Source organism: Manis javanica, chromosome 7 (genome assembly GCF_040802235.1).
Source record: "Manis javanica isolate MJ-LG chromosome 7, MJ_LKY, whole genome shotgun sequence".
In the NCBI taxonomy this organism is placed as follows: Eukaryota; Metazoa; Chordata; class Mammalia; order Pholidota; family Manidae; genus Manis; species Manis javanica.
In genome coordinates, this window is record NC_133162.1 from 8,718,320 (window position 1) to 9,174,123 (window position 455,804).

Sequence of the window (455,804 nt, forward strand, 5' to 3'; positions counted from 1 at the left end):
ACTCATTAAAACTCCAAGACTTGGCAGCCCGGCCCCAAAGGACCTTCCCCAGGCAAATGTCTTCTTGCTGACCACCTGCTCTCGCAAACTCCAGAAGGTATAGAACCAAGCGCTTGGCCTCAGCCCTGGAGGCATGGCCTGCCAGGGAAGGAACTCCTGTGGGGGTCCCACATGGCTCTTTTTCCTAAGCAAGAACCCCTTCCTAAATTGAAATTCATGGGTAAGCCCCAAAATATCCAACAGGTCAGTGGAACCCCTCTGATTGTGGTGGTGGGGTGGGTGGGAGTGGGGTCCCCTGCTGGCTCAGCCAACTCTTCCTTCTCTCTGACACCCCATCCTCTCCCTCCCACCCACACATCTCCTCCCGCAGGGCAGCCTGCGGGCAGAGGTGGGACTTCCCCGATGGAATCCAGTCCTCCTTTACGGGACAGGGAACCGGAGGCCCAGCGAGGCTCCTGAGGTTGCCAGGGGCTCTTCCATGACCCTGAGCTGGGGTCCCAGGCAGACTCCCCAGAGCAGGCAACTGCTCTCAACATAGGCCGCCTGGCCCATGTTCCAGACGTTGGCTCTACCCAGAGACAAGTGCCCTGCTTGCCATCCTAGGAAGCTGGAGGCAGCACAGGAACCCCCATCTCTATGGGGTCTCTCATTTCTTAGCCTGGGAGCCCTGTGACCTGGGGCACATGAGGGGCTTTGGCTGAGGGTAGACCAGGAGCCTCAGTGGGAAGAGGTGGGGAGCTTCAGCATCTTCGGGCATCGCTGTTTGCTGCCAGGAACTGGGTCCCGGAAGTCTGTGGCTCCACTCCAGATGTCAGGTTGACCCCCCAAAATGATTTCACCCTGGCTGAGTAGCATGCCATAATTGTTAGCCATTGTTCCTGCTGTAACCCTTCAGGCACTGTGCATACAATGCTTACAATGCTATCGAGCTTTGCCCTCAGAAAGCCTGTCTTCCCAACTAGGCCTGAAGGGCCCCCGCCACACCCCAGCTCCACCATGACTGGCCAGCGAGGCTGAGTCCACCATTTCCTGCTGCTGCTCTGTAATCATAGTTACTGAAGCACAGCAGGCACTCAGTGGGCAGGACTATCAAAGGTGGGTATCAAGGGCAGCCCAGCCCCCAGCCCTGCTTTCCAGAATCATCCGCATGCAGCCTTGAGCTGGGGACACTGAGGTCCAGTGGGGAAAGTGACATGCAGAGCCAGACCCGTGTTCAGGGCAGCACTCACAGTGGAAACAGCCTCCCAGCAGGATGATAGAGAGCAGGTGATATAGCTCACTGTTCATCAGGATGCAATCCAATTGCAGAAACTTCCAGAAATAAGCACAGCCCTCTAATGACCCTTGAAAACCCAAGTCTGATCATGTTCTTCCCGTCTTCCTGAATAATGCCAAAAGCCATCACCATGGTTTACAAGGCCTCACACTACTGGCCCCTACAGCCTGTCCTCCATTCCCAGGCCAACCTAGTGATAGTGCAGCCTCAGGGCCTTTGCACATGCTGTTTCCTCTACATGAAAAACTTTTCTCCCAGAAATCTGCAAGTTTGCTACCTCCTTCCTTCCATTTTTTTTTTTTTTCTGATATATCATCTCCCTTCAGCCTCCTGATTCTCTCTCCCCAGAACTTCCTAGCCCCTTCTTGGCTTTCCATTCTCCACAGCATTTCTCACCATCTGGCCTCCTTATATTTTACTTCTTTATTCTTTTGCCCGTCTGCTCCTACTAAAATGCAAGCTCTTTGGTGTGGAGATTTTTGTCTGGTTTGCTCCCTGTTGTATCCCTAGGATCTAAAACAATATTTAGCATGTAGCAGGTGCTCAAGAAATATTTGCAGATGAACTGACTGAATGAGTGTGAGCAGATCTGGAAGAAGATCAGGACTCTTCACACAGAAGGAGCCCCACATTAAAGGGGGTGAGGGACGGTGGGGCCTCATGTGGGGGGCGCATCATGGAGTGTTAGCCTTTTCAAGCTCAAGTCACCCCAGGGCCATCAGGTGGGCCCCAGGAAATCCAGTTAGACTAATTACACTCACCAGACACAGTCTGTGAGCCAGGAGACCAATTCACTTATTTACAGTAGGAGTATACTTTGGCTCCAGAATCAATCTGCTTGAGAAACTAAATTATATACCAGTAATTTGGTGAGCAGAGAGGGAGAATAAGGAAACTGGGTGGCGTCCAAAGGAAACTCTTATCAAGACAATGGAGGCTGTCACTGTCTTCTTGGGAAGTCTCTGCATGAAGAGCTGTTCTGGGCACCTCTACACGCTTGTCATCGTGACTCACGTCCCAAATCCCAGGCATGTGGCCCCTGGTATGTAAGAGACATGGGACGCTCTTTAAACAAGCCATCTCCAACCCAAGCATGAGTGAGCTCAGGCCATGCCATTTCGTTTCATTACATAATTATTTGTGTTCAAGTGGCTTTAGAAGGCCATTTTTTTGCTAAGTGGGAAGCTGGAGTTGAGTTACTTTAGGAGGAGTCCTGTGGTCCAAAGGGGCTGATGATGGATCACTCTACCCAGAGGATGTCCTGAGCTGTGAGACAGTGCCTCCTCCCCAAGCCCTTCAACACCTTCAGCCAAGCCTGGGAAATGACACAGTGGGAGGGATGCACAGGAACCAGGGACACCACCAGTGTGTATACACACAATCTAGAAAGACCGAACAACTAGCCAAACCAAACATGATTAAATGCACCCCAAATCAGATCTGCCCTTGAGTCTAAGAATCAACTGCACCCATCTTGGATGGTGTTATTTTACACCATGCATGTGTTAAAAACAACTGCAGGGTTAGAGCTGATGGAAAAAGTCATGGGAATCCAGTGGAATAAGGTGCCCCCAAAAGCAATTAGATCTGAGGATGTCCCAATTGCTGCATGAGGACCTGAATTGGGGAGCACCCAGACCCCTCTGCACGGACCAGAACATGCCTTGAAGACTCACTGAGGTTCATCCAGATACTCGATGCACACCACTGTTTCTCAAAGTGTGGTTCCTGGGCGGGGCCTCCCTGCCCACCCCGTCCCAGCATCACCACCTGAGAACTTGCTGGACCTGCAAAAATCCTCAGGCTGCAGAGTGGGCCCAGCCGTCTGTATTTTAACAGGACCTCCAGGGGCCCCAAGGCTCACTCAGCAAGAGGGACGTGTGTCCTGGGCAATCCTGCAGGGAGCACTGCCTACGCCCCAGGCTCACTCCCCTGTCTTGGGGATGCAGGAAGGAAGCAGGGCCCATGGGAGAGGGGAAGGAGAGCCAGAGATGATGGTAACTGAAGTCAGGGATGGAGGCTGGGGGTCACTGTATGTCAGAGGAGTAGGGTCCAAGGAGCCAGAGGTGCTACAATGCCCAGCTCTGCTGAAGGAGCCACCTCCTGAGACGGGGACCCAGGAGAAAGGGTGGGCACTGAGCCAAGCACCATTTCCCTGGCCCTGCCCCAGCCCTCTTCCCTTCCTCCTTCTGATGTACCCCGTCCACCCCCATGGCTTCACATTCCTTTGATACTCCCCACCCAGCCCTGCTGCACAGTCAGCTCCACCTATGCAAGCGCTTAGCCTGCTCCAGCAGTCGCGTTAGCTCTAGAGGGGCTGGAAGAGAGGCCCTGACAGAAGGTCGCTCAGGGACTCACAAGCAGTCACAGTGGCTGAGACTGGGCCGCAAACACGAGGGGCCCTGCCCGCTGGGCTGTGGTATCCTCTCCCCTGGGGTGGGCTGGTTCTAGGGGTGGGGGTCTGGAAGGCAGGTGAAATAGAAGGGTCATGGGAGTGACAGAGAAGAAGGGAGTGAGGCTGGGCCTCAGGGCTGGTGACCTGGGGAGCAGAGACGCTGGAGAAATGGGTCTGGATGGTCACCATGCATGTGGAGGTGCTGAGGACAGGGAGGGAGGGGCTCTGGGCTGGGAGTGGGGTCTGGCAGCAGCACATGGGCTGAGGGTGTAGAAGCTGCTGAGGCCCAGGACGTGACCTCGGGGAAGAAGGGACAGTCTCTGGGCCAAGCAGTCTGAGAACCGAGCAGCCAGGCTGGGTCCTGCTCCTCAGCACGAGGTAGACCGGTGGTCCCCAAATGTTTGCTCTTACAGACCCATTAGTGTTCAAGTACGTTTTATGTGGGGACTGCCTCAAGGCTGCCATCTTTAACTGGGTAAATGAAGGTGTTTTAACACCAATTGTGATCACCGCCAGTTCATAAACCGATGAATGGAATGACGTAAGTGCAGATTCGAGGGCAGTCCTCCCGGAGAAGGGACCTTGTTTCCTCCTTTCGCCAGGGGCCCGCCCATCTTCATCCTGGGCAGCCCCTGTGGGTCAATGAGTCAGACTGAGACCCAGACTGACTATCCCCAGCGCTGCAGACCCTCACACTTCTCTCTGCTCCAAGACTGGAGGCTAATGCGAGGGGACCCCAGCTCTTAGCAGGAGCACAGCAGGTGCCCCTCAGACCTCTGGGCAGGGCATCAGGCCCAAGCCACCTGCTTTCCAATCTTGGAGATGCCACCCTGTCCAGCCTCCCATTCTTTCTCTGGGGATGGAGGCAGAGACTCCAAACTGTAAGCAAAGTGGGCCAAGTGGAGCAGCCCAAAGTGTTAGGCAGGAAAATAGATATGAGCGGGGTGGAAAGAGACTAAGGTCAGTAAAGCCCCCTAGAAAGGACTCAGTTAACCAGTGAAAACTAGAAAGCCAGAAAAGACTCAGAGTTAATGAGTTAATCAGTTAAAGCTCAAAAGGTCAGGAGCAACTTGGCCTTCAATGTTTGAATTTCCCCAGAAAGGAAAAGTATCTGAGCACAGCCCAGGTCTTCATTGTGTCAATTAGATCATGCCATTGTAAGATTTACTCTAGCCTGCTAGAAGGCCCACCTATAAACAACATGATAAAGACAGAAAGATCCCACCTTAAAGCCAAAATTGCATTTTAAAAAATCCAGGAAGTTAAGAAGTAAGATATTTAACATAGCATTTAGCAAACAAATAATAACTCGGCCTATCCTGGGGGGGCAGGGCAAGTGGTTTTAATTGATATGCTCCCAAACCAGGAAGCTGCTATTCTGGGAGAGGACCAGAGCAGTAAATTTCTTGTGTTACGTTAATTTTAAATATTCAAAGACCACTTAACAAGTCTGCACCCCCAGCCTTTTGCCATTCCTGAAAAATCCTTAAAAGGGGGAACCCCCCCAACCTCTCAGGGTGCTCCTCTCTCCCAGGTTGCCTGCACTTTCTAAATGCATAAACTTTTAATCTTAAACTTTCTCTCTCCAACCTCTCAGGGCGCCTCTGCTTGCTGAGGTTACCTGCTGCCCTTCTTCTCTCTTTAAGTAACTTTAAATAAAACTTTTACTCCGCCTCACTACTGTGTCTCTGCCCTTCAATTCTTTGTTGCGGTGGGGACGAGGACCCAGGAAAATACACAACACCCCCCTAACAAAAGGACATCCATCACCCAAAAGGAAAGCTTTTTACTTGTAAAGAGGGGCTATCTGTTACCCATAATGGCTGAAGAGCCTGCGTAGTCCAAAGTGACCTCAAGTGGCAGGTGTGGCCCTGGGGACCTGGAGGCCTTTGCCATGGCCCCTCTGCTCTGGAAAACAGGCCCTCACTGGGGTTAAGGCAATGGTTCAAATGCACTGCTTTACTTATCAACAGCTCCCAAGTGCATGTGGTTTTTTTCCAGAAAGGAAAAGAATCTGAGCATAGCCTTGACGGGTAGTGTTGAAGATCACAGCAAATACCAGAACTCCAAAGAAACTGGAACAAAGAAGTGTCTTAAATGCATATGGGACAATGACAAGCACGCAACACTCAGCCAAACCAAAGAAGACAAAAGTAGCACCCGTGCCACCGGAGTTTAAGAGCAGCATGGCCATAATGCACTTCTTATGTGTGACCAGTGAAGAGGGAAACCGCGACTGACGGCTCCACAAAGCTATCACTGACTCTCAAGCTATTTCCTTGAGTGAGAAATGTTTTGTTCTTATTTCCTTCTTCCTTGTTATAACACAAGATCCAGAGACCCAGTGCGTGTGCGTGTGTGTGTTTTTTGGGGGGGTGGGGGCATGCGCTCATGTGTGCACATGCGCATGGCAGTGTCCCCCAGGATGCCTGACCAGCCCTTTCATTTCGGTGGATATTATTGGATGAACACTCTTTCTACTGCCTTAAAGGGTGGTGATCTGGCTGAGAGATTAGCCCCAGGAGGTCCAGCTCAGCGAGGAGCTGGCTCAGACCAGAGAGAGAACCAGGCCGTGGGTGGAGTGGCCTTGAGCTCCATCACCTCTGGGGTCACTCCCAAGACACTGGTAGCTTGGGCTCTGCAGAGGGGCCCCCAACTGCGAGGCGTATGCCAGGCTTCAACCCTTTCCTCTTGCCGAGAGTACCAGGGCATGGGAACGGCTTTAACCTTTTCTCGTTCAACCAAAACAGGTGTTCAGAGCTCTCTTCCCATCTCTGGCACAGCAGCTCCCATTCTCAGGAAACTGGAATCACCCCTCCTCCTTCCTCCAGGAAGCCTTTTCTTTCTGCCAGCCTGGGGCCCAGCTGGGAGTCGCCCCACTCTCCGTGGGTCTTCTCTAGCTCACATGCATGTTGTGCTGGGTCCTAACTATTTTGTTCCCCACCATCCTGGATCCTCCTTGTGAAATCAGGGACCACAGTTTGAACTCCCCAGCACTGCACACCCAACAAGATCTCAAACAGCACCTGAGGCCATATTGCCAAACTATCATACTCTCTGCACCCTATACTTGATAGCAAAGTTTCATAGGCAGTCCTCAGCTGAGACTCAGTACATCGTTATCCCCACTTCACAGATGAAAACTGAGGCTCACAGAGGTCAAGCACTTACTATGCGTAAAATTATAATATTTCCAGAATATCTTGCCTGGCTGTAGTGCATTTGCATATCAATAGGCGGTCCTCAAGGGTGAAGTTCATCTCCATATCAATGGGTAATTACCTGGGCAACCTGGGGCTAATCTGAACCTGAGAGGTTAGGGGGAGGTCGGACTTACTTCGGCCAGCGCAGGAAAGAGAGAGGGCCCCAGACTGCAGTTTGTAAGCAATAAACGGTTTTAAACTTTATTTCTCACTTTGACTTGTTTTGGTTTTAGAGGTATTTTGTCCAGGGATTTCCTCTCCCTGGACTTACACTTACTCTCAAGGTCATGGTTAATAAGTGAGGAGAGTGGGCTCAAGATGCAACCCCATGACCTCCTGACTCAGATCCTATAAAGTCCCTGACGATACTAGCTGTTCTTGGGTGAGATTCCCTGATGGGATGTAATAGTTTTTCATAGTTTGTTTGTATTCTGCCTTGCTCCAAAACGATCCAATTTTCTGACAATGAAGAAAAAAGTATTTTAAAAGGCCATGTAAATGGAAAACTAGCTAGGAAAACAAAGCAAGGGTAAAATCACAACACTAAATTGAGAACTGTCATAAGGTTCTTCACTAAGAGGACCTTAGTTGTTAAAGAACAAGTGGAATGGTGGCTCTAAGCTTCCTAGCATCCAAAGCAAAGAAGGAAACAAGATCAGTATACAATTTAATCTGTCTGGTGTTCTTAGAGGTTTCTTGTTCCCAAGGCCTGAAACAAAAATATCTCCCAAATGGCCTCACGGATGTATTACTGGGGTGAAGGGAACAGTTTCTCTCAAATCATATCCCCAATCCCTGAGATGCCATGGGCGTGACGAAGAAGAGGGTGAGGGGGTTGGTTCTGATGCTGCACCCTCCTCCTCCCTGCCAGCCTCAGCTCTTCTCTTTGGGGTAGCACTTAGGGTGCTATGGTGGCCTGCGTAGCCCAGAGAAAGACAGGTGCTGCATGTCAATTCTCCAGCCAACAGGACTTTCTGCTTTGGCTTCCTTAAAACCTTCCATCCTGTCCTGTTTTCTAGCGCCCATAACTCCCAGGAGCCTTTCACTTTTCTATGCAACAGACATACGAGACTCTCAGCCACATACAAGAAGCCCCGCATCAGGACCCCTCTTCCTCATGGCTAGCAGCCCTGGGGACATGTCCAAGCCTTACCAGAGCTAACAAACCCCTGGGAGGGCAGTTTTTCTTCTAACATAGTTATTCTCTCAAGAATTCCCCTGGAGAGTTTTGTCTCTTCTCTCCTCAGAAAGAGGAGACACACTCACCAGGGAGAGAACGGCTGTGTCCCCACCACCACCCCGGTAGAATATATAGGATGGCCTTGATTCTAACACATCACGGACTGTATATAAGTTTCGCCACTGGGTTAATAACCACGTTGAGGGAGGAAGAGAGAGGAAGCGGCACATTGCAAGTGTGTCTCAATTGCAAGTCCCAGTTCCAAAAACATTAAAAATGGAACAAAAACCATGTATGTTAGAATAAAAAAGATTAGACTGATTAGAAAGGATTGCTTTCTAATATATATTTTCCCAATACAAAACAAAAATTTAGAGGTTACCTAATCAATGCCCCTTATTTTCCAAGGAGGAAATGGAGCCTCCAAAGCTTATGCATCTTGCCCAACTTCCTGCATCTGGAACCCAGTCTCCTGAACCCCTTTCAAAGTTCGTCATGGTCTGCCTGTTGCCCCCTTTCAGATAGCTAACTGTTTTATCACCTTGCAACTCCTTGATAACACACTGCCAGCCCAGTAGCATGCTGCAGAGAAAGCTACTGAATAAGTAGAGATAAAAGAGCCAGATTTTTTTCCAAGTTGGCTTCCTGGTTGAACCAGAAGTCACCCTGTCCCACATCGCCCTGTGGCCCAAAGGTGAGGAGGGCCTCCCTGGGGATGAAGAGATAAGAAGCTACTTTCTCCAGGTCCTACTGGAAGCAGATTTAATTGACCCATGAAAGCTTTCACAGATAGGAACTCACTCAATTCCCATTTTGCTTTTCAACTGAGCTACACGCAATAGCAGGCTGCTGAGGTTGCTCATGACCCATTTCAAAATCAGAGGCCACAGAGTTGTGCTGAGTGGTGTAGAAGAATCATCAGGGGTTCTGGTTTAAAATACAGATGCCTGGGCCCCACATCCCCAAGACCCTGATATACCGAGTTTGGTGTTGGGCCTGGAGACTTTTCTGCTTAAATCTCCCAGATGATTCTGATGCACACCCAGGTGCGGAAACTAAGAGAGACAGACACTGATTGTGGCCGGAGGGAAATTCACATTGGGGCAGCCGGAATAGCAGAAAGGTGGTTCGGCTGCAAGAAAGGGGGACGAAGTCGCTCACAGAGAGCTCTGTATTCAATTCAGTGGGAAATGGGGCGTCTTGGGGAGTTGCTTTTTTATAAGTATAAAAATCACTGATCATTTTAAAATTATTATTTGTATAAATAGTTTTTATTTAAAAGGTAAAAATGAAACCGCTAAGCATCCACAAGCTGTCCGTGCTGGGCCCGGTGGGTGGCATGTGCTAAGTGGTTCTGTGGAAGCCAGCATTCCATGGATTCGAGGGGTCCACCCAGATCCCTCTTTGCAGGGCAGTTTAGGGCTTCAGCTGGACCTGCAGGATGCTGGCAGGGTTTGGAGAGGGACAGTGGGGACAGATGAATTTTATAAAGACTGATGATAGAGCAAGACATGACAGTGTGTCTGTATTGGGGATGCATGGAGGCGCACCCATATTTATTGAGCACAGCCATACCCAGCACACTGTGCCAGGGGTCTGGAAAACTACTAGGAAGGAAAAAAACAAGCCCTGCCTGAAGGAACCTGCAGGTTAGCTGGAGAGAAAAGTCACTGGTGCACCAGAAAATAGCCGGTGACAACCATTTGGGCCCTTTAAGACCTATTAATAAGAACTGGCACTGAGCCACATATTACAGAACTCAGAAGACATCTGGCTTTAAGAAAAAATACTTTAGTGAAATAAAAGGCCTTTATTAACTTGGGTCTGGGAACAGATAAGAATTAGATCAATAATAGTGAAAGATTTATGAGATGATACCTGACGATGCCTAGACATTTGTAAGTTCAAATCTTCATCTACATTATGTATGGCTTTTTTATAAATACAAAATCACTGATGGTTTTGTTATTTGTATAAACACTTTTTATCTAAAAGGTAAATATGAAACCACTAAGAGTCCACCAGCTTCCTGGCTGGGTCTGGTGGGTGGTAGGGGCCAAGGGGCTCTGTGCAGCCAGCGTTCCATGGATTCGAGAGATCCACCCAGACTTTGCAGAGCAGTTAGGGCTTCAGCTGGACCTTAAGGACACTGTCAAGGACATCCTTGACACTTTTGGAAGATATATCCCCAGATCTTCTAAGTGTCTGATTACAAAGCACTTTAGAAAATTCAAATGTATTGACAGAACAGCAGCCAGAGTGAATTAAAATGAGGTATAATTTGAGTCATGAGTTGTATCATTTGTGCTTAGATTTAAAACGGTCTCATCAACAAATTGCTGCAATAAGTGATCAGAATTTAATTTCCAGGTCATTCTTAATCTTATAATGGAAGAAAATGCCCAGTTTTTTGAAAAATGACAAAATGTTGCATTTCATTTAAAAGGGCAAAATGCATCAAGATAAACTGTCTTTCACTTTACATTTGTATAAAATGTACCTTCCAAATAAATGTTTTTAAGAAGGATAATACATTTGTATCTTAATCACATGCAATGGTGATAAACTGCCTCACAATATTCAGATGGAAGAAATTCCACAGCAATTTTTTAGTTTAATCAAACCCTGCCACCAGCCTCCCTTTCACCACTGTTGATGAGAAGGCCAACACCCGTCATTCCTCAGGGGTTCTCCTGCCTCCTAGGACGGTGCTAGGGTCCCAGGCTCCCCATGAGTGGCCGCAAGTCCCCCGCCTCCATCCCCTCTCTGCCTGTGGCTGATACTGTTCATCCCGGTCCTCCCATCCACCTGCCATGGGAGCTTCGCAGAAGCAGGTCTCTTCCTATCCAGGTCAGCTGGCTTGTGCAATGGTGGGTGACCCTAGTGTCTGAGCCCCTGGACTTAGTGCCCAGGCTTTTGCTGCCCCCAGGCAGCCAGCCTCAAAACTCTGGTTCGTGATTTAAGTGACCATAGCACTCTTTTTCTGAAGAAGGTCCAGCCCAACTTTTCTTCCTAGAACAGGGGAGGATAGCCCCACTGACTAAATTTTTAAGGGACAAAGACAAAAAAATAAATTAATGTTTTGATTATACCATGGATTATGCTTATTCAGTGTATCAATTATACTAACAAATTCCTAAGGGCCAAATACGATTTTTAAATGAGTTACAAAACAATAAAATGAATGGCTTCCCATCATACATGGGGTCCCACCTATCACCAAAGGATTTGCAAGCCATGAACCAGCTTCAGAAAGGATCTTGATTATGTTTCTCTTCACACAACAGAACTGCCCTCGAAGCTTCATGAGTAACATTGGGTGAGTGAAACCCTATTTGTATGGGAAGTGGGGAAACTGGTTATTTAAAAGAATCCAACAGGATCCCCTCTTGTAGATTAAAAAATCATTTCCTAGTGATTTGAGGAGTATGTCAGGCTTTTCCCCCCCCTGCCCCATTTTGTTGAGATATAATTGACATACAGCACTGGGTGTGTCTAAGGTGTATGGTGTGATGGCTTGACTTACATACATTCTGAAATGATTACCACAGTAAGTTTAAATAACATCCATCACCTCAGAGAGATACAGAAACAGAAAGAAAGATATGTGTTTCTTCCCTTGTGATGAGAACTCTTAGCATCTACTCTCTTAACGTTCAAATACACCATACCAGTCACCAGGCTGTGCGTTACATCCCTCAGACAAATTTATCTTATAAATCCAGGAGTCTGGAGCAGCACGCCGCTCAAAGGTTTAGTTTACTTTTCTAGTTGGTTAAACTTTTCATTCCAGTTTGGCTGAGAAATGGAAATTAAGGAGGCAAATTGATCAGCCTTATAACAGTAGAGCAGGAGCCCCCAGTCTCAAACCCTTAGGAAGGCATGGCTCCTTTCCACAAGTCCCCAAGATGCCTACACCCCTTTGCTTCTCTTCCTGGAAATGGCCACACCTGCAGTTCAATCTCTCTTAAGTGGCAGGGTCCTACCCAGCATTAGCAAGGACCCCAGCAAACATCGTCGTCCAGTCCTTGTTGTCCTTCCCCCTACCTGACAAATGAGAAAGGAGAGCCTCAGAGAGGTCAGACCACACGCTCAAATTCAGAGGAGTGGATGCAAGCCCTCCTGCCTGCTGCGGGTCTCTCTGCCTTTGAAAAGGTCTCCCACAGGCCCAGTGACAGCTGCCCACCCTCCAGGCAGTTACTCAGTGGGGGGATGCGAGTGAAGGAAAGGTGAGGATGCACAAGGCCACGGTGGGGGAGGGGCATCCCACACAGCTTCTGATCTGTGCAGGTGCAGCCCACAGCTTGGTGTGTTCCAGGAGGCCAGAGCAAACTCTCTATTAATAAGTATCCACTGTGCCCCAGAAGCCGCAGTACAAAGGGCAGATTATTTCAGCGCTCTTTGTGTGGCAGTGACCGTGACAGATGTTGCTGAGGATTCGGGGGAGGCTTCCTGCTCACGCTGCCAGCACACATTGCCCAACTCCCTGGTCATCTCAGCCCAGGCACTTCGGGTGTCGGGCACCCACAGCCTGTTTTCCCCACTGCAGGGCCTCATCTTTTCCCACCTCTTCCTGGTTGTTTACCCCTTTCTTTCTGAGATGCTGTTCTGGAGACCCAGACTCGCCTTTGTCTTGCTTTCTCTCAGGGCCTCCTTCCTCCCTCTCACCAGTGGACTCCATGTCTGGACAGCCCTACCTCAGATTTCAGACTTGGTCCCGCCAAAGAGCCTTGGGCTTCTTGTCCCTGGCATGGCTGCCAGCATTAGCAAGGACCCCAGCAAACATCCTCGTCCAGTCCTTGTTGTCCTTCCCCCTATCTGACAAATGAGAAAGGAGAGCCTCAGAGAGGTCAGACCACACGCTCAAATTCAGAGGAGTGGATGCAAGCCCTCCTGCCTGCCGCGGGTCTCTCTGCCTTTGAAAAGGTCTCCCACAGGCCCAGTGACAGCTGCCCACCCTCCAGGCAGTTACTCAGTGGGGGGACGCGAGTGAAGGAAAGGTGAGGATGCACAAGGCCACGGTGGGGGAGGGGGCATCCCACACAGCTTCTGACACCCAGGCACTTCGGGTGTCGGGCACCCACAGCCTGTTTTCCCCACTGCAGGGCCTCATCTTTTCCCACCTCTTCCTGGTTGTTTACCCCTTTCTTTCTGAGATGCTGTTCTGGAGACCCAGACTCGCCTTTGTCTTGCTTTCTCTCAGGGCCTCCTTCCTCCCTCTTACCAGTGGACTCCATGTCTGGACAGCCCTACTTCAGATTTCAGACTTGGTCCCGCCAAAGAGCCTTGGGCTTCTTGTCCCTGGCATGGCTGCCAGGCCGGGCCCCGCCTGCTTCCTTGGTACCTGCCCGAATCCGTCCTGCTTCCTGCTGGTGAATGCCTGGAACAGGAACCCCCCACCAGTGTCCCCTCCGCAGCCTTCCCGCACCAGTCCCACTCTGTTTCTCTTTGCCTTGGGCCATATCATGTCACAACCAGCTGTCACCATGAGTTGACGAATTAACACTCAGAGCTTCAGGGTATGCGTTTAGGCGTCCTCTGTCGGGGCATTTGTCCAGGGCTTGGGGCTGCACTGTGTTCATCACAGAGCACATATATGATATCTGGGGATCTCTGGACGAGAAGGGACTTGTTAAGAAGCCAACTTACCCACCCTCCATCTTCAGGTTAGACTGTCTCTGTGAACCACCCCCAGATGGTGAAACCTACATGTTGTAAAAGACATTTAGAAAACAAGGCTCCACTAACACCTCACCCATTCTCCCAGAAAATACACCGCAAAAGACATGAGAATAAAACTTGTTAAAACTGCCCAAAATAAGGAAGGGAAAACACCCATCTCCCTTTGTTCCAGCACTGCAGAATCAATAATGTTCCCTCTGTCTTCCTTGGACACCTGCAGAAACAGGACCGGGCTGGACTGGCCCATTCATGTTTCTCCACCTCTTACCTGGCGGAGATGTACCCTTTGCCCTATGTAAGCATGAGTGCACACACGTGAATGCACAAACACAGCCACAGAATGAAAAGAGATTCAGGTGGAAGCCAGGTATTAATTTAAGCCTGTCATTCAGAGTTTTTAAAAATCCCTTTTGCATATTATATTTTAGACAGTGTCATCTCTCATGTTCAAGTGTCATATGAATTTTACCTTCTACCACATAACATATTTCAAGGTTCCTTTCCTTGTTCTAAATGGACCATTTCCATGGACTTCCAAGACTAACTGTCTTATCATTTAATCCTTCCTGGTTTCATAAACTTTTCTCCACTGTCACTTGAAGTGCCTTCCTTTGTCTTTCTTCAGATGGCAGCTTATCAGTGTACACAAACATCTCAATTTCTTGACCACACCCAGTCCCACTATTTCCTGGAAAGCAATGATCACAACTCTGAAAGTCCTTTTTTTAGGTCCTCATGCAAAAGTGGAAATCATTTGTCCTTTAAGCATAAAGGGGATTTTCATCCTAAATGCATTTGATCACCTAGGCCTTTTGCTTGCTCACACAGTCTCCTGAGAGTAATTCCCACTTCATCCTGTCCCCTTTCCTGAAGAGCCAAGCATCATTCAGTCATTTGCCTTTTAGAGGGGTTTTGTTTTCTTCATTTCTTCCACTGTAGATTGGAGGAAAGTGCTGACAGTGTCAGTGCCACACAGGAGCCATCACAGTGTCTGAGACTAGAGAGGACCAGCCCTCTTGTTTCTACTTGCAGTCAAAAAAATCAGGGAAGGATTCTCATTGGCCTCATGTAGGTAGATGCTCACCCCTGAGCCAATCAGCAAAGGCCAGTTGTCAGAGTGTCTAGGCACATGGCAACTCCCACTCAAATGGATGAAGCAATTTCCAGAAACAAAAAGAAAGCTGTTCTCAAAAGAATTGAACAGAAAATACTCAAGACAATAGAGACCCACAATAAGGTATTTGTAAGTCTGAATGTAAATGTAGTGAGCTATGACAACATCATTGCCTAAAAACAGAATAAATACACTGAATGGAAGTTATCAAAATGCCAATCGCTATTGCACTAATATGGTAAACTGTACTGAGTAGCTTTATCTTTTTCTAGAAAAAAATTAGAGTTAAGTATTAAGTTTAGATATTGTATTCATCAATTGAGTGAAGACAGGATAGAAAAAAGGTAAACAAAAAGAATGGTAAGCATAAAATATAAAAGATGTTTCGAATAAGTTCAATATATAAGATATCATAATAAATGTAAATAGATTATGCTGACTTTTTAAGAGAAACAGACTATTCATCTGTATTTTCTAAAAATCAAGCCATGTCCTGACTGTAGGTTTTGCCTGAAACAAGATGACATAGAAATATTAGAAAAAGACGTATAAGTACTAATCCAAAGTTTGCATGGTAATAGATTAATACTATTAATATTAAAATATGATATAACTTAGAGTAAAGATCGTTAATAGAGATAAAGAGGAATGTTACTTAATAGTGAAAGAAACATCCCAAAACTTGGTTGTATCTACCAAAATGATCTTGAAACGTATTAAGCAAAAACTGACACAACTGCAAGGAGAAATGAAGAATATCACAGCCACAGGGGCGATTTTAGCAGGCTTTTCTCAGACACTTACAGATAAGCAGGTATATATTGTTAAGAATACAGAAGAGCTGTATTTGAAAGAGAGCTATTAGTTGCCAAACCTTGATTAAAATCCAACCACAACCTGCAATTTCAGGTAACTTATAAAAAGCAGAAGTTTCCACACTGTGGTTGTCAATGTTCCTTCTCTTATCAGCCTGATAATTGTTTACCCATGAATACTATAATGAAAAATGATTGCTTCTGGGGAATGATTAAATAACCTGGAATATGAGATACATTATAAAACTTGCCAAAGGGTGACAATTTCATAAAAACAAGAGCAAAGTAGTCCCTGACTTTTTATTATTTCATGGGTTTGAAAAAATGGCATCAAGCTTAGTGAGCAAGAATATCTCCTATGGTATCTGCCCTGACACCTGCTACCTACTGACTGGTGGCCTGCGGGCCTGGGGACCACTCAGGAACTTCTCTAGGGTAGCAGTTCCCATGTAGAATTTTGGCAGGAACTTGAAGAGTAAAAGACTCAAAACAACACTAAAGATTACAACAATTTTCATTGTGTGTATAGTAGCATTCAAACTGCATGTGATATTCACTTCAAGACCCTTTACTGCCATCTCTCTGTTTGACCAGGATTATTTATGCACCCATTGCACTCTCTTATGTATTCACATCTGTCTGTCTCTGACTCTATTTCGTGCTAAGCCTCTTAACTCTTCCTTGAAATACAATCAGGGTAAACACTACCTCACTTCAAATGCCCTGCTTAGTTTAGTGAGCCTATGATCAACACTGCCATAACAAAAGCTTCTATTATAACAAAAATGTATTTCAAGTGTTTATCCGACTCTACCAGCCCTTGAGAAGAGTGCATCACAACCAACACTTAAGAACCACGGTTCTAGTGAACCGAGGGTGTCACTATCCTTACGTCCTTTACATTTTCCTTCATAACATTTTTACTTTAAGTCAGTTCATGGAAGGGAAAAATGAATAGCTAATCTGTATTGTCCATTCAAGAGAATTTATAGTGTCTGCCTTGTGTCAGGTCCTGGGCCAGGTCCTGGGATTCAAAATGAGTAAAACAAGGTCCCTGGTCTTGAAGAGTTTATGATACAATAGGGAGGCCAACGTAGGTTGGTAATAATACAGTGTGGCACCCAGGAGAGGCCCCGTGCTGGCAGGGGTGGCACAGAGCAAGAGTATCAGTCATAAAGGTGGTGCGTGGGCCGAGTCAGGAAGGGGAGGAAGGAGTAATGAGGCAGGGGTGGGCTTAACTCAACTCGCACTTGTTAAGAGCCACATGGCAAGGAAGGGCAGGGGGATAAGCATGTGCCGAGCCATGAAGGTAAGAGAAAGCACAGGCACACTGGGGGAATTGTGGGCATGAAGTTGGGGAGACAAGTGGTGACAAAGAAGCCAGCAGGAGCCAGACTGCGGGCCTTCTGTGCATCCCTGATGGAGGGGGGGTGGCGCCCTCGTAGTGGAAGGAGGCTCAGCTTTGCCTCTGCAACAATTTCTCACGGACCCAGCAGCCATCAAATATTCATCTCTTTGCTTCAGCTTCTTTGAGCTTTGGATCGATTCTTTAGCCTTTTGACTTGTTTCCAGCTGCCATCGGACCAATCTTTCAGAAGCCCTCAGTGCCGACTGTCTTGTTTGACTTTGAAGGCCCAGCACAATCTTCCTCCAATCTTTCTGTCTCCTCCCCGCCAATCTGTGACCTAAAATAGGCCTCATCCTTCTTCCTCCCTTCTCATTTGCTCACAATGGCTCTGCTCTCCTTCTGCAACCTTATTCAAACTGCAACACCCACCTCAGGCTGTCACCTTTAGTGGACCATCGGAAAATGCCCACTAATCTGGCATTTCATACATGCCGTTTGGCACTGTCCAATTTCTTACATGTTTACTTCTCATCTCCTAAGCTAAACCCTAAGCTTCTGGTGGCAGAGAATGTGCTCATGAAGACACTCTGCTTTCCAAAAAGCTGATTGGTTAACAAGGGTCAGAACCTCAGGTTTGCTCTACTGTTGCTGGAAGGGAGATCCACGGTTGTAGGGAATACTAAGGCCCTAGCACCACACTGAGACCTGTCGACTTCACGGGTGGAGTGTGGAGCACAGACAAGGACCTATGCTCTCGCTGTAGACGCAGACTATCTCATACTGGTTCCTGCCCTGCCAAGATCATCTCCCAGCCCGCCAGTCATAGCAGCAAAGCTGACATCCATAAAGTGCTGGATCACTGACCAGCGAGATACAAAGTGTATTTACCTTAGACAGTGGCAATGTAAATTTATGAGGGGACTTTCTCCTTTTGCTGTATGCATCTTGGCACTGTTGGGATCTACCGAGTGTACATGAAATAGATGTGCAACAAAAACTATTGAAGTTTTTTAATGCAAAATAACTAAGATGCATATAAAAGCAAGGCCCTTGTTTGGACGCATCTAATGACCGCTAGGAAAGAAGAGTGTATCTGTTCAGGAGCGGCCTCATCCTTTGCGGGCTGGCTTGCTTGAACTTAATGGCTGGTTAGACGAGAACATCAGCCTCTTCTGAGAACTGGCTGAAATCCAAGAACTCCACATGTACCTGGGAAACCACAGGTGCTCCTCTCAACTCGAGTGAAGAGCCATCAAGGCAGTTCTCATTAGGGTGGGTATTCTAATTTGAGCATGCAGGACTTTCCCCTGGAAAAAACAGCTGAGGAGGGCTCCCCTCCATGGAGGACCCAGATTCTGACCTTGGCCAAATGCGTGATTCAAGAAAGAAGACTGGGGTCAGCCCACTGGGCACCCAGCTTCAGAAGAGCGAAGGCCTGGTATTAAGGAGTAACTGCCTGTGCCATTTTGCAAGTGCCAAACTTCAAGTGCGGCACATTGTAATGGCTCTACAATCCCTTTATTATTAATTTCCTTTGAGCCAGGGGTTCTAAACTCTGGTCCCACGGACCTATGGGCTTGAGGGCCCAGTGAAAACCTACCATACAGGGTGTATGTGCATTTTCCCAGGGACATACGGAGTTCATGGATTCCAGCCAGTTCTCAGAAGAGGCTGATGTTCTTGTCTAACCAGCCATGTGAGCAGAGGCCCAAAGTGCAGGAAGCAGAACAGTGGACTCACGTTCTGCAGTCATCCTCAGAAGAGCACCCCGCCTGCTCTGGAAGACAGGTGACGGTGACAGCAAGATGCTTTATTCGGCTCCGTGCATTGTAGAAGTACCTTAGCTGCAGTATCTTATCTATCCTCCCATAGCTTATAAGACAAATACTAATATTAGCACACCCACTTTACAGATGAGGAACTGAGGCTTGGGAAAGTTAAGTAAGGAACCTGCTATCACCGATAATAAGTGACAGCACTTGGATTCAGTCCCAGGTCTAAGTGGTGTCAGGCTTGCCTGTCTAACCACTACCTTACATTTGCCGGTCAGAAGCACCATCTCCTATGGGAACCAAAGAGCCCTATCATTACAAAGAGCCCCTAGCTATCCCCCTTGCTGTCAAAATCAAGTCCAAAGCCTGGCACCAAAAGGAAAGGGGTCTCTGGAAAAAAAAATCTTATAAAAAAAAGGGAAACCCAGACAGGTTTCCAGGACCTCACAGTGCTAACAGCTCTGTCGCCCAGTGCATACATATTTCAAAGAACCATTGTGCATCTTAATTACAGGTAAATAGATGGACAGAAGAGTCTCTGTTGACTCTTGCCAGGTCTAGCCATTTAATTACGTCTGCTCAAGGGTGAAAACCCCAAGTTTCCCACTCCCTGTCAAGATTTCTTTGCCAAAGCCTGCAATTCAACTCAATTCGACCTTAATCTACATCACACCTACCATTTACAAGGCAATAGGCCCCAGGCAATTGTGGGAGGGAAGGTAGTCACAAAGACGAGTAAAACATTTCATGTATCTCTCCTGACAAAAAATAAATAAAAGAATGCAAGATACATTTTATGTAATTACTACAGCCCTAAAAATTAAGCACGAATCATTGTTTTATATGTTTTAAGGGGTGGGATTGAAGAATGCTAACAATGATGCATGTCACCACTGTCACCTCCACCTAATGAGGACCGTCTCTGGTGCTGGCATGTTCTAAGCAGCGTCTCAAAACCTCATAACAATTCTATGAGGTGGGTTTTATAGGCCCCTTTTAGAGATGAAATAAAGTGGAGAATACTGCCCAGTGGCACAGAGTTATTAACTAAGTAGCTGAATGAGACCTTGAACCCAATTCTGTTTGTCTCCAAGAGCCTTTCCCACTGGCTGCTGCTGGAAACCTTTGCTGTCATGTGAATACACTCTCTGGTTTATCTGTTTTACATACTTGGTCTTTACAGAAACATGTTCAAAATAGTGATTTTTAAAACGCAGTGTAATTCTAGATGGAGGCCCATGAAACACAGCACCGTGATCCAGGAAGAGCTAACATCTCGCGCTGGCCCTCCTCCTCAACATCATGTTTAAGAAGTCTGCCATTCTTCACTGTTTTCCATTCCCTTTATCCTGAGCTACTCATACCTTCAACCAGAAGCCCAGGTCCTGGGGAGCTGCTGAACAATCATTGATCGAGCTGGTTTCCTTGGTGTGAAAATGAGCGTGACAAATTGTCCCAGATACCTAGCGTCCAATGCAGGGACGTTATCCAATGTGTCCACCTTTACACCGCAGTTAATCATTTACAGTATTTCCTCACTGCTTAGACAATGCCAGCAATGCACAGTCCCAAAATAATCTGTCAGAAAGATTAGTTTTCATTGCTCCATTACATTATACAACAACCAAATTGCTGACATTTAGGTTATCAAGTACTTGGGTTGTGGGAAAACACCTTGTCCCAAGAGTGGCTTTATTATTATGGATATCTAATTCCCAAAAGTTTTCTAGGCAAAGTCCACCATCTTCTATTTTTCAAACGTCAGGCTCTTGAGAACCATATACTGTACTATCAAGTAATACACTGGCCTGATGTGACATGTTGAACAGGTGTGATAATAAATTTTCATATACTGAAATTGATGTATGTTAGAGATGTCATAAAATGTCTCCTATTGTTAATCCTTATAACTGTTAATAGAGGGCAACTATGAGATATGTCTTAGCCCATTGTTCTATACTTGAAAAATCTAAAAATCAATCACAACAGTCAGTTGCTCCAGCTTAGGTATACCAAAGACCCAAACTTCATGCTAATTAAGTTAATAAAATTACTAAGATTGTTCAGACTTTGAAAAACTTTTGTTCAATAAACAGAAAAGTCACAGTGCCCTCAAATCTTAGACAACATCACGATCAAGGGGTGTAGGAGGGATTTAGGAATCCTGGTATACACCTAGGTAATTCTGAAACAGGTGATCTTTGAGAATTGCACATTAAAAGGAGGTAGTTGGCTTATCTGGGTACCGGCAAGCCCCTCCCCTGGCAGGAAGCCCATCAGCAACGTCCTGGGGCCCACCCACACCTGGTGTAGGGAGCAGTAAGGCCAACAGTCCCCTCCTTTCTCCCCACCATTCTCTTCAAAGGGGAGATCTAAAGTATAACGATAAAGACCATTTGAACCACGGGGAAGGTGGCTGATTCCGTCAGTTAGCAGTTCAAAGGCTGGGCTAAGCAGCTATTATTCACAGAGGCAGGTATGATTAGAGCAGTTTACCCAGGCCCTCCTTGTTCCAGAACCTCCCAGCCCCAGGGCCTCTGCAGCCCTCACCTGGTTCCTCCCTCCAGCCTCCCACCAAACCTCCTTCTCCTTCATCTCTCGCTGGCTGCAGCTGCCTCCCCATCCACTTGCTCTTGGTCATTTGGAATTTCAGTTTAAAGAAATTTTATCTTCACTGCTGTTCATTTAAAAATCAGAGGACCCCTGTTTTTAGTTTCATTTATAAAAGCTTACTAAATTTGTGTTTTCTTTTGTATTATCTTTTTTGCTCTGTATGACAGAGACCCTCAGTCCCTGGCTAATTATAATTCATCTTTTTTGTGCAAGGTTTTGAGTGGAGACCTCTAAAAATATAAAGATTTTAGATGTGGCTTTCTTGTGGGCAGAGACATATTTGACTTGTGTCTGCATTGTTTTCCACAGAGGCAGTTTGCTCAAGAATACAGAAAATGTTCCAATTACAGCTACTGAATTAAGTGGTTCCAGGCTCCAGAAACTTACACTCTGGCTGAGGAGGTGAATTTAAGCACATACGGAAAAGAAACCAAACACTGACTGTATTCATTTCTTATTGCTCCTATAACAAATTCCCAAAAACCAGGCATCTTAAAACAACACAAATGCACTATCTTAGTCCTGGAGGGCAGAATGGGGTCTCACAGGCTACAACCAAGGGGCGGGCAGGGCTGCGTCCCTTCAGGAGCTCTAAGGGGGAACCCATTTCCTTACTGATAGGGAAGATTTACAAGGGCAGCAACCTAGGGGGTGGCTCCACCCTGTCTGGCCCCCACCTCCTCAACTCAAACAGCACTACAAGGACAGTAATTTACGAGGTGGTTCCCCTCCGCCTCGCCGCACCCTCCCCCCACCAACCCAAACAAAAAAAACACTCCCTTGGTTTCCGGCTCTGCCGGATCACCGGGTCCCGAGGTTCGCTCCCTAAGCTCCCCCCTTGCCTGCTCGCTTGCTGCTCAGGTAGGAATGTTACAGATACGGAAGCAGAACAATATAAATTACTCCCTTTTCCTTTGTTCAGGACTCAGACTTTGGGAGCTGACTCCCCTCCGAGCCCTCCGGTGTGAAATAAAAGCTCAACACTCCAAGACCTCCGAGTGCCACTTGGTGTTTCCATCGGTGATCCAGTCCAGGCTTTTTTTTTTTCAGTATTTTCCGTAACATTACCATTTCTGGTTTCTAGAGGCACTCACGTTCCTCAGCTCGTGGTCCCTTCCTCCAGCCTCTGCTTACACTGTCACCCCTTCTACTGGCTCCTGCCTCGCTCTAAGGACCTCTGTGATCACCTCGGGCCCATCCAGGTAGTCAGAATAATCCCCACATCTCAAGACACTTACTTTAATCACACCTGCAAAGTCCCTTTTGCCATATAAGGTAACATATTCATGAGTTTCAGAGATTAGGATGGGCTGGGTCGGGGGTTGGGGGGTAGGGATATTCAGCCTACCTCAGACAAGCCCAGATTTGGGGATCCAGGAAACAGGGTTGCGGGGGGAGCCCCTCAAGTGGGCCTGGGAGGTGCTGGCATTCCAGAAGGGAAGGCTTCCCAGCTGAGCATGAGTGATAGGGCAAGTTGGTGGGGAAGAGTAGATACATTTTGGAGAGAGGCAAATCTCAAGTCTCAGTTTCCCTACATGTAGATCGATATACTATCAATTCCATAGAGTTATGGGAGAATTAAATAAGATAATGTAAGTAAGGTGCCTGGCACTGGTGGGCATGCCGTGAGACTCGTCTGTAGGACACAGAGTGAAAGGAAAAGAGGAGACGTGAACTTCACAGCAGGTTTGCTGCTGACCTGAGAGGGACCCCTCTGTTCGGGAAAGCAGAACAAAGCAAAAAAAGGCGTCTCTTACAGGCTAAGTAGCTTTTTATGGCCAGGGATTTTGGCGGGCTTTGCGAGGGGAGGGGTCAGGGAATAGGTGGGCTTGTGGCTTGCTGGCATGTCCTCTGGAGAATGCTTGGAGCCCAAGTAAGATGAAACCTAGGTCTCTCTGAGATGGTGGGTGGGCTGATTCAAAAAGGCAGTACTCCTGTCCGGATTCTATCACAGAGGACTTTGGAAACACCGAGATGATGTCCACCTTAACTGCTCCTTACAGACTATTCCCCCAGAGGCTGAAAGGACCCAGCAAAAGAGAAGTTGCCAGTGAGCAAGGCAGCCTCCAAAGAGTCACCAAGAAAGCATCTCATGGGGCTCCCCTCCTTCCTAGAAGTCGCAAGTTCCACATCCAAGGTCAAATGCCAAATTTCGTGGCTATTTCTGTCCAGAACAGCAAGCAGTTGGGGTGTGGTCACTCCAAAGGAAATGCCCTCAGCGACAACCAGGAAGCTGTTTCCATAACAACCCAGTGCCCCTGCCCTTGGCTGCGCCATCTTGGGCTGTGCCTGGGGCTCTAGCTTATGCCCTCACCCTTCTCCTCGAGGGAAATGCTCCTCCCCAGCTTCCTCAGATGAGGTTTTCTTCTCATTGTATTGGGTTTGTGAGAAAAATAAGTCTGGCGGGGCCTGTCGGGGGTGATCCCGGGGGAGGGCTGACTCTCCCAGGCTGCCTGGCCGCTGCCCCCAAGCGTGCAAAGCTGGTGAGTGGGGGTTTGCACCGACCAGGAAGAGCACGGGCAGCTCGCGTTCTCCCTCTCTGCATGCCGGAACCCAAGCCCAGGGAGGGAATAAAAACCAGAGGAACAAAAAGTGTCAGAGGGTGTCCAGTGTCCTCTGGATGACCTGTCAGGAGGAGACACTGAACATGGAAGAGACCTGGAAAGCAGAGGTGACACTCCATGAACGGCTGAGAAACCGTCCTCGAGCCCATCACTTCACCGTCACCCAGGTCTCTGATAATTAAACACAAAAGGTATGCTCCCACCCCACCAGCGCACCAGCACAGTCCCCAGGATGCTGTAACTCATACTCAGAACCCTACGCCCACCGGGCTCTGCGGCTGGTCCCACTGTGGTCTTACCACCTCATCCATCTGCTCCTCTCCGCCGCCACTGGCCTGAAGTTTCATCAGCAAATCTTCGCCCAAGTTCGGGGGCAAAGAAGGGAGTGTCAAGTACAAACGTCTCCCTCAGCTCTTCTCACCTTCAAGACTTTCCCATGTGTTCTGAGCCTCTTTGCCCCTCTGCTCCTGGTTTTTCTGGGCCTGTTGACCTCTCTCTCGGGGCTTCCCAGGAAAACCCACCCGTTCAGCCATCTCCTCCTGTTGCTCTCGCCCTCTAGCTCAGGAGTTGCACCTGAGTTCAGCCTTCACCTTTTCAGTCCCAAAGGCCTCCCACGCCGACCGCAAAAGGCAGAGGCACCTGCTGGAGTGTGAGTTAGCTAGTGCCCAAGGATGCAGAGCAGCTGTGAACAGCTCCAGATTCAAACAGCAGTGCCCTCTCTTCCGGCCAGAGCTACACAAAGACCCACAGGCTCTTAAGTTACCAGTGTCATCTTAAAGGGCAGGAACCTGCACTTGTGAACCAGCCCGATGCCCCCTTCCAGGTGAAAGTGCCTCCTGGAAGAAGAAAGACACGTGTCTCATAGACCTTGGAGACAGAAAATCCCTGGAATCGACCCCCCGCTCTTCCTAGTTGAGCATCCTGGGACGAGCTAGTTAGCGTATCTGAGCCACACTTTGCTCATCTCTAAGACAGGGATGATAACACCCCTATTGCAGGATCTTATAAGGATTAAATTCGAGAGTTGACACACTTCTATCTTGAACAAAAGGTAGCCTTTCTTGTCATTATTATTACTGCTTGGCAAAAACTCTTTACCCATTTAAAAAAAATTTTCATCTTCTGGAAACTCTGAGATGGGTGGGCCCTGGATTCATTAGACCCATTAAAACTCACACACACAGAATTCATCGGTCCCCTGGCCAAGGTGACCCAGCTGATAAGTGACTGAGCTGGGACCAGAAGCAAGGCACACTCCTCTTTCCGGCAGAGCTGCCCTTTTGTACTGTCTAAAATCTCAGCCCTCCGAGGAGGTAGGGCAGGGGAGAGGAGTGGACTTTCTTCTCAGGTAATTTGATTTTTCCAGCAACCGGGTGTGGCTGATGTTGAAACAGGCCCAGCCATCAGCATGTTTCCCAAAGCCTTGGTCTGGGTGGTTCTCCGGGTTGGGTGAACTACGAGATCAGTTACAGGCACAGGTGTTTCCTATCTGAGCCATTTTCTTCTCTCTGGCCCAGATGAAGAGGTGGAACGGGGTCCCTAACAAAGCCCAGATTGACCCTTTTAACAGGAAGTTTCCTTTTTAGCTCCCACATTTCATTAATCCCAGTGCTGTGTCCTTCTGCCTCCCAAGGCCACAGAGGTGGCTTAGGATAAACACACGTAACCGAAGTGGACATTTGAGGACACCGAGCTAGTGGTCACAGGGAGAGGGGCCATGGGGGAGGTGTGGCTCTGGAGTGGGTCCGATGGCTGGTTTGGGCCAAAAGAGTCAGCTTGCCTCCGTGTCTGAATGAATCAAGATTCTTGTGGTTGCAAGAAACAGAAACTTAATGCGAGCTGGCTCACGCAAAAAGGCAGACGCATTAGGAGCCACCAGCATGTCTCGTGGTTCCCAGGAGCAGATGGGAGCCCAGAGTTCAGACCCCTCAGGACTCTCTCCTTCCTGCATCCCCACCCAGCCTGCGCCTTCTCGGGCTCCTTCTGCTTTCACTCCCTCTTCCCTTTTCTCTATAGATTTTCTCTGATTCTCAGGAAAACCCCAAGCTGCCAAGCAGCTCTCTAATTTGAATCCACTCCTTTAAAGAGACTCATAACCTTGGGCCTAGAAACTCCTAGTTCCAGCGGAAAAGGCCAACAAGCGGGATGGCGGTGCCTGAGGCCTGCATTCAAGCACAGCTGACCTAAGGCTGGCAGTCACCGTCTCTGCCAAAGGACGTGAGCCTACGGGCCGCGGAGCTGAGAGGGCTGGGCAGGAGGCACGTGGAGGTCTCAACCTCTTGGCAGAGCTGCCAGTGCCCTGGTCCCCTCCCTGTGCCAGGGGACAGGGCCACACTGTGCAAAAGGCTGCCTGGGTGCCCACTGTGGTTTCCATGTGAACTGGGTGCAGGGACAGTTCCAAGAAAAGTTGTGAATGGGGGGAGGGCTCTAGGCAGAGAAGCCAGTAGATGTTCCACACACGTTACTTGTACTCAAGGCAAAAGCCTTCATGAGGGCACCTCCTGCCCCTTTCTGGGGTATACTGCAGTCCCTAACATTTTAGCAGGACCCCAGCACATTCAGAGGGTGCCCAGGGTGGCAAGGGGATGGAGGACACCTTCTAGGAAGGCTGCCCTTCCTTTTAGGGTTGTGGGGTTTAGCCTAGGGAATCAAAGACAGCAGTTGGCATGGGCAGAGCTGCCACCCACAGGGCCACACGGAGCCGTGGCACCCCCACTGCTGTACCTCCCTGCAGGCAGAACTGGGGCAAAAGAGAGGAACTTACCAGGTCACAGATAGGGGACCCAATTTAAGGCTAAGCTGCCCTTAGGGAGAGGGGCTTCCCCATTTCTGGGGGGGTGTGCAGGGGTGGACAGTCCACGGTGGTAATGGGTGGATGAAATGGGGTTAGAGGACCCCTTAAACTTCCTCCAGTATCAGAGCAGAGCCCCCAGTGCTGACCTACAAGCCCTCCTTACAGGGCCAGCCTGAAAAGGTGCCATCACTGGGCACTGAGGAGGGCACTGGGGAGGGCACTAGACAGCGTGTCCAGCCACAGCATTCCCCCTGGGGCTCAGAAGACCACGCCTCCCTGTGGTAGGTTTGAGAAGGTTCTGTGGCCAATTGCCATTCAAGGTGCTATGACCTGTGCCTCGTCACGCAGGACCCATGATGTGTGAGAAAGATGTAAGGATTCCCACACACAGATCAAGACACTGAACCCCATCACCATGAAGGTCCACCATTCAGGAAGTAGAAAAATTAGCTGTGACATAGTCCTATGATGGAATACTAAAATGAAGTGAAATATAAATATGTATGAGATCTATATATGGATAGATCTCAAAAAACAAGGTTGATTGAAAAAAGAAGCTGTAACATCATATACTCTAAGATACCATTAATGAAATTCTTGAAGCCCACATAAACCAATGCACAGAGCCCATAGAGATATATATATATATATATATATATATAATATATAGATGTATGAAAAAAATGACTCCCCACATTAATAACAACTGGGGTGAGGAGGCAGGGAGAATGGGATTGGGTGAAAAGTAGTCAAAGGGAAGTTCAGATATATTTGTAGGGCATATATTTTTTGTTTATAAAAAAGCAAATATAGCAAAGTGTGAACAAGTGTTAAATTTGGTTAGATGGCAGATGGGTGTGTGGAATACTGAGACAGAGACAGGAACAAACTGAGGTGCAAGTTGATTAGATTTCCCAGCATGCCCTGAGACGCTGGCTGAGGTGCCCTCTGCGGGCTGTGCACCCCACAGTGAGTGGCTCCTGCCTGGTGCTGCTCAGCCCCTGCCTCTGCTTCACCTGGACCAGAACCATGGCGCCTGTTGGCCCCTCCTCTGTATTCACCCCACCATGCATTGCCAGAAACTCCAGCAGCCTCTGCCTCAAGACAGAGAGGGCTTGAGAGGGCCAGGAGAGGCGAATCCCTCGTTCAGCATCTCTGGAAGCAGCATGGCTCACATGAGAGCCTGAGAAAGATCTCAGGGGTGTCCTGGGGACCTGGCTCAGGGTGGGAACAGAGCAAGGCAGGGATGGCTGCAAATAACTGTTCTCAGCCTGTCTGTGTGCCACCCTGAGAAGAGAGCCCAGCACAAGATGGAAGCGGATCAGATCTCCAGGGGCAGGTCTCAGCTAGCACGCTGGTTAGTGGCAGCTGTGCCAGGCAGTAGTCTGTGGGATCCAGAATCCATGGTGGAGGGGAGCCTCAGACCAGGTGTGCCCCCAGGAACAAATACACAGTGGTTTAAACCAGATCACAGCCCAGTGCCACCGGAGAGACTCAGTCCTGCTCATCTTCAAAAATAGGAGAAATGCTTAGCAAGGAAAGAGAACTGTGACTAAAGAAGATAAATACAGCAGGAGAGCAAACAGGCCACCCAAATTACAGATCAAAGAGGTGCTCCAAGTCCTCAGGGGTCTCCCCTGCCCCTTAGCATCTAAAATAGTCCCAGAATTCAAGTGCAGAAGCCAGAGGCAGCACAGCTCCACATAGAGCAGGCGGGACACTGCAGAGAGAGCCGCAGACTCCCCTCGGTCCTCATACCTCCTTGGGCCGCCTGTTTCTGTGCACGCTGGAGTCCCCGAGTAAGATCCCTCACAGCACTTATATTTTAGGGAGAAGCGAGCAACAAACAAGCAAACAAGGTTGGTGTGTACACGTAAGGAGGGGCTGCCGCGGCCGGAGCCCAGAGGGGACAGGGAGAGGCCAGGGGCTCAGAGCCACGCTCCCAGGCCTGAACTGCTGCCCACTGCTGCCCGCAGGCTCACGGGGTGTCCTCTTGGTGGCTTTCTCCAGCCCACCTTCCCTTTCACATCCAGGTCCCAACACCGCGCTGGAGTTTCACAAGGTCAGTTCACCCCCTAGTGGACACGCGCACGCCACCATCCCAGCCTCACGCTGATTGGGACCTTTCCTTCTCTCCTAGCCCAGTAACAGTTTCAGTGTCCTGGGGATCAGATACAATATTCCATCTTCACAGATAAATAAATGGGAGGAGGGGGCCTGTGTCAGCAGGGACCAAGTGACCCCAGGTCTAGTAGCTAAGCAGGCTTGGTGGGTGGGGACACCACATGAGAGTTATGGAGGTGCACCTGGGCAGGTGGGCCCCCGGGTGTTCCAGAGGGAGGTGATGGCGGCTTTATGGAGCGGAGGCAGCTCTGGTCATCATCAAAAGCCTCCTCGATCCTGTTTGGGCTCTGAGGAATTTTGTCACAAGGACAGGCCACTGCCTCAGGATGAGGGTCTGCACCCAGGGTGGTCCACCTGGGGACGCCAGCCGGAGGCACAGCGCTCCCAGGTCTCGTTAATCAAGAACAGATGTTCCTCCATCAGAAAATGTGTTTCCATTGTCCAGAAAGGAGGGCTCAGCACCCTGGTGGGGCAGGTTTTGAGGAGCAGGGCTTGGAGCCCTGTGAGAGTCATGAGGGGCTCAGCTGCCACTCTCTGAGCAGCGGCAACTGGGTTTTTCCTTTTTATTCCCATATTAAACCTGGTCCGCCCTGCATGCATGAACCTGCTGCTGGGAGAGTCCCTTCCTTTCGGAAATTTTTCTCTAAAGCACGTGTTCCTCTTACCTTTGTCCGAAACAGCTGTCAGATCTGCAGTCTGGGAGAAGGGAGGCTGGAGTGGGGGGGACATTCAGGAGCTGCTGAATCTGAAATGTTTTTTTTCTGAGTCAGACAGGTATTTGCTTTGGCTCCAGGGCTTGATTATGAGCCTCATGTTGTTCAGAAGTTTGTTTTTTAATTTTAATTAATAGACTTTATTTTTTAGAGCAGTTTTAGGGTTCACAGCAAAACTGAGCAGAAAGTACCTTGTCCCCATACCACCCTTTCCCCCAACCCACTGGCTCCCCCATTATCCACAGCCCCCACGAGAGAGGTACATCCATTACAGCTATGAGCCTGCACTGACGCATCGTTATCGCCTGGAGTCCGTAGTTTACATTCGAGTTCCCTCTTGATGGTATAGGCTCTACGGGTTTAGACCAGCGCAGCGTGTCCACCACACAGTATCACACAGAACAGTGCCCTAAAAATCCTCCGGTTCCACCTATTCATCCCTTTCTCCTCCCTAACTCCTGGCAGCCACTGTTTTGCTTTTTTTTTTTTTACTGTCTCCGCAGTTTTGCCTTTTCCAGAAGGCCACATTGCTGGAATCATACACTGTGCAGCCTTTACAAACTGGTTCTTTCCCTTCGTAATAAGCATGTGAAGTTCTCCCTGTCTTTTCATGGCTTGACAGCTCATTTGTAGCCCTGGATTATACTCCATTGTCTGGATGCATCACAGTTTATCCACTCACCTACTGAAGGACACTTCGGCTGCTTCCAAGTATTGGCAATCATGAAGAAAGCTGCTAGAAACATCTGTGTGTAGGTTCCTGTGTGGACATAAATTTTCTTTCCAGATGCTTTGAAGTGTTTTTACCCTGTGAATTTTCAGTTTAACACACTTTTAAGTAATTTTTACTGATGAGAAAAATGTGGCCAGTGAGTGTTTATCCCTTTCTCCACCCAGTCCAGGCTAGGGACTGGGCTTGGGGCTCCAGACCCCTAAGCCTGCCAGGACAAGACTTTGCTGAACCACCTGAAGGATGCCGTGCGGCACCCCCAGTGTGAAGCAGCACACAGATTCTGGATGCAGACAGCCTGGCCTCCATCATCTGCTCTGACTTTGGTCACTGTGTGTCGTTGAACAGGGAAAGCCGCCTCTCTGAGCTCCAGCTTCCTCCTCTAAAAGGAGGGGCAGTATGGGTGACTAAGGCTCCATCAGAATTCACTGGGTTGGTGGCTATAAAGCCTTAGCACAGTGCTGGATAAAGGTCACGGAAGCAGGGGCATGACCAAGATTAAAAGTAGAAACTGCTTTGACAAGCCCCTAACTCAGCTGCCGTGTCTCAAGAGAACATTCTCTTGAAGCCTCTGTTCACTGTGACCCACCTGCCGTAACACAAGAAGCGCCTCACAGTCCTTCATATCAACTCTGCCTTTTTTCAATTTCTGACATTAAATCTCAGTGCAATTATTTTATGAGGGAAAAGACAAATCCAATAAGGCAGGAAATAGCTTAAAAAGTTGAGGATTTTTGATTGTTGGGACTTCTGAGGGTGTTTGCATCCTACCTACATGATTTACTAGTCTTGTCTTCCTTGAGGTTTCTAGGATGTGTTTGTCATGTTCGGTATCAGTGCAGGGCCTCTGACCACAAAGCACATTCTTGCCGTGGGTATAGTTTCAGACTTTGCGTTCCAGATCTAACGGCTCATTGGAGGAGAGCGCAGTGGAAAAGGCACAAAGACAGGGACACCAGCTGGAGTTTGCAGAACCCAGGCATCTGTGAATCGCAGGAGATGGGGTCCCACAGGCTCACTTACTGCCCACAGCACTTGTGACCTTTCATGGGCAATGCCCGTGAACCAGTGTATTTCCAGTCTTGCAGAGTCATCATCTCACAAGGCAGCCACTGAGCCTGTGTCTGGCCAACTTCTCTTCACTGCTTCAGAGACAAGCCAGTGGGAAATTATACCAAAGTGGAAGCATGGGTCTTCGGTTACAAATGCCACTGGGCGTCCTCAGCCAAAGTGGATAAAATAAGAGGTAGACTCCGGAGCCAGACACCTGAGTTCCAGTGCATCAGTTCTGCCTTCCTCCTTGCTGTGTGACTTCAGGCTGGTTACTTAACTGCTCTGTGTCTCAATGGCCTCATTGTAAAACAGAGATTCTAATACTATCTGCTCGTTAGGCAACTGTGAAATCATGTACGTGCAGCACATTCTTGTGGTGGCTGGTGGTGACCCTGGGGGGAGACGAGGAGGGGAAGTAGGGTCAAAGGATCAGGCAGCATATGCACAGCTCACCTGACCCAGTGAGACACTGTCCATAGGAACTGTTTCTGTAAAGAGTCTGAGGCACTTTTTCTTTTTTTAACTAAAAATACACTTGTTAGTATTTATTTCATTTGATCTTTGCTAATTCTTGGCAGGCACCACACTGAGGCAATGGTTTTTTTCAAGCGCTAAATAAAACAAATGCCTAATGACAGGAAAACCTGTGAACTCCACCCGCATTTTGATGGAAGCAGCAGAAGGCCACTGTCGCCCCGGGTAGGAGCCTGCAGGGGCAGCAGTGGGCCCAGCAGGGCCCCAGCAGGATGCGATGGTCGCAGCTCATTTGGCTCCCACAGAGCCAGGCCCAGCCTCCTGCAAAGACCAGGGCCCGCTGGGAGGTGCTTCCAAACACAGGCATTATTGAACCCAAGGACCAGCCGCAAGCTTGGCAGGCAGATTCCCGACTGTGAACTGTGGCTGAGGGTGGGGTGGGAGCTTTCTGAAATGGAACCAACAGCATGGGTTCAAGCCAGGGGATGGCTCTCTAAGGAGCATCCTGATGGTCCTCTCGGGTCCAGGAGGCAGTCACATCTCATGAGCCAATGCTAGCCACAGGTCTTCAGGACTCTGCAGTCCCCGCAGGAGAGCTGGGGGGGTGTGCCGTGTGCAGATGGCCGTGGAGCTGGCTTTGGGGGGCACTGTGGGTGGGGCCGTGGAGCGCAGGAGACCTGCACCCAGGACTGGTGGACGGGGGAAGATGGAGCTGACCCAGAGGTGAGGGGCCCTGCAGCCTGCAGCGTCAGCCACATCAGAAGAGCTGAGGGTGACCCCCACACCACTTCCCTTTAGAACGCTTTTGCACTGAGTCTTGCCCAAGGCTTCAGGCAGCCCCTACCACTGAGTGGCACTGACAGGGCACCGTACAGACCTATTTACCATCCTGACACGAAGCCACTCTGGTGCTATCAGACCTCCAACCTCACCTATAAGCACCTTCAGAGAAGGCAGCTTGCAAAGTAACCTTGAATCTGGACTGGCCCGTTCAACCAATCACATGCCTCCTTCTGAACAAGTTCGGAGAGGCTGGCACCCTTGCCAGCTGATGAAGATGCCCCTGTCCAAGGCTGGGGCTGTCTGAGGTGTTAACCAGGCAGAGACAAGCACCGTGCAAGTTCTCATAAGATTATGTGCTGCTCTTCACCACCCCCACCAGACATGAGCATTCTTCCTAATCTGCAGATGGAGAAATGGAGCCAGCAAAGAGTAGGACCCTGTACGGAGCTGCCAGCACAGTGCCCTCTTAGTGGGGCCCAGAAGGTACAGGGAGGAGACCCCTTCGCCCTAGGCCCTCTCTCCTGGCCCTGCATCTAAAGAAGCTGGAAGGTGACCAGTTAAATGATGCAAATGTGCTGGTGTCACTCAAAGTTCCACAAAAGCTGTAAGGAGAGGACTGCAGCTGGGGACCCAAGGTGGAAGAGGCCTGGGCAAGCAGAAGGGAGTCCGTGATGCAGAAGGGAGCCATAGCTGACCCACCAGCCAGAGGCATGATGGGACCGTGGAGGGGTGCGAAAGGGTCAGGAGGAACCACAAGCTGTGTAGGGCACTGAGTCCAAAGGCCCCCGTGACTGCCTTCTAGAAATGGAGATGGAGGGACTGGCACAGAGATGGAGGGACCAGGAGTCTTGGTCCTGAGGAGGCAAAAATGGGCTGGTGGCACAGGCCAGGGGCTCAGAACTCCTGGGTTTAAGTCACAGCTCCCCACCTCCCCACTTATTAGCGCTGTGACTTGAGAAAGATGCTTAATTTCAAAGCATCAATTTCTTCACCTGTCAGAGGGAATAGATATAGCATCCACCTCAGGGCTGATGTGAGAATTGAATCAGCTAATAAATGTAAAACTCTTAGCATTATCTGACATGCAGCAAGCACCCAACAAATGTTAGCTATTGTAATTCATTAAAGACTAAAACAATGGCAGGCTAGTAATGACAACAGTAGCAGCTGTATTTATCCAGTGGCATGCTGTCATCTTGGTTAACCTCCACAACTCCAGCACAAGGCTGATATTATCATTATTCCCCATTTTACTGAGGTGGAAACTGAGGCTCAAAGACATTAACATTTATGTCATTAATATAGTGCTTCCCATGTGCTGTGTATTAACTCATTTAATCTCCACAACAGTCATAGGAAGTGGGTACTATTTTTACCCCTACATTATAGATGGGGAAACAGCACAGAGTGGCTAAGTAATTTGCTCAAAGGTCACACAGCCAGGAAGAAATAGGTGGTAGATTTGAACCCATCCATTTAGCTCCAAAAGCCATGCTCTTTCAACTCAACCCTGCCTCCCAGGCTTGAAAGCTAATTCATATTGCAAAAAACTCCATTACAGCCCAAAACAAGAAGAAGAAACAACTATCCTGAGATACTGGCGTACCTCAGAAACACTGCGGTCTGGGCCCAGACCACTGTGATAAAGCAGCTGCTGCAAGAAAGCAAGTCCAATGAATTTTTGGTTCTGCAGTGCCTGTGAAAGTTATTTTTCCACCAGTCTACTTGGTGTATGATGGCATTATGTCTAAAAACAGGTACATACCTTAAGTTAAAAATACTTTACTGCTAAAAACTGCTAACCATTATCTGAGCTTTCAGTGAGTCATAGCTGCTGATTATAGATCATTGTGACAAACACAATAATGAAAAAGTTTGAAATAGTGAATTACCAAAATGTGACACAGAGACAGAAAGTGAGCAACTGCAAGTACCTAGACTCACTCAGTGCAGGGGCGCCGCAGACCTTCAGCTTGTAAAAAACACAGTATCTGCGAAGTGCAAAAAAGCACAGCGTAATAAACAAGGTCTGCCTGTAATGTACCCACAGGTGCCAAACTGCCATTCATGTGGCCTTGTATGTGACCACAAATGCAGACAAAACTCCAGCCCCACCCAGAAGTCCTGTGGACCTTCAGGATGCTGCTTAGTGTTTACGGAGGATTCAGTCTGCCTGTCTCCAGGCCGATTCCTTCCAGCAGAAACATCTGTGATTCTCGAGTGGCTGACAAGTTGAAGACAGATGGGCTCGGGCCCGGGCTGCTCCAACCTCACTGCCACCCAGCACATCCTTCCCACCTGTGGGAGCACCCCCACCCAGGGACCACCCGGATGAGCAGGCCCGCAGGCAAAACCTCTGAGGAGAACCCCTGGAGCCACACGCCATTCTCTGGGTCATCCCCTGTCATGGAGAAGGAAGGAATGCAAAACCTACCCCAGGAGTGAAAGGACTGACTGGCTCCTTCCTGACTCCCCAAGGCCACCTAAGCAGAAAACAAAGGGATGTGCCAGGGTTGGAAAGGACCACATGCCACTCAGCTACCTGGTGTCACTACTGATAAGGGCCCTGCTCAATTGGATCACTGCTACATTTAAAACTTCCACAGTCTCTTCAGTTATGAATTGGACACTAGAGATCTATTGGATGAAGGAGGATTAAGCTCTCAGTCTAGAGAACTGACCTCCATCCTGTCCAAGGTCCCCCTTTTGAGTGCTGACGATCAGAAAGCCTTTTACCCTCTGCTCTTGGTGTGAACAGCCTCCTCCCTGATATGTGCCTCCAATGGGGACTCAGTCCTATGCTAACTTCCAATCTAAAATTTTGCAACAGTTTGCTTGGGTCCAGCCTCCCCAACTCTGGGAAGCTTTCATGGAGACAGAAGTGCCTACAGCTGCTTAAGGCTGCACCTATTAAGGGATATGTCGAGGGAAGCCTTGATCTAAACCCCCCAAGACATAAGGCCTAGATTTTTCAGAGCCCAGGATGATTGGAGTCAGCTTCAGCCTGTGCTTTCTGGGGACTTGGGACAGGGTAGGTCTTGGGTCATGTCCTGGTTTCCTGAATTGTCTCCCTTTCAGAAAGAGACATGGTTTCTCAACTGAAGTTCTGGAAATGGACAGCCCGGGTCCACCCTGCTTTGCACTGACCCCTCTACACTTAGCACCACACCCAGCACACAGCAGAGGCCCAGAAAGTCTTTGCTGACTGACTGCATGACGTATGGGATCAACAGACTCTTTTCAGTTTGAAAAGCTCCAGATGCAAATGCAACTCTCCCCAAATCCTATTTTATTAAGCTGAGTGGCCAAGCACAGTTGTTAATAACACTGGTAAACTCCACAGGATGATTTTGAGATAACTGGTAGGACTTCGGGCTCAACCCTTCGTGGACGATGTGGTTTAATGAGGGGCCCATTGACATAATCATTTCAAGAGACTGTTCCCAGGAAAGGACAAGAAGCGTGCCCGAAAGCTAAGTATGAAGAAGTATTTTAATAGCTCAGACTCAAAGTCACTGTGCTCCCTGTTCTGAGGAGATTCTTAAAAGAGGCAATTTGGGCCATTTTGGAAGCCAGCGTTCGCCTGCCTGTGGTCTCCACCATCAGCCTCCTCTGGGCCCAGACTTGGAGGGAGGCATAAACACACCTGGCACCACACTGGCTCCCACGGGGCCTTCCTCTGACCTATGCTTTACATCAACTGCCTTAGTTGGACTAAGATGACAACTTGGTTAAGGGAGGAGACAAGTGTTGACTGTCTAAGCAGGAACAGTCCAAGCTGGCAAGAAAAAGCACGCGCTGCATACATAGGATACAGAAGGGCAAGCTTCCGTCTGCAGATCTACAACATTACATTTGTTTGGTCTGCACACTATCAAGAGGGATTCTGTTGGCCAGGGTGTTTCTGTTCAACAAGCAACCTGGTGGTTGAGTTTCGGGTGTCCTTTGCCACCAGCCCAGAGTCACCGTGCTTCGTCCACTGGAGAGTCTTTGAGGGAAACATGAAGGCCAGCTCATGCCTCTGCCTACGGGTCAATTTCTTCAGGAATCACCGTGATCATAATGTCCTCATTGCCCCTGCGGATAACCATGTTCAGGGTGCTTTCCTTTTTAATGACGTCACTGACGTCATTGGCAGAGACCACCGACTGTCCATTGATGCTGATTATGACATCATTTTCCTTGAGCCCACCACTGCAACACAAAGAGAAACACCATGGTAACGGTTCCGTTCCTCTGGCTAACTGCCATGAAAGGTGATCACTGTGTATTGAGAGAGGCACAATTTAGAACCTAAAAACCCAGAGCAGATTGGGCTTTCAACTAAGATGAAAACAGTTTAAACCAGCGACGGATGGCATTTATTTCCTTTTGAAATTTTTAGGCCAAATCTGCAATCGAGTCCATTGCAGAAATGCCTACAAGAAATACCTACCAGATCATGCAGAAATGTATGATCTTAGGACAGACTGACCTCAAAGGATGCAAGACAGCACCATACACTATTTACCATGTTATGATGACCTTGGACAGCTTGCTTGTAATGGATGTCACAACTCAGAGAGAAGTTCCTAAGGGAAGGGCAGACTGGGTCTCTGATGAGACATTTCCTTTTGTTATTGTTGCTATAACTTTAGCTCCCATGTGTGCATCAAATTGCTAATGGTCTAGCACAGGGGTCAGCAAACTTTTTTTGTGAAGAGCCAGATAGGAAATATTTCAGGCTTCACAAGCCATGTGGTCTCTGTTACAACAACTCAACTCTACCGTTCTGGTCCAAAAACCACTCTAGACAATAATAGGTAATCTACTGGGCATAGCTGTGCTCCAGGAAAGCTTTATTTATGTATGCTGAAATTTGAATTTCATATAATTTGGCCATAAAATGCTATTATTTCACATTTTTTTCAACCATTTAAAAATGAAAATTCTATTCTTAGTCTCTGGGTTGTGTTACAGCAGGTAGCAGGCCAGATCTGGGTCCACGGAACAGTGTGCCAGCCCTGGTCTAGCACTTCTCTCTGGACATTATGTCAATGCAGGAATCAAACCCCGACTATTGGTTAAGCTACTTCTTTTCACATTACTTTGCTGTCACCTAGGTTATTTTTCTAGAGGGGTGGACAGGTAACAGGCCTGACTGATAACAGGCATAATTAGAGAAGGCTTTGGGGTGAGATGCATCCCAAAATCCAGGATAGGACCACTGCCCAAGGTCTTACGAGACCCATAACAAGTCTGACATTGTTCTTCCATCTGGATGACCCCTCATGAAGTGAGGTCTTTGGAAGACAGGAAAGATCCTTTTGTTCATGAGTCTGGAGCTGACCCAGGTGGGGAGTCTGGACCAGTAGGATGGACCTTTTGTCAGGGATCCTCACAATCACCTAAGCCCATGTGAAAAGAGCATGCCCCCCACTCCACTGCACCCAGGAACCCCCGGGACATCAGGCAAAGGGCAAGTCCTCCTAACTCACGCTTCTGCTGGGGTGTCAGGAATCACTTCAATGATATACGCTCCTGAAAGCACATCTGGGAAGTCTCGGTGGCGGTCCTTCAGCTCTTTGGCTTTGCTGCTCAGGAGAAAATATACTTGTGTTAACCTTACATAACCGGGGACGTCCTCTGCTGAGACCCAACCAGCTTCTCCTCCTGTCCCTGATTCTAACTTTAAATTCCTCCAGGAGTTTTGATTCCCTTTAAATGGCCCGCCCACTAGAGTCAAAGATTTGTTGGCTGACAGGCAGGGAAGTGCTATGTCATTATAAGTATTAACTTTGCTTATTATTTAATAGTAGTTCTAGTAGCTTAAGGAGCCATTCCAGTAGAGCCATCGGCCTGGTTTGGAGCCCCGGCTCTGCTACTTTTTCAAATGTGACTGTGGGCAGTTGCTTACCCTCTCCGAGCCTAGTTTTGTCACCTAGAGAATAGGGGGGCAATGACGATACTCTGTGACATGGGTTCTTGTGAAGATTCTATGAGATCATCTAAGTCCAGCACCTGGCCCTGTGCCTGGTGCACAGCAAGCACAGGACTCATAGTGGCTAGTGTCACTGTGACCAGTGACCATTGCCACCAGCCACTGATCCAAGCCTTGACAGCCTTTAAGACGCTCAGTCCTCACCACACATCAAAATGCCTGCCCTGCTATCCTCATCCTGGAGAGGAGGAAACTGAGGCACTCAGAGGTCACGTCCTTCCCAAGGTCCAAGCCAGGAAGTAGCAGAGCTGGGATGAGAACCCAGGAGGCCAGACCTCAGGGCCTGTGTTCTCTCCCCACACCTCCGTCTCCCCCAGTTCCCAGGCAAATAACTGGTGTACATTTTAGTCTCGGCAAATCAGCCCATATTCTGAGTGCTAGGAAACATACCACCATTCCTAAGGTGTATCGAAACTGTAGTAATGCATTCACCATTAATTAATAGTTAATTAATTATACTAATTAAAGTGTAAATACCTGTATTGATGTGCCCTGCTCGTTGCCTACTTCACGTACAACAGCTTCAACCATGCTCTTAGTTACCAGGACTTGTGATTACCCAGACTTTTTCATCAAGCCAAACACCACTATGTTATGAGCCTGGCAGCCACATGGCACAACTTCCATGAGCTCCGGGGAAAACACGCCCACGGGTCAGGCCGGCCCACCCGGCATTCCAGGGGCCACAGCCCATGCCCTGCAGAGCCTGGAAAGGCAGGCGCCCCGGGGCTGAGGGCGGTGCTCGGGGCACTCCCCCACTGTGGGTTCCAACAGGAGAGGGGCTGAAAGGAAGGCAGGAGGGAGAGTGACTGACCCGCCCTACGGTTCAGGCCTGCCATCAAAGAGGCAGGAAGAATCTTCTAGAAGGAAGACCTGCTCAGAACACAAAAAAAATGGAGGATAAAACAAGAGGAAGCCAGGGCTAACGGCCCCTCCTCTCTCTCCTAATGTTACTTAATTTTAACCAGAAACTGAGATGTCTTAACGCAGCGTAAGGTTTCTTTTTGGGGTGGCGGTGCCAGCTTTCTGAAGTTCAGGTTTATTTAAATGTAAAACTTAGACACAGACGTCCCGCTTACCCACCTGGATGTGAGCGACATCATCCGAATGCCGATGTACTTCTTCTTGGTGATGGCTTTGCCTGGTATGACAGCAAAAGGGCAACGGAAGGTCAGGCAGTTGACAGCAGTGCCGGGGACACCAGAAGTCACGAGGTTCAAGTCCCCATTTCAATGTAAAGTCAGGGTCATAGGAGATATGCTGAAGTTGTGTTTCAAATCCTGGTTTGGACCCCTATGCGCCATGAGACCAGGAGGAAGGCCTGTCATTTTGGTTAATGGCCAAAAATCTAGGAATGGTCCTTGATTCCTCCCTGCCTCATCCTGACACCCAATGAGGTTTCTATCCCCCCAGGAATCCAGAATGTGACCCCTTTGCCCCACCCCTCCAGCAGAGCCTCCTCCCCACTCTGAGGGTCCTTTCAAAGATCGTGGACTCCCCTGTTCCCAGTGCAGCTGAAATGCAACCCAGGCCCCTCACCATGGCCTGCTGGGACCCTGACTCGCCTCCTTCCACACCCATGTGTAACTCGGCATGTTCTCTGCACTCCAGCCCCAGGGCCTGGTCCAGGGTCCTGGGCTCCCACCTGTGACCAGAGCGGAGGCCTTGAATCCACCCGCCTCTCTGCTCTCCACTCCCACACCCCTGCCTGCTGGCTCCTTCTCCTTCAGGCCTTGCCCTGGGAGACATTTCCTGGTCCTACTGCCCCCACTAGCTGCCCCTCCCCTTGACCCCTAGCCCAGCACTCTTGCTTCATGTCCTGGGAAGCACCTGCTGTTTCCTGAAATGTTATCTCTTTGTTTACTGTCATCCTTACCCACCTCAAGGAGACTATAAACATCACACCTACAAGGGATGCTGTTGAGGATGGAACCTGCCCCCAAACAGATGGGTGAATAAGCATTTGTAAAATGAATGATCTCCCTGAATCTCAATTTTCTCATCAGTAAAATGGGATTAGTAATTCCCGCCTGATAGGGTAAAGGAATTTAATAAAGTGAAATGATGCACAGAAATCACCTAGGGGGTGTGCCTGGAATATTTTAGATTAAACTGTATGAAATGTTCACCAACACAGGTCAAAAAATGGTCAAACATCTGTAACCTCCTATCAGGGGCCTACTAACATGCGTTCCGTTTCCCTCCTTGATAGGAGAGGCTTTGCTGATCTTCAGGTGTGGTGTTTTTCTCTGGCCCCAAGTCGCACAGGAGCAGCCAGGCCCCGGGCCTGAATCTCCTGGCCTCAGCAGCCTGGGCCCTGCCTTACCTTTGGCTTGTCGGTCATGGGACTCAGTTAGGAACTTTTTAATCTTATCAGATGGGATTGCAAAGGAGATTCCCGCTGTCACTTTCAAGGTATTAATGCCAATCACTTCACCGTCCTGAAAAGCAAGATGGAAATGAATGACTGAATCCATGAAGGCTTACCTAAGGATTCACACGCATCAAAAGGAAATGGAGAATGTGCATGAAAGACGTGTTTGTGCTTCATCTGAAATGAGTGGGTGGGGGAGCTGGAGGGAGGGGCTCGAGCCTAGGGGGACCATCATCGCTTGGGCTGAGTAAGGTCCTGCTCCGCAATGGAACACATGACAGGGAGCTTTAAGATGTACATGTATGCACTCCTTTCCCAGGAATGTTTCCAGAACCTCTGAGTCCGTTAGGCGGCTGTCTACACCCTCCCGCTTCTCCCATTTCCAACGATATTAAGACTCCTCTGCTGACATCTGGGAGCTTTAAGACCCGCATGCTTCATCTCTAGGGAAATGCAGTCCCATCTCAGACAGCAGCCGGAGCGGGGCTGCAGGGGGCAGTGGGAACACAGACACCCCTCGTTTCCGCTGCTTGTCCCAGACTGGCTTTAAATCACAGAGGAAGCCAGTCGACAGGGTATGCTTCCAGTCAAGATAAATTCACAGTTCAGTGAACGCCACTCAACGGGAAACGTTCCTCCCGCCATTCAGCCATTATTCTCAAAACTATTGTCGAGTGGTTTGTTCAGCCTGGCCTTAGAAGGGAAAACTGTCAAGAAAGTATAAATCACTCTTCGCCCACTTGCTGCGGCACTGGGAGTTCAGTCCCCACTCCGAGGGACTATGCAGCGGGCCCTGTTCTCCTGGGCCTTGCTAACGCTAGCCTCCATTTCATCCCCTGCACATGAGAGGTGAGCTGGTTGACCCCTGGGCTGCATGCTTGCTGACAGTCGGGTTCTCGGGCTCCCCCTCTCATGCTTTTGTATTTAAATATGGACGTCAGTTACATCTCTGTGAGCGGGGTAAGTCCTTATTCCAGCCAGGCCTTGAGGGAGGGCTTCTGGTCACCCAGAACCAAGGCTGTGGGAGGGCCAGGCCAGCTCCCTGGGCAGCCTGGAGGCTGCATTTGAAGGACATGCCTTTCTGTGACAGGTTGGAATTGCTCCTTTAGGGACTCCTGGATGGACATGAATTCCACTGCATTTACTGCTAACCTTGAAACACAGGCATGCGTCCTGGCATCCCAACCCTCAACTCCACACACCCTCCTCTGTGTAGGAAAGATGAGAAGGGTCGCTTGCAAGGGTACAGTATAAGCACAGAGTCCCCATTAAAAGAATTAGATAATGGGCTTTAGAAAGTACATGTTCTGCAAAGAAAAAAAAAAAGCATGCACATGCATTTGAGAAGAGCTTACCAGGTTTACTAACGGTCCTCCTGAGTTCCCATACTGAAATTAAGCAAAAATTTAAAAGTTATGAGTTTGTGTCACTACACAGTCCTATCAAGCTACTTCCCTGCCTTGCAGGTTCCTGATACAGGTTCTTGCCTGAGTTTTGTGTCTGTCAACTTAATATTTTGCTCAAAAATAAGAACCTTAACAATTTTCAGAAACATTTTAGATATGCTTTAAATGGAAACTTTTTCTTTTGTCCAAAGCCCAGAGGCCAACTACGAATTCCCTAAAACACCCAACCCAGCTTCCTTCTCTTGGCAGGAGGTTGGCACCCACTTGCTCCAGAGTCACAGCATCTCAGATCTATACAGCAGATCCCTCGGCTGCGGGGGCTGGAAAGCCACGCCGTGTGCTCTATTTCCATTACTTCATGCAGATCACAAGCCAGTTTGGGAATAAAACCTATCAGAGGCAGTGAGTGCACAAACCTCACTGTTCCTTATTTATTAAGCAGATGTAGGGAGGAAAAAAATACATTGCTTTATAGAAACACCAATCCTATAGGGAGACAGCTGAGTGGAAAAACGTGATTTTAAAAAGATCCATTTACGAGATTTTGTGGTGCAAGATCTGGCCTCCTTAGACACGGAGTGCTAATGCTCAGACTGTGCCCCAAAGCAGAGCCTACACCTCCTGGGGCTACAGGGCTGTGCCTGAGAGGGTGTCCCTTCTGCCACAGAGCTGCAAAATAACTCCCCTCAGGTGGTCTGGGGAGCTCCCCTGGGCTGCAGACCTTGGCAAATCTGAAGTCCCCATGGACTGCTAATGTGCTCAGGCAAGCCCTTGACCTCATCTCTTGAGGGGGTCAAAGGGAACTCCCTGGATAGCACCTGGGACACTGATTCCTCCCAAGTTCCTGAGCCTGACTTTCAGAACCTGCCCCGACCCGGGTGAGCGGCCGCCATGGCTCACGTTGATGATGGCGTCTGTCTGGATGTAGTCCATGTCTGAGTTCCGGAGCCCCAGCTCTTTGCCACCACGCTGGGTGGTGCTGACGATCCCGGTGGTGACTGTGTTTTGAAGGGAAAACGGGCTTCCGATGGCGACCACGAACTCCCCCGGCCGCAGCTCTGAGGAGCGGCCAAGCAGCAGGACAGGCAGCTTTCCCTGCAACCACAAGGTTGGCATTGCTGCAGGTGGTGAGCTGAACAGACTGGATAAAGGCACAGGGGTCATGGGCACCAGGCACTAGCAGGTCACTCCCATTCCCCAGGCCTTGAGGGAAACTGAGGTCAGGCCCAGCGTCCCTCCCTAGACCAAGGGCCCTGCTTCTCTCCCACCCGCTGTAACCAATGAGCGTGAAGCTGCACGTGTGGGAGGGTTTCTGGAGGTCATCTTGGTGTCTGTCCACATCTTGAAGCTATTAGCACAGACTTGTCTGAAAACGTGAGACTGAGACAGAGGGAGACACGTTTTGGATTTGGTGCAAGACTGCCTGGGGTGCTCTTAGAGAATAAAGCCCCCCAGAAGGATCCTGAGCCCACAGACCCTGGGGCAGAAGGGAAAGGGGGAATGTGCCCCCACTTACCATCCACCCAGGTTCTGGAGAGTCGGGAGCCCTGGGGGCCGGCACTGCACCGACTCAGCCAGATGTCTGCGCTGAGTATACGGCAGCTCTGCCGAGGGGCAGAGGTGGAGCCAAGACAACAAGGCACCCAGGGTGCCCAGATGCCAAGGCCCAAGAGGTGGGCTCCCTCCTTATCTGAAGAAGTTCCCCATCACCCACCTATGCTCCCATCACCCACCAGGGACCTAACTGACCCAACAAGCATGGTGCCCACGAAGGCCGGGCACAGCCAGGAGCCCCAAACACTCTTCCAACTAGAAAGGAATGAATTAAAGCCAGCTCGAGTCCGCAGGGCTGCAGAGGGCCGGGCTCCTGTCGGGGAAGCATGGGTCTCGCCCCTCTCTCCTCCCCCAGGCAAACTGCTGAGTTCCTTTCAGTTTTGTTCCCTTAGTCAAAAGGAGCAGCTGTGCCAAACAACGTGGAAGATGCCCAGAGAGCGAAGACCTAGCCCAGGCTTCATGCCAACCAAGTGCAGTCAAGAGTCCTCATGTGTGTCCATCTCAAAAAAGGAAGAAAGGGGGGCCAGGAGGGTGGGGCAGGTGAAAACCAGTGTTTCCTGTCAGGGATGGTACGGACCAAAGTGGATAAAGTCCATTGAACAGATAAAGAAACTGTGGCTCCAAATATCTGGTGACAAGAGTGAGAGACAGAGCAGGGATTTAAACGTGGTAACCCCAAAGCCAGACTGTCTCATCCACTGTACGGTGCCACAAAGACCCCTCCCACCCCAAATATGGGAGATGCAGCTCAGGAGATGCTGGGCCAGAACGTTCATGGAGGAGGAGGAAGAAGGAATGTTGCAAAAGGATCCAAGGCCTAAAATTGACGTTTGCACTGATGAGAAGGAAGGCCCCGTGGTTCGCAGACGCTGGCAGGCCCCTTACAGCACTGTGGGCAGGAGCACAAACCCTGGGCCGGGCTGCCTGAGTAGATCCTGGCCTAAGCTTACAGCCACTCGGGTCCTCAGTGTTTCCATCTGAAAAATGGGAAGAAAAGCCTATCTCACTGGTTAGTTGTGAGAATTAAGTGACAAGATCCAAACAGCTCTTTGAATGGCACCGAGCTCATGTTACGCATCATGTAAGTGGGACATGTAAGCAACAGATGTGTTGATTATTGTTATTAGTATTCAGGTCCATGAAAATCCAGTGGAGGAAATCCTACCAACTAACAGCCCACAAGCTCATCTGTGTCACCTGGTTCTCCATGCAGGAGAGGCCGGTGGTGCAGTCTGCCCTGACAGTGACTTTTGCCCATGGGGTCACCTGGGCCCGAGTGCAGGGTGCTGCTCTGATGGAGGCAGATCTGCAGCCCAGCACTCCCTGAGCTCACGGGCATCCAGCGGCACGCCAGCAAGCTCAGCACAGCCTGTTTACCCTGGGCCTGAGCCAGTCACCCCTGCCAGGAATGACTTCATCCAACAGACGCAGTGGGGAGGCAAGCAGGAGTCAGGGCTGGTGACATGCACTCAGCAGCTGGGGTCACTGCTGCTCCTTCAGAGCCTGGGAACAGCCTTCAGGGTTGGGCTGGAGGGGCAGGAAGGGGACAGAGCAGCAAAGGCTCCTGGGGGGTCCTCCCTGCTGCCCAAGATAACAGTTGGTTTTCACCGACTTTAAGGCAAGAGATCAAGTTCAAACACAGAAAGGTGGGCCCAGCCCACATCAGCTCAGCCACAAACGGGGAACCACATGAGAAAGTTACGTGGCAGGACTCCCAGTGGAGATCTTAATTAGCATCTCTCCACTACCATCCCTGCCCCCCCACCTCCACTCCCTGGGAGGGGGGCCGGGCCCAGGCTCCCAGGCACCAGGAGGTTCTGAAGGTAAAGGGGCCTAAAGACAACACCCTGCCGAGCTCTTCTTTCCCAAGTCTGAGCTCAGGCCCGGAGGACTAGGGAAGGAGGCAAATGCCTCAGGGTGCAGAGCTGTGAGGACAGAGCAGAGACCCTGCGAGGGGAGGCGAATACCCAGCCACACTCACTGGGGAGGCCCGGGCCTCCTGGGGCCTCCAGCATGGTGAAGCCGCCCACACCAGGGGGACCATTTGGGCTTGGTCACGTGCACACCAGGGCTACAAGCCCAGAGTCTCCCCAAGAACCAAGAACAGGTCAGAGGAGGAAATCTGGGTCCATGTGGCCAGGTAGTCAAACCTGCACCAGGGGGCAACACCAAGTATCACCTTGTTTAAGTTTCTATTCACTCAAGCATCTCAGATTGTGACGGACAATCTTAAGACAGAAATGCGTAAATGGGCACACAGCAGATGGGAGCAGTTATGACCGGAAGCCTGAAGTGATGAACCTTTCCCCTCTCAGAAGGCAAGTACTTTCATGACCACCTTGGGAGCCAGGGCAGGTTGCCCCACGTTTTATGATGTGTGGAAACTGAGGCGCAGAGATGGAGTGGCTTCTCACACCTAATGAAGAGCAGCCTGGCGAGCGAAGAGAACAGGCTTCCCAACAACTCCTAGTGTGTGTTAACCTGGAATTCTAATGTAGGCAGAAATCTTTGCAAGGCAGTGATACGGAGCAGTGAGGTGGGCCAGGCAAGATTTACTGCTCTCCGCAAATTCCAGATGCGTTTTGGGGGCTATTTGGCCCCTACTCACCACAGGTGCTGCTGGCCTCGCAAGTATCAGGCTCTTCAATCTGTTCCAAATCCAAGCAGGGCTCATCTCAGCCTCCATCCTCACCTCGGGTCTGTCTGCTCAGGGCAACTATACCTCTGCTGGCCAGCTTTCTACTCAGTAATTTAGCATCTTATTCCATAGCTGTCTAGACACAGGCTCCATAGGGGAGCTTGGGGGAGATGAAATGCAGATACGGCTGGAAGCACAAAGCCATGCTTGGGCCTTGACCTACAAATGGGAGACACCAGGTCCTGGCTTAATCCTGTGCTCTCCCCACAGGCCGTTTCCACGCCACCCACATCAAAGCCGTCTCAAGGCTCCTGGACATAGACGCTCTGTCTGAGTCTCCCTTAGAGGCAGCACCAGCCACAGGCCATCTTGGAGATGCCAGTCCCTCTCCTAGCAGCCACTTCCCACACCTCACCATCTGGTGGGAGCCTGGCAGCACGTCTATGAAGTAAAGGCACAGACATCCATCCTCCACCTGGCAGGTGGGAAGGGCAAGGGGGCGAGGAGGCAGAACCGGGCATATGGTTCCTCAAGTTCAATTCACCAACCATTCGGGATGAACATGCAGGGCGGTGCGGGCACCAAAGCAGTAGCGAGGCTGAGAGCTCGTAGCACAGAAGCAGGGCTCTGAGGCTCCGAGTCGGAGAACCCACAGCACGCTCAGCCCAAGTCCTTCTGGGATCAAGGACATTGGAAGAAGGTGAGTCCAAGGCACTGCCAGTGCTCGAGTTCACTTTCGTGCTCACAGGAAGGAGGGAAGCCAGCAGAAAGGAGGAGAGGCGAAGTGGAAACGCACACCCGCCCACAGCCTGCAAGTGACTCACTCCCTAAGGCTAAATGAATGGCATCCTCACAACAGAGTCAATGAGGGCGACTCTAGGACGGGGTGAATCCCTCTAACCCCTGGGTTGTCAGCCCACTGCCACCCAAGGTGATGGGAAACAGCCTGGGTGAGGCTGTCAGAAGTCCTGGGTGTGCACTCCAGACTTACCATATCTGTGTTAAATGGTTAAATACCAGCTGCAGGCAGGACACTCATTGTGTGGTAGACATAACGCTAAAAGTTGGAAGAGGCTGGTAATGGCATGATTAAAGAAGGCGCTTACCATTCATTTAGATTATGACAAGCAAGTAACAACCAGCTGGCTGGGTAGCTCTGTTCCCAAGAAACACCGTGGACATGAAGAGAGAGCTGCTCAACCAGCAGTCGCTCAGCTGTGGGAATGCTGGTTCCCTGGTGAGTGGACAGTGCTCACCATCTAGAAAGGACCTCCTGCTCTCCAGGCACAGCGAACGAACGCAAAGATCAATGAAGTCCTCCTGTACCCTCCAGGCTTGCAGTCTGATAGGTGGAGAGTCACACAGCAGTAAAAGAGACAAAAACCCCAATCTCCATCACCGTGGGCAGCTTAGCCATTAGGGCTAAATAGAAATCAACACCAAAATGACTTGGGTGTATCAATTAGAGAGTTATTTTCTTCAAATAACAGAAAACCCAACTCAAAATGGAGTGAATATCCATCTGTTCAAAGGCAGGGTGGTGCGAGGGTTGATGACTTCAAAGGCTCCAGGGCATCGAGAGGCTCCTTCCTGTCTAGTTCCTTTAGCCTGATCTCACGATCACACAACGGCTACCACCAGTCCAGGCCCTTCAAGACAGGGTGATGCCCAGTGGGAGTAAAAGGGTCTTTTCTCCCCCGTGTGCCGTCAGAAGAGCAAACCACCCAGAGGAGCCCAGCATCTTCCCCTTGCAGGTCATCAGCCAGCATCCAGGAACAAGGCCATCCTCAGCCACCCTCTGGTGGGGGGAACGTGGCCCCTGTGACCACCTTAGCCGCCTCAGGGTTTGCCTGAGTTAGGAATGGGGTGGGTCAAGGTGGACTGAAAACAATCCCAGGGCTCTGCCAGCTGGGAGGAGGACAGCCATGAGAGTCTACAGGAGCTTGTGGGGAAATGGCTCATTTAGAGCAGCGATCTCAACACCTACAACGGTTGCAGAGGACTCTCATAAGCCTATGCTCTTCCCTGCAGGATTTGGTTGGGAGATGGGGGCGGGCACGAGGGGAAGTCTGCCCCCAAAGAAAGCAATGGTCACAAAATTTCCAGGGTGGTCAGTGCATGGTCCAAACAGAGCCTGGCCAGTGTAGACAAACTCCCCCATCGTGTGTATGCCCTACATGCCTCCTGCTCTGTCATTCCCTTGGCCTTCACAACCAGCCCCTCTGTGGGACATGGGACAGGCACTGTCCACTCACCAGGGAACCAGCATTCCCACAGCTGGTCCAGGTGGCGGCAGGACCAGGACTACAATCCTCCAGCCTCCAATCCCGGTGTTCTTCCCCCCAATCCCCTCTGCCCACTACCCAGACACCCACTGAGCAGGACCTTTCCACCAGGCAGACAAGAGCAGAGACAACACACAGCAGGGCAATGGGGGAGGCGGAGACTAGTCAGAATAGAGTCCGGCCAGAGGGAGCACCTCTGTGCGCCCTCAGGGTGAGGGCTGGGCCGCACTGCTTCTCCCTTGACGGAGCCTGCATTAGCCTCAGGCAAGCCAGGACAGGGCAGGGAGGCAGGCCTGTGCAGCACCCTGCAGGCTCTGGGTGGACTAGGGATAACTGCTGGATTTCTCCCAGGGAAGAAAAGCTGGGTCTCTGCTAAGACCCACAGGCTGATTGCCAGCTTTGAGATTATTGTCCAGCATCAACCAAGGGTGGTGCAGAAATGAAGACTTCAACAGAATGCGCGTGCGCGCACACACACGTATGCACAAACAATGCCACCTCGGCCTCCACAGATCCTGGGAGCACGCTGTCCCAGGCAGCAGGACATCTGGGTTAGGTCTGGGTTTTATATTAACTCACTCCATGCCCTTGAGCCACTTGATTGACTTCTCTGGGTCTTGGTTTTACCACTTGTTAAATAAGAGAATTGAGCCTGGTGATGTCCAAGGTCATCCCACCTCTGACAATTTAGAGCTCTTTCCAGAAGATCTCCAAAATCCAGATCTTTGGAAATCCAGAAGTTGATTTCCAAAAAACCTATTAGTGGACAATGGTTAAGTTGGTACTATCAAAAGGCACCAAAGTCCTTAATACATCTTTCATACAACTCTCCAATGGGGTCAGATGACTCCTGCAAACTCCTACAGTCGTAAGAGAAGAGGGCATTTCTAGAATTCTCCAGATGCTGGCTTAACCAATAATCATCTAGAAAGGACCCAAAAGCAATAGCCCATCAATATTTCAGCTTCAGGCAGACTGGGTTTTGCCTAACAGATTTTGAGCACTCACTTCATTGCAACCTCATTCCCTGAAGCTTGGCGAGAAGGGCAATAAAATGAAGCAATAAAATAAAGGAAAAACTGGCAACTTTTTTTTTGAACTTTATATGGCATGTCAACTCCTTCATTCTCTTCCTTGAAAAGCAGAAAGTGCTCCTGTTACAAAAATATTTTTGTTGCTGAATCTGCAGAAGTCACTGCATCTGGCCAGCACCCTGCACACTCATCTTCAAGGAGCTGGGGCTTCCAGGCTGGTCCTGTGTGTACCATGAAGTTGGCTTCAGAGGCTCACGTTGCAACAACTGGCTGCAGCTCAAATGAGTGACTTGATGTGTCTTCTGGAAAGTTACGCTAACCTCTCATTTTCTTTAAAAAATATGCAATGGGGAAAATAGCATATCCTCCACACCCAGCAAGAAGCAGTGCTATAGAACTTGTACTTGTCCTAAGGAAGGACAAACTGGGCCCCAGAGGCATTTGTAGGGATGTCTGCATCTACAACTTGCTGGGTGACAGCGACCCAGCCTGAGTGAGGAGGTAAGCAAGCCCACGCGGGAGAGGGCCAACGGGAAAGAGGACAGATCAGAGAACCATGGGCCCAGAGGAACCTGAGATTTGGGGGAGTTGATTTACTAGGGGCAGGACCAGCTACGTAATTTGTAGGGCCCACAGCAAAATAAAAATGTAGGTCTCTTGTTCATAAAGCACATAAAAAGTGCCACTAAAGGTACTAAAATATAAAGTCTTTTCTTTCTTTCTCTCTTAATCTGTTTTGATGTTTCTTATTTACGATTTATGTTGCACTCCCTGGGGCACAAAGATATTCCGGAGGCAAATGCAGACCCAGAGAGCCTCAAGACTCAGGGCTCTGCGCACCAGCTACTGGACAGGACCCAGGCACTATGCCCAACCTGAGTTGAGGAAGTTGAGCCAGGCATCTCCCCATCCCAGGGGCCCACCACCCAACCTCAGAGGGCGGACGATCTCCATGGGCATTGAATTCCTTCTGCACTAGGTACCTGGATAGGGAGGGAGAGGCTTGGACCTGCCCGGTGGTAGGGAGAAAGCCCCGTGGCATCATTGCCTGAACTCTGCCACCACCTGCTACCCCAAGATGCCACAGGGTGTGTGCCCACAAACCCAACTTTCCCCATGCCTATGCCCCCTGGAGGAAGGAGGGTGTCAGTGATAGCTGCGGGGCCAGGAGAGTGAGGAGGCTGAGAGACCATCCTGGGGAGGTGGGAGGGCAGCAGGGGGAGGAACAGTGATGAGTCAGGCCTTCAAGCCCAGCACAAACTCCACTGTCTCATGCGACTTCACTTAGGAAATACAAATTCAAAGCTAAAATTCAGAAGGTGATCCCACAACGTTAAACCCCCAAGCACTGGGCCCTTCTGAGCATCAGGCCTGTAAGTGCCCAGGTCACATGGCCATAAAGCAGCCCTGCTGGGGGAGGAGATGGTGGGCCAAGAGTGAGATGGCCCAGGATTCTGATTAGAGAGAATGGAAGTTATCAGTGATGACAAGGTCATGGGTGTGAGCAAGGGAAGGTGGCTGCATGCAGCAGGTGTCGGGGGGCCACGACCAGGAGGCCAAGAGGCCAACGCAAGAAGGACCTACTCCATGGCACCGAGTCACCAACACACACAGAAGAATGGCATCATCAAGGTGCCACCATCTGTTTCTCCAACTGACCTATTAGTGTCGCTGTACAGGGACGGGAGAAGCTGCAGAGTGGGGCTGGGGTGGGAGGGATGAAAGAAGTGGGGGAGATGGAGAGAAAAAGACAGGAGACAGTCATGGAAAACAGGAAGGCAAAGAGCAAACAGCCTTCCTCCAGCCATGGTTTACGCCACTACCAGAGCATTAGTCTCCTTTAAGCTACACCAAGAAATGCTGACATTTCACATATTCCATTCTTGTTTAAACCACAAAATGTCAACAGTTCTACATGGAAGCCCAGCTGCCGGTGGCTGTGTACATTCTGTGGTATCAGAGGAGGAAGAACACTGTCTCCGTCAAGCGTAACTCTGGTCTTCCCCTAACATCAGCCCCTGTGGTCCTCCACGCCGACGGACTGACTGCAGCTTGGCTGACACCGCTGTAGCAGTGCTCGGCCAGCAAATATTTATGGAAATCTGTGAATGTGAAAGTGAGTAAACGAAAGAATGAATAAACCAGACCTTAAAAGCGGGTTTAGCCCAGGCCTGGTATTTCAGTCCAGGTAACTGACTGGAGGCGGCCTGGTCTTCAGCCGTCTACACGGCTGCCGTGAACAAAGGAACAGCTCGTGCCCACCAGCTCCCAACGGGAAAGGCCGCCGTCTCACTCTGTACTCAGCGCACAGCCGCCACTCGGCGCCTGTTTGACTGAACAGAAGGCACCCCGGCTCCTCACTCCCCAGGAACACTTAGAGCTTGTGCAGTCCCATGCAGAGAAGTTGCCCAGAATACATCATTCCTTTCATAAGTCGTGAAAAAAATTGTTTAAGATGGATGACTTCTTCTGTATAAAAATAATTTGAGATGTTAATGCCCCAGGGCATGTTATAATAAGTTAATCAGTATATATTCATGACATAAAATGAGGAAAAATAAAGAATATTCTAATCACAGGGTCAGTGGTTTCTATGAGCTGCCTGGTAGCCAAAGCAAAGAGGGAAATACCATGGGTTACATGTTCTTGTTACCAGATTCTGGTGCCTTAATTAACAGAAGGGACTTGTTAATTAGCACATTTATTAAACTAGTCAGTCCTCAATTCACCAGACTGTCTTATTTCTTCCCTGACATAGAAAGTCATCTGGATGGTTTCAGGAAACCAGTTTTGAGAAGCTGCGTCTATCTTGCCATGAGTGAGAGGTGACCAGTTTGTTAGGAACTCCTTATAGTTCCAGACTCTCAGGAGGTCGACTACTAAAGAAATTGGAACTTTCCAGAGTCTGACCAGCAAGGGCCCAAAGCAACAAGGCCAATGAGAAATATAGACAATACAAAGAGGAACCACGTCTCAGAATTAATGGGTTGTGTTCCGGAGGGCTCTAAGAAACTTGCTGGGAAATATGTTCGCACTTTGTCCAAAATCCAGGTCCTCCAGCCTGGGCAGAAAAGGAGGACTAAGCAGCTCTTGTCCCCAGACTCTTCTAGGTTGGCTCTACTGTCCTTGCCTCAGCTCAGCTGTCACCTCCTGAGCTTCCTTTAAGGCTTCCTCAGCCCTCAATGCCTCCCACCTCTTCTTCTGTTTGTCTTTCTTTGTACTTACAACTGCATTTATCCCAGTTTGGCTGTTTCCCAGGCTAGGTTGTAATCTCACCCATTGCTGATACATCCTCAGCACTTAACACAGTGTTTGGCCAAGACAGATGACCAATAAATATTTACAGAATCTGTGAATGAATAAGGAATAACTTATTCTTTACTGAAAGGACTTTGAGCATTAGGATTGAAATTGGATAATAATTTGCAAAACATCTTGAAATTCATGTAAACTCTCTACTGGTATTCAGAGAAATAGGCAAAACTAAGGCCTTTGTCTGTTCAGTGGGGCCCAACGGAAGCATGACCAGCAGCTAGAAGCACAGTCCCCTCCCGGAAGAAAGAGCAAGTGAGATCAGATTCCCCGTCCTTTCCCAGGGCTTCGCTTGGGTCTTAGGAGCCTCCCTGGGACAAGGTGTTAGTCATCTCACACTGGGGTTGAAAGTTCTTCTGTGAAAGGCCAGAAAGTAAATACTTTTGGCCTCAGGGGCCATAGTCTCACATCCTGACTGCTCAACTCTGCTGCTGTGGGGCAACATCAGCTACAGACTTCCGCACAAAGAAGGGGCATAAATGGCTGTGTTTCAATAAAACTTTATTTACAAAAAAAAAAAAAGCAGATGGAGGGCTGGATATGGGCTGCAGGCCATGGTTCGCCAACTCTGGACTCTAACACACTGTTACACCTCCATAAACTGTCAGGAACCATACACGGCCCCCCAGTGAAGGGAACCGGAGACATTCCCAGTGAGGTACCTACAAATTCAGTCCCAGCAACCTGGGAACTGCTTTGTCAAACCATAAATAACAGCCTTAATCCAACCCCCTGAAGGGAACGCACCAAAGTGAAGAAGGCATTACCATATTAAGAGAAAAGCCCAGCCAAAGAATTTCCTTAACAATCAAAGGAGTTCCTGAAACAGGGCCAGAGAACACAAGGGCTCCGGTTCTGATAGTTTGGGGAACTGAAATGTCTCACATTCCGAGGGGAGCTGCAGTCAGAGCCTAAGAAGCCACGTCCCCAGCAGCCTCTGGAGCAAAGCTGGCCCGGCGCAGAGAGCGCTGCTTCCACTTCTGGTTTACAGTGTCAGGGTCTACATGACCTCATGAAACGTTGATCCCTGTCCCCTGCACATGGTAAAGATCGATTCGGTAATGGAAGCCCGGTAACATCACAGGGCCTGTGCGTGGGGAGCAAGGCAAGGGCAGGCCTCTCAGTTCCGGGCGAGGAAGAAGAGAGACACAGAAGGACCCGTGCAGAGGGAGCGCCGGGAGGAATTCACGATGGAAAAACACAGACCCCAAAGCAGAGGGCCGCCGTGGCAGAGCTCCCGCACCCGGGGTTCCTGCGCGGTATGAGGGAGGGGGCCGGCCATGCAGGCTGCGTGCGATCTGGTTCACTTCCGGCCCAGCTCAGGCTCCTTAGTCAGCGCCTGCTGGCCGGCAGGTGGCCTGAGGGGAACTGGCTGCCTGCGTGAGTCACCCGGGCCCAGGACCCCCCTCATTCGGAGACCTCGGCTGATCCACCGGCTGCCAAATTCTGAGACCGGCCTGAGGACACCAGAGCCAGCCTGGCAGCCCCTGGGGCTTGGGCATGAAAGGCCCAGGCCCCTCACCCCCTGGACCCCAGTTCTCAACCTCACAGACATTGTGCGGTCAGCGCTTCCTGCCCGGCAGCCAGCTCAGCAGGAAAGGGACCCTCTGGAAACAAGGCAGCCCCTGAGGCCCAGAAGTTCACTCTGAGGCCACTTCAAACAGATCTGTAGGTGGCCTCTGGCCTGAAGGTGGCCAGGGGTGGATGTAGGCCTGGGGGTGAGGGGAGAAAACCACTTCACAAGCCTGCCAAGGCTGCTTCCAAATATTTCCCTGGTTGCTGGCAGTCAGGGGAAAGCACCCACAGGAAATCTCACCACGTCACCAGCGCTTTCAGTGACAAAGACCACAGAGCTACTGTGGTCCCCGGCCCCAATCTCCAGGCAGCCCTTGGGATCAGATGAGCGCTGGAAGCTGGGGGCACGTGGGCCGGCGGGGACCTGCTCCCCGCCTCATCTGCAAGTGGGAGGCAGCTGGCCGCGTGAGCCCAGGTGCCGTCCGGCCCGCCAGTCCACAGGGCAGAGGGCCTCGCTTCTGTCTGGGCAGAGGGCTCTGAAATTCCTACTCGGGGTACCGCTGCGCAGCACCTACTACCTGACAAGTCCGTAAGACAGGTGTGTCCCTCCACTCCAGCAGCAGAGATAAAAACTTAAATCAACAAACAAGTGAGACAACAGAAAATTGTGACAAGGAGATGAGCAGGGGAAATGAACAGTGAGACGTGGTTGTCTGTGATGTGTCCCAGAGTGACTGGGGCTGGGGAAGCTGGGATGTGGGGTGCTCCCTGGGGAGGGGGTCAGGGAAGGCTGTCTAAGGCAGAAGTTAGTCTGAGACCTGAAGGAAGGGAAGGTCAGTCATGGAGGATTGGGGAGACATACCAGGGAAGGGGAGGCCAAGACCTGCAGAACATCCCTGGCTTGTGGGACGCAACAGAGGAGGGGGTGGCTAAGCAGGGAGGAGGTGAGTTTGGGGAACAAAGGGGGTGCTGGCCGGCGAGGCCCTGGTCAGAAGGAGTTAAGATCTCTGTAAGAAAAGTGGAAAACGTGTAAAGGGTTTTAGACAGGGTAGACAGGACATGACCTGAAGTTGCGATCATCGAGGGGGGCGTGTGCTTTTATGTGAGTTTATGTCTGCATGTCTCCTAATCAAGGCAGCTGGAAAACCAGCTGTAACAAAAGGAACCTTCCCCTCGAACCTTTTTCAATACATCCCTAGTATTTCTGCCAGGTACTTTGGCCTAAAGAAACCAAATAGCTCTCGTTTCACATTTCTCCTGCTCTCTGTCTCTCTTCTCTCTCTCCTTCTCAACTGCTTGGGAAAAGACTCTTTGGACAAAATGCTGCCTTTGGATGAAAATTTAAAATATTCTGCAAACACAGTTGAGTGTCATGTTGAACACATTTGGAAGCAGTTTGTATGTGAAGCTGAACTGGTTTGCCCTCAAAGCTGCTTTCTATTAAAATGTTTGCGTGCACACTGTCCCCACTTCCTGCAGCTGGCATTCCTGTCCAGGCAAATGCTGGCCCCAGTCACAGCCCTGCCCCCTGCCCCCTGCCCCCCAGCGAAGATGGCAGATCCTAGCACAGAAGCACAGCAAGCTGCGGTTGGAGTGACGGGCTATGGGGGGACACCGTCCTCCTCCGGTTTGGTGGGAGGCAGAAGGCCAGGAGAGAGCCGGCTGCTCTGCTCCGTGAGCCTTCCTCCAAGCGTTCCCCTGGCCTCAGAACTCCACAGGGAAAGTGAGTGCACATGTCTGCTCAGCAGTGAGAAGTGAGAAAAAAATAGAATTCTTTGGTCACAAGCCCAGAAACTCTGTCAACTTCAAGTCCAGGGGGGTTTATTAGAGACACGAGAGGAGTTCCAAGAACAGACGGAAAAGTCTCAGAAAGGCCAGCAACTCAGACAGTGCTGGGGTCTCAGCAGCAGGGGCTCTGCCAGCCACAGCCACGTCGTTTTCCGTGGTTGACATCCGGCTGCAGCTCCATGGGTCGCATTTGCTTGGTCTAGTGGGTTGTGTGTCCTCCCCCAGGGGCGGTGGGAGAGTGGGGCACCATGACTGATGGTCCCACCAGGACTATCCAGTGGGGAGGAAGCAGACCCCCAAAGAAATGCCGGCTGCTGTTCCCAGAAGACGGGCAGCTGGATGACAAGTGTCGTGGTAATTTCCATTCTCAAATAGTGGCAAGAATACCACAGTGAGGAAGGCCAACAGCTGCTTCAGTGATGGGTAGCCCTTCACGTGAAATCATGGTGCTGGGGGGAAACAGTGGGCCCGGGTCATGAGCCACCAAGTCAGCCACCGGGCCCCTGGACATCCAGTGCCTGTTCATTCATTAGATTGTGTGCTGGGCGAATTTGTATTGGCTGATGTGAGAGGCTCTTTCCAAATTGAGCCTCATCACAGGCCAGTCTCTGTCTCTCTCTTAAATAATCAGCCCTCAAACTAAGGAGACAAAGGGGAAAGAGCTGGAAGAGACGGTTTCACTCTCCCTGCTTCCAACTATATCAGCAAAAAAAAAAGCAGTGTAGCCAATGGAAACAGGTCTCTTGTGTGGGTGTCTGCAATTTAACATCCTTTCATTTCCAATTCCATTTTGAAAAGCCATATTTAATTCAACCTTAAAATTTCAAGCACCCTTTTCATGAGCTAGAAACACATCTCAAGTAGCATGCTCCTGGCAGAGGACTAGCCCCCGGGCAGCAGGAGCCAGGTCTGAAATACTGCAAAGCTGGTCTGTTGAGATCTTTCATATCCCGCCTGGACATGCCAGGGATGACACCAGGATACAGTCTCCACCTTGGCTCTAAATCTGAAAAGAATATCCCCGACCTCTCTGCACATTCTGCACCCACGCATTCCAAACACAAAATGACTCAGTGGGGGCAGCTCACACAGTGTCCAGGCTGGCGCTCTGCTTGCAGCGGGCCCCCACTGCTGGCTGCCTTCCAAGGGTTCAGCGGCGCTGAAAAATCCTGCGTGTGGCCACAGGATATACTATTCTGGTCAGCCTCCTTCCGGTGAGACTACCACATCCGGGACACCTTCTAGCAGCATGTTCCTAAATGAAGGTGCACCAGCCTTCTCGGGGGCTATTTAAAGTCAAGCCGTCCCATCGCACCAAAAAGCCAATTTCCATCCCCCCCATAATGGCCATGGGCTTGGGCTCTTGGGGAACAGCAATTTGACCAGCCTAGCAGGCTACAGCTTCACCAGAGCATAGCTGTGTGGCCTTGAGCAGGTTACTTAACCTCTCTGAGCCTGTTGCCTCTTCTATAAAATAGGCATAATACAGTTATCTTGCAGATTTGGTGAAAGTTACAAATGAAAGCAGAGCTGGCCCACCACTGGAGCTTATCAAGTAGAACATACTACAGTTATACTGTGACCAATAAACACATCTGAAAGATAAGTTGTTACTAGAAGTTCCACAATAATATGCAATTGAGACCTCACTTAAGGCCAGCTACCTACACAGGATGCAGAGCCTGTTTCTGCCCCTGGGCAATAAATACCACACTGCCCCTGACTTCACAGCCTACACCCATGTAACACTATACAAACAGCTGAAATGAAAACCCTTCCTGATTGTCAGATCCTGGGCCAGCAATAAGCTGCTGACCTACCCTGAGTCTTTCTTCCATACGAAGTCAGGAAAATTACTAGGGCATGAATAAAAAACAAAAAATGCAATCTCAGTGCACATGCCACCCAGCAAACCAAACCTCTGTACCAACATACCAAGGAATTTTTGATGGTCTAAGAATTGCATTTAATTTCAAGTATGGAGAATTTGCTAAACAAATCAACAGAGCAAAAATGACTGCAAGAATACTTAAATAGACAGCCAGTCACTTTCATACATAACACGTCCCAAACTGAGCTCACTCTGTCTCAGTTTTGCAAAAAAAAGAAAAGTTCTATACTCAGATAATCATAACTTGGATTATATAACCTTTCAAGGAGTGTCAGATGCACATTAGCATAATTAAAAGCTCTGAGAAGTTCTGTAAGGAAGAAATCCATTATCTTGTCTTAATGCAAGGTTACCAAAACTTTTTGAAGTATTAAAACACATGTACTAACCCTGCAAAACCCAATTTCAGAGACCTGGTTTGTTTTCAAACCTGGTGAACACAGAAATGAACAAAAAGCTCCAACACACGTTGCCTCAGGGGCAGGAATGGAGAGGAGACTCAATTTTCACTGCTTACCTACTAATTTCTTTACAAACCTATTGCTTTCCTTTATAAAAATGTAAACTATCTGTAACACTCTCTGATCTTACAGACTACTTATTAAACAAACTTGCATGAACAGTCTCTCCTCTGCTACCCTGAGCTACACTCAGCATCTCCTAAATGCTCCCCTCCGGTCCAGACTTGACTGGTTCAGTCCGCCCTGACAATCTTATGAAATCAGAGAGCCCCATCCCTTCCGACCTCTCAGGTTTTGCCAAGTTTCATCCCGGGCAGCTGAGAACCTTCCTCTGTAGGTGGGGAACATGCTTACCTCGTGGTCAATTTTGATAAGCGCAATATCTGCCTTCTCGTCCACATCCTTGATTTTGGCTTCATAGGTGGCACCGTTCTTCAGCTCAACTTTGACCCGGTGCTTGTTAGTCACCACGTGGGCATTTGTCACAATCAGTCCATCTTCAGACACAATAAACCCAGACCCACTGGCCACTGGCACCTCCCTTTTAGAAAAAGGAAGCCTAGAACCCAAAAAGTACCCAGTTAAGCCCGAAACACCTTAAAATCAACTTTTCAAGTCATTGATTGATTGGTTCTACACCAGCAAAACACATCCAGCAACTGTTACTTTACATACTGTGTTAATTTAACCTTTAAAAAATAGAATGTTACTAATTTCTGCATGCATCAAAAAAGTCCATTTAGGAAGTATTCTTAGGGGATCTCTTCAGAGGCAGAGGCTCTTAACACATCTAGAAGGGTCAAGGATGTATATTTAACTAATCAAACGGGAAAACATCTTAAGGGAGAAACATTATCTTCCTTAGGAATATATTCAATGACACTTTGACACTTTAAAGTGTCTCAAAAATAGCCGGGATGTTTTGCTAAGGGCAGCATTTATTGGTGGAGGCTTGAGGAGCTGTAGGAAGAAAGGAAGCCTCCCTTACTTGCGAAACAATTCAATGTGAACCACGGCAGGGGCGATCTTCTCCACCACGTCGGCAATGAAGTTGTATTTATGGCGCAAACTGTTGGGATCTTCCTTTCCTGGGAACAGAAACAAAAACAAGACACTTAATGATGCTGTGCACTGCGAGAAATGCATGGCTTAGAGGAAGCCAGACGCTTGCTCAGAGGTATTGGGAAACCTGGACGGGGTGAGGGCAAGATCCTTCCTGCTCTCAAGGAAATGCCCCCTCAGATAAGGAGCAAACCCACCAAAGGTGACCTCTTCCCTCTGCTTCTTTCTTGTCAATAATTTCACCAAGGAAATGTTGAGCAAGCAAACACCTGCACCTCCTAGCAGCTATTCTAAAAAGCTGGTCCCCAAAGGGTGTCACCTTGACAATGGCATCATCCTTGCCAGCGTCCCTTCCCCACCCTCCACAACATCACAGAGAAGCAACCCTTTTCCCACAGTGCCATCATCCAGGGAGAGCTGAGTCTGGTTTTGACAAGATGCTATCAGACATTACAGATTTAAAAGATTATTATTGCAAAGCATTAAGGTGAAAGCACAGACCCTGTCTTTCCATCTGATACCACAACGTGAAGAGAGGCCACAATCCGTTCCCAAAGCAGTTTCCACCAGACCTTAACTATTTTTTCCAACCCCCTGGGATATCCCAGGTCCAAAAGCACAGGAGATACCTTAATAAACTCTTAGAAAAAAAGAGAGAGAAAAAAAAGTATATCAAACAGCCATACTTTTCTAAATAAACATATACACTACCATTAGTGAGCCCCCTTACAATGGGCACCTTTAAAGCTACTTTTAGAACCAAGCTTTCCCACATCCCCGTGTAGGGCTCTCACCCAGCAAGGCCAAAAGTTAGTTCCCACCAACTGGGTGCACAAACCCAGAGCGTGTGATTCAGAAATGAGCTACTGGGGACTCAGGTCAGTAGTGTGACCCAGAAGGGCAGTCTGAGCCTGCTGCTCTGGCCCCAAGCCTGGGCCACCTGCTGACATCCCTCAGCACGTCACTGTGCCTAAACAGGCGAGAGGGCTTCCAGGCGTCAGCAGCTGAGAACCGCACACTCCACTCCTCCTGGTCTCCGCCTCGCCCCAGAGTCCAGCTGAGCGTGGCCAAAGCAGCCTGGGGCGCAGATACTGACAGGCAGCTTTCAGAGTACCTCGCGGAGTAAGCTTTGGCCTGTCGCAACTCGAAATTTAAAGTGGAGGCTTGTGTTTTGTGTCTTCTCTATTGGATTTTCGTAGTGATTCACTTTGAACATTTTTACAAAAGCATCAATACCTGAGGGATAGGAAATAAAAGGAAAAGAAACTTTCCTTTCCCTGTGGCTCCTTCACTGTAGATGGCCTAAGGGGCGCTGGCCTGCCCTCACCTCTCATTCTGCGGCCCAACCCAAGCAGCCCGATCCGCAGTGCGGGCCTGCAGCGTAAGAGGCAACCACTGGCCTGCACAACTGTCCCTCACTAACCCAAAGGCTGGGGCGCCCCTGAGCCCACATACATGCACAGAGGTACCATGCACACACACGAGTGTGCTCACCTTCACATGCACACCACTCACACACCCTCACATGGGCCCACACCCACACTTACACACTCACACAAGCATGTGCACACACATATATCCCCTCACATGTACACACACATATTTGCTCACACATACACGTTCATGTAGACTCCATCACATATACACACACATACATGTACTCTCATGCTCACTCACACCTCCACACACACATCATACACTCACACATAAATACACTCATACATACACACCTACATTTATTCATACTCATATACACACTCACACACACATACACAGACTTACACACCTAATGTGTACACACACACCTAATTCACACACACAAACACCTAGGCGTTCCCCCGCCAGGCTGGGGTGCAGCATTCACCAGGCTCTAGGCCATGAAAGGGTCACGTGAAAAGCTATGACCCTTTCAAGCCTGTGCAGTTCCCAGAGCTGCCAAGCCAGGCTTTCCCAGTGGCACCACAGCACCTGTGCGGGTTGTTCCCTGGGTCCCTGCCACAGCTGTGTGTCCCCACCAGGAACCTCAGCTTGCAGCCATGGGGCACAGAGCCATCTCGGGGACCAGCCTGCCTCTCCCAGGCTTGCCTCCTGGAGAGTGAGAGACCACAGGTGAACAGGGGGCAGCTCCGTCCTGCTACGGGGCTCTGGGCCGCTTTACTTCAGGGTTGGCATCTGCTTGCTCGCACAGCATGATTTCCCAAGGTGCAGGCAGTCTGCACCTACGAGGCAGGACAAACCAATACAACACAGTCATGGTGGCACTGCTTTGTCGTGTTCGCTTTCAAAACCACTTCAAAAGGTACCTTGTTTTTATTTTTCCCACCTTCCTGTGGAATAGGAAAACCAGAGATTGTTCCCATATTATGTTTAGGGAAACTGAGGCTCACAGACTTTAAATGACTTCTCCATAGACACTAAGTTTTCTTAATAGTGAGTATAAATAAGAGGGAAGTCTGGGAAAATCCACAAATTTTCCTCTTAATACTGGGTGTACACATACTGCTGCCCCCCTCCAGGTTTCCAGGCAGTAGTGGGTAATCGGTCCGTCCCCCTGAGAACTCCAACAGAGATACAAACAAGGAGACAGAAACAGTCCTTCTGAGCACAGAACCTGGTGGACATCGCCCAGAGACAGCTGTACACAATGCATCTGGGCTTCCTCAGACCAGCATCCAGGAAAAGGCCAAAAGGAAGCTGAAGGCCAAAAGGCCCCCAACCTCCAGGGAGGCGTGGGGTTTCTGGGCCTTCACAAGAAGGACGATTACTAGAATCTTGCCACTAAGGATCATTAGCACGCTTCTCTTTCTGACATTCCGAATTCAGCCTGGGAGAGCTGGTCTGCAGCAAGGGTGAACACGAACATGGCTTTTCCAGCCAAAATGAGGACCAGGTGCTTTCTCACACAAACTAGAGAAAGCGGCCGTGCGTCTGTCCACCCTGGGAAAGCAACATGGGGGAGCAGGGAGGGGGCTGGCCCGAGCACTAGGAGGCCATCTCCATCCTCAGTCTGCTGGGTGGTCTCCATTTCCCCATCTGCAGAATGGGGCCAGCTGCCTCCCGAATGAGGTGTGAAGTCCACTCCGGCTCCAACCTTCCATGATCTAATCCCTGCCTCTCCCTCTCACTCCAACATGCTGAAGCAAGATAAAGAGCCTGTGGAATCTGAGACTGGCACACGGCTCTCCAAACTCTGCAGATGAGTAAACAGAAAGGAGGAGCTGTGGGAGGACAGATCATAATGAAAAGCCCAACTGAAAGGCCTTAATTGTGCAGCTCGGATGGAAAAGTAACAGTGACCTCCACTACCTTCACTTGGTGGACCCCTATTAACAGGAAAATTAAATAGAGCAGAAATAATTGAACATAAGGAACTCCAACTAATTGCTCAAAGATGGACAAGATGTCAGAACAAAGTAGACGGGTTCGACTTCTCCAGACACAATTTCAGAATGAGGAATAAAAGAGTCTCTAAGAGCGGCCTGGCTCAGTCTTGAGTCCTGCTCCATGTGAAAGGTTGTCCGTCAATCAAGAGGCGGCTGCTGTTACCTCCTGGTCTTCAGAGACCCTGGCTGGTCTCATTTGCTCTCATCTCAACTGACAGTCAACTATCTTCCTTCCAGAGAGGTGGACCCAGGTGGAGAATACCCAGAGACGGACCCAGCCTGGCTTGGCTGCACTCCACCTCCAAGCAAAGCAGACGGATGGAAGCCTGGGGCGTCCGGGCCTCTCAGCGAGGGGAGACTGGATAAGAGCACAGGTTCTGGTCTCAGATGCATCAGAGTCTGAAAGCAAAAACCCTAGGATACCCAAAATAATTCTCCAAAAGAGAAAACTGAATGACTTCTAGTATGTGATTTTATTTTAAACAGAGAAATTCTCAATAACTAGGATTTGTAGAAGGATGAGTCACAACATTTTACAGAGACAAGACTTTTCCACTCACCTAATAAATATTTATCATTACTGATTTTTAACAAAACAAATGACCCAGTAAGAGCAGCCAACGTTTCCTATACTTTTATGAGTTCTAAAACTGCCAGAATTCCATCTGAAGATAATAAATGATTCATCTTTCCTCTTTATAAACTACTTACTAGGAAAGCACGCAACTCCATAAATGTGGCTTCCTTGGAACCCACCATCCCTGAAACTTCACAGATAATACTTCTCAACTACTTTGCCAACTTCCTTATAGCAGGCAAGAGAGATACACACACACAGTGCCACGACATTTCAATAATTATTATTAAGACTAAGACACTTCCATTATTAAGTGTTTAGTGAAAAGAGCCAGGCACTAATTTAAGTTCTTGACATACCTTATCACACGGAAGAAAAACTGTTGAAATGAACATGAAAACCCCAACAAGGGACTATGAATCCACAGACAGACTTTCATCTGTGTTTCTTACAAAATTTAGCAAACAATTGGATGTGTGCTTTATGTACAACAAAATGCAGGCTTCCTTCATCTTTAAAGCCAAAAAGGTAAAGATGAGATGTGAAATAGGAAGAAGAGAGAAGCAAGTGTCTGTGGGACTAACACCATGGTTCTCAAACTCTGCCCAGGAGCACCTCAGACCACAGCAAATTCACAGGACACTCAAGTCTGGGGGGAGACACCGTGATATCTGAGATCTGCTGGACACCTTGAGAACCAGCTCCGGGTAGTTCTCAGCTTCCAAATCAGATTACACGCTGTTCGTCTTGATGATCCCACATTTTTCTTAATTCGGATTTCTGGTGGTTGCCGTGATTAAAAGCAAACACGTCCAGAAATCAATGTTGAACTGGAAATGGGGCGGCAGTGCCCAATCTGATTTCAAGATTTAAGGGGTTGCATGGCACCCAACAGATACGCATGGCCCAAAACTGATAACTGCATGATCCCCATGGCTGTCTCCACTCCTGTCTGACCACAGCTCCCTCCATACGTGGCTCTCATTCCCAGCACTGCCTCCTAGGACTCCTGAATGCTTACTCTCTACTCCTGCAATCTTCTTTCTGGGCTTCCAAAACCACTCCACTCCATCTGCCTGCACTCACACCTACTTTGCTTCAAGTCCCTATAGCTCATCAAATTCCACCCAACCCTCAATATAGGCAGTAAGATAATAACACCAACAAGAAGAATGGCAGCACTCACTTACTGAGCATCTACTATGCGTCAAGCACAATGCTGGGCACTCCATAAACATTGTGCAAGCCTAGGGGTGGAGCTTATCCCCAGCCTACAAAGAGATGGAAGAACAGAGGATCAGAGAAGGAAAGCCCCGGAGCTGGCTGGCAGCTGAGCTGCCATCTAGTTGACCCCACTTGGCGGGGCTCCCAAGCTGGAGCTCTTTGCTCTGCACCTGTGGCCTCCCCTCCAGGTCCCAGCCCTTTCACTCAGCCTCCAGACCCCTGCTGCCCACAGAGTTGTGGGAACACGCTTCCCACTTCTGGGCCCGAGACCTCAGGGGCCAAGACTCAGGATTAACAACCCAACCTTCGCTTCCAGCAAGAACAATCGTGCCTTCCAATTTCTCAACAGAGTTGAGAAGTAGAGCTAATTTGGAAAACAGAATGCAGTATATTCGAGGGAAAAGAAATGAATCCTCCTTTATTCACAGGGAACAGCATGTTCCCAAAATTCAAATCAGTTGTAAGAGCAGATTGATCAAATCACTGGCATTTTAATCCACTGTTCTACATTCAGGACCAGGGAGAGAATTCGCAGACCCCAGTGCAAAAAGAAAGTGCAGGGGTTCCTTGTTCCAAACTTATTAAGAAATCCAACATGGTGGCAGCAGAGCATTTAACCGGGTAATGGGGCCCTTCTGAGAGTGGGCTGTTGAGGCTGTACCCCCAAGAAGCCAGCCCTGCCTGCATTTCAAATTCATTTGATCTTAAACCCACAGTGCAGGTCAAGTGCTGAGAAGTGGCCAACGCTGCCCAGGAGGCGACTGAGACGCTGCCCTCATCTGGCCAAACCCCGGGGGCCCAGAGGGGTCTTGGGGGGCCAGCTGAGCACGCCACGTTCTGTGGGGTAGGCTCCTTCCTTCCTCCATCTGCGGCGCCGGGCACAGCTCACACACTGTACAAGCCCAGGCAAGTCCCCCATGCTGAAGGTTCCTCAGCTTAACAGTAAGGAGGCTCGTGGGGTGGGGGCCCCCGAGGCCCCTCCTGGCTTTCACAGAGAAAGGAAAGAAATCACTTGTGATTTTTCACCTAATTGCTTCAACTTTAAACGACACTGAAGGTTTCGGTACTCAAAAGACTACCAATCGTAGCATAGCCCAGTTCCAGCAACGGGCAGAACTCTGGGAAAAGGATGAAAAGTGAAGGAAGACATTTGGCCAAATGACTGGATTTGGCCACAGTCGCCTCGCCAAGGGGCTGTGGCAGGTGGGTCAGGCACCTCCCTCGACTTCTCTTATTTCTGTCCCCTAATGCTGCCAGATCGGCCCTGATCTCCCCTCTGTCTCACGGGCCTGTGCACAGGTGACAAAAGAAAGAAAGTTTCAAAGGGGCATAAAGGGCACTGTACAGAGGTTGGACATAAAGGTTAGTGACGGGCCGGGAGACCCCCTCCTGACCATGTGACCACCCAAAGTGATTACCCCGGCGATGCCAGCTTGGAGCTACCACGGCCTCTAGACTCACAGTCCAGACAACAGCCTGGGAAAGTCTCCCCTGGACACCAGCAGCCTCTGCACAGCCAGTGAGGTTCCCACTGTTTTAGAAACTGTACATGTGAAGCAAGCCGAGCAGACCCTGAGTGGGGTGTCAGAAAAGTTAACGGCCTTTGGGAATGAAGCCTCAGTTGCTTGAGCGTGTGATGACACACTCCTCAGCTGTCATCAGCTGCCTCCCAGCCCCAACACTCCAGGCAGGAGTCCCCCACATGGCACCTGCTCTCAATAGCCCCATCCTCCAAGGACCAGCCTGGATTCAGGGCTAGAATCCAGTGACACCCCCAGAAGGCACTGCCGTGGGCATATATGCTGGAGACTGTCCCCTTCTTCATCTTTAGATGGTCTCAGGGTCACATCTGAACATTTCTTTGTCTCCAGCATGACTAGGTTCAAAGTAACTGTAAAGAGGCTAATTGCTGGATAAGTAAATCCAGGCCAAAACCTAGAAGGGCCCCAGGAGGGACTCCACTCCAGGCATAGCATATTCATGTGCCCAGGGCCTTGCTCACCATCCTGTCCCTCTCACGGCCTGGCACTTTCACAGGGAGGCCAAGCAGAGCCTGCTGAGGCTGGGGGAAGCCAGAGCAGTCGGGCTCGATCCAAAGCTTGTCCCTCCAAGGTTCCTACTTCCCCAGAACCAACTGCCCTGGGCCAAGGCTGCCCCACACTTCCGGGAGGGTGGGGGGCACAGTAACAGAGACAAACAGCCAAGAGAATGAGCAGGCTGCAGCCAAGGCCAGCTGGGAGTGACAGAGGACTTGGAACACTGGGCTTTATGCTGACAGTGGTGCCCGCCGTGCTGCTTGCCACACCAGGACTTCTGGGGTCAGAACTGGGACTTGGGCCCCACCGCTCCATCCTAGCATGGGCACCTGAGGCCCGAGGAGAACGCCTGCCCCACTCGTGCGGGTACACAGAGGCCGGAGTGGAAGGCAGGTGGTTAACCTGACACTGCAGCCAGGAGGGGTGCCGGTCTGCATTCAGGGAGGGAAAGGCGGATGACTTTTCACAAAGAAAAGCTCTCTTTGTGAGGTGGCATGATGAATTCCAGAATACTGTGAGGGGCAGGGGGGGGGGGGGTTGGCAGGGGTGTGGAGGGTCCAGACCGGAGGAGGGGGAAGGACAGGCAGGCAGGCCGCATTTGAGGGAGTCAGCACGCAGAGAAACAGAATGCTTCCTCCTCTTCCAATGAACTTTGACTACTTTCTCCCTGAGGGTCAGGAGGAAATCAATTTAATCAGGTTCCTAACGGGTAATGAGGCATGAAGTGCAAAGGGGACGGGGCCTCCCGTTTGCAAGAGCAGTTGTCTGTGAGAGGAAAGAAAGCATGACTCAGTGAATACAGCAAAGATGCCCTGCAAAACTCATTTTTCCCGTGTTTTCAGTTTGAGTGACTGGCATTCTGTCTGTCCGCTCCATTAAATTCCAAGGAAACTTGTCAGCAACGGCTCCAACCCAGAGGCTGGCCCAGAGCTGGTCTGGGGCATGAAGGCAGCAGAAACAGAAGCGAGACTGCATATTCCAGGAAACCAGATCCTCATTCTAATTATTGTGGCTGCAAATTCCAGGGCACTGGAGACCCCCTTGCAACCAGCTTTCTCTGAATGTTGCAGAGAAAAAGCCTAGGAAAGAAAGGGGCATCACCTGGCTGTGTCCAAGGCAGCAAACGGGTCTAAGTAAACCTGAAAATCCTGTGTATCCTCAGGGGCTCAGTCCACAAATCTAAGGAAAGAGGAAGAGGAAAAGACATAGCTTTGGTGTCAAGGGGACCCCAGGGAAAGGCTTTCAAGCCTATTTACGTAAAACTGAATTCACAAGTAGCAACTGTTAATTTTGTTTAAGTTTCAAAACTGAATGATGGACTACTATCCTGTGTTTTGCATAGAAATAAAGAAATAAAAATCAGGAGAGTTACGTGTGACCCATTTCTTTCCTCATAAAGAATAAAGGAGGAAGAGAAGGCGGAGCCCGGGAGCCTGGCCTCGGTTTCCAGCCCCACTGGCACTTCCAAGCGCTGGCAGCCCCTCTCTTTCCGGCAGTCTCCCAGACGGCTCTGAGTGGGAAAAGCTCGCCAGATGCCAGACCTCAGACTGCAAATTTGTCCCCCACATCCATGGTGCCCTGAGCAAGTAACTGTTTGCAGACGCTGGGCCAAGGCTGCAGCGGATGGCTCTGGAAAAGACGGGCAGGTGAAGTGAAGGAGCAAAAGGACCCAAACAAGACTAAGACACTGCCCCCCCACCACTAGCAACAAGCCTTCAGGGCACCTGGACAGTTGGCTGCAAACCCCTAAATGTGCCGTCAATCACAAGCATAGCCCAGTGCTGCAGCTTCAACTCACTGGTAAAAGGTGCTTTCCAGACAATGTCTCTATGTTTAAAAGCGCCTTTAAAGGTGTCGCTGATAATCACTTCCCAGTCTCGGGGGCAAAAAAAAAAAAGTCCTCGCTTGCACACCACAGTAAATGCTTGCGTTTGGTATCAGTATTGTTGCATTTGACAGTCCTTTCTGACTTAATTTATGTATTAGGAAACAAGTTTCCAATCAATTCCACCACACAATTATTTTTTCAGAAGTCTCCTGAAAGCCCAGCAAGATGTGTCTATTATTATCTTCAAGGAAACGGCGGACTGCTCAGTTCACAAAAACACTCCTAACTTTCCTCTTGATAAGCATCTGGCTCCGGTCTTGACCCTCCCAGGTTTCTCCCCTGGGTACTCTCCTGCTCTGAGTGCTCCTGGTTGTTATGTCTGGGGCTCCCGAATCCTCCAGCCGCAGGCGGCAGGCAGGGAGGCGACGGTGTGGGTGATAAGGGGCCCTGAGCACCCTCCTCAGCTGTCCGCAGCACTGTGGAGAACTTGGGCCCGGGGCCCGGGGAGAAGAAGCAGGAAGGTGGAGGGAGGGATGTGACGGTGAACCAAGGCCCTCCATCCAGGAAGCGGACAAAACTTGCACACAAGTACCCTGTGCCCACTTGCTGATGGGCACTGCCCTCAAAATACCAGGGGGAGGATGAGGGGAACTTGTAAAACCATAATAATAGCCAGAAGGAATCTTTGGCTCAAGTCAGAAGTGAAAAATGGGCCCTGAGACCCCAGACAGGCCGCTCTCCCCCTTATGGCCTCAGTTACCTCACCAGCAAGATGAGGGGTAGACTAGACCATTTCCGACATCCTTTCCAGCTCCAAAAAAAGTCTTATGAGCTAATGAATCTGAAAAGTGCATTTTCTGATCTTTCCCTTTCAGCAAGCAACTCCCACCTGTATAGAATATTCCTATTTTCTACACACCGGCTTCCTGTGTCATGTGTTCATTACTTCTGACAAAACCAATCAGTGCTGCCTCAGTGGTTGAGATTTTCAGTTACTTTCAGGGCTGGATCAGGATTCCCCGTCAGGGAGAGGAGACAAATAGAAGTCCTGTATCCACACAACAGAGCATTAGTCTGTCACAAAATGGAATGAAGTCCTGATACATGTTACAACGTGGATAAGCTTTCAAAACATTACACTGAGTGAAAGAAACCAGACAGAAAGGGCCACATATTGTCTGGTTCCGTTTATATGAAATGTCCAGAACAGGGAAATCTGTAGAGACTGAAGGCAGATGAGTGGTTAATTAGGGCCGGGCAGAGAAGTGTGGGATGCACGTAATGGGGATTGATTGGGCTTCTTTTTGAAGTGACGTGATGTTCTGGAATTAGACAGTGATGACAGTTGAATAACTCTATGAATAAAGAAAAACTCTGAGCTATAAACACTTTAAAAGGTTGGATGTATGTGAATTTTATCTCAAAGAACTGCAATTTAAAAATGTCATGCTTCTTTTCAGTTTTTTAATGTGGCTCCTAGAAGACTGGATTTTATATATGTGGCTCGTGTTATATTTCTGTCTGTGTGTACAAAACATTTGGATAAACATTCTTCAAAACAAACAAAACCAGTCTGGCCCCTTCCTGTATCCTGGGCAGAGCTGGCATGCAGAGGGTCGGTGTGAAGTGCCCTGGGCTGGGCAGCCAGGGGCTCTGGTTCTCTGTCCCAGCCTGCCTGGTGACCGCGGCCTTCATGTCCCTAGCCAGGCCCTGCTCCTTGCTGAAAGCACCAGTGCTGGAACAGATGACCTGCCAGCCATCTAAGCCCTTCTAGGTCAGACGGTCTGTGACCACAACTCCGACCCCAGGTAAAACCAAATTTTAAAAGTGCTCATTCTACCCCAAACCCTGCTTATCTCCTAAAACAATCAACCTGAGAATACAAGTAACTTATAGACAAACCCGCTAATTTACCACCTGGCAGAATGGCTAGGTTGGTGCCCTCCTATCCATTTCTCCTGCAGGATTTCTTTCATGAGAATTTCTTTTTGGCTGCCCCCACTTTCAGTGACTTAAGAGGTTGATAACTCTATAGTTGATGGCAACAAATATGGGTACAGCCCTCTGGAAAACAACTTGGCTGTGTGCACCAAGGGCTGTAACAAATCCATACCCTTCCCCCGGACGTTGCACTCTTAGTATCTATCCCAGGGAATAACCCTAGATAAAGAAGTAACCATGAAAGTGCAGATGCTCCTTTCAGTGTGCTTGCAAAAACACAGTAACAACCGCGGTCCAAATGGACGCAAAGACGGGACTAGAGACCCTAATGGTGTCATGCTCAGGACAGAAGTGATGAGGCTACTGCAAGGATGGTGGCATCATGCATATTTTTCCTTCTTTTATTATTGATGTGATTAAACTATATTCATAATTTTTAAAAACAGATTATTTCATCAAAAGTAGGACTGCATTTCCCATAATGTCTAAACAGCATGTTGAAAGAAGTCAAAGAGACTTTATGCTAAGAGAGGAAAAACTTGGTATATACATCCTGAAGAAAATCTAACCACAGATTAAGCAGACATTGAAGCTTCTCAGCCCCAGTTTATCAGCGGTGTCCACCACAATATTTATACTTATTTTTTCCCCTTCAACAAGAACATTGTAATTAAGGTTCTGGAGTAATTAGTATGTGGTTATAACTCCTGAAGGCAAAATCAGTTACTACATGATTAGCTTTTGGGTCATCTTTCAACCCAGAGACCATTTTTTAGGAAAAAAAAAATTTCTTTAGCATCATTCTGTAATGGGAATCCAAATGAAAGCACCCACCATTTCTCAGTCTCATGGGGAAATCACATGGCTGGACGCTGGCCTCTCCCAAACACCCACCTGTTCCTGCAGGAAGGTGTGTCTGAGGTGGGAAGGGCTCTGCCTTGAGCCTCAGGACTGAGTCCACACTCATCCCCCAGTGAGGAGCTGGGTACTGTGAGAGTCACATTAACTTTGGATGCCTCAGTTTACCCCTATGTAAAGTGAAGGGTTAGCCCATTGGACCTGCAAGGACCTTCCACACTCAAGTTTTATGCCCTGGGATTCAATCCTCTCTACAAGCTGGTTGGTGGCTTTGGCCAGCCACCAGTGTTCCTGCAGGGAAGGAGGTCTAAGAACACCTCCACAAGATCCCAGGAAACACAAAAATGGGGAGCTAAGGTTAGAGAGGGGCTGCAGAAGAGGAAAGCAGGACGGCATTTTTTTCAGAGGATGGGGGGTTCTACAGCTGGCCAGTGATGGGTACCCCAAGGAAGCAGATCACAGAACCCCCCACAGCCACAGGGATCCGTGCACAGCGGTCCTTTCCCCATGGTCTCCAATTCTTGCCCTGCATCCTGTATCTTCTGTGCTGTGATCAGATTTCTCCTACTGGGTTTTTTTTCCAAAGAGGGCTGACCCATATTGAGCAATACTTTTCAGAGCCAAAAACGTCAAATTGGTGAAGAAGCGTTGAGTTAGCATCTAAGGAATCTCAACTCAGGCCATTTCTTAACCAGCATATAAATGTTCAATAGAAACTCAGAATGCAGACTGCAGGCTCCCCAGTGAGCAGTTTATACCCTCCACGGTGTAGGCACAAGAGAGGGTTGTGTGCTCTGTACAATAATTGGGATGGTGTTTTGAACCAAAGCTTTCTGCCCTTGGAGCTTCCAGTAAACTCCACCTTTGGCGTCCCTGAAACAATAGGTCAGTGACTGAGGACAATTCAGTGCCCTTGACTACAGGCTACCATGCCTTAGTAGGACAACAGAACATGCCCAGAGGAGACCCATGTTTTGACACCCAGGAAGAAAACCACTTTTTCCTCCCTTCTTGCTCCACTGTTCGGTGCTGGTTCTACCAAAGTCCTCCAAGAGTCTGGAATGATTGATCAGAGGTCCAGCACCTTCAGTTTACAAAGGACCCTCACAGTGTCCTTCTGAGGTCATCCAAGCAGCTGCACTACCCCCAGGTCGCAGATGAGGAAACTGAGGCTAAAGGGAGTCAGTAACTCATCCAGAAGGTCCCAGCAGGGCTAGAACCCAGGTCTCCCAACACCAGTGGGCTATAAAGGAGACACCGGTTCAGGACTTCAGAACGGTCTCAGGAGACTTCCACGTCCCTCTTTCAGGAACTGCCAGACCACACAGGCAGAAAACCAGGAATAACGGCATTGACCGGAACAGCACTATCAGCCCACAAGACCTAACTGATGTTTATAGGACGCTCTATCCAAACAGAATACTCTGCTGTCCTCACAGAACAGTCACCAAGACAGACCACATTCTAGACCAGAAAACACTCCCTAACAAATTTTAAAGAACAGAACTCCTACAAAGCATGTTCTCAGACCACGATGGAACTTAACTAGAAATCAATACCAGAAAGACAGCTGGGTAACTCCCCAGATGTGAGGGTTAAACAACATATTCCTAAATAGTGCTTGAGTCAGATAGGTCCCAAGAGTCATTTGAGAGTGAGACACACTTGCATCCAAACCCCCGCCCCGCCTCCCTACTGGGTAGCCTTGGACAGTAACACCTCACTTCTTGGAGCCGTATCTATTTCGTCAGCATAGGGACTGGGGATGATACCACCACCTCCCTGGGAGGCCTTAAGGGAAGAAAGAGGCGAACCCATAACATAGTTTGCACAGAGCCCAACTCTGAGGAAGCCACCAGTGATGGTAGTGTTTTGTCCAGGTGGTAGGTCACAATCTTGTCCAGCACTGTTTCTGGCTCTTCTGGAAAGTACTGTCCCCAGTCCCCTGGGCTAGCTCACTCTATGCTAGAGAAAAGCAGATGTGACAGCTAAACATGGGGCCTTCCCTCATCTGTACCCAAGTGGCTACCATCTGCCCAAGCAATGCCAACTAACAGATCCTCTGTGTCCATCCACCCCCAACAAGTGGTGATGGCCACCTGGAACACTGGCACCAAAGAAAGGGCTCTCCTAGTCAAGGGATGTGAGATGACTCAACCACTGGATGATCTGGCAAAGGCTCTCCCAAGACTATGTGAAAGGGACTCTACTGCAAATCTCACCAAACTGAGAAAAAAACAGCTCCTCAGACAGACAGGCCTACCATCTTCATCTCGAGATCTGATTGCACAACTAATGAGAACGATGTTTCCTAAGGCTTGCAAACATTGCACAAGGCTCTGACTCATTAAGACAGGACTTATTCAAAGTTGAAAATTATCAGAAATTCCAGCCACAACAATATATCCTCCGAGACCATTATGTGCCTAGAGAGAGGGGATTAGCTCCTGGCTGTCACATGATGCTGTGGAGGACTGTTTTCATAAAATGCACTTACTTGACAATTTGTTCTAGGTACCTAAAATAATAGGGTATCCATAGATTCCCAAACTTTTTCTTTTCCTTAAGATGTGACACATCTTTCCTTGTGAGGAATTCCCAAAGCATAGAAACCACCAATCCTTTCAAGAAGGTCTCAGGGCTTCTATACACAGCTGTCCCCTTCCCGTCACAAACTGCAGGGAGAGTGAACAAGGTGACATTTGTTAAATCCAGGCATTGCAGATACACAGCTCTTTGTTCACGAGAAATCACACACTTCTCAGATGATACAGGCAGCTACTGGGGGCTTCAAGGGCTGTCAGGCAAGGTAACATCTGAGTCCCTCTACCCAGAGAAACTTTTCTAATGTGTAAACTGGCAAATTCCAAGTCAGCCTCTGGGACACACATGCCGCATCGTATCACCTTCCTTCTCTATGCACCCTTCCCACCCACCAGCCTGACCCTCAGGGAGACAAGATCATTGCTGCCCTTCCCCCACCAGGAGGACCCCTTGTTAGATGGGTCGATGATGACACTGTTATAGCTAATGTTGACCGAGTTCTAGTAACACATCAGGCACGCTTCTAAGCACTTCATATGATTGGATGTTTCCATTCTCCAACCCTATGAAGTATGCACATATGTACTACCGTTTTCATTATTTTACTGAGGAGGAACTGAGATTTACAGAGATAAAGTCACATACAATGAATCACACATTTAGACTCCTGAAGCTGGGTGTTACGTAACCTATTACAAACTCCTTGAGATCATGGGCTACTAAGCATTACTCACATCTGTCTCCCCATATGTGGACCTTCAGAGTACATAATAGGTGTTCAAGAAATGCTCTATATGAACTTAGAAATACAATTCATCACTAATTCCAACAGCCACACTCTGTGCCCTTCCAGCAGCGATAAACAGGCCTCTCATTGCCACTCGTTTCTGTCCTGTGGCGTGTTGTACTGGCTGGTGTCCATAGGTGGCTCTAGATACACGTCACCCAGCCGCACTGAATCACACTAGCTTTTCTGCCACTTCTGGGAACCTTTTGGAAAAGCACTTGAAATTTCTCATTTCTCTGTTGATAATAGTTTTCCTTCTTTCTTAAAAAATTAACGGCAGAGAAGGTAGGGAAGGAAAGGTGAAATGGCTCAGGAAGAATTTCCCTGCAGAGAACCCAAGCAGCCCAGCCTCAGGACCCCTGGGAGACAGTGAGGGTCACCAGGTTTGGAGGAGCTCATCTCTTGGAGGTGGGCAGGTCAGCATAGCGCTCACCCAGGGACATTCAGCAGCTGGCACAAAGCTGACGTACAAGGCAACCAAGCCCAAGATGGGCCACATATATTCAAGGGTAACTTTGGCTTTAACCACCAATAATTTAAGAAAGAGAAATAACTCTTAAAGAAGTCAGCACAGACTTTAAAATAGGGAGGAGTTGAGCACAATTTTTCAGAGACTGGTTTTCTTACAAGAATCACAGACCCTTCCAGCTAGAAGGAACCTCAGAGATCATCCAGTCTAATTTCCCCTTTGCTGAGCTCTGAAAGGTCAGGGATCAGTCACCTGGTCAGATAACAGCCTAGGAAGGGTCAGAGCCAGCTGCAAGCCCCCCAGCCCCTCCACTCCAGCTGGCCTTCTAAGGAACCCTCAACCACTGCCAAGCTTGATTTCTTCTTCAAATTAGGCCTGACCAGAGCTATTTATTCACTTGAAATATAAGCTCATGGAAAGTCTGATTTCTCAATCCAAAGCACGAAATTGAGTCCAGGATCACACAGCTCCAAATGGACTCAGAATCCAGCCCCGAGGTCCTGAGGCTGTCGGGTGTCTGAGCACAGTTAGCTCATCGTCCCCCCCATTAATTGCTTACTGAATACAGTTATTTTAAGCTCTAATGCAATCTATTTACAGCTCTTCTGGATGGGATGAAGTTACTCAAATGCTTGGCTTTTGATACTGTTAACTCACTGATTTTATGAAACCTTAATATTTTAACTCTTTAGCAAGACCAGCAGAGAACAAAAGAAGACAGCCAAAGAGAGTGAGCAAAGCCTTATAAACAGTTCAAAAGACTTCAAAATCAGCGGTTCTTCACCAGGAAGCTGAGGCCAGCCTCCGTCTTTGGAGGCCTTCCCTCATCAGGTCCAGGAGAGACCAGGCAGGAGAGGTCCATGTTCATCGGGACTATGTTTGGGGGAAGGTGGGCAGTAGAAGCATACAGTAAAAGGAGAAATGGACTAGATTTCTAACGTCTGGGGAGACTTGTTCAGGCCTTTTGCCTAGCTTCTTGGACATTTTTAGCAGAGATCTGCAGCGCTGCACTTCCTGGCGAGTCATCTGCAGTGTCTGGGAATCCAGAGCGGCCTCTCTCTCCCCAAAAGCAGTTTGAAAACATTTTTACTACAACCCCTTCAGCTCTTTTACTTTTCTTCAGCAAGGGCTGCATTGATGGCAACTGGGGCCAAGCAGGTCCTCTGGCCCCAGTGCCTGGGGAGTGAAAGCTGTACCATGTGCTGTGCTGCATCGCAAGGCCATGGCCATCTGGAGCGTTGTTTATTCCAGCTGTTTGCTGCAACTTAGTTGACTTACAACCATAGTTTCTCTGTCAACAGGTCAGCATGGTGATTATGAATGGGCTCTGGACCAGATACACGGGTTCAAGTCCTGGGCAAGGAACTGCTTGGTGACTGTCTCCCAGGGGTAGCCTTGGGAAGACTGCAGCACACCCTCCCAGGACTGCTTGGAGGATCAAATGGGTTAATGCACACCTGGCACAGAATAAGCACTAACATATGTTGGCCCTTATTATACTATTATTAATTGTAATTTCTTTCTATTTTGGAGTCTCCTAACCATAAAGAGTTTTTGCTTTAAACTAATCCAAAGTGCACATGGCGGAAGGTGACAGATTTTTGTTCTCTAGAATAATTGTACACTTTCCCATCCAAACCCTGACAGCCGCACTGATTTCTGAAATAGATGATCTGCCTTCATTTCCAGAACCATGATAAGAGACACTCTCTGAAGTCTTCGTTAAACAGTTTACAAATAAAAGTGCTTTCTTTTAAACGGTGACACATTCCTCTATTCAAAGATGCACCGCGACTCCCAAGTGCTGCTCGGTCTGAAGCAATTTCCTACCTCTCTTCCCTCACTCCCTGCGCCTGACAAACCCTCCTTACGACCATGGAAACCGTGCAGCCTGCTCCTGTCAGGGGAGCTGCATCTCCACATCCTCACACGGCCCACTCCAACTTCAGGCCTCCAGCCCAAGGGCACCCTTCTCCAAAAGGTCCACCCTAGCTAAAAGAGCACTCCTGCCAGCTGTCTCAGCCAGAGCAGGCGGCCAATTCACCCCCTTTAACAATGACGTCAAGGGACCCGCTCGTGGGCTGGGCTTCCACTGAATGAAGTCTCGGCTGCCAGGCTCCTGTCCTCAGAGGTACCTCCGGGAAGAGTTGGCCTCCCAAGGGCAGAGTGTTAGATGTGGGGAGAGGGAAACGCAAAGCCCAGCTCTACATTAAGGAAAGACTGGATGGCCGTGTATCCCCAGCCCTCTTATTTCTTGATTCATTCACATTTCCATTCATCCATCAGGAGCCTCTTATAGGTGAGGCAGGCAGGCAAAGCACACACAGCGCTGAACACACTGCAGAGCTCAATAAATATCTGCAGCAGAAGGGAAGGGAGAGACCAGCACCCGCCCTCTGTCTCTCCTTTCAAGGCACACTCATCCTTCTGTGCTGTCCCTGCCTGGCTCTCCGGGGAGCCTGCTGTGGGCCTCAGGGACAACTGGAGAGGACCTATTTCTCTCCCCCCAGCGCCTACTAATGACTCTCCCCGACACCAAAGCTCACTAAGCGACTCTGCCTCTCTGGTAATAAATCAGGGGCTCAAATTGGGCCACTTAGGATCCCACGCCTCAAGACTACAAAGTAACAGCTGGCTTGATTTTGACAACGATATGCAATATGCTTTTGTAAAGCCACCCCCTCACACCCAGACTCTTGGGGCAGCCCTAACTCCCCACCCCTGTGGTCCACAAGCCACCACCACTCAGCCAGGCTCTGCCAGACTTTCTTTATGAAGCCCCAGTTCAAGAACATCTGAGTACACAGCACAGCCGGGCCTCGACTCTGGGACTCTGCGCCACCAGCCTGGGTCACTCCTGTTGCCCTCCCCAAATGTCCCCAGTCTGGCCAGTGTGTACACCACCTCCCAAACAGGTCTCAGGCCTTCCCAGGCTGTTCTCTACTCTGCCTGGGATGTACTTCCCAGAACTCTGGAAACTTCCTTTACCCTGCCTGACCTCTGTTCCTCGGCCTGGGCAGCTGAGCACTGGGCTGGCTCTGCGTAAGGCTCGCTGGGTTCAAATTCCAGCTGAGTGGCCTTGGGCACATCACTCCACATCAGTCTCTATCTGTAAAACAGGACGGTAGCAGAAGCATTCTCCTCCAGGGTCCATGAAAGCAGATGAAGTTGCCTGTGCAGCACACCTGGGACGCGGACTGGGGCACAGAGTGGGCACTCAACCCGTTTTTCCTTCATGTCCACCCTTCTGTCGCTGTTAGATCACTTCTCTCCGGCCTAACTCTCCTCCAGCCCCGCATTAGGCTCTTTTCTGAGCAGGGAAGCTGGGCTTCCTGCCCCTGGGTGGGAATACACAGCCTCCAATTTCTCCTACACCCCTCTGGCACCTTCTTCGCCGTGTGAGCCCTGTTGTGCCAGCCCTAGTTAGTGGTCCTGGACCAGAATAAAATCTAGACAGGCCCCTCCCGCTGGGCTCCCCTCTCCCCTCTCCAAGCACTTCCCCGTGAGCAGGCGGCCAAGGGCACCGCCAAGCACGGCGGCCCGGCCCTGCACGGCTGGACTGGCCACAGCTGAACCCCGGAGGTTGTTTCCCACATGCTCTCTGCCTGCAGATGAGAAGCATCGCTCTGGAAGGTCCCGCGGGCGAGACCATTTCTCCACCACTCCCCCTGCCAGAACCGGTTTCCTTGACACAGAAGATGCTTAAAGAAGGAGGAGCACGCTGCTGCTTCATCCCTACCCCGAACCCCTGCCCCTTCTGCCTCTGCAGATTTCATGACTCAATGTCCCGTTCAGATTATTCCAAAAGAGCCACTTTTATTTTTGTAGGGTTGACTCAAAACACGGGAAGCAAGGCAGGCAGCGAGGCTCCTGCAACGTCGGCGGTGCTAACCCGGCTGCCTGCCCGGACAGACCATCTGGGGAAACCAGAGCGGGTCCGGCAACTCCGGTCCTTTCAAATACAAAGCTAAATAAAGTTTCAGCGGACAGGGTCCCCAGTAAAATGAATGCTGGGTTAATTTTAAGGGAGGAGGGGGAGGCGGATGCAGAGAAGTAGAGGCAAGAGAAATGACAGACACCGATCCCAGAGGTCCCTATGGTTCCGGTTCGCTCAGCACAGGGGCCATTCCCCAGTCCCCAGAACTTCTCTCCGCTTCATGCCCACATTCCTCTCTTGTTTGTACCCGTTCCCCGGCGCTGTGCGGTTCCCCGTGGGGCACCCATCAGCTGGCCAGCGGCGGGATGTCCCGTCACTCCGGCCCCGGGCTGCGGGGACAGAGCGCTCCCAGCACCCGCCGGGCGCGGAGCCCACCCCGTGCTGGGCGCAAAGCCTAGTTCCGAGGAAGCCCTCTCCCAGCGAGTGGGTGCCCTCAACACCCCGCACCGCTGAGCTGCCCTTCGGCTCCCGCCGTGCCGCCGGGCCTGGCCAGCGCTCGGAGGGCGAGACCGGGGAGCTCCCCGGAGCCCAGCGCGCCGCGGGCCTGGGGACGCCTCCCGCTGGTACCTTGGCCGCAGGCGCCGCGCTGCAGGACGATGACCGGCGGCTGGTGCAGCCTCTCGGAGCGGCGGCTGGCGGCGCGCAGCTGGCACAGGTTGGCGTAGGTGTTGGCATCGCTGCCGCACACCGGCTCGCCGCTGGCGCACACACAGAGGCCGGCCTGCGCGCGCCGCCGCACGGTGGCCGAGGCGGGCACCCCGAAGGGCACCACGCACTGCAGCCCCTCGCCGCACGGGCCCTCCTGCAGGCCGCACGCGGCTCCCTCGGGCGCGCCGCACACCTCGCAGCAGCCGCACGCGTCGCGGACGCGGCCGCCCTCACAGGGTCCCGGCGGCGGGGCGCAGCGCGCGAGCTCGCAGCGCTCCGGACACTCGGCGGCGGCAGGCGCCGAGCGGCCGGCCCGAAGGAGCTGCGCCGAGACGGGCGCCGCGAGCAGCAGCAGCAGCAGCAGCGGGAACGAGGCGCGCGGGGGCTGCATGGCGGCTCCGACGGCGGCGGCGCGCTGGCGAGGGCCGGAGAGCAGCGCCGGGAGGAGCGCGGGAGGGACGGGGAGCCGGTGCGAGTGCGCGCGGCCGCGCGGCCCAGCCCATTGGCCTCGCGGCGGTGACGCGCCGCCCCGGGGCCTGGCCGGGCGCCCGAGAGGGGGCGGCCGGATGGCGGGCGGGCGGGCGGGGGCCGCGGGGGGGTGGCAGGACGGGGCCCGCCCTTTCGCGGGGCGCAGTTTCCCGGTCTACGCGTCCTCTTTATCCGCCTTTCGCGGGTTCAGTCATCGCCACTCGAGACCTTAAAACTAAAAAGGGACTCAGCGCCGGGGATCCTCCGGCCGCCCCGAGCCAGCGGGCCCGGAAAAGCTCCCGCAAACTGCCAAGGTGGAGACCCGCCCCGGCAGCGGGAGGGGCCGCTGCTCAGACCTTGGGCGGCGGCGGCCCCGCTGGCCCTGGTCACGAGCTCCCGGGGAGGAGGACGAGCACCTCTGGACTTGCCCCCGGTGCTCAGCACGCGCGACCGTGACCGCGGACCCTGTGCGGCCGCACACAGAAGGCGGCACCCGCAGGGCTGGCAGAGAGCCAGCGCCTGACCCACTGTTAAGTTAAAAAGCAAAAAGCAGTAACACTTAAAATGTAATCATTCACGTCTGATTCTTTTTAAAAGTTGTTACGGACGCAAGGCATGCTTGGGCAGGCACAGAATAGTTCCGGAAAGCCCCTTGGGGAGTTGGTAACGAAGGGGGAGGGGGGCGCGGGGTCTAGGGAGAGAGTGGGGCATTGTACTGTTTGAATTTTTCACTACATTCATGGTTTTCTTAAAACACTATTGTTAAACGGAAGAGCTCCCCTTGATCTCCCACCAGAATCAGGTGCACCTTTTAGGACAGATACAAATCTAGGCAGGGGCGACCTTAAGGAGCTCCCAGTGCCAGGGAGGCACCAGGCCTCAGGGCGGTGGCCTCCCACCCAATGCCCAGCAGATAGGCAAACTTGCACCCCGCCAGAGTAGAGACCTTCAAGGGCAGGTGGGCTGGCAGGCTGAGAGCGCTGACCTTGGGGTGGACTAGGCTGGCCTGGGAGGCTTGGGAGTTCTATTCTTCAGTATTTGGGTTGTTCCCTTGTGTGCCTGATACATTTCCAACAACAACAACAAAAATGTTTTTAAAAAGTAAAATCCAAATATTTATAACCACCCTCCCCTCCAAAGCACCGCTCAGATATCGGGCTCTCTTAGCTTCCAGAGTCCAGGGGGGTTCTTGGAGCCAAGAGCCAAGAAACAGGAGGTCCAAGAGCATGGAGCCTGAGGAAGATGCTGGGGGCCTGAGCCTGGGTCCCTAGACCCGAGGGCAGTATTTCCTAAAGCCAGAACCTAAAGCCTGTGAGAATGGAAGCCTTGCCCCAGAATTCACTCAGCCCTGGGCACCAGAGGGGCAGGGGGCATACCCCTGCTGGGGCCTTGGGTTCCTGGCTAGCTACCACTATAAAGGGGTGGGGTGAGGGAAATAATAGCCAAGTCCCGCAGAAATAAGGACTCTCCCTACTGCGGTGGGCAGATGAAACAAGCAGGACCTGTAGTGTGAATAAGTTGGTGAAAACTTTTTATCCAGTACTCTTACAGATGAGAAAATTGAAAGGCAGAAGGCTGTGACTCCCCGGGCCTCACCCCACAGCTAACAGAGATGGAGGCAGGCACCCTCCCGGCCATCTCTGCCTGCAAGCCCATCCTCCATCTCCACGTCGCCAGACTGCAGAGTGAACCAGCTGATTGAAACAAAACGTGACTGCAGCTTCCCCACTGCTTCAACACGCTCCTTCCCTGTCAGAGAATAAGTCCCTGAGGGGCCACTGAGCCCTCACCACCCCCTGGCCCTGGCCCCCACGCCATCCCCACGCCTCTATCACTTTGCTGCCCCAGTGCTGAGTAACTTGCATCTTCTGGAACATACCTTCCCATTTAATGCTCTTCCCTCCTCTTGAAACTCCCTTCCTCCCCTCCAGGATGGGTTAGTGTGACTCAGTGAGGCAGGCAGGAGCCATCTGAGGGGCTTGGCTTCAAAGACCTACTGCTGGTCCTTAATTCTGTGACTTTTGGCAAGTTGCTTAAGAACCTCAAGGACTTTGATTAGGAAATGGTGGTGATGGCACGTCTCCCCGTCTCCCCGGAGTGACCGACCTAAGGGTATTCATAGACTGGAGTCACTCTTGTGATGGGTCACAGCCCAGAAGTGGGGTCTGTAACGGTGGTGATCAGCAGAGCAAGACCCGGGGGCTGCCGGGCTTTTGCACCAGGGAGGGGAGATGGCACTGCACTGCCGCTGGAAGCCACGCTGGTGGTTTCATCTGGAGGAGGGAACCGAGGGAGGAATGGGAGACCAGCAGAACCCGGAAAGCAGAATTCTCAAGCCCAAGGTTTTAGAAAGGCCATGATCACATCATAATGTGTCCCAAGTGTGGGGGCTCACCCATCTGCTCTGACGATACACACCCAGAAGACACCTCAGTGGAGGGGGTCCCACCAAGTCCTTCAACTCTGCACTAAAGAAATGAAAGTCCACAGGAAGGATTACAGGGCATCCAATCGGGAGTGCAGCGTGGAGCACCCAGTCAATGAGCCGGAACCCAGCGTCGGGGATGGCCACCACTCCGTGCTCTGTCCTCACACTTCCATGCCTATGAGTAATGCTTTTGATCCGAAAGGGTTGTTCTTTCTCTGCTTTCTTTCTTTCCCCTCTGATGCCATGTATAAAGACTGTGTCTTAAAAGATGGATTACATCATGAAAACTCATTTTTCTCTCACCAGGTCTTGACACAGAATCCTAGAGAGGATTTTTCCAGAGAAAGGGGGGCAGTTCTGAAATCTCACAGCAAGTTCTCTGCCATCCTCTCTGTGGCCCAGATTTGCACGTAAACTTTAATCCTGAACAAAGTCAAGTCTATTTGTGAATAATGAACAGCGAGACACCATGGCCGACAAAGTCTTGGTTAGGACACGAGGCGTTTCAGCTGGAACACAGCAACCATGTCTGGGCTGCCCAAAAGGCGAATGGTCTTCCACTGGGGCCTCTATCTTCCCAAATGTGTGAAGGATGTAGAATGGCTAGGGATTAACCCACAGGACCTAAAACCTAAGGAGCTGTAATAATAACACTGACTCTTCCTATAGTCTTAACACTTCCCTAACTCAGTAATTTCCAGCATCTCTCAGTCCCAGCAAAATGAAGTCCAAACTTCTTAATCCAACATCCAAAATGCTCCATGCTCTCACCCAAGCTGCCCCTAAGCCCAGCTTGTTCCAGGGTGGCAGACATCCCAAATTGGCCTTACCACCCATTCCCTCCCTCTGCAGAGTAATAGAATGTTGGCTGGGGAGATGCTGCCCAGATAAAAGGTGGCTTCGGGGCTGGTTTTGGTTCCCTTCCCTTTGAGTACCAGGCACATTCCCATCACCTCCCATCGCACACCATGGGAAGGCCTCAATCTCTGACGACAGGCGCACCCTGGTCCAGCTTCTCTGAATAGTCCCACACCGGTTTCAGTTTGGTTTAGTTCAAGAGAAACTTGAGCAGCTGCCATGTGCTGGACACTCTGCTGGACACTGGAGATGGAGCATTGAATATCTGAGCCCCCGCCCCCAAGGAGCCCAAAGTCGAGAATTTTCTGCATTGATGGAAATGTTCTCTACCTGTGCTGTCCAAGATGATAGCCACTATGATGTCTGACTAGTGATAATTTGAAATGTGACCAGTGCAACTGAGGAACTGAATTTTTATTTTTGTTTCACTTTAAGAGTACACAGCCACATGCGGGCACCCCATAGCCACATGAAAGTAGTGCCTGTCACGCTGGAGAGAGAGGGGTATGAAAACACAAGCAGGCTGCAGGGAGCACACAGTTGGGAAATTCCGAACTGCCCGGTAAGGCTGTGGGCAGGCCAGGGGTCCCCGTGGGCTAGAGAAGCAGGTGGATGGGAAGGCCAGGTTGTGAAGGGCTCCAGCTGTTGTGTAAGGAATGTGGGTTTTATACAGGTGCTGATGAGACCTCCAGGAGGCTTTTAATAGGTATTTTGGAGAATTGCTTGCTGCAGTGTGGATGGTAGATTGAAAAAAATGGTTTCAGTAACAGACATTTTTAAATATAGATACATTATTACATTTAGGTTAAGGAACATTTTGAATTAAATTGAAGATGCAGTTAATGTAGCCCAGTAGGATAAGAAGTAAAGAGATTTCAGTATCATTATAACAGTTAATTCATTTCAGCAGGACCTCTTCAATGCAACACCCCTTTCAAAAACAGTGCAAATGGTAAGGATGTTTAAAATATTTTTGACAATTTCTGAAGCACTTTTGAAATGCTCTCATTTCTAACATCAAATCACAAAACATTCATGCCTGTTAAAGAAAGACAGACCCCTAAAAGCCAATCCCAGGCCTGGCTGCTATTCCATGCTTCTTTCAAACCATCAAGATCTATATTCTTTCATTAATTTAGACTAACCTGTCCTCTTTAATCAATTACTGAAGACCAATAGTCCATATTGGCATTAACTGGCTCCTTCCCACATACTTGCTTTAGAAAATTAAAAAATGCCATGTGACCAAATGTTTCCACTCTCAGTGAGCAAACATCAAACAGACACAAGTTCAAACAGGACCATGGGCAGCCACCAAAGTGTAATAAATGACTTGTCAATTCTCTGTTATTCAGGAACAGCACGAGAAAAGCTGAGCAAGGTTATGTATAGAACACGCTGCCGTTAGGCAAGATTGTTTGACTTTAAATCAAGCAAATTATGAGCCAAAATTTTAAACATGCTTGTAAAAAGAAATAAAAGAGGGGAGGCGGTTTCAATCTTTGAATTATTTCACCGTCTAGTTATATAGGCAGTAAAGTGCATGCGCATCAAAGGCCAAACTCCATTAGCATTAGAGAGTGCTGGCTGACTTGGTCGATCAAGAGGCTCTCTGAAGTGCTTGGATGTTGAAGTTTTAAACTGATTTGACCCAGAAGGCCCAGATTCTTTCTCTACAAACTTGCTTTGCTGTTTTCTTATATATACAGCCAACTGTTGTTTTTTTTAAATCCCTAAATAACGGGAACCATGAGAAATGACAAGCAGAACAGACTCACTGTCCCAGGCCCTCCGAGGCTCTGCCTTTTCCCTCTGCCTCCTCAGCTACGGTCAGCCCGGGGTGGACAGTGTGCCCTGTGCTAAGGGAGCAGGGGCGCCGTGCAGTGACACAACAGGGGTGGACAGTGCACCCTATGCTAAGGGAGCAGGGGCGCCGTGCAGTGACACAACAGGGGTGGATAGTGCGCCCTGTGCCAAGGGAGCAGGGGCGCCGTGCAGTGACACAACAGGGGTGGACAGTGCGCCCTGTGCTAAGGGAGCAGGGGGGGGCGCCGTGCAGTGACACAACAGGGGTGGGAGATGGCCTGGCTGCCTTCAAGACCAGTCTAGTCGCTCCTCGAATGATTAACCAGAGTTACCGAATGACCTAGCGATTCTCCTCTTAGGTGCAGATCTAAGAGACAAAAGCATATATCGCACAGCCACTTGCCAATCTGTTGGGCCTGTTGCCCATCTGATTCAGCTGCAGGAGAGGCTTCTTTTCCTAAGTCATTCAAGCTGCCGCAGGGACTGGGGCATCCAGAAAACTGTCCTTAATTGTTGGTGACCCCAAGAAGGGCATTATCCTCTCTGTTTACAGCCCCCCTTTGTAAGAAGAGGTGCCCGAGATCCCCGATGCCCATTGGAATCACCCGAGGAGTTTTTGGAAATGCTGATACTCAGGAATTTGGCGAAACTTGATTAAATTTTGTATGTATTGAGTCAGTGTTGATTTTCTGATTTTGATCATTTTACTGCAGTTGCATAAGAGAAAGCTGGAGTTTTGTTTTTGTTTTTTCTAAAGAAAATACACACAATTTAGAGGTAAAGGGCCTCCATGTCTACTTAGTCTCAAATATTTCTGAGATTGAGAGTAATTAAGCAAGTGTGGTTAATTTTGGAGAATCTGGGTCAAGGGTAAGTGAGAGTTTTGAACTATTTTTACAGCTTTTCTCTACACGTAAAATTATTTCAAAATGAAAAACTCTAAAAGGTAAAAAATACCCCATATCAATGGAATGAAAAACTTTTAGAAATGCCAATAGGCACATGAAAAGATGCTCAACATCATTAGTCATCAAGAAATCAAAACCACAAAGAGATAACACTTCATGCCCACTAGGAGGACTAGTATTAAAAAAGCGTGACAGCAAGTTGGCAAGATGTGGAGAAATGGGAACCCTCATGCAGGGCCAGTGGGGCTGGAGAATGGTGCAGCTGCTTTGAAAGCCGGTCTGGTTGCTCCTCAAATAATTAACCAGAGTTACCATCTGACCCAGAAATTCCACCCCTAGGCACATATCCAGTAGAAACAAAAGCACGTATCACATGGAAACTTGTACACAAATGTTCATAGCAGCATTATTCATAATAGCCAAAAGGGAGAAATAACCCAAATGTCCAGGTGATGTGCCACATCCATACAGGGGAATATTACACACCCATAAAAAAGAATGAGGCACTGACCTGCTACAACATGGATAAGCCCTGAAAACATTATCCTAAATGGAAGAAGCCAGTCACAAAAGATCGCATATATAGGATTCCATTCATGTGAAATGTCTAGAACAAGGAAATCCAGAGACAGAAAATAGATCAGTAGTTGCTTAGGGCTGTGGGGAAGAAGGAGGGAGTAGAGACATACTAGCTAAAGGGTAGGGGGTTCTTTTTGAGGTGATGAAAATGATTTAAAATTGCAGTGATAGTTGCACATACTGTGAATATACCAGAAACCACTGAACTATATCCTTAATGTGACTTGTATGGTATTTGAATTATATCTCAATAAAGCTGTTTAAAAAAACTCCTGGGGGAGTTCTTGAGCATCGCTAATGTTTTAGTCTTCAGAGCCCTCAGAACTCCAATGAGAACCACAGACAGGTCATCTCTATGTGTTGACACTATGTGACTACATGCGCAAACCACCCTGTTACTCTAAAGCAAGGGTAATGTCCTTAGACATCCAAAATCTGGTAGCACTGGGAATTGTTTAATTCACAACCCTTATTTGATCAGCCAGTCTGGGTTCAGATGGGCCACCACATTGTCCCCTCAACACTCCCAGCAGGCTGGAGTTACTGGAATGGAAGCCTGATGTGCCCATTGTGCCAGGTGCACTGCCACTGGCCTCATTTCAGCTGAGTTAGATGAAGTAATACATTTTTATCATGGTTTTCACTTACTTTCTTCCCTTAAACTTAGTTCCATTGTTGATGTGACTGACGGCTGCCAGCTGTCGGCACTCCTGGGTGGCATGGCACCACAGAGCATTATCCAGATGGTTCGTGGCCGAGGTACTTTTCCACTAGGCCAGCGGCCACAGCCCCTTCTCACCCTTCCTTACAGCCCTGCCCTCTCACGTTGTGGGGACTGTGTCCCTCTCTCCTGGTGGACTCCACTTCGGAGGTCAAGCCTAGCTCAGTGTCTGGCACCCAGTAATTAAATTAACTTCCTGTTCCTTCCTTTTAAAAAAAGAATAATCACCACTTTCAGACATCAGGCCAGAAAACCCAGTCTCTCGCATTTGCACCTGCCTTCCTAAGACAAAAACCCGCAGCTTGATAGGAGGGGAGGGAGAAAAGACCCAAACTCTCAATTCCAGGAAGACCAAGCCCAACCACTGTGACCATTCAAAGGGAATTCAGGAAATCCTCACTAATGGCCCAACTTCCCTGGTATGAGATTCCAGAGGAACCGAAATACCCACCCAGGGAGATACGTACACACTGAGCAAGAAATGCAGAATATGAAACTGTCCATGCTCTTTGCTCCTGATTATCGAAGAAAGTGAGCATCATACTCAAACCTGGGCAGAAAAAACCCTGAGGCTAATTCTGGGTGAAAGCGTGGTGGGTGATGGTTGATGTTTTCCGCTCTCTTTTTATTTTCTGAACTAACCATTAACACTGGAGGAGATGGGCCATTACAAATGAAGGAAGGAAGAGAAGGAAAGAAGGCCAAAGCCTTTTCCATCCTGGGGAGCCAGGCGGCAGGGCATGCTCTCCTTGAAGCAGGGGCTCTCCCTCTGAGGAACACCCCCAATACTGGGCCATGCTCCTACCTGTAGTCCCTCCTTGTCCCTCAGGCACTGCCAACCCCCCGTCCCACCACCGAGCTCAGCGTCTGATCCCCATCCCTTATAAACTCCATCCGTGACTGCCTTCTATGTGTCTGGCTCAGAGGTGAGCATGCACCACGTTCTTAGCACTGAATGAATACAAAAAGCTTATAGATTGTTCCAAAGCTGTATTTCCTGACATTTTAAAATGAGGAAGCTTTTCCATGCTTTTTAATCCACAAGAACATCTATACATCTTTTTAAAAAAGAACTCTGAAGTCTTTAGAAAGGTCTTTGGAAAAGTTCTGTCTTTATCTGCACTTGGGTTATTTAAGCCCTTCCTATTTTCCCAGCTTCCTTGTCCGCATCCCTAGCAGCCGGTGCTCTGTTTCCTGGCACAGTGAACTAGCCTTGGAACTCTTCAGAGGTGGAAACTCCCAGGATGCCTTTCAAGATGGTGTTTAGATATCACAACCGAACTTGATAGTAATCAGGACAGTTTGGTATCGACACATGGATTGGTATTGACACACAGAATGAACAGGAGGAACCCCAAGTCACACTCATACAACAGTCACCCAATTTAACAAAGGCATCACTGCAATTAAGTAGGGTTTTTTAGAAAAATATTGCTGGATCAATTGGCTGTTCACATGGGAGAAAAAAATGAACCTAGGTCCCATATACACATCAAACATAAAATTAATTCAAAGTGGATCACGAACCTAGGTTTGAAAAGTAAAAACAAAGAGTTCAGGAGAAAAGGTTCCCAATAGGAAAACTTATGATCCCGGAATAGGCTGAGATTTCATAAATAGGACACAAAAATTACTACTAAAAAAAAAAAGATAGATAACCATGACAATTAAAATAATGAATTGGCAAAAACGAAAAGGCACAACTCAAAAAAAATAAGACAAACAAATAGAAAAAAGAAAAGATTGCACAAAAGAAGATAAAAGAATGGACAGTGGCATCAGGAAAACACAGATTAAAACAAGACACACCCACAAGAATGGCTAAGATTAAAAACACTAGCAACCCACCCCAAGGCAGGCAGAATTTAAAGACCACCTCCAAGCTTTCTGCCCCGTGGTGTACCTGCCAAAAATATCCCCTCCCCTCAAGTGTGGGCAGGACTTGTGGATATAGTGGATAACACCTCTGGGATTAGGTTATATTATATGCCAAGGGCGGGGATATTCTGCATATGTAATTAAGGTCTCTAATCAGTTTAACTCTGAGTCAATCGAAAGGGAGAGTTCCCTTGTGGGCCTGACCCAATCAGGTGTGCCTTGCCCCTAACTTATAGAAATTCTCTTGCCGACCTTGAGGTTCTACAGCACATGGGAGTGAATGTGGCCAACAACATGCTAGTTTAGAAGAGCACCCCAAGCTTCCACAACCTCCCCATCCATCCCTCCTCCTACTTACAAATCATCTTCGCTTGATGATGGAGCAGGGGCTAGAATGTCGGCTCTCCGAGGGCAGGCACCTGCTTCACTGATCTATCGCAGTACCTTGCACAGAGCCTGACACATTGCAAGAACACAGCACATTTTAAATTAATTCACAAAGACATGGAAAGTTTGGCTGTTTGCATCTGTCTCAAGTGAAATGCAGAATTTGTGAATGAAAATTTCATGTATGTCATCATCTAAATTTAAAAGAAAATCTTTGGTTGCTACAGATATTTTGCATTGTTGCTGGTCCTCTATGGGGTAGATTGTACTGTTGAGATATTCATTGCCCTCACCCTTCCTCTGCATAGAAGGATTATATTAGGTTGAACCATATAATATTGCTGATGTCTGGTCATTTTCAACTTAATAAAATGGCAATCTCACAGGACTCAACCTCATGCTTCCCTGCCCCTTTGAGGTCAGACTTGACCATGTCATTTTCTCTGGCCAATGAAACGTGACTTTAGTTTTACGAGTGGCCACATGATTGGCAAGTATATTTTTCCCTCTGCCATGACCACCATTTTCCAGACAGAGGCTGCCCAATTCACTTGGGTCCCAGGGTGAAAATGAAGAGCAGAGCTACAGCCTGTACAGAATGGACATAGAGCATAACTGAGCAAAAGCATTTAGGGTTACAAACGTCTGTGATTTTTGTCACTGCAGCATAACCTGGCATATCCTATCATGTAATCTTTAGTCTACGTGTAGAAGAGGTAACTTGTGTATGTCTGCCTCACTTATTTCCTATACTCCAGAGTCCAGCAAAATTTCCTGCCCATAGGAAGCCTTGAAAAATGTTGGCTGAATTTAATTAAGCACAGCATTCCTCTCCTAGGGAAAAAAACTGGCTGGGCACAACCAAAGACATTTATTGGCATTTACTAATGGCTGTTCTCCCTTTAAGCCCAAGGACAGGAATCAGTCCCAAGCCAAACTCAGTTATGTCCGCAAACATCTCAGAACAATTACAGCTCCTTGAAAGTTGGAATGGAGCTGTTTCCGGAATCAGAATGAAATCCAGTTTTCACCATGTGTTTGCTGGTGTCTCTTCTCAGGGGCCCTCATGCCACTCTAAGGGGGAGGATGAGATGTCCCCTCTAGCTCTGACACCAAGCCCAGGGTGGGAGGAGGCTGGAGAAAGCCGGGACCGCCTCACGTAGGGCCTTCATAGCCCATGGGATACAGCTACTATTCTACGAACAATGGAAAACTGTCAAAGGTTTTACTCAGGGGAGTGACGATCTGGTATTTTAGATATTGTGAGAACAGATTGTAGGGAGACCAGTGGAAAAGGGGACATAATAGAAATTGTTTCAGAAATCATAAATTACCAATATTAACAAAAGAAAAAACCTTAAATAAACCAGTATCTATGGAGAAAAAGAAATATTTCTCAAAAACAAACAAATAAAAATCACCTCTGGAAAAATTCTTGAGGCCACATGGTTTTCATAGTTGAATTCCTTGAAACCTAATGAACAGACAATTCCATGTTTTTAGGCTGATTTAGAGCATGGAGAAAAGAAACGAAAAACTTCCCTACTCATTTTACAAAGCAGGCACATGCCAATACTAAAACTTACAAAACACAGCATCCCTTCTCCCTCTGCAAAAAAATTTTACGAATCAGTGTTATTTATGAGTACACACAGGAACTACTAAATATAATAGAAGCAAAAGATTCTGCCATTCTATTAAAGAATGGAGCAAGAATTGATAAATGCTATAGCTATTAAGAATTATATTAATACAGTGTATCACATCATCTTAAGAAATTCCCAAATCCCAAAAAGTATCCAATGAAATATTCATTCCAGAGAAGACATTTTTTTGATAAACTAAAAAAAAGCAAAGAACTTCTTTAATATGATAAAGACTATTTCAAGTCAACAGCCAGGATCATATATAATAATAATAAAACCACCAGAGGCATTTCTATTAATTTGTGGATTAAAGCAAGTATACCTCATATTAGAAGTTAGGGTCAATCCAATATCAACAATCAGTCCTCTGGAAAACAAAAAAAGTTTATTATAAATTTTAGTGATATGAAAGATGAGTAGCACATGATTTACAAATAATAACAAAATATACAAAACTTTGTATTATGAATTCCATATAGCCAACTGATTCTGAGAGAATGCTTTCTTAATTATAGACCAGGGTTAGGAAAAACTATGGCTTGCAGGCCAAATCCAATCCATCTCTTGTTTTTATATAACACACAAGCTAAGAATGGTTTTTGCATTTTTGAAAGGCTGAAAACATTTTTAAAAATCGTATTTCATGACACATGAAAATTACACGAAATTCAAATTTCAGTACCCACAAATAGTCATATTGGAGCATAGGCTTGCTCATTCATTTACATAATGTCTATGGCTATTTTTCCTCTGCAATGGCAGAATTAGTCACTGTGACAGAGACCTGTGCCCTACAAAGCCTAAAGCATTTACTCTCTTACCCTTTTTAGAACAAGTTGTCAACCCTTAGTCCAGGCGACCCACAACAGAATAAATCAAGCCTGACTTGTAGCATTTGCCAATTTCCAGGGTGCAAATACCCGATTGTGGCCAGGTTAAGCTACCAGTGTGACGTCACTGAATTCAGAATTGGGAGGAGTGGCACTAAGCATGGCATTATATAGAATTTCAACATACAGAAAAAATAGATGGAAATAGCCCCAAGAGCATAGACAACAGTCAAATGTAGTAAAATAACTACGAAGTGATGAATTGCGAGTTTTAATTACCTTGGTTCCTAATGCAATTTCATTATAAGTTTATATAGTCTAATTTTTAACAATGGCTATGTTTGACAACCAGCTTGCAACAATTCCCCAAAATTCAACAACCGACCGTCACGAGGCAGCCCTAGCACCCCACTGATTTGGAGGGACCAACGTTATGGCAGGGAGGTGAGCCTTGAGGCTCGTGTCCACACCAGGTTCTGCACAAACAGAGACAAGCCCCGCTCTGCGCCCACTCGGCCACCGTGGTCCCGGAGCAGCAGTGTCGGGCTGAAATGCAGGTTTACTCCCAGCCTGCTCTGTGTTCAGAGCACCCAGCCAATCTTCCCCTTCTCCATGCACACAAAACCTCCTCTTGGCAAATCTCCTTTCCCCAAAAGCTCGTGCTACCAGGACAATCCCTGGTTGGGGGAACCACCTGCCCAAAGCCACCAAACACAGCAAGACTCCGAGAGTCATCTCAGATTTATCAGGAGCCAGCACCCTGACAAAATCACAAACTTAATGTAACTCCCAAGTTTTAAAAAGGAGGATATTTTGCAACTCAAAACTAAGGACTCAGAGGCTCAAAAATAGAACAGAAAAATGTATCTGTAATACTAAAATGTAAACTACAGTTAATAATATTGTATGACACTTGCAGAGAAATACTCATATTCATATTAAAGAAAGCTGAGAAATGGACTCCAGTATAAACAGTTACTGCCTGAGTGCTACAGATTACATTTTTGTGTGCCCCTAAAAATTCATGTGCTGAAACCTAACCCCCCAGGTGATGGTATTTCTGTTGTTTTTAAGCCACCATGTCTATGGCATTCTGTTATAGCAGCCCAACTGGCTAAGACATTAATATAAGTAGTATTTCAAATCAATGGGAGGAAAGAGATTTTTAAAACCAATAGAACAGAGAAAACTGCCTGAACTCCTGTGGGATGGGTGGTAGAGTATGTTAGATCTTAATACTACTTGCCAAAATTAATTTCAGACATATTTAACTTCCAGAAGTAAAAACTTAAAATAAGTGTATCAAGCAATGTAAGAATGTATATATATATGTTATATATATATGTATATATATATATGTGTGTGTGTGTGTGTTATATGTAATATGTATATATTTGTGTGGAAAATTACTTTCTAAGCATGACAGCAAAGATAAAATCCATAAAGAAAAGAAAAAAGACACCCATAAATAAAAGACAAATGATAAACAAGTATAATATTTAAATAAAGGACAAAGATAAAATATAACTTATATAGAGAGAGTTCTTAGAAATGAAAAAGAAAAGTTCAAACAGCAATAGAAAAACAGATAAAGGAAAAAAACAGGCAATCTATAAGATGGGTAAACAGAAATGGCCAATTAACATTACAACTCAACTTCCAATAGTTTTCAAAGACAGGCAAATAAAAATCACAAGATACCATTTTTCCCCCAATCAGATTGCCAAAAATGAAAAGTATTAGTGAAACCCAGCACTGTCCAGGATGTGAAGAAATGGGCACTCTCATGCACTGTTTGTGGGAGCATAAATTAATAGATCCTTGCTAGGGATTCGTTTGACAATATCAAGATGTGATGTGACAACGTAAGATGTGAAATATGCATGCATACCTTTGAGACCAGCAACCACACAAATAAGGATGTACCACCCTCAGAGGCAAGGACGGGGCCTGCGGTATTGTCAGAAGAGTGAAAAGATGGAAACAATCAAAATGTCCAATATAGGAATGGGTAGAGAATTTTTCATAGATACATGCAGGAGAAGACCAAAGGTTTAAACCTTTAGAAGTGGTGGGCTTGACACATAAGGTATTGATATGTGAAGGTGTCCATACTATTTTGCTGCATGCAAGAAAGGCTATAAAAGACCTTGTATAACGTCATCCCAAATGTGTAAACTTGCCTGCACACAAGTGCAGCTAAGCACAAAGGCGCGTCCAGAACAAAGTCAAGCAGTGGCATGTCAGCTGATTTTTACTTTTATTGTTTTGTGTGAGGTGTGTGGGTGAGCACATGTGTGTGATATCTGGCTTGTTTACAAAGGGTACAGCACATTTTATACACACAATATAATGCTGTTTATAAAAACATGTAGTGAAAGACTTGGAAGGATTATGACTGAAATGTTAACAGAGGTCATTTCTTGGTGATGAGGTTACAAGTTATTTTCATTTCTTTCAGCTCAAGTGTATGTTCCACAGTAAGGTGTTCACTTCAAAGTTGGGGGTAAAGCAGGAAGGCTAGTCTCTTAAATGATAAAACAAAGACCCTCATCTTGAGGAACTCCTGTTCTTACAAATGGGAAAATGTAAATATAATAAAGTGCAATAATGGCCACAGTGGATATGCGGTGCTGGGAGTCTAATGTGTTCTCAAGGCACTAGCAGGGGCAGAGTCAGGGGAGGCTTCTGAGAGGATGTGACGTGCTGTACTGAGTTGTGGAAGGCAACAGTTTCCCAGATGGACAGGGAGGGAGGCAAAGGTGTTCAAGCCAGAGGGAATGCATTTCCACAGAATTATACAAATGACTTATTCTTGGCTCTAAGGATCCCTGACAATGGAAAGTCACCTAAGGAATTTTCCATTTTCTACAAAAACTCTATTAAGGACATTGGTCCCATGTTATTCAGTGTCTCTTGCAGTGTCATCCCCAGGACAAAAGCTTTTGAACATTTAATGCCAAGAAGTTTCTCTTCCTCAGAAAAGCAGACATGCTTCTTTTGATGAAACAAATGATTACAGAACTCAGTGTTTGCCTTTTCCAGTGCCAGGAGGCTCAGAGTTAAATTGTTGTTTGTGTGTAGTAAGCCCCCTTCCTAGATTCATGACAAAATTCTGTCTCTATAGAAGATATCAAAAAAGAAAACTTTTTATTCCAATCTGAGTTTGTTGGGGTAATGAATTTGTTCTCCTCGGTTCTCGTCCCCGCAGCCAAGGAACTGAAGGGCAGAGACAGAGCAGCGAAGCACAATGAAAGTTTTATTCGAATGCACTCCCAAGGAGCCGGCTAGAGTCAAAGTAGATAAAGGCAGGTTTACGTGAAAAAAGCAGAGATGAAGGGAAAACAGAGGGAGGAAGAGGTCACTCACTGGACTGCTGCTCCGCGTAGGGCACAATCCTTTGCCAACTCCTAAAGCCAGGGTCACCTGGCATCCAGTGTCCGCTTGAACCTAAACAGCATGGGAACCAAGTCCCTCCCACCCCAGGGTTTGGGGGAGCCGCAGAGCACTGGATGGAGTGAGATGATGTTCTGAGAACTTCTTAGAGGCAAAGAAAGGAGATTTTCAGGCAGGCTGCTAAGGAGCATGACTGTACAGCTGCAGTTCCATCTGGGTCACCCAGGTGACAGGAACTGGCAGGCCCAAATCGAAGCTCTCAGCAGCCCCTCCCTACTTATCTGGAGTAGGACAGAGGGAGTGACACACTTGAAGACAGGCGAGTGCCAGTGACTTCAGAAAGGAGGGGGCACATGCAGAAGCTGGGATTCTGTCTTGTAAGGAGTTTCAGGAATGGGATAAAGGTAAAGGGTCAGAGGGCATATGCTTGTCAGGCAGTCTCACGATGTCTATCTTTGATGAGAGACAATATGTCATTGTCTATAGCCAGTCTTCTAGGTAATTCTGTAGGACAAACTTTTTGTTCCTCTCCAAGACAGTGGCTACTCCCAAGCCCGGGGAACATATCAGTTGAGACTGCTGGCCCTGCCTGAGGATAAGTCTTTGGCTGATTACCAAAAAATGGTTAGGAATCTAACTCCCCAACCCTCTACTCTTAGTTGCAAGATAAGTCTATCTTGTTCCCACTATGCTATTTACATCTCAGCATTTTTCATTATAGGCAGGAGAAGTTACTCGTGATGTTTGTCCCATGTCTCAGCTCTACCTCACCGGATTAGCTAGAGCAAGTCTCAAGGTCAGCCCAGCTTCAGAGCATGAGGAACGAACTCACGCTGCAAAGGGCATGAACTCTGTGAGTCCTTTCTGGCTCTCTGGCTTTCTCTGATTAACTCCCTGAGTTCTTGGTGGGCCCCACCTTGTTTTCGTCCTGCTCATACCTGTCTTTCTACCTAACAAATTTAATCTGTCAAGAGTTAATACATGCAAGCTTTCTCCTCGGGGTCCTCATCTGAACCATGAGACACAGATGATGATTTGGTTGACTATTTTCTCAGCTCTCCTAATGGTATCTAACTAGTGCCATTTTTAGATGCACAGAAAGCACTTAACTCATTTCATGCAATGGCTGTCTGACGACAGTGGGTCCCAAACCGTAATAGCCATCAGGATCACCCAGAGGGCTTGTTAGAGGGAGGGCTAGCACCACCCTGGAGATTCTGATTCAGTAGCACTGGGAAGGGGCCCAAGAATTTGCATTTCTAGCAAGTTCTCAGGTGATGTTAATTTTGTTGGTCTTAGGACCACACTTTGAGAACCCTAGGGAATTAGAGTTTACTATCTCTCACTGCAGGCTTAGAGCCATGGGATGATTATACGTCCCCTGAAAGGGAACCATGACCCTCCAAGAGCTGCGAGCAACCGCTGAAACCCCCATTCATGCAGTCCTTTCACAGAATGGCCATTACTTCCAGGATCTGTTTGAATTTTGCTTCCTATCTTATTTATTTCTCTTTGGGGCCAATCTAATCAACAAAGAGCTAGGTTTGGGCCGTTGCCATTTTCTAATCTCTTCCAAATTTTGAAGTCATTGACTTTGCAGGGGAGAGAGAAAGCTATTTAGTCAGCCCAGGGTGTGAGCACAAAAGCTTAACCTGAATTTCAGTTCCAATGAACTGAGCTGAATGTTGGTGTGGGAGGAGTGAGGGAGTCAAGGATTTTGGGGTCATTATGGCTTGTACTGCAGGGAAGATGAGAAAGCAAGTCCAACACCCCAAGGAGAAAGTTGCATCTTAGTGATAATTGAAGGATGGGGCAGGGGTAGGGGTGGGGGGTTAAAAGGAAAAGATGATCAGGAAAGTGGCATTCAGGCAAGTTATAGCAAGACTAACGGCAGAGAGGTGGGAAAGCCAGCAAACAAAGAAGGGTTTAGTTGAAATGCAGTGCAGGATATATAAGAGGCTCCATGTGAAAAGGTAGAAATGAAAAGGCCTTGACATTTAGCTAAAAAGTTTAAACACTGTTCATAAAGAGTGCTTCTCAAATGGGTAACTCGGGCTTGCACTCCAGCAATCACACACTGATTCTTTATGGGAAATTACACATTTCACACTTGAACTTTAAATTTTAAAAGACTTATGAGATTGATTTACATGGCCTCTATACCTGTGTACTGTCACTTTATTCTGGTGTCCACATTTGTGCTTGTAATCTGCATTCCAGGTTAAAACCAGGTGATATCACAACTTGTCATATAAGGAAAGTCTTCACATTCATTCATATATATTGAGTTGAAGACAGCGAGGTTTTCCTGTATATTTTGCTCAGCTCTATGCAAATACATTGGAAGACTTAGAATGTATAATTTTCTAGGAATATAACTTATCAGAACTGATTCCAGAAAAAATAGAAAACCTAAGCACATCAATTTTCAAAGAGGAAATAAGGCAGTTGTCAGATACAGCCCCCCAAAAGAGGTCCAGAGGGTTTCATAAGGGAAGTCCACTCAGAGTAATAATTCCAATTCTTATTAAGTTGTTCCAGAACAGAAGACTTCTCAAGTTCTTTCTATGAAGCTAGTATAACACCACAAATTCTACAAAGACTAGATCCACACAAAAGAAAAATAGGCCAGTATCACTTATATTTATGTAAAAATCCCAAATAAAATAATAACAAACAGATCAAGCAGCATATTTAAAAAATAACACATTGTGACCAAATGGTATTTAGTCCAGAATGTAATGATAATTAATTATTAGGAAATAGATTAATATTCATAATCAGTTGATCTAAGGAGTAAAATATATTATTTTCATAGGTATTGAAGATATTTCATAAAATTCAACCACCGTTATTCATTTAAAACAAATAAAATATGAATTGTTGTATACTTGTTTAACCTATTAGATAAAAATATTTCTATCTCAGCCCCAAAGCCAGCATCATGCTCAATGAGAACCACTGGAGTCAGAAGCTTTTTAGTATCTGTTCGGATCTACAGTACCTGTTATCCGACGCTGAGGTTCATAACCAGAGCTCAGGGGCTCACTGCTGCCCAGGGCATTCTGTATTTCCTGAGTCCACAGTCCTAGGCAGTTTCGCACCTCCTACTTGCCCCTCCAACTTCAAATACCTCCCTCCCCATTTCATTCACAGTGGAGGACTGTTTCCAAATTTGTTAGGACCAAGGCAATCAGACTTCCAGAGACTTACTCTCTCCCATGGACCCCCCTGACCAGCAATGTGCCCGCACCCTATGCCCTCCCACCAGAGGGGCACCCGCACTCACACTCTTGCTTAAAGCCAAGCCCTCCGCTTGTGCACTGGATTCCATCCCACCACACCTGCTCAAGGACTCGGTTCCAACAATACTTCCCATCTCCTGCCCCGTCCATCCTTTTGTTATTGGGTCATCCCATCAACAAAATGCCATTATTTCTTCTCTTAAAACAAAAACAACGAAGTCTTGATTCTGCTTTTGCTATCCCAAACCATCCCATTTCTCCGTTGCCCTTGCGTCACAACTCCTCGAGTGGTCCTATTTGTCCGCAACACTCCATCAAAACTGGTCCCATTAAGATCACTAGTGGCCTCCATGTTGCAGACCCAGTGGGCATGTCCCAGCTGGCTTCTTACTTGGCCCATGAGCAGCATTGGGCACATCTGGTCACCTCCTTGACTCATTTTCTTCCCTTGGGGCAAGACACCACATACCCTTGGCAGCCTACTGACTCAGTGTCAGATCTCCCCATTCTCTCCCAGAGCTCCTGTGTCAGAGGGCCCCTGGCTCACTCCTCCATCCTCTTTTCTTCTTTCCTGATCTTTCCAATTCAGTCTCCTGGCTTTCAATAGGACCTAACAGGTCACAGACCCCCACATTCTTATCTCCAACAGAGATTTCTTTCAATTCCAAATTTGTACATCCACGTGCCTTCCTGACATTTCTATTTGGATATCTAATAGTCATCTCAAACCACCACATTCAATACTGCCATCACGATCTCGTCCCTTAAACCTGCTCTGCCTGCAGCCTCTGCCACCTCCATTCACAGCCTCTGTTCTGTCCAGACCAAAAGACTTGCCAACTCCTTAACGCCTCATATCCTCTCAGGCATCAGATCGAATCCATTAGGAAATCTTCCAAATTCAGACGGCAAAAAGGAGAGTGAGAAGGATAACATGAGTGGGAACCAAGACAAAGTCGCAAAGTAACAGACATCACTGGGACCAAAGGCCCCTATTTGGAAATCATAGCAAATAAGGGTCCACAGGGAATAGGTTAGGTTCACTTTATGAAGGTACCAGAGCCAGGTAAAGACAGGTTTTGAGGTGGTAAATTCCTAAATCATGGAGCTCCCCACACACCCATTCATTGTAACTCCCACCCATTCCCCAACCCCCAGAGCTAAAGAAAATTAGTCTTAATGGCAAAGGTACCATAGTTTAGAAGGGAAAAAGAGGCAGTGAACCTTTAAAAGAACAATTTAGATTTTATGCACCAGTTTGGACCTTTAAATTCCAAATCAACACTTACAAATTTGTAAGTTTTTACCTTAAAGTACCTTTTTCTGTTATGAGACCTATAAGGGTCCCTCCACTACAATGCTTCTCCTACCCACTCCACCATTCAACAACAATCTGTTTCTGGGTATGTAATTTTCAATACTTCATTTTATCACATATTGACATTTCTTTTGGCAAATTCCTTACAGAGATGGACCTCTGCATCATCTTAGGTGTCCTGTGTGCTGAATATCATACAATGAAGACATCAACTTAACCCAAGACTTATCAGAGGGTCAGAAATTTATCATGGAAAAACACCTCACTCTTACCATACATCAAGTCCTTACTATTTCCAGTGCAAGAATTTGGCCTCCTAAAGCTATTCTATAACACTTAATATGGCAACCTTACTATTTTATATAATACCAGGTTTTAAAATCTCTCAGGGGTGTTATGATCAGATACTTATCTATTATTGGTTCTCAAATGTTAAATTTAAATGTAAATATAACAAAATCTACCATCTGAAATATTATAGTTCTGGAAATGTTGAAAAGATTGAATGAAGTTAAATTTAATAATCTGGAGATATTATAACAAAGAATAGTTTTCAAGATTTCTACTGAGGCAGCAATACCATAACAATTAAGAGCCCAAACGTTGGTATCAGTAAGACTGGATTTTAAACAATGTGATTCTGGGCAAGTGACTAAGTTTATTTCCAACCCTGTAAAATGGGAGGTGGATGTGGCTAGGAAAGGGCAACAGTGGGGGAACTGATGATGGAACTGTACTGTATCTTGACTGTATCAGTGTCAAAATCCTGGTTGTAATATTCCGTAGTGTTGCAATATATTATTATTGAGAAAAATGGTAAAGGGTATACATGAGCTCTACATTACTTCTTACAACTACATGTATATCTACAATTATCCCCAAATAGTTTAAGAAGTCATTTGCAAATGTTGACTTATAATTTTATATTAATTTCAATGTAAGTAATTATTTTGAGACTCCAAATTACTTTATTTAAATTCAGCAATGTTATAACCAGAAGGTGGCGCTATTACCACATGAATGTGCCATACTAGGCACTATGTTGCTTTAAATGTCACAAAAACGGGATACTAGTATTTATCAATCAAAATTATAAATGTTACCCCCAATTCAGCAATATTTTAATACATGTCTTATGTGAGGCTTGAGAAAATATTTTAAAATAACATAACAAATAATTTGGGTCTGCATAACATGGAAGGTTTCAAATGGAAAATACAACCCATCTAAGTAGATTTTTCATCATGTCCTATCTGGACCGTCAAACTCTTCCAAAGACAAAGAAAGTCTTTTCAAATCTGGTATTAACCTGTTGTATCACTGCATTTTTTAATACAAACATTTCTTGCTGTAGTTTTTTTGAGCTCAAAACAGTTCTTTTGAGAAAGCACCACTTAAAAGTAAAGTCCTAAACTGCAACTAGAAAGAAGTAAAAAGGAAAGCTGAGAGAGGGTCTCTCTTTCTGTGAAGGCAATGAAGTTTAGAAGTTTCTCTTGGGGTTTTTATTTTTATTCTTTCAAGGATGTCTGGGTTTTTTATTTAAGTATGACAATACACAATTTTATATTGGTTTCAGGTATAAAACAGTGGTTCACCAGTTAACCCACATTAAATTCTTACCCCAACTAGTGCAGTTACTACCTGTCAACATAGGAAGATGCTATAGAATCACTGACATATTCTCCATGCTGTACTACCATCCCTGCGACCAACTTATGATTGAGAATTTTGCGCCCCTTTATCCCCCCATCCTCCCCACCCACTCCAACCCCTTCCCCATGGTAACCACCAGTCACTTCCCAGTGTCTATGAGTCTACTGCTGTTTTGTTCATTTTGTTTCTATATTCTACAAGTACGTTAAATCATGCGGTATTTTTTTCTCTGCCTGGCTTACTTCACTTAGCATAATACCTGCTAGGTCCATTCATGCTTCATTTTATGGCTAAATAATATTCCATTGTGTATATGTACCACATCTTTACCCATTTATCTATTGATGGACATTTTGGTTGCTTCCATATCTTAGCTATTGTAAATAACGTGGCAATAGGTGCAAGTTACTTCTCAATCCAGGGTCAGATGCATCGGTGACCTCATTATGTTGCTCTTTTATAAAGTACAAATGTTCTAATCCCTCTTCTTTGTGTACAGTATCTCATAATAAAAAAAGTGAGGTGCAGAAGTGCATAATATGCCATCATTTGGGTAAAAAGAAGATATGTCTAGAGGGGCATGCCAGGAAGGAGAAATAGTGTTTACCTACCCTGGAGAGGTGAGGGCTTCGCAAATGCTGGAGAAAGACTTCAGTGTTCTGAGGGTTTTTAAAATCTGAACCATGTGACCCTTGTGTTCTCATGCCAGTTCCCTACTGATGGACAGTTAGTTTATCCCTTTTCCTCCATTAACACAACAAACATTCTTGTCCATGTTACCTTATGCATCTGTGCTAGATTTTTCTCTAGACCAGAAAATGTTTATACTACTTACACTCAGAAAAGGAATGGCTGGCTGGGTGACAGGGTGTGAGCTCTTCCAGTATTGACAAAAAACTTGTCAACTGTCTCCACTTACTCCATAAGTCAGTTTCCACTCCCCCCGCTCTCACCAAACCAGATGCTACAATTTTTTAAATTTCTACTTAGAATTGATATTGTGCTGCTGTTTCTGGGAGCATTTACCTAATGTTAATAGGATAATCCCCTAAAATGGTGAGGTTGGCCACCCTTTCATTCACTTTCTGCATATTTGTGTATCTTCTGGCAGTTTTTCTGCTCAAATCCATTCCATTCTTCTTAGATTTCCTATTTATTTTTACTGATTTGCAGATCTCCATGTACTCTGGGTTTCTGTGATGTATGTCATAGATATTTGTCTTCCTGGTCTGTGGCTTGTGGAATGGTTTCTTTGGTCATATAAAACTCCATTTTATGTAGACCTATTTTTCAATACTTTCTTTCATGGTACTTGCTTTTGGAGCTTCTTTTTTCTTAACTGGTTAAGACTGTTGACCAGCCTGCAGGGTTCTTATGAGGAATAAAGACAAAGTGAACAGAGTATCGAATGTTCCTTAGTTTGGCAGCCACTGCAGGCAACATGCGAGGCTCCTCTGCCGGCCTAGCATCCCAGTGAGAGTCCTGCGACTCTGCCCCACCCGGCCAGGCAGCAGTGACACAGTGCTGGGGAGGGTCACGGGACTAGGGTGTGGGTAGGCACGGGCAGCAGCAGGGCGCTCCCCTTGGCTCCTGAACCAGTTCTCATTTTTGGGTTTTTAAAGAATACAACATTTCAAATAACTTACAGGGAAAGGAAATTAAGCTGCATTTAATAAAACTATCAAAACAGAAATCCTTGATTCAATTCCATTATTATTAGATGCTGGAGATACAGCAGATGTAGACTATTTGTTACTAAGAGCAGGTTTGCAAGAAACGGCCTCTACCACTTGACTGCGTTTTCTGAGTGCATGTCAACCGCCCATTCCCTCTGCACTCAGCCGTGCTCATGTCTTAACCCGTCTAACCAATAGCCAAACACTGCAAAGGCAGCCCAGATGATTCAAAGTATGCTCTGAAGCCAACATATTTAATTTTGTTTTAAAGAACACTGTTCTAATTACACAAAATATTTTTTCCAAAAAGATTCACCTTGCCTTGTGCAATTTCAAGCTATGCCTTTCAATTGTTACTAATTAGTTTGTCTTTAAATTCATAACTTCAAGTCAATAATTAATCAAGCACATTTTGTACTAGTTCTGTTTGTTAACACAAGAGTTAAACCAAACCAAGTGAGAAATAAGTTAGAATTCTGAGCAATTTATTCTCAAATCATTACAGTGTTCAACTAGTTTGACATATAAAGATAACAGACATAAAAGTAAACATTGGGAAGCACACACATACATTCCCATTCTGAAATAAGACATGTTATCTATACAGAAAAAAAAGCAGCAAATATTAAGGTATTCAAAGTAATTTTTTTGATAATTCAGATGTGACATATTTACAAGAAAAGTACAAGTTTTAAAATAATTAAATAATTTTTATAGAATTACAAAAGTATTGAGATAAATATTAGGAGACTTTGACAATCACATTTTCCTATGCTATTGAATACAAGGGTAATTCTATAAAAAGTCCCAAAATAGAGCTTGTATTTTGCCACTATGAAACATATCAAATTACCAATACCAAAATATGCTAAAATTAACATGCAATGTGGAAGCTGTACCAAAGAAAACAGCACATTAGGCTCCTAAATGTTGCAAACTGCCTACACAAGATTTCTTAGGTGTGTTCACAAAAAAGGAACATTCAAAAACGCCATTATAATGGATATATCCAGCAGAAAAAACTACTAAACTTTTCCATTCTATCATGTCCAAATGTAGCTTCAAAAAAGAAAAAAAATCTAAACATAACTTTAAAAAATAATAGCTTATGAATAAAAAACTTGAGTGATGCATTCTTTATGAATTTGGATTTTTTAGACTGATCCTATGATAATTCTAGTATACTAGATAGTAACGAACATCTGGACCCTACCACTGTAATAGGAAATCTCTTTCTCAAACAAGAAGTCATCTTAGAAAATGGAAAGGAGAAACAGTGACATGCATGAATTCAAAACAAAACAGTACTGTAAAATGGCAAAATATAAAAATAGCAGCATGTGAAAATTCAAGACTAATTTCATAAAGTGAATGTTTAAGTACTGTAAAGATGGTACTTGCTCAAACTGGTCTATTATTCAACACCTGAAACTGAGGATTTTTTTAGGGAGGTGCTTGTATTTATGATATCCCTATGATTAAATGTATACTCAAATTGTGTTTTGAAACATATATATTGCACAGGTAGAATAACAGCATTCTGGCATCTCTAACATAAAGTGTTATCTTACTTGATACACTGAACTATGCTACTGAAAATTAATTTTATCCCAATGTTTAAAACCAAGCATGTGCGGCTTTTGAACACATTAATCTCAAAAGACTCTTAAACAAGATGAAAAACACAGGCACTTGAACACAGATTATTAATGGCAAAAAGTAGAGGCTACAATCACATGACTAAGGGCAGTATGTCTTTACATATAAACTGGAGGTCTTTCACTGATCCAAATATAGAACTATTTATAAAACTTGGATGAGGAAATCAGATCTCCCAGAAATTTCATACCAAGTAATTTTCATTGAATAAAGTAAGGACACGTAAGGACTGCTCTAAGTCGTGATTAAGCTTTTTCAAACAAATGTGTAAGATACAGTTGTTTGAATTCTAATTTCCCCTTTTCTCCACCCCAGTACAACCTACAACCCCTAATTGTCTAATAATACCCTCTAAGAAAAACTTACCAGTCACTTTGAGATCCAGAGCATCAAAAATGGGATCACTTCAAAACAGCCCACACTGTAATATAAATGTTACAGCACCACGGACATAATGAGTTTAGTTATCTGAGTCTGGCAATATTTCATTCAATAATATTAACCAGTAAGAATATGTAAATATCAAATACCTAAAAGGAAATCATAGTAGCATTTTAAAAACAACCAAAATAATAAGCATTTTTAATATTTTAAGTTGTTAAACATTAAATTGTCAAATTCACTAGGAAAAAATATCACACGACATTTTTATCACCCAAATGAGAGCACACAAAGCTTTGGACAGTTGATACTGAGACACTTAGGGTTTGTCTTTTCATTTTTTTAAGAGAAATTCCATTTAGTTTGGCCACTTCCTGGATTCTTGGCTTACCAGCTTATAAAGAATACATCTAAGAGGCAGTATAGTATATGTATTAAAAACCTTTCCACCCTTTATCATCTTTGGCTAGAAGCCTCATGAAAGGAAACTGAGGGGCTGTGAGGCGGGGCGGGCTCCACGTGCTTCCATCCTACACATCGCTGACTGGAAGGCTTGCATCATCCAAGTCCACGGGGTCACAATCTTTTTCCTGAGGGCCATTTTCACTTTGAGGTTTTAACAGAGCTTGTTCAGTCACTTTGGAAGCTGGTTCTCTTGGAGAGACAGTCTGGACCTTGAAGTTCCCTGGCTTGACCTTGGCAAGAGATTCGTAAAATCCTCGCTTCTCCATGGTAAAGCTTGAGACCAAAGAGTTGCTGCGAGAGGCTGTGGAATGTGAGGAGGTGGCTGCTGCTGTGCTGGCAGGGCGGAAAGTGGGTCTGGATTCTGCAAGACAGCTGGAGTGCTCCTGTAAAGAGGAGTGGCGGTCAGATACAGGCAATCATTAACGACAAGGTTAGTAACTCAGTGTGAGACTTTATTCTCTGAAAAACAAAACAAAAAACAACACACACACAGAGCAGAAGCATGAGCCAAGCAGCATACATGTGAAGTTCTTTCCCAAAGCAATGCATTTTTAGGAGTGAATTTAAAGCAATGACAGCCAACAACCATTTCCACTAGAAACCAGTTCTGTCACCAAAGCTGAATGTGGCAGCTTTCACACTCTGAAGATTCAGTCAGCCTAGGGTGGAACACAGTATTCCAACTGCAACTGAACTGTGTTTAAAAGGCCTACTACCTTTATCAATTTATTCAAGAGTATATTCTCAATCAACATTAGGAATTATCTGACATATTTTAGAAAGATAAAAAATGAAAATACAGAATATAAAAATGAGGGCCAGAATAAGAAGAACTCAACATTTTTCAAACCTATTATTTTGTCTGGCAGTCTCACAAATTTAGTTTCTGTTTCCCTGAATTTCACTGTACCCAATAGCACAGTATTTTCACTTTTTAAAAAACTGCATTTATTTCATTTTGCATATGTCATAACATTCACATGGCTCAAGATTTTAAAGGTAACAAAGGGTACATACTTAGTTATCTATTAGAACTGTGAGGTAATTATTAGTTATGAAGATTAATTTCAATATGCTTCTAACTATATCAAATCTAAAGCTATACTTAAATATGACCATTCCAAATGCATTGCCATATAGTTCTTCATATATTGTGCTCAATTATGATACTAGTGGCTTTGAAAACAGTGCTACAAGATACCAAAAGACTACAGATTCCCATTAAATGGCTAAATTTCACCTGAGACTTAAAATGCCATGCAAACTATAGTAATGTAGGATTTATCCAATGCATATGCATGCATGAGTTTGCACATATAAGAACAAAAGATGCATTTCAAGTAGTGTAGTATAAAAAATTTCAAAATACAAAAAAATGTACAAATTGAAACTCTTGTGGCAATTCAGTAAATTAATTTTTGGAAGATAGCTTAATATGACTTTTTCAAGTAGTAAAGTCATTTTTTTCATGATTTTTCTTTTTTAAATCTACATATCCAACCTGATGACTGTAGTGAAATAGTTTGTGTTAGTGTTGACAAAGTCAGTTATGGTAACTGCAAAAGGCAGTTCGGTTAACTCAACTTTCTATGATCGGTTGTAAGTAGTGAGTGAGTCCGGGCCCCCTAGTAAGAAGGCACGGCTGCGTGAGAGCCCACATACGTGCTGCATTCACCAGTTCTTGATGTATACCTCTGTATACAAGGATTCGACAGCCTTCTGGCCTGCCGCATCTGGAACACAGTGCAAAGCTAAGATTAGAGTTAACCTATACTGGGAGGGGGAGTAAAAGAGAAAGTTCTGCTGAGAGTTACAGCTGGATAGTCCGATTTGCCCCCACCATAAAGCATAAGACACAAATGCCCTTCTCCAACTTTTCCTCTTCCCAACAGACATTGTTTTTGCAGAGAGTCTCATACTTGGTTGCTGAAAAGGTCACATAAAACACAGGCAGTTACAAAATTAGCCCCTATGAAAGTGACTTCTGAGATATTCCAAAAAGGATATAAGGAGAATAACTTAAGGAATGAAAATGATGAAATTTTATTTACTGATCTGCAGTTATTACTGCCAAGAAATTACTGAAGGACAATATTACTACCAGGAAAATAGTAGAAGTGCAGAATATCTAGCATGTATAATGCACTCAGGCTATCATGCCACATATTAACTACATTCTGTAATAGAAAAGTGCTATATTTTAAGACACTTAAAAAATGTTCCTTTCTCAGTAAAATGTGTATTTTCAGATCAGATACTAGTGGCCAAAATATTTTAAGTCAAATATTATTCCTATGATGTACTTCAACATGATAAATTAAAAATTAAAAACATTCTTCTTACTATTTCTGAGAATGTTTAGCTGTTTCAAATTTATTATCATACTACCACAAAGATAGTAATGCCAGTGAAAAGAAGCATCCTTTTAAATTAACTTACTAGAAATGAGAATGAAAACATGAAATGGAAAATACTGACTCTGAGTAGACTGAATTGTATTTAAGTTCCAGCTGCCCAGTGGTATTATGGCATTTCATATTAAGCCAAAAATCAGTGTAAGTCAGAATCAGAGGAAGAGGAATTTGAGATGGTTATTAAACAGTGTAATGTAACACCCAAAGGTGCCTTACATCATTAGGACACATATCACACTAAGAATTTGTCAAGTAATACCAAATCTAGACCTACTAACACATAAGAACTCCTAAAACAAAGCAAGGAAACATTCATTCTTTAGTTGCCCTGCTTGTGCATTTAAGACAATACAATGCACAGAAAGTTCTGTATACATAACACTACAAGGAGGCATTAAATTAGAAATGCATTATTTTTTTTGCAAGTCCAATTGGTATGAAAGTCAACATGCAAATAAATCTCAATACAGAAAGAAACCAGAGGATTAGGGGGAGAAGAAAGAAAGTAACTTGAGAGGATGGGGAGAACGAAGGGAGTATCACCCCAGAGAACAGGAAACATACAGAAGATGCTGATCGGCCAGGTCCCCTCTGTGCTACAATGGCACCAGAAACTGCTTTAATCCAGCTGTGCATCTCTTCAGGGCTATCAGCCTAATGGAAAGAAAGGACTTATTCAGTCAATTTTTCCTCAAAATCAGTTCTGTCTATAAATCCAATATATTCACTTTGGTGATTAATAGTGTCAACAACAAAGTCTTAAGGTGATAGTTTACAGAAAGTTTTAGAGACCACCTTTTTAAACTAGGTTTTGTGAGTGAGGTATCACACAGAGACGTAAGTTGAGCACTTAACATTTAAGATCAAACACATCGACAAGTGTTAAGTACTTCTGGAGAGAAAACTATATATAAGGAAAAAGTCAAAGGAAGACCTCATTTTGCTCTATCTACTGCTACATTGTCTGAATTTGTTACAAGAATATTCAGGTAATTGTGTAGTTGAAAACTATTCTGACATCATTTGGCTTTCCTTGAAATAATTTCTAGTAGTACTCTAAATCCTAAGAGAAGTTCTGGTAGTAATATTCCAAAGTAGCATATTCCTTGAAATGACCTTGTCTTTCAATGTGAATTTAAAACCTTACTATGACTTCAATCCCATTAAACAGGTCCTAAGGAGGGGTATAGAGACATTGCCCTTCACTTCTAGATTTTATCTAGAAGTTCAAAAATTTCGAACTACAAGATGAACATTTTTGAACTGATATTAACAAGGACTTTTTAAAAGGAAGGACCCAAACCAGGCAAAAGTAAAGAGTATATTTTCATTCATTGCAGATAGGAGCACAAATCTAGAAATCAATTTGGCAAAATAAGAGGTTTAAAAGGTCCACGTTCTGATGATAATTCTTGATCTTAATCTAAAGAAAGAAATTCAGGCAAATTTATGCACAAAAATGTTCACCACCACATTATTTATCACAGTAAATATATCAAAACTATGTAAATGAATGATCAGTAACAGAGCAGCAGAGAAACAGCTGAACTACAGAACATTCACACAGTATAGTATTTCTAAAAGTTTTCAGAGGATTTTTAATGATGTGGAAAAAAATGACAATATATAAAACAAATAGGATATAACACTATACTTAATATGATCCCCTACTTCTTATAAAAAGATGTCTTTAAAAAGGCTGTAAAAAAAATAAGAATGGATGCCTGAATGGGGGATTCTGTGTTTTATAAACTACCATTTTCTTCATATTTTGCTTTTTTCCATATATTCTGCAGTAAGGATATGTAACTTTCATAAAACAAACACAAATGTTCTTTTATGAATCTTCCAATCTAAAAAATTCAATGTGGTAAGTAAAAAGTGTATTTTAAACTTACAAACAGGATGCTTATCTATCATCAGTGAAAGTATGAGATCTACTATCTACATTCACTAAGGGTATTTGAGTTCTCTTTATCAAATTACCAAGAACTGATATAATCAAAATTCCAAAATATGTGCAAAAATAATCCAAATTGAAAGTTAGCACCTTAATCAAATAGCATTTCCCTTCCTCCAAATATGACTTAATTCTATTCAATAACTCACAGCAAATACCCCTATTTGCTGCACATATGACCTACCAATAATCTTATATCTAACTTCTTTTCAGCTGATGAATTAGTCATTAGATTTTTTGCTTATTCTTAAAAGCAACAAAGTATATTTATGCTTACTTCACCTCTAAATTACTGATTTCTTATTAGAAGGATCTACAATCTTCAGAGGTATCTTACCTGCACATAGAAAGTTCGAAAGGATGTTACAATTTCAAAGAGGTTGTCCCTCATCATTATGTCACTGTTAACAAAAAAAAAGTTTTTCGAATTGTACTTAAACTGCAGTTGTGTAATAGTTATTCTTTCACTTGTTTATCCAGTACCACATGTATGCCAACAAGAAAATTAATATTAGAAGTAAAATACTGATTTAATTTAAAACCAAATTATTTTTCAATTCATTTTTGTATTACCTAATTTATATAGTTGTATATAGTTTCAGCACCAACTAAATTTAAATTCAGTTTTCAACTGTGAAGAAATAAGTTTGCTCTAAGAAACTGGTACAGTTAATGCATTTTCTTATAAAGCTCAAAGCTGCAGCAACCTCAGAGTACTAAAATAAGTAATACATCAACTTGCCAAATATAATAGAAGTCATTCACATTAATTTTTTTCTATCAGCAAGCTTAAGGTCTGCTTTCTAATTTTTAGTTTTCAAATAAAACAAAAAAATTAATATTTTAGTCTGAGGGTTTTGAAAATTCTGGCATATCCCAACTATAAAGAGTTAAAATAATACTAGAGGTAACACAAAAAAATACCACCTATCAGCACAACTATCACACTGAGGCACTAATGTGCATTAATGAAGTTATGCCAGGGACCCAGTAAAAGTTGGTACTTACCTCTGCTTACATTCCTGGACTTTATGAACCTCTTTAAGTGGTATTATGCGAAGAGGTTCCTTTTCCTGGCAAAAAAACAAACAGGTACGTGACATACATTCTTAAAATCTTTTTTAGAGTTAGTTGTCCTATTTGGAGATCCATGAAAATTAAATTTCTTTATTAAAGCACATCTAAGGCATTAATCTAACTTATTGAACCATCCAGCATCAGAACAGCTCGAATACTATAACTTCATACTGTTTGAAACAAGGAAACTGGCACATAACCCATATTCACATTATTTCTGGCTTTAATGACAGTGTAGCTTATTAGCAGCTGTTAACCTTCGGACTTTTCCCTGACATACCCCTATGTACCAAGCAGTGCAGTACCTTCCCTTGGAATGTTATTTTGATATAGAAGGTGCCAGAGTAGCACATACCCAGCTTCTTTTGAGTTTAATTTGTCATTTTAAGAATACCACTTTTATATATATTATTAAAATATAATTTCATATAAAATATCATATACAGTATTAAAATACATTATTTTAATAACAGTTAACTGAACACTTACTAAATGCCAGGACAACTGCTAGGTTTTAAATGCGTTATCTCACTTAAACAACCCTACAATACATGCACTGTTTTTCACCTGAGGAAATGGAGGATTACACATGTTAAGTACCTCACCTAAGATTAGAAAAATAGATATGATATAAACATAAGAAATAACTAGTTCCTAACAGCATAATACTTATTACTGTACCTTCCATGAAATACTATATACTGTATTTCACTGACTAGGACACCATGAGATTAAAATATACCATTATTTTATGTAGCAATAAAAAATAAAGTATAGCTAAACACTTTTTTAAGAAAAAAATCACAAAATATTTCTTTAAAGGTTTATAAAATAGCCCATTTTTATTAAAATAATTTCAGATTGTAAAAGGCTTAAAAAAGCAATGTGCAGAATTTCTGTATCCAATATAACGCTTTCCAAGACGTCAGTAGCTCACACTTGCTGGATCACTGTCTGCGTGTGTATGCATTTTTTTCTGAAATAGGCAACTTGTACATATGACGCACTTTACTACTAAATACTTAGGTGTCTATTTCCTAAAACAAGAATGTTCTCCTATATAACCATGGTACAATTATGAAAACTAGAAACTTCACACTGATACAATATTGGTATCTAATCCACAGACCATATTCACGTTTCATCAATTGCCCCACCAGTGTCCCTTACAGCAAACAAAAAACTGAGTACTTGATGATCCAGGGTTTAGTCAGGGATCATACTTTGTGTCTGGTTGTCATGTCTCTTAGTCCCTTCACTGCGGAGTAGTTCCTCAGTCTTTCTCTTTCATGACCTTTAGAGTTTTACAGAGTCCAGGCCAGTTCCTTTGTAGAATGTCCCTTCATTTGGGTTTGTTTGATAATTGTGCTTATATTAAGGTTATACAATTTTGGCAGCACCGAAACGTGACAAGTTCTCAGCACCATTCTCAGGGGCACGTGACAGCGGTCGGTCCCATTACTAGCGTAACCCTGGTCTCTTGCTCACGGTCATGCTTGCTGGTAACTGTCAAGTTACTCTTCCTCCGTTGCCATTATTAAGTGCCTTGTGGGAGATATACTTAGAGCCCCTGTAATACCATTTCCCATCATAATTTTGCTCACTAGTTTTATGGGCAAACATAAAGAATTCTTGCCTGAAACCATTTTTACTACAATGGCTGCCAAACGGTGGTTTTTCTAACCCTATCAATTCATCGATATATATTAGCTGTTTTAAGGAAATACTTTTCCTCCTCCATTTATTTATTCACAACTTGTTTTAGTATCTGGGTCACAATCTATTACTATCATTATTTATTTTGGTTTTCAACCTGATTTGAGTTTGGGCATTGGAAGCCCCTTCTGTCTGGCTTCTGGGTCCTTCTGACATGTTCCTACCATTCTGTGAATACCTCCTCACTTTCTCACACAAGACATTCCAGGCTTATTTTATATTTGTTTCTCCTGTCTCAGATTTGGAATGTTGCCATTCCTCCATGGAACCTAGGTCTCCTTCCATGGAAAATAGTAGTTTGTTTCAGTGCACAGAGCTAGGGAGTATATTATATACATATAGACATGAATACATTTGTATCTGTATTTTGTCATCTATCTGTATATGTTAAAAGTGCACATCAATACATCCAATTCCAATCTAATACAAAAGTTTTCTCCTTTTTCATATTTATTACTTCTTTCTTTGACAATGAGAAACCTGGCTTCCACTATCCTAAATATATGTCCTTATTTTATCAGTAAGTGTATATGGAATCCTTCTCCCATTTCTGCCACCTCACTTTCTCCCCAACGCAGATGCCCTCTTCTTCCTACTTCCTGCTGGACTAACCCCCAAAAAGGCAGGCATCCCTGTCCTGGTTGGGCCCTGACTGCCCACACCAGGCTACTCTAGTTCCTTCTGCCCCCGCCTACACACAGAGTTAAATGTTGACTTTCAGAGACTCACTTCTTTCCACCACCTCCTCCAGCACCCCTTTAGAGGAAATTTGCAGACTGAGGGGTTCTGATTTTTAATTCTTTCAAGGTGGAATGGCTTTGAAGATACAATATTTTTGCTTAGGATATATTTTACAAAATTATTATTAACCCAAAGCATCACAACACAATAAACTGAACAGTATCCACCTCTCAAAACCAGTTTAATTGCTATATTTTAAAAATAGAAAACAGGACAAGAAATATCATGTATATATGCAACTACCACAGTGCAACACTTCTCAACCATTTCAAAGCAACATTTATGACAAAGCAACATACCAGTTCAGATTTGAAGTAGCCTATTGTGTTTTCATCCAATTGAAAGTATCTTCTCTTCCAGTTTTTCATCTAGCAGAGATGAACACAGACATAAGACTTCTGTTTCTAAGAATGTCAAATGTTAATAACCACTTAATTATTCTGATATGAACCCACAACAGAAATGTCAAGCAGTGAAAAACCTCAGAACCGTCCCTTGGTGAGGAGATACATGAAACTTTCTCTCTTCACTACTCAGGCCTTGAACTCCTAATTCAACCTTGATGGTCAGCTTTCAGCCTTTATTATATGATTTTATAATAAGATTTCGTATTTTTAATTGCTCCAAAAGTCTTTAAAAAAAAGAAATTCCCCATCCTTCCTATTCTCCCCACTCCCAAGTAAATGCTATCAAGAGTTCAAGAGCAACCACAGGAAATGTTATTAAACCACATCAAGTTTCTCCATCTGTAAAATACATAAATCCTTCTCCAGATACTTTGTACTTAGTAGTAAAAGCAATAAATATTTAATAAAGTGAACCTACTCAGTACAAATATTTTTTGTCAACGAAATGAAGTTTTTGCAAAAGCACTTAAATATCTCTAAGGGGTGTTATTTTGGACTTAAAACAACAACAAAAAGAGTGTGTGTGCCCTTAAAAGCCCTAACTAACACACAGGTAAGTCACAATCTGATGAGAATTCTGCCCTTACCTGCAGACATGCGATGGGTAAGAAGCCTCCATCCCTCCCCTTCATTCCCCTTAACCTTAAGAAGCTCAAACAATCAGGCCTAAAAGAACTTCCCCATGGCTGACCTGAGAAAGTGGTGTGAAGTCAAACAGAACTGCCAGTAGAGTTTTAAATATTTCTTTACTCATCGATTTTTTTTCTTTTATTTTAAACTTCAAAGTTTATTTCCTCATGAAACTTTATAAAGATTTAGTTCCCACACAGAAAAAAAAAATGACAAATTTTAGAAAAGTACTTTGGAACTTGAGAAATACTGGTAAACGTACTTGCTCTTCCTGCAATCCCCCGCCATGGATCTGACTCTGTGTCCTTACTGAGGACCGGGTGTTCTGCTAAGTGCTACCTTAATTTACACCTTTCGAAAAACCTCTGGATGATAGTTTTTTATATGATTTTCCTTAAAAAGAAATTGAGAGACTGAGAGGTTAAGTACCCAAGGTCAGAGGTCTTTCAACTGAGGTCAGCACAAAACCGACTGAGTGAGTCTCCCACTCCTCTGCTCCCCACTTTTCCTGCCATCTTTGTACTAGAGCTCTCTTTCTCTGACCACTCCAAAGGAGTAGAAAATAAATAGAAAAACTTTCTGGAATAAATCTAAACTGTTAGGAGAGTTCATTTAAAACTGAAGGCCAGAGGTAATAAAGCATCAGCTTACCCAGCTGCCCATAAACGGAGAAAATACTATCACTGAGTCATGAACACAGAATAACTCCTATTTCATCTCCTGACTCCTCTTGAACATGCTGGTCTCTCACTTTGATTCTTTCACAAAACAATTTGTACACTGAGAGTTTGCTAATACATAGCCATTTTTTATTATTGCATATATTTCGTCAAGCTACTCACCACTGCTCCTTGTTTCACACAATATCCAGCTTTGATAACTGCACTATCTGAAGGTGGTTTAGGAGGAAAGTAAGGAAGATGGCTTTGTGACCGTTTCAAATTGTTTCTGTCAATACTTTCACCACATTCATTTACTTCTTCTTTCTAAAATGAAGCAAAATAAAGAAATTCTTTCTTGCTCGTTTAACTTCAAAGCATATCTGTATTCCATGTTGTTATCCTAATAGAAAATCTTCAGATCTAGTCTCAGTTCAGTTAGGAACACTGATTTTGAAGCAATGAGTTTTCTAATTAATTTGAGATATTTAATCATAATTTCCACATTATTGGTTAAACCACAGATTTCTAGTTCTCTTTTCTGCCAAAGTCTTGCCATGAGTGCTTTTTTTTTTTTGGTGGAGGTAGGAAGGTAAATAGGGAGTGGGGGTTAACTTATCATTTTGAAAGACGTATATAGATCCAAAGGAAGATCTAAAAAGTAAAACAAAACATACAGGAGGGCCCTATACACCCCTTCAACTGGTCCCCCCAATAGGGAAACTAACTATAGTACAGTAACAGAACTGACAATGGAACACTGCACACCTTACTCGGATTTCACCAGTTTTACATGCACTCTCTGTATATGCATCTTTCTAAGAAACTTCATCACATGCAGATTTGTGTAGCCACCACCACAACCAATACGCAAAAGTGTTCAACAGCACAAGACTCCCTTGTGTTACCCCTTTAGAACCCTTATCACCAGTCCCTTGGCAACCACTAACTTGTTCTCCATCTTTATTATTTTGACATTAAAGAATATAATATAGATGGAATCATACAGTAGGTGACCTTCTGAGATTGGTTTTTTTCATTCAGCATAAATCTCTGGAGATTCATCTAGGTTGCTTCTTCTATCAATAGTTTGTGCCTTACTGCTGAGTAGTATTTTATGGTTTGGATTTAACCATTCATCCCTTAAAGGGCATTTGAGTTATTTCCAGTTTTTCACCTATTAGGAATAAAGCTGCTATGCACATTCATGGACAGGTTTTTGTGCAAACATAAGTCTTCATTTCTCTAAGATAAATGCATAGGAGTACAAATGCTGGGTAGTATAGTAATTACAAGTTTTTCTTTTATAAAAAAGCTGCCAAACTGTTTACCAGAGTGACTGTATTATTTCACATTTACCAGCAATGTATAAGTGATTTAATTTCTCCTCATCCCTGTGTTATCATTAATTATTTGGGTCATTCTGCTAGACAGACAGTGAAACTATTTTCCTACTGGCTAATGACAGTGAATATCCATCTACTGTTTATTTGCTATCTGTGTATCTTTTATCTTTTGGTGAGATGAATTCTGAAATCAGAATTCAGAAATCATGAATTCTGCCCTTTTTCTAACTGGACTGTTTGATTTTCTTACTGTTGAGTTGTGACAGTCCTTCATATATTCTAGATACAAGTGCTTTCTCTATATGTGGTTTGCAAATATTTTCTCTCTGTAGTTTTTCTTTCCATCCTCTTAACAGGATCTTTTTTTTTAAATTAAAGTATCATTGATATACAATCTTATGTTGGTTTCAAATACACAACACAGTGGTTCAACAATTACCCATATTATTAAATCCTCACTCCCTCTACTGTGGTCACCATCTATCAACATAGTAAGATGTTACAGAATCATTAACTGTATTCTCCATGCTGTACTACTGTCTCCATGACCAGCTTACACTGTGACTGCGAATTACTGTGCCCCTTTATCCCCTTCACCCTGCCCCTCACCCTCCCCAACCCCTCCCCTTCTGTAAACACTAGTCCCTTCTCCGTGTCTATGAGTCTATGGCTATTTTGTTCCTTCTGTTTTATTTTGTTTTTATACTCCACAAATAAGTGAAACCACATGGTATTTGTCTTTCTCTGCCCAGCTTATTTCACTGAGCATATCTTCTACATCCATTCATGTTGTTGCAAATGGGAGGATTTCTTTTCTTTTTATGGCTGAATAATATTTCATTGTGTATATGTACCACAGCTTCTTCATCCATTCATCTATTGATGGACACTTAGGTTGCTTCCATTTCTTGACTACTGTATATTGTGCTGCAATGAACATACAGGGGTGCATATGTCTTTTTGAACCTGGTATCTTGTTTTCTTTGGGTAAATTCCTAGGAGTGGAATTACTGAGTCAAGTGGTATTTCTATATTTAGTTTTTTTGTGGAACCTCCATATTGCTTTCCACGATGGTTGCACCAATTTGCATTCCCACCAATAGTGTAAGGAGGGTTCCCATTTCTCCACATCCTCGCCAGCATTTGTTGTCTTTTGGATAGTGGCCAACCTAACTGGTGTGAAGTGATATCTAGTTGTGGTTTTAATTTGCATTTCCCTGATGATTAATGATGTGGAGCATCTTTTCATGTGCCCATTGGCCACTTGTATTTCTTCTTTGGAGAAGTGCCTGTTCAGGTCCTTTGCTCATTTCTTAATTGGGTTATTTGTTTTTAGGGTGTTGAGGCCTATGAGTTCTTTATATATTCTGGATGTTAACCCCTTATCAGATGAGTCATTTTTCAATATATTCTCCCATACTGTAGGGTACCTTTTTGTTCTGCTGATGGTATTCTTTGCTGTACAGAAGCTTTTTAGTTTGATGTAGTCCCACTTATTCATTTTTTACTTCGTTTCCCTTGCCCGAGATGTGTCCAGGAAAAAGTTGCTTATGCTTATATTCATTCAAGAGATTTCTGTCTGTGTTGTTTTCTTCTCAGTTTTATGTTATCATGACTCACATTCAGGTATTTGATCCATTTCAAGTTTACTTTTGTGTATGGAGTTAGACAATTCAGTTTCATTCTCTTACATTTAGTTGTCCAGTTTTTCCCAACACCAGTTGTTGAAGAGGCTGCCTTTTCCCTATTGTATATTCACAGCTCCTTTATTACATATTAATTGACCATATACATGCATAGGTTTATATATGGGCTCTCTATTCTGTTCCACTGATCAAAAGGGTCTTTCATAGAGCAAACATTTTTAATTCTGATGAGGTCCAATTTATCAATTTTTTTCCATTTGTGGATTGTGCTTTTCATGTTGTCTAAAAACTCGTTAGAAAATTTTCTTCATTCTTTTCTAAAAGTTGTATACTTTAAATTTTTTTTTACACAGAAGTTCAGTGCTATTGAAACGCTATCTAAGTATACTCATGTTTTCATGCTCCCCAAAGCATTGGCTTCCTATTTATTTACAATATACAACACATGTGACTATCTAGAATCCCATAAACCAACCAAAGGTGTATTTTCAAGAACTTCTACATTTCAAGAGAAAAACTAAATACTCAAATAATATCTGGAGTAATTTTCAACCTATTCTACATTTAGACAGGTTGATAACACTAATTATATACTTAACTTTGTAATCCCAGTGCTAAACTGGCTGCTAACCCAATGGTTACTGAAGAAATTAAGCAAGCAAATGAGATTTGACATTTTCTTGGTAACATATCATTTAAACACTTTCACAATGAGTGAATACTACTTTTAATTTAAAAAAATATGTTGTAAAATGGTAAAGCAATAAAATTCTTTGGGATTTTTAAAATATGTACCTGCCATGGAATCTTAAAACCTACTAAATAATCTATACCAAAATTAAAATACAAGAAAATCTTAATTCTATACAAAATTAAAACAGCCACAGATATACACTACTACAATATCTTAATATAACTATATAAAAATTATGTTATCCTTTATATCAACATAAGACATAATATAGGTAAAAGCAGCTTAGTCTAACTATACCTTAATCAGAACTCTTACAAGTTAAAATTATTACTTTAAAAAGAAAGAATGACTACACATATACAAAATCTTAACTTATTTTATATCCAACTTTGGTGAAAAATGTAAGCCTCCATTAGAGCAAGGATTTTTGTCCATTAATATACCCTTTGCCTATAAGAAAGCAAGCATTCAATAATTGATTAATATAGTAAGAATTCTTTTTCTACTAATCACTCTTCTCTAACAAAATACCTGAAAAATATGATGCATAATACAATTTTAAAAGTTTATAAAGTGCCAAAGCCTCTTAAGTCCAAAAAGGCATACAGGTGTCCAACACTGGCAATACCATCATGTGAAAACTCTTGGTTTCTCAACTGCTAATAATTTCATTTGCATTACAAATTCACTCAATAGCAACACAGAAATTTAAGTTCATTTAGGTTTGAATGTCATCAAACTTTAAAGTAAATTTATATTTTTCCAAGATTCAACTTAGCATATTAGCACTTTTGGGAAAGAACTGTTGCTTATGCTTATATTCATTTGTTTGACTTACCTAGGCCTGGCTGCAGAAAACAGGTCTAAAAAATTACACATATTTGAGTCAGCAATTTTATTTCTAGGAATTTATCTTTAAAAAAAAAAACATTCTCTATGTCTCTAAAGTTTATGCTAAAAGATGTTCATCATAGCATTTATGAGACAATAGAAAACGTACATTGGTCTCTGTCCCTGGTTCCTGGCACAGGGCTCCTAAAACCCTTGCAAAATTCCTAAGTGATAGGAGCACTAGGAGCATCTCTTGTTCTAATGAGGTAACTCTGGGTGGGCTCCTGGATGGCTCCTGAAGGCAGGCTGGTCACCAGAAAGACTAAGCCATGATCTTGGAATTTTTAGTCCCAGCCTTCGTTCTCCAGAGAGAGGAGAGAGGCTGAGAACAGTTAATGGTCAATCATGCCTACATGATGAAACCTCCATAAAAATCCCAAGAGTGGGGTTTGGAGAGCTTCTGGGTTGAATGCATGCAGGTGCTGCAAGAGTGCCAGGGGAGGACATGGAAGCCCCTTCCCACACATCCTGCCCTACCTATCTCTTCCATCTAGATGTTCATCTTCTATCCTTTATCATATCCTTTTATAATTACCATTAAACAGTAAGTAAACTGTTTCCCTGAGTTCCGTAAGCCACTAGGGAAGAGGCTATGAGAACCTCTGACTTACATCCCATTGGTCAAAAGCACAGGTAATAACCTGGACTTTCAATTGGCATCTGAAGGTGCACTGGCAGGGGAAGGGGAGCAGTCTGGTGGAACTGAGCCCTTAACCTGTAGGATCCAGTTAGATAGTGTCAGAATTGAGTTAAACTGTAGGATACCAGCTGGTATGCAAAAGTGCTTGGTGTGGGATAAATACCCACACATCTGGTATGAAAACAGTGAGGGTGACAGTGGTATGACAGTAAAGGAGAATCATAGGAAGAGTTGTTTTTTCCTACTCATACTGTCTGTAAAAGAAAAAGGGAGAAGAACTCTGTCCAACAACAGAGGATTTATAAACTATGGTAAATTCATGGCAAAACTACTATACAGTCATTCAAAATGATGTGGAATAATTTTTGATGACTTAGAAAATGTTTGAGGTACAAGTGAAAAAAGTTATTTACAAAGTATCTTTATTTCTGGGGGCAAAGATACACAGAAGAAAGGCTCAGAGAAAGCATGAGAGGCATAAAGTGTTGTTTATCTGTGATTTCCAAAATTTTACAATAAACATACTTTTGAAATAAATATACAGACACACACAAATTTTTACTGACTACTGTATTAATTCAGTAAAAATGTTCTGTTTTAGTTTTCCTAACAATATATAAAATCAATATACAGTACCTCAACCATCACACAATAGAAGAACAAATTTATTACCTGAGTTGGAGTAATGATGGGTACACCACCAACGATGTCAGTTCTGTAAGACACTTGTTTCTTCCCACATTCACCTTGGCGACTCAGGTTATCAGAATGAGGGTGTGAGTCTGACTGCTTTGGTACCTAAAAGAATAGGTCAGATGAATCATTTTGCAAACAGCATATTATATGTACACACTGTATTTGCAACCCTCTTTTATCACAGATATTTCCAACTAAGTGTCCAGTTATATATAATTGACATACATAAAAATTATTTATAATGTATATGTATATGCCCTTTAAGTCCTCTTACTAATCCTTCTGTTACAGGAACACTTTATAATACAGCCATCATTAAATTACTGAGGGCTTACTTGGGCAGGTACTATTTCATATAATTTTCCATTTGATTCTCCTGCCAACCCTATGCATAGGAGCACTATCTTCTCCACAGCAGCAGTTATGAAAACAGAGGCTGGGAGGATTAGGAAATGTAGGTTTACATCCTGGCTGTACAACATTCCAGCTAAACTTGTTTAACTCTCTTTGGCATTCTACCACTATACTACACACCCTGTTTATTAGAGCACATGACATTGTATTACAGCTTGTGCTGTTATCTTTCCCTTTCCTCCGTTCCTGCCCATGAGTCTGGAAAGTCTCTGAGGACAAGGATTGTGGCAAATTCATCATTACTGGCTCCAGGACAGTCTACTACTGAAAACACAGTAAGTATTCCATAAATGTTGAAAGACTGATGCAGTAGATGAATCTAAAATCAGCAGGAAAAAGAAAAAACACTTAACATCAGTTAAAAGTCAAAATGTTCAGAATAACTTAAAACTTAGGAATTTTTAAAAGGAATTCCAATACTCATATTAGTGACAAATCACTCACAGGCTTATCAACTATATACATATATATACAGTATAAACAATGACTGTGGCAGCAGCAGAATTTCATATTAACACCTCACTAAAGCAGATCAAAGAACCAAAGGTATCACACAAGTTTAATACACATTTTAGCTTTTCTTATATGGCCTAATCAGGGCATAAGCTACTTGGCTAATCAATAATTCTGTTGATAGATGTTTCATGTAGTCTGGATTTGAATTATAAATTTTCAAAGCTTTGAATAAAATGTAATAAAAAATGATCACACTTAAAACCACAATGAGTTATCACCTCACATCAGTTGGAATGGCCAACGTCGAAAAGACAAGGAACAACAAATGCTGGCAAGGATGTGGAGAAAGGGGAACTCTCCTACATTGCTGGTGGGACTATAAATTAGTTCAACCATTGTGGAAAGCAATATGGAAGTTCCTCAAAAAACTAAAAATAGAAATACCATTTGACCCAGGAAGTCCACTCCTAGGAATTTACCCAAAGAAAACAAGATCCCAGATTCAAAAAGACAGATGCACCCCTATGTTTATCGCAGCACTATTTACAATAGCCAAGAAATGGAAGCAACCTAAGTGTCCATCAGTAGACGAATGGATAAAGATGTGGTACATGTACACAATGGAATATTATTCAGCCATAAGAGGAAAACAAATCCTACCATTTGCAACAACATAGATGAAGCTAGAGGGTATTATGCTCAGTGAAGTAAGCCAGGTGGAGAAAGACAAGTACCAAATGATTTCCCTCATCTGTGGAGTATAATAATAAAGAAAAACTGAAGGAACAGAACAACAGCAGACTCACAGACTCCAAGAAGGAAATAGCAGTTACCAAAGGGGAGAAGTAGGGGAGGGTGGATGGGGAGGGGGAAGGGGATTGAGGGGCATTATGATTGGCACACATGGTGTATGTGGGGGGGGGGGGTCATGAGGAAGACAGTGCAGCACAGAGAAGACAAGTAGTGACTCTGTCGCATCTTACTATGCTGATGGACGGTGACTGCAATGGGGTGTGAGGGGACTTGATAATACGGGTGACTGTGCTAACCACAATGTTTTTCATGTGAAACCTTCATAAGAATGTGTATCAATGATACCTTAATAAAAAAAAAATGCTCACACGCCCATTATGCTACTGAGCATTATATTAACTGTCCCTGGAGCTGCTTCCCTCAACCCGCCCGCTTTTCTCACCAGCTTCGCGAGCCCCCTGCCCTCCATATTCACACCACAATGCCAGTCCACGGGCAGATGCGCAAATGCAAGAGGAAGAGGAGTGAATCCTGAGGTGAGGGGGACGCCTCCAGAAGTCTGAGTCGTTTCTAAGAGGTTGTACATTTCCAAGTGCTTTTTAAAGACAATACGGTAATGGGTAGAATTTTACTTCACAAGATTTCCATAAATGCTTAAGTGCCAGAGTGCTACAAAGGACACACTTGGAAACAATTCGGTAAGGAAGCTCATTGTGTTTCCTATGAACAGCATCATGTATTTTGATTACTCTGAAAGAGAAAATGTGGCCAAGTTATCCCACTAAGAACAGAATATAGTATTAAGGGAATTTGAAACCAGAGAGATTCTGAGTTATCTATTCAACTATATTAGCTGAATGTGATGCTAACAGGTGACCCATATAAAAAAAGTGATTCCCCCTTTCAAGAAGTTGGATTTAGTCATATATGGGAATTTCCTAAGAAAAACCTTTAATACAACCTTAAAAATATACTGAAATTCACATTGGTTTTTCCATTTTTCTTCCAGAAATGACAGCATATTGAATTTTTGTCTATGATAAGCCCACTGCTTCCAATTTGTTCTTATAAGAAAGCAAAATGCTAAATTCAGCATTAATTTCAATATTAGAGTTCAATAATTAACTTAGAATTGCATTTTACCATAAAAATTATCTGAATTATAATCATGTCCTAAGAAAAAGAAAAATACAAGCAAAACACCCACAAATATACCAACTCTCTTAAAAATTCTTAATGAAGAGTTAGTCTAAATTCAGTCATTAAAATAAACGTATTTCCAGGACAAAAAAAAAAAAGAATCAGCCAACTATTTAATGAGAATCAGAAGTGATCTCACTAGACAGATGGTATCAAAGGCCCTGAACACCCTTGGTCTCACTGCATGCTGCCTTCTTTCCCTCTCCCAGGCTTTCTTTCCTCTCGTGACTGTTTTTTGTGAGAAATTCGTAGGTATTTTTAGTAGGCATCTGCATGTCATCCTAACAGTAAGGAACGGAAAGGCAAAAATGACTACAGAATGAAGAGATAAACAAAATGCAGAATTACAACACGGTCTGAAGACTGAAACCAAAAGGTTCCAACACGGACTCCTGAGTGTTACGAGCCTTGTGAGGGCTCCAACTATGACCTGCTGGCTGAAAACCACTAGTATAAAGTGTGAAGCCCTTGCACCTTGAGGCACATGCAGTATTTTGTCAGGATCGAAGTCCTGTGTTCAGCTTACCCTGCTTGTTCCCAGTTGCCAATTTAAAAAAAGAAAAAAAAAGGTGGAAATTATGCCACTTCAAGACACTAAATTTTAGATTAAAATCTAATACAGATTTTTAATTAAAATCCATAGTGAGAAAAGACATTTTTAAAAAATAGTAAATTTCTGCTTAGGAATACATACATATGTATCTTGGATATCCCTCAATCAGTAAAAGACCAGAGACCACCATAATTACGTTAATAGAAATGAATAGTTAGTTGGAAATATACTTTAAAATTTGATGTTCCAAACTCTAGTCACTGAGTCTCCTTTCAGGATTGATTCCTCTATTACTGTTTTTTGTTTTGTTTTGTTTTTTTAACAAGAGGAAAAAAAGTTTAAATGGCAGCCACCTTCAGGAAGGTAAGGAAAGCTACACACTACTGCTGTAGGATAACCTGGTAAGACGGCAAAGTACTATAATTAGGAAGGCCTAAGTAACCACTGTGCCCCTACGCAGTATCCTCTAGCCACCTTATGCTGAAACCATAGAACTCTCAAGACCTAATTTGGTTAATTTTTTTTAGTTTTTTAAATTGAGGTACATACAATGCACAAATCTCAGTGGCACAGGTTGACGGAATTCTGACACGTGTATACATTCGTAACCATCATCTAAATCAAGATATTAAACATTCTAATTTTTTTCCCTTTGGATTTCGATAAATATTAAGTTTATATATTGTATTGTACTCAGACCACTAAATTACAGTTGACCAAAATGTCATTGGAGTGATTCCACAGAAAGGTAAACTGCACATATACTAAAATGTAAACTTAATTTTTCAAGGTTATCTACATATAAATCATCAGCAATTTCCACAGGAAAGTATGACAAATTAGAGATAACACGTTAATCCACTCAGATGTGTAAAATGCATCTGACAAGGTTTTTTTTTTAAGAAATAATTAAATAAAATGTATGTTACTAAAGTATGTTAAATTCTTCCATTGCTACTTTATGAGTAAATATGTATCTATATAAAGTTGGTATTTAATAAGTATTATCAATTTTATATTCACTTCAATATAGTTATAATCATTTTGTTGACAAGCTAAGGATTTCTATCTTATATGTATTTATAGTTTCTAAATATGAATTATAAAAACATTACTCATAAAAGCACAAATACCAAGATTAATCTTAAAAACCATAAAGATTTCAACATGTAAAATAAATCTGCAAGACCACAAAAGCTATTTAAAAGTCCACATACTTTGAAACATCAACAAATCAGTTTCTCCAGCACTCAAATACGCTTAACAGTGTCATTTGTGTAAGACAGTTTCACACCATTAATAAATCATATGTAACAAATCAGGAATCCCCCAAATGGGAGAAAGCCTGAGACATTCACTATTTTTTCTCTAAAGCACTAAGAAAGCTGTGCTGTTTATTAGTGCAAATTGTAAAAAATGAATTAATCCAGTAAAGTTACTAGATACTGTCTTTCTAAAGAAACTTTCCAATAGGGAGTATTTATTAAAAGAGTTAAAAACAATCAGCTGAGACCTGCTAAGAATATGTACTTCTGAAGCAGTTCAAAACATTGCTTTCCTGAAAGTGCACAAACCTAAAATAACTTCTGCTTCATGTACAGATCAGATGCAGTACGTGGGTGTTTTCTGTGATGTGGTAAGAAGCTGTTCTGGAGCAAAACAAAAAATTCAACTTGACTCTGAGAACAGCTGTAGTTATATTAACTCTTTATTGTGTTGCAATATAAATATGGAATCACTCATTTTAGATGGAAGCTAACAAGTGACTAACATATGCTAACTTTCAGGGCATATGTTTTTGGTTTAGAGTCAGTAAATAACTACACTTTAATAAAAACACACTTCAATTTACACAAACCTCACACAAGAACTCCTTCCTGCCCCTTCCCATGCAGGCCTACTATGTGTTTCTACAAATATGTGAGGCAAAAAAGGTAAGGAGAGAGGGGTGGAGCCAAGATGGCGGCATGAGTAGAGCAGTGGAAATCTCCTTCCAAAACCACATATATTTATGAAAATATAATAAAGACAACTCTTCCTAGAATAGAGACCAGAGGACACAGGACAACATCCAGACGACATCCACACCTGCGAGAACCCAGCGCCTCGTGAAGGGGGTAAGATACAAGCCCCGGCCCGGTGGGACCTGAGCGCCTCTCCCACCAGCTCCCGGTGGGAGGAGAGGAGTCAGCAGAGAGGGAGAGGGATCCCAAGACTGCTGAACACACAGCCCCAGCCATCCAGACAGGAGCGCAGACACAGTGCATGCGTGGGGTCCTGGATACTAGGGAAACAGGACAGCAAGACCTGTGAGTGGGTCCCTGAGGCCGGCGCCTGGGGACAAAGAAAAGTGAGCAGCTTTTTTTTAAAATTATTTATTTAATTTTTTAAATTAAATAATTTAAACAAAAAATTCAAATTTTTTTTTAAAATTTATTTAAATTTTTTTTTTCTTTTGCGAGTGCTTTTTGAAAGTCTTAAAGGGACAGGGGCCCCAAAACAGGACAGAAGCGTCCCAGGACACTTAGTCTGGCAGCAGGGAATCTGGGGATCTCTGGGCACTCTAACCCCCTGGGAAGCAGGAAGCATGGAGGCCCCTCATGGAGATAAATAGCCTCCCTGCCACTCCCCCTCCAATGCGGCTCCACCATATCAGAGCAGCAGCCTGAGGTAAGCCACGCCCACAGCAACAGCATAGATAAACTCCATACCAGCCGGGCAGGAATCAGAAGCCCTGTCTGTGGGCATCTTCCCAGGACAAGCCACAAGGGGTCGCTGTTCTCCCAGGAGAGGAAGGCCACAAACCAACAAGACGGAAAGTTCTTCCAGCCGTCACTTGTGCCAGCTCTGCAAACTATCTCTATCACCATGAAAAGGCAAAATTACAGGCAAAGATCACAGAGACAACACCAGAGAAGAAGACAGACCTAACCAGTCTTCCTGAAAAAGAATTCAAAATAAAAATCATAAACATGCTGATGGAGATGCAGAGAAATATACAAGAGCTAAGGGATGAAGTCCGGAGGGAGATTACAGACGCCTAGAAAGAGATTACTGAAGTGAAACAAACTCTGGAAGGATTTATGAGTAGAATGGATAAGATGCAAGAGGCCATTGATGGAATAGAAACCAGAGAACAGGAACGCATAGAAGCTGACATAGAGAGAGATAAAAGGATCTCTAGGAATGAAACAATATTAAGAGAAATGTGTGACCAATCCAAAAGGAACAATATTCGTATTATAGGGGTACCAGAAGAAGAGAGAGAAAAAGGGATAGAAAGTGTCTTTGAAGAAATAATTGCTGAAAACTTCCCCAAACTGGGGGAGGAAATAATCGAACAGACCACGGAAATACACAGAACTCCCAACAGAAAGGACCCAAGGAGGACAACACCAAGACACATAATAATTAAAATGACAAAGATCAAGGACAAGGAAAGAGTTTTAAAGGCAGCTGGAGAGAAAAAAGGTCACCTATAAAGGAAAACCCATCAGGCTACCATCAGACTTCTCGACAGAAACCTTACAGGCCAGAAGAGAATGGCATGATATATTTAATGCAATGAAACAGAAGGGCCTTGAACCAAGGAAACTGAATCCAGCACGATTATCATTTAAATATGGAGGGATTAAACAATTACCAGACAAGTAAAAGTTGAGGGAATTTGCCTCCCACAAACCACCTCTACAGGGCATCTTACAGGGACTGCTCTAGATGGGAGCACTCCTAAAAAGAGCACAGAACAAAACACCCAATATATGAAGAATGGAGGAAGAGGAGTAAGAAGGGAGAGAAGAAAAGAATCTCCAGACAGTGTATATAACAGCTCAATAAGGAAGCTAAATTAGGCAGTAAGATACTAAAGAGGCTAACCTTGAACCTTTGGTAACCACGAATCTAAAGCCTGCAATGGTAATATTTACATATCTTTCAATAGTAACCCTAAGTGTAATTGGACTGAATGCACCAATCAAAAGACACAGAGTAATAGAATGGATAAAAAAGCAAGACCCATCTATATGCTGCTTACAAGAAACTCACCTCAAACCCAAAGACATACACAGACTAAAAGTCAAGGGATGGAAAAACATATTTCAGGCAAACAACAGAGAGAAGAAAGCAGGGGTTGCAGTACTAATATCAGACAAAATAGACTTCAAAACAAAGAAAGTACCAAGAGATAAAGAAGGACACTACATAATGATAAAGGGTTGAGTCCAACAAGAGGATATAACCATTCTAAATATATATGCACCCAACACAGGAGCACCAGCATATGTGAAACAAATACTAACAGAACTAAAGGAAGAAATAGAATGCAATGCATTCGTTTTAGGAGACTTCAACACGCCACTCATCCTAAAGGATAGATCCACTGGGCAGAAAATAAGTAAGGACACGGGGGCACTGAACAACACAGTAGAATAGATGGACCTAATAGACATCTATAGAACTCTGCATCCAAAAGCAACAGGATATACATTCTTCTCAAGTGCACATGGAACATTCTCAAGAATAGACCACATACTAGCCCACAAAAAGAGCCTCAGTAAATTCCAAAATATTGAAATTCTACCAACCAACTTTTCAGACCACAAAGGTATAAAACTAGAAATAAATTCTACAAAGAAAACAAAAAGGCTCACAAACACATAGAGGCTTAACAACATGCTCCTAAATAATCAATGGATCAAAGAACAAATTAAAATAGAGATAAAAACACACAATCATCTCCATAGATGCTGAAAAAGCATTTGACAAAATTCAACATCCATTCATGATAAAAACTCTCAGCAAAATGGGAATAGAGGGCAAGTACCTCAACATAATAAAGGCCATATATGATAAACCCATAGCCACCATTATACTGAACAGCGAGAAGCTGAAAGCTTTTCCTCTGAGATCGGGAACAAGACAGGGATACCCACTCGCCCCACTGTTATTTAACATAGTACTGGAGGTCCTAGCCACGGCAATCAGACAAAACAAAGAAATACAAGGAATCTAGATTGGTAAAGAAGAAGTTAAACTGTCACTATTTGCAGATGACATGATATTGTACATAAAAAACCCTCAAGACTCCACTCTAAAACTACTAGAACTGATATTGGAATACAGCAAAGTTGCAGGATACAAAATTAACACAGAAATCTGTGGCTTTCCTATACACTAACAATGGACCAATAGAAAGAGAAATCAGGAAAACAACTCCATTCACAATTGCATCAAAAAGAATAAAATACCTACGAATAAACCTAACCAAAGAAGTGAAAGACCTTTACCCTGAAAACTTCAAGTCACTCTTAAGAGAAATTAAAGGGGACACTAACAAATGGAAACTCATCCCATGCTCGTGGCTAGGAAGAATTAATATCGTCAAAATGGCCATCCTGCCCAAAGCAATATACAGATTTGATGCAATCCCTATCAAATTACCAGCAACATTCTTCAACGAACTGGAAGAAACAGTTCAAAAATTCATATGGAAACACCAAAGACCCCAAATAGCCAAAGCAATCCTGAGAAAGAAGAATAAAGTAGGGTGGACCTCACTCCCCAACTTCAAGCTCTACTACAAAGCCATAGTAATCAAGACAATTTTGTACTGGCACAAGAACAGAGCCACAGACCAGTGGAACAGATTAGAGACTCCAGACATTAACCCAAACATATATGGTCAATTAATATTTGATAAAGGAGCCATGGACATACAATGGCAAAATGACAAGTCTCTTCAACAGATGATGCTGGCAAAACTGGACAGCTAATGTAGGAGAATGAAACTGGACCATTGTCTAACCCCATACACAAAACTAAATTCAAAATGGATCAAAGACCTGAATGTAAGTCATGAAACCATAAAACTCTTAGAAAAAAACATAGGCAAAAACCTCTTAGACATAAACATGAGTGACCTCTTCTTGAAAATATCTCCCCGGGCAAGGAAAACAACAGCAAAAATGAACATGTGGGACTATATTAAGCTGAAAAGCTTCTGTACAGGAAAATACACCATCAATAGAACAAAAAGGTACCCTACAGTATGGGAGAATATATTTGTAAATGACAGATCCGAAAAAGGCTTGACATCTAAAATATATAAAGAGCTCACTCACCTCAATGAACAAAATGCAAATAATCCAATTAAAAAATGAGCAGAGGAGCTGAACAGACAGTTCTCCAAAGAAGAAATTCAGATGGGCAACAGACACATGAAAAGATGCTCCACATCGCTAGTTATCAGAGAAATGCAAATTAAAACCACAATGAGATATCACCTCACACCAGTAAGGATCACCACCATCCAAAAGACAAACAACAACAAATGTTGGCGAGGTTGTGGAGAAAGGGGAACCCTCCTACACTGCTGGTGGAAATGTAAATTAGTTCAACCATTGTGGAAAGCAATATGGAGGTTCCTCAAAATGCACAAAATAGACTTACCATTTGACCCAGGAATTCCACTTCTAGGAATTTACCCCAAGAATGCAGCACTCCAGTTTGAAGAAGACAGATACACCCCTATGTTTATCGCAGCACTATTTACAATAGCCAAGAAATGGAAGCAACCTAAGTGTTCATCAGTAGATGAATGGATAAAGAAGATGTGGTACATATACACAATGGAATACTACTCAGCCATAAGAAGAAAACAAATCCTACCATTTGCAACAACATGGATGGAGCTAGAGCGTATTATGCTCAGTGAAGTAAGGCAAACGGAGAAAGACAAATACCAAATGATTTCACTCATCTGTGGAGTATAAGAACAAAAGAAAAACTGAAGGAACAAAACAGCAGCAGAATCACAGAACCTAAGAATGGACTAACAGTTACCAAAGGGAAAGAGACTGGGGAGAACGGGAGGATGGGGAGGGATAAGGGTGGGGAAGAAGAAACGGGGTATTATGATTGGCATGTATAATGTGGGGGGTGGGGGAAAGGGGAGGGCTTTGCAACATGGAGAAGACAGGTGATGATTCTGCAGCATCTTGCTGTGCTGATGGACAGTGACTGTAGTGGGGTTTTTGGGGGGCGCTTGGGGTGGAGAGAGCCTAGTAAACATAATGTTCTTCATATAATTGTAGATTAATGATAACAAAAAAAAAAGAAAAAGAAAAGGGTGATTTCTCCCTGATAGGATAAAACTGCAAATCACCGATTAATGCATGCTTTAAATATCCTTAATTTTGATCATTTAAAGGGTGTCAGATGAACAGCTATGGAAGTACATTTTTCTGATAATATTCCTTTGTCTTAAAAAAAAAAAAGCAGTTCCTGTGTGATGATCTCCAGTAAGTTCTTCACAATGGTATAAAGGGCATATCAAAGTGTGGGCAAAGGGTTTGTTTGTGTTTATACAGAGGATCAAAGCCTAATTTGGCTACCCAGAAAACGAATTAAGATACGATATGACGAAGAACTTCCAACATCAACATTCTCTGGAAGAGTCATTCCAGAAGATGATCATCAAAAAACTTCAACAAAGATCCTGGACTTGCCAATGGAATGAAGAAGGAGATATCTAAGCTGGCCTGTGCATACAGTAAAACAACAAATTTGACTGGATCTATACTGTCGGAACTCAACCAAGAATTAGGAGAAGTGCAAGTTGCAGTGCTCCAAAATCTTGCGACTATAGACTATCTACTGTTAAAGGAACATATGGGATGTGAACAGTTCCCAGGAATGTGTTGTTTTAATTTGTCTGATTTTTCTCAAAATATTCAAATTCAGTTAGACAATATCCATCATATCACTGATAATTTTTCACAAATGCCTAGGGTGCCTAACTGGTTTTCTTGGTTTCACTGGATATGGCTGGTAATTGTAGGTCTGCTTTGGTTATGTAGCTGTATTCCTATTATGTTAATGTGTGCACGCACTTTAATTAGTAATTTAAAACCTATAGACGCTTATGTTACACTACAAGAAGATATGTCAAAGAAATAATCAATCTTCCCATGTTTTCTTCCGTCTGCTACTTCTATAGCTTCTCTTCTTCCTTCATAATTACAACCCTTAAGTAGAATTCATGCCTCATATCGAAATTACCAAGTATCATTATTCTTCCAAGTGGTAAAGATACCTCAAGACAAATGCTGGGCATAGAAGCCACAGGGCATAAATCTGCAATGAAGTAAAAAGCTAACCTTTTCAAATAATATGGCTTCTCTCTCACTTGCCAACTTTATATTTCCTTGTATGGCCCCGGAAGATGACTAGTTAGCTAGAGACGGGTAAGATTCCTCAAGGGAGGAACAACCTAAGACAGGCACAGTTGCAGGGGGGCTATCAGGTGAGAAATTGGGGATCAACAGAGGTAAGGCTTAGAACTTTCACCCCTCCTGTTTTGAGAGAAATCTTCTGCATCCGTGGATGTTTTGTTGCCCTTGTCTAGCTTGGATTAAGACATAGTCTACAGGCACACACCTGATCATCTACAATTGCTCTCTTACAGCACTAAACTATGTTTTCTACCTTTATCTTGCATCTACCTACCACTTCAGCATTTTATTAAAAATAATAATAATAATAATAATAATAATAATAATAATAATAATAATAAGGGAGAAATGTGGGATTCACATATAAATCAAGTATAAAAATCAAACGAATAATCATAATTGACCTGACTGTTTATAGTTCATGCGTGATCAAAACCGAAAGTTTCTGTGATGACTGCCCTGCACTGTTCACCATGTAAGAACTTATTCATTATGTAAGAACTTGTTCACCATGTAAAAACTTGTTCGTTATGCTTCAGAAGATTGGAGACTGTTGAGAATTAGGCTTGGGGTTGATTAATGAATTGTGCATTGAGTCCCCTATACAGAATTTTATTGTTGTTAACAACCATATGATCAATAAATATGAGAGATGGCCTCTCAAAAAAAAAAGAAGCATCTTGTTCTAAATCATTAAGTTACAGCATCCTAAACAACAATAATAACAAATAAACATTAAGATAGTAAAAACAAAAAAAGTTGTCAGTGAAGTTAGGTAGTTTTGTCTAATTGTAGGGATTCAGTTAGCAGATGAATTTGGTAACTTAGTCTTTATTGGTGATATTATAATTTTAGTTCTCTTTTTTATTTTTTTAATAAAGTGTACCAAGAAGGAGAGTACTATTTAGTAGTCACCACAAAATATTTTCCCTGGTTCATCCATTCATTCACAAAATCTCAAAAACAACTATTTGAAAACACATACACAAATTGAAATTGGAATAATGTGCATTTCAAAACTCCCTTCTAATTGCAGTTTATAAGACAAATGTGATTTCCACCTCTCAGGAATATATGAGCTATTTCTCAATTGCATTATGGCATGGAATACAGTGCAAAATATACATGCTAATTTGTGGATCTCAAGATAAGTTAAAATATTTAACTTTCAATGGATGATTATGTAATTATGCAATTTCAGTATTTTTATTCACCTAAACACAAATTTCATAACCTAACTTTAGAAATAAGATTCCAAAATTCCTAACAGATTAAATGATGGTACAGTATTACAGAGAATGAGAATTAATATGGCCAAAGTGATTGAAGTCCAAATTTGGAGAATTAGAAAAAATCAATCTAAATTTAAAAATTGTAGGAGTGTATAAGTATAATCCAAATATGTGTCTACCATTGACTTTAATAAAGGAAACTGTTATATATGCTGTTCATTAAATATCCATTCTTCTGCCATTGGGTTTTCTTTGCAGTTCTTGGTCATTATGAATATTGCTGCTATGAAAATTTTGTATATACCTTGTAGTGCATGTTTATAAAGTAAGGTATGTTTCTTCAACTTTAATAGAAAATGCCAGGAGGACATGTTATAAATTATTCTGTTTAGTCATTTTCTAGGATATTCTATGTGTTTTTGAAACTCTGTATTCTTTAGGTATCAGGGGTAGTCTTCCAATTGGGTCACATTTGCTAATATTCAATATTTCAATTGGGTCAAATTTGCTAATCAAATTGATTAATTTTTTTCTACACTTAGTGGTTTTCTTGTTTTGTTGTTCTTTCAGCTACTGAATAACCTGCATTAAAATACCTCCCAATTAAAAAAAAAAGGTAAGGAGAGGTATAATCAGGTAACCATCTGTTTACTTGCTTATCATCACCAGGAATAAACACTTCCTAGAGGGGAAGAGTTTGCTTTTGGCTTTAGGAAAAAAAGAGTAATAAGGAAAGGGCTCTTTTTTTTTTCAGGAAGCTTGAGTTAGGCTCCAGGGTCAAACCATCTGATTTGGCTCACAGCATAGTTCACGAACTATGAAACCTATAAAAGTTACTCAATCCTTCTAAGCCTCACTTTTCCAGATAATTCAGGTAAAACCTTCAGCACAAGGCCTGGCATACTGCAAATAATAAACACTTATTAATGTTCATCAGAAAGCCAAAAAGAAAAGTCCAGATTGGAAGCAGGACATCACAGCATAGAAGAGGAGGGCAAGGTGGCAAGAACTCAAGGCAAAAAAGCAGGACAGGCATAAGGCTGACAGCCTGATACATACGCCACAAGGGCAGGACCCTCCGGCGGCCACAGCTCTTCAGATCCAGTCCCTCCTCTGTATGTCATTTCTAAGCCCTTCACCACCCCTTTCTGCCCCTGTCTTCAAATCCTACCCTACCTAACACCAGTGCCATTTCCAGCTTGGAAGAAGTGGGTGCCTACTGCATTACAGGTGGGCAGCAGAAAGCCTCTTCCTCTCCCCCTGAAGGAAAAACATATTCTCAAGGTAGAACTCTACATGCACTTTCTCCTAGAAACATTATTATAAGCATGGTTACAATTAACAGTAATATGTACCATTATTAGGTAAACAATGGGTTAAAAAGGTATTTATGGGCTGATTTTAAGGGCTGTTAGACATATAAATAAGAAAATACATTCGTATTATAAACAGCTGTGTTAACACAAAGTTAACTTTGAGTATGCAACCTGTTGGTAAGCTGGGGACATTCAGCAGGCATATTTTCAAAATGTAATGATAACTTCCAGACATTAAAAAACTTTCACAAAGAAAAACACATACTTACTGTGATTTTTATAGCTTTGTTCAACACATTTACCCATTCTACTAGGTCCTGCTGATCATTAGCTTGTAGGAAATATTTCCTCATCCCTGCATTCATAACTGTTGAAAGAAAAAATAAACTACAACACACAAAATTTTGCACTTGTTACCTCTAAATTAATGTTTACAGCAGTTGAAAAACCATGCCAGGTTCAATATTGTGACTCTCTTGGATTTGACAAAATGTTAAACCATATATAACACTGCTTTTAACACTCAATAACGTAAGTAAAACTTTTTTAATGACCATGTATTTCCTTAAATATAAGTTAAATTTTAAAAAAAAGGAAAAAGAAAAGAAATACCATGACATATTTAGCCAATCTCCTAACGATAGACATATAGGGTATTTCCAATTCTTGAAATTATTATCAAATATCCCAATGAAACATCACATACATATATTTCTCTATACTTGGTCTAGCATTTCCACAGGAAAAATTTCTTAACATAGACTTATTGGATCAAAGGGAATTCACATTTAAAATTACTACAGATACTGGCAAATTGTCTTTCCAAGAGGATGAATCCATTTACATTCCTACCAAGTGTATGCAAAGAAATATTTCATCTAATACTGATAATTAGTACCTAGGTAGTTATGTACCTCTTATTTCAGCCCCAAAGCTCTGTGACATTGAGGCTGAAGACTGAGAAAATTTTCCTCAACCTCCTTGCCAGCTCAGGTCATGTTCTGCTATGGGGAGGTACTAACGGGAGATTGGAAGGTGAGTGGGAGGTGGGGAGAGGAGGCCTGCAGACTCCTGCCTTCCCCACCTCCCTCTAGCCGCAGCACACCGCTAGCTACTGCTCCAGGCTCCTCTGTCACTCTCTATGCCAGCCTTGCAGTCCCCTCAGACTCCTCACTAATTCCTGGGCAGTGGGCCCCTCCTTCAAAGTCCTTGTGTTCTGGCAATACTACCTGTTTCATCTCCCCAGGGCCCCTAGGGATGGCAGCTGCTTCCTGCAGTTTCTAACATCTGGGTCACTTCAGCATTCCCTTTGTGCTCTTTCAGCCCTCCAATATTTCGGTAATCAATTCCCTGTAACAAATCCCTGGGTTTGAAATACCTAATGTGGTATATTTTCCTCATTCAGGACCCTGACTGATACATCATTCCTTGACCTAACTGATAAATAACTATACCTTATTTAAATTTGAATTTATTTGATGATTGAGAAAATTAGTTTTATATGTTTAATGGCCATCTGTATTTGTTTTGTAGGGTTTTTAAATTTATTTTCTTTACCAATATTTCTCCTGAGTTGTTCACTTATTTTTGATTGATTTGTAAGAGTTTTTATATTAATCCTGATTTATTTCAAGTACTTTTCCCAGTCTGTCATTTGTCTTTTCACTTTGTTCATGGTATCTTTTATCAAATGGAAATACTCCATCCATTTCCCTTTGCCTTTAATAACTCTAGCTTTCTTATCACGTTTAGAATATCTCCCCAATTCAAGATTATAAAAATATATTTTTCTAGCACTTACATGTTTTCTTTATATTTAAAATCTTAGTACATTTAGAACTTTTTATGCAATTTAGTTTATATACACCCCTTTAGTGACGATCTGCTTGTATAAAGTAAAGCACACTGCGCATAGTTATTTACAAACTGCCATAGTCAAATCCTGAATTAAAATTTATTAACTGTATGTGTGTTTATTTTTAAGAAATTATTATTCTAGGAGCTAATGCATCTGAGTAACTACACTGTTGCAATTTTTGAAATACAAAAATAACTTCCAAAGTCTCCATCAAAATTTTTCAATGATATATTTGCATTCAGTTGAATATGACTAAAGGAACAGGGATATGATTTCTCCTATGCACAAGATTTTTAAATTGTAAATGAGACAGAGACACTAAGCTAGAGAGCTTCCTGGGTTGGGATGATGGTCTTACAAAGGAAGTCAAATCATATATTGTGAAATGCTATAAAACAACTAATCTGGAAACTAAGGTAATTTTTAAAACACTGTGAATCAGTTCTTTTATATCTTACTAGAGAATGGAGAAATTATAAATGCCACAAATATAAATTAAGATAAATTAGTAACTCACTAGGATACTGTATATGTCAATATGTATACAGCTTTTGTTTTTAATTTCTAACGATCAGTAAAGCAGCCTTCCATAATCTTTTCCCAGCTTAGCTTTCAAGCTGATCTTTTCCCATGATGGCTTCTTCCCCTCAGCATTGTTTTGGGCATCTGCCTAGAGCAACTGAGGAGTCTGAAAAGCCCTTAGTAATACACTAATCCTACTACAAAGCAAGTGCTTCAAACAGACATTTTTTGGATGAGTATCATTTATATAAGGACCTCCTTTAAAGGAAGGGAGGCAAACATATCTCTAAAAGACTCGGCACACCTTACAGATTGAATAAAAACTCATGTGCTTTCAAGTATTACTACATGGCAGGAAGAGGCACAGTGATAATGATCAAGAGGGAAAAAAATCAGAGCCCGGAGTCGGTCAGACCTGACTAGTGCATGCATGTACAGCGACATTATCTTATAAAAAGTATTTAATGTCTCTAAGCCCCGTTTTCCTCATCTATGAAATGGAATACCACCCATCTAGTCTTCAGATGTGGAGGTGACGTGTGTCAAGAAACTAGCACAGTGCTTGGGACACAATAGACCTTCTTCTTCTTCATCATCATCATCTGGAGATTTCTAAGTAAGGAAGCATTGTGGAAAACGTGAAGCAAATTGCTGAAAAGTGGCATATTAGCAATGTTGGGGGAGATGTGGACAGGGAAAGGAAGAAAAAAACTTCAATGTAAAAAAAAACTCTACAAACCCTGTAAGTTGCCAAGCTTTTAAAGCAATACATGTATTTATCATGTGTAAGGAATACATCCCAGAGACTTGTGTTCTTACTACCTTTTCACTTAACAGTACTTCTTTACTTCAGTTCAAATCTTTACCACTACAGTGAACATATCAAATAGATAAAACCTGAACAAAAAACATTAGCATGACAGCAAACAAAAATCATCTCTCAACCTAGAATCAACTAGTAATGGTTCAAATATGGTTACAGATTGAATGGGTGAGACATCTATTATTTTTTTTTTCAATTTTCTCTATTCCCTCCATTCTTTCTCTATCCACTCTTTCTCTATTATTCAGACATTGGGCTTTCTTAATGGAGCCTCTAATTTTCTTATTTCTCTTCTTATCTAACTTTGTTCTAGTTTTAGATTTCTTTAGCTTTTTCTTCTGAGTTTTGCATTGTCTCAATTCCTTTTCTGAGTTTTGCATTGCCTCAATTCCTTTTCCTATTTGATAATTCTCTTCAAATGTCATGCAATCCTGGGCTGCCTATTCATATTTAAAAACAAGGTCCTAAAAACTGAAGCTCTCTTGAATATATGCAGGGTTGCAGACTGGTGGACTAAGCTGCATGGCAAGTTCTTTGGCATTAATGTCCAGATGTCCACGCTTATGGTTCTCTTCTCTAGGTGTTCAGTCTTACCACCTGCACCTGGCTGCCCAGTGCTCTGGGGCTGGACACAGGAAAGGGTAGCATTCAGTACACAGACTTCCATTCAGTCCCTCTACTTTCAGTTTCATGCCTCGTCTCTCCCCTTCTCTAGGACTAGTGTCCCCAAGCACAGAGGCTCCCTGATCCTATTTCTGGAGATACTACACATGGTATTTCTTGCTGGGATGGGGGAAAGTCAGCTGTCTGACTGAGCAAGATGGAAGCTGGGACTACAGGCTGTTTGACAATCAAAGTCCCTGTTTTCAGGCCCCTCTCATTGTTGCTTCCAAGCCTGTATCCAGTACCTAAGTCTATCCAGAATTGGGGTTGGGGCAAGACACTGAAAAGGCTAGCTTTTCACTGGCCTCTTCTTCTACCCTGCTAAGTATTTACCGTTCCTCCACCCACTTCCCATCTTTATACTGTGAGTGACAGATGTCTGCTAGTTTCATCAAAAATGGTTTGAGTCTTTTGTATTCTCACTGTTTTTAGGCAATCTGAGAAGAAACAGAGGCTTTGTGTTGCCATTCTGAATCGAAGTTGTGGTTCTGTTTTAGAAGCCAGTGCCTCCCTCTCTGTAGGCAACATTTTATGAATCTTTTCTCTATTCCCTCTAGTAGTAGAGAACTAATAAACTATTAGCAGACCAATAAATTACAAATTTTAATTAGTTGTTTGATCCCACCTATTCACCTATTCCAAATACCCCAATAACGGAATGTCAAATCTATTAGTGTGTATTACTATTCCTTCAAACTGTAAGTTTGAGATTTTACATTAAAAAGACTTGTTGGGAATTATGTGCATCATTAATATAAAATATAAAGCTACATATAAAGTTCTCTGTTACCTGACTTGCCGCCAGCAGCCTTTCATTCACAAGGCTCTGAGGCATTTTCCTATTTTGTAACCAACATTATAGATTTGTAATGAACACCTAACTTTAAAAAAATGTCTTAGTGGTCCCAAATACAGCATGATGGATTCTCTGAACAGCTATATTACATCCTGCTCATAACCTATTTTCTTACTGGACATATATGAAAGCCAGTCTGTGAGATTTGAAAGGGCAGCAATTGCTTGTTATCACTCTCATAGCCCCAGTGTCAAGCACAGTGCACATAACTAGACATTCACTAAATGTCTGAACAAGTTAATCAGATATCTTCTATTACCCCTGCCCCTCAACTGTAAACTTCTCATTATCCACAAGCTGAAAAACAAATCCTTTCCATTATTTATGTATTTAATATAGAATAACACAAGGAAGAAAGTTAAAAATGACCTGAAATCTCACTGGAGGTGATCACAATAAATGCCTATATAATGATTTCAAATGGGTAGATGGAGGAGCTCGTGACAGGATGGAACATGGAAAAGAGGCTTTAAGGGAAAGGGGGAAGTTTTATTTCTTCATCTGGGAGGTGGTTTCAAGGGAATGTGTCTTAGAATAATTAATCATACTGTAGGTTTCTGTCTGTAGCTTTGGTGACTCTTCTTTTATAATATGGTATATCAGTCAAACATAAAATAACGAGCACATAAAATATGGCTACTTACCAAAACAGAACTCAGCCTTTGGCCTTAGCTTAGTTGCATCGCTGACCTAACAAGAAAGAGAGAAATGAGTCACTCACTTCTTCATATGCTACCATAACCAACCTTAAATACGGTGTAAACTTCCACATGTACGATTTCCCAATAACCGTATACATTCAGCACATAGATTTAAAATTAAATTTTGAAGGAAACTGAAAAAGAACTGCAAATTAAATATAGGGCATGGATGTCAACTGTAAAGTGTTCAGAACGAATGATACTGTGTGTCTCTGAACAAACTTGTTTTTTCTTCAAAGGAAATGTGAAGACACTGAAAGTAAACCATTAAGTTTTATGTCACACATATAAATATTTTTAAACATTATTTTCAAAGTACAATCAATGAATACAGAAACTATTACTTCTTCCCAAACTGCATTATTTCTAAGTTAGCTGTGAACTGCAAAAGAAAACAGAGGGGGACAATGGAGAGATTGTCTTTTTAGTAAGGTAAAGTTCAAAAATCCAAAATTAATGGGGTCACTTCACTACATGCAGCACATGGTTCTTTTCAGAAGGTGGAGCAACTAACTGCACCTGGCTACAACTATCCCTTGAAATAAAGTAGCTTTCTGGGAAGCCCATTCATGTCTGTTGCCATGCTGTCACCCAGTGTTAAAACTTAAAATTGTAGCATCTGTTTTGCACCTTCAAAAGAAATTCTAAGTCTGGGGTTCCTGACTGATCCCAACTACAAATTCACAGCCTGAGTCACAATGAAATTTGTTCCAGGAATAAATTCTGGAAAAAAAGTGGCATGTCTAGAGTACAAACTGTACAATTCAAACTTCAGTAAGCTATGTGACAGATGAAAGTTAACAGGACAACACAATGGAGGAGGGGAAAGCAGCTGGCCATGGTGCCTGCTTGCTTCATTAATACTTAATTTTTAAAAAGAGCTCCATTTTTGAAAAGACCAGGCAATACGCAATTGAAAAGATACAAGCAATCTCTTGTATTGAAAAGATGGGCAATCTCTCTCTCAGCTGCCTATTCTAATAAAATAGGCCTTTCCACATCACTTCACTGAAAGTCAAAAATGCTTGGCAGTATATTTACATTATAGTACATGTATACTGCAGGCAATCAAGCAAATCAGGGCTCTAAACATTAAATGTATTATGCTTCTTGACACTAAGCTCTATAGACTATAACCTGCAAGCTACCCTGAAGCATTTATTAAATGTCTTAATTTATAGGAACACCTGTGGTATACTTACATAATATTTGTCAATATTTGTAAATTTACATAATATGGCTTTAATGTCAAATGTTTCCCTTTAAACATGTAATCTTTATTGCCCAACGGTAATTTTTTTGTCAATGAGAATAAATAGCTCTACTGTGATACTGATAATATTTTACTTATAAAAATATGTCTTCAAATAGAGGCACATTTGTAAACTGATATACTGAAGACCTTTGCTAACAAATCCCGACACATGCACAACAGTATGCATATTACTGAATCATACTGTGCTGCTACTTTTCACATCTCATATCTTAAGCCATCAACAAACTTATTATCTTGTATAAAATACAAAAAACCCATAGGGCTGCTACTCAGCATCTCTATCCCAGTTTCCCAAACACTAATAAAAGAAAATAAGGGAACAAAACTACCTGACAATATCAAATTTATGTTTTTGAAAAGAAAAGAAAAATAGTATTACAAAAATTCCAGAAAAATTGACAAATAAGAAAACAGAAATTACTACAAAGTGAAATGAGGGACAGATCATTCTTTCATCATGAAGATGGCTCATAATTTCCTCAAAATAAAACAAAGAAACAAAAGGTCATAAGTAATGGAATTAAAAAGTGGAAACAGTTTTAAAAAACATAATACAGACTTAGAAAATCTCCAGATTTCCCGGAGATTGAACCTAATTGTTAACTGATTTCTCTCTTCTATTGTTCATATACCTGATCATAAAAGTTAACTTCTGCAGTTTGCCACATCCTGTTAACTCCTTATTCTTCCTAGTTCTATCAAAGAACTTCCTAAACACAGTGACCAGTTACTGTTTGCAGCATGATATGAATCTGAACATCATCACTAAATGACGTAGAAAGGAAATCGCTCCTTTTACTCACACTCCCATTCTAAGGGATTTTAAGTCATGCATGAAAGTAAGACAATACAGAAAGACTACCTTTGAAATGTAGGTAAGTTTAATGGCTCCAACACGTGATGATCCAGAAGGAAGGTTCTAGAAACAAATTAATATATAATTAATATCCAATACTATGTATTTATTTTATAATGTTCTATACATAATAAAAAAAGTTAAGAAATTAGATATTTTAATATCACATTTTACAAATCAACTTTTTCAGCCCAAGTACTTAGTAGGTCTGAAATCAAGTTTATATGTGCTAACAAAATTGAACTCTACTCTGTTCCACCATAATGCATGAAGTGGTTGTGTTCTTATATATATTTATGCTTAGAGGATTTTTGGTTTTGTTTTGTTTTTTTTAATTTTGGATAAGGAAATGAAATGATAAAATGTCTTCTAGATCTCCTAACTAATATCAAGGTGATTTTTTTCAAACACTGCTGCCCTTCCATTCAAAAGTGCTATTTTTCTTCTAAGTCCTCCATAAGTATATTATTTTAACTAACTGAATAGAGCTCTAAGCCTTTGTGTGAGGAAGAGCTATGAGAAACTATGTCATGGCTGCATGACTTAAAGGGTCATAAATTAGAGTGGCAAAGTACAGGGAAATGTAAGTAGCTGGGAGATAAAAGATATGCAAAATACCTAGTTTCTATGGACCAGTACGATTGCTGCCAAGTTCAATGAGGAAAAAACACATTTCAAAATTTGATGTCAAATTTCTTGACAATAAACAAGAAACAACAAATCAATGTGACATTTAAGATAAAAAGGGAAATAAGCTATTTGCATTCATTTTACCAAAACACTTTTTCAAATTTCTTGAAATTCATCTAATACAGCTATTCAATTATTTAATTCTCCACCATTACCGAAGTCCTCAAAAAAACACAGAAAATCCTAAACTGATCACTAGTAATAGGCTAGAATGGATTTTCAAACCAATGGTTAGTGGTAAAGAAATCAAAACAAAGGGAGAATGGCTCCCTAAGGATAGATGAGCCCAAAACTCATCTATATATGTGCTAACATATAATTTTACATTTTTTTACATACATAACATTACACACATATAATGAAAGATAATTTTCTTTCATTATCAGAGTTATTGTGATCAGTATAACTGTGTAACAGCACTGTAACATAAGCAACTAGACTGAATCATGAAATTGTCATTTTTTAGTTTATCAAAATGGTAGTATACTGGTAATTTCACATGGTTCAACCTAATATAATCTTAGCAAGACATTTTACTAGAGTTTTCATAATGAGATTTAAGTCTTAATACATTTAAAAGTGACACAAAATGGTACTGATGGCTAATACACTGGTTGACAGAATCAAGAGTATAAAAGATTCTTACCAGTTGGAATGAAGAGAGAAAATGATTAAGAACTGAATAAAAAGACAGATTTAATATTCTGGACTACACTCATAGAAAAACCAGTGCACTAATGACACCATTAGTGTAATGAAGACCTAGTTGAGCACAAACTTTAACATATACCCTCTCTACTATAGCCAAAGTGAGCTATTTTCAAATATGCCACAGGCCTTCTTGCTTTGATTTCTTTGCCTATGCAATTCTTTAAGAACTGGAATACCCACTTCTCCACCTGTGGGAGAATTTTATCTGTCCTTTTAGGTCAATTCTAAATGTTACCACTTCCATGAAGATTTAACTCCCTCTGCTAACTATGAACTCCAAGTTTATTTCCTTCAGCACATGAACATATGCTATTTTGTACTTATTTCATTTAGCTCTGTTTAAGAAGGAAGCATTGAAAAAAGGAAGAATTCTGAGGAGAACATATTATATAAGGACAGAAAAACAACCAAGGAGTCTTAAATAAAATTCAGAAGAAACCATATTAAGCCAACCAGGTCTTGGGAAGAGAGACAAATCGGAGCGAACAAAGGCAGAAGTGCGCAATAGTCTGCATAGGTGAGGAGAACAGAAACTGGAATCTAGTAACTAGTAATTCGAGGGAGTCAGAGGGACGTTACTTTCTACCTTGAGAAAAGGAGTTTGGGAGGGGATTGTGCCACAGATAAAGAGATGGATGGGGTCATAAAAGGAAGGAATTTGATTTATGTTAAAAAAAAAAAAAGGGGGAAACATGAAATTTTGGTTTCCTGTTCCTTGTCCCACTGAGTCTGGCCAAGTAAATAAAGATACAATCATGTAGTTGCATAGCCACGTTACTACCACCTACCACCCAAGAAAACTGGTTACACCCAGAGATAAGTGAATAAAACAGTATCAATAAGCTCTATAAGGACAGAAAACACTTCCTAGCAAAAAGAGTCTGACAGAAAGTCAGCACTCAAATAATCTAGATTGAATTAAATTACAAATAATCCTCCAAAATTTGAAAGGATGCATGTGGGTAAAGGACTAACTTTACAGAAAATCAGAGGGCAAAAGTAGGATTAATGGGTAGAAGATACAAGGAACTAGACTTTGACTCCCAGAATAATAATTAAAGCTGTCACAAATTAATAAGTACTTTTTAGGAATGTGCAGTTCAAACAACAGCTAAAGTGAAGATCAGGGATAGATGGGTTTCTGGCACTAAGGAGGGCACTGAATTAATACTAAGGTCCTTTACGACTCGAATTCCACACAAACGAATATAAATGCATTAGCACATCTGTATTTTGTCTAACCTATAATCAGTATAGAGTAGTAAAGAACATTAGACAAGCTGTCAGGGAATCTAGATCTGGCTCTGTGATACAGAACAGAGCCTCCTACCAGTTTCTGCTCTTCCCTCGCCTTTATGCTGCTCACCTGCACAAGAAGCCCACAAACCAGATCAGCTTAGAAGATTGCAAAGGATTCATCCCTTGCTTTGCACACACTTCCTTGCAATGTACATCTCAATGTGAATAAAGAGTTACATAGGTAGAGAAAATGTAAAACCTACTTGACAGATGATCTCTAAATCAAGGTCTCTCACAAATCTTAAAACTGGGGTTTTAAATTTTAATTTACGGCATTTCCCCCCCAGTGATTTGCAAGGCAACAATAAAATCAAAGTGCATCTCATTCATACACAGCATTACAATGGCTAACACTCAAGTCTGATACTATAAGAGACTACATATGTGAAGAGTGTCAACTGGTCCAGTTATTTACCAAAAGGTAGTAATTTCTGTCCTAGAGACAGTATCTTAAATTTTTTGTTTATTAAGGTATCATTGATATACAATCTTATGCTCAAGTTTCACATGAGCAACATTGTGGTTACTACATTCCCCCCTATTATCAAGTCCCCACCAGATACCCCATTACTATCAGACAGTATCTTAAATTTAATGATTATAAAGAATTTTCTACTAGAGATAGCATCTCTCTCCCCAGGAAAAATTTTAAAAAAGTAAATGTACACATGCACAAATTTTTATGAAATAAACTTAGTTTTATCTTCTGAAATTAAAATAAGACAGTAGGAGTTGGGGATACAGGGCAGGAAGAATACAGTCAGTAGAATTAAATCTAAGTATGTTCTGTTTAGGAAAACAAATCCTAACAGCTATATAGTTTGTTAAATAATAATGAAAACTCTATGCTTTTGAAAAAAGGTAACCCTCTGGATTTTACAAACCTGTGGATTATCCATGTACCATACAAAACTATCTTCTCTGGTATCCAGTATGAAGTATCTTCGAAGAAATTTTCCACTGTTTTCATTTTCTTCAATGTCTAGAAAACCACAAATGCGATTCTGACGATCCACATAAGGCATTTCTGAACTTGAACATTACACTGTAAAATAAAAACATTAAGTATTTCTCAGTGTACTATAAGCATAAAATATGCTGTGGTATGGTTTATTCAACAAAGAGCCAACTTTCCAACACTTGGTGGGGCTGGTTAATGTGAATATGTAACAAAGAACGGGCAAAAATCTCTTTTGAAATTAAGCCTACTATGAGTGGTTATTAAATTCAACTGTACACATTGATGGGAACAAAGGAGAGCTGTTTGCCTCAGCTGAATAATTTATTTACTTTTTCCCCTAAGCAAATCCAGGCAGGTGAGCCAAAATATTAGCTATCCTAACTTTAATTTCCTCACTTATAAATAAAGATAATCTACTTTTCAGACTGTTTTAGAATATTTTTAAATTCACAAAACAACAATAATATTGAATGTTTATTAACCACTTAATATATGCTAGGCTCTGTGCAAGGTTCTTTTCCATTTAAACCTCAAAATCACCCGAAGGGTAGGAATCATCATCCCCCTTCCACAGACAGGAGACTCAACACTGAGAAGAGGAACTGACTTAGGTAATGAATCAAAACATGAATCCAGATTCTTGGACTCTACAGCTTATATTTTAAACTCTCATCACCTTCTCTAAAAGCCTTTGAAGTGTTAAAATAAAAATTAATCAAAATAAAATTAGTTAACATCATGAGAAGAGATTTTGAAAAGTCATTCCAGGCCTCTTGATAAATGACACAAATATAACCCATGAAATAAACATGTAACAAAAAGTTTTTATCTGAACCTGATCAAGTCTCTAGATCTCCTTATGTCCCACTACTAACTTACAGGAAATAAAGAACCCAGAGTAACATATTAAACTGCACCACAGGGATTCCATCAGCAAAAGTCAGACTTTGGAAAATAACAGGGCCAACAGCCCAGTTTCTTCAGCAAATTAAATTACTACAGGAGAAAAAAAAAAAAAAAAAAGAGAGAGAGGTTGTAGATTAAAAGACTCCAGAGGCATATCATACTGATTCTAAAGTACCAAAATTTTTGTTATACTAAGTGAAGTTTAAAACCATGATGTGCATAGAAAGCAGAATTTCCAGCCATTTTTTCTCTAGAAACTATAGATTTGTGATTCCTTCCTGATACGATACAAATCTGTGATACAAATCTTCTAATAGCCAGCACCAGCATCTTTTGGCAGGTTGAATTTATTTATGTAACTAGTTCTTCATTCAAAGGCTCAAAGTAAGTTTATCACACTGTGAAAATTCAAACAGAATACACTGACATACTGCATATTTAAATTTCTATTCTGTATGCACCCAGAGAAATGGTGAAACATACCAAAAAGTTATAAACAACTATCTATCAGTTTATTTGTATGTGTGTTAGTGTAAATCTTAGTGGACGTACTAAGTGGGACTAATTTAATTTACATTAATTTAAGTGGAACTTAGTGGAGATAAACTCTTTAATGAATTTACCTATAGTTTAAATTTCTAAAATGTAATCAAAACTTGAAAAATTAATATACTATACTGAAATACACTACAGGTTAACAGCTGTCAACTTGTATAGTATTGCCATGATGATAGACATACACCAAAGGAATAGAATTGAGAGCCCAGAGATAAATCCACACACCCATGGCCTAATGATTTTCAATAAGCTGGCCAATAACATGCAGTGGGGAAAGAACAACCTCTTCAACAAATGGTGCTGAGACAACTGGATATCCACATGTGTAAAGAATGAAACTGTACCCCCACTTTGCACTATATAAAAAAAATTAACTGCAAATGGATTAACAATCAATATGTAAGAGCTAAAACTATAAGACTTTAAGGAAACATAGGGGTTAATCTTCATGATCATGGATTTAGCTGTGAATGTTTATATATGACATAAAAAGCAAGAACAATAGAAGAAAAAAGTAAATTGGACTTTAAAAATTAAAAACTTTTGTGCATCAAAGACTAAGAAAATGAAGAGAACTGACAGAATGGGATGAAGAATTTGCAAATTATATATATAATGTATAATACAGGGCCTAGTATCTAGAATATGCAAAAGAAACTTAAAACTCTACAACAAAAAACAAACAACCTGATTAAAAATGGACAAAGGACTTGAAAAGACATTTTCTCCCAAAGAAGATATACAAATGGGCAACCAGAACATCAAAAGATGCTCAATATCATTAGTTAGTCATTAGAGAAATGTAAATCAAAACCACAGTGAGATACCACTTCACACCCTCTATGTCAGCTATCGCTAAAAGAAAGGAAAATGCTTTAAGGAATGGCAAGAGAAACCGGAACCTTTCTATACTGCTGGTGGAAACGTAAAATCATACAACAGCTGTGTAAAACAGTTTGGTAGCTCTTCAAAGTTAAACATAGAATTACCATATGACTCAGCATGTCTACTCCAAGGTATATACCAAAATAATTGAAAACAGGTACTAAACACTTAAATATGAATATTCATGGCAGCACATTCACAACAGTCAAAAGATGGAAATAACCCATAGTCGTCCATCAACAGGTGAAAGGATAAACAACATCAATACATCTATACAGTGGAATATTATCCAGACATACAAAGGAAATAAGTACTGATACAATCAATACAATCAATACAATCAAAATTATAGCAGGATATTTTATAAAAATTGACAAGGTGATTCTATGATATATGTTGAAATGCACATGATCTAGAACAGCCAAATCTATTTCCCAAAGAACAGACTAGGAAGATTTAACACTACTTGATTTCAAGACTTAAAATAAAGCTACAGCAATAAAGACGGTATAGGACTGGTGAAAAAGAGAGATGTAATAAATCAATGGAACAATGCAGTACCCATAAACAGACCCTTACATACATCATCAACCAACTTTCAACTAGATGCCCAGAGCAATTCCATAAGGAAAGGATAATTTTTCCAACAACAGTGCTGGAACAATGAACTATTACTATGGAAAAAAATTAACTCAAAATGGATTACAGACCTAATGTAAGAGGTACAATAAAGCAACTAGAAAAATACAGGAAAAAGACTTGGGATTAAAGATGGTGGCATGAGAGGTAAGACAGAAACCTCCTCCTAAAACCACATATAATATGAAAATATAATTAATACAACTAATCCTGAAAAAGCAAAAGGAAAGAAGGCTGTGCCAGACTTCATACACCTGGAGAAAAGAGCAGACCTCACGGAACAAGGCAACGTACCAAAGCTGTGACCCAGCGGGACCCAAGCCATTCCCCCACCCCAGCTCTCCAGCGGAAGGAAGAGAAACAGAACAGGGAGGGAATGGAGGCCTGGGCCTGCTGAACACCTAGCTCTGGGAATCTGCTCTGGGAGCATGAATTTACGTTGCATGTTGCTCTGGTAATTAATTAGTGGGGTTCGAAAGCTAAGACAGGCGGAATACCTGGAGAGACTGAGACTCCAGCTGCTTGTGGAAAACAGGGATTCATATCCAGCTGATCTGGGTGGGCAGTCTGAGAGATTTCCTAAAAGCAAGAGGGCTGCTAAAAGAGCAAGGATTACAGAGAGCTTACTGCTCAGGAGAAAGGACAGGTAGACAAAATTGTCCCAGTGCACTCTGCCCAGCAGATTGGGAACTTAAATGATCTTCAGGCGCTCTATCCCCCTGGCTGGCTATGCAGCTCCAAGGGCCCCCACCGTGATATCCAGCCTGCTGCACCTTTCTTCCAGCTAGCCCACACCTGGCTCGCAAACCGGCAGCCACTGCCCTGGTGTCAGGCCAGCCAGAGGGAAGCCCCACCTATAGCAGCTACAAACACAAAGCATAGAGGCTTACACCCGTGCATTTGGTCCACGGGTTCTGGCAGTGGAGACAGGCATAGCAGCCAGGAAGCAGGAAACAGCTCTTTCCTCCCCCCAGGCACCAGCACCACTCCCCTGCAACCCCCAAAATCACTCTGGGTGCTGAGCAGCTACGGTGAGTAGAGCTTCTGGGCACTAGACAGTGCCATATACACATATGAAATGTCAAAGGAACCTGGTTCAAAGCAAAATCTCAACACCAGATGAGGATCGAGTGAGACTGATTTAACAAACCTTCCTGAAAGAGATTTCAAAATAAACATCATAAACATGCTCCTGGAGGTACAAAAAAATATTCAAGAACTCAGGCACGAATTTAGGACAGAGATCCAATCATTGAGGGACATAATGGAGGGTATTAAAAGCATATTAGATATGGTGGAGACGATAAATGAAATAGAAATTAGGGAAGAGGAATACAAAGAAGCTGAGGCACAGAGAGAAAAGTATCTCTAGGAATGAAGGAATATTGAGAACTGTGTGACCAATCCAAATGGAACAATATTCATATTATAGGGGTACCAGAAGAAGAAGAGAGAGAAAAAGAGATAGAAAGTGTCTTTAAGGAAGTAATTGCTGAAAACTTCACCAATCTGGGGAAGGAGATAGTCTCTCAGGCATGGAGGTGCACAGATCTCCCAACACAAGGGACCCAAGGAGGACAACACCAAGACATACAATAATTAAAATGGCAAAGATCAAGGATAAGGATGGACTATTAAAAGAAGCCAGAGAGAGAAATAAGACCACATACAAAGGAAAACCCATCAGACTATCATCAGATTTCTTAGCAGAAACCTTACAGGCCAGAAGGGAATGGCATGATATATTTAATGCAATGAAGCAGAAGGGCCTTGAACCAGGAATACCTTATCTGGCAAGATTATCATTTAAATCTGAAGGAGGGATTAAACAATTTCGAGATAAGCAAAAGCTTTTCTTTTGGGAGAGAATTTACCTCCCACAAACCATCTCTACAGTGTATTTTTGAGGGACTGCTATAGACGGAAGTGTTCCTAAGGTTAAATAGCTGTTACCAGATGTAATAAAAAGGGATAGACAAAGAATACAGAATATGATACCTAATATATAAAGAATGGAGGAGGAAGAAAAGGAGGGAAAAAAAAAGAACCTTTAGATTGTGTTTGTGATAGCATATTAAGTGAGTTAAGTTAGACTCGTAGATAGTAAGGAACTTAAACTTGAACCTTTGGTAAACACAAATCTGAAGTACACGATGGCAATAAGTACATACCTAGATAATCACCCTAAATGTAAATGGTTTGAATGCACCAATCAAAAGACACAGAGTCACTGAATATATAAAAAAACAAGATCCATCTATATGCTGCCTACAAGAGACTCACTTCAAACCCAAAGACATACACAGACTAAAAGTGAAGGGATGGAAAAAGGTATTTCATGCAACTAGTAGGGAGAAAAAAGGTGTTGCGGTACTTCTATCAGACAAAACAGACTTTAAAACAAAGTCACAAGAGACAAAGAAGGACATTACATAATGATAAAGGGGTCAATCCAACAAGAGAACATAACCATTATAAATATCTATGCACCCAACACAGGAGCACCTATATATGTGGAACAAATATTAACAGAATTAAGAGGGGAAATAAAATGCAATGCACTCATTCTAGGAGACTTCAACACACCACTCACTCCAAAGGACAGGTCAACCAGACAGAAAATAAGTAAGGAAACAGAGGCACTGAACAACACATTAGAACAGATGGACCTAACAGACATCTATGAACTCTCCACCCAAAAGCAGCAGGAACATTGCTTAAGTGCACATGGAACATTTTCAAGAATAGAGCATATACTAGGCCACAAAAAGAGCCTCAGTAAATTAAAAAAACTGAAATTGTAGCAACCATTTTCTCAGACCACAAAGGTATGAAACTAGAAATTACACAAAGAAAACAAAAAAGCCCACAAACACATGGAAGCTTAACATGCTCCTAAATAACCAATGGATCAATGACCAAATAAAAACAGAGATCAAGCAATATATGGAGACAAATGACAACAATAATTCAACACCGCAAAATATGTGGGACGCAGTGAAGGCCATGCTAAGAGGGAAGTATGTTGCAATACAGGCCTACCTCAGGAAAGAACAACAATCCCATATGAACCATCTAAACTCACAATTAATGAAACTAGAAAAATAAGAACAAATGAGGCTCAAAGTCAGAAGGAGGGACATAATAAAGATTAGAGCAGAATTAAAATTGAGAAGAATAAAACAATAGAAAGAATCAATGAAAGCAGGACCTGGTTCTTCAAGAAAATAAACAAAATAGATAACGCCCTAGCCAAACTTACAAGAAAAAAAGAGAGTCTATACACATAAAGAGAATCAAAACTGAGAAAGGAAAAATCACTATAGACACCACAGAAATACAAAGATTAGAGAATACTATGAAAAATTACATGCTAACAAACAGGACAGCCTAGAAGAAATGGACAACTTTCTAGAAAAATACAACCTTCCAAGGCTGACCCAGAAAGAAACAGAGAATCTGAACAGACCAATTACTAGCAACAAAATTGAATTGCTAATCAAAAAACTACCTAAGAACAAAACGCCTGGACCAGATGGCTTTACCACTGAATTTTATCAAACATTTAGTGAAGACCGAATACCCATTCTCCTTAAAGTTTTCCAAAAAGTAGAAGAGGAGGGAATAGTTCCAAATTCATTCTTTGAGGCCATCATCACCCTAATACCAAAACCAGGCAAAGACACCAGAAAAAAAGAAAATTACAGACCAATACCCCTGATGAACATAGATGCAAAAATCCTCAACAAATATTAGCAAACAGAATTCAAAAACACATCAAAAAGATTATCCATTATGATCAAGGAGGATTTATTCCAGGGATGCAAGGATGGCACAACATTAGAAAATCCATCAACATCATCCACAACATCAACAAAAAGGACAAAAACCACATGATCATCTCCATAGATGCCGAAAAAGCATTCAACAAAATTCAACATCCATTCATGATAAAAACTCTCAACAAAACAGGTATAGAGAGCAAGTACCTCAACATAAAAAGGCCATATATGATAAACCCACAGCCAACATCATACTTAACAGCGAGAAGCTGAAAGCCTTTCCTTTAAGATGGGAAACAAGACAAGGATGCCCACTCTCTCCACTTTTATTCAACATAGTTCTGGAGGTCCTTGCCACGGTAATCAGACAACACAAAGAAATAAAAGGCATCCAGATTGATAAAGAAGAAGTCAAACTGTCCCTGTTTGCAGATGACATGATATTGCACATAAAAAACACTAAAGAATCCACTCCAAAACTTCTAGATCTAATATCTGATTTCAGCAAAGTTGCAGGATACAAAATTAATACACAGAAATTTGTTGCATTCCTATACACTAATGATGAACTAGCAGAAAGAGAAATCAGGAAAACAATTCCATTCACAATTGCATCAAAAAGAATAAAATACCTAGGAATAAACTTAACGAAGGAAGTGAAGGACCTATACACTGAAAACTACAAGACACTCATGAGAGAAATTAAAGAAGATACCAATAAATGGGAACACATCCCATGCTCATGGATAGGAAGAATTAATATTATCAAAATGGCCATCCTGCCTTAAGCAATCTATAGATTCAATGCAATCCATATCAAAATAACCAACAGCATTCTTCAACCAACTAGAGCAAACAGTTCTAAAATTCATATGGAACTACGAAAGACCCCGAATAGCCAAAGCAATCCTGAGAAGGAAGAATAAAGCTCAGGGGATCATGTTCCCCAACTTCAAGCTCTACTGCAAAGCCACAGTACAGTAATCAAGATCATTTGGTATTATTGGCACAAGAACAGACTCACAGACCAATGGAAGAGACTATAGGGAGCCCAGACATAAAGCCAAGCATACATGGTCAATTAACATATGATAAAGGAGCCATGGACATACAATGGGGAAATGACAGCCCCTTCAACAACTGGTGTTGGCAAAACTGGACAGCTACATGCAAGAGAACAAAACTGGATTACTGTCTATCATCATACACAAAAATAAACTCAAAATGGATCAAAGACCTGAATGTAAGTCATGAAACCATAAAACTCTTAGAAGATAACATAGTCAAAAATCTCCTGAATATAAACATGAGCAACTTTTTTCTGAAAGCATCTCCTCAAGCAAGGGCTACAAAAGCAAAAATGAACACATGGGACTACATCAAACTAAAAAGCTTCTGTACAGCAAAGGACACCATCAACAAAATAAAAAGACATCCTACGGTATGGGAGAATATACTTGTAAACAACATATCTGACAAGGGGTTAACAACTAAAATATATAAGGAACTCACACATCTCAACACCCAAGAAGCAAATAACCAGATAAAGAAATGGGCAGAGGATATAAACAGACAATTCTCCAAAAAAGAAATTCAGATGGCCAACAGGCACATGAAAAGATGCTCCACATCACTAATTATCAGAGAAATGCAAATAAAAACCACAATGAGCTATATCACCTCACACCACTTAAGATGGCCAGTAACAAAAAGACTAAGAACAACAAATGCTGGCAAGGATGTGGAGAAAGGGGAACCCTCCTACACTGCTGGTAGGAATGTAAGCTAGTTTAACCATTGTGAAAAGCAATATGGAGGTTCCTCAAAAAACTAAAAATAGAAATACCATTTGACCCAGGAATTCCACTCCTAGGAATTTACCCAAAAAATATAATTTCTCAGATTCAAAAAGACATATGCACCCCTATGTTTACTGCAGTACTATTTACAATAGCTAAGATATGGAAGCAATCTAAATGTCCATTAGTAGATGAATGGATAAAGATGTGGTACATATACACAATGGAATATTATTCGCCATAAGAAAGAAACAAATCCTACAATTTGCAACAACATGGATGGAGTTGGAGGATATCATGTTCAGTGAAATAAGCCAGGCGGAGAAAGGCAAGTACCAAATGTTTTCCCTCATTTGTAGAGCATAACAACGAAGCAAAACAGCAACAGACTCACAGACTCCATGAAGGGACTAGCGGTTACCAATGGGGAGGGGTGGGGGAGGCTGGGTGGGGAGGGAGGGAGAGGGGGATTCAGGAGTATTATGACTGGCACACATGCTGTGGGGGGGATCATGGGGAAGACAGTGTAGCCCAGAGACGGCAAATAGTGACTCTGTGGATCTTACCACAGTGATGGGCAGTGATTGTAATGGGATATGGGAGGGACACAATAACATGGGTGAATGTAGTAACCACATTGTTTTTGCATGTGAAACCTTCATAAGAGTGTATATCAATAATACCTTAATAAAAAAAATACATAGAGAGAACCAAGATGGCGGCATGAGTAGAGCAGTGGAAATCTCCCAAAACCATATATATTTTTGAAAATACAACAAATATACAACTCTTCCTAAAAGAGAGACCAGAAGACACAGGACAACAGCCAGACTACATCCACACCCACGAGAACCCAGCACCTCGCGAAGGGGGTTAGATACAAGCCGTAGCCCAGTGGGACCCGAGCGCCCCTCACCCCAGCTCCTGGTGGGAGGAGAGGAGTTGGAGTGGGGAGGGAGAGGGAGCCCAGGACTGCTAATCACCCAGCCCTAGCCATCCACACCGGAGCACAGACACACAGTGCATGCGTGGGGTGCTGGAAACTAGGGAAACAGGACAGTAAGACCTGTGAGCGGGTCCCCACAGCCGGCGCACCCAGGACAAAGAAAAGCGAGTGTTTTTTGAAAGTCTTAAAGGGACAGGGACCCCACAGCTGGACGGAAGCACCCTGGGACACTTAGCCCAGCAGCTGGGAATCACTGGGAACTCTGGGCGCCTAAACCCCCGCAGCACAGCTCGGAGGCCCCTCACTGCGATAAACAGCCTCCTGCCTGTTCCCCCTCCAACGCGGCTCCGCCATATTGGAGCAGCAGCCTGAGGCAGGCCACGCCCACACCACTGCAGCGCTAAACAAACTCCACAGGGGCCAGGCAAGATCAGAAGCCCCGTCTGCACGCAGCTGCCCAGCACAAGCCGCTAGGGGCCGCTGTTCTCCCAGGAGAGGAAGGCCATAAACTGGCAAGAAGGGACTTTCTCTGACCCAACACACGTGCCAGCTCCCCACAAATATATCTATCGCCATGAAAAGGCAGAAGAAATTGATACAGACCAAGATCACAGAGGCAAACCCTGAGAAGGAGATAGACCTAACCAGTCTTCCTGAAAAAGAATTAAAAATAAAGCTCATAACCATGCTGATGGAGCTGCAGAGAAATATGCAAGAGCTAAGGGATGAAGTCCGGAGGGAGATTACAGAAATGAAACAATCTCTGGAAGGATTTATAAACAGAATGGATAAGATGCAAGAGGCCATTGATGGAATAGAAACCAGAGAACAGGAACGCATAGAAGCTGACGCAGAGAGAGATAAAAGGATCTCCAGGAATGAAACAATATTAAGAGAACTGTGTGACCAATCCAAAAGGAACAATATCCGCATTACAGGGGTACCAGAAGAAGAAGAGAGAGAAAAAGGAATAGAAAGAGTATTTGAAGAAATAATTGCTGAAAACTTCCCCAAACTGGGAGGAAATAATCGATCAGACCATGGAAGTGTACAGAACAGAAAGGACCCAAGGGGGACAACACCAAGACACATAATAATTAAAATGGCAAAGATCAAGGACAAGGACAGAGTTTTAAAGGCAGCTAGAGAGAGGAAAAAGGTCACCTACAAAGGAAAACCCATCAAGCTATCATCAGACTTCTCAACAGAAACCTTACAGGCCAGAAGAGAATGGCATGATATATTTAATGCAATGAAAGAGAAGGGCCTTGAACCAAGAATACTGTATCCAGCAAGACTATCATTTAAATATGAAGGAGAGATTAAACAATTCCCAGACAAGCAAAAGTTGAGGGAATTTGCCTCCCACAAACCACCTCTACAGGGTATTTTAGAGGGACTATTCTAGACAGGAGCACTCCTAAGACTAAACAGATGTCACCAGAGAAAATAAAATCACAGCAAAGAAAGCAGACCAACCAAATACTAACTAAAGGCAAAAAATAAAATCAACTACCCACAAAAGCAGTTAAAGGAAGCACAAAAGAGCACAGAACAAAACACCCAACATATAAAGAACGGAGGAGGAGGAATAAGAAGGGAGAAAAATAAAGAATGACCAGTGTTTAAAATAGCTCAATAAGTGACTTAAGTTAGACAAAGAAGCTAACCTTGAACCTTTGGCAACCACAAATCTGAAGCCTGCAATGGCAATAAGTACATATCTTTCAATAATCACCCTAAATGTAAATGGGCTGAATGCACCAATCAAAAGACACAGAATAACAGAATGGATAAAAAAGTAAGACCCATCTCTATGCTGCTTACAAGAGACTCAACTCAAACCCAAAGACAATAGGAACAAAGAAAGACTGAAGGAACAAAACAGCAGCAGAATCATAAAACCTAAGAATGGACTAACAGTTACCAAAGGGAAAGGGACTGGGAGAAAGGGAGGTAAGGGAGGGATAAGGGTGGGGAAAAAGAAAGGGGGCATTACGATTAGCATGTATAATGTGGGGGGGGGCATGGGGAGGGCTGTGCAACACAGAGAAGACAAGTAGTGATTCTACAGCATCTTACTACGCTGATGGACAGCACTGTAATGGGGTTTGTAGGGTGGGGTTCGGTGAAAGGGGGACCCTAGTAAACATAATATTCTTCATGTAACTGTAGATTAATGACAACAAAATAAATAAATTAATTGATTAAAAAATAAAATAAATAAATAAAAATACAGGAAAAAGCCTTCATGACCTTGGGGATAGACAAAGATTTCTGAAATTAGACACAAACAGCCTGAGCCATATAATAGTTATAACAGACTTAATCAAAATTAAAAACTCATCTTTCAGAGACACCATTAAGTAATCAAAAGACAAGCTAGAAAATGGGAGAAAGTGTGCAGTACACATTAATCTACCAAATAACTGATACCCAAGAACAGGCAAGTAATTATTATAATTCAATAATAAGACAAAAACCAAATAGGAAAATGGTCAAAATACATGAACAAGTTGACAGAAATATACAAATAGCAAATAAGCACATAAGATGCTCACCATCATTTGTCAGCAAAGTACTGCAAATGAAAACCATGAGAGACCACTACAGAGCTCCTAGAATGGCTAAGACAAAGCAAACCAAAAGCCAAAAAAGCCCTGACAATACCAAATGCTGACAAGAACGTGGAACAAGAAACTTCCTCTCATAAATCACTGGTGGGAATGCAAAGTGGTGCAGCAACTTGGGAAGACAGTCTGACAGTTTCTTATAAAGTGAAACATACCCCTACAACATGACCCAATAATCCCACTCTTAGTTATTTAGACAAGTGAACTGAAAGCGTATGTTCACACAAAAACCTGTATGCAAATGTTTATAGCAACATTATTTATAATCAGCAAAAAGGAGAAACAATCCAAATCTCCTTTGACTGATGAATGAATAAACTGTGGTACATCCAATAGGGCAGATTACTACTAAGCATTATAAAGGAACTAACTACTGATACAGACAACATGGGTAAACCTCTAATGTTGACCTAAGTGAAAAAAGCCAGACCAGAAAGGCTATAGGGACAGAGAACAGATCAGTGGGTGGAGGGAGGGGTTGACTTCAAAGGCTAATTTTTGTGCTGATGGAACTATTCTGTATGTTGATTGTGGTGAGATACATGACTATGCATTTATCAAAATTCATTGGCCCATATACCACAAAGAGTGAACTTCAAAGGGTAATTTTTGTACTGATGGAAATATTCTGCATCTTGATTGTGATGAGATATATGACTATGCATTTATCAAAACTCATTGGCCCATATACCACAAAGAGTGAATTGTATTGCATGCAATTAAAAAAAAAACTGCAGTGATAGATAACAAATCAGAATTTCTAGGGTGTGGGTTAAGGAAAAGGACTGACTTCAAAGGAACATGAGGGAAAATTATTTGCTGATGTAACTTGTATATCTAGACTGTGGTAGAGCTTATACAATTTTATGCAAATGTCAAAACTTATAGAATGGTACACTAAAAGGGGCAAAATTTACTATATGTAAATTATACATCTATAATCCTGAATTCTAAAAAACTGAATACCATACACACCAGAATGGCTAAACTAAAGAGACTTACAACACCAAATGCTCTCAAAGATGTATATCCAGGATTTATGAACTGATGAGAATGTAAAATGGTACAATCACTATGGGAAAAGTTCTGACAATAAAACCAAACCTGTATCTACCCTGTGACCCAGTCACTCCATTCCTAGGTATTTACTCAGGAGAAATGAAAACATATACACAAAGACTAACTCACAAATATTGATAGCAGTTTTATTCATAATAGCCCCAAACTAGAAACAATGCAAATGACCCTCATAAGGTGAATATTTAAGTAAAATATCATTTTCTATATGATGAAATACTATTGTACAAACTACTGATACTCATCAAAGTGTAAACTTTAAATGGACATAGACTGTATGTAACTTAAACTCCAAAAAGTTAATAAAAAAATCCAGTAGCAATGAAAAACTCACTGATATATTTGACTACAAACAACTTTTAAAAAACCTTTTACATGACAAAAACCTGATAAAGTCAAAAGCAGTAGAAAATATTTGCAACTTACATAATCACCAAGGGCTAATGTCCCTAACATTTACAGAACTTGCAAAAAATGTCAAGGGAAATACATCAAAAGTTCAATAGAAAAATGGGCAAAAGACGTGAACAGACATTCTACACAAAAAGATATAAAAATGGCTCTTAAACATATTGAGATGCTCAGCCTCACTCAAAAAAAAAATCCCAAAATAACATACAGAGATACTATAGGCATTGTCACTGACATCACAAAAACAGGCAGCCAGTCGCAGAAGAATATGACACCATCTATGAAACACTTTGAAAAGTAAGATACTTGAATCTAACCATGCCTCTAAATCCAACTACCAATTTATAGGAAATACAGAAAATAGGAAGAGCATGTTAAACTATACCGCAGGGATTCAAACAGCAAAATACATACTATAAGAAATTCCTCAGACCTAAAAACATGGTTTCTTCAAAAATAAATTCCGAGAGAGTAGGGAGAATGGAACTAGAGGAGGAATTAATAAATTAAAAGACTTAAAAAGACTTAAAATTCACAACAAATGAACCTTAAACTCTGTTTTTAAAAAAAACACTGACATACTTAAGAAAATTAGAAATCTGAATATTGCCTAATGATAGCAAGGAAATGGCATATATTTTCAGTGTGATAATATGCATGTATTGTGGTTATGAAAAAACTAATCCTTCTCTTTTTAGAGATTATTTATTAATACAGAGATAAAATAAAATATTATCTGAATAATTTGGGGGGAGGGAATAGATGAAGAAGGCATGTCCTGGGTTGACAGTTGTTGAGGCTAAATGATGGGTACTTAGTTAATATGATTCTGTCTACTTTTGTGGATGCTCACAATTCTTCATAATAGGAAAGCTCAAAAAAATCTACACTACACAATGATACCATTTCTCATGTACGAGATTGGCAAAAATTCAAAAGCTTGAACACATATTGGTGAGGCTGTAAGAAAATAGGGACTCTTACATTGCTGGTGAGAATGCAAAATGGTACAACTCTACTAAGTTAAACTGGGTGCTATGTAACAAAATCACATACACATTTACCCTACTGCCAGCAGTCCTATTTGCTATTTGTAATTGTGAAACTCCATTTTATGTACATGATAGTATTTTATGGGCATGACAGGATAATGTAAACATATTAATGCTATGATTACATTTAAAATAAAAGTAATAAAACATTTATTTGTTTGTTATTAGGGACCAAGATTCCCTGGAAGAGAAAAGATGTACAAATAAAAAAGGAAAAATTCTACACAATGGATCTGAATTAGAGATATTAGGAACTTATGACTTTGAAAATATGACAGTAACAGAAAATTACCACTTAACAATGCCAGTATCATCACTGATTTAAGCAAGGCTCTTCAATAAACACTAAAACCAATAGATATCAGGTTGTCAGGGAACAGAATATTCATAACTTCAAAATATCATCCCCCAGTTTTCTAATTACAAAGAGAAAAACGTTATCTTTGCCATGGAGACATCTTATAGCCCCCACCTTTACTAAGTGATTTAGTATCTAATGAATCTAGAAACTAGATAGTAATAAATACCACTTCTCTCTTAGTAGACCATGTATCATGATTCCATTGACACAAACTATTCCAGAATGGGCAAATCCATTAAGACAGAAAGTAGATTAATAATTGCCTAGAGATGGGCGGATGGGAGAATGAGGAGTTGCCTAGGGATGGGAGGATACAGAATTTCTTTTTAGGTTGATAAAAATATTATAAAGGTGTTTGTGGTGACAGTTGCACACCTCTGTGAATATACTAAAAATGACTGAATTGTATGCTTTATAAATGGGTAAATTACATGGTATGAATTATACTTCAATAAAGCTGCTCTTTAAAAAAGAAAGAATTACAATTGTATTTGATTCCAGAGACATCAGAAACCCTAATAAACATTTCATCTCCCAGACCTCTGAATGTTAGAATTTCCCAGGGGGTGGTCGATGTACTTCTTCTCTATATATATTCAGTCTCTTGGTGAGCTCACTACTCACATAGGTCCAAATACTGATGACTTGCAATTGCTACCTCCAGCCCCGGACACCCCAGTGAACTCCAGACTCATGAATACAACTGCCTACTCTGCAGAGCTACTTCTCTAACAGAGACCTCAAACAGCTCCAGATACCCCCTTAGAAACCTGTTCCTTTCTGTCTTCCCCATCTCAGTAAACTGCCACTCCCTTTTTCCAGCTGTTCAGGCAAAATATCTTGGAGTCAGACTTGAATGAGTCTTCTTTCTCCCTCATTCACTGTCCAATCCATCAGCGAAGTCTGTTGGCTCCATCCTCTAAATATATCCAGAATCCCACCACTTCTCCTCACTTGCATTGCTGCCACTGGTCCAAGCCACCATCACCACTCAACCGGATTGATGCCAGGACTTCCTGGCTTCTGCCCTTCACTCCGTTCTCCCCACAGCCATCAAAGTGATCCCATTAAAACAAACATTCAAGTTTTATTCAATAAACACTTGAACATATTACTACTTACAAAGCACCATTCTAAATATTTAAATATTGTTTATTTAGCCCTTACAACATTACTAGTGAAAAAATTTTACTGATGAAAAAAGGAGGATTTTTTTATAAAACATGTCCAAGGTTACATGGTTAAGAAGTAGCAGAGCCAGGCCTCTTCTTGCTCTAGAGCCCATGCTCTTCAGTAGTATGTAATGTCATTACGCTCAAAACCCTTCAACTTTGGCTGCTTATTAGAATTACGTGCAAGTTTTTGAAAATCCTCATGCCTTGGCTGGATACCCCCAGACCAATTAAAATCAGAAACTCTAGAGATGGGATCCAGGCATCAGTACATTTTCAAATATTCCCAGATAATTCCAGTGGTCAGCCAATGCAATCCCACCTCACTGAAAGTAAAAATCAAAGCCCTAGAAATACAGGCAGGCCTCACCACCCCTTTTACCTAATACCCCCCTCACCTCACTAATCTGGCCATCAGGCTCCTACTATGCCAGACAAGGTTCCCACTCAGGGCCTTTTTAACTCAATTGTCAGTGAAGGCTTCCCTTGATACACTATCTAAAACCGCAAAAGCTCCAAACTGCCCTACTACTTCCCACCTCCCTTCTCTGCTTTATGTTCTTCTCTTTAGCATTTAGAGCTAACAATATCATTTACTTACTTATCTATTTCTTGTTTCCCCACACTGGAATGTATGCTCCATACAGCAGATACTTTTTTCTATTTACTACTGTTTCTCTAATGCCTAAAACAGTGGCTGGTACATGAAGGGCACCCAGGACCTACTCGTTGAATGAAGTATTAAGGAACCCATAATTACCACAACCAATTTTAATGCTTAAGTTTCCAGAACGGAAGCTTCTTTTCCTCATCAGACAAGCATATATCATTTAGCAGACTGAACTGACTGATTTGTCTAGATGATGGAAGAAAAAAGGTTCAAACACTTTATTTCTATTTGGATTTATATTTTTAGTAAAGTTAGTACGAGGCAAAAACAGATATTATATTAAAACGTCCCCAAAATTTATCCTTCAGCTTATGTTTTAAGGTATAGTTAGATCATAGAAGCAGTCATAAAGTAACTTATGCACAGTTAATACTTCAATCAGGAACCAGGAAGAAAGCCAAAAAATTATTTTTAAAAAATTCTGGAAGTGACAGAAGAAAGAAAAATTAAATTCTGCATAGTGAGACCCCATCAGGCCCACATCTGATTTCAATGTAACCAGATGTTGAGTGGGACTAGTCTTGTTGTACCCATATTGCTGACAAACACAGAGCTGAGGATATACAGACATCAAGGAACAAACACCTGTGGAATCCAACCAGCACTGACACCTGTTAGCACACACATACCCCTCAGGGCTCTGGCACCCTGCCCATTACTTCACTCTACACAAGCAGCTGACAAAAGAGAGGGGGAAAATCACAAGCCTTCCAAGTCTTCAAGGAGAACACAGGGAAAGGAAGGGAGTATTTACCCCAAAGCAGTAGTGGGAACCCTCCAAGAGAAACATTCACCAAGATAAGCAGTGTCTACAAGGAGAAGAGACTGGCATCTCATCCTCCAGGTGATGACTTCTTATCAAATAAACTGAGTGGCTGATACTGTGCCTATTTGAGCAAGGGGACCAAAAAAAAAAAAAAACTGATGAGAAATGGCAGGGCACAGAAAGGGGGCAGACATAAGCAGCCTGCCTGCCACCATCTGGCATCACAAGAAATTGAATTTCTAGGGGTCTGCATGGAAACACAGAAGGTAGGTGGATCTGAACTGTCTCCCTGTTACCAAAAACTCTGGCTGCAAATAGAAGAGATCTCCAACCCACCTCATTCCCAACATACTCATGGGAACTAAGGGGTGGACTGACAGAACAGGAATAAGAAGGTAGAAGTGTAGGTTAAAAAAGGCTTACCCACAGCAAATTTCATGTCCAGGAACAGTATGCAGTGGGGAGTCTCCCTGTAAGACCTCACCAAAAATTCCAGTTTGGACTCTGATCAGTGGACACAATGGCTTGTCATGTTAATCAAAAGAGGGCTTTAACAGCACCAGCTAATAAATACTAGCCTTGTTACACTTTTCTTATTCCTGTCCAAGGAGACCCAAGGAGGAAAGGGAAAGAGGTACCAGGCACATACCACAATCCCTCACCACTCCAAGTGCTTCAAGCAGTAAGTGGCCTGACACTGAGGTAAGGGATGAAAAGAGCTTTAGACTGAATTAGAGATTGAAGATTTAAACTGAAACAGATTAGACTGGAAGCTTTTAGCGTGAATGATAGAAAAGCTATCATTTGCCCATGATGTCATGAGGCAAGGCAAGAGGGGAAAAAAGAGGAAGAGCCTACAAATCATAGCTGAAAGCAATGAATGGTGAAAAAATAAAGCTGTATAATGTTTGTTCTCACCAACCAACTGCTCAATAACCTGAAGACATATGGAGCAGCATTACTGCCCTTAGTAATGAAAGGGTACACCTGACATGGAAATTCCCATGGGGGATTTACTACTGTACCAGGTAAGATGCTACACTGGAAGTCCTCTGAGATCACTTTCAGTTCTAAGTGCCCATGACTATCCTTTCTTCAAGAAGACGGCAAATTGAATACAACACCCAGAGTTCCATAGTTAAAACTATAAAAGGCTAGGCTGTGTAAAAAGTAATACCACAACTTTTTGGAGAATAAAACTATCAGATGGACAAGTCTGATGAGGGTTCATTGTGAGAAAAAATATTTAAGACTTAAAAATTAAAATACATTTAAGACTATGAGTTATTTAAATGTTTAAAAAAATCCTAAATGATTCTTTTACATTCAACAGAAATTTCAATTCAAAGAAGGCTAATGTAAAAACTCCCAAAACACAGTCTTCCTGCATCAAAGCAATTCAACTACTCAAAAGGTTTACCAAAATAAACAGCAAACATATGTTTGCTTAAGTATCTTCTAGAAATTATAAACTCACATTTTCTTTATCTCATAGCGGCTACTAGGAAAAAAAAATTGCAGTTCAAATGGTTTAATGTTACTCATTATGCATAACAGAGTCCTGTTGCTGTAACAAATACTAACAGGAATCTTTACTTTTAAATAAAAAAATCCCATATTTTTATGTTTCTAAAAATAATCAAGATTATAGACAAGCATCTAAAGCCACCAAGTTTCTGCCCTAAAAAATCCTTTCTGATACCATGTCATTAAATTTTCAAATGCTGTGTACTTATAAATGGTCAAGAAATTAAAACTAATTCTAATATTTATCTACTGAAGCCATTTTATTGTATCACTACCAATCTGAAATAAGAGAATCATCTTGAAATTTAAAATCAGATTTTATTATTACCAAAAATAAAATGCTCAAGCATGTGAAAAAGTATTATTAGTATGCTACTCAGCTCACAGCTGAGGCAGTTGCCGCTATTGGACATGAAATTTTGTATCTAATAAAATCAGAGTGTAACTATTGTCACATCTGAATAACTATTACATTCTGTCATAAAACTATTAATTTTTCCCATTCTTAAATGACAGAGCTATTTAAACAAGAACAACTATTCAACATTAAACAATTATTTCAATGTCACAGTCTGAATTAAGTTATGTTAACAAATTACTTCACAGCTTTCATTCTGTGTACAAATTATCACACAAAGTAACTATGGGTTTTGCACTATGACTATAAGAATTTTCAGGCTTAAATAAATCATTTTTTTAAAGCTGCATTAAATGTTTTTAGAGAAAAAGCCCCTATAAAAATATAAAATGTTTCCATCTTTCCAAAACACTTTTCTAGAAGTATTCAATATCATCACATCCTACATTAACAACCAACACGCCAGTATTGCCTTCATTGGCTGTTTAAAGAAAATAACCCAGTGTTGTTCTTAATGTTCTTAAACACTTCTAAAAAGGTCTTTCCGGCTTATGAACTCATGGTAGTTTCCTAACAATTGTATACTTATCCTGTCTTACTGTCTCTTCTGGTCTATGACAAACTCAAATTTACACACCACCTCTGTTTCCTATTTTGCTACATTGCTTAAACTGGAAATACAAAGATACAACAAACCTGCTACTTCTCCTCTCTCCAAAGCAACAATAAAAATACAAGATAAAGTGAGATATGAAGCAGTTTCAATACATATAAATCACATCTTTTTTAAAGTCACAAAAGTTACTGACTGCTTACCACAAAGGGCAATTTCGCTTACACATACACTCTTCAAGAGAAACCTGTCAATGAGTACACTGTAGGGTTTATAGCACTAAAAAATTAACTATTAACTCAAATTCTGCAAAGTTTAAATAGCCGTGTTTAAATCTATATGTATTCTAAAATGTAATTTCCCTTGGGAATTTCTGTCCAAGATAAGGACTAATTAAACTCTATTCGGGGAATATTTTTTGTCACAAGTGTATTAACATGAAAATTTGAGTATGAAAAATAGGAATTTTAGTCGGAATCAACATTACTATTTGAAATAACAGTTTAAGTTCTCCACATTGTGAAGAAAAATGTAGTTTTACAAAATGATTTTTCAAGTTTTTCTCTGAATCACATCAAGCTTATCCAAATTTTGCTGTAAAGTATTTCAATGGCATTAAACTAACATAGAAAGTATGTAAACTGAGTGCTTGGGAGGAAATAAAGCAGATTGATCAGTAGTTCTCAGATAAAGGACAATGGTATAAACTTCATACTGAACTATTTGTTCCAGCCTTTAAACACACAGGAAATAAGATTTTCTAGCTAGAAAACTAATTCACAAAGGGCAGTGACTTCATTAAAGCAAAGAGTATCTTATTAAAACAGATAACCATCAATCGTAAAAAAGAGAACACAAGTACTTTAAGATTGGACGGTGAAATAGAAGAGGGAAATGGCACAAACTGCCTCAATACTTTTTCCTTAAACCTCTTGGATCTGCTTCCAAACAGAGCATGAAATGACATCGAGTTTCATTATTTCTGTGTCCAGCCGACGGCAGATGCTCTGCTTTGGGGCACAGCCTAAGCAGGATTCTATCAAAGGCAATAAACACTATAAAGCACAAGCCCTCTTTCATTATGACTTTCCCCTCTGATGGTCTACCCAGAAGGGTCAATAGAAAGCATCTGAAACCACAAACCACTCAGGACAGCCCCAAAGCGGTGCGGCTGGCTGCTGGCCTCAAAGCTCAAAGACCTGGGTCCTGGTCGCCATTCTGGTCCTACCTACGTGACCTCGGGCGAGTCATTTTCAACTGTTGCACCGGCCACCTGCACCATTAAGGTGCGAAGGTGTAGCACTAATACTGCATGATGCTATGATACAGGGCGGTGTCGACTTATGACTGCGGGTCCTAAAGTGAAAGCGCATCAAAATATGAGAAAACGATGCCGAGGGCGGTTGAGTCCCCGTAGGCACAGCCCTGGAGTGCAGCCACTCCGACAGGCGTCGCCCGCCGGGAATCCCCGGACAGCTGGCCGGCGCAGGGCGTCCAGGAGGAGGGCGCGACTCTACTTTTCAGCAGAGCCACCGAGTAGCTGCTCGTCGGGGACCGCCACCGCCGCTGGCCTCCCGCCCTCCACTGCCGGACGCTGGCGACCGCTGAGGTCAGGAAAACAATAAAGGAGCCGCGGGAAGAGGACGCCGCCCCCTCCCGCCGCCCCGGAGCTCGCGCGCGCAGGTGAGCCGGCGCCGCGGCCTCGCCCAGGTGCAGCTGCGCGGCGCGGGCGCGCGGGGACAGTGGCCACCGGGAGCAGCGACCCCGCGCCGCCGCCAACCGCCGCCCCGCACTCACCAGCGCCCGCCGGCCCCTCCGCGGACGCGCGGACTCCTCCCAGCTCGCCTCAGCCGCCGCGGCGCTCCCGGGGCCCAGCCCCGCACCCCGCCCCAGAGCGGCCGCGCTCCTCACACCGAACTTCCCCGCGGCTCCCGGCCCAGAGCACCCGGCCGCCGCGGCCCCGGCTCCCACAGGCACTGAGCGGCCGGAGCGGCGCCCACGACGGCACGACTGCGCACTGCGCACGCGTGCCCGCGCCGCCTCAGCCCCCACCCCCAGACGGCGGCGGAGATTCCAGAGCCGGCACGCGCAGCCCGCGGAGACTACAAGTCCCAGCAGGCGCCGCGCGAATCCCGGCGGTGTGACGGGCCGGGTATCAAGAGTCTTCCTGGTTCAGGGGCGGGGTCCTAGGCGCTCAAGAGAGGGCCGCGCGCGGAGCTCTGGACGCTGCGATGCATCCTGGGATTCGTAGTTTTGGAGGACGACCGGGTCTGGCCGGGGTGGAACTCGGGTTTCTCTGATGGCATCACCCAGAGCTTGAAGGCATAAGTATCTTTAAAAACAGGCTTCTTCCGTTTGCAGATGATGTGTTTGCAAGTTGTCCCATCATCGGTCCAGAAAACATAAATCCATAGGCTGCTGGGTGACCCTGAGAAAAACGCTTTCCAGCTGTGCACGCCATTTCTTTCTTGGCTCATCACCATTTCTCTCTCTCCACCTCCTATTTAATAAAACAAGGAGGCTAAGAGAAACCTACAGGATTAGTTGAAATTCAGGAGTGATGGAGCGTAAATATGTTTTCTCATAAATATTTAACATATTTGTTGAACACCTGCTATGTGCCAAGCCCTTGATAGGCCCTGGTCACACATCTGAGAACAAGACCGACACTGTCCTGCCTGCCCCCAAGGTGTCCACAGTCTGTAAGGGGAGCTACTAGTCCTTAAACAAGCAAGATAATTACAGATTTTAATGCAATGGAGAAACTAAGCAAGTTAAAAAGAAAACTGGTGGGGACGGGGAAATTTTAAAGAGGGTGGCTCTCTGAAGAAGCAATTGAGCTGGAAGCTAAAAAATGAGAATTATTCAGATATGCAAAGAGCTAGGAAAGAATTACATGCCATACCCTAGTAGTAAACAGTAGGCCCTCAATATTTGTTCAGTTTGTGTCCTTCCTTTCCTTCCCTTGCAAGGCTTAAGATCCCATCCTTCCCTTTCAAAATCTTCATCAATGCCTTTCAGAACATCCTTCTGATGCTGGGATTCTTGTTTGCAGAGTCAAAGAGTGAACTTAGCAAACACCCAAGGTAGGAGAGCCAGGGAAAGACTTTTACTTAGCGATACAGTGAGAGGACAGAGCTCCTGGCTCACGCCAGGAGGGGACAAGAGAGCCGTGATGGTGCATTGTCTAGGGGATTTATAGTCGGTTGAGGATTTTCAGGAATGTAGGTAAAGGGCTAGGGGTGCAGAATTGTACCACCTGCCCTGCCCCCAAGGTGGACTGGGCTGTTGTCTGTTTGCTAGGGCTGTTTATAGTTGAGATACAGTGAGGTCACGGGTTATGCTGATACACTCTTGCAGAACACTCAAACATTCCAGGCTGAGTTGCTCCTGGCCTTTTGAGCTTTAACTGATCTCACTGAAGATGTCTATATTCCTAGTCTGGTATCTTTACCCTAGAGAATTAGTGTGACCTTGACTTTGCATAATGCTTAACACAGAGTTTAAATAGAGACTTCTTTGCACATTGTTACCCTGTTCTATCTGTAATTATCTTGCTTTGCTTTTTTTTTCCAGAGGCCCTCACCCAACTCTGACTACACCCACAGTCCCTGTCTCACTTCCTATGTGAAGATGTACAAGAAACAAATCAATATCCAGTGACAGGACAAGCTGTACAGCGACAAGAAGAGAAAACACGAGGTAAATGCCAGTGCGCCTGGTCACCTAGCAGGGACCCTGACTATTTAACCCCTTCTTTATTTCCGAACTAGGTTAGACATCTGGGCACTCAGCCTGGTCTCCTGACTCGATTCTGTGTATGGGGCAGAAAATCAGATTTGGAATTTGTCTCTACTAGGATCTTAAAGGAAACTTCGATATTATGGCATCTGAATCAGAGGTGAAGTAAAAACAGCCCTAGACTTACCTTGGAGACTTACCTGTGTGACCTTAGGTAAAGGGTGACCCTTTGCCTTTCTGAACCTCAGTGACCTCAATTGCTCCCTTTACAGAATGTTTCCTGAACCCCGTAAGCTGGTGGAGATAAAAACACCTTGCAAACTGCATGGAATGTTTCCATCCTGGCTGTTTCAGTCTGCTCTTCTTCAGCATCTCCAAAATGATTGTTCTGTCATCTTTTGAGAAACCTTAGCTGTGTAGTCTTGCAGACACCTATCTTCTGGAGGCCACATTTCTTCATCTGTATAATGGTAAAGCTGGCTAGAACATTGTTCTGGTCCACATGGTGGGATTTTGTTTTTTTAATTGAATGTGTAGCTGACATTTAAAAATACAGAGAATTCACATAAAAATCCAGATATCACCTGCCTGATCTCCCTAGACATTTGCGCTCACCTTTCCTAGCTAGAAGGTCTGAAAGGGGTCACCAGTTCTGGGATCCTAGAAGTTTCTTTATGGGATATTTGGGCCATACTAAAAGTAGAAAGAAAAATCCTTTTTTACCTGAAATTCAAATTAAAATATAGCATCTTGTATTTGAAAGCCCTAGCCCAGAGATCAGACCACTGAGGCAGAACCTCTTACTCCCCCGGGACAGGACTCAGAGGGAATCTTTCTCATCATTATTAATACCATTTGGTATTACTGACTGTTTTTAAATGATTCCTTTGCTCTTTGTCTAACAAGCCCCAAAGGTTGTTTGATACTGAGAGCCACATTTACAGACAACAAGGGAAGCGAGAGAAGGGACTCAACGGCCCAAAGACACACAGCAAGCTAATCCCAGGGTTACTCTGACGTTACACTAGCACCAGAACCTGTTAGCACCCTTCTGCGTGGAAGGCTCAGGATCAGCCAGTAAATGCGGCGACCAAAATAAAACAAATCAAAGCACTCTGCTTTTCATCCAGCCCTTTTTTGGATGGAGAGGTTTATTATGTAACAGTGCTTTCCATGTTATTAAAAAAAAAAGTATGTGGAATATTCCTGTGTTGAAATTACAGTCTGGGAGCAAACCAGGAACATTCAGGACCCACAGATGGCACTGAGGAATGGTGGAATATTCCATGGATCCTTGTCATCTGAAGAGAAGGGAGAGGAGTCTAAATTCAAGAATCTGAAATTTACCTTTAAAACCTCATTGTCATCATCATCATCATGCCTGTGTGCCTAAAGCATTCTGGATTTCATTCAAAATATTTGCGGGGCTCCTTCTACATGCTTACGTGCCACCCCTTGGGTCCCCAGATAGACATGAGCCCTTTGACAACACAAAGCAAAGCAGCCCAGAGAAGTTATGCAATTGATCCAAAGTCACACAGAAAATTATTGAGCCCTTGTTGCCTCTAATATTTGACTTTCTGCCCCTTGTGAATACTTCATATATCCTTTCCCTGCTTATTTTTTCCTCTTAACAAGGATCACTTTCCTGCATGTTATATATTTTAAGTGCTTTTCTTGTTTATTTTTTGCATGTCACACTAAAGTGTAACCTTCACAGTGATAGGGGTTTTATCTGTTGTGTTCATTGCTATATCCTCAGTGCCTAGAACAGAAATATTTGGCGAATGATGATTGCCACCAGCCCCCATCATGGACTGAGTCACAATCAGAAGTCAACAGGAGGAGCAACTCCAGATAGAAATCAGAAGCAAGATTAACTGTGAGCCCAACACTCTCTGAACCAGGGTTTATTCCTGTTGTGTCCCTTCCAGAGACTGGGTAGCAGAGAGTTAAAAACAGCTCTAACCTATTTTTCAATGTAAAAATGAAACCCGCATCCAGGTAAGGGAGCCGGTGGGGTCATGTTTGTGATTGAGGAATCAGAAGCTGGCCCTCCCGGCCCTCGCACGTACCTGGCCTTAGCCACGCGATAGGAAGGATGAGTCTCAGGAATTACCAGAGTGGGGCGGGATTAAGTGACCTGCCCAGAATACAGATCAGGTGACTGGATTCTCCTGGAGCTTTTCCTGTGTCCCAGGGCTGGAGAACAATCCTTCAAGGACCATCATGCCTACTGAGATGCAAGAACAGCATTTCTGAACAGGTCAGCAACCAAACCAAATTCCAAGTTCACAAAGGGAAAAAAAAAAACTGGGATTTAAGGAAGATGGTGGCTTCCAAGACTTTTGAGAGCAGAACCAAGTATTTCCTGTTTCAGGATCATCAGCAACACGGAAGGGAACCTGACACTGAATATCACCTAATGTCATAGGAGCCCTAGGTGACCCCAGCAGGTCCTGTGATCTCTGGGGCCTGGTGAGGTTCCCACCCCAACAGACACCCTAGGTAGATCATGTTTTAATTATCCTGACTGCATGTGGCAGGTCTGTGATGCTGATAAGCCCTACGATTGCAAAGTACAGAATGCCTGTTATCATGCAAACATGTGGACTCTTGCTCCAATATGACATGAAAACTCGAATGGGAAAATTTCCCAAAGCCGAATTGCTAATCCAGGGCCACAGATGGATTGCTAATTGCCACACTGAAGTGGGGGAACATTCTATAAGATGCAGGGCTCTTTCCAAAGTTGTGAGAGAATCTGGGAATGCATTCATTTTGGGCCTAATAATCTCCTTGGCCCATGGGATTCTTCCTCAGACTCCTGTAACTCACCTCTCCAACTCTAGTCAAGCTCTTCCTTAAGCCAGAAGCCACTGGTTCTCATCCATCATATCATTTATCAGAAGAGTTCATTTACATTTAATAACCAGCACCAATGCCTCAAGTGTTTAGGAGGACTCAGCACGGCAGCCCTCCACCAGCAGGCCCTGTGGACACGACGGGCAAACAAGGAGCATTGGCTCTGGAGTCAGCGGCACTGACTAGCTGTGACTTTGGCCTTGTTACCTTATTTCTCTGAGCCTCAACGTTGCCCCATCTGTAAGATGGAAATGATAACGATTGCTACCTTACAGCTTCATCATAAGTCTTAAAATGAAATAATGCACGTAAAGCCCTGAGCAGAGTGCCTGGCACATATTAATGGACCCTCAGTGTCAGCGACTGTATTCTTTAGTTGAGCCCAGTTCCCAAACTGTCCTGGCACATTCAGAGTTCTCACCTGGACAGTCGTGGGTTCTAGAATAACTTTGACTGCTACCTCTAGAGTAACTGTGACTGGGGTGGAAGTACCATTGCAGGCTGGGATCTTGGGGGATTCGGTATGGCTGGAGAGCACAGCCATTGATACAGTGCCGAAGAAGCAGAAGGGGCCTGCCTTGGAAGAACCCAGGGTTCCAGGTAAGAGGGATGTGTGGGCTGATTTTCTGTCACCTTGGCTGGGCTAAGGGATGCCTGGATAGCTGGTAAAACATTATTTCTTTGGGTGTCTATGAGGATGTCTCTGGAAGAGGTTAATATTTGATTCAGTAGCCTAAGTAAAGACCTCCCTCCCCAGCATGGGCATCATCCAATCCATTTAGGACCTGAATAGAACAAAAACATGGTGGCAGGGTGAATTCGGTCTCTCTGCTTGAACAGAGACATCCATCTTCTCCTGCCCTCAGACACTGGCACCCCTGGTTCTGTGACCTTTGTACTTAGACTGGACTACCACCACTGCCCCTTCACCCCCACCCCAATCTCAGACCTTTGGACTCAAACTGGAATGCACCACCATCTCTCCTGGGTCTCCAGCTTGCAGACAGATCACGGCACTTCTTGGCCTCTGTAGCCGCGTGAGACAACTCCTATAACAAATCTCCTCCCATCTTATCTATATCTCTGTATCTTTCAATATGTATACATATCTTCTTTGTTTCTCTAGAGAACACTAATATAGGGAGAATCCAATTTGCTTTCCCAAGTGCACGCTACCCGCTCTCTTCCTGGTCACAAAAACAAACAAACAAAGAAAGAACCAGAAATGGACTTAGACTGGAGCGGAACCGTGATGCTTACTTGTCACTTTCAATCATCTCTGACTTCTTCAAAAACATTTCAATTTCACCTGAAAGCTGGCAGGTCTCCCACTGCCTCCAAGCCCCTCCCCCCATATGCAGACTAACAGCAGGGGCAGCTCTAAAAATAGCCTGCCTTCACCAGACCCCCTAGCACGTAAATACGTCTTTGTTCCCGCTGGCTTTTAATAACTGTACTTTACGGTGAAACAAAAGCTGTAATCAGAGCCCAACAATGGAAGCCGCAGTCAGCCCTGAACAATACTCAGAATTCCCATGGCGATTCCCCCAGCTGCAGCTGTGAGAACCAGCAGTCTCAGGCGTGAATTCCATTCACGGTTATTCACCTAGTCCCACTGCTGCTCATGGGGATCATGGCTTTCCTGTCTCCTCAGGGGGGCTTGCAAGAGGCTGAAAAGGGATGCCAGGCCTGGGCCCCTGCCAAGAGCAGGCCATGCAGGTGTGCACAAGGGGGTTGGCCCTGAGAAGCCAACACAGTGACTTGTGACAGAGCCGGGCTGCCCGGAGGCTGGAGACTGCAGCAGCCATCGCCGCACCAGCAACTTCATGCAGGACTTCCTTCAGATCAAAGAGACCTGCACACTCATTTCCTCATCCAGCTCTGCAGCCTGCGCGTTCCAGGATAAGCCCAGCAGCTGGCGAACCCTGCCAGGTTCGAAGCCTGGAACCTTGGAGAGAGGTCTTTAAGAGGGAGGCATTACCCGAAGGGGTCCCAAGCTCGGCTGCATTTGGGGATCATTGGGGGTACTTTCTAACAATTCTTAGGACAAGATCCCAGCCCCAGACCAACTGAATTAGAATCTCTGGCAATGAGAAAGTGACATTGGTATTTTTTTCTTTTCTATTTTTGTTTTGTTTTGAAGGATAACTTAAATTTGGTGTAATTGCCTAAACCGTATCCTTCCACAACCCCTATGTTGAAGGCCCATCCTCAATGTGACTATATTCAGAGATAGGGCCTTCATGGAGGTAATTAAAGTTAAATGAGGTCATAAGGGCGTGGCCCTGATGCGAAAGGATTAGTGTCCAAATAAGAAGAGACACCAGAGCGCTGGCCCCTCCTCCCCAGCCCAGTGAAGACTCAGAGGAGGCGGCCCCCTGCTAGCCACCACGAGAGCCCTCACCAGGAACTGGGGCACGTTTCCACATCTGTAAATCGGACCTCCGGGCCTCCAGAACTGTGAGAAATACATTTCTGTTTAAACAACCCAGTCTGTGGTATTTTGTTCCAGCAGTCCTGGCTGACTGATCCGCATAGTAAAGTCTAGAACTCTACAGATTCAAACCCCAATAAACAGTGTAACTACAGCTCTGATCAAGATACATTTCTACCACTCCGCAAGGCTTCCTGTGCCAGCCAGCAGTGACCTCTATTCTGCTTTCTCTCACCTAGATTAGTTTTGACTGTTCTTGAACTTCATGTAATTGTAATTACACACAATGTTATATACCCTTTGGGGTCTAACTTCCTTTGTTTAACATTGGGTTTGTGAGGTTTATCTAGGTCACTGTGCTTATTATAGTTCTTTTTTATTGCTGTGTAATATTTCATTTTAGGAAAAAAGTGCAATTTGTCTATTCTCCTGTCGATGGACATTTTGGTTGCCTCCGTTTCTGTTTCTTTTTTCATGTTGCTTCTTCTGCCCAGCATGGCTTTTCCCTCCTGCCCCAACCCACTCTCATCTCCCTCAAATAAACCCTGCCTACTTTGAAAGGCAAGTATTAAGACACCAGCCAAACCTCATCCTCTCTGAGAATCTTTCTGACCTTTCAGAAAGAAGGACCCTCTCTCCTCTGTGACCCCACTTCTCCTATTTTTAAAGTATAGGGGTGACTGTTATAGGGAACCATGATTTCAAGGACAAGAACCATGTCTTCATTACCTCTGTAGCCTCAGGCTGTAGCACAGTGCCAGGAGATGGGAGGGTCAAGAAATAATTCCCTGTTTCTGGGAGACAGTCGCCATGCCATGGAGGGTGGGTGCGCTTGGGGCCAGATCTGGCTTTGAGAAGGGAGGCCAGCAGAAAGTAGGCAGGTCCCAGGCCTAGAAAAGGCCTCGAGACCCCAAAGGAGAGCCTGACAAAGCCCAGCGGGGCATGGTGGGCATGAGCATGGTGTGCAGTCCTCCAGGCTAAGCCCTGGTGACCTGATTCCAAGCTCCCAGGCTTAGCTCCAGATGCTGAGCCCCACACAGCACTGTGGAGATGAGCCTAGGAGCCTGTGAGAATGGAGCCCTGAGGAAGGGTATCAGTGGGCCCAGCCCCAAGGGACTGGGGACTGCCACATCCTGGCATGGGCAGGAACTCCTTTGCAAACACTACCACATGGCTTCGACCCCTCATGACCACCACCCCCTTCCAGTGGGGCATTTGGACCTGCCCAGGATGCTGGTCAGAGGATTCCTGCTGCAGGATTCCTTTTCTTTGGTTTCACTCTTGTCTTTCACTTAAGTCAATCCCTGCAGTTCTCCGTACAGCAGGACAAGCCAATGGCGCTGCTCAGAAAGCCCAGACTCTAGATGAACAGCTCTTCATCGGTTCCTGTTTTTCGTCATAGTGCTGATTATCTAATCAGCATTGTTTAAAGAACCTGCTTTCCCAAAGACCTAAATGATCACATCTCAGAAATTTAAGCTTTTTGCCTTAGGGGACTACTAATGACAGACAGACCGGAGATCAAATCTGTTTGCTGGCTGGATAACTTTGAGCCACTCCCTCAAGTATTCTGAGCTTCAGGTTCCTCATTGGCCAGATGATCACCTTGCTGCTTAAAGATGGTGAGGATGGGTCTTAGCATACAGCAGGTATTCCATAAGTGGCTATCATGATGGTGTCTACTGGGCTGTGAGAGAAGGTATGCACCCCCTACCAACCCCAGCCCTGTTCCTGGGCTCATCATTTTTATTTCCTAACAACAAACAGGTTTTCTCGAGAAGCTCTCCTGGTTATCCTGAAATGCTCTCCCCCACTTCATTCTGTGCCCACATGCTGCCCGCCAGACTGTTTGTTTTGGATGCAAGAGACCAGCCAGGGAGTGGCGGGCCTGTCCATGCGGTTCCTTGTAGCAAAAGTTGCTCCCTGAGTCATTGCTGGGAGAAGCCAGCACATCCAAGCACCTACACAGGCATGTCAGAGGGAGGATGCCCTGGGGGCAAGACCGCTGGGGGACAGGGTGGGTGCGCAGGCGGAGGGACAGGAGACAGAGGGCGTGTGGCCAGGCTCAAGGGATAGGCTTTATCCTGGGGAAATGGAGAGGGGGTGTTGAAGAGTTCCAAGTAAGAGAGGGGCACCATCAGATCTGCAGGCTAGAAGAGGCCTTCTGGATTCTTTAAGGTGTCCTTCTGGAAGGGAAGGCCCCACACCTCCTGCCTTTGCCCAACACAGGTTTCATGCTCTGGTCAAACCCCAAAACAGACTGTCTGCATCTCTGCTCGTTTCCTTGTCATTCTAGGCCCGGCTTGGTTCTGTCTTCTCCAGAAGCCCCTTCCAGCAGTTGTTCATCACTCCCTTTCCAGAACCCAGGGTTCTTTCCCACATTGCCAGTGGCCAGTCAGAACTTGCTGCCCCACTTAGCTAATCCTCAGAGCACAATGCTATGGAGAGAACAAAACCTTTGCACTCAGAAAACCCAAGTTCAAGTTCAGATTCTGTCTTTAGCAACTTGTGGTCTTTGGCGTATGACTTAACTTCTCTGAGCCACATTTTGCTCATTTGCACAATACGGCAATGTGATGTGTCTCCCAGGATTGCAGTTAGTCTCGTCAAGGCAGCGCAGATGCACTCTGTAGAGTGATGTTAAGCAAAAACCGGAAAAGGCGTGGGCTGCAGAGCCCAGAAGACCTGGGTGGGACCCTGGCTCTGTCACCAGCTGGTTGACTCTCTCTGGGCTTCCTTTCCTCTTCTGTAGGTAGGGAACTTAGTACCTGCCTCTGGGGTTAAGGTGAAGAGCAAGTATGTTAAGAGATCGGCACCATGTCTGGCACACAGTAGCCTGGCAATGGATGCTAGCACCCTGCCTTCCTCACAGCCAAACGACAGTGCTCTGGACACGGGAGTGTGTATGTGGTGGAAGAGGTGGTGGGCACGGGGTCTGACTGTCTCTGTGGTGAACAAAAACTCATACAAGGAGCCCCAGGAGGTGTCCAATCCACCCTCGACCTCAGGCTCCATGACATGTTCCACAGGATTCGCAGGTGCCAGTTTTCCGAGGGATTCACTGGCATGTGCAACTCCCCTGGACTTCTGTCTTGGACTCAGGGCCTTGGTTTGGGCCCTGGGCACCACTCCCAGCTGGCATGGCCCCCTTCTCTTTCCTGGGTCCTCTTCTCCTCTCCTGAGACCATCACACTATGCTCTGTTGGATATTGGGGTGCAGGGCCTCACAAAGACCTGCAGTCAGGGTAGGACACTTGACACCCAAGAGATGAAGTTTTGGCATCTTCTAATCATCATTGTTAAAAAGTATCCTGTCCACTTCCTGGACTCAGGTCATATACAAAGAGCCCCCACTTAATATCTTGACCTCTGGCTACATTCAGATGCTTACTTTTATTCAACAAATATTCTTTGAGCGCCAGGCATTATTCTGGGTACTTGGACTATATCACCGAAAGAAAAAAGATCCCCGTTCCAGTTCTCTTAAAGTTTCTGTTCTGTTAGGATGGGTTAGGTGGAGCCCCCCTGGGGAGATGAGAGGGACAGATAATGAACAATAGACATAATGAATGAAGAAACTGTACTGTCCATTGAAGGTGAAAAAGTCAAACCAAGTTAAGGAGATTAGGGATGCCAAGGAGGGGAGGGTGTGGTCAGGGCTGGCCTCATGGAGAAGGTGACACAGTACTCACACTTGAGGGCGGTGAGCCAATGAGCCGCACAGATGATGCTCACAGGAGAAGCACCCAGACAGGGTTATTAGTGGGAAGAACATCCACGAGCCTGTGTGATGGAACATTTTAAACTTTAGGCACTAAAAGAACAGCGCCTGGACCTATGAACCTTTGAAAATGATTAAAACCAAACCAAAAAAAAAAGCATTATTAGCTCCAAAATAAGAAAATGACAATATTGGGACATTTTATTAAGTGTCCACACATAATGTAACATTTTGTCAACTTCCTTAATTGTTCAATTGAGTGTTCAGATTTCATGACATTTAAAAATAATTGACTTCTTTCATGTCACAAAAAGTTCCCAAACGGACATGATTGCTAAGAAACCATATATTAAATATTTCTTATAGGCAAATAATTCCAAAAGCAAAATTATAAAAGCCCTTTTGAAATTTATAGCAAAACAGATAAGCTTTAACACAGAATGGGCTGAGTTTTAATATGTTTGATGCGATAAGGAGTAGAACTTCTAAAAATAAGATTAGGTCCAAGATGAACTTAAAATAGTCCTGACCATCAGCATCTAATGTTGGCATCATCCCACAAGAGCAGGTTACATTTCAGGCTGGTTGGACTCAATTGCCGAGCAAAATGAGTGTGCACCTACTACATGCAGGACTGGGTTCTAGTATGTTGAGAGTCTGCCGGAGTTGACAAAGTGCTGAGTTGATTTCTTTATTTTCTTACATAAAACTTCCATTTCCTTTTGGGAATCTCGCTTTCTGATTGCCTTCCCTCGTCATCTCTGGGCTGGGTCAGTACATCTCCAATTCTGAAGATACTGAAGTAAGATGAGTTGTGAGGAGGAAAAGCATTATCGGCTGCTCTTCCCACCCAAACGATGTTCTGGAATTCACAGGATTTGCTAATTGGAAGAATACCTAGGCATTTAGCAGACAATGTGTCTGGCACTGGGCTAGGCACTATAGCCCACCATGTGCTCTTGAGCCATCCTGCCCTGAAGCTCACTGTGTATTATTGTGAATTAGAAAGCTGGTACTTTAGAACTGCAAATAGTCAAGAGGACAGGTGTGTAGGAAATCCCCTGGAGTGGACAGAAGAGCTAGCACCTGGCCTCTCACCTTCTCAGTCCACCTCACCCAGGGAGGAGCCTCCCTATTCAGAGAGCCCCCCAGTATACCTAATCCTACCTGTCTCCAGACACTGGCTCTAGAAGTGCTCCAGGGACCAGCAGGCTCAGCCTCCCCTGTGACTTGTGCAAATTCTGTGTCACCCGGACTCCCTGAGTCCCACTGCGGGGCAGGAGGGAGCCCGGCATCTGTGTTATAACCAGCTTGCACACTCAAGTTTGAGAACCATGAAGTTATTTGTGTGACTGAATTCTTGATCTAACATCACAGTTTCAATACACAGAGGTTACCTTTGACTCTGGGGAACCCTGTACAGGGACTCTTTTCCCAAAAAGTCATAAATAGCCCTTGTAACGGATCTGCAAGTGGGTGAGGGTACTTTGAAGCCAGACAGCCTCTGTTTAAATCCTAGCTCTGCCATTTCCCAGCTGCACCTCCTGGCCTGGGCATCCCGAAACCTCGAAGCCAGATCCCGACCTGCTAACAGAGGAAACACCCTATAGGGAAATGGGAATCAGCCCTTCACAGGTTTCAGCACGATACCTGCTACAAGCCACCCTAACTACCAATAACCGTTTGGTAAATGAAGGTTTACGACCACTGGGTTCTCTTATAAGGGCAGTCCTGGTGCCGGCATTCATCCCAAGCCTCAGAGCAAACACGGCTATGAAGGCCCCTTTTCAGTGAGCCAGCTTCCCTGCCAGGACAGGGCCCATACTCAGTTTCTGAACCAAACCCACCAAACCTAATTTTCCCTCAGAGGGTGAGTGGCCTCTCCTCCTCTTTCTGGGCAGTCCTGGACAGCCAAACCAGGCGAAGCCTCTGCTGTCTCCTGCTGGGGAGATGGTGGCTTTGGTGACCCTCTGTTCCCTCTGGATTCAGTCTGACTGAAAAATGACAAGGGAACATGGGGGGTAAAAGGGTTTATACCCAACTCGACTCTTACGGTAGCAGATTAAGTGCTAGAATCCCGTCCGCCTCAAGGCAAGTCCACAGGCAGCAACCTGGTCTCTACCTCCGGACCCCTCTGCACACCCCCCTGGGTGGGGCTCTTTATATAGAGTCAGTAATAGCCCATAACCCACAGGTGTACAATCCTGAGCCTGTGAGCGTTGCACGTGAACAGTGGGCGAGCAGACCAGGGTCAGGTGAGAATCCTGGCTGTCGAACTTCCCTTTTCCCTATGGGGAGAAAGACCCCTTTCCTTAAGGCAAGCCCAGCGTGAATAAACTGTCCCGGCTGCCTTTCTTTTCCCTTTGCCTGCTGAGAAGTTCTTTGACTGTAGATTCATATACTAAAGCATAAATAACACTTTCAAGATTCTCACCTTAAACAGGCAAACTGCTGTCCATTAGTCTGTCCCATGTACTCTAGCTGTGCTGTGATAGTAGTACACAGACATGTATTATCTGCCTTTAATGGGATGTGTGCAGAAATCGAGAGCTGGCATTTAGAAGCAAGCAAGCAGGTGTACCATTTTGATGTTGCTGTGACGTACAGATGCATGGCCCAAGGAGTATTTTTCAAGAGTCTATTTTTCTAGTCACTCCTTCCTCATCATATTTTATAAAAGTGTCAGTCTAAGATGGATTTGGGGGAAAGATAAAACTGGTCCTACCATAGATAAGCATTGCCTCTGAAGGCCTTTGAGAGACTCTGGGATCAAAAACATTTGGGATTTTTGAGGACTGGCTATCAACTTCCAGAAGGAGATGAACTTGCTTAAAAAAATTGTCTTGGGCTCTCCCCTACCACCACCCCTTGTAGTACTTACACATTCTGAAATTCTAGAATGACTCAGAACATCCTGGTCTGAGAAAGTTGTTCAGAGGAAAACTTACAGTGATGCTAAGACCCTTTGTGAGAAGATGTTCCTAAATACTGGGTGACCAGGAAGAACTTTCCAAAGTATCCTTAATACCTGATGTAGGAGCAAGCCTGAGAAGGGAGAGTCAGCCAGTGGCAAGGACCAAAAGATGCAACCTGTCACAGTGCTATGAAACACGCTAAGGAGGGGAAGGTAGGAAGAGAAAGACCCCCCAGGAGAAACACCCCTTGCTTCCTCCTCCTCCCACGCCCTGAAATGAGTAAACTGAAATGTGGCAGGAAAACCAGACTGGCTCTTCCAGACCTTTCCACTGACCCTCACTCAGGCCATTGCAATGGGAAATCACTTCATGAGCATCCTGTGCCTTTGCCCTGCGGCCAGCTTCTGAATGTTCCAGCCCAGTGAGCAGTGGACCTAGGTGTGCAGCATTGGTGCAGCGGGAAGAAAGTATGAGGCAGAGGCACCAGGAGGGGTTCTGGGAAGCCACCACGATGGGGTGACCTGGAGCTGACACCTGGCTGATAAGCAGAGGCCAGCTGTGTGGGGACCTGTAAGGACTGTCTAGGCAGAGGGGCAGGAAGTATGAGGGCTCAGAGCAGGGGAAGGAGTCAATGTGTTTAAGCCAGAGGAAGAAGCCTAGTGCGGTGGGCATGTGGAGCAAGAGAGAGCCTAACCTGAGGTCCAGGAGGCAAAGGTGGGACCCCCTGGATCTCATTGACTAAGGTGAGGTGTTGAGATTGCATTCATGGTATTCAGTTAGGGTGGTCAGGTAACATACTGTTAAATTTGAATTGCAGATTAGTTTGGGGACATGCTTATACTAAAAAAAATTATACATGTTTTATCTAGAATTCAAATTGAACTGGGTATCCTGTATTTTTATTTGCTGTATCTATTTCCAAGTCCTATTTGCAATGCAGTCGAGGGGTTTGAAGCCATGGAGTGAAGATCTGATCTGGTTTATGCAATGTGGGGCTGTTTGGCCTGCTGTGCGGAGTGTGGGCTGTTGCGCGACAGCAGGACAAGTAGGAGTTGAATAGATGAGGAGAGCAAAGAGGCGCTTGACCAGGCTGGTCGCTGGGGAGCACAGCCAAGCAGGTGAGTGTAGAGTCACAGTAGATGAGGCCACCAGGGCACAGGGCACTCCTGCCTTCAGCTGCAGCCCTGCAGGGCTAACAAAACTCTCGGAAATGCCTGCAGCATGAGACACCTTGTGACATCCATCATCTCGCCTGGCCACTATGTTTGGTAGCTCTCCAGGTGGACTCAGAGAGTGTGTGGCAGAGAGGAAGATGAATTCTCAGAGCATCATACATGAGTTTCAGTGACTAAGCCACATCACAAAACAAGAAGTGTGGTCACACCTGTGCAGGGAGAGGAGGGGTGGCTGTGAAACAGGTCCTTGGACCATCTTGGAAACCGCTGTCATGGAGAGAGACTTTGATGGCTGCCAGCAGGCAGGCTGTGCAGTGACCCAGCGGTGCTAAGGCCTCATCAGAGGAAGGCCCCTTCCCTCCCCACCAAAGAGCTCCTGCAAACAGAGGTCTGCAGGCTGACACCTTGCTGGCTCCCCAGGCACTCCCATCACTCTGGCTCTGGCTACATTATAGCAAATCCATTTGCCCAAGACTTTACATTTACATATCATCTTGTATGAGTTTCCTCTAGCTGCTGTAACAAATTATACAAATTACTAAGACAACACTCATTTATCCTCTGACAGTTCTGGAGGTCGGAAGTCCGTAAGCAATTTCACAGGGCTAAAGTTAAGGTGTCCACAGGGCTGGTTCCTTCTCAGGGCTCTAGGGGAGAATCTGTCCCTTGCTTCCTGGAGCTTCTAGAGACTGCTGGTATTCTCCAACTTGTGGCTATATCACTCCAATCTCTGCTTTTATAGTCTCATTGCCTTCCACTTCTCAGATCTGCTGCCTCCCTTCAAGGGACCCTGTGATTACATTAGGCTCACCTACATAATTCAGGATCATCTGCATCTCCAAATTCTTAACTCAATCATGTTTGCAATGTACCTTTTGAAATAGAAGTAACATTCACAGGCTCCGGGGATCAGGGTCTGCTCCTTTTCTGTGCATGATTTCTGTGCCCTAACAGGCCCAAGGAGGACTTGGTTCCAATTTCTTTCTTTCAAGGGTTAGGAGTTGAGTGTCTGAGCATAAAGGGAACACCTGCAGACTGTCCTAGTTCAAGGAGTGACCCACATTAGAAGAAAGAGCTAAGCAGGCCACAGCTGGGCCCTGGTCTTTAGGGCAGTTCAAGAGTTGCTCACACAGCACATGCACACATAGTTTGGTAGATGATTTTCTCAATTAACCCATGAGTTAATAAACTTTGCCATTACTTAAGAAGATGTCCCATATCCCAGGACCTTCAGCCTTAATTCAATATCCAGGAAAAGGGGAAAGAACTGGGGACTCATCTCTCTGGTACTGAGCCAAGGGAAAAAAAGACTCCAGAGCAACAGCATTTTGGATTCAATATTGAGTTGGTGTTGGAGGGGAACAGCAAGTATTGTTCACTCCCTGGGCATCTCAAGGGCACATACAGGAAGAGTAACACCTGCCTGGAATGAAACGTGCTCAGGCCGTGGTAAGACAGAAGCTGACTCATGCAGAGCTCGTTGGGCTAGCCAAGCAGTTGGCCTTGCTGTTCAGTGATGCAGAGATTAAAGAGAACTTAATCACTGTGTTCAAGACTCACCGAGCCCTCTCTGGCGGACACATGACGACTCCCTTGCTGCCAGCTGCTGTCCCAGTCCAACTGGCATGATGCCTGGCTGCCTGCTCGTTTTTACGATGCTGCACCAAAATGTTCCCTCTCCATCAGGGAGACCAGGAATACATCAGGCCCCTTTGTTTGGGTGAGAAATGGCTCAGGGGGAGGTTTTTCTGAGTGGCCAAGAAATTAGGGACTCCTATTCAGTGAAATAAAGAGTGAAGCTACCTTTACTGGACCTCACATCAGCTCTGAGAGTGGATTGACCTGCCTCTCAAGTGTGCCAGCAGGTAGCTGGTGAGAGGTGACTGGGACCTAGGGAAGCAGAAAGGCTCATTGTGACTGGCGGGAAGATAAATTGTAACATCCATTTTAGAGAGCAATTTAACAATATCAATTAAGGTTGCACATGCCTTAGGACCCATCTATCTCATATTACAATATATTTAAAATTTGGACAGTTTGGCAGCATAGGAGGGTTTAGGATGTAAACCACTGTGCAGATCGTTATACTTTTAGAAATATTTTTTTCTAATTAAGATTATACTCAGGAAATCTGGCTGCTAGAATTCTTCAACAATAACTTCTCAATGATTGCACAGTGTATAGAGGGACCATATTCTGTCTAATCCTGATGTTGGACATCTGATAGCATGTTGATGTTTTGTATTATAAACAAGGCTGCAAGGGACACTTTTGTAACTAAATCATTGTTTTTTTTCCTGCATTTTTATTGGTATAAATACCTAAACTGGATTTACTTAATCAGAAGGTATGTATTTCAGTATCTATTACTGGGTAACAAACTGCCCCAAAACTTAATGGCTTAAAACAAAAATTATTTCTTACAATTCTGAGGGTTGGCTGGAGAAATTCTTCACAGCATGATTCCCTTCTGGGGTCACTCACAGTGGAGGGTCCAATGGGCCGAAAGGTTCCAGGTGGTTTATTCACATATCTGGTTGGCAGTTGGTGCTGGCAGCCAACTGGGACCCTGGGTCCTCCTCCGCACGGCCTCTCAGCCTCCAGAGGCTAGTCTGGACTGTTGCATGGCGTGTCCCAGGGACCCAGGAGGGTAAGAGTGGAAGCGGCAAGGCCTCTTGCCTCCAGACTGCCAAACTCCCACGGTATTACTCCTGCCACATTCTATTGGCCGAAGCAGGCCTCAGGGGCAGCCCAGGCACAAGAGGGTGGAGAGACAGACCCCATATCTGACTGGGTAGAGCAGCAGGGCCAAAGGGCACAGACACAGGGAGGGGGCATTCACTGAGGCCATTATTATAATGATCTACCACAGGGGTTTACATCCTAAACCCTTTTCTACCAAATTGTTCTCAGAAAGGTGGTAACAATTTATATTGCCACCTGCCAGTGTCTTGTAGGGATATTTATTTTTCAACAAACTGGTGCACCCACTTCTGGAAGAGTTCATACAATACGTGATAGGAGAGGAGCTTTCTGCTCCTAAGCGGCCATAGTCATACCCCTGAGGACCCGGCAGCACCACTGACATTCATGCAGGGCAGTTAAGGGGCGGTCATTGCCTTTGATGGAGGTCGTGGGGGGGCAGAGGCTGAGTTCTTGTTCCTTCCCGACTGTCCTCTCATCACCACTTCATGGTCACCAGTCCTGCCTGAGCCCCCCGCTTCTCCCCAGACCACCACAAAAGCCTCTTAGATGTGCTCGTCCCCACTCTGCCTGCCCCCCACTCCCTTTGCATCATCAAGAAAGAATGACTTCTTCAAAATGCAAATTTCACTAGTTAGGCCCAGGCTTAAAATTCTTCAATACTCCTGGCTGTTCTTGAGAAAGAGACCAAAATCCCTCCCACGGCTTCTAGGTCCCTCCGTCCACCCCACCCCCCGCGGCTCCAGCCACCCTCTGCGGGCTCTGGCTGCTTGTCCTCCAGGACTTCCAACAGAGCCAGGCTGCTCTGCATGTGTGGTTGTCTGGGCTTGACTCTTTTCCCAAACCCCCAACTCCTCCTCTTTTGATGTAACAGCTTTATTGAGATACATCATGTATCATGCAGTTCACCCATGTAAGCACACAAGTCAGTGTTTGTTGGCATATTCACAGCTTTGCAATCAGCACCAGGCCATTCTAGAACATTTTCATCATCTCAGACAGGCAGTCCCTTCAGCTGTCATCCCGCATCTGCCCCCCCTCCCCCCAAGCCCTAAGCAATCACTAATCTATTTTTCTCTCTTATATTTTTCTGTTCTATAAACGGAGTCATATAACACCCAGTTGTTCTTGACTGGCGTCTTTCACCCAGTATAATGTTTTCCAGGCTCGGGCGTGCTGTATGTAGTGTGTCAGTGCTGCGAGCCTTTTCAGGGCCAAATAATATTCCACTGTATGGAAAGACCCCATTTGTTCATGCATTCAGCAGTTGGTGGACATCCCACCCTTTGGCTGTTGTGAGTAGTGCTGCTATGAGCATAGGTGGGCAAGTTCCTGTGGGGACACATGCATTACTTCCTCTTGGGTAAACACCTGGTGGACTTGGTGGGTCAGACACAGCTGTACGTTTCATCACTTGAGGACCCACCAGGCTGTTTTCCAAAGTGGCTGAACCATTTCACATTCCTCTCAGCAGCATATGGGGGTTCTGATTTCTCTGCTCAAACCCATTTAAATCCACTCCTACTTCAGCTGTCAACCTAAGCATCACTTCCCTAGGGGAAGGGCACTCCGGGGGCCTCATACCCACCCTTTTTTCCCCTCCCCGGGAGCCTAGGTCAGCTTTCTTTGCTTTCTGTCCTTAAAGAACTAGGCTGCCTCTCCTTGGGACATTTGCTAGTGTAACTCCATCAACCCCCGGTCTCTCCCCACACTGGAGGCTCCATGAGGGCAGGGCCTGTGGTGCTCACCTTTGAAACCCTAACCCTGCCTGAGCCACAGGGGCAGCCCGCTACAAATCTGTGGGATAAATGAATGACTCAGAGAATGAAAGCACAAAGGGCAAATGACTCATTCAAGTCATGCAGTGGAGTGATGGGAGCTGTGGTGCTGTATCCACCCCCCAACGTGGTAGCCACTAGCCCTGTGTGAGCATGGGCACTTGAAATGTGGCTGATGCGAGAGAGAAATCAAGTTGTTCATTGAATTTCATTTTAATCTATTTAAATTTAAATAACCATCAGTACAGGTGGAAGGAGAGGGGTAACAATGGTACCTCAATACTCAGCTGGGTTGGCTTCTCTGGCATTAGAGACTTTCTTTCCCCTAGCACAGCTTCTCCCTGTACCCACCGGGTGGCCTGCACCCGGAAGTCTAGGCAAATGTTTGGGGCGGCTGCAGCCTGAGCCTCAGGCACAGCTTCTAGGTGAAGCCACCACTCCACTGCTCCGGGCTCTGTACACTGGAAGGTTCCAGAACCAGGAAGGATGTGGTCTTTGTTCAGCTGGGTTTTCTTTGTCACCCTGCTCCTTTCACTGGCTTATGGCTATTTAAATTTAAATACATTAAGATGAAATAAAATTAAAAACCCAATTTCTCCATCACACTAGCCACATTTCAAGTGCTCAGTGGCCATACATGGCTGGTGGCTACCACACCAGACAGGTTGGATTCGGGGCATTTCCATTATTAAAGCAAATTCTGTTGGACAGCTTTGCCCCAGGGTTGCCCTCACAGCAGTTTCTCCCAACTCCCTCCCCGCCACCCCAGAATCTGCCCTCCCTCTCCCAGCTCTCAAGGCCTCATGGTCTGTGAGCCGGCCTCCCCCACATTCCTACACCAACCCTCTGTGTGCAAGTGGGCTGCAGAAGTTCTCCACCCAGCCCCTGGGGAGCCCACCCTTCTCCCAGCAGCTCGGCAGGCCTCCGCTCTTCCCCTGCTCAACCTGGCCTTACAAGGGCAAAAACGTCTCCTCCCTGGTACCACGGACACCCCAGTCTCCAGAAAGCAAAACCCTCTAACAAGAAAAAGAGTACTTCTTACTCTTTCTAGTCCATTCTTGTCCTGATGAGCACATGGGAAAATAAGAGGTCATTCTTCTCCAGGTCCTCCTCCCGCTGGTTCACAAGCTCAAACATTCACCGGTTCTTCTCCACTCGCAGCATCAGAGGACTCAGCGACTACACCTGGAAATCTACTGCAAGCACCTAGTTCAACCTTTTGCACTCTGCCTAAGGGCAAGCAGGCCCAGAGGAGGAAAACAGCTTGCCACAAGATCACAGTGTCCATCTTGACCTTCAACAAATACTAAGCAACTTCAGGCAACAAGGGAGGAGTGGGAATAAATTGTATTAAGCTCCTGCTATGCATTAGGTGCTTTACATATTGTATGGCAATTTATTTAACGCTTAGCACCAGTTGTATTGCCAACTTCCAATTAGGCTCTGGGGCTCAGAGAGGTTAAGTGACTTGTCTAAGATTATGCAGCTAGGAAGGGGCAGAGCTAGGACTCAAATCCTCATCTGTTTGACTTTAGGGCCTCAAAGAGTTGGTGTAGGCAGAGCGAAATTCTGGCCATCTCTGTTGGAGGGGAGGGTCTGGGGAGGTGAGCCAGATGTGGGGTGATGGCAGAAGCAAACGGAGAAGTGGTCATGGACACAGCACATAGCATGTTATGTTGACCAGCCCTCATGGTCATTGCCCTGGGCATTGTGACTGAGGGTTTTTTAATTCTAGTCTAAGTTCTCATTTGTAAAAAAGGCTTGCCAAGATCATCTTGAGAATTTTTGTCTCAAGACTTATACTTGAGATTTTGTGCTTATACCATGAACACGCTGGATGTTCGAATGACCGGAGCCTCACCGGGATGTACACAAGTTCACTTTGAACAGCTGGGTGAAGGGGCCTGTGCAAGCTGAGCTTTCAGGTTGCAACTTTCTACCACTAAAATGCTGGTTCCCATTTCTGAGGCTGACCTCGCCCCCTAGTGGAAAGGGGTGGATTCTCTGGCTTAAGGCAAATGGTTCACCCACAGGAGGGGGTCTCCTTCAGGTTCTGTTTCTTTTGTATTATAGGAAATTTGGTTTTAAAAATAAAGTCAGCCAGTGTGGTGAAATAGATTCACAGTTTTGTTGTTGGGTTTTATTCACTGGGTAAGGAAGATAACTGGGTGTGTGGGGTACAGTGGGGAACCTGATTGTAGAATTGGCATTTTCAGACTGGAGTTGACTTTGGATGTGATCACAGACGCCTGCGTCGGGATGTCACCGGAAGCCCATTAAAGCACAGGCTCCTGGGTGCCTCCTAGACTCAAAAGCAGCCTCTCACAGCTGCGGCCCTGGAATCTGCATTTGTACCAGCTCCTGGTTGGTTCTGGTAAAGATTCAGTCCAAGCCCCCTGGACCTGGAAATGCACCTGCTCTCAGCTGAGCTTCATCTGTGTATGGTGTCCCACCAGTCCTCCATATGCAAGGCCCATTTATGTGCCACCTCCTCAGAGAGGCCACTCCCACTATGTCCCAATGCTCTCCTTGGAGTTAAATGCTATTTCACATGCCATAGCACCCTTTGTGGCAGGTCCAGCACCTCCCAGATGCCCAGCACCCTCAAATGCCCAGAATGCCAAATGCCCAGTGCACCCCAAGTGCCCAGCACCCCCCAGAATGCCCCAGATTCTCAGCATGCCTCAAATGCCCAGAATACCCCAGATGCCCAGCATGGCCCAGATGCCCAGTGTACCCCAAATGCCTAGTGCATCCCAGATGCCCAGTACACCCCAGATGCCCAGCACATCTCAGATGCCCAGTGTACCCCAGACAGCTAGTACACCCCAGATGCCCAGCATGAACATGCCTAGCACACCCCACATACCCAGTGTACCCTATATGCCCCATGTACCCCAGATGCCCAGCACACCCAAGATGCCCAGCACATTTCTGCAGAGCATACAGTGGGTGTTCAATAAATACTTGGATTAATCCTAAAATAATTGACCTCTTCTCAGTGGGCCATGGAGGGTAATGGAAACATGCAGGCCCTGTGGCCAGGCCTAAGGCAGCACCCCCTAGCCCAGTTCTGCCCCTCAGAGGAAACTTGGACACATAAACACCTTAGTCTCTGGGGAACAGCTTCCACTTTTACCAGATGTGAAAAGTGTACCTACCTTACACCTACCCCAGAGGGGCCGGAGAAAGTCAGTGAGAGGGTGGGTGTCCAGTGCCAAAGGGGTCAGAGGTGCCTGGTGAGTACCTTCCAACCAGAAATGTCATTCCAGCTCACTGGGACCCAGTCTCCCCCACTGGACAATGAGGAGGTAGAAATGACATCAAAGGGTCCCTCTCCCCGACATCTCAAATCCTTCTGTCTCTTGCACCTTGTAGCGGTTGCTGGTTCTGGAGGCTGGGGAGGCAGCCCAATTCTTCAGATCCTATCCACCCCTTCCAGGGTTGCTTCCTCCTCCATCCCTGGCTGTGGGGTCCCTCACAGTTTACCATTCCCCTTAGGGAGACATTTTGGCATTGCTCCTGCTCCAGCCAGCTGCAGGAGACAAGTTTGCATGTTCCAGATGGCTAAGCTGGGGGCAGTTGTTTCACTGAGAAAGAAGACAATCATTCATGTTTCAGCAGCACCTCCGAACAGCTTCGTCTCTCTCGGACATGTGCAGACTTGGTTTTCAGAAGTTTTGCGTTATCTTCCCTCTCAGCCCACAGGACTGAGGTAGAACACCATGGGCTGCGCTTTCTCTCGCCAGTAACGTGGAGCCCCCATGTGTGCACGGGGGTGAGTCCATGAAGGAGCTGTGACATGCAGTGGTGTCTGAGTGTTCCCAGCCCCGAGCGGGAGGTGCAGGGCTGGTTTCTGCTCTTTCCGCAGAGGAAGAAGCAATGTCCACAGAGGGTAAGTGACAAGCGACTTTTCTGACTGAGCACGAGGAGGGGGCGAGGCAAATACATCATTACCTTCCGCCCCAAACAGTGTGCCCCTCTGTGCTCTCCTCCTGTTTAACTCTTGAGAAAAAAGATAAATCATGTTCTAAGGAAGAGTGCGCTGCATAATCCCATTTTGAATGGGGAGAAAACTTGAAGTGCACCTAAAAATAATTCCGGAAGTTTGCCTGCCAAACTTCTGAGAGATGGGAGGGAGTCCCAGTGGATTTTATTTTCTTCTTTCTATTTTCTCATTTTTCTTCTACAAGCCTGGATTGTTACATAGAAGAAACATTTTGTGCTTTGGAAAGTGAAATGCTCATGCTTATTTGAAAAAAACAACAGCTCCCTATGGAAACATGGAGGAATCTCTTACAGATGTTATTGAACAAAAGAATTCAGGCACAAAAGAGTGCACGCTGTGTGAATCTGTTTATTAAATATGCAGACTAAATGGCCTAACTAATTGTTGACAATGGTCGTCAGGTAGTGTTTACCGGTGGAGGGGTAGCGACGGGGCAGCACTTGATGCTCACAGGTGGAGCACACTGTCACTGCTGGTGCTCCCATCACAGTGCTCCTGAGGGTGCAACACGTTAGGGCTGGACCAGGGGTGCTTTGGAACCAGTGATGGCAAGTGGACTCAGGTCTGGTACTCCCCATCCTCAAAAGTACAAATGCAGGTGCTGTGGTCTGAATGTGTCTCCTCAGAATTCATGTTGAAACCTAACCCCCAAAGGTGATGGCATTAGGGGTGGAGCCTCTCGAATGGGATTAGAGTCCTTACAAAAGAGGCCCCAGAGAGCTTCCTGGTGCCCCCCACCATGTGAGGACACAGCGAGAAAACACCTGTCTACACACCAAAGAGGGCTCTCATCAGGCATCTGAATCCACCACCATCTTGTTCTTGGGCTCCAGCCTCCAGAACCATAATAAATTTGTGTTCTTTATAAACCACCCCAGTCTGAGGTATTTTGTTATAGCATCCCAAATGTACTAAGACAGTGGGCAAAAGTTCTAATGAGACCATTTGAACCAAGAAACTCAGCTGAATAGTTGAGTAGTCCCCTTCATATCATTTTATTTTCTTTTATGCAGACTGGTGACAGAAAAAAAAATCCTGTAGATTCTTCTGGAACTGTCAAGATACTGGGAAGATGAATGAGAAACTTGCATAGACTGGGATACCCACAGTTTGGACTTTTAACACCTAAAAGGTGAAACAAAGCAAAGCAAATGGAACTTTCAGGATAAACACAGTTGTCTTCTGGAAGGGGGATGAAGAAGGCCTGACAGTGTGTAAGGCAGTCATTCCCAGCTCTGCCTGCGTGTCCAAATCATGGAGGGAAGGTCTTTAAAATAAACCTTTAAAAATTGAAGTACAACTTCAATACAATAAAGTGCAAAAATGTTGAGGGTACAGCTTGATCAGTTTCACAAATAAGCTCTCCTATGTGACTGCCACCTGATCACAATCAAGAACATTCCAAACACCTCAGAAATCGCCCTCATTTTCCCTGTCAGTCAGCATCGTGCCTCCCCTACTTCCACCTCCCCCAAGGAAACTGATGCTTTGATTCCCACTGTCACAGCGATCAGCTTGGGAAGCTTTAGAAAAGACTGATGCCTGGGCCCCGTTGCAGAATATCCTGCCTCACCATCTGGGTAGAGCTCAGGCCTAGGGACTTTGCAAAGGGCCAAGCGACTCTCTGTGCAGCCAAGGCTGAGAACCTTTCATTGGTTTAAGGCCAGGTCCCATTACCTGTGGGGCAGCAAGGGACACCCCGGACATCTTTGATGTCACAGACCAGAGGCCCTCCTAGGACCACAGACAGGCTCTTGGCAATTTTTGGACTTTGGCTGTTAGGAGCCAGGCTGGGTGCTGAGCACACCTAGATGCTGGTATGGCCCTCTGAGGCAGATGGGCCAGGCCATGAATTTTGGTGGACCTGGCGGGTGATGTTCAGGCAACGGTGGAGGTGGTGGTGACAAATACATCTCTCCTCCCAGAAATGTACCTTTGACATTGATAACATGGATCTGGTGTGACCCAAATCAGGCAGCCTGGTTTGGTTTATAGTTTTCAGGATCCCCAGCTTTTCATTCTGGGAGGGTTCTCTTCAGCATTATTGGGGGAGTTGGGCTAATCCTTAGGAGAAAGCTTCCCCCAGAGATCATAAAGCCATTGATCAGTGATCCCCAGCAGGGGTGGACGAGAGAAAGAGCAAAAAGGAAATAAAAGAGAAAAGACAAGGCAAAGGCACTGACACGGCTCTTGCGGGATGGCTTGACGAACCCGAACTTCTGTGTGATCTGGCTCGTCCCGAACTCCTGCCACCTGCTGTCCACCAGGGCCTGGGCTCTGATCTCGTATGTCACCAAGCGTTCTGCTCTCAGGCTAATGGGCCCTTGCTCGCAGGCCGAGGAGGGACACTCCAAGTCCGTGTGCTTTACTCTCTGCAAGAAGAATGACCTGCCTTAGGGAGAACTGAAACTGGGGTGATCCAGAGTTAGAGAATCCGGGTTCCTGGCACACTGACCACCCCCCCTGTGTAATGTGTGCAGAGAGCAAGAAGGCATTTCCCCATGGCCCCATTTCCTGAGCACTGCTGCCGCGTCACTTGGCATTTGTGCCCTCACCATATGCAAACCACTGGCCAATGGACTGGGGTTTGGCCCACCCAGAAAAACATGCCAGTAAGTCGAGCTGTATTGAACTGGAACGGCTCCACTATTGCTTTGCCAGAGCTTAAAAACCAACATAGTATTCATATGAGCATTTGGTCTGGTGCTGTCACATAATTCATCTCTTCCATCCAGCAAAATCCATTATGTGGGCAAAAGCCTGAATCACTGAAAACTAAGAACGAAGAGACGTGGTCAAGGCAGAGATGTGATTTGCTCAAGAGCCCATAGTGAGGTGGTGGCAAAGCTGGGGCTAAAACTCAGGCTCTTCACTCATGCATTTACCCATGTGTCCATTCATGGCACAAGCACACTTCCCTACGTTCCAGGTATTGCGGTTGGCACTGACAATGAAAAGATTAGTAAGTTATGATTTCCCAAAGACCTCTAACAACCAGAGAGGTAGGTCCTACTACCTTCTCCGTCGAAAAGGTCCGGAAACTGCACCCGGGGAGGTTCATAGGCTTGCCAAGGTCATCCGGCTCACCAGACTCGGCACTCTCCCGCCCTGACTTCTCCAGCGTCCTGCCCACTGCCCCCTGCTTTGCCACTCTACGCAAGACCATTCCCTCTCCCTGCGGCCCCTCCCATTACCCCCATGGAAGAATGACCATCTGCAAAGCTGCACCCACTATGTTGCCACTGAAGATGAATGGAGCCCCAGATGCGGATTCAGAGTCCAGAATTTAACCCCAGCTTTGCCAACAAGGTCATATGAACATGAAGATACTCACTTTTGAGATTCTTGTCTGTTAAATGAGCCAACAACCTCCTAAGGTTGTTGCAAAAATCAAATGATATCACATCTATGAGAGTGTGATTAGCACCAGACTTACAACATATTCCATATTATCAACTAATGATTAACCAATTATTGTTAATTTAGTATAAATTGACTCAGAATCTCAAAGACTATTTCAGAGACGTGCCTTTCCTGTGTTCTGTCCTTCTTACCTGCATGTAAAAACTGTAAGAGGTAGTGTCATGTTTGAGTCCCTTTATTTCAAAGAAGAATCCGTATATGGCAATCATTTCTGAATAAGTTGTATACTCCTAAATTGGGAAAGATAAACAACAACGTAACAGGGGAAAAAAACCTTGAGTATTCAAAGGAAAGAGGGCAAAGCAACACAAATTCTAGCTATAACAGAAGTGGCTCATTTGCCAAGCATAGGAAAACTCCTGCCACCTGCTGTCCACACCTAGATGCTGGTATGGCCTTCTGAGGCAGATGGGCCTGGCCGTAAATTTTGGCGGAACTGGGGGGTAATGTTCAGGCAACAGTGACTTTACAGATCCTACCGGTTAGCTATTATTCACTCCATGTGCCCTTTAGTGGGGAGAAGAATGAGTTAGGTATGTTCTCAGATGGCCTGTGGTCTGCAGACCTTTGAAACAATGCATTTTGCCCTAATCCGATGGGCCTCAGAGACGCCCCATACTCCTGGTATTGCAGGTGTCCTGCCCCTGTGGTCTGCACTCTGTGCACTGAGGCAGGTCTCTGCAAGCAAGGGGTGGACCCAGCCCATCCAGGCCAGACCCAGAGCGGAGAGTCTGATGATAGATTCAGGGCCCCAACTCCCTGAAACATGAATTCTTTTGAGATCACTACTGGGGTGGCTCTAAAGAAGCTGGAGAGCCATGATTTCTTGGAGCAGCGTGCCTGTCACAGGGAACCCAAGTCAGCACAGCTGCCAATTCTGGATGCCCCCTGGTGACTGAGACCCGGATGCTTTGCCATCCAACCCTCCAAGCCTCTGCTGCTTTGATTCTGGGGCCCATCAAAACAGCTGTCCAGACTAGGTTCACCCTCCTAACCATAAACATGGGCTTCGAGTGGAATATTTCATTGAGCCGTTGGCAGCTTCCGATGTTTGTGTGGAAGAGCATGACCAGCTCATCCCAGTTTGCCCAGGCTTTTCCTGGTTTTAGAACAGAAAGTCCTGCATCCCAGGGAAACAACCTCATCCCTGGAAAACAGGGACAGTTGGTTACCCTCAAGGGGAAATTGTGAACATGCACATTAGTTAATGAATGGCTTGTCCCAGGCTCCTGTCTTGTGATTTTATTTGCTTGGGGGTGGTGAGCATGCAGAAGCGGCACTATGATTTCCTCTTCTGCCCTGACCTTGTGTGACCAGAGGTAAGAAGTGACAGTACAAATGTCCTTAAGCAAGCATGGAAGGGGATGGATGGTTCCTCCCCTTCCTTGGGCTGAGGGGTCAGTACCTTGTTAAAGAGCAGCCCAAATCTCACAGACTGGGTGGTAAGATCTTTCACATGGGCCATGTCACCCCCATTCTCCAGCTGAAAGGGAAAAGCACACAGCTTACTGGCAGCCTGATCCCCCAGAGGAACACCCCTCATCATCTTCATGTCATTCATTGAGCCCTGCAACCCCCCACTGTACTCAAAATAGAGTTCTGCTCTGGATCCTACATTCAGCCCACAATCCAGTCGGCAGTATTTACTGAAAACCTACTTTATGCCATGTACTACGCTTAATGCTTTCAGAGGATGCAAGGATGAGAATAAGGAAAATGCCCCAGTCTTACTGGGGAAACAAAATTTGTGCATAAGTAGCCCCATCACTAGGCAGAGGATGATCATGGTCGCAAAGTCAAGAGCAAGTATGATGTCACATGGCAGCTCCATGGCATTGGCAGCAGGGGGCAAAAGGAAGGAGGTGAGTGAGGGAAGGACACCAAGAAGGCGGTGGGGGCTTCCCGAGGCTGTCAGCCCCAGGCACGTCTCCCTTCCCCACTCGGTTCTGTCATGGCACAGCTGTGGCTTAGGCCTCAGAGAAGCATGGATGCATGGAGTCGTTCACTGCAGTGCGGGGGGCACAGAGCACTGTGGTTTCCCCATTACAATAGGTATTTGTTGAGCTGAACTGAATTTCAACTAGTGACTCATGAATCTTCATAACTCAAACACTGCCCTATTTCATCTCTAAAAATGCGAGATTAGAAACCCGTAAGAAGTACAACAGTTTGCATACACAATTCACAAAGGGGGGAAATGTCATATGGAAAAATATTCATATTTACTACTAATAAAGGAAATGCATATTAAACAATGAGATGCTGTTGTTTGCTTCTCAATTAACAAAAGTGATCTGAAATGAAAATACCTAACATTGTTGAGCGTGCCAGTGAGACACACTCATTTATTACTTGGGGGAAGAGTAATTTGGTCCCAAATTTGTTAATATATATCAAGAACAAAAGTGCACATTTCTTTTTGATCCAGTTGAGAATCTCTTAAAAGGAAATAATTCTAAGTATAGTAAAATAAATGATTGTGGGCAAATACTTGTGCATCATACAGTCACTTATAATAGTTAACCATTATTAGCCGCGCAGTTTTCCATGATAACAGGAAAGCAAAGCAGCATTGTTTATAGCGCTTCCTCTTGGAGGAAGAGCTTGCTGCCATTTCTATGGCGACAGGAGACACGTTCACTAAAGTGTATCCCACAGAAAAGACAATCAAATCAATGAGGTGGTGGCAGTATTGTCTTTGGTGGTGAGCCTGAGGGTATATCATTTCCTTCTTTCAATTTCTCTGCATTTTGAAGTTTTTTGATGATGAGCACTTATTACATTTGTGTCTGTCGGGACTCAGTTTGGGGGGCTGTTTGGCTAATGCTCCCTGACCCCATCTGACCCTCTAGGTTGATAATGCGTTGCTCCAGGCACCTGGGTTCCAAGCTGGCCTCCTCCCTTCACCCCTCCAGGCTTAGCTCTCCCACTTCCCCTGGTGGGGCAGCCAGATAATCCCAACCTCAAAGGCTGAGGTCTCAAAGGCAAAACACAGCTCCAGAAAAAGCCACATCATTAAAGCAACACATTTCGATAATTGTTTCCATGCTGAGCTGGCAACTCACTGCGTGGTAATGGTTGGCCATAACTCTGACCAGCCAGGACTCCGGGAAGAGGTTAATGTGCTTTAACTCCTCCAGATCTTTGCCTTGGAAGAAACACAAAGGGAACGTTTTTACAGATTTATTCATAACAGAAGCAAAAAGTCTCTTTTACAGAGAGAAAAAGGAATGAACCAGGAGCTGAGGGTTAGAGGACCTTCCCAGGGCCCTGGGATTCCCAAGCTGTGCAGAACCCAGAGGGGACGTCCTGCCCAAGAAGGGAGGTTTGAGATCTAATAATCAGTGTCTGGAATGTCTAGGAGCAACTTGGACAGAACCGCCTAGGCTCCAGCAGCCATTCCTGGGGGTTAGAGCTCCTCATTATAGCTGGGTAACTGGAAATGGCTTTGAAAAAGTTCTCCCATGTCCTTTCAGATGCAAAGATCTCCCTGGGCGGCCACCTGGATGGCCCAGAAGTTCCCTCCTCTTTCTAAGTCGCAGCTGTCTCCCCCTGAGCCCAGAGCATGAGGTTGAGGGGGCTCAAGTCTGGAGACCAGACCCAACAACCTAGAGGGGATGCAACTCTAAGAAGCAGAGTGCACAGGCAGTGGCAATAATGCAGCCCCTGGCATATACCCTTTCACCACTGATAAGCCCTCTCCAGCCATCATTGTATTTCACAGAAGCTCTGATTACCCCCATTTTACAGACAAGGAAACTGAGACCAGGCAGTTATGTGACTTTTCCCAAGTCACACAACTTACAAGTGACAACACCAGATCTCAGCTGATTCCTTTGGAAACATCGGGTGGGGCTTCCCAGGGGCGGCCAGGTCCCCAGCAGCGTTCCCTCGGCTGAACTTCCTGGCTGCAGCTTACCTTTGGTGATGCCATGCAGGTGCAGGCACAGGAAAAGCGGCATCAAGCTCTGGCCGGTGTCCCCATCCAGAAAGGAGCAATTCTTGGGGAAGCTAAGCAGAGGCACAAAGAAGAATGAAAAGGCCTTCAGAAAGCTCCTTCCTGTAATCGACTAAGGCTGGTGAAAGTAAGTCAGAGAGACTAGTGGTTCCCCAGCCGGGGTGCATGGCGCCTGGTTCTTCCTGGCCGGGGGAGGTGTAGGGAAGCAGAGGCCACTGAGACAACCTTTGTGAGGACCAATGCCAGAGATTACGAGACAAATGGCTATACTTCCTTCACCGTCCACCATGGACCTGGGCACATAGAAGGTACCCAACACATACTTGTTAAAGGGCTGATGGGAACATGTGTTACTTTACAGAGGATTGTAAGATACACCTTCTCACTGAGTCTCACAAACTTCTCCTGGAGCATACGTGGTTCCATTTTACAGATGACAAAACAAAGGCTCAGCCAGGATTGAACCCGGGACTTCCAATTCCTCCTGTACACATGCCACTCTTTGAATAAGTGGCCGATTTAGGCACATCAGAAGCACTTTCTGGCAGAATGATAAAGAAGGAACAGCCGCAGGAGTGGTAACCAGTTTTAGCAGCTGGTTTCACACTAGGTTCTATGACAGCATCAATACTAAATTCCAGTTAATTTCCACACAGGAAGGTCAGGGTTGGGTTGAGAAGACGCAGACACATAGACACATACCCACCACTCTTGTTTTGAAACAACTTGCTTCATAAAAAGGTAACTTTTCACAACTGGAGACAGGGGATAGGGGAGCAGGGGTGGGGGTGGGGGGGCTCGGGGTGGTGGTGGTAATTTTTCCAAGTCCCTTTGGAAACGCAGTCATTCCCTAAAGGCAGAATCTGTATGAGACAGCCCAGGGCACTTTTAGATTATTTTTCCATGAATCAAGAGTGATGTCCAAGTCACACCCTGTCGCAGCCAGACTGAACACATCATTGGCCCCCGGTCCTCCCTCTGCGGGAGGTGCCCGCCAACCTGCCTGGGGCCATTGGTTTCCATAGATCTGGGAATTCCTGGGACTCTCCAACGCCTCTCCCTGTCTAGGGTCCCAGGAGATAGTGTAGGGATGCTGAGGTGTTGTGGGAGGGGCGTGGGTACAAGACCAGTTGAGTTGATGCAATTCAGTGATTATTGATTAGAACCCACTGGTGCCTGTCTCTGAGGGTGCACAGATCAGGCATAAATAAAGGAAGGCTGATACTTTCAGGAGTACAGGGCTGCTGAGCCTGCAACCAGCCCTCCACTGCCCTGGGCAGGCAGAGCCATGCCAGTGCCCTGATAGCATTGCTATCTTAGCTGGACAGGTAACACTCACTTGCTTTCTCCCCTGCCTCTTAGCGCTTATCTGAGGAACAAGCTAGGGGGCATCATGGCCGATGCAGTTGTCAAGGAGGGAAGAAGGTGCAGAGCCGGCTCGGTCCCAGCCCAGCTCAGTCCCAGCCAGGCCCTGAGAAGTGAGCACCTGCTGGCGCTGCAGGGTGAGTACAGTTTCAGCCCAGGAGGGAAAGCGCAGTCTAGAGGATGGCATTTCCCCTCCAACTCAGAAGCCCCCAGGTGCCCACTGCCCAGCCCCGTGGTAAGTCTGCTGGGAGAGCAGGAGAGCGCCATGGCTCCTGATCGTCCCTGCAAGCGGCCCTCGGCCTGACAGGCCATCAGCCAGGACCTCTCTGGACAGACCTTCCCGCCCAGGTGATTCAGAAGGAGCTCTGGCAAGACAGGCCAGTGGACTGTAAGACCCCTTCGGGTCACAGGGAGGGGGCACTGATGGTGGCTGACTTTCTTTGGTGAGCTTGGACCCTGCAGTCTTACAGACCAGGTTCCAGTCCTGGGCCAGCCAGCCATCATTCATGCGGCTGGGCCACCCTGGGCTTCATCTCCTCTATCAAGTGGGGACAAAGCCACATGGGCCTCCCTGGGTAGTTGGGAGGAATAGTGGTGACAGCGCTTGGGAGGTGGCTGGCACAGGTGCTGGTACCCATGAGTACTCAACACATCATATGCCCGCCATTGTCCTCTCATTCCAGGGGAAGGCACATGGACTCAAGCTGGTCAAGAGCATGGAATTGTCCTTGGTGGCATTCATTACCACCACCACCCTCTGAACCATCCAAGCCATGGGCCACCTCAAAGGAAGACAACGGTGGCCTCAGCTGCTGATTTTCTAAAATTCTAAAGCATCCAAGTGGTGTGGTCCAGCTCCTGGAGCCAGTCCCTATAGCCCGGCCCCCGGCCCCTGGGGGGCTGACGGCTGCAGAGCCAGGATGCTTTCCAGGCCTCCCGAGAACAGCCCAGTGCTTTCCCTTCACCTGGCTCTCTCAACTGCCCAGGGGTGGCAGCATCTGCTGTTCTTTGGCCCAGTGATGAGTGCATTCACTTGACGCCATAAAAACTGGAGAAAGCTGGCTAAGTCAGGACCACTTTGCATGGCTGTGTTGGCAGAATCAAAGGCTGGCAGGACTGCCCCTGGTGCTGAGCTCCGCCTGTGCAAAGATCTCTTCGGATTTAGCACTGGCTTCACTCAAACTTCAGGCCAAGGCATGTGCCTCCTAAAGTTCACTGAGAACCCCCTGGGGCATTATCCCTAGAGGGAGGGCAGTTCATGAGTCCCTGATACTGAAAGAGGCAACCAGGTTGGCTCTGGGCCCTGCTCTCGAGGTGCGGGGGACAAATCCCCCCACAGACCTCCTGAAAGGCAGTGCCCGGGGCAAGTCTCCCTCTGACTGGAACAGATTGTTTTTAGAGCTGCTCTTCGCCAGGGCCTTCTCATTTTCTCCATCCTGTCATCTGTTGGAATCATTCGCCCTTTCTGCTGAGTGTCAGACACAGCACTTCAAATTTCAGCCTTAAAATATGCCCCTTGGATTTCTGACACCTGCTCCAACCTGGATGAACCTCAAAGACGTTATGCCAAGGGAACTAAGCCCGACACAAGAGGACAACTAGGCTATGCTCCCAAGGATGTGAGGTCCCTAGGGTAGTCAAATCAATAGAGACAGAAAGTACAATGGCGGTGGCCAGGGGCTGGGGGAGGGGTGACGGGAGGAATGGCTTCATGGGGACAGAGTTTCGGTTTGGGAAGATAAAAAGTCGTGGAGACGGATGGTGGCGATGTGTGAATGTACTTACTTACAGTGGGTGAAACGGTAAATTTCAAGTTATGCATCTTTTGCTATAACTGAAAAGACTAAGTATCAAAAATTAGTTTCTCAGAAAAATATTTAAAATAACAGTTTAAATTTTAAGATAAAGTCTGAAAAGAAAATACACACTTTGGGGCAATAACTCCTGATGAGAAGGGCACACGGCTTTTTTCAAAACCTAACTCGGTGTAGACCTAAATACCTTCTGAAACCCAAGACCCAGGAAACGGTCCCTTGGTAACACCCTTGTGGTGGCAAATGAAACCGTTCTGACTGCCGCCACCATCACCGTCACCTACCAAGCGTTGCCACCATTCAGTACCTCCTAGCAAGGGCTGCGAGGGCTTTTTCTTTGAGTCACAATGAACCCACATCAGTCCTGATAACGTGGGTACTGCTCACGTCCATGCAGAAAGGTTAGGTTCTCACTCAGTTGTCTTACAACCAGTCAGTGGCAGAAATGGGACTCCAACCCAGGGCTACCACCCTCTAACAAACACCTTATTTACTGAACACATTGTCTGTCCCTGCTTCCCCAACTGCAGACTCCCTGAGGATGGGGCTTTACGTCTGTGCTGTTAATTCTTGTGTTCTCAGAGCCTCTGACAGTGCCTGGCACACAGCCAGCTTGCAATATGCTGAGTAAATTAATCGGCTGAATGAGCTGGTCCCTGCCGACAACTCAGTTTCAGTCCTGCCATCCCACCCCTCCTCTGGTCCACAATTTATCTTCTAGGAACTCCAGCAGTCACAGCCCCAGTGCACGTGCACACACACACACGTGCGTGCACACATACGTGCGTACACAGACCAGGTTATTCTGTGCCGATTTTCCTATGCTCAAGGAGTCCTGTCTGCTGCTGCCATGCTATTTGTCACTGAAGTCCTAGCAGACATTCAGTGAGACCCAGTTCCAGGTCACATTGACTATGAAGATGGTCCCAGCTTTCGCCCAAAGGCAAACTGGGTCTAGACATCCTGTCTAATGATAGTCTTGCCTGCACTTTGCAAGGGCTTCCTGCCTCCAGACACTTTCTTTACACTCCTTCTGTTCCGTCCATGTCTCCACTTTTATTGTAGAAGAAGACATTTTGGGGCTCCTCAGTTTGGGTGGAAAGCAAAAGAGCCACAGGAGGAAAGGGAAAAGGAAGGAATAAGATGAGGATATTCCTAAGGACTGGGAATCAATAATATGTAGGGACCTTGAAAGGAAGGGAGACTCAGCTCCCAGAGAGCCAAGCTAAAGGGGAACAGGGGCAGTGCTGGGCAGAGCCAGAGGAGACAGGAGCAAGGTAAGAGACACAAAAACCAGGTGATGACAAGCCCTGTTGTCACCCATGTATCAACCTCCCTGCACAAGGCTCGGCTCCTTGAAAGAGAACAATTTAATGGCCCTCATGTCTGTGACTCTTAGTATATTTCAAAATGAATGTTCTGGTAAAGAGATCAGAGTTGTCATACCAGGGGTGCCCAGTTTCATGATGACTTGGTGGCCACATCTGCAAATGCCACTCGTTAGTCCCAAGGCACACACATGGCCTCTGCCTGCCCTGGCGCACAGCATCACAGAGCATTTCCCTCAAGACATCGGCGGGCTCAGGCGTCAGGGGTGCAGGATGTGGCTGGGTTGCTCCTCTTCAGGGCTCCCTCGAAAGGGGAAGGTAGTGTTGGCTTTGCTAAGCACATTCTGTTTTCTCTGCAGAGAAGCTGAGAGGAGGAATCCAACTTGTGTGAGGAGAGATGCAGGAAGGCTTCCCGGAGGAGTCCTTGGTCAGTGTCGCAGAGGCTGGGACAGTTTGGGACAGGGCACAGGAAGGAGGAGACTCAGCTGCAGAGGCCTGGGAAATCTACAAGTTGGGATCATGTGGAAATTGACTTCACTGGTTGCTTTCAGTGACCTCCTTCCGGTGGGACTGCACGCGCACGGCTCTAATCTACCCTTGCAGTGTCTGAGAGGGCCCAGTGAGTGATTCATAAATCAGGTAAGGACCAGAACTACCAGGTCTGTTAATGACTTGCTCTCCACCCTGAGATCTCAAAGTAAAAGTCCCTGTCAGAAGACGTGGGAGACCCCGCTCAACCCCAGCTTCATTACCAATTTGCAAAAGCAACCTGAGCAAGCAAGCCCCTGACCTTCCCTGGAGGGAGTTTACAGACCCTGAAAGGGGGAGACAGCAGACATCAAGAAGGACATACTCTAGGAGTCTACTTATAGGAACTTCAAAAGCAGCCAAGACATCTTGAAAGTCAAGGGAGCCAGGATATAGTTGACCTTTCCATGGGAGAGGTAGGCGACTGGGATGAGGCACTTGGGGGGCAGGTCAGGTTCTGTTTCTTGGTCTAGATGCTGCTTATACAGGTATGTGGGCTTTGTGGAAGTTCATCCAGTTGTTCACTTAAGTTTTGTGCATTTTTCTATATATATTTTATACTTTGATTAAAAATGTACTTTAAAAAAAGTGAAAAAATCTGTTTCCTTCTGGCTCTTCTCCAACTGATGAGTATTTACAGCTTCCCTGGACTTCTCCAACTGCTACATGGACTGAAACGATGACTTTTCCTCCACGGACAAAGGCAAACAGCTTTGCTTACGTTTTTTGTTTTTCCTATGAGGAAATGTTAAATTTAATTCTGGACAGCCTGTTTGTTTTTCTAAATTAACCATTGCCAGGAAAACAGACTGTGGGTACCGAAGAGAGAGAGAGAGAGAGAGAGAGAGAGAGAGAGAGAGAGAGAGAGAGAGAGAGAGAGAGAGAGAGAGAGAGTGTGTTGTGTGTTCCCTTCCTATATTGACACACTTAGAGAGCAATGAAAATAAGTTTGAAGATGTTCCTAAACATCTGGCTAGCTAGAGAAATTGCTCCTTCGACTTTCCATCAGTGTCCCTGGCATAGAGCTTGTGTTCAATAACTATTTTTTGAATGAATGAAAGATTGAAAAAAATCAATGAATAAAAGAAAATGGGAGAGCAAGAGAAATGTGGATAGAAGTCTTTGCAGGTACAGCCGGCGCTGGAGAGGCCGACTGTTCCAATCCCTTTACTTCTAGCTCGCCTTCCAGACACTGCTCAGACAGTGCAGAAAGGGAGCATCTCATCTCTTTTACTCCATCACTGCCTTCGCCCTACTTTCTGGATGTTGGTCTGGCCATGGCCACACCCCCAGTGGCAGCTCAGCCTCATGCCTAGCAGGTCACAGGGCCTCGTATTTAACATTTGGGCAGCTTGTCCCAGGGCTGCCCCATTATGAAAGCACAGTCCCATTTTGGAGCTCCCCAAATGTCCACTCTGACCGTTGCTCCCTAGCTGCAGGAGATACCTTATAAACCACTCTGTCATTTAAATTATTCCATCATTCAATAGTGATTACATACTCAGCATACATACTGCAACAGGTGCAACTAATAACCGGGCCAAACGTCAGCTTTTTCAGTTCTTCATTCCCAAGCCTGTGTACTTTGTCCCAGGGCGTCTGTTCCTCTGCCCCATCTTTTAATGTTCCCAGGATGTTCCTATCAGTGGTCATGGAAATTTAATTAGCTGTCACCTCTGTCCTCATTGACTGTGCAGCTCAGGCCCCCTGTTGATCCGGTTCTGGCCCAGGTGGATGGTAACTTCCTGCAGGCTCCCCCTCCACCCCTGGGAGCAACGGTACCTTCTCAGTGCCCCAGCCTTCAGGCCACCAGCCCTGCTGGGCCAGCAGCTCCAAGGCCCTGCACAGCTGCTGGCCTGCCCTGGGGACCCTCGGGATGGATGACGAGCACACGGATGAGTACCACTGCTGCCTGCTCCCATGTCCTGGGTAGACAACACTGGGCTTCCTCCTGGGCCTAGAGAAAGCCTTAAAAACCTCCCTAGCCTAGTATGACAGGCACTGCCCGTAATCAAAGCGGGAACTGGACCACAGCCCCTACCACTTCACTTGCTGCAGACGCGGTGTTCTCTGAGGTTTGCACTAGCACATGCAGACCCACTTCTCTGAAGGGAACCAAGCTACAGAGAAATGTTTGATGGGATCTCATCATTCAATAGTGATTACATGCCCAGCATGTGCCATGTAATTGAGGGGTGAGATAAGGGCTCATAAACCCTTCCTTTAAGCTGCTCAGGGTGTGCCTGGGAGGCAGGATATGTACATGCCAAGGGGTTCAGAGGCACAGGGAGGCTCGTAAGGGAGGCCCAACTGTGGGGGTACTGAGGAGGCAGCCCAAGCTGGGTGGGGTGAGCAGGAGCCCCCAGGGCTGGCCCCTAGGCCAAGGAGTCTGGGGACACAGGGGACATGCATTTAGGAGGTGGAGGCCATTGTTTGACCAAGGAGAACCTAAGAGATGCCACTGTCCTGGGGTAGAAGAGTGAGTTGGGGTGGGAGAGGAACCACCCACAATCCTGAAATGGGCTGCATGGTCCTTAAAGTTAGGAGTGGGTCTGGGGAACTGCCTGGGTTACTGTCTGAGGTCCAGACCCTCTCTTCTTTCTTCCTGGGGTGGAGGACGGGCACAAAGCTTGCTTGGGGGAAACGGGGAGGGAGGGATGGGGCAGGCCCACAGGCTATCAGGAGCCACTGCTACACTGGTGTCAGAGAACATGGGGCCCTGATAGAGGATATTGTCCTGGCTGCTTAGGTTGTGACCATGAGACCATTTGGAAACACGCAGATGGTCTCCAACATGGAGTGCTGGGCAGGATCGGGAGCTTGGAGAAATGCGTGTGAGGCGTGAGGCGTGGGGTCAAATGGAACCACTGCAGATTCCGGAGGAATGGAAAAGCTAACGGTGGTGAATTACCCATGTGGAGGAGGAGGTGGCTTTGAGACCCCAGCTCAGTAAGGCCGAGGAAACCTCACGCTAAGGGCAGGGGGACCGCACGACTCAGCCCCCTCATTTCTACTTGTTTCTCTCACATTAAAAACACAGTTCCAGTGAATCACCCACATTCTAGCTAATTTCCTATCTCTTGGTTCTAAGATGCTTCCAGTATGAGAGTTAACCTGGCGCCAAACAGCAATTTTTCCTGGTGTGCGTGACTCATAGGAAAAAGTGTCTCCTGGGCTATTAACAGATTGGGGGGCAGGGTTTAAAACATCTGGGTTCAGAGCAAATTATATAGAAATCAAGCAAAGTACATATCATTCTGGCACTGAATACTACTTTCCCAAAATAACAAGACAGGAAAAATGGGCTCTTTCGTTAGCAGGGGGCACAGATGTTCCAGAAAAGGATTAAATGCTTCAGAACAATGCAAACAAAACTCAGCTTAACCAGGTCAATGTTCTGACGAATATGTGCAAGATGTGTTTATCTCCTAAACTCACATGCACAGAAGAAGTGGAGCCTCTTGACTTCCTTGCACACACCTTATCTTGCTTGGAAGCTCCATTCCCCCCTGACGTGGGGACAGAAGCATAAACCTGACAATGAAGGCAGGGCCACCAGTTCCTTCCTGTTCAGGGCAGACCCTCTAAGGACCCCAGGGACTGTCTTTGGCTGCAAGGCCACTACACTCCGCAGCCAGTGTGGATGACATGAGTGTATTTATGAAGTTTTACTAGAAGCTAAGAGATACCAATTGGAGCCCATAAGCTACCACTTTCACCCCTAGCCCCAGCCTGCTTTCCTGCCCCCAGCTGCTACCCATAAGTGGGGCGCACTCTTGATTGAACAGACTGAACACACTCACAGGCAGAGGGGAATGCAGAAGATTCACGGTAAGTCCATGGCTAGTAACACAACCGTGGACCTAGAGGCAGCCTTAGGATCTCCTGAACACAGAGCCCGGGAGGTACTACTGAAGCAGCCGGAAGGCGCACGGGAAAGGACCCCTCTCTGCCCTTCCAGGATGGGCAGCAGAGCGTCCTGGAATTCAGCAAGTCAGGCTCCATCCCTTATCACCCGTGTGATTGCTGACAAGGTATTTCATCTCTACGTCAGCTTCCTCATCTGTAAAATGGATTAATAAAACCAGCCTGAGTATTACACAGATTAAAGGAGATTATAAATAGGAAGTGCTCTTCAGAATTGCTGCATTTTGTAAGAATAAATGGTGTCCATTATTATTCTGTAATTGCTATTTCTCACCTTAATGTTGAGCTATATAAACTTTTAGAATGTGTAAGGTTAGAGGATATTGGGAACTTGATTAATTCTAATAAATCTTTGTACATTCAAATGCTCTTTCATTTGTCCAGAAAAATTCACTTTTTTTTTCTTTTTTGCTGTCTAGAGGAATATAAATGACTATGACCTGGTCTGATTAAGGTACATTTTAAATACAAAGATTTTAAGGTCAGTGTAGGATGGTAATTTTCCTGAATAAAAGGAGGATCTTTTGTATTATGTCTTTTACTGGACACAGAACAAGTTCTCAGAAGCATATGATTAACTCATATTATAACACCTACATATTTATGCACTTTTTCAAGTAATCTAATGGTTTGAAAGTATCCCAAACCTTAGGCCCCATAAAGAAAACTGCATTCTATGCGCTCTGAGCAATGTTAGGAAAAGTAATATCACTGATGTTTTACCTCCATTATTATTAGGAACAAAAAAACCCTGTGTACGTACATTTCCTCAATCAACACTAAGTTCTGTTACCTGTTAAAAAATGCCAGGACTGTTTTGTATACTGGAACTGTCTGAATTTTCTGGTTCAGTTGCAAGTAGACCCACAAAAGTACTGTTTTCAGAAGATGAAACTCACTAAAAGTAAACAACCTGGCCAAAACAAAAATATTGAGAAGAAATTTTAGGAAGAGCAAAAAGCCATGGCATTGGTAAGAAAATGAAAAATTGAGAGTGAGCTTAGGAATTAGGAATGAAGACCACCGCCCCTCAGTCCGTACGTGGCCCCTGATGGAGATGTCAAATGACTTGCTCCGGGTCACTCAGCTGGTAAATGGCACAGCTGGAATCCGACCTCAGCAGCCTGATGCGGGGGCCGGGGCTCTCACCCACTGCGCCGCCAACACCACAAGCATTCAACGAGCTCTTGCTACAAGACACGTGCTCCCCAGATGTTTGGATGCGTTCTTTTTAATTCCTCAAAACAACCCTGCAAAGTTGGGGTATCTTCCTGACTGTTATAGATGCAGAAATTCAGACCAGCCCTATGTTTATTTAAAATTGTACTGTTTTGTTCATCATGGTTTCTCATATTAATTTTGATTTAAAAATATTGCACTAAAAAACACTTGATCCCGATGACTGAGTGTTTTGATGCCCCCTTATATTCTGCACCCGAGACAAGTGCCTCGGTGATCACATTCTAGTCTCAGATCTGATAGAAGGCTGAGTAATTTAACAAGGTCACATGATGGTGGGATCAGCCCTGACCCTGGATCCGTCAGGCCCCCCACTGGCTGTGGGACCTCCCGCAGGTCACTCAGCGGCCCTGCAGCTGCAGAACCTCATCTGTAAGATGCCCATGGCAGCTGCCCGAGGACAGTGGTGAAGGCCACACAAGGAGACACACTGTGTGCTTCCTGTTGCTTCTGTGACAAAGTGCCATAAGCCAAGTGGCTTAAAACTACACCAATTTATTATCTTTTAGTTCTGGAAGTCAAAAGAACAAAATGGATCTCACTGGGCTAGGATCAAGTGTAGGCAGGGCCGTGTTCCTTCCTGAGGTTCTCCGGGAGAATCGTTTTCTTGCCTTTTCCAGCCTCCCGAGGCCACTCACGAACCTTGGCTTGTGGCCCCTTCTTCCCTCTTTAAGCCAGCAGCAAAGTGTGTTCCAGCCTCTCTCTGGTTCGGACTCTTCGCCTCCCTCTTGCACATGGAGGATCCTTGTGATAACACTGGGCCCACTTGGATAACCCAGGATAACCTTCCCTCTCAAGTTTATCCATGCACAGCCTTCATTCCATGCAACCTTTGCCATGCAACCTAACATAGTCACAGGCTGTAGGGGTTGGGATGTTGACACCTTTGGGGGAGGCGACCACACACATACAGATCGCTTAGCACACTGCCTGGCACATGGGAACCTGCTCGGCAAACAGCACCTCTGCCTCCTAAGTGGCAGGGCTGGGACCTGGCTCCTGAACACACACTGCCTGCAGCAACATGAGCCTCTTATCAAGAAACAAGTGATGACATCAGCTCTGCAAAGTAGGGCTGTTGCCAAAGAGCATCTCTAACAGCCTCTGATGACTTGATTATCTGAGAAGTCATCTCATCATTTCTTAAACCCACCGATATTTTCTGTCTCTGCCCATGGAGATGGCACTTTGCCTTCAAAATATATTATAGCCTCTTTACCCACCACAGAACACATCAAAACATCTGGGAAACACCTGTCGTGTAGTGAGAGCTCATTAAATGCTGGTAAGTGGTCACAGTGGGTGGAACCCAAGCCAAGTGGTGACTCGAAAGGGCGAGGGAAATGTCACCCACCCACCTCTCACATTATTTCTAGACACAGTAGAACTGTCTCTTTCCTCTTATTTGTTTTTAGACTACCTGCAGATGCATGGGCTCTGACTCTGGCCAGACAGGACCAAATTTGTCACTGTCTGGGCAATAATGGTGAGGCAAGAGGGGACACTTAGTATGATGTCCCAACAAAGAACTCTGCCAGCAACTTAACCACTCTGGCCTGGGAAGCTACATGACTTCTGGTGCAGCATCCATGCCTGAGGTCCCTAGGCCCAGAAGTTTCTTTGAGACTTTAACCAAAGAAGGGCTAGCACCAACTCAGGGGGAGTAGCAGAGAGCCCCATGAATCAGGATCCTGGCTTTACTTTTATTATGAAGGGTAATCACTAAAATTAAGTCTTCTGTATTTATGTCATGTACCAGCACCCAAAAGTATTAGTTCCTGCCAGAAATAACCATGCTGAGGACATTCAAACCTATTTTCATTTATCTAAGAGCTCTGATGGCCTTAATCAAGATGGAAGGAACTCAGAGAGATCCTAAACTTCCCTTCAGCATAGGTGAGCACCTGGGCTGTTTTGTTAACTGGTGCTTACTAGCAGCCACTGGGATGATGTAACTGGTGTTTGCTCTTTAAGTGAATAACAAAAAGCTCTTAACAAGACAGTTTGTCCTCTGTTTCTTTGAGAAAGTGTATATAAATAATAAAGGTCCTCTTTTGAATACAGACCATAGAGAAAGCTGTGCTCAAGTGAATAAAAAAATATGAACAAGGATGCCCACCCATTGCACTGTTGATTGTCACAGCAAAAAAAAAAAAAAAAAAAAAAAAAGAAAAGAACAAAATAAAAGGCCATTAGTAAGGGATTGAAATAAATTGCTGTTCACTCGACAGAACCCTGTACAATTTAAAATGCTAATTAGATGCACAAGTATCAATATGCACAGAACACATTGCATGATGGTAGTGAATAAAGTCAAGGAACGTCACAATCACTGAGATAATTTATTTGAAGTTTAAGCCTTTGCAAAACAATATTACACGTCACTTATGGACACATACACGTAGTACAAGTATCATCACATGGACTGAGGTCATGCCAGTGGTTTGCTTGTCTCTCGGGCAGGAGGAAAGGAGCAGGGCCGGGGAGGGGACAGAGGTGACTTCTGCCTTCTTGGCAATGTTTTATTTCTTATGACAGCATGTGTTCATTTTGGAGGGTGGATCCAATTGTGTTTTGTAGTATCTTCCTACTTCCTGTAATTTTTTAATTATAAAAAGTACAACCATCAGTATCCTCACTGATCTTGGCCATCAAGAAGGAGAAGGCAGGCCTGTGCAGAGCACACTGGTGGGCTGGTAGTGACCACGGGCTTCCAGGCCACTCAGCCCTACGTTCCAATCCCAATTCTCATCTTGCATCAGGGGACCTGGACCAGTCCTTCCACTTTCCTGTAATCTGCCTTCCCCCGGTGAAAATGCAGCTCACAAGTCCCATCCTGCTGGGTTGCTATAGGAAATAGACCCCGTAGCCCACAGTGTTCTGTATACCACAAGTGCTCAGAGAAACATTAGCTTTAGGAACTATGTTTGCAAGGGATGCCCAGAGGCATTCCAGACACTGGGGGGACGGGATGCCATGGAAGATAGGGTGGCTTTTCTAGGGAATTCCTGAACATTCAAGACTCCCTGTATCACAGACAGGAAGCCAAGGAGAAGTGGGCGCATTCCCCTGGCCACAGGAGTTGCAGGACACCCTTTTGCGCAGACAGGAGCTCGTAACCTTCCAAGTTCTCTTTCCTATGTGTACAAGGAGCTTAACTGGCAGAAAACCAGAACTCAGAATTAAGTTTCATACTATTAGAGTTAGTAGAGTAGGTAACCTAGTGGTGACCTCTAAAAACAAAATTAATTGAAAAACGAAAGGCCCTGGCCAAGAAATGAAGACCCGAAGCCCAGGAGGTCAGGAAATCTGTGTATATTTTACCCCAGCAGGTTTACAAGGTGGAAAACAAAACCCAAAGGAAAATGAGATCAGAGGGACTTGAGAGGAAAGGTTAGTGGCCCCAAGGTCTAGCATCTGCTGGTGTTGTCCCAATGAGTCTCAGCAACCCAGACACCACAACCACAGTCCAGCAGCTGGGCCACAGCCTACGCTGAGTGGGGCCGAGGGACGGTCCATGCCTGACCTTGGGTCTGGTGTTTCCAAGCAGCTGCTCTTCCCAGGACAACCTGGTCCTTGCTGAGTTCTGATTGCTGGGAAACCCAACCTCATAATGAGGAGCTCGTGAGCCCATCCCTGCCTTTTATTATCCCTCTTATCTTAGGGACAGTAACTGTACCTAAGTTATGGGGTACACGGGGTGGCGGGGCCTGATAGGGCCAGTGCACATAGCAGGGCACACATTCAGAAGGCTCAATCAAAGCCAACTCACCAAAGCTCTGTTCTCCGTTAGGAGAGGTCTGAGGCACCGAATCCAGCAGCCAGTATGGGTGCCAGGATGAGGAACCTGAGCCTGGGCAAATTTCTAGCTGTCTCCCCAAGGCCCCTCTTCCTGCATCTCTGTTCTCCACCTCCCTCCACTTTAAAGCAGGTGGCCACTGGCCACTGACCAGGTGAGAAGAATTTGCCTCGAATAATGTGGGTGGTGTGAGCACGAGGTCTGGGAGCTGTCGCGGTCCCTCCAGGGCACATGGGCTGAAGGCATGCTGAGGCCTTCACTTCTTGCGTCAGGAGAGCCCTGGGCCATCTGTACCGAGTGCTCTTGGGAGGCATTGGGGGAGCAGGACCCTGTTTCTGCATCAGTCATGTCTCCCCAAACTTGTAAGGCTAGACTTTGGACTTGTAAATTTCTTGGCTTCTTTTCCTGCCTGGTGTGCATTTTGTAAGGCCTTCGCATCACCAGTGTTCTGGTTGTGGTCAGACATTTTTTTCCTGTTTCTTGAATAAATGCTCCGAGAGTGGGATGGCTGGGTCTTTCCCATGGAGGAACAGTGTTATGAAAAGCCTGAGGGGTGCCATGTTTATCTTTTCTTCAATGCTTGCACGACCGGAGGCAGTGCAGGGGGTGGGGGTGGGGGGTGCACAGTAGGGAAAAGCAGTGGGGTCAGGGCAGAATGTCAGTGATCCCTGATGCCCTGGGGGTGCCCAGGGCTGTGGTCCCTGAGGTCGTAGATAACATGATCTCCCTCAACACCAGAATGCTCTTCTACCAACCTCATTTCTCCATAAGCAAGTGAGGGCATTGCAAGCTTCTTAGTAAATCTGAACCAACCGTGGAATAAATCTCCCAGATGCAATTTCTGAAATCAGAATGCTTGCTGTCACATCAGCATGAGTAAACATTTCATTTCTAATGTGCCACTAACATTTTTAGTAGTATATAGTTCTCACTTCTGAAGTTCTCCCAAAGGGAATACAGTCTTGGCAACTTGGCAGTGGGTATTAAGACCCTTTTAAAAAGTCCCAAAGAGACATGACAAGTAAGTGCATTGCGTGATCCTAAACTAGATCCTGTGTCAGAGGGAAAAAAGTGATAAAGGATGGCGTTGGGTCAATGATGTTAAGGTGTTACACCAATGTTAAATTTCCTGAAGTTGGTAGCTGCATATATTAAAAAATTATTTTAATTAGGAGATAAACACTGAAGCACTTTGGGGGAAGGGAACATGATGTATGCAGTTTGCCCTCCAAGGGTTCAGAAAAACAAAGTGTGTGTGTGTGTGTGTGTGTGTGTGTGTGTGTGTATGTGTGTGTGTGTATGTGTGTGTATGTGTGTGTATGTGTGTGTGTATGTGTGTGTGTATGTGTGTATGTGTGTGTGTGTATGTGTGTGTATGTGTGTATGTGTGTGTATGTGTGTGTATGTGTATGTGTGTGTGTATGTGTGTGTATGTGTGTATGTGTGTGTGTATGTGTGTGTGTGTGTGTATGTGTGTGTGTGTGCGCACACACAGATGCAAATGATGGAGCAAATGGGGCAGAAAGGGAAACAAAACAGGGTTAAGGGTATGTCGATACTCTGTATGATTATCATTTTTATTTGCTTAAAATTAGTTTCAAATAAATTTTTTTAGAACAGAAAGCACTTTTTTGACTTAGTAATTATAATTCTAGGAACTTAATGTGGGAAAATAATCTGAGATGAAGATAAAGGTACATTGAAGGAGGTCACCAAAGTGCTATTTATATTGGTAAGACACTGGAAATAACCTAAAAGTCTAAGCATTGGGAATGTTTCCATGATTTAACTTGAAGGATGAGAAGGAGCCACCGGGCCCGGCCTAGAGGCATGATTAGAAGGGGTCAAGAGCAGACACGAGGCCCTGAGGCAGAGGTCCCTGTGGTGGTCCAGAGGAGAGACATGGAGGTTTGGCCTCCACTGGCGCCCAGAGAGAGGGACCCGTAGAGGCAGGCATGGTCTGGAAATGGGGGTGAAGGCGAAGTAGAGTCCAGAAGGACGCCCAAGGTTCTAGCTTGAGCAGCTGGGTGAGGAAAAAGAGGGCAGCCGTGCAGTAAAGGGCAAGAGACCGATAGCTGGGTTTTAGCTCTAATCAGCAGAGGTCAAACGGGCCATCAGATGTCTGAGTCCACCCCTTAGTCGTTGAGGAGTCAAGGTGGGACATACGAACTGATTTAGGATGAGAGGTTTTATTAATATTGTCAGGACTTTTAAAAACTACTTCAGCAATTACTGAATTAATGATCAGGTGGGCAATGAGACTGTGGGCACCCAGAGGGTCCCTACCCCCATGGAAGAGCATACAAGGGAGCCCCCCCCCCCCGCACAGCACCCGTGCGTTGGCCCCCACCCCGCTGTCCTGGAGGCAGGCAGTTTGGGGTAAGCAGGGGCTGCACCCTGGGCACGTCCAGCAGGGGTGTGGGTGCACCGGCTGGAGCACCTCCCTCCCCGCCAGCCCTGCTTCCCCAGGCCAACCAGCACCCCAGGAGACCAGCTCACCTGGGGGACTTCAGCACTTTGTGGAGCAGCTCCTGCGGGATTTTGCGGAAGTGGATCTGTGTCCCCACCAGAGGGACCAAGTTCATTTCCAGCCACTTCTCGCAGGCGGTGGTGAGCTCCTCCTCCTTGTACTGAGAACAAGAAAAGCCAAGTCGGTGAAGGAATCAATCCCTGGACTGTCAGCGCCCTCTTCTGGCCTGAGACGATGTTACCAGCGTGCGCCCGGGGATTCCAAAATACATCAGCTGATAATCATTTTCTGAGTGTTTGCTAAGCTTGAGGCACCGTGCTACGTTGATTTAAATCAATCCTCACCGCAACCCTATGAGCTTGGTTCGTTACTACCTGTATTTTACTAATGGAGAAGCTGAAGCTGAGGCTTCTCCATTAGTCCTGCGCTTTCCATTGGTCACACAACTAGGAAGTGTGGAGCTGAAAGGAAGCCCCAGAGATCTGACCACAGGGCTTGCTCGCTGAAATCTCTGGGCAAAATTCAGTGACTGGATCACAGATGGTTCCACGGGGTATATATAACCTGCGGGGAGTTCTCAGGCTAGTCTGGAGAAAGTGGACAAAGTCGCCTGGGCCCGGGGATCTTCACAGGGTCTCAGTACACTGCGCGTGTCCTCAGGGCCATAGTCCTTCCCAGGCTGAGTGGCTGAGAAATGCTGTCTGGAATGCAAAGACGCTGCCCATCGAGTAACGTTCCAATGACCGGCGGAGTGAAGGGGAGGTCACTGAGTTGTCTTTGACAAAACAGGCATTTAAAACATTCTTAGGCGCTATTATAAGAGCATTGTGACATGCTGACTGTGTGTGAACCGAACGTTAGTGTCAAACATGTCTGTTTCACGGTGTGAGTGTCCATCCAGACCAGGGTGGCCTCACGGAGGGAGGCTGGAATTGGCAAGAGGCCTGGTCTTCAGACCCAGCCCTGAAGCTCAGAAGCCATGTCGCTCTGGCCAGGTTGCTCCCCTTCGCCAGCCTCAGTTTCTCCTCTGATAATGAAGTGTTAGATTACATCATTTATTCTCAACACTGACACACTGACCAGGCCCAGGGGAGACAGAATTTCACCCAACCCCAATGTCCTTGAAGGTTGGCTAATGTTTTGGTGAGAAAGGTTATGCTTTTTTTCTCCCCTAATTATACGGCTTTCTTTTTAAGTGTGAATGTCCTTTTAAAAATAAAAAGATTTTTAAATTTTTTCACTTGGCAAAATTAATTATTGGTACCCTTAAGTTGGTGCCTTTAGACAGATTTTTTTTTTGGAACAGAGACTAGTGTGTGAAATCCTAGAGTGTGGGGTGCTCCTGAAGGTCCCCAGGAATGACGCACTCTGTCCAGTCTGTTCTCACCTTGCAGCCGGCCAGGTAAAAGTTCTTGATGGTGCTTGGAGTGAGTCCGCTCATCATCATGGCCACACACCTGCAGAGACAGAACCACTGTTGCCCTAGGCTGTTCTCAGAGAAGTTTTCTTTCTGTCCAGACCATTGCAGTGCTGCTAGAGGGGCCTCAAGTCCTGTTCATCTCTGATCAAAGAGCAACATTCTGAGGAAAATCTTGGCCCTTTCCCTTGAATAGGCGTCATCTACTTGGTCTGTGTACTCATTAAGGATCTATTTACTGAGCACATACAACTGGTGATGCTTTTGGGGTGCAAAGAACAAAACTGATGGGTCAGTGGGGCAATGTGCATTAAGTAAACAGACGGGTAATCTCACTATTACAGCTGTGTTAAGGGTTAAAAAGTTCAACACAAGGTGCTATGGGAACGTAGTAAGAGGGAACCTAACCTAGTGGAGGAGGATCAGAAAAGTGATGTTTAAAACCTGAAGGATAGAGAGATGGCCAGGCCAGGACCTGGGAGACCAGCATGCAGAGAGGAGGAAACAGCATGTACAAAGGCCCTGAGGCAGGAGCAGGTGCTGTACTTTGACAGAACCTCAAGGAGAGCACGGCTGCAGTGCAATGAGGGAGGGCAAGACCAAGGTGGACGTGAGCTGGGTGGACAGGGCTGGTGGTGGGGATCACTAGGTGGATGGTGGGGCAATGAAAGTTTCAGTGAGTCGGCTTTCATAGCTGATGTTAATCTCTCTTCAGCACAGTTTTCTTAAGGCATGTTCACTTCATCAGAAAGGGCACCAGAAATAGCTACTGGGCTCCTACAGAGTTCATCTTGAACTCATTATCACTCAGTGGTTTTCCTAAACTCAGTTGAGATACACTCAGCTCGTGGACAAAGGCTTACATGATATCTAGTAACTCTTGCGCATATTCTAAAATGTATTCTTAAAGCCAGATCAGCAGAGAGCGGGGGTGGGGGTGGGGGTAGGTGGGCTCATTAACACCACCAACCAACCACACCCCTGAACTTATTTTTACTGAGTTGCATTTTGGTGTGAAGCATTTATTAACATTGAGAGAGAACATTATAAAATTTATTGTTGCACTTACTCCGTGGGTATTATTGAGGACATTGATCGTTATGTCACTCAATGTCATTTGATGAAGACACCCAGGGTTTTATTACCAAGAGTAGCTATGCTCCTCCAATTTCTTTTGTTTGTTTGTTTGCTTTTATTTAATTTCACTGATCAGGTTTCCCTTTTCATATTAGCTGCTAGGGAGCTCAGAGCCAAATGTGTGGCCCACCCATAGCAGATGGTCAGGTTGTTAATGCAAGTTCAGTCTCTTTGTCCTTGTTTTTCTTTCTTACACAGTTTTGTGCCCTGTTATTTATGTATTCCTTTAAGCCACCTAAAGCCTTTACTCAAACAAGGTAAGAAATGATGAATGCATAGTCTGGTCATGACCAAGGCACTTTACCTATCCTTTGGACCCTAGACTTGTCCTTTTACCACAGTGAGACTGGTCATGCTCATTAGGAGGGGTTGTCTGGAGTCCTGTGGAAATCTGTATGGGTGAGCACCAGCCTCTGCTGTCACCTCTAGGCACATGGGCTGGTGAGATTCCTCCTCTCTCCCTTCCTGCTTCCCCTGCCTAGTTCAAATCCTCCTCTTCCCCCACCTGGGCCTCCGCACAGGTCTCCCTGCCTCCATTAGCCCCGCATCGTCACGGCATCCTTCACATAACAGCCTATGGGGGCTCAGCTAACAGCAGAGAGGGCCTTCTCTCCCCTCCCAAGCTGCAGGCTCTCTCCTCTGCTGACAGAACCAGCTGGAACCTGCTCACACAGCCTTTGATGTCTGCAGGGCCTGGGCTCACCCTAACCTCCTGCCTCGCCTTTCCCGTTTCTTCCCATGCCCCTTCCCCATTCCAGCCACATTGGGTCTTACTGGCCAAACATGTCCCAGTTTCAATGCTCCTCTGCCCAAAATCCCCTTCTCTCCCACCCTATGACAGCCAGAATCCTTCTGGGCTCAGCACAAAAACCACCTCCTCTTGTGAGTCTCCTTGATTGCTTCTCTTCTTATGCCCCTTCGCTTTGATTTACAGGGCTTCCTTCTTCCTGTACCTCTGCCTTCTCCCACCACTCCCCCCATGAAATTACAGGCTGCCAGGAAGCAGCCCTCTCAGCATAAATCCATCTCTTGAGTACCTATTATGTGTGGGCCTCTGTGGCTGGCTCTGGAAATAACTGCTATAAAGAGACAATGCTCCTCTCCTTCCCAAGCTCCTGGTCTCACTGTAAGCTGAGGTTACCAATCAGCAGAGGTGGAAACAGAGTGTGAATGGGGCACGCGGGAAGTTCAGGTCCCACTGCTCACTGGCCACCATGTTCTTTAGGTGCTGGCTTTTGCCAATGGAGATGCATAAGCAGAATTAGCTGGGCTTGGAGTTGGGGTGCAGAAATTTAATGCCCCAGAAGGCTGAAGCTTGCACGGTGCTTCTCCTTTCTCACTGTCAGGCTATTGGCGAGGCTGGACTGCAATGGTCAGGCTCCCCAGCCAGGGGCCATCCAGGCACAAGCTCACCTGTGCATGCATGAAATGACCATGATTCCAGCCGTGCCAAAGCAGATATCTGATGCAAGAGTCTGGGAACAGCATTGGGTGGAACCTCCACACACTGACTTCATCCCCTAAAGCTGGTAGCCTAGGCTATATGGGAATCAGATCTAAGTGGTCATCTGGGTGACTTTGCATTGGCTGAGAGCTCAGCCAAGATAACCTCAGAAGTGTCATCCAACACCTGGATTTGTGATGCTTTCAGAGTGAGTGACCCAGGGCATTTCTGTTCCATACACACACACACACACACACACACACACACACACACACACACACACACACACACACTGAGGCTTGTGCTGCCACATTCCTGCCAACTGCATCATCAGCCACTCAAAGGCAGGTGAGACCAGACCAGCTGTGTGCCAGGTCCACCTGGCTCTGACCTAGAATACCAACCCCACCACAGGTATCTGTAGAATCTTGAGCAAGACCCATCAGCTCAGGCAGGCCAAGGCTTGGTCATTGGTGCAATAATAGGTTGGGCTCACTGTCTCCAAAGCCCTCCTCACTCTGGCATTTAAAACAAGGCATGGGGTAGGGCGTGGCAAATGAAGAACCTGCCATCTTGGCAGCCTTTGATGTCCGCAGGGCCTGGGCTCACCCTAACCTCCTGCCTCGCCTTTCCCGTTTCTTCCCATGCCCCTTCCCCATTCCAGCCACATTGGGTCTTACTGGTCAAACAATGCTCCTCTGCCCAAAATCCCCTTCTCTCCCACCCTATGACAGCCAGAATCCTTCTGGGCTCAGCACAAAAACCACCTCCTCTTGTGAGTCTCCTTGATTGCTTCTCTTCTTATGCCCCTTCGCTTTGATTTACAGGGCTTCCTTCTTCCTGGTACCTCTGCCTTCTCCTACCACTCCCCCCACAGATAAGCCAGGGCCAGGGTTCTGAAGGCCAGAGAGGGCTTTGAACCTGGACCTGAGGTAAGGCAGCCAAGGCTGACCGACAGAAGGTGGCTGGGGGCCCGGCTCCAAGAGATAAGCTGGCTCCAGCTTTCAGGTCAGAGATACCTTCCCAGGCAACACCAAACAATAGCCGTCAGAAATGTCCTGTATAAGGAAGCTCTGACTTAGTAGTAAGTATGTGTCACAAGGCTTTGTGAGACAAATACGGGCGATACATACAATGGAAGGGACATGGGGCACCTCAGGAAACTCCTGACTTTTCCCCATCAACTGCAGGGCCAAAGCCAGATTCCGTGATGAGTCCCAGACTCTGCACAACCTGGCTCTGCCTACAGCCTCTGGTCTCCACCTCCCACAGTAGCCACCCTGCAGGTCTGGCCATGCTGACGTGCCAGAGCACCCTTCCATGACTCAGCGTGTCCTCTGCAGTCACATCCTGCATCTCTTGTTTCGTGGGGCATCTGTGTCCCTGACAAGGTTTCCCGATGCTCCAGAGTGAGGGTCTGGCCTGAGGCATTTCAGGGCCTCCCAGGAATGGGGCAGCAACTCAGAAACATCTGTGGGATTGAATCTGGCTGTGTGGACTCTACTCAAAGTGAGTTGAAACCTGCAGGGTCCTCAGGAGAGATCCTGCCCCTGCCCCTACCCTCCAGAGAGCAGCTTATGCTCTCTCTCTATCTGGATGGGAAGTTCATTCATTCTCTCAAATGACGAAACTGAGGCTTAGGGCAGAACAAGCCAGGCAGACCACCCCTGCCCTGTGTCTCCTGTGTTGAACGGCACTAGGAATTATGTATGAAATCGAAGAGCAATAAGATACCACTTCCGTGTTCAGGATGTTAGTGCATCAGACACACATTCCTGAAAAAGCCCAAGGGAAATGAATCCCATTTGGCTCACGTACCCTTTCTTAAGCATTAATGGGATAAAGGAATATATTACGGGGCAAAAAAAAAACACACAAGTCCTAAAAAATGCTCTTTCTAATCATAGGTACCAATGTTACTTGAAATTAATCATACAAACCACAGACTGTTCCATTTGGGAATCCCCGCCCTTCACTCCGCCCCAACTCTACCCATTTCCTGCGCTGGAGGCTGTTGGGCAGGAAGCCTTAGAGGACAGGGACCCTGCCTATCTGGTCCTCACTGTTCCCTGTTGTCTCGGAGAAGTCCAAGAAACTGTTTTTGAAGGACAGACGAGTGGATGAAGCTGTGATGGGCCCTAAGCAAACACCATCTGACCAAATGCCACTGAAGGGAGGGGGACAGGAGGGGCAGGACTATGGATGAGCAGTGGCAGTACCATCTCACCTGAGCAATCAGATAGGACAGTGTCAGTTAGGGGTGTAGGTTCTGGGGACCCTCGGCCTCCTGCCAGTCCTGGCTGCTCTGCTTGGGAGCTGTGCGGCCTTGGGCAAGTTACTTACTTCTCAAGTCCTCAGTTTCCTCATCTATAAAGAGAGCATAGAGATATACCACCTCCTAAGGCTGCAGGGAGGAAGGAGGTAATCCCTACAAAGAGCTGACAGCAGCATCTGACCATGGTCAAGGCTCCATCTCAAAGCTCTCACCCCCCAAAAGTCCTGTGAAGTAGGACTTGACAAGTGTCATTAGCCAACCCAAGGTGAATGCCTCCTGGTCCCCCAGCACATAAGCTACCCACGTGGGCCACCACAGTCTGAATACTCAGGATAAAGTCTATGCTCCAAAATGAGCAGTTGGATTCATGGAAAATTTTGACTTCAAAATCTTTGCATTTCTCTCACCTCGAAAAGATCTACAATGACTGTGTGTAACATTTATAAACAGAAAAATATGATTTACAAGAAAAAGCAAGGCTCTGTCTGAAATGAGTGGGAAAAAAGAGCCCTGACAGAGATGGGAAAAGTGGATTTGTCTCCAAATGGTCAGTCCATGTGTGTGCACACTAAATGGAGAGGCTTCTTTAGCCAGAGATGAACACAGTTAAGACTGATAAGCAAACATGGTTTGAGTGTGCGTGGGAAGTCATTCTGCACACGTGCAAAGGATCTCCTGGGTGTAGAAATCTCTCTCCTTTGCATTTCATTCCTGTGAGTCAAGAATCATTGGTTAAAATGAGCATGTTGCTGGGAGAAGTGGCTCAGTTGTAAGCTCATCACACATCAGTGTGAATTAGTGTCTCAGTCAGTTTGCAGGCTCAAAGCTGTGCTCTGTGCAAAGAACCCCCCAAATGTGCTAGCGCACAGAAGAGGGATGTTCCAGGAAATGGGCTGGGAGGGGCTCTTCCCATCTTGCCCAGGGCTGCCCCCCTGCCCCATGCCTCACCACGTTGCCTTACCTCTGAAACAGGCTGCTGAACTGGAGAATGTGAGCGGAAGCCAGGACCCCCAGCACGTCGTCCATGTCCATCTTCACCTCGCTCATGTAGAGGTTCTTCAGGGCCGTGGCGAAGGCTGGGAAGGCAGCATCCGAGAGAGCCGTCAGCAGGGGGCTCTGCAGCCGGGGTCCCTCACTCCCAGGCGCCCCCTCCTGGGTGCTGCATGCCCACCAGCTGGGCGGGCAGAGATGCCCTCAAGAGAAAATGCACCCGCTCTGACCTGGGCATAAACACCTCCCACCCGCCACCTCGGCTCCTCCCCAAAAGAGTTGAGGATAAAGCCAAAGAAAACCAACCTCCTGCTGAAAGCATGCTCCTGTAGGCCTGCCTAGAGTCCGTCCTTGGGGCTTCCCTCCCTACCTGGGGCCCGCAACCTGTGCAGAGGTGATTGCCCAAACATGTGTGGGATGCTGTGTGCATGCAGGCGCATTTTTTTCTCTGGAGATGACCGAGCTTACAGCAGCTTTTCCTTGGTCTGGGATTCTCAGAGGTTAAGGACTCCTGGGAAGAGCCAGGATAATTTGATAGCTTAGGAACTGAGCTCCCCTGACTAGGGAGCTGAGGGGCTCGGCCCATTCCAAGTCCTGCCTGATTCCAGGGAGCACCGCGTGCGGCCAGTATGCTGGGAGGACAACAGGCCTCCCCAGCCCTTAAGAGATGATCTCCCTACTGGCTGAATCACATGACCGCACGCTGTCGCACAGGCACAGAAGTCTGTTTCTAGAGGCCAGGATAGGGTGGGCTGGGGGGGAGGACCCTGCTGCTGGCAGCCTGCCCGCATGGAGAGTTGGGTCAAGTGCTGCCCGGGGGCAAGGGCGGGCCGCTTCCCTGGCAGTAGGGCCCTGGAAGGGCTGCTGCGCTGCCCCTGGGTGGGCCTGAGGGCCTGTTGCTTCATCCCCTCTGCATCCTCCATGCCTCTCCCCCAAGGACAGCACCTTTCTTTAGAAGCCCTCCACCTAATTCCATGCTCCCAAATTGTCCCGCCTCTTTCCCCTTCCACTCTTGGCGCTGCTCAGCTGCTTTTAACAAGGAAGCACTAAGCCCTGGGTGCCACCTGTTAGTTGTGTTCTGTGGTTTGTTTTTAAAATCTGGGAGGGCCGTGTGTGCAGTGGCATTCTCAGGAGAGGAAGACAGGCGACATTACCGACTTCAGTGACCAGGGGGTCATTGATCTTCAAGGAAATGATGATCTTCTTTACTGGGGTTCTTTCTTTGACTTTCTCAGGCGACCGAGCTAGAAGGCAACGGGATAAGCACGTGTGACAGTCACGTTGAACCGTGTAAGACAGACGCTCCCCCACCCTCCCACAACCGTGATGTGGGCACCGACCACCCTGCGTTTTGTTTCTGTTTGCTTGTTTGTTTAGTGGATACAGTTTTGAAATGATCGTTTATTTTGCATTAGCTGAAGCCTCACAAGCAGTCACACAAATAGTACGGGCAGCTCCTCCATGGCCCCTGGCCAGCTTCCCCCGATGATCCTGCACGGCCTCTGTGGCTGTCAGAACTGGGAAATTGATGCTCACACAGCATCTTAAGATGTTATCACCAACCCCCTGCCTCCCCTTCTCGCTCCGTTGCCACCCCCTTTCATCAGGCTGTGAGCGGCCGAGGGAGAGCAGGGGGCCTCTCCGCACCCCAACACCTCCCACAGACCCGGTACCAGGGGGAAGCCCAGGGACCACCTGCGGGAGGACGAGTGTGGGATGGGGGTGTCTGCCAGGAGGCTCCTGGAACTTTGCCCCACAGAGCTCCAGAGGACCCTCACCACTGAACAAAGGTTTTCCGGGGGAAGGATCACCACCAGCTCCCCTGTCTACTCGGAGTTGTTCTAAAATGTGATTTGCAGCACGCACCGCTCTCGGGTCTCCTGTGCCACCCCACACCCCAAGCACAAAATGAGCCCCCCCAGTGACCCCAGGGCCCTGCCATGAGTCTCCAGTTCACTGGGCTCCCAACCTGCCTCCTCAGGGCTTGCTCCCCAGGAAAGTCATGGGGCTCCCTCCCGCCTGCCTCAGGGCCCACCTGACCCTGAGTGTAAGGCAGCACCCCACCCCCACCTGCCCCCCAAATGACTTTCTGTTTCCTCCTAGGCTCATCCCCGTTGACACCACTGCCTGCTGTCACACCAGGTAGCTGTTGGCTCATTATCTGTCAGGCAGGCCCACTGGGTGGTTTACAGACCATGCCTTCCCCATGGACCCACCAAGCACAGGCTTGCATGCACTGGGGCTCAGGAAATACCAGCCAAATTAATGGAATGAATGGATTCCACCAGAATCCCAAGCCTAGTGAGCTCAAGGCAGGTAAAAGAAAAATGACGAGTCGGGGGCCAAAAAGTATGACACGCTTTGCAACTATGAAGACCAGGAGAAACCCTGCTTCCCCAGGCAAGCGGGCCTGCAGGGCCCCCCCTCAGCAGCCCCCAGCACCTGGCTCTGCCCGGGCTCTCATTCGGCAAGTATTTTAGAGTACCTACTGAGTGCCAGGCCTTGTTCCGGCTCTGGATATCACTCTCCTCTCCCGGATTTCTGCACAGCTCTGCTCTGCCAGTTACCCCCTCTGGGGGCAGTCAGCAAGATAGCACCCACAGGTGCTTGGCACAGCGTGGGCGCTCGGGAGCTGGGAGTTAGTGTCATGGTTTGCCATGCTGCTCCTCATGCTCTATCAGCATCTGGGGCTTGGGTCTGTCCCCTGGTCTCCCGACACTAAATTCCTAGCACAATGCCTAGCATAAATTAAGCACTCAACCTGTGTCAAAGGAAGGGAGGAATACCATTAGCTTGGCCAGAAGGGGTGGAAGAGAGAGTGCAACATTCCCTCTCTTTTACGTAAAATCTCAAAATCAGATAGGCAAGTGGTGCTTTGATCATGAGCTTGTGAGGTGTTCTGAAACCAAGGAGGGTCATTTGCCGTGAAAGAGGGATGTTCGCTTCTTGGGTTTTCTCCTGGAGAATAAACGTGTCCTGCTGAGTACAGCTGATCCTGGACGCTCAATGGGAAAAAAATCAACAGCTGGGACAGGCTCACGCAGCCAGCACAGGGTGGCTGGAGCAGAGGGGGCTGCATCTCCGCAGAGCCCACCACTCCGGGCTCGGTCACTCTCTGCTGCCAACTCCAGGCCAGCACACTGATGTTCTCAGGACCACGAAAACCTTAATTGCCGGGTGTGCGTACAAACCATCCTTGTGTGATGTGTTCTGCTTTGAAAAGCACACGAATGGCTCTGACTATTTCTGATGTACATCGTGGAGATGTGAGTCCCAGAGCCCGGTGCAGTGGGGGTGCTTGGGGGGAGTCTCTGGAAAGTTGTGACAGTCTGGACACTGCGGTTTGAGCTCTGCACCTACTGCGACATCCCCAGGCAGGCCCAGCCTCGAGCAGGGGCTGGGATCAGAGTGGCTGTCTTAGCAGGGCCCACCTTTCTTAGGGAGGCCATTCTAGACCCTCAGAGGTCATAACATTAACAGTAACTCTGTTTTCCTTTTCCAGAGTCCCTTGCTTTTCAATGTGCTCACTGCCTGGATCTCCATGGCCTCAAACTGGTTGCCTGGCGAGTGCTCTGACCTGGGCACAGGGATGGGAAGGAAGAGCTCAGCCCCACCCTTGCAGACGCTGTGACAGACGCTTGGGAAGAAGGGAGAAGACCACGAGTGGGCGTGAAGGCTGTCACCGTTCTGTGGGAATGCCGCAGGCCCCTCTCAGCTCCCAGCCCAGCTGGGAAGGGCTGACTCAGAGGCTTTGTGGCGGGGAAGATTCTGGCTGGCAGCCGGGCCCTCTCCAGGCTCAGGGTGGGGCAGCAGCTGGGGGCTCAGGCAGCCTGTCTGGCTCTGGAATAACAGAGCTTTGCTGCCACATCCTGGAAATGCAATCCCATCCTGACGGGCATGCTGGCTGGCTTCAGAGACCTTGAGTTTTCCATGGTACCTGCTTATGAGTCATCCTGAAGCCATGCCAGTCTACGTCACCTAAAGAGAAAGTCGGCAGTGTGGCTGAAGAGGAACTGGTGGGACATTGGGGATTATTAGGATACAAAAGAAGAAAAAGAGAGAAAGACTTGACCGAAATACTCTATAGAATGAGGTGGAGTTAAGGAAAGGGAAGATGATGTCCTGTTACCCATGTAAGCCTCTAACCAGCATACTGGGCCAAACAAGCCGCAGATGTCAGGCCATGCTTTCCTTCTAGAAAACCTATCAGAAGACTTAGTGCAACCCTTTTCCTCTTCCCAAAGAAGTAGGTAGAGTCTCAGTCTTAGCTGGCTAGACAAGACTGGTTATTATGAGAAAAATAACTGATATTTACTGGGTGTCAATACATGCCAGGCATTGTTCTAGAACTTCACATCTATTTCCTTCCCTACAAAAGCAATGTCATAGAACTGTTATTCCCTTTTACAGTTGAGGAGACTGAGGTTGAACCCCATGATGAGGTCACACCATGGGCCTTACTCTTAACCGCCAGAGTGACTTTGTTCCCCAAACAGATAAGTGAACGCCAAGCTGTGGTCTCTCAGACCAGGGGCCATGGGGGGCTCTGTGCTGTGTGCCAGTGAGAAAGTACCTCGCAGAATCTTCTCCAGCTCTTTCAGTGGGCTTGTGGTACCCCGTGCCAGGGCCAACAGGTAAAGGTTGGCCAAGGTCTTGGACTGGAAAAGCTGGGGCTGATGGAGTTCCCACCTGAAGCCCAGGCACTCGAGGATCACATCTGCAGAGAGAAAGCAGCGCTGAGCAAATGCCTCAATGACACCCCCACTGGAAGATGTGTTCACTTCTCCCATGCGCTCCATTCAATCCCAGTTATGAGCCGGCAAGCAGCAGGCGGCTTCACTAGGCCTTCCAGGAGGAAGTGATGAAGACCACAGGTGGGCCTCCAGGTGTTACTGGTTCCCAGCAGGACACGATGAGCAGACTTAGGACACAGAAGGAAGTAAGCATCCAAGAGAGCTGCAGACCAACAGCTGCAGGACTTCAGACGCCCAGGGGCTGCCCTCCACCCTGGGGAACTGGAAAAGGAAAAGGCTTCATGGGGCAGGGACACTGGCTGGACTCTTGAGGGGCCTCCCCTTGCCTTCCCCCCATTATAGTGTTTCTCTGTTGATAGTTCGGGCCAGGTACCTGTGGCAGCGGCCAGCCTGTGCTTTGTGGGGTGTTGAGCAGCCTCCCTAGCCTCTACGGATTAAATGTCAATAGCACCCATCCCATCCCCCCAAGTTGTGACAACTAAAAATGACTCCAGACGTTGCCACATGTCCCCTAATACCACTACCCTGTTCCCAGTTGAAAACTACTGGGCTATTGGTGCCTAATTATTGCCCTCCTGCGAGGCAACAGCAATATAGTAAAAGGTCCATCAGCAGAGAGGAGACTCCTCAGGAGCCTCACTTTCCTCAAGGGAAAGGGGTCCTCAGAAAGCCCAGCTCCCAGGTATGAAATAAAATTACAATGTGAAGAAGGATCTTTGCAAACTGTAAAGGGCTTTATGTGCGGGGTGTCACCATGGACAGTATCAATGACTAAAATGAGAGGAGACTTGGGTAGGATGGCGATAGAGGATCCGAGGATGCCAGGCCAGGGAAGGCGTGAGAGGCTGTGAGCAGGGGGATCTGCAGGCTAGACTCCTGGTAGGAAAAGGGATGGTGTTTGGAGGGATCCCCCAAAACCCTACATCTCAGAGCTGGACAGGCCCTTGAGGGCCACTAGCCCCATCTGTTTATTTCTTGGCTTTGCCATTATTTTGACCACATTACATTTGGTTGCTGTTTTCTCTCCTGCTACTAATACTGCTGTTCACAAGCTCTATCATACTGCTTGATGTTGGGATTCAGAAACTTGAGTTTGTATCTCAAATCTTGGCTCTGGTTTTGCTGGGCTAGAATCCTAACCCTTGAGGGTGATTTTAGGCAGGATAAGAATTGTGGATGAAGTGTGTCCCTTCGGTGCATGTCCACTTCCACTTTTAGGACAGTTAATGCCTGGCAGACATCATCGCTAACCCTAGAACTCCTTCTCAAGTCAAAATGTGGCCTCAGACGACTCCTCAAGGCTCCCAGTCAACCAGAGTTGACAGGTGAGAAGAAATTCATTACCCCTCCTGGGAAGGAGGCGGCGCTGACCTCAGGCAGCCACACCATGGGGTGGGACGTCACCCAAAAATCTCCATTAAGGGATTGACTGTCCAGACTCCTTGTGAGCCCAGGAAGCCTTTCTCCAGCGGGACAGACCTAGTCTGGTTCTTGATTCTAACTCAAAAAAGTCCTGTTGGACATGTGCAGATGTGATGTCCAAGTCATGACTGGCTCAAGCTAAGGGGCAGAGAACAGGTGTCCCATGCTTTAAAAAGTGTATTTATTTACATCAGCATGTCTGTCATTATTGTGACCATTAGCATATGAAAATGTGTTTGACAAGCTTGGTTTTATTCATCATTTCATCATGCATTTGACAAATATTTACGGCACCTATTTTATGTAAGACACTGTGGAGTGGGCAGAAATTTATGGACTAGTGACATGGCCTATGGTCTGGTTTCCTTCCACAGAGCCCAGAAGCTGCTCCTGAGGTCAGCGACATTTTGACTGAATCCATTGGTGACAAGAACTCACCTGCCTCCCCGCTTCGGATGGCCTTGCTCTGCAAATTCTCGGAGAAAGTTTTCTGAATGTGTGAAATGCAAAGCCTCAAGAAAAAATGCAAACAAAATATCCTAGAGTTAATACTGACATTTCTCCCCACCTACAACATATATCATTCCACTATAAGCATCCTTAATGCATTCATTAATCAATCTTATGTCTCGCCCCTTGGTAGTTTCCTCAGGTCATCATTTGTCTGATCTGATAAACTGTAAACTCTGTCTGATGGCCGGCTCAAAACATTAAGTCCAGTTTTCAGTTTGTGGCTAGGCCTTACCAAAGAGATTTTTGACTGTATGCTGCCCTCTTCAAGTAGAGAGGGTGGCTACAGGTGACTCAGCCTTAGGAAGGCTTTTGAGATGTTTATCTACCAGGAGCAGTGGATCTGATCCAAGTCAGCCTCTATTCTCCCCGGCCGCCCCCCACTGGTGGTTTGGGTCATAAGTCTGGGAAGAGCTGACCAAGGTCAGGAGTTCAGATCATGATCTCAAAATGGAGCAACAGACTTTGGAAACTATGGGGTGGAGCCCGTGAGCTCAACTACCCTCGCAAACATCACTGTGATTGGCTGAGCCTGGAGAGGCCAGACAACAGAAATGACCACGTTGCCTTCTCCTGGTGTCATAGCTACTTGCCAAGATATACCATTTATCATGCAGGCTCTGCAGATTCCAAGGGCTTGGTTCATTTTAGGTCCACTGGAAAAATTCATGGAATAAAAGGCATCTGTGAGGTGTCCTCTTCACTGGTGGGGACTAAATGGCCTGTGATGAATTGGCATGTGGGGATGCTGGGACTGTGCTATTAGGCTGGGGGCTTCATCCGTCAAGTCACGACCCACAATGGAGAAATGAGAAGGAAGGGAGAAATTCTGTGTGCTTCCTATGGACATATGGGCTTCCTGCAGCAAACCATCCAAAGGGCTTTCAGCTTGATGCTTGCATAATCCCCGTTTGATTTTCTGCCCCTTAACTTTGACTTTGGCCATGTCACTTGCCTTGGCTAATGGGAAGTCAATGGACATGATGCAGATGATGTTTGGAAAGGCACTTGTGCAGCCGGGCTTGTCCTTATGCTCTCTGCTGTCCCCAGGACAAGATCGTGCCTGGGGAGCCCACCGTCTCAGGAGGAGGATGAGAGGCCCCTGGAGCCCAGCTGAGCTGAGTGATGACTGGGTACACGGTGATCAGCCTGCCCAGAGTGCCTGCCTGCCTAGCCTGCCTCTGGACACCCAGGTTCCCAGCACCACCAAGGAGAGAGGCAGATTCATTGTGTTGCAGGCAAGGTACTTTGATTTGGGGAAGGTATACTGAGAGGCAGAGTGAAATATGGGTTGTTGGCTGGCAGGTCACAGGACTGACACACCCCAAAATGAAGTCACCAGGATCCATAACTAAAGCTGCTGCTCAGGCTATAAAGATAACAGCTCCCTTTATTGATCATCTACTATTGGCCAGAAACAGTGCTAAGCATTTTCAATGTACTGATTTAATCGTCAAGATTTATTTCTCTTCAAGGGAGATGCTATTATCACTACTTCACAGATAAGGAAACAGGCTCAGAAAGGTTAAGCCACTGGTGAAAGGTCACAGAACTAGTAAAAGAGGAGAAGGAATTCTGTGTCCGACAGACTGCTCCCAATAGCCCTAAAGCCCCACACTAACTGCCATTGTCCTCAGGTTTCTGTGCCTTTCAGGCCACCAACCTAGCTGAGCTCAGCAATTCCACAAACCAACTCCCAGAGGCCTCCACTCCTACTGCCCAGCGGCCCTCTGGATCAGTTTGCCTATATTCCCAGGCCCAGCCCCAGCCCCAGCACCTCCTTGCCCTGCCTGGCCCTGGCACTAAGGGGCACAGGGAGCTTGAACCCTGACTTCTTCAAGGCTCTAACCAAACAGAATAGAAAATAAAGTCAAGATGATTTAAGGCTATCAATATCCAGTGCCAAAAGTAGCAACTCACAGCACTCAATTTTTCCGAGCTGAGGTCACCAGAGAATTTAGACACCAAACACAGATGGATTTTCATTTATTCAAATATGTGTAGTATAGTCATGTATGGGGGTGGAGGGCTGGCCTGTGCAGGGAGGGCAGTGGCATCAGTGAAGGTCCAAAGCACAGGGAGGTGAAGTGGGGCTTCTGCAATAGGGTCCAGTTCTGTGTCCCCAGGAGAGGCAGGATAGAACCCATAACATGGAAAAGTAACGTTTAAGCCTGCTGCTTAGAATACCTTGAGAACTGTGTGTGTGTCTGTGGGGGTGGGGGTGGGGGCAAGGGGTGGTGAGCCAGCTTCTCACAAATGGGAAATGCACATTCGTGAGAGGGATCTGGGCCCTGGGCCAGGACTAGCTAAGTTTGTTTGCCAACAAATCAGTTGATAAACTTGCAACAGAATCCTGTTAGGATCTAAAGTTCCTAATGCAAAGGAAATCTAGGGGGGAAAAAAAGGCCAGTCTTTCTCTGCATTTTTATCACTACCCACAGCCATTCTCAGAAGAAGTAGTCACACGACCCTGTCTGTCCCTAAAGGATGGTCCCAAAGGCAGCCCTACTTACCAGTGTGCCACGGGACCGCCCATCTGCCCCAGCAGAGTGGCCCAGCCATGGGGCACTTCCCAGACATGCAGCTCACTGGCATGGGGAGTTCTCCCTACCTGTCCGGGTTCTTCAGAGCTTCCTCAAAGTCTACGTTCAAAGACTTGCTTGTCTGAGAAAGTGCCAGTAAGCCTCCGGGGAACTGCTGTCTGGGGAAACGCCACCGGTTCGTTGAGCCAGCTATCCTGCGTTCCAGCTGAGATCTGCGCTGCTTGGGAAACAAAGACAGGGAGAAAGTCTTATTTTAACCTCACATAAATGCCAGGTTTTCCAAATTATACAGCAGAAAGAAAGTAGAGACAACTTTAAGAACAGTTAATTTTCAAATATGGCCAGTATGTCTCTCAAGCCATCTTCTCAAGGCAAATATACTGTATTCAGTACACAGAGGATTTCAAGCTATACAGTAATTTAGGATCTAGGACGGGAGGTGCCAGAGGTGAAAGTCAGGGAGACAGACTGTTCCTTTGCAGGCAGCTCTGAAGAACCCACAAACAGGGACAGGACTGTACTTTAGGAAACTTCTCTGCAAGTACTTATCCTAACATGTGATTCAGAGAGATGCCATACTGAGCAGATCCTGGGCAGGGACTGGCTTTTATTATTATGGTAAAATTCACAAGACATGAAATTCACCATTTTATAGTGTATCACTTAGTGGCATATAGTACACTTACAATGTTGTACAACCAGCACTGCTACCTAGTTTAGATCATTTTCATCACCCAAAAGGCTACCTTGTACCCATTGTCACTCCCAATTCCCCCTCCCCCAGTTCCTGGCAACCATTAATGGGCCTTCTGCCTCTATGGATTTGCTATTCTGGATATTTTGTGTAAATGGAATCATACAGTATGTGGGCTTTTGTGTCTGGCTTATTTCACTCAGCATAATGTTTTCAAGTTCATCCATGGTGTTGCATGCAGCAGCACTTCATTCCTTTTTATGGCTGAGTAATATTCCATTGTATGGCTAGACCACATTTTGTTTATCCATTCATTAGCTGATGGGCACTTGAGTTGTGAATAATGCTGCTATGAACATGCATGTAAAAGTTCCTGTTTGAACACCTATTGTCAATTATTTTGGGTATATACCCAGGAATGGAACAGCTAGGTTATTGGGAAGGGACTTTTGCTTAAACATTTTCTTGAGGTATCAGGGCTTCAGCAATTTCCGTAAGGGAACAGTAGAGTAGCCAGCATGAATGTGAACCTCAGATGAACCTAGCCAGGAAAAGTGCACCATGACAGTCCCGTAGGAATGGGTTCAACTGATCCTAAGCCAAGCCAGGCACCAGCAGGATACTGGGGAAACCAGGAGCCATGGATTGAAAGACCTGAGTTCAAATCTTGTTATCATTATTAACTAGTTGTGACCTTGAGCAAGTCATTTAACCTTTTGAGCCTCTTGGTTCCCATGGGATTGACACGGAGAATGAGAATGATGTTGAAGGTAGTGATGATATTAACATGATAAATGGAATAAAGATTGGGAAATATGCTTTAGTATAGTGCCAGGTAATTGAAAGCTGCGGAATGTGAATCTAGAGGTAATCCTGCATGAAGTGGGAGACACAGTCAGCCCAGAAGGCACGGCTGCTCTGCCAGCAAAGTCCCCCAGGAAGGTCTGAGGTGCTCAGTGGTGCGGGACCTGTGCCCTTGTGGAAACCTCCCCATACAACTCTCAGCATGTGTACTACACACCCTCTTGCGAAACCAGTTTACTTACCAGATTCATCTTCGTGAATGATACTGGCGATCACGCACAAGGCGGTGGAAAGAGCACCTGGAAAGGCAAAAAAAAAAAAATGGTCACATTCACATTTTCAAAACATTTCCAAAAGGTCTCTTCAAAATAGGAGATTGATGTAAAGGATCTGTATTTTGCTGCAAAAGTAATAATGAGTATAGGTTATTTATTAAATCAAGAGAGTGTTTTTTCTAAAGCACAGTAGTGGACTGACAATTCTCTGTGATTGTGCTGGAAATGGGGCTCAGATAAAGCAAAACAGAGACAACCCACGATTCTTCACAGCCAAGGGATAAGAAACAAAGGAGGGCTGTAAGTAGGCTGATGATTCAATTGGCTGCTGGTGATGGTGCCTGGGCTCCTGGATGCCTCCTGCCTCCCAGCCTGGAGCCCCCGAAGATGGCCTCTTTGTCTCCACCGTGGCTGAAAAGTACCAGCCGTACTTACTGTTCTGAAGCTCCTCATCCACCACAGGTGCGTCTACAAGGGAAGCTTCTCGAATGGAGGCACCCGGGTTGCATCCATCTCTGAATTACAGGATCGCTGGGGGCTGTTCACCTTCTGAGTCTCAATCCTGAGCGTGCTTATGACATTTGGGGCTCACCCTTTTCTTCTTCTGGGCCAAGGTGCTTTGTCTGGGGAGCTTGCCTTTGGTTTCCTGGGATGTGGGCACCATGGCAACATCAGGGAAGGTTCTGAGCACTTCCTGTTCCAGGCCTCTTTCAGCACAGCTGGGGGCACACCGAGGGGGGCATCTCACAGAGAACCGAGATGCTGCACACTTCCTCGTCAGCCTCCCTCCCTAGGAGAGCGCTGGCTTTCCTGTTTCCGCCGAGCGCCAGGTTTCCTTACAGCACCTGAGATGACCCGGAAGATTTCTTAAAGGGCCTCCTCAAGAATCAACTCCCAAATCCTCAGGTTTCGTCTGTAAAATGAGAAGAGCAGACTAGAAGCTTTGGCATTTGCCTCCTAGCTTTGGCATTCTGGGGGGCTCTATTTCCAGCTCTAGTGTTCAGAAACGTTTAGGCAAAAAAAAAAAAATTGTTGAGTTTTACTTTAATAAAAGCTATGCCTGATGATTAATTTTGTTGATAGATGACTTAATCTGCTCTCTCAGGGAACTAAACTGCCTAAAAGTCAGGGACAGGGCCAAGGGTCTTCCATCTTGGGACCAGTCTTGCAGGGTCCTTAGTGACCTGGTCTGCAGAAGCTGTGTCCTCAGCTAGGTGGTGGAGAGGCTGGAGGCTGCCTCCATCCTGCCTGGGAATCTTGGACCCCCGCCCCAGGGCTCACAGAAATCCCAGCTACAGTACTGGTGGCCTGGAGCCAGAGCAGCTCCTAACACCTGGGACCAGATTCCTCAACAGCCTCTCCTGAGCCATGTAAACTATCAAGCGCAACAGGAAAGTAGCTGCCCTGCCTATTGTATCTGTGTTCTGGAAACTATAAAACACTCCAAAAATCCCCAGGTCTTTGATTCTACTTCTCCTGACACCCACATCCTGCTCTGCAGAGTAGATGGCCACTGTGGAGCGTTCTAGGGTGGCTTACACACTCCTCCATTCCCACAACCAAGCTTGGCCTTTAGGAAGTGCTCAAAAAACTTTTCTTGACTTGGATAATTAGATGTACCTGTCTCTATCCCCAATCAGCCTTTGCACATGGGTGAGCACTCCATATACGTGTGTGTGTGTGTGTATACACATGTTCGTGCATGTGTGTGTGTGTGTCTATTTCTGTGTGGGTCATGGTCCCAAGTCAGCAGATAACCGTGCACAAATGGACAGATTCACTCTCTCTGGGCCGCTCCCTCCTTTCCCCCCGAGCTTTTCCCAGCCACCTGTCCCTGGAATAGGCCCCCATATAAGGTCTCAATTAGAGAGTTTGAAACACATTGTGCTGAACTACCTCGTCCATTGGGGGCCAGCCTGGGATGCCTTCCTGGGACCGCATCTGGGGCTCAGCTGAGAGTAGGTCCCTGGGCGCTCTCTAGTAGCCACTCTGGGGAAGCGTCCCATGGTGCCACACTCCCTGGTGTCACTAAGCTGGACCCCTAGCCTTGGCTGGGGGCACCATTACCTAAGGAGTCTGAGCTCAGGGGTCCAGGGCCTTTAGCCCACACCCAAAGCCCTCTACAGGTACATCTCTCACAGAGCTCTGGGAGGTGGACTATTAACTAACATCAAAGACAACAAATATATGGAAATTGCCCCCACATTTCTCTGCAGGCCCTATCCTGGTGGTGCCCACTGTGCACTAACCAGGACCAAGAGGCCCAGACAAGCCAGAATTCCCAGGAGCAAAGGCCTTTGGTGGCTCAGACACCAAACCTCGTTGAGTGCAGCTCCCACGCCACAGTTAATGGGGAATTCCAGTGGGAGGTCCATCTTCTTCTTCAACACTCCAGGGATGAGGAGCTCTCCACCTTCCCAGAGAGTCTATTTTAGCCTGCTCCATCGAGCCACCCAGATGCAGAGGTGGTGGAGTACATGGGAAAGAACACCCAATCTTGACCCTGGTTCTGGTCCTAACCACAGACATCACCTTAACTTCCCTTGGTGGAAAGTAGACCCAGAGTGCCTGAGAACTGGTGGTTTGCAGGATCCACGCGTCAGAGCTCAAGTGCAGTTGCTAAGGATGCTCATTCCGAAAGTCAGGGCCCAGGACACTGTATGTGCGCAGGGAGCCTCCTGCAGTCCTCAGATAGGATCAGCTGGCTCCCAAGGTCGGGGGGGAGGGGCTGTCTGTGCACCCAGGTCCAGCCTGCTGCCTGGGCTGATCACGTGTGTAGACCAATCTTCTGGCTGAGGCAGTGCATGAGAAGGAAGACAGGCAGGTGGGGCTTGCACGAAGCAGAAACAAAGGGAGGGCGCTGCCCTTGAACTGAGTCCTATCTGGCCAGGGGTGGGGGGCTCTCTGTGATAAGGAAGTAGTGCTGGCCTAGGTCAGACACTGGCCACTAACTTGGGAAAGTCCTCTCCCTGGCTCTGGGCTTCTAGTTTTCCTCATCTGCAAACAAAGTTCAGACAAAATGACCCCTTAGCTGCATCCACGCTGATCCTATTATTCCCAGACTTGCAAGTCTGTGCAGCCAGGACTGGGGAGGAGGGTGGTCGGTGACAACTGCACTGGCCCGGGGCTTGCTCATTCACTCATTTAGGTGAAGTATGGGTGTCGAGTCTGTGCTCGGGGCTGGGGGGTAAAATGGGAGCAAAGTGAGGGATGAGCGCTGCCTTTGCAACTCCATATCCTCACATCAACCTGGACATTAAGTTACTTAAACATTTTCTTTAAATTATTTGATCAGTGAAATAACTATTGGTATGCTGGTCTATCTGTCTTATACCTTAAACTAACTATGTAACTATTTTTAAAAAGGCATGTGTTGAGTGGCCCTTAAAAATGCCCCTGTGAGGATCACAGCATGCAAGGCGATGGACAAGGCAGGGGTCAGCTCAGGGAGCTGCAGGGACTCGGAGGAGGTGCAACTGACTGCCTTAGCGTGCCTTCTTCTGACGCTCTGCTATCCTCTGGTCTTGCTGGCGCTGGAGGGGCCGTCCCTCCCAGGGCTGGCCGGTTCCCAGACAGCAAAGGACTTGTCTGTGAGCGAGCCTTTCATTTGCAAACCAACTAATCCAGAGCCCATATCCCCTGCACCTTCTTTACTGCGTTCTCAGACTCAGAGCCACTGTTCCCCTGCCTTAATCACCCCAGCGCCAGGGACCAGGTAACTTGAGAGAGCCCCAGTGCCCCAGAACCTCTGAAATGACTCAAACCAGCCAATCTGAAGCCTGCTTCCCCTGCCTCACCCATTCCTTCCCCCAGGAACCACAATAAGGACTCGTGCACGTCTTCCCCTCGCTCCCTCTACCTCCTGACCAACCCTGGCGCTTGCCCATGTGGCCTTGTGTGGCATGGCACCCCCCCCACATCAGTGACCACCTCCCTCTTTTTTTACCCCCCTTCCCCACCCACCCACTCTCTGTCTTCACAAGGTAATCTTACTAGCTCAATAAAGCCACCTTTAACTTGAGAGCTCCAAGGAAATGCTAGGCTGAAAAAAAAAACACATTAGCTCAAGATTTCAACTGACTTGGCAAATGAGTTCTGAGATGGTGAGAATCTCAAAGGTTATAATGCCGGCTGCCAGGGGAGCTTTGGAGGGCGGATCATGTGCTGGTGTCTCCAGCTCTTACCTCTCACTCAGCAAAGCCAAGTAATTTAAATCATTCTCTGCAGTCAGCATGGGGGCAAACATTTGCAAGCATTATGTAGCCTTACAGAAACTGAGTGTAGGAGAAAATGCAGCTGACCTCACCCCTTGGGGTCCTGGAGGCCAGGCACCAGGCACACCGGCCCTGCGGATGGGTACTGCGAGGCAGCCAAGTGTGCAGGTGGCTAGAGGCCAGCCCGGGGCAGTGCTTCCCAGACTAGGCTGGGCTAACAGGCAGACTGGTATTAGCAAGGGGCCAGATCCTGGGCCCCAAAGGGTACACAGACTGAGGGTGGGTGGGTACGTGTGGGGTTATGTTTTAGTACAACCTGAGTGGAAGACTATTTGGCAACGGGGTTCCCAAACTTTAAAAATGTGTATAACCTTGAGAAGGAGAAAAGCGGCCTGCGACCTCCAGGAGCTGGCCTGGCACCCCACCCAGGCCTTGCTCTTCTCCTGCTGAACACAAAGCATTTCACAGAGCATCAGTGCCAGACCTGCCAGACCAGCCACACCGGCGTGGGTCAAGAAAGCAAGACTACCCTGCAGTGTCTGAATAGGCAGATGAACATTGCCAACTGCAAAAGGGATTCACCAACCTTCTAGCCTGGCTAATACACATGAGCAGCTATTGCTTCTTTACCAGTTACAGCTTTACTGTAGTCTCATCTCATCTTCGCTCCTTCTAGATGAGATTTACTGAGATACGGTGCAAGCATTGTCTCTGCCCTCCCCAAACCACCTGACCCGCGTCAGGATCCCGTACGCCAGGCCTCCCTTACTGAGGCCCCACAGCTCCCCCTGGAGGGTGTCCTCCCTCACTGCAATAAACCCAACTTAGCCACTGGGATGCCTGGTGACCTCTGGCTGGAGTACAGTGACATACCAGGTTGGCCACTTTAGGAATTTAACCCAAGGAAAGGCTCACGTTCACAGGCGTATGTGCATAAGGAAACTCACTGCATAATGACAACACAGCACTGGACACGATGTGAATGTCCATCCGTGGGTCATTGGTTAAATACATTTTGGTACCATGGATCATATGTAGTCATTCAAAATGATGGCAAAGAGCTATATTTACTGATACAAAATTTTACCATAATATGATGACCACATTACAGTATGAAGTGAAAAAAAGTTACCAAATGGGATGCAAGGCTCTGCAAATGGCTGTGCCAGTGCGGTACCACCTGACTCCAATGATCTCACTTTCATAAAGCTAAATAAAGACTGCATATACTGAGAAAAATAAACACTAAAATGTGAAAAATGATAATCTCTTGGCTTGGGGATTATGGTTTCTTTTTTCTTTCTTACCTGCATTTCCAGACTTCCAGCAATGAAAATGTTTTACTCAGTATAAAAGCTTTCAGGAGCTGGGAGCTGGGCTGTTCTGAGAACATAAGTGGTCAGCATCTGTGGTGAGGGTGGAGGAGTGGGTCTGTGCTGGACAAGCAGGCATCTGGCTGTGGCTGAGCCCTGAGGGGTGGCCGAGGTGCTGGCATTGGGAGAGGAGTTCCCTGTCCCAGCTTAGGGATGCTGTCCGGTGAGGCAGACTGTGGGGACCGAGGCTGGGATTCCCTCGCAGAAGGCCAGGCAGTGTTGGTACAGGCGTGTACCTTGTACTGCCTGGCAAAACGCTGCATCCATGTGTAGCTCATGGATTATAGATGCAATTACATTAGAGATGGGACCTGCCCACCTGCCCTGTCCCCACCCCAGTAAGGCTGCCTAGCCCAATGTGAGGAGAGCAGCCCATAGCCACTGTGCCTGGGCAGGAGGGCCATTTGAGCTGACGGCCATCAGGGGCTGGGGTCTGCTTTCCAAGCTTACACCCCACACCACTTATCCTTCCTAGTGATATGTATGTGTGCCCCCCAGATACCTCCATGTCCTAACCATGGCTCCCTGACAACATGACCTTATTTGGAAACAGGGTCTTTGCAGATGTTGAGAATCTTGAGAAGTGGTCATCCTGGGTTTAGGGTAGGCCATAAATCCCATGACTGGTGCCCTTATAAGAGAAAGGAGAGGAAGATTTGGGACACAGAGGTCACGTGAAGCCAGAGACTGGAGGGATGCAGCTGCAAGCCAAGAACGCCAAGGACTAGGGCCAGGACAGCAGCTGGGAGAGGGGCACTAACATACCCTCTCAATGCCTGCAGAAGGAACCAGCACAGCTGACCCTTTGGTTTTGGGCTCTGGGCCTCCAGAACTGTGGGAGCTGCTAGGTTTGCAGTGATTTGTTACGGCAGTCCTGGGAAACTAAGACCACTCCTCACCCTCTCATTCCCCCAAACACCCACCCTTCAATCTGGTGGGTGAAATAAATCATTTTTCACCCTTCAATCTCCCTAAGAAAGTTAGGAGCAATTACGGAACCTCATGCCTGGCACACCCCTGGTTTAATCTCCAAAGTGGCCTAATTACCTGCCTCCCACCATAATCGCTTGCCGCTTCCTTGTCCTTTAGAGGGAATGGACAATCTTTCGAGGTTGATCTTCACACATGAAGAGACTGGACAGGAAGAGTGGGAGCCTGCTACCTCCTCGAGCCCATGAAGGGAAAGAGATTTCATCCCCTAAAGTCAGAGACTTTATAAAAACAAAATCTGAGCTGATTCAGTACACCACATAATCGTTTAAGTAGCAAGTCAATATTTCTCATTAGGTTCATCTTACAAACACAGTCACGAGAATGAAGGAAACGTTATTTAAACCTCTGGACAAAGAAATGAGCCCAGACAGAGCAGGTGAGAGGCCAAATCTGATATACTTTAACAAAGGCGAGAAAAGACTCAACCCTTCCCAGAAATAAGTCATAGCCACACTTATTGCCAAGATCCAAAGAAAAAAAATTTATTTACAATAGAGAATTTTATTTGAAACATGCGTTTTCTTTTTTTTTTTTTCTTTTTTAAACAAATCAGCAAATGCAGATCAAGTTTACCCTCCTTAAGGCAAGAGTCCCTGTGCAAGCTGTCCATGTTCATATTCAATCAAAAGCCGCTCACCCTGGGAACTCATGTACAAAGGGCAAGGCAAGGTCAGCGATTTGTCTTTTATTAGAGAATCAGACAATCTCCCTGATACAGGAACTCTGAGGTCAACTTGCTATGAATTATACTAGGAAAATGCAAATTCTGATAGTCTTCTTAGGACTGCAAACAATCAAATCAACCTTATTTAGAAAGGAAATACAGTAGTGCATACGAAAAAGTGAGAACAGAACCTGTCCACAGAACGGGAGGGACAGCAGTGTGCCGACGGTCATATTGCACGCAACGGTCAAGTCCAAACGTTTGGTTCAAAGTTAGCTTTTCCCCATTTTGGCAATCAGTTCATCACAAATCTTGGTGAGCTCTTCTATCTCTTTATTCTGAAAGTGAAGACAAAAAAGAGCTGGCTGAACTAAATTATTTTTTCTGCCTTTATCTTGCATCTACCTACCACTTCAGCATTTTATTAAAAAAATAATAATAATAATAATAATAAGGGAGAAATGTGGGATTCACATATAAATCAAGTATAAAAATCAAACAAATAATCATATCTGACTTGATTGTTTATAGTTCATGATGCATGATCAAAACTGAAAGTTTCTGTGATATGACTGCCCTTGCACTGTTCACCATGTAAGAACTTATTCACTATGTAAGAACTTGTTCACCATGTAAGAACTTGTTCGTTATGCTTCAGAAGATTGGAGACTGTTGAGAATTAGGCTTGGGGTTGATTAATGATTGTGCATTGAGTCCCCTATACAGAATTTTATTGTTGTTAGCAACCATTTGATCAATAAATATGAGAGATGCCTTCTCAAAAAAAAAAAAAGGAGCTGGCTGAAATCTCCTGGTTGTTTGAAATCAAGCCAATCAAAAAAACGTCCTGGGGCTTTTTAGGGACATGGGGTCCTCCAGGCCTCTTGGTCCCCCTGAAATTTTCTAAAGCAGTGAGAGAAATGACTTGGAGTCAATCTAAATAGACACCTCAGCTGTAGCTGTGTGATGTTACGGAAGCGATACAACCTCTCTGAGTCTTGGTTTCTTAATCTCTAAATTATGGCTAACATCTCTGTCTCTGAGAATTAGATGAGGTCAGGATGTAAGGCTCCCCAGCACACTGACCAGCACATAGCAGAGGCTTAACTAGGACCGATTCTCTTCCCTTTATTTGCCTCTGAAGGATGCGGACACAAAAGGATGGTCTGGGGTGTGCTCTCTGGTAGCTCTTCAGAGAAATGCCACCAAGAGGGGTTAACAATTTTACTTGCATGGGGATTGCTGGCATTATTCAGGGACGCCAAATGAGGCACGCTGCAGATACAAGGATGGCTTCAGGGATCCCTCAGGCCATCATAGCCCCAAAGGGAACCAATCACATGTTCATCTTGTACCGATGACCTGACAGCACTGTCCATCCTCCGAGAATGGGGAGCCAGTGGCATGACGCCTCCGTCTCGGCGGGTGTGGCTTCCCTCCTGGATGGGATAGGAGCCGAGCCCAATGTTGATCTGGTGCAATAGCCAATCTCGAATGGCCCTCTCCAGGGAGCTAGACCTTTCCAGTAGCCTGGGTACATGTTGCAGCCAGCTTTTCCTCAAGGTCCCCATGGAAAGGGACTCTCAACCACAAGCCTGTCCCTGAGGCTGTACTGACACCCTTCTTTGGAAGCCTCAGAGCCTCCTGAGATACGGTCCAGCCCAGAGCCACATGACCTGCACTGATGAGTTGGGCTCCTGGTGCCACTTATCCCTGTCAGTGCTTGGGAAGAATCGGGGCAATTCAGTCCCTACTGCAGCCCTGAGACCAGCCCCTCTGGGAGAGAGCACTGCCTGGACCGTTGCCTCCGTTCCAGAGTTTATGGCTCTGGGGCTCAGTGCTGAGATGCTGAGATGCCTGCTGGAAGACAGGGTTCTGCGCAGATGCAGCACTAACCACTAATCCTGCAGCTGGGGCTGCTAGTGGTGACCTTTCACCTTGCTGGAGCATTTACCAAGAGCCAGTCACCATGCTGAACACCCCCAGGCACTATGGCTTCACCCAGTTCTCAACGGAGACCCCTAATGGAAACCATTATTATCTCCACTTTTCAGTCAGGGACTGAGGCTCAGAGAGGTTAAGTATTGTGCTTATTTAGGGTAGTCATATGTGGCCAACCTGGAACGCAAATTCAGGCTGGCCTGGCTCCTGTATGTCTTTGCTATTTTACTTATTAGATATCATGTCCAGGGCTGATGGCCGAGAGGCCCTAGCAGACCCACTAGCTATCAATTCCTGGAGATTCTCCAAGCTCCATCGTGGCAGCATCAGCCCACCCCCTAGCAAAATGCCCCATTACAGAGCTCAGCCTTCACAAAGTCCCAACTGGGCAAAATGCCCAATGCCTTCATATAAGAACTGCCCAGGCAGTCATGTTTCTGAATCTCTTTAAAATAGAGACTCTCCCCATATAAGAACAAAAGAAAACTGAAGGAACAAAACAGCAGCAGAAGCACAGAACCCAAGAATGGACTAATAGTTACCAAAGGGAAAGGGACTGGGGAGGACGGGTGGGAAGGTAGGGATAAGGGCGGGAAGAAAAGAAAGGGGGCATTACGATTAGCATGTATGGTGTTGGGGGGGCACGGGGAGGGCTGTGCAACACAGAGAAGACAGGTAGTGATTCTACAGCATCTTACTATGTTGAAGGACAGTGACTGTGAACTTGGTGACAAGTAGTGATTTTACAGCATCTTACTATGTTGATGGACAGTGACTGTGAATGGGGATCTGGGGGGGACTTGGTGAAGGGGGGAGCCTAGTAAACATAATGTCCTTCATGTAATTGTAGATTAATGATACCCCCCCAAAAAAATAGAGACTCTTCCCTCTATATTACTCAGATAGAGAGAGGAACTCGTGTGATTAACGCATTCCTCGTTTAAGATGAAATTATGTTTGCAGATAGGTTTGTATCTTTTCTGTTACACCAAAACTGTGCAATCTAATTTGCTTTCTCCCGTGTCTTTTAGTTTGCCAGAAAATTTATCATCATGTTCATTTTTCAACTGGAGTAGTCTGAACAGGCCAGGTGCCCTGAAAACATCTCTCCTGACTCCTGTTTGCTTTGATCATTTTAGCTAACACGGTAACGCAACTCAAGCACCATCAAACCCTGAAGGAAAAAGGAGGGAACAACCTCCAATAAACGTCTTGCTACATTTCTCACCGAGGAGCATTTGGTACACAACAGCCTTAATTTTCAAAATGACTGAGGAACGCAGCCTTTAATTTGAAGGACTTTTCCATTTTCCATAAGTCACTGAATATGCTATGCATGGATTAGCAACATTCAAAGGAGAAAAACAAACACCCACTCAACACTAAAGCTGAGGTGATGCTCAATAAATATTGACTGAGAGCAAATGCTGGCATTTCACAGTGCTGCCTGTATTGCTTATCTCTGTGTTTACTGTGAAGGACAATGATCAGAGGGTGAAAAATAGAGGCAGATGAACATATTTGGCACAGTGCAGGCTCTTTGTTTTCTAAAAATATAATTCTGACATGAAACTGTCTGGTGGCCATTTTGTTTTTTTCATCCCAAGAGGAAAAGGTAAAGAATGAAAATGATTTGGAAACATGGATTTTCTAGTTGCTTGAATTCTGGATAACCAGGCACATACCATGGGCCCAGTGCCAAGTGGAGGCTGAGCTGCACTTAGACTTGGACCTCAGGGCATTTTGTTCAACTTCTAGAGCCATATAACTCTCAGGGCTAGAGAGAATCTTCCAGATCTTTCAATTTAGTCCTCCAACATTACAAACCTAAAACTGAGTTGAAGGGCATGGCTTGCCTAAGGTCATAATGGAAGGCAGGGCGGGGTGAGGACCCAAGTCTCCTGAGTCCAGGGCTCTTTCTCTGACATTATTTAGGGTGAAGTGATAGGCAACACCTGTCTACTGCTTGGTCCAGATCCCCCTCAGGACCACAGTCAGCCCCAGTGGAACCAGGTATAGCAGAGGGGGCCAGGCTGGGGCCATCCGGGAGCCAAGCTGTACTGCTGATGTCGCCTGCCTACAAAGGACTGCTGCGCCATGACTGCCCATCCAAGCCCAGTGCATGAGAGGTAAAGTAGCCCTCGGCCCCCGGTTATCTGATGACCATCCAGAGGAACCCTGAGTTCCAATCAATCAATCAGAATTGGATTGCATGTCTGGAAACCCCCCTTCTAGAAACGCACTTAGGGAGGGGGCCTGCCTGGCCCACACTCACTCAGATTCACACTCATACGGTGGTGCTTCAGGGCAGAAGGGGCTCCTCATTTGCATACTCAGAGAGATGGTGTGTACAGGGAACTGGGCACTAGGTGGGAAATTAGGAAACCTGGGACAAGCTGAGGGATCTCAGGAGGATGCCTCATTCACAGAAATAAGAGGGTATCTGGGGGTCCTTCTGACCCTAACACAGCCCCTTTTATGCTTCAGCTGGTTGTTTCTGCTCGGGCCTGGTAGGTACCAGTAAGTACACCAACAAAACACACCTATGCCTGGCACATGGAAGGTGCTTAATAAATATCCGAAAAATTAATGAATATTGAAAAGGCATGAAAAATGGCACTTTTCAGGTGTTTTCAGGTGTTAACCTGAGCAAATATCAATCCCAGGAAAGGCAGAAAGGAGGCCAGTCTCAGGATGTCATTAAACTGGATGTTCCAGAGGGAGGGCCAGGGTATGCTTGTGTACCATGAATTTGTTTTGGTGTGCCACTATCATGCTGGCTCTGTCCCCAGAGCTGCAGAGGGTGCGGGGGGCCCTGACCCGTTTACTGAGCCACTTGGAGGCAGCCACCTTTGGCCTGTTACCTTCTGCTCCAGCGTTCTTTCCAGAGCATCCACTCGCAGCTGCTCCTTCCTCAGGCTGGCCTGGTAGGCAGCCTGCTCCTGCTGGGCCTTGCCTCGGACCTGGGCGATCTCGGCGTTGGCCCTGCAAGAATGGTGGGGAGTGGGGAGATGCCCACGAATTACCACCCTTCCCCACAGACACCTCCCACCTTCCTCCTCCCAACCGTCTGGTTTCAGGGGCCCAGCCCAGGAGCCCATGAAAAGTCCCATCCCCAGCCCCCAATCCCATGATGCTGAGGTGCTTCGAGTGGGTGCCTTGGGAATCACAACATGCATCTTCACTCATCAAAATGCATGCGAGTACAGAGTTCACTCTTATCATAGATTGAACTGAAAAAATACACTTGGATTATCTGCCCTTCTCAAGCCCATGTGAGGGGTGCCACGGGAGGTCCCAGCCTGCCTTGGCAGGGGCTGCTGAGAGACCCTGGGGGGCTGCCCCGAGATGTTACCTGTCCAACTTCTCCTCCGCGTGCACCTTCAGGGCCTGGTACCTCTGCTCCTCCTTCTTCACTCGGGACAGGTACTCCTGGGCACATTTCTTCAGCACCTCTTCATTCTGACAGGGCACAGGACAGGTCGTGGCCACAGAAGAAATGCTGAGGAGTGTTTTGGGAACCCCGAGAATCCTCTGATGCAGGTATAACCTGGGATGGCCAAATCCAACTCCCCAGCCAGTGAGGACAGCCCTCCAGAAAACCCCGCACGACCAGCCTCCTGCTTTGCCCCAAACACAAAAAAGCATACCTTGCGGAAGCCCTCGAGGACCTCTTTCATCTTCTCGTATCTCCTGAAGAGATCGGCCAGAGATTTCTCCACAGAGTTCAGGTCGGCCAGGGCCTGCTCCTTCTCCAGGACCAGTTGCTGGACCGTTTGGTGGGAGACGGACTTCTCCCTCTGTTCATCCTCTGGCAGGAGAGAAAAGGAACAAAACCATGGAGCCGATGGAATCTGAGCCTGGTCCCAGGGGCCGGCAGAGGCCTCAGATGGAACTTGGCCTAACCAGCGGGGCATCTCAGACTTGGGACGGACGTACTCCCCCGAGCCCACCTAGACTGTCTCTGAAGGAAAAGGCCCGCAGCCCCGGCACCTTGGATGTAGGACTGCGCCGTTTTAGATGGGAGGGAAGCCAGCCACTGTTTCTTAACCTCAACAATGCAAACCCTTTAAAATCTACATTGGAGACCCCAGTGATTCTATTTGGTTGCTGACAGCAAACAAGATCCATGAGGTAAAAAAGAAAACATCACTACCGAATAATGCATGTGGCGAGATTAAAAGGTGAGAGTCCGGGCTGGGAGGAGTGGGCCTTCCTTCCTATGTCATCAAGATAGACGGTTACAGGAAAAGATTTCTTCATTCTTAAAACACCCCATGAACCCAAGGGCCACATAACCATCACCCTCAAATTCTGCTTCACACAGAAACAGACATTTCCTTTGATACAGCAAGTATCTTAACTCTGAGAAAAATAGAGCTATGTCTATCCAATTAAGTTTCTCAGTTATGTACAAAAGAATTCAACTCTGGCCCAATTCAGAGTTGCTAATCCTGGTCAGAGGGACTGTTCTATCCTTGATCCCACCTTTCTGCACCATCACAAGCTAATATTTCTACCCTGAACATCGAGAATCTTCTCATTATTTATGGGAAAGGCTTGCTCTGACCACTCTATGTGAAAGCCTGAGCTCTTTCTCTTTGCTGCTGATCCATCACTGGTCCAGTTGGGCGATGGACCACTTGTTCTTGTTTGTCCAGATCATTAGGCACAGCAGAGACTGGGAAGGGAGAAGCCCTGCTCAGAGCTCCCAGGGGAAGGAGCTCTATAGACGAGTCCTTCTGGTGGCCGCAGGTCACAGGGAGGGGGCTGCCCACTGCCCAGGGCTGGCTGCCACAGGTTGGATCTCATCCATAACAGCCGTAATAACAGCAGCCCGCCCATACTGGGTTCTTCCACACATCGGGCGCCATACTGACTGTTCTATTCACTTTATGCTCCTCAGCCAGCACTCAGCAGCCGCACTGAGCTCCCTGAAGTCCAAATGGGGTCACCTCATCCCCCACTCAGAGCCTCCGCGGCCTCCCTCGGCACTGGGAATAAAATCCAAACTCCTTCCTGGCTTGCTCTGCTCCTTGCCGCTGCTCACCTAGCTCTGGCACAATGGCCTCCACCCAGCTCCATCGCCAGTCCTGCCCAGAGCTCAGTACTGCTGGGCCCTCTGCCCTGAGGGCCTCTGCCGAGATCGCAGGCCCCAGAGCTCCCCATGGCTCCCCCTCACTCACCCTGGTCTCTGGTCCCAGCCATTCCCTGGAGGCGCAGTACCTGAGCACCTGTGGGAGCCTCCTCCCCACCCTTGCTAGTCCTTTATTCTCTCCCTGGTGGCCAGTTCTTGTCCTTACAGCCATGTGTGTGTGCACAGTATGTCTTGGGGCTGTCCGTCCTCCCAGAGCACCTGCCCCGTGAGGGCAGGGCCTTGGGTCTGTTCCAGGGTCTAGGACGTGCCTGACTCACAGGATGCCTCAACACACATCCAGGCAACGAATGAACAAGTGAAGCCTGGTAACAGAGCAAGACCCAAACCCACACCTGAAAGGCCCCCACACCCTTAAAAGCAGAGAGATGCTCTTTGGGGCCCTTTCCCTTGGCTCCCTGAGAGATCTGCATGCTTCTGTGCCTGAAGCCTGAAGCCAGGCGTATTCCTGCTGAGTGGTGTGCAGGGAAGAGTCCGAACAGCAGGGCCACATCCCGGGTTTCAGCTCGAGCCCTGACAGAAACTTGCTCAGAAGTCCTGACTCAGGCAGGTCTCAGGGCTTCCTCTCCAAACGGAAGGGGTCAACACAGGAGCCTGCATCTGAGTTAGAGGGGGTGGGGGCATTCAAACGCAGATGCCTGTATCCCACCCAGGGAGCCTGATTCAGTTCTGGGGTGGGGCCAAGAATCTGCATCTGCTGCTTTCGAGTTCCTCAGTGGCGTGAGGCTGCTAGTCCAGGAACCACGCATGGAGAACCACAGGCCCGGCAGATGCCTGAGGTTCCTCCGACCTGCCTCTCAGACCTGCTACCAGGGCAGAGGGGCGGAGCCCGGGCACTAGGATCTGACAGCCCAGATGCCAGTCCTGGCTCAGACAAATCACAGCTCTGTGATGTTGGGCGGGGTTTTGAACCTGAGTTGCTGCCTCCTCACCTGAAAGATGGGATCACGGTATTTATCTCACGGCACTTGGGGGAAGATTGAATGGGAGAATGTATATAAAGCCCTTGACACTTGACACACAGCAGGAGCCCAGCATCAGTGATGCGTTATCACCAGCACCTCCTGCATCCCCAACTGGTGTGATGCTGTACACAGTGGCTCATGAAGGGGAGCCTTTTAACAAACAGCGAGAACAGAGCTGCCAGCAACCTGCCTGCTACACCTAGGCTCCTAAAAGAAAGGGCAATTCAAAGTTTCACCAGTAACCACATATTTGCTTTTATTCTTTGAATTTTAGCAGCTTCCTCTGTCCTTAGCATGCTGTACAATGCACATTCCAGGCTGCTCTGAGGCCATGTACACTCACTTGGCTTGTAAGGGAGCCATTTATCAAACAGAGTCCATCCGATTTCCTGGATCTGAGACTTAGCCTGCCTCAGGTTTCCTTTCCTCCCCATATATAACCCTTATAAAAATAGAATTTCTCAGTTCCCAGGAGACTGAGTGGGGTGAGAATGCTTCACCAATCTTTTGGTAAATTACAAATGCAGCTAAGGTTCTTCAAATCCGGAAATCAGCCCCCAACCCAAGACACTCTGGACTCAACAACAAAACAATGCCCCTGGAGATTTTTTTGGCTTTGCTGGATAAAACATTACTAAACCACATGGGGGAATGCAAGACATACATAAAAGCAAAAGTAACAACAGAACAGCAAACAAGGGTTGCAATGGGCAGGTGTCAAATTAGGTGAAAAGCGTTTACTTACCAGGCTTGCCTGTTTGTTTTGCAAGCAAAGGGCAAGAAGCAACAGAAAATGGAAGCAGAACAGGTCATCAGGGCAGTTGTTAGGAAAGCGAAAAAAATCCATTGCAATAACCCAGAAAGCAGAAAGCGCACGAGTCTCCTTGTGTTCTGAATTCTAAATATTCAATATCTGAACTTAATAAGACATCTCTTTAGTAACATGTGACGAGCATGGACAATGATGGCAGGACCGATGTCACACTGGAGTGGCACATTGGTGAAGGTTAAACTGAAGTCCCAGAGCTAGGATGGATCCGGGCAGCATCCGTGTGCATCCAGTGGGAACTGGTTTTTAACTTTCAAACGCTGTTACGCTCACTCTGGCCCTGAACTGCCAAGTTCTCTGGGCCTTAGTTTCCCTTTCCACTGGGGATGCTGGTGAGGAAGGTGGAAATAAGAAGAAAAATGTGGAACCCAGATGAGACATGCAGGTGTGTTTCCACATAGGAGACTCACGGCCTGCCCAGAAAGAAGGCAGGGCCGGCCACAACTAGAGAGTCCCAGTGGGGCCACAGCCCCACCCTGCCTTCTGGGAGGGCACAGGGACCTCAAAGTGATGGCGGCTCCCATCCGTGCCCTGCGGTTGTGACTGATGGATGACAACCGCAGACAGGCCACCTTTCTGATGACAGCTCTGGAAAGTGGATGACACAAAGCACTGTGGGTGGGTGAGGATGGGCATCGAGGAATGGACACATGGTGGCCACATCCCTAGTGGCAGTGCTGCTTCCATCCAGGGCCGCTACGGGGGTTTTATGGAGCCATGAACCACCACAAACAGGAAAATGCTCAAAAGGGGTGAGTTCCCAGCTCGAAGAGGGACCCTCAGGCCAAACATACCAGGTCTCCTGGGGGAGTGCAGGGGGTGAGTATGTGTGGCCAGAATCCCTGGAGTCAGGGGTCCACACACTCCTCAGATTGTCTAGACTTGAAAATTCTGTTCTAATGATGCTCACCTGCAAATATGCTAAGAGGAATGTCTGAGAGATGTTAAATAACCTTCCTCTCACCAGCAGGACAGGCCACTTATGGAACCAGACAGATTGCCACTTTCAGTTTACAGGAGGGACGGCCTGCTTATGTGACTGCCAGCTGAGCAAAGATGGCTCTGGGCAGCTCATGACCTTTTACCTCCAATTCACCAATGGCCTAACCTTCATCACCAAGAGCAAAAATAAAAATGTATGACTCTGAGACACAGAAGGGTGTTTCCAGATGAACCACGGTAGGTCTGAGCGATGTCTTCACATCCCTAGACTCCAGGAGGTAGAAAGACTGTGTCCAGCTTGCCGAACACTGTATATTGGAAGCCATAAATCCTTTGCCCTGACCACTTTTACCAGCAGCTTCAATTCTAAGAGTTTTTGTTTTTTATCTCATCCATATGGATTCATAAATTCTCATACCAGTTTAATAAAGAGGTTTCACTTGATAGAAAACATACACCATGAGGCTGATTCTTAGAAACACCCAGACAGGCTCTCCCTAAGCTCTGGAAGAAATGACCTTTATGATAACAAGCCCAAATTAAAGCTCCTCTGAAACAAAAGCACTCAAGTGTTGGCCTCTTTGCCATCCCCAAGGCTGCTCTCACATTTATCTTGGGACAAACTAGAAGTGAAGTGTGGCTCAAATCCAGATGTTTGAGAGGAAAGCAGTCATCTACTAACACTCCGTCAAGCCTGGACACAGAAACTCGGTCTGCAGTGAGCAAGCTGGGGTTTTTACTCTGTGTGTCCTTAGGAGTAGGTGAGTTTAAAAAAATTGTTATCATGGACCTAAGCCCATAAATAAACAGATAGGTCACCAAAAAATCTGCTTCCCTCCTCCCCTGCAATCACTGAGTTATAATGCCATTTTTGAATCATTACAAATGGTACATGATACTGTATTGATCATTACTGCAAAAAATTTGGGTGTGGAGCTTCTGGAAGATCTTTTTTCATTATTCAAAACAAAACAAAAGACCCAGGTGTGTAGAACTTGTAACTTGAGGCTGAAGCAATCTTGCAGTTCTGGCTGCTGGGGCTGCTGTGGTCAGATGGATTCTGAGGCAGTGTCCAACTTCCACAAGAAGGAGTGCTGTGACTAGTTAACAGGGTCACAGGAGGTGATGGGTGGGCAGCTGGACTGACTGCATGCCCCCCCCATGCGGACGTGCTGTGCTCTTACCCTAGACCCCTGTGTAAAGGCGACTGAGTGGGGCATTTTGACACTGGAGTCTAAACTAAATTAGGGTTTAGGAATTTGAACTTAGTCTCTCTCATAAGCAGGAAACCCCACAAATGTCCCAGGAACCAACCTACATCTTTCTGCATGAAGCAGGAAGCCCTGGCCGAGTCAAATAGTGGCCACTGGTGTGACTGCCACAGCTTCCCACGGGCAGGAATAATGCTAAGGGATGTTTCCAGGAGTCCTCAGACTCACCGCCCAGGGGAAAAGCCACACTCTGGGATGCTCTGGTCCCTCCCTGGAGGACTTCATGTTCTAAGAGGCGCCTAAGAGGCTCAAACCCTGAGTCTCTTATCTTCAAAGGCCTCCCCAGAGTTCAGAAACCTCAGGGCAGGCATGCACCCCTGTTTGTCAGAACACCCACCTATCATCTGAGCGATGGTCTTCTCATACTCAGCCACTATTTTCCTGCAAGAGAAGTGAAAACAGGTTGGAGCCATGACAACAGAGCATTTTTTAATTTCACACGGGCCTGTGTGCTGGCCACTGACAGCGAGACCAAAGTACAAGAGGGGCAGTCTTACTTGTCAAAACTGGCTCACATTTCCAAGATGTCCTCCTATTTCAACCTTCTCCTTGCACACCCAAATAGGTCCATTTTCCTAGTATGCAACTCTGAGCACACCACTACCCTCCGTGCAGATGTATCCACACTATCCATGAAGAAAAAAATAAGGCCAAACGTTCACCTGGACAATCAGAGTCTTCCACAACCTGGGCCTGATGGCGCTCACCAGTCTTACCTCCTCATACACCAGCTTGCCAAACACTGCATATTGGAAGCCATAAATCCTTCACCCTCACCACTTTAACCAGCAGTTTCAATTCCAAGAGTTTTGTTGTTGATCTCATCCATGTGGATTCATGAAGTCTTATACCAGTTTAATAAAGAGGTTTCCTTTACTAACAGCAGTTATACAGTGGGAACACAGCGGTTCAATGAGAACAAAGGATTTTTTGTTTGCTCTGGGCTTTCCTACATCCATGATCTTGACCATGTTAGAGAGGGGTCACTTCCCCTCTCTATCCACCTCCAGAATCTATTTGTTTCTCAAAGTGTAATTCAAATGCTCTCTCTTCTAGGAACGCTCCCTAATTTCTCCTTAGAAATCCTAAACATTTGATCTGAATCTTCATCCAAAACACCTCATACTATATCTAGCATCACAGTACATGAGTGGAAGCTCCTTTAAGGCCAAGGAACCACTTTGGGAGACGACCTAAATGTTCGTCCGTTGACAATGGGGATGAATTATGTAAGAACCATATAAGAACTATTAAACGGCTGTTAAACAATACAGTCAAGATAGGTAAAAATCTGCACAACAGTCCAAGATAGGCTAAGTTAAAAAAGAGTAGAGGACAATGTACATTTCCAGTCTCTGCTTTTAAAGAAAAAAAGGAATCTATATAGAAAAACATTCACACATATGTGGTCAGAAAGGGTGCCTAGTAATAACCTGAGGGGTCAGAACCAGAAGATGAGTGGGAAGGAGATTTTTCGTTGTCCACATATTTATTTGATTGTATTACTTACCTCATGCACATGATATTTTCATCACAGTCACATACTAAAACTAATTCTAGGCAACACGAGCCTTGTGTCATAAAGAAAGGATAACTTCAATAGCAGACGGTGTTTGTGGGCCACACTAGCTCTAGCTATCATCAGACCACAGGGCAGAGCCCCCGGGCCCCAGGATGCCCAGTGTCACAACTGACCTCATTTCCATCACTTCCCGCCTGCTTTCTTCATATTTATCCTTCCACTCCGAGACCTCCCTCTCCTTGGTTATGATCTAGTATGACAGAGAGGAAGAGAAAGGTTAGCTCCAAATGAGTGAATCCAGATCTGAGCAGTTCACAGACCAAGACAAGGTGACACTGAATAAATGCAGAATTAAAACTTCCTATACCAAATAGTAAATGTATCCAGAGACTTTTCCCAGGCAGGAGACATAAGTAAGCCAGATATCGGACCTTCACAATGCCTGCTGGGGAGCAATTACAAGCTGTATGCTTCTTGTTATAAATCAAACAAGGTTGTAAAGGCTCATTAAACAATGGGGTCTAGGACATTCAAAATGTGTGGTTTGCCACCCGTCTTTGTCTGCAGCATCATCAGAGGAGAAAGCCTACATCCAAAGATGCTGGCTTTGTGGATGGAGTGTGTATAAATATGTTGATTTACATGGGACAGAAACCAGAGCTTTTCCCAAGGTGACTAGAGCTGGCCTTCTCTGAGGCACACATACTGCACAGTACCTCTGCTCTGGCCATCTGCAGTGTGGCGTCCAAGTTGGGCTGCTGGAACAGAAGGCCTGTGGGTGTCTCCACCTCGGCAGTCCCGATGCGGGAGTACAAGGCTGTTTTGGAAATGGAGACATCTGTTGGGTGAGCAGCTTCTCTCTGTGGAATGGTTTTTAATTAAAAAAAAAAAAAAGTTATCCATCATATAACAAAGAAGTTCGCACTCACTGTCTCATGAATGAGTCAGTTGTATGATTTTGGGACAAAGAACATCAAAAGTATGAGAAAATGCTAAGACTAATGAATGGGGAAATGCTGGATCTGATCTATGGCAATCTATCATTTTGCACCTGTACAGGCAGACAAAGGCGCTAATGGCAAAGGCCTCCCCAACTCCCAGCCCTCGGAGTCGAGTGTGTCTGCTGCCTGCTTATCACTGCCATTTATCAGACGTGAGGCATTTAGACACCGCGCCTAAGGACCAAGGTCATTTCCAACAGGCTCCTCTAACAAAATAAAAGCCTGATGGTAAAATGATGTTGCATTCTAGTCTCCATTTGACTAGTTTTGAAAAACCACAGATTTGATCATTTTTGTAAGACTGTCCACATTTCAATTTGGGGAGCATTTGTTTAGCTCTATTTAAAAGGTTATGATTCACACAAAGCTTAAGGCCAACGGCAGTGGTCAACCAATGTCACCTTCAACAAGCTAGTTTCCAGATGCCGAGAAGTCTGTTACATCAGTGGGAAAAGTGAAATCAGATCAATGACAATATTTACATTTGCTGATAAGACCCTCAACAAATGGTACGATCCCAAGCTCCCCCCACCCAGACAGTGGTGTGACTGTAGAGGACAGTCACTAGCCTCTTGGGAGGGAGGAGAGGCCCATGGTTTCTCTTCCTCCTTTGCACAAAGTGCTCATCAATTTCCAACACACTTGAAATGCGGTGTTAGCAGCATCGTCAACCAGCGTGGCAGGGTGGTCAGTCTAGTTCTACTGCAAAATACGGTAAGAAAAATCATGCTCTCAGTCCTATTCATTCACCTCCTGGCACCACAGTGGTTGCCAGGCAAGCCTCCCCCTCATTGCTAGAGTCCTCTCTGATGAGAGGTAATGGGGTCTAACCGTCAGGGTGTGACTGCTTCCTCCTTGGGAAATTTATGAGAGGAGAGAGAATGGTGAACCCAACACCAGAGGGTAGTAGAAAGAGAGATTTGGGGAAAAGAACCAGGACTCATTTTGTCAAGGGAAGCAGATAAGATTGAAGAACCAAGTCACTGGGGAGGGTGCCCCTGGAGTTTGTGCGAGCAGAATTTCTCTCTTCAATCATAGGATCCTATTATAGCAACAAAGAAAATGGACTTTGCGACAGCTGGGAAAACAGGTGGAAGTTTAATGGATAGGACTGGAGATTACCAAGTAAGGGCACGTTAGTTGTCCACATGCACAGTGACCCAAACAGTTTTGGGTGTCCCAGAAGTGAGCATCTGTTGCTTGGGCTTCTGCCTTGGAGCTGGGACCCAAATGACTACTGCTGGTTAGAGAGGAGAGTGCACGGGCCCTGCCCAACCAGACCCCAGACACATGCTCACACGTCAGGTGGGCTGCCAAGATCTTTTCAGCCTCGGGTCCTAAAGCCTTCGCTACAGGACATTTTGAGACAGGGACCATGGGTGTAGTCAGAGCAGGGTGAGGGCCTCCGGAAAAAGCAAGGCAAGATAATTATAGTCAGAGCAATGTAACTACATGCAAGGAAACCCCTTACCCAAACTCTGTGTTAAACATTAAGCTCTAAGTCATTCTTCAGTGAGATCAGTTAATATTCCCCAGATAAAGGAAAGTATCCCATGTTTTTCTTATGCTAATCATTTGTGATCATGTATAACATTCACTTTAGCATGCTAAAAGGCCCGGGCCTATGTGCTGTCTTTCCTCGTTCAGACCTGATAAGGTGATCCGCAATCTGGGCAATTAATAATGGCAGGCAAGCCCTGCCATAAACAACATAGTAAAAGGCAGGAAGGATTTCATCTGAAAGATAAAATTGCATTTTAAAAACCCAGGAAGTTAAGAAGTAAAATTCTTAACTTACTCTTTAGCAAACAGATAATAGCTAAGCCCACCTTGGGGGCTGGGCAGGCAGTCTTGTTTGATATGCTCCCAGACCAAGAGCCTCTGGTATCTCAGAGAGAAATCAGAGCAGTAAATTTCTTGTGTTAAGTTGATTTTAAATATTCAGGAACCACTCAACAAGTCCACACCCCTAAACCCTTTATCACGTTCCTGAAAATCCTCAACTGCCTATAATCCCCTAGACAATACACCATTATGGGCTCTCTTATCCCCTGCTGCCATGAGCCAGGAGCTCTATCCTCTCACTTTATCTCTAAATAAAAGCCTTTCCCTGACTCTCCTACCTTAAGTGTTTGCTAAGTTCATTCCTCGACTCCGCAACCAAGAACCGCGGCATCATTTTGACCAGACACAAGCTGACAGCCCTCAGGAGCAGCAGGTGACCTCTCAAAGTGTCACCAGACAAAGCGGCAGAGCCTCTTTCACATATGGGTCAATCTCTGCTTTATGAAATATTTCCAAGGTTCTATGTGTCTGATGGGTAACTTCTCAGGAAGTAAATGGAAAATCACACCTAGACATCAAGATCCAATTATGGAGAAAGTTCATAAACACAAAATTTTGAACAGGATTTAAAAAAAAACTGTTCCTATCACTTTTTAAGTAAAACAATGTGTTCTCTGGAAAAATAACAATAAAATTTCAAAACAGAAAGAACATCAGACACCATCTAACTCATCCTGGTCATTTTGAAGATGAAAAACACTGAGGTTCTGAGAGATTCGACCAAAGTTAACTTCTCAGAATGAAATTCAATTCTGACCCAAAATAAACCAGCTCTCTGAAGAGCAAGAGAAAATGAATTAAAACTAACTTTATCATACTGGGCGGAAACTAAATCTGACCACTGCAGGAATTAATGACCTCAAAGCTGCCTAATTCCTTTGTAATACAAGCACTGACAAATAAATAAAACAATGAGCCTTCTAATCCATGCAAATGGTTACTGCTATACATGGCCATTCACCATCACCTCTCACCCTGGCCACCTGCTGTTTTCAATAAAGGAACAGATGACTTCAGAATCCATTTGAATTAGGCATCTGCAATGTTCCTGAAAGTCAAGGTACCCAGCCTGGTTTTCCCTTACAACCAAGAATTGTTTCCATCAGAAAATAATAGGTTTGTCTCTCGCTGATATTTTAAGATGAGATTTAAGCTTTGTTTCTCTCACATAATCCCCCACTTGCAACTTTAGAGGAGCCCAAACGCCAGAAGAATCACCAATTAAAACATGAAATGGCCACAACTCAAAGAGCAGGGGCCTCTGGGACCAACTTTCAGCCCTCAACCCACCACTCCCTCAAATTGTCATTGCTATGTGGACCCCTCCCACACCGTCACCCCATCAGACCTGCAGCCTCAGGCCGGGGGTCCTTCTGGCCTTCCAGCCAGGGGCTGGGGGTCTTTGCATGCACCCAGGCTCACAGTCCTTCTTGTGGCCAATTCCCGTTGCCAGGCCTCAAGGTAACCATTGCATCTGGGACAACTGCAGGATTCCAGGTCCAGGGGCTGGGCTGGGACAACAGTCCGTGAGGAGTGCATGGGGACCAGGAGTTGAGCTCAGGTGGGGAGGCCTTGGTACACTGGGCCACTGTAAGGCTGGGTGCTTGGGGGTGTCTGGGCCACATGGTGCCAGGCCAGGCAGAAGAGTGGCCTCACGAGAGGGCTGCCCCTCCCAAATATGACAATGGGCAGTCTTAAGCTCAGGATGGCACTGCCACCATGCCCGCTCCTTCCCGCAGAGTCAAAATATGGCCCTCAGTCCTTCTCAACAGAGGCTGCAGGCAATGACCACAGACTCCCCAAAATGGCAAATAAGCTGAACCCATGTGCCAGCCCTTTGTCGCTGCTCTTCGGACTGTTGTGGCCTTCATGCATCACGGTGCTGAATGGCGGGGGTGGTGGGTAGTCTCTGGATACAGAGTGAGAGAAAGAGCCTATGTCATCAGGCCACCTGCCAACAGTACAAGTTGCCCCAGACCTAACCTGCTGCTGCTGACTTAAAATCCAGGCATCGGCCTTTGTCCGCCAGGACTCCAAGGGAACCTGACACTGAGGACTCTCCCCTGCCCAGTGGCACCTGCTTCTCGGACTTCCAGCCCTCCTGAAGCTTGTCATATGTATGACCCTTGTTCCTGTTACCCAGACACATCCTTCATTCTTTATCCTGGGGCTCCCCTCCTCCAGAAAGACCAACTGCTATATACACAAATTGCATTAATCTGTGTGCCTTGCAGCCCTTGGAAAGCCATAAAGATGGAATATTTAGGTTCTCTTTACCCTGCTTTGGTGTTAAATATTCAGGGGTACTGCACCATGCAGTGAGCAACCCAGGTCAGATCTGCCCCCACAAGAATACAATCCAATTCAGTTCAGCCAGAAGTGTGTGGACGGAAATCACCAAGAAGCTACAGCCTGACACCCCAGCCCGTACGGAGTTTTTCTCACTTTTAACATTTTCTGATTCATGGGACAGAGTAAAACCCATCTGGGGCCCCTCAAAGGTTGGCTCAGCTGGATCTGAGCTAAAGAGAACTGTTCAGTCGAAGCTGCTCAAAGAAGCAACCAGAAGCCGCCCCACCTCATATCTCATGTTGCTTTTCATTCCTTCCATATGATTTGTTTTCATTCCGAGTGATTTCATTTTTTGAGTTGGCAAGTTTAAGCCCTATGCTGCCAAAAAGACGGGACTTCGTCACCTGCAGCTGAAAGACATGGGCAGATAAAAGAGCAATTTGGATACCCCACTGCTGTTTCCTCTTTCTATGTATCACCAGTTTGCAACACAGTGAGGGGCCATCAAGCATCTGTATGAACAAGAAACCCACAGGATCCTACCTGGGTGAAGGTAAATGGCTCACCCTTGGGCTGGTTAGCTACAGAAAGAGCATGTATTTTCCATGGGCCAAGGTCACTAGAGAACAGCCTTCTTACAAAGGCAGTACAGGTCACTACGGCAGAAGAAAAAGCTCCCTACACTCAAAGACGGTTCTACCCGTGCGGATAATTTCTTTCAGCCCTCCTGAAATAAGTGAAGGAGGTAGTTGGAGCTGTGTCTCCAACCCACACTAAGTAGACTAATATGACAATATTTCCTAAATCAAAATAGGGACACATGGTCTGAGAACAGGCTGTAACTGGCAGGAAGTCAACTGCTGGCCAGTATTTGCTGACCACCATCCCTGAATGCCCTCTCACAAGAAGGAGTAGGGCTACCAGGCACTCTGGGACACTTTATACTCAATCTCAACTATTTATAAGAACATGCTCAGTTCTGCCTCAAACTTCTAAACAGGAAGATACCAGATTTATAGTGGCCACACTTCAGGCAATTCATTCTGTCCTTCTACTACAAAAGGATATCAAGAAAGAAATCTAACTGGGAACAATCCTCACTGCTTAATGCTTTCTAAAAATCTCATTTTTATGGAAGTTAAACCAGGTGTGTGGGGCGGCAACAGAACAAGGACATGGGCGACCTGTATTTACCTTCTAGTCCCTGCCCTGGGTCCCAGCGTTCCCAGACTGGACACCCACAGCGTGACCACCTTCATTCATTGAGAGATGTCTCTGGGAAGGAGCCCCCACCTCGGTTCCAGGGAAACCACCTGTGGGGGTCACTGGGGGCAGGAGTAGAGGACAAACCCCTGGTGCTCTACCGAGGATGAGAGGGGAGAAACACTGGCCTCTCTGCCAAGTGAGCTGTCACTCAAGATGCACAGGTAAGGGGCCCCCACTTGGAGATTTGAGTTCTAGTTCCACCAAGCCAGAGAGTCACTGTCAGGCCTCAGGCTGGTTCCACGGCTCCCCATTTGTAAAATGGGACCTGGACCTGCCTACTGTGGAGAGATGCTGTGAGCACTGATCAGGTAAGAGACGCAAAAGTTAGCTACCACGGCAGCTTCCGTTTATTGCACATGTGCCGCACGCCAAGAACAGTGCCGCTCTGCACACATCACCTGCAGTCCTCACAGCAACGTGCAGCCTTGCTGCGATAAGCCTCAGCTCACAGATGGAAAAGCTGAGTCTCAGAGAGGTTCACCAGCTTGTTCAAGGCCACAGAGCACCCTGGGGTCCAAGCCCTGGTCTGCCCTACCAGGTCTACTGCACTGCCCAACTTGCAGTGGGGTGTAGGGGCTGGAATGAGGTGACTTCTCAGAGACCACAGGTCACTCATCAGCCCCAAAGGGTGGGCTGTACCCTACAGGGCCACATGCCATTTTGCCCATCATCAGCAACCCACCCAAATTGTTAAGGAGAATCACCCCAAACACAGAAACAAGGCAAAAAGAGCTCTGCATGCCCCGCAGGCATCATGCTCTAGTCTAGAGCAGGGGTTGGCAAACCACGCGGTGCAGACCAAAAGGCCCCTGGCCCTTTCCTGTAAAAAGAATTTTACTGGAACACTGCCACGTCCGTTCACATCCACACTGTCTGTGGTTTCGAGCTATGGTTGAGTAACTGTTACAGAGACTGGAAGGCCCACAAAACCTAAAATACTTGCTACCTGCCCTTTACAGAAAAGGGTTGCTTTTCTGTAATCCTTTTGACCTTGGCAACAGGGTCATCTGATGTCTCATCAAGGTCTTGGTTTCATTTACTATTTACTATTGACTAGGGTTCAGTCTTAGTACCATTAGTTACTTGTAGAAAATAGAAAAGCTGCAAATTACTTTTGTTCAGCAGAAAACAAATGATTTCTTAAAAAAAAGAGAAAAACTCCTGAAAGGTTATGATTTGTCCCATTGAATCTATTTTATCTTGTGTTAACCAGTGTTATATCTAACTCTGCAATCTCCTTCTCCCCTTCTTAGCCCGTTGACTACCCAGTGCTTTCTCCCATCTTTCTCCATTCAACCAGCTTCACCATATTGCCGGTTCCCTCATTATTGAGTTAGAGATCTTGGGCACGTGCTTAGTGTGTATTTATGCAAGAGTTATGCTTGTAGCTTTTTGGAAAACCACACTTGGTCCAACACGAACACTGGCAATGACGGCCTGGCTAACTAACGGTTAGCGAAGCAGCTTTTGGAACACACGGCATTCTTGAGAGGCAGTGTGTGTAGGCAGCAAACGGATACCTTGGTGTCCTGGCGGATACGGGAAGCCAGGGCAATCTGCCTGGCCAGCTTCAAGGCTTCTATCCTCATGATGGCAAATTCTAACTCCTCCTGCCGGACGGGTGGGGTATGAGCAAACCTCAGGGGAAATGCAGCATGACAGGACGTAAACGTTCTCCAAATCCAAGAAATGAATGTGCCACATGAATGTGTCGTCACAGGGTCTCAGAAAAAAACACGCACTCTGGCTTTCTTTCACAATGAACACCTCAGCAGATCATGAAATCAGTATTTAATTTCCTTTTTTTTTTAATAGTCCTTTGGGATGTCTGTCAGGAAGTATTATACAGCTGAATATGAAATGATTTTTAAAATACGATCAAAATTTTGATTGCACTGTTTCCTTTGATTTCTTTCCTTTTGTTTGCTTAAGGGTAAAGTTGGCCACCAATTCCCATGAATGGATGGCATCTCTCATACAACTGTTAACAATCTCTCTAGGTTTGCTCTGAATATCCAGGTCTAGAGGATGTCAAATTAAGTTGTCAAATGTAAAGCACAGAGTAGATTATCGTTTTGGTTCCAGATGCAAGACTGAGTCCAGATGTTATCTCAATGGGAGTCTGACATAGCCTTGTCTATATAAACGGCTTGGCTCGACAGTGATCTAATACTGATTCTGTGAATAAATCACAGAAACTGCTTTTGGAGCTATGAAAACTTCTGAAAAATGACTGTGTGGACCAAATTTCCAACTTGCAATACAAATGGTTTATTCCATATGTAGTCACACAATTCATATCACTGTGGTGTCTTGGATCCAGAACACCACAATAAATCAGCCTCTGAGGGAAAGACAGTTCATCTGGGACATTCCCAGCAATGCCTCGTTAAATCTGCTTCATTGCATTTGGGATTCGGAGGTTCATTTTCTACTGAGGTTTTGACAAACTCCCAAAAGGTCACACATGGGTTACAAACCTGAAGTTTCTGAGCAAATACTGGGGGGTTCTTTTCTGCTAAGTCGGGTTCCAGATAGTCAAGCGCACCACACAGAGAGGCTGGATGAGCTAGCCTGCTGAGGAGGGTGTCAGCAGAGGCAAAGGAGCCCTCAGGAGCTGTCTGAAGGCCGGCAGAGGAGGGCACAGAGGAAAAATAGAGAGCAGAGTGACAGTGATTCCACGCAAGGACCACACATTTGTTTGCACGACGTTTCTACCTTAAGACTAAAGAAAGTATCAATTAGGTGCCAATACTTTCCTGCCATCTGAACTAATGATGACAGAGAGCATCTTGGGATTGACAGGCCCAACCCCCACCCCAAAATCACAGCCTTAGGTGCCCTCCCTACCCCCACCCCACCTTCACCCCCTAGCCAATCAGTGGGAGGAAACTCACCATCAGTCTATTTAGTGTTGACCCTTGAACAATGTGGGTGTTAGGGGTGCAGACACCCTGCATAGTTAAAAATCCAAGTACAACCTGTGACTCCGTAATAACTAGTAATAGCATACTATTGATCAGAAGCCTTAAGTACCGATTCACACACACACATTTTTCATATTATTGATCAAAAGCCTTAAGTTAGTTAACACATATTCTGTATATTATATGTATTGCTTACATTTCTCTTGCTGTAAATGGCGCCATGTATTCCTTTTGTGTGCATAAATTTTGATAGTTTTAATTTTTTAAACATTTATGTATATTTTTTAGGAGTAAATGACAAAACAGACTAGTATCTATATTTCACACATTCATGACATACCTTTTTCTTAGTTTTTTCAATATTTCTAGGCTATGTGGTTTGTCTGAGAGTTTGTTCAAAGTGTCACAAATATCCAAAAATTTCCTAATATACTTTTTTGAAGAAAGTCTGCATATAAGTGGACCCATGCAGTTCAAGCTTGTGTTGTTCAAGGGTCAATCATGCTCAAAAATCTCGGTGGGTGAGAGACAAGCTGGCTGATGGGTTTTGCAAACATTAACCTAATTCATCGAGAAAATACATCCAAGTATAAATACCGAAAGAAGTAAGGTTTTGGTAAACATCACTTTCTAAAAAATGGAAAAATGATTTCCAATGAAAAATTGTCTCCTGACAGATGAGAAAGACTTCAAAATCAGAAGCCAACTTTGCAGAAGTGGAATCATGCCCGAGTCCTTCTGTAATATCTGAGAGGTGAAGTCACTCACAGTTAGACTTACTTTTTGCTCACTATTATTTCTCCAGTATCCAACTGCCAGACACTGAGTAGATACTCAGTAAATACTGGATGCATGAGATAAATGAATGGTCTACTAACAAGCACCGAACAACAAAAGTAACACACTAAGTCAACAGCCTCAAACACTCTTGGGGATTAGATTGCTAGGACGTAAAAGAAAACATAAAAGTCACTAGGATGAACCATTTTAGATGTTCAGGGGCTCCTGTGGGTGAGGCATTCAGCCCAGGTCTGTTTGGTCTGCAAGGCCCCACAGGGGTTGGGAGGGGAAAGGTGTAAGTCAGTCCCTGGTCTGTAAAGAGGTGGGCTTTCCCATCAGCAAGGCCTGGGAAAGCCAACTGTTCGTCAAAAGGAGAATGTCCTGCGCTCCGGCCATTCTCTGCTGCCTGCCACAGAGGATGGAGAAGAAGCTGGAGACTGACAGCAGCTTCACAGCAACAGTCCAGCCCCAAGGGACTAAGTGTGGGAAATAAACAACCCCGAAGCAAATAAAGCACTTGGGTGAGAAGTGCAGAACCACGGCTGGTGAGCACGGTGAGCCTCTCTCTCACCACTGTGACATGGGGCAGCCGAGGCTGGCCTCTGCGGTGCGGGGGAGAGCTGCTCTGAGGGCCCCGCCCTCCAGGTGATGGGACCCAGCTGGCCCAGGCCTCACCCCCAGTGATCACGGGCCCCCCTGACCCACTTACAATCTCAATGGCATCTGAGGCGGTGCCCAAGGCCATGGCCTCCAGCTCTTTCTGGGAGGATTTCTCTGGCACCTGCAAGTGTGGTTCCTGGTTGGGGGCCAGCCCTCGTGAGACTGGATGCTGGATCTTTGCCCCAGTGTTCACAAGGGCTTCCGTCTCCTCGAAACTTGACCTGAGGAAGGAAAGTGCATCTTTAGTCAAGTCACTGGAAATCCCCCTGACATCAGCCAGGATGTCCTGACTCCGTCAATACCCCAAGGGGTCCTGGCCTTCCAGGGCTGCATTCCCAGGGGCAGAACAGGGCAGATCTCAGGTGGCCATGGGAACTGTAGGTTGGGCCACCTCGGGGATGGGCCAGTCCAGCCACCCCCAGGGCCTGCTGACAAGGGAGGTTCACAAGCACACATGCCGCTGGCAGAGGGCATGAGCCCTGGAGTTAAGCAGACGGCCAGCCCCTTGGCTGTGCACCCTTGGAAGTGAGGGGAAGTGACCGGGTCCCGCATCTCAGTGTCCTTTAATGTGAGATGGAGACAGACAGCTCTCTGTGAAGTTCAGAAGTGAGAAGCTGTGAAGTGACAGGCTGCTGCATATAGAGCACTTAACACAGGGCCTATCACACAGAATAGCACCACCATCATCCTTACCACCCTGGGCAAATTCTGGAGTGAGTTTAGGATGTCAAAGCAGAGGTCGATCCTACTCAGTGAAAGGGGCAGGCAGGCAGGGACAGGGAGGTCTGAATCTCAGAGCCATGCCACCCCATTATCCAAACCAGCGCCACACAGCTCTGAACGTGACCCTAACCAAAGCTAGTATTCACATCTGCATTACCAATAGGTCTACCGGGCACTGCATGTATGCCGGGCCTTGTGACAAGTGCTTCACTCACAAGGCCTCAGTTTAATCTTCCCCATGGTTTTGGAGGACAGGTAGCCCCTCTCCCTAGCACAGCTGGCACATGCCTGAAGACTGAAAGCCCTCATTTAACCTCCGTAAAATTCCATGATTAGTCTCACTCTACACAAAGGAGACTGCAGTGCAGGACGGTCATGCAACTTGCACCAGGTCACACAACCGGCAAGATCAGGGGTGGGACTCAGTCTCTGCTCTTGCAGTCCCACAGACAAATCACAAAATGAAGTTGTGTGTGTGCTGGAGGGCGATCACAAGGGGCTCACACACTCAGCCGGTAAAGGATTTCACCTTGGTCCAAAGGGCCGCCAGTATGCTTAGGTCCGTGTGGACATTCAGAGAAATCGGGACACAGGCTGCCTGAATAGATGCACATGAACGAAGCTGGCATAGCAGGGCCAGGTGCTCAGGCGGGGGACCTCATCGCAGAGTTCATACCCTGAACACGGCGTGGGGGACTCCGACATCCGGACGGGGGGAGACTGGCCCGGGCTCTCCTGAGAAGTGTCAAACATAAGGTACAAGGCCTGCTTCTTCGGGGTGTCATCGTCCTGCTGCAGGAATCAAAGTCAAACATCAGCTTGGTTACAGTTGGCCAGAACACGCTACAGAGATGAAAAGCAGAGCATGCCTCATTAGGAACAAATAACTCATCAAGGAGTCTTCATTTTTCTCAAGCCATCCAGGAGGGGTGCAGAAAGCTGCTGCTTACTGGGAGAGAGGGGGAGGGGATGGGAGGGAGCAGTCAGGTGGAGAGAGAAAGCATGACTGTGTGCCACTTGGATCGTTTTTGATGGGGGAAGAAACATAACCACATTGGTGTGCTGTACGCTGTTCAGCCCATCAGCACCTACTCGCCACCTTCTCTGGATGGGCAGCCATGCCAGCTGATACAGACAAACAAGAGGGGTGAGCAAGACCCCAGTGTGGGCACTGCCCACAGTAGCCCAGGGGAGATGGGCGTGCTGACCCAGAGCAATGAGAGCCTGTCATCAAGGTTTGCTCAGTTACAGCAAACTGCAGCTTAATAGCAGCAACTCCAGCATCTGTGGCTAATGCAAAGGAACATAAAGATAAAAGCAATGTGTCCAGGCCATTTGGTGTCACAGCAAGTCCTCTGGGGCACCTCCATTGCCAGAGAATGCAAGAGGTCATGCTCGGAAGCACGTGCCCCAGGGCTGCAGATATTAAGCCAGAGGAGGCAGATGTCTGTCATAACCACTTAAAATGTAAAAGGCTGGGGGAGACTTAGTGCCTTATAGATTATCTTCTGTGACACATGCAACCAGTAAACAGATAATAGTACACACCTTAAAGGCAACCAGACCACTCCCTCCATCTGTTTTTATCTGACTAGTTCTTTCTCAGCCTAGGGAAGTCATTCTGCAGGAAGCTAACCGCATCCCATCATTTTCCCCTTGAAAAGCCACCAGAAGTGGACTGAATATGAACCTCCACCCCAGCCCCTGTTCACTCTTACACACATGATGCTGTGGGCACAGAGGACCCCCAGTTTAGGGTCTGAGCTCCCAGGACATTATGGTCACAGGAGGAGGAGGCCAGTGTTTTCATGACAAAGGACAGGACCAAAGAACAAGTCCCCTGCTGGCCCGAGGCAGAAGAACTTACAGGTAAAGAGGAGCCGATTTTCTCCATATATTCAATTTCATAGGAGTTTCTGTAACCCAAGTCTGCCAAAGAAACAAAAGGAAAGGTTAGTGTCGGGGGTCAGGGGGAGTTTGGGCCAGGCAGGGTGAGGCCTGCAACGAGACGCTAAGCTTTCAGAGAATGTCTGCTGACTAGAGGCTTCAGATACAGCTGCAAGGGGGGCTCAGCTCAGCTCTCCGCAGACAACTGATAAACCTATTGCTGCATGAGGGTTTCTGCCATTAGGGAGTCTCAGAGAGTTCCAAGGGGATTAAATGTTATAAGTAAGCAAAGGTCTGCCTGGGAAAAGATCTGAGCATTTTGCACTCAAGTTTTCAGATCAGGTAGTGTATGACATTCTGGAATTAGACCTGCAGTTGTCCTCCTCTGAGAATTTAGCTGCAGCCATGCTGAATTCTTGCTTCTTACACTGAAGCAAGAACAGATACGGTCCCTTCAGTGTTCCTTGTAAAAGCAGTTTTTCAAGTCACGTAGAAAGTTTCCCAAAACTCTTTCAATGCCTACAGGGCTGGTCCAAATCAGATTTTCAGGCGCAGAGCCTGCTGAAGTCCTTTTCAGTGGAGAAATGACCTATTTCAAATTTACTGGAGACTTCAGGCTACAAAGAAAATGCCAGAGGTTTCTACCAGAGAGCGGAAACCCACAGGCTGCCTCAGGCTCTCGGCCCACCAGTTGACCGCTCTGTCCAGCAAATGGAATCTCAGCACCTGACTACATGCCTCAAACTGTGCTGGCCACAATGGACATGGTGCGACTATCCTCACAGAAGTCACAGTCAGCAGCCACCAAATGGCTCTTTTCTCCCTAAAAAGAAAACCAAGAGGTGACACGTGACCTGCTCAGAACACCGCTGTGCAAGAGCATCAGTCAAAATCCATAAAGCCTAAGGTCTTAAGTTTTTTTTACAGAAAAATAAAAATAACAGCAGTTCTGGTTTAACGTACCTTGATTTCTACATTTTGTTAAAAGCATCACTTAAAAAAAGATTCCTTAAAGTGAGCTCTAAAGTGAGATATGTCCTGGAAGACTTTCTCAAAACCTGCAAGGGTGTGTGGGTGTGTGGGTAAAGCACTTGAACACATGCACAACTTTCAGGAGCCCCTAAATCTCCCTGGTGAAACAAAAACACATTCTTTGAGTAGGTCTGGCCTGCTTGGCTGGCTCACAGGAATGAGGACGCTTTTGTGGATTAATGGCCATAAAGAAGTCATGTGTCCTCAAAGCCCACACACCCCGACTGTGCGTCTCTTGGGGAAAGGCAGAGATTGGAGCACAGAGCAAAGCCCGCTGGTTTGGTGTCTGCAGCTGCAATGCGAACCTGGACCCAGTCAGCCCCAACTTTAGACATAGAAGTTTCACTTTTATGAAGACTTACTATCCTCCTCACCTTGAAAAGGAGAAGCAGGTGGGGACAGTGAAGGACAAGGTGATTTCTAGGGCCTCTACCTGACCTATCACTTTCCAGGCACAGGACCCCAGGACTATCATTTTATTGGCCTACTAAAGCCTGTGAAAGTTGAGAAGGTAATAGTGAATCAGCTGCTTCCTCCTCTAAGGTCTCACTATTATTGCCAAGGCATTTATAACCCTCAATTATTTAACAGAAACCTCCAGCACAGAGTGCCCACAATGCTCCAAACAAGCTAAGGGCCACCACAGAGATTCTGCAGCAACTGGTGGCCCTGGGTCAGCGTCTTGCTCCAGTTATCAGCTCGCCTCATGAATTATCCTACTTAGAATCCTAGCTCTGTCCTGGCAGCTGATCTGGGTGACTTTTAGGTCACAGAGCTCACTTATCTGCCTCCTTTCCTAGTGCCGAGGGGGCTTCCCTTCTTCCTGTCCAGGGTCCCCTCCTCCCTCAGAGGCAGCAGATCACAGCACAATACTGGGGGCTTCTCTGTCCCCCTGCTCTACCCAGGAGCTTCAATCCCAGGTGGGTTGGGGATGCCTGGAGGTGTTCTTTCAGAGTGAGACCTGAAACTTCCAACCATAGCCATTTGCATTCACATTTATAATTTACAAAAGGTCCTGGACAGGATTGTCAAGGAAAACAAATGCATCTTCTTGTCGTAAGGGTGGTCTCCAATATTTTGAGGAAACTTCTCATGCACCTGCTTTAAATTCTGTGCCTCAAGAGGTGGGCATGGAGGGGGGAGCCAGGAACTTTTAACACACGCCACGCACAGCTGGCAGGCCAGGAGGCTAACACCAGTTACACCAATGAAACATCTTCGCATCTAAGACAAGAGGCCACTGTCTGAGCATGTGCTGCTTCAGGCTGAAGAGGCCGAAGTTATTTCTAACGGGTCCTGTAGTAGCCAAGGCTGCTCTTGGTAATTATTTCACCCCAGGGCAATGCCCAGTGAGGGAGCCCAACTGCTGTTTTCATGTGACTCTCATGCCAGAGCTTGGCTGGGGGACTGGAAAAAGCCCTGGGCAGAAGCAGGAAGGATGTCGTTGAGTCCAGATCGCCGTTCCCAGGATCAAGGAAGCCAACCTGCAGGCTTCTCCATGCCTATTAACTTATCTATAAAATGGAGTTCAAAATGCCTGCGCTTTGCAGAACAAAATGAAGCGACGTAGGATAAAAGCCCAAACATGGGCTATATAAATATAAGGGATTGTGACCAGGTAGGTGTATTATTGCTCACTGCTAATATTTCTGGAATTTTTAACAAAAGTGATGAGAGGCGATAAGAGCCTTTTGGAAGGGGACAAGGATGTGCTTCCAACTTCTAAATGTCTGTAGTGTGATAGTAGTGGTGCCCACCACTGAAGAATGGGTAGGCTCCTGAGAAGGATGCCTCCCCCTCTGTTAGAGGCAGAAGGGAGGGGCTGCGTCTCTGTGTTAAGGGAAGCAAAGGACCTGGGTGGTCATCAACAGGCCATCCAGGCTTGTGAACTGGACACAACTGCTCTCAGGGTTTCTTGGACCCGAGCTCCAAGAGGTCTTGGATGCTGGGTGGCCCAAAGGCTTCTAACTTTGTCATCCCTATGGGCCACACAGAGTAGTTTTCTCCCACAGCACCGTGTTTCTAAAGATTGCTCTAGAAAAGGGCCCTTGCTAAGCTAGCATTCAAACAAAAACATTTGTCATCGCCAACCTGAATTTTCAATCACTGGGAGATGATCAGTATCACCACAGTGGCTGATGTAATTATAGCCCAAACACACGATTTTATTAGCTGGACATATTTCTAAAGTACTCCATTCAGGTTTCTTGAAATACTAAGACAACCCGAAGCTCTGCAGACCCAGGTGGAGAAGCACAGGTCAGTTCAACACCCTCATTCTACAGATGACCAAAGGAAGCCTGAACGACGCTCACACAGTGTGTCAGGAAAACACCGGCCTCTTTCTTAAGAGTCAGGCAGACTTGGGTCTACACGGATTAGCCCTGGACACTCAGCAAGTCTTAAGAGCTCAAAGCTTTGCTTCCTCACTCTTGAGTGGGGAAGAGCAGAAACCCACTATGAAGAGCTGGCAGGATGAAATGAAATCATGTACGTAAGACTCAGCACAGCTCAGACTGTGTTGCTCCAGCAATGATGGCTCCTGCCTAGCTTTGTGACTTAGGGGATTCGCATTGCAGGGAATGTGTGTTCAAATGTAATTGTTATTTCTAACTCAGTGCTTCATTTTCCTGTGATTTGTGACTTCAGGGTAAGAAAGTTTCAGTCATGGCTATAGCCCTGGTCAGAGGCTCTCTGACGGCCGCATCAACAGCCCCAGGCATGTGTCTGGTGTGGCTGAACTTGGCCTCAGGGGGTTAACAGGGAGGCTGACCCGGGAAGAGGGCTCTGCAGCCAGTTGCTGGAAGGAACCAGCCTATCTTGGCGTGGTGAACACGGGGTCAGCATCTCCTCAGCTGAACTGTCCTATATCCACATGGATGGTGGACTTCTGACTGCCCCCACCAGCTGTGATTATGGTTGGGACCTCCCAAATCTTTACAACTGTTTTGTAAGGGGGAAGTTTTAACAGTTTTGTTCCAAACATACAGTCTTACCAATTTGTTGAATTTCTGCAGGGTATTTATCAAATATGTTACTGAGCTAGTGAGTTGCCTGTTTCAGTTTAATGTTCAAGATGTTGTCACTGAATGAGGCATCCATTAACTTAAAAGATAGTATTAGGATCTTTGTATTTTCTATTAAAAAATGCGCACAGTCCCAAATCATCGGCCTTTTGATTCTTCTCTACAATGCCAAGGTGAAGCTGGTTTCTAAATACTTCTCTAACATTTAGAAGTATCTTACCAAGCCTCAAGAGATGTGACCCAGCAGAAACCACAGCTGCTATCAAAATGGCCAAGGTCACTGTTTATACTGCAGCCTTTGGGATGTCACATCCCACACCCAACCCCATCTTCCTCACACAGGCCACGTCTATGCAAAGATCAGACTGTGCTGACATGAAGCTGTTTACCTACCTGGCCTCGTACTTCCTTTCTCACAAACCTGTCTTCAGCCCCTGCTATGTGAAGGGGTGTGAGGACAGGTGGCTCACATGCTCTCACTTCAGGGGACACAATCCAGCAGGAAAGCAAGAGATGCCTACAAATCATCATTATAGTTAGGGGACCTCAGAGGGGCCCAGGCCAAGCGTGAGGGCAGGCAGTATGGGGGAGATGTCCAGGGAAAGGCTGGAAACGGGCTGGACAAGTGTGGGGGACAGGACGGGGGGCATTTCAGCCTGCAGCAGCCACTGCAGAGGCAGCTGGGGGGGTATCCCTGGGAGAGTGGTGCCACCCTGTGGGGGCACACGGCCAGCTGTATGTGCAGAGGTGAAGGCGCGTGTATAGAAAAAAAGGACTGAAGGAAGGTGGAGGCCAGGTCCCAGGGCCCTGGGGTCAGACTGGAGTGAGATGGCTATTATGCCTCCCAAACCTCAAGCCAGAGGCCCAACTGGAGGACAGCTCACCAAAATGCTCCATTCTGCAAAAATACACCGCTATCAAGTCCAGGTATAGACTTGGGTCATCTTTTCATCTTCAAACTGCAGAGAGGCAGTGTAGTGGGAAGACAGGCATCCAAAGTCCAGACATAAAATCCCATGAAATGGATCTCACTGGGACCATTCAGAGACCTCACGGGCACAAAGAAAGCCACCCAGAGGCCTGGTCATGGAAGAGCCTCCAGGGGAAGCAATCTGCACTGTGAGGAAAAATTACTGACCTCAGTTTCACCACTGCCCCACCCAGAGGAGGGCTGGAGGTCATTTATTGGAGATAATGGCTTCTTATTAGCAGCAAAGAAATGGAGATGAGGTTTTCATGTACAACTGTCCTCAGATTGACTTCTACTCCATTTTTTTAAATTGTTAGAAATCAGGATCTTGAAAAGGAAACTTAGAACCATCCCAACAGTGCAGAGTGCCTGATACGCAGTTCCCAAGCCCCACACAGTGGCCGGGGGAGACTTCTGGGAATGCAGAGGCCTTCCATCTGGAAAGGGATCGGTCCCTCCTATGACAGGCTCTAGCTGCTCCCATCAGCTTTCCTAACAAGGAAGGAGGTACGGGAGCCGACACTCAGATACAGGGAAACCAGTGTTAGCGGGGCGAGCGATTTTAAAGAATCTTGATTCACCCAGTCGCGCTGTGTTGACTTAAGGTATATGAACGTGTCAAGCCAAAGGATCAGGCAGAACACTGAATGTGGTAAGCAACATGCCAGGGGGTCTATCTTCTCCTTGGCAAGTCTGGGTGAACCTCCAGTTTCAAGTCTGAATAGGAGCACAGAGATGCCAGGAAGACTGACCTTATAGTGGGCATTGACTTGAATGATGCTCCTCAGGGCTGGGTGTGTTTTCCAAAGTCACCGAGGGATGTAAGCCATACAAGCCGAGAATGAGCAAAGCTCACGTGAGCTCAGCAAGGGAACCAGAGGTGCTATGCTGGCTCTTAGCAGGCACATTAGGGTCCCGCTACAGCTGGCTGCAAGCCTCAGGCTGTTTTAAAAAGCGGCCTTAGCTCCAAGTGCACTAGAGATGGTAGCTGATGGCAACAGTTACCTGGCTTAGAAGTTTCTTTCCTGGCCTTTTGCTCCCTAGGGGCAGTAGTCTCCGAGGCAGGGTGGGGGTCCGGCTGGCTGAGTTGCTTACCCTCCGTGGGTGAATTGAATTTGGTCTCGTTCACAAAGGTGGACAGGTCCGAGGGCTGCGGGTAGTCCTGCTTGTCGGCCTCCAAATCCACCGTCATGCACGTCCACTTCTGGCTGGTGACTGCCAGCTTCTCCTCGTCGGTTGCGTGGACCACCGTGGAGATCACAGGTGGCGTTTCTGGTGTGACCGCCGGAGTGGGGTCCTGTGAGCAAAACGTAGTGATGTGCGTCTCCCACCGTCTCGGCCTCACAAACCTCATCCTCCCACGAGTCTGTGCCCACCAGCCAGAATGGGTGCCCATCAAATCCTCTTCATGTCCTCAGACTCTACTCAGAATGGTCTCACAGTAACACATTCTTTCCTCTATGAATTCCCTTTTCTGATAGCTTGTTTCAAAGAGTAAGCATGGGTTTAAAAAAAAATCAAGATTTTGTGTCCTGGTCATTTGTCACATTTCTGCTCATTCACTTTAGAAAAATATGGGCACTTTTATTCCTGTAACTATTGTGCTATGCCCACTGGTGCTCCAGGGCCTGCACATCACCATCAACATAGCCTAACACTCCCCACGTCCGTCACTGGAGGTAGAGAGACGAGGTCTTATCTGCATTACCACACAGAGCGTGCAGTTGGGCAGGGCAGGAGGGGAGCCCAGAAATGTTAGAGCCGAGCTGGGGCCAGGACCCAAGACCCTCTTTTGGGGCTGGACATCCCTCTCCCTGCAGCCCCTGCCCTGGGCAGAGCTGGCTTGCTGAGTGGGGCTCGGCGGGCTCAGTTGGGGTTGTGGGAGGTCTGCTTGTGTTATGACCCTGAGTGGCCTGGCAGACGTGCGTGAGGATAACCTTCCTTGGCGTGCACATACTTGGGAGAGAAACTCGTACAAGAGAGACAGGGACCTGCATGAAAAAAGAGCCAAGCCCCAGCTGTGGGGGATGGATTTCCTCCTCTCCACTGATTTTGGTCACATAAACCAATGCTCTTCACATATATTCAGTTCTCACTGGGTCTTCATCTATCTCAGCAGACTTCCTCAACTTGATATTCACACAAGTTCTCAACGGGCTAACTGGCCAGAATGAACTGGCACAAATGCTACAGAATCCAACTAACATTTTTCCGGAACCTCTTCCTACTCTTGGGACATGCTCTGATCTTCTCCAAAGGGGAGGGACCGAAAGCAATCCTGCCAACACCCAGGGACCCTCCCCGGAGAAGGCAAGCAGAGGGTGCTGGAAACATGCCCAAGAGGAGCAGAAAAGAAAGCTCGGTTGGTTAGTGGGGAACAAAAATACCAGCCTTAGCTTCCTGGGTGAGAGACAAAAGCATAAATATCAAGGGAACATCATACCTGAGAAGGTGGATCAGAGAGAGGAGACCGTTTTGGCGACTTTTTCACCCTAAATGTGTCACTGGAAACAAAACGGAAAATGTAAACACAAAAGACAGCGGTACAGAACATTCCAGAGTAGACTGAAGCCACACCTCTGCTGAGCGTCTGGCCCAGACCACCCCCACCTCCCTGTCTACACAGCTCCAACACCAGCTAAAAGATGCTCACACCAAGAGGCCCTTCTGACTTAACAACTATAACTGTTTCCCCATAGGGAAAGACTCATCAAGCTGGAGATCTTTCAAGAGATGCCATTTTGGAGAGCTGACCTAGAAAATGAAGCTAAATTTAGCCAGGTGTTCTTATTTAAAAAGCAAATTTTGGCAAGTAGATAAATGTATCCAGATTCATCCAGGAATATCTGGACCCACTAAGATGGGGGAGGGGATCTAGGTGCAAGACACTATTAACAGGATCCCATTTGCAGACGGTCAAGCCGACAGCATGTAACAGCTCATGGAGCTGTGAAGAAATGGGAAGGAAAGTTCTGGGTCTTCAGGGAGAACTGACAGAATCCATCCTTGTCCCAGAACTCTGAGTTCAATGGATCCAGCACCTCCAAACAGGTAGGTGGGGTTCTGACTAACGACAGGGCCAGGGGTGAGATGTGGTTCAAATTACAGTGGAATACACAGAACATAAAACATACCGTCTTAACCACTTCTAAGTGTGTGGATCAGCGGTGTAAAATGCACTCACATTGTAGCACAACCCATCTCCAGAACACCTTTCAGGGATGAGATGATTTTTTAAATGTCTTTTCCTAACTATGGTTTTCTCCCTTTCTTTCTCCTTCATATAAGTAATTGGGGGTAGGAGGATAGCACGTGAGGCAAAGGAAACAGCAGGTCAGACTCCCAAACAGGTCAGTTCTGGCCAGTCCACTGGGTGACTAGGGGGTCATTTCCACACTCAGAATGGAGGTTTTTCCATTCTGTTGACGACGAGGCCCTCCTCCCGGCTCCCCCATCTCAGGCCCCTCTGTGGTATGGTCCTGGCCCCAGCAAAGCAAGGGCTCTGGGGGGTTCCCCTCACCTGAGATCCCACTACCCTGCCGTGCTCTAAACAGTAGCCAGATGGACAGAGAATTTGGTACTCAAGTTCCTTCCCTGTGTTCTCTCAACTAAAACACTCCAACAATGGCATCCAGTCATGAAAAAAAATACTGTATGTGTGGTTATTTACAGCATTTATGGCATTTGCCATATGAATACTGAAATCACAGCTTGAAGCATATATTCATTCATGCATATAAATATATAACTGTGCATCTTACAGTTGCTAAATGGCTCTAAAATACTAAACAAATACTTTAGGCAGCAGAGAGCCTGGGAGACTCAACCCTGCCCTGGGGCTGCTGGATGCGTATGACCAGGCTAGCTTCCCGTGTTAAGGATGGGGAGGCAAAGAAGGTTCCTCTCCTTGGGCCCCGGAAGCTGCCCATTAAGATCCCTCCTGGCCAGGAAGGCAAAGTACAGGTAGAGAGATGGTGCTCTGTTCCACTGACGCCCAGCAGGGTGGCCCACAGATGGCATGCTGATGCCCAGCCTGGTCCTGGGTGACAGGATGCAGGCCCAGAGCAGCCTGGCGATGGCTCCCACGTCTGTGTGCTCCACTCTGAGCTGACCCTGCATCTCAGGGGGCTCTGGCAGGTCGCAATTTGAAACAGCCCAAACATGTCTGCCCCCACGTTAGCGAGAACAAGGGACGGCAGTGGCTGCCTGTAGTTAGACTGGATGGTTATTTTAACATGAAGCCACAGTACTTTGAAAGCAATCGCCCACTAGTCCAATTTAAAATGAAAGAATGAAAATGGAAGTTAAAAAAGAAATGTATGAGTTTCAGATGAAGACATCCAATATGCAAGGGGAGAAAAAGTTCCATTCCCGAGAAGCAGGCAGATGTTGGAATAATCACGTTTTCACAGCCAAGCAGTTTCACTTATGCTTATCACTATGAAACAGAGAAATAACCTGACTATTGGGGAGCCCTGTGCCCCCATCATTCCCAGACCCACCACAGAAATACAGAAGCAGCAGCCAAGGAAAGGCAATCAAAAGAGCTTGGGAGCAAAAAACAAAAGGCAGCAAAAAGCACATTGAGAGTTAAGAGGTAAATTGCATTAAATTTACTTACAACAGAGAACAGACAGACATCACATCTTCAACCATCCTAAGACAAGAAGACAGAGAAAAAGAGAGACAGACAGAAGGAACTGACAAAAAGATAAATCTGCAGATAACTGGTTATTCATGGGTTAGGATACAACGGCCAAGCGCTGCAGCTCCTGCTCGGGAGCGTGGGCAATGCCCAGCAATGCCCAGCTTTGCAGACGGGCCAGCAGACATGGGCCTCTTGGTCCCAACGATCCAATACAGCGCTGGTGCCAAAGAGCTTTGCCAGCCCACGTGGGACTCGAAGCCATCTGCACTAGAGGTGAGACTGAGATGCACTGGCTTCCCCAACCCCTGTGGGCCCCAATGACAGGACAGAATAGAGCCAAGCGATCTGTAGGGAAGGGGGTGCGGGGGCAGTGGTGGCTACAAGCTAGTTTTCATTCCAAAAAAAGGAGAGAACATGGCTTCATGGTCTGGGCCTTTCAGACTTTTCCTATCTGAGGCTTAAAATAAAGCTTCTGACACAAGTTTGAAGGAGTCTCTAGAAAGGACCTGGATGGGTAACTGACCTAAGAGAAGTTAACATTTTGGGCTGGAATTGCCTCCCACCCTCCACCAGACAGTGGCAGGGTGGTCCAAGGCTAAAGCCTGCTTAGAGGACCTCTTCTCAGAAAGCCCTGGGTTCTTCTCCAATGTTCAGTGCTCAGAGGGAGGTAAATGCATGCCAGGCAGACTCATTGGGGCCAGTGGCCATGGTCTGTTCTGAGTTGCCGCCAGGAGACTGGTCTCCGTGGCCTTGTGAAATTACCGACGATACTTCCCGAGAGCAAGGAGAGAGGCCCAAGCTCAAACCATACACTACCTACGCTTGGATGGGAGTGCTGACAGCAGACCTGCAGCCATCCAGGTGACAGCTGGTCTTGCAATAAACTCCAGAAGCATGAATGTGGAGTACTAAGGACAATCCACTTGTCAAGCGTGTGTGGACAGCAGACCTGATTATTAATGACCTTCTGGGGAATTGCGGGGATTGCCTTTCCCTTTCAGGTTCCATTGATCTCTTCTGGACCTATAGGGGCTTTGAACTCTTGTCTGCAAAAGATGACTAGAGAAAGGGATGGAGACAAAGGTCTTTCTTATGGGCTGGTTAGAGTACAAAGAAAGGCCTGGGCCCGGTCCTTCACTCAGGCCTCCTGGAACCACCTGTGTATACCTCCTGAGCTGATGTCTCATGAATAAGCAGAAACAAATACTGCAAACATTTTAACAATAGTTTAAAGGGCAGACCTCCTAGCTTCTAGCCACTCTGAAAAGCAATTCACATGCTATTCAGGGAAAAGGCTAAGTCTCCAAAAGGGAAGTTGGCCATGTCTCTACTGAACTGTTCCCTTTCTGTGGAATGTCCCACACTCCTCTGAAAGTGAATGTCAGGTCTTCAGTTATAAGCGAAGCTTCAGACCACCAACCTATAAAGGCAAAAGGTCAAGGAATCTAGACCCAAAGGGACATGTGGATGGGAAATGCCACTGTTGTGGGCGTGGAGGGGAAGGAGAATGGGTAAGCAGCTGTGAACACGGCCTATGGCCAATGTGCGAGGGGTCAGGGCAGCCCATGTGTATCCAGGCACGTGACTGAGGATCACAGCCACACGCAGCCCGCCTCCGATCTTACCACCTGCACCCCTGAACTTACGTCTTTAGGGGCGTCTTCTTCTTCTTGGCAGGCTTGTTTAGCCCATCCCCGTCTACTCCATTGGCTTCGATGGCACTGGCTGGGATCTCAAAGGAGGCTGGGGATTTAGAAGGTGAGCTGGGGGTCTTAGAGGACGTCTTAAAGGGGTCAATGGACTCATCACAGGTGTCGGGGCCAAAGGTGTATGATTGTTGGGGCAGTTTGGGAGACTCCTGCATTTTTGAGGTGGAAGAAAAAGGGTTAAAATTGGGGTCATCCCACTTGTCTATATCAAAGGTGTAGGTACCTTTTGCAATAGGGATGTCATTGGGTTCAGCAGGGGATCTGGTAGGCGAGGCAGGGCTGTTGTCAAGTTTCTCGGGTGTTTTTTTCATCTTTGGCCTCCTTAGGGGCATTTTGGCAACCGGCTTTTTGCCTATCTTTTTAGTAGGAGGGGGGTTTTCCTGCTGGGTGTCCCAACTCCCCTTGTCCTCGGAGTAGTCAAACTCTAGCCTCACTGAGAGCCCTTTGGCTGGGGAGTCCTCTTGTCCCCCACTTTCCAATGGGGTCACCTCCACTGCCTCCGGGGCCGTGGCAAGAGGCAATGCTTTCCTGCCACTGGGGGGTGAGTTCTGTACTCTGCCACCTCCAGAAGCTGGGGGAACAGCCGCTTCTGCACTCTCTGAGTCCGGGGCACAGGCAGCCTTGGGCACTGCAGTCGGTTCTAGGGGCGCCTCTTCTGATAAGGCTGGTCCAGAACCTTCCGTCTTGGTGGATTCTGTTTTTGTCTCGGCCACTTGATTCTCCTCGCTGGGGACAGGGCTCTCTCCAGCCGGCTCTGGTTGTGTCTCTTTTACTGGGGGGGTTTCGCTGGGTTTCTTGGTGGTCTGTTTCTTTTTTAAGGAAGGTGGCCTGGGTTTTTTAGTTCGCTTAAGGGTACTGGCAGCGCTGCCTGAGCCCGAGCTGTATGCATCTGGGGCTGGGACCCCGGCCTCAGTGCCACCGGTGCAAGAGGCACCATCAAAGTCACCGGCTTGCAGGCTGAGAGATCGGGATAACGTGGACTTGGAGGTGGGGACAGAATCCGTGGACTTCCTCCGTGCGTTCACTTTGCAGTCCTGACTCTTAGAGTCTGAGGAGCGAGGCTCTGAGGCCTGAAAATCATCGACCAGCTCGATGTTGTCAAAGTCTAAGTTGTAAGTCCCACTGCTGGCTATAGGCTTGTCTTCATCGAAGACGGCAGAGGAGGAGTGTGGGGGAGGATGGAAAGGACTTCCTTCCACTGAGCTGCTACGCGGGCCATCAGGGACACAGACACTTTCAGAGGCACATCCTGAGGAAATGGAGACAAAGCAGTCACTGAAGGACACAGGACCCTTTGCAGCTTTTCGCATTTCATGCCAGACTATTTCTCTCTAAGTGCAGCGCCCCCAGCCAATCCAGCCCACCTGCTGGGCACACTGCTCAGATCCAAATCCCGCTCTCACCCAGTATTAGCTCCAGACCCTGACAGGCTCACCCCCATGGGAGAGACAAGGAATAGCTCAAATCATTCCGTCATTCAAAAAATGCTTACGAAGAGCCTAATCAGGACCACGTACCACGCTGGGCACTGGGGTTTCAACAATGGACAAAACAGACAAAACCCTCCTGGAAGTTACATCTTCAGGGACAGTCAAGAAACAAAAAAAAAAAAAATGTGCACACTGCCAGATGATTGTAAGTGCTGTGGAGTAAAATAAAGCCAGGGTAGGACAGTGCAATTTTTAAATAAGGTAGTTGGGTAAAGCCCTCCAAGGAAAAAAGACATTTAAGGAAAGATCAGAAACAAAATGAACCAGAAGTGTATCTGGGCAGAAGCATCCTAGCCAAAGGAAATAAGAAGTGCAAAGGCCCTGGGGTAGAGGCATGCCTAGTATGTTACAGAGACATCAGGAACCAGTGTGGCTAAAGCAAGGGAAAGGGGCAGGAAAAAAAGACAGAGCAATAATAACTCACATAGAGCATAGTAAGTCTTCAATATCTATTAGCTGCTCTCATAATCTAGCCTGTTCTTGACTACTCAGGGCTGCTGTGAGGAATAACAGGGAACCTTTATGCACAGCTGGCCCTGTCTGCCACCTGTCACTACTCCAGGCATCCCCTGTCCTGTTTCTGGCCTTCCCTCTCACCTATTCTCTCTCCTCTCTTTGCTGCTTCCTCCCAGATTCTCCACCCATTCAGCCACTGCTGGCCATCAAGACTGCTCTGTATTTTAAAAATATGCTGTGATGCTCCAAATGTTGACCAAAAGATGCTCCACCACCTTGTGACCCCACTGCTCTGTGGGAACCCAGCCAGCCTGGCCTTGGATGCGCTATGCTGGGCTCCGCCTGCACCACGTGGGGTCTTTCATGCATTTCTGGGTTCATAGCTGTCCTGGGGAGTCAGAATGCCAGAAAATGAAAAACATGTCACTAGACAAAGGAGGGCAAATGTTGCAAAGTGGTCTGCAGACGAAGGCATTAAAGAGTTGGCACATACATGACTTGGGATGGCATTCTCCAGGCATGTCACTGACCGGGGTTATGCCCCCCAGCACCCACCCCACCGCTGGCTGGTATAGCTTTCAGATAAAATACAGGGTGTTCAGTTAAATTTGATTTTCAGATAAACGAGTAAGTTGTTTAGTATAAATATGTCCAATGTCTCAATTATTGTTTATCTGAGATTCACAATTAACTGAGCCCCCAATATTTTTATTTGCTAAACCTAGCAACCCTCTCTCTCATCCCAACAAACAAATGAGGTCTGGGAAATGCTCAGTTAAACCTAAACTGGCTTCTCTGAGCAATTCATGCTCACTACTGCAAACTTCCCAGTGGTAAGTATTTTCACGAAATGCTTACCGAACTTTGCTCACAAGCAAATCTCTCTCTTGCAGCACTTGGCAGAAAACCCCAGGAGATGAAGTGCTGTCCAGCAGATGCCAGCACAAGGGAACAGCAAGCCTCTTGAGTTCAGGGACTGGTCTGATTCATCTTTGCTTTCCCCGAACTAGTCACACTCTCTTGCAGGCTCAATAAACACCTCTGGAATTGAAAGTACCTTCTGGAAGCACATCTAATAGCCAGTCATGGTTTGAAACCTTCCCTTCCCCTCTGCATCCGATGCCACCCCAGGGCCTACTTGGAGCAGATATCCTGTGTTCTGCCTGAAGGTTTCAGCCCCAGGCAAGTTTACTATGAATTCAGTGAGACCAAGAAATGACAACAGAATGTTCTTGGGGTAAAAGGGTGTACACCCGGCTTTATTCTCACAGAGTAGATCCAGCACTAGAATCACATCTGCACCCAGCAGTCTGCAGGCCCATAACCCGCCTCTGTCTCTGTCTCTGCCTCACCCAGAGCACTGGGCAGAGATCTTACAGGTATGGAAGCATTAGCCTGGCAGGAGGCCAATTACATCAACAAGTAGTTTAGGGTCAGGTGAGGTTCCTGGCTATAGGAACTTCCATTTTCCCCACATGTGGAAGATGGAGCACATGCTTAAAGCCTCTCAGCTCTTTCTGCCTCAAAACACTTCAGTCCCAAAAACACTTTTGCTTCCTTCCCATCTCAAAAGACGTCCCTCTCCTTCTTTCTAAAATCAACTCCCTCCCTACTTCCTCCAGGGCCTGGCACGTCAAGCGCCCCGTCCTCCAATCAACAGTCACCTCACCTCCTGCCCTGGACACAAGGTACAGAGGACACAGAAGGCCCAGAGGCCCAGGGGCCCAGGTGTTTTCAAGTGGGCCTTGCAGGAAGGAGAAGAGCCTTGGCTCAGCCTTGTTCCCAAAGCAAGGAAGCCTTCCCTCTCCCAGGCCACTACCAAGGAAGGAAGCCCACACAAGGCCCTTCCGATGTCAGTTCCCCCGAATCATGCCACATGCAGCAGATTCTCGGCTTAACCATCTGCTCATTGTTTTCCCCAAAGCTCCCTGCCTACTTAACTTGGCTTTCCTCTTTAGAACTGACATTCCCTAATTAAATCATCATGGACCAGGAAACCTAGTCTTGCTACAGGGTTTCTTAGCTGTGGCACTGTGGCCATTTCAGGATGGTCAGTTGTCATGGGGGGAGAGGGTATCTTGTTCATTGTAAGATGTTTATCAGCATTCTTGGCCTCTACCCACTACATGAGACTAGCATCCCCTATCCCAGTGGTGACAACCAAAAGTGTTTCTAGAAATTGCCAACTGTCCCCCTGGGGGGCACAACAGTCCCTGGTTGAGAACTGACTCCTGTCTTACCATGTGGTGACCAGAGCAGACTGTTCCACAGGGCCCATTATGGGGCTGGGAGGGCCCTTCCATGCACTTTTCTGAGGAGGCCTGAGTAAGGTAGCTTTCTTAGACTAGAGAAAAAGGTCACTGCCACATGCAGGCCCTGATTTTCCAAAGCAAGTGTGGTCCAACTGGGTTATCAGTCCCTCCCTCTGGATTAAATGTCTACACACCACACCTGCATGAAGACCATTCATTCATTCATTCCACAAATTCTCTGGGCACCTCATCTCTGTCAGCTACTGTAGGGTATGCTATGGACACAAAGATAAGGAAGGACAAGACCCCAGATGGATCCACCCAGGCGAGCTTGTCCTCGCCTCGTGCTCCGCAGCAGTGGAGACGAGAGGAAGGGTGGCCCTGGCTCCAGGCTTCGCGGTCAATTTGACAACAGAATCAGCTTGCGTGGTTCACCACAAGCAAAGGCTCACTAGCGCCCCCCAAGCTGTACCAGTCAGCTCAGACCCCCTAACAGAGTACCGTGGATAGGGGGGAGAGGGGGGATTAACCACCACACACGCATCCTCTCGCAGGTGGGCAGGTGTGGCTTCTCCTGAGCCCTTTCTCTTGACGGTCTTCTGTCCGTCCACGCAGGGCCTTTTCTCTGTGTGAGCGCATCCCTGGTGGCTCCTTCTTTTCTTAGAGGGACACTGGTCCGACTGGATCAGGGCTCCACCTTGTGACCCCATAAGCCTTCATCACCTCCTTAAAGGTCCGAACTCTAAATACAGTCACACTGGAGTCAGGGCTTCAACATATGAATTTGAAAGAGCAACCAGTGCTAGGCAATCAAATCCCCAAGCTAAGGTTAAAAACAAATGAGGTTGGAAACATCTCTTGGCCTTGCTGGACCATTTCTAACCAGAGTCCTTACCGCCAGCTGTGCTGGTGCCCCTCCCCTCCTCTGCCCTCCCCACCCTGGGCAGGGATCCAGGGGCCCAGGGGCCCAAAGGGGTCAACACATGGCACCCAGCACTCCCAGACTCACCTTAAACCAGTGTATCAGGGTAAATGGACTTACACTCAGGGAGCCCAGCTTTTACATCTAAGTACATAAATAATGATCTACTGCAATTAATAATGTTTATTCTGGGTCTCCATTTAAAGTAGGCTAACTAGATACAAATGGAGCATTACTTGGTCTTTACGTGGCATTTTGCTGGCAGCTGTAGACAACTCAGAGCAAGTCCATGATGAATTCAACATTTCCCAAACCTGTCTATCATAAACCACACCTGAGATGCCCGTTAAAACCCCCCAAATCCCACTCCTCCCTAGAGAAGCCATCTGGCACAGCTGGGGTAGCGGTTTGGAGCCCATTTTCACAGGAAGCCCATGCCCAGGAAAGTCTGGGGGCTGGGCTGGTTCACCTCACCTGCTTCCTATCAGGACCTATCCTAATTCTAAAAACCTCCAGGGACAACAGTTGTATTTGGCCACAGAAATGGTCTGAGGAGAGCTTGGATTGGTCTGGACTGGTCTTTGCAGTTCCCTCTGCCTATGAGTGCAGCAGCTCAGAGGTGTGAGGCGTCAGGGCAGGTGAAACAACAGGCGGAGGCAGTGCTGCCCACCCTCTGATGTGGTCGCTAAACCCCAAATGGACCAGCAAGAGAGGCAGGAGGCCCATGCGAAGCCGACTTCTTTCTGAGACCCCTTCAGATCTCAGGGGTCCCGAGGACCCCTTCCTATGGGTCTGTGTCCACTGCTTCCCAATGTCTCAGATCTCACACATCTGCGCTCTCAAACCTCCATCCAATTCCCAAAGTCTAAAGAAGAAATAGAGCTGCTCAAGGCATTATGGGTAATGACAATTACTGACCAGACAGAGATGGAGAAATTCTCCATGCCAGGTTGTTTCTACCAGCCTACCTTGTGAGCAAAGTGGGCCTATTAAGGATGTGGAGAGCCTAAGAGGGACTTAGTGGGTGGGGGCAAGAAGTGACATCGCCCCATGGGCACCCAGCAGCACAGCTGGGTGATAGCCCCACTGTGGGCTGGCGTGCAGAGCTGTGTCTTGTGCATCCCTGGGCTGGGTCCTGGCTCTGCCTTGAGCTACCAAATGTCACTTCTTTCTTCCTTTGCTGACTTCTGCTCCCCCACCCCCCAGGCCCCTTGCCAGTGGCAGCCTTCCCTGTGGAGACCCCACCTGCTGTCCTGCCCAGTTCTCCCCCAGCAGGGCTGCCTACCAATGGCCATGCCACCCCTGCCAGGCCCCAGCATAAGCATCAGACTGAGCTGCTTCTCACTCGGAGGTGGCAGGGAAAGGGACCACAGGGGTAACCACTAAACATGCTGTGACCAGGGCCACTCGCCATCCTTTCCGCCTCTGCGCTCCTGTACTTCCCTTCTACCCTTCCTCAAGTGTGACAGTGAGCATGAAGCTGGCAGTTTTGGAAAAGAGCTTTCTCTGTAAGCTAAAGCAGGCGGCACAAAGACAGATTACAAGGGTAACATCACATGCCCGGTTCTGATTCAAGAGAAGCCAGTGCCAAGGAGCCCAAGAGCCACATAGAAGTGGCTGAAACCTTGGCTGTGCCCCCTGACCATCTTGGTGACCATGGCTAAAGTTCCTTCGCCTTGCTGTGCCTCCCCATCTCTAGCAACACCTCCTGGGTTGCTGCAGAAATTAGAGGCCAGGCCTCTAATAGTGCCCATTGCAAAGAAAACACTCCTGAGTGTTATCTATCGTTCCATCTTATTACCAGAAGGGGCTTCCAGTACACATGCATCCAGAGACCCAGGGCCCTGCTGGGGTCTCGGTGTGCCCACCAAGGTGCCTGGGGCAACTCCAGGCACGTTATTCAACTCCTCTGATCCTTGCTGTAAATTGGGTATTCTTATGAAAACCTGTAAGCACCTAGCCCAGGGCACAGCAGTAACAGAAAATGATAGCTGTGGGTCCCCAACTCCTGCACATGTCACAGTGACACCGCTTCCCATACCCTCCCCTAGACTGGGAAGGGCCCTAACCTGGCTGAGCTCCTGGACACCCTGCTCAAGACCAGGAGGCTCCCTGTCTCTCTGTGGGGGGCCCCCTGCACAGCAACCTCAGAGGGGAGTAAGGCAAGTGACTGTATGCAGGCAGGGTCCCCTGTGGGGGCTGGTCAAGACGGAAGCCCCGGGTGCCCTTTGCTCCCTTCTGAGTCAATCCAAAGGCAGTGACCCACAAGCTGCCATTTGACACACAACCGGTGCCTCGGCAGAGGCCACCCTTCCCACAGGGCAGAGAGGAAAGGTCTAGGGCACAAAGGCTACCTCCAAGGCCCCAACACGGGCCTTCCTGGGAACGGACAGTCTCCTGGCAGGATGAGTGAAGAGGCTCTGCTCCGGGGGGGGACAATGTCCCCACAGGGAAGGCAGCGGTCAGCCGAACCCACCTCCAGTCTCACAGGCAGGCTTCCCTTGTTGGCTGACTGCCTGCCGCCTGGCAACTGCTTTGCCTGTCCTCCGCCTTGGGGTGCTTAAACACACCCCAAGCTCATGTGCCCTGCACAGACAGCAGTCTGCTTTCCAGACGGAAGAGTCAGGAGGCCCAGGTTCTGATCCCAGAGCACCTCACTTGCTAGGACCCTAGCCTGAGGCCTTGCATTTCCCTGGGGAAGCAGGTGATGCCCTCCAGCACGCAGGGATGCTGTGACCAGGGGGGTAGTTCCCGCACCTGAGCTGGAGATGAAACACATGAGGAACCTAGCATGGGCCCGGCACACTTAAAAGGCAGCTATTATTTAGTTATATGACATTTAATCATGCCCTTGGTGGCTGGTTTTGAGTTCTAATAAGACAGACAATGTACAGCAGCCAAGTATTCTGATCACAAGACCATGGAAGGTCAGAGCAAGGACCTCAGAGGACTCACAGGTTACCCTCTTCATTTTGCAAGAGAATTGGGCTCAGATAAGCTACATCCTGGCCTGGCCCAGATGAAGGGCAGAGACAAGGTGCACACCCAGTGCCTCCCACCCTCCTGTCCAAGCGAGTGCGGACATGCTGGTGGAGCCCCAGATGATTGGCTGTTTTGTAAAATGTAGGTTTCCAGGAGGAAAAGTCGTGTCTTAATGCACAGCAAAAATCTCATCTACTATTTTATGTGATTCTTGTGGCACCTTTAGCAACATGCTGGGCACTCTGCAAAGGAAAACCAGGCCACAGGTGTTCCCCTTTGGCCTTCTCTTTCCTGTGGTTCCCAGAAGGACACTGAGTTCTCCAGCCACTCCGAAAGCAAGCATAGCCACCTTCACACCCCTTTGTACTGCCCCACGCTGCATGCAGGATGGACAGCAGACGTTTCTAACAAGTGAGCAAATCAAATGGATCTTTGTACACCCCAAGCCAGGGGGCTTTAGGCCGACACAGCCCCAACCACAAGTGTCCTTATTTCCAATCCATATTCATTCCACATTCATTTAGCCTCACTGTAGTTTTCCAAGGAGGAGAAGCATAAAGTCCGAGGTCAGTGACTACAACCAGTGTGATCAGAAGTTCCATGGGGCTGGGCCTCATGACCATGAACAGCTCTAGCCCCTCCTGAGCCCCTTCTTCATCCTCCATATGCTCATTCTTTCAGAAACTGCCGTCTAAGAAAGAGGTAGGTGTTGTTCATGTGTTTGATTTTAAGAAGGGAAATTGTTCTTTGCTCTGAAAAGGAAGTCAGGCAGAAGGAACAAGGACAGACCAAAGAAATGAACCAAAGTGGCAAACCATCCCCAGAACTGGTCAGGATACGTGACTGGGAAGCCCGGAGGACGCACAGATGCTCCCAGCAACGGCCTTCCCTCGCTCACTCCTGGGTGCCTGGGGATGGCGTGTACACTGGATTATGCTCTCACTTTTCTTCTAAATTCTTTTCTGAAGTATCCCACACATTTACAGTCATGAACTCATTATACCCACAAAAAAAGACAGCTCTTGATCACTTCTGACCTAGGGATCACAATCTGTTTGTCATTCACTTCCCATTAAACCTAAGGATGATTTTCCTGCAGTATTATAGGAAATTCATTTTATTATATGAAAGAAAAACTGGTTTGCAAAAGACTTTCTAAGAAATGTAAGTAGTCCTCTGACTTCTTCTCCACATTCAGTTTCAACAATTAACTGCTCAGAGCCCAGCACCTAGACTGGCTGTGCAGAATCCGATACTGCTAGTGGGTAAGACACAGAGGAATCTGGAAACTGCACTTGGCAGGCAACAGCAAAGACCTCTGCTCTCCCTAAACAGGGTCCTACCCCTCTTCCTCCACCATCAGGGAGTGTATTTGCTTAGGGAAATAGCACCAGGAATGTCTACCCTTTCTAAAACAATGGTCTGCTTAAACCCAGGGCAGGTAGAAAGAATTCCATGCATTCCTGTGTAAATCGAACAGCAAGGTTAAAATGCTATTTTAGTTTACAGGTCACCTGACTTCTGGCCAGGGCGAGCATGAGTGGAGGTCTGGCTCTCGGCCTGCTCCTCTCCTCCCATCCAGGCTCCATCCCTCAGCTGGGGTGGCCGTGAGCACAGGTGTATGGACACCTCAAATGTAGGTCCCAGCCCGATCCTTGATTCCTCCTCAGCAGAGGGGTACAAACATGGGCAGTCAGCCCCGGGAAGATGGGCTGGAAAAAGGGGACCACATGGGCCCAGGAAGTGGCCTGGAGGGTGTCTAGAAGGCATGTGGCCCTGCAGACTCTTCACCTAGCAAGGATTGTGGCCTGAGGAAGGCTGGAATGGAGCCTCTGAAGTGCAGGGCCCAGAGCAGGCTGTCCAGGTCTAAGGACAGTCCCACCTGGCCCCGAGTGGCCTATTGGGCCATTTCTGGGACTACCTGGCCTCCCGAGCAGCCCAAGGGCCATTCCTGGCGGTTCCTGTCTCCCTCTAGGTCTCATGTTAAACTCTGATGCTAGAGGTGTGGTCCCATCCCTGCTGGTGTTAACTGGAGGATGCAGAGAACACCAGCCAGGTGGGCAGCCGGGGTGGGAAACAAATCTGTCCCATTTCCTCCTACTGTCAGTCATCACGTCTGAAAGGTACAGACAGATCTGGGTTTGAAGTCACACTAAGGGAAAAAGGATGTGCGAAAATGATCAGAAATCAGGTTACTGTGGTTAATGAGGAACAATCAACCATCCACGCATGGATTCGGCTATTACTCACTCTTGCTCATTTCCTGTATCTTCATTCCCAAGCCCATGGGGCTATGTCCTTAATAAAGACACAGGTTCATGTGTGCCTTCCAGAACCAGTGTTCTTAAGGGAACAAGGGGACAAATATTACAATCCAAGAGAAACTTCCAAGACACATTTGCGCCACTCAAACTCAATTCCGGAAGCCAAGTGCTGAGCGGGTTCCCCCCAGGCCTCCTCTGCACTTTGCAAAGCCGACCGAAGAAACTGCTGTCATGTGCTCACCCTGAGTTTTCACTCATGAAATGCAGCCCAGCACAGAGAAGCCTGAGCAGCTGGGGACCCAGCTCCAGGGTCAGCCCCTGGGACACCCTCCTCCAGCTGTGAGTCCCCTAGGGGCCCAGCCCAGGGCTGCTCCCGGGGAGTACCTGACCCTTGGTTACCTGGTTCTTCCAGGGGAGGCTGTGTGCTGATCTCAGGCTCTGGAATGACTTCGGGGGGTGGTGGTGGGGGAGCCGGTGGAGCTTTGACAGGGGTCGTTGACTCCGGGGTCTCAAATGCTTCTTCAGAATCAGAACTCCTGATGGAGAGAGAGGTGGAGGAATACAAGGTCAGGCAGGGGCCAGGGCCGCTGAGGAGTGCGAGCCCTTCCGACCACTTCCCCACCCCCAAAACCCAAGGGACCCACGGAGTCAGGCTCGCTGCCCAGTTAAACTGTCGGAGGACAGACGCAATGAAAGTCATTTCCCAGCATGCTTCCCAAAGTGAATCTCATTATCACCAGCTTTTTGCTCAAATGACATAGTCTTTGAACTCAGCTCTACTCGAAATACATATTTCTGGCCTTAGAGGTAAATACAAACACGGTGGAATCTTTTGATCGATTTAGGCATGTGTTGTTTGGCATCAATTCCGTCAAACTGACACGGAGGCATTCCCGGGAACACTTCTTGTTGCCACGGTTCTAACACACCCACAAGATCCGTACTCTGTGCAACTAAATTTCACTTGGTCTCTCCCCATCCCACCCAATCGTTCTCTCCCATTGCTCTTCCCTCCCTACCCTCTCAGCCCTTCTCATAACTAACTTGCTATTACAGATTTATTTGCTTTCTAATTGTGTTAATACCTTTCTCTCCTACTGAGCTGAAAAAACCGTAGGGCAGCGGGCTTTACATCACAGCCTCCCCGAGCCTAAGCTAGGAGGTACTGAATAAACATCTGTTGAATGAATGAATGAATGAATGAAGGCCAGCAAGCCAGCCAGCTGGAGGATGTGCCAGACCAAGACATAAAACACAGCCTGCTGACCCAAACCTGTGACAATGGCCCTGGCTGGTCTGCTCTCAACGAAGATTCTTCATCCAGGTTTGGACCAAAATTCCACCCACAGGATGCCCACCAGTAACAGGTAAGGCCACTCACCAAACTAAAGCAGACAGCCCCTCTCCATTACCCTTTCACTGGGAATTCGGTTTGAAGCCGGGAAGAATGCGGCCTCCCCAAACCACCGAGCAAGGCACGGATCCTCAGGTGGGACGGCAGCTTTCCACCTGCTCAAGATGCCCAGCGGCCCACATTCCAGGCACAGCCTCATTCTGAGGATGCCAGAGGATGCCACAAGCCACAGCAGCAGCATCAGGGCTGATTCCCACCTCAGGGTATTGTAAACAGACCAAAATGCCATCCACTCACTGCAACAAGGAAGGTTGCCACCAAAGGGAAGATACTGTAGCTTGCACAAGCTGCCCAGCTGGCACATCTGGGTAAAGATGTGTAATCAGAGGGTGACGTGTCAGGTGAGTGTGGAGCGTGAAACGCTCATGCTGCTGAGCTCCACAAGGGTCAAAGGACCAGTGACCTCAGTAGAGGTCAAATCTTCTAAAAACCATCTGCCAACCAACAGAGAGAACCAGGGACCAAAGCAATCCCTCTACAGGGATCTAGAACAGGAAAAACGAGCCATCTGGTGAGTTCTCCTTCAGAAAAATCTGCACTGATATTTTTACAATTTGGAGTGACTCACATAATCAGAGCCACAGACCCTCTCCATCCTCACCCCTCCAACAACCCTGGCTCCCCACCTGGCCCCAAGGCCCTCCAGGGACTCAAAGAGATGAACAGAAATATCTGCACTGCTTTTGATGGCATCCAACGAGCTGAAGCCTGCACGCTATCAAATTCCGGGAGGAAAGACCTAATTCATGCAGACATGACAAAGGCCATACTAACTTTTTATAAACACATATTAATACTAAAGAGCTTAGTTTCGGTTGAGGGGAAGAACGAAACATCTAACTTCGAAAACAACAGATCTAGGTCCCTGAATATTGCAGAATTTGTTTACCAGTATGAAAAACACAGCCAGGTTACACAACTGAGCATCGAAAGAGGAACAAGAGTTTGGATCAGCCTGGTGGGATGCGTGGAGCCAACTTGCCTCTTTCCAGAGCTTTCTTGAAGGACCAGCACACTGGAGTCCCCGCTGCTGGTCACCGCTGTCCACATCCACTGGGCCCATTCCACCACGGGCCACATCCGCCAGGAGGCAAAAGCCATCCCTGCTGAAGAACAGCCGCTGTGCCCCAATTTCCACCCGCAACCCCCTTGCTGGTATCTCTGTGATCGAAATCTCTTCAAGATGTCATGAAAAAGTGAGCTGCACTCCCAGCCACGAAGGCTGCTGGCTTTACCAGTGTCTAGAGGGAGAGACTGTCAATTCCTCTCATGGCGTCTGCATCCTGGGCCCTGGAGATATGTGGCTTTGGAGCACAAAGGGCCCCTCTCTTTCCCAACAGCACAAGCAAGCAACAGGGAGGGCCGTCTGCTCTTGGACTGGAGCTGCTGAATTTCAATGAGGTGCCCCTCCTGCAGCTGCAGGGCCTGCACACCTGCTCAGAAGGGACACCATTCACCACCGCCCTGTGTAGGAGGCACGCCAAGCCCCTTTGTGACTCCCAGCCTGTTTACTATGAACTCTTTCTGCATCAAAGCACCAGGGGCTACCCTGGACCACTAGAAGGCATCCACTTCCGGTGCTGCCTGCACTGTTTTCTTATTTCTGCTGCCTCTCCCAGGAGCGGGGAGCAAGTTAATTAGAGGAGGCGGGCGGCAGCTTTTTAAAATAGCTCTTTTCTCCCCATTCAGTTTCCCAGGGGGCTCAAAAACATTTCCAAGAGCAGGGATTTCTGCAGTTCACCCACAAAGAGCCTGTATATAAAAATACAGCAGCACTTCAGAGTCCCAAGGCATAAAAGCCGTTCCCACAGGTCGTTTGAGTTCTTTTTCTACTACAAAAAAATTAGGTACAAGAAATTATTCTGTGAAGGGTCCACACACTTTTAAAAATGAAAGAATTAGTTTAATTTGCCACAAAGATGTATCAGAAAGAAAAATGTACCATTACATTACAGCCTGTAAAAGTCTCTAAATTACAGTTAAGTACATTTGCCACAATATGCATTATGTAATGTTGGTCATATAAGTAACTATGCAAATACAATAAGATATCTTTCCATAGTATAAAGAGATAGCTCTTAATGGCCAGGCAGGAAACAGTGAGTTCAGTTCCCAGCATTAAAATAGCTATCACAGATTGAACTTGCTATGGGTCAGGCACTGGGGCTAAGCCTTTCGCACACTTCTCTTTACCTTCAAAACTATCTGCCTACTGGAGAGCAGGCTCATCTTACAGATAACACAACTGTGGCTTAGAGAAGAAAATTACGTTGCCCAAGACCATCTAGTTAGTAAGCAATGGAAGCTGGGACTCAGATCTAGAACGGTCTCCCTCTAAAATTTGTGTCCTTTGCACTACATCAGTGGCTTCCAAACATTTTTAACATCAGAACTATTTTTTTTTCCAAATGAATCTTACATGAAATTCCTGTGCAGAGAGAAAAGTAGTATATCACTTATTTGATAAGCTCAATTTATAACTTACTCTTATTATCAAGTTAATCACTGAGAACAAGTAAGCTATTTTGATGAACTTAAAGATCTGACACTAGGAGTCAGGGATCCAACTGCAGCCTTATACCTACTGACTTCTTTCCTGGCTGCACACCACCAGGAAAAAGCCTGATACATACCAATGAGTAACTGCAAATAGCACCTGTTTTCCAAGAGCTGTCCTGTGACCACGGGACATCCTCTAATAAGTCAGACAGGGCGAGAGAGTTATCTGACCACACGACACCAAGTTCACCTATCAGCACAAGACAGCGCTGGCAGTATTCATGATCAACAGCGTGCTCTAGCAAACAGAAGGAAAGATGGAAACATGTAACCCCAAGTGCAGGAAGACTGCTCACCCCCATAACCCAAACCTCCTGAGCTCTCTGGCGGGGTGTCAGTAAAGTTTCAAACTTTTTTTCAAATATGTCCTCAGAATCTGGAGAACCTCTATAGAGCGCTGCTGTCTCATCAAGATAGTCTGAAAACCTCTGCTCCACCCAGTGAAGAATTTAGTCCCTCTGTAGACGATACACTGTGTTGGAACAGAGCACTTTATGCAAACCGTCCCCAAAGCAACACAGCTGGTGAAATGTAGAACCCGAGGCCTGTCAACCTATGTTTCCGCTTTACTTTAAATATTTTCATGTTTTACTTCTATCAACTAAGAAGAAAATAGTGTAAGATCAGCTCCCATACACAAATACATTAATATTACAATTGGTATAGTATAGTTTTATATAATAAAGTGAGTGAATACACACACACATACATACATATATACACAAATGTGTGTGAATGTGTGCATATGTATAAATAAAACATGTATATCTTTTAATAAAGAGTTACTATAAATGTAGTTTTCCAGCTTATTGTGAAATGGTTACATTTTGCTCAAGTTTTCCTGGAGATAATTCAAGGACTTGGGAGAATAAACACCAGAGACCACAGAACCTTCCACGTTTGAAGCTGGAAGAAAACTTGGGGATCATTTCCTATTCCAACATTCACATCACATCTTTTCGACAGCCAGGGAATGAGGCTAGGATTGCAAAAATGACTTCCTGAGACCACTGGCCCATTCTGGTCCAGCCACAACTGGACCTTCCGCAGAACCAGGTCTGCTGTCCTTAAACTAAACACTGCCTCCAAATAAGGGCCTTCATTCTAAATACAACCCCCTCCCACCCTGGAAATCTAAAGTTACCTCTACTTAAATATTACCTCATTATCAAGAAACAGCTCCTTCTTAAGCAGTGCTAAAGGGGACATGATATTTCATGTGCCCATCTACTGCGAGAGCAACTGCTCAGAATTGCAGTTAAAGGGACAGAGGGATGGAGGCTTCTGGACACACCCACCATGAGTGAGGACGAGGACAGAGGACACAGCGCAGGCCCTCCAGAGGTGGGGGCTGCCCAGGTCATTAGCCCGCCCTCTGAGCTGTTCTGGAGGGCCCACCTGAGCAAGAAGTGTGGGGGCTCCCGCTGTGAGGGAGGCTGGGGAAGTGGAGGCCCCAGGCCCACTTCAGGGAGGTCTGCTCGCATCCTCCCTCCAGCCAACAGATCGTCTGTCCTCCCTGAAGAGAGAGGGAGGCCTTCCTCTCTGAGGAAACACAGCTGAGCTCTCAGCGGGAGGATCGGCCTCCCTCATTTGCTTGTACACCTCTGCTAAGAGTCAGATGGATGTGTGAGAGGGTAGACTGGAAAATTCTATCTACTCACCAACATTCCGCTTTGGACAGCTTTCGGGAAAAGCTGTCCCTCCTCAACGTACGTATGCAGGCAAGCAGACACACACACACACACACACACACACACCACACACACACACCCAATTTCTTCCCTCTTACCTAAACAACCTGTCCCTCCTCAACACACACACACACACACACACACACACACACACACACACACACACACACACACTTTCTTCCCTCTTACCTAAACAACCTGACCAGACTGACAATTCTTTCCAGTTGACTGAAAAACCCTTAAAGAGTCTCTCACTTAAAAAATCTGTCCATCCTGCATTCAGAAAAGGGGTCTGCTCTGCAATGGTATCCCTAGTATTTAGGTACAAGGAGAACGTGATTTCAACACAACCAAAGCCTAAGACCCTTCTCGGACTGCCAGGCGACCAGAGAGCCCATGGTCAGCTGCTGCCTTCCATGAACATAAAGCCAGCTCCAGCAAGCCAGGTTGCTAGAACTTTCCAGGCTGATACTCTAGGGAAAATCAAAGCAGATGATGGCACCCTTATCCCAAGATTCCCAGCACGAGCGTCTGCTGGGTTTACGAGGTGGGTGTCACTTTCAGATTCCAGTAGCTACCACCTGGTGACGCTGAGGTATCAGCAGGGCTCAAAGCGGGCACTGGCCGTCAACGTCCTGGCTGCTTCCAGGTCAGGCTGCATCCCACTGAAGGAGCCGTGTGGCCTGGGGGAGAGAGTGCACACCGACCGACCGAGGAGTCCCACAGACCTGGTCACAGCCGGGAGCACACTGAATATAATTGTAAGAAAAAGGAACCAGTAACAAAAGCAAAAACTCAATTTACTGAAAAACTGGAGGCTGAGGATGGAGACTTGAAGAGACAGGGAGGGGCGTCCCGCTGGCCCACCTTGGGCTGTACACCTCTTAGCTGGAGGAGGGAAGGGAACCCTCATAAATAAGCAACCCACCCAGATCCAATGGGACAGAGGCAGAATTCTCCCAAAAAGCAATCGGAAGGTAGAACAAATGGTAGGTGGTCTGCAGCAACAAAGGTCCCCAACAGGCCTCCTCCAGCTGTGCCACTTGCTGTGCCTGTGTGACCGTGAGCAAGTCACTTGCCTCCAGGCCCCTGGACCACTTGTCCAGTAAGTGGGGTAATACTGTAAGGACAGCACCTCCCCCCTCGTTACTGCAGCTCTGTTTCTGCCCTTGGCCTCCCAGCACTGGAAATTTGGGGAAATGAGATTTGTTAGCAAGCTTAAGTCTTCTGTTTTATTTGATGAAAGCTACTGAATTGGGCATAAACAAGAAACGGGAGGCTACACACAAGGTGGGAGGGCTGTCCCGCCGGCTGCCCACGGCCAGCAGTGTGTCCTGGAGAAGGTGGGCACTTTCAGAGTCACACTGAGCTCAACTTCACCCTTCCCTAAAGGGGCACCTGAACCACAAACTCCAGGGTTGGGGGGATGCTTCCAGAATGGAGGTGGCTCAGTGTGGCACCCTGTATGTGTGGGGTTTGCACATGCGCACCCATCAAAACTCCCGCCACACACTTGGTTTTGAAATATACCTATGTGCAGTGCCACCAGGCACTGAGCAAAAGAGACTCTCCAGTGGCCAAGGCCTTTCTGCAGGCAGGGCAGAATCAAGGCCAGCTCGGCAGCCCAGACTCAGCACTCCACCAATCTGTAACCGGCTCCTGGAGAAGGGCCAGCCTGCGGGCCCGGTCTCAGGAGGCGGAGTGGGGAGGAAGAAAGAAGGCCCCCCTGCCCTTTTATTTCCTTACCTCAGGCACCGATATCCCCCAAATCTCATCTTTATAGCAGAACTCCCTCTTTGAGTAACTTAAGTTGGAATCCTTACACTGAGATTCTTAAAAATCTAACTGGAAATAAGATATTTTATGGATGCCAGCAAAAAAATACAAAACGTGGAATTGAGAAAGACATGAGGAGGAGCTTCTGAAAAGTTGCCATTAAGAGGCCGTCTCCTGTCGCCAGGGCGCATTCCAGAACACCCTACTGCACAGAGGCATCCCACGCGCAGACACAGCCAGCACCCAGGAAAAACAAAAGCGTCTCTGTTCAAGAGTGCTGAAGATACTGTGTGTGCCTCAGTGAAAAACTTTCTGGTGTTGTCCAAAAACATACTCATCCTAACTCAAAACACGCTCTGGACTGAATGTGTGTGTGTGTCCCCAAATTTCATGTTGAAGCCGAATTCCCACTGTGATGCATTTAGTGGGGCTTTTGGGAGGTGATCAGGACAGGAGGGTAGAGCCCTCATAAACAGGACTAGTGCCCTTTTGAGACCCAGAGAGCTCCCTGGCCCCTTCCATCATGTAAGGACACAGCAGGAAGACAGCGAACAGAGAATGTGGCTCTCACCAGACACCAATCGGTTGGCACCGTGATTTTGGACCTCCCAGACCTCAGGACTGTGATAAATAAATGTTTGTTGTTTAAGCCGCCCAGTCTGTGGTATTGTGTTATAGCAGCGCAAACGGACTAAGACAGTTTGGTATTTGGTTTCTGAAACGGGAACAATTAGAACAGTATCACAGACAGGCACACGGACAGCATCTATCAGGACTACATGACAGATGAGACTGGGAAACCATCAAAGAGGACGCAAGAAGTCAATGAGAGCAGTCATGTGGTCAGTGGCTAGGGCTTCGCCTAGTCCCCAGCAAGTGACGGACCCCCTCAGCATCACCCACTGTAATGAGGGCAGGGTGGGTCTGCATGTACATCAGGAGAGCTCCGAGTTACATAATACACAGAAGAACAGCAAATTAAGGAATGTGTATATAGTATGAGCTTATTTTGGATACAATAATTATATGCAAACATAAACAATTACATAAACCCATGTGCATATTTACATACTCACATCCACCTACTTAGAGGCAGAAATATATGCACATTTAGGGAACACATATGTGTTGTTTTATAGTCAGAAAGATATTTAAACATGGGCACTTGGGCACGCGTCCCCAGCATTGCCTTGATACATAGGAAGATGCAGGCTTGAACAGGGCGCAGTCTAGCTACACTGCTGGGACCCCAGGGGCCTCCCCAGATCTACTCAGCATGTTCTCCCCAGTCTCATTCAGGCCCAGGACACAAGGAATGGAACACAGCTGGGATCTGATTCACTGGACTACATCCAAGACAACACAGTTGAAGGGAAGGAGACAAGGAGTTTGGAAAAGGAGAGGTTGCTGGAGCATGACCTTTCTCCCTCCACACTGTCCAGGGCAGGCATGACCCTGGTAACCAGGCTCCACCCCGCAGGGGCACGGGGGCATCACACTCCAGGTACACCCAGCACCAATAAGAAGCACCCATTATGCATCCTCAGCTCACCCTCCACACACAGCAAGCATCATTCTGATTTCAAGGTGGTCTCCTTGGCAGGTACCTGGGTACCAGGATGGGGTGCACAGCCACTCGCCTCAGCCAACATTTACAGTATGCTCCTCAGAGCTTCCTCATTCCCCCCTCTCCTCAGAGCCTCACATGAGTGGGGGGCGCATGGACAGCTTTCCATGACGGTTTGAGCAGGACCCGTTCCCATGACATGCGGAGCACTGGGCAGCTGAGTCAGATCAGTGAGCTCCCCACTCTCAAGAAGACTGTGTCCTCCTGGGTCCTGAGATGAGAACCCAGAGCCCAGGGGCTCAGCAACCACGGGCTCTGAGCACAAGTCTTCTGCGGAATTCCTTGTTTGCACATCAGTCTCTGGTATGTGGGGGAGCTGTCAGCTTCCAGAGCGTCCTCTGCCCCAGGATGATGGATCAAAGGGAGTTTCCACAGCTGGATCCATGCCTACCAGCCAGCCTGGGTCCCCTGATTCCTCTCCCTCACTCCCCCTTTCTCCTGGCCACACTTTCTCCCACTCCCTCCCTCAACCAAGAGCCCAGCCCTGCCATCTGGGCAACATGCATCCAGACTACAACAGTGTTATGTTCTTGGACCTCCAGGGAGTGACCAGGGGAGGCTGTGGGCTTGGGTCACAAGCGGGGTTGGGTCAGCCCCTGAATTCTGTTACCCTCACCGATTCAAATCATGAGCAAAAGGCGTTATCATCACAGGGCCAAGGGAGACTCACGTGCTGACTCATCACAGAGCAGCCGCTTTCAAACAGGCCCTGAGGTTTCCGCTCAGCAGAGAGACCTGGTGGCTCTGGCCTTAGGATCTGGGTTCCCAAGGTCTTTAGGTCAGAAGTGCCCCTACCTAAGTGTCTGTCTCTTGCATGTCTCTGCCTCTGAGTCTCTGAATCTGTCCCTGAGTCTCTGCCTCAGTGTTTGCCTCCCTCTGCCCTCCTCCCCGGGGTGTGTGTGTGTGTGTGTGCACGTGTGTCTCCTTGCTTCTGTTTCTTACCTCCCCTCCCCCACCCCATCTCTAGTCAAAATGAGGAAAAGCACATTTGGAGGCTGTCCTGCTAATCTGAATCCTGCACTTCCCATCAATAATTAAAGCTCATGTGTTTTGACGTTGTAATTCATCCCTCGGTAATTTGCCCTCAAAGAGGCCCTTCACAGCCTTGCGCATCTCATTAACGGCAGTGGAGAAAAGATTTGAGGGCTGTCACTGCATCTGACATCAAGATGCTTACACTCCTCACTCGGTAACGTTTCAGTGTAAACAGTGAGTCACGCCCAGAAGTCATTGTTTTTAACACAGACACACACACCTTGTATGTAGATTTTAACCTAAACCCAGAAAACGTGAGCCCCTCGTGAGCCCCTCGTGAGACCCAAGCCGCTGGGATTGCTCGGCACAGCATCATGCCCTCCTGCTGAAATGTGCACTTGGAGAGAGGCCTTCCTAGACCCAGAAGCTTTGCCAACTGAGAGAACATGCTTCCAGACTGGGTCTAGTTATTATTACAGCTCACTTACCTAAAAATTGATCATTCTCGGGGCCCTGCCCAGAGCTGATACTCAGCCAGTACCTCCCTAATCAGAGAAGCAACCACCCCAGAGAAGCTCTTTCCCAGCTCCGCTCAATGAATGGCAACATGCGGTCCGCTGTCTGGCTCAATCATCGCTTTGCACATAGAAATAACCTCCACAAACCTGGACTTGGAATGGGGGGTGCTAGAATACTTCAGTAAAAAGTCTGACATTTAGAAAGTTTTAAAAGCTCATTTTCTACCAACGTCTGCAAACAGTGCTTTGTACAATAAAGGACTCAAATCTTTTGTCCCCTTCCCTGCAACCTTTTTACATAATGAGAAGGAAAAGGGCCTGTAAACAGCATGCCACCTACAGAGCAGAAGCATCGCTCAACGCCTTGAAATGTGCTTTTCTCGGAGGGCACCACCAGCTTCCGTGTATCTTCTCCCCATCCTCTCATACATGATGCAGCGAGACCAACTCAGTCCTTGAACCCACTTGTTAAAAATTCTGAACTGATAAAGTCAGAATTAAAACCCTTTATTCGTATATAACCTATGAATTTTATGATTCTGATCCTTTTACAGAAAAAAACCGCACAATATTCACCAAAGAGAAAAATAAGCACGGACAGATCTGGCTCCAAAAGGCATGCCCTGCCATGTGTGAGGTGACAACCTCAGGCAGGTTCCTTGACATTCCTGGGCCCCGGTCCTCGTCTATGCAGCAGGCAGTAGCAGGGAGTAGGTGGTAGTGCCACCAGCCACATGAGGGTGCTTTGAGATCTGAGTTTATACCTGTAAAGTGCCCTGCACAACAGTAGGCATTTATTTACTCAGTCCTTAAAGGGTTAAAATTCTACAACCAAGATTATTGTACCATTCACCTTGACATAATCAGAGAAGCATAAAGCATAGTCAAGTCAAACTTTCTTTAAAGCCCCTGTAGTCAGGGGACAGCTGTGCCCATGATTCATGAGTTTACAGAGAGATGAGAAAAGTATATGGTTTTTCTGCACTGCTCCCCCCCATCCCCCCCACACAGACATGTGCTGCTAAAACGGCTGTGGGCGAGGAATTGTAAAATCAAGCAATAAATTTCACTCGAATATTTACTGAATTCACAGCCACTCCCAGAGCAAGTGTAAAATAGAAGTGCTGACATGGTTGGTTCTGGGCTCTGGGATGCACTTGCAGCTTTCCTTGCATTCATTCTCAGGGACAGACGTGAAGCCAGAGAGCTGGTTGTCACAGAGGCGGGGAAAACAAGGTTCTAGGCAGAGTAGCACAAGATGAAGGGCCCTGGTGGGGGAAGGAGCTTGCCAGGTGCGAAGGATGGACGGGCTTATGTACGGGCCCTCCAGGAAAGAAAGGTGGGCAAGGAGGACAGAGTCTGCCCTGGCGAGCTGGAAAGCCAGTAGAGGGTTTTACACCGGGAAGGATTCGCTCTAGCGTATGTTTGTAGAAGGTCATTCTGATGCTCTGAGAACACAGCAGGGGCAGCAGGCAGGTGCTGCTGTTGGGTGGGGAGGGAGAAGATCACATCAACACAGGGATATGAGACTCCAGAAGAAAGATGGGCCTGGAGGAGACTGGTAGCAGCTGAGAAGGTGAGAATCAGCCAGACTGGAGACATACGTGAGAGGCAAAGGACACAATGTCCAGGAAAGAGCCGAGTTCCCAGGTGGGCTTTCAAAAAGTTTTGGCTAAAATAAGCATTTACTTTTACTTGCCCTATAATTGATAAAAGAAAGCAGATAGGTTTTCCTGACTCTAAGAGACTGAATTGTCTGTTACACGGGTTCATTTAGTAACAAAAATATCAGAGACATAACTGGTTGTTCACATATGACAAAGCAGATAAGTAACCTCAGATTTCAATTACATATAACAAAGTGCCAAAGAACAGACACAGCTTCCTACGTCAAACAGCCAAACTGTCTCAAGGTTAAGGGTTTTGTGACAATAACCCGAGTTAAAACCGGCTCTCAGAGCTGACCTTCTTGCCAATTTACTACTCAGTTTTATGATAGGAGGGACAGAATCAGGTATAAATCTGACAATAGTTACCTGGCTCCTTCCATTCGTTATGCCTTCAAACCCTCTGACTTACAAACAAGCTCCAGCTTTCTCTCTTATTTTTAGGACAAGATGTGAAAGGCCAGCTTTGTGCTTTGTTTGCTCAAATCTCTTGCATCAAAGGCTCAAAGTTTTCCACTATCTACAGGTTCCTACTATTTAAGCTGTGCTTCCGGTTTCAGCTGGAAACTAAATGTATGTTGAATTAAATAATTAGGGCTTATCTCTTATTTGTCACAAGATGCACTGATGGATGAAACGTCAGAAGTAAGTAAAGGGAAGAATTAACGATTTCGCCTGAGCTCTGGCTCACCCCACCAAGTGAAGGGTGGTATTGGTGAGCACGTGTGCTCCAGCATGAATGGAGAATCTGATAAATTTTACCCAAAATTAGGATGGAAAATCTCTGATGCTTGACATTTCCACATCACATTACCTTCAAAAGCCAGGACCAGAGGGGTTTCATTTGCTTGACTCAGGTGATAATGATCAACAGGCCCACTGAGAGAATTACCCAGCTCAAGATCAGACTCATGAATGAAAATCCATCAACCAAATCATGATTCCACAGCCTCTGTACTTAAGTAAAGAGAAATCTGACAACAGAGACATAAGTGCTGGAAATGAATGCAAAAAATACTCAATACAGAAAAATAATCAGACACTTCTTAAGCATCATTTTAAGAAGGAGGCCCCACAAATGCTCAATGTCCCCTTAGGCACCATTTCCACCACAGGTCTTGGAAGCAATGCCTCAGAATGAGACAGGAGGAGAGGGTGTGCATCAGATGCCAGAGATGAGCTGCCCATCCTACCATGTGTATCAAATTCTCTTCGCCTTAGCCCCTTCAGGTTGCAAGCAACAGAAAATGCAGCTGTTGCTTGGCATGTGGACCCTGGTAACATGGGCCTGGGGCCTCTTAAAGACTTCAAATGCTGCTCCTTCACTTGCTCTGAGAATTCAAACCACCCTACTTCTCCTGCTACTCCAGCAGGACCCTGGCAGTTTGAAGAGGGCCACGCCTGACTTTTGACACCTGGACACCTCCAGCTCCACACTGTCCCCAATTCCTTCCTCCTGCAGAACAGGGCTATGTGCAAGTGACACATTGCCACTAGCCTGGACCTCAACTCCTCCAGTTACACTGTCCTCCCTAAGTAGAAAATTTTTCTGCTCGGCTGTCCACTCCCTGAGCCGTCACTGTAATTTTTAAAAGGCGCTGTGCACAGGCTCCTCATTGCTCCTTGAACCGCCTCCCCCAAATGCAGCTGCTTTTCTCTCTGTTCCAGCCACCCTCCACTGCTCCTTCCAACATGAGAATGCTTTATTTGAAATTCTTAAGTTCCTACTGTCTTCCTTGTGTACTAACTTGCTGGGATGATGCACATACACATTCTGGCTTTCTAGGGTCTGACGAGCCCTCTCCACACCTCTAATCTGCAAGCCTGTCAATGAGGCCATACATTTTTTCAAGCCTATTTTTGTCTACACGTACAATGGGATATGAAGTAAAATGATGTTGTATATTCCCCTTAAGAGGAGCTGTGGGTATTGAGCATAACTCCTTGGCCCCTGGAGAACAGCCCAGCTTATTCTAACAACTCTGCTGATGGGCAGCCTCTTATTCGCTAGACCATTAACCAAATGGAGGTGTATGAGCCCAAGTTCTTTATTAGGAACTGACTTGATGGGAGGACCTCAGGAGGAACTTGAGGAAAACCCAAACAATCCTAAAAGACAAAGGCAGGCTCTTAATTCTAAGAATAAAGAACCATATATTAAGAGCAAGGCTGCCCAGTTTCTTAGGTTGCAAATCTGGAAACTCAGAAAAATCAACTTGTGTGGCACAGAGCAAGATAAAGGAACAAAGGTGAGTTAATCAAAAAACTACCTAAGAACAAAATCCCTGGTCCAGATGGCTTCACGGCTGAATTTTATCAAACATTTAGTGAAGAACTAATACCCATCCTCCTTAAACTTTTCCAAAGAGTAGAAGAGGGAATACTTCCAAACTCATTCTACGAGGCCAGCATCACTCTAATACCAAAACCAGGCAAAGACACCACAAAAAAAGAAAATTACAGACCAATATCCCTGATAAACATAGATGCAAAAATACTCAACAAAATATTAGCTAACCAAATTCAAAAATACATCAAAAAGATCATCCATCATGATCAAGTTGATTTATTCCAGGGATGCAAGGATGGTACAGCATTTGAAAATCCATCAACATCATCCACCACATCAACAAAAAGAAGGACAAAAACCACAGGATCATTTCCATAGATTCTGAAAAAGCATTTGACAAAATTCAACATCCATTTATGATAAAAACTCTCAACAAAATGGGTATAGAGGGCAAGTACCTCAACATAACAAAGGCCATATATGACAAACCCACAGCCAACATCATACTTAATAGTGAGAAGCTGAAAGCTTTACCTTTAAGATTGGTAACAAGACAAGGGTGCCCACTCTCCCCACTTCTATTCAACATAGTACTGGAGGTCCTAGCCATGGCAATCAGACAACACAAAGAAATAAAAGGCATCCAGATTGGCAAGGAAGAAGTTAAACTGTCCCTGTTTGCAGATGACATGATATTGTACATTAAAAACCCTGAAGAATCCACTCCAAAACTACTAGATCTAATATCTGAATTCAGCAAAGTTACAGAATACAAAATTAATACACAGAAATCTATTGCATTCCTATACACTAACAATGAACTAGCAGAGAGAGAAATCAGGAAAACAATTCTATTCACAGTTGCATCAAGAAGAATAAAACACCTAGGAATAAACCTAATCAAGGAAGTGAAAGACCTATACCCTGAAAACTACAAGACACTCTTAAGAGAAATTAAAGAAGATAACAATAAATGGAAACTCATCCCATGCTCATGGATAGGAAGAATTAATATTGTCAAAATGGCCATCCTGCCTAAAGCAATCTACAGATTCAATGCAATTCCTATCAAAATACCAACAGCATTCTTCAACGAACTAGAGAAAATCGTTCTAAAATTAATATGGAACCACAAAAGACCTCAAATAGCCAAAGCAATTCTGAGAAGGAAGAAAAAAGCTGGGAGCATTATGCTCCCCAACTTCAAGCTTTACTACAAAGCCACAGTAATCAAGACAATTTGGTACTGGCACAAGAACAGACCCATAGACCAATGGAACAGACTAGAGAGCCCTGATATAAACCCAACCATATATGGTCAATTAATATACAATTAAGGAGCCATGGACATACAATGGGGAAATGACAGCCTCTTCAACAGCTGGTGTTGGCAAAACTGGACAGCTACATGCAAGAGAATGAAACTGGATTATTGTCTAACTCCACACACAAAAGTAAACTCAAAATGGATTAAAGACCCGAATGTAAGTCATGAAACCATAAAACTCTTAGAAGACAACACAGGCAAAAATCTCTGAATATAAACCTGAGAAACTTTTTCCTGAATACATCTCCTCAGACAAGGGAAACAAAAGCAAAAATGAACTCATGGGACTACATCAAACTAAAAAGTTTCTGCACGGCAAAGGACACCATCACCAGAACAAAAAGGCATCTTATAGCATGGGAGAATATATTTGCAAATGACATGTCCGACAGGGATTAACATCCAAAATATATAAAGAACTTACATGCCTCAACACCCAAAAAGCAAATAACCTGATTAACAAATGGGCAGAGGATATGAAGAGACAGTTCTCCAAAGAAGAAATTCAGATGGCCAACAGACACATGAAAAGATGCTCCACATCACTGATCATCAGGGAAATGCAAATTAAAACCACAATGAGATATCACCTCACACCAGTAAGGATGACGAGCATCGAAAAGACTAAGAACAACAAATGCTGGCGAGGATGCAGAGAAAGGGGAACCCTCCTACACTGCTGGTGGGAATGTAAACTAGTTCAACCATTGTGGAAAGCAGAATGGAGGTTCCTCAAGAAACTAAACATAGAAATACCATTTGACCTGGGAATCCCACTCCTTGGAATTTACCCAAAGAATACAACTTGTCAGATTCAAAAAGACATATGTTCCCCTATGTTTATCGCAGCACTTTTTACAATAGCCAAGATATGGAAGCAACCTAAGCATCCGTGAGTAGATGAATGGATAAAGATGTGGTACATATACACAATGGAATACTATTCGGCCATAAGAAAGAAACAAATCCTACCATTTGCAACAACATGGATGAAGCTGGAAGACATTATGCTCAGTGAAATAAGCCAGGCAGAGAAAGACAAGTGCCAAATGATTTCCCTCATTTGTGGAGTATAACAATGAAGTAAAACTGAAGGAACAAAATAGCAGCAGACTCACAGACTCCAAGAAGGGACTAGTGGTTACCAAAGGGGAGGGGTGTGGGAGGGCGGGTGGGGAGGGACGGAGAAGGGGATTGAGGGGTATTATGTTTAGTGCACATGGTGTGGAGGATCATGGGGAGAACAGTGCAGCACAGAGAAGGCACATAGTGGATCTGTGGCATCTTACTACACTGATGAACAGTGATTACACTCGGGTGTGGGTGGGGACTTGATGATATGGGTAAATGTAGTAACCACATTATTTTTTCATGTGAAGTCTTCATAAGATTGTATATCAATCGTACCTCAATAAAAAAATGTGTTAAAAAAAAGAAAAGTGGGCTGTTTTCTTGCTTTTTCACTTGAACACAAACCTAAATCTGATCACATCACTTCCCTCTTAACTATCAAAGGCTGCCCACTGCTTTCCAAACTCCTTAGCATTACTTGTGAGGTCTTCCAAGATCTGGACCCTGCCCTTTCCCTCTGGTCCTGCCTCCCACCTCAGTACACTGTGTGCCCAGCCAGCAAGCCACACCTGACACCCTGCCCTCCACCAGCCCTTCATGCCCCTTCTGGCCCCTCTGCACTTGGTCTTGCTGCTCCCTCCATCTTGTCTGCATTCCTGAGCCCCATATACCTGCCTAGAAAGGCTTGGCAGAAGCGTCACCTCCACCATGCAGCCCTCCTGTCCTGCTCTCTCCATTGCTTCATCCCCACTGAATGCTGAGGTCTCCATCCCAGTGCCTACAACACCCCTGTGCAGGTTTTGGCTATATGGCTTTGGCCTCCCCCATTGCAGTGTGAGCTCCCTTTCAGGCATCACCTTGGCCTGGAAGGGGCACAGGGCCCAGCCCCCAATTCTTCACATGCAGCCATCATACTGCCAGTTGGCTTCTTCTATTTTATAGCTTGACTGGTCCAATTTCATCTAATATTTTTTGCCAGTAAAATGTTACATCTGGGCACAAGGGCAATACTTCCCAGAGCCAGTACGATGTGGGCAATTTATACCATCTCCAGGAAAGCCTGCACCCCATCACCCTACACCTTTGGTTCCCTTCCACACACCATGCCAGGAACGTGAGCCCTGAGTTTTAGAAGGGTGGTCACATTTGGAGGTGGGAGAAAAACAGTATCCAGGAAATTGCTAATATAATACTATTTTGAGCATAGACTGGGAAATGTACTATGTGATCCCCGAAGAGTGAGAATGAACAACCCCAAGTACATTGTTAAAGCCCATCGGAGCAGGCTGGTTTCTGAGGTTTAGCACCTTCTTTTCCATTTCACAGGCAGCAAAGAGTTTTCTTGTTATAAACAGTTTGGGCAAGTGATACTAATGCATCTTTTTGCACAATGCTATCAGTATTTCAGGGTTTTCTTCACCAGACTTCACTAGGAATTACACTATGTTAAAAAACAAACACCAAGCACAGTACTGCAGGGACATTTTATGTATTATTTCTTCTCCAGGGTCCCCAAACTTAAGCACGCATTCTCTTTATCTGCAAAGTTTGTCTGCAACAGAGAGAGGAATGAGGTATTAACCCCATTTTGCAAATGTCACAACTGAGACTCTGAAAGCTGGTGGTACTGAACACACCATGAGCAGGCAATGCCAGGTGCCCAGGACCCTAGGACAGGTTGGCACTGAGACAGGGCCATGGTCCACTAGTTTTTTTAGAGAATATTTGTCAAACTTCACACAGTTCCTAACAGTGGAGAGGGGCTGGTAATGCTGACCTGCGCATGCCCTCCCCTCTTTACCTTGGGAGCAGCTGTGTTCCCTTCAGTCAATGCCACCCGCCTCTGGCCCACGTAAAATATGCAGGTCACAGATAGGGACCCAGAGTCACCCCAGTCAGAAGGACAGAGTCTTCATGGAAGAGTTCCAGCAAGGAGAAAAAATGCTCCTCTGATCCACTGTGCCCAGCTGTAGGGCCAGGGAAATGGGGAGAGAGAAATGCAGGGGGGTGAAGAGCTTGGCCACCAGTGTGCCCCCAGCCCACTGTCCTGTGTATGGGAGCAGGTGGCTGCTGACCACAGGGCCCCACTCAATCTTGAGGTAGCCTTGGAGTGTGAGGGTAGCCCCAGAACTCTGCAGTCGGGCTGGATGCTAAGAACTACGCCCCAGAGAGGGGCTGGCTGGGCCGTGCTCTAGAAGAAACACCGCGCTGTGCTCCTGGAGCCCCGCTGTCCCTCATCCTCACAGACGGCATCTGAGGCACCACCTTGCACCAGAGTGTGTCTTTGCCCTCTGACCTGGCACTCCTCCCCATGGCCCCAGACCCCACCTCAGTCCAGCATCCAGAACCATCAGCAGCCAGGGTCCTGGGAAAATACTGCCAAAAGCTTCCAGCCGCATGTGACTGCAATCCTCCTGCCCTAGCCCTTTCCCTGTGCACTGAGTCACGTATCTCAAGCCTTGCCCTGGTACCCAAAGATACCCACTGTAGGGGCCAGAACACCCGAGAGTCATCCCAGGGGCAGGCTTGCCTCCCATGACACCCCAGTTAGGGCAGGAAACAAGCTGAGCTGGTGAAAACCAGTCCATAGACCAACCGAGGACAGGGCCCAGGCCAAAGCCCATGATAGGCCTCAGGAGGTGAGGAGAGGCAGCCCCAGGAATAAGTCACCTGTTGTAGAAGAAAGAAGTTGATTCTAAAGACCACAAACTCTTAGGCTTCAAGTTTAGGGTTTTCTTTTTCCAGTTTTTTTTTCCTTGCAGGTGTGTGGGGGTGGGGGTGGGGTGGGGGTCATTTTTCCAAAGCCATCCTGGTAATTACTCCTGGAAGAATCCTGTCAGTCACAGGAGACATATTCCCTCTTGTCTTTAAGTCAGTCTGCTTTCTCACTTGCAGTCCAAGATGCCCGGCTAAGGCCATGGAGCCCTTCTGGGGACGGAACATTCTGGGTGCAGCTCTCCCCAGGGATGCCCCTTCAGACCCTGGGCTCTGGTTTCAAGATTTCCCCTGCTTAGTGCATATGCACACTGCCAGTCACCGGTTCAGGAGTCAAGCCCAGGGCTCCCTGCACTCAGGCCGGCACGTTATAAGCACCAGCCTGACCCTCAGCCACCCCAGCTGCCCCCAGTATGCCCTCTGCACCACACTTCCGCTTTTCCTTCTTGGACGCGGATGCTGTGAGAGATGACCCTCGCCAGCAGCCCTGCCTGCCCCCAGCAATGTGCCTTAGGGCCATTTTTCTCTCTCCCCACCCCCAGCATTAAAGGAAATGAATGCAATCACAGGATCCTCTTCTGAACGAGGCTGGGCCAGGAAATTGTACGCATGACCTATATGTGTGCAGATGTTTTCCCTAAAGGAAAACCAGCCCCTCCTGCCTTCTTCTTGGAGGGAAAATATTTTCTTCCAGACCGTGTCTCTTTAAAGCAGAACAATGAACAGTTAGCATCTTCCACCAGGGCCCTGATGAAGAGCAGAGCCCTCACACTCCTTTGATGGATTGCTCCTGAAGTTCAGAGACCCAGATACGATCTCATTAACGATGGTGCCCGCACGGGAGAGCTGCAGACATCTCACGTGCTCCTCGGGCAGGTGGCTGCGCACAGGTGGGTGCTTCTCACTGTGACACTCTCCCCAGCTGGATTTTCTCCCCCAGCATGGACAAAGAGAGGCCCTGAGTGCTGAATGGATGTCAAACTTCAGCCTAGACAAATGAAATGTCTTCAGCCACTTCCCACGCAGGGTGAACAGAATACACAGCCCCCTTCCTTGGACTCTGATCTCTAGAACATCCCTGAGGAGTTGGGAAGGAATCAGAAAGGAAAAAGACACTTTAGGGCAAAGACACAAGCTAAGACTCAAGGGAGGGCTGGACCAAGGGCCCATTGTCCCTCATTTTTATCCCCAAACTATCCACTTCATTTCCTTGGGTGACAGTGAATCTGCAAACTAAGCTATTTCCCTGTCCTAGGAGGACACCTCTGATTCAAGCTTACCAAGTGACATAGTTCATCTAAAAATGTATTTTTTAGCAAATTGGGAGTTAAAAGGGGAAAGATAAAAAAGACTACCTGACTCCCTTTGAATAATGACTAGCAGGAAGGCCTGAGAGGTATTTTAAAAGGGTGTGCTTGCGGGATTTAAAACAACTTAATGTTAAGATAAAGCCCTCTGTAATTTCTAAGCTCCTGATGTCTCCAGCTCTAAAATTCCCAGGCTCCGGAACTCCACAAACACCTTGGAGTCAGTGAAGTTGGGATGCTGATGATAAACTGGGCCAAGCAGCTGGCCGGAGCTGTCAGCCCCATAAGGACAGAGCTCCTATGAGCCCATTCAGCAGGGCTCTAGAAAATCGTAGGCAGAGGCCGCCCCAGCCCTGCTTCCACCCCACAGTCCCAGCCCTCACTGCTCTGCCCAGAGCTGCCAGAACTGCAGCTGCTGCTGCTTCCATTTAAGGAGAAAGCAGAGAATCACTCTTCTAATTAGGGAGGGTTGGCAGGTATAAGACCCGCAGGAAGTCCACTGTCCCAACAGGTAATCTGTTGCGCAGCCATGGATGCATTGTGCAGAAGGCGCACTTTCCCAGTCTCAGGAGCTGCTCTCCTTTGCAAGGGCAAGCGTGCAGGAACAGAGGTGATTTACTCCTCACGGTCCCACCCCAGCCTCTCTCAAGCCTCTGCTGTGCTTGCCGTGGCCGCTCATCTTCCCAGCAAGGAGCAGCTTCCTCAGGCGAAGGCGATGAAGGCTGGAAATGACACCTGCCAAGGGACAGACGGAGGACACTGCAGAGGGGAGCGGGGCACAGAGGTTGGTGAGAAAGCAGATATCTAAGAGGAAACCATCCAGGAGGGGAGAGGAGAGGGGAGAAGGGTTAGTGGGACTGGGACATGGGGGGAGGGAGAGGCTCCAGCTGTCACCCAAGTGGCCTGCTCATCGATCAGCTGCAGCCTGCCACACATTCTTTCTTGGGAAGCTCCCTGCAAGAACATTCAGGAATCATCGTGATTCCTTCTGCGTGTCACCAACAGGCTCTTGTAATGCCACAGGGTGGCAACAGGCAGAGCATTGAGCTGGCTGTCTTTGGGGCAGCAGGTCAGGCCCACAGCACCTTAACGCCCAAGGCCCAGCCAAGCCCCTCCTAGCTCCTCGAAGTCCCACCTGCAGAGCCCCTCTGCACAGCAGCAGATATGCCTAGGATTCTTTTTGATAGTAGGACATTTCATTCATTTGTTTATGCATTCATTCATTTAACAAATGACTTACTGAGTACCTACTATGTGCCACACACTGGGCTAGTTACTGGAGACACAAGCATAAACAAGTAGAATGTAAGCAAATTCTGATGAGAACAGTTAAGAGAGACAAGTCACAGAACAATGGCAGGAAAACCTGCCGACTTGATGCTGGAAGAGCAGCCAGTCATGCCTGCATGGCTCAGAATGCATTCGGGACGTGCGGAGCCTCTGAAGCAGGGTCATGCTACGTGGTCAAGGAACTGACTGGGTGACCAGTGTGGTGGGATAACAGAGGGCAAGGGGGAGCAGACTTGCAGGCCTGTGGGCCCTGGCAGTGGGGTGGGGTTTTTAACTAAAAGCGATGGGAAGCGGACACAGGGAAGGACCATGATCTGGACTGTTCTAGGCATCTGGAAGGGAAGGGAAGAGAAGACATGACTACCAGGTTTCTGGGTGGATGAGGTGCTGGGTGCTGAGCTGGGGAACTGATGAGGAAGGCCGTTTGTTCCATTTTGGGCGGGACGGAGCTAAACGGGGGCAATCTCGGGACATAATAGTGTTGAAGTCCATGAGCATGGATGAGATGTCCTAGAGAGACAGGACAGAGAAAGTAAGGTGGTGGCCCAGGCCGGGGGCTTGAGGACCCTGGTGCTGAGGAGCGGTCACGAGGCCGTGAGGCCAGGGGACGTGGGTCCTGTACCAACCAGCTGTGTGGCCAGTGGTCAACAAGCTACACCCCACCACCTGTTTTTGTAAATCAAGATTTTACTGTAACTTTGGCTTATGAATTGTCTATGGCTGCTTTCATACTCTGACATCAGAGATGAGTTGTTTCGACAAAGAGCAGACAGGGTATAAAGTCTAATTTATTTAGACTATCTGGCCATTTACAAAAAAGGTTTGCAGACCCCTTGATTTAAGTTCACCCAGAGGCCTTGGTTTCCTTATCTATAAAATGGGGATCGAAGTGCCTGTCTTGTAGGATTCACAGATGTGAATCTATAATGGCAGGCGCCTGGCACCCACAAATACCTGCTGAATCTGAGTCTCCTCGGCAAGGCTGAGGAAGCCCTCTCCACACTCGGCTTTGACACTGCAGTGCCCAGCTCTGTTTCCACATCTGGCCCGCTCTCCAGAAACAACTGCTAAAGTAAATTTGTAAATATAAATAGAACCAGTGTCATCTGAGCTACTGCTTCCAATGCACGATGGATGTGTATGAGCAATTCAAAGTGAGTTCTTTGTGGCCAACCTGTCTCCCCCAGACTCTTGTCCAACCTGAAACAAAAGCATTAGTCCATAAACAATTGGTTTTCATGGAACAATTCTTTACAGTGCCTACATCCTCATCATTAATCTTAAGGGGAAAGGATGGAATTGCTCAACATCCTTTGCTTACCCCAGAATGCTGCCTGGTTCAGGCAATCCATCTGGAAAGAACAGCCAATCATATTTCAGGCTTAAGTGGTTTCTAGGCAACCAAAAATATAGCCACAGAAACAAGTCGTAGACAGTGGAAAGAAACATGGGGATGGAGGCAAAAGGGACTATGGGAAGACAAAGGCTCCGAACCACTGACCCAGATGTAATGCTCACCCAGTCAATCAACATCCTCACCCTATCACCAGTGGGCCCCCATTCCGGAAAGGGATGGCATGACCCCTTGGACAGCTGGTGGATCCTGGAGGGCTTGCAGACTGTTCTTGCCTTCAGTTTACCTTAGAGAAAGCCTGCAAGTAAGTCCCACAGAGAAGGCAGTGAAGGGACAGGATCCTTCTGGACATGGGCCCATGGCCACAGGTTGTACTGGAGGTATCTAGGAATGACAGCCGAGGTAAAAGCACTTGCTGTGGATACAGTATGTGTGTCCCCCAAAATCCGTTATGTTGAACCTCTAATCCTGGGTAATGGTTTTAGGAGGTGGGGACTGTGGAAGGTAATTGGTTCATGAGGGTGGAACCCCTGTGACAAAATTAGTGCCCTTTTGAGAACAGACATGGAAGCTTTCTCAGCCCCACCCTGTCTTTCTCTTTCTCTGCCATGCGAGGACCAATTCTGCACTTTCTCATCTGTGACCACAGATGCGTGGAGATGACGGCTGTCTGCAAATCAGGAAGCGGGTCCTTGCCAGACAACGACTTCCAGCCCCCAATGAGAAAGAAATGCCTGTTATTTAAGCCGCCCTGGCTACGGTATTTGTTAGAGCAGCCTGAGCTACAACAGCACCCAAGAGGTTCCCTTGGGACCCAGGCAACTCCCACTCTACAGAGAACTTAGCAGTGTATTCAATTTTAGGGGGAACAAAATTCTACTTATTTGTCCAACGGTAATATCCAAGTGAAATCTGCTTCTAAGAACTGAGAAACTGTCCGCAGGCCACGTAAGAATGCTGTCATTGGCTAAATGACTTAGCCAAGGGTCACTTCAAGAGACAAGGCTTTGAAAGAAGAGATCCAGTGAGGCCTGAACAGCAGCAATTCCTGCTGGGAGCTCCACGGCCCTCGTGGGCCTTCTGAGATACTAAAGCACTGGAGATTTTCAGGCAGTGTCCCTGTGTTTGCCGCGGTCTGCAGCTTTTGTCCCCTCAGTCTTTACAGACGTGGCACCTGGCCTCTGAGGAACCCTCTAAGGCAGGTGGAGCTAAATCAGAGTCACTGGACACTCTTGTCAGCTCCCAGGCTGAAAAAGGGGGCCAGGAGCCATGAGGATGGAGGGACCCGAATCTCCCCTCGTCAAAGATGCATGAAGAGCTCCAACTCTGCTGCTGGAGCCACTCAACCCAGGGAAGCAGGAAGCGGGAAGCGGGAAGCGGGAAGCGGTGCCTGAGATTCCTCTCTGGTCCTGGACACTCCCTCAGCTACCATTCTGATCCCACCTGCTCCTCAAATCCCAGCTCAAACGCATCAACTTTCCCCCAGATGGGCTCCCAGTCCAGTTTTCTCCTCTTGGCACATGTCACACCCTTCTCTTAGTCATCTGAGCATAAAACCTCCACTTGGGACCTGCCACCGTCTAACCTTCCCTCTCCCACCTCATCACCTGGGCCTGTTGCTTCAGACTCACCTCTCGGCATCCACCCTGACTCTTCTATTTTGATCCTCACAGGTGTAGAAGAATGGATTTTCCTACTTGTGATTTGCTTTTCAGAGCCCAAGACATAAGCCGAGCCACAGTCCAGGCAGGTTGAACTTGTCAACAGAACAACCACTTTCCCTCTCTGATGATGACGCTTACCCGTGCCCCCTGCTGCCTCCTGGTGGCCAAGGCATGGGGATTTGGAGGAAGCCGAGGGAGCCCTGGGAACAGGCGTCTCCAAATACACAAACGACATACAAATACTTCATGTTGCTTCACTCAGCAAAGGCTGAGCCACAAGGGGCTCCACGGAAGGAAGGCATGAACAGCAGGTCTAATCGATGGACACAGACCACATTTACTCAAGTACTTCCTATCCCTTTCCTGTATTTCCCATCCATCCATGCTGAGAGATAAGTGCTTTCTGCAGCAGAATTCTCCTCTCCCTGCTGTGGCTTTTCTACTTGGAGACAACAGCTACAGTCAACAATCAGAACTTCTTTCCCAGACTGGAAAGCAGTAGCTAGAGAGTGGCCAGAGGTTCCTCATGGACCAAGATGGGGACCTAACTAGCTCAGGGCCTCTCAAAACTTTTTTGCCTCCAAATCACCTGGCATCTTTGCAAATCACTGGTTAAAATGGAGATTCTAATTTAGCCAGTTTGGGATAGGACCTGAGATCCTGCATTTCTAACAAGTCCCTGGGGGAAGCTGATGCAGCAGTTCACGACCACCCTGGGAGCTGCAATGTAAGGGTCAACACTTGACCCTCCATCCCTCTGTCTCCCCATCCCATGTGCCTCCCTCCTCCTCCAGGCTTTATGCTTCCAACTCCCCAAAAGGGGGGATGCAGGGCTTCTGACCTCTCCTCCTCACCCTGCTGCAGTCCTGTACAGAATGAAGTGACCAGACAGGGCTACGAGTTGCCCAAAGGCATCCCAAACCTGAAATCAGAAGGAAAGTCCTAGAACTAAACCAAATTCTTGCAGGCCCTTCCACATCATCTGATCTTCCTCTGCCTTTCGGTTTCTCTCTTACACAAGGGCCCTTATTAAGCTGCTCTTTCACAGGGAACCACCAGAGGAAAAAGAGAAACATTAGCTCTAGATTCCAGTTGTCATGAGTGTGCCTCATGGCAGGTGTGCATCCTGAGTTCGTCTCCATCCCTACAACGCTGAGCATCGTCTTACAGTGGAAGGCTCGTCCCTCCCATGGACCATGTGCCACGTTGTCTTGTGCATTATTCATGGCATGCATTTGTAAGTGCACAGAAATATGTACTAGCATGAAAGGCTTGAGCCTGTGCAGAAAAGAGATGCTCCTTTAATACACCTTTTAGTATATGTGCTGCTGAAACAAGCAGTTTCATACGTTTTTTAAAACCTCTAGACTGGACATGAGCCAATCTGTAGTAGATAAACAAGCCCATTATTCAGACAGCAGAGGTGAGATTTTAGAGAATAGTTGCTGGGAGGTCAACAGCCCCAAACATTTCCTTGCTCCATTTTTTTAAAACAAAATGTTAGGGGATGAAAGGTGGGATTTTGAGTGAGTAAATACACTGTCTTAAAGATCTATATTTAGAGTATTTCAAAAGTAGCAGTTTCAGGGAGAGAAGCCTCAGGCAGGTGCATATGGATCAACTCAACCATGCGATATTTGATAAGCTTCCATCACAAAGCGGCCAATCAGCCTGGAGTTTTATTTAAACACCACTATCCCCACAGGGCAGGACCTTAGGGAGCCTTATCCAAAAAGGCAGTTTCTACCTAACAGATCTCCCAAACTCAGCCCTCAGCCAACAGATACTAGTCATTTATTAACTGGGAAAGAGAGTAGGGATGTTGGGCACTGGCAAGTGGAATTTCCAAAGGCTGAAAAGCATATTTTCCCAAACCTACTTCCACTTTATCTTCTAAATCTCTTACGCTCTCAGATAGGACTGAGGCCTAACAACTAGCTAGTTAGTGCTGACCACTGATTCACTGATTTACAGTTTAGAGACTTCTAACTGATAGGTTGAATTTGTTCTTTTCTTTCTTGGCTGGAGTCCCTCATGGGATCACATATTTCCATGCATCTAACAATACTGCACATGGACGAAAAACAGGGCAGGCATAGTACAAGGCTCACGGCACTAAAAAAATCCTCCGACATGACACACCTCCATTGTTAAGATGCTGCTTTCTCTAAGCTACACGATGAAGACAAATGATCAGTGCACACCTGCTCCTAAGGACGGTTCGCTGCTAAAGAGCCAGAGCCTGTAAAACCATGAGGCTCAGCCTAGCATTACATCACCACGCTGAGCCAGCTCCTCATTGAAGCCCAGGCACGGGGACGAGTGAGGAAGCCCCACACTGCATGCCGTCCCCACTACAACACAGACCAATCCCTGCTATCTTTTAATCTACACACAGACCACTCTACGGCCCACATCCCCAGGTCCCAGGAAGATACTCTTCTCTGAAACACACACTCTGTGGGAAAGGAGAGCAAGTAAGGCTGGGATGTGGAGGGCCACTTCAGATATCAGCATGACTTCCGGCAGCCAGATCTAGTCAGTAAGTCCCATTCTCCAGATATGTCTGGTCAGATATGGAGATGACCATATAGAAATGGCAATTCTAATAAGCATCTATCCAGGATAAAGGCCATTTCTGAGCAAGTTAGTTCTGTGGTTTGGAGAAAAAATCGAATTCCTGAATCGATGCAGTCAAATTCTACCAATGACAAATCTGTTAGGCTGATTTTACTAATAATAGCAGGTGGCCTTGTCCTCCACAGTGTTCACCAGAGAGGGAGTACAGGGATGCTTAAGCGAACCGGACTTCATGTCTGTCTGCCAGTGGTGTTCCATGCCATCTGCCTAGCCTTTGAGCGGCTGCCCCTAAGCTGGTCTGTCTCCATAGGTACCAAGCTGCCACTGTCAAGGAAAAGGTTTTTCCCAAGAGGCCCCTGTTGATGCCCGGCTGTTGCCTTGCAGGAAATACCACTGTGCCGGGGTGGGGGTGGGGGTGCGTGGGTTGGTGCAGAGTTATGATGATGGCACAAGAAGCCCTTTACCATGCACTGGGCTGAACAACCAAAACCAAATTCCACTGGGTCACTCCTGCCCCCGGGGCAGTATCCTGCGTTGCCAGATGCTCATTCCGGAGGGGAGCACAAAATGCTACAAAGAACAGCCACCAAAGCCACACAAGGCTGCCGAGAACCCCAGGCCAGCCCCAGCTGCAGGCTGCACAGGCATCAGGAGGGGCGACACTAACAAAGCCCGGGCAGCCTCTCCTCCTGCGCGGGGCTCCGGATGGCCAGGCGGAGCACTTACATTGCCTCAGAAGCCTCCTGGTTCGGGTCGCTGGCTGGGACTGGCTGCAGGGACTGCGACCCTCCCATCCTCGCTGCGCCCTGGCGAGCAGGCTAGCTGCGAGCAGGGCCAGCGTCCTGGCGCGATTCCTCCAGCCGGGAGCCCGGGGCGGGCCGGCCGGCGGCCGGGGCTACTGCACTGCAGATGGAAGCGACTGCTGGCATCCGTGGCGGCGGCGGCGGCGGGGAGCGGCGGCTGGGGGCCCAGGCCGGGGCCCGAGGAGCGAGCGCCGCGAAGTGTGCGCGCGAGTGTGGCCGGCGCGCGCCCAAGTGTGTGCGCGGGTGAGGCCGGCGCGCGGCTCTGCCGAGGGCGCGTGAGTGTGTGAGCGCCGGTGTGGTCCGAGCGGATCTGCTCTTAAGCCCCCCGGCAGCCGGCTCCAGTGTGTGACACGGTGATGTCATCACCGAGCAGCCCCGACGCCCGCATCTTCACAAAGCTCCATCGCTGGCTCCGGAAGCGCGGCCGGGGGAGGGAGGGCGAAGACCCTCCCTCTGCACCCCCGCCGCCTCCCCCAGCCTCCGCCAGCCTCGCCCCGGCCGCCCGCATTGTGTGGCTTCGAAATGCAAATGCACTGCGGGCGGGCGAGTGCGGGGCCCAGGCAGGGAGGGGCGTGGTGGTCTCGGCCAGGCTGGCCACAGGGAGAGTGGGGTGTTCTCACTCCGGCGGGCTCATCCCTCCAGGAGGAAGGAAATGGACTCTCCCAGCCCAGGATCAGGGGGCCGGCTGGAGGACCAGGTAAACAGGCCACAGTGGGAAAGGGGCACGCGGTGTGTTGTACGGTGTCCTACTGCCCGCTTCTGCCTCCTTCAGGCGGGGGGAGCCAGCTGAGGCCTGGACCCTGGAGATGCCAGGGACTGCCTGCCCCACTCCTCTCCTGAATGAGCCACACAGGGCCTCCAAGGACACCTTTGCTCACAAATTGGTGGAGGTGGGGTGGGGCACGTTGGGGAGAAAAGTACAGGGCGCCATAGGGTCTGCACCCCACCTCTCAGCCACCAGATGCATTCTCCACAGAGAAGCCCTGTGCACAGGCTTACCCTAAACAAACAGGCCAGGCAAGCTGAGAGGCCCCTGCAAGGCCCCTCCTATACAAGGGTCTCCAGGGAGAAGGCAGCCAGCTTGACATGCAATCAAACGGCCCATATCTGTGATTGTAAACAGGCTGGGCCTGCAGAAATGTGATCACCACGCCCCCACCCCTACTCCCTTGCTGGCCAGGTCGCCCCACCTGGCTTCTGGCTGGCTCAGAAACCACCAAGGCCTAGGCTCTGGGTCTTCCCACCAGACGCTACCAGAGAAGGATGTCATCTCCTTATAGGTTCCGGAGGTTTGGGTCACACCTGGGAACCTGACCATATTTTCCATGCTTTACATTCAGTGCAACTGAATTCAGAGTTCCAAACACAGCTCACGACTGAATTACAGTGGGACCTCAGAGGGGTAAGTTGAAAACTTCCACATTTTCTCAGCATGTCTTTTCCCCACAGTGCTATAAGCCTAAAATGCATCTAAATTATGGCCAAAAGAGAAATAAAATGAAAACAAAACTCCTCAAAACATTTAAAAATTTCCTCCACTATGCTGAGAATTTTCTAAAGCTGTGGCCAGGGATGTTTGCACGGGTACCTTTGAGGTTGCAGCTCATGCTATCAAGATAGTTCTAGAGCTTTACGGTGAGCTGACTTTCCTCTGCTCTTAATGAAGATGAGTGTCAAACAAAAAGCTGGAAAATCAAATTATTTCCTGGAACACAACATGAAGTTTCCAGGGAGCACTGAGGTTCACCTTTACATTTCTATGAAAATAGCCAACAGTTGCCTCAGTGTCCCAGGGAGGCTAACTGGGGGTGGCTGGATGAAGTTGCTCTGGAAAGCACCTTGCAGGAGGCCATCACTGACTGTCAGCACTGGGGGTCAGCCAGTGGCAAGGATCCTGCAACTTGTTCACCTTGTCATTCTCAGCACCCCAAGGGATTGTTTGTTAGAAAACAGACCTCTCAGGCCCCACACGCGGTTGGAGGTCCTGAGAACCTTACCATGTGAAGCTGAAAATTTCCTAAGGACTAACCTAGACTTAATATTTAGGGGTAAGTCACCTCTTCTTCCCTGGGCACCAAGGTTATGGCTTTTCAGCCAAACTTGGCACTAGGAAAATACATGGGGAAACTATGAAGACCCACAGTTAGAACTCACCTGCTTTTTTTTTTCATGACAGGTGAAGGAGCCACCCAAGTGTCCTGACCCTTAGCAGGTTGGGGTTTGCCGCTAATGAAGTGGGGGCAGCCCATTAAGCAAAGTGTCCCTGCATCATAACTTTTTGGTTATTGGGACTCTAATAAAGGCACTTCCCTTTAATACCTCCTTAAGTCCTTCACGGCACTAGGGGGAAAACTTTTCTTATAAATAAGGAAAGAAAACTGGCACCACTTGAGCACCAACCAAGAACAAGGGGCACAACAAATCCACTCTGGGCACCCTTGAAGTTCAGGCCACTGACATCCATGCATTACTAGTTTGTGTAGTTTACTCACAGAAGAACGTCTCAGACCCTCATGGAAGACCTTCTGATGCTTTACACATAAATTAAAACAAACCTGGTTGTCTAGTAATTCAGCTTACAGAAATGTAAAAAAAAAAAAAAAAAAAGGAAAGGGATAGTGCTTAGAAAGGAAAAGGGCTGCACTGTGGACTTTAGGTGTGTGTCCCCCAAGTCCATGTTTGGTGGCCCAAAAACCCAGTGCCATGGTATTTGGAGTTGGGGCCTGTGGGAGGTGACTAGGCTTAGCTTAAGTCACAAGGGTCCTCATGGGACTAATGCCCTTATAAAAAAAGACCATAATCTGTGTGTGTGTGTGTGTGTGTCTGTCTCTCTGTGTGTCCCCCTCTTTGACTCTCTCTGCCACGTGAGGACACAGCAAGAGTGCAGCCATCTGACACCAGGAGAAGGGCTCTCACTAAGAACCTGACCATGCTCCCACCCTGATCGCAGATGTCCAGCCTCCAGAAATACAACAAATACATGTTTTTGTTTAACCACCCAGTCCATGGTATTTTGGTTATAGCAGCCCAAGCTGACCAAGACTCCTGGACAGGATGAAGAAGAACAAGTAACAAAAAGAAAAAAAAATAGAAAAACTATTATAGTCAAACCAAGGAAACTCAAAAACAACAGCACTCCAGAGCCATTTAACTCAGTGTGCATGCTCCTGAGACCCTCCCTGGATTACAGTTACCCACAAGGTCTGCTGCAAACAGATGCCACCCCCTACACCCTGCCTGTTGACTGCCTCCCCATCCTCCTCCCTCCCCACACCCCAGCCCAAGCCATTCTGCAAAGATCAAATCACGAGTTTATACACTAAGAAAACACAGAATCCATCTATTATTAAATTGCAAGCAAAATTATTAAAGTGCAAGCAGGTAGCATTACAGTCACTGATTCCCCAGTGTATTCAAACCTGTGCTGAGCACCCACTGGGGCCAGGTTATTAACTGGAGCTGAGGCTAGGACGCAGCCCTACCATCCCCTCTGCTTATCCCCAACCTTTGTTCAGGGAGGCGCTGCCTTCACAGGGCCTGCTGCTCCTCCCTTCCCTCACCTCCTTGTCATTCCCAGCCCAAACTCCTGCCCCCAGCCTGGCCTCACGTGGGGCGCAAGGGCTGAGCCTTAGTTCTCTGGAGCAAAGCAGTGATGCCCAACACTTGTAAGCATGGCCCCGGTGAGACCCTGTCCTCTGAGGGGCCTCTCGGCCACAGCACACACATTCTAGGACCCTGAGGGTAATCTAAGCCTACTTAGTTCTGCTCCAGTGCCAACCCTCCTACTGATGGCCCCAAGGCACCCCAGCAACCTGGATAAATTGAGGAATGCACCCTTCATTTCTGAAACAGCAGTTCCACATGTATTAATGCACTGACATGTGCCTGGGCTACAGATGTTGAAGAGGATGAGTCTGTTCACAAGTTCCCTACTGACACGAACCAGAAAGATGAGCAAAACTGCCAACCCCCTAATTGAGAGATAAACCGTGTGGCACAGACTCTGACATCCCAGTGTCCAAGGGACTGAGCCGCAGTCAAGAGGGGAGAATAATCTGAAGCACCTCCGACTCCCCAAGAAAACAATTCTGAGCAGCTCCACCTCTGCCTCCGGCCTTGGGGGAGCCACACAGGACCGGTGGACCTGGCGCTGCTAATCAGCCCAAGCACACACGCTAAAGGAAAGTAGGTCAGATCACAGAAAATTCCATCTGGAGAGCACTAGGAATGTAAATACAGATGGAGAATGGGCCCGGGCAGGGTCCTGTTTCTTCAAGTCGCTGGCCTTCACCACTAGTCACTACACCACGGTGGGGGCTTGGGGAGGCTGCACAAACCATGGGACCTTGCTTTAGGGAGCCAATCCTTAGATAGGCTCCTGGCTCTGATGCTTGTAACTCATTCCTCCATCCGAGGCCCCCAAAGTTTAGCCCCACGCCCACAATGCTGTGCCAAGCACTTCGTTCATGGCCTTTCCTAAGGTTCTAAGAGCTGGGAGCTGTTTAATTTCAGCCCTCTTGTGTGGCCGGAGTTCAGCAACCACATGTAAATATGAACCTGAGACCCACAAACCCAACCAGCGAGCAGGACCAGGCTGCTGGCCAAGAGTGGCACATTGCTGGCCCAACTTTTATAGATCTGGGATCCTCTTTCCTGGGCTTTTGAAGACACAGCTTTTGTGTCACTCAGGCTTGCTCTAAGAGTTGTCTGCTGCCTTTGAGAAAAAGTCCCAATTCTATATCCTGTCACTCACTCGAACCTGTACTCAGCAGGGCCAGGGTCCTCGCTGTGACCTTGCGGTGACCTTGCTGCGAGGAGGTGCCCCTCAGTTTCCCTGGCTCGGCTTCTTCTTCCTGGGTATCAAGTCCCAGCTCCCAGCTAGATCCTAGGAGGTTCAGTCCGCCCAGCCCACAGACCTTCCCATGCTCTCACTGCTGGCAGATTTAAGCCTGGGTGCTTTTTTTTTTTCTTTATTTTAACTACTCATTTAAAACTTTATTCTTTCATTAGCAACCTTGGTAGGGAAAGTCATAGCAGAACTCAGAGGCAAAGGCGGAGACCCGATAGAAGCTGGTTTTGTGAGGCCGGAGCAGAGTTAAACCAGGCCAGAGCCACTCCTGCTCTGGCCACAAGCTACTCTGTACACCTGGTCCCGGGTATGCTGGTTGCAAACGAACCCTGGAGGCTTTTTGCCTCTTGGGGTCTCTTTGCCTGTATCTGGTGTCCCTGCTCTCTGGCCATGCTGTATGCTCTAGGCACAGCCAGAGGTCCATAAACACGGGCATGAAACCTCAGAGGGCATGGGGAAAGGTCCTCGCAAAGTCTCCAATCTTATGATTATCCAGAAAAGGTATAAGATCATCAGGTGTCTCCATTTCTTGGGCCACAGACATTCTGTTAGTTGTCTGCACTCCAACATTGAACCTCACATGCTCACCCTTGGGAGCCTGTGGTTTTCTTACGCTGAAGCACGAGCCTAAGAACTTTTCCAGAAAGTTCTCTTCCTCTCCCCTTAAAAACAGCTGACCTACTATATGTCTTCCTCATCACCTTCACCGTATTTACACATGAGATCTTTCAAAGCTCCTTTCAAGCAAGGTCAGCTCCAAACGCAACTCTTTGTGGGGAAAAAAATCCTTTCAATTCTATTATAATTAGAAGATGAAGGCTGAGGATTTTACTGTTAGCCCTGAAAGGCAACCCAAAATGGGCTAGAAAAGAAATTCAATAGAGATGAGACTCACTTTCATTTTGAAATTCAGGATATAATTTTAATCTTTGTTTCCTACAGGAAGGAAGGAAGGAAGGAAGGAAGGCTGACCTTGAAAACACCAGGGTTAGGCAGAAGTTAAGTTAGTTTTGAGATGTCTCATCACATATGAAAAAGAAATCAGTAACATAAACACCACATCCACAACCCTAAATAAGATCCTCAGAATCCTTCTTTACCAAATTAGTTCAGTTATTTTGAGATGGTAGGAGACACTCTTGAGACAACTTTTTAGAAAATATAGCCTACCTAGTTTCAAAAAGGATTTAAGCTTGCAATTCAAGAGAGCAAAAAATAAATCTGGGTAGAAAAGGTGGGTAAAAACCAGAAGGGTGAGGTTTGCCTGGTACTTACCCAAGCCCTGGTTGGAATAAGCAGCAAATTTGGCTCAAAGTTTCTCAACAGCCAAAGCAAAAGGGAAAGCAATCGTGTTCAGTTACACAATTCATATTTTTATCCTGCCACCAATACAACATTCAATTTCATATGGCCACTTTAGCAAGCATATCAGCTACTCAGCTCCCCCAGCAATCGATACAATCAGAAAACAATGAAGTTCCCAGAGGATATATTTCTAGTTGTCCCTCTGCAGGAAGGTCTCCTCCACCACCCATGTTTCCACAGTAACAAGGTTACACAAGGGGACACACAGATCAGGGTTAGGAAGACATTCATCACCAAAGCAGCCACCTATGGTCTCAGTCTTCAAATGCTCATCCTAACTTCAAAGCCCTTGCCAGTGAGTGGATCTCTCTCTGACTGTCAGGGAAAATACACAAAGCCACCGACTGCAAAGGAAACTGCGAAACCAGCAGAAGATGCAGGACACCATAAAGTCAATGAAATTGGTTCCGGGGAGTTACTCAAAAGCCACCCCAAAGCCGCTAAGAAAAAGAAAACGGAGGAAGAGAAACTTCCAAGGAGGAGGAAGAAGGTGGCTTCAAAGAGGACGTCAAGATCAAGGAACTGAGAGAAGCCCTTCAGAAAACTCTCTGAGCCTTGCGTATTTCCGGAAAAGTGACTCTGCCTGAGCTACAAGAGTCAAACGTGAAGTGAAGAACAGGCAATCCCGAATATTTGGCAGAAAAATATGGCCAGAATTCTTGGTTCATTATTGTTAGGAAAGAGTATAAAGTCTAAATGTGATTTATTCCCACTAGGATGTTTAAACATTTTAACAGTAAGGTATTATTAACAAAGGGCCACGTGGTGGAAGCTGCTCAGGCTGAGAGTGGGGGTGGGGGAATTAATAAGGGCCTGGCTATACCTGTTTGAGTTTTAAACCTACCAATAAGAATAAGACATGTAAAAGAAAGATATAACGGGCTTAGGCGACGTTCAGGGAAGACTGTGAACCCTGTAGTGCTCAGCCAACGAGGAACCAGGGGAGGGACGCGCGGATTAGGAGATAAATTATTGGCGCCAGACTTCCCAGGTGTGCCTGCCCACCAGACACCCGATCTTGCAAGACCGTCATTAAAGCCTCGCTCCGCTGTTCTCTTTGTCTCCATGTCCACTTATTGAATTTAGACCAGTGAGTGTGTTTCGCACAGTTTGGGGGCTCGTCTGGGATCCTCTTGCCTGTGTGAGGTGAGGGCCCAAGAGGCGTGGGAAGATGCACCCTGCCTGGCTTTGCGCGGCCCGCTGTGTCTGGGCATCTCACCTTTGCACGGAATCCAAGGGCAGACCCGAGACTATTGTGCAGAGACAGCGTGACCGACGCAGGGGAGAAAATGCAGGCACGGCGGCAACCAGGCAACCTCATGCATGAGCCAAGGTGGGAAAACTGGGCTGTAAGTACTGCTTTGGTGGTTGGGCATTTTTCAGAGGTCGAGTGTGTGTGGCTGAGACATGTAATCTCGGGGTGTGTGCAAGAAACTTCCATTATGGGGGGTTGAGTACACAGAGATCTCAGACACAGGGACCTCTTGAAGGATGCAAAATACAAATTCTAGGTCTAGGAAAGCAGAGAAAGGGAACCACATGAGCTCCCTTGGAATTCCCCCCAGATAGCCTGCTGGGGTGAAGGTTACGGTACTGGGGGGACGCCTCCTGTACCGAGTTAAAGACAAACAGAAGATGATCAAATTTTGCTGTTTTGTCTGGATTAAAATTAGATCAGATGAAAACTGGCTTTGCCAGGTTTGAGTTATTTTTTGATAGTAATAAAGCCTCCAGTTCACCTGAGGAATCTGTTGATTACCAAGGGCGCTTCCCCTATTTCCCCTCAACACCAGAGAAGGGAAAGCTAGGGAGGAACTACAAGAGACCTCCCAGGACAAGCCTGCTGTTGGGGGAGCGTTGTGTGTTTTCCTCAGTCCCTTTCCCCGCCGTAGCCCAGCCGCCGTGGGGAGTTGAGAGGCGGGGACACTGCGGTGAGGCAGGGTAAGAGTTTTGAGTTAGTCTTGGAGAGAGAAAGTGAGGCTGCCTCAGGAGGGAGGGGCACCCTGGGAGGTTGGAGAGAGAAGTTTTAAGTTAAAAGGTTGTGCACTTTGAGGGTGCTAGCGGCCTCGGAGAGAGGAGCACCCCAGGGGTTGGGGGTTCCCTTTTTAAGGATTCTTTAAGAGTGTAGCCGGCACCTGGAGGTGTAGACTGGTTAGATGGTCTCAAGTATCTTTGATGACACATATTTATCAGTCCTCTAGGTAATTCTGCAAAATTAGCTTAACACAAGAAATTTACTACTTTTAGTCCCCTCCCAGGATGGCAGCTTCCTGGTTTGGGAGCATATCAGGACTGGCTGCCCTTCTTCCAAGGGGGGCAGAATTATTGTCTGTTTGCCAATGAGTAAGTTGAGGGAGGGTCTTGCTTCTTGACCTCCTGGGTATTAAAATGCAATCTTTGGAGTAGAATCCTTCCTCCGTTTGCAATGTTGTTTACAGCTGCACCTGCATGCTGAATTGATTGCCTGGGTTGCAGACTATTTGAGTTCAGAAAGAAAAAAAATAGCATATAGGTAAAGTTAAGAAAAAGTAGAGGCTGGGCCTGTATGATTAACATAATAAAGATAGGCTATGCTGAGGTACACTCTCCTTTATCTGAGGAATATTCAAACATTTCAGGCCAAGTTGCTCCTGTCTTTTGAGCTTTAATTAATTATCTCTGGGTCTTTTTAGTAGACTTTCCTGGCCTTTTTCTCTTTCCACCCCACTCATATCTCATATCAACAGGCGTTCAGAGGTGGAAAGAAGTATGGCTTTAGTGCATTTGCTCAGGGGTAGAGAGATGTTCATCTCCATATCAATGGGTGATTACCTGGGCAACGGAGGGCTTACCGGTACCTGAGAGGTGAGGGGGAGGGTCGGTTTTTGGCAGATGCTGGAGCCTGAAAGAGAAATGGCCCCAGACTGCAGCTTGTGAGTAGTAAATAGATTTTAAACTTTATTTCTCCCTTTGACTGATTTCAGTTTTTAGAGGTATTTTGCCCCAGAATTCCCTCTCCCTGGATTCAACAATGTAAGAAGGACTTAGAGTTTCCCTTGCCTTCTGTGGAGTCCACCAGGAATCCCAAGACATTTCCACTGAGAGAGGTCCCACTAGGACAAGAGGAAACTTGTTAATGCTCCCCTCACAGGTACTGAGGGGAGAAGTTGTAAGCATTGCTAGAAGATCCCCTTGGCCTAGTGGACCCACTAGATCAATTCCTGGGACCTAATATATATACTTAGGTTGAACTGACGTCCATCATGAATATCCTATTCCCTGGTGGTGAGGGGGGGCTGTGATCAGGGGAGCTGCTGTGTCCATTTGGGAACAAAAACAGCCACTGGGCCAGGGTGTCCAGTCAGTGGAACAAAAGTTCCCAAGTGTAGATCCTGGATGGGATAATAATAATCTAGGAGATAGAATTAAAAAATGCAGGATCTTTGAGGGCTAATTATAAAGGGAATTAGAGAATCGGCCCCAAGATCTCAAAATGTTTCTAAACTGAAGTCCAATGAGAAAAAGAAGAAACCCCAACTGCATTTTCATAGAGACTCAGGGACCAGATGAGAAAGTATTCAGGACTTGACCCAGAAGCTCAGGTAGGACAGGATCTTTTAAAAGTCAATTTTGTAACCAAAAATTGGCCAGATATATCTAAGAAATTACAGAATTTAGATAGATGGAATGAAAAACCTAGAGAAGAATTACTGAGAGAATCTCAAAAAGTGTTAGAAGAGAAGCTAGAAGCTTGTATTTCAAATTGTTAGAGGGGGAGCCAGACCCTCTCCAATGGACCCAGTGGAACTGCAAATTCTAGAAGAATTGAAAGCAATCTTTAGTCACTACCCCAGTCCTGGCACTCCCATCATTAGAGAAGCCGTTTCACTAGTTTGTTACTGTTGAACAAGGTTCTCTGTAAAGTTTTGACCCAAGCCTGGGGAGGAAAGAAACAACCAGTGGCCTTTATGTCTAAACTACTGGACCCTGTCTCTTGAAGATGGACTGAATGCATTCAGGCCATCACAGCCATGGCCTTACTGGTAGAAGAGAGCAGGAAATTAACTCAGAAGAACCCTCATGGTCAGTACTCCTCACCAGGTTTGGGTCATGCTTACTTAATCAGTGGGCTGGGCACTGGCTAATAGATTCTCAAATTTTAAAATATAAAGCAAGTTTACTTGAAAAAGACAGAATATGTGCTGGCCATGTCTTTTAACTTATCTTCTTTCAAGCTGAAAGGACCCAGACTTCCCCAGTTGAGTTCTTTGCTCACTGCTTCCAGCCTGGAGACCTGGTGTTAGTAAAATCCTGGAAAGAAGATGGACTCCAGCCCAGCTGGGAAGGCCCCGCCCAAGTGCTCCTGACCGCGGAGACGGCAGTGAGGACGGCTGGAAAGGGTTGGACTCACTACACCAAAGAAACTGACTGGGGGATCTGGGGACAAAACAATTGGCAAGTGTCCCGGGTGGCTAACCAACCCTTAAGGCTGAAACTAAAAAGAACCTAAAAATGTTAACTTTTATCCTTCTAACAGTATTTCACAGGCAAGTTGCAGAAAGTCCTCAAATGGGAAGGAACTCCTGGTTATCCTGTCAAACTGGTAATATTACTAAAACATCAAGCCCCAAACCATTAGGTTTGATGCTTGTCAAGTTCTCTCTTGTGGTGACCTAAATGACCAAAGACAGCTTTCTAGAGATAATAAGTATCTCTGTCCTGAATGGACAAATCGTAATAGAATAAAAAAAGGCAAGTAGGCCCCATGTCTAAGGTGGAGCAGTGTTTGGTGGACTACCCAGTTTCAAAAGTGGACAGCCCCTCATGCAGTAGAAAAATCTTTAAAAACAAAGCTCCACTTAGCTAAATGAATTCCTCCTGACAATTGCCAGGATAGACAGTGTAAACCCCTTTTATTTACTATACATAAACCTCAAGATGGACTCAGTGCAGATGTCATTGGAGTAGATCCTGTGGGAAGGTTTAGTCTTAATTTAGTCAAAGGCAAGACTTCACCTATAGCGGCCATCCCCAATCCTGAGAGAAATATTGAGCCAGAGCTTCCCAAAAATGACCCTAAACTAGCTACTGTTAACAGAGATAAAATATTTAAAACAGACTCTTGAAATAGAGACAGGTTATAGAGACACCAATGCCTGGGTAGAGTGGGTTAAATTTTCAGTACTCGCTTTGAATAAAAGCGATTGTTACGCATGTGCTGCTGGACAGCCACAGGCGCAGGTGGTCCCGTTTCCCCCTCTGCTGGGACACTGACCCCACTGGGATGAACTGCATGTTGGCCCTGTACCAGGACAAGGACGCTTGGGGAAATGAGACTTGCAAGGGCTTGTCTTTACTCTTTCGTGCCCTAAAGAAGTCAGACCCAAGGGCAATCCCCTCTTTTTCTATAAGGGAGATGAATCACTCCTCGTGCCTCTCTAGGTAAGGGGAAGGTTTCAGAACTCCTGTGGGGAACTACTGACTTGTACCCATGTCCTAAATGCCTCTAAAGAGGGCAACTTCTCAAAATTACGCATCGCCCGAGAGGATGTTTGGTGGTACTGTAGAAAGGGGAACCTGCGCTACTCGTTGCCACCCACTTAGACTGGGACTTGTGCTTTAGTCCAATTGGCCATTCCATTGACCCTGGCATTTCTCTCCACACCCAATGAAAAAATGTTCATAGAAGTCAAATGTATACATCGACTCAATAAGAGTCTTTGATAAATTTAAAGCTATAAATCAAATAGCTGCAAGATTTGAGTCGGCACTGTATTGGTGGTCCACCATCAACAAATATGTAGATTAGATCATTAACTATACCAGAGATGCTCTTCAAAGAGTAGCTAGTCAACTAGTTGCTACCAGCAGGATGGCCTGAGAAAACAGAATAGCATATGTTAGCAGAAAAAAGAGTCTGTGTTATGTTAGGAGGAAAATATTGTACTTTTATCCCAAACAATACTGCCCTTGATGGCACTATTACTAAAGCCCTACAGGGACTCACCACTTTAGCTAATGAATTACCTGAAAACTCTGGCATCAGTGACCCTTTTGCAGACTGGTTGGAAAGATAGTTAAAAAAAATAGAAAAGTATAGTTGCCTCTGTTTTAACATCCCTTGTTACAGTTGGGAGAGTTTTAACTGCTGTAGATGCTGTGTCATCCCTTGTGTGAGAAGCTTGACTCAAAAGCTTACAGAAGCAGCCATAAACAAGATTCGAAAAATTTGAGAAAAGACCAAGCGTAAATTAAAATACATTACTGGGAATAAAATCAGGAATTCTTAAATAAAAATAGGGGGAACTGTTAGGAAAGAGTATAAAACCTAAATGATTTATTCCCACTAGGATGTTTAAACATTTTAACAGTAAGGTATTAACAAAGGGCTGCTCAGGCTGAGTGGGGGTGGGGGAATTGATAAGGGCCTGGCTATACCTGTTTGAGTTTTTTTAAACCTACCAATAAGAATAAGACATGTAAAAGAAAGATATAACGGGCTTAGGCAACGTTCGGGGAAGACTGATACCTGTAGTACTCAGCCAACGAGGAACCAGGGGAGGGACGCGTGCATTAGGAGATAAATTATTGGCGCCAAACTCCCCAGGTGTGCCTGCCCACCAGACACCCAATCTTGCAAGACCGTCATTAAAGCCTCGCTCGGCTGTTCTATTTGTCTCCATGTCCATTTATTGAATTTAGACCAGTGTGTTTCTCACATTATGAACATTAGCATATGGTTATTAAAGTCTGCATCTTGTTAAATATAAAATAAATCATTTTCATAATTTTTCATTTCTTTTTTCAAGGGAAAGTCCCAATTACATATTCCCCACTACTACCGTAAAATTTTGATTCATTAAATGAATCCATTTTAAGTGGCCTTTCTCAGTAAACAATTTTTTCTTTAGCTAATCCAGACCCTCTTCCTGTAACTATTTTCATAAACTAGGTTTAAGATCATACACAAAAAACAAGCAGGGTTGCCCAAGGTAGCCATTTGTTCAGATAAAACTCCAGCTTCTGAAGCTGACGCTCGTACTTAGAAATAAAGTCTAATTTCATTCAAATCTGGGGAGAGATAACCAATTGACTTGCCTGGCCAGGTAATTGCTTCTGTCTGGGATAAAACATAACCAGTCATCCACCTTCCTTTTCAGGGAGTTATTTTCAAGAACAGAAAATTCCATAAGCACTATAAAAATGCTTCAGTCCTTGTTAAAGAGCTTAAATACTGTATTTGGTTTGAATGTTGATGCGTTAATCCACTGAGTTCCTCTAGAGCTTAAGCTTACTGGTTTTAGAGGCCACTTTGTACCAGGAAGAAGAGGCCTTTTAAGGAAAACATTCAGGTGTAAACAGAGATGGGGGATCTCCCAGCTGCCAAAATCAGCAGCAGAGCTGGCTTCTGAAGCCAGATGGGAGAAACAGGTTGAGAACTTCAGGTTCGACCCAAACGTAATGGGAGAGGCCGTTCGGGGTGGAAATGCTTCCAAGATGAAAATGCAAACAAGCACATTTGGAAGTTCTAAAGCTCTTGATCCTTCCCTCATTGTAAACTGAGAGTGGGCACCCGCACCTGGAGCAGCAGCCATTCAAGTGGGCAAGCCGAGTGTCAGCTGGCCTGGCCTGACTGGCAGGGACAAAGAGCCCGATGTGGGACTGTCCTACTTGTGAGCAGAGCAGTGGAAATCAGGCACTGAGGACCGTAAATGCTGACTCAGGCTCTGTGACAGAGCAGAAATCCAGAACCGTTGGGCCAGAAATAGCATCCACGAACATCTACTGATAGGTAATTAGCATAATGTCTGAGGGCAGAATAAGGGCATGTGCATGCCTGTAGGCGTGTGTGTGTGCACATGTGTGTTACCATGCCCTAACTGTAACATTTCCCCCTCTTCATAACCATCCCAGAGGTCTGTCTGTGAAATACCCCTGCATCCTGCCTGTCAATGGATGCAATGAGCTTTTAACTGTCTAAGGACAAGGGATTATTTTCCCTAAATACTCAGATTTTTAGGAACTAATTTGTCCATGTGAAGACAATCACAGCAAACTGACCCAATTTCTGCCTCATCCCACTGACCTAAAGGAAATATGTGAGAGGCATTACTAGCTTTCCTAAGAGTTTTCAGAGGCGGCTTACTTACAAATTTGACAGAGAGTAAGTGCATGGTATATATTTATATTTTTTTGCACCCCTCAAGTTTTTAATCCAGAAAGGGGTAAAAGATTCCTGCTTTACATGAGCATTTCCGAGGTGCGGAGACTGCCCAGCCTGGGAGCAGGCCTCTGCCCCCTCAGCACGCTACGGCAGGAGGTTACAGTCTCTTTCTCGGGGGGGCCTGCTCTGACTCCTTCCATCTAGGGTAGGCGCCCCCAACCTTCAGGCACTGCCAGCATCGGGTTTCTCCTTACAAATCAGGTGTAGGCGAGGTCAGCTCCTGGGGGTGCTGAGGCCATGCCTGCACGGAATGCCTGAAGCTCTGCCCAGTGCTGGGCACATGGAGGCCCTCACATCCCCCATAGGGATGGGCATATGGATGACCAGGCCTGCACTTGGAGACACAGAGAGAGGCACAAACCAAAATTCTTTCCACCTGAGGCCAGAGTTTAAGGAGAACTGGTGACATAATCCCCAGGGCTAGGACTTCCCACAGCATCACAGGCAAAGCCTAGAGCCACACTCTTCAGCACCCCTCAGCCCAACACCCTCCCCAGGAGCAGGTCAGGGTTTCTGTGTGATTTGAGGGTAGGTCATGTGCCCAAGAGTGAGGTTTGAATCAAACTCCCTTCCTCAGATACATAAGTAAAAAAGATTCATGGATAACTGGGCAAAGTTTTCACTTACCTGAATCCATAAATGGACTCTGAGAAGTTACTTAATCCCTCTTCCTCAGATTTCTTATCTGTACGATGGAAATAATAATTGTACCTCCCCACCAACATGGACATTGCAGGTTTAACTGAGAGGACATAAGACCAGTTCCGAGAACGGCAGAGCCAGGTATACAGCAAGCGCTGAACACATATCAGCTGCAGCTGCTTCTGGGGCTGTTGCGTGGAAAAGCAAGAAATGCCCTTGTCCTGGGGAGGACTGGGCTCCTGCTTTACTGACTGTCAGCATCTCTGAGACACCAATCTGGGAATTCCTGGTTCAAGAGTTAGAAACTGGCAGGCTTCCTGGAGGCGTCTGCTGAAATGACCCAACCCAGTAAGCTCCCACCATGGTTTTGTTCTAGAAGCTTGTGACCTTGGGTGAGGCCCTGACCTCCCTGGGCCTCAGTTTTCCCATTCATTAAATGATGACAATAAAACCAGGGAGGGTGAGTAATGGGAGGGGGGCCCCATTATCTAAACCTAAGAAAGGCTGCCAGTCCCTGTGGTTTGGCTGGCCACCAGGCAACCATGTCAATGAGGTGTGTTTTTAAACAGAATCAGGCACAGGGGCACTGAGGTGGGACACAAGGCGGGCAAGTTGTCTCCACAGAGTGGGCTGTCCTTTGGCTCTTAGCCAGGAGAAAACACCAGGGGCTCCATGCTCGGTGGGACCACGTGGGGAATTACACCCCTTCCAGCGTGAGCTGCGGCCTTGCAGCACGGGAGGAAGTGCTGGTGCTAAGCCCAGGGTCCTGGGAGGCCCTGCCCAGAACCAGTCCAGCCCAGGGATAGTTGACACTGCACAGCCCGGGCAGAAGACTGCAGCCCACATCTGTGGGGGGTCTCACTACCTCCCCAACACCAGCCTCAACCTGCACAGAGCTGAAGACCAACAAACTTTCATGAATGAATGAGTGAATGAATGAATTCAGCCTAAAAGACACTCAGAAGCTCTCCACCCCCACAGCCCCTACACTAGTTTGGGCCCCTATCCCTTCCCTCCTGGCCTATGGTAATAACCTCCAGTGGTCTGGACCTCCAGCCTCTCCTCGCCATGCACCCTCCCCTCGGCCACCAGAGATACTCCCCCAGACTGAATTTGGTCCTGACTCTTCCCTGCTTCAAAAGGGCAGACGGTTTTCCTTTCACTTTGTGGGTCCCAGCACACTCCCTGGTCTGGCAGCAGGTCCCTCCAAATCGGACGACCCCCTGCCATTCTTGCCACTGACCTCACGGCTCTGCCCCCAACCGCCTGTGTCTTCCCAGCAGTCCCCCAACCTCCCCAACCCTCCCCCAAGTACCTCCGCCTCCTTCACCCTCAGCAAACACCTACTCGTGCTGGAAAACCCAGGGGGCACACTGGCTTCTCCAGGCAGTCAGATGCTCCTTTCTCCAGGGCCTTCTGTTCTCTGCTCTGCAGGAGAGCTCACATGCTACATATGCTGTCTGTCCACAGAACAGCCACCTCTGTCCGTCTTCTTTCCCCCAGTACTCCCAGTACCGCTGGATGTTAGGGGAGACCCAGTGTTAACTGGCTACCTCATAGGTGTCAGGCACCGAGCTATATGCTTCATATACCTCACTTACTTCTCACAACTACTCCGAGATGTGGGCACTTCATTTTAAAGATGGGTTAAACTAAGGTTCAGAGTAGCCAGGGCACTTGTCCAAGGCCACACAGATGATGGGCTCGGGCAAGTCTCTCCAACTGTATGCTCCTTCCCCGGCTCCACATCAAACCTGGCACATGGCACCAAACCCACCCAAGACAAGCATGCTAAGCAGATGGGGGGATGGATGGAAACAAAACAGAAGACCATACCGCATGGTCCCTTAGAGCGGTTGTCACTTCTTGCTGCTGACAGCATCAGGCCTGTGACTACACCTCATGAGTCACGTAGAAAATGACTTACCAACCAAGGCAGCAGCTTCCCTGAGCTGGGGATGTTCTGGGGAGAAGCCCCTCTCCCACCCTACCTCCCTGAGGCCCTGGTGCTGTCCTGGCTTGGTTTGGGGGTTTCGCCACTTCCTCCTGGGGCTCTGTGACCAGTCCTGCTCTTGACAACCCCGCTTTGCACCTCAAGTTGAGTCAGGGGCTCAAAGGCATTTCATGGTTTGAAAGAAAAGCAGCCTCCTTAAGTGCAAAAATTTAAAATCGTTAAGTGGCCAGCAAGCAACACAGGGCCAGGGCACACGGGGACTCGAGGGCAGGCCCCCCCAAGGCCCGCAGCACCCTCACCTCCCCACCCCCACTGGGAGCAGTACTGCATGCTTCCAACCACACCCCCCCTGGCTCCTCAGAGCCCCGCTGCACCATCTGCTCGGCATGGAACCCCTCGTCAGGTCAGATTCCCTTCCAGGCTGCCCCAGTGGTCCTGGGGCTCCGGCCCAGGTGGGGTCACAAGGCCGGAGTCTGGCTGCTTCTCCCAGCTGGGCTCCAATGAGTTGGGCCAGGGGAGCCCTGCCTGCTCCCAGAAGAGGGAGTAAGAACTGCAGGTGGGGCATCATGGGTGCTGCCCCCTCCACCCTGGCTGCACCCATACTAAGGAGGCCACCTTCCCTACTGGACTCCGCGGAGAGGAAGGACCGGCTCTCTGCTTGTGCTCCCCCTGCTGAAGCCAGCAAGGTGGAGCTTCCAGCAAACACCAGCAGGCTCCGCAACTGCCCAAACATGGCTTCCATCTGTGAGACTGACCAAGAGCCAGGGGGCCCAGGTTGGATGGCCTCTGCTGGTCCCGCCTGGATGGTGACACTCTGCAACATGTCCACACCCAGTCAGCCCTGCGGAGTAGGCCTTGGGAAGACAGGAGGATGCAATGAAATGTGGCTTCTGTAAATAAGGGACAAGGCCGAGTAGACCCCAGATTAGACACTCTGTGTAGTGTCCCATCACCAGACAGTGTCAGCATCAGCAACCCCACTATCTTGAACACAGAGGAAGGTCTCAACACCACCTACAAAATCAATCCCTGAGCCGAGTGGAAATGAGTCCCTTTTCAAGGGCTGCAACTTGTCTGACCTGGGGGGAAGAGGGCACCACCCTAGGTGCAGTCAGGGAGAAAGCCTGCGCTTGTCTCCTGTCTTCTGCTCCCAGGTCCAGGAGAAGTGCTGATGGGAGCAATTTGGGGCCACCTATGGTGGGCAGGGGTGGGAGAGACCCCAGTGAGCCAGGACTGCCTGCCCCCACCCGAGGTTACAGTTCAGGGGTGCAGTCCCCTGGGCCATCTGCATCAGCATGGAACCAGCTTCCTCCCTGCAAGTAGCTTGGCTGCCTCCCCGGCACCTTCCTTCTGGTCTATCCTAGCAGCCCTTGGCCAGGTTTCCAAGTTACCAGTTCCACAGGGACAGCTGTCCCCAGCAAGCAGAGTGAGAGGTCAGCTCTGAACAGGGACGATGCTTGCTCAGGTTCACGCATGGACACACAAGGATCTTTGTCACAAGTCTCCCGAGGGTCCAAAAACCTATGGTCAGCTGTGGCTGCCTTGGCATGAGTGAGGGCTTTTGACTTGCATTCCTGGAAATTCTTTATCATCAGATTCCCTGTCTTCCGCTTCCTAGAGCTTAGTAAACTGCTACATAATGCTCTCCAAACAGCTCCAGTAGGTCCGGGTGTCTGCTGACCACAGAGGCCACAGAAGGGCGGTGCTCAAGGAGAAGCGAAGGCCTGTCAGAAGCCTGGCCACCACATGGACAGTGTGCCTTCCGGGACGAGCTCTTTGCTTCCAGCAGGGTTGGGAAGCAGCGAAATGAAGCTCTCTCTTTTCCCCATGGCCCCTCTCAAAGTCACATCTGTTCTCCCCAAGGCCTGTGACCTAATGATTACCAAGGGGCAAGGGGGAGGGGAGAGGGTGTGAAAACTCCCACAGTAAAGCCATTTGCACAGGAAATGTGGGATTGTGTCGTCATTTCCACAGCTGCCATTAGGAGCAGGAGGAGACGGCAGGAAGCCACCAGCCTGCTTGCAAGAACACAACATCTGTCCATGTTAATAAGATGCGCCCGGGGCTTTCTTTGTCAAGACATCAGCTCTCATTGCCCCCTCTGCTCCCCTCCTAGCCCCAAGTGGGGAAGACAAAGCCACAGACATCCCGGGGACTGCAGGCGCCACTGCATGGCAAACACACAGCTCCAGAGAGAAGCCTGGATGGAAAAGGCAACTCCAAGTCAGAAGACCAACAGGGGGCCTCAGACTCCAGCCCAGGCACAGGAATAACAATTTCCATTTCAGTGAAATGAAATTTCCATGTGCGCATTTTTGAAATTTGCTTTGAAAACCTCCAGGGATCCGCTGGAGAGGGAAAAAGTCAAGATTCATAGGGATCCCAGGACCCAGGCCATGGCCCTGTGGCTAAAAACAGCCAGGGAGAGAGTGGAGTTAGCAAAGCCTGCAGGCATTGTGGAGGATGGAACTACAGCTGTCCCTGATCCCCGCCAGGCCTGCAGGGCATGGGAGCCCTGGTCAGGCCTGAAATCACTACAGCCCTGCCAGGCAGAGAGGGGGATCCTTTAAAATGCAAATGTGGTCATATCTCTGCAGCCTCAGGGCTTCTGGACCCTCCTAAAATAAAACCCTAGGGGCAATGGCCCAAAGGCCTAGGCTGAAACAATTGGAGTGACAAAATAAAAGTAGTATGGTATTATAATCCAAAGGATCAAATAGATATCCATGAGTGCACGTTGATGTAAATAAATGACTGAATTAATAAATGGGGTCTGGGGGACCAAGGAAGAGGGAATTCTGCCAGCAGATGCCTTCAGCATCAGTGCTTCCCAGGGGCTCCAGCCTGCTGGCCTGCCCTGCCGATTTTGGGCTTGCTGGTCTCCACATTCACAAGAGCCAATTCCTTAAAACAAATTCCTCTCTGAATGTATATATACATCCTAGTGGTTCCGATTGCCCAGAGAACCCTGGTAATACACTTGCTCACACAGGGGACCTTCCCAGCCATATGATGGCTTACTTGCAAGGGGGAAACCAGATGGGCCACAGCCCAAATGATCACACGGGGCACCCCCGGTCCAAATCGTCAGAGCCTTGTCGGCACCACTCCAAATGCATCTCACTGAGATTGCCAGGCGCTCCTCTCCAGGGGCAGTGGTTGTGGAGGGAGAGTTTTGTACAATACCTGCTTACATCCTCGGTCAGACTCTGGAAGGAGGGAGCGGAAGCTTCTACTCCATCACCATCTGGGGCAAAAGGCAAAGACGCATGTTCTGAGGCTGGGAGAACAAGATCCACATGGGCCGCAGCTGGGGAGATGCTGAGGACACAGAGAAGAATTATTCCCAGTGGAACTCAGCTCATCAACGGCCCATTCATCAGGCCCCCTTACCCCACCCACCCACCCCACATATGGAATGGGCTATTTAAAGACCCAGCTTCCCTCAACTCCACACCCAACTCCCTGGGGCTGCCACTTAGACACAGTGGAGGCCCCCCCCTCCAGGCAGCAGCCCCCAGGCCAGGCTGTGAATTTCTTCTGAGTCAGGCAGAACCTGGGGGTTTCTTTGATGAGACAGCTTGGGTGTTTCCGACACTCTGTGAGTTGTCTTGGTTGATTTTTGTTTGCGGGAGGGGACTTTTGTGCGATTACTTCTAATAATTTTTTATAGGCAATAACACTCTGTGAGCTGAGAATTACAATACAGCTTTGCAAACTTCCCAGGATATATCCACCAAAATCCAAGGCTGAGAAAAGTCAACATGAAAAGATTGACGGGAAATCAAGGACCCTGCCCCCGGGATCAGTCTGGCCTCTGTGCCCTGGTGAAGGGTTTGTAAAGCACAGCCATGTCCCTCCTTCGATGGGTGAGTGCCCCCTGCTGGACAGACAGGGAAATGCCCAGAGTGCAGGGAGACCCCTGGGGTACAGAAGGTAGTTAGGAAGGACAGCCACGTGCAAATACACCCTCAGAAGCCTTTAAAAGGTACACGGATTGGAGCTCAAAACACGTTTTGATTTTTGATTTTCCCCTCTGGCAACAAGGAAGATGGCAATGCTGTCCCCAGACTAAAGCTTGGGAACAGCTTGGGTTGGCCCTCCCAGCCTCTCCAGCTGTCCATAGCGCGTCTACAGGGAAGCTGGCAGGGGTGAAGGTGGCCAAGCTACCATTTACGTGACTCAGCACCAAGAGCCTGAAACCCTACCTGAGAACCTGGGGAGCCAGGGCTTGGGTTTTCAGAGCCCTCTGGTGGAGGGTTCCCTCCTTCCTTCTGGGAGTCAACACTTGCAGGAAGCCCCCAGACTGCAGAAATGCAGGACATCTGGGCTTCTGTGTCCGTATGTTCTGCTGGTTTCCATCTCCCCCAACTCCAGCTGCAAAGTTGGCTTCCTGAGTGGAGGACAGCTGCCATGGCACCCCACCCACTGAAAGAGTCCTCAGTCTCACGCCAGGTCCGTGTGGAAGCGAAGCAGGTGTTGCCAGGCAGCCTCTGCCGCAACCCCACCTGCACTGCCCTCACCTGCCCGCATCCCTCAGTCCCACCTGTGCTGCTCCCGGGCTTGCAGCCTCCCCACTCGCTGGGCCAGCCACTCCTCAGCTCCACGTCTTGGCTTGGGTATCACTGACCAACAGCTACAAAACAGCAGGAGCTCACCCCCACTGGGTGCTCAGTCCTGTCTGGTCCAGTGCACCCTGTCTGGGTGCCAGTCCGCGTGCTCAGCCCTGGCTGTCTGGTCCTGTGCTAAATGCCTGACATATACGGCCGCAGGCAACCCTCAGAACAATCCTTTGAGGCAAATGCCATCATCCCAACTTTAGAGAGAAGGAAACTAAGGCTCAGAAAGGTGAGGCCACTCAGCCGAAGTCACAGAGCGAGTAGATGGTGGAGCCGGGACATGAACCCAGGGGCCAAATCCTTAACACCTCCATGTTTGCTTTCTAATGGACTCCCTAGTATCCACCTGGACACCTACACTCCTTGGTGACACGGATCACTGAGGACTTGAAGACCACTGGGGGGACCAAACCCTGAATTCTATGAGGACAGGAGCCACATCCGTCATGTTCACCCCAGCACTGAGCCAGGCCACCCACAATGAGCACTCAGTACAGGCAGAGGGGGAACCAGGGTGTCCGACCCGCTGGGACCAGGCCGGGCGCTGCAGGCGCAGGCAGAGCAGGAACCTGGGTTGTCATCTTCCCCTTGGCAACAGGAGAAAAACAGAGACCAGAGAGTAATGCTCGGGGTAAGCGCGGAGAGGGGCCAATCCGCAGGTGAACAAAAATGACAGTAAGTGTTTGGACTGAAACTGGCAAAAGCTAAAAGTGGGTCTAACAGATGAAGTGACGCTTCCGCTGTTCAAACTGTTATTTATACCAACTTGGACAGTGGCTGAAATAATATATTTTGTAAAGGAATGGCTTAAAATGAATCATGCAAACTATCGGGGATTTTTAAGCTCCTTAAGAGAGCCATGTTCATACCTTGGAGCCCACCTTTACCCATACTCGTATGTAGTGAATAGGCCACTTACAAACTCAAACTACCAGTCTAAAATTTGGCTTTCTACCGGCCCTGCACCTTCCTCTGCACACCCCATGAAGATTTTACTTAGGAATGCAAACAGGACAGGTGATAAAAGTGTGTGCTTCTGTTACTTTAAGAGTTCTCTATCAAAGTGCAAGAAAGATTTCTGTCCCTTCCAGGAGAAAGTGAGGGGGGACAGTGCCTTGGATCTGTGGCCTCAGAACAAGGCCACCTCCAAAGGGTGAAGCCCAGTGGCAATCACCCACTGCTGAGGGTGTCCCCTGCTGCACGCATTTCCCCACAGAAAACACCCTGGGGCTGCCCTCAGCTCAGTAGCTCTTGCAACCTGTGGTGCCAGCCCCCTGCACCCCTCCTTCTGTTGGCCCCACTGCCGGCCCCACCCTCCTGGCCACGCCTGCTCCATTAGCCAAGGCCCCAAACAGATGACTCTATGGCTCTTTTAAAGATGGAGCCTTCCCTCCCTCCTGGCCTCCAGCCTGCTGCTGGCCCACCCCCGGTAGCCGGGAGGTCAGGCTAAAACAGGGAAACGCTTGGTGACTCACGATCGCAGCTCTGTCAAACGGGCACCCGCAGATACCTCCTGGCCCCGGGGTCCCCAGCTGAACTCCCTCTCTTCCTTCCTAGACCTCCTCTTCCCCCGATTTTCACAGCTTGGTTGGTGGCACCTCCGGATGGCCAGTCCTGGCACAGCAGTTGAGGCTGTCCTTTGACTGTTCGGGTTCTCTCACCTCCATGGCCCATCATCTCCCCTTCCTGATGAAGTCATCTCCCTCCTCCTTCTGGCATCTGTCCTCTGTGTCCTGGCCACCTCTCTGAGCAGGGCTCTGCACATCCACTCTGCCTGCCCCCTTCTGTACCCTCACACCCATCCCTCTCAGACATCAGAATGACCCAACTTGCATCCTGATAGGTCACCTTCTTGCTTAAAACCTCTGGAATACAGGTGACACTCCCTGGCCTTGCTCACCGGGCTCTTACACCCCAACTTTGTCCCCTCCCTCCTCTCCCTGCTCCTAACCCCCCAGGCTGGTCCCTGATGCTCGGCAGTTTCTTGCCTCGGTGTCTTTGCTCAAGCAGACCCTGTCCCTGAATGCCCACCTGCCTCTCTCAGACCCCCTCCTAGGTGCCATCCAGACAAGGAAGCCCCCAAACCAGATGGGGTAACCATGCCCCTGGACCACCAGGCTGGGCTGGACCCCAACCACTGAGTATCCCATTTTCTGCTAAGGTGTCCTTTCCTCCTAGAGTCCCAACCACTGCGGTCTCTGGCAGGCACAGAACAAGGGCACCACACATGGCAGCTCCCTCCCTCCTGCCCCTGGCCTCCAAACATTCAGGCCCCTGTCAGTGGACAGCTGTCCTGTCTTCTTGGAACCCCAGAGTCCAAATGTCTGAGGCAGTATCACAACCCAATCTGCGGGCAAATTGGACTGAGATGGATGCGGAGTGAAAAGGCAGAGCCCTGTGCTCCGAAAGGATCAGGAACTCCAAGAGGCCACAGCAGGACACAGGCCGAGACACAGGGCCCTGCTGAGCGGGGCCCTGGGCAGCTGCCTGGGCCGCACACCCGTGCAGCCAGCCCTAGTTCCTGTCCCCAAGGAGGAACTTCCATAGGGTCCCTCTAACTCCCCCACAGCTTCCAGAGGGTGAGGCTGCTACAGCAGAGGTAAGAAGCAGGTAAGGACAGTTCAACCCACCACCAGCTGTGACCTTATTAAAGATACTACTCTCAGGGAGTCACCGTGGCCCTGCCCAGCACCACTCCCAGCCCTCACTGGGAACTCCCGGACAGCTGCCCAGCCTGCGGAGATGGGTCCACACACCTGCACTCTCCTTGGACTTCACCCTCCTGTCCTTGATCTCCTCCCCTGGAGAATGGCCAGGGTAGAGCATAGGATTTCCTTTCTAGTTGTAAAAGTCCTAGATCCCTTTTCCCATTTAAGGAGTTAATCAATGTTTTCCAAGCTTGATTTGGAATAACAAAGAAGCTGAATTTAAATTCACAGTGTTCATATATTTGCAGGATGAGGAAATGTTAATTTAAGCTTTTTTTTTTAAAAGAGTTAACAGAAAGAGGGCACATAATCCACCATGCTTTCAGCAGACAGACGTGACTTACTAATCAAAGCTTTCTTTCCTGGACAAGATCTCAGAATCCTTCTCAACACAGATCCCAGGGAGCCACTAAGTAATGGGTCAGAGAGTGCCATTCCTGATTTGGTACTTCACCAAGGTCCTCAGAAACAATGACTGGTCCCAGAAATGACTTGGCTACAGTCTCCACCCGCAGTGGACCTGAGAAACACAGAGACTGTGGCTTCCAGGCTGGCATTCAGGCCATTAGCCCTACAAGTCCAGCAGTAGTGGGATGCTGGCAACAACTGTTGACTTCTGATTCCCCTGTTCAGGGCTTTTGAGTCCTTCTTGGCAGATTCCCTCACTGAATGGAGAGATCAGCTGGAGTTGCCAAATGAAGCCCTGGACAAGGACAAACACCAGAGTGACCCTGGCTGTCACGGGAAGGTGATAACGACCCCAAGGTACAAGCCAAACATATCACATCCTGTCAGGCCCGATGGGCAACAGCAGCTTATCTCCCATTTCATATCACCATCTGGAAGGTATTAGCACAACAGGCCTCTTGATTTTTTCTCCTCCAATCCCTGAGTGCACACGATCGTGTAATGGGGCAAGAGCTAAGGACAAAGACTCAGCTCAGACTGAAAGTCAGATGCAAACTAGAGGAAGGAAAGTGCTTTGAAATTGTTGGGTTGGAGACCTAAGCTTGGTCGAGCTGAGCACGATCAATCCCACAGACGCCTGCGATCTGATAAAGTGAGTCTTAAAGACGCAGCCCCTAGGAGCAGCCGAGCCCACATCCAAAGGTGCCCAGGGACGCTTGAGAATGGGCTGGAAACGCCGGGGCAGGCACATGGAGCTATTTCTAGCCTCCAGCGAGATAAACCAGCCTGTGAACCCCAGCCCACATAAGACTGTGAAAAGCCCTTAAACAGAGCTGACCTTACATGTGCAGCCGTGGGCTGCCTGGCACAGTTACCCCGGACCCCATTTGTCAGTTCTTTCCCTTCACAGAGTGAGTCTGTGCTCAAGTCAGGGAAATTACTTTAAAGCTTGGCCCAAGTAAAACTTAATCAGAAAGGAAAATATTAACTACAGGAGAAGTCCTAAATACCATCCCAGCACTGTATGAGAGGCTTTGATCTGGGTCAGATCATCTGGGTCATTAATTCCCACCACCATTACCAGCAGCTCCTGGGGTCTTTTCCCAGGTGCAAGACTCCTCCTGTGCCCCATTGGGCCCTGGTTATGGAGAAGCCCAAGGACAAAAGAAAACTGATCACAGATACCCAAAATTTAACTATTTATTCAGAAAGTCATTATCTACCTACACAGATGAAGCTGCTTAAGAACCATGAAAAACCAAACCAAGAACAAAATCATGTGTGTTTGAACCACGTGAAATTCTCAATATTTGAAACTTGCCAATGTGGCAACTCATGTGCTGCAACCTCACAGTAGCCAGCTGGATACTGGAAACTCCAACGTCCTGTACAAATACATGCAAAGAAACTCTGTTATTTAGCAAAGATTGGTGGGTAAACCCTTTTCTAAATTAAAAAAATAATAATACCTCCACTTAAGCCTTCAGTTTTTAATAAGGTGCTCGCCTAAAGAGTCAGCTAAACTTTGAGATACTTAAATCCTCTCATGCACAACAGGGAGACAAAAAACCTGTGCAAACAGATGAAATCAAAATAAACCACACGATTTGGGAGCAAGAGGAAAATCAAGGGTTGCAAGTCAGTACAAATTTCCTGCAATTTCAACGTTGGAAAATTCTGTAAGTCCATTCCTGAATTGGGAAACTCTAGGGGGCTATGAGGCTGAGCAGGAGCGGCCCCTGTCCCTGGCCCTTTCATCGAAGGGCAGAGATCAGAAACCAGCCCCCAGCTGCTGGGGCAGGTATCTCTGATCCCGAGAGGCTGACTAGCCAGGCAGGTGAGGGGAAGAGCATCCCGACAAGATTGCCTCTCCCAGCAGCTCTCCCAGCTAAGCAGTACCCCCTGGGAGCTTGTTAGAAATGCCAAGTGTCAGGTCCCTCCCCAAACCTCCAGAATTGGAAACTCGGGGGTGCAGCAGCTCCCCAAATCTCCAGAGTCAGAAACTCAAGAGGTGGGCCAGCAATCTGTGCTGTGACCAGGCTATTTTGAAGCACACGGAATTTTGCCCCCCGCGGACATGAGTCTGGTGAGCAGTGTTCCAGCTGTGCCCACGGGGGTCCTCCAGCTCCGCAGAGACCCCTCTGCCTGTACTCCTGACTGTAGGAAAAACACAGGAGGTTCCCGGACGTACAGTGCCCTGTTTCACTGTTTAATAAATGGTGGTATAGCTGGAAGGTTTCATTTGAAAAACAATTCTATTTTTAAAAAAATACTGAAAATATTGAACAGATGGGAGTACAAGTGGTCTAGGGCATTCTAGTTATTTGCAGAATGTTCTTGAAGTTCTGGGCCCAGCTTCCTGTGCCACCCAGAGATGCTGAAAGCACTTTGGGAGCTCAACCACATCAAGCAGGTTCACAGGCTCTTCCCTGAGAGGGAGCAGGTTTGATATCCTCCAGTGACTTTAATAAAAGAAAGGGCCGTGTCAGAATCTCTCATTGTATTTGTGAACTGCCTCTGAGATGGGGTGCCTTCTCTTTTTTCCTATTCCAGAAGACTTCTTGGGAGGGAAGGCTATGGCACCAAAGAATTATCAAGTAACAGGGAAGGAGGGAGAAAGGCCTGCTCTGGTTTTCTCTCAGCTGGCTTAAAGCAAGCTCACCAGCCCCACTGAGAAACAAACAAACAAAAAAAACCACATTTTTAATATTTTAATTTTAATTTCATTCTGTAACTTAGACTACTAAGCCTGCTCCTGCAAGGAGGCAAACCTCTCAAGAGGACTGTGGCAACCTTCCCCTCTGCCCAGCCCACCTCCCCGCCCTGCACCTCACCCTGTGCCTCTCCCGTTCCCACTCTAAACAGGATGCAGAGGGGGTCCCTGGGTGGTGCCTGGGTCTGAAGGCTTGTTCTCATGTTGGAATCCTGAGCCCCAAGGTGATGGTATGAGGAGGCGGGGCCTTGGGAGGTGATGAGGTCATGAGTGTGGAGCCCCATGATGGCATTAGTGCCTTTATAAAAGGGACTGCAGAGCCCCCTCGCCCTTCCTCCATGTGAGAAACCCCCAGGAAGTCTGCAACCTGGAAGAGGCCCTCACCCGCCCACGCTGGCACCCCGAGCTTGGACTTGCAGCCTCCAGAAATGTGAACAACAGATAAACCCCCTGCACACCCAGCAAGTCCTTCTTAGTCCCCGCAGCAGATCGGCAAGGTGAAGTACCGCTGAATCTTGTTATTCACAGTAGTTGTCTTCTACAAAGTCACTGCAGGCACTGACTGAGTCAATTCTGAACCTCTGCTCCTAGGGGACATGCAGGGATCCTGCAAGCGTCTGGTCATAACATTTTTGTCAACTGATCAACACATAGCCTTGTTTTATGTGTAACTGTGCAAACACTTCTCACTTAATATGCATTAGTGACTTCATTACCATCAGCTTGATGGCCAAAAGCACCACAGCTCACGCCTGAACGAAGCTTATCTGACGTATTTTCTATATCAGGCACATTCAACCTTCTTGCCCTTAGAACACCAGCCTGGGCTTCAGCACTACATGTGGAGGCCATCTTGAACAGCGAGATCATCAACAAAGTGAGAAAATTACAAAAACGTGGCACCAACTGCACTGTGCAAGGACGCCGGTTCCAGAATGAGAACCCCAGCTGGGGCACAGGGCACAGCCTTGCTCCAGCCCAGCTGGGGACGTGCACATCGGGCGATGCCAACTTTCTGCTGCTCTGCACATGTCCACAAATAACCGTGAAAAAGCCACAAGCACTGATCTCAGGGTTACAGTTACATCTTAGCAGGCAAATTCACAAACGGGATCTGCAAATAATGAGTATTTTGTGGAGGCAGTTATGGCCAAAGCCAGACCAATCCTTGCTCCAACCAAACAGGCCTCTTTTCCACCAATTTCCAGCAAAAACAAGACAACACAGCTCTGAACAAATGTTCAATAACCCTGGCAAGGCATGAAAATCACTCACTGGCACACAGATCTACCTGAACCTTTCTACTGGGAAACGAAGCCAGAAAGCTGGCCAACTTCTCAGCACTGATAGAATCAGAATTTAGCCACTGGTTGCTTCCTTCATCCTGTGATGGCTCTTAGTCACGGTCATACGTGATCCATTTCTCTACTGTGCACTGTCTTCCTGGGACTTGAGAGAGGCCAGTGGCATAGGTGGGACCCCATGGCGGGTGGAAGGAGGAAATTTTGCTCTCCCAGCAGCCAGTGGAGAAGGTCAGAACACAGGCCTGACAGTCCACCTGGACCTGCTTCAAAGCCCAGCTCTGCCACTTCCTACTACGTGTCCTTAAATGTTAATGTACCTGAGCCTCGATTTGCTCATCTGCAAAACGGAAGTCATAACAGAACCTCCCACCTCCCAGGGGTGTTTGGAGGATGTGGAGACACCCCAGTGATGCTTAGCATGGTGCCTGGAGCACAGGAAGTGCCTTCTGTGGGTGCCTTAGAGCAGAATGGCTACAGTCAGGCATGGGGTGAGTCATTTAAAATACAGTCTCTGGGAAGACAAGTAGGGACTTTATAGCATTTAGTATGCTGATGGACAGTGACTGCAGTGGGGTTGGGCGGGGGGACTTGATAATATGGGTGAATCTAGTAACCACAATGCTGCTCATGTGAAACCTTCATAAGATTGTATATCAATGATGTCTTAATAAAAATAAATAAATGAATGAATGAATGAATGAATGAATGAATAAATAAATAAATACATACATACATACATACATACATTACAGTTTCTGGGCTGGGAGGGGACTTTAGAGGCACTTTAAGATATAAATAGTACACGCTCTCTTCTGGAGGACTTCTACTTTAAATGGGGGTCCCTGGAGACCGCAAGGGAACAAGTCTCTAAAATGGCCTTTGTTGGGGGTCTTCCTGGTGTCCCCTCAGGTCACTCTTAGGCCCTAAGAGGCCCCAGCCCTGTGCAGGAAAGGCATTCAGAACTGTGTAGGGATGGGGGTGGTGGGGAGGGGGCAGCCTCAGGGATGGGCCCTGGGGTCCCAGCACCAGGACCAGCCCCCACCATACCTCCGGGCTGTCAGATCCGTGGACACCTGGCTGATGACATCACCGTGGTGGGAAGAGGCAGCTAAGGGTGGGTTTTCCAGGTCTCCAAGGACAGCTGGCTGGATGACACCATCTGCTATAGATGAACTAGGGAGAGAGGAAAAATGAAGGCTCAGACATGTTCCTCAAAGTTTAAACATGTGGTAAGAGCACATTTTACCTGGACCCTGATATGGCCTCAGTTTGCATAAATGAAGGTTGGAGCTGCTCCAGGTGTGTCCCAGAGGCGGCCCAGGCCCAGGAGGCGTGTGGCACCGCCGGCGAAGAGAGCACAGGAACCTGGCCTACATGTTTGGAAACCTTAAGAGCAACGTGATGGAGTAATTTTGTCTGTTAAATCTAGTAATAAAAGTCAGGGTGCTGCCCGACATCCTGTAATGCACAGGGCAGCCCCGTAACAAAGAATCATCTGTCCCTAGATGTCAATAGTGCTCAGGTTGAGAAATCCCGGCCATGAGTTTTGTTTCCTTTCCTAGTAATTCACTTAACTGTATTTTCAAGAGCATTTATCTACAGTGAGTTAGAAATTTAAAAAACAACAGTGCCCTTCTTCCTTTGAGAAGGTCAGTGCCAGGCAACCTCCAAGAGCGGTGTGGCTTTGAAAGCTGGAAGGGACACAGGTCTCCACGCTGTCGCTGGTCACACACATCAGCTCACTCAGCTGGGGAACCCCTTTCATGATTGGGTGCATCTTATTAGTTCCTCAGGGAGGCCTATGAGTTTTTCTTTCAGATGAACTCGGCTGTAGCTATAAGTAACAGGACAATATACTATTAAAAAGTAACAGCAGATACTGACTGAATACCAGCATCATGTTGTGAACAAGAAAGAGGTGGTCTTTCCTTCCTGGAGTTTACAGTCTTAGGCAAGAGTCAGACATTTTTTTAAATGCTCATTTATTTGGAAACAATAGTAACGGCTAGAAGGAAAGGTATAGACAGCTACGGCAGCATCAACTTAGAGGTCCCAGGCCAGCGTGGGGGAATCAGGAAAAATTTCCATGTGGAGTGGTGAGCTGAGGCCAGCCGGACGGCTCAGTAACAGTGAATGTTTACTGAGACACACTATGTGCTAGGAACTGCTATTCTAAGTGCTCACATATATCACCATATTTGATCCTCATAATGATAACCCTGTGAAGTGGGTGCTCTCATCATCCCATTTTGCAGATGTGAAAACTAAGGCACGAGGACGTTGAGTCACTTGTCCGGGTTTCACAGCTGGTAAAGGGCAGAACCAGGATACAAAGCCAAACCTGACTGCAGGCGCCACGTTCTTCACCAGGGTGTATCCAAAGGGGGGAACAGTAAAAGAGAGAGTGTCCCCAGGACAGGACCCACATATCTGCAAGCCCCAAATCAGGAAGGAGTTTAGTATGCTGGAAGAATACAAAATGGTCACTGTAGCCGGAGTGTAGATAAGGAAGACCAGGAAGGAGGGAGGTGGACAGGAGCCAGGTCCCAAGGCCGGGGTGAGGGACTCGGACTTGACCCTCAGCTGAATGATCAGCCCAAAGCTTCTATCAAATGCTCAGCCACAAAGTGCTGCCCTTGGCATTAAGGCGAATGAGAGGCTGGAAGGCTCACTGTGAACTTCCTGGAATGAGGTTCTAAATAAGATTCAGCCTAGCACATGCCTGTGCCTGCATCTTCCTATTTATTGCCACGGATCGTCTATGCTGCCTTCTTCCTCCTTCCCACCTACCATTCCAAACCCCCGGAACATGACCCTGGGGCCCAATGGCCACACCCAGGGAGTCAGAGAGGCGTGCAAGGCCAAGTGAAGGACGGTGCCAGCGTGTGGAGGCACAGTGACGGGGACTCTGGGTCGCTGTACAGAGAATCCTAAACCACAGGCAATATCGACTTTCCAAAGTCATAAAACCTGAGTGGAAAAACACTGCCCAGGAGTTCTGTTAACACACACTGAAAGCCGTAAAAGACTTTCTTTCCTTTGACACAGCCATTCTACTTCCAAGAATTCAGTTTAAGGAGATGTTTAAGGATGCGAGCAAAGATGCTAATTGTAGCCGTGTTTCAACAGGAAAAAAAATGGAAACAACCAAAATTTCTGACAACAGGGGACAGTTAAATTAAGGCACGGCCATAGAATGGACTCACTTGTAGCTGTTTAAAAAAATGAGGTGGATCTCCATGTATCTAGAGATAAGTATGTCCACTATTAACCATAAATAGGTTTAAAAACTATTGACAGCATGATCCATGTGTATGTGTGTATCGATATATATGTCTGTATGCGTATATATGTACATGCATACGCATGTGTCCAAATGCACAGGAAGTAGGGCAAGAGTGAATGAGCACTAAGAAATGTGGGAGGACACGCCTAAGGTAATTCTCTTCAGTAGTGAAATTATGAACACTTTCTTCTTTGCAGAGTTTAACTCTATTTTCTAGTTCTTTGCTAACCACATACTGTTAAGCAAAACATGTGAAAACTTATTTAAGAAATTCTAAGTGCCAGGGAACCACTTCAGTTCACATGTAATTCAGTGAAAGTTTTAAAAGACAGGACAATCAGAGCAATGCTGTCTTTTCCCAGTGTCTGTATTCACATTTTCCACGGGGAGGACGTAGGCTTGTCAGCCTCATCCCAGCACAGGAACACAGCCCCACCTCACTCATGAGGCACCACCAGAGAAAATGAAGGTCCCAGTGGAGAGTCTTTTGGGTAACAGATGTCTGCCTGCACATCCTATGGGATGGCATTTTTGTTCTAACTCTTTAGGAGGGAATTATTTTTCAAGCATATTAGACACTTCTCTTGATTTTTTCTGAACAGAGAATCTTGAACATAATTAAATGTTTTCTCATTGACACACAATCAGCTTCCTAAGTGACTATGACATAAGGGAGGAAGTATGCTATGGCACTAAGAAAGCAATCCCACATGAAGTCATCAGGGCTGGGTTATAGACTGGCCCCACCTTGGGCTCTCAGCCACGTGACCTCTCTGAGCGTTAGCTTTTCCATCTGTTAAGGGGAGGCACTGACTGCAGGCTCATGGAGGACTCCTGTCCCCCCTTACCCCCCGTGGGCTGTCAGCCAGCACTCTGCTTTCTAACTCACCTGACTCTTCCCTAATGCCTCCCAGTTCTGTTTCTAAAGTACAGATGAAGAACTACAGCTGATGGGGTTAGAATAGTGCACAAATCAAGAGGTAATAAACTCTGATAAAAGTTTATAAACCTCCCATACAATAATCACAGTAATTTTGCAATATATATGTATATGCCCATAGATAGATAGATAGATAGATAGATAGATAGATAGATAGATAGATAGGCAGACAGATAGATAGATAGATAGATAAAATGTATGAAACTGCTAACAAAAAATGACTTGCCAAGTTCACATCATACCATCGGTCAGCTCTGGGGGCTTTCTTAGTTCCTATGATCCCGTTAGGTTCCAGCTGATAAGGATGGGGGAGAGCTGACTTCTGGGTAAGTGGAGGGATTCTTACAAAACAGCTCTTCTTGGACCAACTGTAAGATGCCATAAATGGCTTCTAAACTCTACTCGTGGTGGTGCTGGAACTAAAGTGACTGAGATATTTTTCAGAGGGGAAAAAATTTCTGCAAGAGATTTGAACCACCAGCTGCTGCCGCCACCAGCTGCTAGGGCCAGCCCGCTATAAACTTAGGCCAGCAAAGGGTTGATTTTCCACTGGAATGTCAGGGAGGGAAGCTTGTATCAACAAGTGCTTCTCCCAAGGGCCATGAGTCACCCCCCTCAGAGACTGAAGCAGAGGGGATTCTGCTTCAGGGAGGAAGACGTCCACATTCTGGGCCAGGAAGCAGCAGCATCAGTTCCACACACAGGACCCGGGCGGCACCAGGCTGAATTAAATGGGGCTCACTGACGATAATGATAACGGCGGTAATAATAGGGGTGGGAGGAGACTGGGAGGTGATGGGTATGTTTATGGCCTTGCTGGCGGTGATGGTTTCACAGTGCCTACTTATCCCCAGATACGTGAGTTACATACATTCAATATGCACAACTTCTCATAAGACAACCATACCTCGATAAAGTGGTTTAAGAAAGAAATGGGGATCGCTTACTCCAGAGCTGACAGGCTGATCAAGAGCCTTGCCAGCTGAAAGTCTAAAGCAAGGAGAACTGTGAAGGGTAGTAATTGAACACACTGCTGGCTTCAGGCTGGGGTGATCTAGGAAGGCCCTGTGAGGGACGGAAGCAAGCGACGCGCTCCAACAGCTGCGTGCACAGGGCTTTCCTGATTTAGCAAAAGAGTCTCCCTCCCTCTCTCCTGATGGTTCAGATGGAAAGCCAGCGGGCTTCCTTCCCTTCCCTTGAAAGGGCAAGGAGGGGGCACAGGAGAGGGGCTGGGGCTGCAATGGCATGGAGAGGAGCCCAGGGTTCTCAGGAAATCATTATCTGCAGGGAGACAGCAGGAAAACGACCGTGACCAGGCTAACGGGAGCCTGGTTCTCCCAGTCAGAAGAGGACGCGCACATACAAAAGGTGGTGAAGCCCCAGAGAACTCGCAGGTGGGTTACAATCAGACGCATCATCAGATGACACAGAACTAGATACAACGGGATGAATGTGTGTGTGTGTGCATGTGTGGCGTGCGTGTGCACACATACATACACATCTATTTCCCAGCTCTGTCTGCTGAGAGCAGTCTTGCCAAAGGGATATAAGAGCCACCTCCATGGGGGTGCCACAGACCAAATTTGGGACTATATGAGCATTAAAAAAAATATGAATACTAATGCATTATAACTGTTCAAGTAAAGTAATAACCTACGAGTTCATACAAATAAAAAGACATGAACGAAAGCACAAGTGGTGGAGAAGTGAAAGCTCCTTTTGACAGCCCAATGCCAATTAGTGTAGGAGGAATGGTGAAGATAGAAAATCACCGTTTAAGAACCATGAGAGTGGTAGTGAATTCAGGCAGGCGCCATCAAAGGACGCTAAGGCGGGGGGTAGTGGTGGAAGCTGAAAGAAGTAAAGGACATCAGCGTGGTCCCGGGCTACCTTCCCAGCAAATACCGGTGGATTACAAAGGGGAAAATGATGCTTAGGGGTGGAGAAAGCTGGCAGGCACTGACTTGGCCAGGTGTGAACCAGGATGACGGTGGTGGCTGGGCCTCCCTGGGCACCCCAGGATGTGATCTGCATCCCTCCTGCAGGGTCCCCGCCTAAATGGACAGCCAGAGTCTGGTCATGAGGAGACTTTGGGTAGACCGAGATGAGGGATTTACTCGGAATGAAAGAACTTTCCTCTTATAGGTCATGAAAGCCAAGAAAAGATGGAAGAATTCTTCCAATGAAAGAAGAGCCTGCACGCATAGGCGCGTACAGAGCGCAACACGCTTTAGGACTGGATCCGGGATCAGAAGGGAAAAGAGACAGGGTTGGTCAACTGGAATAGGCTCTGAGGATGGGGTGGCGTGATGGCATAGCACATCCCGCTCCCAGTAGTTAAAGACGTGATTTGATCACAACGCACTGGCGTTGTGCCAGAGGGTCCTTGCTTTGGGGAAATGAACACTGGAGTGGTTTGGGTTGGTTTTTGGAGAGGAGCAGCTTCATGTCTGCAACTGGCTCTCAAATTATTCAGAAAAAGAGTAACAATAATGAAGGGGAATGACAGCACGTGGTACAATGGCAACAATCAAGGAATCAGGCAAAGGGAATACGGGAATACTCTGTACTATTCTTGCAACTTTTCTGTAAAATTGAAAGTTATTTCAGTAACAAACAAAAGCTTTCTTGAGCAAAAGCATGCAAGCAAACAGCCACTCCCCAGCATACGCAGAGCCCAGTTTGGGTTCCAGAGGACAGCACGTGGCATGTGTCTGGAGTGGCACTTGAAGGGCAGCTGTGGGCCAAATGCCTGGGCCAGCCAGATGAAGGCTTGGAGTGTCAGGCAAGAATCTGTTGTTCTGGGGTGATAGGGACATCAGAGATTATGAGCAGGGAAGTGGCAGAATTCTCAGTGGCTAGCGCTGGAGCCAGAGTAGAGAATAATCAGAGGGGGAGAAGTGAAAACAAGATCAGCGACAGGTCACACTGGACTGGGATTCTGGCAACTGCATAGGCTCTGGGCTCCGTTGTGCAAGAGGCTTCAGGGTATCCACCCAGCACCAGGTGTGAGAGGGAAGCAACATGGGGAGCAAACAATGTTGATTTTGGCTTTGAACATCCCATTAGCTGGAAAGTCAGGTTAGTAACTGTACACCTCACACATATTGCCTTAGACCTCCTGTACAGTTACTTACTGAATACTTACCTTTCAGAAGTCAGCTGTTCACATTAAACAGATTTACATCGTTCCAAGTAACAATGTCAGTGAGCCTGTGGACCTTTTTTCTAACACAGAGTGAATCATACACAACTCCTACAATGACCAGGCAGCACCCAAGCGCAGGGCGAGGTCCCGGGGAACTGGGAGCCACTCTTTGGGAATCACTGGCATAGCTCTCACCAATTCAGCTGACGAGAGCCCCGTGCAGCCCACATCTGCTCACTCCTTCTTAAAAATGGAAAGCAAAGCCTCTCAAAAGTCAGCCAAAAGGAATCTTCTGAGATCTCATATTGTCGTGAGCTCTTGGCTGGTTACAAGGTGGGCATGACCCAGCGGGCAAAGGTGAGAAGCCACAGCAATGTGGGCACATACGCACACCCCTTTTGGATGTGCCCCTGGGCACTCCACGGTGACCATCATCCCTAGCCCTCCGGCATACTGAGCAGGTGCACGGAGCTTGGCTTCTGCTTCTGCTGGTGAAGGCGTGTTCTCCCTGTACCAGCTGCATGGCCCTGGTGCCACAAGGCGGGCAAAGCTTTGCCTTTTTGGTCACAATGGAGAACATCTCGTCCCTTTTAGACCTGGCATGTGATAAGGTGGGACAGTGGCCTGGCATCTCTACGGGCCAGGTACAGGGGTTGGGCTGAGTGGATACAGGATTCCTAAAACCAGGGAGTTCAATGTTCCCAGGAGCTGAGGGGGAACGCGAGACCCTGTGGGTGGAGGGGCCTGTTCAAGGTCTCAAGCTTGCTGTGTATTGTTGATAATAGCATTTTACATATACTAAATTCTGTAACAAATTTAAATAATTATAATAAAAATAATAAATATAACAACAAACGATAATCATAAGAGCAGCTACCATGGTTAAGTGCTTACATCTGCCATGCACTGCTGAAGAGCCTTGCACCCCCTGCCCATCCCACGCTTAGAAGCGGTGAAGAGCAGTTGGAATTTGAATCCAGGTCCAAAAGCCCAGGATCCAGGCAATCCCACGGCATGCCCTGGGCCTGGCTGATGCTAACAGGAAGACGGCTCCCACAAAACTCTGGGGAAAGCAGTTTGTCTAAATCCTAAATTTAAAGCACATGCCAGGGAGAACAGAGAAGATCTTTCACTCCCAGATTAAAAATATAATAATAAAAAAGCCCACCGATTTAAATAATTAGCCTTCAGTTTAAAAAGAAGTAACTTGAAAACTATTTAACTACTTATATTTGTATAGTATCTTCGAGCTTTACCAAATGCTGCCTTTTATGATTCTCCATCACCCCCATGCAGATGCCAGACAACTTATTTTATAGACGAGAAGACAGCCTCAAGGAATTAAGTAATTTGGCAAAGAAACACAGTGGCAGGAACTCAGTCCTTCTGCCGCTGACCCTGTCCTCATTGAAAAAGAAAAGCAAAGCCTTTCATAAGTCAAAGCCCTCACCCACCCCAGGCTCTGCATGAGCATCAGTGGGGTCATGGAATAGGAACGAATACAGGTGGCAACAAGCAAAGGGAACCAGTGTTTATGAGCACCTACTGTGCGCCAGGCACTGTGCAGCCCTTTGTCACTGTGAGCAATGTGACAGCCCATTTCAGGAAGTGCAAATGGAGCTCTGAGCTGGGAAGTCGTTCTCCCAAGGCCACACCAAAGTGAGCTCCATCCTGGCTGCTCCAACCCCAGGCCTCCCACGGCCCCCAGCAGCATCTCTCTCAACTATATGGGATGAACAGAGTGGTGTGCACAGACGCCTAGTGGGGCCTGCCTCACAAGGAAGTATGCAAGCAGCCAGCAAGGGCGCTGGCGTGGCTCTAACCACTGTTGCTGGGCAAGAGCCTTTCCCCCGGGCTGCAGGTGCCTTCTCAGTAAAATGAGGGTTTGGGCTGTTCCAGTCCCTTCCAGCCCAGTGATTTTCTGATCTGAAAACTCCAAGGCTCCAGAGGGGCAGCCCCCGGGTCTGGCTGAAGAAGGATGGCTTAGAGGAGCCCCTGGGCGCTGCACACACTGACCGGAGGCCAGGCTCCTGGTCAGGACTAAAGGGTGAGAGGCAGGGGTGGCCTGCCGACCCAGGGCTCCAGGCCCCTGGGAGAGCTGGTAGTGGGAGGGGGCACAGAGGGGGAATCTTTTTCTTACATATAACAACCATACCTCAAAATTGGGCTACTGTCCTTCCCACACTCCTCAGGGTTAATGAGCCCAAGGGTTTGGGTTTATGACAAACTCAAGGGGAGGAAGTTACTCCAACAGGACAAGGCAGGGAGATGGCAGCCTCTGCTTTTTTTTCAAAAACCAAAGAAATTAACCCATCCAGAAGCTGGGAGAAGCCATAGGGTCAGGTGAACAATAACACAGTTGTCTGCCTAAGGAGAGGGACAAAGCAAGGGAAGATGCCTGGGGCATGGGCCAGCACCTCCCGGGCCAAGATCCCAGCCAAGGGTGCCTACTTCTCCCAAAAGCCAGTGCCTGTAACCCTTAGGTGCCTGGACTCCATCAGAACACCAGCAAGGACATCAAACTGACCGTCCGTGGGGCAGGTGGGCAGCCAGCGCTGTACAGACAGCACAGGCTCTGCAGCCTCTAGATCTGAGCCTGAACCCAGTGCTGCCACCTACCAGCCATCTGCAGCCCTGGGCAAGCCCATCAACCTCTTGGGCCCTCAGTTTCTGAACTCGTAAAATGGGGACAAATTACATAATTTGACAAGATTGTTGAAGGAGATAAGCGTACAAAGCTTATGTAAAGCACAGTGTCGATCTCACATTAGCTCCTCAACAAACGGAGGTGTTCGCTAAGCATCTGCTGATGCTGTGCATGCACGGAAACAGAAACATGGGAACAGCTGTGGCCACCAGAGCGGTCCTGCTGCCACTTGGTTCAGGCCAGAGCCAGCTTCCTCTCTAACTTTTTTAAGCTGAGAGCAGGCAACTCAGCTCACAACCAACCAGAGTCTGAACAAATTTACCTGTTTGTTTGTTTCTTTGTTACATAAAGCAAAGGTTTAGTTGTGTTTTTTTAATCTTGTTGTGTCCTCAGTATCTTATGACGGTCACAGATGTTCCTTGATGCCAAAACCTCACAAGTGGCAAAATTTTCTCAGTAAAGTCTCCCTCACACAGAATGCAATGAGGTCTGGACCCCATCTGAGGAGCAGTGGCTTGTCCCCGCAGTTCCAGAGGGGAGCCCGTGCAGTCACTGGCCCAAGAAGGGATGGTTGACATGGGTCCGGCTGGGCATAGCATGAGGCAGGGAGGCCAGGAGAAATGAGGCAGGGTCTTGTCAGCCCTCCACAAGAGACCCTGGCACACAGCTGGCCACAGGACAACCTGAGAGCTCAAAGTGGGGAGCTGAGGAATGCAGGTTCCTGGGCCAGGTAATCCCGAGGGAGGAAGCTCCGTTCAAGGCATGCAAGGTCATAGAGGACCTTCTCCTATTCCCGTGAGGCAGGCAGCCCCAGGATGCCTGAGGCTTGGAGGGACAAAAAGAGGGGAGGCTGCTCCTGAGGTCCACAGGGCCCACCTTCCACTTCTTCCAATTTGGAGAGGGTCCCCATCAGCGAGCTGACAAGATGTGACCCCAACCCGGTGATCCTGAGACCTTAAACCCAAGAAGATGGGCCAGGAGCTCTAGACCCTAAAGGACACAGACACCAGGAGAGCTCCAGGACCTTGCAGGACCCCTGTGGACACAGCACACAGTGAGAGGAATCAAGGGACTGTAAACGGCAAACCTGTAAATGAGGCCACTGCTTTCTCTTTCCAATTTTCTTCCAGATTTGCTCTCTGTGAGCAGAACTGACATGAGGTTCCTATTCTTTTATGTCTACTTCTTTTCTGGGGAAAAGTGGGAAGAGACCAATTAAAAGGGAGGCTGGACAAGAAGGGAGCTGAGATAACCAGCTACCCAACAAGAGCTATGCTGACTAGCACACCTCTCCTTCTCACATACAAATAATAACAAGAAAGATAAACCAGAGGAGGTGCTAGGAAATCTACCTCTCCTGATTAAATCCCTTTAATCATAACAAGATGAAAAATACTAACTCAACTTTCCATTTGCCCAGCACTTTACAGTTTGCCAAGTATTTTCTTGTACATGATTTCACTTGTCCCCACAGCTTTGTGAGCCTGGCAGGCAAGGATTAGGTATCCACACCATTAATGAGGTGGAAATCGAGACTCAGAGACCACCGGCAACTTGCTCAAGGTCACACAGCTGGTAAGGGTGTGGCAGGTTGAACATACTTGAACCCTTCAACAACTCTGGTTTGAACTGTGTGGGTCCACTTTATATAAGGCTTTTTTCATTAAATACATTGGAAAATTTTTTGGAGATTTGTGACAATCTGAAAAAACATTTTCTTTTCTCCTACTTTATTGTAAGAATATAGCATATAATACATATACAAAATATGTGTTAATCAACTATGCATGTAATCGATCAGGCTTCTGGTCAACAGTAGGCTGTTAATAGTTAAGTTTTGGGGGGAGTCAAAAGTTACAGGCCAATTTCTGACTGCATGAGGGTAGGTGCCCCCATCCCCAGCATTGGTCAAAGGTCAGCTGTATAGGATCTTAGTGACTAAATTGGGAGCTTTCCCCCTTCTGCCTGTCCTGTCTCCAGAGAAAATCAGTCTTGGGAACTTTACTTTCTCTTAATTGGCAGCATGAACATTTGGCAAGGGGCAGACTGAAACCACAGACCAGAGTGGACCGGAGAGGAAGGGACAGGGAACACAGCCAGCAGTCAGCATATCTGAAAGGAAACCTCCTTTGCAGATTATTGCTCTCCAGGCCCCCAAGAATTTCACTTGTCCCACTGCTCGATTTTTCAAGGCCTTTCCTGCGGCCGTTTATTCCCCCAGGTCTTCTTTTTCATGACATTTGTTTCTCCAGAATGATTTCAGAATCCTCAGGCTATTTTGTCATCACAGTGAGTTGCTGTGGAAATGATTATTGGGGTTATAAACAAAGAGCTGACCTCAGCTGGGGAGAGGCAGACAAACCCAGCCTCCAGGGCAGATTTCACACGCCTAGGTCACAGGTCACAGTAGGCGGGACCAGGGGACCCAGGCTTGCAACCTTCTTAGAATTGCTCCTCTCACCAGGACTAGTCAGTGACTCTTCACCAGCTTCCTAAACTATCTCTGGATTGTCGGTGCAAACGGTACCAGGGCCAGCTGAACCCAAACCACAGTTACTCCAAGCTTTGGGTTGTAGAGTTTTGTCTCAGGAGAACACACACACTCACATTTACACACATGCTCTTGACCTAGCCCTCACTCTCTTCAGCCTCACGCACACCTGCCGCCTGGGGCACAGCAATCCCACAGATCCCCATCTCTCTTCTTCCCATTTAGAACTGGTCTCTCCCAATTCCTCAAACCCCTGACTGTCCTCTTCAGGGGGTGCTATTGGCATTCTGGGTGAGGCAGTCCCAGGTTGTGATGGACTGTCCCATGCTGGGTTCTTACCAGTCAATGGGACAACCAGTACACCCTCGTACATTTCCAGACGTCCCCCACTGGGGCCCTATCCTCACCATAAAGCCTGCCCAATGTGCGTACGCTCACATTGAAAGCAGGGGCTGTGTCTTACTTGAACCACTTTACCCCCAGGCTCCATGCCACGTGGCGTGGTCCTGCAAACCAGCCAGGTCCTCCCTTCAGCAGCGCCTTTCTCCACAGAAACAACAAACGTAAACAGCCACATACAAAGTAGGTTGAAACCAAAGAGGCTGTCGGACTTGGCTGGGAGAACACCAGGCCAGGAACGTGAGCTCCTGGGTCTGAGTCCTCCACTCACATGTAACCCTGGCCAAGACCCTGAACTTCTCTGAGTATTTTGGCTCTAAAGTGGAAACCCTGATCTTTAAAGTTTCACTCCAGGTAAAATATTCTAAATGCTCAAGCTTACAGAGACAAACGGGCTGGAGGCCAACAGAGGGAGCAGAGGCCATTCTGTCCAGGTTTCCCAGAGGACTCTGTGGATGTCCGCAGGCAGTGAAGCCTGTGTGTGCTCCGCTCCACTATGCCTGGCCTACCTGAGAATCAGGAAGTGACTTTTGATGAGGAACTAGCGACAGTGCAGGAGCCAAGGAAGAGGCTGAGGGTTGGCTGCGGTGCCGGTGCAAGCAGGGCGGTCCCTGACCGATTTCCGGCTCCCACTCTCCGAGCAGAATGGCCAAGCCCCGGGGGAGCCTGTGAGAAGGAGCCCCTTGGGACTCCACTCCCTCCGCCTCACCTGCCCAGCAAAACTGGCCCTGTTCTCTGGAAGGGCTACCGACCAACCTCAGGATGGGAACGCCAGCTGCCCCGGGAGGTAACGCTCTCTGCACTTCCCAAGAAAATCCTTCCTCCAAGTTCCAACTACATAATGGACCCCCTAAAAACAATGGTGAAGACTCAACTTTGAAATATACCAGAGAATCTGAATGGATGAAAACCCCTTTTCAGGACATGGCCCCAAACATTCCCAAAGTCATTTCCAAATACAATGAAAACAGTTTTTGAAATTTGGCCTCCACAGGAAATCCCAGAGAAACAAGAACAGAGAGTTCTCCACCTCATGACAAAGTTTCACCCTCCTCTGGCACAAAAGACACAGAAACACTCCAGGGCTCTTGATTTTCCATGTACTGAGGCAGAAAGGGCTCAGGACCATCCTGGATACACACACACACACACACACACACACACACGACGACACGAGCACACACACACACACACGAAGACACGAGCACACACACTCACTCCCCCACCAACCAACCAAGCCCCTGGCTGCCCTTCCCTGAATTCGGCCTCTATTTCCACCTCCGCAGTCCACTCGTGCCTGGGAGACACATTTTCTGCTGTAGTTCATCCCGGTACCACCACGCTTTCCTGCCTGGCATTTCACAGAGCCTGAGCATAACAGCAAGAAACCCAACAGCCAGACAAGCACGGAGCAGTACAACCAACGTTGCGAGACCAGGCAACAGCCTGCGGCGGAGGGCGCGCGGAGCCTGCGCGGCCAGTCACAGTCCTTTGGAAGGTGCACTTCCAGGACGCCTAAGGGCCGAGGAAGCCGGGGCCCGGGAGCCAAGGGCGCCGCGGGGAAGCGCCAGCGGGTCACGTGCTGCGCCGGAGCCCTGAAGTGCGCTCGCCGGCTGACGTAACTAGTGGAGAATTTAAAAGTCCCAAACTCGAAGGAAATCCAGTGCAGTTTTATGGCCAATCCGCGCGCCGCTGTGGCCCGCCCGGGGTGCCCCCGCGCGCCCGGGGGGACCACCCGACCTCAGGAGGAGCCCAGAGCGGGTGGCGCGGAGCCGGCTGCGGGCGCTCACCCCGGCCACCGGCACGGCCGCCAGCTGGGGGCGGGGACCCCGGCACGGATCCCAGCCGCGGGTAGGGACGCCAACTGCGGGCGAGGACCCGGCCACCGGCGCAGACCCCAACCGCGGGCGGGCACCTCGACCCCGGGCGCGTGTCCCGCCCGGTCCCACCCGACGGAGCCAACCTCCTGGGCAGACGCCTTGGGCCCGCCGGCTCCCCGCAGACTCGCTCCTTTAACAGCAAGGGACACAAATGTATGTTCAGCCCCTCTGAGCCCCTTGGCCAGTTCCTTTCGGGGAATGATAAACTGAGCTTCGGCTACCACTTCTAGCACGCCTTTGTCTGGCAGCCAAGGTCCTGGGGACGCCGGGCTCCTCCCTGACCCGCGGCGCCCGCCCTCCCGTGGCCGCGGCGCACTTACAGGCCCGGGGCGATGGCTGATGGCTCGCGCGGAGTCGCCTTCCTTCGGGGACGCAACTGCCCAAGGGCCCCCGAGCGGCGGCGCGAAGTCTCCCCGGCCCGCCCGGGCCAGAGACTCAAACTTTCCCGGAGCAAAGGCGCGGAGCGGGCGCGGGGACGGCGCGCCTCCCCGAAGGGCTCGGGCAAAGTTGCAGCACAAAAGGCCAATGCCTGGGACTGCGGCGGCGGCCGGGCCAGGCTCCTCCCCCAGCTGCCGGCGCTCCGAGCCGGCCCGCGCGCGGCCAGCTGCCCGCGTAGGGCGCCCGCCGGGCTCTCCTCCCCGGCCAGGAATGCGCGGGGCCGGCCCGCGGAGCGCCCGGGCGCTCCGAGGGGACCGCGAGGCTGTGCGGCGCTCCCCCCGGGCAGCGGAGCCAGTAGGGGACAGAGAGACGGTCGGAGAGACGGACGCGCGTCTCGGCCGCAGCTCCTTAACACACTGCAGACTTCTTCCAGGAGTTTGAGTTAAGAGAATTTGTTACAGTTCTTAGTTTTCCACTACAGGCACCGGTGTGTGAAATGACTGCGAAGACCCAGTACAGGCCAGGTGTCCCAACTCTGCGCTCCACGCACGTTTCCTGGGCTGCAGCCAGGTGGGGAGCCCGCCCCAGAAAGATGGGGATGAAATGGTGCCTCGATTGTTCTTGGAACTAAATTCCAGCCCTTCTTCCTTCACCCGCCTAGAACTAAGGCAGCTTAACCACTTGGCCTTAGAGTGCCCTGTGCCCTATAGCTCGCAAAGCTTGTGGACATCCTAGGCTGTTGTACCCTCTGAAGTAGGCAGAGACTAAATCCGAACCACTTACCGCGGCCATATTTCCAGGAGCATGTGTTTTGTGGGGTATTTGTTTTTGTTTCTGTTTTTTTCTTTTACAAGGCCCCAAAATCAACTCTGCTAACACAGACGTCACCCAGAAGTGGCACTTACCTGCCCTCACCTTTGCAACAGATCACCTTTTCTCTGGGAATGTCTGCAGCTAGGCCCCAATCAAGAAGAGCCTCTGGCTCTATGTGGACACCAGGCTTCCTATTTTAAGTTTAGTGTCAAGAAAGCATTGCTATATTTTATATGCAGGGACCAAAGGGCAGACTCACAAATGACTCAATGCTTCCTTTCTTCCTCTTAAAGAGACAGCTAGCTGCTCAGGGCTTGATGGCCCCAAATGAGAATTCTCTATAGAGTAAAGAAATACTTTTCTGGCCTTCCACTAAAATTTCATTTTTTAAAAAACACCATGCTTCCAAGAGTCACATTTCTCATGGAAATTTAGGTTCCTTATTCACATGTTTGTCATAGGCTCACTGGTATGGTATTAATGTACCCATTTCAAAATGTGATAACTGAGACCCAATTAGGCTAATTTATTAAAATGTATACTACCAGCTATTGGTAAAGTGAGAATTGGAATGTCCTTGTGCCCTAATTCCAGATCATATCCACTTGTATTAAAAAACATACCCCACTCATCATTCTGTGAACTCGAAAAATACTCCAATTAAGCACAGAGCTAAGATGCCTTCAAGTGCCATCCTTTTCCCATGAAACAGCCCTTCCCCAGTTGCTGGATACTTCATGATACTGGAAAGGTACTCTGAAATCTACTGGTGTGGTCTGGAGAATGATGCCCCCCACCCCACCCCACGGATGTCCTCATCTTAATCCCTGAGATCCACGAATATATTACTTTACATGGCAAAGGGGAATTAAGATTATAAGTGGAATTAAGGTTGTAATCATTTGACCTTGAAATAGGGAGGGTATCCTAGATTATCCAGGTGGGCCCGATGTAATCATAAGGGTCCTTAGATGGGAAAGAGGAGAGTAGAGAAAGGGCGGACAATGGAAGCAGTCAGGGAGAGACTGGAAGATGCTGGCTGTGCTGCTGGCTTTGAAGATGGAGGAAGAGCCTGTGGGTCACAGACATGGGCAGCCTCTGGAAAAGCAAGGAAGCGCCTTGGTCCCTAGGGCTTCCAGAAGGGAACACAGCCTCCTGACACCATGATTTCAGCCCAGTGAGAGCCGTGTCAGACATTTTACCTATAGAACTGTAAAGAAAATAAATGTGTATTGTCTAAAGGCACTAATTTTGTAGCAATTTATTACAACAGCAATAGGAATCAGATACAACAGGTATCTGGTTATTACTGTGATTAATCTCTTTGAAGGATTTTATGAAAGTACTTTGTATTATCCATACATGTTTCTAGCATCTAATATCGTTCATTGCAGGAGAAATGCTCTGGTTGAGGAAGGCTTGACCCCAGCATGTCTCCAAAGTACCCCCCACGTTCAAACAGTGAATGGTGTTGGGCAGCCAGCATTCAGACAGCGTAGGACACACTCATTTAGAAGGTGAAGTCAAGAGCTCCCAGCCAGAAATGTGGCCCAGACTGTAAGCCCCAAGCTGTAGTAAATGGGCATTGCCTTTCTCTTTCTGCTCCAGGCCAGGATAACAGCAGTGCTGATACAGAGGAGGAAATATTCACATTTCTGCTCTCTTGGGATACCTGGAATCTACAGAAAAAGACTGAATCACAGGCAGGAAGGATGTGCTTAGTAATTGCATCCAGGGCTAAATGAATCTTTACATCCTAAGGTTTATTGAGTCTGAGCACAAGGTCAAGGCCTCTGCAGAAATGTAGTGTGTATGAATGTTTTCAGCAAATGCAATAGTGCAACAGCTGTTTAACTATCTTCTCCAGAGTCCTCGGGTTTCTGGAGTTACCTTAAAGGCTGCCTGGAAGGCAACCATAGCGCCTATAATCGGAACTATTCCACTTTCATCTGTTGTATCTTTGGGTTCCACGTAACATGTTGTTTGGAGAAAAGTTTCATTTGGAGGGAAGCCAGGGGGAAGAAAATGTGTAAACAATGCTTTGTAGAAAAGAATTTGTACTATTGGAATCCTGGAATCCAACATGAAACCAAAGGAGATAGACACACCCAAGGTCCAGGCTGCATAGTGACAGAGCAGGTGTCTGTCTGGAAGGAGATTTTTTAAAAACATAAGTAGAGGAAACGTAAGTATATGAAATATATAAGTATAATGAAATATAGTAAGTAGATAATAATACAAGTGGTAGCATATAGACAGGATAAAAGTCTTGAAAGTGATGCATGATTGGTTGACATTGGTAAGCCACTGAACTAAAAAAAGAAGAGAAATGGACCAGGAAAGGAGAAATACAAGGTTCTAAGTAGTGGGAATTAAATCTCTTCTTGAATATACCTGGTAATATTTTACAATAATGAAATATATGATTAAATCATTCAACACATATTTCTTGAGCACCTACATGTATTAAGCACTCCTAGGTGCTGGGATACAGGAGTGAACAGAAGGGACAAAATGTTTACCTCACAAAGAATACCTTTTAAATAAGTACTAGTGGCCACCTACATTAATTACCAAATAAGAGGCAAAGACAGTTAGGGCCACGGCTGTTTTAATCTTTTAATGCCTGTGTGCTGTCTCTTGAACCAGAGCATGGTCTCCTCAAGGGCAGAAAACCAAGGCTTCCCCAGTGCCCACCCAGCTGCTGTGTGGGCTCAGCCTCTGCTGTGCTGACTCTCAGCCTGGTGCTCATCCCCGGCTACCTTTCTGCTCTACCACAAAATATCCAAAAAGGGTATTTTCACCTAGAAAACTACCCCATCATCTGCCAGCTTGAATAGGTGGCAAAATACCTGCCAGGTGGCAGCTTACACCCTGCCTCCCCCACTTATTAATCAGGTAAAGAAAACCAAAAAGATGACTGAAACCTTTTTAAATGGCCACTGTAATATTAGCTAACATGTGCGAGCATTTGCTGCCCAGATGGCACTCTGCTAAGTGGCTTACAGCCTCGCTCCCCATCCTTCCGTGGGCCTGTGATGGGCACTGCTGTTGTTCCAAGCCGACAAACGAGGACACACACTTGGAGTGGGGAAGTCTCTTTCCCTAGCTCACACCGAGCAGAGCCAGGTTCACACCCAGCCTGTGTGTCTGCCAACCCGAACTGCTAACCAGACCACAGTGACAAAGAGCTAAACTCTAGTTATTTTTATCTACTCTGAGCCTATCAGCAGAGAAATAGCCTTGAGGACCCAGGACCAGTGCTGAGCTCTATCGTGTGAGTTCAGCACTTATATGAATAAAATAAGATCCACATCACTGGTGAACTCCAAGGGAGAATGTCTGTTTTCTAGAAGGATTCACTGCCTTGGGATTCTGAGCTAAGTCCTCACATTCCACAAAGGGCTGTCCAAGCAGCAAGGTACATTCCTGGACTGCAACCCAGCAAAACTTAGTTGTAAGGGCAGAGAGAAATATTTGTAGACGGGATGCAGGCCTTCAAAAAATTCAGCCATTACCTCCGCCCATGCGAAGATGAAATGTCAGCCTGAACCCAAAATACATGCAGGAAATGTGCGCGGGCAGCTTTCCACATGACTCCTCAACCTTATCCACAACTTCTAGACATGGCTTTGTAATTTTCCTTGAGTGCAGACAAAGCCCACTTCACACACAGGCTGCATAGCTCCAACGTGCGTTCAGCTGAGCCTGCATTTGAACTTGGCCTAGTCCTAATTTTAAGTCTAATTGACTAAATAGGCATCAAAGCTCTGTCTGCTTTCCTGTCTTTCTGGGCAGAAAAATCATCTTCTCCAGGAGTCAGAGTCAGATGTGTGCGTGACTTCATGGCAATGGTTAAAAAATAGAACATTCAATGAAAGAGCCACAGTGTTGTGAGGGTCTGGTGGGCTGGGGGTGAGGGGTGGTCGCAAGGCTTAGCTCAATCTGCACAATGATATAATTACATAGATGTCTCATCTCCCCACCAGACAAATAAGCATCTAAAGGCTGTCTTTGATTCGCTTCTGCAACCCTTAAACCAGAGGTTCTCAAACTGTGCTACATAATATAATCACTTGGGGGACTTTTCAAGTTCCCTGCATTCAGGCCACACCCATATCAGTTAAATAAGAAACTCTGTGGGAAGCACCCAGGCATGGATATTTTTGACAGCTCCCTAGGAGATGGCAGTGTGCAGCCTGGGTTGAGAACAGTGCCCTAGGTCCTTGCTACTCAAAGTGTGGCCCGAGAACCTAGCAGCTTCTCAAAAGTCACTGAACACCTTGTTTAAATGCCTATTCTGATTCAGCAAGTCTGGGGTGGGATCTGAGATTCTACATGTCTAACAGGGTCCCAGTGGTACCAAGGTTGCTGCTGGTGTAAAGAACCGCATTGTGAGTAGCACAGCCAGCAGTGACAGCTTTGCCAACCAGGGTACATTTGTCAATATCTGGGGGCACTTTTGATTGTTGTGACTTGGATGCCATTAGCATCTAGTGCTGCTAAACATTTAGTATGCCCAGGAGAGCCCCCCCCAATGTCAGTAGTGCAGAGGATGATAAGAAACCCTGCCTTGAGCTCCTTGCACAGGACCTTTTTGAGTGAATAAATAAAGGAGTGAATGAATGATTGATGTGCTGTTGAACCAGCCTGACCAAGAGATTTTTACTGCTCTTTTGAGCAAAGTAGCAAATAGACATACTCTCCCTCCACTGACAAGACACAATCATCTAGAAACATTTGTTGAGGGCCTAAGATGTGCAATCCATTGCACTAAGGGACAGGACCAGGCCCAGACCCTGGTCCATGGGGGTTCTCTCTCTCAAAAGGCGACAGGCACTAGCCTGTGCCAGCCCTCAGCCGTACTTCCCACATACTGTCAAACTGAATTCTCAGGAGGTAGGAACTCATTTTATGCTCATATTACAGATGAGGAAACTGAGGCTTCAAGCAATTAAGTAACTTGACCAAGATCCTAGAGTGAATAAGTGACAGATCTCTCTAGCTCAAAACACCTAAGCTCTTATGAAAAGGATGAAATCCTCTATGACAAAGTGTAATACATTTGCCTCAGTCTTATTATGGGGGTCAGATTACAGAAAAGACTCTCAGTATGTGGGCAGGGGGTGGGGAGGAGCTCCTGGGGAGATGGAAAGCTGAGAAAGCTTTACAGGACTACAGTCGCCTAGCCTCTAGAACAAGAGCCATGCTGAACAAGAATGGGGTCAGAGAAAGACAAATACCATAGGATTTCACTTATATCTGGCATCTAAAAAACAAAGCAAATGAACAAACAAACAAAACACAGAAAGAGACCCATAAATACAGAGAATAAACTGGTGTTTGGCAGAGGGGAGGGGTGTGAGGAAACAGGAGAAATAAGTGAAGGGGATTAAGAGGTACAAACCTCCCATTAAAGATTAAATAAACCCCAAGGATTCAAAGTACAGCACAGGGAATAAAGTTGATAATATTGTAATAATTATGCATAGTGACAGGTGTAACTACACTTAACATAGTGAGCATTTAGTAATGCATATAATTGTTGAATCATTATGTTGTACACCTCAAACTAATATAACATTGTATATCACTATGCTTCAATTAAAAATAAACATTAAAAATAAAAAGAATATGGCCCCCTAGAGCCCTGATAGGTGGGCAGGGAGGGGCAGGGCAGGCAGAGTGGTCACCCAGGGTCAAGGGCATGTGAATCTGGCCAGCATCTTTCCGCCACGCCACGCTGAAGTTCCCACCTCTAATGCCTTTAAAGTTTGGGCGTGCTTCTGCTTTTACACCTTTCTGCACATTTTTACACCAAAGGAAAAGGGATTTAGAAGGAAGATACAAGATGCTCTTTGTCAGACTTGTAGAACTGGTGGCTTTTCAGGACTGCCAGGCAGGACCAGAAAAGAGTACCAGCTTCCCTCTCTGAGTCAGTTATAGTTCCCAAATGCGAAATGCAAGGGGAGTTTCTGAAAAGCAACTCCCAGCCTGTAATGGGGCCATCACTACAGAGTAATTATTCTCCACTGAAGCTGACATATGAACCAAATAAGAGATATAAACAGCAGTTCAACAGGGAGCCTGGTGGTTTCTAACACATAAACTTCCCATCTTCCTGCAAAAACAAAACTCAGCGCTACCATGATCTTTTCAAGCGTCTTCCATCCCAAGGATTCATGGCCCGGCTGTTTGTAAAGAAACTTGAAACAGACTGTTGCATCCGCTCAGGGTTTCCTCAGTAAACTGCTCCACAGACACACACAGCAGGAGACGAAACTGATGTCCGCAGAACCTTTCTCTTGTTGAACTCTAATGGCGGACTGTCCTCCCTGTCTGCGTCTGCACACTCCCCAAGTCGTGGCGACTCAGAGAAGCTGCGATCACTTGGCCAATAGTTTTTTAAAACATTTTTCCTACAGGCCTCCTGCACATATTATTAAGGTGATAATTGCTCTCTACTGTGCCGGGGGCTTTGTTGAAAAGAATGCTAGCCTGGAGGCCAGAAGAACTGCATTCCATGTGAGTTGGACCAGTGGCCCTTGTAACCTCCTTAAAGAAGTCACATACCCTCTTTGGGTTTCAAGTTTCTCATCTGTGAAATGAAGAGGCTGAAGGTCCTGAAGCTCCTTCTCATTCTGGTATTTCAAGACTATGAATGCCTGTGCCAAGCATGAGGTGATGCCCATTGCCTAAGGTGAGCGTCCCTGCTACCACGCCTCAGGAGCAGGAGGAGCATGTGCCACATAAAGCCTTAGGAAGTGGCCTGGAAAGGCAGTCTCGCCTAGAGCTGAGGCCTCAAGCCCAGGCTCGGCACTCTCTGCTCCCCCAGATTCTCATCTCTGGCAGCTCTTGTCATGCACCTTTGAATAGCAGCTGCTTTGGTCACTTGCCAGGAAGGGTCTCTTCCTCCAGTGATTGTGCTATGGCATCTGACAGTCAGGCAGGGACAGACAGCTTTCAGCCCTGCACCTTCCTCAAGGTTTGGGACAGGCTAACAGCTCAAAGAGTTGTGCCAAGATTATAGGCAATTTGTCTCATAAGATGCGCCCAGAGCTTGTGTTCTGCTGGTAGAGCCCCATCTGGGCTCACCGACACATGTGCTCCCTCCCTCCCATAAATGTTATGTTTCAGCCTCTTTGCAGCCGGTTCTGGCAAGAGGTTAATCCCAAAGCCCTAGTTTCCCCAAGGAGGAGAATGCATTCCCCATGTGTGCCTGACAGCCTGACCCTGCATCAAATATAATATTGCAACACTGAGGCCACCCGTGGGGAGGCTGATGTCTATGGGACAGGAGGTAGGTTAGAGGGTAATAACACATTCCGAAGAATCCAGGAAAGATGCAAATGAACCTCAGCATATTTCAACCAGTCCATGTGTCAAAACAAAGCACCAGTGTTTTTCGGTAACCTGCCTTACCAACGGGACTGTCATTCAAACGATGATAGTAATACTAATGACACTAACAATAAAAACAATTACCCCTGATGTTTAAGTGCTTGCTGCATGCCAGGCAGGCACACTGTTAAGATTTTCACAAATAGTATTTGTGTGTAATTTCCATAATATCTCTATGTAGTAGATCCTAGCATTATAAGTACATATTTTACATCCGAGGAAACAGGCTCAGAGTGGTGGATAAGGAAATTGCTTGAGGCTAAGAGTCTTATGGCAGAGCTGGAAGTGAGACCTGGCCATCTGCCTCCAAGTCCTGTCTGACCCAGTTTTCCTGACCCAGGACAGGAAGCCTCCAGTTCACTTGATAGCAGTTGGGGTGAATTATTCAGCAAGTGCTATGGAGCACCCACTGTGTGCCAGGCAGAGTATCGGGTTCTGGGTAACCAGGAGCCATGTCTGCAAGTCTCACATTCCCAAAGAGACAAGATCATGACTTATACTCGTGGCCAGAGGCCAGGACCCACCCTCTATACAGAAGACCACAAACACCTACCTGAGCAAGCATTTCTAGAGGAGAGAATTCAGGGTCATGACATCCAGCTTCTGAGCCTGGGCCGGGGAGGGGAAGGAAGTGCAGTGCCTTGGAGAAGACACACAGGGAATAGACAGGAGCCCCTGAAAGCCTGGTCCCTTGGAGGCATGTGAGCTGGGAGTTAACAAACCCAAAGTATTACTCGCCTGCAGCATGTAAACCCACCCACCAATTTTACCCTGAGCCTCTTTCCAGTGGCGGAGCCTGCACCCAGAGTGTCTCGGCTTCTCTCTGAAGGGAAGGACCTTGGCTTCCTTGCCAAGCACCCACTTGGGTGCCCATTTGCTGGGTGACTGCTGGGGGTGGATGCCTGCAGGGCTCCCTGCAGCCCTGGGACATTGTTCACCGGCTAAGAGCTGACCGGCGCCCCCTCCCAGCTAGGGGAAGCTGGCGGTGGCAGGGACTGTCTGGCCTCCTCCAATGCCCATTTAAACCACCCTTTGAGCTCTGGGTGACACCAGTAGCTCCACTTACATGTGAATAAGCCACAGCTTAGGCAATCACGTGACCACCCAACATGGCCCTGAGAATTGGGGGTGGGGGCGGTTCTGGATTTGAATTCCAGTGGCCTTATGTGCCCCCTCCCTCCTGCCTAGTTTCAGCCTCAGCCCCACTTCCAGTCTCTCCTCCCCCGGCCCTCCTCGCTTACCTGGGGCAGCTCTGGGGCCCGCCTTCCCTCCACCGGGTGCTCCTGGTCTGCGGACTTAGGGCTGACCCAGGTCCACGGTGCTCTGTGGTCATCTGTCGGCCCCCCTGCCCACCCCCAGGGAACAGATGTGCCCCTCACCAGAGGTTTTTACTCCCAACACCTTCTGCCTGCCTCACAAAAGGAAAGGACATTGAAAGTACCAGTAAGAAGACCTGTTCCAGTGCCTTCCCTGGAAACAGAGAAACTCTTTATAGTCTACGTCTGAATCAGCAGGCTGCTAAAATATTTAAGGCAAGATGACTTAGCCCCTGAGAAGAAAGAGGAGGCCAAGATACAGTTAGCTTCGGCTTGTGGACACCACACACCCCATGGCAAACCTCTTTCCTTGGGACAGGGACAGAGCGGACATGGCAGTTGGAAAACCAGCCTCGGCTATGAACCCCTTTCAGCTCCTTCACAGGCAGATGGGGGGCCCCCTTGTAGATGTGACCACTGGGGATATGTGGGCAGGGAGGGTTCTAGATTGAGTGCCACTGGCTTAGAGCCAGTTGACTGGGCTACCTAGGGCCTCCTTACCAGGCCTGGGTGTGACGTCACACAGTCTACAGACTAAGCCAAGGGCCCAGCTGGCCCAGTGGTAAACCTCCTTGGCTCAGGTGCTGGGGAGAGACGACTCTTGCTCATGAGTGTTGCTGGGCAGCTGTGCCATGAATATACCCCAGTCTCTGCTGTGGAGACACAGCCAGCCGGCTTTCCCACTTGCAGAGCCAAAGGGCGGCGTGGAGGGACCGTAAAGCTCACTGAACACTGCCAGGAGCCTGCACCCTTAGGGCTTCACACACACAACCTCACAGGCTCCATGCTGGCTGTGATGGCAACAGTAACCTGTCATGTCCACGTGAGGAAACTGTGAGGGCTGTCCCTTGCAGAAGCCACTCACACCATGTGGCTATTCCACTTTCAGTTTTAATTTATCAAAGTTAAATAAAATTCACACATTGAGCATTGACCCCCCTATACTGAATTTTATTGTTGTTAACAACCATTTGATCAATCAATATGAGAGATGCCCTCTCAAAAAAAAAAATATGAACTGTGTCATAATGCATGAGCAAAACCGAAAGTTTCTGTGATGACTGCCCTTGTACTGTTCACCATGTAACTTATTCACTATTTAAGAATTTGTTCTCCATGTAAGAACTTGTTCGTTATGCTTCAGAAGATTGGAGACTGACGAAAATTAGGCTTGGGGTGGATTAATGATTGTGCATTGAGCACTGACTCCCCTATACAGAATTTTATTGTTGTTAACAACCATTTAATCAATAAACATGAGAGATGCCCTCTCAAAAAAAAAAAAAAGTACACACTTCCAATTGTAAAATAAATAAGTAACCGGCATGTAATGTATATCATAAGGAATATAGTCAAAATATTATAACAACTTTGTATGGTGATAGCTGGTACCTAGAATTATCATGTATATAAATGTTGAATCACTGTGCTGTACACCTGAAACTAATGTAATACTGTGTGTCAACTACCCTTCAATAAAAAATAATTTAAAAAAAAAATTAAAAAATTAAAAAATTTAAAAAAATAAAATAAAATTCACAGCTCGGTTCCTCAGTGGCCCTGAAACCACCTCACTCTGAAACCAGCGCTTGCTTTTCAAGTGGCCTCAGTCTGGGTGCTCAGTAGCCCCACACGGCTAGAGGCTGCCACATTGGAGAGCAGAGATAGAGGACATCTCCATCACTGCAGAACATTCTGGTGGACAGTGCTGTCTTAGGGAGTGACCTCCCCAAGATTCCACCTGGCTAATAAGTTAATGACCCGGAGTCTGAACATGGAGCTGATGTCTAAAGAATGTATCAGAAGAGAGGTGCTCCTCCCAGCTCCAGCTGTTGTCACCTCTCTGACCTTGAGCAAGCCATACACCTGTCCAGCCTCCATTTCCTCCTCTGCATTAGGAGAACATAAACAGCGCCCGCTAAGGGTGAGATGCCTGAAAGAAGACACTGGCGTGGAGGCACTTTGGCCCAGAGAGAGGAATGCATGAAAGGGGACTTACCCTGAGGACTGATTTGTGTCCAGTGCTCCAAACAAGGCAGCTCATTTAATCCTAGTGATGCAGGGAGTACTGTGTGCCCCATTTCACAGGTGAGCAAACAGGTTCAAAGGGCAATGTCCCCAAGGTCATTGAGCTCCTTTAGCTGGAACTTGAGATCTGTTGACTTTGAAGCCTGTGCTTGTCCCATCCTGGAACTCAGACTTCTCCTCGCAGCAGCCTAGATGCAGACTGGGGGTGGCTGGCATGGCCTCCCCTGTGCAGCAGCTCCTCCTTGGCTCAGTTCAGGCATCAAGGGGGAAATTTGCCGTCAGGGGCCTGCATTCGGTTCTAGCTCTGCTGCCAGTTAGCTCCCTGGTCCCTTCCCTATACCAAGCCTCAACAAGAACACCCCCAAGTTTTCTTCCAGCAAAAACCAGCTAGAGCCTAAAATACCCACTTCACAAGCATTGCTGCTGAACTCAGATCTAATGCAGCACCTTCTGCCAGTGGCAGTAACGAGAGGTTCCAGGAAAAGCATCTGGCTCAGTGTGGACCCATTCATTTGGAAAATCACCACCTTGCCCTGAAACTGGCCCTTGATTTTCAAGTGGCAGCAAGTGGCTCTTCCCCACCTTGAGTCCAGGTGCAGTGTGACAGAGGCCATGCCACAGAGAGGTGCCGAAACGCCGGAAAGCCAGAAGTCAAGGTGGGCGTTTCTGGCCCAAGCACCTGGGGGCAGGAAAGCCAGACCACTGCGTCTGAGGAGGCTGCGCCCCTTCTGTGGGTGCCTCATAAACCAGCTCTCCAAAGGCACTTGGCACTTTTCCAAAGGACAGAGTCACCTCTAAGAAGATTTGCTTTTATTTTGGAACACAAAAGCTTCAGAACATGAAGGCTATGTATAAAAGGCCCTTCGACTTTCATATATGAAGCCGTTGGTAATAATATAAATCCACATCGTTTTTCGTCTTTAGTTCCTAAGTTCCTCTAAACCAGGTAACAAGCTCCTTGTGGCCCAAACAGGGTTAGTGGAGGCCCCAGTTCACAGAAATCGAGGCAGAGAGAAGCTGAACAGCCGGAAACAGACTCTCATCCAGTCTCCCATTTCCCTGCTCCTCTGGCTCTGTTATCATTTCATTTAGGGATTATGGGTATTTGTTCCTTTTGCTTAATTTCCAGGATGCTTTTGAACAAATACATTTAAAATGATAATAGCAGTTACCAGTTTTATTATACACTTACCATATACTAGGCATTACACTAGATGCTTTGCATACATTCCAATTTTATCCTAACTCCAACCCTAATGGGAAGTATTATTTTCCCATTTTACAGATACGGAAACTGAGGATTGAAAAGTTAAGCAGCTTACCCAAGGAATGCAGCTAGCAAGAGACTGCTGGGCTGGGAATGGGTCTGTGCTGGTCTATTGTCTCCCATTTGGGAAGAAAACTGCTCCAAGTGAAAGGGGGACAGAGTTGTAATAGCCCAAAACTCCTCAAGAAGAAGTTTAAAATAAGAGAACCAGTGTAATATAAAATCAGCCCCAGAAAGGTCTCATGGTGGGAGGAGGGGCATCTGTTGTCCTGGATTTATCAGCTCAGAGAACTATGCTTGAGTGCCTGCTTCTTTTCCTTAATTTATACAGCTGTAGCCATCCTCAAAACCTCATTCTTAAACTTGAAAATATGGTGTCACAGCTGGTAATTTTAGAAGGAGGAGGAGAGAGAGGGGAGAAAGCAAGCGTGGGCGGGAGGGCGAGAGGCGGCTGCAGCAGCGGGGCCCTCAGGTCTAGCCAGGACTTCCTCGGCAAGCTGCCAACTGTCCCTCTGTCCCCCCCTCCCTTAGCTCCCTCCGCTTCTCAACCCAGCCGCCCTTTATGAGCGAGCCTAGGTCTACACTGAGACCCTGACCCTGAGCATCTGGGAGTAACTCGGTTCTCTCAAAGTGCATTCATAATTGAAAATGATACCTTTCCAATCACTTTCCCAAATGGAAAAGAAAGAAAAAAGACCCTTTAACTACATATTGATTTCCAAGCTGGATGTCCACGCTGGATCCAGACCTACATGTGTGAACAACAGGGGTGTATAATCAAAACGCCAGATTCCAGGCTTGCCAGCCCCAAGGAAGTCATACATGTACAAAATCTAACTCAATTTAAGCACCTTCTGTAGAAAAATCTAAAAATAAAGTGAGGCTGTCTGTGCATCCCAGACTCGTCCGCAGGGAGAAACCACACACGGGTAGAGGTCCAGAGCCAAGCTGTCTGTCAACGCCTGATTTTCAGAGATGGGTGTGCATGTATCCCTTGGGTGTGGGGTGGTGGCTGGAGGTAAGCAAAGACACGGGATACCCAGAGCACCCCCACAGAAGTGCCCATTTGACTGCAAAAGTCGGGGAATAAACCAGTAAACACATTTGTGCTTCCTGCCTCCGCATGTGGATGAGATGGGATTACCAAACTCTACTGTCACCAAGATGGGAAGATGAGATATTTCTCAGATACTGAATCTGATTTGCGGTATCATTTCTACTCAAGTCGGTGGAATCGCCAAAATTCAGTAGACTCCACAGAAGTACGTTTCCCAATAATAAAGAGAGCAGAAAATTTGGTTTTGATTTGCTTTGTTCTTCTCGTGGCCACTCAAAACATTATTTTTATGTTGAAATACAATACGGTACACAATGAAAGGCATGCAGACAGTTTTAGGATAAAACACAACCTCAAAGTTTTTTAACTTGAAGCAGATCACCGTGGGGTACAGGGCAGGGGTCAGAAAGAACTCACTCTCCTCAGTCATTAAGATATTCTAGCGACAGAGAGTTCAGTACTAGAAGAGAAGGACAGGCAGGTTGAAACCTCAGCCTCAGGAGAAGGCTCCACCTGAACAGAAACGGCGGCTACTCGGTTCACATCCCGCAGAAGGGTCATAGAAACGTGACAGCTACCGAGCACAGAAACGTGCCGACATCACGCTGGGATCAGTGAGCTCGGAGGGCCCTCACGGCAACTCCGCGAGGCCCTTACAGTCATGGTCCCCCCCATTCTACAGATGGGCAAACCGAGCTTGAGTATTTAACCAGGAAGGGGCAGAGCTGGGCCGTGAGTCGGAGCTGCTGCTCTGAGAGGCACCCCCACTCTTGCTCCCGATAGCTTTGCTGAAGCCTGGCCACTCGGCTTCCCCTGACTGCTGCTGAACTTCACCTTCACGTGCAACTCCCGCTCTTCCCGGATGCCCGCCCCCAGCCTTGGCCGGACTGTCTCTGCGGCCTGCCCGGATCCACAGCCCGCCTCCCTCACGGTAAAAGGGTTCACCTGAGGTACTGAGCCTCCTCCTCAAGGCAAAGAAGGATTCCCAATGTTTAGGAGCGAGGTGGCTGGGCAGAGAGATGTGGGTCTTTGGGGTCCGCGTGGGAAGCCTTGGCCTTCTGGGTCACTGTTGCTCACTTTCAGAGCCCTGGGGGGATCTGGCGTGTGTGATATGGCCGCCACCGGCCACATGTGGCTATTGAGCACTTGGAATGTGGCTGATCCAAACAGAGATGTTCTGTGAGTATAAAATACACGCCAGCTTTCAAAGACTCATGATGAAAACCAGAATGCAGAGTATAAAATTAATCATTTTGATGTTGATTACATGTTGAAAATGATGATTTTGTAATATATAATAATAAATATGTAATACATAATAATATAAATATATAATAATAAATAAAATATATTATTATAGTTAATTTTACTTGTTTCTGCTTAGTTTTGAATGCAGCTACTAGAAAATTGAAGATTACATTTGTGGCGAATATCATGTTTCTGTTAGACAGAGCTGGTCCACACCTTCCGGAGACCTCCTTAGCATAAGCTGCAATCTGTTGGAGCTACTTTCTCAGATGTTGCTATCCTCTGGGAGGCAATCTCCCTGTAAGTCCCCTCTGGGGAGGGGAGCCAGAGGTTGCCCCAACCTGCAGACTGGAGGTGAGGGTCCATTCAGATTTCTTTCTAGAAAGCCTCAGTCAATGGGAAAGGGCCTTTTTCCCAAGAACCCAAATCACAGGAAAGGCCACCCCTCTTCCTTCCTCATTTCCTCCAAGGACCAGGCCAAAGCAGGCTTGGCAGCCAAATGAACTAAGCAGAAAAAGACTACAGTCACAAATGCAAATGCCACATGTGTAATTTAAAAACTTTTGGTAGCCGCATTAAAAACACAAATAAATAAGTAAAATTAACTTTAATAATATAGTCTAACCCAATGTATCCAACATATTGTCATTTTAACATATGAGCAGTAAAAAATGTATTAATGATGTATTTTATATGTTTTTCATGCTAAATCTTCACCATCTGGTGTGTATTTTACACTTGTGGCATACGTCCATTCGCCTGTGACAAGTGGCTGCCAACCTGGAGATGTGGCTCTGGAGTGTCAAAGCCTACAGTCCAGCGGACCCTCAGTCAGGGCAGAGTGAACAGAAACACTCATTGCAATCCACAGTCCACTGCTCGGGAAACTGTGATCCATCACACAACTTTAGCCACTAAGATTCACGTTTGCAGAGTTTTGATGGCAGGGGGAAAGCTCTCCATGGATATTTAAATAGAAAAAAAAACAAACCAGACTTGATGATACACCAAAATAATAAATAGTAATCATTAGGTGGTGTGGTTGTGGATTTTTCTCTTTTTCTTAATACTTTCAAAAACATTTATTGAACTATTATATATCTGGCCCTGAGTTCTCCAAGAAGATAATAAAGCATTCAGGGTCATTGAATTAGGAACTAATAAATAATTTGTGAGGAGGGAGAGGATTTTTCTAGTTAGACAGAAATTTTTCCTACTCCTTAACTGGGAAAGTCATACCAGCAAGGGCTGCAGGGAATCACGTGCTAAGTCAGCAGCAGAGGCAAATGTCCAGTGCAGATTAAATTTATATCTGTCTTGGCAGCACCAGCCTGCAGCTCGCTGGCCCAGCGCTGCTAGAGTTGCCCTTATAGGGCAGGCAAGGCAGTTGGGTGCCGGTGGAGGTCCTCAGTCTCAAAAAACAGGTGATTATGCATTCTTTCAGCATGTGCAAAATATGAGTCAGGTCGTTTATAAAATGCCTATGGCTGTTTGGTAGGATACACTGGCCAGCCACAGGTACTAATTTAAAGTCCAACCCCGCCCCACCCATACACACATGTGCATATACACACACACACACACATGCACTCATGTGCGCACACACGCACTCACGCACACACAGGCAGCTCCAGAGCAGCCAAAGGTCTAACAGTGCTGCAAAGCTTGTTCACAATGGGTATCTGTCCCAGTATCTCCATTTCCCCAGAAGGATGAAACTTCCCATAGCAGCTAGTGCAGAACCACAGATGGCATTTTACTTGGGAAAAGGTAGGCTCACACAAGAGTGAGGGGCTGGGATTCACAGTACACTTGCCACTTGTTCTTCTGGAATCTCAAGATCTTATGGAGTGTGACTGCTGTTGGTCACAGGATTAGACAACCCTGCCTCAGAGAGTAAGTTGGTATTGAACCCATTTGACTCAAGAGGTGGTATAGTAGATTAGTGGTTGTCCAGGGCTCAAGTGCATGGGGAGTTGCAGTGTGACACCTGCAGGGTGCAGGGTTTTTTGGGGGGATGATAATATTTTTAAATCGATTGTGGTCATGGTTGCACAACTCGGTGAATATACTAAAAGCCATTGAATGGTACATTTTGAATGAATGAGTTATATGATACGTGAATTCCATCTCAATAAAGCTGGATTTTTTCCCAAGGTAATAAGCTCCATTATAAAAGCAACTCACTCAATCCCTTTTATAGCAATGGAGCTTTTAGGCATCTCAGGCATGCTTTACCTGTATAAAGAATGGGAATGGCTATTTGCTTCTTTTTTATATAAGAGCTCATGCATAAGCAGTATTCTCCTTTGCAAAATATCCAGTGTGTCTTTGCTGAAGGAGGGCCTCATGATCGCCAAAGGCTGTTACCTTTTCACTGACCTTTCTGCATCTCCCACAGCTCTGGCTTCATCTGAAATGACGTCGCCTGTGACGTTTGGAGCATCCTTCTCAGGAACTGAAGGCAAGGTGCATGGGCCAGGTCCTGGGCTTTTTCTGGTAAAATGTAAAGAAAGCAATAGATGGTCAGAAGGGCATTTTCATCCATGTCCTATTGAAAAAGCCCCTTAGCCAATTAAAGTTCTCAGTGGCTACTACACCAAAATCCCTAGAAAAAAAATTCGCTTCAGGAAGTCAACAATTTTAAGATACTTGTGGATCATTTAGGCCTGCTTGCATAAATAAACCCAGATTCAAAAGCAGCTGTGTCAGAACTCTAGAAAAATATGCAATTAACTACAAACTATGACACAACAGTATACAGCCACCCAGTGAACATTTCATGCTTTTTAGTTTCACTTGGATAAATTAGGAAACACAAGAAAAGGAATAGGATGTGTGAACCAAACAGCACCCTCACCTCTGCACATTTGTCAGAATCTCAGCACATCCAGACATTGTATGTAGGTAAAGTTAAACAGATATGGAAAACTTAGCTTTTTAAAGACCAGCCCATCTATTTGGCTTTTAAAAATTGGGGTGGGAACCATTATGGAAGCTGACCCCATTTGGCTTTTAAAAATCGGGCTGAGAATCCTTTGGAAGCTGACCCCACGTCCCTGTGGGAACTTACCCTTGGAAGTACCTTTCACCATGGGGTGCTTCTGGAGCCAGGCTGTGCAGCTCCAGGTCCCGGCTTTCATCTGGTTCTGGAGGTGAGGACACTGCCACCTTCCTGTTCCCAGCAGGACCTGGGAGCTCAGGCTCACGCTGTTCCTCCGCCTGCTGGAGCCCGGCCGAGCTGTCCCCATGCCGTGCAGCCTCATCCTCCATCCTCGGAGCCCCCTCAGAGCAGCCTGGGACCCCACTGCTCCCTGGCAGCACCGAGGGCCAAGCCATGCCCGACAACATCCTCGTGGTACCCGTCTCAGGCAGGTCACCCGACACATGTGCCCTGGTCTCAGCTGTACTCAAAGTGACGTCACCCTCTGCTTCTCCAGCAGCTCCTGCCGCTGGGCTGGGCTGCAGGGGAGCGCCCGCCACTGCTCCGGCCTGTGGCTCAGGGGCACTCTGGCCGCCCCGAGCATCTGGCGTGTCTGAGATCCGGGCAGCACCTCCATGCCTCTTCTCACCCCCAAGTGTGTCAGGGGTCCAGGGCTCACTGAAGGCCTCGGCCACAATTGGAACATCCCCAAGGGGAGAAGATGTTCCCAGGGCAGAGGTGCACACTGACACGCCACCCAGGGCCTCGGCCTGAGCAAAGCCCCAGGCTCCATCTTCTCCAGGTTGGCAGCTGAGGGTGGATGTTTCCTGCTGCTGTTTTCCAGGAGGAACTCTGTCGCCTTGGAGGGAGGCCCCTTCCCTGGGGCTCTGGGGAGGCACCTGTGAAGACAGACCTGAAGCGAATCCCTGACAGCCCCTGCCCTGCTGTGAGTGGGCCTGACTCCCAAGTCCTGGCCCAGCACCTCCAGCCCCCTCTGGCTTCTCACGTTCCTGCACCATCTGGGCTACACCAGTCATTTCCTTTCCCACACTGGCGCTGCGCAGGCTTTGCTTGGTGACCGGCCCCACCTGACCGGGCAGCTTCTCTGGAGCTGGAGCCTGGGGACCCACACAGGAAATCTCAGCCTCTCCAGCCAACTCTTGCTTCTTCTCCTTTGAGTCCACCCAGAGTCCAGGAGAAGGTGTGGGGAGAGGGGCAATGGCCACACCCTGAGTCCCATCTAGAAGCTTCTCTGGGCTTGGCACAATGAGGTCCTTGTCCCTCTCACTGCTCCCAGCTCTTGCCTTTTCTCCTGGTGCACCCTGGGGCCCATCGGCAGTCAGGGCTCTGAGCCCAGCCTTCTCAAAGATCTTGGTGATGTGCTCCCTGAAGTCAGGGAAGCCACTGACCGTGCTAGTCTGCTTGGAGCGCGCATGCAGACCACCCGATGTGCCTCTGCTCAGATCCTCGGGGGGTTCTACCATCCTCTCCCCAATGCTCTTTGTCCCCTTTGCTGTCTCACCCGCCATGCCCTCCTCACAGGCAGGGGGTGCTGGAATCTCATAGGGTTTGGCACCTGCTGCTTTCTCCTCCACTAGCATGTGCTCACCCTTGGTCAGAAGTGGCATCCTGTCCAGGTAGGGCATGGAGTCCACAGGTCCCTCAAGAGTGCCAGCTTTGGAGCTTCCACCACTGGCTTGTGCCCCAGTGATTTCCCTACCTGTAGCTGCTGGTTGTGGGAGGGAGGCCGGGAGGCCCAAAGACAGCTTCATGGAGGTGGCATTTTCCAAGGCAAGCAGAGGCGCCTCTGTGGGAGAAGTGCTTTCACCAGGAGCTCTGGGCCCTTGGGAGGAGAGAGCTTTCTCTCCACTGTCTTCTGCCCCTTCCCTGGGAGCAACCTCCACATGCAGGTAAGGAGGGTCAGGAGCAGCGTCTTCTGGTGGCCCAGATAGCAAGAGCCTCTCTGCGCTGGAGACAGCCTGTGCTTCAGGAATCTCTGCCATGCTCCTGTGAATCCCACCCAGCTCTCCGGCTGGTGGCAAGGCATCCTGGCAGCTGGCCGAAGGCTGCTCAGCTTGGCAGGGCTCACCTGGGGCAGAGGTAGAAGTTTCCTCCCCAGGGGAGGGGCATTGCCCAGTATTAAGGAATCCAGCATTCAAAGCAGCTTCTCCTGCGTCCTCTGGAGCTGACTGCATCCCCAGGTCCCCTCTGCCAGCGTTCCCACTGGTCTCAGCAGCTCTGCCTTGCTCCTGGGCTGATGGGAAACTTCCAAGAAGCTCTCGGGCCTCGGCATCCGAGGTGGCGGGCTGCTCCATTTCCTTCCGTGGGGCCAGCACTGGCCGCTGTCTGCCTCCCTGGGTTTCAGCACCTGACTCTCTCTCTGGGGCATCCTGGGTGGTTGTGACGCTGGGGCTGGCGGGTGCTGGAACTGGCGGGCAGTGAGCTGCATCCAGGAGAGCCACGGGCTCAGGCTGCCGAGGCGGAGTCCCCACTGTGTTCGCACTTGTCTTCTCTGTTTTACTCAAGCCCTCGAGCAGGCGCCGAGTGTCAGCGGCTTCAGAAGCTCCTCCATCACCGAGACATGCTTCTTCATGCTGGCTGCTGACTTCCAGCGTACCCACCAGCTCTTGTCGGGACTTGCTTGGCCCTTGCCCAGCACAGCAATTTTCCTTTCTGTTCAAGTTACCTGCAAGAGAGGACTCTTCGGAGGTGTCTGCCGCAGGAGGCCCCACCCCGGACGGCCGGCGGTCACTGCGTGCTCCCTCTTGCCCATTCTCCCCTAGGGCAGGCAGCTCTGGGCTTACTGGTGCTGACAACTCCGACTGCTCTGTCGCAGGGCTCTCCAGAACCGAGTCCCTGGCAGCCGATCGTGTAGCATCAGACAGACTGTCTTTGGGGTGCTCCCTCTGTAGCTCCGATCTGGAAGCCTGCTCCTTTTCTCCACAAGTGGGCAAGCACGCATCCTCCTGAGGTGTCACAGGTACGTGGATTTGGGAAGAATCTGTGCCCAGCTTCTTCAAACCTGGATCACCTGGATAAGTCTCTTCCCCATTTTTACACACTCGGGTCTTCTCCCTGAGCATATCAAAGATGGATGCATCTGGGTCTGACTGGGATGGCTGGAGATGATTCTCAGAAGGTACTGAGGGCCTCTCAGGTGCAGCTACTCGTATGCAGCTATCCCCTGGGAAGGACGGGATTCCTTGCTGACTGTGCTCCAGACTGAGCGACGTGAGCCCGCTGTCCATTGCCAAGTCCTCCCCCTCAGGGGGCTGTGGCCCATCAGCCCGGGCTTCCTGTCCAGCTGCATCATGGCCCAGCCCACAAGACCGGTCTGGGGATGCCGGCAAGCCCGCCTCCTCACAGTTGTCAGGTGTCCGCGCAGATGGGTGGCTCATGGCCTTTATTTCAGATCTGCGCTCCACCTCCTGGGCTTTAGGGACAACCTCTGCAGCAGGAGTTGACAGGAAATCTGATTTCTCAGATTCCAAGGCAGGAAGAGAGTCCATTATTCCCAATCCCCCCAGGTCCTGGAGGGTGTGGGGACATTTGGTCTGCAATCTGGGCCCCTCCCAGCCAGCTCCCTCGGGAAGAACATGCTCACCAGCTCCGTCCGGCCCCGGGATCAGGATGCGACCGTTCTCATGGAGCTTGGGCAGTGAGTCAGATGCATGGGCCACTGAGCTCCGAGCTGCGCCTTCTGATACAGAGCCCAGCCTGCCTGTGGGCTGGGGGCCCTCCTCACGGAGTGGCTGTGCTGAGTCTGTGCTGGGAAGGACTTGGCTCTCCACAGTGCCGTTCAGCTTTGAAATCTCATCTTTCTCCACCTCTGGGTCAGGCCTACAGCCAAGGGCCTGGGGTTGCTCTCCCTGTGGGTTTTCAGGATTCGCACTGGGTAGCTCTGGGGCTTCTTCCTGTCCTCTAGGGCTGGCCTCTGGTAGTCCACTTTCCTCATTGACCACAGCTGGGCTTTGGGGGGCCTTGGCTTCACGCTCTGGTCCCAGGGCACTTTCATCTGATGTACTGGGGAGAGGAGGGGGCAGCACCCCTTGTTGGACTTCGTGGCCTTGCTCCTTAATGGAGAGCTCTCCCCTCTCCTCCTGGGGCAAAGGGGGAGGAACCTCTCTGGGGATCCCTTCTGGATGCACTCCCGCTCTTCCAAGATCTGATGCACACTTCTCCTGTCCCCCCAACTCAGCACCTGCCAGCTCTTCAGCCGGAACTCTAAGAACTGGTATCTCAGCCCCGTGAACCATCTCCCTGGCCAGCCAGCTGGGATTTGCTGCAGCCGCAGAGGCCCAAGTGGCCGGCTGTGGACTGAGGTTTGGAGCTGGACGCACTTCCTCTGCCGGTACATGCGGGGACTGCTCAGCACTCATGAGCAGAACCCCTTCGGGCTGGTCACCTGGTGGTGCGCAGACAGCATTACCGGGCTGGGCTCCCCACCCTCTTGTCTGCGAGGAATGCTGAGCATCACTGGCATCCAGAGTCTCCTTCCTAGAGCCTCCAGCCCCTGGCGCCAGGGCAGGACGCAGTGACCCCCAGGGCAGCTCTGTGCAGGGTAGATGTGCTCCCATTTGCTGCTGGCAGATTTCCTGGGATGCAGCATTTATGTCCTCTTCTTGGGAAGCCCCTGAATTTTTCCTAGTAGAACCGCAGGGCTTGAGGAAAACCGAGTCATCAGCCAAGTCTTCAGGCATCACCTCCACTTGGCATTTTTCTCTGTCTGAGGCTCTTGGGGCTGGATCTTGCAGGATTGGGGTCTCAGTTTTTGTGGGGGACTCCTCCAGGCCAGCTGAGCTCTCCTTGCCTGGGTGGGCTGCAGCAGGGGCCTTGGGGACCACCCCCTGCCCAGACTCTGTGGGGGGAAAGCCACCTGCAGCCTCCTTCCCTGGTGACCCGAAACCACCTGGCTGGCTGACCTCCGCACATGGCTGCTCTTTCAGAGGTGCTGGTGGCCTTCCTGGCTGCTGTTCAAGGTGACTGGAGGAAGCCGCTTTATCAACCTCTTCCTTCATGCCTCCCTCTCTTCCGGCACTAGGCACGATGGTGGCCACACTGCCCCAAGCAGAGCTGTCCTCCTCAGGGACAAAGGCTGCCAGGGCCACCCCTGGGGCTTTGGGGGAAGGTTCCCTCCTGGAATGTTGAACGAGGGGCCAACCTTCAGGTGCTTCTGCCGGGCTTTCCAAGCACCCTTCTGGGGAGCCCTCAGCAAAGGGCATGGTGGCTGAGTGGCACTCCTGCTCCCAGGGGGAGGGAGGGCTGGGCAGTGGAGAGCTTTCTGGACCCCTGGCTTCCTGGGGGCACTTCCTTGGCTCAGTCACCTCTGGGCACACGGTGCACGGATCCTGGCTGGCAGCCCTCTCAGAAGCGGAGCAGGAGCCTCCACGCCCACACCTGCGAATAATGAAAACATTTTGTTTCATCAGGTCTCAGGGATGTTGAGGACGAGGCCGCATGACAGGCCAGTTCTCTCCAACCCTCTCGCCTTTAACAGCCACAAGACACACCTGCCCATGCACCTCAGTCCTCTCCATGAAGGCTGCCCCTAAGGCCACTCCTCCTATAACCACTACACATGCTCTCGTTATCCCCAAAATCGAAGCAGGGAGCCCCAAATATTCAGTTTGGGGCTTTTCATGTTGGTCAGTACTGAATAGGGAAGTATGGAAACTAATTCATAATCGTCTAAACTGCAGGAACTCCAAAAGTTTTTAGTAAGTAGAGAGTTTGAATTAGTTTAATGTGGGTTACAAAGAGATCTCAAACACTTCTGAGGATGCTTAGATGTTCAGGAAAAAAGCACAAGTGGGTAAAGTCATGCTTCAAAATAAAAAGCTATTCTTGGTAACTGTTTACTTGACTCCTCACATTCAAAGGTGGTACTGTGAGGGGCATAGCCCCCAAATCAATCTATTTAGCTGTGGAATTTCTGCAAATGACTGATATGTAAAATTCTTGGGAGCTGAATTACCTTTATACCCATATTTGTCTTAACTTGAACATATTTTGCTGGACAATGTGTGAAGAAAAACTATGGCTCAAATTATGGACTTGCTATAGATAACTAACTACCTAGTTATTGTAAACTAGCCTATTACCTGGCATATTTTGACTGTATTTCTAATTCCGTAATATTTTATTAAATGCATTTCTAAACTTTAAAAGTAATACATGGCAGATACAAAATTTAGAAAATGTAGAAAAAATATCTCCCACATGCTTGCCACTTGAAGCGTTCTGGCGAATAACATTTTTCTCCATGTGATTTTCTATGGGATGTAATTTTTGTTATTTTTACATAGCTGTGATTCTGTATACTTGCTATGATCAAATATCTTTTGCTATCAAGAGAAATTGCTAAAGGCAAAATTAATAGGAGTATGTCTTTCCTAAGGCTTTTACCATGATGTTTAAAAGAAGATTTGTGGAATCTTCTTGTAACTGTTACATACACACACATTCACATGTTCATAGACCCACAGTGTCTTGGATATGACCAGAGGAAAGATCCTACCTGTTTCACTACCAAAACTCTAGCTTCCCATGCAAGGTGACGCATATATATTTTTAGTGAGAGATGCATACAATGGGAAGGTGAAGTACATTCCTTTTAAAAATTTAGAAATCCATGTCATGGAGTGAATTGTGTCCCCCTAAAATCCATGTGTTGAAACGCTAGCCCCCAACATGACTGTACGTGGAGAAGGGGCCTTCATGGAGTTAAAGTTTAAAAAGGTCTTAAGAGCGGAGCCCTGATGCAGTAGGACTGGGGTCCTTCCGAGAAGAGGGAGACAGCAGGAGCGGGCTCGCGCGGGGAAGACACAGCAGGAAGGACCACCTGCAGCCAAGAGGGGCCTCACCAGAAGCCACCTCTTCTGGCTCCGTAACTCGGAATTCCAGCCTCTAGAACTATTAGGAAATTAATTCTGCTGCTGAAGCCACCCTGTCTGTGGTGCTCGGTCATGGCAGTATGAGCGGACTAATGCAATGGGTATATGCACTTTACATTGAACTTTGCAATATTTTTGAGGTTCCAAATTTTCCAAAGTGAAACGTTGGGACAATGATAATGGATGAATCCACTGGAAGTAATGCTTTTGCACGGATGATCTCCATTAACCCTGAGGAGAGCCAGCCGAGGTGCTATCACGCCATTTCGTAGATGAGAATTCTGAGAACAGGTTAGGCTTGGATTCGGCGGGCGTCTCACTCCATGGGCCATGATCTTCTCACTCACTCTCTGCTGCCTCGGAGAATAAAAGCTTCCAAGGAGGGAGTCCCAAATTCATCTGTTGAAACCTGTTCCCCAGGGTGATGGTATGAGGACGTAGGGGCTCTGGGAGGTGATTAGGTAATGAGAGTGGAGCCCACATGAATGGAAGTAGTGTCCTTCTAGAAGAGACCCCAGAGGGCTCCCTCACCCCTCTGCCTTTGAGGACACAGTGAGAAGACGGCTGTCTGAAACAGGAAGGAGGCTCTCACCAGACACGGAGTCTGCTGGCCCCTTGATGCTGAGCTTCCCGGCCTCCAAAACTATGAGCAACTGACATCTGTTGCAATAGCCACTCACCCTCTCCTCTTTACCTGACCCCACTCCAGCCTCTTGCCAAGCCCCTCACCTACGAAATGTTCGTGACATCACACAACATCCTGGAAGGAGGTGTGTACGCATCATCACTACACCAGTCATCCGCATTCAAAAAGGAGATTCAATCACAGGAATAACTAGATACCTATTGCAGCTGATTTCTATTGCTGTTATAATAAATTGCCACAGAATTAGTGGCTTTAGACAGTACAAATTAATTTTCTTACAGTTCTATAGGAAAATGTCTGACACGGCTCTCACTGGGCTGATATCATGGTGTCAGGGGGCTGTGTTCCCTTCTGGAAGCCCTAGGGACCAAGGCGCTTCCTTGCTTTTCCAGAGGCTGCCCACGTCTGTGACTCACAGGCTCTTCCTCCATCTTCAAAGCCAGCAGCGCAGAATCTTCCTCCGGTCCATCTTAGATATTTACATCAATTTCAGGGATTAAGAAGAGGACATCCTTGCTGGGGGCTGGGGGCATCTAAGATGGACCGGAGAGTGAGGCAGCTACTGTCTCAACCAGATTAGCATTTTCAGACCTAAAAGCCGAGCTAATGAGGGCAAAGAAGAGAAACATCAGAGGGTAAGTTAGGTGAATCCCTCCAATCCTCAGATGGTCACGAGGGCAGCCGCACCCACGCAGAGCCCTGGCCCAGCGCTGCTGACCTGGGTGAAAACACCCGGGTGTGGGTAACGCCCTCAGCCTGGCTTCACTAAAGTACGAGGCTCAGAGGGCTCACCAACCACAGGGCTGTTGTCTCCATGGATTGTTCTGGAACTGCACCTCAGCACTCTGCATGTGGCCATTTTCCTTGTAACAAGCACTTTACATTGAACTGTGTCCCACCCATTCACTAGGGGTCACATTGTTTAGTAGTAATGAGATTGATGGTGTGCAGTTCAGAAATGAAGCGCTCCTATTGATGTCTGCTTGCTCAGGAAGCCCAGATCACAGCCTCCTCCAAACCAAGCTGCTTCTAGTCCCCGCCTCTGACTGGGGAGTGTGTGGGTTACCTTCAGGCTGGCTGAAATCACTGTTATATGGGGACAAGATGGCAAATTCACTTGATTTGGGCACCTTGAAAACTTACGGATCTTACCAGGATCAAATTCCCATTGAGTGTGAGGCACACACTCCCCCAAAGTAAGGATCTAGCTTGGTTTATTTAGCACAAGCTGATCACCAGCAATCCTTTTGACTGCCCATCAGAAGCAATTTTTAAAACCAGATTAAAGACACTCACGAGGAGCAGATTTGCCTTAGGGCAGGAAAAATTCTAAGAACTCATCTGTGAGGGCCCTGCCTTAATTGAAACTTACATAATGCCCTTTATACTTTAAGTCTGAGTCAGAATGTGTGGAGGGGGTTCTGCTCAGAATCCGAAGGCTAGCTCTTGTGGGCTGGGCAGTGTGGCCCTCTCACAGGAGGCTTGCAGTTCAAAGGTGGTTGCTGCCTTTAGGTTGAGGTCAGGAGGGCACACAGATTGCAGACCACGGCCCCCAGCATGACAGTGGGAGAAGCACAGTAGGGGGGTTACTGGGGAGCCCAGGTGATTTGCTGCCCCAAAGGTCTGAGCAGACTATGGAGAGGTAGAAAAGGTCCTCCCTACTACCTTAGCTGGACGATCGCATCCACATGGGTTTCTAAGTGCATAGTTTTGAAGACATACCCATGAACAGACTGGGGATGCTTAAAGGGAGTGAGACAGGGACCATGGATGTAGTCAGAGTAGGGTGAGGGCCTCCGGAGGGGGCAGGGCAGGATATTTGCAGTCAGAGCAATGTAACTACATGCAAAGAAACCCCCCTACTAAAACTCTGTTAAACATTGAGCTCTAGAATCATTCTTCAGTGAGATCAGTTGATGTTCCCCAGATAAAGAAGAGTAGCACATGTTTTATTATGCTAATCATTTGTAGCCATGTGTAAGATTCACTTTAGCCTAGGCCGATGTGCTGTCTTTCGTCCTTCAGATCTGATGAAGTGATTTTGCAAACTGAGCAACTAATTTAGCAAGTAAGCCCAGGCATAAACAACACAGTAAAAGGCAAGAAGGATTCCACCTTAAAGATAAGATTGCATTTTAATACCCAAGAAGTTAAGATGTTAGAAATTCTTACCTTACTCTTTAGCAAACAATTCCTCAGCCCACCTTGGGGGCTGGGCAGGTGGCCTTGTTTCATATGCTCCCAGACCAAGATGCTGGTATCTCAGAGAGAAATCATCAGAGGAAGTTGCTTGTGTTAATTCTAAATATTCAGGGACCACTTAACAAGTCCACGCCCCTAAGTTTTTTTCATGTTCTCAAAAAATCCTCAACTGCCTATAAAACTCCTAGACAAAGCACCACCACGGGCTCTCTTGTCCCCTCTTGGCATGAGCCAGGAGCTCTATTCTCTCACTTTATCTCTAAATAAAAGCCTGTACCTTGCTCTCTTACCCTGAGTGTTTGTGAAACTCACTCTTCGGCTTCGTGAACAAGAACCCCGGCACCAGGAGGAAGGAGGCCGGTTGAGGAGACACCAAGCCTGGACCCCACACTAGCAGGCATTAAGGGGCCCAACACAGCCATAAAGACAGACTGTCAAGATGGGGAGTTGACAGTACTGAGCATTTACTAAGGGCAGGTGGTGCTAAGTACTTTCCAGTTACGATTGCATGTAATCCACATGGTAGCCTGGCAGAGTGAATGGCCCCCCCATGCACACATCGAGAAATATTTCAGAGAGGTTCAAGCCTGGACCTGGGGTTGCAGAGCTCCAGTTGCAGGGCAAGATCAAGCCCTGTACTGTCCAGCTCCAGGGCCCTGCCTCCTCCCTTTTCCCTGTACTCGCTGCATCAAGGATGGTGCCACAGTCTCTCTTCCCATCCTGTTGGGTCCTTATCATTCTACTCCCAGGATGCAGCCAGAGCAATGAAGGCTTGATCCTGTCACTCTGCGGGCAGACTCTCCAGTGGTTTCGACCAGCTGTGGCCCCAGCTTACATTCCCTGCTCTGTTCCACCCAGAGCTCCCCACCCCTGCAGCTGCCTGGGGGCTGGAGGCCTCCTGCTCCTCCCAGCACATGTCAGACCCAATCATCACTCCTCACAAAGGCTCCCTAGCCTGGCCTTTGGGATCAAATCTCCTTTCCTAGGCCCACCCAGTGATGGCACTGGTCACCGTTGCCATCATGATCAAGGACTGACGACGATTTCCCCCACTGGAATATAATGGAAACTGGGTCTTCGATTTCCCCCACTGGAGTATAATGGAAACTGGGTCTTGTCTATTTTCAATACTGCATCCCCAGTTTTTTTACCTGGCATATAGTAAACATTGAACATATGGATGTATGAGTAGATGGAAGGATGGATGGATGGATGGCCAGTGGGAGGGTGGATGGGTAGATGGATGGATAGTTGGATGGATGGATGGATGGATGGATGGATGCATGCATGGATGGATGGATGGATGGATGGATGGATGCATAGATGGATGCATAGATGGCGAAATGTTTGGGTGGGTGGGTGGATGTATGGTTGGTTGGGTGGGTGGATGCACAGATACAACTGAAACCAAATCAAGGATTCTAAATATGTGGGAATGCTCCCAAATCATGGTGGTCTGATTTGAAGATTAGGAAAGTTCTTTTCTTCCATACCATCATAGCATTCTAGTAATTTGTTAGTCAAAACCTCTTAATTTACAGATGAGGAAACTGAGGCTCAGAAAAGACAAAGTATTTTTGCTGAAATGCTTCTGCAAAAGACAGGAGGTTTTGGCAGCATTTCTCAACAACAAGTCCCTGTGTGCACTGGTGGGTCTGATGCGTTAGAGGGTGCACAGCAAGTCTGCAAATGATTTATTTTAATAAATTAGTCTAATTCAAACGACTAGATTTCCACATATAACCTTATCACTGTTACTCATTGCATTCTAATGTGCTTTCTGGAGAAGGAACAGGAAAGCAAGAGGTACAGGGAGATCTGGTGAGAGAACTGCAGCCCCCGGGATGCAACAATCCTAGTACACCAGACACCTGTGGCAGCTGGGGTGCAGGTGAGGGGCCCAGGGGCTGGAGCTGCTCCTCAGCTCCTTGCATTCATGTCATGGCCCACATATTAGGGGGTTTTCTGACACTTCTAAGCCCTTAGAGAAGTAAGATGCTTCTGCACTGTTCTCTACACCCTTGGGGTTGTCTCCCCAGGAGGAAGTGAGACTTCCCTGACTGGTGAGATAGGGAAGGCTGTCCTCTGGGTACAGTTTCCCCATGGTGTGGTTAGATCATGCCAGGTCACTGAGATGAGCTTGCCCACTGGGGCTGCCCTCCCCACCCTTCATGACATCCTGAGCTGACAGGCAACCTGGCGTGGTGGGGAGGGTTTGGTCAGGCGGCAGTGTGAGGAGTCCCACTTTGACTTCCCCTCCAGTCCAGCCTTGCCATTGATAAAGCTGCCTTTCTTCTCCTTTCCTGACTTTGGCGACTAGCTGACCATTGATTCAGAATCTGGATGTGATTAATTAGCTCCCTAAACCCTGACAGGATTAGTGTGGTGTTTACCCCACACGTACATTATTTGGTTATTTCCCCCGCACATTACGAAGCTTGTCAAATATTTGAACTGGCCTCTAGGTCAGGCTGTGCAGGTGACCTTTCTTCAGTAGAAGGGAGGCTGAAACCCTGACCAAGAAAAGTAAACTAAATTCCAGGATGTTTTCAGTTCTTCCCCGCATGAAATCAGAATAAATCTAGTTAATTTGAGGACCATGTAGATCTTCACAGTGACATAGCTAAACTGCCAATCACCTGATCAATTCGCTGTCTTTATTCTTGTCGTTTGCTTTGTATTTTTTTCTCTGTGAATCATAAGTCTGGTAACCAAGGGGCTCTGGGATTATAAATAATCATGATTCAGAGGTTCTCTACTCTCTATGATATACCACTTCCTTGCTTTCTTTTTCCTTTTTCTATGCCAGGCTAGGAAGACTGCCTAAGAAGACACTTTTCTCAAGAACTTCATAAATGATCGAGCCAACTATGATAGATCATTCTGGATCAATTATTAACAGCTGAAAAGAATTGCATAGGATATGCACTCCATGTTTATGTTTCTATCAGGAGCTCTTAAATACCGAATTCTATGTTTCTCATAATATGATTGCTACACGTGCAAGAAAGAAGCTTGCCTGGTCTCTATGTAACGTGGGAAGTACGAGATGAAGCCTGGTTAAACAAGCTTCTTCACTGCAGAACTTCTCAGTGCCTTTGAGACACCGTCATGCAATGTGAGTCAACCAGAAGACATGTCATGGTATTGCCCACACTTGCCATTCCCCAGAAACCTTCCTCCGCCCCTTTACTTGGTAGAGCATTTAATGGGGCTAATGTCCCCCAGAACACAGAGTGGAAAGCACAGCCCCAGTGAAAGAGAGATTTGGTAAGGACATCTCAGGTGCCCTTTAGAGGACAGTTCTCAAAACACACCATCAAAGCACTCCTGTGCTCACCTCTCACCTGCTCTGGAACTGAATCCACCTGAAACCAGAAACATGTGAATGGCTCTTTTATGCTTTGGAGTAGGACCAGCCATGGGTTTTGCACACAGTGGGTTCCCAACACCCCCTCCAAGGTGGGGTCCTTCTACCCGCTAACTGCTGACTCCCTTCTCCCTCCATAGTGGGATTCCCCCTGTCCTTCTTCCACAATGAACTCCCTGGCTCCCCTGAACAGTGGGGACCCCTCACCTGCCTCCCAGGGCTGCTCCCTCCCCTACTTTCCCAAAGTTCTCTGTCACACTTTCCCTCAGTACCTACTGTGGTGCCTGGCTTATCTGTTTATTATTTCATTTTTCCACTGGCTATGACCTCCTGGAGGTTAGAGGGAATTCATCGTGTTTACATTCATGTCTTGGTCTAGCACTGGCACAAGCTCTGGTGAATGAATGATGGAATTAAAAAATAAAAGGAGGGGTAATTTTTTTTAACTGACACACTCACTGTGCACTTAGACTGACTCTTGCACTGTGGGATGTAACACCTGTTCCAGAGACTTTATAAAAGGAATTTATGTTGTAAGTGATTCATGCAAAGGAACAAAATCTCAAGGTAGAAAGGAAAGGGAACTCGCCGCGTCTTGTCAACTATAGCGCGGTATTTCCCAGAGAAGGTCACTTCCTCACCTTCACTGTGGTCCTAGCAGATTAGGTCCCATCCATATGCACAGTCCTAAACCGTTCAAACAGTGCTTCCTGCACAGATGCCTAGGAGCCCACTGACCCTAACAGATTGGCAGATGGGCTTTGCACTTCTAATCCAGTTTTAACTCTTTTCTGTGCTCATTTTGTGATAGAAAAAACAAAGTCCACAATAGTTTAAGCAAACCAAGCAATAGATGAATGGGAAATATTGAAGATTCTAGAGTAAGAAGGGAGAAGGATTGTGTGAGGGGGTGGATAAAACCCTTAATATTCTTATTATTCAGTCTACACGCTACCATGTGACCTTCCATATGACTTCAAGGTCAAGGTGTGGGTGCACTTGTGAGAATCCATTACCCCGCATAGTCGGGGAGGGGGACAGGGAGCTGAATTCCAAAAAAAAATTTTTTTAACTGTCTTCTAACCCATATTTTCAGCCTCCCTCTCATGGGATCCTGCAAGGTAGTAGATTGACCCAATTTTGTGGCTCCCACACTAATTGCTGGAAGAGCCGCTGGATCGTTATACACAAGTGCTTCCTGTGGCTGGAATGGGTTCATGTCTCCACTGTCTCAGTTGTTGGTGTCTGTCATTGTCCTTTAGACATATCTACATTCTGTCCTGACAAAACACCAGCGCATTTCAATGTATTTTTGATGTAATAATTACTTCTGATCATTTGGACGTCTCCTAATGATCAAATACTAAAAATAAAATTACTATCCCATTAGAAAAGATACCTGCTTTTATTCACAATAAAGAAAGATCTTTAAAACTTTACTAAGCACAAAGTAAGGAATTTGGTAGAATGTTGTCTTGAATATGAATATTTCCTTGATTTTAGTCCAATCCTGCAAATTATGCAAGTGAAAATGCAAACGATAGTTTTCTTTGTGTGCTTGAATTATGGGGGTTTGAATTATTTTATTTTGACACCAAAATACAACAATGGTAAATATATTTGTGTTATAGTCCTTCTTGATAAGACTTCTAATGCATATTAAAAAATAATCTTCCTGCCTTAGTCAATACCGTGCAAAACATGGAACGTACGTGCATCTTCACTTGATGATTGAAAATGTTTCAGAATGTCTGGGGCATCCTTGGAACAGTAAGATGTCACCAATACCTCTACGTGAGACTGAGCTTGTGTACTGAGCTCAAAAATGTGATGAAGGGTTCTTTTTAGAATAAGTCCCAGTCACCAGCCTATTTCACTGAGGTTTGCCTCTCTGTAATCCTCCAGACAGAAGGGAGAGGGGAGCAGACGAGTTAACATTACCAGGGGTCAAGCTGGTTCAGTGTTAAAGGGATAAACACCGTCTCAGCCTCCTTCCCAGCACTAAGGCGGCTGCAGTGACGAGTTTGGGAAGATTAACTGCTGTCAAAGTCGGCATCTGAGACCATAAAAAGACAACAGACTACAGGTGTCTGTGATACAAGCTGATCTTGAGGAGAAAAGACAGACAACTCTCACTCACGGCATCCTCTTATTATTGTTTTTCTAGAAGGGAACTCCCCATCTCTCCAAAAATAAGTGCCAGAAGTTTTGCTGCATCGCCATTTAAAACCAGAAAAAGGAACTTGGTATGGTGGCTTTTGAGTGGAGATCCTGGGTTGGAAGGTGCCATGTGAAGAATTATGAACTACAGCAGTTAATTAACTGTACAAGGGGTTGTCCAGGGGCTTGGTCTAATGGCAGGTTGGCTTCTACAGGAGGCATAGGAATTAATGGACAGCGGTCCTTGGAGAGGGAGAGCAACAGAGTGCTCAGAGGACGCGGCCCGGGGACGGGAGGCCCAGCTGCTGTTGCTCAGAGGACGTGGCCGAGCTGGAGCCCGACAGTCTCCCTGACTGGAGGAGATGGAGCTGGACACCTGAGCGGACCACGGCAGCTAGAGGTCCCAAGGCAGAGCGCCAAGAAGAGAAAGCTGGACACAGAGACCCCCAGAGGTATGCAGAGCATGATCAGCATGTATATGCATGGAAACCACCTGAGACTAGGTACAGACCACCTGAAAGGTTTATAGGGAAGAATCCTTAAAGACAACACAGGGCTGAGAATAGTCCCTGTTCCCACCGACCAGAGTGGAAAACCTCATAATTCATGGGACATCTGTCAGAATACTAAGAAGAGTCTTGCCTCAGTAGTAGAGACAATTAACCCTAGGCTAAACACTTCTCTGGCCCCGCCTCACAAAGCTGAAAAGCAAGACCCAGAAGGATTAAGCTGTGCCAGATAACTGAACTGTATTCCAAAGCAAAGTTCAAGAATATTTACGGAAATACAAAAATATCCAGAATCCAAAAGTATAAAATCCACGGTGTCTGGAATGCAGAGAAGCAGGAAAATGTGACCCACGGTGAAAAGAAAACTCAATTAATCAAAGCCAACCCAGAAATGGTGTAAAAGATAGAATTCATACACAAGGACTTTTCAAAAAGTATTACTTTTTAAAAGTAAAAAAATTGTATTCCACATGTTCAGGACTCTAGGAGAAAGACTGGTCATGCTAAGTACAGACATGGAAGATATAAAAAGACCCAAATTAAACATCTAGAGATAAAGACCACAATGTCTAAAATGAAAAACATACTGGGTGGGATTAATAACAGCTTAGTCATTAGAGAGAAAAAGATCAATGAACTTGAAGACAGCAATAGAAATGCTCCAAAATCAAACATAGAGAGAAAAAGACAAAACAAACAAACAAACAAACCAGGAACAGAGTATCAGTGAATTGCGGGCCAAGTTCAAGAGGAAGAATATACATGTAATTGGAGCCCCCAAAGGAGGGGCTGAGAGATTTAAAAAACTATGAACCAACAGATTCAAGAATCTAACTCCAAACACAACAAACAAGAAACTCACACCAAAGCACATCATAACCAAATTGATTAAAACAGTAAAAACGTAAAAAAGCTTAAAAGCATCCTGAGAAAAAAGACAGAAACAGAAGTATGGGACAAAAGACAGAAAACAAAATTTCCAATTTTTTGTTGGAAGCCATGAAAGCTAGAATACAGTGAAGCAACATATTAAAGCAGTAAAAGAAACACAAAATTGTCTATTCAAGAAACTTTTGCCCAGGAAAGATATCTTCCTAAAATAAAGATTTTTTCAGACATATAAAACTAAAAAAATTATTCACCAGAAGACCTATATTTCAAGGACTGTTCAAGGAGTTTCCTCAAACCAAAAGAAAATAATACCAGATAGCCATCAGGATCTGCACATAATCAGAACACCAGACATGGACCTATGCAGGTAAAGATAAAGTATTTTTTAAAATTATTTAAATCTCCTTTGAAAGATAATTGGCTATTTCAAGCAAAAGTAACATATATTGTGAGATTCACAACATATTTATAAATAAAATGTATGACAATAACAGAAGAAAAGCCAAAAAGGAAGAAATAGAAGTATACTGGGGGTAAGACTCTTGTAATGTGTAGGAGATGGTATATCGCATGAAAGAAGACAGTGGTACATTAGAGATGTATGCTATAGATCCTAAAGCAGCCACCTAGAACAACACAAATAGTTGTAGCTAAGAAGTCAAAAGGGAGATAAAAGGGAATCACAAAAAAATGAGTTTTTTCCCAAAAGAAACCAGAAAAAGGAAAAAGGAACAAAAAGGAGATGGACAGAGAAAACAAATAACAAGACTGAAGACTTAAGCCAATCATATTAATAATCAAATTAAATATAAATGTTATAAACACTTCAGTAAAAGACAGAGATATTCAGAGTGAATTAAAGCCGTAAGATCCAGCTATGTTGTCTACAAGAAAGGCACTTCAAATTTTGCTTAAAAAGCCCAAACCTGTTAAAAGGAAGAGAAAGGGGAAAAAATATACCATGAAAACACTAATCAAAAGAAAGCTGTTGTGTCCATATTACATCAAAGGAAATTCAGGAACAAAGAATATTACCAGGTATAAAGAATACCACTGTGATGATATAGAGTTCAAACCATCAAGAGGACACAAACATTCTAAAAGTTGCTCTAATAACAGAGCTTCAAAATACATAGAACAAGCTGATAAAAGGAGAAATGCATAAGTTCACAATTATAACCTGATAGTTCCACACCCCTGTCTTAATACTTGACTGAGCAAATAGATAGAATATCAGTACAGATAGGACAGTTGGCAACCACAGTATCAACCAGCTTGATGTAATTGACATTCTTTAAGCACCATGTAATCGTGGCAGAATTACATTCTTATCAAGTGCAAATGAAACGTTTATAAGTTAGCTCTTGTTCTACACTTTTTAGAAGTCTCAATAAATTTAAAAAGATTCGTATTATTCAAAGTGTATTATCTGCTACAATGAAATTAAGTTAAAAATCAATAGATGAAAGATATCTGGAAAATCCCCAACTATTTGGAAATTAAATAAATTAAATACACTTCTAAATAGCCCATGAGTCAAAGAAGAAATTAAGAGGGAAATGAGAAAGTATTTCAACCAAATGAAAATGAAAACACAACTATCAAAATGTGTCATATGCAGCTAAAGCACTACTTAGAGGGACTTTTAATGCACTAAAACACAACAGTAAAAAAGAAGGTCTTAAATCAATGACTTCACCTCTACCTTAAGAAACTGTAGAAACCTTGGTTGCACAACAATGTGAATATATTTAAGATTGAACTGCATTGCACTTAGAATTGGTCAAGATGGTAAATTTTATGTTATGCATTTTTTTATAATAAAATATAACTTTAAAAATCAACAAGTAGCAGTGTGTAAAAGAAACCAGATACTGAGTATATGCACTGTTAAATCTCCTTTATATGAAGTTCAAGAACTGGCAAAACTATTCGGGGGTGGTAGAAGTTGGAATAGTTGTTATTCTTGGGCAGGGGATTGACCGGGAAGGGACATGAGAAATGTTCTGAGGTGATGGAAAGAATCTAGATGGAGGACTGAGTGTGATTACACAGGTGTCTAGGAGGACAGGCTCTCAGATTTATACTCTCACGGTGTGTATTTTATGCCAATAAAAATAAAAGGTAATAGAAAAAAAAGAAAGTGTGGAGGCAGTAAAAAGGTCAGTGGTTGCCAAGGGTTGGCAGGGGAGGGAGGGAAGGCAGAATGAATTGGTGGAGCACAGGAGATTTTTTAAGGCAGCGACACTGTCCGGTATGATATTTTAATGATGGATACGTGCTATACGCATTTGTCAGACCCAGAGAATGTACACCACCAAGAGTGAATCTTAATGTAAACTACAGATTTAATCATCAATATTGGCTCATTAATTGTAGCCAATGTACCACACTAATGCAAAATGTTAATGGGGGGGGACACTGTGTAGAGAGGTGGAGGGGGGATATCGGGAAACTCTATATTGTTCAATTTCTGTCAGCCTAAAACTGCTCTAAAAAAGTCTAATTAATTATTTGAACATATACTTACAGATTGCTTAAATATATCTTTATATTTAAATGTACATATATATGTATACACACACCCTATGATCACAATCAATAAAGAACTAAAAAACTGAGAAAAGTCTGAGGGGAACACACTAATATTTTAAGAGCTATGGATGGTGGGAGTGTTATTGACTTTTTCTTACCACTTTTCATTTTTCTCCGTTTTCCAAGTTGCTGCAATAAATGGGTATTATCTCAGTATGGAAGAATACTCTCTCTTTTTAAATTCTCTGTTGAAACCGGCTGAGCAAAAAGCAGACACACACCTCATTCAGCGGTGACCTTCTTTTTCAGCCAATGTCAAAAGTCAGGGCGCTCACTCTGCCCCTCCATTCCTCCCTCCCACTCCTCTCTCTGTGTTTACTTCCTGCCAGAGATAAACAATGAGTCAGAAGCAGGACCGGGGGCGGCGGCTGCACCCAGCTCCATGACGCACCCTGCCAGGGCAAGAGCCTGTTAGTAGATCTGGGACTTCCCAAAGTTTATTTGGAAGGAACACATTACTACAGTTTAGGAACCACGGGGATGGGTCCCTAAGAGCTGGCCCCAGCAGCTTCTCATAAAATAGATCAGATCTTTTTTTTTTCTTTTTCCTGGATCTGAGAACTGCCCTTGTTTATAGAAAAATTAAATTTAAAGGACAGACCAGGGTTTGCTTTCTAACTATGAAGACCACAACACAAATATTTTCAGAAATCTGAGAGCTTGGCCATTATGCCTGAGTCTGGGCTTCGGGTAGCATCAAACCAAGCTGGATTCTAAGCCCCACCCTGCCATGCTCTGTCTGTGTGACCTGGGTCAGGTTCCTTAACCTCTCTGAGCCTCAGGTTCCTCATACAGCCCCTCAGGCCATCTGCATTCAGGTACATGGTGCTGCTGGATGGGTCTTTGACTCTACCGCCTCTGCCCGCACCTGGGCTGTCCCAGGCGGGTGCTGTGGGTTCACCTTGGGATGTTCCCCGTCACCATCCCCCAAATGCAAGGGCATCCCTCACTGCTCTTCCAGCCTACCCTCGAGGGCACCAACACAGCCTTTACCTTCATCCTCTGAGCTCTTTCCTTGCCTGCATAATCCCTTGTTTAAATACTAACCAAGTACAAAGCACCTCCCCAGCTTCCTGTTCCCTGCAGGATGCATTCTCAACCCCTCTTCTGGTCTTCAAGTTCTCAATCAGGCCTCAGTTTCCCAAACTTGTTCGCAGTGAACACCCACCGGGCTCACTTCCTGCTCTGCCACAGAGAGAGCCAGTTCAGGAATTCTGCCCCTACCTGGAATGGCCTCTACAGCTGCCCCTGTAAGATTCCCCACCTGGCCAGGAGATTCTCCTGTCCAGTGCAGCCTTCCCACTGCCTTCTCTTCTGAGCCCCAACAGACATGAGCCTGTGTCATCACTCAGCCCTGGTGCAATATGGCGGTTCTCACGCATGGTCCCCAGACCGGCAATATCAGCGTCACCTGGGCACTGGTTAGAAATGCTCATTCTCAGGCCTCACTCCAGAATCAGACTCTCTGGAGTTGATCCCAGCCATTTGTGTTGTAACTATCCCGGCAGGTGACCCTGATGCCAGCTCACGAGTGAGAACAGGTGGATAATGGTTCAGACTCTAGATTGTTGAGTGTCCATTCTTCCATCTGCAGTGACAAAGGTGTGAGAAATTCACGCAGGAATCTCTCAGGGTCACTCCTTGAGCAAATTCCGTCATCTCTGGAATATTGCCTGCAGCCTTTCTTGGAAGAATGAACAAGTACGGAGCGGAAGCACAGGAAATGGCCACTGCCCAACAATTTTACCCACAAAGCAGTCATTTCCTCTGGCGCAACCTGACAGCTCCACTAGCTGGGGAAAGCTTACAGGGTCAGGTCCTTGTGTTCCCAGGGTTTGAAAGGAAAGAGCTGTCCATTCCTGGTTGCTGGTTCCCTAGAAGGGGAAGGAAGGCTCCCTGGGTTGCAGGCAGGGAACCTGAACTCAGTCCGCACACAGGCATCCGTGGCAGCCGTGCTTGGGGGTGGACGTTGCTGAGCACTAAGAGGTTCAACCTGGTGTTAAGCTTCATCCCAGAAGGTTGTGCTCACCCTTTCCAGGAACCCAGGGGCTTGCACAGGGTGCGCATCAGGGAGGCGCCTCCCAGCCTCTGTCGGAAGGGGTGGGGGTCCAACACAGGGGTACGTTACAACAGCGACACCATGTGGCAGATGGTACACGAGGCAGCCGAACGGACGGGACTCTATTTGGATGAACTTACCCCTTTGAGGGATGTATGTATGCACCCTAACTTGGGTAATTCAGAGGAAGGGAGCCTCAAGGGGAAACTGAGCTTTCTGCCACTAAGGTGTAGGTGACATAGTGCTCCAAGTCTCGGTTGCCCCATCTGTTAGGTGTTGACAATCTTGAGCAAAGGGACAATCTGGGAATATGAATTTATATCTTTCTCCCCAAATTCTTCCCTTGGCCCTCCTGAGTTTTCTCTCTGGAGTCACGGCAAGTATAAAATAGAAACAATGTGAGGTCAATGGCTCCTCCAATCTTTTGTAAAAACCTGTAACACATCCTCTGAAGAGAAAATGCTCGTTGTCCAAAGTGGCCAAGGGAGGAGTTGGGCACATGCATTGGAGGATGACAGGGGAGCAGAGGAAAGGTCTTAGAAAGCGGGAACGTCTGAGAGGCTCTCCCTGTTTCCAGACCGGTTCCTCAGGTGCACGGGAGATGAGCAGAGTGCTGAAGGGAATGGCCATGGGCTCCCAGCCTCCCCGGATTCCCACGTGCCAAGTGTCATGAAAGCTGCACAGTCATCGGGCCTGGGGGCAGTGTGGCCTGGACCAGCAGGCATCTGTGTGGTGAAGGGTTTGGGGGGGACAGATGATGACCTCCATACACCAGGCCAGGGGAGGCGGTTCCGAGGCTGGCTGACATGGGCATTCCCACCAGCCTGGCAGAGGAAGGACTTACAATTGGAAATAAATTGATTTAAATAAAGTTTTATTTTGTACACATGGGGCATTTGGCCTAGTGTCTGGTGCCCGTCTGTAAAATGAACATCAAAAGCTGTTGCATCATGATTGTGGGTGCCAGGCAGGTGCCTGCCCTCTCTTCCTATAAACATCCAGACTCCAGGAGCCCAGTCAGCCCTTGACAGTTTCTGAGTAAGTTAGTCCAGGGCCCTGCACAATAGACCTTCACACATTTATTGAGGAGAAGCATGCTGGTAATTCGGAACAGGGAGTTGCATCTTTGGGCTTGCTCTTAGGAGGTACCTCTTTTATGCCCAGTTTGCATGGTAATGAGACACTATTCTTCAAGGGAAAAATGATAACTGACTAAAGCTGGGGAACAAGAAACAGACGACCACGGAGCTGCTGTTACTCTTCAGTCCAGCTGAGACACAGGCCACAAAAAATTCCCAAGCCTCTTATGACATCCAAAGCCTCACAGAGATGCAGAGAGAAGAGCTGGACCTTGGGTCTCAGCCAGCAGTAACTGCTCTTGGCTGGAATTCCAGAAAACATGAATCCATCCATTAGTTTCATGATCATCATAGCCAATTCAGACAGGCTACCTGGTCTCGTCAGAGCCAATATTAGAACCTTTGTCCAGTTACCCTGATCAAAAGTTCATGAAGTAGAAGAGGCATAGGGGTCTGGGAGGCAAAGGAAGCCCCCTTTTTTGCAGAGAATGGGGGTCAGAAGTACTGTTAAGCCATCAAGCCATATTCTGTGATTCCCTGGGCAAAAAAGAACACTGTCCCCATCTGATCACCATTTTGCTGAAGAAATCTAATGTTCATGCCAACAGGCTGAAAGTGTCTCCCATGGAAGCCTCATAGCCGGAGCTGCCCAGGAAGTAACACCAGCCAGGCATGGAAATTCCTGCCACTAGGGATCACTCTCACCTACCCCGTGACCGAATGTAAAGTTAAAGCAAAAAATGTTGCTTAAACGCCGAAGTGAGAAGCTATGGAAAATTATTTGTTACACAAAGTTTCACTGTTGATTATCTAGGTTCAGAAGGGTTTTTCTAACCAGATCTTGTGCTGAACTCACAGGCAATTATGAATTACCTCTAGTGTTCCCGGCCTGTGTCCTTTCTGGGAACTGAATGTTCATGTCTGCTGGCCCTCTGCTCGGGAATGATCCCAAAACCTTTGGTGCTGAACACTGCATGGGAAGAGCCTATTTCTTGGACTTATTATCCATATGTGGACAGTCTGGACCTGGCTGTGGGTCATAATGAGCCACTAGCCACATCCCACTGCAGTAGTGTGGCCTTTTGATTTCTGGAATCCATCCACAGTTGCCCTGGGACTGAGGGCGCTGGTCAGTTTTGTAATAGCTTTTTGTATCCTCTGGGTGACCTGCTGGTTCCCGCAAGGACCATCACACCACACTACCAACCCCAACTTAGCCATGTATTAGACACCTCTGATAAGCCCTGGGGTAGCCTTGATCTTTCTTATTTTAAGTTCTGACAGTGAAGATAAAAAAACCTAGAATGTTGCTGGAATAGAAGCTTATAATTATGAATTTCATTCTGAGGGAGCAAAAACATATTAATTTTCCAATCATGCAGGTCTAGGCCATCACAAACAGGTCAATGGATGACTGCTTAGAACATCTCATCACTGAGGACTGTGTCATGGGTTTTGGAGTAAATTTTCCAAAGCAAATGGAACTAAGCAAATGCTGGGCAGGAAAGGTGCTGACTGGGCCATGGGCTCTCAGTTCTCTGAACCTGGCTCCTACCTGGGCACGTCTCCATGGCCAGAGCTTCCAGATTTCTCCTCCGGCTTCCTTCTGATATTCTGACTGTTCCCAGGTGGTTGCACAGATTCTGGACTCTGAGCTGATGAGGTTCTCTGAGCCAGAAAAATAGAAATTGGAAAGGAAATCAAATAGGAGTCTCTGAAAACATAAAAGCATTTATCAATGGGCCCCTGACCGCAACATTCCAAGGTCAGGTCTTTCGTTTGCTTTCCCATCCAACCGAGTCGCTACTGCGTGCTGGCACTGAGCTACACTTTGACATCAGGCGAGCAAAGCAAAGGTGGGCCCTGCTCCCATCTAATGGAGGAGAAACACATTTAAACAAAAGATTCCGGTGGAGTAGAATGACTGTTTTAGTAAGAAACCGACCGGGGACACCTTCCATACTTTGGGGGTCATCTGCTCCCTGGAGAAGGTGGGGGTATTTAACCTAAGATTTGGAGTCGAGTCTGTTTGTGGCACCACAGAGGTGAAAACACATTTTCCTGCTCCCCTCCCCCATGGTTTGGCATACCAGAATTCAGCTGGAACCCCAAAAGTAAATAAATAACTAAAACAGAAGAAAGAAAATGATGAGCCTTGGAAATGTGGGGCTAATGTTTAGGTCCTAACCACTCTGAGAGGTGCTCACCTTTCCCTTCAGTTCCACAAAAAACTCATCTGCCATTTAGTCAATTTTTAAAACCAAGATACGAAAGTATAAAGAACAGTCAAAACTTCAAACCATGGAACGGAAAGAGATGAGATGTTTTGAAAATGCAAATTTTAATGATGCGCATTCAAGTATAAGATAGACATCAGAAATGGGGAACAGGCTTTATCAACCTGAGCAATATTTTCCAAAGCAGTGGTTGTCTTTTATTTTGTCCTTCCAGGGGCACCTCTGCCCATCAGGTGTGCACAATGCTCAGGCCAAGCCAGGTCCTTCCACAGGGCTCCCCAAAGAACAAGAGGGTCAGGAATCTGGTGGGGGGTTGGCAGAAAGAGTAAGAGAGTCCAAGGCCGACTGTTCCTAGCTACTGCAGAGGACGACAGCCTGTAGCAAGGGAGACTCGACCCAGCAGGAAAGGTCCTGATGGTGTCAAGGCTTTGGCTCTGCTTGGCCCTGTGGCCCAACCTACTCTGCCCTCTCTATCCGGCAGTGGCATGAAATCCTGATTCCCTGCTTGCCTTAGCCAGAACAAGCTGGATTTCTGTCACTTGCAACCAAAAAAGTACATCCCATAGGTGACCAGCCTAGCTTTGAAGGAAACAAAGCGTCCTATGGTCAAATAAATGTAAGAAGCACTACATTATGTAGATCTCTCTTAGAAATTCACAGTGCACATTCAAATACTAAAGGGTTTGAGAAGTTCTGTGGTAAGATGACATATTGGACTTTAGTTCAGTTCCCAAAGTTGCCTGACCACAGGACCCTTTGTTCATACCTCACAGAACTAGTGCTCCAGGAAACACGCTTTAGAGGACAGTTAGCACAAAGACCTCATTTCTTTCCAGCTCATTTAAATTTGTCATGTGATCCACAGAACATGGCAGCCCCCAATCTGTGAGCACCTTTGTGAACTCTGGAAGGTGGCCCTGCTCTGGGAAGGTGCGTGGCTTGTGAGCAGACAGCGCCTTCCTGTGAACTAGATGGCTTCCCTTTCTTCCAGTGAATGCTCTCAGACCTCAGCATGTGGCTTGCTGGGTGCTTGGGAGAGACCAAGCTCCTCGGCTCCCAGCTCCTGTCCTTGGGGATGCCTCAGTCTGGTGGGGAATGTGGTGGAGGTGGGCACCTGAAGACAGGCAAGAAGAGCTCCTGTGGGCTGTACGGGCCTCCCCATGACTGTCCGTCCTTGTTCTGGAAATTTCTCTCCACTTGGAACACTGCTCCACCTCCTGACCCCAGAGAGACACCCAGCCTGACCCTGCCCAGCAAATGGGGCAACTGGAGATGTAAAAGGCCTCTCATCAAACCATCAGTTCACACCAGTTGTGACTACAGACCTGGGTGCGGCCAAATTCTTTTGTAAATATCTCTTTTCAGGGGGCATTACGATTAACATGTACAGTGGGGTGGGGGGGGGCGCACACGGGGAGGGCTGCGCAACACAGAGAAGACAAGTAGTGATTTTACAGCATCTTACTATGTTGATGGACAGTGACTGTGAACAGGTATGTGGGGAGGACTTGGTGAAGGGGGGAGCCTAGTAAACATAATGTCCTTCATTTAATTGTAGATTAATGATACCAAAATAAAATTAATTTAAAAAAATATCTCTTTTCACCCAGACCGTCCAAAAAGTAATGCTTCCTTTATCGATTTGTTGATTCATTCAATCATCTAAGAAAGATTCATCTGAAGCCTCCGTGCCAGAGTGAGCGCTAGAAATGGGGCTACGAAAGTGAAGGAGATTCCACTTCTTTCCTCAAGTTGCTCACAGTCTAGACAGACAGACTCCAGTGCTGTGACCACAGAGGTGCAAACGCAAGGTAGCCAAGGGGGAGACTGAGGCTCTACACCCACTGACCTCCGTCAACCTCTAGGCTGCTGTAAATTAATTTTGAAGCTTCTGTGGAATGTTTGGGTGCAAATCATCTGCCCAATCTGAACCTGGGGGTCTTCTTGAGCCCTGAGACTTCTGCTGCATAGGCCGTCGAACTTGACCTCCCGACGCAGACTGAAGAGCAGGGTAGCTGTGGCTGTGTTTCTCCCACCTGGTGCATTCCTCTGAGCCATGTTCACCCCGTTGTGTCCCAAGGGAAGATATAAAAGTTGCTACAACTCTCAGATGTTCATATATTCCAATGCTAACACAATACCACAATTAGAGATACTACAGTTATTTTTGCTGAGACAGTATGTGGAGGGAAATAACACAGTGATAGCAACAGCTTCTGTGTATTGAACACTTCCTAAGTTCCAGGTCCTAGGCCAGTAGCTTTCCATGAACTGGGTCTCTGGGTCTTCAGCCTTATGAGAGAGATGCTATTCACGTCTTGTTTCAGAGCTGAGGCTTTGGAAGGGTAAGCATTTGGCCAAGATCACACAGCAGTGGAGTCTGGAGGGACCCGTTTCCCTCTGGTCCCAGAGCCAGGAAAAAGCGTTTCTGTTTGATCCCTTTAATGGGGAAGTGTTAGAGGCAACAGAGAGGCTGGGGCAGATTCCTCACTAGAAGCAGGGCTTGAGACCCTGAGTGGCTTGACCTCTGCTGGCCAAACCGTTCCCTGTAGCCAGAGCCCCTGCGCTGGCCTGCGGGCCACAAGCTGCGATCTGTGAATCCAGGGCCACCGTCGTCCCTGCAGGACAGCATCAAGGCGCTACAAACTTTAAATCACCGCAGATTCGAACTCCAAAGTGCTCCTGACTCTTCTAAGGAAGGTTCTTTTCTTTATTTATGTAATACTACTACCATTGGGTGCCTGATTCAGAAATTTACTATGATCACTCAAAAATCACAATATAGAGTGTCATTTTAATATCAGGGTCCTCAATTTTTTACATTATAACCCAATTCCTACATGTCTGACTGTCATGCAGGCTTCAACTGCAAACATCATCTGCTGCCAGGCTTCCTTTTCAATCACCACATCATTAAGAGGGAGTAATTCTGCAAATAACTTAACAGATAAATCTCCTGCTCTTTATTCCGTGATCAAGGTTACTGTAAAGTAATTCTGGGAAGACATGGGCATGTCTGACAGCCCAGACAGATGCAAACAACAGATGGAATAAGGAGACAGGTCTTTGCTGACTAAAGAAGAAAGGAGCGTGTGCTACATTTCCTCAGGCAAAGCAACTATAACAAGGGCTTAGACTTGTCTTTGAAGAAGAAAAAAGGGGTAGGCCTTTCCCCCTTGTCAGCCCCACCCCTCCTCCTTATAGAAAGCTAATCTGCAACAATACCAGCTCTCTCCAGCAAAAACATTCTGGGAGGAGTTTATAAAATAAAGTCAGTAGTATTATCCACGGGAATGGCACATTGCACTTTTCAAAGGCTTTGACATCCATCGGATTCTTACAAGATCCCTGTACACTAAACAGGCAGGTAAAATATCGTTTTCCATTTCCAGATGAGAAACAGAGCAGTAAATGGCTTGGCCAGGTCTTCTTCCTAGAAGTCCAGTGCTCTTGCCACAGTAATGCCAACAGAGCACTTTTTCTACTCTAACAATAACAGCAAACTTTTACTATAAACACTTTGTATATGCCAAGTACTGTTCTTATAAGTGCTTCACATATTTAAATTCATTCCATCTTCGCAAAAATCCTATTTCACAAATAAGAACACCTAGCTCAGAGAGGTAAAGCCACTTGCACAAGGTCACACAGCTTGAAGTGGTAGATCCAAGACTTGGCCCCCAGTGGTTCGGGTCCAGAGCCTGGGCTCTTGACCCATCTATGCTGCCTCACTAAACAGTGAAAATCGTTGCCTATGATCTCTGCCATCTTCCTGCCATGCTCCAAGTAACTAAAACAACTGGACATTTATGAATAATATAGCACAGGGACCTCGATTCAGTGCCCAGAAAAGCTCCTGGCACAGAGAGGCACTTCATAAATATTTCTTGCAAGTATGAAAAATAGATTATTGCATTTAGTCTGGTAGCCACTTCTGCAAATCGGGGCGAGCACACGCAGCCCTCTGAGCTCTTGCTTTTGCTACGTTTCCTACAGTGTCTCTGAGCCCTGCTTCCAATTTCTCCAGCCTAGCGACAGTAGTAAGTAAGCCCTGTTGCTTACCGGAATCCACGGGTCCTGTGTTTCAACAGGTGTCACTGCAAAGCCGCATGCATTTCTAAAGTGACCCCCTTCCGCTTCCAAATAGCAGGCTGGAAAAAAAATATTGGCAATCCTCCCAGGACAAACCACCTTGTCAGGCTGCTTCCTCAAATCCTTCCTTTGCTGCCATTGCTTGAGTAAACAACGACCTTTGTTTGACTCTGGAATTCTCCAGAGCTCTGGGTCTATTTTAAAGCAATCTTCAAACAGTTACAGCAACCTTCTCATCCTGAAAAATATGCTTCATCAAGAGCTAAGGTTGTTTCACCATTAAAAATAAAATTCCCCTGACCTTACCTCTTAAATGTGCTCCATCTCTCTAGAACCTGGCTTACTGGCCATGCCAATAGAGAAGCTTAATTAATATGGTTAGATCATGACCACAGTGTCTTGCCAGCTCACCCACTCTTTGACCAAACCTCTTGGGAACAGCATGACTGCGGGTGAATGCTGGGAAGTAGACCAAAGGTCAACCCCATGGTATTAGGAGTCGGATTTCAGAAACAACTGCCTGGCTGCCGAATATGGAGGAGGAACACATGTTCCATACCAAGGCCCTGCTGCCTGTCCTCCTTGTCAGGGGAAGGCAAGTGCTCAGACCAGTTCTGCAAGATCATCCCGAACATTTCTTCACCTCCAAGGTGAAAACGAAAGGTTGAAGTGACTCTCCCACACTGGCAGCTGAGGACACCCTGGCCTCAAGGCCCACCGAGCAGGCACTCTGTCAGGCCAAGGCAGGGAGACCCCAAGAGGAGAATTTTAGGCCTTCCCAAACAGAATGTTTCTGACATGATAAGACAGAAAAATGAGTAAGCTTTGGATTCACTGAGAGCTGGGTTGGAATCTCCACTCTTCCAATAAGAGATGGGAGAAATAGCAGAATGGAGTTGGCAGTGGAGTCTGCTGATTCTGCCTCGTGTCTGGGGAGAGCTGAGTCTAGGGAGACAGGGAAGGTGTCTAGGCAGCTAGGTGTGAGATGCTCCCGCAGGTGAAGCCGGGGGAGGAATAAGTAGAATCCCCTGTGCTATCTTTGCAACTTTTCTGTAACTGGAAAATGTTCCCAAATAAAAAGTTGAATTAGAAAAAAAAACCCACATGGTTCCTACCCTCATGGAACTTAGATTGAGTGAATGAATGAGAGATACACATTCAATAAACAATAAACGCTCTCTATCTCCTTTCCTCAAAAGCATCTGGGTCAAAAGTGGTTCCTAAAAGGATCTGGGAACTTCAGAGATGCCAGAGCTGACATGCTCTGACATCTTTAGGCTACAGGGAAAGGAAAACCTCTGAGATTTCAAAAACACTCCCAATCTTAACGTCTTTCATGTGTTTAATATTTTAGAAGCAATATAATTTAAAGAGGATGGGGCCAGTTTAGAAAACCCACATCATTTCACCCCGTGGAGCCTGTTTCTCCACCTGTAAAAGAGGGACCACAATCCTTGGCCTGCCTGCCTCAGTGGCTGGCGGGAGCACCCTGCCCAGATGCCAAGAACCGTACAAGTGGAGGAGAGAGACCTTTTATTCAGAGTTGGCTTTGTCAGGATGGCTTTTAATGTCCAGCGATTTTCACCCGATTAAACTTAAAATGCAAATGTAAACTTTATTTTTTGCCCCTTTAGAATTCCTACATCCACTCATTTTCATCCTAGAGCGACAGGAGGTCTGACTCAAGCGTAAGGGCGCAGGAAGCCACGTGTGGTGGATGAAGGCCAAGACTCCCTGCGTATTTAGCCGTCAGTCTTCATGCTCTGTACCTCCAGTACCCAAACTGGAAAATGGGGATCATACAGAGTTGTTCTGAAGGTTAAATAAGATACTACCTGAGAAAGCACTTGGCACAGGCTAGACAGTAGTAGACACTCCCACATGCTAATTATTATTACAAAGAAAAAACTGATTTAAAACTCACTACCCTCAAGCCCATGGCTATCTCAGCTTAGAGCTAAAGCAGTTAATCAGATTCTTCAGAAGATGCATTTGGCCAAAACCTGAAGCCATGCAGTTCACAAACTTTAATAATTGTTCCAGTGAAAGTTAGCACCAGCCCCCCGGGCTGGATGACCCCTACAGGAGGAGCTGGGGTAGCAGTCACAGGAAGGAGCTCTCCACTGTTATAAGCACTGAGTTCACGCTGGTTAACTGTGGCTTTGTTCAATTTCTTTCCCATTAAGCACAGTTCAATCATCCCAGATACCCACCTACTGCCATTAGAAAATGAGAAGATGCTGTTTCTGCCAGCGCTGGGGTAATGCTATCATAATGCTGGGATCCTCGGGGTCCTTGCAAACTAGAGAAGCTCCATCCAAGTTAAACTTGGGGCCCCAAGCATTTGTAGCTCTAAACAACACATGGCGTACTTACCGGCTGTTGATCAAACAAACCATATACTAATCGCATGGTGCCTGGGCTACATCTAACCTCTGTCCTTAGAGATGTGCTCCGTTTCATTTCTGGGTGGTCAAGACCCCAGGGATGGCTCATGAGGCATGGATTTTCCTGTCCTCCTGGCCCTGTGGTCCCTGGATGTCATAGTTCACAGCCGGAGAACACAGTGCTGAGGTTGCCTTTGGGAACAAATCTCAGTCCCGGGCTGCCTGTTGGACACTAAGCCAGGACCAGGGAGACCTGCCCCGACGAGGCTGGGCTGGGGAAGACGGGAACAGCGACCCTCCACCCTCCTGGCCCCATTTATTTCCTGATCATCCTCAGCTCTGAGCTCAATCAGTAGCTCTCGAGAAGAGCATTTTCAGATGCTCAGGGTCAGGTGGCTATGTCCCTGTTTTCTTGCTTCATAGCATTGACCTCAGCTTCTATAGTTGAAAATCATTTTTTCCTGGGCCTATAACTAAAGAAACATCCAGAGAATGGAATTCCTTTGAAAGAGTTCTTTTAATGATTAGATATCTTTAAGTCAGGCCATTACAATAGTAGGATTGGATGTCCTTCTCTCAGCACCGTCCAAGCCAGGAGCAGGTATCATGACAATCCCATGGCCAAGGGAAAGTCCAGAAGCCAGTAATGCAGGGGGGCTGGGTGTTGCCCTTCCTCTCTGGAATCCTCGTGCTCGGAGCTCAGGGCCCTCAGTAGGTCCTTGCAGACCAAGCACTCAGCAAAGAGCCCTGAAACCCTGTCAGGCACATTTGCGACCAGGGTTTATGGGCTGACGTGGCCTCATTTCACCAAACATCCTTCCATGCAAATCAGGATGCACAAAACCCCAGTTAGATGGATGCTACTCTCCTACAGAGCCACCTCCATCTCTGCCCCAAAGAGGGACACAAACTGGGACCCTGCTGCTCCTGCGACAGCTCAGGCTGTCCTGAGACATTCAGCGTTAGGCATTCAGCTGACCTCCCAGACATTCTGGACTGTCCTCCTACCCCCAGGCTAGCCTCCTCCGCAGCCTTGACTTTATCGATGGCTTTCTCTTCATCTCCAACCACCATGTCTGCAGGAAAGGGAGTAACCAGGAAGGAAAGACCTGGGGCCTGGTGAGAGTCACAGCTGTGCATTTCAGTACCTGAGGCTGCCCTGTGCTCCCTGAGAGCTGCCTGCCTGCCTGGGGGCCTCAGCGAGTCAGTCACTGGGGGGAAGGAACAGGGGTAACCCCCAGGCCCAGCCTGCAGGAACAGGAGTCCACAAGGGGGCTGGTCAGCCACTGAAAGGCCTCAGCACATTCGGAGGAACCTTCAACACATGGACGTCAGTCCAGCCTGTGTGCATTTCCCGCATCAGTGGCTTCCCTTTCAAGGCTGCACTGCTAACTTATGAAGTTTAAATAGAGTTTGTGCTGATGAAAGAGGAAATAACTGTGATCGGTCAACAGGACCCAGAGTTCAGACGGCTGTGATGTCACTGCACTTGACTTCTTGAGTTAAGATAAAAAGGCCAATAATTTATTGCTATTAGTTAAAATTGATAGTATGGGAATATTCCGTGGGCATAGTGATATTACACAACACACCAAACGTCTGTACCGGTGTTCTCCCAGTTACTGTTGTGTTGCATTTCAAAAATGTACTGATCATTCGTTTGGCCCTCCAGCTGAAACAGTGTCATACACAGGGATTAAGTCTCAGGCCTGCCCACAGGACTACTGAATTTAAAGTTCATCTGGAATAAAAAGTTACACTTGAAATTTAACCATCAAAAAAAAGATTAAAAGGCCAATAATTAATTCAACAAATCAGTTGTTGTCAAAAAATTCCAAAAGGAAACATCCCTGAGATAATTTGCCAGCCCACTGCCAAGAGACCATGAAGAGAAGGCCTATCGGGCCTCACACCCCTACTTCCCCGGATGGCCGTGTGAAGGCCCGGTCTCCCCAGGAACCTGCTGTCCCCTTGCCCTCCAGCTGGTCAGGAGAGACCCACCGCATCTGACCTCATCTCCACCCGCCACTCATGCAACCCCGTCTTCCACCAAAACTGCTTGTCAAGGGCCTGCGGGGCCAGACAACGTGCTCTTCATCACCAGTGGCCTCCGAGGTGCCAAGTCAAGGGACAGCCTCTGCTCCTGGTCTTGCAGGGGCGTCTGATGCTGCTGTACCCTCTCTACTTCCTGGCGCTCTGCTCTCACGGCCTCCCAGGTCCCTCATTTTCCTTGGTCCTCAGTCAGCTCTGACTCCTTCATAGATAACCCCCTCCCCGCAGGGCCCCTGTCTGGAAGGTGGAGCTTCTCAGGCTTAGACCTGGGTCCCCTTTCCCACCTTTCACTCTCTCCCCAGGTGATCTCGCCCGGTCACATGGCCTTAAATACCGCTGCTGAGGACTCACATGCACCCTCCAGCTCCCCACCTTGTGTATCCAATGCCTATTAGATCTCACCACTGGAGTGCCCAGTAGCATTCAGATTTTATGGACAAACCAGAAATTCTGATTTGCTCCCTTCACCCTAAACCTGCCCCTTCTCAATCCTCTCCATCCAGGAAATGACATTCCCAGCTACCCAGTGGCTCAGGCCAACCACCTAGGGCTCATCCTCGGTTCTGCTCTTTGCCCCACCCCCAAATTTGATTCATCATCGAGACGACCCTCTCTGCCTTCAAATTAGAGCCCTAATCCAGGGACCCTCTTCCCCACCACGTCACTCCAAGCCACAATCATCTATATCTTCAACTTCTAAATAGCATCCTAACTAATGTCTACTTCTGCCCTCTGCCCCTTAAAGACCATTCTCTGCATAGCTACCATGCCCTCTTTTTGAAATCTCAAGTCGGTTCACATCGTTCCTTTGCTGAAAACCCTCCAATGGTTTTGCCATAAAGCTAGGCTCCTCACCAAGGCTGATAATGACCTACGAGACTTAGTCCTTACCTACCTCCCTAGCTTCTTATCTCACCATAATTTCTCTCATCGGCTCTTCCCCAGTTATACTGGCTTTCTTTGCTGATCTTAAAATACAACCAGTTCATTCCTCTCAGACATGTCATCCTTTTCCAGAATACTCCTTCTCCAGAATTTGACGTGGCTGCCTCCTGCTAGTACATCAGGTCTGCAGGGCGGGCTCCTCTGACCACTCGTCAAAAACGGCCTCTAACCACAATGAGCTACCACTTCACGCCCACTAACTAGCAAGGCTGTAATTAATCAGCAACAGCAACAGAAATCACAAGTGTTAGTAAGGATGCAGAGAAATTAGGAAGCTCATGCATTGCTGGGTGGGAATGTAAAATGGTGCTCCTGCCATGGGAAAGTTTGATAATTCCTCAAAAGTTTAAACATGAAAGTACCCTATCACCCAGCAATTCCACTTCTAGGTATATACCCAAAATAATTGAAAGCAGGGACTCAGATACATGTACACCCATGTTTGGAGCAGTGTTATAAACAATAGCCAAAGGTCGAAGCAACCCAACTGTCCATCAATGGACAAATGGATAAATAAAATGTGGAATATACATATTATGGCATACTATTCAGTCCTACAGGGGAAGGAAATTCTGACACCTGCTACAACATGGATGCACCTTGAGGACATTATGCTAAGTGACATAAATCAGTCACACAAGGACAAACACTGTGTGACTGCACTTACATGCAGCACCTACAGGTTGTCAAATTCCTAGACAGAAAGGGGAATGGTGGTTGCTGGGGGCTGGGGGAGAAGGGATGGGGAGTTCCTGTCTAATGGAAACAGAGCTTCATTTTGGAAAGATGAAAAAGTCCTGGACGGGGGTGGTTGCACATGTGAATACACTTCATGCCACTGAACTGTACACTTAAAAATGGTTTAAAAGGTCGATGTTATGTTATGTCTATTTTACCACATTAAAAAAAACATAGCTCCTGACTCCAGTTACCATTGGAAATCATGTGTTTATTTGCCTGCTAAGCTCACTGTCTGATTTTCCCTCTGGATGGGAGGCTGCACTAGAGTACATGCAAATGCTAGAATAGTGCCTGATAAACAAGAGGCACTCAATAAAGTTTAAAGAAATGTTTTTATTTGCATGCTGGCTTGCCTGTTCGTTCCCTTGCTTCTGTTCTAATCCCCCACCAGATGGAAGGGAATTCCCCGAGACAGGCGCGGTTTGGCCCCTCCTCTTTGGATCTATAGCACCTAACCCAGGGTGTGCCCCCCACGGGGCCCCATCTCTGTTCACCGAGTGAATGAAACATGCATCCACATCAAGACGTGGTAGCGTGTCACTGACACCGTGAGCTGTGCTGCAAAGCACCGCGGAAAGTCCTGAGCTAGACTGAGGAAGCCAGTGTGAAAACCACTGACCCAGCCTGGGCCTGCCCACTTCACAGGATTTCAATGACCATCAGATGAAATCGCATGTGTGAAAAGCCTTCACCATGCTCTGCACAAAGGGTTAAGTCATTTTACAACTGCAAGTGTCACTGTTTGGTGGGAGAAACAGAGAAACAAGCATGCCAAGCAGACCTACCTGGCAGCCACCCTATGGCCGGGTGGCTCCTTTCTTAAAACACAGAGCACAGCCCCTGGGTGACTAACGCTCCACCTCGCCAGGTGTGACATTTCAGAGCAGGTGGTGTGGTATTGCCTCCCCTTGACCACACCCACAAGCACACACCAGCCTTTATTCCATGCACTCCAGGACAAATCTCTGGGAAATGGATGCAAAGCTTCCAATTTGGCCTCCTCCTGGTGAGAGGCAAAGCTGTGTGGAGAGCTCAAGCCGTGGGACTCAGCCAGCTGTGGTATTGCACAATGTCAACAAAACCGACAGCTGACTGGGGATTCCATCTTTCTGACAACGAATGTATTTTGCCCACAGGTGGCAGAGGTGGGACCCCAAGGCCATTCCCAGCTCACTCCAGGAGAAAGGAAATCAGAGCAGAAGATGCGGAAAGGTTAGCGTTGGCTCCCAGCATCTTCCTTACGTGGAGAGCATAGCCTTATTCAGCATCTCACAGCAGATCAACCAAGCCACATTTCAGGAGGCACACCAACGTGTTATTTTAAAGAATCTCAACATGGGTTCCAGATTCTACGGAGGTTTTACAGCTCATTTGTGGCAGGTGCAGGAGGCGGTGGGAGGAGAGGAGGGGGAAACTTAAAGCCCCAAGCGGACGGGCCATGCCCAAAGTCTGCGTCATCCAGACATTCACTGGGAAGGGTGCTAAACAGCAGACCACGCACAGCACATGCCCACTACCTGCGGAGGTCCAGCGTGTGGAGGCCACAGGATGACGTTATGCAGGCCAGAGTCCTGTTGCTGAAAGTAAAGGGGTCTCGCCATCAGGATGGGCCCCAGTGACAGGATTCCCGCAGTACCAGAGGGACGGTTTTGCCTGTTCTATTCCCAGGCCTGGCCTGCTGGGGTGCTCCCACCTGCCCATCCCCACCCCACCCCCAATGGCAACCAGGGGAAATCTGACCAGAGGGAGAGGAATCTGCAGCCCCAGAGAGGACTGGGCGGGCCTGCCCCTCATCCTTTGCCCTGGTGACATGGCTGGTCCTCAATGCCTGGTCCTTCATCTGTGAACAGGGCGTCCTTCAGGCCTGAGTCTGTCCTTCTAAGTGCCCACTTGTAAGCAGGCTGCAGGGACCTCTGAATGTATCCTCAGAGAGAAGGGACCCCTGACACAGGACCATGGGCATGGATGGGAGAGGGGAGTGTGGAAGCAGAGGAACTGGTCTGTGGGTGTTTGCAGGGATCTGGGTGGGGTAACAGGATTGTGGCAATGGGGGCAGACAGGAAAAACATACTGCTAGAGAAGAAAGGCATTGTGGTTATATGCTACCTTTTTGCTGGTGAATCAGTGTCCCCATTCAGGGACAGAGTGACTGACTCCACAGAGGGCAAATGGAGCAATCAGAGCCAGTCAGGTTCCTTAGAGGGACTGATCAAAGCACAGAAGATCACAGCCCCTGGGTGACTGACACTCTGCCTCACCAGGTGTGACATTCCCGGGCAGGTGGGTGGTATTGCCTCCATCAAACATTAGCTGAACTATTTGCTGTGAGCATGGAAGCCTGGAGCTGCTGGTGGCACCTTTTTGTTCCTACCATGCTGAGGGCACCCGCGGAGCACCCAGAAACGACAGAGGAGAGCAGGGCAAGATCCTGGGAGGAGAGATCCCTAGCATCATCTTCGGAACCTCTGGACTCAGGGGCCACGGCAGTCGATTTATAGACTTCTCAATGCTGTAAGGCAAACAAGCCCTCCCTGCTTGTAGTCACGGGAGACAGGTTTCTGTTCCGCAACCAAAAAAAAGTCCTAATTAAACAGAAACTCAGAAGGCCCAATGGCCAAGCCAGTATTAATTAATTAATTAATTAATTAATTAATTAATCATAGAGTGATTTATGAAGTGTGGAGAAGGGGAGTGGGTAGAGTCAGAGGTGACCCCAGATTTCCGTCTTGGGTGGTAAGGCAGATCACAGTTCACAGGAGGAGAGGTTCAGGGAGGGAAGCTGAGTTTAGGTTTGAGGAACACGGAGTGACTGCAGACCATCCAGGGGACAGTGGAAAGAAGGGTCTGGAGCACCAGCCCCATGGAGGAGCCCTGAATCCTGCAGCTTCATTCATATTTGTGCTTCCTTTCCACTTGCTTCTCTGTGGATCATAAATCTTGTTCGATCTTGGAACGCTAAGGGCAAGTCCATAAATGCCCCACTGGGTCCTGTCTGGCTGAGGTTAGAGATGAGAAAACTTGCAATGCCAGGGAAATGTCCATCTCCTGTCTGCTCTAAAGGGGACTGAGGGGGGAGGATAGGGCTGGGAGCTGGCAGGAGGTGAGAAGTGGGAGAAAGGTAGAGCGGAGTGAGAGTTTTCAAACCTCTGAGCATTTTTATCTTTCTAATCATTAAAAGATCTGAAACATTAAAATATTGATTGCTTGCAAAGATAAAGTGGGATGGGCATCCTCATCCCCTGAGAAGTATAAACAGAGAAGCATAAATTGGGATCATCTCTCTGGAAAGCATTTTGGACATAGATATAGATGCAGATACAGATAGAGCAAGAGTTTCTAAACACTTTTCATTTGATGGAGCAATTCCATTTCTGTGGGTCTATTCTAAGTAAACCAGCCTTCAGTTCTGGACAGTGGTTTAGCAAAAGGAATGAAGGGAAAATGTGAGCTACCTTAATTTTGCCTGCATTCAGGTAGAAATTCATCTCAGGTTAGAGAAGCTCACCCACTGCCACCAGGAGTTCTCTTAAAGCAGGTAAGACAAATGTTCTCCTAGTCTAGGGTTTATCAACCGTGGAGGGCAAAAGCAACCCCCGCCCCCCGAGAACCAGTGCTCTAGCCTGCGTGTAGCCAGCAGTGGGGCCTGCAGAGAGTGTGGGGCCCAAACACATCTGTAAGACCTTAGGGAAGGTATTGAACCTGAATTGTTTGGTTTGTTAATGAGCAGGACTAGCAGCTGCTATATATGAGTATAGTGCCCTGTACCGTGTCTGCATATGGAAGGCATTCAACCAGTGGCTGAGCCCTTCTCCACTCTAAAACACAAGATGGAACATTCTTTTTAATAGAGATTACAAAGAGGTAGGACATGAGTCAATCCCAGACAGCAGGAACATTTTTTTGGCCCAGAGTGTTTAAAAATAATTTAAATTAGTTGCCAACATGTGAAAAATTGTAAGATTTCTTTACATGTCTTCTAGAAAATAGAAAAGGAGAACTTCCCAACTCATTTTATGAGATTAGTGTTAGCTTGATACCAAAACCAGATAGAAAATGACAAAGTAATATTTCTTATGAATTTAGACACAAAAATCCTCCATAAAATGTTAGCAAATCAAAAAAAAAAAAAGAAAGAAAGAAAGAAAAGGGGGAATTACTTCTTGATAGGATAAAACTATTGGTAAATCAAAGATCAACGTATGCTTTAAATATCCTTAATGTTGATCACTTAAAGGGTATCAGATGATCAGCTATGGAGGTACTCTTTTCTGATAATATTCCTTTCTCTTAATAAAAAAAAAAAAAAAAAAAAAGCAGTTCCTGTGTGCTGACCTCCAATGAGTTCTGCACAGTGGTATAGAGGGCATGTCAAAGTGTGGGCAAAGGGTCTGTTTGTTTCTATGCAGAAGATCAAGGCCTAGCTTGGATACCCAGAAAATGAACTAAGATACGATATGAGGAGGAGCTTCCGGCATCAGCACTCTCTGGAGGACTCGTGCCAGGGGATGATCATCAAAAAGCCTCCACAGGGATCCGGGCGATGCTGCGGTTGTGGCTGCGTCCACCCCACCGTTTCCTGGACTTGCCATTGGAATGAGGAGGGAGATGTCTAGGCTGGCATGTGCATACAGTGAGACAACGAATTTGACCGGATCTGTACTGTTGGAACTCAACCAGGAGTTGGGAGGGGTGCAAGGTGTAGCACTCCAAAATCTTATGACTATAGACTATCTACAGTTAAAAGGACATATGGGAGGTGAACAGAACCCAGAAATGGGCTGCTTTAATTTGTCTGATTTCTCTCAGACTGTTCAAGTACAGTTGGACAATATCCATCATATCATAGACAAATTTTCACAAATGCCTAGGGTGCCTAAATGGTTTTCTTGGCTTCACTGGAGATGGATGGTAATTATAGATTTGCTTTGTTTAAATCACCATATTCCTATTATGTTAATATGTGTGTACAAATTAGTAGTTTAAAACCTATACATACTTAAGGTACTCTACAAGAAGATATGTCAAAGAAATAATCAATCCTCCCATGTTTTCTTCTATATGCTACCTCTATAGCTTTTCTTCTTCCTTCCTAATTACAACCCTTAAATAGAATTTGTGCCTCATATCGAAGTTACCGAGTATCATAATTCCTCCAGGTGGTAAAGATACCTCGAGACAAGCGCTGGGCATAGAAGCCACAGGGCATAAATCTGCAAAGAAGTAAAAAGCTAACCTTTTCAAACAATATGGCTTCTCTCTCACTTACCAACTTTACATCTCCCTGTATGGCCCCGGAAGATGACTGGTTAGCCAGAGACGGGTAAGATTCCTCAAGGGAGGAACAACCTAAGACAGGCACAGTCGCAGGGGGGCCATCAGGTGAGAAATTGGGGATCAACAGAGGTGAAGCTCAGAACCTCATCCCCCCTGCTTTGAGAGAAATCTTCTGCATCCGTGGATGGTTTATTGCCCTTGTCTAGCTTGGATTAACACATAGTCTACAGGCACACACCTGATCATCTACAATTGCTCTCCTACAACACTAAACTATGTTTTCTACCTTTATCTTGCATCTACCTACCACTTCAGCATTTTATTAAAAATAAAAATAATAATAATAATAAAGGGAGAAATGTGGGATCAACATATAAATCAAGTATAAAAATCAAATGAATATTCATATTTGACCTGATTGTTTATAGTTCATAATGCATGATCAAAACCGAAAGTTTCTGTGATGACTGCCCTTGTACTGTTCACCATGTAAGAATTTATTCACTATGTAAGAACTTGTTCGTTATGCTTCAGAAGATTGGAGACTGATGAGAGTTAGGCTTGAGATGGATTAATGATTGTACATTGAGCATTGACCCCCCTATACTGAATTTTATTGTTGTTAACAACCATTTGATCAATAAATATGAGAGATGCCCTCTCATAAAAAAAAATTTAAAAAAAATGTTAGCAAATCAAATCTAACAAGCTTCAGTTATATAGCATGACTAAGTTGGATTTATTCCAAGTATGTAAGATTAGTTCAACATTCAGAAACCAATTGTGTGATCTAACATATCAATAGCCCAAAGAAGAAAGATCATATAATTACAACAATTGATACAGAAAGTACATTTGGAAAAAAATCTAATCCCCATTCATGATAAAAATACTCAGAAAGCTAGGAACAGAGGAGCTACTTCCTGAATTTGATAAAGAGAATTTACAAAAACCTTACAGCTAATATCTTACTTAACAGTGAAAGACTGAATGCCTTCCCCCAAGTGTGGAAACAAGACAAGGATGTCCACCCAATCATTCTTAATTAACACAGTATTGGAATATCTAGCCAGTGTGATAAGGCAAGAAGAAGAAATCAAAGGCATACATAATTGAAAAGAAGAAATGCAACTCTCCCTATGATTGACTACATAGAAAAATCTCAAGAAATCAACAAAGAAACTTTAAAATAATAAGTGAGTTCATCAAGGTCACAGGATATAAAATGAACACACAAAAATGAATACATTAACAATGAACACGTGGAAACCAGAACTAAAAACACAATACCATTTATAATCCCTGCAAATAAAATGAAATACTTAGGTGTAAACTTAAAACATATGCAGGATTTATATGTTTAAATTGATGAAATGATGATGAAAGAAATCAAAGAAGACCTAAATAAATGGAGAGATACACGATGTTTTCATGGACTGGAAGACTCGACATGATAAAGACATCAATTCTTACCAGTTAATCTGTAGGGTTTAGCGCATTTCCTATCAAAATCTCAGCAGGGTATTTTGTAGACATTAAGTTTATTCTAAAATTTATATGGAAAGTCATAGGTCCTAGAATAGCTAAAACAATTCTGAAAAATAATAAAATGGGAGGAATCACTCTACCTGACTTCAAGACAGATATACAGCAGCAGTAGTCAAGACTGCTATAGCAATCCACTATATAACAGCAGTAATCAAGATGGCATGGTATCTGTGGAAGGAGGGACACATAGATCAGTGGAACAGAATAGAGAACCCAGAAATAGGCCCACACAAATATGATCAATTGCTTTTTGACAAAGGTGGGAAAGAGTTCGGTGGATGAAGACTAGAGTTCTCAATACATGGTACTGGAGAGATGGGCATTCACAGGCAAAACAGAACAACACAAAAACACAAAGGAGGAACCTCACTCTAATCTCACACCTCACACAAAAATTAACTCAAAATGGATCATGGGTTTACACCCAAAGTGTAAAACTATTAAAGTTTTAGAAAAAAATATAGGAGAACATCTTCCAGATGTAAGGCTAGACAAAGAGTTCTTAGACTTGATACCAAAAGCACTATCTGTAAAAGGAAAAACTGATAAATCATTTCTTGTAAGAACTGTGTTCTGTAAAAGGCCCTGTCTGAAAAGACAAGCTACAAGTGGAAGAAAATATTTGAAAACCACAGTCTGACAAAAGATTAGTATCTGGACCATATAAAAAGCTCTCAGAACTCAACAGTAAGAAAAAAAAATCCAATTAGACAAAAGACATGAATAGATATTTCACAAAAGAGAATGCACAGGTGGTCATAAGCCCATGAAAGATATTCAACATCATCAGTTGTCAGGGAAATGCAAATTAAAACTACAATGTGGTATCGCAGCACACGTCTCAGAATGGCAGCCCTGAATAGTGACGCCACCAAATGGTGACAACAACAAATGATAGCCAGAATGTAGAGAAACTGGATCGCTCATATACTGTTGGTGGGAATGAGAAGTGGTACTGCTCTTCTAGCCAACAGGCACTGCCTTACAAAACTAAAAATACACCTGCTATATGATCAAGCAATTGCACTTGTGAACATTTCTCAGACAAATGAAAACTTACGTTCACAAAATACTGTATGTAAATGTTCATAACAGCTTTATTTGTAGTAGCTCAAAACGGAAAACAATTCAGATCTCCTTCAATGAGTGAACAGTTCAACGAAACATAGTACGTCTGCACTGTGGAGTAGGGCTCAGCAATTAAAAGGAATGAACAACCAGCACAACAACATTTGATGATTGACACACAACCACCTGGATGAATCTTCAGGAATTATGCCAAGTGAAAAAAAGTGAATTCCAAAAGGTCATATCTTGTGTGATTCTATTTATATAACATTCTCAGAATTTCGAAAGTATAGAGCTAGAGAATGAGTAAGAAGTAGTGGTGGGTTGGGAATGGGGGACAGGAAGGAGGTGGGTGTAGCTATAAGGGAAACTAGAGGAATCTTTCTGGTGATAGAAATGTTCTGTATCTGACTGTATCCATGTCAGTATCTACGCTGTAATGTTGTATTCATTTTTCAAGATGTTACACTTGGGGGAAACCAGGTAAAGGGTACATGGGATCTCTGTGTATTATTTCTTACAACAGTAGGCCAATCTACCATTATCTTAAAATAAAAAGTTTAATTATAAAATTAAGATTTCATAGAAAAAAATATGGGTTTCTGGCTTCTCTTGCAGAACTGAGCCCCCATTGCCACGTGGCAACCATCAGCTGGAGTTGAGGGTGGCCACCTTCTTTAGACAGTAGGACAGGAAACCCTTGTCTGCCACAGCACCTGCTTCTCTCTATTGTCTCACACCCAGTCATTTAACACAATTAGTGTTTCTTGTCCCTAAAAAGTGGAGTTTGCCACCTTTTCTTCTGATGATTCCTGTTTTCCTGCTTAAGAAAAGAAGATTGTAGGGAAGGAAAAGGAAGTGGGAAAAATGAAGCGCATTATGCTGGCTTTTAACCAATTTTCCCATTCAAAGAACAACACCACTAATACGAAACTTCATTGTGTGTGAGTTAAACAGGAAAGCGTCTTCCTGATTTTGTTCACCAGGGCACTGAAGTAAAACTCTCAAACTTAAAATGGGTAATGATAAAATTTGAATATATTCTAATATCCTAGCCTTATGTGCAGTTAAGTAAAGTTCATCCCCTAGTTGGGAAAACCTTACCTATCATGGAAACTATAGTTCACATTTAATCTGTTTAACATTGATAGATTTTAAAATCACTTTTTAAAGGCCATAACTTTCTTTTGGGGAGGAGTGTGGGAAAGGTTTTATGTAAACCACCTCTGCTACATCCATGCTCGTAAGTGGACCCGGGGGGAGGGAGAGGGGCACAACCCAGGGAAAATGTGTCAAACTCCCATTAGGTCGATTTCAAAAGCACAAAATGGAAAGTAAAAGCAGTTTCTATAGTGTGCAAAATTGGGGCTAGATTAATATGAGCATTTGAAAATGAAATGAAGAATGCCTAGATGGGCACATACATATGCCCAAACGTATCTAGGTATAAAATCTGTTTTAGCTTCCTCCTTCAAGGGCAGAGAGAAGATGCTAGAAACAAGTCTAGTGAAGGTCAGTCCGGAGACCCATGTAGATGGAGGGGGAAGCTCCCTGACACCCACCTGGTTATCTGAGGTGCTGTTCTCGTTGCCCATGGCTACTCAGTGTTGCATCAGAGCGCCCAGCGTCCCTCAGGATTTTATCAGAGGCGACTGGAAAACAAAAGTGTACACACATCTGTACAACAGAAGAAGACCTAAGGCTTTTCTGTCCGCTCATCTCCCCAGATGCAAAAGCCAGGTGATGGGAAATGTTTATCTCTGCAGTCACACCATGGGGAAGGGCTTTGGGAAGGTTTTCTTTTGCAGTGTGCCACTCAGACTTCTTTCCCAGTCCGTGCTGGTGCTTTTATTCCCCACCCCCAGGGTTGGCAGACTCTTCTGAAACACGAGTTTGTCACAGAGTCTCTGAGTTAATGCCAATGTACACAACACACGTAGATATACAAACAGAGTGACGAAAGGGTCCCTTCTGCCAAAGAGAGCTTGAGGGGTGCCTCTGTTGGAGTGTTTTCTGTTTCTAACTGTGTTGAGCTTGGAAGTCCAGAGGGTGGCTGCTTCCCCCTGTCGGTGACAGCGGAGCTCAGTGTCGGACATCAGGAGGCGTGAAAGCCTCTTCTCTTCAATAACCTACGGCTTTTATATTTTTTACTCTAAACACTTGTTTCATCAAATCAGTTTCACTTCCACACATACTTTCATGAGGGCAGAATGGTTTTCTCACTGAGGAAAATGGATAATTGGGGCCAGACAAGGAATAAATAATCATGGAAAGCTGCTGGGACAACTAGAGCCATTTTGTGGGGCTCACACAGTGACATCGTTTATTAATTGTCATCATAAAGAGCACGCTTCCCGCACAGCTCACAGGCAGCCCAGGACACTTGCGGGCAGCATCCAGCTGAGTTTCACAGTACCCCAGAACATAAGCAGAACTGGGGATGTGTGGGTAAAACTGCAATATTTCCAGAATCTCTCTCCTGGGCTTAGTGCATTTCCATATCAAATTCTGGTGCACTAAGAACCCCACCCCTTAAGATTCAATAACCACCTACCAGATGGTTACCCACCCCTTAAGATCCAATCGCCAACACAGAACACCCCCTACCCCTACTCCTTAAAAAATGCACTTCCTCACCCACGAGCTGCTGCTCCCTCTCCCTGGGGGCAGCCATTTTCTCTTTCAGATAATAAAGTCTCTTGCGTGGGCCCGCGTCTCCTGAGTCATTCTGGGTAGGGAGGGTCATGGCGAGATACCCTTTCATTGGTGCCGTGACTCGGATGAGGTTCTCCCACTGACTTTGCTCCTCCTCCAGGAACCTGAGCTGCTCTGGGAACCCTCACTGCCCGATCCTCCTCCACAGGCTCACTGTCCGTTTCCCCAGTTGCTCGTTTTCTCGCCCAACACCAGCCTTCGATTTGGTGAGTCTCCCCTTCATGGTCGACTTAAATGTCTCTTTGGAACCTGGAAAGTGACCGTTGAGTGTCTGGCACCCCGAAGGGCTCCTCCGGGACAGGGGCACACCCAACCATGACTTTCAGAGTCACGGTTGATCCCCATAGTCAACCCTTCTCTGCCTCCCCATGGTGAGAATCCTCATTCACTGAGGCCCGGTCTTCCTTTATCTACTCGTAAACTCCTGGTACAAGGTACCGAGCCTCCTCAGTGTTTTTGCCTCAACCACTTGGTTAGAGGTGGTGACGACCCCCTAACTGTGTCTGGTCTTCTCCGCGACCTTCTCAATTGCTCTGGGATGCCTCAGCGACTTGTGAATGGTTTCATTCTCACCATGGGATCTGGCCCCTCCATTCCCAAACATTCACTGCTAGGGTCTTACTCAATAATCTAAAACCCCTCCACCTCACTCCAGACCTCAAACCTTTTAAGCTTATTCGCTACTGTAATGAGATCTGGCCACAATATTCCTTGGACAATCAGTCTAAATGGCCTCCCAATAGCTCTTTAGATCCTAAAATTCTCTGCAACTTATACAACTTCTGTGAGCGCACAGGCAAATGGAAAGAGATCCCATATATCCAGGCTTTTTCCTGCCTCTGAACCAAGCTCTCTCTCTCTGTCTCCCCTGCAATCCTAAACATTTTCTCCTCACTCTAAAAAACTTCACCCCACCACCCACCAATTCCCACCACGTCCTCTGACTTTGACCCTGCTGATGAACCTCCTCCCTACCGATCTCAAACCCCAGTTCCTCTCCCGCCCCAACCTCCTTCTCTGTAAGATCAAAATCCCAACCCTCCCAGCTCCCCTAGTGCTGCTGCAGGAGCCACAGAACCTCCTCCCCCTTTCACAACCAGTTCCCCTTCCCTCACCCAGTCTCACGCCAAGCCCTCCAGTCACTCGCTCTTGAACCCAGATCCTAGCCCCACAATGGGAAGTAGCCATACAGAGGGCATTGTCTGGGTCCATGTCCCTTTCTCTCTCTCTCCGACCTATCTCAAACTGAGAAAAGATTAGGCTCGTTCGCCTCCAACCCAGCTACTTACATAAAAGAGTTCCAGTACCTAACTCAGTCATATGATCTTACCTCTCATGATATTCACATGATCCTATCCAACACACTTTTGCCCGAGGAGCATAGGCGAGTCTGCAAACAGGCTACAACTCATGCCGATGAGGTTCACCAAACTACTCCAGCTCATCCAATTGGTGCTGAGGCGGTTCCTGACCTAGACCCTAATCGGGACTATAATACGGCAGGGGGAGTCACCAGTCGAGATCAATTCATCACCTGCCTCATGGTGGGTCTCAGGAAGTCAGCCAATAAAGCCATTAACTATGAAAACCTCCAAGAGATTATTGAAGATAAAACTGAGAGTCCCTCTATGTCCTAGACCGCCTCACCAAAGCTCTTTCACAATATACAAACCTAGACCCTGAGACCCCACATGGGAGACAATTATTAATGACCTACTTCTTCACCTAGAGTTTCCCCAACATTAAGGCTAAACTTAAACGTCTAGAGAAGGGACCCTTAACTCCTCAGGCAGAAGTCCTGGCAGGGGCCTTCAAAGTATATAATGGAAGAGATGAAAAGGCCCGTAAACAAAGATATCAAATGTTGGCTAAGGCCTTTCAACCTACCCCAACCACTGGGCTCGGGTATCCTCACCTCCTAGGAAGGAGCCAGAAGGACCTCCTGGTCCATGCTTCAAATGTGGTCAAACGGGTCACTGGCCTGGAGCCTGCCCAAATCCCCAGAAGCCCCCTGGTCCATGCCCTAAGTGCCATCAGGAGGGACACTGGGCAGTTGACTGTCCTCGCACACCGAGAGGTGCCAGGCCACCCAGCTCTAACACTCCACACATAGACCTTCTGGGTCTGGCAGCTGATGACTGAGGGGGCGCGGGACTCCCCCACCCGACCACTACCATCACTGCACAGGAGCCCAGGGCAACCATTGTGTTAGCGTGCAGGCCCATCTCTTTCCTTTTGGACACCGGGGCCACCTACTCAGTCCTGAAGGAGTTTGGGGGACCTACCTCCCTCTCACAGTCCTCTATAGTTGGGGTAGAGGGCACACCTCATTAACCTTTACAAACTCCCATGCTTCCCTGCCTCTTTAAGGGCATTACTCTCTCTCACCCCTTTTTAGTAATTCCCCATTGTCTGGTTCCCCTTATGGGAAGAGACCTTTTATCCAAGCTAGGGGCTCTTATCTCCTTTACCTTTGGCCCACGCCTCAACCCTGACTCGCCTTCAATCCCTTTCCTACTTGCTCTCCAAACCATTCCAGACCCACCTCCCTCCCCTCTTCCCTTACCCCCTTGCCAAGTAAACCCCACAGTCTGGGACCCCTCTACCACCTCTATCGCCACCTCTATCGCCACCTCTATCTACCATCAGACTCAAAGACCCTACCTCCTTCCCCTCACAATCTCAATACCCCTCCTATGAAAGGTCCTTTTGAAACCAGCCAATACCCCTTACAACACCCTGATACTGGCTGTCAAAAGACCTAACGGCTCTTATAGGCTAGTTCAAGATATAAGAATTATCAGTGCAGCTGTTATTCCAATCCATCCAGTAGTCCCTATATTTTATTGTCCACCATTCTTGCTTCCACCACTCACTTTTCTGTCCTTGACCTCAAAAATGCATTCTTCACAATTCTCCTCCATCCCACTAGGACCACTTACACCCTCAACTCCACAGACTACAAATCCTCCAGTGATCTACAACCCAAACAGGACCTCCTTACAGCTGCAGAAGGCGGCATATGTGCCCTACTCCGAGAACAATGCTGCTTCTACACCAACAAGTCCGGTCTCATCCAGGATGGCGCAAAACGCCTCTGTGAACAAGCCTCCAAACTTCTAGAAAACTCCCCTAACAATCCGTTCCCTCACCCCTTCAATTGGCTCCTGCCCCTCCTAGCCCCTATTACCTTTATTATTATTCTTCTCCTTTTCCTTCCCTGCTTCATTAACCTATTCCAAAAATTCATTCAAAATCAAATTTTGAAAATTTCTAACCATACTGTCAACCAGTTACTCCTCCAGGGCTATCAAGGCCTTCTCACGAAGAATAACGAAACCAGCTAGATGACATCACGAATCATCTCAGGATGCCCGCCCTTCCCTAACTCTACAGCGATGGCCTCGCTAACCCCAGAATCTACACCCCCTTCCAACAGGAAGTAGCTGGAGAATGAGATTCTACGCCCAGTTCCCCAGAGGCCCAATTAAGAAAAGATAAAGATGGAAATGAAGGCAAATTCTGGCATGCTAAGACCCCCACCCCTTAAGATCCAATCACCAACGCAGAACACCCCCTACCCCTACTCCTTAAAAATGCGCTTCCTCACCCATGAGCTGCTGCTCCCCCTCTCTGGGAGCAGCCATTTTCTCTTTCAGATAATAAAGTCTCTTGCGTGGGCCCGCGTCTCCTGAGTTCTTCCCGGGTAAGGAGGGTGGCGGCGAGATACCCTTTCAGTGAGCACAAGTGGACGACTGCTTGTAAGCAATAAACAGGTTTCTCCCACTTTATTTCTCCCTTTGACAGATTTTGGTTTTAAAGGTATTTTGCCGTAGGCTGCAAACTTATTTTCCCCTAGAGTTATAGGTTGTTACCTTCATTTTTCCTACAGGGAGAAACAAAGTTACAGAAAACTTTGAAAAGTATAGACTTTTCAAGCTGGAGCCTTAGAGATGACCCGTCTACTCCAGTGGGGAATGTGAGACTGGAGAACGTGAGGGGCTTGCCAAAGACCCAGTGTGGGGAGGCCACAGCTGCCAGTAGAAGTCAGTCTCTGGTCTTGTAACCTGAGATTTTTTCCAGGGAGGTATGGCTGTTACCAGTATTTCCTCAGAAAACTTTGACTTACTTAAAACAGAACTTGTCCATTGATTTGTTTATCCAGTCAACTAACATTGAGCAGCTACCAGCTCTCTGTGTACTGAGCTATGAATTCACTGGAAAACAAAATGCCAGTATTTTGAGCCGACCCAACTAAAATGCCCAGAAACTGAGAAAACTGTGAGTGATGTTGCTGTAGTGATCAGTTCTCTTACTAACACTTGAATCAAAAGGATACAATTCCTTAATCCTTTCTTACCATTTACTGTTTATAAGAAGGATCCCCCCAAAGTCAGATGCATGCTCACCAAAGGTAAAAACCTTCATTTATTTAAAATAGATCACTTCAGTTCACCTTTCACATTCATTTGGAGAATGATGCCTCACTAGAGAACAACGTTGAGTGTGACAGTCATCGTGCCCTTATCACACACTGTAACTTCTTCATGCCCACAGATTAAACCACATGAAGCTGGCATTTCAAATACTTCAATGAAACATTAAATTTGGAAACTTATTCACCAAATTAGATTCAATGACTTTATTAAGCATCAGGGCATCCCAACAAACTTTTTAAAAGGTAAAGAGACTAAAGAGAAAGGCAACTTCTCTGGCTCCATGTACATTTCAAAACCACAGAGGGAAGGCCTGGCTGCGGACTCTTTGCTCATGAGCCCTACGGCTGCCACCCCCGCGGGCTTTCCTGGGCCCAGAAAGGAAGGCGAGTCCAGCTCTGCTGGCTACTTACGCTGGGGAAGGGCTGTGACTCTGAAGGCTGCGGGCCCACGGAGAGTCTGCTTTTCAGCAGCTGGACGGCCTCCTCCTCCATTCAGAAACAGGTGAGGTCTGAGCTGAGCCTGAGCCACCTCAACCAGCTGGGCAAACAGCCTGTCTCCACCCTTGACTCTGACACAAACCAGCTGCGCCTCATACCTGGGCTGCAGCCGTGCAGAGCCAGCCGTGATTACACAAACGTGGAATCAGCATTTCCGGGCGCATTGCGCCCAGGGCCTTTCACATAGAGGATTTCCCCTGTTGTCACATTAGTGGGGCTCCTTTCAGAAAAGGCTTATCCAAACTAAAACTGGCCCTGTGATCTGATTGGCTGCACCTAAGGGAGTAGAACTGTCCTGCCCCGGGAAGCAGGGCATCCTCATTTTCTTCTGCTTTATGCATTAAAAGGGGAAACAAGCATTTCTTTCTAGAAAGGAGGAAAATGCGTAAAGCGTTCCTTTTGCACCTGGGAAAATTCTGCTGTAAGTAATGTGGAAAGATAAAGAAAACTTGTGGAAATGTGATGACGTCAGCAGTCTGGCACCCTGTTTGTGGTGTGGTGTGTGCAGAATGTACTTACTAAGGTGTGGCTTGAGTTGCAACAAGTGAAGTCATAAAAAACAGCAGGCTTGCCCAGATCTCTGATAGGCAGACCTGCCCTTGGGTGGGACGGAAGGGCCGCCACCCAGACACTCTTTTGCCCAGCAGCCTCCTGCCTTCCAGGATTTCTCCAGTTAGTACTAGGCAGCCATTCTTCTTCATGATTGCAACCACTTTCTTTTCTCTTTCTTTTTTTCTTTTGTTTTGGAAGTGGCAGAGTCTTTCAATCTTTCTGCAGAAGCCCCTTCCCCCTGCCACAAGGTGTGACCCCTCCAGGGAAATATTAAAAATTATCAAATGCTTCTTGGAGACCAGGTATCCTACCAAACTCAGAGGAGCATCAGGAGATCCTTGCAGGGGGCAAGTTGCCTGTGGAGGAAGATCTCAGTGCCCCACTCTGGTGCAAACGGAACAGAAGTGTATCTGTTTCAACAGACAGATGGGAAAGCAAATTGCGATTATCCTCACATTGGAATATTATTCAGCCATAAAAAGGACTGGCACATGCCATAATTCAGACAAACCTCAAAAATACTATGCTAAGTGAAAGAAGCCACCACACAAAAGGTCACATAGTGAGCAATTCCATTTATATGATAAGTGCATAATAGGCAAATTCAGAGAGACAGAAACCAGCATTGTGAATAGAGTAATAATATAAAGTGTGTATGTACATCTTGGGGTTCTGCACCCCCCAAGATGTGTGAAAAAAGAAATCCACTATAGGGGGAAGAAGTTTGAAAACCATTGCTTTTGTGTTCTTAATACCAGATGTCAGGTTTTTGTACAACTGAGGGTGGAGAGACAGGAAACAAGAATGTTTGCCTCCCCGCCATGCCACCACTCCAATGCACGAAATCAGAGAGAATTCTTCTAGGGAAAAGAATCTTTTCAAGCAAAATATTTGGGATGAGCCAATTGGGGGTCAAGAGCGATTCCAGGCAATTGGGGGCTCACTCCCGAAGAAAGAGGAGGAGAAGAGAGAGAGGCTCACCCAAAATGGTGGGGAACATTCACTGTTCTACTTTCAGTTGTGTTCATTTCAGCAATGCCAAGTCTTCCATGAACAACCGCCCCTGACAGCTTGCAGCCTCACTGGGTGCTGGCATCACTGACCCCTGGACCACCCTGCCATGAGACTGCACACCGGACATCCTCACTGACACCTGCCCCACCACTGCTGTCCTGGCCACCCCCAGGCACCAGAGGTAGCCACTGCCATCGGGGGAGAGAGCGAGTGAAGATACAGACTTTGGGAGCCCATCCCAGGACCTAGCACTCTGCCTGCTGTCATGATAGACTGCTCAGGCACAGAGTATTGTTGGCTATTGTTGGCAGTAGGGTCTCCTTGAGGCCCCAGGAGGCAAATCCCTCAGTGAAACAAAGTTTATATCACCTTTTCAAAATCCTTTGAGTAAAATCATGAATTCAAATGCTACTAATGAGACATCGGTGCATCTGCACTAAGAGCTCAGCTAAGCTGACTTGTTTGCCGGACGAAACACATGTTCACTAAGACAATTATAACACAGCCTCAAAAAGAAGAAAGTAAATGGTTTCAAAAACTTTTGATCAAGCCATTTGCCTTAAAATATTGACACCTGTCTTGTCCCTCCGTGTGGCCCCTGCACTTCTTCAAAAACGATCCACAGTTTAGGCTCCTAATTAATTCAAGGTGGCTTGCCATGAACAAGACTGGATTCATGAAGGTTTCTTCTATCCACTTGTTCTATGTAAGGAGTCCAAACAGCCATCTGACCTCTACCTAGTATCCTGTAGATTCAAATATAAAATTGGTCTTAAAAGCTAGTCGTTTGGGAGAACTTTTATGTTTCAACTGGTGTACTGGTGTCACATCATCATAGCTGCAGAAGACTGAATCTAAACGAGGACAGTCTTTGCTTCATTATTCAGTTTTTCATGCCTTCCATCAATACTGAGCTCTTTCTGTGTGTCAAGCACTGAGGTGCTCTGTTCTCTTTAATACTTACAGCAAAGCTATGGAGCAGGTATTTGCTTTTATTATAGATGAACTACTGAAGTCCAGAGAGATCAAGTCACATGGCCCAAGACCAGCAGAGAGGAAGAGGGGAAGGAAGGAGTCCGGTGCCCCAAACCCTGCCTGTGAACTAAGGATGCAGCAATGCCATCTTGAAATATGCTTGGAAAGAGTCCAAAGGTAATTGACTGCTTTCCTCTCTTGTTCATTTGCTTCTAGAGTAGAGCATGGAGTCTTGGCAGCCAAAGACAGTTGGGAAGGTCCCAGCTTATGGGATCCCCCTCACTGATCTGAGAAGAGGGTATAGGTCAGGGTCTGGGTCAGTGGCTAATGCCGTGGCTGAGACGGCCTGGCCAGAGCGCTGCTGAGAGGAGCCAAGAGCATAGCTGGGGAAGCAGGACCTGGGCCAAGTCTGAAACGGAGGGGAAATGGAGTCCTGAGAACCGGCCCTGAGCTCATCTGTAGAAGAGCAGCGTGTGGGGGGAGGATGCAGCTCAGAAGCCAGACTGTGGTGTCCAGGCTGCGCTGATGCCCCATTTTACATGTTGTGCGCAGGTTGGGGTGGTGCCCGGAGCTGGAGAATCAGAGACAGGATCACACAAGGCCCGGTTCATCCATGATAGCAAAGCTCAAAGAGGTTTTGCAACTAACCTCCCAGTGCCCCGTGGGAACAGTCTATTAGAATGCGTTGATGCATCGACCCAATGCACCAAGTTTTCTGTTTAGGGTTTCTTATTCTCTATTTTTAAAAACCTCTCTTTTGTATGTGATAGAAATGTATCTGCTCAAAAAGCTTAACGCATCTTGATCTTTCTGCTGCCCTTGAGCAATTGAGATCGTCGGAGCTGAAAGGACCTTGGAGATTATCTTCGCTGCCCCCTCCTGTTTCAGATGAAGAAGCTTGAGTCCTAGAAGGCAGAAATGATGTATACGCGTCTCACAGCAAGCGTGGGCTGGAACCACACCTCCCGCAGGCGGCCTTCCTTCCTACAGGAAGGCCCCCACCAGGCCTCTGCGGGTGCAGAGTCTCCGCCAGATCAGGCCAGCAAGGTCAGATGAGACACCCCCCCCCCCCCCCATTTTGGGCTGTGGCATTGCCGTCCAGCCACAGCAGCCTCCCCCCAGCCAGGTCCTGCGTCAGCTGAGGATGTGGGAGGCCCAGGCTGGAAGAGCCCGGGTTCTGTTCGCTCGCGGAGGGGAGCTCAGGTTCCCCTGGCCCAGCAGCTCCTTCGGCTGCCGGACAAGCCCGGCGACCTACGCCAGCTGCTCTCCCCGCAGATGGCCCAGCCCCGTCCCAGGCAGGCAGGACACCTCCGTTCTCCCTCCGGCGGCTGAACTCAGTTGTTCTAACTCCCTACCTTGGACAGCTGAGCATGCAGCTACTTTTAGCTCGGTTATCATGTTTCTGTTTTAATACAAACAAACAGCCGCAGCCTGGGAAAAGGATTTACTAAGAGATGTTGCCTTCCTTCTGCTCTGGCAGGGGACCTCCAAGAACACCAAGGCCCTGGCTGCTCTGTGGGTTTGAGTGAAATGACAGCTCTTCCTTCAACTGTCCCTTTAGCTTCCTTTTTCCCTCCTCCATCTCTGAGGCCACCTGGGAATTTTGATATGAAAAGTCCAGTCTTGCAGCGCATGAGGATTATGAGGAACTGAGAAATCACCTGCTTTCAGGCCCAAGAGCTCAGAGACACCCCTGGAGCCCCCAGCCCCTCTGCTGGGGGAGGCGGGCCTCTTGATAAGTTGCTGTTTCTCAGCTCCAACCCCAGATTCAGATGCTGGGGGACTCTGCAAACGCCATTGCTGCCTGACCAACTGCCCCTGGTGAGGCTCTGGTAGGAGGGGGCAGAAGCCAGAGGCAGAAGGAGGAAGGCCTGCACTCTGCTCCTGTTTCTGGGAGCAGCACCCCCACACACTTCACAGGGTGGCCACAGGCCCACCCAGCGCCACAGTGAGGTCCGGTTTGCAGCTGTCCCCACCCTTATAGAGCTGGCCTCATGCGCACCGGTCCCCCAGGCAGGGGCTTCCCACCCACAGGCCTGACGTTCTCCGTGGGGCCCCTTCTTCCACACTTGTGAATTTTAATAATACCACCTTCTGTTTGCACCTTGAGGGCGGTAACTGCTTCATGCCGTTGCTCCCTTCCATCGTACCAGGGCTTGCTCTTTGCCTTTGCAGCTATCTAGATTAACAATTCTTTACATTAAATTCTCTCTGTTAAAATAATGGAGGCATTTCTGTCTCCTGATGGATATGCGGGCAGAGCTGGGATCCAGATCCATGTCTTCTTCCTCCTGGTTTAGGACTCTGCATTGCAGCCCAATAAATGTGCATTCAGTTATATGCATGAGTAAAGTAAGTTCCTCCATTTGTTGGTTCTAACTTTAATAATATGTTGTTTAGGATTCCCCACCACCGCCACCAACAAATTATCACCCAATCACAATGCAGAGTTCCTGTCATCCAAATATCACTCTATCACAAGCTAGTAGAATTGGGAGGGACTACAGCTCTAGGCTATCAGAGAGCTTCCCAAACTTGTCACATCTTGGCACACATAATATGATCACCCTCACATAGCCCCTGACTTGTGGAAGTGGACAGGGCTGCTTAGGGTCTCATCCACTGCTGAGGCCCCGCATGGCCACACCGAGAGTTGAGGGGATCAAAATCTTGGCATGCCTGTAATCTGCCTGCTCACCAGTGAGCCACTGGCTTACTGTGGAGAAGCACTGACCTATCTAATGCCCTCATTTTATAGATGATGGATTTTGATGAACATAAAGCCAGGGACTTTAGGTGAGTTGCCCAAATTTAAAGAGCTCCAGCTGTTGGGTGGGGCATCCCAACTCTCCCTCATTCTCCAACAGGCTAGCCTGGGCTTATTCACAAGACTAGCACTGGAATTCCTCTTGGGAAGAGACAGTCTTTATTTGGGAAAAGAACTTGATTTAATGTCCGTAGGTGCTGAGTATTGGCAGGAGCTGATGCTCAGTAAAATGGGATGCTTGCATGGTTCTCCATGTGAATGAGAGAAACTTCGGTTTCTTCCTGAGGTAGGAGGTCTCAAAAGATGACACAGGATCAGAACAAGAAGTGGAGGTGAGGCTGAACCTGGGCAATGATGTATGACAGAGAATGACGGGCCAAAGGGCCAGTGGACAGTCCCCTGAAATGGGCTGACGGGGGACGTTTGAATAACAAGGATACGTAATGTCATTTTGAAGTTTTCCTTCATTGTAGTGCGAAGCCCTCCTACCTCCCCATCCACATCTTCATATGACATTTGTGAGTGCTTTGTGAGCACTTTGTTTTGTTTTTAGCAGAAGTTGGGGGATTGGAACTTGATTGGAACTGCATTTTATTCATATTTAGGTCAGTACAGTGGGGAACAGAGACAGCATAAAGTAGGAGCCTGAAAGCAGAGGAGACCAGAGTGTATAATCCCTTGGAAATTCACAGAACTCTTGGGTGGGCTTTGGAGATTCACTAGGCACGGACCTGAGCTTGAGTCTAAAGGGGTAAAGAGACCCCAGCTGACATCTGGGTAAGCATACATGTATGCACTTAAGGAAAACACACAAAAACAAAACTGAGGATCACACATACTGTTTGTCTCTTTGAAACTGCCTTTTTTCCCTATTTAATAGTAACATGTCAAAACATTTCCCCATGCTTACAACATCATATTTTATAGCGGCAGTGGATACTAAGTTGTTTCCAAGTTTTAGCTATTTAAAAATACATATGTCACTTTTTATAGCTTGTCTCTGCCTGGGATGGCCCAGGAGATTGCAGGTGAAGGTGGGTGGGGTCAGCCTAGACCTGCCTTAGGTTAGATCAAGCAGGAAAGTCTTGAAACCAGAGAACTGTGAAAGGGGGATGGACTTAAGGGCACAATCAGGTTGGCAGGATCAGAAATATGGGGGCAGGGACTGTGCCAGCACAAGCAGTCGGAATGGAGAGCAGGCAGAGGGCTGGGTGAACAAGGACCCAGCATGCTCGGAGGTGGCTGGAAGGGCTAGAGCCAAGCTGGAGATAGAGGGTAGCTCAGGAATCGTAGAGGCTTCTTGTGTCAGGAGAGCTTTGCAGCCTTGTGCTGTCTTTTAATGGGGAGGCCTGGGATCGCCATTGGCAATCACATCCCAGGATGTTTGAGCCCAGTCTAAGAGTTCATCAGTTGGAATCTGGTTCTTTGGGGACAGAGACCAGGTACCCTTCCCAAGTTTTGAACCTGTACACCAGAACCTAGGGATTATAATGGAATCTCTGGGTCTGCTTGAATACCTTCAGTGATGGGTAACTCACTACTTCCTGAGGCATCACTTCTGGAGAGAGTTTTACTGGATTGCCACCAAGTTATTTTTATTACTCCGTAATGTAGATCTCACCCATGATTCCATCAGATATTATCCCAGGGCTTTCATAAGAAGTATACCAATGGTCAGTGTGAGACCTGAGGACCAACTGGGACAATCTAGCTGACTTTATGGACCATTACCTTACACTGGACCACGGGCCTTTCTTTACTCAAGGCCCAGCCTAAATTGGCCTTGTTCCGGGGTTACGCTGAATCAGCATGCTCTGCCATCTTCACGGCTGATGAGTGCTGGCCATCAGCTAGCCAGCTGACCACAGACACATAAGGGAAGCCCAGCTGACACCAAGAGAAATGCCCAGAGGAGCAGCTGAGCCCAGCCCAAATTCCAACCCACAGAATCAGAAGCTAAATAAATGGTTGTTGTTTTAAGCCACCAAGTTTTGGGATGGTTTGTTACATAGCAAAAGCTAACTGACAATATTTCCCCCAGAGGGTCCATTTAATTTCCTTCATACCAACCTGCACCCAACTCTGGCTGCCAGCTTTAAGATCTGTGCATTGGATTGCAAAGGATGCCACATGAGGAAAGACTGATGGATAGATCAAATCCCAAATGCAATTTACAAGCATGGTTCCCTGACTGGTGGCTACCATTGTCATCTGGGCCTGTGCTAGACTATCACTGCCCTATAGCTCTCTGAGGACAATGCTGAGCATCCCATGTTATAAACCATGCATAGTACCTTAGTCCAAAATGGAAACATGAAAATTGCATACTGATTTGCAGTAAGAGGTCTCTTTTTTTCCTGCTAAAACAGATATTTGATGACACATTCAAATATAAGGTTCCCCTTACTCAAGTTTCACATAGTCTTTCTTGGCAGATTGGGTAGTAGCAAAACCATATTTCTTATGAAAACAAGCTGTGGAGACCCACAAAAATGCAGACATCAATTTGAATCCAAAAACTGAACTGCGCTGTCATTTTTGGAAATCAAATATAATAGCAACACAATTGGGAGGGTGGAGGGGGTGCAGAATGAGGCATGTGAAGGTGGTTTCATGCTAGCAGAGATCCTGAGTGTAGATAAGATATGGGGACCAGAGTCAAAGATATTAATATTAATGAGCCATATGTTAGAGCTGAACTGAGAAAATGAAGGTATTTGCTTTCAGCTTTGAAAATGGAATTTTCTTAAGCCTTAGAACTTCCACTAACATCAGGCAATTTTATTATGTAAAATAGAAAATGGCTTAAAAAAACCTCTGTTCTTCAGACAAGTTTATTTTAAGTTTACCTTTAAAAAATTAAGGATAATACTAACTATTATATGATTTAGAAGTCTTCATAAACAACGGTTCTTTGTTAAGTACCATTTGGCCATTCTATACTTCTCTTCAGCAGGAATAAAAAGAACATCTTAATCATACTTTTCTGTTTTTAAATTAGCTTTTGTGGCAGCAGAAAACAATTAAGTCATCTTAGCTACCTGCTTCCCAATATTTCCTCCCAAAATGACATAAAATGAGGAGAAAGTCAATGTATACAAAAACCAGGCTTCAGTACAACTTGAAGACAGGAGAAGAAAAGAGAGAAGTTTTAGCATATGTAAAACATCTTGAATCAGAAATTCAAAAATGCAAATAGAAATGGACAAAAATCAGAATGAAAGGATTATTGATGGATTCAGGAAGGAAATAGGAAACAGCTAAATTATCTCACTAAATAAATAAATAAATAAATAAATCACAAAGCACCCGAGAGAAAATAGATTCAAATAAAAATTTAGTAAATGGCATTGAAGAAAATTAGGAAAATGATGAAGATTATGAGAAATGACATATGAAAGAAGTAAACAGGGTCAGAAAAAGAAGTATGGAAATCAGAGGCAGATAAAGAAGGAATAACATTCTTTTTATCCCCCAAATAAAAACAAAACAATAGAACAGAGCTTATATTTAAAATATGATCCAAGAAAACTTTCTAGAAGTAGAAAAATTTGTATCTACACATTGAAAAGATTCACTGATTACTTAGGAAAATTTGCCCAGAGTGATCAATTCCAAGACATACCCCAGTAAAACTAGTAGATACCAAAGATAAAAGGTAAAGTTCTCATGACCTCCAGACAGAAATATCAAATAACTCACAAAGCCAAAGAATTAGACTGGCATCAAATTAAAAGAAAAATCAATACACAGAGCAAAATAACAATGGAGCAGCTTTAAAAAACATATCCAGTGAAGTAAAGTGTTAACCCAGAATTTTTTATCCAGACAAGCTGTTATTCACATGTCAAAGCTAGAGAAAAATAATTTCCCACATGTAATATCTTCCTGAATTCTGTTCCCATCAGATGCCATCCTGGGGAATCTACTAAATGATGTATTTCATCTAACCAAGTGGTAACTGGGAAAACTTTAGCAAAAGGACTGTTGTTGAGGATTTAAAAATATACATCTATGGGATCAAGGCCATCTCTCAGTAATTAATTGCCTGACAGAAGAAAACACAATGTTATTCAGAGGAAAAGAACAGAATCCAGTATCTTTAATATATCACTACAATATCCAATATCCAACAATAAATTACTAGATATGTGAAGAAACAGGAAAATATGACCCATCATTAAGAGGGAGAACACTCAATATAAGCAGACACACAGATGACCAAGAGGTTGGATATAGTAGACAAGGACTTAAAATAACTATCATAACCATGATAAAAATAATTTACGGGAGAAGATAGATATGATGATGGAAGACATAAGAAATTTCTGGAGGATATATGCGACAGAGGATATACAGTGGAGGAGAGCTATGGAATCTTGAGGGGCAGGGAACAGAAAAGTGCCTTAAGAGAAACAACAACCCCAAATAATAGTGGTTCTCGTTTGGATCCTGATTAAAATAAACCAACCGAAAAAAAAAGGGCAGGAGAGAGAATCAGAGATATTTGAGCACTGACAAGATTTTTAATATTAAGGAATTATTGTTTATGTTTTTAGGTATGATAATAAAATAGATAATAAAAGGAGTCCTTATCTTTCAGAGATACATACTTAAATATTATAGTTTAATTAATTTAAAAATTAATGAGGGAATGATTTGCTTTAGAACAGTGTAGCACTTGTGGGGGTGAGGTAGGCACTAGTGGGAAGTGGAGCAGCAAATGAAATAAGACTGGCCATATGTAGGTAATTATTGAAACCAGTATTTGGGTATGTGAGAATTCTTATAATATTCTCTCTACCTTTGTGCATGCTTGCCAAGTCCAAAACAAGAGATTAAGGAAGTAAAGGAGGGAGACAGGTAGGGTAGACAAGAAATCCTTCCTCTTTCATTTGTGATTAGGGTGCATTCCAGTTCCCAAGCCAATCCTGACTGAGCCAACCAATCTCTGCCCTGTCAATGGTGAGCTTTGGAATTAGGTCATCCCTTCCTAAGCATGTATCAAGTTGAGCTGCCAGTAATTTAGGTTACTTCATTTGCATTTTTCAAACCAAAATTCCATATTGAACTGCACATGTGGGACTCAGTGCTTCCAGGGGACCTCTGAGTCCGAGTGTTGTGTACCAAGTCCTAGGTGAGTCATTCCCTCGCATTTGTGTTGATTTGATTCCTAGTATGGTATGTTTGAACACTACCTGGCTTCCAGAATATGGGTGTGAGGACTGATCTTGCCATGTATGAACACATCTCTCAAAGGATAACTTCCTGAATCCCATACTATGAGGATGTACCCATCTGACAAGAAGCTCTGGTACTAATGACTGATTGCCCATGGGCATTGTTTCTTCTCTATCTAGTTGCTTCTCCAAGAGTGGCATCTGTAGTGGGTGACGACCCCCCTACCTGCTGCCCAAGGTAAGTCAACCTGAGTCTCTTTTTATGCGAAGTGAGGAGGAGGCATTTGCAAAAGCACTGAAAGTCTTGGGGAAGTAAAGCAAACTGGTGATGCGGGGAGGGACGCACACCCAACAAAAGTCAAACAGTGACCCTTCCACCAGGCGACGCAAACAATAACATTACCAAATGTTCTTCAAAGAACTGGAACACATAAGAGGATGATCTTGTGACCAACCAGGATTCAACGGTTGGTTGTCTCATCTGTTTGCTATGAAATATGAGACACAACAGAACGCTGTCAGATCCTAACTTGAACCTTGTTATCAGTTTCAGCAGATGTGTACTCACAGGAAGGGCTTTTGGAATGACCAGAGTGAATACAGAGCATGTTTTTTAAGCTCACAAAATCACCTACAAAATTATGTCCACCCAAAATGGAAAACCTGACCCCATTTAGAAATGATTGACCCAGCTTCACCCACAACCATGATGAGCACAACAGAAACAAATCAATCCTCTTTCATGGCCTACGTCTGGCAACTCAGGATTTGACAAGCATCAAAAGTACTTAGTCTGAGGAGGGTCAGTCCTCAGTAGCACCTGGATATTTCTTTGGAGCCCCAGAATCCTGAGACACAATCAGTTTTAGTCATTCCTCAACTTTATACAGATGTAAGCAGCTTAGCTACACAAAGTGAGCTCTCTCTGCTAGAACAACATTAGCCTGGGTCGCTGGGTTTAATCTCTTTATAATTCTTTGGCACCAATTCTGGCACAGGGCTCTGCCTGCCGAGGCTGTTCCCTGACTTGAGTGTGGAGCAGAATTTCCCCTTTTTAGGTCACAAACTCAGAGCAGTCATCCCAGCCACTCTCTCCACCCTGTCAATTTTAAACACCCTCATTAACAACATTTATGAAACGTTGGCAAGGTGGCAACTATCTTTTGAGTTGCTCCTGCTGTATCACAGGATTGAAACACATGCAGAGACTCGCCACAGCAGGTTAAGCTATAAATACACAACAATATCCACCTCTTCTAAACACAGCTGAATTAAGAACCCTAGGACAAGGGTCGTGGGCTGTCCCTGATCCTCAAAGGGTGAAGACAAGGACCTTCCTGGGTCAGTTTCTTGGGCAGTGCGGGGTGCTCCCTCGCTGTCTCACTGCCTGGAGTCTTGGTCCCCATCCCCTGCCTTTGGTGTTGGGATGGTGTCTGCTGCGCTGAGACGGACCACTCTCTCCTGGGCGTGTGGTTGCCTTGGGAATCAGCATCGCACCAGAGGCAACATCCTACTGACTGTGGTTTTCCTGTGGCCTGTACTCCACAGTATGGCCAATCGCACTTGTACTGGCTCTTTCCTTTCCCTATCAGCCGTCCAGTGCTGCCCCAGCATGTCCTTGGCCCATTAAATATACATCCTTGCACAGTTAGTAGTACCCATCAATGCAACCCAGCTCTCACCTCTCCCCTGTCATGAAATCACACACTTGGACAGGCAATCCTGAGGACCTGCCTTTGTCCTTTGCTCTGAAAACTGTTCATCCTCATGGTCCCCTGCTCCCCTCACTGCCCCCCACCATCGCTAACTGAGAAGTCTTGGCCCATCACACCAACCCACCTCCTAGACCCTGCTAATTGGACTAGGGGTCAATTCTGGCTGTGGCTGGGCCAATCAGACTTTCTTTCTTGATATTTGATAGGGGCTCTGGAAGTCAACCAAAGGAGGCCACGAGTCACAAGGCATTAGGAATGGGGGCTGGATTCGCACCAGAGAGACCCAGAGACTGTGAGTGTTGAGCTACGGGAGGAGCAGGGCTAGGAGCCTGGCAGAGCAGACCCATCCACCCTCACCCAGCATGAAGCAGGTGGCAGCTGAGAAGTAGGGATGGAAGGAGTTGCCACAGCCCAGAGCTCAGTCTTCTCAACTAATTCCCCCTCCCCATTTTAAGTGAGAGTCTGCTTCTTACAACCAAACGTTCCCTGGTGGAAACCATGTCCGCAGATGCCCATGACCCCCAGCTCTGTTCTGGCCTTCTGTCCTTCTCATCCTCCTTCACCTTCTCCCTAGCATCTGACACTGTCTCCCTACTTTCCTCCAGCCTCTCTCCACTTCACAAGGTGCTATAAAATCCTCTTCTCTTTTTCCTTCTCCACTTGCCCCACCCACCCGCTTAGTAAAGCCATTTAATGAGAGTCAGGATTTGGTCTGTGGCTGGGTCCTCTTCTCAGAAGATTCCATTGGTTTGCATAACTTCCTCTGCTGCGTCCAGGCAGAAGGCTCTAATCGAGACCCCAGCCCCCACTTCTACCCCTGCTGCATTTGTTCCTTGCTGATGGATGTCTCTATTTAGATGACCCACAGTCTCTCAGCCTCTTGAAATGTAAATTTGATATCTGTCTTCCTCAAGCCAACCTCTCTTTGACTTTCCCATTTCCAGTGAGAGGACTGTGTTCTTCCCAGTCAGATCCCCAGGACCCTTAGGGGATTTCTGTACGCTTGCTTGTTTGGTATCTGCCCCACCCCACTCAACACACAACAGCCCAGGGGCTTCCTGAGGGCCCGGATTATGTGAGTGCGGCAGACAGCTCTATCCACATACCCAGGGTTTGACATACTGGGTCACGTAAATGTTTGCTGAATGAATGGAAGGAATGGCCATCTTTCATTTCCCCTGTTTCTTTGCTCTTGTTTCTCCAGTATACACTCACCAAGCCCTCTGGATTCTTCCTCCCCAGTCTCTCATTGTCTCCTTCCACACACGCTTCCCTTTGTTTCTGGGCCAGGCCCTTATCACTACCCATTAGGGCTACAGCACAAGCAAGCTCATCTCCCTGACTGCAATAAAAAAACAAATAAGAGAAACTCTGGGAAGATGGTGGCAGCAGTCTTTAGATCTTCCCAAGTCCACTCATATAAACAGAACAACTAGATAGAAAAACTGAAAGCTTATGGACATTGTACAACAAACTAGGTAATAACATTTTCCCTGAGCCTCGACCACCAACAGCCACAAGCCCCCCCAACCCCAGTAGTGGTGTGTGTACAGGAGGAAGCAGTCAGTGGAAGGCAACAGGGACTCCAGCTAGACTGAGGGCAGGAAAACCCCAGGAGGCAGCAGGTGTTCACGGGAAAGGACAGCAAAAACTGGGAGGAGTATCGCCCTCTATATACACCATATGTATGTAGATATTACACGCTAGATTGTACGTGGTGTCAACAGGACGAAGAATTTGTACACTGCTGTTTTATGGGACATGCTATAAAGTAGGACATGTGCACCCACACTCACACTCCACTGTGTTTAACTGAACTACGGGATTCTTAGAATGCTGCCTTCCTTCAGTGTGACCTAATGATTTAGTTATAAAACTGACACCAAGTCAAACTCAGAAACATACAGTTTTTGTCAAGTTCACATGGCAGCTCAAGCTGGCAGCTGCAACGTCAGAAACAGGTCTAAAAAGGTCCTTGTGTGACTCTAAAGAAACACTGTGGAAATATGTCAAAGTCAACACCATCGAGAGTTTAAAATAACTTTTTCCCCAAAAGTCTTGGTGTATTAGAGACTTAGGGGCTCTCTTAAATGACCATTCCACAGAATCATAAATGCCTGAAAATTCTATTTGCAATGGACAGAACCGTAACAGAGACCAGAAGAAATTTCAGTAATCATTTCCCCCAACTCCCCAACTCTTAATTTACAAATGAAGATCTAGATCAAGGGGGACTTATCCAGCCAAAAATGGGTAGTAACTTATTGGAAAGAAAAAAATGCAGTTGATGGGGCTTAGGTGAAACTCAGGCAGGAATGGGGTGGAATAAGCAGCACAGATGGGCCTCTAATTTCCCTTTATAAGGAAAAAAACAGGAAAGAAATGCAGTTATTCCTCTAATCTCAGTAGCCAAACCAGTTTAAAGCCACATGGTGCTCAAAGGAATAAAGCAATGGATCTGAGACGTACTTACCCAGTAGCCTGTTAGCATGAGGAGCAGAGAGTTGGGAAAGGCCTTCTCTTCCTCATGTTACAACTTTTCAGCGCTGCCGTCTGCCCGTGGTGTGTTTTCCCCCAGGATCACATGGAAGTGTTCTATAAATGTGCATTGGCTTAAGGTTGGGAACACTGGCCTGGGAGGCAGCAGCATGTAAGCAATCTGACCCAGGCCAGGCGGCAGCTTTCCAGAAAGCTCTGCAGCCCAGAGGGAGGGTAAGGGGCCAGCGAGCATGCAGGTACCAAGAGCCTGCAGCTCTCTTGTTTTTCTCACTCTAAGTTTATCTGGGATCAGAATCCAGTCTCAACTGCCTTGGGCTGCAATTTAATTTACTTGGGACAGTTCTATACTTTGGCTAGGACTAGCCACTTTTCAAATCAAAACAGCCGTTAAAAAAAAAAGGCTATAAAATTAAAAGTTCTTCTGGTAAACAGGGACAGGTTATTGTCAGCTTACTGGCCTTATAAACTCAAGTTGTCATTTTTTAAAATGTCAATTGATCCCTTGAGAAGGGAAGCATAAGCAATTACCCTTAGGCCAAATCTAAATGGCAGAGCTACCCAAAATTCCACCAGAATTTAATGGATTAAATGTGCAACCACACAATGGAAACCTAAGCAACTGTTAGAAAGGATGTGGAGTTCTCTATGTACCAACACTGGAAACTCCCCAAGATATGTCATTACGTGAAAAGAAATTAAGGTCCAGAGCAATGTATATAATATGCTAACGTTTGTGTTAAAAAAAAAAAAGCATAATAAATATATTAAAAAGCAAGTCAAATTAGAAAAAAAAAGCATATAAATTTATGTGTGCATACTACATTATGTATAGTATAGAAATTTTGTGCTTGGAAAATATCATACCATCCTGTGTTATACTAATGAATGACTCTTTCTGGAATTTCACACAAGAAACTAGTGACAGTGGCTGCCTTTAGGGAAGGGAAGAAGCAGGGAGGAGGGGAGACTGGGAAAGAGACAGGAAAAGAAAAAGATTGTCCCCTCACAAAGTTCCTTTTCTATTCTAGGAATTTTATGTCATGTGAATAGCAATTTTTCAAAGTTTAAAAGGTAATCTAATTTGTATTCAAAGTATCTAATTTTCAAAATGACTATTCAGAGCACTGAAGTCAATTGACCACAACTTATTGTTTTCACATATTTAAATTTTTTGATTGGGTTGGAAAGGAGATTCCAACAGTTTTGCAATAACTAAAATCCTATGATAGTGAGGGACCTGGCACTGAGTTTTGAATGAGGCGTCTGAAGGCTGGATGCTTAACCCTGATTCATCTCCTTTCTAACCACTACTTGGATCAGCTGCCCAGATGCTTCCCTCAGGTGTAAAATGGTCCCATACCACCTGCTCCATAGGCCCAGTGTGGTCTAAAAAGGATGATGTGATTAAAATCCCTCTAAATTTATTCAGGAATGGAGCTGTTCAGAGTGATCACATTTTATAAGATTTTTCTGAAGTCCTTGTGCAATTCAACATTCAATTTAAGTCAAATTTTCCCATAAAAGCCAGCATCAAAGTAAAGGGAATAGTTTCAGAGGGCCTGTATCACGGCCGTTGTGGCTTTCTCCTTAGCACTGTTTTATATTTTCTCAGCATCACCTGTTAACATTGAACAGAACGCCAAGTCAGCACGCTGGCGAAGCATGGGGGCCGTTTAAGCCTCCTGCATGGCTGTCTTCCACATCTAAATTGAGTTTTTTTTATCCAGGAGCATTTGTCAGCCCTCGAATTAGTACCAACGCATAATGCTTGGGTGCAGTGGCCTTGAGATATAAAACGGTTTTTGACACCAACATCACTCGCCAAAGTTCCAGTGCCTATAGACAGCGTGGTTCTCACTATCCTGATGAAAAACCGCAGCTGCGCCTGCTTACCAGCTGAAGTGGCGCCACCATGCGGCCAAAGTGCCGGAGCGGTTTTTGTCGCAGATGTAGCCTGTCCTCTTTGAAATGATTCTTGACCAAAACAGTAGCTAATTCACATAAGCAAAAGAAATTTTTTAAATTAGGGTAGATATGAAATATTGCGAAATTTTCTCACAAAGTGAAGTTTCGTTAACGTTTTTATTTCATAGTGCTTACATAACTGCAGCATTGATGAAAATTATTAGCAGATGGCAGACAGCACAAAGAAAACACAACATTTCTCAGGCAATGCTCAGAACTGCTGATTATTTAAAAGTTTGAGAGGGAAATAAGTCAAAGTAATGTTTAGTAGGAAGTAAGTGGTGGATGTATAAAGATAAAAAGATTCGGCCCCATCTCCATACACAGTGAAAAAGAAACAACACAAATTTAATTCCTTACCTTCTAAAGACTTCTTTAAAGTGACAGCAAAAAAAATTTTTTTTAAGTTTGTTGGGACGATAACAAAGCAAACTGGGACACCATGTCAGCCGAGGAGCAATTGTCTCATGTTGGTGGATGACGGAAGCAGATGGAGGTCTGATTTGGGAGGAATCAGGGCAGAGGAGCCTCAGCCTAGAATTGGAGTCAGAGGGGGCAGAGGGGCTTCAGCCGAAACAAGACCCAGTCGGCCCTGCAGGCCCAGCAAAGGCTCTGAAACAGCAAGAACAGTGCAGGGAGCAGACCTGGAGTGGAAATTAAGAACAGGTGCAAGGGTGCCTATCCCTTCGCCTTGTCCAACTCCTCCCCCATGCCTACCAGCCAGACAAAAGCAAGATCACAGACAAAAATAAAAACCTCCCATATATTCTGAAATTAAAAATTAAATAGAAAACTGCAAACTTAATAAAACATCTCAAAATATTAAGAATTAAAGAAAGATTTAAAATATGAAAAAATATTAGAGGCTTAGAGAATCAATCTATGAGGTTCCACATCTGATTAATAGGAGATGCAGACATGGAACAAATAGATGGAAGGAAGAAATTATCCAAGAAGTAATAGAAGAATATTTCTTAAAGTTGAGGAGGCAAATCTGCAGGCTGAAAGGGCCCAGTAGGTGCCTGGCACAGTATCTTAAAAATCTCTCTCACAGTTTTATGGGTCAGCTGGGCTCAGCTCGGCAGTTCTCAGCTGGACAGCTGGGGGAGGGCTCTCCTGTGGCTGCAGTCCTCTGATGGCTCAGTGGAGCTGGGTGTCCAAAATGCTCACCCACACAGCTGGTAGGCGTCACTGGCTTTGGCTGGGAGCGCATCTGTGGAACGCCACATGGCCTCTCCATGAGTCTTGCGCTTCCTTACAGCATGAAGGATAGGTTCCAAAAGTAAATGCTCCAATCCACAGGAAATAGAAGCTGCCGATCTCCTGAGGCCTGCATCCAGAAACTGGTAGAGGGTTGCTTATGCTGTATTGTATTGGTCACAGGGCCCAGATTAAAGGGAAGGAGACATAGATCCCTTATCTCTGTGGGAGGAGTGTCAAAGAATTCATAGCCATTTTCAATCCACCACCAATCCTAAATGTTCCTAGAAGCAAAACAAAATAGGTCACTTACAAATAATGAGAATCAGAACCAAACTTATTTTCCAGCACTCCCCCTTGTGTGCCACATTCTACCTACATGTACCTTTTTGAAGTTTCTTGAATGTGTCAGACTCACTTTATCCTCAAAGACTTTTCTTCACCATTGCCTCTGACTAGAATGTGATTTTCCTGTCTCTCTGCATGACGCATTTCTTCTCACCATTCAAGTCTCTTCTCAGATGTCACTGACTCAGAGGTGTCCCTGCCCATCATATCTAAAATAGCAGTCCCCAGCCAGCATTTATGCCCTTAGCCTTATTTAAATTCCTCATACTTATCATTACCCAAGTGTTATTTCTTGCTTTTATATTTTGTTTATTATCTATTTCCTCCATGAAAGCAGGGACCTTGTCATATTTGAAATTGTATCTCCAGTGCCTAGAGAAGTGTCTGGAATGTTTTTTGAGTGGATGTTGAATTCAGAATCCATTTCAAGCAGACAATGGAACAGTGCCTTTGAGTTCCTGATGAAAAGAATTGTTTTAAAAAGCAAAATTTTATAACCAGCCAAATTGTCAACCAGATGGGAGGGTAGAATAAAACACTTTTCAGATGCATAAAATATGCCTCCTTTAGATTTCTTCAAAGAAAGTGCATCAGTAAAACCAGGGCATAAACTAAAAACAAATCCAGAAAGCAATGAATTTGGCAGAGGAAAGCAGAAAAGGGAAGCCCCTTGTGACAAATGTGCACCAAGACTGGGATTGCAGCCCATCCAAGTCCACACAGACCAAGGGCTCTGGGATGGAGAACTCCCTTTAAAAAAGGGAAGATTTCAGTAGATGAAAGATTGGATGAAGAGATTGAAAACAGTTGACAGTATAGGTGAATCAAAGCAATCACAAACTATAGAGGAATGCAAAAGTATAAGAAAGGAAATGTAATCAGTAATCATATTGGTCACTAGCTCTTATCAAATGATATTCACAGAAATCCAATAATAAAAACATTGCTTATTGATTTTCTGGTTTGAGAATCATCCTATAGACAAAGCACAGATGGTTCCCTTGTGGTTACAGAACAGCCTTGGTGGTTTTGTGGTGGATCCTGTGCTGTACTGTCCAGATCCTCCTCCAGGAGAAAGAGAACTTATTCATGCCCCAAGCTGCTGGAAGGGCTGCTGGCAGATGGGCCACAGCTGTCTGTTCCTTTCGGGATGGCCTCAGCTGAAGAAAGATGTGCGATGTGAGATTCAGCTTCTTCCTGTGCCCAGTCCTGCTTGGTCCCCTTCCACAGTGCACCGCCTCACAGAAACCCTGCGAGCCAGCCTGTTCCACAGTCCGCTTGCTGGAGAATTCAACCTGTGAAAATTGGTATCAGAAGTGGAGTGGTCCAAAAAAACAGACAGTGGGATGGAATTGTGGAGCCAGAGTACCTGTTGCCTGGCTGACAACGAGGACACCATCGCTGGCAGCAGGTGGCACACCTCTGGCACAAGGAAGAAATGCAATTGTTCAATTTTTGCAGACAATAAGCTCAGATGGTCCCTCATGAAGGAAATGTACCAGTTGGTGTGATATATCCGGTGTTACAACATATGAGAAATAGTGATTATAAGGCTATTACCAAGGTTACTGACCAGTCTGTAAAATGAAAACAAGTAGACAAGAGAGATTCATCAACAATGACAGCTAAGTGAGAAAGCCAGAGGGCCAAGCATGCAGCCAGTTGGGGACTGGTTACACACAGGATTAGGAAAAAAAGTAAGTACATTAATGATAATGGTAAAAAGGTTTCTCACTGTTGGGAAGGGATTTATAAATGTAGAAAGAGGGAAAGCTAGAAAAAAACCAGAGGTGCTGGACTGGAATTGAGGTATTGGTGTGAACTCATGTTTTAAATCAGTCTATCTATCTATCTATCTATCTATCTATCTATCTATCTATCTATCTATCTACCTGTCTACCTATCTATCTCTTCCTGTCTGTCTAGGTATAGTTAAAGATGTAAAATAAATATGGATAAATATGGAAATATATAGAAATATATTTCCTAGCTCTGTTTCCTAAGAGGGGTCTAGAAGCAATGATACCCCAACAGCAGTGAATTCACTGGGCACCAGAATTTTGGTTTCTAACTATCACTTTCCTCTAACAGAAACCAGCACTCCTTGCAGAAATGATTGATTCCAGGGCTGAGGCAGGGAAAATACAGGATGGGCCTGTTCATCTTGCTGTGCCAGAGAAGTAAGGAGGCGCTCAAAGAATGAAAGGTGCCCCTCTTGTTTTCTGGCCCGACTGCATCAAAGTTAGGTGCTTCCCCAGCTTTGTGTGCCCAGGTGGGAAGAGCTGAGGGGCTGCGTGCCCCTCTTGCCTTGTCCTGGGTCTTGGCTACGCTGGCCCAGAGGCCTTGACACCCAAGGCAGGCACATCTCAGTCCCATGCTCTGTTTCCTCTCAAAAGCTTTAGGGTCAGTACCTAGACTTGAGGAAGTGCCTTGGGAAAAAGAGAAGTTTCTAGGTCTGGAAAGTTCCACCCCCAGAAATTTGCATGGCCAGCTCCCTATCATTGTTCAGTCCTTAACTGAAACGTCAGTTTTTCAGAGAGGGCTTCCCAAGCCACCCCAGCTAAAGTAACCTTACTGCACCATCTTTGGAATTCCCTCAGATCTCCACCATCTGGAATTACTTAGCTATTCCTTGTTTATTGTCTCTCTCCCCAGTAAGATTGTGGGCTGGTGTCTGCCCAGGACAGAGGGATCTTGTGTGCATTGCCCGCTGTGCAGAGCCTGGCATCTAATGGCCTCACGCTCAATGGTCTGTGTAGCAGGCCTGCTGAAACCCAGCCCTGGGCCACATCTGAGCTCACCTGTAACACATCCGTGGTTTCCACCTCGAATTCCTAGCATTTTCCTTTTCAATCAGTTTTAGCTCCTTTTTGTGTTCCTGCAGAAACTTTCTTTATTTTCTGTGAGCGCAAAAGGGCCACACAAATTAAAGTGGACACAGGATCGAGTTGTTTTCTAGCAGGATACTATTCTGAGTGCCTTGTTTGACAGGTTTGTGATTATTTTTCACCTTTGAATGAAGCAGTGCCCAAACACCAAGTGTCAGCCTTTGGGCGCCGATGCTGCAGCTGCCTTGTCCTCTGCTCTGCTTCCTGTCTTCACCTGACCCCGACTCCCTTCCCATTGCAGCTAATGGCCTTGACTTCTGCTGGGCAGGTCTAAATTCTTGCCTAGCATCTAATCCTTTCCTTCCTAGCGCTTAAGGCAGCTGGCATTTTATACTCATCGTTGTCTTCATTTGCTTGATGTCCGGCTGTCTCTGAAAACTGTAAGCTTCGTGAGTACAGGACCTTGTCTGCTGTCTAGAATACTCCATCGCCAGTGTCTCACATGTGGCTTAGCACACAGTGGGCACTCAATAAACACTTATTAATAAGTGAAGGGCTGACTCAGAAAAAGGCAGGTTTTCACCGCAGATTCCTGCAGGCACTAGGGCAGCAGGAGCTACCAGAGAACTAGGGCGGTGAAGTTTTACCCACTTCGACTTTTTCCTGGATGCCTGGCAGATTAGGAGCACCAAGATCTCCCTGAGAAGCACACTGAATATCGGATTACACCGACTGCCCTGTTTATGATGCTAGCGACGATAAACACACCCGCTGATGCTGTAACTCAGCCTGGCCTGGACAGACACAGCCACCAAGTCCAGAATTCCTAGCACCAAATCAAATGGGTCCAGAAGGATCCCACCTATAGTTGGCTGTCTTAACTACAGGTGACATTGCCGGAACTATTATAAACTTTGTTTCCCACCCGAGAGTTTCCACATGTTCCCATTTGATTTGCAGAAGAGCTGGTAACCAGCTACAGTCTACTGGGGACTCTGAGCCTCCCTTCTCTCCAACTGGGCCCCACCTCTCTCCCTTGTCCTGCGTCTCTCCTGGCTGCCTGGCGTTCATGCAGTCCTGGTTGCCAGAGCTCCCCAGCCAGGTGAGTCCTCATGGTCCTGTCATGGCAATTAGGAGGGCAATCAGAGGCTTCCTCTCCCAAGGAGGACGGAGGCCCCTCAGTCAGCCCTTCTCGCCACACTGCTCTCCACTGCAGCATCTTGCAACACGCTTTGTTCTGGATTATTGAGGGTGACCACTATGCTCATCAGTCTTTCCTATTTTGGGTACAGTTCTGACTTTTTGGCTCCATCTGGTTGCACAAGTTAGGATTCTTCATTCTTTTGTGCTAGAAAATATAAACCAAGTTAACTTAAATAGGAAAGAAATGCATCATTTGGGTGGTTTTGCCTCAAATAGCAGAATACTCAAGAAATAAGGATGTTTATGATCTCCCATAACAAGATGTCCAGAGGAAAGGCAGTTGCAGTGTTGGTCCAGCAGCCTGGTCATGGCACCAGGGACCTGGGCTCTCGCTGCCTTGTAATGTTAATTTGTTAATTTCCTCACACAGCCATGTGATGGCTGCCATATGACAACCTTTGGCTAAGGAGGAACATTTCCTCTTGGTGTCTATTTTTATTAGGGAGAAAGCATTTCTGAGAAGATCAATAGATTTCTCCTTTGTCCCATTGGTCAATATCAGGCCACCTTCATGCCACAGGTACAAGGGCAGCTGGGAGGGAAGGTATTTGGCATTTTTTGGCCCCTGTGGCGGAAAGTGGACTCCGACAGTAATAAAAAGGGTGGAGAAACAGGGAAACAGAAAGTGTGTTTCCCAGCCTCCCTTGCAGTTAGGTTGAGGCCATGTGACCACATCTGGCCAACAGACCATGAGCAGCAGTGACATGGGCCACTTCTGGGTCAAGGCAAGTAAGCCAATGCACCGATCCTGGACTGCCTATTTCTACACTTCCAGTTTCACAAGAAAAATTGTAGCTATTTTGGTTAAGGCGATGTAGAGGGTTTTCTATTAACCTAGCTAAATAGACCTTGATACATCCTTTACCCACCATGCTAGTTGTTCTCCATTTGTTCACAATCCCACCTCAGAACCACATCCACCTTTCCTGGCCCTACTCTACCCACAGAATGACAATATGCACTATATCATACAGGTTCCCTTACTCTTGGCCTCAGCCAAGGAGAGGTAAAAGCGGGGGAGATGTTGGAGAGAGAGACCAGGGTATTTCAACCCCACTTCCTCTTTTCCCACTGTGGCTGCATCCCTCTAGGACCACAGGTCCTGTCTGGTGGCCCCTTCTTCATGGTGTCAGCCCTCACCAGATTCTGGTACACTGCTTCTTGCCTTTGACCCTTTAGGTCTGGGACTAGTAATACCTTCCTACTGCTGCTCATCCTGGGTACTGTATTAGTTTTCTGTGGCTGCTATAACAAATTACCACAAACCTGGTCTCCAATATATTTTTTCCATGATTGCTTGTGCTTTTGGTGTCACACTTAAGAAACCATTACCTAATTGGAAGTCACAAGGATTCATACCTCTCTTTCCTTCTTAGGGTTTTATACTAGCTCTTACATTTTGGTCTGATTCATTTTGAGTTAATTTTTGTATGTGGTATGAGGGAGGGGTCCAACTTCATTCTTTTGTGTGTGGATATCCAATTGTCCCACCACCAATAGAAGCAAAGACTATTCTTTCCCCATTGAATTGTCTTGGCACCTTTGTAGAAAAATCAATTGACCATAGATGAATGGGTTTATTTTTAGACTTTAAATTTTATTGCATTGGTCTGTATGTCTACTCTTATGACAACACCACACAATCTTGATTACTACAGCTTTGTAGTAAGTTTAGAATTGAGAAGTGTGAGTCCTGCCAACTTTATCCTTCTTTTTCAAGATTGCTTTGGCTCTTCCGGATCCTTTGTATTTCTGTGTGAGCTTCAGGATCAGTTTCATGTCTGTCTCCAGGTAAGGTCCTGGGAAATAAAGGCAAGTCTCTGAGCCTTCTCTGTGACCTGCTGTATTTGGTATGAAAACGGGCCTATTAGTACATAAAAAAAGCTTGTTAATTGAATGAAATGTTCCAGGTATTTTCCTCTGGAGTTTGGATTAAGTTTCCACCTAGAAGAATTCTAAATGCTTGTTTTAGTTCCAATGCATTGAGATGTAAGTGACAACTGCATACCAATTAACAATCGCTTAAACCACAAGGTATTTATGGCTTACTTAACAAGGAATCTAGAGACAGGCAGTTCATTCAGTAATTCAGCCATGTCTATCCTTCCTTTGCACTGTACCCGACATTTTGGTCTTCCCTCTTGCCTGTCTCCTCATCAGTAGCAGGTGGCTGTCATCATGCCATGCACCATGTCTTCCTACTAGCATCTCAAAGAAAGAGTGAGGGTAGGAAGACTCTTTTGCGGAGGCTTTGTGTTTTCACCCAGATGTGAAGCCCCTTCACATCTCATTGACCAGAACTGGGTCACATGCCTATTCCTAGCCAGTCAGTGGGGGAGGGGCATAAGATTACCATGACTCATTAGGCCAATCACATTTGATCCAAAAGCAGGCACCAGAGCACACCTTTCCTGAAATCCAGGTAAATACCGGTGGGGTGACAAACCTGTTGCTGGGTAGCAATGAATAGTGCTTACCTAGAGCTGAGTATATACAATACACGAAATGATATTTTTGTAGACTTGAGTAGTAACCCAACTTACAATATTGTTCCTTTGAAGGATAAAATGTATTCT

The 455,804-nt window shown here is 46.7% G+C and overlaps 4 protein-coding genes and 4 long non-coding RNA genes across 48 annotated transcripts; 3 read left to right on the forward strand and 5 right to left on the reverse strand.

Annotated features, from left to right (window-relative positions):
* Positions 1-36,107: 36,107 nt before the first annotated feature.
* On the reverse strand, positions 36,108-80,649 carry HTRA1 (HtrA serine peptidase 1). The gene is made up of 9 exons (XM_017659965.3): positions 80,085-80,649; positions 59,860-59,959; positions 59,226-59,430; positions 43,294-43,488; positions 42,343-42,375; positions 40,940-41,054; positions 39,697-39,754; positions 38,111-38,206; positions 36,108-36,827 (listed from the first exon to the last, which is right to left on the reverse strand). The coding sequence occupies exons 1-9, from the start codon at positions 80,554-80,556 to the stop codon at positions 36,659-36,661; spliced, it is 1,443 nt and encodes a 480-aa protein (XP_017515454.2). The 5' UTR covers positions 80,557-80,649; the 3' UTR covers positions 36,108-36,658.
* A 3,755-nt stretch (positions 80,650-84,404) lies between these two features.
* LOC140850544 (uncharacterized) lies at positions 84,405-96,252 on the reverse strand. Its single transcript, XR_012133477.1, has 5 exons — positions 96,044-96,252; positions 92,167-92,211; positions 91,620-91,672; positions 90,170-90,267; positions 84,405-84,645 (listed from the first exon to the last, which is right to left on the reverse strand). It is a non-coding gene; the product is annotated as an uncharacterized lncRNA (long non-coding RNA).
* Positions 96,253-104,426: 8,174 nt separating this feature from the next.
* On the reverse strand, positions 104,427-169,527 carry PLEKHA1 (pleckstrin homology domain containing A1). 4 transcript variants are annotated; one of them, XM_037011235.2, is made up of 13 exons: positions 169,308-169,527; positions 147,279-147,439; positions 143,701-143,757; positions 141,506-141,551; positions 136,409-136,506; positions 121,961-122,086; positions 116,255-116,398; positions 114,675-114,743; positions 111,850-111,914; positions 111,179-111,242; positions 109,446-109,535; positions 108,160-108,200; positions 104,427-106,850 (listed from the first exon to the last, which is right to left on the reverse strand). In XM_037011235.2, exons 2-13 carry the CDS (start codon positions 147,417-147,419, stop codon positions 106,637-106,639), a joined length of 1,155 nt encoding a protein of 384 aa, XP_036867130.1. In that variant the 5' UTR covers positions 147,420-147,439; positions 169,308-169,527; the 3' UTR covers positions 104,427-106,636. The 4 variants fall into 4 exon arrangements, with proteins under 4 accessions (XP_036867130.1, XP_036867129.1, XP_036867128.1 ...); XM_037011234.2 differs by having other exon boundaries at positions 108,130-108,200; XM_073240251.1 differs by lacking the exon at positions 104,427-106,850 and adding an exon at positions 106,905-106,926 and having other exon boundaries at positions 108,130-108,200.
* Positions 154,998-176,603, forward strand: LOC108396903 (uncharacterized). Of its 2 annotated transcripts, none has more exons than XR_001853070.3 (5): positions 154,998-169,193; positions 171,087-171,212; positions 171,284-171,411; positions 171,524-171,721; positions 173,014-176,603. It is a non-coding gene; the product is annotated as an uncharacterized lncRNA (long non-coding RNA). The 2 variants fall into 2 exon arrangements; XR_012132982.1 differs by lacking the exon at positions 154,998-169,193 and adding an exon at positions 169,543-169,662.
* A 16,531-nt stretch (positions 176,604-193,134) lies between these two features.
* On the reverse strand, positions 193,135-236,073 carry BTBD16 (BTB domain containing 16). Of its 4 annotated transcripts, none has more exons than XM_073240254.1 (16): positions 235,403-236,073; positions 234,935-234,991; positions 233,263-233,414; positions 230,580-230,653; positions 228,539-228,682; positions 225,120-225,209; positions 223,937-224,051; positions 218,090-218,159; positions 216,732-216,862; positions 209,988-210,107; positions 200,194-200,285; positions 199,340-199,422; positions 197,680-197,757; positions 196,406-196,504; positions 195,063-195,223; positions 193,135-193,976 (listed from the first exon to the last, which is right to left on the reverse strand). In XM_073240254.1, the coding sequence occupies exons 2-16, from the start codon at positions 234,941-234,943 to the stop codon at positions 193,970-193,972; spliced, it is 1,425 nt and encodes a 474-aa protein (XP_073096355.1). In that variant the 5' UTR covers positions 234,944-234,991; positions 235,403-236,073; the 3' UTR covers positions 193,135-193,969. The 4 variants fall into 4 exon arrangements, with proteins under 4 accessions (XP_073096355.1, XP_073096353.1, XP_073096354.1 ...); XM_073240252.1 differs by having other exon boundaries at positions 193,139-193,976; positions 195,035-195,223; positions 235,403-236,010; XM_073240253.1 differs by having other exon boundaries at positions 193,140-193,976; positions 195,035-195,223; positions 233,263-233,411; positions 235,403-236,007.
* Positions 236,074-242,001: 5,928 nt separating this feature from the next.
* On the reverse strand, positions 242,002-445,796 carry TACC2 (transforming acidic coiled-coil containing protein 2). Of its 34 annotated transcripts, XM_073240283.1 has the most exons (26): positions 445,659-445,724; positions 424,894-424,983; positions 422,344-422,431; positions 416,959-417,018; positions 404,543-404,655; positions 380,734-385,980; positions 380,031-380,156; positions 348,409-348,534; positions 338,796-338,930; positions 290,368-290,504; positions 279,540-280,851; positions 277,867-277,902; positions 275,689-275,749; positions 274,251-274,542; positions 268,198-268,259; positions 267,007-267,122; positions 265,657-265,828; positions 263,721-263,861; positions 262,761-262,850; positions 255,553-255,696; positions 255,010-255,086; positions 253,652-253,695; positions 247,803-247,963; positions 247,508-247,614; positions 247,017-247,137; positions 242,002-242,549 (listed from the first exon to the last, which is right to left on the reverse strand). In XM_073240283.1, exons 6-26 carry the CDS (start codon positions 385,803-385,805, stop codon positions 242,484-242,486), a joined length of 8,598 nt encoding a protein of 2,865 aa, XP_073096384.1. In that variant the 5' UTR covers positions 385,806-385,980; positions 404,543-404,655; positions 416,959-417,018; positions 422,344-422,431; positions 424,894-424,983; positions 445,659-445,724; the 3' UTR covers positions 242,002-242,483. The 34 variants fall into 34 exon arrangements, with proteins under 34 accessions (XP_073096384.1, XP_073096359.1, XP_073096385.1 ...); XM_073240258.1 differs by lacking the exon at positions 422,344-422,431 and having other exon boundaries at positions 445,659-445,796; XM_073240284.1 differs by lacking the exon at positions 416,959-417,018.
* On the forward strand, positions 318,911-334,900 carry LOC140850333 (uncharacterized). The gene is made up of 3 exons (XR_012132983.1): positions 318,911-319,293; positions 319,877-319,998; positions 321,466-334,900. It is a non-coding gene; the product is annotated as an uncharacterized lncRNA (long non-coding RNA).
* LOC118971108 (uncharacterized) lies at positions 432,082-435,888 on the forward strand. Its single transcript, XR_005059374.2, has 2 exons — positions 432,082-434,570; positions 435,004-435,888. It is a non-coding gene; the product is annotated as an uncharacterized lncRNA (long non-coding RNA).
* Positions 445,797-455,804: the final 10,008 nt, after the last annotated feature.

Coding starts and splice junctions, on each gene's coding strand:
- HTRA1 (XM_017659965.3), bottom strand. CDS start 80,556: ATGCAGCCCCCGCGCGCCTCGTTCCCGCTGCTGCTGCTGCTGCTGCTC. Junction 41,055..42,342: donor GAGGACCGTTAGTAAACCTG/GTAAGCTCTTCT, acceptor CTTGCTTTTCAG/GACGGTGAAGTGATTGGCAT. Junction 39,755..40,939: donor CCATGACCGACAAGCCAAAG/GTAAGGCAGGGC, acceptor CTGTCATACCAG/GCAAAGCCATCACCAAGAAG.
- PLEKHA1 (XM_037011233.2), bottom strand. CDS start 147,419: ATGCCTTATGTGGATCGTCAGAATCGCATTTGTGGTTTTCTAGACATT. Junction 109,536..111,178: donor TTCGAACTTTCTATGTGCAG/GTAAGATACCTC, acceptor TCTTTCCATTAG/GCTGATAGCCCTGAAGAGAT. Junction 106,851..109,445: donor CTGGCCGATCAGCATCTTCT/GTATGTTTCCTG, acceptor TCCTCTTTACAG/GAGCACTCCAGCTGTCTTGC.
- BTBD16 (XM_073240252.1), bottom strand. Junction 210,108..216,731: donor AAAGTGCTGAAGTCCCCCAG/GTGAGCTGGTCT, acceptor TGTTTTGGCCAG/GTTGTTTACTTTTAGTGAGT. Junction 200,286..209,987: donor GTCCTGGCATTTTTTAACAG/GTAACAGAACTT, acceptor GCCTCTGCTTAG/CTTCCCCAAGAATTGCTCCT.
- TACC2 (XM_073240258.1), bottom strand. CDS start 424,926: ATGGGCAACGAGAACAGCACCTCAGATAACCAG. Junction 290,505..338,795: donor CTGACCGAGGATGTAAGCAG/GTATTGTACAAA, acceptor TCTCTCCATCAG/GAGTTCTGATTCTGAAGAAG. Junction 247,138..247,507: donor GCGGAGGAGAAGTTGGACAG/GTAACATCTCGG, acceptor CCATTCTTGCAG/GGCCAACGCCGAGATCGCCC.